Source organism: Homo sapiens, chromosome 9, assembly GCF_000001405.40.
Source record: "Homo sapiens chromosome 9, GRCh38.p14 Primary Assembly".
Lineage (NCBI taxonomy): Eukaryota > Metazoa > Chordata > Mammalia > Primates > Hominidae > Homo > Homo sapiens.
In genome coordinates this window covers 112190642-112732720 of record NC_000009.12, presented here as the reverse complement: position 1 = coordinate 112732720, position 542079 = coordinate 112190642, and the positions used below count along the sequence as shown (strand labels likewise).

The window sequence follows — 542079 nt, the reverse complement described above, 5'->3', positions numbered from 1 at the left end:
AGAACTCGGGCAAAGGTGCTGTGACCACAGAGGTTTCTGGCCAGAAAATTGACACCCCAAAGATCCCATACACATTCAGTCCATAATACATAAGATCAATTATCACAGAATAGTAGGATATTTTTAACTTTGTCATAAATTATATGTATTGCAAATTGTATTATCTTAATACAATATATTTGTTACTAGAGAATCAGTATCAAGCTTCACTTATGTTACTTATAAACCTATATATATATACACACAAATATAACAGGAATTATCAAATATTTAATATTGCAGAAATAGTTCCTTAGCCAACAGTGCAACTGTTGTGAATAGTGAACTAATTCTGACGAGCTCCAGAATCACAAATGAGAATAAGGAAAACAGGAAAATGGACTCTCACTAAAGGGAAACAATTCTCGGTTGTGCACAATTCCACTGAATTCCTCTGATCTGAGAGGAGGTATTTGGAAGTTAATAATTTGCCTTTTCTCTTACCTAAGTTCTGCTGCTCAACAATTCCCGGCACTAAAATGCACTGTCCATTTCTGACCTCGACAGAGGCATAACTCGTAAACCTTCACAGCAGTCCAACCCAGCCGCCTTTCTTTCAAGAACACAGGGCAAGAGGTGTTTCCACAGGGTATAAATGGTGTTAGTCACAGAAGCAGACGTTCAAAGTTCCAGGTTGTTCTGTGCCAGAGCCAAATGCCAGATCCCAAGCACAGAAGTTCTCATCTGTCCTTTAACAAATTTATGTGCTCGCGTGTGTGTACTGGATCCTCTAAAATGTGGCGGCAAGAGTCCCTCCTGTTTGCTTAGGTCTATGGGCAATACTGAGCCTAATGAAGCCCAAATGACTTCATACTGTGCTATATAAATGAAGAGTTTATAATCTTTTGAATAGAGGAATCTGGTGGGAGAACTGAGGTACCATGGGGCATGCAGTGATATAGGCAAGCAAACCCAAAGAAATGCATGCCGTCGCTAAGGGCATCCTCTTTACACTGTGAATAGCGATTGCATTTGCCAAAACATCAATTGTCACATAAAATGTATTAGCTAGAATGTGTCTGTTTTGTGGGTTTGGTTGTGTTTAAGTTGTAAACCTAAATTCCAAACAATTCTTAATTTTGAGAAACATCATCATATTTATTTTGGAAATCTTATAAAGGTGAATAATCTTCATATGCAGACACAGGACTAGTGTTGACTGACAACTGTTAGAAATGGATGATCAAAACTTATCATTTCTGTTGCCAATTACTAAAAGATTTCTCAAAATAAAGCCGGGCATGGTGGCTCACGCCTGTAATCCCAGCCCTTTGGGAGGCTGAGGCAGGCAGATCACCTGAGGTTGAGAGTTCAAGACCAGCTTGGCCAACATGGTGAAATTCCATCTCTACTAACAAATACAAAAACTAGCTGGACGTGGTGTTGCATACCTGTAATCCCAGCTACTAGGGAGGCTGAAGCAGAAGAATCGCTTGAACCCAGAAGGCGGAGGCTGCAGAGAGCCAAGATTGCACCACTGCATTCCAGACTAGGTGACACAGCGAGACCCTGTCCCAAAAAAATTAAAGATAAAATAAAAAAATTTATCAAAATAGATGATTTCTTTTAAAATGTTCTAGGAGAACTACATACTAAAAAGAAGCTACATAAGTGGCAGCAAGAGAGACAAGCATGTTATTAATTCAGAGCTACAGTCCCACATTTAAGTATTAGAAGGTAGATACTGAGCAGGAAGCTTCCTTTCCAACAATGGTGAGGGGGCCTCTCTGAACCTATTCTGATTCAGGGGCTGCCCAATACAAAACTAAAGATTTTTTTAAAATTTAAAAATAAAGGGAAAATACCTGTAAAATACTGCATTTTAAGCTCTTCTAAGAGGCAATATTAGCTAATGTCAATGCAAAATGTTATCTAACTTGTCTTTTCATCCACACTGCCCAACATGGTGCCTTGCACGTAGAAAGCCCTTAATAAGAAAGCAAATTGCAAAAGGATATACGGTTGACCCTTGAACATCATGGGCTTGAACCATGTAAGTCCACTTATACAGGGATTGTTTTACAACCAACTGCAGATTGATGCTACAGTGTTCATAGTATGCAAAACCCGCGTGTATATACAGAGGGCTGACTTCTATACGTGAGTTCTTCAGGGCTGACTAACAGACTTGAATATACTCGGATTTTGGTATACGAGAGGCTCCTTGAATCAATCTCCCACATGTACCAAGAGATGACTATGTATATATATATAGATAGATAAATAGCTCTCTCTCTCTCTATATATATATATATATGGTGTATATATGTATATAGTATTTATATGTATATATTATGTCAGCATTTTTATAAAGTTTTAAAACATTTACAACAATGTAATTTTAAGGGATTTAATGTAGTACAAATTTTTCTTTTTTTTTTTTGAGACAGGGTCTCACTCTGTTGCCCAGGTTGGAGTGCAGTAGTGCAGTGGCACGATCTCGGCTCACTACAACCTCTGCCTCCTGGGTTCAAGCGATTCTTCTGCCACAACCCCCAAGTAGCTGGGATTACAGGCGTCTGCCACCATGCCTGACTAGTTTTTTGTATTTTTAGTAGAAACGAGGTTTTGCCATGTTGGCCAGGCTGGTCTCAAACTCCCGACTTCAAGTGATCTGTCTGCCTCGGCCTCCCAAAGTGCTGGGAATACAGGTATGAGGCACTGCACCCAGCCAAATGTAGTACAAATGTAAAGATATGTATTGGAACAATGAAAACTAAATTCAGCGAAGTGGTTACCTCCCAGGTGGAGGGAGAGGAACACAATGGAGAAATGATGTCCAGGAGGATTCCAATGGATTTGGAATGTTTTATTTCTTAGGCTAGGCAGTATGTTCAAGGGTGTCTATTATATTGCTAGCTATGTATTTTTATAAGTCTGAAATATTTCATTAAAATGCAACCCCAATTAAAAAAAAAGTCATTCCAACATTTGTTTCTCAAAGACTTTCACATGTTGCCAGGCATGGTGGCTCATGCCTGTAATCCTAGCAATTTGGGAGGCCAAGGTAGGTGGATCGCTTGAGTCCAGGAGTTCTAGACCAGCCTGGGCAACATAGCAAAACTCTGTCTCTACAAAAAATACAAAAATTAGCCAGGCGTGTTGGCACACGCCTGTAATCCTAGCTACTCTGGAAGCTGAATGGGAGGATAGCTTGAGTCTGGGAGGTGGAGGCTGCAGTGAGCTGGGATTGCACCACGGCACTCCTGCCTGGGTGACAGAACAAGACTCTATCTCAAAAAAAAAAAGAAAAAAAAATTAATGTGCTCTGAGCTACAGGCACTGTAATGAATTACCATAAACTTGGTGCCTTAAAACAACAGAAATTTATCCTTTCACTATTCTGGAGGCCAGAAGTCCAAACCAATTTCATAAGCCAAAATCAAAGTGTCAGCAGGGCCACACTTTCTCCAGAGGCTCTAGGACAGCGTCCCTTCCTTGCTTCTTCAAGCTTCTGACAGCTGCCAGCATCCCTTGGTTTGTAGCTACATCACTCTAATCTCTGCCTCTGTGGTCACGTTGCCTTCTCCTATGTCAAATCTCCCTCTCTTCTCTCTTGTACAGACATTTGTGGCCAGGCGCAATGGCTCATGCCTGTAAATCCCAGCATTTTCAGAGGCTGAGGTAGAAGAATCGCTTGAGGTCACCAGTTTGAGACCAGCCTGGCCAACGTGGTGAAACCCTGTCACTACTAAAAATACAAAAATTAGCTGGGCGTGGTGGCCAGTGCCTGTAATCCCAGCTACTCGTACTCGGGAGGCTGAAACAGGAGAATCACTTGAACCTGGGAGGTGGAGGTTGCAGTGTGCCAAGTTCGCACCACTGCACTTCAGCCTGGGTGACAGAGCAAGACTCTGTCTCCAAAAAAAAAAAAAAAAAGACACCTGTGCACTTATGATTGCAGTGAGGGCCCACCTGGATAATCCAGGATCATCTCCCTATCTCAAGACCTCTAATTTAATCACATGTGCAAAGATGCTTTTTCCATATAAGGTAATAATGACAGGTTCCAGGGATTAGGACCTGGCCACAAGTACCTTTAGTTTTAGTCACCATAGGTACGCAGTCCTTTCCTAAGGTTCAGGTTGAATAAAATTAGCTCAAGGGTATTAAATAAAAGATACTGATTAACTATCGAGGAACTTCAAGAATGCTCAGGGATTTGGAACATGCAGCATAGGGCTGATATTTTGTCATTAATCTTAAATAAGAGCCTTTTAGCAAATTTGTTAAATTTATAAATGGCAGCAAGCCTAGAAGAACTGTTTTTTTTGTTTGTTTGTTTGGTTTTTTCTGTTTGCTTTTTGATATGGAGTTTCACTCTTGTTGCCCAGGCTGGAGTGCAATGGTGCGATCTCAGCTCACCACAACCTCCGCCTCCCAGGTTCAAGCGATTCTCCAGCCTCAGCCTTTCGAGTAGCTGGGATTACAGGCATGCACCACCATGCCTGGCTAATTTTGTATTTTTAGTAGAGATGGGGTTTCTCCATGTTGGTCAGGCTGGTCTTGAACTCCCGACCTCAGGCGATCTGCCAGCCTCAGCCTCACCAAAGTGCTGGAATTACAGGTGTGAGCCACCACGCCCAGTCGTAGAAGAACTGTTAACAATGCCGGTGCAACAGTTTCAGAAGACCAAACACTTTGATAGATCAGTAATGCTAAAGGGCATATTAGCTGCACAGTGTGCTATGGTTTGAATGTTTTTGTCCCCTCCAAAAGTTCATGTTGAGACTTAGTCCCCAATGTAACAGTGTTAGGAGGTGGGGCCTAATGGGAGATGTTTAGGTCACAGGTGCTCTGCCGTCATGAACGAATTAATGCCACTATATAAAGGGGCTTGTGGGAATGGGTTTACTCTCTTCTGCTCTTCTCCTACATGAGTTAACAGCAGGAAGGCCCTCCCTCAACACCAGATGCTGGTGCCCTGATTTTGAACTTCCCAGCCTCCAGACTGTGAGAAAGAAACTTCTCTTCCTAATAAATTACCCAATCCCGGCCGGGCGCGGTGGCTCACGCCTGTAATCCCAGGACTTTGGGAGGCCAAGGTGGGTGGATCACTTGAGGCCAGGAGTTTGAGGCCAGTCTGGCCAACACCGGGAAACCCTGTGTCTACTAAAAATATTAAAAAATTAGCTGGGTGTAGTGGCACACGCCTATTGTCCTAGCTGCTTGGGAGGCTGAGGCATGAGAATCCCTTGAACCTGGGAGGCGGAGGTTGCAGTGAGCCAAGATTGTGCCACTGCACTCTGGCCTGAGCAACAGAGTGAGACACAGTCTAAAAAAAAATAATAATAAATTACCTAGTCTCAGATATTCTGTTATAGCAGCACAAAATGGACTAAGGCAGAAATTGATACCAGAGGAGTGAGGTGTTGCTGTAACAAAGACCTAAAAATGTGGAAGTGGCTTTCAACAGTTTTGAAGTGAATGCTGAAGAAAAAGCTTGTATTGCCATGAACAGAGCCTTAAGAGTGACTCTGGTGAGGGTTTAGAAGAAGGGGAGAGCTGTAGGAGAGTCTGAATCTTATAAAATATTATTTAAGTTGTTGTGAACAGAACGTTGGTAAAAATACGGATGTGAAGGCCACTCAGATGAAGTCTCAGATGGAAATGAGGAACAAAGTATTGGAAACTGGAGGAAAGGTCATCCTTGTTACAACACGGCAAAGAACTTGGCTGAATTATATTTGTGTCCCAGGACTTCATGGAAGGCAGAACTTAAGAGTGATGAGGCCAGGCATGGTAGCTCACACCTGTAATCCCAGCACTTTGGGAGGCCAAGGCAGGTGGATCAACTGAGGTCAGGAGTTCGAGACCAGCCCGGCCAACATGGTGAAACCCCTTCTCTACTAAAAATTCAAAAATTAGCTGGGCATGGTGGTGGGCACCTATAATCGCAGCTACTTGGGAGGCTGAAGCAGGAGAATCGCTTGAACCTCGGAGGCAGAGGTTGCAGTGAGCCGAGATAACACCATTGCACTCCAGCCTGGGCAACAAGAGTGAAACTCCATCTCAAAAACAAAAAAGGAAGTGATGAACTACAATATTTGGCAGAAGAAATATCTATGCAGCAGAGCATTCATTTCAGGGTGCTGTGTGGCTTCTCTTAACTGTTTATAGTAAAATGCAAGAAGACAGAAACAATTTAAAAATGGAATTTATCATCAAAAGGGAAGTATAATATAAAGATAGGGAAAATTCTCAGCCTGGCCAAGTAAAGAATAAAAAAATATATTTAGGAGAAAAAAAACCAAGGATGTGGCCAAGCTACCTTTGGTAACAAGATTAGTAGGAACAGAAAGGAGCCAGGTGCTATTCATCAAGACAATGGGAGAATCACCCTGAAAGCATTGCTGATAATTTTTAGGCTGCTCCTCCCACCATAAGCCCAGAGTGCTAGGACACTGAGGGCCGAAGAGTTTGGGGAGAAGGCCTGGGGAACCCATACGGGCTGAAGGCTCACTGTGCAGAGTTTCAGATGCAGTACTTTTTGCTGCCCCAGCTGTAGCTCAAGTGGGCCCAGGTGTGGCTCAGGCCACTGCTCCAGGCCACTCAAGCAGTAAGCCTTGCTGGTGTCCACGTGGTGCTAATTGTACAGGAGTGCAGAGTGCAAGAACTGTGGTGGCAGGGCTTCCTTCATCCTGATTTCAAAGGCTGCCTTAGAGAGCCCAGGGACCCAGGCAGACACCTGCCCCAGCAGCAGAGCCATGCTGGAAGCCATGTGGCAGAGAGTACCCACTAGGGCAATGCCTAGTGGGAGTGAGGCCACCCCAAGACCCCAGAACTGTAGAGCCACTAGTATGCAGTGTCAGCCTGTGAGAGCCACAGGCATGCTATTTCAATGCATAAGGGCTGAAGCATGGGCTGTGCCCAGGAAAGCCATGGGGGCAGGCCTGCCCAGGGCCTTGGGCACCCAAACCCCACTCCAGTGTGTCCAGGTGGTGGGACATGGTGTCAACAAAGATTATTCCCAAGCCTTAAGATTTAATGTTGTTTGCCCTGTTGGGTTTTGGACTTACTTGGGGCCTGTTGATCTTTTCTTCTTTCCTATTTCTCCCTTTTGGGAAGGGAATGTCTATCCTATTATCTGTTCCATCATCATATTTTGGAAGTAAATAACTTGTTTGATTTCACAGGATCACAGCTGGAGGGAAATTTACCTCAAGATGAATTATACTTTGAGTCTCACCCATATGTGATTTAGGTGAGACTCCGGATTTTATTTTATTTCATTTTATTTTTAGATGGAATTTTGCTCTTGTTGCCCAGGCCGGAGTGCAATGGCACGATCTCGGCTCACCGCAACCTCCACCTCCCGGGTTCAAGCGATTTTCCTGCCTCAGCCTCCCTAGTAACTGGGATTACAGCCATGCACCACCACGCCCGGCTAATTTTGTATTTTTAGTAGACACGGGGTTTCTCCATGTTAGGCGGGCGGGTCTCGAAGTCCCCACCTCAGATAATCCACCTGCCATGGCCTCTCAAAGTGATGGGATTACAGGCATGAGCCACCGCACCCAGCCGAGACTCTGGACTTAAACTTTTGGGTTAGCGCTGGAATGAGTTATGACTTGGGGCTACTGGGATGGAATAAATGTATTTTGTATGTGAGAAGGACATGAATTATGGGGGATCAGGGGAAGAATGCTATGGTATGAATGTTTTCATTCCCTCCAAAAATTCATGTTAAAACTGAATCCCGGCTAGGCGTGGTGGCTCATGCCTGTAATCCCAGCACTTTGGGAGGCCGAGGTGGGCAGATCATGTGAGGTCAGGAGTTTGAGACCAGCCTGGCCAACATGGTGAAACCCCTTCTCTACTAAAAATACAGAATTTAGCCAGATGTGGTAGTGAATGGATGAATGCCATTATAAAAATGGCTTGTGGGCCAGGCGTGGTGGCTCACTCCTGTAATCCCAGCACTTTTGAGAGGCTGAGGCAGGCGGATCACAAGGTCAGGAGATCGAGGCCATCTTGGCCAACACAGTGAAACACAATCTGTACTAAAAATACAAAAAAATTAGCTGGGTGTGGTGGTGCCAGCCTATAATCCCAGCTACTCGGGAGGCCGAGGCAGGAGAATTGCTTGAACCCAGGAGGCAGAGATTGCAGTGAGCTGAGATCGCGCCACTGCACTCCAGCCTGGCGACAGAGCAAGACTCCGTCAAAAAAAAAAAAAAAAAAAAAAAAAGGCTTCTGGGAGCAAGCCCTTGCTCTCTTCTGCTCTTCTGCTATATGAGTACACAGTTTCATTCCTTCTTGTCCTTCTGCCACGAGGATGCAGCAAGAAAGAAAGCTCTTGCCAGATGCTGGCATCTTGATCTTGTACTTCCAGCCTCCAGACCATGAGAAATAAATTTCTGTTCTTTATAAAATTAGGCAGTCTTGGCTATACTGTTATAGCAGCACAAAACAGATTAAGACACAGTGGGAACCCACAATGCATTACTTGACTAAAAGATTAGATCAGCTTTTTATTTTTGATACGGAGTCTCGTTGTGTCGCCAGGCTGGAGTGTAGTGGCGTGATCTTGGCTGAATGCAACCTCCACCTCCTGTGTTCAAGCGATTCTCCCACCTCAGCCGTCCGAGTAGCTGGGACAACAGGTACGCACCACCACGTCCAGCTAATTTTTGTATTTTTAGTAGAGACAGGGTTTCACCATGTTGGCCAGGCTGGTCTTGAACTCCTGACCTCAGGTGATCCACCTGCCTCAGCCTCCCAAAGTGCTGGGATTACAGGTGTGAGCCACTGTGCCCGGCCTAGATCAGCTTTTAAAGCAGTGAAAAAGCAAAAGTGGGATTCTGGCCTGCACAATCCAAAGCATCCCCTAGACAAGGACAGATCATTTTGTTTGTATTTTCAGTGCCTGACATAGCATTGTTTATTGAATAAATGAATGAAAGGGCACATTTCAGCTTTAATTAGGTTTACATTAAAGACCAATCATCAGGTATACCTGCTTAGCACTCTTCTAGGTACTTTGAGGATACTAAAACATTATTGGCAACCTGGTCCCTTAGAAGTGACCAAATTAGAAGTAGATGACATAAAGGATTACACTTCACTCCTGCAGCCATTTTCCACAAGCAGCTTAGTGCAGTTTAGTGAGTCCTTTTCATAGTTCATTGAAAACACTAGGGTTTGATCTATTTACTTATTTATTTATTATTAATATTCATTTATTTATGAGTTGCGGTTTTGCTCTGTCACCTGGGCTGGAGTGCATTGGCACAAACATAGCTCATTGCAGCCTTGAATTCCTGGGCCCAAGCTATCCTCCCACCTCAGCCTCTCTAGCACAGATGGGATGACAGGCCCCCGCCACCATACCCAGCTATTTTTTTAGTTTTTGTAGAGACATGTTCTCGCTGTGTTGAGTAGGCTAAGTATTGAACTCCTGGTCTCAAGTGATCCTCCCACCTTGGTCTCCTAAAGCATTGGGATTATAGGCGTGAACCGCTGTGCCCAGTCCCAATCTATTTAATGAAAAAAAAAAACAGTGGCAAAATAAAATACTTTTCTTTTCTCTTTTTTTAATCTTTAAACATATTTTTAACATTTTGTAGAGACAGGATCTTGCCTTGTTGCCTAGGCTGGTCCTGAACTCCTGGCTTCAAGGGATCTTTTCATCTCAGCCTCCCAGGGATTACAGGTGTTAGCCACTGTACCCAGCGAAAACCCTTACTTTTTATTTAATTTAATTTAATTTAATTTATTTATTTATTTATTTATTTATTTATTTATTTATTTTGAGACAGAGTCTCACTCTGTTGCTCAGGCTGGAGTCCAGTGGTGCAATATCAGCTCACTGCAACCTTTGCCTCCTGAGTTCCATCAATTCTCGTGCCTCAGCCTCCCAAGTAGCTGGGACCACAGGCATACACCACCACACCCGGATAATTTTTGTATTTTTAGTAGAGATGGGGTTTCGCCATGTTATCCAGGCTGGTCTCGAACTCCTGGCCTCAAGTGATCCACCCCCCTCAGCCTCAAAACAACATTCCCCCAAAGTTGCTAGAAGTCTTCCTTCCATGATAAGTAAGTTCCTCTTCACTGTACCATTAGACCATCTGTCTACCTCCTGATTTAACTAAAACCCACTTCTCCTTCAAGGATAGCTTCCCTTGTGTTCATGTAAGGTGGAAAATCCTCTTGTGTCCAACCACATACATCATGGCATGGGGTTAGGGGAAGGGTGCTTCAGTATTTCCAGAATCCACACTCTCAATTCCAAACTATACATCTTCCTCCATCATGTAAAAACTCCAAATCTTTAGAAGCAGGTACATCTGGTTATACCATCTTTATCCTCTTCTCATTGCTGTCATCTACTGACATATTCATGGAGGACTTTGGCCCCTGGCTCAGTCTTTCTTCTTATCATTCTAGATAATATCATTGCCCATGTGGAGAATTCATTCTAAATGAATCCTACCATCTCCCTTAATTAGATAATCCTCCAAGGCTAATAATGGTCAGAAATCTTCTGCATAGAAGGTAGTGGTACAGAGAGGGGTAAAAGGCATTGTGGTGTTTTTTACATTTTATTTTAGAACTTTTTTTTTTTTTTGAGACAAGAGTTTCCCTCTTGTTGCCCAGGCTGGAGTACAATGGTGCAATCTTGGCTCACCGAAACCTCCGACTCCTGGGTTCAAGCAATTCTCCTGCCTCAGACTCCTGAGTAGCTGGGTTACGGGTATGTGTCACCACGCCTGGCTAATTTTGCATTTTTAGTAGAGATGGGGTTTCTCCATGTTGGTCAGGCTGGTCTCGAACTCCCGACCTCAGGTGATTTGCTTGCCTCAGCCTCCCAAAGTGCTGGGATTACAGGTGTGAGTCACCGTGCCCGGCCTATTTTAGAACATTCTTGAATGTTTATTTTTAAAAAGGCTAGTCTGGACGGGCGCGGTGCTTCACACCTGTAATCCCAGCACTTTGCCGGGCCAAGGTGGGCAGGTCACGAGGTCAGGAGTTCGAGATCAGCCTAGCCAACATAGTGAAACCCCGTTTCTACTAAAAATGCAAAAATTAGCTGGGTGTGGTGGCATGTGCCTGTAGTCGCAGCTACTTGGGAGGCTGAGGCGGGAGAATCGCTTGAACCCGGAGGCAGAGGTTGCAGTGAGCCAAGACCACACTACTGCACTCCAGCCTGGGTGACAGAGTGAGACTCTGTCTCAAAAACCAACAAAAACAACTACAAACAAGCCATATTTACTATCCTACATAGTTTCTGTGGATTAGAAATTTGTGAACAGCTTAGCTCGGTGGTTCTGGCTCAGGATTGCTTTCGAGGCTGCAATCAAGATGTCAGCCAGAGCTGCAGTCATCTGAAGGCCTGCCTGGGGCTGGAAGATCCACTTCCAAGGTGGAACACTACTTGACTGGCAACTTGGTGCTGGTTTGTTGGTGGAAGGCTTGCCTCAGTTCCTCTTTATTGGGCTCTCCAAATGGACTGCTTTAGTGACCTCATGACATATACATGGCTTCCTTAGAGCAAGTGACCCAAAAGAGGCCAAGGTAGCAACTGCAATCAGTGTCACATACTGACACTTCCACAATATCCCATTGGTTACTTGGGTCAAGTTTATTCAATGTGGGAAGGGATGACAACAGGAGGGCCATCTTGGAGGCCACCACATTTGGTTGTACAAAATCTTCATGATGTTTCATATTGTTTTAATACTCTAATGAGTTAATGTTTAATAGAAAATAATAGCTTATAGGTATGAGGCATCTGGTTTGATTTTATTTAATCTTTAAAACAATGGCATAAGGTAGGTGCTTTTAATACCCCTTTCCACAGATAAGGAGGTTGAGGAACAGACAAATAACTTGTCTAAGTGTTCACCCAGTAAGTGCAGGGCCAGGTTCTAAACCCAAGTTCTAAACTGCCAAGATTCAGGGTAATTTGTTACACAGCAATAGATAACTAATACAGTAATTGTCTCAAACTGCTACACACTTGATTTTAAAGGTTGTCTAGCCTCATGCAGATCCCCAAATACTTTATCACAAAATACCAGAAAAGGAGGTTAGAGTGGTTTCAGTTGGAAATTAGGAACTACTGTCAACTCTACCTTGATACTGAAGGTCTGTAACCACAGTGGTTTCAGGATAAAGTAATTCACAGACAGCTATCAGTTAATAGAGCCAAGGGGCTATAACATGCACTCCTTCTGTCTTGGACTTTCCCCTAGTATATTTCTCAGCTGACGTTTTTTTTCTTTTTTTTTTTTCTTTTTCTTTTTTTTTTTTTTTTTTTTGGAGACAGGGTCTATTGCTCTGTTGCCCTGGCTGGACTGCAGTGGCGCAATCATAGCTCACTGTAGCCTTGACCTCCCGGGCTCAAGCAATCCTCCTACCTCAGCCTCCTAAGTAGCTGGGACCACAGGCACCCACCACCGTACCTGGCAAATTTTTTAGATTTTTTTCTAGAGATGAGGTCTCACTATATTGCCCAGGCTGGTCTCAAGCAATCCTCCTGCCTTGGCCTCCCAAAGTGCTGTGATTACAGGCATGAGCCACCACACCCAGGCTCAGCTGATCTACTGACCACTTGCCAAGACACCCAGTAAAACAGATTGTTCATTGTTTATATTCTAATAGTCAACATTTATTGAGTTCTTATTATGTGCCAGGTGCTATTCTAAGTGATTTACGTATACCCAATCACTTATTTTTATTCCCATTTTATAGATGACAAAACAGAGGCACCAAAAGGTTAAACCAGGGCTCACCATCATTAAGTGGCAAAGCTCGAATTTGCATTCAAGTAAACTGACTCACTATTAACCACTGTGTTAGAGGTTAACACAATGAGGCAGAAGTTCCAAAAACTCTAGGAGAAGACAGAAGGGTTTCAAGGGCTATGACCTACCAAGTAAAAGGCAAAAGAATTGGCAGCAAGTTAAATTTATCTTTCTCCTGATAATGTTCTTTCAACTCTCAGAGGCTGAATTTGCTAAGAAATTATAAAATGTTGTTTAGGGTTAGAACTGTTTTTACTCCCACCTCCTTAAATAAGCTTTGTTCAGAATGTCCATTTGAAACTTAGACTGGAACTTTCTGTGCCCTAGTTTCTATATTAGCTAGGCCACAAAACAAAAAAAAATTCTAAGGTTCTATCAGCCATATAGATCTCAGTCATCTTTTTAGTCATACTAGAACTCACCAAGTCCTCTTAACTGAAAGGACTCCTGGCCTACCATCAAAATGCTCATGTGTTAGGCTTTATATCTGGATTAAAGTCAAGTCAGCAAGAACTGGTCTCAGAGGAATTCATTCCTCCAGAGCAGAGGCAATGTGTGAGATTTAAGAACTCAGGCCTTAGCATCTGGCAGATCTTTAAATTTGAATCTTAGCTCGCTACTTGACATAGAGCAAGAAACATGAGTCTCAAATATAAATCAGGGAACAGCAGGACCAGAGCTGATGCACAGGAAGCACCTCGCATTGTAGAAGGCACTCAATAGCTGCTTGGTATAGAGTAAATACATGCTTGGTTTTCAGTAAATAAATACTTGATATTGAAACGATTATTTCAGTCATTGATCCATGCACAAGAAAATTGTGCATCATAAACATTTTACTCTTGAGCAAACATCAATTATTAAAAACATATGTTCAAATTCATTATCCATTCTATTTAATTAAATGCTTGAGGCGCTTGGGGAGCTTACATTTGTGATTTAAGTCTGTGCGTTTTTCAAATGTATCTTTCGGAAGAGATTAAGACACTGCAATTTTAAGCAGGGCAGGTGGCTCACGCCTGTAATCCCAGCACTTTGGGAGGCTGAGGTGGGCAGATCCCTTGAGGCCAGGAGTTCAAGACCAGCCTGGGCAACAAAGCGAGACACTGTCACCATAAAAAATATTTTTTTAAATTAAAAAGAGTGCAATTTGAACACATGTCAATATACGATTACCTTTTAATTCAAATGTGTAGCTATCTACTGTGCTGGAATCAGGTGGGCAGCAGGTGATCCCACTAGTGGCAACTTGGTGTTCTGCGATGTGGCACATCCACTTCTTAAATGCAGATTATTGCACTGTAATAAAAATCCTCCATATTCAGTGCTTTCATTGTGTATAATTATGTAAACTGTAGACAAAAAATATTCCTGAATTTGTGTGTGTGTGTGTGTGTGTGTGTGTGTGTGTGCGGATGCGCAATCCGAGATGGTTGTTAAAGCTCGAAAGCGAGTTTAGCTTCTAGAGTCGCCCCTCCTCCGAGGCCCAGCCGAGGTGGACTCGCACCGTCGCAAGACCGGCCAGGCGGTGGCAATGAATAAAAAGCCAGTCTTGGTGCTAGGGACCCAGGTGTTCTCCGTCCCGCCCCTGCCTGGCAGCCCCGCCCCTCCCCCGCCCCGGGCCACGCCCCACCCTGGCCCAGCCCCCAAAAGTACCGTTTGCATCTCCCGTGAGCCTCTTCGACTGTCACTCTTTGGAAAAAAAAGTGACGTCTGCACTGAGGTGGCCGCTAAAGTGCGAATCACGACGGGCGGTGGCCGTTGGGTCCCGGCGGGAGGCGGGGTTTCCGCTCCCTGGGGCGCACGTCAGTCAGGAGGCGGAAGCGCAGCGGGGGCGGGAAGGTTGTAGTGCCGCGAGTTGAGCTCCTCTTGCCTAAGTGGTCGCGCCCCCTTTAAGAGCAGCGATTGTAAGGAGAGGCGGTCCCGGTGTCCTCGGGTCCCAGGTAAGTACGACAGTCTGGAGGCACCGGGCAATAGAAAAGTGTGGCTCCGGTGCTAACCTGTCGCCGCCGTCTTTGTTGCTACAGGCAGCGACCTCCCTTCCGACCTTGCCACCTAACATTTCTGGCTCCTACTTGCTTCCTTCGTCTCGTTCACAGCCCGGGCCCAGCCGGCTCTGCACATCCGTAGGCAGGGACCTTTCTGGCACGCCAGTCTACCCTGTCACAAGATGGCCCTGTTGTCCTCCAGTCCTAACCCCGCATTGCTCGCTCTGTGTTTCAGCCGCTGGAGACACCTAACGATTCATTTACTAAAAACCGGTGTCTGTTTTCTATCCCTTGTGTCTTTCCCGGGCTCCCTAGACTAAGGCATCACTCTTTGCTGCCAATGAAATCAATTCTTTGCCTCCGGCACTGTGCCCACCTTTTAAAGAGCGGGTTTGTTAAGCTTTTTTTTTTTTTAATTAATAGTATGGTTGCTTGAATAAGACTTTATTTTCCCTTCTGAAAGCAGGATTAGGGTCTTGCTCATCTTGGATCTCCCCAGGATTTAGTACGAAAGCACGAAGTTTGGAAACCAGCAGCCCAAATAATTCCTACTAGCTCTATGACCCTGGGTACGGTTTCCTCATCTATAAAATGGTGATAAATAAATAAAGGAACTAATTTCGAGCATGTTACACAGTGTATGGTGCAGAGCAGATACAGTACTCCTTTACCTTTTTTAGCTTTCAGTGTACACAGTAGTTTTTGGGTATGTGTTTTAGACGAATGCAGAGACACCATAGATGAATGATTTTTCTTCCTAGCACCATGATTATATTGACTCTATCAATTGGTTGATATATTTGGTAAATACAACCTAATGACGTTTATTAAAGACAGTAATGCTAAATGGTATGAACATCTGCAAGAATAAACAATGCCGTATTTAATTAAATGCTTGAGGCACTAGCAGAGTTTACATTTGTTTCAGTCTGTGTACATTTCAAATGTATCTTTCTTTCTTTTCTTTTTTTTTTTTTTTGAGACCGAGTCTCGCTGTCTCGCTCTGTGGCCCAAACTGGAGTGCAGTGGCGCGATCTCGGCTCACTGCAACCTCCGCCACCCGGGTTCAAGTGATTCTCCCGTCTCGCCCTCCCGAGTAGCTGGGACTGCAGGCGCTTGCCACCACACCCGGCTGATTTTTTTTTTTAATTTTATTTTTAGTAGAGACTGGGTTTCACCATGTTAGCCAGGATGGTCTCGATCTGCTGACCTCGTGATCCGCCCGCCTCGGCCTCCCAAAGTGCTGGGATTACAGGCGTGAGCCACCGCGCCCGGCACAAATGTATCTTTCTGAAGAGATTAAGAAACAGCAAACATTTCATTGTAAGGAGGCTAGCTGTTCCTTTTAGTTTGTGATTAAAATATGGTGCATTGTATATGTGTGTACACATATTTTATAGGTGATTGTGAAGTGCTGACCAATTGCCACTGGACATACTTGAAACAAAATAGGAAAATGGCAGCAAACTCTTCAGGACAAGGTAATGACAGCAGGAATTTCTTTACTATGAACATTTCCCCAATATAGTAAATGTATTTGAATAAGAGAAAATTTAGCATAGGGCAGTTACTGTAGCCAGAATTTAAAAAATGAATAGCAGGCCGGGAGCGGTGGCTCACGCCTGTAATCCCAGTACTTTGGGAGGCCAAGTCGGGTGGACTGCTTGAGGTCAGGAACCCCGTCTCTACTAAAATACAAAAATTAGCTGGGCATGGTGGCGGGCACCTGTAATCCCAGCTACTAGGGAGGCTGAGGCAGGAGAATTTCTTGAACCCAGGAGGCGGAGGTTGCAGTGAGCCGAGATTGCACCACTGCACTGCAGCCTGGGCGACAGAGTGAGACTCCGTCTCAAAAAAAAGAAAAAGAAAAAAAGAAGAACATCAAAGTAAAACTCTAAATTTGAAATACACTTGTGCTGAATAATGATGTTTAGGTCAATGACAGACTGCTTATAGGATGGTGGTCCCATAAGATGGTAATGGAGCTGAAAAATTTCAATCGCCTAAGTGACATCTTGATAATCCTGACCCTGTGTAAGCCTAGGCTAATGTGTTTGTTTGTGTCTTCATTTTTAACAAGAAGTTTAAAAAGTAAAAAAAATTAAAAATTTTAAAAATAGAAAACTTTTAGAATAAAGATATAAATAAAATACTTTTTTTTTTTTTTTGAGATGGAATTTCGCTCTTGTTGCCCAGGCTGGAGTGCAATGGCATGATCTTGGCTCACTGCAACCTCTGCCTCCCAGGTTCAAGCAATCCTCCTGCCTCAACCTCCCGAGTAGCTGGGATTACAGGCACACGCCATCACGCTCAGCTAATTTTGTATTTTTAGTAGAGACTGGGTTTTTCCATGTTGGTCAGGCTGGTCTCAAACTCCTGACCTCAGGTGATCCGCCCGCCTTGGCCTCCCAAAGTGCTGGGATTACAGGCATGAGCCACTGTGCCTGGCCCAGTGTTTTGTGTTTTAAGCTAAGTGTTATTACAAAAGTCAAAAAGTTAAAAAAATTTAAAAGTTTATAAAGTAAAGTTACAGTAAGCTAAGGTTAATGTATTATTGAAGAAAGAAAAATTGAATAAATTTAGTGCAGCCTAAGTGTACAGTGTTTATAAGTATACAGTACTATATAGTAATGTCCTAGACTTTCACATTCACTCACAACTCACTCACTGACTCACCCAGAGCAGCTTCAGTCCTGAAAGCTCCATGCATCCATGCATGGTAAATGCCCTATACAGGTATACCATTTTTTGTCTTTTAAACCGTGTGTGTGTGTGTGTGTGTGTGTGTGTGTGTGTGTGTGTGTGTGTATGTATGTATGTATGTGTGTATTTTAAGATCTCAATTGGCTTTATTTGTGATTCTAGAATCAGGCAACACTTCATTTCATAAAATAGAATAAGTGTTCCCTAAACCATATTTTTACTGTACCTTTTCTATGTTGAGATACACAAATATTTAGCATTGTATTACAGTTGCCTACACTATTCAGTACAGTAACATGCTGTACACGTTTGTAGCCTTGGAGCAACAGACTGTACCGTACAGCCTAGGTTGTGTAGTAGGCTATACCATCTGTGTTTGTGTAAGTACACTCTGATGTTTGCATAACACAAAATCACCTAACAATGAATTTCTCAGAATGTATCCCTGTTGTTAAGCAACATATGATGGTAGATCTGACATTGGATCAGATATACAACATCCTTTATATTATTAATCTTATATTTTAATCTATTTTAAGATTATTTACATTGAAATTGTATTCACATTATTCACCTTATGGCCTCTTCTGACATCTATGTTCGCTTGCTCTTTTACTTGAAATCAGAACCACTTTTAAAGAAGTTTTATTGTCATCACACATTATCTGTGCCTTTATCTTCATTGCTGTAAAAACTTTTGTACACATTTCACCTGTGTTAAGATAGCTCCAAAACAAATCAAGTCAGACACATTTGCTGCTATCAAGGAGTTTTTATTTTAAAATTTGTATAAAAGTAAAATTTACTCTCTATAAAGTATTGAATCTCACTTGGCAAGTAGTTAACCACTTAACTACTTGAAGGACGCCTCTATTTCCGTTCTGTATCAAGTCTGAATTCCTGTTTGACTCTATGTATGTTTGACCCATCTTCATATTTTTAAATTACTCATCTCTGTTCTGATTTTTTTAATCTTGGTTTTGTCTTAAACTTATGGACTCTTAAAGTGTATACTCATTTGGTCCAGCTTCTTTCATTGACCATACTGTCTGTGAGATTCATCCATATTGTGCATGGATCAGTAGTTCATTCCTTGTTATTGTGGGGTAGTATTCCATGGTATGACTTTATCACATTTTGTTTATTCATTCTTCTGTTTGTAAACTTTGGGGTTGTCTCAGTTTTGGCTGTTGTGAATAAAGCTGCTATGAGCATTTATAAGTCTCTTTTGCAGGTACTTTTTTTTTTTTTTTTGAGATGGAGTTTTGCTCTTGTTGCCCAAGCTGGAGTGCAATAGCGTGATCTCAGCTCACTGCAACCTCCACCTCCTGGGTTCAAGCGATTCTCCTGCCTCAGCCTCCTGAGTAGCTGGGATTACAGGCGCGTGCCACTGCGCCTGGCTAATTTTTTTGTAGAAACGGGGTTTCACCATGTTAGCCAGTCTGGTCTCGAACTCCTGACCTCAGGTGATCCGCCTGCCTCGGCCTCCCAAAGTGCTGGAATTACAGGCATGAGCCACTGTGCCCGGCCTCAGATACCTTTTTTTTAAGAGACAGGGTCTTGTTCTGTTGCTCAGGCTGGGCTCTGAGGTGGATGAAGCTCACTGCAGCCTCAAACTCCTGGGCTCAAGTGATCCTCCCACCTCTACCTTCCAAAGTGGTGGGACTGCATGCATGCATCACCATGCCTGGCTAATGTTTTTATTTTTTGTAGAGAGAGGGTCTTGCTTTGTTGGCTGGGCTGGTCTTGAACTCCTGGCCTCAAGAAATCCTCCCACCTCGGCCTCCCAAAATGTTGGGATTACAGGCATGAGCCACCATGCTGGGCCACTTGTACCATTTTATTATTTTAGTATATGCGCTTCTGAAGAGAGCTCTCTTTGTACTGTTTTATATTCTCTCCAGCAATATGTGAATATTCTGGTTGATTCACATTTAGTGTTGTCAGTCGTTAATTTTAGCCATTCTAGAATGTATGAAGTAGTATCTCATTGTAGTATTAAAATGCATTTCCTTGATGACAAATGCTGAGCACTTTCGTTGTACTTATTGGCCATTGTAAATCTTCCTTTATGAAGTATTTGTTCAAATCTTTTACTCATTTTTTAAAAATTGGGTTATTTCTTTTATTAGCAAGTTGTTTTGTTTTCATTCTTCGGTCTGGATACAAGTCCTTTGTCAGATATGTTTTGCACGTATTTCCTCCCAGTCTCGCTTGCCTTTTCGTGTTCTTAATGGTGGTGTTCTTATCCTGTATGTAATGTGTTATTTTTCTCTGGCTGCTTTTAGGATTATCTCTTTGTATTTCAGTGGTCTGACTATGGTATGCCTAGAGGTGGTTTTCTTGTTTGGGGTTTGTTGAGCTTTTTGGATCTGTAGGTTGATGTCTTTCACTAAATTTGGGATGTTTCCATCCATTATTCAAATACTCCAAGGCTCTGCTTATTTTTCCTCAATATTTTTTTCTGTGTTTTTCTGATTGGATAATTTCTAATGCTCTAACTTTAATAACTTCTGCCATCTCCAATCTGCTGTTCATTCAATCCAGTGAACATTTTGTTTCAATTTACTTTTTAGCTCTAGAATTTCCACTTGGTCCTTTTCCATAGTTATACTTCTTTGCTAAAATACCCCTTTTATTTATTATGTCTTTTTCCCTTAAGTCTTTGAACATATTTATAATGGCTGATTTTAAATCCTTGACTGCTAATTATATCATTGGGGTTATCTTGGAGTTGGTTTTTGTTGACAGCATTTTGGTGCATATGCATCACGTTTTCCTTTTTCTTCTTATAAGTTGTGATTTGTTATTGGGTACTGGACATTGTGGAAACTCTGGATTCTGTTATATTCTTCTGAAATTGTGATTTTTGTTCTAGCAGACAGCTTGACTCAACTCATACTCAACTCCAAACTCTTGTCTCTCCTGTGTTGGGCAGAAATCTTGCAGTGTTTTTCAGCTTCCACCTGCTGCTTTATTGATGGGCTGCCTGGGATCTCCCCTGGATATGTGTAGTTCAGCAGTGAGTGAAACTTTGAGTGGATTTTATATGCATGAATTGGGCTTTATTCCTTCTGCCTCTCCCTCAAGCCTTGCCCCTAATTTTTTTGCTACTCTGTCAGCCCTAAACTTGAGTTCTCCTCTGACACCTCAAGCTAGTAAGGTGAGGCTAACCAAGCTGTTAGTGGATTGGGGAATGCTTCAGGCAAAAGGCCACAAGTTCCCAAATCTCACCAGTTGCAGTTTCTGCCTGATACTGGTCAGACTCCAGTGCCTTTAAGTAGTGAATTTTTAATATTTTAGTATTATATTTGTGGCAGGATTAGACCAACCAGACTACTCTGCCAGTACTGGAAATTGAAAGCTTGCTGATTCTGTTTTAGTTTATTAGTTATATTTAGGACAAACTAAAGGTTACATGAGTTTCGTAGAATTATAGTATTGTAAAAAGCAAGTTGTGGTGACAGCTTTCCCAGCAGTAACCAGCTAATACCATTCTGTTCTCCTCTCACATAGCCATGTGCGATTTGTGTGCTCTGTGGACTAATCATAGGTCCACATTCCCTTGTGGTTGTTGACCTCTTTATTTTTCCATTAAATTATAAGGGCCCATATTAAAAATAACTTAATTTGAGCTCAGATGAAAACTAAGAGAAGACTATTTTGGAAAGATAACATGCTGCTAAAAACCACACAATGCACTGCAAATGAAAATAAATTTTAAATTATCCCACTATTCGCACAGAGATTTACAATATGCTGGTTACTTTTTTCGTAGTTGTAGTAAAAACGCAATCATTTTTAGTATTGCCTTTGACTGACCCATAGTCAGATCCACTATGAAACATCCCCTAATCTAAATAGAAATGAATTTAGATTAGCCCTTTGGCTTCCGTTGCTCCTTTGTCAGGGATTTTTGTTGATGTCATGGAACTGCTGCTACTAGGAACCAGCAGAGGGAGTCCACATCATGTTCTAGAGACTCCCGGACTCCAGTGAAATTTTAAAATTCTTATTTATTCAGATCTATTGTATTTTTCTCTCTCTCTTTAATTTAATTTTTTTTTAAGAGGCAGGGTCTCGCTCTGTTGCCCAGGCTGGAGAGCAGTGTTGTGATTGTAGCTCCGTGCAGCCTCCAACTCCTGAGCTCAGCATCCCAAGTAGCTGAGACTATAGGCACATGCTACCACGCCTGGCTAATTTTTTTTCTTTTTTTTTTTCCTGTAGAAACAGGGTCTCGCTTTGTTGCCCAGGCTGGTCTTGAACTCCTGAACTCCTGTTCTCAAGCAGTTCTCTCACCTTGGCTTCCCAAAGCATTGGAATTACAAGTGTGAGCCACCATGCCCGGCTGTATTTTACTTTCTGTAGTAAATCATTTCTGTACTGTTTGTATGTATAAGAATTACTTAATATGGAGATTAATACCAAGGGCCTTAATTATCTTAAAATGATAACTGAAAGAACCATGATTTAAAAAAAATCTTTATGTGTTGTAATTTATTAATGTAAATAAATAGATTTTACTTATTATGTCTGGTGTAGAGAACAATTCCGTTGTGTTGGGGACTAAGCCCTCTTTCAGATCTAGCAGTCTTTCATGCCGTCATAGTAATCAGGACTGCTAAATTTCATACGCCCTTGACAGTCACTGCAGTCCCATGTTCTTCATACTGTCCAATGTAGTGTAGAACATTTGGTAGGCTTTCAATCATGAGAATTTTAGTATGCAGAGGCAGATTGTCAACCTGGGGTTTGGACAAGGTACCAAAAGCAGCACAGAGTCTTTCATTATTGGTAAATATCAAGGTCCTATGATGATGTGATGGCATTGGATTGGTTCAGCCTGATTTTAGAGAGACCTGGTGAAATACTGAGTAAGGAACATGAATTCTTTTATTTTTTTCAATTTTACAGATATCTGAAAATGCTTATAGTAGTAACTATAAGATCTGCAGATCAGGTAGTAGGAACTATTGATTTTGGGCCAGTCCAGGTGCTCTCAGCTGTGATTTCAGCATGCTGCATAGGAGTAGAATGGCAAGGCTCCTGGGAAGTGTCTTGTTTGACCTCAGACCCAAGTACAAGTCTTCACCTAAACCATATATGGTCCAGAAGGAAAGCAAGTTTATTCTTCACGTTTATACTAAAGTATGCCACCTCTCAATTAAGAGTTTGTCCCAGTGCAGTGATGCATAAATAGCATCTGAAAATTCTTCTATTTGTACCTTTTTAAAGATGAGAGTTTGTATGCAAAGACACAATTTGGAGTAGGTTTCTGAAGGCTAAATCTCTTTTTGTTGCATTTTAATTGCTATGGCAAAGAGAATGAATTAGATTTCTGATGCTAGGCTTGACCTGTAGGCTCCAGATTGAAATTGTAACTGGGAAGAATATTATGTAAAGTAATCTGAGACTGTTTGTGTAGTTAGGAGAGAGTATAGGATCCACACATGCACTCAGACTGGCCTGGGAGTTCTGAAATGTGAATGTAATTAGAAAGCTGCATGCCAATTAGTTGTGGCCTATCTAATGAAAAACTTCACTGACAGAGAATTGTCAATGTGGGATGACAGGAATCTAGTGATGTTAACCTGATGACTAGGGAGAAAGAATGCTAGATAATAATAACAATAATAGTGTGTATTTATTAAGCAACTACCATGTGGCAGGCAGTGTTCTAGGTCTTTTACTTATATTTTTCTGTATTTCCTGTAACCACCCTTTGAAGTGTTACTGTTATCCCCTTTGGTCCTGAGGCATGGTGAGGTAGTTTTCCTAATATTCAGTAGTAAGTGGTAGTGCTGAGGTGAGAACCCACGTTGATTCCATGTCCCACGTTCCTTATTCATTCTGTTTTCCCATACCGCCCTTCAGTAGGGGGAATTACAACATTCTGATGATAGATCTGATAGGAAACCACTGGGCGCTTGAGACAAGGGGCAAAAGACCTCTTCTTGATCTTTATTGGGATTAATCTAATCGTCTACATTGGTTATTAAGCAGAAAATGCTTTAAATGAAAAGGGCCTGTGAGTTTATATGTGAGAAGAAAAGAAAAATAAGTGGGGAAGAAAGGTTGATTCAAGCAGAAGATACATCATCATCTTACAAACCTCAATGGGTAGAAAAAGTGGCAGTAGTTTTAAAGAAGTAAGTCCTTAGGTCTAGGTGAAAGAGAATGTGAACACAGATCACCTGAGCAGACATTAGGGCTTGATTCCTTTTCTTTGTTACGTATTTTTGGTAAACTCTGAAAGGTGGCTAATGATTGAGTAATTTTTTAATCTTGCAAGATATAGGAAACATTCGTCATTAACTAGATTTAGGACAGAGCAAGAAAATGGATTCTTTCCTAGAATCCATTTAGAGACCCTGTCTTTGAAAAAAAAAAAAAGTTAATAAAAAAAATTAGCTGGGCATGGGGCTGAGGTGGGAGGATCGCTTGAGTATGGGAGGTTGAGGCTGCTGTGAGCCCTGATCATACCACCGCACTCTAGCCTGCACAACAGAGTGAGACCCTGTCTCAAAAAAAATAAAGAAAATGAATGCAGCCCTGTCAACATCTTGATTTTAGCCCAGTGAGACCTCTGACCTATAGATCCATAAGAAAATAGATTTGTGACGTTTTAAGCCACGAATTTTGGGTAATTTGTTACAGCAGCCATAGAAAACTAATGCATATTTAACTGCAAGAACCAAAAAAATCTAGGAACCCTCCATGACACCTTCTTCCTCATTCCTTCATATTGAATCCATCACTCTCCTCCTGATTTAACTTCCTAAATAGCTATTGGATCCGTTTGTATCTCTGCATTTCCATCCACTAAAAACTTTTATTATCTCTAGCTCTTTCTACTGTGATAGTTTCCTGACTATTTTCTCTTGTCTATTCTCAACATTGCAGTTAGAGTGATCTTTTTAAAGGGGGAAAGTTTATTTTGTTCCTCACCCCTACTTTTATGCCTTAGATTTCAGTTCAAGCATCACTTCCTTTGAAAGCCTTCTCTGACACTGCTCCCCCCGCTTTCACGCTAGGTCAAGTTTATTTAGCATTCATTCCTACAATAATGATTGTTATAAATGCTCATCAAATGGTTTCTTTATTTCAGACTACTCATGTTAGATTTTAATTACACATTCATTCATGTGATTATTTGATTGATCTCTATTTTCACTGGACAGTTTGAAAACCATGAAAGCTAGAATCATGTCAAGTTTTGCCTTATCATTGCATCCTTAGAACCTAACTTTGTGCCTGTATGTGATAGCATGAAAGACTGCTAGATCTGAAAGAGGGCTTAGTCCCCAACACAATAAATATTTGTTGAATCAATAAATAACTGAAAACATGTTAAACATGTTAATAGTGCCACAGTGACGTTGCTCTAGTACTAAACATAGGTGTCTCAACTATGGTACTTTAATGTACTATATAGTTGTGAAGAGTATATAGCTTGTAGGATAACCACTTGACAGGATTTAAGTAATCTTTTAAAAATTATTGTTATGAAAGTGTAGTAGATTGTCCATAACTGCATAATCAAAATAATTTTCACTTTTAGCTTTAGATTTTTTTTACAATAAGAAGAATTTCAGTTAGTCTTTAAGTGTGATAGAGCTGTTAAAGGAAAATGAGTATCAGCTCTTAGATTTTAAATGCAATCTGATGTAATGCTAGTTACTTGAGAATGTTTTTAGTGACAAAGAAATGTGCGGGAGGAAAAAAAAGAAATGTGCGGGAGGAAAAAAAAGAAACGTGTGGGAGTCAAAATGTTTCTATGAATGAATGAGAAAATGAGAACATACGTGATTATGAATGGAGATAGTGTTATAGTTCCAAAAGTGGAAATGTTTTTTCAAACAAAAACCAGGCAACAGAACAAGATCCTGTCTCTTAAAAAAAAAAAAAGTTTGAAACAGATTTTTTATTTGTTTTTTAAAAAGGTTAGTTATAAAGGGATATTAAACATGGCTTGGTTTAAAAAAAAAAAAAAAAAAAGAGGCCGGGCACAGTGGCTCATGCCTGTAATCCCAGCACTTTGGGAGGCCAAAGTGGGCGGATCACCTGAGGTCGGGAGTTCGAGACCGGCCTGACCAACATGGAGAAACCCCATCTCTACTAAAAATACAAAATTAGCCAGGCATGGTGGCTAATGCGTAATTATGCTGGCATGATTACGCATGCTTGCAATCCCAGCTACTCGGGAGGCTGAGGCAGGAGAATCGCTTGAACCTGGGAGGTGGAGGTTGTGGTGAGCCGAGATCACGCCATTGCACTCCAGCCTGGGCGACATGAGTGAAACTCCATCTCAAAAATAAATAAATAAATAAATAGTTTCTGCCAGGTTTGGTGGTTCACACTTGTAATCCTGGTACTTTGGGAGGCTGAGGTGGAAGGATCACTTGAGGCCATCAAGACCAGCCTGGGCAACACAGCAAGAACCCTGTTTCTATACTATTTTTAAAAATTAAAGTAATAGTTCTTACCGTACATGAGATAATATATTAAACATCTTTGTGCTTCTGAGACTAAAAAGAGATGCATTGAATTATATCAGGAGACTATATGGGTTAAAAAGAAACCCTCATGTAGTGAGTATAACATTGTTAAAAGTTATATATTGATGCCCTAGTTAGAGTAAGTTTGAACCCTGAAATTAAGAGAATCTTACCATAGAAAATTATGGGCTGGGTGTGGTGGCTCATGCCTGTAATCCCACTACTTTGGGAGTCTGAGGCAGGAGGATTGCTTGAAGCCAGGAGTTTAAGATGAGCCTGGGCAACATAGTGAGGCCCTGTCTCTACACAAAATTGAAAAAAAAAATTAGCCAGGTGTGCTAGTGCACACCTATAGTCTTAGCTGCTTTGGAGGCTGAGGCAGGAGGATCGCTTGAGCCCAGGGATTTGAGGCTTCAGTGAGCTCTATTTTTAGTTTTTTGAGGAACCTCCAAACTGTTCTCCATTGTGGTTGTATTAATTTACATTCCCACTAACAGTGTGCAAGGGTTCCCTTTTCTCCACATCCTTGCCAATGTTTGTTATTGCCTGACATTTGGATAAAAGCCATTTTGACTGAGGTGAGATGATATCTCACTGTAGTTTTGATTTGCATTTCTCTAATGATCAATGGCATTGAGCACCTTTTTCATATTGCATTATTTCTTGAACAAGTCTCTATCTCACTGCCTGTCTCCGATCCTGGATTAACTTTTCCCTGCGGCAGGTCTCTTCTACCCTGTAATCTATTCTCTCTTACCACCAGAGGGTGTTCGTAACCGTGCCAAGACTGATCTCTGCCTCGTCCTTTTCTAAATACTCTGAGTAGCTCCCCATTGCCTATTTGATCAAACTAAGAATCTACATGTAATACAAGGTCCCTAAATATATGGCTCCTTCTTAACCTTCCCAGCTGCTTCTTTCACTGCTTTTTCCACACATAATTTGGGCTAGAGTCACTTGTATTTATTTGCCAATTCCCAAGCATTCTGTTCCATTTCATTCTTTAATGTCTGAAGATATTTGGGGCATGGAGAAAAATACTCATCACTGCTCATAATTTAATACTCAGTTTAGTAAACCTACTTATCTAATACACTAAAGTTCTAAAATAAAATTTTTTTAAACATTTAGGCTGGGTGTGGTGGCTTATGCGTGTAATTCCAGCACTTTGGGAGGCCAAAGTGGGAGAATCACTTGAGCCCAGGAGTTTGAGACCAGCATGGGCAACACAAGGGGACCCCATTTGTATAAAAACTTTTAAAAATTAGTCAGGTATGGTGGCACATGCCTGTGGTCCCAGCTACTTGGGAGGCTGAAGCAGGAGGATGCCTTGAGCCGGGGATGTCAAGGCTACAGTGAGCCTTGATTATGCCACCTGCACTCCAGCCTGGGCAACAGAGCGAGACCTTGTCTCAAAAAAAATTTTTTTAAAAACATTTAGACATTGTTTATAAGCTTATTTAGTTAAATTATGTTTAATACCAGTTTAAGTTACAATTATAATTAATTATACTGTCTGTTAAACTTCACTTTATATAGTGGTCAAAAATTTACTTAAATGTATTTTAAAATATTAACCTGTTGGTTTAATTTATTCATTCTATACTTTTTTTTTTTTTTTTTTTTTTTTGAGACAGGGTCTCACTCTGTTACCCAGGGTGGAATGCAATGGCACAGTCATGGCTCACTGCAGCTTTGACCTCCCAGGTTCAAGCCATCCTCCTGCCTAAGCCTCCTGAGTAACTGGGACCACAAGTGTGCACCACCACATCCAGCTAATTTTTCTTATTTTTAGTAGAAACGAGGTCTCACTATGTTGCCCAGGCTGGTCTTGAATTCCTGGGCTCAAGTGAACCTCCTGCCTTGGCCTCCCAAGGTGCTGGGATTATAGGCATGAACCACTGCATTCAGCTGATATATTTGCATTTTTATATTTCCCTAGAGTTATAATACTCTTCCAGATTTCTATTTCTATACTTTCCAGAATTATAGTAATTTTTCTATACCTTTGTAGGTTACAGTAATCTTACCACTACCAAAACAAAGCAAAATTTCAAATTACTGAGAGTTCAGAGTTGTTGATGGATTTGATTCTTAATTAAAACACAAGGTTTGGTTATGCCTAAAGCTTACCCAAACTGTGTTGATGGGCAACCTAAAGTGTTGGTGTGCATTAGTTCCCCTCTATAATTGAATGTTACCTGCTCAGGAGGATTTTTTTTTAAGTTCATGCCTTTCTCATAGACTGTTAGTTTCTTGCAGCCTAGAGTTATTCCATTAATTGAAATATTCTTTATTTTTTGTGTGATCAGTGTTTCATAGCTCAGTGCTCTGTTGTCATTATAACTTGCCCTTTTCTGGTAGCAGTGGTGCTAGGAATTATAGATGTTTCCTTTCCTGAGCAATCAGGGTTCCGGTCTGTACTGTGAGCTCTCTAGGATATTGGACTAATTCACCGTTTTAGAACTCACAATGTCTACTCGGTCATTGTGTGTGATCAAACTCATCAGCCACTGCGTCTTCTTTAAAAATACATATTGCTGTATGTGTTAGGGCCTGTGCTGATCTGAATTTCTTGTTTTTGGTATGTGACCTACTTTTTTTGGAACTGTTTGGCTTAGTCGCACACAATTCTTTGTAACTACCCTACCCTCCTTGTACTGAAACAAAAAAGTATACGGCTATACTTCATAAATAGACATATACTTAACAGGAGAAACAAAACACCTAAGTATTAACACCAACCTAGTTATTAATATAATAAGACATTGGATACCCTATTATTTTCACCCTTTTTTACAACTATCTTTTTATGTATCTTAGCTTTCCCTTTTGCATCTCATTATGAATTCATGGCTTATCACAGACTTAATTTATTCCACTTAGCTGTAATTATTATTCTCTTTCTAATGTTCAAATTGTGACAGCCTGGCTAACCTCAAACTGGCTTCTTTGTCCTTTTAGCACTTACCCTTGGACGTTTTTTAAAAATTCTTCTCGGCTGGGCACAGTGGCTCACGCCTGTAATCCCAGCATTTGGGAGGCTGAGGTGGAAGGATTACTTGAGACCAGGAGTTCAGGATCTTGTCAGAAGCAAGATAGTCCAATCGATTTTGATATTTTTTTCCTGCCCTAAGACATGGAACTAGTACTCTCCCTTGTTGTTGTTGTTTTGTTTTGTTTTTAAAGAGACAGGGTCTCACTGTGTTGCCCAGGCTGGTCTCAAATTCCTGGCCTCAAATGATCCTCCCACTTCAGCCTCCGAAAGTGCTGGTATTACACATGTGAGCCACCATGTCTGGCCTCTGGTTCCTTCTTAATGGAGAATAGTATTAGAGACCAAAATCTGTTCAACATGGAGTTGAGGATAAGGAGGGAGGCATTTTTGCTGGCCACTGTAGTGACAGAGCAGGAGACCATGTTTCTCTTAGAGCATATGTTAATAATGTCAGTCCAGTTTAACATTACTAAATCTTTTTCTATCTCACCATTTTTCTTTATTATAAGGTTGCATTGACCATGAACACTATCATATTGGCATATAACTTTCTGTATGAAGATCCCTCTGCCATGGAATGCTTCCTCTCACCCCTTTTCACTAGTTGGCAAAGTTCTTGGCCAAGTAAAATGAGAGGAGGAGGGGGTAGAATGAATTTCATTTAAAGCTCAACCTAGTTCAGAAATGTTAAACAAAACCAGAGCAATTGAATATTCTTCTGATATCTTGCAGTATTTTTGTTGAATTCATTTTCTTCCACTAAAAAAAAAAATTCATACAAACAATATTGAATCAAGCTATCCTGTCAGCTTGGTGTTATATTTGAAAATCATTTGTCAAATTATATTTACATCATACTCTTAGCATTTATAAATTTTTCATCCGGGGACAGTGTCTCATGCCTGTAATCCCAGCACTTTGGGAGGCTGAGGTGGGCAGATCACAAGGTCAAGAGATCAAGACCATCCTGGCCAACATGTTGAAACTCCGTTTCTATTAAAAATACAAAAATTAGCCAGGTGTGGTGGCACGTGCCTGTAGTCCCAGCTACTTGGGAGGCTGAGGCAGGAGAATCGCTTGAACCTGGGAGGCAGAGGTTGCAATGAGCTGAGATCGTGCCACTGCACTCCAGCCTGGCGACAGAGCGAGACTCCGTCTAAAAAAAATAAATAAATAATAAAAAAATTCTTACATTACTTGGAACATGAGCGTTTTGCACAACTTTTCTCTTTCCCATGCCACCCTCACTCTCATGTACTTTGAAAACAAAAATATTCTTGTGCGATTGTAATTTTCAATATTACTAATCAGACTGTACACTTTAAAAAATAATTTATAGAAGTTTATGTATGTTGAAGGGCATTGAAAAACTCAGTTGTGCTCCTAGTCATATGAACATTATTGATCAGATTATCTTTATAGGCTTTTTAATGCTTTTTCCATTGTTGGCTGTACTTCATATAATTTTTATATATGTATAATTACTGACAGTGACCCCAAAATATTTTTGTGTGAACAAGTTAATCTTGAGGGAAATTGATACTGCTGCAAACAACAGATCAGGATTTTCCAATGTGGCCATTTACTTTGCTCATGACAAAATTTAGACATTATCAGAGTTTAAAATTTGCTTTTCAAGAATTATGTGTGTGTGTGTGTGTATGTGTATATATATATTTTTGAGACAGTTTCACTCTGTTGCCCAGGCTGTAGTGCAGTGGCACAGTCCAGTCATGGCTAACTGCACCTTGAACTCCTAGATTCAAGCAATCCTCCTGCCTCATCCTCCCAAGTAGTTGGGACTGTAGGCACACACCATCATGCCCTGCTAAATTAAAAAAATTTTTTTTTTTTTTGTACAGACAAGGTCTCGCTGTGTTGCCCAGGCTGATCTTGAACTCCTGGCCTCAGGTGATCCTCCTGCCTCAACTTCCCAAAGCACTAGGATTACAAATGTGAGCCACCTGGCCCTATTTTATATTTATAGTATCTCTTAATCGCTAAAAAGATGGAACCACATAATTATCTTCTAAAAATGTAGTAGCCTCCACTGAGAAAAACAAGTCTTGTCCTTTAGTTGACAATAAGCATGTGCAATTTGTATATATACAAATGGGAGAGTGCCAATTTCCCTTGGAAAACATTCTTCACTTTACAAAGAACTCACCTTTGGATTCCTCTAAATGAGACATTCCAGTATACTTAAACACGTCTTCCCATAATTATCTTACCTTAATTCGTATTATGTAACTTTTAGGGAAACGTCTGTTGTATAAAATCAATAATACCTGTATTTACACCTTTCCATCTGATTCATTGTAAGAGCATGATTTGTTTGCTTATTTGGGTAACAGGCTCACTGTGAAGTAGTAAATAGAGCAATATATGAGAACAACATAACTCTCCTTAGTGGACTGCTTTTATTTTTGTTTTTTGAGACAGAGTTTTGCCTTGTTGCCCAGGCTGGAGTGCAGTGGCACGATCTTGGCTTCACTGCAACCTCCACCTCCCAGTTCAAGCAATTCTTATGCCTCAGCCTCCTGAGTACCTGGAATTACAGGTGCCTGCCACCACACCTGACTGATTTTTTGTGTTTTAGTAGAGACGGGGTTTCATCATGTTGCCCAGGCTGGTCTCGAACTGCCCATCTCAGCCTCCCAAAGTGCTAGGATTACAGGCATGAGCCACCGTTCCTGGCCAGTGGGCTGCTTTTATAACCATATTAATATATAGTTGACTAACAGTCAAAGGAAATTTTATATATATATATCTGTTTTCTGTTTTTTCTTTTTGAGACAGGGTCTCTCTCTTTTGCGCAGGTTGGAATGCAGTGGTGCAAAAATAGCTCACTGCATAGCTCACCACTCTTGGCCAGGAACTATATTAATGTTAGTTTGGAGCCTATAGTTACAGATTTCCACCTTTGATTTCCATGGAAACAGGGAGGTTACTATACCTACCTATGCTCTGATTGTCAAACATGCATGAAGTTTTTGAAAGTGAGGCTCTTCCTTCTTGACCAAGCCAATCAAGACATACAAGTATGTAATTTTTTAAAAAGTTGATGAATCTTATAAAATTGTTTTTGTAGGTAGAAAATCGTCAAATATAGGCAGTTTTAACTTAATGCCTAAAAATTGTAGTAGTTATGTTTATATAATATTCTTTATATTATATATTATATAATATAATTAGGTATATATAATATATATATATATTATATATACCTAATTTATAAGTCTTTTTGGAGATGGCCCTGATAAAATGGGAGAGAAATTGTCATTCAGTTGCTTGGGTAGTGGTTGAAGAAAAGATCTAAAGCTGTGGTTTGTGAACTATACACCATGGCATCCTAGCACCCCATGGAAAAATCCCAGGGGCCTCATGGAAAATTGTTTTGAAAGCAAACACAGAACTACCTATACTAGTTGGACACCACATGAAGTAGTTTGAGATAGTTCACAGTTTCAACAGTGCACTCCATTCCTTTCAATGACATCATATCTTTGCAAAGTTAGGTTTTTAGCAATTGCTTTGATAACCAACAACTACTGTGTGAAAATCAGTGTGGAACAGGGAATGAGGATTGGTGGTGTCTGAACTGATTCCAAGGTTTGAAAAGTGATACATAGCCCAGGCACACATCCATTAGTAAGTAATTAATTGTGGTTATTTAAAAATGAAATTAAATATTTTTTATTTCATGTTATGTGTATTATTTTTTAAAACAACTACAAGATGTAAGGACACAAATACTTACTAGGTTGTTTGGACCTGACTACTTACTAAACAGAATGGTTATGTATTTGTTGGCCTGGGGTGTCATGCAAACATTGCTGAGATACTAAGGGCACACTGTGAACCAAGAAATTATGAGAACCTCTGGCTTAAAGTAATTAGACTACCCCATCAGAATTCACATAGCTGACCAAGTCATTGATACCAAGTGGAAAGGTACATTCAACTGAAATTTCTCATGGATAGCGTTTTTAGAGTTGCCACCCCATTCTGCTTGTTTAATATTATGTGACAAACATCTGTACAGTAATCCTCCCTTACCCAGGAGGAATATGTTCCAAAAACCCCAGTAGATGCCTGAAATCACAGATGGTACTGAATTCTTTATATACTCTATTTTTTCCTATACATACATACCTACGATAAAGTTTAATTTATAAATTAGACACAGTAAGAGATTAACAACAATAATAATACAATTAACAATTATAACAATATACTGCAATGAAAGTTGTGTGAATGTGGTCTCTCTCTCTCTCTGAATATCTTATTGTACTACCTTGGCCTATTTTTGTACTGTGGTTGACCACAGGTAGCTGAAACCGCGAATATGGGGTGACTACTATACGTTTTAAATTCTGATTACTACTAAAGAGAAAGAATCTTTTTTAAAATTTTGTTATTTTTTTTTTTAGAGACAGGGTCTTGCTCTGCCGCACAGGCCAGAGTGCAGTGGCCCATCATAGCTCATTCCACTGAGCCCAAGTGATCCTCCTGCCTCAGCCTCCTGAGTCACTGGGACTACAGGCATGTAGCACCACACCTAACTGGAAAAAAAAAATTTTTTTTTTAAGAGATAGGGTCTTGCTATGTTGCCCAGGCTGATCTCAAACTCCTGTCCTCAAGTGATCCTCCTGCCTCGACCTCCCAAAGTGCTGAGATTACAGGTGTGAACCACTGAACCTGGCCCGTTTTTAAATAAAAATAATAATGCAAATAAGAAATAATTTCCTAAAAGATGTCTCAGGTATTAAGACACCTAGAAATTCAGAAAATCAATGAAAATAATTCTGTAGCCTGGAATTCAAACATTATTGAAGTCTGAAGAACAATTCCCTTCTCTACGTCTGTATCTGGAGGGAAAGAAGGCTATTATATGAGAGTCACTGTGGTGTTCTAAAATATGAGAAAGAGACAGACCATTTTTCTGCTCCTTAAGATAGTTATCTGACCAGCTTTGTTAAAACTGGGAATCTAAGGATCTCTTAACTCCATTTTGGTTTGAAGAAAGATATTAATATTGAAATACATAGTTGCACACCAAATGGCAGTGGGGTCAGGGTTGGGGTACACTTTTATATCTGCTCTCATTTTTCCATCCCTGCCAGATAGTTGTTATTTCTGATTCTAATTGTTACTTCTGATTCTCTAAATCAGTGGACTTGTAATTATATATTGCTTTGCTAATTATGTTTCCTTAACATTATTTTGACAAAGTTTCAGTTATTATTTACATATGGCTCCTTTTACCATCAGATTGCCATACACAGGCATAAATGTCACAAATATTAAGATAGTTGAAGTTTTCAGAGCGGCAGACATTTGGGGAAAATTATGGAACCTTCATGTGTTGGAGCTGGAAAGAGCCTTTCAGTCAGGACTACTTTAATCATTTCTTTTTTTTTTTTTTTTTTTTTTTTTGAGACAGAGTCTCGCTCTGTCACCCAGGCTGAAGTGCAGTGGCATAATCTTGGCTCACTGCAACCTCCGCCTCCAAGGTTCAAGCAATTCTCCTGCCTCAGTCTCCCGACTAGCTGGGACTACAGGCACGCGCCACCACGCCCAGCTAATTTTTTGTGTTTTTAGTAGAGATGGGGTTTCACTGTGTTGGCCAGGGTGGCCTCAATCTCCTGACCTCATGAGCCACCCACCTCAGCCTCCCAAAGTGCTGGGATTACAGGCGTGAGCCACCGCGCCCAGCCTACTTTAATCATTTCATTTAACATGAATTAATTTGCCTGTTTTGGGATACTTTAAGCAAACTGCCCTAAGCAAATAACAACTGTTTATGGAAGGATTTCCATAGGTAATGATGTTTTCATAACTCTGATATGAGACTGGGAGGTATTTTTCATTGATTCAAACTTTAGTATTTCCTACTTCTGTTCTGCCTCATTTCTTCTTACTGAATCCTAAATTGAGATAGAAGAATACCTTCTTACTTTCCTTTCAGAAATAACCAATTGTGTAAGTAATACATTCTTGGAATTTGGTTGTTGTGATACCATGATATAATAAGAAACATATTTGGTCATTGACCATGGTTCCTAACATAGAGCTCCTAAAACTCTTATAATTTCCTGAGCAGTAGGGGTACTAGGAGAATGTTTTGTTCTGATATTTGGTTTTGTTTTGTTTTAAGTGACAGGGTCTTGCTCTGTTGACCAGGCTGGAGTGTTAAAGGCACGATCATGGCTCACGGCAGCCTCTACTTCATGGGCTCAAGCGATCCTCCTGCCTCAGCCTCCCAAGTAGCTAGCCTACAGGCACATGCCACCAAGCCTGGGTAATTTCAATTTTTTGTAGACATAAGGTCTTGAATAACCATTCTGTTTAGTACATAGTCAGGTCCAAACAACCTAGTAAGTATTTATGTCCTAACATCTTGTAGTTGTTTTAAGTTGCCCAGGCTAGTCTTGAACTCCTGGCCTCAAGTGGTCCTCCCACTTTGGCCTCCCAAAATGCTGGGATTACAGGTATGAGCCACCAGCCTTGCTCTGATATTTGTCCTTGAACCCCATTTCCTAACACAGAGCTCTGAAGACCTTTGTGATTTCCTGGGTGATGGGAGCATCTTTTGTTCAATGTGATGACTCTTTATGGGCCCTGGATGGAGGCTGGTTGCCAGGGAAACCAACCCTATAATTTGAGGGTTGGAACTTTCAGTCCCACCTACTGACCTCCGGGGAAAGGAGAGGGACTGAGGTGGAGCTGATCACAAATGGCCAATGATTTAATCAATCATGCCTATGTAATGGAGCCTCCAGAAAACCCCAAAAGGACAAGGTTCAGATGAGCTTCTGGATAGCTGAATGTGTGAAGGTGCTTGAAAGATGGTGTGCCGGAGAGAGTGTTAAAGCTCCATGTCCCTTCCCACGTGCCTGGCCCGATGCATCTCTTCATCTGGCTATTCATGTCTAACCTTTGTAATACCCTTTATTAATAAACTAGTGAATGTAAGTAAAGTATTTCCCTGAGTTCTGTAAGCCACTCTAGCAAATTAACCAAATCCAAGGAGTGAGTCATGGGGGCCCCCGGTTTACAGCCAGTCAGTCAGAGGCATAGGTGACAACCTACTGCCTACTTGCCATTGGCGTCTGAAGTGGCGAGCAGTCTTGTAGAACTGAGCCTCAGCTTGTGGGGCCCCACACTATCTCCAGGTAGATAGTATCAGAATTGAATTATAGGACACTCAGCTGGTGTCCACTGAAGAATTGCTTGGTGTTAGAAGTTTTGTGTTGAATGAGAGTAGAGAATAGTTTGTTTTTTCCAAAAACAGTTTGGTTTTTCCTCTGTCTCTCAAAGCTGTATTAAATCTTTCCTTGAGTAGAAGACTTCTCTCGAGACAGGCGTATCCATAAGACTGGGTGGAGCCAGTCATGACGTGCAGCATGGAAAGGCCCCACAGAGCTTCTTCCACCGGAAGATTAAGCTCTAAGAGATCAGGCAGGAAAAAGGGATTGGAGTTAGGATGAGAGTAAATGATCAATACCCTGGAAGGCTTAGAAAACTCTCTTCAGAAAGACCACAATGGGCTTAGCTCAGTTGCTCACACCTGCAGTCCTAGCACTTTGTGAGACTAAGGTGGGAGGATCGCTTGAGCCCAGGAGTTCAAGACCAGCCTGGGCAACATGGTGAAATCCTGTCTCTACAAAAAAAAAATACAAAAATTAGTAGGGCATGCTGGCTCACACCTGTAGTCTTAGCAACTTGGGAGACTGAGGCAGGAGGATCGCTCGAGCCCAGGAGTTTGAGGCTGCAGTGAGATATGATCACACCACTGCACTCCAGTCTGGGCTACAGAACAATACCCTGGCTTAATACATTCTGGCATGTCTTCTTCTTCTCCTTCTTCTTCTCCTTCTTCTTCTCCTTCTTCTTCTCCTTCTTCTCCTTCTTCTTCTCCTTCTTCTTCTCCTCCTCCTCCTCCCCCTCCCCCTCCCCCTCCTCCTCTCCCTTCCTCCTACTCCTCCTCTTCCTCCTCTTCTTCCTCTTCTTCTTTTTTAATGAATTATCTTATCCAAATAGAGGGAGTCTGCTATTACTAGAGTTTGATGACATAGCATGGGTGGGCAGAGAGGGGAAAATGGGAGATGATAGAAATGAATGTGCCAGAGGTTTATTTTGCCCAGAATCCTGGCCACAGACAGTATGCTAATGCCTGATTGAAGAACAGATTTAGCTGAAAACACTGCAAAAGGAGTATGAATACTCCTTCTACAGCCTACACCATCCCTAGCTAGTCTCTGCTCCTCTCCCAAGGAGAGGAAAAAGTTTGCATCCTACCACCTAATTCTTCCTGTTTATAATCAGTATAAAATTCTTAGACTCCTTCATGTGGGTACCCTTAGGAGTGCCTAGGTCTGCTCTGCTTGGAAAATGTGCTTTCCTCCCATATTCATTCTTCTGGCCTAATGATTCCAGTCTCCTGAGCCATCATCGTCCTTATCTTTTTTTTTTTTTTTTTTTCTGTAGTTCTGTTTTCCAGTCCTTTAATCTTTCTTTTTGTTTTTCTAAATTAGGGATCAGAAACTCAAATTCTTACAGATAATGTAAACAAGGTGATAAGGATTGTAATGAGCTGGAGAGTGCCCAGCTAAAGGGGACAACTATTTCTTAGTTCTGGTGAATTGTTGCCGTGGGGGCATATAGATCACTTGTTGCCAGATCTTGAGATATATTTCAAGAGAAGCTAGGAATCTGAGAAATTAGTGTACAGTTTCTCAATGTTTACATGTTAGTATTTAATTCTGATTTTTAAAACATAGCTAGGAGTTGCTACTGGGCCATAACTTGGCAACCTCTACCCTATATCTTACGTAAGTTTGAAGCTGAAAATCCAGCCCAGTATTAAGTATTTGACAAAGGCCATATCTCTTTGTATCCTGTCAGTTACGCTCCATTTCTTTCTCAGAATTGCTTTCTGGTCAGTTGAAATTCTTTGACATGTTCCTTGAAAAATTATCCAACATATCTGAATGGAAGCAGTTGAGAAGAAGAAATATTTTGATCTGAGTATGTTTACTGCTTTTTCCCCCCATGAAAAAGGCATGCAGAAAGAGGCTTCAAATAGAAGACTAAGAACATCTGCCCTCCCAAAGATTGACTCGGCAGGATAGAGACTGCACAGGCCCCTGCAGCATTTGGGTCCTCAAAGATTTTGTTAAAAAACAAATGCTGTAACTTATACCTTGGTGATTAAAATTCTGTAGAACTAAGTCTTAAAAGTCCTCAGCTACACTTTAAATATAATATGATTTGATATTATATTCTGCTTAAGTATTCATGAATTATGCTGTTAAAGTTACTGGGAAGTAGGAGGGAAGAAGTAACCATTTAGGGAAAGTACTTACTGGTGAATTCATTATCATGTTAGAGAATAGGAGTTTTGCTTTCTTGGTTCTAGATGACTTAGGTTATAAAAATAGGTCTAAAATGTTTCTGATTACTCTCTCTTTCTCCCTTTTCTCCTATTCCCCTCTTTTTTTTAGGTTTTCAAAACAAAAATAGAGTTGCAATCTTGGCAGAACTGGACAAAGAGAAAAGAAAACTACTTATGCAGAACCAGTCTTCAACAAATCATCCTGGAGCTAGGTATTGACACTATAATGTGGGTTTTTTGTTTGTTTTGTTTTGTTTTGTTTTGTTTTGAGACGGAGTCTCGCCCTGTCCCCCAGGCTGGAGTGCAATGGTGCAATCTCGGCTCACTGCAGCCTCCGCCTCCCGGGTTCTAGCGATTCTCCTGCCTCAGCCTCCCGAGTAGCTGGGATTACAGGCACCTGCCACGACACCCAGCAAATTTTTGTATTTTTAGTAGAGATGGGGTTTCACCATGTTGGTTAGGCTGGTCTTGAACTCCTGACCTCAGGTGATCCACCCGCCTTGGTCTCCCAAAGTGCTGGGATTACAGGCGTGACCCACCGTGCCTGGCCTGTAATGTGGTTTTTATATTCAGTGATATAAAAATTTCTTGGACCAAATAATTCAAGTTGGCTGGCAATGATTTTTTTCTTTAACACTGCAATCTATTCATTGTGTTTTCTTTGTATAGGGGAGGCTAAACTTTACCTGTGCCCAACTTAGTTCTTATTGGGAGGGACCTCTGTAACAAAAGACAGATTAACAAGAGAAAAACAAATTTATGAGTGCATGCAGCACACATCACAAGGGAGAAACCTTATAACTCAAAATCATGGCTTAGAACTCTACTTATATAGCATCTTCAACAAAGAACAATAAATGTGGAACAAACAAAAGGGATTTTAGGCTTCTTGGGGTGGGAAACTGAGAAGGTAAATATATGGAGAAAACGAATGGAGTAAGGCTTGTTGGCAGAGTCCTCTGCTGCTGTCCCTAGGCTAAGAGTCTAGAGTTGTCTCCAGTAGAGGAGAAGTTCTATCCTATCTTTAGGCAGAAAGTGGGGAGGGGAGAGAGAGAGCTTTTCCTCAGTTTGCTGCTGCCTTTTATTTTTATTTTTAAGCAACCCTATTAACTGAGCTGCTTCTTAATTGCTTTCAGCTCAAAAATAATTTTTATATCAAAGAAGCATATTTTAGGTGACATATTCTAGTTCCCTTCATTTCCTAGTCAGACTTTTAACAAACTGTTTAGTTGATTAAATTGTAAACATTCTAACTAGAATATTTAATTTTCCCTATAGACTTCATAGCCTTCAGACTTTTTTTTTTTTTTTTTTGAGACAGGGTCTAACTCTGTCACCTAGAGTGGAGTGGAGTGGCACAATCATAACTCACTACATCCTGAGTCTCCTGGGCTCAGGTGATCGCCCCTGAGTATCTCACACTACAGGTGCACCCTACCATACCTGGCTAATTTTTTTGTTTTTTAGTAGAAACAAGTGAGGTCTTGTGTTGCCCAGGCTGGTCTCAAACTCCTGGCCTCAAGTGATCCTCCTGCCTCAGCCTCCCAAAGTGCTGGGATTACAAGCGTTAGCCACTGCACCTAGCCCTTATAGCCTTTTTTTTTTTTTGAGTTTTGTATGGTTTTTTATTACTGCAATTGCTGCTAGTGCCCCACTTTTTAATCATTCTGCAAAGTAGGCCAAATTTAGGTAGCTTGATGATCTTTATTATAGGTATTCAGTCTCTGCCATATTTAGTATCTTCCCTCAGATCCATTATTGCCGGGCATGGTGGCTCACGCCTGTAATCCCAGCATTTTGGGAGGCTAAGGTGGGTGGATCACTTGAGCCCAGTAGCTCGAGAGCAGCCTGGGCAACGTGGCAAGACCCATCTCTACAAAAAATACAAAAAATTAGCTAGCCATGGTGGTGCATGCCTGTAGTGCCAGCTACCTGGGAGGCTGGGTGGGAGGTTCACCTGAGCCTGGGAGGTTGGGGCTGCAATGAGCTGATTGCACCACTGCAATCCAGCCTGGATGATATAGTAAGACTGTCTAAAACAAACAAACAAAAAAGATCCATTATCCCCTTCAGCCACCACCACCCTAACTCTCTTCTGTCTTTCTCTTAAAGCAATTGGCTGTACTCATCTTTACTTTCTCACTTATTGATGCCTCAACCCGCTGCAGTCTGACTTCCAGGCCCTCCATCAAAGAAAATGTTCTTGCCTAGGTCTCTTGTAACCTTCCCGGGTTAAATCTGGCAGACCAGAGTCCTTTTCTTATCAGACATCTTAGTGTTATTTGACACCACTGATCACTTTCTTTCTTTTCTTTTTTTTCTTTTTTCTTTTTTTTTGAGACAGGGTCTCTGCTGTGCAGGCTGGAATGCAGTGGCACGATCTTGGCTCACTGCAACCTCTGCCTCCCATGTTCAAGTGATTCTCGTGCCTCAGCCTCCCAAGTAGCTGGGATTACAGGCGTACCCCACCACACCCAGCAAACTTTTGTAATTTTAGTAGAGATGGGGTTTTGCCATGTTGGCCAGGCTGGTCTCAAACTCCTGGCCTCAAGTGATCCACCCACCTTGGCCTCCCAAAGTGCTGGGATTACAGGCGTGAGCCGCTGCACCCGGCCCACTCTCTTAAAGTACTCTCTTGGCTTCCATTTGCTCACTCGGAGAATGTAAAACACAGTAGGAGGAGACTATCTTGATTTCTTTTGTGGACATTTCTCTATTTGTCCCTTGAATGCTGACAGCCCTTCGAATTCTGTTCTAGACCAGGCTTCCTAGCCTGCCTGTTTTCACTGGACAGTTGCATCTTTTCCCACATGCTGTTATTTACGTGCTAATCACTTACGCATTTGCAGCTCTAGTCTGTCCTTTCTTCTAAGCACCACCTCTGCCTCCTGGATGTCTCTACTTTGATGTCCACAGGCATTTCAAATGTAGTATGTCCCAACCTGAACTCATTCTCCCCGCTCTCCAATCAGCTACTGAATATTCTTGTGTATCCTGTCTCAGTAAATGGTTCAGGCTGCCATCTACTAGTTACAAAGTCAGAAATGTGAACTTCAGTTGTTTACCATTCCTTTCACTTTCATCTCCAAGCATTCACCATTCTCTTGTGATTATACTTTGAAAGGTGTCTCACATCTGACCATTTCCTTCATTGCTACTGATGCTATCCTGATTCCTGGCCACTCTCATTTCTTGCCTCAATTATTATAACTGCTTCAGAGTTCCTGTGGTCTTACGCTTCTTGAATACATTCATCAGTTGTGTCATTTAGCAAGCTTTAATCGGGAAGTAACAGAAATATAACAAAATTGGCATAAACATTTGGGTATCTGTTAACCAAGAGTGTGAAGATAAGGTAGTTCCAGAGTAGCTTAATTCAGTGGCCACAATATCATTAGTGATGCAGCTTCATTCATCTTTCCTTTCTGCTTTACCCCATGGGTCAGTGGCTCCCTCAGGCCAGAATATGACTGCAGTGGCTTAGGCATCACCCCGCACTGAGCCACCTGTAGAGGAAAAAGCCTGAAAGGTTCCTATGGTGTGTCCCATTTGTAAGAGTGAGGAGAACACTCTCAGAAGCCTTCCTGTAGACACCCATCAAGTCTGGTTGCCCAGATTATGTACCTTTCTCTTGCCTAAACCAGAAACCAGCTAGGGGAATGACATTGTCTTACATCAATCAAGGTCTACCCCCTGGGGCATGAGCCTGGCCTGCCTTGAAGCATGTGACTACTGATAATTGAACCAAGTTTGGGTTCCATCAGCAAGGAGGAAAGGAGACAAACAACTGTTGAGGAGGTGACCAACACTGTCTGCCACAGTAGTGCAATAGTGGTCTTTCTGAACTACAGGATGATAGTTCTTTTTTTTGAGACAGGGTCTCACTCTGTCACCCAGGCTGGAGTGCAGTGGCACCTTCTCCAGACCTCCCAAGCTTAAGCGATCCTCCCATCTCAGCCTCCCACGTAGCTGGAATCGCAGGCACATGCCACCATACCTGGTTAATCTTGTTTTTGTAGAGATGGGGTCTCACTGTATTGCCCAGGCTGGTCTTGAACTCCTGGGCTCAAATGATCCTCCTGCCTCGGACTCCCAAAGTCCTGGGATTACAGGCATGAGCCACCACGCCTGGCCAAGAGGGTTATACTTCTGATCATGTCACTCCCCTGCTGCCTAACACTCTTTGGAGGTCTCCTATTACTGTTAGGATAAGGTCTACATTTTATAACATTTTCCAGACCATTTAAAATCTCAGTAAATAACATAGACTTTCTTATATAAATTCATGAAGATAGTGAGAGAAGGAAAAAAGACTTATTCTTGGAGGTTTTTTTTTACCCCTATAAAGAATATATAATGAAAAGTTGTGATTCAGAAGTAAGGACATCTCTTTAAGAGATTTACTATATAGCATAGTGACTATAGTTAATGATACATACTTGAAAATTGCTAAGAGAATTTTTTGCTAAGAAAATTGCTAAGAGATCTTAAATGTTCCACAACCAAAAATGGTAAGTATGCGAGGTGATGGATATGTTAATTAGCTTGATTTAACCATTTCACAACAAATACAAATACTAAAACATCATATTGTACACTGGAAGTATATGCAGTTTTTGTCAAGGATACCTCAATTTAAAAAAAAGAAGATAATTTACTACCATCCAAAAAAAAGTAAGGATGTTTCTGCCTTAAGCAGCTGAGTAACCAAGATTCCCATTTTAGCATTGCACTCTCGAGACCCTCTCTTAATAAGGACTTCCGGGATCACGCTGAGCAGCAGCATATTGCAGCCCAACAGAAGGCAGCTTTGCAGGTGAGCAGTGTAACTGACATTCTTGCCTCGGTGGAGGTTTCCTGGATCTCAGAAGCCGGCACATAGTTATTTTATATTTCAGTGGAGCAATATCAATAAAAATGTTCCACACATAATTGCAATGGTTTGCTGATGTTCAGTCAAGCCCAGAGGATTTGAAGGACCAGTGCAGCAGTAATGAAAGTATCTTTTATGGTGTTGACTCGGTCATGATTGATTCTGTGCTTCTACATGCCAAGGGATTGCTTGTGCACAAGAGTCTAGGATATTTGGCTGGACAGGAATCATCTTAAAAATTGAACTGGCTAAATAGTACATGCATTTTTTTTCAAATCTATCATGTCATTACATCCTTTGATAGTTGTATTAGTTTATTATTGTTGCCTGGATTTTTTTTTTTAAATGCTCAGCACAACTGTTGTGCAGGAAATATTTCATAGCTAACTCTTACTATAGGACTAGAAATGTGGTGCTTCGTCAGTTAAAAAAAATACTCTTCAGAGTAATAAATAGTTTTAGTGTTACAGTCTCATCTTGAATAATTTAAGATTTCTAGAGACTTTGGACATTTTTTTCCCATAGGCATAATTTAATCACTTGTATTTTTAAACCTTAGAATCCCAGAATTGGAAGGAACATTATGACCATCTCACTTTATTTTATTTTATTTATCTATTTTTTAGAGACAAGGTCTCACGCTCTGTCACCCAGGCTGGAGTGCAATGGTGCCATCATAGCTTACTGTAACCTCGAACTCCTGGGTTCAAGTAATCTTCTTGCCTCAGGCTCCTAAGTAGCTGGGACTACAGGCACATGCTGCTGGGACTACAGGCACATGCCACTGTGCCTAGCTAATTTTTTAATTTTTTGTAGAGATGGGGTCTCACTGTGTTGCCCAGACTGGTCTCAAACTCCTGGCCTCAAATGATCCTCCCACCTCAGTCACCCAAAGTGTTGGGATTACAGGTGTGAGCCACCATTGCCCAGCCCTCCATTCACTTTAGATGACTTAAAAACAGTCTTTTTTTTTTTTTTTTAATGACAGAGGGAAGTTACTGGTGGTTTTCTGTTATTTACATTCCAACGTTCTCTACCAAATGTTGGTATTTTAATCACCAGTAATCTCACTGCCTTTTCCCCCCTCTCCTTCCAACTACTACCCTTCTTTCTCAAGTTCCTGGTTTGTTGACCAAGATCAGAGTACTTTGGGATCTTTGATACTTGTTTTCCTCACTGGAAGGAACAAAACAGTTCATGTCTTTGAGTCATTTATGGACTGAGGATGATCACAGGGTAGAGAGAGAGGATGATAAATGAGTACTTGGTGTAACTTGTTGACCCAGATTCTGTATTACTGTCCATTTCCTGTCTATTTAAACACAACCAGCAGCAGAAAAACTGATTTATTTATTTATTTATTTATTTATTTATTTATTTATTTGAGATGGAGTCTCGCTCTGTCGCCCAGGCTGGAGTGCAGTGGTGCGAGCTCTGCTCACTGCAAGCTCCACCTCCCAGGTTCATGCCATTCTCCTGCCTCAGCCTCCTGAGTAGCTGGGACTACAGGCACCCGCCACCACGCCTGGCTAACTTTTTTGTATTTTTAGTAGAGACGGGGTTTCACCACGTTAGCCAGGATGGTCTCGATCTCCTGACCTCGTGATTCGCCCACCTCAGCCTCCCAAAGTGCTGGGATTACCAGTGTGAGCCACCGCGCCCAGCCAAGAACTGATTTTAAAATAAATTCCATCTCAGCAATAACAATGAAAAATAAATGAATAAACAAATAAATTTGGTCTCAAGCATTCAGAAAGAGTAATTTTAATGCCTTGGTCGAAGAATTGTGACTCTATTTAATAGCTTAATTGCCTTTTTGTTTTTAATCTTTCCCAGCATGCTCATGCACATTCATCTGGATACTTCATCACTCAAGACTCTGCATTTGGGAACCTTATTCTTCCTGTTTTACCTCGCCTTGACCCAGAATGAAGAAAACATTTGCGATGGAAAAGTGACTTTGTAATATCAAATGCCAAAGCTACTATCATTCAGTGCTACATGAACTGTGACTTTAAGAATTTTGGTGAACTTTGATATTTTTTGTTTGTCTGAAAGAAAGGAATGTGTAAGTGAAAGCTGAAAGAAGAATAACCAGGATGATGAGAGCTGTGGAAGCTGTATCGTCCAAGGAATTGATTATGTACCGTGACTGTAACTTTTTTGTAATGCTGTTTAACTCTCAATCAGACTGTGAACTGGATGGTCACGAAGTCATTCCCCAACTCCTAGCAAGTTTGACTGAATATATCATGTCCACAGTAGATTTTCAAGAATCATTTATAGTACTTAACTTTAAAGAAACAAGGCTGCTTTTAAAAAATGAACTAATAGGCTTAAATCAATTGCATCCATATTTGCTGTTTATAGGATTGCTATCAGTATACCTTTTGCGTTTATAGTCAACATGTATCATCCTGAAATATTCTTTCTGGACTTATAACTACTTCCCCCTTTTTCACTTTAAAACAAACCTCAAGAATAAATTACTAACCAGTCTTAACCATCTTTTATAAACATATGCTCTTATAAATGTTGTGACTAGATGCAATTAAAAATAATAGGGAATGTGGTAGGTTTTTAATTTGTACATCCTCTTATTTAGTGTTACCACATAAATGATGAGTTTGTGTGGTTCTGTTTTCCATTTTTGTTCTAACTGAAAACTTTTTGGCTGGGCACGGTGCCTCATGCCTGTAATCCCAGCACTTTGGGAGGCCAAGGCGGGCAGATCACTTGAGATCAGGAGTTTGAGACCAGCCTGGCCAACATGGTGAAACCCTGTCTCTACTAAAAGTATAAAAAATTAGCCATGTGTGGTGGCACACGCCTGTAATCCCAGCTACTCAGGAGGCTGAGGCAGGAGAATCGCTTGAACCTGGGAGGCAGGGGTTGCAGTGAGCTGAGACGGTGTCACTGCACTCCAGCCTGGGTGACAGTGAGTCTTTGTCTCAAAGAAAAAAAGAAAAAGAAAACTTATGCAAGTCGAGCTCCTTTTTAATTAAGTAGGAAGGGATTAGGTTAAGAAAGTCTCTCAACATGACCCATCTTTAGCAGTATCTGGGGTGCTTATTTAAGTATGCAGTCCCACTACCCTACCCTAGTCCTACAGAATTAGAATCTGATTCAAAATAAAGTCTGAAAACCATGAGATAGAGAATTCTATGAAATATCTTGTACAGATTTTCGTGATATATTTATACACGCATGGGTTTGTAGATCCCTGAAACTTAGAGGTCATTTAGCTAAAATCTACATTTTTTTTAACTTTTAATAGGATTGAAATGATATTTTACACTGTATCACAGATACAGTATTTTATATAACTTTTTGTAACTGACCTTATCTTGGCCTTGAGTCCCATCCTCTCTGGTGGTAGCGTAAAACTGAAAATTCCAGTTTGGGTCAATATTTAGTGAAAGTTCTACTTTCTTTTCAGAGAGTTTGTTCCCCCCTTTCTTCCTTAGATGTTTTCAAACACACAGCCCCATCCTACTCAAACCAAGTGAAGCAAGAGTGGACAATTCTAGAATTGGCTGTGCCATGTAGGTTTTTTTTAGAATTTGAACTGATTTCCTTCATTTTGATGAGGTGGCAACTGTCCCCATTGTAATGGTCACCATTGCAGCGAGGATAGCCTTACTTCTGCGGCGCAGAGCTCCTCAGGGGGCCTCTGGCTCCTGTCCTTCCTCAGGTCCATCCAACTACTCCTTGGGCCTCCTTATGGTAGCCCTCATTGTCTTGAGTTGATTTCACTAGGTTTCTGTTCTCTGTCATCTGCAACATAACTGACATGGTTCTAAATCTGTCTCTAAGGAGATAACACATTAGTATATTTTCTACACTATTGAAGCCTCTACCTAATGTATGACTTTTGTAGCTCAGGTAAAGAGATCTTTTTACCAGTGTTATCGTTTCTAGTCTGTTTGTTAGTCTTCTTTTAAATAGATATGGCCTAAATCCTGTATTCCTGGCTAGGAAGCACTTCTCTCCACCCCTCTGCTTTGAGTTACAAATTCAATTCAATTTCCTATGTATTTATTAATACCTACAGATAAAGTACTGTGCTTTGGGGGACACAAAGGTGACTGGTACCTGCTCTTTTAGGAGGTCACCGTGCAGAGGATCCTATTCTGGTACACCAATAGTTATAAAGCAAGCCACAGCCTAGGCAACATAGTGAGACCCCTGTCTCTACTAAAAAATTAAAAAAAAAAAAAAAAGATTGGCTAGGTGTGCTGGTGCATGCATAGAGTCCCAGCCACTCGGGAGGCTGAGGTGGGAGGATTGCTTGAGCCTGGGAGGTTGAGGCTGCAGTGGGCCATGATTGCACAACTTGGCAACAGAGTGAGACCCTGTCTCTAAATCAATCAATCAAGCGAGCCAGAATGCAGTAGTGGCCTGAGAGAGGCATCCTGGAACGCAGTGCGGTCTGGCTAGGCTTAGAAGTATTCATGTGATTTTTACCTGACAAGGGAAGGAAGAGCTGCTCCACGTGCAGAGCAAGGTTTCAGAATGAGAGGAGAAGAGCAGGCACTGCAGAGGGTGAGGGAAAGGGCAGCAGTGGACTGGGAAGCCCTCAGGTGGAGGTCAGCATTGCTTCCCTCAGATCATGGGTGAATTTGAGGAACTCAGTTAATATCTTTGTATGTTCCTCCCTCCATAAGGTGAGAACAAGCACATGCTCTGCCCATGTCAGAAATTGTCTAGACTAGTGTTTTTCAAAGTGCAAAAGCCTCAACCCATTACTGAGTTGAGAAGCCAACTTAATGGTTTAACAGGATTGACCAGCATTTTTTCCGAAAAAATCAAAAACATCTGAGTGTACTGCATATAGAAATAGGTGGTTTTGCCTCATGAATATTCTGTTTCTGTGTGTTCCTATATTTTACTTTGTATTGTGTTGGTTTTTTAAGAGACAGTCCTGCTCTGTCATCCAGGCTGGAGTGCAGTGGTATAATCATAGCTCACTGCAAGACTCCTTGAATCCCTGGGCTCAAGCAATCCTCAACCCTTAGCCTCCCAAGTAGCTGAGACTACAGGCACATGCCACCATGCCCAGCTAATTTTTTTTTTTTTTTAATTTTTGTAGAGACAGCATCTTGCTATGTTGCCCAGGCTGGTCTTGAACTCTTGGCCTCAAGCAGTCCTCTCGATCCTCCCACCTTGGCCTCCTAAAGTGCTGAGATTACAGGTGTGAGCCACTGCATCTGGCTTACTTATTTTGTCTATTGTCTGTTCCACTAGTATGTAAAGTCTTAGAGAGCAAGAATTTTTGTTTATTTCTTTCTCTTCCTCCTTTCCTTTCTTCCTCTTTTACTTCGTTCACTACTGTATTCCACATAAAATATATTTGGCATATAGTAGGTGTTCAATATGTTGAAGGAATGAAAGAATTTATAGACTTGAGTTGCAATATAAAATGTATTTTTTTTTACTGTGAGTTATGGCAAAAAAAGTTTTGAAAGCCGCTTCTAAATAATGCAGATGTCAGTGCTTTGACCCTGGAATAAAAACTGAAATGACTTAGTGATTTCAAAGGCATATTTGTTTTCCTGAACAATCTATAAACTGTCTCATTAAGTTGTCTCAGTTATTTGCTTCACTTCGGCAACAGAACCTCAGCCTTTACATGTGTTTAAAGCCTCTTGAGGCAAAGGATTTGGAAAATATGGTTACATGGAGAATAGAAGATAATGAGAGAGAGTATCAATTCATTAGTGCAGTTGAACCCCTCTATTGGAATCCCATCAGCGAGCACAAGTCCCATTTCAACAGCAATAAATGCAACAAGTATTTGCTGAGTGCTTTTCTTATTCACCTCTATATCCATGGTGACTTCTACACAGTTGATACCCACGATTCTTTTTTAAAGAGATGGGGTCTCACTGTGTTGCCCAGGCTGGACACTGGGCTCAAGTGATCCTCCCACCTCAGCCTCCCAAGTAGCTGTGACTATAGGTGTGTGCCACCATGCTCAGCCACAGGCTTTTTTTTTTTTTAACAGGGTCTCACTCTTGTTGCCCAGACTGGAGTGCAATGGCAGCATCTCAGCTCACTGCAACCTCTGCCTCCCAGTTTCAAGTGATTCCCATGCTACAGCCTCCTGAGTAGCTGGAATTACAGGTGTGCGCCACCACGCCCAGCTAATTTTTTATGTTTTTAGTAGAGACGGGGTTTTGCCATGTTGGCCAGGCTGCTTCTCCAACTCCTGGCCTTAAGTGATCCACCTGCTTCGGCCTCCCAAAGTGCTGGGATTACAGGTCTGAGCCACCGCACCTGGCTGGCCACAGGCTTTTTAAAAATGTGCAAATAATGAACATGGACAATGAGGAAGAGAAGGAGGACAGTCACTGTCCTCAAGAGTCTGACAATCTAGATTGGTTGAGACAAGCACACTAAAAACCAATCCTAGGAGCAGCCTGGAGAGGAGAGAATGGGGACAGGAGCCCGAAAGGACCAATAAAAGCTACATCAGAACAAGCATTGGAACTTGGCTTTCAAGATGAGACGGTTTCAGCCAGGAAAGAGAGCAACATTCAGCCAGGCGCGGTGGCTCACGCCTGTAATCCCAGCACTTTGGGAGGCCAAGGCGGGCAGATCACGAGGTCAGGAGATCGAGACCATCCTGGCTAACACGGTGAAACCCCGTCTCTACTAAAAAATACAAAAAAAAAAAAAAAAAAAATAGCTGGGTGCGGTGGTGGGTGCCTGTAGTCCCAGCTACTCGGGAGGCTGAGGCAGGAGAATGCGGGAACCCGGGAGGCGGAGCTTGCAGTGAGCTGAGATCGAGCCACTGGACTCCAGCCTGGGAGACAGAGCCAGACTCCGTCTCAAAAAAAAAAAAAAAAAAAAAAAAAAAAAGAGCAACATTCAAAGCAAAGGAAACACCTGCACAGAGGCAGGAGGAAAGCAGGTTTGTGGGCGTTGTGGGGAGACCAAAAGCTCGATTTGGCTGGAGCACAGAGAGACATGTCTAGGCAGATAACTGGAAACGAGGCTAACCGGAGGTTAGATCCATTCCAGAGCATCTGGAATTCCAGGGTGCGCCAGACCTCTAGCTTGGTACACAGCGGGGAGACATTGAACATTTGTGGGCATAGGCAGGTACAGAGATGAACCCATCCAGCCCTCATCAGCTCTTGGGAAAGGGGAACATGTGAGGTACTAAAAGAATATTACTCTTCATGTCTGCAAATTCAGAGACAGGTGTGTTCTGTTTACATCTGCCTTTCAACTCCAGCCCCATCTGTCTTCGCTTTCTCTTGCATTTAGTTGTTGGGTCCTTCCCCAAATTTCTCTCTGTTCACCTCCCTCCCCTATCTACCTTTCTTTCCTCCAGTTTTCTTCTGTATCTCTAACTCCAAAAGCCTTTTAAGAAGGAAAAAGCGGCCGGGTGTGGTAATTCCAGCACTTTGGGAGGCTGAGGCGGGGCATCACGAGGTCAGGAGATTGAGACCATCCTGGCTAACACGGTGAAACCCCATCTCTACTAAAAATACAAAAAATCAGCCAGATGTGGTGGCACACACCTGTAGTCCCAGCTACTCGAGAGGCTGAGGCAGGAGAATCGCTTGAACCTGGGAGGCGGAGGTTGCAGTGAGCCGAGATCGCGCCAATGCACTCCAGGCTGGGCGACAGAGTGAGACCCGGTCTCAAAAAAAAAAAAAAAAAAAAAAAAAAAAAGACGGAAAAAGCAAGGCATCCTCACAAAATATTCATTTAATTTTCCCAAGAGCTCAGTGAAGTAGTGAAGTGGATATTTTAGAACTCTATTCAGCATGACTTTCCCACTTCCTAACATTACTCAGATTTGTATTGGCCACGCTCCTTCCCCAACAGCCGGTGTCCTTCAGGGGAAGCCAACAGTGCCCCAACAACAGGAATGGGCCTTACATGCTCCGAACCAGTCAGGGTCATTCCTTATTGCCACAGTGATTGCCTCAGGTAACTCGTGCCCACACCAGTCAGCATGTGGTATTTCCACACCACAGGAATTGGTTTAGGATTGGAGGCATTGCTCAAATGAGACTCCAGGAGGGGTTTGCTGCGCTTATGGAAAAGAGGCAGTCACCTTTCTGAGACATTATCAAAAGGGACTCCCTCTCTAGATATGCAAAAGGAAGCAGATTGTCCTGTGTTTTTTGCAGCCACCTTGTGACCATGAAGTGGAGCAAGTTTTAAAATGAAGCCACCACTCTAAAAGGTACAGCAGAGAAACGCAAAGAAACTGGGCCCTTGATGACATCATTGGGCTGCGGAGCCCAACAGTCCCTAGGTGCTAGCTCCCCTTCCTGTGGAATGCCCAGTGAGGGGAGGTCATAAATCCTTGTTACTGTTTAAGCTGGATTGAAGTAGGTTTTTGTCACTTGTCATAGAACTACCCTCATACGAAGTGTACTAACTTGCTAGCCTCTTAGCCACACATCTAAGCCAAACTCCAGTACACCAGTCCCTCCTCAAGCCCACACCATGCTGCCTCTGCTGCCTTCCTGACACCTTTGTTAATCACCACCCAGGTCAGTTGCCTCCCTTGCCCTTGCGTCTGTTCACTCATCTCCCCTGCACCTACCTGCTGACCTGAACCCTTCCACGACACGGCCTTTCCTGGTGATTTCCCTCTTGGTATCTCTGGAATTCCTTTGGTTCAATCACCAAAATATCTCTAGTATTTCCAAGCCATTCCCACTGTCCCCTTTGTCTCCACTCTTCTTCCTGATACCCTGCTTTCTCAGGAAATCTGTAGGTCTTTGGTACCTCTCAGGAGGAGGTAAGCTGATATGTTTGCCTTCTGGCTGTAGATTCAGCTAGTTTCTGGCCCACTCACCGTTGCCACTCCAGAATATTGTTTTAACTTCATTTCAGAATTCACTTCTTAAAAACGCATGTCTCCTCCCTGCTTAAAAAAAGCCAGGCCAGGCTGGGCACGGTGGCTCGCGCCTATAATCCCAGCACTTTGGGAGGCTGGGACAAGTGGATCACTTGAGCACAGGAGTTCAAGCTCAGCCTGGGCAACATGTCAAAACCCTGTCTCTACCATTTTTTTTTTTAATTAGCCAGGCGGGGCATGCACCTGTAGTCCCAGCTACTTGGGAGGCTGAGGCGGGTGGATCACTTGAGCCCAGGAGGTCGTGGCTGCAGTGAGCCATGACTGCACCACTGCACTCCAGCCCAGGCAACAGAGCGGGACCCTGTCTCCAAAAAAAAAAAAAAAAGCCAGGCCCACTCCAGCGTCATAATTGCCAAGAACCGTGTGGGGGTGCCCCCTCATATCCCCTCAGGACCCTGACTCTTTCATTAGCTTCAGCTCCTCTGCATTACTCCTGCTGCTATCCTGGGGACATTGCATTGACAGCCACCTTGGTGTGGGCTGAACAATACGCTCCTCCTCTCAGGTCCTTGACATCCTCTGCACCTCAAGGCTGCCTTCTCCTCTCTGCGGTCACCACACTCTGGCCCTTCCCTGAAGCTGAAACTGTATATCCCTACCCTTCTTCCCATCATTTCTGCATCCTCTTCTGTAGCCACATACCTTGAGATTTCACATTGTCAGTTACTTTCTATCTTTCCACAGGCTCATGCTTTTGGCTTATATATTTGCACCTATTAAAAGCCCTCCCAATGATCTTATGTCTTTTTCAAGCCTGGTCTAATCTGGCCCATCACCACCAGACTGTATTTACTCTCTATAGCACCTCCCACCACCCCATCTAACCTCTCCTCCTGCACTTGTGACCATATACGCTGCCTTTCTTACTGTCACGGATGAATGGTTCACGCTCCTTTTGAAGGCTGTCTACTGTGTCTTCCCTTGCTCTGCATCCCATTCCATTACTGCCCTATTCCTCTGCATTCCTGTATAACTCCCGCCAAGAGTTGTCTATGCTGCCCATCTCCAGATCCTCTCATCCCGTTGTCTCTGGAGCCCACTCCAGTCAAGCTTCTGTCTCCACAGACTCACTGAAATTATCCTTGGAAAACTGCCAGTCATCTCCACTTGGCCAAATCCAATGGTCAGTTTTCATCTCTATCTTACTTGAACTCTTAGCATTTTACACAACTGATCACCCCCTCTCCTTCTTGAAACGCTGTCCCACTTGACTTCATCAACACCACACTCTCCTGGTTTTCCTCCCACCTTACTGGTTGTTCCTTCTCATGGTCATTTGCTGGTTTCTCCTTCCAAGTGCAAAACGCTGGAATAGCCTAGAGATTAGCCTTTTCATCTCTTCTCTATCTACAGTCATTCCCTGAGTAATCTTATCCAGTAGCATGGCTTTTAGGTACCAACTATCTTTTGATTACTTTCAAACGTATATCACCAACCCTGATACCCCACTCTGTGGTGGGCAGTCTCCAAAGATGGCTGCCATCAATTTCTCCCATCCCTGTCAACATATGCCACTGTTCTCATCAAAAAGTGGAGTCTGTTTTCCTTCCCTCACATATGTGCTGGCCTTGTGACCTGTTTTGACAAATAGGATATGGCAGAAGAGATGCTATGTCAGTTTAGACCTAGCTTGAAGAGGCCTGACAGCTTCTGCTCTTGTCCTCTGTGGAGAACCAGTCACTATGTAACACATCTGACTCCCTGTGACCGCCATGCTGTGAGGAAGCCCAAGCTAACTATGTGGAGATGTCACATGGAGCACTGAGGTGCCAGAAATGTGAGTGAAGCCTTCTTGGACCTTTCTGTTCAGCCCAGCCACCAGCTGAATGCAGCCAGATGAGCAACCCCAACTCATGCCACATAGAGCAGAACTGACCAGCTGAATGCAGTCAACCCACAGAGTTGTAAGAAATAAGAAATTGTTGCTGTTCTAAACTCCTGAGTTTTAGGGAAGGTTATTGTGCAGCAAAAGATAACAGAAACACCCTTGATCTCCAGACTCTTGTACCTATTGTCAGCATGTATTGTCAGCATCTCCACGTGGAAGTCCAATAGGGATCCAAACTTACATGTCTACATGTTCACTGGAATTTTTTTTTTTTTGGTGCATTGGCAGGGAATCAAGATAACTGGTGTTTTTTTGTTTTGTTCTGTTTTTTGAGACAGGGTCTCACTCTGTCACCCATGCTAGAATGCAGTGGTGTGATGATTGTGGCTCACTGCATCCTTGACCTCCTGAGCTCAGGTGATCCTCCCACCTCAGCCTCCCAAGTAGCTGGGACTACAGGCATGCACCAACACACCTAATTAAATTTTTTTTTTTTTTTTAGAGACAGGCTCCCACTACATTTCCTAGGCTAGTCTTGAACTCCTGGGATCAAGCAATCCTCCCACGTTGGCCTCCCAAAGTTGGGATTGTAGCATTTTACATAATCCCATTTTAGATAACGGTATTGTAGGTGTGAACCACTGTGCCCAGCCTAAAATTGGGTTCTTGATATCTCACCCTCCCATGATATGGCAGGGTATCTCACCCTCCCATGATATGGCATATCCCATAAGGGTGGGTGAGATATCACCCTCCCAGCATACTATTCTTCCAGCATTCTCCATCTCAGTAAATGGCCATTTGCATGGGCATAAAGATAGGAGTCATTCTAGACTTTTCTTTCTTTCACATTCCTCTTTCAATTCCATCAGCCCTGGCCTCAAAATACATCCAGAGTCCCATGAACTCTTACCACCTCCACCACTGTCATCTTGTTCCAAGCCGCCATAATTATTTGGCTAGAATACTGCAATAGCCTTGTAAATAGTCTTCCACCTTCCATGTTTTTTCCCCTGCCCTCCATCCCATCACCCTACAGTTAACAACATTCAACACAGCCTCCAGAGTGATCTTTTAAAAATAAGTAAGGCACATGAAAAGATGGTCAACATTGCTAATCATTAGGGAAAAGCCAATCAAAACCAAAGTGAGGTTCCACTCCCCACTTCTTAGGATGGCTACTATTAAAATAAAATAAAAAACCAGAAAATAACAAATGTTGGTGAGGATGTGGAAATACTGGAACCTCTGTGCACTGTTGGTAGGGATGTAAAATGGTACACCCTCTGTGGAAACAGTATGGTGGTTCCTCAAAAAATTAAACTTAGAATTATCATCATTTGATCCAGCAATTCCACTTCTGGGCATATACCCAGAAGAACTGAAAGCAGGGACTTGCACAGATATTTGTACACCCTGTTCACAGCAGCATTATTCACAATAGTCAAAAGATAGAAGCAACCCAAATGTTCATCAACAGATGAATGGTTAAACAAAATGTGGTATATCCATGAGATGGAATATTATTCAGCCTTGAAAAGGAATGACATTCAGATACATGCAACAAGATGGATGAACCTGTAAGACATGTGGGACAAATATTGTATGATTGCATATACATGAGGTACCTAGAGTAGTCAAATTCATAGAAAGTAAACAGTGGCCAGGCACTGAGGGAAGGGGAGAATGAGGAGTTACTGTTTAATGGGTGCAGGTTTTCAGTACAAGACGAAAAGGTTCTGGAGATGGATAGATAGTAGTGTCAGTCACACAGCAATGTGAATGTACTGAATGCCACTGAACTGTACACTTAAAAATGGTTAAGATGGTAAATTTTATGTGTATGTTACCACAATAAAATTTAATAAAAATTCTAATTAGAGTGTCCACCTCACTAAGAGTAATAGGCAACATCTTTACAATGGGTTACAAATATACAGAATATTATGAGATGAGTCTATTCGTTGGAACAAACAAAACAGGCAAAGTGAATGTTTTTTCACCTTGAATTTTAATGTATACTTTCTCTGATCTTTTTATTTTACTTTATTTTTTGAGATAGGGTCTCACCCTGTCACCAGGCTGGAATGCAATGGTGCAATCTCAGCTCACTGCAGCTTCAACCTTCTGGGTTCAAGTGATCCTCCCAGCTCATCCTCCTGAGTAGCTGAGACTACAGGCTACCACACCTGGATAATTTTTTGTGGGTTTTTTTTTTTTTTAAATTTTTAGTAGAGACGAGGTCTCACTATGTTGCCCAGGCTGGTCTGGGACTCCTGGGCTCAAGTGATCTTCCTGGGCTCAAGTGATCCTCCTGTCTTGGCCTCCAAAAGTGCTGGGATTACAGGCATGAGCCACTGTGCCTGGTTGAATTTTTTGAGATGGAGTCTCACTCTGTCACCCAGGCTGGACTGCAGTGGCACAATCTCAGCTCATTGCAACCTTTGCCTCCCGGGTTCAAGCAATTCTCTTGCCTCAGCCTCCTGAGTAGCTGGAACTACAGGCATGTGGCACCATGCCCGGCATTTTTTTTTTTTTTTTTTTCCTTTTTAGTAGAGATGGGGTTTCACCATGTTGGCCAGGATGGTGTCGAACTCCTGACCTTGTGATCCGCCCCAAAGTGCTGGGATTACAAGCGTGAGCCACTGTGCTATGCCTGAATTTTTTTTTTTCTTTTTTAAGACAGAATCTCACTCTGTCACTCACGCTGGAGTGCAGTGGCACAATCTCAGCTCACTGCAACCTCCAACTCCCTGGTTCAAGCGATTCTGCTGCCTCAGCCTCCCAAATAGCTGGGATTATAGGTGGGATTACAAGCGTGCACCACCAGGCCAGGCTAATTTTTGTATTTTTAGTAGAGACGGGGTTTTGCCATGTTGAGCAGGCTGGTTTAACTCCTGGCCTCAAGTGATCTGCCTGCCTCGGCCTCCCAAAGTGCTGGGATTACAGGCGAAAGCCACTGTGCCCAGCTTCCTCGAATTTTAACACGCAAGTTCCCTTTTTCTCTTAGTGTTATTTAGCTCTTCTGTGGAGAGGTTGCTGGTCTACTGAGAATGGCCAATGGCCGGCCGGACGCGGTGGCTCATGCCTATAATCCCAGCACTTTGGGAGGCCAAGGCGGGCAGATCATGAGGTCACGAGATCGAGACCATCCTGGCTAACATGGTGAAACCCCGTCTCTACTAAAAATACAAAAAAAAAAAAAAAATTAGCCAGGCATGGTGGCGGGCGCCTATAGTCCCAGCTACTCGGGAGGCTGAGGCAGGAGAATGACGTGAACCCGGGAGGCTGAGCTTGCAATGAACTGAGATTGCACCACTGCACTCCAGCCTGGGCAACAGAGTGAGACTCCGTGTGAAAAAAACAAACAAACAAACAAAAACCAAAAACACTCACAGATGTAAAGCTACTCTGTTTGAATGCATGTGGCTCCTTGGGAATGGCAGACGCCTTGCATGTGACAGTGGTTGGTTTGTAGGTAGGTTTGTTCAACATTGCTGTCCTCTGAGGCAGCAGAATCTAAGAGGCCTAGCCTGCCTGTCAGGAGGAGCTCGCATATATCGTGTGCCAGATGAGAACTGAAGAAGAAGCATGAGTTTTACGAGAGCAGGGTGTGTCGGCAGAGGAGCAGGTGGGAGAGAAGGGCAGGAGAAGGGAGGGCATGGTGTAAATGCAAGATCCGGCAGTCCACAAGGCCAATGTGGAGCTTTATCAGAAAGGCTTTGGTGAGCCAGGAAGGAAGAAATGATAGAATAAGACTTGTGTGCTGTGAGGCTTTTCTAGGAAGCAGCTGGGGAGGGACTGGTGGAGGCAAGAGGCAAGGAAGCCACTCAGGCAGCTTCTGAATAATAATTGGGCAAAATGGTGTGGGCTGACCAAGTTGGTGGCAGTGAGGAGAATGAGAAGGGAAGAGATTCAAAAGTAGATAGAATGATTAGATAATGGAAACTGATTTTGGAGGAAGGAGGAGAGGAAAGAGGGGGGTCCTAGAATGAACTGTCAGGTTTCTGGCTTGGGCAACAAGGTAGGTACAGGTACCATTTCCTTAGGAAGGAAAGACAGGGTGGGGCATGGGGTTGAGGAGCCTGCTTCAACTGGGGTCCCACTGGAGAAGTAAGCCTGAAAGCCCCAAGGCTTCACAGTCTGGAATGAATGAGCGTCTCTCCCCTGCATCTGGAATGGTACTAGTTATGTACCTAGTTCTCCTTGAAGAACTGAAAAAATAGGGCCTCAAGTCTTTTTCTGCATTCTGTGGTTCAGCTGAAGAAGCCCAGTTGAGAAACGCTTAGAAAATCTAGGTTTACAATGGAACAGAATAGAGAACTCAGAAATAAGACCACACACCTACAACCATCTGATCTTTGACAAACTCGACAAAAGCAAGCAATGGGGAAAGGATTCTCTATTTAATAAACGGTGCTGGGAGAACTGGCTAGCCATATGCAGAAAATTGAAACTGGACCCCTTCCTTACACCATATACAAAAATTAACTCAAGATGGAATAAAGACTTAAATGTAAAACCCAAAACTATAAAAACCCTAGAAGAAAATCTAGGCAATACCATTCAAGACATAGACACGGACAAAGATTTCATGACAAAAATGCCAAAAGCAATTGCAACAGAAGCACAGACTGACAAATGGGATCTAATTAAACTAAAGTGTTTCTGCACAGCAAAAGAAACTATCTTCAGAATGAACAGACAACCTACAGAATGGGAGAAAATTTTTGCAATCTATCCATCTGACAAAGGTCTAATATCCAGAATCTACAAGGAACTTAAACAAATTTACAAGAAGAAAACAACTACATTAAAAAGTAGGCAAAGGACATGAACAGACACTGCTTAAAAGAAGACACACATGCAGCCAATAAACATATGAAAAAAAGCTCAACCTCACAGATCATTAGAGAAATGCAAATCAAAGCCACAATGAGATACCATCTCACACCAGTCAGGATGGCTATTATTAAAAAGTCAAACAATAGATGCTGGTGAGGTTGTGGAGAAAAAGGAACACTTTTACACTGTTGGTGGGAATGTAAATTAGTTCAACCATTGTGGAAGACAGTGTGGCGATTCCTCAAAGACCTAGAGGCAAAAATACCATTTGGCCCAGCAATCCCATTACTGGGTATATACCCAAAGGAATATAAATTATTCTATTATAAAGATACATGCATGCGTATCTCCACTGCAGCACTATTCACAATAGCAAGGACATGGAATCATCCTAAATGCCCATTGATGATAGACTGGATAAAGAAAATGTGGTACCTATACACCATGGAATACTATGCAGTCATAAAAAGGAACAAGATCATGTCCTTTGCAGACACATGGATAGAGCTGGAAGCCATTATCCTCAGCAAACTAATGCAGGAACAGAAAACCAAATACGGTATGTTCTCACTTACAAGTAGGAGCTGAATGATGACAACACATGGACACGTGGTGGGGACAACACACTCGGGCCTGTCAGGGTGGGGTAGAGGGAGAGAGAGCATCAGGAAGAAGAGCTAATGGATGCTGGGCTTAATACATAGGTGATAGGACGATCTGTGTAGCAAACCACCATGGCACACATCTACCTATGTAACAAACCTGCACATCCTGCACATGTACCCCTGAACTTAAAAGTTGAAGAAAAAAAAATCTAGGTCTACTTATGCTAAGGCCATGGAAGTGGAGGAAACTGTCCTGAGAAAGCGTATAAAATTGAATCCATATAAATGAGAACATCATAGGATGAGGAGCCAGAGAAAGAATCCAGAGATGCTGCAGAAAAACCTGAAGACAGTGATACTTAAGCTCGCGTGGAAACCAAGGAGAAGAGCATTTCAGGGAGTGGGGGAGCTATTTCCCAAAGTGCCACTGGTGATCCTAAGAAGTAACTCTTGGAGTACATATGGGCAAACACTTTTAATAGTTATGTAGTTATATTTATTGCAAGTAATATAGCATTTATATAGTAATATAAATAATAACCATAGCTAATAGTTACTTTTTGTTCTTTCTTTCCTTTTCTTCTCTTTTTTGTTTTTGTTTTTTTTTTGAGACAGAGTCTCGTTCTGTCGCCCAGGCTGGAGTGCAGTGGCGCAGTCTCGGGTCACTGCAACCTCCACCTCCCAGGTTCATGCCATTCTCCTGCCTCAGCCTCCCGAGTAGCTGGGACTACAGGCGCCCGCCACCAGGCCCGGCTAATTTTTTGTATTTTTAGTAGAGACAGGGTTTCACCGTGTTAGCCAGGATGGTCTCGATCTCCTGACCTCGTGATCCACCTGCCTTGGCCTCTCAAAGTGCTGGGATTACAGGTGTGAGCCACCGCGCCCGGACTCCCTCTTTTTTTTTTGGCAGGATCTCACACTGTCCCCCAGGCTGGAGTGAACTGGTATAATCTCAGTTCACTGCAGCCTCAACTTCCCCAGCTCAAGCGATCCTCCCACCTCAGCCTCCTGAGTAGCTAGGAATAAACATGCATGCCACCAGACCTGATTAATTTTTAATTTTCTGTGGAGATGGGGGTCTCACAATGTTGCTGAGGCTGGTCTCAAATTCCTGGGCTCAAGTGATCCTCCTACCTCAGCCTCCCAAAGTGTTGGGATTACAGGCATGAGTCACCGCACCCAGCCTAGTTACTATTTTTTCTAGACAGTTACTCTGTACCAGGCATTGTTTTAAGTGCTTTGTATGTATTAATATTCTTATTCTTTGCTTTAATATGAATTCAAGTAAAAATGAATCAATTTAAAGAAAATATCAAATAAATAATAGGACAAGTGGACTCAGTTATCACAAACGTTGTGAAGGTACTACATAAATGACTGACCCTTGGGCGACAGTGCCCTGGGTGGATAGTTTACACTGAGAAGTAATGAGAGAGCAAGAGGAATCCGGCCAGGCGTGGTGGCTCACACCTGTAATCCCGGCACTTTGGGAGGCCGAGGCAGGTGGATCACCTGAGGTCAGAAATTCGAGACCAGCCTGGCCAACATGGCGAAACCCTGTCTCTACTAAAAATACAAAACATTAGCTGGGCGTGGTGGCGGGTGCCTGTAATTGCAGCTACCTAGGAGGCTGAGGCAGGAGAATCGCTTGAACCTGGGAGGCAGAAGCTGCAGTGAGCTGAGATCGCACCATTGCATTCCAGCCTGGGCAACAAGAACGAAACTCCACCTTAAAAAAAAAGAAAGAAAGAGGAATCCATGGTACTGACCTACACCGAGTAGTCTGCACATGTACTGAGAATACGGAACAAAAGGAAACATCTGAAACGTAGTTTTCCCTGCCTAGTGGGGAGGTCAGATCATATCCTTTCAATTCTGGGCCATTATCCAAGGACACACAACAACAAAGCACAAATATTTATTAACTAGTAACTGTCAAAAATGTACTTGTTATCGGTGGGCTTTAGATTCTTTAATAATGTCCTAAAAGATTCACTGCATTCTTTGAATCTGGCCAAACTCTTCAACATGATTGCCATAGTTAAGTATATTAGAAACGTGCTAAATTACTTCCTTGATTGCATTTTGAACACTTCAGCAGCTGAGTACACTGTAAATACCCCAGCAGGAATTTTTATTTCTCATCCTTATTTCTTTGGGATCCCCTGAGAAATACAGGAATGTTGTTTATTGCTGAAATACATCTTCCTTAATGTCTTTCATGTCTGTCCCTGGTGTCTAACTAGGAAAGATGGTGATGAAAACTCTCCTAGGCAGAGGAAGGAATAAAACAGGGAAACTGAAAGGAAGAGAAGGAAAAGGAAATGTAGTGGGGAGGGATGGAAAGACGGGGACACACATCTTCTAAAATACGCCAGGACATATTGGTCACGAGACCCCTTCAGGCCTGGGGAGGCAGTGTCGTGACACATCAATGAGGGTGGGGACGCCAGGCACCCAGGGGCCCTGAGGCATCTACCTCATGCCCCACTAGCGCTCCCCAGGAGCGTTTGTCCCAGAGGCGGAGGATAAGGCCATGTGCCATTCCAGCCCCTTGGACCTCCTGGCTCAGTTTGCCATCTTCACAGCGTGACTGGGTCCCATCTCAGTCTGGGCGTCGTAACTGTGGTTCTCTTAGGCCTGCTGGGATCAACCCCAAGATTTCCACAGATCTGCTTACTGTCTGCATTCAAGGGAGAGAATGTGTTCCCAGGTTCCACCCTGTGGTCGGTACAAATGAGGCCAAGTTCAAAGCAATGGCTTCAACTCCACTGGCTCTTATCGTCACTGGCACCACCCAGCGTGCTCACCTGGAAAATCGACCTGCGATCTGCTCTTGTCAGCATCATCTTCTCATGTCTCTCCTTTTAGCTAGAAGATTCTGTGAGATCGATGAGGAGGCTTGTGGAATCTGTAGTACAGGAGCTTTTTGTTTTGTTTTACATTTTCCTTAACGGAAAATTTTAAACATATAGGAAAGAACAGGCAAGAGCGTAATGAACCCTCACATACTCATCACAGATAATTTAACAATTATCTGCTCAAGGCCAATTTACACTTCATCTATGCCTCCATGTACTCTATGCCTCCGGATTATTTTGAAGGAAATGCTTAAATAATTTAGAATATACCTCAAAAAATAAACTCTCTTTAAAAACATTGAGTACAAGAATTTTTAAAAGTGGATTTCTTACATTGGGAGGCTGAGGTGGGCAGATCACTTGAGGTCAGGAATTCGAGACCAGCCTGGCAAACACGGTAAAACCCTGTCTCTACTAAAAATACAAAAATTAGCCAGGTTTGGTGGCGGGCACCTGTAGTCCCAGCTACTCGAGAGGCTGATGCAGGAGACTCGCTTGAACTCGGGAGGCGGAGGTTGCAGTGAGCCGAGATTGCACCATTGCGCTCCAGCCTGGGCAACAAGAGCAAAACTCCATCAAAAAAAAAAAAAAAAGAAGGAAATATTTTTCAGAAGCTGTTTCTTAGAAATTATTTTTTAACTGCTCTATATACAGAACAGTAAATTTCTACATTAAAAGTTTTGAGAATTAAATGTAGTCTCCAAAAGCCATAAATAATCATTTAAAGAGCAGAAAAACATTAATTAGCGGCATGTACATGATGGTCAATATAAAATCACCATGACACCATCCCAAATGGGACCTCAAGCCTGCCCAGTGAGGCAAATCTCAGTCAGAAAACCAGAGGGAACTCTGCTGGAACAACTATTTCACCCAGAGGATTGGCTCAGAGGCACAGAATATGGGTGTGGAATTCTCATATGTCCTAACATCGCAAACTACAAAGACAAACATTACCTCCAGGAATGTGACACTAAAAAACTATTCAGAAACCAGACATGCTGCTGATTAAGTTAAAATAACTAAGCTAAGAAAACAGAAAGTATACATTAAATCTTTTTATTGTTTAAAAATCTGGGTTGAACAGTCAAGCTGCATATACATAAGTGAACCCAAACAACAACAACAACCACCTTTAAAATATAACCCAGGTCCTTACAAATTGTTAACAGACTACTGGACTATCAACTAGAGGGCCGGACTGGAGGAACAAAAAAAAATCCCTTCCAACGCTGACACTCTAGGACAGAAAATAGGAGTGACACCCACTTTCCCACTCATGTGCCCCCACATGCACAGGGATGTATGCACAGGTGCGACCATCTGGGGGAAGAAGGAAAAAGCTGGAGACGGTACAATAACATCATTCACGTTACTGACCGCTTCCTACATCGTTCAGAATGATGTTTCCAGTGTTAAGAAATTATGGGTATCCTCTATATTAAAACAAAATTACAGAACAGTGAAAACGTTAGGACAGTTTTGTTGCTATTATTTGGAAAATACAGCCCCATAGAAAATATTAAATTTTTAAATAAAAGCATTGCGCTTCTTATCTAAGTAGTTAAATTGAACAGACTTTTGTTAGTCACAGCTGAGCAAGAGGACCCTGGGACAGGTTATACTTGGAATCTACCCAGAAGAGATTGTCTCCATCTCTTTGGGAAGATGTTTTGCTCTGTTTCAGAATGAAAAACTAAGGAAATGCAAAGCAGTCCATTGCCTATTCTATTGCTAAATTTAAAGCAAACATGCTGGTGTCATTGAAAATTTAGTTTAGAGTTTAAATTGGCAAAAGCTTGGGGCACAGATAAAACCATTCTATTGCCAGGAAGAAACTGAGCATCAGAGCTGACGATACTCTACACTCCTGTGTGTTTTCAAGGCCTTCCAGTGCAAGCAAATGAAAAAACAAAACAACCCAGCATTAGTTCTAACACTGACATTGTAGACTCCAGAAATAATTCGGATTTTTAAAACTGCATTCATTCCCTTGATGTCTGAATTTAAATGGCGTTCCATAAAACTTCAAGTACAGCTAAGGAAAGCATCTCACTGCCCCAGGCCATCTTTCTGCTGTTGAAATTGAACTTTTCTTGCATTTGTATTCTAAAACAAGTTTTTTGTTTGTTTTTTCCTGATTGCTTTTTGAAACACAGACTTATATTCTGCAATTTTCTGACTTTATACCCATTTTTAGTTCTGCGTTTGAGCATGGAGAAGCACATGGGCTTCAGTCTATAAGCTCTAGTCTAGGTTATTACACCCCCAACGCAGGGGACTCCTTGGCTTTTCTCACTTGGAAGCAGTGGACTCTTTCAGGATAGAGTGTTTTAAATGATGGTGGGGAAAATCAAGAGCAATTTATACATTATTTCGGTAATAAAAATGAAGAAACATGATGCTGTGGTATGGCATTTATTACACCTTATTGTATTAATTTAGCCTATTCATATGAGGACTTCGGGTGCTTTTAGATATGTAGCTTCTAGCCATATTATCTATTTAAAAGCATACATACCCTTCCTCTAGTGGATAATGTCCTGGTATTTAATAGCCCAGAGCCCACTGAAATTAGGATACTAAGCAAACATTGTTTTATTTAAATCAAGCCTCGTAGGTTGCTGTACAACTTATTATCTTTGTAAGACTATTACATAGCTCATATATTTCCTGGATGGTTATCATAACTAAAAAATTATGTATCTTAACATATAAAATATGTATAAAATTCCAAAGTCACAACTTTTCCCCCTCACAATTCTCTATTGTTTCCTGGCATTTGGTGCTATAGAGCAGAAGTCTGAAGCCAGATGCTCTTTGGTTTTCTTACAGGCAATTTGTTACTTTTTTTTCTGTTTTTTTGAGATGGAGTCTCACTCTGTTGCCCAGGCTGGAGTGCAGTGGTGCAATCTCGGCTCACTGAAACCTCCGCCTCCTGGGTTCAAGCGATTCTCCCGCCTCAGCCTCCCGAGTAGCTGGAATTACAGGCATGTGCTACCATGCCCGGCTAATATTTGTATTTTTAGTAGAGACGGGGTTCACCATGTTGGCCAGGCTGGTCTTGAACTCCTGACCTCAGATGATCTGCCTGCCTCGGCATCCCAAAGTGCTTGGATTATAGGCGTGAGCCACCGCGCCTGGCCCATTGACTTTTTTATATGCCTCATTTTATTTTTTTCTCTATACTCATCCTTAAACGTGGTCCTTTCTTCCCAGACCCTGTTCATGTGAATGTTTGTTGAATCCCTTTTTCAGTTAAATCCCAGGTCAATGGTAAGGTGATGAACATATTTCCAAGTCCAATTTCTAGTTTACTTTTCTATTGAAGCAGCATCCTTTTCCTTCCTATTGCCTGATTTTATGGGTCTCTGAACCCAACATCATACATAAAAAATCATAATATTTGCGTGTTCTGCTACTCAGGTATTTATTGTTTCTACCTTCACCTAAAGGGCTTTATTCTTGGGATGCCACCATAGGTCTAATAGTCCTTCTCTGCTTTCTGCTCCTGTTTTAGCTCTAAGATTTATGTGGGATTGAATGAAGAGGAAGTGGGTTGGGGAGAAAGAAGAGAGGGTGGATATGAACTTTTTCTCTTCCCGGTGTAATAAGCATCAGCTAGTATTTCTCTGGCTCAGGAGCTCTGACTCCGAGTAAGGTGACAGGCATGATTGGGGAAGAGGACAAGTACTAAATAGCTTTCATGTTTTTAATTTCACAGGGCCTGTTTCATGAAGTAAGCCAGGAATTGAGCTACTTGGAAACTTTTGCCCCAAGCTACCTCCATATGCCTCATAAATTACATCAATTCCTTCTAGATTCTAGAATTGAGATTTGGCCTTCTTCTGGGTTTTTCTGGGAAGGTACAAGAAGCTCACTAGGGTCTTCTGTGAGCCGGATGTCATTTTGCCAGATGCAGCTCTATTAATTTAAAAAAATCTAAATCTTCTCAGCTGTGATATGGAGGAGAGAGTTCTGGACTAACTCTCTAGTCCTGAATCTATTACTTATTGTTTGGCTGATCTTGGATGGGCCCTTTAATATCTCTGGCCTTAAATTTCCTTATTGATAAAATGGGGGAATTTGACTAGATGATCTCAGAGTTTCATATAACCTATTGCTTTGTAAGTCTCCAAAGAGAAAATAAATATGCCCCGATAAAGGAAAAAAGAACAGAAAACGAGTAAATAAGTATATTTTTCCACTTTGGGAGGCCGAGGCAGGTGGATCACTGAGGTCGGAGTTCGAGACCAGCCTGGCCAACATGATGAAACCCCATCTCCACTAAAAATACAAAAATTAGCCGAGCGTGGTGGCACACGCTTGTAATCCCAGCTACTTGGGAGACTGAGGCAGGAGGATGGCTTGAACCCAGGAGGCAGAGATTGCACCACTGCACTCCAGCCTGGGCAACAGAGTGAGACTCCTGAGTCTCAAAAAAAAAAAAAGGTATATTTTTCTATGACAGTGCTATAGCCTACAGATTATAAAAATCCTCTGACCAAAATTAAATGGCAAAAGTAAAAAACCTGAGCATGTAATTGTTGCGTAAGTTAGGAACTCCTTTACTTTTTAAGCAGTGAGTCCAATGTCAAAACAGGTGCAGCTTGTAAACTAACTTTCATTAGAATAAATTCACATGACCATCTGCCCTTTAAGGTAGATGACAGGTAATATAAATTACTTATTGGATAAAGACAGAAGGTTCCCAGTAGGCAGAAAATACTGGGGAACCGCCAGGCTTTCCAGGATCGATTAAGTTCCCAAGTGAGCAATCATTTAGTAAGAGAATACATGGAGGGGTGACACAGTATGGCTTGAGAGATGAAATATTTGCCAAACAAACCAAAACTGTGTTTAACTTTCTTAAAGTTAATGGACTTCCATGGCCTCCAGGAGGCAGTTTTGTCTCATGGACTGAGCACTAGATTTGGAGTCAGAAAACCTGCATTCTCCAACTTACAAACTTAAATTCTCCAACTTATCGGTGAGATTTTCAGAATTTTAACTCCTCTGAGCCTAGATTCTCAATAAGTAAAATGGAAATAATTAGACATACCTTGTAGAGCGGTTGTAAAGATTACATGAGAATATATGGCAGCTGTGAGAAAGCACGTAACACAGTCTTAGTCAAATCTGAGCCTTCTAGAAATTTTTATTTGAAAAAATCAGTAGATGTAACAATAACCACAGTTAAATGAAAGTTAATCAAATCAGTTCTATTGACCACCAAGTATCTAGGAGCCCATTCTCACCTCAATGGGGGGAGGGAGAGTTATCTAATTGCTATTAATAGTAATGGAACTAAAATATATCTACATATTATCCAGTGATTTTTTTGGTCTTATTATGTATTTCCTGAAATAATTAACTTCCATATAAGTTGTTTTAGCTAAATAATAAGCACTTTAATTGAGCGCAACAATCAGATTCTGGTCAACCACTGAACATGGAGAACTTCTGCAGATTTTCTGGACTGTAATGAACAAGGAATATTCAAAATCATAATAATAATGGGTAAACTTTGCCTGAAGCGTGGACAGCCTTCCTCAAAGAAGTCTTGGGAAATTCTGTTATGTCAGAATACACATATCAGACGGAGGAACTTCCAGAGATGTTCATTTAGTTATCATACCCCATGGCCTCCTCTTCTCTTAGAAAGGGAGGGCAGCGGTAGGTCACCACAAATCCCTCCCTCCTCCTGTTTTAATAAGGGTGATTCATTTATATGGGAAAATGCAACAAAGATTTTTACTGAGGAACACTGCCTACAAGATGGAATGTTTTTCTTTTAACACAGAGTATTAAAAATTCACTCCAAAAACAAAAGCATTCAAAAATATATACAAGTTTGAAACATTTAATACATACTTCTGTTCAGAGCTGTTACCAGCTTTTAACTATGTATGGGCCTTATCTGAGACTACATTGGAGATCATGTAGAGAAAATGAGGTAACTCTTCTTTGAGGTCTTCACTGTTTGCATTCATTGATGCTTAAAGGTAACGTCTACTAGCTCAAAAGTTTTTAGCAATCTACATCTCATAAAAGCAACAAAGTGATGGATGTTTGATAAGGATAATATTTAGCATTCGGTTACTTTATTTAAGTGGTAATGGTGTGGACTGTGTTAGCCTAAACTGAGAAAAATGATCAATATTCTGCTGCTTCGAGATAGCAAAATAATTTTAGAAGTTGTGGAACTTGAAAATTAAAGGAAAGTCTTATTCCTAAAGAAGGCATCCCAATATAGTGAGAAGCACTTAATTAGGAGACTAACTATCTTCAGGAATTAGGAATTTTGTGTCCTAGCTCTGCCACTTCCTAATTAATATGAACTTGAGGAATTGCAGAAGTGTAACACGGTTCACCGTGAAGACGATCCATCCCACTGATGGCACTTTATAGCTAAGCAAAGTGATATCGGCATTTGCCCAAGTGAGGAGTGAAGTAGCTCTGAGTCCAGTTATCTTTCAAGTACAGCAAGATGCTTCCGTTTCTACAAGAGTATTACTTTGTCCAGATTCTCCTAATGACTATGTCTATGAAAATGCTGAGTGTGGCATATAATGCTTGATGCTTTTAATAAGCTTGAATTAAAATAAAAATCAAAGTAACAAAATTTCACATTTCTTCAAACACCATTTATCAGCCAGGGCAAATTAATGTAGCATAAAATCCAAGGAAAGCTGGAAAATGCCACATGACCAAGGAGACCCTTCTGTCACAGCTTTGGTTAGGTACTTCCATAAAATTCCTTTTTGCAAACACACTAAACAATGGAAAAACCTTCTCATAAAGCCCCATAAGGCTTTTCTGTTCTTCCTTCACTTGTTTTTGCTTATATCTGAGGTATCAGAGCTTGGCTGTGTTGGAGGTAGAATTCATGGGCGAAAATGTGTTAACTTGACCAGATTATCATGTTTGGTTTCTTCTTCAAGTTTAACAGTTTAAGGGAGACAGAATCTCCATAATGGAAGAAATAAGTGGTATAATGCAAATTAGTTAAATAATATTAATTATTACCAAAAGTTATAACTAAGCTGGCTAACATTTATTGCATGCTTATGATGTGCCTGGTACCGCACTAAACTATATTCAATTGAATCACACCCTTTAAGGTGACATCCTAGCTTCTGTGCCAGAGTAAGCTTCCAACAGGGAGTCTGCTTAGATTCCGGGGGCCGGCGGTGGGGGGGATAGACAGAAAGTAGGGCTCCCTTTACAGCAGATATGAAAGGTGCTGTGGACAACAGCTCACCTGAAGGACACCCTATGGGTCCTCTCATAACACCTACAGTACCACCAGCCTTGACACAGAGCCCAGGGGCAACTTGTGCTTCAGTCAACCTGTGAATTCTTGATATTTATTTCTACTTGGGAGCATAAAAAACCCAAAGGTAAGTGGAGAAAACGCTCTTTACCTCCCCACTTCTTTCTCTGGGGATTCTCCTTTCTCTTGCATTAGGCCAAGAGCAGAAAATCCTGGAGTCCCCAGAAGGTAAGGTTTAGAGCTGACTGGAAGCCAGAACAACTGCCTTAGAACGCCAACGAGGACTGCTACTCTGGCCCCCTTAAGACCTCGGAGGACGGCTTTGGCCAAACACATGGACAGGTGCTTCGCCATTTTATTTTTTATTTTTTTTGAGATGGAGTCTAGCTTTGTTGCCCAGGCTGGAGTGCAGTGGCATGGTCTCGGCTCACTGCAACCTCCGCCTCCCAGGTTCAAGCAATTCTCCTGCTTCAGACTCTCAAGTAGCTGGGATTACAGGCACCTGCCACCACGCCCGGCTAATTTTTGTATTTTTAGTAGAGATGGGGTTTCACCATGTTGGTCCTGATCTTGAACTCCTGACCTCAAGTGATCTGCCCACCTTGGCCTCCCAAAGTGCTGGGATTATAGGCGTGAGCCACGCGCCAGGCCGCTTTGCCATTTTAGCAGGCTTACCAGGCTTAACCACATATTGTGCGTGTGTGTGTGTAAACACTTATGTATATGTGTTTGTGTGTATACACAGACACACACACATATACATAAATGCATAATAAAGTACCTAGTACAATGGGTGGCACACGCTGGCACTTGATGACTGTGTTTTCTTCCTCACTCTTGTTTCCCAAGGTGGCATGTCACAAACAGCTTTTAGGCTGCTCAGACACAGTTCTTTCATTCCATCAGATGCCACTGAAGATTCGCCCTCCTGATTATTAATTATAATAATTCACTTCAGAACCCAGGGATTTTATGGAACATCAACTAGGTGACAGGCAACACATTTGAGGCAGAGATGATTATTTAGCTGATGAAAAGCCACTACCAACAGAAAGATTACAACCTCTGGAGTAGTTATTGCTACCTTTGAAAAGGTCAAAATCCGAAAAGATCCCAGTGATTCCTAACGGCAATTTCTACTTGAATCTATTCAAATAAAAATGGAGGTTTTAATTAATTAGGCTGCAGGCTTTGCCCAATAGTTCACATAGGTTGTATTTCAGTTTAAGTGCAGAACCAACAAAACAAAATATCCTTTGGGTGTTTAGCAAACTAAAGGAAATTGTACCTAATGTTTTGTGTATTTCTTTTAAATCAAAACCCTAAGATCACTACAGGAAACCACACCAGAACGTTATGTGATATCAAGTCATACACTGATGATTAAATATTACCTGTTATTTATATACAGATGGAGAAATGCCGAAACTAATCTCTATTCAGGAAAGGTCAACTAGTAAACAAACTTATAAATGCACAGTGACTAAAAAGGGAATAACATTAAATCTTAAGGCAGCATTGGTTGAGTCTTCTCTGGTAAAGGAAGTATTACATATGTCAATGACTAGTGTATGATTTTTTAAGAAACCAATTAATTAAAATAAATACTAAAATAATGTTTTCAAAAAGAAAGAGGACTGATTTTAAGACTTCTACAAAATGAATTTGTATTAGAGTTTTAATTTGGGATTAGAAAGCATATTAGGAGCATAATGGAATAAAGTTACACAAGATTTTCCTCAAATGCAAAGTCAAGGTCCCTAGAAATTATTGTTACTCTTAATGAGCACTCTTTGAGCTCCTTTTTCACTTGTTGTTGCACTCAGAGTAGTTATTAGAAAATTCTGCTGATTTTTAAATAATGTGGTCAGGTTGCATTTTACCTGAGTGAAATGGTTTCAAACTGCATTACCTACCATTATGCGCTAATTTTATAACTACATCCTTAATGCTGAGTTTGCTTACCTGGTGGGGTGCCTAAATCATCGTGTCCCAAGTATTGGTGCCATCCTAAAATGATGACATGTAATTGTGGCTGAAAAGTCATACATTGACAAAAATATTCCAAATCTCTTTAATAAAGAAAGTTTGGGGATCTGTGTTTTTTGCAGCTTGTTTGGTTAGCTTTTCTTGGCTAAGACTAAAAATTACCTTTAGTTGTTTTATAGATCCAGTGGTATATGCTGACCGAATAATGGGATGACACGAAGAACAGACAGAAACCTCAAAAAATGTTCCAATCAAAGGAGCTCTCACATGGTGCTGAGAAATAAAACATAGGCACTTCTGCTTCAGGAGGTTTTCACATTTTGATCACAGATTGGCTTTTCCAAGCCATTTTCCTTCACTACTAGAAATTCCCTCATGGTACAAACTGTCTAGTTCACTAGAAGCCTTGTTCTCACAGACACCCTTCTGGTGCGTGAATCTTTTATCATAAAATTCTCTCCATTGACAGCCGAGATGGGGTTCCTACCGCTGCTGGGAGCCGTGGGAGCAGCCCAAGTCCTTGTCAGATGACCAAGTGTCGCTTGAGGATACTCCCCGACACAAGGCTGCCTGCCCTCCAGAACCACCTTATCCACCAACAGAAAAAAAAGGCGCATCAAGCGCAATCTGTCTCCTGGAAATAGGGAACGTGTCTGCCTCTCTCTAGTTTCTAATTGTGAGTGTAATTCAACAAAGTGTACAGTCTTCCTAACGTTCTAAAGCTACTGCGCTACTGGGATTTTTTTTTTAAACGACTACTTAACAGTTTCCTTTTTTGTTTGTTTGTTTTGAGAAAACCTGTGCTAGAAAGGCACTAGAGAAAATGAATTTCCTCACTCTTGTATGTAACAATTATACATTGTGTTAGATTCTAAAAGCTAACGAAGTTGACGCACATTTGGATAAACCATCCGAATGATTTAGACTCATCTAGTTTCATTTTAAAAAGCAAACCCCAAGTCAAAGGGAGGGCAGGCCACACCAGGGGAGAGCCGCCAGACCGGGAGGTCACACCTGGTCAGCCCCTGCCTCCAAGGAGCTCCAGCTGCTCCAACCCTGGCTGGCCCGAGCAGGTGACAGGGCAGTGGCCGGGCCCCAGTGGGGGCTCACTGGCAGCAGCTGTGGGAGCCAAGCCTCCGGGAGACCTGAGTGAACGAGACAAAGGTGAAGTTCTCACAGTTTTCCAGCTTGACCTTCTTGGCTAAGTTTGGGACAATTCCCCGAAGAGAGCGCAGCCCCATCCTCTGCTCCTCATACCACACGCTGCCCATGTCTGTGGCCTCCTTCCTGGCAGTCAGGTAGAAGGGGGACTTGGCCTCCATTTGGGTGGGCGGCCGGTGGATGTACATGTACTTGTAGAGGAGGCAGTAAGGGCACTGTTTGTGTCCCCGGGAATGCTCATGGTAGATCTTCCCGTGACACACTCTGGTGGAGCCGCTCCGACTCTCCCGCTTGACGCTGTCCGTCCGGGCAAAGTAGGGCTGGTTTTGGGGGTCTTTGAGCAGCTCGATGTCACCATACATCAGATCCGCATGCTCCTGCAGCGTCCGCATGTTCAGGTACTGGCTGTTGTACTTGACCACAGTGGACAGGAGAGTGATAGGGCTGTCATCCCCCAGACACCCTGCCTGCCACATCTCCTCCTCGTCAGAAAGGGAGAAGTAGACGATGTTGCGAGAACGCGCGCCCGACATGCCTGCCTTACTCAGCACCCACAGCTTCTCCTTGAGTTTCTTGGTGGAGGAGCTGAAGGTGCTGCTGGTGATGGAAAAGCCGACACCTGCATTCTTCAGGATGCGGTCCAGGCCTCGGCGAATAGCATGGAGCGAGGTGGCCAGGAAGTCCGAGCCGTCGCTCTTCTTGACGGTGACATAAAAGTTCTCGAGCAGCTCGTTCAACTTCACTGCAGGGATCTCAAATGAGACAAACACGGAGGTTACACACTTGACACTCACACAGCCAGACCCCTCCTTCCTTCTAATCCTCACCAGGGGCTGTGTTGAGGACATTCTGTGACCCCTTAGCAGGACACAATGGAAAGAACAGTGAATTTCAAACTGGAAGATCTAGGTTCCATACTTGGCTCCACCTAATCTCTTTAAACCTCAGTATTTCTTTTTTCTTTTCTTTCTTTTTTTTTTTTTTTTTTTTTTTTTGAGTCAGAGTCTTGCTCTGTCGCCCAGGCTGGAGTGCAGTGGCGTGATCTCGGCTCACTGCAAGCTCCGCCTCCCGGGTTCACGCCATTCTCCTGCCTCAGCCTTCCGAGTAGCTGGGACTATAGGCTCCCGCCACCACGCCCGGCTAATTTTTTGTATTTTTTGTAGAGATGGGGTTTCACAGTGTTAGCCAGGATGGTCTCGATCTAATTTTTTGTATTTTTTGTAGAGATGGGGTTTCACAGTGTTAGCCAGGATGGTCTCGATCTCCTGACCTCGTGATCTGCCCACCTTGGCCTCCCAAAGTGCTGGGATTACAGGCGTCAGCCACCACGCCTGGTCTAAACCTCAGTATTTCAATCTGCAAAACAGAACTCATAATCAATACCCTCTCCAAGGCTGTAATGCTTAAAGCAGAGGACCGTGAAAGGGTGTGTAAATAGTAGTGAACACCCCCCCATACACATATATACATGTGTGTCTGCAAATACATCTATATATACACACTTATTATTATTGGTTGTTTGTAACTTTCACTATTCCTCTTGGAAGGCCCTTGGTTTTCTTTGTTTGCAAATCATTTGCTTCCCTCTCCTTTAATAAAATTCAACCAAACTCTCTGAAAAATTCCTGAATTAAACAAACTCTGAATAACTTCATCATTGATTTCCTTGATATCTGCACAGAACATTTGGTTACTAGACATAGTGCTGTAGGGAAAGACATCTGATATGTCCATTTTGCACAGCAAGTTAATGCTCCTTGATTTTTCCATTGAATTTATCTGAATAGGTCCTGAAATAGCTGTGGTTTAATGAGCCACAGGTTTTCAATATCAGTTGTTTGTTTAAAAGATATGAAAAAGCTGGGCATGGTGGCTCACGCCTGTAATCCCAACACTTAGAGAGGCCAAGGTGGGCAGATCACCTGAAGTCAGGAGTTCAAGACCAGCCTGGCCAACATGGTGAAACCCCCATCTCTACTAAAAGTACAAAATTAGCTGGGCATGGTTGTGTGTGCCTGTAGTCCCAGCTACTTGGGAGACTGAGGCAGGAGAATTGCTTAAATCGGGAAGGTGGAGGTCACAGTGAGCCGAGATTGCGCCACTGCACTCCAGCCTGGGTGACAAGAGCGAAACTCTGTCTCAAAAAAAAAAAAAAGGAAGAAAAAGGAAAAGTTAATGACTGTCTTGACAGAATGAGCTCTTTATTTAGAGAGAGGTGGAAGAGAAGGAAGAGCTTGGTTATTAAGAAAGCTTTATTTTCAAGATGGAACTATGAAGGGCAAACCAGCCCTTGCTCATGGTCTATTCAAGCTGAATACATATTCTAGGACAATTAGAAAGTCCCAATAAAATTTTTTTTTTATCAAGTAGACACTGGACAGGTAACATTCATTCTTCTAATAGCCCTTAATTAAGGCAAAAATAAAAGCTGAACTATAGATTAAAAATTAACCGAACCGAAAACATTATATATCAAAATGTATGAGATATTGCTAAATATACATAATAAATATACATCATAGTTTTGAATGACATTGTTAGAAAACTTTATTGAGAATAAGCAAACGGATTATTCAACTCAAAAAGCTAGAAAAAGTAAACTAAACTCAAAATCGTAGAGTGGGGTTGGGCATGGTGGCTCATGCCTGTAATCTCAGCACTTTGGGAGGCTGAGGCAGGAGGATCACTTGAGGTCAGTTTAAGACCAGCCTGGCCAACATGGCGAAACCCCTTCTCTACTAAAAAAATACAAAAATTAGCCGGGCATAGTGGTGTGCATCTGTAGTCCAGTCCCAGCTACTTGGGAGGCTGAGGCAGGAGAATCGCTTGAGGCAGAGATTGGAGTGAGCTGAGATCATGCCACTGCACTCCAGCCTGGGCAACAGAGCAAGACTCTATCTCAAAAAAAAAGGGAGAGTGAATCAATAAAAATAAAAAATTAATGGACTAGAAAAGAAATAAATTGGGATAGATAAAAATGTAATCTTTGAAAAGACCTATAAAGTTGACAAACTTCTAGCAGGTCTGACTTTTTTATAAAGAGAGTGAGAAAGGAGGAAAGGAAGTGTGTATACACCTAAATCATATTAGGAATAAGAAAGACTATATAGAAAATGAAGAGAGTAAAGAATATGAAAGAACATCACATACTTTATACATATTAATATGAAAATCTAGATAACCTGAACAATTGTCTAGCAAAATATAATTACTAAAATGGGTTCAATAAAAGGTAAAGGATCTCAATAGCCCCAAAGAGTGTGAAATGATTGTCAAAGATGTATATTGTTCCTAAAGGGATGCCTTTATGGAATCAGTTCAGCTTTTCTTTTTCATTTAAATAGTTTCAGAGCATAGAAAAAGACAGAAAGGCTCTTCATTTTTTTCTAGCCCAAATCTGACCAATATTACATTAAAACCCAAAGTATATAAATATAAACTCCCCGAAGTAAAATACAAGCAATTTTCATTTTGCATGTTATTAGGTTAAATAGAATGTATGCACATTAGTACCACCCACAGCGAGGGCATGGCTCTGAGACACACAGATTCCAGTTCATATGGTACCTCTCAAAACAACGACTGCCTGTGTAACCAGGTATCCCAGCCTCGAAATGCTTTTTTTTTTTTTTTTTTTTTTTTGAGACAGAGTCTCACTCTGTTGCTCAGGCTGGAGTGCAGAGGCATGATCTCAGCTCACTGCAGCCTCAACTCCTGGGTTCAAGTGATTCTCCTGCCTCAGCCTCCCGAGTAGCTGAGACTACAGGTGTGTGCCACCACACCCGGCTAATTTTTGTATTTTTTAGTAGAAACGGGGTTTCACCATGTTGGCCAGGTTGGTCTCAAACTCTTGACCTCAAGCGATCCGCCCGCCTAGGCCTCCCAAAGTGCTGGGATTATAGGCTTGAGCCACTGGACCCAGCTAAAATGCATTGTAAAGTTTTGTTTTTCTTTTCTTCTTAGCCTCAGAATGTAGCCTTGAAATGTACCTTAAAACCCTTTGTTTCCCTCCTTTCCCACCAGACACTCCCTTACACCATGCACATTTATTTAATTATGTACTTATTCAACTTACACCAGGCACACTTATCTAACTATGTGCTTTCTTAGAAGTTCCAGGGCTAATGTGGAGAGAAACCAGGCCTGGAGATCCAGTTTCAAAATTCCAGAGATTACCTCAAGGCCGTTTGTCAACAACCCAGCTATTACTGAGATGAGGCCACCATGCTCCAGGTGGACCACGACTCAAGATAGCCACTGAAACAAGACACAGAGACCTTGTGCCCAGCAACACTCCCGCATGCCTCCCATTCCAAGTTCCCTTTTTAAGCCCCTCTCTCCAGCCAAAGTTGAAAATGGTTTCTTTAAGGCACTAGCCTTGGCTATTTACCCACTGCTAGCTCTGGAAGAAAGTCACTTTCCTTTCACTGCATCTCACCTTTGTTACTGGCTTTGCAAGTGGTGAGCAGCGGCACCTGTGTTTGGTTATGCCTGTATTATCAAGTTAAATTTAGGATTGCAGTACAGCGATGCTGCATCAAAACAAGGGGGGATTATTGTAGAACGTAAAAATGATTCAATCTCTTTTTTTGTTTTATAGAGGAGTGCCATAAGTTTTTGTTGGATGAATGGATTAATGACAATACAGTCAACGCATTATGGGAAGACACAGAGAGGCATCGAACCTATCCTGTGGGCATCATGGGAAGTGTTTGATTCCTGAAGTGAACACAAAATGACTCCATCTTCATAAATATTTTAATATAATTGACATTCACACATTAAAGCAAAAATATGAACTTATACATACTTGAAAAGTATTTGAAAAAATGTGACATCCATTACAAATTTTTAAAAATTCAAATTCAAATTTAGATAGGAAGAAAAAGATCCTCTTACTACAATGAAGTGTAATTTACAGGCAAGAGCTAGAAAAACTGTACCCAAATGAAAATATTCAAATCTTTCTTATAAAGTCAGGAACAGGAAGAGCTTACTGAATATCACTGTTATTATATAATACTGTTCTGGAGGTTCTCACCAACCAGATAAGACAAGAAAAAGAATTTATATATACACACACATCCATATGCATGTATATGGGAAAGGAAAAAGACAAAATACAATTGCTTTCTGATAACCTGGTTGTTGGTCTAGGAAACCCCAAGAGATTCAGCTGAAAAGCTATCAGCGTAGGTTAGTTGTATGCAAACTATAAGAAAAACAGCTTTCTTATATACCAGTGATAACCAGTTAAAATAACTTGCCAGTAACCATTGCACTAAAACAAAGCTGGCTTTGGATTTTTTTTTTTTTTTTTTGGATTTTTATGTTGTCACTTGCAACTCCCTACTTGCAGGTGGTAAGCTCTCTTTATAGTAGTCGAGACTCCTTTGGTTCCAAGAGACAAACCAAACTTGAAGCTGAGGCAGAGAGGGATATCAGAACGAGCGGACTCCAAGGCCATCAGGATTCTCATCTTTCGCCTCTGCTTCTTTGTGCGGAGTGCTTTTTTCACATAGCTGCAAGCACAGCCACCTAGCACTCCCCCAAATTTACATCTTAAAGCTTCAGGCTTAGCAAGAGACCAACTCTCATTTTCAGGAGAAAAACACCAAAAAGAAGGATTCTGATTGGCCCTAATTCAAACAACTTGCCAAAAGGTAGTCCATTCTATCCATTCTCCTAATGTGATGGTTTCTGCAATAACCATGTGGATTACAAGAGAGGAACGGTTCCTGAATAAGGGGTGCTGAGTAGAAAATCTTATTTTTTATGTTAGTGCTTTCAACAAAAACCAAAAAGCCAAACTTTGATAGTTTCCTGTGCCCTTGAGATAAATTCCAAACTGTTTACTTTGTGTGCAAGTCTTCACAATCTGCTTCTGACAGTATGAGAAGACAGCTACGATTCCCCTCCCTGTACACACACCCTTTGGCAATGAGACTTTGCTGCTTCTCCGATCAAGTAGAATCCATTTTCCCACCCCTTGAATCTGGGCTAGCCACGTGACTTATTTTAACCAGAAGTGACAGTGTGTGAATTCCAAGCCTTCAAGGAATGTGTGAATTCCCAGGCTTCAAGGGGTTCTGCTTTTGCTGCTTTTGTCTTTTTTAAGACAGAGTCTCACTCTGTCGCCCAGGCTGGAGTGCAGTGGCATGATCATGGCTCACTGCAGCATCCACCTCCCGGGTTCAAGCGATTCTCTTGCCTCAACCTCCTGAGTAGCTGGGATTACAGATGCATACCACCATGCCCAGCTAATTGTTATATTTTTAGTAGAGACGGGGTTTCAACATGTTGGCCAGGCTGGTCTTAACTCCTGACCTCAAGTGATCCGCCCGCCTTGGCCTCCCAAAGTGTTGGAATTACAGGTGTGACCGCACGTGGCCTGCTTCTGTCTTGTAGGTTCTCACTGGCTTAGTGCATGGTGTTGCCATGTGAGGAGGCCCAGTTAGACTGTGGGAATATGGGGAAAAGTTGTTTCCCATCTAACATCCAAATGACTGCACCCATATGAGTACCCCAAGTGAGACTAGTAGGGGAGGTACTCAGCTGAGCTCAGTACAAAACGCTAACTCACTCATCAAATCATGAACAAATAAAATGGCTGTTGCTTTAGGTCCCTATATTTTTGAGTGGTTTGTTATGGAGCCGTAGATGACCAGTACACACCCTATTTCTGTAACCTGACCTTTTGGTTCCCTTTGTACTCTATTTTCCAGCTTCATCGAACTTCTTGCCATAACTAGAAACCATAAGACCTTTTCATGCTACTTCCTCTGCCAAGAATGCTTTTTTCTACTAACCTTCTCTATTTGGAAAATCTCTATTCATTCTTCCAGAATTAGCTCAAATTTTACTTTCTACGTCACCTAAGCAAAGTTATTCTTTCATATGGGATCCCATTGCACTTAATTTAAATTTTTATTATGGTCCTTTCCATGTTGTACATTCTCTTACCTAGTTTATGTCTACCTCTTGAAGTGGACTGAAAGCTCCCTGAAGACAAGAACTACATTTCATTTATGACTGGGTCTTTAACACATACCAGAAGTCCCGAAATACATGATTGGCACTATGTAACCATGGGTTAGGCGGGGCACAGTGGCTCATGCCTGTAATCCCAGGACTTTGGGAGACTAAGGTGGGCGGATTGCTTGAGTTGAGTTTGAGACCAGCCCGGGCAACATGGTGAAACCTCATCTCTCCAAAAATTACAAAAATTAGCCAGGCATGGTGGTGTACATCTGTAGTCCCAGCTACTCTCAGAAGGCTGAGGAGGGTGGATCACTTGAACCCCGGAGGTAGAGGCTGCAGTAAGCCAAGATCACACCACTGCACTCCTGCCTGGGTGACAGAGTAAGACCGTCTCAAAAGACAAAAACAAAAACAAAAAAAACAATGGGTTAAACCAACGAATTAACCTAGTGCCAGGCGAACCAAGCTGACTTAAGATACAGAACGTTTTTCTTAATTTCCACAGAACATTACAAGTCTCAAAGTAAAATCACAGCCAAAGCAATTCCTCGAGAAATGTCAAGTCACAACACTTATATTGTTTGCACACAAGAAACAGTTCATTCTGGCCCGTGTTGTTTGCCTCCTTAGTTTTCTCTGACTCAGTTTTAGTTAGTGATTATTCCCCCAGGTTACTAAGGTTTCAATCAATTATAAAGACATCGCAAGAAACCATTTTCCTTTAGTAACCATTCTGAATTGATTCACCATGTCAAGACTCACTATGGATGATAAAATTGGCTTCCTTGATGTAAAAATGACCAAAGAGAAGTCAAAGACTGGTCATGGGGCTGATGACACCAAGTGGGAAAGAATAAAATAAAAACTGGGCTGGGCACGGTGGCTCACTCCTGTAATCCCAGCACTTTGCGAGGCCAAGGCAGGTGGATCACTTGAGTCCAGGAGTTTGAAATCAGCCTGGGTAACATAGTGAGACCTTGTGTCTAAAAAAATTTAAAAATTAGCCAGGCATGGTGTTGCACGCCTGTAGTCTCAGCTACTCAGGAGGCTGAGGTGGGAGAATCACTTGAGCATATTTTTTATTTCTTTTTGTTTCACATTCATTGATTTTAGACCTTCTTTGATAAGCATTTAAAGCTAAAAATTTTTTCTCTAGACATTATTTTAGCTACAACTCACAAATTCTGGTAAGTGGTGATTTAATTTTCATTCAGTTCAAGACATTTTATAACTTCCTTTGTGATTTCTTCTTGGTCCTTTGGTTATTAGTAATATGCTAACTTCCAAGTATTGGGTATATTCTAGTTAGCTATCTGTAATTAATTTATAATTTAATTTGGCCAGGCACAGTGGCTCACACCTGTAATCCCAGCACTTTGGGAAGCCGAGGCAGGAGGATCACCTGAGGTCAGGAGTTCGAGACCAACCTGGCCAACATGGCGAAACCCTGTCTTTACTAAAAATACAAAAAATTAGCCAGGTATGGTGGCAGGCACCTGTAATCCCAGCTACTTGGGAGGCTGAGGCATGAGAATCATTTGAACCTGGGAGGCACAGGTTGCAGTGAGCTGAGATTGTGCCACTGCACTCCAGCCTGGGGGATAGAGTGAGACTCTGTCTCCGAAAAAAAAAAAAATATGTATATATATAGAGAAATATAAAAAATATATATATAGAATTAAATATAATTTAATTCTATTGTGGACAGAGAACATATTCTATATGATTTTAACCCTTTTAATTAAATTAATTGAGATTTGTTTTATGACCCACCATACTGGTCTAGTTTGGTGAATATTCCATGGCATTTGGAAAGAATTTGTATTCTGCACTTGGTTGGAGTGCTACATACAGGTCAATTAGGTTAAGTCAGTTTGACAGCGTTAAGTCCTTATCCCTACTGATTTTCAGTCTACTTGTTCTATAAATTACCAAGGGAGAAGTACTGAAATCTCCAATTGTGGATTTGCAATTTTTCCTTTAAGTTTTATCATCTTTTGCTTCATGTGCTTTTATGCTCTGTTTTTAAGTGTATACACATGATCTTCATGTCTTCTTTATGAATTGATGTTTTTATCACTATGAAATTTCCTTCTTCCTGTTAAAATTCCTTCTGTGGAATTCTACCTTGTGTGATATTAACAGCTACTTCAGGTTTCTTATGATTAATGCTTGCATAGTATATCTTTCTCCCATCACTTTACTTTTAACATTTCTCAGTCTTTATATTTAAAGCCAGATGTGAATAGCACATAGTTGGTCCTTGCTTTTTTAAAAAATCCAGTCCGACAGTATCTCTCTTTTCATGGGTAGATATAATTATCAAGATAGCTGGGTTTACAGCTACCATATCTTGCCATTTGTTTTTCATTTGTTCCATTGGTTCTTTGTTCCTTTTTTCCTCTTCTTTTCCATTTAATTTTTTTTTTTACAGTTCCACTTATTTCCACATTAGGATTATCCACTCTATCTCTTTGTTTTATATTTCAGTCTTGCTCTAAGATTTGCAATATCTATCTTTAACTTATCACAGTCTACCTTCAAATACTATACCACTCCGCAAATATTGTTGGAACTTTACAACACTACCCTTTCATTCATCCACTTATCCTTTTTGCTATTGCTGTATGCATTTTTTCCTCCATATATAAAATATAAACCTTGCAATATATTGTTATGAGAAAAACAAATTTTATATGCCATTTCAAGTACTTTGCATTCCTTTGTGAGATCCTTGTTTCTGTATGGTATAATTTTGCTTCTGCCTGAAGAGCTTCTTTTAATATATATTGTTGTGTAGGTCTTTTAGTGATGAATTCTCTCAGCTTTGGTTCATCTGAAAGGTCTTTATTTCACCTTTATTTTTATTTCCTCTGAATATAAAATTCTATGTTGACAGTTTTTCCTTCAGCTTTTTAAAGATGTTATTCTATTGTCTCCTGGTTTGCACAGTTTCTAATGAGAGTTTTTTTTCTTTTTTTCTGTATCAATTTAATATTTTTACTATTCCATTTTATCTTGTTATGGTTTTCATTTAAAAAGTCAGTGATCTTTGAAAGAAAATTTAAAATTTTAAAAACTTACATATTTACCCATGTAGCTATCATTTCCAGTAATCTTCATTCCTTTGTTTAGATCCATATTTCCATGTGGTATCATTTTCCTTCTGGCTGAAGGACTTCCTTTAACATTTTTCTAAGTGTGAATCTGCTGATGATAAATTCCTTCATTTTTGAATGCCTGAAAAGTCTTTATTTGATCTTCATTTTTTAAAGCTGTTTTCACAGAGGATAGTGAAAGTATTTTTCTTTCAATAATTTAAAGAAATTGCCCCTTGCCTTTTAATTTTCATTGTTTCTAATGAGAAATCTGTTGTCAACCCTATCTTTGTTCCTCTGTATATAATATGTCTTTTTTATCTGGCTGCTTTTTTCTCTTTATCATTGGTTTTAAGTAATTTGGTTACTTCCTCCTCCTCCTTTTCTCTTTTTCAGGGATTCCAATTACATGTACATTAGGCTCCTTGAAATTGTCCCACATGTCAGTAATGTTCTGATTATTTTTTAAAATTCTCAGGTGGGGTATGGTGGCTCATGTCTGTAATCCCAGCACTTTGGGAGGTCCAAGGCAGGAGAATAGCTTGAGCCCAGGAGTTTGAGATTAGTCTGGGCAACACAGAGAGACATCGTCTGTACAAAAAAAAAAAAAATTAGCCAGGTGTGGTGGCTTATGCCTGTGGTCCCAGCTACTCAGGAGGCTGAGGTGGAAGGACCACTTGAGCCCAGGAGATTGAGGCTGCAGTGAACTATGACTGGACTGCACTTCAGCCTGGGTGACAGGGCAAGGTTCTGTCTCAAAATAAAAAAAAAAAATTCTCTTTTCTTTCGGTGTTTCATTTTACATAGTTACTATTGCTATACATTCAAGTTCACATATTTTCTTCTCTAAGTAAAATATGCATAAGCATTTATTTTTCATCACACATTGTAGTTTTATATCTGTAAGTTCATTTTTGGTCCTTTTTATATTTTCCATGTCTCTACTTAAATTTTTGAACTTATCAAATATAGTTACAATAACTGTTTTAATGTCCTTGTCTTCTAGTTATATAATCTAGTTAGTTCTGGCCTGGTTTTGATGGATTCATCCTTTAAGGGATGTATTTTCTTGCTTCATTGCACGTCTGATAATTTTTGTTTAGATGCTAGACATTGTGAATTTTATCTCTTGTGTTCTAGATATTTTTACATTACTATACATATTCTGAAACTTTGTTCTGGGACATGATTAAGTTACTTGAAAATGCTTTGATCCTTTTGGATCCTTGTGAGATTCTCATTTTGGATCAAAGCATTTTCAAGATTTCTTGGATGGGATTAGAGCAGTGCTCTGTCTAGGGCTAATTATTCCCCATACCTGATGCAAGTCCTTTCTGAGTACCCCATGAATCCTGAGGTTTTTCCAGTTTGGCTGGTGGGAACAGGTACAGTTTCCAATTCTGTGTGAGTGCCAAGTACTGTTCCCTCTAATCTCTTCAGGCAGTTCTTTGTCAGCCTCAGATAGCTTCCTCACACATATATGTTGATCAGTACTCAGCTGAGTATTTGAGGGAGATTATCTTCAGAGCTCTTAGGTTATGTTGCTGTGCAGCTCTCTAGTTCTGAGTGCTCTGTCATGACAACTTTAGCCATGTTGGTCTCTCTGGACTCTCAGCTCCATTTCCTTAATTCAGCAAGTCCGCTGGGCTCTGACTGGATTCTCCCTCCCTGTACCACAAACCTACTATTAATTCTCTCAAGGCAGTAAGCTGGAGCAGTCACAGGTATTACCTTGTTTGCTGTCTCTTGGAGGTCACTGTCCTTAGCCTATTATATAATGCCTTGAAAAACATTGTTTTATATCTTTCATCTGTTTTATGGTTGTTCAAGAATAAGGGTAAATCTGGCTCTGCAAACTGGCCAAAGTGAAAGACTTAACTGATTTTTCTCCCATGTATGAGTCACATGTTCCCATGTCTAGTAATATTTGATTGGACACTAGAAATTGTGAAATTTACAATACTGGATTCTGAATTTTGTCATTTTTTTCTCAATAAACGATGAAATTTCTTTCTAGTGAACTTGTATCCTCAGCCTTTCTAAACTGTGATCTCTGCCTACCCTCAAATTAGTGAGATTGCCAAACTTTGAGCAGATTCCCCTCCCTTCATTGCAGTTCAGAAATTGCCTCCAGGCAGAAATCCTGAGATGACAGCGCTCCTCTCACTTGTTTCCTGTGCCTTAGGGCTCACATTCTGTGCAGCCCATTCTGTCTAAAAAGAATTGTTTCACATGTTGTGTCTGGTTTTCTAGGAGGGTAATTCTGGCAAGAAATGGAAATTTCAATTTGTTTTTAAATCTGCTAGATTACTGTGATTAGTATATTGTTGCGTATTTCTATATGTTTTCATATATAGTCTATAATCTGCTATCTAAAGGCCTTCGTGTCTAAATCTGTTGTTTGTTGTTTTTATTCATCCTCATGCATTGTGGTTTATTTCCTTCAGCGCTGTTTTTTTTGTTTGTTTGTTTTTTGTTTTTTTTAACGAGCACATATGTAGTTGCTCTGAATCTGCAAAAAAACCTGAGCACCTACATTTTGGATATTTTCCTTAAAAGAGTATTATCATATGACTTTGCCAGGAGCCAGGGTATGCTACCTACCTAGAACCACTTTAGGACCCTTTCAGGTCCTCTTTTTCATCAAGGATTCATCAGCTCATCTTCCCTTTTTAAAATAATGTTATCAACATATGCTCTCAGACAGGACCCTGCCTTTCATATGTGCTTACTGGTCACTGCTTCTGTTGCACTTTTTTTTTTTTGGTCCCATGGATGTTTCCCTGTCTTCAAGTACAGTAGAAAGGCCCCTCACACTATGTAGTGTACCATGGTGCCAGAAGTAGAAACCTGGGTTTCCTGTCCTATTTCATCTGTTGTTGATTCCCTAAGCACATCACTCAAACCTGGAGATCTCACTTGCCCTTGGGCTTCAACTATGACCTCTATTTGCAAGACTTTTCAATGTATACTTCCAGCTTTAACAGTTCCACCATGTTTTAAGTCCCACATTCCTAACTCTTTGTTGGCCATTTCCATCTGCAAATCTGATTTAGACTCAATGCAGTCAAATCAAAATACAGTACCTTTATGTTCTATCTCCACATGTCCAAGATTTTTTCCTTCGATTTACAAACCTCAAGCATTTCAAGTTGGATGAGTTTTTCAGTTTTCCTGTTTGTTTTTTAGAGGCAGCGTCTTGCTATGTTGCCCAGGCTGGAGTACAGTAGCTATTTACAGTCATGGCTGTAGCACACTGTAGCCCTGAACTCTTGGGTTCACGCAATCCTCCTGCCTTAGCCTCCTAAGTAACTGGGACTGTTACAGGTGTGTGCCAGTACCCCTGGCTTTCAAGTTGGAAGAAATTTAAGAGCTCATTTTACAAATGGGGAAATGGAGGACCAAGGACATTAACTTTTTGCTCATCACTTCCAATTATTTCCCTAAAATACCACTTTCATTATGTTTCTTCTCTCTCAAACAACTTCAGTGGTTTCCCTTTTGTCTAATCCTTAGGATGCTTGCAGATTTTATGGTCACAGTGTTTTCCCTACTACAATAGTCCCTTTCTCTGCCCCTGCAATAATCCTTTCAAATAAAGTCTCTCCTTAGCAAAAACAAAACAAGATATTTCAGTGATTTTCCAGTGTTCACAAGATTTTAGCCTGGCACTTAAGGGTTATCAGAATCTGGTTTTATTGTCCATGATACCAAGATATGAGGCCTCTGCTGTAGTCAAGTGAGTCTGTCTCCCCAAATTTTATTCTTCCTCACATCACTCAGCCTAGAAGGCTCCCGTCCTCATCTAATTCTACTAAAATCTTATCTTTCCTCAAAAAAAAAAAAAACCACTTAAATATCAATTCTCTCTCCAGTTTTACCAAATTGAAATTAATTTAGCCCTCTGAACTTTTCAGGCATTTCCAATCTATAAATTCATAAAACGCTTGTTAAATTCTGCTTTGTGTGTGGATTTTATCTATTTCATGTTCTTCCAAAGTTTCCCCAGGCAGAAAGCCACCGTTCTGTGTTCCCTACAATGCTTAGCACAGTGCCTGGCATTTGGAAGCTCAGTGAAGTTGGCTGAAAGAAGTAAACTCAAGAGTCCCTTACCTTGGTGATGTCTGTGTGGTCTTTGAGCCCGTTGGTCATGCACCAATAACGCCACACATTCAAGGCGTACCGCGTGGCTTTGGTAGTATTTGGGCTTACTGCACTGGTACACAGATCATTCAAGTCATCATTAATATTAAATACAGGAAATTTGTTGAGCTTAGTGGAATAAGCTAGAAATAAAAACAATAAAAGCATTAAAATAATTTGCCATTCCCTTCTTTAGAGAATTACATCTTGGGATGATAAATAACAGAAAACTCTAAAAGACAACACTTTAAAACATGAAATGTCTATTAAAGTATATGTATATCTATATCTATCTGTATATATTAGAATAAGTAGGGAACAATACTTATAGCATGGAATCAATGCAGTAAGCTTGCATTTAATCCCAACAATTTTGCCATATATACTAGCTTATGTACTAATGCAGGCATTCCAATAATAGAAGTATAAAAATAAATGCTGAAAATCAAAGACTGTTCTATCTAAAATTTTCACTGAAAAAATAGCATTTCTATCAACAACAACAATCAAAAGGAAGAAAGAGAAAGCAAATAAAAAATGATATACCCTTAGCACATGAAGACCTATCATTTATTTGTAATTTACATTTTCAAATGTCTTGTGTGCCATCATGGGCAGCCTTGAATTAAATGGTGTTAGCATTTTTTTTTTTTTTTTGAGACAAAGTTTTGCGCTTATCGCCCAGGCTGGAGTGCAATGGTGGGATATTGGCTCACTGCAACCTCCGCCTCCTGGGTTCAAGCGATTCTCCTGCCTCAGCCTCCCAAGTAGCTGGGATTATAGGCACCTGCCATCACGTCTGGCTAATTTTTTATATTTTTAGTAGATGGGGTTTCACCATGTTGGCCAGGCTGGTCTCAAGCTGCTGACCTCAGGTGATCCACCCACCTCGGCCTCCCAAAGGGCTGGGATTACAGGCATGAGTCACTGCAGCCAGCTCTGTGTTAGCATTTTTTTTTTAAAGTTTTGTTCACAAAATTCATAGAGAGAGGTGTTTAAATCCTGATTCCACAACCCATCAACCAGCTTTGAATCAGAAGGGAAGGTCAAGTGAGAGAAAAATTGTAGGAAGGAGGGAGGAATATTTCAGAGGGGCTCACATCTCCTCAGAGGAAAGGGAACATGGTTTAACTTGCCATAATTACTTCAGATAAAGACAGGTCTCAACATGTCCAATTTTAAATGTTGGTTGCCAAAGGAATAACTAGCTGGCTTTTCTTAAGACCCTGTGATCTGCTAAAACCAGGCTTAATCTGTTCAAATTGTAAGTCAAGGTAGAGCATCTCAAAGTAAAAACACTTCATCTAATAGTTCTCACCCTCTCTGGACTATTGATGAATGTATTCAAACAAGGTGCTAACTGGCTAGGGCTGTGGGAAACAGCAAAATGAAAAATTAATGCAATGACCAAGGTGAACTGCAAATTGGGTTCACTTTACCTCCCTCACCTCACCTTTCCTGCTCCCTCTGAGCATCTCCTCTATACCAAACTACCAGTCTCTTACCGTCCCCAGGATCTGTCTGCACCAGGACACCCACACTACACCTTCCCCATGCACTGCCTGAGCAATCTTCACATGGTTGTTTTTTGTTTTTTGTTTGTTTGTTTGTTTTTGAGATGGAGTCTCGCTCTGTTGCCCAGACTGGAGTGCAGTGGTGCAATCTTGGCTCACTGCAACCTCCACCTCCCAGGTTCACGCGATTCTCCTGCCTCAGCCTCCCAAGTAGCTGCGACTCCTGGTGACCACCACTACGCCCGGCTAATTTTTGTATTTTTAGTAGAAACGGGTTTTTGTCATGTTGGCCAGGCTGGTCTAGAACTCCTGACCCCAGGTGATCTGCCCACCTCCGCCTCCCAAAGTGCTGGGATTACAGGTGTGAGCCACCGCACCCGGCCTTCACATGGTCTTTGCGCCAATCAAAATACCGTCTTTTTTTTCAATTCGAAATCCACTTTTACATAACCTTTCCTCACACTCACTCCACTCCCTTATTCTCTTCTTCAGTCTATGCCTCACATTTGCTTTACTATTTTTTAGGAGTGTGTTCTCATTGTGTCCAGAAGGTCTCTTCAATTGGTCTGCATGCCCCTTAGGACCATGTCTTTGTGCTTTCAATCTTGATCCTGCCCAGAACTGTTGAACATACTCTGCTTTAATAAATGTTTACAGCAAGAGAGGAAGAAAAAATGCTGGAAACTATCTGAAGCAACTGTGTCTTGTAGGTAGACTTCTCTCACCACCCCATCAACCTGGATAACTCCTATTACTTGTGGGACTTGCTTGATATTAATAAAAGGACTCTTGTATAAAATTTATTATTGTTATACGTAGCACTAATTGATGCCTACTATATGCCAAGAGGTTTTACATAAATTGTCTATAATCCATAAGCAATCCCTTTGTTATTCCTGTTTTCAAGGTAAGGAAACTCAGCCTCATACATGTAAGTAACTTCACATATTCACTCATCCAATATTTACCAAGGTACCCTCTCTGTGCCAGGCACTGGGCTGTTTAAATTATGGAGTTAATAAGTGGAAGAGCCAGGATTTGAACCCGGGTCTCTGACTCCATGCTTGAGTCACTACAGTGAAAGAATCAGGTACTATAAGGATAAAATTCTCAGTAAAGAATGCAATTTAGATACTAGCTTGTGCTTATGAAAAAATGCCTTGGTCCCCCAAATGTACTCAGATGAACCTTCAATAAGAATAACTAAGCCTGCTTTGTTTAGATGACCACTACTGTTTCAAACATGATTAATTATCACATTAAACCGCTAAATAATTTCTTAAAATTTTCTTAAAATCACAGGACAGAGAGTATACATTGAAAAAGGAAACCTAAATCCCAGTACACAGTGAAACAAATAAAGAATACTTATCTGCTTACATAATGGGACAGAAATGATGTGAAAATGATTAAATGACATATATGGTTCGTTCATGATTATATTTATGGATTAAATTTCATATACTTAATAAACTGCTTTCAAAATTTTGGAGGTAGGAGTTGTGTTATGCTGCTGAGGATATTTTTAAAAGACTATATTGGTGAAGAAACAAACAAAGGTAGTAACTTATAACTGAACACAGGAAAAAGCGGGAACTACTAAACGAAGATGTGAATGATTTTTTCTGCCAGAGGACAGGACAAACCCCGAGCTTAAGGTGAGGAGGAGCTGGGCGTGAGAGAAAGAAGGGACTATGAGATAGTGGTAGTTTAGGCTGCGGATGCCCTTACATCATCTACCACCAGCACAAGTGCTGGCAAGTACGGCTGCGTGAAGTGAGGGATATTTGCTGTGGAAGCCACCCTGAGGGGACAGAGAAAGGAAAGGGAGCACTGCCTCTGGTAACTCTGGGCAGTCCCATTGGACATGGACAAGGGAAAAAGCAAAGCAGCTAAGAAAAGCAAAGAAATCCCTGAACGCTGCCATCTCTCAAATAACACCTTCCTAGTGTCTATCACTGGGACAGTTCCAGTTTCCCAGCTTGTTGCCAGCTCAGGCACCCTGAAGGGAAGCCTATTCATGAACACTTCTTCAGCCACTTATCATAGCTGCTTGAAGTCCACTTGCAGAACCCTGTGCTCAGCCATGGCCTGCAGAAATGAGAGCTCAATCCAAGTGTTATCAGACAGGAGCCTTTAGCAATAGCTAAGGAAATCCCTATCAATTACCATTAATGATCAATCTAGACCTGAATTTTAAAATGTGAGTACATAAGCATCACTTGGCAATGGGGAAAACCAGTAGCATGACAGTCACCAAGCTACGCAAGCAGAAAAGCTAATTTCATGTTCCCTACTCGTCCCCCTGAAAGGAGACTTAATCTGGAAAACCAAAGACAAAAAATTAGACATTTCAAATATATCATTAGAGATTTGAGAGGATAACATCCTTAAAATAAGAACAGTCTTTACTGGAAAAGGAAAAACAGGAAAACAAGAAAGATCCTGGAAATTTAAGATGATTGAAAAAATATATTTTAAAAACAATAGATGAGCTGAGTACTAGAATGAACATGGCTAAAGGCAAATTAGTGATCTAGAAGGACTCTTCCCTACAGGGCAGGCAAAGACATAAGAAGTTATGAGGGTGAAGTTAAGAGATATGAAAGACAGATCCAGGAGACTGAATATCTATCCTAAGAATTCAAAGGAAAAACGTGTAAGGATGAAACAAATAATATAAGAAAAGTTCCATTAATCAAAGAAAGATTTGAAACTTTAGGATATTAAGGTTCATGAACTGTCAAATAGAAATACTGAAAGAAGACATACACGTAAACATATCTTGGTGAAATTTCCAAAGTCTAAGAACAAAGAAAAAACTCTACAATCTTTTCTGGTAGGCAGAAAAAAAAAAAAAGCCACCAAGAGGCACTAGAGCTGTCAACATAGCGAGAAGAATCAGATTTCTCATCTATAACACCAAATGGCTAAAAAAAAAAAAAAAAAAAGACATAGTCTCCTCAGAGTTGTAAGGGAAAAAGACTGTAAATGAAGAAATTTATTACCTACCTAAAGCAGCATTCAAATGCTAGGGCAAAATAAAGATATTTTCAATCATGAAAGAAGTAGCATCCAAGCACCCACCCTATCTTTAAAAAAATTAGTTACAGATATTTGCCGGCAAAATGAAAAATGGATAGAACAAAGGGGAAGATACAGGGTATAAGACATAGTGAGGAGCAAACATTTATTTTTAACATTCAGTAATGTGGCAATAAAGCTGAATACAATTGTTAAAGGACTGTATATTGTATGTAAAATATATCTCATTGAAGGTTTTTTTTTAAAGGATTGTGAAATAGATGAAGCATAATGGAATAAAATCTTGAACCAAAAATCCAACACCTGCAATCTATCTAGCAAAAGGTAGAACTGGTTAATAAAAGAAATAAAGAACAAACAAAGAAGCCATGATGTATAGAAAACTTAAATTCATGCACGTGGAGGACTTCCACTTAGGACTATGATGAAGTCGCTGGTATTATACTCTTCTTCCTGCTGAGAATCAACCTTGATAAAATTCACTGGAACACAATCAAATGAACCAGAACTCAAGAAGCAAAAATTACAGAAAGAAGGGAAATACATAGAGGTGATTCCTGCTCTGGTCACCATGTTTTTCTCTTAAGGCATTTGCAGAGCTGCAGCGCAGGACATAGAACCCAAACAGAAAGCAGCAGCCTGAAGTCTACAGCAATCTCAGTGGAACAGGTACATGAACATTCAAGTGCAGGGCTACCAAGCAGCCAGCCAGCGCTTGAGAGACCGAGATCCTGGAGGAATGAAACCACAGAAAAATGAGTCAACACTCTGCATATAATTTTCCTTCCAGAAATTGCTGATCTTAAGCCACATATGGAGAAACGATACAGAAAAGCCAAGCAGAAAGAAATCACCAAGAGGCAATTGCATGGCACTGAGGAGTCAAAAATAGTAATTCAGGTGGGGGCCTTCCAAAGAGGAGAGATGCCTTGGACAATCCAGCTTTCATTTGAAATCCAGGAAGGGCTTAACTGTAAGAGTTACAGAAACTGGAAATAGATCAGTCTAGACTGCATTAAAGTGATCCACCCACCTTACGTGCTGGCTAGCAGAACTTTAAATCTTTTCTTGAGGAAGATAACATCTTCAAAAGTTTTCATACACAGTGGTCAGCATTCAATAGCAAGTTAACAGGCACACCATAAAACAAGACCAAATGAATGAAAACTAAGAGAAAGATCAGGCAATACAAATAGGCCTACAGATAACATGGATTATTCAAGTTCTCTGACACAAAAATAATTTGAATATGTTAAAGAAAATAATGAAAAGACAGAGAATTTTACTAGAGCATTGGAATCTATTAACAAAACAGAAATTCTAGAATTCTTTCCTTTTTCTCTTCTTCCTCTTCTTCCCTTTTTTTCCTGAACTATGCACTTTTAAAGTTGTTGGTAGGGCAGGATGAGGTAGACATTTATACCACAGTATGTGTGTATTGATGGAGATGCAATGGCCTCCAGTAAGGGCATGGAGGGCATCTGCATAGGAGAATTGCCCATTGAGGTGTGTTGGAACTTCAGTAGGGTGAGAAATATCTTACACTATGGGGGCAATCTGGCAAGCAGTTACAGGGCTTGAGTCAAGAGAAAAAAGTATCCATGGAGGAGCAGCCTGGTATGTGGTGCCATAATCTAAGCAGGTTAAGAAGGGCATCCATGCAGCAGGGGGAGGCATGGGGAGAGGCCCTGTGTGAAGAGTCAGGGCCTGACTGGGGTGAGTAGGCCTTCCATGCATGGGGGTGACCTGGCATAAGGTGTCATAGCCTAAGCAGCATGAAGAAGGCTTCCATGTAGGAGGGTGTCCTAGGATGAAATGTTAAAGGTTGAATGGAGTAAGGAAGGTGTCTCTGGTTGGGAGGATGGCCCAGTGCAGGGCATTATAGGTTGAGCTGATAAGGATGGCATCTGTATGTATGTGGGTGGCAGAGCACAGTTGGGTGTTGGAGTCTGAGTGGGCAAGGAAAGTTGAAGAAAGACTGAGGAACAGGATATAACTAAATGCAATACATGATTCTGATTAGATCCTTTTCCAATAAAAGACACTGTTAGGGCAACTGGCAAAACTTCAATAGGAATAGACGTTTAGAGGGAAAGAATGCATCAGGGTTAATTTCCTAATTTTGATGATTATATTATGGTTATGCAGGAAAATGTCCTTATTTGTAGAAAAATCACAGGAAATCACTTGCAGGTGATGCTACATCAGGCTGGCAACTTAATTTCAAAATTCGTTGAGAAAAAAATGTTCTCTGTAATACACTTGCAACTTTTTGGAGTTTAAGATTGTTTCAAGCTTTAAAAATTATTAAAAAGGCAATAATGAATTGAGAATTCAATAAATGGGTAACAAGCAGGTGTAACACATAGATGATTTGTGAACTGAAAGGTCAATAGAAAACAATCAAATTGAGGCAGAGAGAGAAAAGAATATAGAAAAAATAGAAAAGAATATACAGAAAATAGCAAAATAGACACATGGGACATAGTGAAATGTCTAACATATTTGTAATTAAGAGTCTCAGAAAGAGAAGAGAGAATGGGGAAGTAGCAATATTTTAAAAATATTGGTCGAGAATTTTCCAAAATAAAATACCTCAGTCTACAGATTCCAGAAGCTTTCCTAACCAAGCAAAATAAATACAAGGAAAACTAAATGTAGGCACGTAGAATAACAATGCTGACAATCTAAGTCAAAGAGAAAATTTTCTTTTTCTTTTCTTTTTTTTTTAGAGATAGGGTCTCACTCTGTCACCCAGGCTGGATAGTCACCAATGGTGCTATCACTCATTGCAGCCTCGTGCTCCTGGGTTCAAGAGATCTTCCTGCCTCAGCTTCCTGAGTAGCTAGGACTACCTGCATGCACAACACCTGGCTAATTTTTACATTTTTTGTAGTGACAGGGGTCTCACTATGTTGCCCAGGGAGGTCTCAATTTCTGGCTTCAACCGATTTGCCTGCCTCAGCCTACCAAAATCCTGACATTATAGGTGTGATCCACTGTGCCCAGCCTTCTTTATTTTTCTTTTTCAACTTCCCACATAACACCACATTAAGAGAAAATTTTATTTTTTGTTTATTTTTTTGAGATGGAGTCTCTCGCTGTTGCCCAGGCTGGAGTGCAGTGGCACGATCTCTGCTCACTGCAAACTTTGCCTCTTGGGTTCAAGCGATTCTCCTGCCTCAGCCTCCCAAGTAGCTGGAATCACAGGCAGGCAGCACCACACCTGGCTAATTTTTGTATTTTTATTAGAGACGAGGTTTCGCCATGTTGGCCAGGCTGGTCTTGAACTTCTGACCTCAGGTGATCCACCCTCCTCGGCCTCCCAAAGTGTTGGGATTACAGGTGTGAGCCACCGCGCCTGGCCCAGCATAAGAGAAAGTTTAAAAAGAAACTGGAAAAAAAGGACAAATTACCTTATACAGCACAACATCAGACTGATTTTTCAACTGAAATGATGGAAGCCAGAAAACAGATGATATCTTTAGTATGCTAAAAGAAAATTGCTACAAGTCTAAAATTTATACTAAGCAAAGCATCCTTCAAAAATAAAGGTAAGGCCAGGTGCAGTGGCTCATGCCTGTAATCCCAGCACTTTGGGAGGCCGAGGTGGGCAGATCACGAGGTTTGGAGTTCGAGACCAGCCTGGCCAACATGGTGAACAGCCATCTCTACTAAAAATACAAAAATCTGCCGGGCGTGGTCACGGGCACCTGTAATCCCAGTTACTAAGGAGGCTGAGGCAGGAGAGTCGCTTGAAACTGGAGGAGGTTGCAGTGAGCTGAGATTGCGCCACTTCACTCCAGCCTGGGCAAAAGAGCGAAACTCCATCTAAAAAAATAAAATAAAATAAAAATAAAGGTAAAATGCAGCTGCAGTCACACAAAATAATGAGCAAATTCATTGTTAGCAGTCAAGCGCTAAAAAATAAAGACAGATGTTCAGGCAAAAGGAAAAAAGATGGCAGCAAGTTAATGAGAAAAGAATGAAGAATATTGGAAAGTGTGAATATGTAGGTGATTCTCAACGAATAAGCTGTTTAAAACAATACTAGTGACGTCTTGTGGGGTTCTAAATATATACAGAATTAACATTATAATAACACAAATAAGGGTAACTGAAGCTAGTTTTGAAAAGTTCTTGCATTGTCCAAAAAATGATGAAAACACAAAATTAAAGTAGATCTTAATAATGCAAGAGTGCACGTTTACATCTGTATGGTAACACTATAAGAATAAAATAATGTATAACTTATAAGTTAACAGAGGAGGAAAATGGGATAAAAAAGACTTGTTTAATCAAAAACAAGGCATAAAGAATAGATGGGACCAAAAAAGTGTAAGATGATAGATCTAAACATAAATATATCCATTATTATAGATATTCCAATTAAAAGATAAATGTTGTCAGGCTGGGCAAAGGAACAATATTCAGCTATATTCTCCTGGGGGAAAAATACACCTTACATATAAGAACAAATAGAACATAAAGATTCAAAGCAAAAGGTTGAAAAAAGTGATACCATAGGAACAATAAGCAAATGAAAGCTGGTATACCTATATACTAACAGACAAAACAGACTAAGACAAGAAGTATTACTAGAAATAAAGAGGGAGGTTTTAAAATTCAACAGGAAGGTATATATAACAATCCTAGATTTTTGTATGGATCTGATAACAATGCCTATAGACATATAGAAAGCAAAAATTAAAAGAATTAAAGAGAAATAGGCAAATCTATGATTAAGAGATTTTAACCCATCTTTTCCCACAACTGACAAAACAGGGAGCAAAACAACAGTATAGATATAGATGTGAACAATGCAAATATCAAACTGGACTTAATTGATACATAAAGAAGAACAACACACACAACTTCAGAATACACATTTCTTCAAGTTTGTATGTCACTTTTACCAACATAGAAATGCTGGGACATAAAGCAAGTCTCAACTTTTCAAAGGATTAAATAATTCAGAATATGATCTCTAATATAAGTAGAATAAAATGGAAATCAATTACAAGAAGATAATTTGACAAGCAATTATATATTCCTAAATAATAATAAGTATATTATTTAATATAATACAAAAATATATATGATATATGTATAGTATATATATATATAAAATAAACAATTCTTTCTGGTAAAAGAAAAAAAATCAATGAGAATTAGAAAATATTTCCAACTGAATGATAATGACAATACATATCAAAGTTGTGGGATGCAGTTATTGCCTAAACAGAAAATAATACGATTTAGTGCATAGGCTACAAAAGAAGAAAAGGTGAGTATCAACTGTACCAAGAAATTTAGAAGAACAAGAAATCTATCCAAAAAAGTAGAAGGAAGGAAACACTACAATTAAGAACATAAATCAATAAAATGGGAAAGAAATTTATAATAAAAAGTAATGTAAGAGACGGATTTGAAAAGACTAATAAACTAGCAAGAAGAAGAGAGAAGGCACAAATTATTGCACCAGAAATGAAAAACATGTTAATTATCACTATAGATCCTACAAATAGTAAAAAGACAGTAAAAAGATACTATGAACAACTTGATTATGTCAATCAATTTGAAAATTTGGATAAAATGGACAAATATCTAGAAAAGCCACAACTCACCAAAACTGGGTAAGAAAGAAAGTTTGAAAAGTCTTATACCCATTAGAGAAATGGAGGCCAGATGAGGTGGCTCACGCCTGTAATCCCAACAGTTTGGGAGGCCAAGGCAGGCGGATAACTTGAGCTGAGGAGTTTGAGACCAGTGTGGGTGACATGGCAAAACTCTGTCTCTACAAAACTTACAAAAAAATTAGGCAGGTGTGGTGGCATGCATCTCTGGTCTCAGCTACTTGGAGGCTGAGGTGAGAGGATGGCTTAAGCCTGGGAGGCAGAGGTTGTAGTGAACCGAGATTGCACCACTGCACTCCAGCCTCAGTGACAAAGCCAGACCCTGTCTCAAAACACACACACACACACACACACACACACACACACACACACACACACACACAAAATAAAGAATCTCAAAATAAAACTTCAGGTTCAGATGGGTTTCACCAGTAAATTCTTCCAACTGCCAAACTCTGCTAGTGAACAGAAAAAGAGGGAACACTCACTTCTTTTATAGGACTGCATAACTTTTATATAAAAATAAGCCAAGAATAATACAATAAAAGAAAATTATAGGCCAACTGAGCTCATAAACACAAACATCTTCAACACACTATGAGAAAACGGAATTCCTACCTCACATCATAAACAAAAAAAAATTCCAAATGGATCATGACTTAAATGTGACTGATAAAACAATAAAGGAAGGAAGGAAACACAGGAGACCAGCTTTATGACCATGGGATAATTACACACTTCTAAATAGGACATCAAAATCACTACCCCTAAAGTAAAAGATTGATCAAAATCACTACCCCAAAAGTAAAAAGTGGATAAACAGAATTCCACTAAAATGAAAAACAGACATTTATCACAATGCAGCATTAAGAGGTGAAAAGGCAAGCCACACAGTGGCAGAAGATGTTGTGGTACATTTATCTGAAAAATCATTTAGAAGGACAAACCCCCATGACACAAGTTTACCTACGTAACAAACCTGCCCATGTACCCTCGAACTTAAAAATTTTTTAAAAAGGAAAAAAATCATTTAGAAGGGAGATAGTCCAATTAAAAATGGACAAAACGGCCAGTCGCGGTGGCTCACGCCTGTAATCCCAGCACTTTGGGAGGCCAAGGCTGGCGGATCACTTGAGGTCAGGAGTTCAAGACCAGCCTGGCTAATATGGTGAAACCCCGTCTCTACTAAAAATACAAAAAAATTAGCCGGGCATGGTGGTGTGCGCCTGTAATCCCAGCTACTCGGGAGGCTGAGGCAGGAGAATCGCTTGAACCCAGGAAGTAGAGGTTGCAGGGAGCCGAGATTGCGCCACTGCACTCCAGCTTGGGCAACAAGAGCAAAACTCCATCCCAAAAAAAGGACAAAATTTGAATGGGCCTTGCATAGAAATATTAATATTCCAGGAAACATAAAATACACTCACTGAAATGTCTAAAATGGAAAACGAAATTTGCAAATATCAAGTGATAGTGAAGATATGGAGCAACAGGAACACTCTTGCTAAGTTGGTACAAGCATTGATTTGTGCAACCACTTTGGACACTAATATAGACAGTATCTACTACAGTTGAACACACACCAATTCTATGACTCAGTAATCCTACACCTAAATATATACCCAACAGAAACGTGTACATATCATGAATGTATGAATATTCATAAAAGCATAATAGTACAACAAATAATAAATGGCCTCAAACTGGAAATAACCCTAGGACCCCATAAACAATGGTATGCATATAAAATTATAAAATATTTATACAATGAATTATTATATGATAGTGACAAGGAGTGGACTACTGGAGTGAACTGTATACAAAAGCATGGAAGAATCCCACAAACATAATGTTAAGCAAAAGAAGCCAGACACGGAAGAGTATATTGAAAGGGTTCATTTATGTAATTAAAAACCAGATAAAATGACTCTATGGTGAAGTCAGTGATTACCTTAGGGAGGTAAGGGAGGGCACATGAGGGAAGCTCCTAGGGTTCGGGTAATATTCTATGTCTCCCTCCAGGTGGTGGTTACAGCAATATATTAGCGTCATAAAAATTAATCAAGCTATACTTCAGTAAGTATAATAAGTACTTCAATAAGTATTGTATAATTCAATAAGAAAACATTAAAAAATCCTTAAAAATTCCTTTAAAAATGTGTATGCAAACCTAATAAATTAAGAGTTATACCATGAACCTAGATGGGAAGACTCAATATTATAAAGATATTTAATTTCTTTAAGTAATCTTTAAGTAAATGTAATTCTAATTAAAATCCCCCCTTTTCTGTTGTTACTTGTTAGGGTGTTTCTGAAGTTTAAGAAAGTAAACATGTAAGAAAAGGAAGGCAATTTCAAATATAATTGGGAGGAGTTGCCCTAAAAAAAAAAAAAAGTATCATAACACCACTGTAATTTAAATTGTAAATTACTATTTGTAAGTTAGTATTTGTAAGAAATAGACAAATAGATCATTGCTACAGAAGAGAATCCAGAAAAGGTCTGCAAGTATGCCAAGTGAGGGTATAATAAAGACTCTAATTCAAATTGTTGGGGAAAGATGGATTCTTCAATAAATGGTATAATTGGTTGAGCTGGAAAAGCAAAAACAAAAGCAAATTTAGGTACCTGTTTCATAACACACACAAAATCCACATATCTAAATGGCTCTTTTTTTAAAAAAAAAAAAAAAGGCTGTTTCCATAAAGAAGACAGATTTTCATGATTTGGGGATTGAGGAAAGAAAGTCTTTCTCAGCACAACACAACACAGAAGGTATAAAATATAGATGATTACATGCGAAAAAATTTGGAAAATCCTGCACTGAACAAATTTCAAAAGACAATAAACATAACTGGAGAAAATACTTATAAAACATAAACCAAGGACATATGAAAAGCTCCTACAAACCAAAAGGAAAAATAACTCGCTAGCAAAAGGGCCCAGGATATGACAGGCAATTATTCACAGAACAAATACAAATAACAAAATGCATTAAAAAATAGGCATTATAATTAAAATGAGATATATTTCATTTGCCAGATTATCAAAAATACAAAAAGGTCCATATCTAAATGTTGGCCAGGCTGCTGGGAGCTTGCATTCTCAGCCAATACTGAATGATGTCTACATCAGTACAACTTTTTGGTGGGTAATTTTGACTAAATGCAGAAATACACAAGTGTGCAAAGATAAATGAACAAAGATGATCACCAAAACCCATTAGGAGATGAATAATTAAATAATTGTGCATATATATATATATATTTACATGTGGTCATTAAAAATTGTGTTACCCTTCTACATGCTAACATGAAAACAGTTCTGCAATATATTAATTTAAAAAGAAAAATTCACTCTAGGACAATATGCATAGCAAAATTCCAATTTTTATATGAAAAATAAAACGATTTATAATTATGTAGAAAAAATTTGGAAGGAGACACATCACATTGGTTAGTGATTAGCTCCATGGGACTTAAAGTTTTGCAACATGAACATATTATATTTGCAAGTTATAAAAATCAATAGGACTTTGGAAATGTATATATAAGAAAAATAAATAAAATGTTCTTTTTATTTAGCCCAGGAATTCCTCTTTTAGAAATGTATCCTAAGGATTTCATCAGAGAAGTATGCAAAAATGTATCCTCAAGGATGTTCTTTAAGCCAAAGTTATAAAAGCAAAAAACTGGAAACAAATCCAATCTAACAACAGCACTATAAAATAGATTTTGGCACATCTGTGCAATGGAAAAATGTGTAGCTACATAAAAATCTACTTTCAAAAACTAAAGATCTTTTACAAACATACAAAATGGTAACTACAGCTAGATTAGTTTTTGAAGTATATTTTTGTAAGGAAGCAGTCCAAAATCAAACATCAAAAGTTAAACGTTCTTATCTATAGGTAATGAGTCCTGTAATTTTTATTTCTGATTTGATATTACTATTTATCAATTATTAATAATAAATGTCTACTTACTGCCTTAGCATTTTTAAAGCATTATAAATCTTAACAAAGCAAATGGTGGTTTTACTTCCTTTTTTTTTTTTTTTTTTTTTTCTTTGAGAGAGGCTCTTGCTCTATTCCCCAGGCTGGAGTGCAGTGGCGTAATCACAGCTTGCTGCATTCCCTATCTCCTTTCCTGGGCTCAAACAATCCTCTTGCCTCAGCCTCTCTAGCATCTGGGACCACAGGTGCGCACCACCAGACTAGACTAATTTTAAAATTTTTGTAGAGATGGGGTCTCACTATGCTGCCTGCCTAGGCTGGTCTTGAACCCCTGGGCTCAAGTGATCCTACTGCCTTGGCCTCCCAAAGTGCCGGGACTGCAGGTATGAGCCACCACACCTGGCCTTCCATTTTTTTATTTGATGGTTCAGTCTAAACATGTTTGCCATCAAATTCAGTGTTTGCTTTTAAAATTATCTTTTGAGATGATATATCACCAACATTAAGAGTTTTATACATATTAGCCATTTTAGTCACATCAAATCCTCTTCAAAAAGATATGAATAAATTGAAAATAAATAAGACTTTTAAAAAGGAAAACATTATTTGATTTGTAGTTACTACTCAACTTGAATTCTAATATTCTTTCCCTAGCAAGGAAATAAAATTTGTCACATTTTAAGTGTAAAACTTGCAAGCACACTTAAAGATGAGTTCCTCGTTTAAATACTATGAAAATATAAAGGTGTAACTACCTGTAATTTTATATAATCTATCATCATACAAAAATACGGTCATTGTTTCTATTTGGAATATTCAACTGTGAGTAAAGACTGGTGGACTATTCAGCCATGAAAGAAAAACATTTGCATTTCTGCAAAGTAATTTTGTATGAGAGATGTTGTATTTTCAGATGTTTTAACATGTTTTTTCATTATTAAATGATTTTAGTGACACAAAAAATGTGTCTGAAGTTAACCAACTTAATAATTTTGGAGAACCATTCCTATTCGGCTCAAAGAACACTGTAATATGTGCTAAAGGTAATAAATGGTACATGGAGAATTATATCTGACTAAAATGATTCTCTTAAAAATAAGTTAATTTTAGAACACGGTATCTCCTTAGCTTGGTATAATTTAAAAAATTTTTAAATTATTTTTTAAAATAGAAAGTCTCCCTTTGTTGTCCAGGCTGGTCTCAAAACTCCCAGCTTCAAGCGATCCTCCTGCCTTGGCCTTCCAAAGTGCTGGAATTACAGGCATTTGCCACTGTGCCCGGCCGCAGCTTAGTATAATTTTGCACCTATTTAAGAAGTGTCTGACAAGGGGATTACTGGAGGTAAAGAAAAATGGCCAACAGAGCTCCACACAAAAACAAGTGAGTTAATTGTTTGCAGCAGGGCTTTCTTTTCTATTAACAGGATTTTCAGGCTTGGGGCTCCAGGAAGCCTACGATTAATTCAACTGTAGATCCTTTACTAAAGGATTGTTGCTACCCTATGATCTGTGTTGGCACAGTCACATGCGCAATGCTTCCCCTTCCAGGGCTTCCCCCCAACTTCAGTGGTGAGAAACACTGCACATGGGCTGCTTGGCTCATCTGCATTGACTGTATATCCTGAGGCCAGTGCACAATGTCCAGGTCAACAACATGTTTTTCAAAACGTGGTTTAACTTGTTTGTTGTAGCTACAAAAATCAGCCAGCTTTGCAGAAGACAATTCATTAAATGAATGAAGACTGGTCATCATGCCCAAATACAGACAAAACACTGTGACTCAAGCATGCTCTCATTATAGAGACACTGTTGACACTCATTAGCTGACTTTATTGGATTGCTTTTCTTATTTCCATAAGTTTTAGGCTGTACCAACAAACATCAAAAACAATAGAAAATTACACTACATCAGAGGCAAACATTATACACACAATGGAATAAACTAGACATAAAACTAGATTTTTATTTAGAGCACAAGTACACAGACAAATATGAAGCAAAAACAGTGAGTCGACAAAGATGAGAACATCTTAGTGTAAAAAATCAGTGAGCAGCAAAATAAAGATGAGAGTACTCTTAACAAAAAATTCTGTTATTACAAATATTGACAGGCAGCAGATTATCTGACCAAAAGCATCAGTCACATATTTGACACAGTAACAGTAATTTCCCTCTGTTGCAATTCACCTTTCTCCTCTTTCACAAACTATAACTGTAGCAGCTTTTAAAAAGTTGTAAAATATGATTTGAGTGAAACAGGCACACGTGCGTTTTTCATGTTAATCAGTTAGAAGCCAAGTGGCCAGAAAAAATATATAAAAATAACTATCTATCAAATTTGGGGAAAAGTAAATGCATCCTCAAAGAACACTACTATAGTTTTTAAAATAGCAGAGTTAATCTGTTGAAACAATTTTCTCTAAGTATTAATTGTGGTTATTGTATTTCCAAGCAGATGCCTGGCCTTAAATTATAGTGACTAAATTGATAAATCTTTTTATTCCCAATTAACTTCCAAGGGATAGAGTAAAAGTGAAAGAAAGCTTAAACACAGTCTTAAGATTTATAAGAAGGATGGAAGACCTTGTTGAATACAGCATTCATTCTATTAAACCATGGAAGTTCTTCATTTTAATAGATAAGTCATACATAGTCAATCTGTTGAATCTAAAACACTTTCAATCATCTTCCCACCAGGTTTCAGGCCTACGGGGTTAGAGTTACATTTTCAGGCTACAACATAAAAGGTACAAACTATTACTGACCATGGCATTAACCTAGCAAATCTACTGCTAACTTTGGCAGTGAAAACATTTAAAATTGTGGGAGAAATTGGAAACTCTATAAATTAGAAACCTAATAAATATATATATATTTTTTTGATTTAAAAACTGCCTGAGGCAAAAAGTCCTCAGGACAGAAATACAAAATGTACGTAAGACCCAAAGGTGGGAAATAAATCCAAGAGCAGGACTCAAATAAATGTGCCCACTGCTAAATTGTTAATCATCAGGATATATCATGCCATAATCTTTGGTGTCCAAAATATAAAAGGAATTCTTGGTACAAAGGCTCTGCCTGAAAACCTCTGATGTAGGAATCAAGAAATAATTTTGTGTGACTCTGGAGGCCAATGGACAGAGGTAGAACTTCTTTAGACCACACATAATTAAATTTATTTTTATTGCTTTATCACCTCACGGAGGGGCAAATGTCTACAGCATATTCTAGAGAAGAGGCTCACAGTTAAAATCTGCCTTTGTTTTCCTTTAAGCAAAGAGGTGGTGGGGACCTTGACGAATTAGTTTTGATAGTCTTAGAATTAAATCAGTAATTTCATCAGCAATGTGTCCAAATACAGCATTGGCTGTTGCTGCATATGTGACAGTCACACAACAAGTTTCTATAAAGTTCAGGAGATTACCCCTTTATTAAAAGAATCTTGTAATTACAAGCCCATTGAACTGACAGAAGGAAACCCTGCATCAAGTGTGGAGATCTGGCATGTTGGTGTAAAAAGGCTCTTCAGGAAGCAGCCTTCTTTTCTTAACACTTTATGACAGCTTCCCCCCACTCATTTTAAGAGTATAAATAAAAGTATAGTGGTATTCCTCCCATATTAAATTTTAACAATGTGTAGTAGAGTCAATATGTTGAAACGATTTTCTCTTTACTTTCAGTTTGTTTGGAATTGCTGAGGCAAGATGGAAACACCAGGTACCAAACTAGACAGGTGGGCATGAAAAAATCCTGATGGCCATAAGGCAACCAAGTATGTTAAGTAAGTCTGTGTACATGCTGAATGTAAAAGTTAACAAGTGGGAACTGTGAGGTTTCAATGGTTCTTAATAAAGGAAATAAAATTACTGAATATTCTTTTTTTCTTTTTAGGGGGGTTGGAGCCTTGCTCCCTCACCCAGGCTGGAGTGCAGTAGTGTGATCTCAGATCACTACAACCTCCACCTCCCAGGCTCAAGCAATGCTCCTGCCTCAGCCTCCCAAGTAGCTGGGATTACAGGTGTGAGCCACCACACCCAGCTAATTTTTGTATTTTTAGTAGAGACTGGGCTTCGTCATGTTGGCCAGGCTGGCCTCGAACTCCTGATCTCAGGTGATCCGCCCGCCTCAGTCTCCCAAAGTGCTGGGAATGCAGGTGTGAGTCACCACCTCCAGCCTGAATATTGTTATTAAATGAAATTCAAACAATAAGCCATGATAGCCAACAAAAATAATGTATGCACCTCATAGTCCTCTGCTATTACACTGTTCAGCCTAAAAATATCCAGATCAAGGGAAATTCTACCGCTAGTCATTTGATTGGATTTTTCTGTAAGATACTCAAACATCAAAAGAAAAAAATATTTAAAATTCTAGAGGAGAGAGTATTAGAAAAGTTCAGAATTCTTGCTTTCTTTCTCTTTTTGCAAATGTTTTTTGCTTTCAAAGAGCTCGGAAAGTGTTGAAGAAAAGCTGACCTGGCCTGGAATTATAAACATGACACAAGATTTTCAAGTTTGGCACCACTTTGACAACTACAATATTTCCTTCTGTAGAGGCCACTAAGTGCTGGCTCAAAATATTAAACAATGAAGTACACAGTTACTTAAGTCACACATAGAAATGTTGACTGGCACAGCCTTTTAACACAGTTTTTCAGTTTAACTACAATAAGTGATAGCAGCAGTGGTTAACAATTCCACATCAACACCACAAACACACATATGAAAGAGCACCTGTAACAACATGCAAAATCTCAACATCACTGAATATTACACAATGCATAGAAATCGTAATGATTTTTGGCAAGGTGTTTTTTTTTTTTTGTAACAAATGCTTTATAAAACAAAAGTTATTTCATTATAAATGCTGTTTAAAAAGTTGTAACAATCTAATGGGTTATAGATATAAAAGTTCAGTTAGATAAAGTTAATCTGAGTGGGTTAATACTAAACATGGACCTCCTACTTCATCCAATATAAATAAACAATTATAAATTAATTTCTAGTGGAAGTACACTAAGGGATTTATAAAAGAATTACAGAAAATAAATGGACATAAAAATCACTAAAACACAGTATACACAATTACTGTTAGGAATCTATATTGCTGATATCTTCCTAATTCTACTTATCACAAACAAACAATGCCAAAGCATTTTCAAAGCTCTTATTGAAATGAATGTATAAATGGTAAAAATGCTGTCTAATTCCAGTGTAATATCAAGACAAACATTAGAAGTCTAACATAATTCAACATTACAAAAAAAAGACAAATCACACTGTACCTTTTTAAAAAACATCTAAAATTTGAACTTTTTCAACTATGATCTGGTAAATATGATTTGTAAAATAAAAATTTGTGAAACGTTTAAATATTTATGCTTGAGTTCCTTTTCAGAAGAGTAAGCAAGATGAGAAATACAAATAATTTGCATTTAAGTAAGTTTGAATTTCTACATCTACTTACTGTAGGCCTCTTTCCTTAGTTACCATTTTTCCCCTTTACTATCTCTAAATAAATTTACTTCAGAAACTTCCTAATTATGTTGATAGAAATTTGATCCTTTTGACTGAGGATATGTCCCAAAACTTTAAATACGATTTGTAAAACTTGCCAGACTAAAAAATACTGTGGGTTGCATTCAGAACCAGTAGTATAGATGCTATGTAGCTCGATATCCAAGTGAATATCAAATTAAACAAAAATGTATTTTTGTTCATAATCTATAACTAGAATTGATATTCTTGAAGACTGTAGTTTCCCCTCCATAACTGAAAACTAAATATAAATTGGGTAGGCTGAGAGATGTTTGTTAGAATCAAAGAACAATTACATTTACAGATTTTCCTATCAAACTCCAAAAAGAAAAGTTGCTAAAACTAAGATGTAACACAACACAATGAAAAGTGAAATGTCACATTCAAGAACAGCCTATTGGAACTTGGCAGCTTGAATCTACTCCTAAGAGAAATTTGTGGGTTTTAAAAACAATTAAAATTTGGAAAACAAGAAGTAGAAATATAGGGTTGTTTTTCCTCTCTAAACTCTACCTGTGGACAGGAAGTCAGGGTGCCTGCCTCTAGTCCCGGCTTTAACCCTGACAAGGGAAAGCTCACACCCTAACAGGGTGTGAGCACCTGGGCATTCACCTCCTTTCTCTGGGGCTATTGCCTCTTTTGTTAAAGGGTGGATGAGGACAGAGCAGTGGCTCATGCCTGTAATTCTAGCACTTTGGGAGGCTGAGGTGGGGGGATCACTTGAGTCCAGGAGTTTGAGACCAGCCTGGGCAACACAGTGAGATCCCATGTCTACAAAAAATTTTTAAAAATTAGTCAGGCAGGATGGTATGAACCGGGAGTCCCAGCTACTTGGGAGGTTGAGTTGGGAGGATTGCTTGAGCCCAGGAGTTCAAGGCTGCAGTGCCACTGCAGTGAGTCTTGATTGTGCCACTGCACTCCAGCCTGGACAACAGAGCGAGACCCTGTCTCGAAAAACAAATAAATACATTAAAAGGTAGATTAAATGTTTCCAATTTTATTTTCCAGCTAGCACACCTGAAGGATGCATTCCAGAGGGAACAGCAGCTCAGTCAGTCTAGTGAGTCTCAAAGGAGGGGAGGGGGTAGGAAACATGAGACCTCTGGGGAATTTGTTTGAGGTTGTGTTCTCTTGGCTATTTCTATCTTCTTGCGCTCCCCACTCCCTACCTACATGAGGACGTGGTGACTCCTACTCTTCACAGCATTGAAAATCACTGGGCTAGATGATCTCTTGGGTCCTTTCCAGATCTAGCCTCTATGACTAATAATACAACAAAGACAATGGTTTACATTAACACACAGACCTAATTAATATTCTAATCAAACTGGGACTCTGACCTAATTAATACTCTGGTTCTAATTCACAAAAGTCATTGTTTACATAAGAACTCAACGTAAGTGTATTAAAATGCCATTAAAAAAAATTTTTCAAGCTTTTGCTCAGCTTTGGCAGGCCCAACTGGTCAATTTACAAACAGGCTGGACCATGAGGAATTTTAAATGTCTTCCTTTTCTGTTTAGAAAAGTAAAATTAGAGTTCTTGGTACTCCATCAATATCATCTCTTCTTTTCTGTTGTTATATCACTAGAAATACACCAACTCCCAAAAGAATGATATCTGCAATGTATTTCTTTATTCCAGTTCTATTTGATGGCAAGGATCTCTAAAATTATCCTAGCTTCATCACTTTGCTTTATGAAAGGCTATGCACTCAATATCATGTTAACCAGATCCAAGTGGGAAGGGAAAGCAATGTTTGAATACCATGCACTAAACAACGATTGAGGATGCCCTTGCCAATGTGCATTTCTTAATTGATCACTGCCTATCTGTACCATATTGTATGGTAGATGTACAGAGACATATCTTGTATAATAGAATTCTATTTGGGAAACATTTATTAAGCTGATAGAGAACTTGCTAATTCTTTCAGTACTTGTAACTATTTTTTAATGAACGCTTTAAAAGATATCTTGCTCCAAGAAATTATACATTCCCCTTGACTTTCCTCCCTAGGCTTAGGTATCTATTTCTTCTGTCATCTGGGAGAGAGTTTTTATTTACAGGTGCTTAGTATTACAGCTTTATTTTGGCTAGAGAAATAAGGATCAAAATATACCTTTCCTATAGATAAAGAAAATCAGTCAGAAGAGGGCTGATTAAGATCAGAAGTGTCTGTCTCACATTAAACTGCAGATAGTCGAACCAGAAAAAATCTGAATAGGTTCACAGTCTACCTCTAATTCATATTTAGTATCTGGTCAATGGCAATCGATACTGGCTTATAGGCAGTCCCTCTGCCTAGACCCTCCCACTTCCCTGCCTGAATTATAAAGGACTCTCTTGAAATTGGGGTTTTGGCTTTAATTGGGGTAAAAATAAATTATACACATATACACACTTGCCTCCATGACAAAGTTAGGTGTTTTTTAGAGTGACACAAACTTCTGCTCTCTGCTGGTAACCAGGGATAAACAAACTGCTTAATATCTCATCTCAAAATACTACAGTAATGACGCCTAAATAATGTTGTGCTAACATTGATCTCAATCAATGAGTTGAATTAATTTGATGATTTTAGTACACCTGGGATTTCATTTATAATTTATAACTTCAGAGGGTCTACAGAAGCACAGCAAATCACTTCTTGAACAAGTAGCTACAGCAGAAAAAGAGAGTGCTTAATGGGATCTGGATCTAATTTCAGATACGGATGCTCTTACATATTAACTGTGACATGGGCAAGCCATTTGACTTTTCTGGATTTCCTCAATTATAAAAGGGAAATAATAATACTTACCTAATGGGACTATTGTGAGAATTAAGTGAAACAACTTATAAAGCACTCAGTACAATGGCACATTGTCAGTGCTCAAGAGGTGATAGTCATTGATGACAGATCTGTACACTCTGATGCATATGTGCACCTACATGAACACAGTGGATGGTACAGAAATGCCTTCACTTTATTGATTTTAAAACAGGCTCTAAGAAAGATTCTCCAGAAAATACTCAAAGCAGAATTACGTATTCCACAGCAGACCAACATATTCAATGAATAAATAATGGATAAATTGCATGGGTACAAAGTTTGGAAAACTATGCAAAATAGTATTAGCATAGAGTTTTTTGCTGGGCTCTCAAAAATGAACTAACTTTTATTACAATGTCTTTTATAAATTCTTTGAGAGCAGGGACTATTTCATGTGTCTTTATACCCCTCCAGGTTTGGCCCCTAGCTGTTCAATAAATACTGTTGATGTGACTACAAATTCTCATCTCAATAAAGTCATTGATTTCATGGCATCTGCAAGCTAAGCCATATGATTTAGTCAAGTAAATGCTATGAAAGTTTCAGCTAATAATAATCTAACTGAAAAACCAAAGAGATCAAATGTATGCCAGAAGATTTTCAGACTACTCTTTTGTAGAACAGGCAGTGATTTAACATAGGGAAAATTTAACCATAGGGAAAAATAATTATAAATATCCTAAATTGCTGATATATATTTATAAGTCATATTCAGACCAGCCCTAATAACCATGATATCAAATGGAATCTAGAATAAGCTGTCTTGAATAAATATCCTATCTCTTAACTTTTTCAAACATTATAGTTTTTTTAAAAATAGCTAGCATCTATGGTTTTCAAGAGTCACTCACATGAATATGGTAGAAAGACCAAATTATGCAGCTATGTCATCCAAATGCTGACAGTGTTCAGTGTTTTTGTTGTAGACAGTGCAAAACTTTCAGTCATGTGAGGAACACTGGAGGGTTTCTTACATGACATTACATTGATCTTAAAGTGTAAGCACTGCAAATATGGCTTTATTTGAGCCACAGGATTGCCTGAAAAGGCAGCGCATTCAGTTGTAGTGAACATCTCCTGGACTGTTGATTTTTTGCTAAAGTATATATGCAATTTTGACATCTGCCTCTGCCACAGCATGAACATGATTTTTTCTTAAGTTAATATTCCAAATAATAAAAATGGCATCTGGCAGTGCTATCTTCTCAGTATCATTTAGATAAAAATAAAATTTAGAGGTAGTTGTAGATTTTTCATAATGTAAGTAACTCCAAGAGATAACGCCAGCACTTTGGGAGGCCAAGGCAGGAGGATCTCTTGAGGCTAGGAGTTCGAGACCAGCCTGGGCAACACAGTGAGACCCCATCTCTACAAAAAATTAGCCAAGTGTGATGGTGTGCACTTGTAGTTCCAGCTATTTGGGAGGCTGAGGTGGGAGGATCTCTTGAGCCCTGGAGTTTGAGGTTGACAGTGAGCTATGACTGCACCTCTGCACTCCAGCCTGGGTGACAGAGCAAGACCCTGTCTCTGTTCAAACAAACAAACAAACAAAGACTGATACTGTAATTTGGCTAGGCTTCTACCAAGCCATCATTCAGAAAACAGTTTTCTGAAACTAAAAGTCACAATGCTCCTATTTGGCTTGAGTTATCACAGAAAAATATAAATAAATAAAAATAATTCACATTCCCAATTTGTGTTTTTCTAAATGAAGATGCAATATGATTAAGCAGGACAAAGATTTTCATTTTAGTACCTTAATAAACACAGATAGGGAACTGACATTTTCTAGTTCTGCTTTCACAGTGCATACTGACTACTCTTCTTCCTTAAGACAAACTTACTGTGCTGTCAGAAACATATCAAAAATTTAGAAACTACGTCAATTAAAAATTAAATGCACCATAACATTTTAAGTGTTTTACAGAGACCTTTTTTTAAACATTAGAGTTTAAGAGTTCCCTTAAAGTAGGCTGTCTGATGCCGTAAGGACTAACTATAGAATAAGGCGAACAGGAAGGTTTTGTAAAGAGAACTGGGAGAAAGAGGCTCTGTGGCTCCAAATGTATGGGTGTGGGAGAGGACTAGAGGACATGCTGCCACCATGGAAGATTACTCAGCATTCCTTTTGATCAGACATCCTTCAGAGATGTTAAGACACTGTGTCCCCAGCTCTGGATCAAACCACTGGAAATTAATGATGAGCTGGTACTGAGAAACTTAAATAGAAAAAAACTCTGGAATGAAATGACAGACTACCATTTCTTTAGCTATGACCTAATTGACTTATCTTGACCTGACCATAAAATAAAGATAACTCACCTTTTCAAAGTTGCTGAAAATATTAATATATATAGAAATAAATATGTAAGTACTGCAATATGTCTGAAGAAATATTTGCCAAAATGTTAACAGTAGTTATCTTTGGCTAGAAGACTTACGAGTACGTATTTTGTTTTCTTTATCCTTATCTGTGTTTTCCTATTTTTTTTTTCTTTTTTTTTAAGATTAGTAACTATGACTTACATATGTGATCCATGTAAGTCACTTAGCACAGTGCTGGCATGCATGCTGGCTCAAAAATGGCAGCTCTCATCACTATCAATACAAAAACATAAAGCAAGACATTCTCTGCCCTTTCTTCTTGTTTCTGGATGTATAAATGAATATTTCTCTATGGAGGAAAAGTCATGAACATGAGGTTAACTCCACGACACAAAGTCCATGGCTGACTTCCCACTCCTTAGCCAGATGAAAGGTCACAGCTTAGAGGAACGGGTCTTTATGTGCTTATGACTTGGTGTTGGAAGGAGTTCCCTGACCATGGGAGAGCTCAGCTCTGTGATGATTTAGCAAAGCAATTCAGAATGAAATTTGTCCTGGTTATACACTAAATTAATGTACAAAATACCACCTACCTTTCTAGCTAATGTGAATTATGAGGTTGCCTTGAAGAACAAATATTTCCCAATAGAATTCACGGGTCCAACAAAACAATCAAGATTTGGAGTTTCTGTGTGTTGCTGATTATACAGAATAGGAACCTAGCTCAGCTTTATTGTGGCTCTAAAGTCTAAATTTATTTTATTTTTGAAATATCTTAACTAATAATTCACCACAGGCATCAAGACTTGAAAACAAAGACCTTGGAAAAACTGCCACAAATGTTTAACCAAAATTATTATAATAATTGCAGGATATCACAGATAAACGCATTTATATTTACTATAGAAAAATCTCGCACATTTTCAAGAATGCTTTGAATTCAGCAAAATCTGGTAACAAAATATTGTTACCTAAAATGAGTGCCAATATTCCTTGGATCTCAATCACAGAGTCGAATACACACCCTTGCCTCAGGAGAAAAGAGACTGTTTAATGCTTCTAAGTAAATAATTCAGGGAATATGAACTTTGAAGAGGATGAGTTTTTTTGTTGTCTCGACTACTGCTTCTAGATTTTTAGTAAGACTTTCCACCTTTTACCTTCTTTATAGGCAATCTAATGCTTGGCAACATTTTCAAAGCTTTGGTAGCTTTAAATTTCCTGTCAAACTTCATTTATACCCATTTCTTAGGGACAAAAAAAGAAACATTCTTTCCAGGTTCAAGCACAATAGTTAAAATGAGCTATGTAACAGTCTTTTTAGCCAAAATATTAGACTTTGGGTATTATTTTAAAATCATGTATCTCCCAAAAAGAATGGCACCTTTATTCCCTCCTTCTACCCTTTCCCCCCAAAAAGAAAAGATGTTAGCTAAACATCTAGATTCTCATACATTGTAAAAAATGAGGCACAGGAGCTAAAACTCTAATTAAGTTAAAAAAGAGAAGATGTAAATAATTTGATGTTGAGCTTATACATTTTCATATTGTGGATCTAGCTGAATACAGTTTTGCGTCAGCAGTAAAGTTAATGTCTCCTCTTGATTAATATAGAATTTTAAAAATTAAAAAAATAAAGCCATTTATTAAGGAGACAAAAAAGGGGAGTTGGGGTGGGAACGAAAAGCAGGAGTTGAGGACGCAAGCATGTTAAGTCTAGGATGACTCTCAATTTCCTTTTTGACAGTTTTTAAAAAACAGAATTCCCTCTCTACTTTGTGTTGCCTGAGAACCACGTATGGTTTTGTAAAGTCTGTAACAGTAATTACATTTGATCGCCCACAAGTACATTTGTCTTAAGCCTATAAATACTATGTTAGTAATACTAAATTATCTCCATTGGCTTATTTGTAAAAAGAAAAATATATTATATATTTATATTTTTATAAAGTGAATTAACACTGAGGGCACAGGAAGGGGAACGAGAAGCGGTGTATAATCACAGTTTCTCCGGACACAGTAACCAAACTGGAGTCTTGCTCAAGCCACCTGGTCAAGCGGTGTCTGAGGAAGAGTCATAGGAGGCGGAGACGATGAAATTGCCATTGTTGGAGTGGCCGGCCACTGACTGGGCAGCCTGCTGGCTCAGATTGTTACAGATCAGCACGAGCTGGTTGCTCTGGGCCTCAGACAAGGTGCTGCAGCTCTGATACACACTGAAGTTGGTTTTCCTGCCAGGGATGTTGCCCTTCTCACACATGGTCTTCACCATCTTGGCCAGCTTGTTCTTGCCAAGGGCCTGGCAGTTGTACCAATGCAGAGCCGCCAGGTTCACGACTGGCTTGATGGATAAGTAGAAAGGGGCATCCTCGTAGCGCATGGCGGGAGGCCGCCGCTGGGCATACTCCTTATAGTCCTGGACAGGGCAGGTCTGTGGGGCGTGCTGGGTGGCATACACACGGGAGTCTGTCCCCCCTCTCTTGGTTTTGGCATTCAAGTCTCCAGTGTCCTGACCCATCCACTCCAAGTACTCGAGACCCGTCTCTGTTACCCGGAGCCGGATATCACCCCATTTTAAGGTAGATCCATGGAAGCCTGTGCAATGCCCAAAAGCTTTTGTGTTGTTGAGCCAGACTAGGTTGAGCAAACCCTCGGGGTTATATCGGCTTAGCAGTCCCCTTTTCCGCAGGATGAGCTCGTCAGCAAAGGTGAGCTTCATGGACTTGTGTGGCTTATTTCCTTTTCCTTTACAGCGGAGTTCAATTTGCTTCTGCTTCAGGGCCTCTTGGGAACGCTTGAATTCCTTATCCCTGGTGATGCTATAGCCATACCTGTGTTCTTTCAGGTACCTTTCGAGCCCACACTGGTAATTGGCCAAGCTGTTGGGTTCGTATTCGGACCCATCCTTCTGCCTGGCATCAACAAAGAAAGAGGCAAGGTAGGCATCCAACTCCTTGCAAGGGATGACATAAATCTCTCTTGTTTCAGAAGGATACTTGGAGATGAGGAACTCACGGAAATTGCGGAGCGCGGTCTGCGTGCTCCGGATGGTTTTCTCGTTCTGCTCCCTGCTGAGCTCAGCTGCTCTTTCATCCTGGTCTGCAACAAATTGGGGGGGGAGGGATAGAGAGGGTGTTGATGAGTTCAGACAATGCACTTTCTACTCTGAAATAAAGTTTCCTTTTATAATGACAAGGGAAAGGAGGAATCAGTTTTACGGAGATCACTGATAAATGTTATTTACATACCTGTCACATTATAATAGCCAACTTCAGTTTCACAAAAGATCTACTAGACAAGCATATGGCCCATTACAAGCAAAACGAGCTTCCTATGTCACGGGCACATAGTTTAGTGCATGAAGGTTTGTCGAAAGAGAGAGATTAGAGACAGCCTTCGTTTTAGGAAAAATGTGGGACAGAAATGTGCTATTTATCCTACTGCAGCGTGCAAGAGCCCCATTAGCGCTGACAAACTCATTCCGAATCACTTCATTTGTGAAAACAGAGGTTGTACTGGTTCCATTTTATTGAATTAAACTAAAATATCTGTATTTGTTATTTTAACACATCACTAAAAATCTGTATTTAAAAATGACAAAGCAGATCTTTTATGGCAGTTAATTAAATACTTGTTCTACAGCAATTTGGGTAAACACAGTTTATAAGCATTCTGCATGTAATTGCAGGGCATTTGTAATAAGTGATGAATGGAAATATTTGGTATTTTGGAGGGTAATGAGGATAAAACATCATAGCTATAAAGACAGGACAGTTACATTTGAATTAGGCTATTATAGTCAAGATGTAAAAAAGGGGGTATGTCTCCAGGATCCACTGTTTCTTTTTATTACTTTATTATTTGTACTCTGCTACCAAGGACTTGAGGTGCCTCTTTCTGTTTTGGATCATCCAAGGTTAAGTAATGCTGCCCTAGAATAGCTGTCTTCACAGATTGCTGTGCTTCAGAATCATCCAGGATGCTTGATCAAAATGCAGATTACCACGTAGCAGGTGTAGGAATCTGTATCTTAACCAGCATCTCTGTGTTCATGATGAGGTTTGAGAGAATATATTTTGAGAAACAAAGTTCTAGTGCTTGTGTCCTAGGCAGGAAATCTTACTCTATTTTCACCAATTTTAAAATAATAGTTAAGTTCAATTACATCATTTACATGGTTTCATTTCAGTAAAATGTAATTTAAATTTAGGATCTTAACATTAACAATAAAATATTTTGTCAAAAATCACCACTATTATGTTAGACATGGTCTGGTGAAACTCAAAAGAGAAACCCTAAAGAAGGCATAGAAATAAAAAACAGAAACAGGCTACGCTATTGATTGTTGAGAGGCAAACACAGAGGTTAATTTCAAACAACATAAAATATGTAATTTCTGATTTCTACAGTATAAAGTAAAAGTATTTTGTTTATCTTAATTATGTTATCTAGAAAAAGTTATATTAACTTGTAAGACTGCTTAGCGGAAGTCTTTCTAATTACCACATCCAATGATAAAATTTCTAATAAACTGAATTTTATTTACATACTACTTTTTGTATTACTATACATATATATGAATAGCCATGCTATTTTAAAATGACAATCATGGGGCATTATTGCCAAAATCCACATAACTTTATAAAATGATATAAACTAAAATTCACAAAACTAGTTAGCTATTTTTATAGGCACATTTTTGAGGGATCACATTTCCAAAATTCAAATATACAAAAGTAAGCTTTATGCTCCAATACACTTAACTTTTAGTCATGCTATTTTCTTCCAGTTGAAACTGTTTATCTATTAACAATAAAGGTGTTTATCTTTCCATCAAAAACATGGAAGCCACAGGTTGAATGTAACCATTTGACATGCTGGCTTCCTTGACTGTTTACAATGGAAAGCCAAAGGGGCCAGCACATCTGTTTTTCTTGGTTACTTGTTCAAATATCTATCACAGCAGTCTTCTAACTTCAAACAAAGATTTTCTAAGAAATAAACAGTCACAGACAACTTTGGGAGAAAAATTTCCAGGTTTCCAACTTTCACATGGGATCTTTTAAAAACTTTCTTGTCTGAGATGTAAACTGAGTTGTACATGTTGCCATCCCAAACCTACTACGGTACATACTCTGGGGTGTATTGACTTATAAATTTTGTTTGGCTCCTCAAAGTCGAAAGACCTTGACTTTTACCCATTAGCATTTCCTGTCTTTAAATAAGTAAACCCATAGCATTTCCTGTCTTATGCATATTTTGACAAAGATGAAATCTACCATGAGAAACAGTGTTTGGGGCCTGAATGGGGTGTTCTGAATTTAGGACATATGAAGGGGTTATATGTTAGTGAGGCTGATTCTTCTAACTAGAACTAGAATATTCTGCAGAACTACCAAAAAGCTCAAGATAAAGTAGCAGCTTAAAATTTTATTAATTTCTTTCAGATGATTCAGTGTGCTTTTTATTCACAAGGTATTTAATATTATCAAATCATATCATGAAATACTGATTCTAGGTAGAGTTGCTCCTCTTTTTTTTTTTTTTTTTGAGACGGAGCCTTGCTCTGTCACCCAGGCTGGAGTGCAATGGCATGATCTTGGCTCACTGCAACCTCCGCCTTCTAGGTTCAAGCTATTCTCCTGCCTCAGCCTCTCAAGCAGCTGGGATTACAGGCACCCGCCATCATGCCTGGCTAATTTTTGTATTTTTGTAGAGATGCGGTTTCACCATGTTGGCCAGGCTGGTCTTGAACTCCTGACCTCAGGTGATCTGCCCGTCTTGCCTCCCAAAGTGCTGGGATTACAGGCATGAGCCACCATGCCCGGCCTCCTCCTCTTCATTTTTATAAAATATTCACTACTCCTTTTTTACAAAAGTAAATTGATTGAAACATATTGAAAAACCTTTGGGTGTCAATTTAAAAGTGAGTGGTAAAGACTATTCAAAGTTCTTTTAAGGGATATGTAAGCAAAAAAGTTTAAGTCTGTTGGATTTAATTAAGCAGCATTAGTCAGTCTGCTATTAGTGGAACTGGTGAAGACAACCACGGAAGGGTCCAGAATGCTGGTGTGGATGTTGTCACCTGCCACAGTCCCGAGTGAAGCTCTCCTACTTCTGTATCTCCTCCACATTTCAGCACCATGCTAACATACACAAAGATGACTGACACATTCACACCTTTTCAACTCATCTTCAGCCAAGCCTTTCCCTCTTTTCTACTGGGCCTCAATCTTAGTTGACAAACAGCCATTCCATCTGCAGGAAAATAAAACTAAAGACAAATGTCACACTGTCATATCCTTTCCTAATAGCCAGGAATGAGCTACATGAAGAGGTTGAAAGGGTAAAGACACCATCATTGATTTTACATGAGTAAGAGGGAAAGAAATAGTTTTAAAGTCAAGTAATAGGAATAAGTTTTTTAGTTAATAACAAAATCAAGTAAGACTAGAGAAGACTGATAATAAAATACAAAACTATTACAACTGTCTGCATTTACCTCTAGTTTTAGAAATTTTTCTGACCCATTCCTTTTAAAATCTTTTTAATAGGTGTAACATACATACAATGAAATAGACTAGTCATTAAGTGCATGTGATTAATTTTCACAAATTGAATACACCTGTGAATCCAGTGCCCAGATTAAGAAAAAGAATATCACCAGCACCCGAGAAGCCTTTCTCATGTCCTCTTCTTCCAGTCACTTGCTCTCACCAAGAAAACCCGCTCTCCTGACTTGAAACATCATAGTTTTGTTTGGCCTATTATTGTAACACATATGAATGGACTCTTAGAACGTAAACTCTTTTGTGTCTGACTTCTTTTGCTCAACATTATGGTTTGTGAACTTCATCCATACTGTTGTGTATTTGTAGATAATTTATCCTCATTGCTGCACAACATTCCATTGTGTGAATATATTATAATTTATTTTTCCATTCTACTGGACATTGCATTCTATTAGTTTTCAGTTTTTGGCTATTTCCAATAAAACTGCCATAACATTCTAGTGGGTGCCTTTTGGTGGTCATGTGCATGCATCTCTCTTGGGTATATACGTAGGAGTGGAATTGCTGGGTCACAGGAAATCATGCATTCAGCCATAATACTAAAGACAATTTACCAAAGTGGTCATATCAATTTACTTTCCCCACCATGAGGAAAAGGTGCTCCATTATCTTCAGCAACACTAAATACTGTTAACCTTTCTTACTTTAACCATTCTGGGCATGTAGTGGTACTCCAGTGTGGTTTTAATTTTCATTGGGATATCCTCTTTCATGAAGTGCCCGTTCAAATATTTTGTCCATTTATCTACTGGATTGTCTGCTTTTTTCTGTTTGTAGAAGGTTTTTAACATATTCTAGATATGAATGTTTGTTATATTTATTACAAATATCTTCTCCAATCTGTGGCTTGCCTTTTCATTTTTTAATGATATTTTAATAAACAAGAATTCCTAATTTTATATGGTCCAATTTATCAATTTATTTCCCTTATGATTCATGCTTTTTGCCTCCTGTTGAAGACATTTTGCTTATTCCAAGGTTATGAAAGATTTTTCCATTTCTTCCAAAAGCTTTACTGTTTCACTTTTCACATTTTGATCTGCCATCCACCTAGAACTGACTTGCGTATTTTTGATCTGCCATTTACCAAAATATCCACCTATATGTTCTGAGATAGAAATTAAGATTTTTTTCAATAAGGATCATGATCCATTTGATTTTAATTAATACAATTTGAACAGTCAATACAAGCATATAGGACAGTTTCTAAAGCTACAAATGGGTATAGAGTAAAAGTAAGGCACCTGCTCATCTCAACCCTTTGTTACCAAGTTTCCCTCTTCACAACAACCAATGTTACCAGTTGATTATATATAATTTTCAAGTTTTTACATTTCTTATTCTTTTCCTTTCAAAATGGGGGGGAGGAACATACTATACATCCTATTCTATACTCTGCTTCTTACCACTATGTATTAGAGATAGCGCCATATCATTATGTATACAGTTGCCTTAATCTTTCTAATAGCTGCATTCTATTATATATGGATATAACAGAATTTTTCCAGTTTCCTAACTCCCTACGGATAGGCATTTCCATTATTTGCATCCTGTCGCTATTACAAACAACACTGCAATGGGTATCCCTGTAGACAGAACGTTTCCCATGCATGGGCAAGTATATCTATAGAATGAATTTCCAAAAGTGGAACTGCTATATTGCTACCGCCCTGCACATATGTTGAACTAACTTATACTCCCATGATAAGACATAAGAGTGCTGCTTCAATCACACCTTCCCAGATATATTATCAAACCTCTTCATCTTTGCTTATTTAATTGTAATATATATTATGATTTTATTTTGCATTTCTTTTAGAAGATTTAATGCTTTTTCAAGTACATACTAGTTATCTGTATTTTCTCATTTTCTGTGAATTTTGTCATCTGTCCATTTTCTTTTTAAAATATTGATTTATAGGAACTCTGGATATATTTAAGAATATTTATATTCATATTTAGTCTTAATTCATTACAACAATATTTATTTGAGACAGGGTCTCACTCTGCGACCCAGGCTGGCATGCAGTGATGTGATCACAGCTCACTGCAGCCTTGTCCTCCTGGGTTCAAGCAATCCTCCAACGTAGCTGGGCCTACAAGCACAAACCACCACACCTGGCTAATTAAAAAAATACATGTTTTTTTTTTGTTAGAGATGGGGGTCTTACGAAGTTGTCCAGGTTGGTCTCAAACCCCTGCACTCAAGCAATTCTTCCACCTCAGCTTCCCAAAGCATTGGGATTACAGGTGTGAGCCACCCTGCCTAGAAAGTCTTAATTCTTAATATCTACTATTTACATATTATTAATTTAGCCTTATTACATATTATGTATTATAAACATTTTTTAATATATATTTAACCCTTTGTCAATAATATATATTTTTCTTTTTTTAGTTTGTCTTTGTGACTCTATTTTTCCTCACTGTGATGGCATCTTTATCATATGCTAAATTCCTAAATGTATTTGGGTCTATTCTGAATCTTTAATTCTATTCCATTAACTAGTATCCTTATTAGGGCAAAGTATACTACTATTTAAAATTAGGTATAATAAAAATTTGTCTTAATAATTGACAAGCCTATTCAATCCCCTCCTTACTCTATTATTTCAGAACATTCCAGTATATTTTAAAACTTTTGTATAACAAATAAGCTTTAGAATCAGCTCCTATCATTTTAAAAATCCTGTTGGTATTTGCACTGATAAAATTAAATGTATACTAAGTTTAGGAAAACCTGACATACTTATGATTGGGAATCTTCCTCTATAAGAATAGATTATTGCCATATTGTTCATTTTTCATATCTTCTGCATCTCCCAAACAGCTTTTTGATTTTCTCCCCACCCCAATTTTTTTTTTTTAAATCTTAAAGAGTTTTGTTAAATTTATTTATTCCTGGGTATTTTCTGTAATGCTATTCTTACTGCAAATGGAAATTTTCCAGTTTATTTTCTAACTGTTAATTGTATATAAGGTTACTAACTGTTGTATATTTGTATTGTACCCAACCAACTTACCCAAGATTTTTAGTTGATAATCTTGGGTTCTGCAAGTATATAATCCAAGCATTCCAAGTATACAATTACATCATTTGCAAAAATGGTAATTTTATCACTTCTTTTCAATGTTTATGCTCCATATAGCGTTTTGTTTTCTAAGTACTTCCAAAATAGGTACCTCTAGAACATGTTAAAAAACAGTGATAGGTTGTGGCTCATTACTGATATTAATGAGAAAATCTCCCAGCGTTTTACTTTAAAGAACAATGATAACCTTGGGGTTAAATGATACAGATATATTGATATGGATCAATTTAAGACTTATTAAAGAATTTCCTATTCATATTTTAATAAGGCATTTCTTAAAAAATTCATGTTAAATTTTATCAAATGGGTTTTCAGCATCTATGGAGAAGATACAATTTTTCTTTTGCTCTATTAAAAGATTTCCTAATGTAGAAGCATTATTTAATGTCTGTTATGAATCCCACTTGCTTGTGGTATATTCCTTTAATGCTCTGTTGAATTCTGCATGTTAATACTTTATTTAGTATTTCTGCACTGGTATTCATAAGCAAATTTTGTCTATTTTATGTTATTTCTGTTACATATTACCATTATAGTTCTGCTGGCATAAGAAAACGATTTGAAAGTATTAACTATACTTGAAATTCTGGTAGAATTCACGTGTGGAACCATCTAGGTCTGATGCTCTCTGTATGTGTCCTGGAGGGGTTGTGAGGAGAAGAGGCTTAGCTCTTTGTTAATTTACAGTTTCTAGAAAATCATCTACTTCTTCCAAGCTTTTAAGGTGATTTGCATAGAGTTGTATAAAGTAATGTCTTATGATAATTTCAATTTTTGGGGGGCCCGTGATTACTTCTCATTTTCATTTATTGTCTTCTATATCTATGCTTCCTCTTCTTAATCTCTCCTCCATACCCCTTTTGGTTATCTACCAGTTTACTTTATTCGTGTTTTGAAAGATTTAGATTTTGGATATTTTTTCATTGGTTCTACTTTTTTCTAATACTCTGTTTTTGTTAACTATCTTTCCTTCTGCTTTAAATCTTTTTTTCTAACCTCTTGAATTGGATGCTTAATTTCTTTTCCTACTTATTTATATTAATAAAATTTTTAAGTATATAAATTTCCTCTGAGTACTGGGTTATCTGCATCTCTAGGTTTTGCTATATAATGCTATTATTGTCATCATGATTATTTTTATCTAGTTACTCTGCATTATTGATTTCATAATAAAAACTTTTGAATCAAAAAAAAATTTAGTGTTATAACATTTCCAGGAGGTAGGTTCATTTCATTTCCTAATTTTGTTAAAAATGTCTAATTTTGCTTCATTGTGTTCTGAAATATTATTCCAACTATTTTCTACTTTGGACATTTTACTGAGATTTTTCACCAGTGTTCCAACACAGCAGAAGGTAATGCACTGTGGAAGAATAGGGTATTATACAAGATGTCCATTCTCTCCACTTTTCTTCTCCTTGGCTCAATTTGGTCATTTAATATATGGGTTTTCTGGCCAGGCATGGAGGTTCAAGCTTGTAATCCCAGCACTTTGGGAGGCTGAGCGGGGAGGATGGCTTGACCCCAGGAGTTGGAGATCAGCCTGGGCAACACAGTGAGACCTGGTCTCTACCAAAAATTTAAAAATTCGCTGGGTGTGGTGGTGCATGCCTGTAGTCCTAGATACCTGAGAGGTTAAGGTAGGAGAATCCCTTGAGCCTAGGAGGTTGAGACTGCAGTGAGTCATGATCATGCCACTGCACTCCAGCTTGAGTAACAAAGCGAGACCCTATCTCAAAAAACAAAAATTACGTATATATAAAGTTTCCCAATCTCTGTGCATTTTGCACTTGCCTCTGTAATTCAAGTTTCAATTTTCCTTACATCCTTTTCTAGTCACATAACTTCACCTTAAAATTTTTTACAGTAAATTCCTATATTTACTGCAACTTGTGCTTATTTATCAAAAATTTATCATGTCCTTTAAACTATACTAGTATTTTATTAGAATTAGCTTTGTTAGTTATCTGATTATAAAGTTACGTCGAATTTAAGTAGTGTGCCCTATAGCTCCATTGTTTTTTAGAGTGTCAACTGTTTTCAGAAACGCATATATCATTTGATAGCAGTTACCTGCACAGCAGGTAACTTGCGATCTAATCTGAGAGTCTCTACAGAGTTTATAGTTATATTGTGATTTTATGAATACACATAAGATATATGTGAATATATGTCAAGCTCTCTGTTTCCATTGTTGCATCAGGGCTCTTGCTCAGCTCCTCTTTCTGTTGGCCAAATCCTCCTCCTTCTGTTGGCTTCATCTCAGGCAGAAAAACAACAGCCAGAGGCTGAAAAGAGACTATTTCAGTATCTCCTTTTAGGAGTAAAGAAACTTTTTCCAGTTTATATTCTACTGTAAATTTTTCTAGTGTTATCACTGTTGTTATAACTTTGCATCATATCATAAATTCTCTCTCTTCTCTTTTTTTCTGAGGAAGGGGCTCTTGCTACATTGCCCAGGCTGGCCTTGAACTCCTGGGCTCAAGCAATCTTCCTGCCTCAGCCTCCTGAGCAGGTGGGACTACAGGTGCATGCCACCCCACCCAGCTTAAATCCTCTTGATCACGGCTCACTGCAACCTCCACCTCCAGGGCTCAAGCAATCCTCCCACCTCAGCCTCCATAGTAGCTGGGACCACAGGCATGTGACACCATGCCCGATTAACTTTTTGCATTTTTGGTATAGATAACGGTTTTGCCATGTTGCCCAGGCTGGTCTCAAACTCCTGAGCTCAAGTGATCCACCCACCTTGGACTCCCAAAGTGCTGGGATTACAGGTGTGCACCACCACACCCAGCCAAATTCTCTATTTTTATACAGCATATTTTGGTACTCCACTACAAAAAATGTCAGAATTAATATACCATATGCTTCCTTTTCTGTCTCCAACTAATCATTTTTCCATTACATTATTTTTCTTGGTCTATGTAATTGTTAGCTTTTAATCATATTATTTAGTTTTTCTAATGTTACCTGTTATACCATCAAAGGTTTATAAACACTATTAGTTTAATTATTAGTTTAAATTATTAGTTTAAATATCTTTTGAATCTTGTTTTATACTATTTCCCACTTACTACCCTCCCAACTTTTAACAATTAGACATTTCTTCATTGTCATGGTTTAAAATAATTACCATAAATATTTAGAAATAATTTAAAATAATGTTTTTAACCATAATTCCCACATTTTGGTCTCAGTCTTGTAATTAAATGGAGGGAATCAAAACTTACCTCAAGTGTTTTGCCACTCTCCATCTCTCAGCTGGCTAAGTTTGTCCTCTAACAGCTTATTCAAATAGTATTTATGAAAACTGTTTCCTGAGGTCCTAAGTTCTTGAGAATATCTTTACACTTTTATTGCTTTTATAACTGAGCAACAGTTTGATTAGGTTCAAAATTCTCCACTCATACTCATTCTCCCCCAAGCCCGAACATTAGTGGCATTGTTCAGCTGTCTTTTAGAACTCAATGTTGTCTTAGAAAAGCCAATGGTCAGCATTATCTTCCACCTTTACAGGTCTCTGGATTGCCTTTGCCTTTTTTTTTTTTTTTTTGTCTTGGATATCTAAATGATTATCTTTTTATCAATGAGGGGCAATAACTTTACTAGGAAATGTCTCAGTGCTGATCATTGTACATTAGTCTTTTTTTCTGGTACAGAGTATATCCTTTCAAGCCATAAATTCAAGTATCTCCCCATTGCCTTGTCTCACCGGCAGACCACTTCCCTCAAAGTTGGCAAGTGTATAGGTGTTTCTTTACTCAGCTCTGCCTCCTATGCTACTCTCTGGTGTCAAACAGGGCACAGGGAAGCTCTCACCACCAACCTAAGTTCCCCATTCCAGTTCTTCAAAAGGGAACGTTTATTTTACCACTGAGCATGGACCACCTCAGTGGAAAACTGAGGTCTCTCTCTCACTTCCATCTGAAATCTACATTCCCACGCCTTTTTTTTTTCTTTTTTCTTTTTTGAGACAGAGTTTTGCTGTGTCGCTCAGGTTGGAGTGCAGTGGCGCTATCCTGGGTTCAAGCGATTCTCTCGCCTCAGCCTCCTGAGTGGCTGGGACTACAGATGTGCACCACCACACCCGGCTAATTTTTGTATTTTTAGTAGAGATGGGGTTTCGCCATATTGGTCAGGCTGGTCTGGAACCCCTGACCTCAGGTGATCTGCCCACCTCGGCCTCCCAAAGTGTTGGGATTACAGGCATGAACCACAGCCCCTGGCACCCATGTCTCTTGACGCCATATTCAAATTCCAGTCTCATCACTGCATTCAGCACCCCTTCTTTATATACTATGGTTCTGGGTTACAGAAGACTTTCAGTTTTATTTAAGAAAATATTTGTGAAATGATTTCCAAGAGAAGTGGCTGAAACATCTTTGTTCTGTGTTCTCAAAGCCAGAATTCTGATCCAGTTCTCAGCATTTGAATGAGATTGCTGTAACTTCTAGTCCCTAACTTGGTGCTTTGGATTTTACAGGGATCCCATAAATGTCTGTTGAAAGCTTTCTAATCACAATGCTTTCTGATCTATAAAGAAGGGTTTTAATCCTGAAGATCTGGGTGTTCATCAGTAACTCAGTGGACAAACTTCATTGAAATTTTCTTTGAATGTACATGGTAAGAAATATAACTTGAACTCTAAATAGCTGTTGTTTTATCTAATGCTGATGATAAAAAATTTTCTCAACATAAAAGAAGATATACTATAAAAATGACTTAATTTTCTGAAGTATGTATATAGTTTAGCAGGTGAACTGAATGAGTCATTGTTACTAATGAGAAATATATGCATTGAGATGGGCAAAATGGTCTCATTAAGGAAGCTGTGATTAATAACACATTTAAAAACTGAATATGGGTAAAATCCCAAAGGTCTAGAAAACTGAATGGCAACTACAAATATGCAAGTACAAATTTTTTTTTCTAAGCAGATCAGGTATTTATTTAACAATTAGAAATGAAATTTTAATGGGCAGGCAGCAGAATGTTTCTTATGGCTCCCGTGAACCTATGTACCCAAAAGCCTAATCAACATCTGTACCCAGACCTAAGATGTAACTTAGGATCTGTCCCCAAACTTGCCCATCCACCTACTCAGTGTTTCCACCACCTACCCAGGTGCTGAAGCCTGAAACCTGCACACCATCCTTGATACCTGCTCTCCCTTTCTGCTACACCTAATCAATCAGGTCCTGCCGAGCTACCTCATTCATTCACTCAAGCACACTGACTGAGTAACTGATACATGTCAGGAATTAAGTAGGCTGGGTCTACAGAGATGGATATAAGGGAAACAGTCTTGCATTTGTGGAATTTACCATCTGGTGGTGGAAAACAGACAAGAATACAAATAAGAAAATCTTGGACAAACTGGCAGAAGTGCTATGAAGAAAAATAATGGGTGTTATCAGAGAGGATAAGTGACACATTTAAGGATGGATATTCTAGGAAGTCCTCTCTAAAAATATCTTTTAGTTAAGACCTAAAAATGAAAAGCCAGTCACGCAAAGAGCAGAAGGAGGAGCAGTAGAGGGAACAGCATATGAGAAGTTCCTGCAATGGAAACAAAATTTGAGAAACTGAAAGAGTATCACTGTGCCTGGAGTGAAGTGACTAAGAGCAAGAATGGTATGAGGACAGGTTTTGAAAGCCCACTGGGGCCAGGTCATGCAGGGCCTTGTGTTTTATCCTAAGAAAACTAGTTGGTCAGAAAAGTACATGGTCAGATTTGCATTGCTCTGTTATGATACAAACCTACCCATTTTCTCCCATATTAAGAAAATCTTCAATAAACTCTGCTTTGTGTAAGTAGGAAGGGCAGGGGCTGGGCTGATGTCTAGATGACCTGGTATGAAATATTCTCAGAAAACGAAATGATCCATAACCTCAATTACCTCAGTGGAAGCAGGAGGTCAGAGGCAGAGGGAACAGGAGAACATCCAAGTCAACCACCACTTCACTTTTCCCCAACCCATCCTCAGCCCCAGCAAAAAATCATAGTTTGTAAAAACTGTGGAAGAGAGATTCAAGCTAATCTTATCTAAATATTAAAGAACCAGGAAACAGCAGGTGATTAGACTTACATTGTCCTACATAGTTACCTGTGTCCATTTCAAACCTCTGTGTTAGGCTGTGACCTCCTCCAGGAGAAAGAAATGCTTAGAGACAGCTTTAGCAAAGTGTTAAAGCAGACAGCTTCTCTCTCTCTCTAAATATATATATACAAATTTATATATATAATATAAATATATAAAAATACATAATGTATATAAACATATAAAATATATAACATATAAAAATATGTTATACATAAAATATATAATATATAAAAATATATAAACATATATTAAAATATATATTACATAAAATATGTATTTATATAGTATATAAAATATTTATTATATATATATAGTGTCCACGCCCTGTTAAGTCAATTATTTTTCACGTCTTTGTCATCTGTGAATCCAGAGTACTCAGCATATGTTCTGAATTTTAAATGCAAAGATCCACCACATATATTTCAAAGGATGAACATCCCAAGCTTTCACTTGAGTATGATAAGAAGGGGAGAACTTCTGGACATGCATGGTTTTCAAAAATGCATATTAAAAATGTCTTTCCTCTAGAACTTGCATTTACGTTAGCTCCCTTCTACCTACCTGTTATAGCCTGCTGGGCTACTATTTTAGCAGTCCTTGCTGTCACTGCATCACTAGTTTGGTTTTGCTTATAAACAGGAAGACTGGATAGATTCTCTTAAAGAAGGTATAGGTGACCTTAGTTCTTTGAATGAAAGGTTGTATTTCTTGCCTGTACCATTCACAAGTACCACTTAAATTTACTCAAAGCTTCTCTAAAGGAGAAGCCATCCCACAAAATCCAGCACAGTGAAAATGAGCCTTCAGTAAATGTAGCCGACAGATCGAAAAGTTTTAGGTTAATGACTTCTAAGAGATTTGTGACCTGGAGAGGGGTCTCAGGAACAGCCTCAGCACTGGCTCAGGATAGCCTGAGTTAAGTTTTTATCCAGACAGCTTTTCTGTACTTATTTACATAGTCTCCATGCCCCATTAATCTAATTATTTCCTCTCTTGTTAGAAGATGGCATGGAAAAACACATAATTAGTGCAGTATCTTATGTTCTCATTTAATTTGGGGAGATTTATGTTAGATTTAAATTCAGATCCATTTGCTTCTATTGCTACAGTACCCAATTTAAAATAAAAACAAACTTGGCTATCACATTCCTCTGTGATTTTATTAAAGCAATACATTTGAAGCAATAAGAAACATTTTCTTTACTATTTTCATTTAAGAGAAGACTATTTTGTCTCATTTTTCACTTGATAAAGAAAAGAAATGATGTCTGAATTCTCTTTACATACCAGTGACTGATAAGTCCATGAGCTTATTAAATAAGAATGTATTTTAAATTTGAAAAGTAAAAAGAAATCTGGCGAGCAGATTTATATTTATGAAGTTGCAGCTGAGATAAATATTTAATCCACATTTGTGAGTACCCACTGTGCCCCCTGGCATTTCAAGAAGACCTGTGGGATGTAGTCAAAGGTAAGTCCCTGATGGTTATGAACATTACATCATAGGTAGATGATTAATACACATAAAACAAATTAAAAAGACCACACATGGCACTGTGCAATTATGCATTGAGTTTATGGTGTGGGCTCTAGGCCCTATAGGAATTCAGAAAGAGGGAGAGGAGAGAGAAGTCAAATAGAGCTTAAGCTGTGTGGGGGCTCTAATCCATGGTGGAACTGGGTGGGACTTGGGTTGGTTTTAAAGGATGGGTATCATTTGTTTAGGAAGGGCAGTAGGATAGGGCATCTTAGGACGAAGCTGCACGAGCAAAGGGAAAGACATGGGAATGAGTCTGGCTTGTGCTCATAGGCTGTAAGACACCAATCCTGATTTTGGGGTAGGGGAATAAAGCTAGACCAATGGGATAGCCACATGAAATGTTTTTATAGTAATATCAATACATATGCAAGGAGAAGAGACTGAATATGTTAAATGCAAAAACCTCCAAATGCCAAACACTTGAATAAGGTGCTTTAAAAAAAAATAAATCAACACCCATTTCTCTACCTCTAACATTCCTTATTCTTCCTTTGCTGTTAAGTTCTTCCATACATCTATTTGTTACTTCTTCCATACATCTCTTTGTTTACTTGTTTTGTGTCTATCTCTCCCCAATGGACCATGAGCTCCAAAAGAGCTGAGGTTTCACTGCTTTATTCCCAGGGTCTAGAAAAGCACTTGAAAAAAGTAGTAGGATTCAATAAGTATTTGTTGACTGAATTAACACCAAAGCAGAAAGGGAGGTTACGGAGATAACTCCATGTGTAATTACACAACTTCACTTCACTTATCCACTTCAGACCAACCATACTGATTGTATTTAGAAAGCATTAAAAACAAAAGTGAGTGGCATAAAATTAAATGTTGGGACTCACAGTGAGAATTCCATAATCACCTTATTCTTTGTTAGGACCCTTCAGAGAGTCAGGGAAGGTGGTGTGGACATCTGTAAAAATGGTATTAAAATGACTTATGAGGCCGCTGGAAGCTTCTCCCAGGGATAGTTCCTTAGGAATTAAGGACCCGTTGGCCATCACACAAATTACTACAAGACAATATCTTTATCTTACTAACAGAATAAGGAAAAAAGCAAATAATACTTCAACTAAAGTCCATACCAGAATGAACATAACCCATAAAACCAATGGATAGCTCCCTCACTCTCCCTTCAACCTCCTTTTAAAAAAGAGATTATGCTGATGTTACGATGTTGTCTATTAGGTACTGTACTAACTTCTTCCATAGATGCATTCATCTGAAAGAAATCAAATTTTCTTATGACTCCTTTCATGTTCAGGGAAACGATCTTGGTATTTTAAAAAACATGATCCCTGGTTAGTGATCGTACGAAATAGGCCAACTTCAATTTTATTTGTTAGTGGTTACAAAAATCATATTTGCCAACATTCGTGTTTCATTTTTGAAAATATTATAGCAATAGCTCCTAATACCTGCAATCTTTTGGGGGAAAAAACCCAGTAAGCTATATTTACTTTAAAAGTGGAAAATTAATTGTAACAACCTTATAACTACCATAAAATAAAATTAAAAAGTCAATATCTTCTTTCTTTTTTAAACACCCAACTCCTTGCATATTATGTTTTCTCCTAGAACTTTAAAACAAAGGCTGTTTTCTAGGATAGTTAACATTACTAATTGAAGCCTGATTTGTAAGCTATTATAGCTATCTGACCAGCAAATTATTTTTATGCTTGGTTAATCTTTTCCAATAGTGGAAGTAAAACACATTTCTTACATACATGTTCAGGAGCTCTAAAATTTGGAACGATAGTATGTTAGTCCAGTATGATTCTTGATAGCATTTTTCACTGAAGCAGAATCACTTAAATAAACATTAGTCATCTGCTCATTTCTCTTGGATGTATGCTATGTGACTCTACAGCCTCTGAGGAATTTTCTCCTTAATAAAAATTTAGAAAACAGAAATAGAACACAAAATTTACCAGTACTTATTAAACCAACACATGGTCCTAAAGAACAGGGAAAAAGCTTCCTCCGCTTTCTCATCTGTATCAACTGTGGTCTTCATATATTCATTAAATCAGGCACTGTGCGTGCTGCAAGGTGGGGGTGAGACATCAAATGTGTACAGGAGACCAGGCACTGACCTTGCAGATCCTCAGAACATGGAATCAACTTATGGTCAAAGGAGGAGTCTGCATTTTTAACAAGTCCCCAGATAGGTCTAATATCAGTGTGGTCTACTAAGCCACACTTTGAGACACAGTGCCGAAGAAGACCTAGAAAACGACTCCTCCTTTCAAATAAGCTTTAGACCCAACTCCTGCCACACTGCTGGAATAGCAGATTTTCTGGTCTGAAAGTTTTTATTTCCCAGGCAGAATAGCTGTTAAATAATGTTTATTTAAATGATTTTTGTTCAGTGAAAAACAGTAACAACAATCATGCTGGACTGACTGGTCCTATTATTAGACAAAATAATGAGTTAAGGAATTCTTTCTGAAACCCACTAGATTCAGATATTTTCTTTCTTAACTTCTCTAAAGTTATTCTTAAGTTCAAAACTGTCTACTTAATGGCCAAAGACCATTTTCCAATTCTTATCTTAGCTGACCCCTTTCAGGGTACCTGACACAGGTAGCATAGCCAATGGTTAAAGGTTCCAGCTCTGCCAACAAGAATGCCTGGGTTCAACTTCCAGCTCTGCCACTTAATGAGCTATGTGAAATCTGTGAAAGTGCTGTAAACTAAGCCTTGGTTTCTTCAATTGTAAAATGGGTATAAACTGTACCTATCTCTTAAGAGTTGTATGAAGATCAAATACAATAGGAAAGTAAGCCACTTAGCTCAGTGTTGGACATATAAGTCATCTAGTTCAACTCTTTAAACATACTGCTGCTTAGAAAATGTGTTCCAACTCATGAAATCAAAGTCTTCCTACCTAGCCCGAGCTCCTCCTCTATTGCTACTTTAATTTCTGGCAAATATTTGCTAATTATTCCAAGCTAGATTCTACAAAGGCTACTGAAGTCAGGCATTCATGTATTTAATATAAAAGAATATCCTGCCATGGACATATGTGAACAACCAGAGTTAATATCTATATCTAAAACAGCTTTTAGGAGACCGTCCATTCCATAAAGCTGAAAATTCTGTGATTTGATAAGCTAATTGTGTCACTGTAAGAAGAGACACTATGTGACTGTATGAATTCAGTACAGTTCTAAACAAGGGTAGAATCAGAGAATGCTCCCCTTTAAGAATGCTACTTTTTAAAAATTAAATTACAACAATGAAGTTTTTCCTCAATGGTTCCTTCCCCTCAAAAAGAGACGTAACATTGCAGGTGTGACCTAACAAGCCTGAGGACAGCCCTGCTGTGCTAGAAGGGAGTGAATTCAAACAGGCTTCACACGTGGAGGAGATGCAACATTAGGTGAATCTACCAAGACACAAAAAGGCAAAAAGGAGACCAGATGACAGGTGCGGATAAATAACTAGATGAAGCTCCTCAAAACTAAAAGTGAATTCCAGTTCCAAGTCACAGAAAAGAAATTAAGCATTCTGTGCTACAGCCAAGGTGAAAGAAGAGTAGAACAAGAGAATAAATATTGTACTATATTAATCACAATAAGAAGCACTTTCGTCTCGGCCAAAATATATTCTTAAATCAACTTTAGAATGTAGCTGCATTTGCCGGCTTAGCAGCATGAAACCCACAGGACTGTAATTAATGTAATAAATCATGCTGTGGACTTTTCTACAGAATCTGACAGTACTCATTGATATATTGCTTATTAGAGACTGCAGAAATTTCTCCCCCACTTTTTTATTATATGCCAGAGACACTGAATCAAGAGAACCTTCTTCTGATATGTCTGAAATATCTGCTGCTGGTATAATACATAAAATACATAGTGAGCTGCTGCCATCAGACTTTGATATACAAGACATCATATACAATTTCCAAAAAGAATCTTGTTTTTTAACTCTCACTTTCCTTGAGTTAAGGCAGTTGTAGAAGACACATGGATTCATTATAGATGTGACATTTACATTTTCCACAGCTTCAGCCATGAAGCCACAGCTTTGCACATATGGCTCTCCTTTTCAGCTCATTCTTTAATGACTCCATTAGTATACAGCACAGAATATTCTAAACAGGCATTATCTCAACAACCTATACATGTTGTTCCATTGTTTTCAATATCTGACTCTTCAGAAAAAAAGTTTTTATTGAACATTAAATCATTTTCAAAGCTAAAAATGAGTCCTTTCACAGTTCAGAAGAAATTCAACTATGACTGCATTTCACTTCAGTGAGTTTACAAAACCCTTAAATCTGCTGTATATAAGCATCTTCTAATTTAGGAATAAACTTTAGTTTAAAAAAGTTTAAAGGGTCACTATACACATAAGGAAAACGTTACATGATGCATTTTCCCCTAATAAAAATAAATTCATTAGTTTTATCATAAAAGCAATATATGGTTAATATAAAATTTTCCCCACAAAATACAAAAAGTATGAAGAAAGTAAAAACTGTTGGTAAATCTATCATCCAAAGATAGCCATTGGAAGTACTGTGATGCATAGCTTTCCAATGCAAAATTTTAATTTAAAATATTACTTTCCTTTTTTTTGCTCTAGTCTTACTCTGTCACCAAGGGTAGAGTGCAGTGGCTCAGTCACTGTAATCTCGAACTCCTGGGCTCAAGCGATCCTCCTGTCTCAGTCTTCCCAATAGCTGGAACTACAGGCACACGCTACTGCACCCAGCGAATTTTTGAATTTTTTGTACAGATGGGGTCTTGTTATGTTATCCAGGCTGGGATGGTCTCAAACTCCTGGCATCAAGCGATCCTCCCACCCAGGCCTCCCAAAGTCAAAGTGCTAGGATTACAGGTGTGAGCCACCATGCTTGGCCTAAAAATAGTACTCTTTAATTACCAAGAGTCTAGTCCATTCTGTCTTAATTATACACTTCAGTTTTCTTGTGTGTCTTGTTTTTTCTCAGGATATACTGCTTTGTGACATGTTCCAAGAGAAAAACTACTATTAACATAGTAATGCCTGGATATTTCTGATGTATTCCTTTTGATCATATAAAATTACAGATTTTAAGACTTGAATAAGGGTTTGGCATTGGATTTATTTTCCATGGGTGACACAGAAATTCCTTATTTAGCTACTGAGAATTCCCTATGCTCACTCTTGCCCTCATTCAAAATGTTCTCCACACAGCAGCCTGAGTGTATGAGCTTTCTGGATTCCCAGTTTGTCCATGTCACTCCCCTGCTTAAATTCCTTCCCTGAATTCCTATTGTCCTTAAGTGAAACTTCAATCTTCAGTATCTCAATCCACAAGGCTCTGGTCACCTCACCAGTCGCATCTGAAAATAAGCTCACATGGTTTCCTCCATGCCAACGACAGTGGCCTCAATGCAAGTTTTCAAATATGCTTTCCTTTCAGTATCTTAAGGCATCTTCGCTCTCAAAGCATTTGCACGAGCTGGCCCCTCATCAGGAATACACTCCTGGCCTCCATTTCCAAACCTCTCATCCTTCATTCTCAGGTCAAATGTCACTTCCTTAAAAAAAAATCTTCCATTATCCTCTCCTTATGCCAACAAATTCTCCGCTTTTTCCTACCACAGCATGTCTAACAATTTATAATTATCTATTTCTATGACTACTTGATTAACGTCTATAACATTAAGTAAGCTCTGTGAGGAGCCCAGACTAGAATGCAAGGAACCTTTTTTTCCCCACTGTTTCATCCATGGTTCAAGAAATGAATAGCAGGCACTCATTAGTTAATATTTGTTAAATAAGTGAATTAACTTGATTATCAGAAAAGAAACACTAAAACTATATAAGAAAAATATAAAGCCAAAAGAAAACAAAGAAAATGAAAGTGATCTCCTTTTTCATTTCTAGAAACTTTACTATTTGCATATTTGCTTCAACATTCAACAAAAACATATTCAGCATCTCAACATGGTAGGCATTGTTTTAAGCATGTCTGTACGTGTCTCCCTCAACTGTTAAACACTCTGATTTCCATCTAACGAAGGAGTTAGAGATTGGAACAAGAAAAAGAAGAGCAGGAGGAGAAGTTTTGGCAATGAAGTTTTTGGAGGAATAAAGCAAACTCAGGGAAAGTTGGCCCATGTCCTGGAACAGCCAAGAGGGAGGATGCTGAGACATGTAAGAGAAGCATCACCATGGCAAGGGGGCCTACTGGTTAAGAGCATAAATTTGGGAATCAAACCACCTGGATCAAAATTCCAGCTTTCCGTGCTTCTTACTGTGTGACCTCCAGTAACTCTAATCTTTCTGTGACTTAGTTTCTTTATCTGTGAAATGGAGTTAATTATAGTCCTATCTTCAGAGAGTTGTGAGAACTGAGTTAACATAAATAATTAGTGAGATAATAAGCACACTAGAAGTGTGGGCTATTATTATTGCTATTTTGCATGTAGTAATCACAGAGAGCCAACAGCATATGACTCTGCAGACTGAAGAGGAGTCTGGGAAGTTAAATAAGATCACCTTTGTTAACAGTTCATCAGTATGACAGTCAGAACTGAGTATCTGAAAGGTGTTTTTCACAAGTTTGCTGAAATTTTATGGCTGCAATGACTGAGAACAAACTCTAACAAAACATTAGAGATAACATCTGATGAATTTTAAGAGATGAAATACTGTTACTATACCACAACAGAAATAGTTATTACAAACATTTGATTAGAAACCATTCCTTCCTTTAAATTTACTCAATTTACATATCTACATTTATTGCATATATTAATCAGTAAGGATCAAAATATGAAGGCATCTTTTACTAAAAATGCATAGTACAAATCAAAAACAAAAAGGTATTATTAATCAATTTGAAACAAAAGATGTATGGCACATAAAGCAAAAGGAAAACAGATAACACATAAAAATGGAAATGCACAAAGCTATAATAAATTACCTGCTTCTCTTCTGAGTTAGGCTATTAATATTCATTAAATTCCACCCAAGAAGTAATAACCTAATGGATAGGAGGATGCTGATTTCTAAGTGGGTCAGTGGACAATAGCAACACATATTTTTGAGAAGTTCATTATAAAATAAAAATTATGTTGTTCCATGACACTATAGAGAAAAAAAGTTAGGTATTTTCCTATATGGATTAGCATTCTATACTCATTTATAAGTATAGGCAAAACAGGAAAAGAAAGCTTTTCTTTCAATTATGAGATGGTTGCCTTCCATAACACAGAATAATAATTTAGTAGCATTAATTCTAACAGTATACAAAGTGTTAAAAAGCTAGTAACCTGTAACATAAATCTTAATAATATATCCTAGAGACTAAAAATATTCTGTAAAATATAATTTTAGGTACTATTTTTTAAAAAGATATATTTATATTCTTTGAATCAAACTCTAAAGTCAGATTCATAGAAACAGTATACTCTAGAATAAGAGGTATTATTTTCCCTGCTAAATGAAGGGTGAAAAATTAAGTAATAATTGAGTTATTTTAAAAAAATTCTCAACTATAATCGGTCATTTCACTTGTTGTCCTAGAGGTCCCAGCTTTTTTTACTGTATACTCCATATGTAAAAATGTTTTCGGCTGGGTGCGGTGGCTCATGCCCGTAATCCCAGCACTTTGGGAGGCGGAGGAAGGCGGATCACCTGAGGTCAAGAGTTCGAGACCAGCCTGACCAACATGGAGAAACCCCGTCTTTACTAAAAATGCAAAATTAGCTGGGCATGGTGACACATGCCTGTAATCCCAGCTACTCGGGAGGCTGAGGCAGGAGAATCACTTGAACCCGGGAGGCGGACGTTGCGGTGAGCCGAGATCGCACCATTGCACTCCAGCCTGGGCAATAAGAGTGAAACTCCGTCTCAAAAAAAAAAAATGCTTTCAAACAACAGCCCCAGAATATGTATATTTATTTACACTATGTATAAGTGCTACTGCCAATCAATATATTAAATGTTAGTAAAGCTTAATTTTTTTTTTTTTTTTTTTTAGATGGAGTCTCACTCTGTCGCCCAGGTTGGATGCCAGTGGCATGATGTCAGCTCACTGCAACCTCTGCCTCCTGGGTTCAAGTGATTCTCCTGCCTCAGCTCCGCCTACCCCCACCCCACCCCAGTAGCTGGGGTTACAGGTATGCACCACCACACTCGGCTAATTTTTGTGTTTTTGGTAGAGATGGGGTTTCACCACGTTGGCCAGGCTGGTCTCGAACTCCTGACCTCAGGTGATCCACCCACCTTGGCCTCCCAAAGTGCTGGGATTACAGGTGTGAGCCACTGCACCCGGCCAGCTTAATTTCTTAGATTAAATAAAAATCAGGAAATCTAATGTTTTCTGCTGGCACCGCAATGGATCACTGTGTGACTATCTTGGAGAGCATTGAGCCTTATCACTCAGTGCTATAACTCAGTGCTATAGCTTCGTCACTTCATTATGGATTATCTTGTATCTAATTGTTTTTCTATTATTGTCACAGTTATGTGTCCTTTTATATGGAAATTAATAAAATTCTGCTTCTATCAATCACTTTGAGATATGAAGGAGGTCAGAAACAGGTTTATTTATGTATCACAGGTAAAGTGAAAATATTAATATTGATCACTGCTAACTTAAGTGAAAATATATGGATGTCCCTATGTTTTAAAACTCTTATATTAAATATAGCAGAAACACATAAAAAGATGCTCAAGATTGTTAGAGAAATGCAAATTAAAACCACAATGAGGTACCACTTCACACCACTAAGATGCCTATAATCAAAAGTCAGATAGCAACACATGTTGGCAGGGATGTGGAGAAACTGGACCCACATACATTACTGGTGGGAATGTAAAATGTCACAACCACTTAGGAAAACAATTTGATTGGTAATTCATCAAAAAGTTAAAATCGTTAGCATACGACCTATCAAGTTCACTCCTAGGTATATCCCCAAGATAATTGAAAAACCTATCCACCCAAGAGCCTGTATATGACTATTCATAGCAAAGCATTATTCATAATAGCCAAAATGTGAAAACAACCCAAATACCCATCACTTCCTGAATGGATAAACAAAGTGTGATGTATCTGTGTATGAGGGATATTATTCAGCTGTAAGAAGAAATGAAGTACTGATAGATACTATAACACAGGTATATCTTGAAACATTATGCTAAGAAACCACATTGTACACCTATTGTACAATTGCACTTACATAAAATGTCTAGAATAGGCAAATCCATAGACTAGGGGGTCCCAGGGGCTGAGGAGGGAGTAAGAGAGGCAATGGGGTAATGAAATGTTCAGGAATTACACAGTGCTGATGGCAGCACAACAATATACTTGAAACCACTGAATTGTATACTTCATTTTAATTGTGCACTTTAAAGGATGTATTTTATGGTATGGATTATATCTCTGTAAATTGGAAAACATTTGGCAGAAATTGCTGCTGTCCAGCAAAATCTGTCTTCCCACCTTCCAGAACTTTCCAACTATACTACATTTAAAAGTCTCCCTTGGCTGGGCTCACTGGTTCACATCTGTAATCCCAGCACTTTGGGAAGCTGAGGTGGAAGGACTGTTGGAAGCCAGCAGTTTGAGACCAGCTGGGGCAATGTAGTGAGACCCTGTCTCTACAAAAAACAATAAAAATAGCCAGATGTGGTAGTGCATGCCTGTAGTCCTAGTTGCTTAGGAGGCTGAGGTGGGAGGATTGCTTGAGCCCAGGAGCTCGAGGCTGTAGTGAACTATGATCATGCCACTGGACTCCAGCCTGGGTGACAGAGCAAGACTCTGCTGTCTAAAAAACAAAACAAAACAAAACAAAACAAAACAAAACAAAAAACAGACAAGTCTCCCTTGCAGTTGGTGCTTGAGGAGGGTATTCTGTCACAAGAATTATCTGAAGCCCTTAGTTTCTGCCCATCTCTGGATCTTGACAACTTGTTTTACTTACTAACTCTACAAATATAGGCTGGGCTCAGTGGCTCACACCTGTACTCAGCACTTTCAGAGGCCAAGGTGGGAGGACTGCTTGAAGCCAGGAGTTCAAGACCAGCCTGGGTGATAGAGGAAGACCCTGTCTCAAAAAACAAAACAAAACAAAAACAAAAAAACAAATATAGTCCCACTGCACCCCTCCATCCCTGGTCAGACATAAACTCTTTATCCACCCCAATTATGGAACAATTCTTTCAAATGTTGTTAGTTTTTAGACCAGTAATCTAAGCCCCCCTAAAAGGTGGGCATGTGGTCCAGCTGCTGTTAAATCTGCCATCACCTTGTATAAGACAATTTTCAGCTTTCACTGACCCCCTCCGTGGCCTTTTAGTTCGTGGCCGGGAACTGGTTATGGGCCAAGCTGCATGAATTTCACATTCAAGGGGGTTACTGATGTATATTCAGAACCTGCAGTTTAGTTCCACTACGTGGCAGAGCTGGAACCCTGACAATAACATTGAGTGGTGCAAAAAAGGGATGTGTGAGCCCCTTTGCTTTCTGTCATGTAAAAAGATTTTGTTTTTAATTTAAATTTAATTTTAAAAGGCAATACACATCATTACAAAAATTAAAACCAAAAAAAAGTACATAGAATAAAAAGTATCCCACCTCAAAACTCTTTCAATTCCTACTCTTCAGGAGTAACTACCATAAACTATTTAGTGTGATCCTTGTCAACCTTTTTCTATGTGTACTAAAACAAACAGCTTTTTTTCTTTCATAAAAATGGGCTATTATATACATAGTTTTGACAGTTTTAGCACAACAGTAGCAAAATTGACACAAGCCCATTCAGTACATATAGACATACCTCATTCCTTCTACCACATGGTATTCCGTTGTCCCATTACCTGAAAACCACCTGTCCCATTTCAGAGTGTGGCTGCTACTCAGATCCAATTACTTGTCGCCAAAAGGGAATTTTCTAGGTTTTAGCACTATCTTACCCAGGCTACCTCTCTTCTATTAAGGTGTTATCTTACTTATTTTCAAATCCTGAACCAGGATGACAAATAAAAACTACAATTCCCATCCTGCATTGCTACTAAAGTACTTCCAACTTATGGTAGCAGCAGCTAATAGTTATCAATCACTGACTACGTATCAGGCACTTCTCTCTAAGTGCTTTACTTTGATTAACTTGTTCCTTACAATGACCCATTAAAACATACTATGACTTTCCTTGTTTTATAAATGATGAAACTGAGGACCAGAAAGCTTAAGTAATTTGCCCAAAGTGACATGGGTAGAAGTGTTGAAACCAAGCAGTCTTATCTAAATTCTATGCTTAACTGCTATACTGCTTCTTTCTTTGAGACAGGGTCTCCCTCTGGTGCCCAGGCTGGAGTGCAGTGGTGTGATCTGGGCTCACTGCAGTTTCAACCTCCCGGGCTCAGGCAATCTCCCTGTTAGATATGAGTTCTAAATTTCTTTTCAAAGAATTAATATGTCAGTATGTTCAATTCTTTGTCTTCTACTTTTAAACTTAACTTCCTCGTAAAGCAACCTTTTTCGATTACCTACTCCACCCTCATTCCGATCACCTGCTCCACCCTAACTCATTCCAGTTACCTGCTACCTGCTCTGCCCTGACTCCTACCAAACCACTCACCCTGTCACTCTCTTTAAATTAGCCAATCAGAATTAGTTTAGCCTGTGCGGTCTAACCCTAGCCAATAGAGGAACGACACAGCAGCAAGGGCCACGTGCGTCAGGGATAAGAACCCCTTTCCCTCCCTTGTCCAAGCGTGAGATCACCATTGCTCCATCTGTAAGGGGGCACCCTTCTATAGAAGTCACTTGCATTGCTGAGAATTAAAAAGAAAATTTTATATTCGAGTGCTATTCCTTTTGTGGCACCGTAACTTTATATATAACATTCCCACCTCAGCCTCCAAAGAAGCTAGGACCACAGGCACACACTACCACACATTGTAAATTTTCTTTTCTTTTTTTTGTGGAGACAAGTTCTGTGTTGCCCGGAATGGTCTCAAACTCCTGGGCTCAAGCGATCCTCCAATCTCAGAATCCCAAAGTGCTGGGATTACAGGCATGAGCCACCACATCTGGCCTCATGCTGCTTTTTAAGAATAATATGTAGTCTAACATGACAGTTACATTCCTTAAAAAAAAATCCACTTATCAAATATTGAATTAAAAATAAATACTTCTATAAAAAATAAGAGGGAATGAAGTTATGGTTTTAAATATATAATAGCAAAATTATTTTTTCTTATATGAATTCCAATACTAAAAGTAGTTTTTATTGCTTTAAGTATATAGCCATAAAAGCTAAACCAGCCAGGTGTGGTGGCTCACGCCTGTAATCCCAGCACTGTGGGAGGCCGAGACGGGCGGATCATGAGGTCAGGAGATCGAGACCATCCTGGCTAATACAGTGAAACTCCGTCTCTACTAAAAATACAAAAAAATTAGCCGGGCGTGGTGGTGGGCACCTGTAGTCCCAGCTACTCAGGAGGCTGAGGCAGGAGAATGGCACGAACCCGGGAGGCAGAGCTTGCAGTGAGCCGAGGTGGCACCACAGCACTCCAGCCTGGGCGACAGAGCGAGACTCTGTCTCGAAAAAATAAAAAAGCTAAACCATCACCAAGTAAATCCAGCATTTCAATGCATTTAAGTTTTGCTCATGAGTTACAGCCCTTCTTTTCCTTATCACCACCAGGAGTAACAGAGCAGAGTTCTTAGATATTCCTGTCACCTTCAAAATTATAATGCACAAAGCCCAAAGGCTCCTAGAGAAGCTGGATGTCAGGGTGACAGTAAGGTGAATTATAATTAATGGTAATCTGCATTAGACATATCAACTTCCTTAATCAATCAATCACATTATACACAATTATGAAATTTTGCTGTAAGAGAAAATGCCTGAACTTTATTCACTAGGACCAACTACATGTTTCAAAATTCAATGTTTCATCATTACGTTGGCCCCTACCTCCACCCTCAGTAACTACTGCCCGAAATGTTCTGAGGTCTGCCATGGTTAGCAAGAGGTTAAAGAATGGTGTCTGGGCCCGGCGCTGTGGCTCATGCCTGTAATCCTAGCACTTTGGGAGCCCAAGCGGGTGGATCACCTGAGGTCAGGAGTTTAAGACCAGTCTGGCGAACACAGTGAAACCCTGTCTCTACTAAAAATACAAAAATTAGCTGGGTGTCGTGGCAGGTGCCTGTAATCCCAGCTACTCAGGAGGCTGAGGCAGGAGAATCACTTGAACCCGGGAGGGGGAGGTTGCAGTGAGCGGAGATCGCGCCATTGCACTCCAGACTGGGCGACAAGAGTGACATTCCGTCTCAAAAAAAAAAAAAAAAAAGAAGGGTGTCTGGAGCTTGATGGGTCAGGAGTTGTCACCTCATGAGGATTCTAACAAAGCTTTGGAGGAGACTTGATGGCATGTGTTAAAAATTAAGACACAGCAATGAAACTGTAGCCTTGAACTGCTCTCAAATCTTAAAGTGAATAAAATCATTCAGGGACCTCATTAAAATGCAGATTTTGATTCAGTAGGTCTCCTAGGGCCTGAAATTCTGCATTTTAAGCAAGCCCCCAGGTGATGCCAATGGTCAGGGGACCACACATGGCAGTATGAGGGACCACATCACACTATGCAGGGGCTGCATCCAAGGTGGAAGCCAGTCATCTGTTGGAACTATGGAAAGGCTCCGGGCTCAGGGACAACTGGTAAGAGAGGGTGGCAGTAACAAGTGGATCTGAATCCAGGAGACTAATGAAAAACTTATAATGGCTATACCAGCCAGGACATCCCTACTCCCCACTATCCTACCCCAGCCCCTTTCCAGAAAAAAGTCAGAAGGAACTTTGCTAAGGAAATGGTACCTATCACATGGGAGAATCAAGACCTCTATCGTGGGTACTGGTATCTGAGCCCTGTCACTGGAGGCCTGCTGACCAAGTGCCAGCTCTCTACCTGCTCTGGAAAGGCAGCCCTGCCAATCAACTTGTTCCGTCCTACTTTTCACAACATATCCCATCCTACTTTCAGGCCTAGTAGGACATAAACCTATTTACACAACTGCAGCAGGAACCCACACCAGATTTCTGTCCTGCATTCTCTTTTTTTGAGACAGAGTTTCACTCTTGTTGCTCAGGCTGGAGCAATCTCGGCTCACCGCAACCTCCACCTCCCGGGTTCAAGTGATTCTCCTGCCTCAGCCTCCCGAGTAGCTGGGATTACAGGCACATGCCACCATGCCCAGCTAATTTTGTACTCTAGAGATGGGGTTTCTCCATGTTGGTCAGGCTGGTCTTGAACTCCTGACCTCAGGTGATCCACCAGCCTCAGCCTCCCAAAGTGCTGGGATTACAGGCGTAAGCCACTGCGCCCAGCCTGTCCTGCATTCTTAAATATGAACAAACAAGTAGACAAGGCATCAGAAGAAAACTGGGAGAATCAGAAAAATGAGGGAAAAGGAACAGAAAAACCAAAGGAAAAGATCACTCAATAACAGAAGATCACTTTTTAAAAATTTCTAATTAAAATTCTCAAAAAGATGTGGGAGTTTTTGTAGCTATAACCCTTGCAAAAGGAACAAGCATTGCGGATCTCTTTCAATCATATTAGAGAGCTGGGCACGGTGGCTCACGCCTGTAAACCTAGCGCTCTGGGAGGCTGAGGTGGGAGAACTGCTTGAACCTAAGAGTTTAAAACCAGCCTGGGCAACATAGTGAGATCTGACCTGTATTTTTTTTTTTTTAGTCATATTAGAGGAAAGAAATTTTCAGCAATTTAAGGACTCCAAAAGTTACTTCCTACCAATCCATTCTTGGGAAATTATTGATGGATTCCACCAAAACAAGGGGGAAAAAGGAAGAAACATGAAGTTAGGGGAACAGTGGATCAACGCAGGGAAAACCTCAGGGTTGGGGGATCAACTTAGGTTTAGGGTAAATCAATTAGTCCAAACTGTAGCAGGAAACCAGCTTGGGAATCTCATGGGCACCAAACAAATATGGTGAAGGAACACTGTTCTCTTGTCAAGAAAGGCTACCAAAAGCTTTAGGAAAACACACACACACAAAGTAACAAAACAAAAATATATTTCACTGATTCTAAGATACACTTCTGCACATTTTAGTAATTGTGAGATTTGTCTCTAAATTCCTGGGGATTATAGTTTAATCGGTAGCATGCTTTTTTCTTTCTTTGCGGAACATAAAATAATAATACTGCTTACAGTCAGTGACATTTCAGATGTAATGAAATACAGTACTAATAATAATGCTGGGACGGGCTTATTGAAGACTTACTCTACCAGAAATTGTTCTAAGCCCTTTACATGGATTAAGTCATTTATCCACCCAACAACCCTTAGAAACATTCTTCTCTGACTGCACCAGAGCTTGTGAAACTCATCGGGATGAAAAGAAATGCAATCTTAGAATATGAATAGCTAGGAACAATATTTACACTGTGAAAGTGACATAAAAGGTGTTAGTGGTTCTGAATATTTAGAATCAACCTATGGATAAAGCAGAAAAGGGTTAGTTATTAAGAGTAAAAATATTGACAAACTTGTGACAATAAGAAGATTGTGAGAAGCAGGAGCAGGGAGGAGAGAACAGTGGAATGAATAGGGACACTGATATCCCTAATATCCTCATCCTTAGGTGGAGAAAATATATTTATTTCCTCTCTCATTATTTTAACTTCTTCTACTGCTTAATTGTGTATTTTAATAACCCAACAATCAAATTGGAAAGTTAACAAAAATGAGTTAAATCCTCATCTTTCACAGCAGAGTCTATGGATATTTTATTAAGTTGATAAATCAAGAAACAGAGGTATATGCATTTGTTCAGATTTTTGGAAGAATTGAAAACAAGTTTCCTTTGAAGAGCTGGCATTGGGGTGAAAACCAAGGTGAGACATTGTTACTATTCAGGAATATTACTGTTTTATTGATTGCCATATATATGTATTACCATGACAAAAATAAAGAAAATTGAAAAAGGCAATAAAAATGCTTTCTTTGGGTCTAAGAAAGCAATCCTATCCATTTTAAGGCAGTACTAAAAAAGCAGACTGATAGGTGTATCATAATGGTCAATAAGCCAACTAAGGTGCATCAATCATTATATCAGATTTACTTGATTATAAATCTGATCACTGTTCTTACCTAAAGCAAGCATAAAATAGCCTTGAAGGCATAAAGCATGTTTTTTTCATTTTTGCCATGCTCTAAAAATACTTCTGGGCCAGGCGCAGTAGCTCATGCCTGTAATCCCAGCACTTTGGGGGGCCAAAGCGGGTGGATCACTTGAGGTCAGGTGTTTGAGACCAGCCTGGCCAACATGGTGAAACCCCGTCTCTACTTAAAATACAAAAATTAGCCAGGCATTGTGGCGCATGCCTGTAATCCCAGCTACTTAGGAGGCTGAGGTATGAGAATTGCTTGAACCTGGGAGGCGGGGGTTGCAGTGAGTCGAGATCGCGCCACTGCACTCCAGTCTGGGAGACAGAGTGAGACTGTCTCAAAAAAAGAATATTAATAAAATAAAAATACTTCTGGTTCTAATACACTTTTTTGGGGACACAAGCCATTAGTTACATAAATATGATCTATATTGAAAGAGAAGCTATTGCTGGACCTAAAATGAAGCGGATCACCTGCATTCTGCTCACTCCTGCTGAGACCCAAGATGGTCAGGCAGCTCTACCTGTGGGGAGAAGGGGGCTGCTGCTTTGCTAATGAAAATAGACACGGCAATAACATTTGAATTAATGGGATGCTGGAGCTAAGGCCTCAGTGCCCTGACACTGACTTGTTTGACCTGAGGTTGTACATTATTTCCTCTTTTCAGACCTCAAGGAATGGATACCAAGCTAGAAAGGTCAACACCTCTTCAGTTCTGAAGTGGTTCCTGGCATCCTCGCAGTCTTAGTCAAATCCAATTCACTGAAAGAAAATTATATTCTGAGGTTTACAGCTATTTGCTAGATTGCTGCATTTGGGTATATTTCGCATATTTGGAAGTCTTAATCATACACAGGCAAACTTTAAATACATCTAAATAATATAGTTTTTATTTCATTGGTATAATATGAAAATGCCCTTGAAGAAATAAAAAGCCAATTGGGAAGATTTTTTTTTGTGAAATACTAATACAAATCATACTAAAATAGGATTTGCAAGCATTTTAAAAAGCTATTGAAACATAATTTCTCAGAAAATTATGCATTTGTACAACACAGAGCAATCTGCCTTTCTACTTTTGCCTTTCAGATACTAGTAAACAATTATATGTTTAGTTCTTAAAGAAGGTCACTAGTCCACAAAAATAAGCAATATTACAATTTCAATACAGCTAGGCTTGTTATTTTTAGCTGAGTAGAAAGTGTTTCGAATAAATTATGACATGGAATGGGTTAGCCTCTACACTTTTAATTTCCACCTAAGAAAGATTTGCCTCTCATTTATCACAGTGGCTTAATTGTTCATTTAACCACTGTTATTCATATATCACCCTTGATAAATGTCTTATCTAAAGGCAACCAATTTATTCTTACAAAATCATTCACAATTTGATTAACAGCATCTTGGTTCTGGAAATATTTAAAAGTTTTGTTTTGTTTTTAAACTAGGGGTGTTTGAGATGTCTTTCTTTCATTAGAATGTAGGCAGCATGAGAACAGGAACCATGTTTTTTCTCTGTTGCTGTATCCAAAGTACCTAATCTGAACTTGGCACTTTGTAGGCTTCCAATGGGTATTTGTTGGATGAATGGATGATCATTACATGCTTCAAAACTCTTCAAACTGCTTTATCCTACATATAGAGGACTTAACAATATGACTTCACTGCAGATCTCTGTGCCCTGAAGACCTTTCAGTATTACTTAAAATAGTGTTGTGCCTTTGGACAGGGAATATGTGTGTGACAACAAAGACTCTAAGAGGCCAAACACTCACAGGTCACCAAGTTCTGTATTTTAACTCCTGAAACACCTGCCTGTCTCCTCCTCTCCAATGCCTTCACTGTTATCTCATGTGAGCATTACTGCCATCTCCCACCTGGATTACTGTCACCCTATAAAACAGCCCTCCTGTCCCAGCCTCTACTTCCCCAATACTATCAGCGTGATCTTCTAAGATAATGAACTGTGTCCCCCTGAGCCCCGTGGAGGACACTGTGACATCACATGCACAGCCTTTCACAGGTGGCTTTCCAGCCCATCTTTCCAGCAGCAACTCTCCTGGCTCCATTGAGATATATTCTCAAGCTACAGTCAACTCCTTGCTTCTCTAACATCTTTGCTCACGTTATTCCTTCTACCTGAAATATACTTCCATGTGTTCCCTGAGGCTGAGTCAACCACTCTTCATAAATCTTCAGCTATATTTTATACACCTCCTTATACACTTGAAGTTGAAGTTGTTGGTTTGTCTGCTTCTTTTATAAACAATGATATCCTTGAGGCAGGAAATTTAATATTCTTCTTTTTATCTCCACCAGTCTAGCACAGTGCTTGTCACAAAGTTGATCCTAAAAACAGGTCTGATAAACTGAAGTGTAAGTGACTTGTGCAGATACTTAATAGAAAAAAGACTAAGAGACATGTCTCCCTGATCCTCAGTCAATCCTTCTGTTAAACTCTAGGTCCTTTTTGATTCTAATTTTAAAAATAAATGACCTCTTTAGGATATAACCTAGCAGTCTCGACTTTGGATAAGTGATGGGCATGATGTGACATAAAAGGAGAGGAAGGGGAAGCAGTCGGCAGTTTAGACTACTCCTGTACCAATGCAGGCAAAGGCGGGGCGGGGAGCATGGTGCATGCTGGTCGCCAACCCTGTCCCTCTCGGTTCACAAGGAGGGGGCCAGGTTCCCTCTCACCCGTCATAACTTCAACCAAACCATCTACCTTCTTTGTGTGTCATTTCCATCAGTAAAATAAAGGAAATAACCTCTCACTTTGTGGAACTCAGGCAATGTTGATCCTCGAATAAAAGTACTGCATAGATAACAGACATTTTATTTTTGTGTTTTTTATTTATTCCAACAGAAGAACTTTAAAAAAACTTTCCCATGACAGCATCCCATCACAATCATAAGGAGAAAACCCATAGTGTTAAAATTTGTGAGGATAATTCTCAAATTCCTTGTCCATAAACAAATATACTAGAAGACAGTAGTAGTAACTTTTGCTTTCTAACAAAAATACTCCACATTCGGTAACAGCAATAATGTTACAATGCCTTCGTAAATATTCCACAATCAATTTTATTTATGCTTCATGATCTATTTTTAAAAGTAATCACATTTTTAAACATCCAAAAAAGTATACGGAATACCAGCTAGAGTATGTTTACCATGAACCAGAGGGCTTTGTATAGCTCAACTTAATCTATATATATATCAACCCTATAGAATTGCTTTATTAGCATCTTTATCTTACAGATGAGAAAACTAAGCCACAGAAAGGTTAAGTAACTTGCCACAGTCACCCAGAAAAGAAGGGGGCAGGGCTGGGATATGAATCCAGGCTGTTGTGTGTAAAGTTCAACCCTGAAGCATTGTGCTAAGGTTGCCTCCTGTTAACATAAACTCATGTTCCCATCACTCAGATTTTTTTTTTTAAGAGACTGGGTCTTGCTGTTGTTCAGGCTGGCGTGCAGTGGCACAATCATAGCTCACTGCAGCCTTAAACTCCCGGGCTCAAGTGATCCTCCCACCTCAGCCTTCCAGAGTGCTGAGTGCCCACCACTCAGATTTAATAAATGTTCACATTTTGCTATATATATTACATACGTATTTTAAAAAATTATAGATACAGTTTAAGCTTCCCATGTACCTGTTTCCATTACCCCCTCCTCGAAGAAAACCACTACTGTGTATCTGGGGTGTCTCCTTCCAGTCCATGTTTAATTAAGTGTGTGTGTCTGTGTAACACACACTACATCGTAATGTTCATGTGCTTTAAACAGGTATGGTATTACTCTAATATATAATAATATTCTGCAACTTTGTCTTCCAAGATTTATACACAATAAATGTACATCTGGCTGATTCATCTATTTCACTGAAAAATATATCACAATATATTTATCTATTTCCCTATTGATAGACACTAAGGTTAACTGATTTTTTTCTCCTGTTATCAAGAAGTTGCACTGTAGACCCCTGTACATATCTCCTTTTATATACTATGAGAAAGTCTAAGACAGGCATTTAAAAATTGAATTCCAAGGTTGTATGATACGCACACTTTAAACTTTGATATTGTAAATTGCTCTCCAAAGTAGTTGTACCAATTTATATTTCCACCAGCATGTCCCCATTTTCTCATACCTTCAATAACACTTGGAATACTTAAAATTAATACTTTTTGCCTTTCTAATGGGAGTAAGATAGTATCTTGTTGTTTTAATTTGCATCTCTGTGCTCCCCCAGTCTGATGTGGATGCATTTGACTGGCAAAGCCTAAGGTCACAGGACTGCCCTTGCTGAAATGTAAACCTGGAAAGCAAGTTTCTGGCTTCTCCTATGGGGAGGTACACATGCACAAAGGAGGGAATTCTCTCACATAGATAGGAAGAGTGCTCAACATTACTGGGTGGCCAGATGAAATGACAATGTAGGCTGTAACCTGAATTTCCTAGATCACTGCTTCTCAAGCTCTAATGCGCATACAAAATCACCTGGAGATCTTTTTAAATGCAGATTCTGATTTTGTGGAGCCTGAGATTCTGCATTTGTTTTCTTTTCAGAGAGATTCATTCAATAAACATGTAACAAGCCCCTGTCAATGCCAGAGAATTGTATGTGCTGCTTCAGTGACAGCCATGTCCATGTCACTGAATCCTTCCCTCCGCCCTTCATAGGAAGCATGGGAACTCATTCCACAGAACTAGTGGGTACTGAACAGAAGCTGTCATCTTTGGTTATGGATTCGGTTTTTTTGTCTGTTTTTTTTTTTTTTCAGGGCTATTGCTGTTTCTCCTCCCTTTAGTTGAAATAAGAGCTGTTCTTTGGATTATGCCACTCTATCTGATCCTCTAAAGGATTAGAGGGCTGAGTTGTCACTTGCCTAATATAGTCCTTTGTCCTCTAGATCCCACGTGTGGATGGCGAGTAAGACCTGAAAGTGTCCTGAGACATAGCTTAGGTCTTCAGAGATGTCTATGTTTCCCTGAGCTGCTGAATCATCGAGCAGGTGAGAACAAGTCACTCTTACGGCCATTCATATTCCACTCTCTCTGCTTTCTCTTGGTCCCTTGGCCTAACAACTGTTTCTTTAAAAATTTTTTTAATTTTTAATTTTTGTGGGTACATAGTAGGTGTATATATTTATGGGTTACATGAGATATTTTGATACAGGCATGCAAATGTGTAATAATCACATCATGGAGAATGGGGTATTCAGCCCCTCAAGCATTTATCCTTTGTTACAGACAATCCAATTATACTTCTCTAGTCATTTAAAAATGTACAATTAAGTTATTATTGACTACAGTCACCCGTTGTGCTATCCCAACTCTTTACTACTCAAGTAAATGAGCAAAAAATGTGACAGTGTGACTGTCACGCCTTTCCTTTCCTAAGCCTGATACTGTCTGTAGACTTGAAACCAGTGCCTATGCCTTCCCAGCGCTGAAGCGGTGAAGCTTCCCTAATGAGGTAATAGGGCTGCTCAACTGCAGTGAGTTTGCATTCATGGGTATGTGGCTCTGACAGTGGGGAAAGGTGGCAACAAGAGGTGGGCTGAATGCATCCCCCAGGACTAGCATGTCAGGGAAGAGTTGAGTCTGGTCTGATCTCAGACGTGACCAAGAAAACCAAGGCTTCCAGTGAGTCCCTTCACCTCACCTTGGTGGTGTTCTTGGGTGGCTGCACATTCTCTGAGATCTCAGCTCTCCAGTTCCTAACAGGATTGTGACAGAGGTTAAATGGGATAACTAGTGTTGAAAGGTATCAGGCCTGTGAGCAGGGTTCAATGTTCCTTCCCTTCCCCTTTAGTGTATGACTTCCTATATCTGGGAAAGAATGCCCCCAAAGATCAGTTCCAAGGTTCACTTCCTGGATGAGTGAGGGAAATAAGGCTCTAGACTTTCCTATTAATCTCCGCTCCTGCACCCAGATCTGGCCCTGGGCACTGAGGGCTTGGGGGAGGCTGGGCAGACACAGCATTTTTGGTCTTTCCTCGCGGCCTCCTGAAACTCTGCATTTCTAATGTGCTCCCAGGTAATGCTGGTGGTGATACTGGTCCACGGACCATATTTTAGTAGACAAATGGGTGTAACTACATGAAACCAGAATCTACTTCACTTCTCACAGAGTATTGAGCACAATCTAATGATGATGATGATGAAAATAAAAATATTAATAAAGGCGGCTATTATCCATTTATTGAATGTTTATCATATGTCAGGTACTCTCTTTAGTGCTTTACCTATATTTTTGCATTTGGTCCTCACAATAACCCTGACAGGCAGACATTATCATTACTTTACAAATGAGGGAACTGAGTTTCAGAGAAGTGAAATGACGTAGCTAAGGTCACAAGGCCAGCAGGAGGCAGAGTAAGGAATAAACTCAAATACATCTGATTCTATTCATCTCTAAGAGATCTGAGAAAAAAATAAAAATAAATAAACACATCAGACTCTAAGCTCCGGGTGGCCAGGCTCCACTCTCTCAGCCCAGAGCTGCCTGCCATATCAATCTTCAGATGTGTACCCGGTTTGTGATAAGGAAGAAAATGATGGCAAAAATAAAAAGCTGAATTTTTACTTTGTCTCTCTTATTTTTCAAAAATTATAACTCAGCTCTTCCTTCAGGAAACTACAGGAAAAGGTTAAGAAATGGCTAAGAAAATAAATTTTAGTCTTGTTTCTTTCTTTGTGTTTTTTTTTTTTGAGATGGAGTCTCGCTCTGGAGCCCAGGCTGGAGTGCAGTGGCACAATCTTGGCTCACTGTAACCTCTGCCTCTGGGGTTCAGGCAATTCTCCTGCCTCAGCCTGCCGAATAGCTGGGACTACAGGCGCCTGCCACCACGCTGGGCTAATTTTTGTATTTTCAGAAGAGATGGGGTTTCACCATGTTGGCCAGGCTGGTCTTGAACTCCTGACCTCAGGTGATCCACTCGCCTTGGCCTCCCAAAGTGTTGGGATTACAGGCATGAGCCACTGTGCCCAGTTAGTCTTGTTTCTTCTTGTAAGAAGAGGCATATATTTCTCATGGAATAAAGAAATATATAAAATATGTGTCTATGTATATATATATACATATATATGTATGTATACACAAGCACACATATTTATACATATTTCCACACTTAGAACACTTTTCCAATATACACTGCCTTTAAATAAAACACGTAACAACTCTTCTTATCTGCCCACATAAAAAAAACTAAATGCTCAAAAGAAAACAAAACAAACCTCCCATAAACAGTAGTAGGAATCTCTGGTTTACTGCCCCTCTCAAGAATCATACCTAGAATGTTCTTGGAAGAATACTTCCACCCCACGCTCACACTCAGCTATGTAGTTTGTGTAGGCTTGGTCTCAATACCATTTCCAGGGTGGGGGCCTGATCCCCCTATGCGTGATTTAGGGGTGACTGGGAATGCTGTGACACAGGTTCTGTCTACTGCTAGACAAGAAACCAGCAGCACAACCATCTTGGGTCCACGCAGGGGTCAAGTATAACAGGTGAATCTAATAGGGAGGAAGGCAAGGTGGCAAATGGCAAGAGGGAAACTTGATGCTGTCTGAGCCTGAGTGAAAGCTGGTTTGAAAATCTGTCCTTGGACTATAAGGCAGTCAATTCTCTCCTTTAACTTATTTCAACTCAGATTTTTTGCTTCTGACAAGAGAAACCATTATCTATTATGTCAACACAGATCAAATAACTGGCAGTAATACATACCTTAATCAATTTTTAAAAGCTCACTGAACTCAATTTTACATGAGTAATTTTTCAAAAAGCATATTAAATGACTTAGACTACATTTCTTTCTGAATGCATTTTTTGTATAAAATACAATCACCATAAATTTATACAAATAAATACTCAAACAGTAAAAATCAGAAGAAAAAATAAAGAGATCAATAAAAACAGAACTGAAAACAAGAAAGAGACCCAATAATAAACAAAAATGTGGTATCTGAATCAATTCAGCGGAGAATGAGAATTATTCAACAAATGAAGCTGAGACACCTGACTACCTGCAAAAATAGTAACATGAGGTTCTACCCCAAAAGGTATTCTAACTGTAAAGTCAAATGTCAAAAAAAGAAAGGGAGAGGAGAGGAGAGAGAAAGAAAACCATAAAAGAATAAGAGGGAAATACAGAGAAATATTTATGTGATCCCAATGTATGGAAAGGACTTCCTAAGCAAAATACCAAAGACAGAAAAGATTGATTGACTGATAGATGTTGAAAGAATTGCCTTCATAAAAATTAAGAAAATTCACACCTTAAAAAAGGTCATCAACAAAATTAAAAGCTAATGGTAAAGTGGGAAATGTATTTCCAATATACGTGAGAGACTATGAGCTACTTGGGAAATGTATTTCCAATATACATGAGAGATTATGAGTTACTATTTCTAATATATCCAGAACCCATATGAATCTATTAGAAAAAGATAAATAAATTTTTTTAAAAGAAAAAATATATATACATACAAATCTGATAGGCAAAAATGGATTGCTTATACCACAGAACTGGGAAAAAAGCTGATTAATAAAAGGGATCCTTACACAAAATCATAAAAGAAGCTATGTGTATGTAAGTATATTGAAGAAATATAATATACACATAAAACCCTAACTCATGATGCGATAGAGATTTAAATGTCATTATGACAAATGCCCCAAATTTACATAAAACCTCAAAAATTAATGGAATCCAAGCTACTAGTAGGTAGTCAATAATTCTTCTAATAATAGATGCCCTCTTTACTCATTGTTTGCTAAGATTTGGATTGAGCAGTATGGCAGGATTGACATGAAAATTAATGATTTTATCTATACCTTGATTAACATTTTATAATTTTATGAGTTCAGCTCTGAACAGAAGTAGGGATGATTTTCCACTATGGGAATCAAATTTAAATGGCAACAGTAAAACCAAACAAAATGGAACAATTTCTCTTTGTTTCTGGCTGACTCAATAGTCATTTGTCAAATTATTTATTTTAAAAATATTATCTAAAGATACGCAGTATTTCTGCAATGATCTGATAAAGACTCAGTACAGAGCATCCATTTTAAAAGAACCTGACTTAGCTTTCAGAACCTGTCTTCTTTGCTTAGTCCCAAGTACGCTTTACATATTAACTGTGTAAGGTCCATCCGTAACCAAGTCATTCACATACATCTGGGTGTGCTAGATTCTAAATTTTTTAAAATCTATGTTTAGAAAGATTATCTACTATAAATAAACATGCAAACACAAACACATAACTAAAACTTTAGAACACAGAATCTAGTTAGGTACTAAAGTAAAAAGTAAATTTTATGTTAACTTTATACAGTTCACTCAAAAGAAAAATATGAGTCTGATTTTTATTTGTCCCACTGCTGTTTCCAGTTCAAACAGTATATCTCTAAAGCTAATGACATCTTAGCAATATGATACCCTTCCCGAGAACAATGGATCAAAATATGAGGACCATCCTTGGAAAATCGTCATGACCAGTCTTCATAGTGTTTTTCTTAAAGGTTTACCTCCAAGCCAAACTAATCCTCCTCTGAGAATAAAGCCAAATCACAATTTATGACAGTATATATTCTGTGCTCTCTTTGGCCATGCCAGCTTTTCATAGCTAATATAAGAAGTGCAATTTCCATGAGGGAAGAAAAAAACCTAAGAGAATGTAATACACACAATAATAAATGGATTCGTTTTTTTTTTTTCAAATAGGCTGAATTTCTTTCCCAAAATAATGAGACAGTAATATATTCATATATGGTTTAGCAAAGCGCCTCAGTGCCTCATTTACTATCCACAAGGCAGATGCAGAAAAGTCTTGCATCTTGCTTTGCAGGGATTAGTGAAAAGGTATGCAACACAACTAATACTCTCACCAAACTGGGTACACTGGACCACTTTGCAAAATACATTTCTGAATTCTACCCTATTTAAATGAAAAAAAAAAAAGGGGGGCAGGAGAGTTCAAATAAATAAATAAACTAGAACTAGGTTCATAACCATTTAAGTGAAAAGGTGCTACTTATATCCTACATATATCAAGAGTCAGATTTCCTAGAACAAAGACTTTCACCAGCCTAATAAAGATAACATTTTGTCTCATGATGAGATTAGTCAAGGACCACATTGTTATTCAATGATCAAAGTATAATTCATTAAAATATTTTTTAAAAGAAAGAAAGAAAAAGACAATCCATGGGATGGGAGAAAATACTTGCCAATTATATACCTGATAAGGATCTCATATTCAGCACACATAAAGAACTCCAAAAACTCACCAATAAGAAGGCAATTTTAAAATGGCCAAAAGATTTGAGTAGATATTTCTCAAAAGAAAATATACAAATGGCTAACAAGCACATGAAAAAAATCTCAGTACCATTAGTCATTAGGGTAATGCAAATCAAAACCCCAATAAGATACTACTTCACACACCCAATAGGATATTTATTATTTTTTTAAACATGAAAAATAACAAGTGTTGGTGACAATGTGGAGCAGTAAGAACCTTTATAGATTACTAGTGAGGCTGTACAATGATGGAGCTGCTTGGGAAAACAGTTTGACAGCTCCTCAAAAAGTTAAATACAAAGTTACCACAGGACCCAGCAATTCCACTCCTAGGTAGTTACCCAAGCAAGATAAACATACACACCCACACAAAAACCTGTTCACAAATGTTCACAGCAGCAGTATTCATAATAGCCAAAATATGAACACAACCCCAATGTCCATCAACTGATGAAAGGAAAAATAAAATATGGTATAGTCATACAACAAAATATTATTTGGCAATAAAAAGGAAAGAAACGCTACAACATGGATTAACCTTGAAAACATAATGCTAAGTGTAAGAGGGTGGTCACAAAAGACCACATAATATATGATTCCATGTATATGAAACATATAGAATAGGAAAATCCATAGACAGAAAGCAGATTAGCAGTTGCCAGGAACTAAGAGGAGGGAAAAAGTGACTGTTAATGGGTATGGGATTTCTTTTTGGGGTGATGAAAATATTCTGAAATTAGATAATAGCGATAGTTGTACAACTCTATGAATACACCAAAACCCACTGAACTGTACACTTTAAAAGAGTGAATTTTATATGTGAACTGTATCTCAATAAAACTATTATTTAAAAAAAGATAAAAGTGAATAAACTGAAAAGCATAATCTTCAATCAGGATATAAATATTTTCAGTGAATATCTTCTTAATAACACCATGACTATGTCTTCAAAAAAATCATAAATGAAAGGTCTTCTTTGGGAATCTTAAAGTTGATACTAAAATTGGAAAAAAGAAGTTTGTAAAGCAACTTAATCCAAGGACGTTTCAGGATGAAGGCACAGGGGCCTCAGGTTTCTAGGAAGCTTTTCCCAAAATACACGACGTTTTTGAGAAGGGCTGAAATAAACTAAAACATGCCACAGATTTCTGCACATTTGTTCATCCTTGTCCACGTTTCTATTCTAGCCTACTAGAATTGAGTCATGAAGCCAAAGCATGAGATCCAACCCCTTTATATACTAATGGCCCAGATTAAATAAACATTGAATGTCAGAATTAAAGAACATTAGAACGTTAGAATTACAGGTGCAGGGGCCTCGTACAATTATTTCATTCTCCTCTCAATCCATTCCCATTGGCTCACAGATTCCAGAAATGCAAGTTTCCATATTCTTTTAAATTTTAAGAGAAAAGATCAAATACCTCTTTTAGAAATGTACATTGCTTTTTAAAATACTTATTAACTACCAGAGCAACTAAAATGAATAGCAACGTCAAGTTGGCTCAGTCAAATAAATAATACGAAAAGCATTAGGTCTATTGTCATGATATGCCTTACCCAACATTATTTTGGCTTCAAACAGCAACTAAACACCTTGCTACTGATGGAGAAGCATATTTTTAAAACTTTCAAAAATAACTTTACTATATAAAAATTCAGCTGACAGGTATCAACCTTAAATCTAACGCTGCAATATCAACAGAACAATCTTACAGCTGTCCTCTCAGCCCTAAGGTACGTCAACTAGATATGGCCATAATTCTTATGAATTTCCTGTATAGTATCACCTGGATGTAACACAGTCATTGTTTCTATCTTTCTATGACTAACAAAGGACTGAATTCTAGCAAACTGAGTGAATGGTTTTAGAAGTGCTGACGGCGCAGAATTCTGGCGTGCGTGGATGAGGGACTCACTGTCGCCTCATGTGCCATACCTGGTATGCACTGTGCTGTGGCCTCAGTGGTTATGGCTGGAGCGACTGGGGGCTGCTGCTGACTGGAGCTCACTTCTGGCTCTGTGTTAACTGAGGGAGAAAGGGCTACCTCACAGGAGGAGACCTGGCTGGGCAGATGGGACAGGAACTCTTCAGAGGCAACTTGCTCATCCTGTCCAGGCAGCTGCAGGGCAGACAAGGGGATACTGATCTGTTTGTTAGGATGGGATGTGCTCACAGGCATTTGCATGGCCACCTGTTGGTTGGTGCCATGTGTACCAGGGGGTCCTCTGTTTGGTGAAGCCAGAGATACCCTAGCAGTCTTCTGGACAATTGGTCTGGAGATCACAGAGGGGGATGCAGACATACCGTGTGGGTCTAGCTCCGTGCTGATGGCAGATGTGACATGGGGAATCAGTTTAGCAGACCCTACACAGGAGGGACCAGCGTGAGTCTGAGGCTTGGGTTTTGCCATCTGTGTCAAGGACAGGGCTGGTCCATCTACTCCTCCTGTCAGTTCTGCATTTGCCACAATGTAATAATCTTCGGGGATTTCTTGTTTGATTTTCTTGATGATGACATCATTGCTGCATTCGTCAACCATCTGCGTCTGGGAGCTTGAATGGAGGGAAGATGGGACTACCCCAGGTCTTTTGCGAGCAATGCTTTGAGGCCTTTGGGTTTGGGGTTCAAAGTCACTATCCTCATCTGTAACAGAAGACTCACAAACCATGTCAAACAGGGTGTTCTCATCTTCATATTCTTCAACAGTTTCATCCAGTTCAGAGGGCTCACTACAGTAGGAGAAGTCACAAGAGTCTCTGGTCCGGTTACAGTCTAGCTTTGCTTTCACTGGTCTCCCAGGGTACCTTTCAACAGGGCTAGTCTGTGTCTCAGAGGGCACCCCGATTATACTGGGACTATCAGAGTTAAAACTTCTGTTATCCTGGAAACAGACCCTCTCTTGGGACCCAGCTCTGCAAGTAGCTGTTAGTGGCCAGTGATAAGCATGGCCAGCACTACAGCCCCACATTGCTGTCAGGTTCCCATGGGAACCTTCAGAAAGCAAGTGTTTCAGGTTTGGAATGAGGCTGCAAATAGTCCCATGGCTATGGGCCCAGCTGACCAATTTGGACAGATTCTCAGATGAGGTATGAAGACAATCCTCCATGTTACAGGATCAGCAGTGTCACTCCTAAAGGGAAATAATCAAAAGAAGAAGCCATTATTACCCAAGATAATCCTATAGCTCAATTACTTCAGTTTGTTCCAAATATGATCATTTGGCATAAAAAAAAAACGCACTTCAAAACTGAATCTAGTTAAGGTCGCTGTAGATGAGCAGGGACTGGAAGAGAATACCAGGAAAAGTAAAAACAGCTGATGACTGATGGTTGTGGGATTTGGAGAAAAATTTTGTTACTTTTCTTTATTGTTATAATAATTCCTGCCTAAGGGGGGAAAGAAAGGAGAGAAAGAAAAAGAGAAACAAGCAATAAAGAAATGAGCTTTTCCATGGTACATTTTACTTCCAAAGTCACTGACAGAGAGGTTCAGATGGTCCCTCAATAATAAAATTGTGTCTATTACTTGCATTAACCAAGAGGATGCAGCTCCAATGACACCCTTTGTCATCAGAAACTTTACTACTAGAGGCAGAGCCAACAAAGGAGGTTTAGATCCATCTTAGGACGGAGGTCAGAGAGAGCAAGCCAGTCCTCTACTGGGCACCAGAAGACAATGCAACTGGGAGTCCAAGGAGAGGATGAGGGGCTCGATTTGAGAAGTGGGAAAGAAAAGCAGAGAAGGGAGAACAGACTGGGAGGAGACCTGCTGGAGGGGAAGGCTGTAGACCAAAGAAGCAAGGATGGGGAAGCGGGAGGCCCTGCTCTAACCACTCTTAGGACCAGGCTTCCTGTCTCCTGGCTGTCTGCAATTCCTGAAATATTGCCTTTCATCCCACCATTAGAGGTTACAAAGTATGTCTGGTGTTTTCTACCATCTGAGGGTCTCATAAAGCCAAGCATAACCAACTATCAAATAGAAGCAAATCATTCCTTATTAGGCAGGAGACAAAAAGAAGCCCTTGTTAGGAGTCCCTGAGGAGTGAGGACAACATGATGGGTAGGAAAGTGAAAGGGGACATGTGGAGTCTGCAAGGGGCTGGAAAGGTTAGTAAGGCTCTGCCAAGAGGGGGGTCCTGGGAGCACTGGTCAGGGAGGCACAGGAATCTTTATGTGTGATTTTGTCGGCCCTGGCTATCTGCAGCTGTGGGTGACAAGAGGTGCCCCGCTGGTGCTCTGCAGTCAGGCACCATGGTCTAACCACAATGTCAGGTGGTTACACCAAAGTGGACAGACACCTGAGCCATTCCCTGCCCTGACTCCATGGCGCCCTGTCAGGGAGGTTAGGTAAGTTCAAATCCTTTAACATACTATTAAGGTCTCTGTTGATGTGGCCACGGCCACCTCTCAAGCCTCATTTCCTACGACCATGGCCTCTTCCCACACTTCTTGTGGTCCCCTCTTCTCTAAACCCCCTACTGGTGAGAATCTGATTCTTTGGCTTGATATGCTGCCCTTCTCTTTCCTCACCTGGCCAGCCTCTTCAAAACTGAACCTGCGGCTACTTCCTATTGGCATCTTTCCAGACCCCCTTTCTGCCTCAGAGATTTATTTAGCTTCCCTTCACCCATGCCTGTATCATCTCAAGGGATTTGCCTTTGCTGTACTGTTATCATTGATTTGCTTGTCTGTCTCTCAGACCTAATAATTTCCTGAAGGCAGAAACTATGACTTAATTATTCACTCATCAGTGAGGACCTACTTGGGGATATGGAAATTCAAAAGGCATGGTCCTGTTCTTGGGACATTATAACCTATTGTCTAGTATGCAGTCGTTGTCGAATAAATGAATGAAGAATGAATGAATGTTTACATACTGCCAGCACCATCAACACTTACAAAGTGAACGTATAAGACTCTCTCAAGTCAGACACATAAATTTTCCTCAGATCACTTTTATTGTAATCATTCAAGGGATTAGACAGTTTTCTCCCGGATAGTGTAACCCAAACCCAGCCACCCTGTATACGCAGAAGAGTGACAGATGAGCTCCCAGAGTTCATGAAGCAGCCATGTAAACGGAAAGAACATTGACTGGCGTGGGAGTCAGGAACGTGAAATCCCAAGCCTGGAACTGCTCCTGTGGTCTCAGACAAGGCACTAATTATCTCTAAGCCTACAATGCCAGGACTACGTGATCTTACATTTCCTTCATACTCTAGAAATTTAGACTTATTTATGTTCCTTTCATGTAACTTTGGTTAAAGTAGAAATGTTAAAAAAAAAAAAAAAAGACATAGATTGGTTTGTGTGTTTGTTCTGAACTTTTTTTATTTTATTTCTTTTTATTTTTTATTTTTATTTTTATTTTTTGTTTTTATTTATTTATTTATTTTTTATTTTTTAACCTAGGGGTGTCCCTAGGTTGCCCAAGCTGGTCTTGAACTGGGCTCAAGCAATTCTCCTGTCTCAGCCTCCCAAAGCTCAGGGATTACAGGCATGAGCTACTGCACCCCAGTCTGTTTTGAACTTAACATAGCTATTAATATTTAATTGGTGTGGCAGAGACTGCTATTTTGCCTACCCAGTGTCCATTCTCTCTTACTCCTCACAGAGAGTCCAAATTTGTTAAGGCAGCAATGTGCTCACTAAAATATTTTTCCCAGCTTCCCCTGGAGCAAGGGTGGCCCTATGACACAGTCATGGCCAAGGACACGTAAATGGAAGGGGTTCGCATCATAATCCTGAAAGACAAAATTCTGAACGCCATAGTTCCAAATGTTGAAATCCCGAAAGATCAAAATCCCTAAAGTCTAACATCCCCAAAATCACAATCATAGGATAGCTACATCATGTTAGGTGGAACTATTACCTTGTTATTGTCTTTATTTGGAAATTAAGTATGGTTTAAGGAAATGCATATGAGTGATAAACTGACATGGGGTGAACTTGTGGACTTAAATTCAGGTGTCAATTTGACTGGATTAAGGAAGACTTAGAAACCTAGTAAAGCATTATTTGGGGGTGTGTCTGTAAGGCTGTTTCCAGGAGAGATTAGTGTGTGAGTCTGAGTGGATTATGTGAAGATCTCGCCTGAATATTGGCGGGCACCATCTAATCAGCTGGGGCCCCAGACAGAACAAATACAGAAGGTGAATTGTTCTCTCTCTGAGAGCTAGCATAGGCTTCTTTTTCGCTGCCTTGGACATCAGAACTGGAGGCCTCCAGCCTTTGGACTCTGGGACTTACGCCAGCAGTTCCCAGGTCCCGGCCTTTCAGCCTCAGGCTGAGAGTCACATCATTAGCTTCCCTGGTTCTGAGGCCTTTGGATTTGGACTGAACCACTATACCAGCATCCCAGGGTTTCCAGCTAGCAGACAGCCTGTTGTAAGACTTCTCAGCCACATAATCGCATGAGCCAATTCCCCTAATAAATGCCCTCTCATGTATATATGCATATTCTATTAGTTCTGTCTCTCTGGAGAATCTTGACTAATACAGATTTGGTACTGGCAAAGCCAAGTATCATTCCTTCTTACTGTATTCCTTACAACACAACAGAAGAGACTACGAAATGTTCCCTTGCAAAAGGGCTGTGATAAGTTAAATATACAAGGTTACTAAATGGTGAAAGATAAAAGTTTAAAAGCTAATTATTATTGGTGCTGCACAAGCAGAAAATTGCTTAACTGCAGCAGCCAAGCAACAAGCAGACTTTCAGATGGATAGCATATACTTACAAAATCTGTAGACCACAACCACCCTCCAAATACAAGTGCAGCAAGTGTTTCAAAGATCACAGAAAACACAGGCCAAAAGTGCAAGAAATCTCCCCGGCCAAATTATTCAATCATGTAAGACTTCTGCCCCTTCACGTATAGCACCATGCTTCCATTCAAAAAACGCCCTCCAGCAGAAAATAAAAAGAATTCAACAAGCTCAGTGACCTTCTGAACCAAAGATACTTGTTGATACTGAGGTTCTTCAATGTTAAAAAACAAACAAACAACATTAAATGGTGAACTATTCTTGATTAGTTATTTGACTGTCAAAGACAGATTTCTTATATTTACCACTAAATCTAACACAGAAGAACTAGCACATGCTTCACGTTAGCTAATAAACTGCACTTTCAAAATCATTCCCACTGTTTATCAACTATATACAATTCATGTCCCTGTTAGATCTGAAAATTCTAGAACTTATCCACTCAATTATGTATTAATGACAAGAAAAAGTAAAACACTTAATAAATGCTTATTTGGGCCAGGTGCAGTGGCTCACACCTGTAATCCCAGCACTTTGAGGAGCCGAAGTGGGTGGATCACTTGAGGTCACGAATTTGAGACCAGCCTGGCCAATGTGGTGAAATCCTGTTTCTACTAAAAATACAAAAAAAATTAGTCAGGCATGGAGGCGCACACCTGTGATCCCAGCTACTCGGGAGGCTGAGGCGGGAAAATCATTTGAACCCGGGAGGCGGAGGTTGCAGTGAGCTAAGATCATGCCATTGCACACCAGCCTGGGTGACAAGAGCAAAACTTGTCTCAAAAAAAAAAAAAAAGAATTCTAAAAGGAATTTCAAAGTGTTACCAATAAAGTTTGTGTTTCCCATTCAGCCTAATGCATTTGGCAGGAAATTCAGATGAGCTGATTGGCTACAATGATATGGCAATGATACAAACTTCAGTTAAAAGCGTCATTTGCCTGCACTGGCATTCCTTTCAGCAAGATGACATTCCAGAAGCTTTTAATGAATTAAAGCCATATTGCCTGAAGAAGCCAGCAATGTACTGACTAGTTCAAAAATAATTATGTGCACAATAGGATAAGAAGACACTTAATGCAATGGTGTTGCTGTTTCATCACCAGTATTGCTTCTGCCAAATTTGTGGTCTCTGTATGAGTACATGTAGAATGAATTTCCACCTACTCACAATACAGAAGCATGGCACAGAAAACGGGGAAATTTAATAGGCAATGCTCATGTTGTTGTATATGGAATCATACAAGAATTTCAAAAAGAACAGTACCACATATAGAAGGAATGTGAACATATTCTCCAACGAGAGCCATGTCCGAAAAGACAAAAAGCAGCTATTCATCAAGATGCAACACTTCAAAATACAGTTAATGATCATGAAAGTCGGCCAGTTCTTACAGACTACCTCCATGCAACTGCCATAATATATCCCTGTAACACACATTGTCATATGTCAATTTTTTTTTTTTTTTTTTTTTTTTTTTTTTTAGTTTTCCTATTCTTAAATTGGCAGCTCTATTTTTTTTTTTTTTTTTTTGAGACAAGGTCTTGCTGTGTTGCCCAGGCTGGAGTGCAGTGGTGAGATCACAGCTCACTGTAACCTCTGCCCCCTGGGCTCCGGTAACCCTCCCACCTCAGCCTCCCTAGCAGCTGGGACCACAGGTGCGCACCACCACACCTGGCTCATTTTTATATTAAATTTTTTGTTTGTAGAGATGGGGTTTTGCCATGTTGTCCAGGCTGGTCTTGAAGTCCTGAGCTCAAGCGATCTACCTCAGCCTCCCAAAGTGCTGGGATTTCAGGCTTGAGCCACCATGCTGGGCCAAGCACTATTTATCTTACAATGTGCTATGCTATGTATTTCATCTTATCATTTCCAAAACTGGAGGTATAAACATCGGGAAGACTTACAGAGTTCTAATTTATTTTATGTACTTTTTGCAAATTTGACTCCAAAAAGGTACATTACCACAATGTTGACTGTGTGTAAGCACTGTCTGTGTACATAAAAGCACTGAAATGTCCTTAATAAATGAAGAGATATCCTTTTCATACATCTGCATTTGTGAAAAATAAAATTTCTCAAGATCTTAGTAGCTCTTTGGACTGCATATGCAGTGATGACCCATCACGGTTTTGATGGATGTCATCAAAAGACTGAGGTTGTCTGTCACAGTATTTCAGATGACCTCAGTTGTAAAAGCTATTTCTTCCTGAATATGGTTCATCTGCTCATAACTGTTATACCCATGAAACTGTCATTAGTATACCTGAGTGTTTCCGTTTGCAAAAATTTGTATGCTAATATTGCCTATTTTATTTTATAAAGTGACCTATGAAGTGTTCTGCTGTGTTTTTATGTTTCTCAAATAAAAATAAAAATTTTTAAAAATGTAAAATAAGTATCCTTTAATTTTTTTCCAGAATTGTATTTTCGGGATTTTTTTTTTTTTTTTTTTTTTTTTGAGATGGATTCTCGCTCTGTCGCCCAGGCTGGATTGTACAGTGGCACAATCTCTGCTCACTGCAACCTCCGCCTCACAGATTCACGCCATTCTCCTGCCTCAGCCTCCCAAGTAGCTGGGACTACAGGCACCTGCCATCATGCCCGGCTAACTTTTTGTATTTTCAGTAGTGATGGGGTTTCACCATGTTAGCCAGGATGGTCTCAATCTCCTGACCTCGTGATCCACCCACCTCGGCCTCCCAAAGTGCTGGGATTACAGGTGTCAGCCACCATACCTGGCCTGTATTTTCGGGATTTTGATCTTTCAGGATTGATTTTCAGGATTTTAGACTTTAGGGATTTTTATTCGGGAGTATGGTGCTCGTGGTTGTTTCTTTCTGGATTATGATCAGCTCCTAAATGGAAGTCACTGGGTGGGGTTTTGGGAAAGCTCTTGAAACACAGATTCATCTGGTTTTTACCTTTTCCCCTTAGTTCTTTCCCTTTCTTTCCAAGTGGAAAAAGATAGGATGACTGGAACTACAGAGGCCTCCTGGGAGCATAAAGAAGAACTTAAGAATGGCAGAGAACATCAGGAAGGAGCTTGGTTCCCTGGTGACGCCCTTGAGCCACAACATCAGCTCTGAACTGCCTGCTTCAGGGATCCTTATTATTTATAAGGGAAAGATATACTCTTGATCTTGTTTAAGCCACTGTTGTTGGAGTTTTTTCTTATTTTTGTTTGTTTTGTTTTGTTTCACCCTGTCTTAGGGAGCTGGGGAGTTGTTATATATAGCTGAACTCAATTACTAATTAATACACACAAAATAATACATTCCTCCCTGGTTTTTGACACCTTAGAGTATAATCCTTCACTTATTCTGCACCATACTCCAGTATAACTGTTACTCAGATTAGAGATTCCACAAATAAATTCTTGGAAGGTCCTTAATTCTATGTCATAATGTTTTTACCACTTTTCATTTTTATCATAATAAAAAATAATTAATATGAGCATATTATTAATCATCGAAATAATCATATATCCATGTACTGCCATGTAATTTAAACACCCCTTTGCCTCACATTAGGGCCCATAATCACCTTAAGTGACATCACTCAACTTCCAATTTGTTAGAAAACCTGTTCATGCTGTATTCATCTTAGCACATATAAATAAAACATTTCTCTTTTGCACTAATAATTTTAAAACAAAAGTCCTCCTGATTTGACATCATAAAAATAACATAATGTGATGGTGGAGTAATATACTACTTTTAAGTGTTGTAGGGCAATGAGAAAAGAAAAGGAGTTGAAATAAATACTACATGTTCACAGAAAATCATATACATTACAGCACAGTATTTTTTTGAGGCAGGGTCTCGCTCTGCTGCCCAGGCTGAAATGCAGTTCACTGTGTTCTTGAACACCCAGGCTCAAGCAATTATCCTGCCTTAGCCTCCAGAGTAGCTGGGACTACAGGCATGAATTTATGGCACAATATTTGGATGAAGATGTTGGAACAGTTTAAAAATGTAAAAATGTGGCAGAATCAAGGCACCAAATTGTAAAGGCGGGGAGAACTCTAAAGAACCTATTAACCAGGTAGAAGCTACTATACAATAGTAAAATAGTACCTTTGCTGAAGGCCCTCATAGCTATAATAACAAAATGCTAAAGTGAAAATAAAAGACCAGGTGGATAAAATTATAAATTTTATTAAATATTATACATTTAATTTTATTAATATTCACTAATCTTTAGAATCAAAAGATAGGCTAGGCACGGTGGCTCATGCCTGTAATCCCAGCACTTTGGGAGGCCAAGACGGGCAGATCACGAGGTCAGGAGATCAAGACCATCCTGGCTAACATGGTGAAACCCCGTCTCTACTAAAAATACAAAAAATTAGCTGGGCGTGGTTGTGGGCGCCTGTAGTCCCAACTACTGGGGAGGCTGAGGCAGGAGAATAATGTGAACCTGGGAGGCGGAGCTTGCAGTGAGCTGAGATCGCGCCACTGCACTCCAGCCTGGGCGACAGAGCGAGACTCCGTCTCAAATAAATAAATAAATAAATAATCAAAAGGTAGTAAACATTAAGTTGCTTTTATTATATTCTTAAATCCATCGCCAATCTCATGGAGAGGCTCTTAAACTTTGAGTACCATAAAATGAAAATATTTTTCCAGAATTACTATCAATATATTTCAACCTGGCAACCATGTTGACTAGTAGTTTTGAGAGAATAATTAGCTGATATATTAAGGCAATTAAATATATTGAGTCAAAAGAATAGTTATCACTCTACTTCAATATATTGTAAGTTTCATACAAATTGAAATCAACAATAAGACAATCAAGGTATTTTTTAAATTCTGAGAATAAAGTTTTTAAAATCTACTGATTGCCATCAGCAGTCAATGATAATCTCTATGCTGAAAAACAATGCTGCTTCTACATTTTCAAGAATTAAAAAATAACTTCAGGTGGCACTTCCCCATATCTGACATGGGCAATGATTGGATAAGACACTTACAGAGTTATCAAGTGACACTTGATTAAAAACTGAAATTCAGGCCAGGTGCAGTGGCTCATGCCTGTAATCCCAGCACTTTGGGAGGCCAAAGAAGGAGGATTGTTTGAGCCCAGGGGTTTGAGACCAGCCTAGGCAAGGTGGTAACACCCCGTTTCTACAAAAACAAAAAACAAAAAACCTTGAAATTCAAGGAGTTCTAGCTGGTGGAGTTTAGGTTAAGTATAATACACTATGTTAGCAATGCTATGAACTTAGGCAAGTAGACAATCTATGTATTAGCATTTATATTATGAAAGCCAAAATCAGAAGCACATTAAATATCGAATCAGCCTTTCTACCATTAAACTCAAAATTAATCATTAGGTTTCAGTAGAACAATAATACAACAATAATTGCAACTAAAGCTAATATTTTTTAGACAATTCTTATTTGCCAAGCACTGTTATGACTCATCACACCAAGAATCCTAATTATTATCAATAATTCTAATTTGACTAAATTAATTATCCTCATTTTAGAAATAAATAAGTCACTTGCACAAAGTAAATGGCAGAGCCAATATCTGAACTTAAGTCTTACTCTAGAGCCCATGCTCTTATTTATATTACATGGCCACTGGTATTACAATAGTAGGAAGATACTGTCTCAAGTCTGGTTCCCTATAAATTAATGTTGTTAATTTGATATTATCTGGTTTGATAGATTTAAGTTGAATTTGTAAGTACATTTTGATTTATAGCTGTATCAGAACTATAAATTTTATGTTTACATACATTTAAGTAGCATTATAATAAAAACTATTTAAGCCAGCACTAGTCACAAAGGTCCATGAAAATACTTTTTCTTTCAAAAGTTTGAGAAAAATTTCTTTACAGAAAAAAAAGGTATGAAAGGATTATGTCACTTTTTCAAAAGATGACAAAATTAATTAATAACGAAATAACAGTGAGTCCCTAGTTAGCTTCCACCTGACTTCAGTCACAACAATCTACCCAAAAATCCTTGTAGTCTCTCTGTTTACAAGGTTCTGAACCTTTTAGAGTTTGTTGTTGCTGTGTTTTAATGCCACTAGATCTCTACTGCTGATGCATGACAAAATTGACACAAAAAGAAACAGAAAACCTAAGTAACTATATGCCTACAAAAGAAATTGACTTAAAAAAACTTCTCCAAAAAGAAGGCTCAGGTGGTTTCACTGGTAAATTCTATCAAATATTCAAGGAAGAAATAACACAAAAATTATGCAAATATTTTCAAAAATATAGGGGGAAGAGAAAGCACTTCCTTCAACTTGTTTGAGGACGCCAGCATAACTTTTAAAACCAAAACCTGACAAAGCCAATATAATAAAGACAATTATAGATCAATATTCCTCATGAGTATTGATGTAAAAATCCTTTACAAAACGTGAGCAAATGTAATTCAACATAGTAGCAGTCTACAGGAGAAAAACCACTCAATTATTTCAATAGATGCAGAAAAAAGCATTTGACAAAATTCAGTACCCCTTTATGATAAAAACTCTTAGCAAACTAATAATGGTAGGGAATTCCCTCAAACTGATAAAGAGCATCTGTACAAAATCTACAGCTAATATATTTAATGTAAAAGACAACTATTTCCTTTTAAGATTAGGAATAAGGCAAAAATGCCCACCTGTATCACTCTTATTCAACATTGTACTAGAGGTCCTAGCACTGAAATAATATAGTCGGGGGTGAGGAGGGAGGAGAAAAGGCAGAAAAATTGGAACAAAAGAAGTAAAACTGATCCTATAATATATGTAAATAACATGGCTGTTTATGCAGAAATCACCGAGAATTCACAAAGCACTGCCAGAACTCATAATTGAATTTAGCAAAGTAAAGGATACAAGATTAATATTAAGAGCTCAATTATTTTCTACATACTAGCAGTAAAATATTTAAAAATTATATTTAAAGAAATTCTACTTATAGTAGTGCCAAAATATATGCCAAGGAATAATTCTTACAAAAGATGCCCAAGACTTCTATACTAAAAACAACAAAACAATGCTAACAGAAATTAAACATGACCTAAATAAACAGAAAGATATACCGTATTAGTGGATTGGAAGAGTCAAAATCATTAGGTTTGCAATTATTCCCAAATTTATCTATAGGTTTGATGCAATTCCAATCACGAAGGTCTTGCAAGTCACGTTAAAGACTTCAGACTTTATTATAGAGATAAGAAAATATTACAGGCTCACACCTATAATCCCAATACTTTGGGAGGCCAAGGTGGGAGGATCACTTGAGCCCAGGAGTTCAAGACCAGCCTGGGCAACACTGTGAAAATTTGTCTCAATTAAAAAAAATTTATATATATATATAGAGAGAGAGAGAGAGAGAGACAGAGACAGAGAGAGAGAGAGAAAGAGAGAGAGAGAGACAGAAAGTTAAGATGAAAGGGAATTAAATGTTTGAGCTTAAACTGTGATTTAAAACACATTCATAAAGGCTAGGTGGCTCATGCCTGTAATCTCAGCACTTTGGAAGACCAAGGTGGGAGGACCGCCTGAGCCCAGGAGTTTGAGAACAGCCTAGATGACATAGCAAGACTCCATCTCCACAAAAAGGAAAAAAAAAAAAAATCCTGACATAACTTCTACTTCCCCTAAAACAAAAACAAAAAAGAAGGAAAAGACATACAATCAATTTTGACAGATGTCAACAGTATGTTTCAGATTACCTATAAACCTTGTTTACAGAAGAATGAATACAGAAGGAAGTCAGACCATTCAAGTACAAAGCAGAGAATCAGCAACATTCTCCACTGACCAACGCAGATAAAAGCTTCTGGGTCTCTTCAAAGGGCCTCGGTGGCAGAAGTTCCAAGTATTCTGAATAGGTGAGGATCACATTAGGCTTTCTAGAATCTCAACTGCCCTGCCCTAAACCCAAACTGATATGCATAAAACTTAAGAAGTTCTGCCCACAGGCTCTTCTGGGTGTGTGTGAGATACAACTCATGTGAGCTGGGACAGTGCAGGGGTGAAGAGCCTGGACTCCACTGCCAGATGGCCTGGGTTTAAATCCTAGTTCTGGCCACTTGCTAGCTATGTGACCTTGGGCAAGTTATTTTACCTCTCGGTCCCTTAGTTTCCTTATCTGTAAAATGATAAGAATACTGACTTCACAGTGTTATTATGAGAATTAAATGAATTTATATCTATAAAATGTGAAAAAAATAATCACTTCATAATTGCTCACCTGAAATTAGGGGCTTTCCCCCCATTTTGGTGGTCTACCATGTAACTACAGAGAATAATACACAATATAGTGCAATACACTCACAAAGTGAGGCCCAGACAGCGAACATATACAATACAGCACAGTGCACTCAGGCACAAATGAGGTTCTCATTTAACATTCTGACTTCTTAGACTCAAGTCACTCCTAAATTTAAAGCAACATTATAAAACAAGGCTCATTTACCCAGACATCTCCGTCTCTGGGAGCCATGCAAACAGGCCCTTAGACCAACTATATGATCTATTCTGCAGCTCTCTGAACCATCAATCCATCAATCCCAGAGTTTTTTTGTTTGTTTGTTTGTTTGTTTGAGACAGAGTGTCACTCTGTTGCCCAGGCTGCAGTGCAATGGCACGATCTCGGCTCACTGCAGCCTCTGCATGCTGGGTTCAAGTGATTCTCCTGCCTCAGCCTTCTGAGTAACTGGGGTTACAGGTGCCCACCACCATGCCTGGCTAATTTTTGTATTTTTAGTAGAGACAGGGTTCCACTATGTTGGCCAGGCTGGTCTCAAATTCCTGACCTCAGGTGATATGCCCGCCTCAGCCTCCCAGAGTGCTGGGATTACAGGGGTGAGCCACTGCACCCAGCCCGAGTTTCTTTTAAGAGAAATCATATGGGCTTTTCAGTAGCATTTCTATTCAATAAATATTGTATGACAGTGGGCCACTAGGCACTGGGGATACTGCCATTAATAACAGTCATGAACTGTGCTCACATGGAACTCATGGTGGCAAGGCAGGAAGAAACAAAGAACTAATGATACAAGAAATAATTTTGCTGCAGTTCTATTAAGAATTTTGCAAAGACAGGCCAGGTGGGGTGGCTCACGCCTGTAATCCCAGCACTTTGGGAGGCCGAGGCAGGCAGATCGCGAGGTCAGGAGACTGAGACCATCCTGGCTAACACGGTGAAACCCCGTCTCTACTAAAAATACAAAAAATTAGCCGGGTGTGGTGGTGGGTGCCTGTAGTCCCAGCTACTCGGGAGGCTGAGGCAGGAGAATGGCGTCAACCTGGGAGGCGGAGCTTGCAGTGAGCCAAGATCACACCACTGCACTCCAGCCTGGGCAACAGAGCAAGACTCCATCTCAAAAAAAAAAAAAAAATTGCAAAGACAATACACTGAGTGCTAAGAGAGCATAAAACCATAAAAACCTGTTCCATTTTCAGTGTAAGCTTCTCTGAGAAAGTGGTATTTAAGTTAATTGCTGAAGAATTAGCAAGAATTCACAGATGAAGAAGGGAGGGGACAGACAGAGAGAAAAGGTTTTTCCAGTCAGAAGGAAAAGCACAACCAAAAGTCCTAAGAAAGATTCTGGAAGTCTTCCATGATACCTATCAAAAGTTATCCACCCTTAGCAACTACCTTGCAATATTCTAGCATCCCACAGACTCAGGATAATAGATGCCATGATCTAAAGTAATTCTTACCCTAACCACTTCTACCATACTTCACCTACCCATCTCCTAACAAATGCTGCTCACCAGCTCTTTGAGAAACTGATCCAGTTTAAGTCCTAACTTGAAATACAGTTATGTGACGCAAACTAGTTATACCTTTGCCAAGAAAATTAATTTTTAAAATAATTTGTAATATAATTTCTACGGTCGTGGAAAACAAACACCTTGATCTTAGTCAATAATTTGATACTGATACTATATCAAAAATGCAAGGCCAGGTGTGGTGGCTCATGCCTGTCATCTCAGCACTTTGGGAGGCCAATGCTGTAGGATCACTTGAGGCCAAGAGTTTGAGACCAGCTGGAGACCCTTTCTCTATAAAACATTTAAAAAATTAGCCAGAGGCAGTGGCATGAACCTGTAGTCCTAGCTACTCGAGAGGCTGAGGGAGGACGACTGCTTATGCCTAGGAGTTTGAGGTTATAGTGCACTATGATCATACCACTGCACTCCACCCTGGATGACGCAGCAAGACCCTATCTCTTCAAAAAAAGAAAAAAAAAGAAAAAGAAAAAAAAAGCAGCTTCAAAAATATCAGTGCAGGCCAGGCCAAGGCAGAAGGATTGCTTGAGGCCTAGAGTTCAAGACCAGCCTAGGCAACATAGTAAGACACTGTCTCAAAAAAAAAAAATCAGTGCAGCTACCTAAAATACTTATAAATACCTCAAAATTCTTAAGAACTTTCCCAATCATTCATGTTTTTTAATTTATATAATTTATACTAAGTAGGTTTTTAGTATACACTATCAGAAAAGGATTAAAATGAATTGCAATGGCATTCCACTCACTAAAATTGTTCCCCATGTGATGACTAGCAATATTATTCCATCACATTTTAAAGTGGTTTTCTCATCAATGGGCGAGATTTGACATGATTCATACTTTACAGCCCACTCAAAGAAGTATAGTAAATAGAAAATCTGAAAATTCTGTCTCAGAGTGAGTGATGTTTAACATTTTTAATTGCCTTTAACATAGCCTCATTCTCCTGATGGAATTGTCCAAGGCTTAACAGAGTAACAGTGTCTCATAACAAAGAATCTGTCCCCGATGCTTGAAAATACAGCCTCACCTTGGTAAATAAACTATAGGTGGGCTGATCCCAGATTTCAGAGAACAAAGTGAAATACATGTGCCTCCCCAGACTCCACTGGAACTGCCCTGGCCAAGGTCACCAATAACCTCTATATCAAGACATTCCATTGGCACTCCTCAGTCCTCTTCTCTTGGCTTCTCAGCAGCAATCAGAGCTGTTCTCTGCCTCACTTGAAACCCTCTCTTCCCTTAGCTTCCATGATACTGCCTTTCCTTATTCTGCTATTCTTGGTTTCCTTTGCTAGAGCACATCACTCTATTTTGACCTTTAAAACCAAAGTTTATCAGTGTGTTTTCTTCTCATAGTCTCACTAGATGAGGCTCTCCTTCACCCCTGTGGATCTGGTTATCAGACAATTAATATACAAATTAATATCTCAGTAAATGGCATTACCATCCCTTCAAATGCTGAAGCCCAAATCCTGCAAGTCACCCTTGACTCCAACACATCCTTCACATGTCTACGTAGAAGAACCTGCAGGGCTGGTTCAATTCCAAGAACTCATCCCTGGTCGCTGGTTTTCAAAACTACTATGTTTTACAAAGCTTCTGATTTGCATTGCTGCTACACTTCTGAAGGGTGTAGAAAAAGATGAAACATGCAGGCATGTATTTTCTTTGTGCAGAGTGGGTGAACCTTAAATTAGCATTTTAAATGTGGTAATAAGTTAATATTATATAATACTTTGTACCCAAAGTGTTGTACCCAAAGTGTTATATAATATACAAATTAATTCTTATATCTTCACTAGCTCTTAGGAAGGGAGGACAGGTCTTTCTTATCACTGTGAAATATTTGCTCATGGGAATGAGATCTGAAGCTACGGTGTATATCATTTTAATAGCCCCTCCATTCTGACTCTTATTTTTAGGTATGTGGATGGTGAGTGCTGAAAGTGGTATAATTGTTCCAGATGAGAGATGGTGAGTCAGTGACAATGTTGGGAATGTGAGTAACCTATTTTTATTCATAAAATGAAATATTTTAGAAACTCTGAAATAGGCTTAACAGACATCAAGATGACTTGAATTTCAGGTCACTGGTAACAGGACTAAGCCTCCCAATTTGGGGCCATACCACTCATTCTAGAAAATATTCAAAGAAGTAGAGAGGTCATTTTCCTGAGAAATGCAAAAGAATTTAAAAATTGACACGGTTTTAATTTGGTATTATGGTCCCTTTGCAAAAGCACAAAAATGTCCTTATCTCTTCCCATATAGTTCTAGAATGTATATTCTGACTCAATCTACTTATCTATTTTACAATTAATACTACACCATTTAAAATTACTGTAGCTGAATACTTTAAATTCAAGAAGGCAAACCCCTTCTCATTATTCTTATTTTTCAAAATTGTTTTCTAATTGCTAACTTTTTTTTTTTGAGACAGAGTCTCGCTCTGTCTCCAGGCTGGAGTGCAGTGGCGCGATCTCGGTTCACTGTAATTTCCGCCTCCCGGGTTCAAGCGATTCCCCTGCCTCAGCCTCCTGAGTAGCTGGGACTACAGGCGCGCACCACGATGCCCGGCTAATTTTTTGTATTTTAGTAGAGACGGGGTTTCACCATGTTGGCCAGGATGGTCTCGATCTCCTGACCTCGTGATCCACCCGCCTCGGCCTCCCAAAGTGCTGGGATTACAGGCATGAGCCACTGCGCCCAGCCTCTAACTCCTAACTTTTATGCAAAGTGTCCAGTATGCCATATCATATTAAATATGATATTAGGTATTTATTCCTATAACATTTTCTTATACTATGTTAAAAATGTTTTCTGTCTTTCTTAGTTGGAAAAGCTGTTGAATTTTATCAAGTATTTGGTCAAGTATAAATATGATATTTTTGTTTTTCATGTCGTAAGTTACATTTACAGATTTCTCAGCGTTGACCTACCTCAGATTCCTACAGCTACTTCTCAGTTTCTGTCACTGGCTCATCGCCCTTGCTTTGACCTTAAAACTAGGTTCATCAGTGGTCCTGGCATTCCTTTTCTCATGGTACTGTCTCATGAGATGATGCTTTCATCCACCTCTGTGAATCTGGTTAGCTGAGATATATACCCTAATGTTTCCCTAATTAATATCTCAGTAGCTGGCAGAGACATCTTCCTGGCTGCTGAGGCCTGAATCCCAGAATTAGATTTCTAAATATTTTTTAGGATTTGAGAGATCATTACACAAATACACTGCTTAGGGGCTGGACAGATGTGTGCCAGGGCCAGGCATCTTTGTGCTCTGTGATCCTTCTCTAAGTCCTGAATGCAGGCTATAGGAGGGTAGAAATTTTGCCCAGCACTGTCTTTAGCACCTTGAACAAAGCCTAACACACAGAAGGCATTCAAGAAACACTGAATGGGGCTGGGTGTGGTGGTTCCTGTAATTCCAACACTTTAGCAGGCCAACCAGGGAGGACTGCTTAAGCCTGGGTATTCAAGGCCAGCCTAGGTAATAGAGTGAGACCCTGTCTCTACAAAAGACTGGAAAAATTAGCCTTGTGTGGTGGTACGTGCCGTTAGTCCCAGCTACTCGGGAGGGTGAGGTGGGAGGATCACTTGAGCCTGGGAGGTTGAGGCTGCAGTGAGCCATGATTGGGCCACTCTGTCTCAAAAAACAAAAACAAAAACAAAACACTGAATGAATACTGAAGGAACAAAAGCAACTGGGTTCTCATGAATACTGTGATCTGAAATATGTCTACCCACCTGTTCTGTCCACCTGTACGCTCAACCTTCTACTTAGCATTGTGTCTCCCTGCCCCACTACCCCCAGCCCAATCTGACAAGAACAGAGGGCACTCCTGCCCATTCAGGATTACATTAAGCATAGCAATGATTCAGAGAGGGGAGGGGTCAACAATCCAACTGCAACACTCCCTAGATTAAAATCTTTCAACAAGTATGCATCGTTTTCATTGCAATCAAACTGACTCAGAAAGCCTGTACAATCTTTTGCCTAGTTCACTAAAGAAACCTAAGTGGGCTGGACTCAGTGGCTCACGCCTGTAATTCCAGCACTTTGGGAGGCTGAGACAGGAAGATTGCTTGAGGACAGGAGGTGGAGAACAGCCTGGGCAACACAGTAAGACCCTATCTCTACAAAAAATTATAATTTTTACAAAGAAGTCTAAGTGAAGAGAGGGCTGTACTATATACAATTTACAACAAAAGTGGAGAGCAAAGCTTGTGAATTAAGTAGGAGTGATGTGAATATGAAAGGGCATGTGTATTTGGTAGCAAAACTTTCAAACCGAACCCCAGTGCCCTTCAAAGAACTCAGCCAGTAGCTACCTGTGTGCAGGCAGCAGACTTTGCCCTGGGTATGGAGGCGTGGTAGAGAGAAACCGAAAGCTGAGTCAACCTTGCAGGTAACAGGGACAGAAATTGACAGCCAGCTGAGGTCTACTTAAGGAAGATGCAAGATGTCATGCAGTATTTTAAACTTCACTTGGTGCTATGGTTTGAATGTATCCCCTCCAAAATTCACGTTGAAACTAATCCCCATTGCGGTTTTAAGAAGTGAAGCTTTTTTTTTGGAGACAGAGTTTCACTCTTGTCCCCCAGGCTGGAGTGTGCAATGGTGCGATCTTGGCTCACTGCAATCTCTGTCTCCCAGGTTTTCAAGTGATTCTCCTGCCTCAACCTCCAAAGTAGCTGGGATTATAGGCACGTGTCACCAGGACCAGCTAATTTTTGTATTTTTAGTAGAGACGGGGTTTTACCATGTTGGCCAGGCTGGTCTTAAACTCCTGACCTCAAGTGATCTGCCCGCCTTGGCCTCCCAAAGTGCTAGGATTACAGGCGTGAGCCACCGCACCGGGTCAAGAAGTGAAGGCTTTTAAAAAGTGATTAAGTCATGAGGGTTCCACTCTTATGAATAGATTAGTGCCTTACAAAAGAGCTGGAGGAAACTAGCTTAGGTCCTTCTGCTATTCGAGCGCACAGCGTCTGTCCCTTTTCTGCCCCTTCTGCCATGCGAGCATACTGTGAGCATACTGTGAGAAGACGAGAAGATGCCATCCATGGAGCAGAAGGCAATGAACCTGCTGGAATCTTGATCTTGGACTTTCCAGCCTCTAGAGATATGAGAAATAAATTTCTGTTCTTTATAAATTACCCAGTCTCAGATATTTTGTTACAGCAGCAGAAAGGAGCTGAGGCACTTGGTTTCCAAGAGGCATTTATCAAGGCAGGAGGGTGAACACCATGATCACCCACTCTGTATAGTGCAATGTCTGTCTTACTTGTTTCTCAACTCTCCCACTTGCCTGGCCTCTGCTCATGGGATCTCAGGAATGTCCATGGCAACTAAAACTATAAATGACACTCACTCTTAATGAGACACTCCTTCAAAATATTGCCTGGAGGTAAGCTCTAAGACAGATGCTCTGTGCCCAGGAGATGGAACAAGCAACCACGCCTACCACCTCCAAACCAGGCCTTGCTGCTCCAGTTTGGGGACAGTCTATGTTCCTTTTGGAAGAACTCACCCACTAATTTTTCTGGGAGGATAAAGTTAGGGGAGAAGACTTTTCTTTGACTTGTGTTAGGTGCTCAGCACTAATTACCTTTCTGTGTCGTCAGAATCTGATTCAATCTTTTTCCCTTCTTGCAGTATTTTTGTTTTTAGTTCTTCTGAAGTCCTCCTTTCTTGTTTTCCAGAGTCCTCACAGATTTTAACTCTTTTTTCTTAGTTGTCATTTCATTTGGTTTTAAGACCCCTGGGCTCAGCTGACTAGGAGCCAATGCACACACTGTAACAGTGGCTCCAAATCAGGCTGTACAGTGAAATCATCTAGGGTTCTTCCAAATCAGGCTGTGCAATGAAACTGCCCAGGGTTCTTCCAAATCAGGCTGTGCAGTGGAATCACCTAGGATTCTTGTTAGAAAATACAGGACCTGTTTCTTAGCTAAACCACAGAGATTCTGAGTCACCGACCAAGAGGTTGGGTTTGGGAATCTGTGTTTTTATCTAGTGTTTGTAGCCAATATAAGAATGTGCATTTGAGAACCATGGTTCTACATAATTTTTAATGATGGATATATTATAATTAACCAATCCTTTACTTTTGGACATTTTGTTTAGCTCTATTCTAATTATTATTATTATTATTGAGATGGAGTCTCACTCATTCTGTCGCCCAGGCTGGAGTGCAGTGGCACGATCTCAGCTCACTGCAACCTCTGCCTCCCGGGTTCAAGCGATTCTCCTGCCTCAGTCTCATGAGTAGCTGGGATTACAGGCGCACACCACCATGCCCGGCTGATTTTTGTATTTTTAGTAGAGATGGGGTTTCACCATGTTAGTCAGGCTGGTCTCAAACTCCTGACCTCGTGATCCGCCCGCCTCGGCCTCCCAAAGTGTTGGGATTACAGACGTGAGCCACCGCACCCAGCCTGTTCTAATTATTAACTAATGTAAGTGCCTTCATGAACATCTTTTTATATTCACGGTTTTTTACATACCTCTATGTCATTTTGATAAATGCTGAGACATAGAATCAAAAGAAGAAATTTCTGTAGTTCTTTTGGTCAAACTGCCTTTAAGCTAGGCTCTGCTGCAGACTGATCCTACTTACAGTACATGATACCATCTATTTCCTACCTCTCTGCCTAGGTATGATGGCATTATTTTTTTCAATCTTTGCTAGTTTTAGAGGTGAAATTATATCTTATTGCTGAACTACTTTATAACTATGAAAATATTTATTCATTCAATAAATATTTCTTGAACACTTATCAGGCCTTGTGAACAATGTGCACAAAAAATAAACATGGTTCTTACTCTCATTTATGTAGAAAGTATCTGATTAATCCCATAATGAAACAAATAAACCTAGTTACTGGTACTCATTATCAACACTGTGTGATAAGTGACGTCATTAGATCTTATAAAGCAGAGATTTGACCTATTTAGAAATGTCTTCAAAGGCTCCCCTGAGAAATTAACAATAAAGATAACAGTACACAGTGTAATGTAGCACTTACTATGTTGTTCCAAGCTCTATTCTAAGCACATCAGAAATATTAACACATTGACCTTTATAAGGCAGTACTATTATTATCTCCATTTTACAGATAAAACTGAGTTGGAAAGTTTAAGAAATGTGTCCAATGTCAAAAAGCTAGTAAATAAGGGAACCAGGGCCAGGTGCGGTGGCTCACACCTGAAATCCCAGCACACTGAAGCAGGAGGATGGCTTGAGCCCAGGAGTTTGATCAAGACCAGCCTGGGCAACACAGCAAAACCTCATCTCTACAAAACAAAAAAATTAGCTAGATGAGCTGTAGTCCCAGCTACTTGGGAGGCTGAAGCCAGGAGGAATGCTTGAGTCTGGGAAGTCAAGGCTACAGTGAGCCAACGATCATACCACTGCACTCTGGCCTGGGTGACAGAGTGAGACCCTGTCTAAAAGTAGGAAAAGAAGGGGAGGGGAGAGGGGAGAGGGGAGAGGGCAGGGGAGGGGAGCAGAGGGGAGGGGAGGGGAGGAGAGGAGAGGACAAGGAGAGGAGAAGAAAGGAAAGGAAAGGAAAAGGGTGTGGAGGGGAGGGCAGAGGATGGGGGAAGGAATCAGGATTCAAACCAAAGTGATCTAACCCGGGGTGAGTACTACTAACCAATGCCATCTCTCAAGTGACATTCCTGAACCCTGTGCGCGCACCAGGCTCAGTGCTCCCCGCTCTTCCCCATCATAAAGGGATGATGTGCTGCACTACTCCAAAGAAATGGCATACAGCTCCATGCCAACTTGAATGGTACACAGCTCCATGCCGACTTGAATTGTACACAGCTGCATGCCAACTTGGAGCTAAGAGTTGTTGAAGATGATCATGAATGGATATCTCCTCCCTCTCGCTTCCTGAGCTGTAGCCAATGTTCCACCCTACACATGCAACCCCAGAATATCTGACTAAGGCACTGGAGAGGGAAAGAGGAGCGTTTTCCTTGTTTTTAAGTGAGTAATCCCAAATTCACTATGTTGATGATTTCTTGCTAATCATCCTGTGTTATAACATATTTGAACATTAAGCATCACTGTTTCACGAGGATGTGAGGAAAAAATATCCACCATTTTCAGTTTTTAAACCTCTCAAGTGAAGAGTGACTGCCTCTTATAATGACCCTCCCTGGCACAGGCCTGGTTCCCACAGGCTGGCAGTCTACTTTTCTATTTATAGTTAACACATTAGGCCTGTGAACACTGAGAGTGGATTACTATGAACACGGTGTAAGCTGACTGAGCATTAGAAATAAGAATGGTAAAGGTTTAAAACCAAAGACTCTTAATCCTCTGTCAGTCCACCCAACTTTGAGAGTTTAAATTATGGCAACTTAAAGAAGCATGTTCCAGAGGTTTCTGTGAGGAACATTTACTCACTTTGGGCCCTGGACATGTAAGTGAACTAAATTCTCTAACAGATTGTTAAGCAAACACTCAATACTCTCACAAATAAAACTACAGGGATCCTCGTGGTCCAGATGTTCATTAACTATGACCCTATAATGATGAGGCAAAAGCTGTCACACACAAAAATATTCACCAATGAGCTGACCAGTCCCCATTCAAACTACCCACCTAGTATCTACTTCTGGGAACCTGTTTATGTCACTCTGATTTTTAGATGCTGGAAACATGAGACTATACAAGTAGGATGAACATAAACTGGAACTATAAACCACCAAAGATGCAGGATTTGAACAAGTCAGTCACTTAACAATGCTAGAGAACTGCTTTAATCACATGCAAAGCCATTTTAACAAAGGAACGTCTGGCAGAGTTAGACCAGATACAATTAGATCAGACAGCAACTGTGGAGAATTCTCAAGGATGATACAACAGGTACTTCAAAAGAGAATGAATTAACTCTCTAAGAACTGAGAGAGGCCCCTGGGAAAACTAGAGAAGCCAAGGGACATTTCTGCAAAAACATCCCTCTCTTCTTGACCTGGTAAAGGATACTGTATTATGTTCTTATATAATTTTGTCAGAAAAACTATGTCCCTAAAATGAGTACTCAAGTCACTTCTTTTACATTTTAAGGATTAGCACAGTTTCAATTATGTAACTTTTGTTGAATATAAGATTTTTAAAAAATACTTTTTACCATCTTCAGTTTATGTTTTCAAATTAAAGCCTGTGCTATATCAGCATTAAATAGGAATAAAATTCTGATACTGGCTAACAACATGGATGAAACTTAAAAGACATTATACTAAGTGCAAGAAGCTAGTTAAAAAGACAAATCCCGTATGATTCCACTTACATATGAGGTGCCTGGGGCAGCCTAATTCAAAGAGACAGGAAGTACAACAGTGGTTACCTGGAGCTGGTGGATCAGGGAATGGGGAGCTATTTTTTAATAACACATCAAATTTTCAGTTTGGGGATGATGAAAAAGTTCTGGAGATGGATGACAGTGATAGTTATATAACATGTGAATGCATTTAATGCTACTGAACTGTACAGTTAAAATTAACATCTTTTATATTATATATATTTTACACAATTTTTAAAAACTCATAGTAAAACAGGGAAAGACAAAACTATAACCTCCCTAACTTAAAAAAAAAAAAAAAACAACTATGCAGTAAAGTGTTAATTCATCAGGCCAAGGTTGCTCAAACCCCATTCATTCAAAGAAAGGAGGACTGACCCATGACAGGCTCCTGAGAGAGAAACTCTTAAGTTTGTGGAATATCTTCCTCATAAGAGTATTTTGCTGGTAGCCTTGAGCCACACTGTACCTGTCTGACCTCTGAGGAGCTGGAGACTGAGTAACTAAGGTCAGTCGCACAGGTTCACACAGGTGATAGGTTCACACAGGTGATACAAGTTTACATGACTGACAAATAAAAACCCTGGACACCTGGGTTGGGTGAGCTTCCCTGGTTGGTAATACTTCACATGTTTTGTCATGCATTGTCGTTGGGAGACATTCCTCATGTGATTCAACTGGGAGGGCCTACCTGGAATCTGACTCCTGGTTCTCCAGGACTTCATCCGTCTGCCTTTTCCCTGCACTGATTTTAATCTGTATTCTTTCGCTGTAGTAACAATAACTGTGAGCATAAACAGCTTTCTGAGTTCTGTGAGTCCTTTTAGTGAATCACAGCCTGAGGTGGTCTTGAGGACCCCAACACAAAGCCCCAGTCAAGTTCCCTCACTCTCTATGATAAAATTTGTATCCCTACTTCAAGTGGGTTCACTTTAAATGCCCCTTCAGTAACAGAATCTGTAGGGGACACATTCAAACCATAGCAGTTATCCTCCCTTACATAGATTCATCAGTGATCCTCACTAGATGGGTAACCCAGAGTTCAGACTTGCTAGAATAGTTATTCTCAGCCATAGTGCTTTACCATTAGTGTCTGCAGATACACTCAGAATGGTTACTAGTTACTTATCAACAGATTTACCTCAAACTCTCCATCAAAGGCTCCAAACAGCCAAAGAGAAGACATCCCAAATTATCAACACGGCTCTGAGGCCTCTAACTCTGAACATTGCCAGGCTTACCTCTCAAGCCTAATTCCTTCCCATTCAAACATTGAGCTCCAGCCACATTAAACTCAGTCCAGTTAGCCAAATCATGGTAACTCAACTCTAGTAGATCTTTGCAAATGCTGCCATTCTTTGGCTGGCAAAACACCTTCCTACTCAAATTTTACAACTTGATTTACAGCAGGATTTCTCAACCTCAGCACTATCAACTTTGTGAGCTAGATAATTATTTGTTGTGGGAGACCATCTTGTGCACTGTAATATGCTTTGCAGCATCTCTACCCACTAGATGCCAGTAGCATACACCCACCTCCAAGTCGTGACAACCAAAAATGTCTCCAGACATTGTTAAATGCTTCCTCCCTTTTCATCCCCATTTGAGAACCACTGACTTAGACTCATTTCTGCAGCTCTTCCCCTCGCCCCACCGAAGGCTTGGTCCATTGCTTCCCTGGAGCCCTATGTTACCCTATTTAAATGTCTACCCCTACCAGAGTATTAGCTCCTTCAGCAGAAGGCTTATGGTTTTATTAATCATTATACTTTCAGCTCCTAGCCCAGTTTCCAGCACACACTGAGGCATCAATAAATACTTGTGGACTAACTAAATGAATAGAACAAAGCAGTGTTGAAAGTCCATAAACAATGAGTGAAGACAAGAAAGTGGGAAGTTAAGGATATACAGAAAACAGCAAACACTTTCATTTCCTTGAGACTAGAATAGGCTAAGGGAAGTAGCAAGATACAAGTTATGAAAAATAATTTGTAATAGTACGGAGAGTTATAAAACCCAAGGGAAATAATCTGAACTTTATTGAGAAAGAGAAATGAGGATATGGAAACATGTTTGTTACAGTCCTTTTCCACAATGCCATTACTGAGTTTATATTATCTGTCAAGCAATATAAAGGTGCATATGTCGTTACCATCTTGAATGAAATATTTTTCTTGACATGTCAGAAAACTAAACACTATATAATCTAGTCATCCAGATATTTGCTATTATGTTTATATAGCTTGCTAGAGCTGCCATAACAAAATACCACAGACAGGATTCCTTAAGCAACAGGAAGTTATTTTTTCACAGTTCTGAATGCTAAAGGTCCGAGACCAAGCTGTCAGCAGGACTGGGTTATCCCAAGGCCTCTCTCCTTAGTTCCTAGATGACTGTCTTCTTCTGGTGTCTTCACATGGTCTTCCCTCTGTGCCTGTACAAATCTCTATCCAAATTTCTACTTCTTATAAGGACACCGGTCATATTGATCAGAGGCCAGCCTAAAGACCTCATTTTAACATAAATTACCTTTTTAAGGACCTTATCTCTAAATATGATTATATTCAGCCCATAGCAATGCTGAGAAATATTTGGAAAAACAAGATGCTGAAATTATTCATTTATTCCAAAAACATTAAGACTACTATGTAGCAAATACTATGCCAAGGCACCAAAGAGTCAATGTTACCTTAAAGATACATTGCTTGTCCTCGCAGAGCTTACAATCTAGTAGCTCAAAATCTAAACAAAACAAGTAACAACAATATAGCCTGATTTGGATATGATGACACAAAGGGTCAAACTATGGAAAATATTTGGAGAGATTTATTCTGAGCCAAATATGAGTGACCATGGCACATGACACAGCCCCAGGAGATCCTAAGAACATGTACCCAAGGTGGTCAGGCTACAGCCTGGTTTCATACATTTTAGGGAGGCATAAGACACCAACCAATACATGTAATATGTATACTGATTTGGTCCAGAAAGGCAGAACACCTCGAAGAGGGTGCTTCCAGGTCATAGGTGGATTCAAAGATTTTCTGAATGGCCGGGCGCAGTGGCTAACACCTGTAACACTTTGGGAGGCCAAGGTGGGCAGACTGCCAGAGCTCAGGAGTTCAAGACCAGCCTGGCAACACAGTGAAACTTATCTCAACAAAAAAATTAGCTGGGTGTGGTGGCGCTTGCCTGTAGTCCCACCTACTTGGGGGACTGAGGTGGGAGGATTGCTTGAGCCCAGGAGGTTGAGGCTGCAGTGAGCCAAGATGATGCCACTCCAGCCTGGGAGAAAGGGCAAGACCTTGTCTCCAAAAAAAAAAAAAAAAAAAAAAAAAAAGATTTTCTGACTGGCAATTGGTTGAAAGGGTTAAGCTATTATCTACAGACCTGGAATCAACAGAAAGAAAAAAGTATCTGGGTTAAGATAAGAGGTCCTGAAGCCCAAGGTTTTTATAATGCAGATAAATCCTCCAGGCAGCAGGCTTCAGAGAGAATAGATTGTAAATGTTTCTTAATCAGACTTAAAAAGGTGCCAGAGACTGTTAAGTTAATTCTCTCCTGGACCAGGGAAAGATCTGGAAAGGGAAGGAATTTTCTACAGAATGTAGATTTTCCCCACAAGAGACAGCTTCGCAGGGTCATTTCAAAATATGTCAAAGAAATATATTTTGGGGTAAAATACTTCAATTTCTTTCAGCGCCTTCTGTCGTGTTGGTATCTTACTGCTACAAAGAGTCTGTTTTGTCAGTCTTAAGGTCTCTATTTTAATGTTAATGCTGGCCAATTGTGTCTGAACTCCAAAGGAAGGAGGGTATAATGAAGCATGTCTGACTCCCCAACCCCGCATCATGGCCCGAACTAGTTTTTCAGGTTAACTTTGGAATGCCCTTGTCCCAGAAAAGGGGTCCGTTCAGTTAGTTGGGGAGACTTAGAATTTTTTTTTTTTTTTTTTTTTTTTGAGACAGAGTCTTGCTCTGTCACCCAGGCTGTGGTGCAGTGGCACAACTGTGGCTCACTGCAACCTCCATCTCTTGGATTCAAGTGATTCTCAGGCCTCAGCCTCCTGAGTAGCTGGGACCACAGGCACGCACCCCACTCCCAGCTAATTTTTTGGTATTTTTAGTAGAGATGGGGTTTCGCCATGTTGGCCAGGCTGGTCACAAACTCCTGGTCGCAGGTGATCTACCCGCCTCGGCCTCCCAAAATGCTGGGATTACAGGAGTGAGCTACCGCGCCAAGCCAGGGAGTGGTGGCATGCGCCTGTGGTCCCAGCTACTTGGGAGGCTGAGGCAGGAGAATCGCTTGAACCCAGGAGGCGTAGGTTGCAGATCACACCACCACACCCCAGCTTGGGCAGCAGACGGGACTGTCTCAAAAAATATATATATATACATATTTCTTATTTCTGGTTTACAACTCTGGTAGGAAAGCTCAGGGTGTCAAGGAGCACAGAGAGGCAGTAGCTAACCTAGTTCCCAACGAGTCAAGGAGTGCTTCCTAGAGAAAAGACGAGTTCATACTTGAAGGATAACCATGATTAAATTACACAGGGCAGAGAGAGTGAGAGTATTCCAGGTAAGAGAGGACATAGAACTCTGAGAAACATAAAATTCAGTACAGCAGAAGCATGTAATATACAACAATCATAATATTTGTTCAATTCAAACTATATTCCTTTCTACAGGGCAAACCTCAAAATTGGAGTTCAGTTTGGGAGGCCACATGGGTTCATGGCTTCACACAGGAAGGAATTCAAGAGCCAGCAGACAGAGTAAAGTGAAAGCAAGTTTATTAAGAAAGCACTGCACTCCAGCCTGGGCAACAGAGTGAGACTCTGTCTCAAAAAAAAAAGGCAAAGGAATAAAAGAGTGGCAGCTGCATAGGAAGAGCAGCTGTGATGGCTGCTAGTTGGCTATTTTTATGGTTTTTCTTAATCATATGCTAAACAAGGGGTGAATTATTCATAAGTTTTCTAGGAAAGGGGCAGGGAATTCTTGGAACTGAGGGTTCCTCCCCCATCAGACCATATATGGTAGCTTCCCTACATTGCCATGATGACTGTAAACTGTCAGAGTGCTAGTGGGGGTTTCCTCTAGTATGCTAATGTATTATAATTAGCATATAATGAGCAGTGAGGACAACCAGAGGTCACTTTCATTGGCATCTTGGTTTTGGCGGGTTTTGGCCAGATTCTTTACCTCATCCTGTTTTCTCAGTGGGGTCTTTATGACCTGTATCATGTGAAACCAGTCCTGCAGAACTCCTATCTCATTTCTAGGTCATCAATATTACACAAATTTGCCAGCCTCAAAATAAGTATAAATTTAGCTAACTCAAGGACACTCTACTACTAGATGCTCTAAAATGCCTTAAGATCAGGAGAGACTCACAAAGCATCTGACAAGTTTATGTATTTCATACATCAATAATATCCAAATCAATAAAGGCCAAGATCCAAGAATGGCAGCCATTATTCTTTGAAATTCACTAAAAAAAAAAAAAAAAAAAAACAAAGAAACCTGTGTATCACTAAAGAAATATTTATCTAAAAATGCTAAGACAAATCTTTCATGAATATGGGACCCAAAAAGAAAATAAAAAACAACAAAAGTGCTAACCAGACCAGAAGTCTGCCTTTCCAATTCATCTCCCAGATGCTCTGTAAGTAGAAAAACTCCCTCCTGGCAAATAGCACGAATCCTAAGTGTTAAAAAGACATGTTTCAAAGGGATGATAGCATTTCCATTTACATGTATTTTTCTGCTGCTAAATAAGTGATAAATGTCAAGTAAAATATGATCATTTCATATGTTCAAAAAAAGTACAAAAATATACATATTTTAATAGAATGGCATATAACAAGAAAAGCCAAACCCTGACTTGACAGTTTCTTCCTTTCCAGTCTTATTCTTTTTCCCATTCTCCCTCAATATGGTTTAAATTCTGACTTCATTACAAGTACCTAAGTTCATACATAAGCAAAGCAATTTACCATGCAGTCAAAAGGTGAATATAGGTACTGATGGGGAACTTAACAGTAAAAGACATCAATGACCCACAGTATTATACTCCAAGATCTTAAAGATCATCAGGTAACAACCGTTTCTGTGACCACGTACACATTTTATTTTCTGCAAAACAAGCAGATTTGGGATCATTAATGGAGGTCAACGGTAGACCAGAAAAACTAAGGATGAAACTTTAAAAGGTCATGATGATTCTGGAAGTTTCTGTTTGAATTCACAAATGACCAGTATCAATAGTCCTTGAGGTTTTATAAGTACCTTAAGAGTCTGAGCCCTCACATTAATGAACTGAATCCTAAGCAGAGTTTTTGATCGCTGGGGCACTCAGGATTTCAGAAACAATACATTTAAAAATAAGATTAATATGATGGTATAGTGTGGAAAGTTAAAATTAAAAAAAAAAGATTAAAAATTAGATTGTAGCTGGGGAAAATTTCTTTTCCTAAGATGAAGTTTCACTGCTTTGAAAAGTAGAAGTGTCTCTTGAAAAAGCCTCCAAGGCAAAAATAATGGCAGCACATCCTCTACATTTCCTTGGTCAGCTGCTTTCCTATATAGCAGTCTCCGGTATACTGAAAGCCAACATGTGGAAATGTATAAGTTGCAGAGCTTAACAAACACACTTAAGAAAAATTAGTCATTTCCACTGACCTTGACTCTCTCCAGGATGGCAGAGTAGATTACAGAGCTCTGACTTTTAATGTGCTTAACAGATTCAGCAACTGGGGGCTGCCCCCTAAATAGTCACATGACTTTGAGCAAGTCCCTTCACCAATCCTGACTTATTTATTTATTTATTTATTCATAACTGAACCATTAACTGAACACCTATTCTCTTCTAAGCACTGTGCTGTGTCAGAAATACAGCATTAAATAAGATAGATGTGGTCCCTATTCCCACTGAATTTAAAGTCTAGCTAGAAATGCCAACAACTAAGCAATTACAAAATAGCATGGCATGAGTTATAGTGCGAAAGCAATTAGAACTCTGAGTTTTTCATGAGTAAAACAAAAGGATTGAATAGTGGTCTCGCAGGGCCCTCTCAGATCTGACATTCATTCAAGTCTAATAGTACAGAAAAATTTTGAAACTTTTCAAATCACTAAACATTTTCCCTCCACTTTACAGTAAAGAAGGCTACAGATAAGAAAAGGGCTAAACAATGAATCTAGTATTCTGTGAAGCTGTGGGGAAAGAGGATTTTAGTGCACAAAGGTTGGATATACAAGAAAAAAGGGCATCTTTACTAAGACAATAGAGACATAGACAAGGCTTACCATCCATATCCTTTAGTTAATGGGCAAAATAGCAATACAAATAAAAGGAAAATAGATAGTTCCATGACAGACATTTCATATATGTATTCATTAAAAACAAACTTTAGGCATCTTCTACACACAATAAATTGTGCTAGATGCAATAGCACAGCAAATATAAATTGGACATGGGTATTGACTTTAAGAAGCTCAGAACTGTGGGAGGCCGAGGCGGGTGGATCATCTGAGGTCGGAAGTTCGAGACCAGCCTGACCAACACGGAGAAACCCTATCTCTACTAAAAATACAAAATTAGACAGGCATGGTGGCGCATGCCTGTAATCCCAGCTACTCAGGAAGGCTGAGGCAGGAGAATCACTTGAACCTGGGAGGTGGAGGTTGAGGTGAGCCGAGATCATGCCACTGCACTCTAGCCTGGGCAACAAGAGCAAAACTGGGTCTCAAAAAAAAAAAAAAAAAAAAAAGAAGCTCAGAAGCTCAATGGTAAAGTGGTAAAGTTAATGATAAAATTAAGCATTTTACAAATTCCTTTGTACAAACCTCAGAAAACTAATATCCCACACAAAACACCATATAACCAAGGTGTCAGCAAGATCTGGCCCACTCAGCATCCATTTACTAATGGTTATTAGTGGTTAATATTTTGCTCAGAGATACATGTGAAGTTGATGGTTACTTCTGAGTGCCCATAAAATGTTAAGTCCAAATATTTTACTAATATTTGAACTTCTGGTTTTTCCAAAAAATGTGCACCCACAATGTGTTTTACTGCTGCTTTAAAACAAACAAACAAACAAACAAACAACAACAACAAAAACAAATAGGCTAAGAAATTTGGGTTGTTACTGGCAGTAAGCCTCTGGGTGAGCACTATTCAAGCTGCTCAGAGCTTTGATCTGCTCAAGATAGATCCAGGTCATGAAGAATGCTTGATTTATGAGATCTGTGAGTAGCAAACTGTCTAAAGCCTCAGAATTTCTTTTCTGAAATACCAAAACAAAATGAAGTGAGGAACTCCCGAAGCAAGCCATGTAATTTTCCAGTTTCTATTATGAGTAAACTTAAACTTGTATCATTTTGCACATGGTAACTACACTAAACTCTTCAGCCCCAAAATACTGCCTGCCATACCAGTCTCACCAGCCTGAGCACCTGTGGTCCTTAAATCTCATGCAGTGGCTTGCAGGCCTTCCTTCTAACAAGAACCTTTATTTCTTTAGTGTTATTAATCAGTCTGTTCTGAACACTCAGCCCAGCTGTTTTCAATATCCCCCTCTTTTTGTCTTGGTTTTCCCAGGGCAGATGCAGTAATAAATAATGGTTCATCTCATGCAGAGAGAGAGGGCTCTAAATTAATTTGCCAAGAACTATTCACTAGGAGCCAATTCATAAATAGATCAATTCACTGAAGATACCAAATTTATACTTTTTCACTTTTCGAAGATTTCAGTGAAATTTTAGTAGAATGATTTACACTCTGCTTCATAGCAGGATTTTAAAAACTAATTTGTAAAATGCAAAGAGTTGTAGAGTAGTTTAGTCTTCATATGAATATATTCTTTGTGAAAATATTCAATAAATGTGAATATTTTCTTTATAATGATTATATTCATGAATATATCCTCTTTATGAATATATTCATGAATATATTCTTCTTTACCCTATTGGGAAAACTTTTTAATACAGTTTAAAATTAATGAACATGAATATATTCATGAACATTTCCATAAGTTTATATTCATATTCATGAGCTATGTTCTTGACCATATTGGGACATTTTAAACCTGGTTTAAAATTTAATAAAGATCAATATATCATTAAGAACATATTCATATTTTCATCAGCATATTTTCATATTCATGGTCTGTACTCTTGACCATATTGGGAAATATGAACTCAGTTTAAAATATGACAAATATCAATAGATTTATTAAGAGTACACTCATATTCATTCCACAAAAGTATACTTGCAAGGCAACTAACCCATCTAGTAATTTTAACCTTTAACAAAACGAACGTTCCTTAAAGCAGTGCTAAGAAAAATATATTTGCTTATTTTTGGCAAATAGGCATACTTCCTTGTAGAAGAGCTCTTATCTCCAACACACATCGGCCCCAAGATTTATTCAGTGAAACTCTTTTGGGCACATGCCAGTGATGTCCCAGTATTTCTCAGATCTCACAGGCTCTGTAACATCTGTTTTTGTTGTTTTATTCTTTTTTTTTTGAGACGGAGGCTCACTCTGTCACCAAGGATGGAATGCATTGGTGCAATTTCGGTTCACTGCAACCTCTGCCTCCCGGGTTCAAGCAATTGAATCCTCAGCCTCCCGAGTAGCTGGGATTACAGGCACCCACCACCATGCCCAACTATTTTTTCTTGTATTTTCAGTAGAGACAGGGTTTCACCATGTTGGACGGGCTGGTCTCGAACTCCTGACCTCTGGTGATCTGCCCACCTCAGCCTCCCAAAGTGCTGGGATTACAGGCGTGAGCTGCCATACCCAGTCTTTGTTGTTTTATTCTAACATACTGATTTGGTATACATCTAGGACTAACAGGGTTTTTGCCTGAATGTAAGAACTTCTATCAGTCCTGTGGGCTGATTATCACCCTCTACCTTTGGGTATTATTTTTGCTCTACATTTTAGGATTGCTTTTCTTAATTTTTTTTTTTTTTCATTTAATTTTCTGATTTGGATACTCTGTTTCACTCAACTATTTTAATGTTAGATGAAAATGTCCTTAACCCAATCAATAATATTTATCAAAAAACATAAAACTTTGAAACTGAAACAAGACTGCCATTAAAAATTTAAAACAAGGACGCTTACTCCCATCATCATTCAAAATTGTTCCAGATATTCTAACCTATGCAATAAGCCAAAAATATTGGAAAGGAATCATAAAACCAGCATTACCTCCAGATGATACCACTGTTTACCTAGAAAAAAAGTAATGGATCAAAAAGAAACCACATCAAAATTAATAAACATAGATTATGAAACTCCAGGCCAGGCTCGGTGACTCACCCCTGTAATCCCAGTATGTTAGGAGGTGGGGGTGGGCCAACCGCTTGAGCCAGGAGTTCAAGACCAGCCCAGGCAACACAATTAACTCTGTCTCTACAAAAAATAAAAAATAAAAAAAAATTATCCAGGTGTGGTGGCAACCTGTAGCCCTAGCTACTCAGGAGGCTGAGATGGGAGAATCACCTAATCCCGGGAAGTCGAGGCTACAGTGAGCCATAATTGTGCCACTGCACTTCCAGCCTGGGTGACAGAATGACACCCCGTCTCAAAAAAAAAAACAAAAAGGAAAGAAAAAGAAATTCCAAACAGCCTAGAAATTTAACTTAAACAAAAGCAAAAGGACTAGAAAAATAATTTCATGATTTTGAAATGTTTAAGGCATTTTTCTGCTTATTAAGTGTTACTAAAATTTTTAAATATGTAAATATTTTAAATATTACAATAATGTGATCACAGAAAACATTCTGGTGGAGTTTTTACCCCCGATTTTTTATTACTATCAAACACAGATAAAATTTGACAGACTAGTAAAATAACTATCCATATAACCCCCACATAGAGTCAACAATTGTTACATTTGGCCATCTTTGCTTTATCTATCCATCTATATGTGTGCATACATATGTGTATATATGTAATTATGTATGCATACATGCTGTCTTGTTGAATCATTTGAAAGTAAATTAGAGATACGACACATCATGGCTTTCTATTTAAATACAGGTTGTTTTCTTTTCCTAAATTTCATTGCTACCTCCTTCCCCTCGAATCCCTCTTTCCCCATATCAGCACCCTCCTATCTTGATAACCCAAACTGGCAACCTATCATATATCCTTCCATATTTATTCCATGCTCATATGTCACTATTTTACAAAATAATGCATATTGCTTTCCTTATTGAAATGTACCTTGGAGAACTCCTTTAAAGTCAATTAACATAATCGTAATTTGTTTTCAATAACAACTTCATTAAAACATATTTCACATATCATAAATATATGTATTTACAGCCCAGCACGGTGGCTCAGGCCTGTAATCCTAGTACTTTGGGAAGCTGAGGCAGGTGAATCATTTGAGGTCAGGAGTTCAAGACCAACCTGGCCAACATGGTGAAACCCCGTCACTCAAAAAATAGAAAAAATTAGCCAGGCATGGTGGGGCATGCTTGTAATCCCAGCTACTCAGGAGGTTGAGGCAGGAGAATCACTTGAACCCTGGACGCAGAGGTTACAGTGAGCCAAGATCGTGCCACTGCACTCCAGCCTCGGTGACAGAGGGAGACTCCATGCACCCAACCCCCACCCCCGCAAAAAAAATATATATATATACTTTTAAGTACAATTCAATGGTTTTTTATAAATTCATAGGCTGTGCAAATCTGACTTTAGAATCACAATCAATTTTAGAACATCTTCATGACCCTAAAAAGAAACCTCCTGCCCATTAGCATTTATACCTAATTACCCCCTCCCAACCCCACTCTAAATCATAACAACCACTCATCTACACTGAGTCTCTACAGACTGGTCTATGCTACCCATTTCATGAAAATGAAATATGTAGTCTTTTATAACTTGATTCTTTCACTTAGCATAATGTTTTCAAGGTTAACCCATATGGTAGCATGTATCCTTTTTATGTCCAAATAATATTCCATTGTGTGGAGAAACCACATTTCATTAATCCCTTCATCAGCTGATAGACATCTGGGTTGTTTCTACCTTCTGTTATCAATAATGCTACTATGAGAATTCACACACAAGTTTTTATGTGGACAAATGTTTCCAATAGTCTCAGGTATAAACCTAGGAGCTGAACTGCTGTGTCATATGGTAACTCTATGTTTAACCATTTCAGGAAATGCTAGACTGTTTTCCAAAGCAGTTGCATAATTTTAAACTTCTACTAGTGATGTATGAGAGTTCCAATTTCTCTACATCCTTGTCAACACTTGTTATTGTCCATCTTTTTATTACAGCCACCCCAGTGGGTGTGAAGTGGTACTTCATTGTGGTTTTGATTTGCATTTCCCTATGACTGATGCTGCTGAACATCTTTTTAGGTGCTTATTGACCATTTGCATATCTTCACTGGAAAAATGCCTTTTTGTTGAGTATCATAAGTTTTTTGTGAGGATCAATGATTTAATACTGTAAAACACTTAGAAGAGTGCCTGGCACACAGTAAGCACCCAATAAATCTCAGATAATATATTAATATAGTACTGTTATCATTACTGATTATTCAGTTCCTCTAGATTCAATACTCTTAAGGATATACTGAAATGCCTCACAATAGCTGAACTTTTACCAAGTTCACCTTATATTACTAATAGTTTTTGTTTTATGTTTTTGCCTGATATGATACTTGATGCTATTTGGTTCATACATGATCATAAATTGTGCCCCTTATCAGTATATAATGTCTGTCTTTACCTCATTTAGTGCCTCTAACCTGAAATCCACTTTGTCTAATGCTGTTCTGCTTTGAGGAAATTTGTTTTTGTTTTTCACTATTTTCCTGCTCTTTCATTTCTGCTTTATTTTCACCTACTCATTTTGCTTTGAGAAGTGCTTATAAACATTATTCTCCAGAGGTTTATTTAGTTCAGTCTGACACATCTTTTTTTTCTTTCTTTCTTTTTTTTGAGACAGGGTCTTGCTTTGTCACCCAAGCTGGAGTACAGCGGCACAACCAAGGCTCACTGCAGCCTCGACCTCCTGGACTCAAGCAATCCTCAAGCAATCCACCTCAGCCTCCAGAGTAGCTGGGACTACAGATGCATGCTATCACTCCTGGCTATTTTTATTTATTTTTATTTTTTATTTTTTGTAGAGATGGGGTTTCCCCATGTTGCCCAGGCTAGTCTCGAACTCCTGGGCTCAAGATACCCTCCTGCCTTGGCCTCCCATAGAGCTGGGATTACGGGTGTGAGCCACCCGTGCAACCTGACATGCCCTTTTTAATGGCAAAATTCAGTCTGCTCACATTTAGCCTAATAATTGATACAATGATCTTATTCCTTCCCCTTACTTTTATTATTGTATAATGTTTCCTCTTCTTCCCTCTATTTGTGTTGGGCTAGTCAAACTGCCATTCTTTCCAACTTTTTTCTTTTGTTAATGTGAAAATTTTCCTAAATTTCTCCATTCAAATAATAGTTTCATTTTCCCTGCTCTAAATATTATCTGAAAACAGGATGCCAATTATTTCCCCAACTTTGAGAGTGGCCTGGATACAGCGATAGATAACTGAAATAACTGCCAAAGAATTTTCCTAAGTGGTTATCACACTAATTCCTATTTCCACCAGCATGTAAGAGCACTCCTGTTGCTCCATATCTTTGTCAACCTTGCATATCATCAGATTTTGAATTTTAGCCATGCTGGCAGGTGTACAGTAATAGTATCCTACTGAGGTTTTAATTTTCATTTTCCTGATGACTAATGATGTTAAGCATCTTACTGGTCAATTAGATATCTTTTGAGAGCATATTTTCTATTTGGTTGTCTATCTTAGCCTTACTGATTTATAGAAACTCCTTAAAGATTCTAGATATGAACGCTTTATTAGTTATATTTGTGAAATATCTTGTCCTGGCCCAGCGCAGTGGCTCACGCCTGTAATCCCAGCACTTTGGGAGGCAGGCGGATCATTTGAGCTCAGGAGTTCAAAACCAGCTCAGTCAACATGGTGAAACTCCGCCTCTACTAAACATATAAAAAATTAATCGGGTGTGGTGGCTTGTGCCTGTAGTTCCAGTTACTCGGGAGGCTGAGGCGGGAGAATCACTTGAACCTGGAAGGCAGAGGTTCCAGGGAGCCAAGATTGCACCACTGCACTCCAGCCTGGGCGACAAAGGGAGACTCTGTCAAAAAAAAAGAAAGAAAAGAAAAGAGAAGAGAGGAGAAGAGGGGAGGGGAGGGGAGGGGAGGAAATACCTTGTCCCACTTTGTGTCTTCTTGCTTTTCACTCTTCTTACTGATAACTTTTAATAGAGTCTCTAATATTAAAGTAGTCCAATTTATAAACTTTTCCTTGATGATGACCATTTCTTGTTCTTATTTGAGATATTTGTTCCTGCTCCCAAGGTAGGCATGTTAGCTTCTTAAATCTTTATTATTATTTTTTATCTTCAACATTTGGATCTAAAATTCTACTTGGAATTTATTTTAGTGTATGATACAAGATTGGGTTTTTTGTTCTGTTTTGTTTCAGGAGACAGGGTCTTGCTCTGTTGCCCAGGCTGGAGCGCAGTGGCTCAATCATAGCTCACTATGGCCTCAAACTCTTGGGCTCAAGCAATCCTCACCTCAGCCTCCCAAGTAGCTGGGACTACAGACATGCACCACCACGCCCAAGTAGTATCCATTTATTTTTTTCCCATATGAATATCTAATTGACTTGCACCATTTATTGGTAAGACATAGATGTGTGGGTCTGTTTCTGGACTTTCTGTACTATTGGTCTATTTACCCATCCTTGCACACCCCTTTTTAATTATACAACTTAACAAGAAATTTGGACACCCTATAGAGCAGGGTTCAGCAAATTATAGCCTGCAAGCCACGTAGCCTGCAAAGTCTAAAATATTTGATATCTTGTCTTTTATTGAAAAAGTCTGCTGAGTATTCTATAGGCTAAATCCTAACTCCTCTAACTTTGTTCTTCAAGATTGCCTTCACTGTTCTTGGCCTTTTGTTTACCCATATAAGTTTTATTTATTTATTTGAGAAAGGGTCTTGTACTGTTTCTAAAAATAAAAAAATATTGAGACTAAGCTTATCCAAAGATCCACAATTTCCTGGTCTTCACTCTGTGGCTTGGTCTCTAAAATGTTCATGGGAAAGAAAGTCCAGTGCCAGTTTCTTTTACATTCACTTCCAGTAGAGAGCCAGGGACTTCAGTTACATTAGCCACTCATTGAACCCAGAGGTCAATTAACAGAGCGGAGATGAGAATGGAAGGAAGGGAGCCACATTCCATTATGTTCATCACATTCATAAATTCTTTTCTCCTTATGTATGACAATATGACACAATCCACCAGAGCCATGAAGAAAAAGTCAGAACTGACTAAAACAATGTTGACAATTCCTCAACAGTAAAAATCACAACCAAGTCACAAATGGCCAACAGGTAGATGAAAAAAAGTGTTCAACATCACTAATCATCAGGAAAGTGCAAATTAAAACCACTAGGAGATAATATCTCATGCCTGTTAAAAAAAAAGCTACATCAAAAAGGATGAAAGACAGCAAGTGTTGTTTAGGTTGTGGGGAAAAAAAAAGAGAACCCTTGTACACTGTTAGTGAAAATGCAAATTGGTATAGCCATTATGGAAAAGAGTATGAAAAAATATTAAAAATAGAACTCCCATATGATCCAGCAATTCTACTTCTGGGCATATATCCAAAGGAAATGAAATCAGTATGTCAGAGATACTGCACCCCCATGTTCACTGCAGCATTATCCACAACAGCCAAGACATGGAAGCAGCCTAAGTGTGCATCAACAGATGAATGAATAAAAAAAAAATGGTATATTTATACAATGGACTGCTAATAAGCCTTAAAAAAAAGAAATCCTATCATTTGTGACAACATGGACGAATCTTATAAACATTATGCTAGTTAAAAGAAGACAGGCACAAAAAGACAAATACCACATGGTCTCACTTACATGTGGAATCTAAAAAAGTTGAACTCACAGAAGCAGAAAGTGGAACAGTGGTTACCAGAGGCTGTGCAGTGGGATGACTGAAAAAATGGTGGTCAAAGGATATAAAATTTCAGTCAGACAGGAGGAATAAGTTCAAGAGCTTTATTGTACAATATTGTCACTATAGTTTATATCGTACACTTGAAAACTGCCGAGAGATTTTAAGTGTTCCAACCATAAAAAATAAATGTGTAAGGTAATAGAGATGTTACTTAGTTTAATTTATCCTTTCTACAATGCATACATGTATCAAAACATCATGTTGTACACCATAAATATATACAATTTTTATTTGTCAATTAAAAAAATTAACACACAACAAAGTCAAGAGACATAAACAAAATAAAAGAACCCTGGGAAAATATTTGAGTAATTTTTCAAGAGGTTGTCTCCTTAAAATATACAGAATTTTCATAAATCAATAAGAAAAAGATTGGCCGGGCACAGTGGCTCACGCCTGTAATCCCAGCACTTTGGGAGGCCGAGGCGGGCAGATCACCTGAGGTCAGGAGTTTGAGACCAGCTCGGCCAACATGGAGAAACCCCATCTCTAATAAAAATATAAAAAATTACCTGGGCATGGTGGTGGATGCCATAATCCCAGTTACTCAAGAGGGTGAGGCAGGAGAATCGCTTGAACCCGGGAGGCGGAGGTTGCAGTGAGCCAAGATTATGCCACCACACTCCAACCTGGGCAATAAGAACGAAACTCCATCTCAAAAAAAAAAAGAAAAAAGAAAAAGATGAATATCCCAATATAAATACTGGCAAAAGATACAAACAAGTATTTCACAGTAGGAAAAAACATCAACGAATGCTCACAAAATGTATTTGAAAATACACAATCTTACTAATTAAAAATGCAAATTAATATACCCTGACATCATTTTTTGGCTGACTAGAATGATACTAAAACGTGCAATAATAATCAGTGCTGATGGCAAAAATGAGCAGTGGAAGGCCATCTCATCCACTGTTGGTCCTTTCATTCTGACATGCCTCTGCTAGACGCTAGGCTCCTTTGGTGACAAGATATACGCATGGATATGCAGCTTTCTGAACAGTAATCTTGAGACATGTATAATAATCTCTTACTATGAGCTAGGCACAAGTCCAAGCTCTATGTCATGACACAGGTACTTCTGCTATTCCCCACTTTACAGATGAGGAAATGAAGGCACAAAGAGGTTAAGTAACTTGCCTAAGGTTACAGAGCTAGGAAATGGTGAGGCCAGGCTTCAAACTCAAGCCAATGACTCCAAGGCTCTGTACTTAGCAGCTATGTTCTACTGTCTCTCTTGCACATATTTTACAGTATGTATACTCACAGACCCAGCAATTCTTTCAGGAAGTCATCCATTGATATGGTTTGGCTGTGTCCCCACCCAAAATCTCAGCTTGAATTGTAATCCCCATAGTCCCCACAATCCCCACGTGTCAAGGGCAGAACCAGGAAGAGGTAATTGGATTACGGGGGCTGTTTCCCCCATGCTGTTCTCATGATAGTGAATGAGTCTCACAAGATCTGATGATTTTACAAATGTCTGCCATTTCCCCCGCCTGCACTCATTCTATCTCCTGCCACCCTGTGAAAAGGTGCCTTCCACCATGATTTTAAGTTTCCTGAGGTCTCCCCAGCAATGGGAAACTGTGAGTCAATTAAACCTCTTTTCTTTTTTTTTTTTTTTTTTTTTTTTTGGGATGGAGTCTCGCTGTGTCGCCCAGGCTGGAGTGTGGTGGCGCGATCTTGGCTCACTGCAAGCTCCGTCTCCCGGGTTCACGCCATTCTACTGCCTCCGCCTCCTGAGTAGCTGGGACTACAGCACCCACCACCACGCCTGGCTATTTTTTTTTTCTTTGTATTTTTAGTAGAGTGGGGTTTCACCGTGTTAGCCAGGGTGGTCTCGATCTCCTGACCTCATGATCCACCTGCCTCGGCCTTCCAAAGTGCTTCGGATTACAGCACTTTGGAAGTGAGCCACCGTGCCTGGCCAAACCTCTTTTCTTTATAAATTACCCAGTTCGAGGTACTCCTTCACAGCAGCATGAGAACAGATTAATACATCCCTTAAAAAATTAGAGACTTTATATATATAAGAATACTCACTGACGCATTACTTAAAATGGTGGAAAGTGGACATACTATTGAGTGAAAATGCAGATTATACATAGATACACACATATTTTATAAATCTGGAAGGGTATACTTAAATTTGGGGGGAGGAAGGTAAGATTATTGAAGAGCTTTCATTTTTGCTGTACTACCTGAATATTTTATAATCAGGTATCTGAAAAAAAAATATACATTTAAAATTCATATTAAAATGCTTTATTATATGGTAGATTATTATTTTTCAATTTGGAAAGTTTTGTAAACAGATGGCCAAGTTTTGTTGCACTGATTTTCAAGGGCTATTTGAGAGCCATTATTAAGAAAAGAGGCATTACCATTGAGTACAGTTCTTGAATATCATCTTAGTGTACTGCTAAATCCCATTATGAAGAATTCATGGGCAGTCTGCTGAAAGGTACACTAGCTTATACCACACACAGCAGTACACTAACAAACTGGAGGAACTAATCCCAGTAACACCATGAAATGAGACGACTTGAATGCTGGCCCAGTTTTTGATGTTGCAATCCTAACTCCAGAGCTGGACTACCAGTGCTGTGGTAATCCCACTACTGTTTTATACACACATCAGAACCTTCTATTACAACAGTCTCCCTCCAGGAAACAGTCAAAGAAAGGATCACTCCAGTCCCTATTCTCTTGCATGCAATGATATTTCCTAGTGATAGAAAGGAAAGAGGCAGGGCACTGGCCACTACCCTAGGGATAAGGGCCATAATAGAAAAAAAGAGTTTTCCTCTGGTTTAAGGACAAAAAGAAGTCCCTTTGAATGTATCTCTAAATGTTAAACTGAAAAGAAAAGTATCATTTATTTTACTTAAAAAATAAAAGATTTAATAAAAGATTTAAAATGCATCTCCCTTTCATTGTGCTACTCTTGCAAATTATTTGAAGACTGGAATATATCTTTTGTAAACTATAATCTTCCATATATGACCCATCCAGAGGACACCCACAGACATCAGCCTACAAAAGCTACTCTGCAACTTCCAAGCCTGAATCATGAACTCAATTCACCTCCCCCTCACCACCAGAAGCTAAAAAAAATTAGAAGCAGCTAGACAGTGTTAGGTATTTTTAATCCAAACAGGCTCCCCAAGGTATCTATTGAGGTCATCAGTCTCCTATGAGAGGAATGTGAAGCGGTCCCTCAAATTGAGGTCTGACAGCAACCCCAGCCATGGCAGCAGCAGTTCCAGTGCACAAGCTTTGCTCCAAGAGCTTTAGGGTCCTCGGTCTCCAACTCTGCTCCAGTTGATCAGACATTAATGAAGTCATGGTTTCAATACATCAACATGAGCGTTAACCTTTGGACTTTGATCCATTCGTGTGGATAAAGTGAAAATCCAACTGATACAGATTTTTTAAAATACGAAATAAGATACATGAACAATTCTGTAAACTTTAAAGGGTTGTAATTATCAAAATAGGAACCGGTTCACTAGTTCATCAGTGAAGAAAAACAACCTGAATTATGGACTATGTCTTCAAAAGACCTTTTAACCTTCAGTATCTAAAATGGAATAAACAATTTAGCTTCCTTTTCTACATTGTAAAAAAGTCTCCATTTTCCTTATTAAACAAGTAACACAAGCCAATTTATTTTTATTTATAATTGGAAAATAACAGAAAAGCAGTGTCATATGACTTAATAGATAGTCTCTGTTAACACTGTGGTATTTTTCCCTCTAGTCTTTTATTCGTACTTATTAGGATCACAGTTGGTTTCCTTTTATTTATTTATTTTTTATTTTTTTGAGATGGAGTTTACTCTTGTTGCCCAGGCTGGAGTGCAATGGCGTGATCTCGTCTCACCACAACCTCTGCCTCCCGGGTTCAAGTGATTCTCCTGCCTCAGCCTGCTGAGTAGCTGGGATTACAGGCATGCGCCACCACGCCTGGCTAATTTTGTATTTTTAGTAGAGATGGGGTTTCTCCATGTTGGTCAAGCTGGTCTCGAACTCCCAACCTCAGGTGATACGCCTGCCTCGGCCTCCCAAAGTCCTGGGATTACAGGCGTGAGCCACAGCGCCTGACATTTCCTTTTAAACAAAATTGTAATTAGACTAAAAATTACTATTTCCATCTTGTTATCTTAAGCATTTTCTATGTTGTTGCGCAATCACATGCTATATGTCATTTCATCAGCTGTAACTCAGAATAAGCTGAACATAAAATATATAATGGAATTACTGACAGTTTCATAACAGTCTCTGAAATATTTAGTTAGAGACAAACATATTAAGAATTCTAGGCTTCTAAAAGCTAAACTTAATTTCTGGCAAGCATGACTGGTAATTACAACCAAAAGCCAAATATTGTGGAGTCCTTTTTTTAGACTAAGCAATCTTACCACTCAGAATATATAATCACTGAAACACTTCCAGCATAATGATATCCGTTCAGCTACTGGCAACCATAAATGTCTCTGAAAGCCAGAGAAATGTAAAAATTCTCTAATATGATTTGCGAAGTAAAAGTTATATTTTAAAAAATTGAAAGTATAAAACTGTGGTCATAAATACAATATTCATTCAGAGAAAATCTGTAACCCTATATATTTTCACCTATGAGAAGTAGCTATATAAATCACTACAAAAAATAAAACCAATCCAATAATGAAAAAATGTAATCTGTTCAACAGTCCAAACTCATATAAGCACATCAAAGTATTTTCAAATTCTGTAGAAAATCAGAGGCAAAATTATTTATATTTTCAAAAATAGATACTTGAGCACCTAATAGTACCAGAAAATAAGAAAATGTTCAGAAAACGAACTGATGGGAGCACAACAAAGGGACACAGGAGTCAGTTCAAAGAGCTCCCAGCAGCTAAAGCTAGAGCAATTTGAGCAACAAAGTAGTATGGGTTCTAATCCAAAGTATAAAATAAATAAGAATTCATATTGATATAAATAAATAAATGGGAGAGAACAGACCACTCTACAGAAGAATGCCAAATAATTTATGTCAATATTGCCTTCTCAAGAAAGTGGAGTCTAGGCCGGATGTGGTGGCTCACGCCTGTAATCCCAGCACTTTGGGAGGCCAAGGCGGGTGGATCACGAGGTCAGGAGATCGAGACCATCCTGGCTAACACGGTGAAACCCTGTCTCCACTAAAAAAACAAAAAATTAGCTGGGCGTGGTGGCGGGCGCCTATAGTCCCAGCTACTCAGGAGGCTGAGGCAGGAGAATGGTGTGAACCCAGGAGGCAGAGCTTGCAGTGAGCCGAGATAGCACCACTGCACTCCAGCCTGGGCGACAGAGTGAGACTCTGTCTCAAAAAAAGAAAAAAAAAAAGTAAGAGGAGTCTAACTTCTGGTCCCTTCAGTGTGAGCTGCAAACAGTGACTTCCTCCCAAAAAGTAAATTAGGTAGGGAAAAGAGTACTTTTAAGCCTGACAAACACTACCTCAGACAAGGGTTCAAGGCATCAACAGTAATAATTCATGTTGATAGCATGTAGCATTGATATGATGTGGTAAGGATGGTATTTTACCTCTGTGGCCTTAATCCTAAGAACACATAATCCCCAGTTAACCTATGAGAAAAATATACAAACCCAAATTGTAACCCAAATGTCTTACATTCTCTAGAATACCTCACCAGTATGTCTTAAACTTGTCAAGGTCATCAAAAACAAAGAAAGTCTGAAAAACTGCCACAGCTCAGAGGATCCTAAGGTGGCATGATGACTAAATGTAACGTGGTATTGTGGATGGGGTCCTGGACAGAAAAAGGACCCTAAATAAAAACTAAGGAAATTCAAATAAAGTATGGACTTCAGCTAATAATAATGTGTCAATATCGGTTCATTAATTATAACAGATGTACCACACAAATGTAAGATATGGGAACTCTCTGAACTATTTCTGCAACTTTTCTGTAACTCTAAAACTATTCTAGAAATTAAAGCCTATATACAATATGTATTATATATGTACTAGATTAAAATAGACATGTAGATATAGGTAGATAATATAAACACAGACACATCTAAATAAAAGAAGGCAGGGAATTGTTTTGTTCACTCCCTTACACTCCATTGTTAGACCACCTCCTGGCAATTCAATAAATATTTTTGGAAAGAATAAATGTGCATATATGCTTTGTAAAACTGGTTTTATTTCTATAATTCTGCATTATTCCTTTATTTGTATAATTCCATGTACAAAAAAAAAGTTCTAAAGGAAAAGTTTCACCTAATACTGGTCAAGAAATTAGCAAACATTCACAAAACAACCCATTCTACAAACACTGATTATATCTTTACCATAATCCAGAAACTATGCTGAATGCTGGGGACTCAAAAACAAATAAAAACAGGCCGAGTGCGGTAGCTCACACCTGTGATCCCAGCACCTTAGGAGGCTGAGGTGGGCGGATCACCTAAGTCAGGACTTCGAGACCAGCCTGGCCAACACAGTGAAACCCCATCTCTACGAAAAATACAAAAATTAGCCAGTCGTGGTGACGGGTGCCTATCCCAGCTACTTGGGAGGCTGAGGCAGGAGAATCGCTTGAACCCAGGAGGCAGAGGTTGCAGTGAGCCAAGATCATGCCACTGCACTTCAGCCTGGACAACAGAGCAAGACTTTGTCTCTAAATAAATAAATACATGCATATGAAATAAACACTCCAATTGTGAGGGAGGAAGGTGAGAGCCTGGCTGATATACAGATGACAATGATACAAAATGGTTAAGTATGAGGTACAGGCTTTGGGTATCATGAGAGCATGCCAGGAATACTTAACCCTGCACAGGGTGGTAGGTGGCAAAGGATTCCTGAGCAAAGAAAGGCAAATAGGCCCCAAATGACTGAGGTGGAGGGGGATGCAGAAACATTCTGTCACGTGGGACACTAAGTGCAGGGCAAAGCATAGTGACAACTGGTGCTTGAATGGCAAGGAGGCACCAGACCATCAAGTTGGAGGCTTTTTAGAGGAACAATGAGGTGGATATGGTAAGATGGGTGACTTTGATTGATCACATCTCTCTGGAGACATGGGGGCAGGGATTAGGCAGAATGATCAAGTATAAGGTTGTGGGAACAAATCATGCAAAGAAGGTGAATTATTAATCAAACAGTGAGGAGGAGATAGAGCTGACAACTGTTTAGAAGATAATATCGGCAGATTTGGCAACTACTGAGTATTGAATGGCCAGGCCTTTTAACTCATTTTCTTTTTCTTTTTTTTTTTTTTTTGAGAAAGGGTCTCACTCAGTCACCCAGGCTGGAGTACAGTGGCACAATCTCCACTCACTGAAACCTCCGCTTCCCAGGTTCAAGTGATCCTTCCACCTCGGCCTCGCCAGTAGCTGGGACCACAGGCACGCACCACCATGCCGGGCTAATTTTTGTATTTTTTGTAGAGATGGGGTTTCACCACGTTGTCCAGGCTGGTCTTGAACTCCTGGGCTCAAGAGATCTGCCCGCCTCAGTCTCCCAAAGTGCTGGGATTACAGGAGTGAGTGAGCCACCACGCCCAGCCTCTTAACTCATTTTTCCATTTTACCGCTTGACCCCTTCAAACAATTCCCCCCAGCACAGAGAATATTATGTTTTGAAACATAATCATCCTATTCCCAGTTTAAAACCATCCAGTGGCTTCCCATTACATATTCCAAAGCTACACTCCTTAGTGTGGTCTCCAAAAGACAAAACAATCACATTCCTGCTTTCTTCTTCAACTTCATCCTGTGTTACTTTCCTCCAGCCACGTTGCTTTTCTTTCAATTCCTTAAAAATATCAAGCTCCTTCCTGTTTTAGAGCCATTCCTCATGCCTACAAAAATGCTCTTTCTCCTGTTTGTTCCATGGATCTCAACTAAAATCCTTTCAAAAGGATTTTGAAAAGGTCTCTCTCCTACCACTACCAATTACTCTCCACTACAGTATCCTTTCTGTGTATATTTCTTTCTTTGTACTAAGGTAGTCTGTATGCACAGTTGATTCTTGTGATTTATGGTAAATATGTTTTATAAAGTCACTGCAAACACTGAGTAATTGTGTGACAGAGTAACCCTATCTCTAAAGAAAAAGAAAATTCCTGGCAAAGAGAACAGTCAGTATAAAAGTACAAATGTGTCTTAGTGCCCAAACAATATTATCTACTCGAAAGTTAAGATGATAAGTTGGTATAATCAACATTAGTGCTAAAATAGGTTCATCATAAACACCTCCCAGGCTGTAGAAGCAGTAACTTCAACTTGTTCAGTACCTCCCGGAGCTGTCCAGAGAGGATTTCTTTCTTAAAACCCTAAAAACAACTTAGATAAATAGAGATACTGCTATGGTTTGAATGTCTGTCCCCTCCAAAACTCATGTTGAAGTTTAATTGCTAGTGTAACAGTATTAACAGCTGGGACCTTTAAGAGCTGACTAGGCCATGCGGGTTCCACCTTCATGGGTGTGATTGGTGCTGTTATTTAAAAATCATGTTTATCCCCATCTTGCTCTCTCTTACCATCTTGCCTTCTGACATGTGATAACACAGCAAGAAGGTCCTTACCAGATGCTAGCATCTTGATATTGACTTCCCAGCCTCCAGAACTGTGAGCAAATAAACTTCTGTTAATTATAAAGTGCCCAGTCTCGGCTGGGCAAGGTGGTTCACATCTGTAATCCTAGCATTTTGGGAGGCTGAGGCGGGTGGATCACTTGAGGCCAGGGGTTTGAGACCAGCCTGGCCAAAGCCCCATCTCCACTAAAAATACAAAAATTAGCTGGGCGTGGTGGTGCACACCTGTAATCCCAGCTACTTGAGAGGCTGAGGCATGGGAATTGCTTGAACCCAGGAGGTGGAGAGTGCAGTGTGCCGAGACAGTGCCACTGCACTTCAGTCTGGGCAACAGAGCAAGAATCTGTCTCAAGAAAAAAAAAAATTACCCAGTTTCAAGGTATTCTGTTATAGCAGCACAAACGGACTAAGAGAGACACTAAGACCACTGACAGTCAATGATTGGAATGGGAGAATTCATCAATGGAAATATATCAGAATAAAGAACATAAAGGCCGGGTATGGTGGTTCATGCTTGTAATCCCAGCACTTTGGGAGGCTGAGATGGGAGGATCACTTGAGCCCAGGATTTTGAGCCTAGCCTGGCCAAGAAAGTGAGACCCCATCTCTTTAAAAAAAAAAAGAAGAAGAAGAAGAAGAAGAAGAAGAAGAAGAAGAAGAAGAAGAAGAAGAAGAAGAAGAAGAAGAAGAAGAAGAAGAAGAAAGAATATAAATGAAGCTTTCCAACTTCTTTCACTTCCAAGAACCCTAAAAGCCCCTGAATCCCTTTGTCCTATTCCTCCTCTTCTATGCTCACCCAGATTCAGTAAATTGCGGGTCTGTTCATATTTTGGTTATGCAATGTAATAAGTATGCAAAACAGTAACAATAATCAAGGACACAATGTGGCTTTTCTCATTCAGAGAAAGTAAAATTATGAAATTCTATGAGGACTAGAAAATTACATAAAAAAGAACTAAGTAATAGATTTCCCTTCATATAATAGGTACTAGACAAAATTATTTTTATATATGAATAATTGCAGCAATAAACACCGATAAAGCAGGAGTAATGGCATCATTAGGAATAGCAAAATTATTCAAGCAATGAACAGACCACTGGTGGTCCCCAGAATCAGTCTACTTCCCCATTACTGGGAACATACCATTATGAATAAATGAAAACTGCAGGATATTCTCATTTTCCCAAGATTTGTATGCTTATAGGCAGGTCAAGTGCTATAGATTCCAGGAGAGAATGTATTTCTAGTGTTTATGGTCCTGAGAGGATGGGTAAGGGTGACTGAGAAATCACAGCAAAGGAGAAGATGAAATGTTAAATGTCAACTCAGAGCCAGCAGAGTAAAAACATTCTCTCATTAATCCCTACACAGAACACCTACCTAAACGTTCATTGATGCAACCATCTCTGACACAACAATTAAAGAGTCAACATGTACTAAGCCTTAAATACAATGTGTTATAATCTCCTGTGGAGGGAATTCTGGGGAAATGAAACACATGGCAAGTCTATACAAGGAGATGGAGGTCCAAAGATGGTAAATCAACTGGTTTAGATACAAATGAAAATCTTATCATAAAGACAATGTTCTATATAAAATGATATTAGGTTCTCAGGCCACTCAAAAGAATCTCACTGAGCCTATTCTGCTGAGCAGAAGTATAGAATATTCCCAGATAACACAGCCAACCAGAATTATATTATCATTTCTGTGAGAAAATGCAACCCTAGTTTACCATAGTGATAAGCCTTGACTCCTTTGGAAGCATCAGGGCGCTGTGAACCAGCAACCCCAGGATTCCAGGGCTGCACTAGGGTCATTAAAGACTTGCTAATCCTCTTCTACAGTGGCTAAATTTAAAATAATTAAAATTAAATATAATTAAAAATTCAGTTCCTTACGAAGCCACATTCCAACTGCTTAAGAGCCAGATGGCTAGTGGCTATTACACTGGAAGGTGCAGAAGGAGAACATTCCCATCACTACAGAAAGATCTCTGGATAACACTGCACTAGTCAGGAAAGAAGAATTCTCACTTTTCTAGAGCATCATAAAAGAAAGCAGCCTATGGTAGCACAACAATGTGAATGAACTTAATGCCACTGAATTGCATACTTTAAAATGGTTAGGATAGTAAATTTTATGTTATATGTATTTTACTACAATTTTTTTAAGGCCGCTTTCTCAGTCACAGTCGCTCCATATTTTCCGAGGTATAGCATAAACTGAAACCGGTCACTAAACTAGACCCCCTTCAAGCGCGGAGCACGCCAAAGCCATGAATTTGTAAATGGCTGTTCAATACACAAAAGAGAGTCAATTCCTACAGTCCAGTTCTACAGCCCATGCTTTGGTTTTCTCAGTTTTCACATGTCCTTGGTTGGGCCTTGGATCCATCCACATTTTATTTCAACAGCACCATAACTAGAACCCCTTCTCAAATCTCACGCACACACAAATCTCTTTCAGAACTGTATTGATCCCTCAGAACTCTTAACGTCTGTGCCACTGGTGGCATTTTGTTGGCTTCTGGGTATGTGGAGATATAGATGGGAAATGGTTAACGTTTAAAAAAATAGTTGAAATCAAAAGGAAATAGGATGGGATGAGGGGTGCATGCACACATACACACCATTCTTTAGAAACTCGACTAGAAGGGGTATATTAGTTGGCTAGAAGAGCCACTAAAGCCTTTTGTATATGTGGAGGTGGAGAGAGTAAGCAGGGAGAGTCAGGGGAATGGGAAACTATGGCCCCAAAGTAAGAATAACTCAAAATCTCCACAATGCAGTCTGCAATTGTGCTTCATCACCTACAAACCTAAGTGTTCCCTCAGTTATCAACTCATACTTGAGTCCTGTCTTAAACCATTTCTGGGGTTTGCATATTATGTATATTCTCTACTTGGGGCATATTTGATACATGTGGTAACTTCTGAGAACATAACTCCCCATCGAAACAGTGTCTATCCACCCATGAAGTCAAAGAGTAAAAGCAAGAGATCTGAGTCCAATTCAGGATTATTCTTCCCAGGACTTTCAAAAGCATAAAACAAGGTGAGGAAATTCTAGGCCAGAGACCAGATCTGATAAATGGTTTAAATTTCATTTAATCCAGGACAAATCTAAAACCACATATCTACCGGTTGGTGCTTTATTTATTTATTTATTTATTTAATAAGACACTTTGTCACTCAGGCTGGAGTGCAGTGGCACGATCTCGGTTCACTGCAGCCTTGACCTCCCAGGTTCAAGCAATCCTTTCACCTCAGCCCCACAAGTAGCTGGGACTACAGGTGTACATCACCACGCCCGGCTAATTTTTGTATTTTTTTGTAGAGGAAGGGTTTCACCATGTTGCCCAGGCTGGCTGGTTAGTACTTTAAAATGAACACAACCAATTTCCAGGTAACTGAAAAATCTCAGCATCCTAATGGAACCACCCTCAATCCCTAGCATTTGAATGTAATACCACTTCTCAAATAAGGAATCATAAGTGCAAACAAGAAATCCATTTCTGAGGGGTGGCTGTGAGGATGAGTGCTATGATGGTATCTAGCTGTGCTGTGGGTAGAAATGACATTGCCCAGTTGTCATCGCATAGCCCTGTATCTTGATAATTCAAGCTACCTACACCTGTTAACTTGAGAGTACTCCCACTATCCATTCTAAAAGCAATCTGGGCCATGTGGATTCAAATTTCTACTTCACCTGCTGTAACCCAAGAGGTAGATGTCAGATGTTAGGGTCGACACAATGGGAATGAGCACCTGCTCTGGTATCCTGGGCTGTTCCAAGGACCCACTGGGGACTGAGCTGAGACCTTCTCAACTAGGACTTTAGAACATTCATCTTGCCCAGCTTTAGTCTCAGGGCTGGGTAAAGGGGCTGAGCTTTTTGACTATAACCAAGGATGGAGCCATAAATAAGTAGATATGGTAAGTGAAAGTAAGGTAATTGGTCCCAACTGGGTCAATGAGGGTCAGGACCCAAGGTCAAAGCAAGCAATGAGAATGATCACATATATCAAGCCAATCACATCCTTGGAATGAAACCAAGGAGGAGAGAATCATGGCCCCAACAAAGACCCAGGCTAGGCGTATACACCAGGTAGATCTATACAGCACAGTGACTGGACAGATATAAAATGTGACTCAGGTGAAAGGAAAGCAGGCCCAGAGCTACTTAGAGGTGGAAGAGATATTAAACAGGACAAGGTGAAACCTGGGTGACTATTGCTGGAGTATTAGGCATAAAGCACTAAAAAAGAGTAAGATCCCTTATCTGAAGCATGAAATACTAGAGGATAGCAAAGGTGGTCTACAGTTTCTTAGGAAAAAGTTCTTTAAGTGGCTGGGCACGGTGGCTCACGCCTATAATCCCAGCACTTTGGGAGGCCGAGGCGGGTGAATCACCTGAGGTCGGGAGTTCGAGACCAGCCTGACCAACAAGGAGAAACCTCGTCTCTACTAAAAATAGAAAATTAGCTGGGCATGGTGGCACATGCCTGTAATCCCAGCTACTCGGGAGGCTGAGGCAGGGGAATTGCTTGAACCTGGGAGGCGGAGGTTGCAGTGAGCCAAGATTGCACCACTGCACTCCAGCCTGGGTAACAAGAGCGAAACTCGTCTCAAAATAAATAAATAAATAAATAAATAAAGTTATTTAAAACCAGAATTCTATGCCCAGCAATGATTATTCAAGTGTGTGGAGAAAAATAAAGACATTTCATTTAAGGGCATATAAGGGCACACAGTAATCAGTCTAATGCACTTTAACAATGGGGATAACAAGAGAATGTATCCTATTGATTTTTTTAAAAAACTAAATTAGAAGAAAAATTCAAGACAGATATAAAAATCAGAATAACAATTAAACCTGAATATGTATTTTTTCAAATACAGAATATATATTCTTTTCCAGTGCCTGCAGAACATTTCTCAAAAGTTATCATGCAATATGCCACAAAGAAAATCTCAAAATTCCAAAGTGCAAAAATCATATAGGCCATATTTATGACTGAAATGCAATAAAACTAAAAATTAACATGATAATCTAAGAGAAAATCTTTAAAAAATATTATTCTAATTAATATAGACTATTCAGAGGGCCTGGCATGGTAGCTCACGCCTGTAATTCTAGCTCTTTGGGAGGCCAACGTGGGAGGGTCACTTGAATTCAGGAGTTTGAGACCAAACTGGGCAACAGAGTGAGAACCTGTCTCTACAAAAAATTTAAAAAATTAGCCGGGCATAGTGGCACACACCTGTGGTCCCAGCTACTCCTTAAGAGGCTGAAGTGGGAGAATCACTTAAGCCCAAAGAGTTTGCAGTTACAGTGAGCTATGATTGCACCACTGCACTCCAGCCTGGGCAACAGAGCAAGACCTATCTCTTTAAACAACAACAACAACAACAACAACATAGGCTATTTAGAAATACAAGAAACTGACACATTAAAACCTAAGGAAAACAGGCAAAGCAAAGAACCCAGGAAGACGGATTGTCTTACATGCCTTTATTAGAAAATTTTTTTAATTGAAAAATATTGTTTAAATATTAAACCCAACAAGTTTAAAACACGACAAAAGAAACAAGAAGAAAAGGCTTATAATGTAAAGGAGAAATTAAAGAAATAGAAAACAAAACAAAGAAGGAGATGGCACACATTACATCATGAAGAAAAAAAAGATTTAAAGAAATCATTTATTTAGCACCGCCTAACTTCCACGTACTGCATGCCAGGTGCTGGGGATATGTTTCATATGTTGAAAAGGACCAACATATGCTGTCTTGATTCAAACCACAGATGGTCTAAAAAGGATTCCTAGAAGGAAAACTCAGGACATCAGTATTTCTAGCTTCCATTTTTATTCTTTGTATTTTGACTTTGTTCTTATTGGGAACTAAAAATTAACATTTATTTGTATTCAGTATTTTCTTGATGGTCTGGATTTCCTCTTTTAGAATCACTTACAGTGTATAATTACTGTGAAAAATTCATTGATTTCTCAGTTTCAACACCCTGTTCATTTCTCTGTTTCTTCACTTCCTTTTCAATCAGTGCTTCTGCTTCTTCTGCCACTCTCCTATCTATAGTTTAAGTTTGGGGATATTAATTTATACAGAATACCACAGCTCTTACTGTGAAAGTTAACCTAGGACCAATATAGTCACTCACTTGGAGTAATATAGAGTATCATGTAGATGATGGTAAAAGCATCAAGCATATGCTGTTGCTTTATCAGACATGATAAATAATGCAGAACTAATGCAATATATCAATTTCATTTGGCCTCTAGTTATTTGAGACTATACCACATTCATTGTCTTATCTACAACTGAAGGTAGTGCTTCTACTCAAAGCCAGTGCTAAAGACTGAATTAGATTTCGTTAGCAGTAATATGCAGATAGCATGTCCATCTACCTCTATCTTTTCTATTTTCCATCTTAAGTGTTTTGGAAATGCAAAAACAAATTAATTTGCCATCTCCTTACTACTAACCAATTTAATCCATCAAGCCCAGTGTAAAATGACAAAGAACTGCTTTCACTTTGCCATTTTCCCATACACACAAAACTTAAGAACTCCTTGATCTTAATTAAGATGACATATCACCAAGGGGACCGAAGCCCCTCTTTTATTATACTAGTCCACTTCCTGCAATATTGTATAATTAGGAACAAGAGACAAGCTGATGTATTTATATCAGCACTTACTGAAATACTAATTAAATGCTATAATAATACAACAATTACATGAATATAATCTACTGGGGTTCAATTAATACCATATAGTTACTGATTGTTTTATCAGAAACAAGTTGGTACAAAAATGTCTTTGAACTCCAAAAGGTACATCAGCATTTCTCACTGTTATGATTTGCAGCAATCATATGTATCTGCTGGAAAAGCCTCAAAGAACTGAAGGATTTGGGATTTGTTTTCCTAATCAGCATGCCTATTTTGCCTCTCTTACACTATAATTATTAGTTCTGTAATCACTGGGCACTTATGTACCAAGCACTAAGGAAGGCAAACCTAGGTAAATTAATGTTCAGAAGAGACACAAGGATAATTCAAAACAACGAATTCCTAAAAGCCTGAAAGTCACCTATGTTTTCGATAAAGCTTTTGTTACTGTAAAATTATATTTAAATACTTGGTGCCTGTGATGCTCTGGTGATAACCATCATGTAAAAACTACATCATAAAACTTCCAATCGGACCCTGAAAACAGTTTGAAAAGCTATGAGCATAAGTTCAGACATCATAAAGAAACATCCAATTTGTCTTCAAGCTCATATAAGTATGATAATAGCACATATTAGTAAAAACACATGTTTCATAGAGCAATCCACAGAGAAATCATGAGCTAGTCTGGGCATGATGGCTCATGTCTGTAATCCTAACACTTTGGAAGGCCAAGGGTGGGAGTACTGCTTGAGCTCAGGAGTTCAAGACCAACCTGGGTAACATAGTGAGACCTTGTCTCTTAAAAAAATAATAATAATAAATTTAAAAATTAGCTAGGCATGGTGGTGCCTGCCTATAGTACCAGCTACTTGGGAGGCTGAAACAGGAAAATTGCTTGAGCCCAGGAGTTCAAGGCCGCACTGAGCTAGGATTGTGCCACTGCACTCCAGCCTGAGCAACAGAGTTGAGACCCTGTCTCTAAAAAAACACGAACTAAAAATAGCAAAGAATGAATTTGGTTCCAAAAACCAGTCAATAATGTTAGCTTTTTTTTTTTTCTTTAGCTCCCCAAATGTTTATTTGGTTTCTACCAGCATCTGCTTAGTGAACTGTTATATGTCCAAACTTGGCTACCTTTTGTCATACTGTTCTTTCCTATTTTACTTTTTAAAAAATGCCTTTATTGGAATATAATTGAAATACAATGAATTGCACATATTTTAAATGTACAATTTGATAAGTTTTGACATGTAATAAATAGCCATGAAACCATCACCATGATTAGAAAAAACGAACATACACATCACTCCAAAATGTTTCCTTTAGAGCATCTAATTCCTCCCTTCCACCCTCCCAATCTCACAACCACTCTTAAGGCAAACACTCATCTGTTTTCCATCTCTACAAATTAGTTTGCATTTTCTAGAATTTCAAATAAATAGAATCATATGGTATCTGTTTTTTGACCTGGCTTCTTTCACCCAACATAAGTATTTTGAGATTAATCTATATTGTTGGGTGTATCAATAGTTCATTCTTTTTATTGCTGAGAGATATGCCCTTGTATGTATATGCCACAATTATTTTATCCATTCACTTGCTAATAGATATTTGGATTGTTTCCAGCTTTACAAATAAGGTTGCTATGAACACTCATGTACATACAAGTCTTCATACATATACATGCTTTCCTTTTTCTTTTTTTAATTAGCCTTCAACTTAGTCCTTCAAACCTTTTCAATTTTTTAAGAGTCAAGGTCTCTCACTGCAGCCTTATATTCCTGGGCTCAAGTGATCCTCCTGGCTCAGCCTCCCAAGTAGCTGGGACAGCTTGCATGTGGCACCGCTCCCAGCTGCTTTCCTTTCTATTGGGCAAACACTTAAGGTCAGGTGGGAAGTGTATGTTTTTAACTTTTTGAAAGGGCAAAAATTGTTTGCCAAAGTAGCTGTACCATTTTACATTTCCACCAGCAGTGTATAAGAATTGTAGTTACTTAATATCCTAGCCAACACCTGGTCAGACTTTTTAATTCTAGCCATTCTAATAGAGATGTAATTCACTCTGGTTTGATTTGCATTTCAATGACATCGAACATCTTATCGTGTGCTTACTTGTCATCTGTATATCTTCTTGGGTCTGTTCAAATCTTTTGCCCATCTTTTTTATCTTGGCTCCTTGCTTTTTTAGTACAGAGTTTTAAGAGTTCTGTGTAAAGTCTAGATACAAATCTTTTGTTGTATAATTTGCAAAATATTTTCTCCCAGTGGTTTGTATTTTTATTCTCTTAATAGTATCTTCTGAAGAGCAGAAATTCTTAAATTTTCTAAAGTCCAATTGATCAAATTTTACTGTTATGAAATTTTGCTGGTGTCATCTCTAAGAAATCATTGCATAATCCAAGGTCACAAAGATTTTCTCCAACGTTTTATTCCAGAAATTTTACAATATTAGGTTTTATATTAATCCTATCATCCGTTTTAACTTTTATATATGGTACACGGTATAGACTGAAGTTCACTTTTTAGAAGTGCAAAAGGTTTATTGAAAAAAAATTTTTCAAAAATAAAATGAAATTCACTTTTTGCATATAGACATACAATTCTTCAAGCACCATTTGTTGAAAAGATTATCCTTTTTCCACTGAATACCTTGTCACCTTTGTCAAATATCAACTGGCCAGATACGTCTGTGAGTCTATTTCTGGACTCTCTATGATGTTCTACTGATTTATTTATTCTGTTAAATTAATATATGGAATAATAATTAATATATGGAATTAATATATTAAATATGGAAGCTGCCTCCTTCCATATTTGAAGTTCAGTCTAAAGGTTTCTTCCTACATAGAGAAGTGTAACCTAACTCGATGTGTAAACAGACTGTAACACACTCTTATACCAATCACTGAGTTTCAGCCAATCAAAGGCAACCAACTTTTCAAATTGTTTTCAAATAAGGCAAACACGGAGTTGTAACCAATCAACTGTTTCCATACCTCACACTTCTGTTTTCTGTACATCACTCTCCTTTTTCTGTCCATAAATCTTCCACCACATGGCTGCACTGGAGCCTCTGTGAAACTGTTCTGGTTCAGAGGTACTGCCCAATTGGTAAATCATTCTTTAATCAATTAAATTCTGTTAAATTTAATTTGTCTAAGGTTTTTTCTTTAACAACAATTCTTATACCAGTAGCACACTGTCTTGATTACTGTGACTTTATAATAAGTCATGAAGCCAGGAAATGTAAGTCCTAAAACTTTATTCTCTTTTAAATGTGTTTTGCTCTAAGTCCTTAGCATTTCTATAAGAGCTTTATAATCAGTTTGTCAATTTCTACTAAAAACTTTGCTGAAATATTAACTGAGATTGCAATGAAACTACAGATCAAGTTGAGGAAAACTATCAATCTTAACAATATTGCATCTTCTGAACCATAAAAACAGTATATCTCGACTTATTTAAGCCTTTTAAATTTATATCAGCAATGTCTTACAGTTTTTAGTGTACAGATCTTACATGTATTTTATTAGCTTTATCGCTAAATAGTTAATGTTTTTGATGCTATTACAAATGGTATTTTTAAATGTCAATGTTCAATTGCTTGTTGCTAATATATAGAAATACAACTGACTTTTTTTTTTTTAAGAGATGAGGTCTCACTGTGTTGCCCAGGCTTGTCTCCAGCTCCTAGGCTCAAGTGATCCTCCTGCCTTGGCCTCTCAAAGTGCTAGAACAATTAACTTCTATGAATTGAATTTCATCCTGCAACCTTCCAAAATTGATTAATTAGTTCTAGAATTTCTAGTATTTCTTCTGCAGATCCCACAAGATTTGCTACATAGACAATCATTTTGTCAGTGAATACAGACAGACAGTTGTACTTCTTCCTTTCTAGCCTGAATTTTTTTCCCTCAGTCTGAATTCTTTTCCTTTATCTTCCTTTATTTCACTGTCTAGAAACTCCAGCACAAAGCTGAATGTTCTTGATCTTAAGGAAAAGCATTCAGTCTTTTTTTTTTTTTTTTTTTAATTTATTTTTTTATTGATAATTCTTGGGTGTTTCTCACAGAGGGGGATTTGGCAGGGTCATGGGACAATAGTGGAGGGAAGGTCAGCAGATAAACAAGTGAACAAAGGTCTCTGGTTTTCCTAGGCAGAGGACCCTGCGGCCTTCCGCAGTGTTTGTGTCCCTGATTACTTGAGATTAGGGATTGGTGATGACTCTTAACGAGCATGCTGCCTTCAAGCATCTGTTTAACAAAGCACATCTTGCACCGCCCTTAATCCATTTAACCCTGAGTGGACACAGCACATGTTTCAGAGAGCACAGGGTTGGGGGTAAGGTCACAGATCAACAGGATCCCAAGGCAGAGGAATTTTTCTTAGTGCAGAACAAAATGAAAAGTCTCCCATGTCTATTTCTTTCTACACAGACACGGCAACCATCCGATTTCTCAATCTTTTCCCCACCTTTCCCGCCTTTCTATTCCGCAAAGCCGCCATTGTCATCCTGGCCCGTTCTCAATGAGCTGTTGGGCACACCTCCCAGACGGGGCGGTGGCCGGGCAGAGGGGCTCCTCACTTCCCAGTAGGGGCGGCCGGGCAGAGGCGCCCCTCACCTCCCGGACGGGGCGGCTGGCCGGGCAGGGGGGCTGACCCCCCCACCTCCCTCCCGGACAGGGCGGCTGGCCGGGTGGGGGGCTGACCCCCCCACCTTCCTCCCGGACGGGGCGGCTGGCCGGGCAGAGGGGCTCCTCACTTCCCAGTAGGGGCGGCCGGGCAGAGGCGCCCCTCACCTCCCGGAAGGGGCGGCTGGCCGGGCGGGGGGGCCGACCCCCCCCCACCTCCCTCCCGGACGGGGCGGCTGGCCGGGCGGGGGGCCGACCCCCCCACCTCCCTCCCGGACGGGGCGGCTGGCCGGGCGGGGGGCCGACCCCCCCACCTCCCTCCCGGACGGGGCGGCTGGCCGGGCAGAGGGGCTCCTCACTTCCCAGTAGGGGCGGCCGGGCAGAGGCGCCCCTCACCTCCCGGACAGGGCGGCTGGCTGGGCGGGGGGGCTGACCCCCCCCCACCTCCCTCCCGGACGGGGCGGCTGGCCGGGCGGGGGGCTGACCCCCCCACCTCCCTCCCGGATGGGGCGGCTGGCCGGGCAGAGGGGCTCCTCACTTCCCAGTAGGGGCGGCTGGGCAGAGGCGCCCCTCACCTCCCAGACGGGGCGGCTGGCCGGGCGGAGAGCTGACCCCCCCACCTCCCTCCCGGACGGGGCGGCTGGCCAGGTGGGGGGCTGACCCCCCTACCTCCCTCCCGGACGGGGCGGCTGGCCGGGTGGGGGGGCTGACCCCCCCCCATCTCCCTCCCGGACGGGGTGGCTGGCCGGGCTGAGGGGCTCCTCACTTCCCAGTAGGGGCGGCCGGGCAGAGGCGCCCCTCACCTCCCGGACGGGGCGGCTGGCCGGGCGGGGGGCTGACCCCCCCACCTCCCTCCCGGACGGCACGGCTGGCCAGGCGGGGGGCTGACCCCCCCACCTCCCTCCCGGATGGCACGGCTGGCCGGGCGGGGGGGCCGACCCCCCACCTCCCTCCCGGATGGGGCGGCTGGCCGGGCGGGGGGCTGACCCCCCCCCACCTCCCTCCCGGACGGGGTGGCTGCCGGGCGGAGACGCTCCTCACTTCCCAGATGGGGTGGCTGCCGGGCGGAGAGGCTCCTCACTTCTCAGACGGGGCAGCTGCCGGGCGGAGGGGCTCCTCACTTCTCAGACGGGGTGGTTGCCAGGCAGAGGGTCTCCTCACTTCTCAGACGGGGCGGCCGGGCAGAGACGCTCCTCACCTCCCAGACGGGGTCTCGGCCGGGCAGAGGCGCTCCTCACATCCCAGATGGGGCGGCGGGGCAGAGGCGCTCCCCACATCTCAGACGATGGGCGGCCGGGCAGAGACGCTCCTCACTTCCTAGATGTGATCGCGGCTGGGAAGAGGCGCTCCTCACTTCCTAGATGGGATGGCGGCCGGGCGGAGACGCTCCTCACTTTCCAGACTGGGCAGCCAGGCAGAGGGGCTCCTCACATCCCAGACGATGGGCGGCCAGGCAGAGACACTCCTCACTTCCCAGACGGGGTGGCAGCCGGGCAGAGGCTGCAATCTCGGCACTTTGGGAGGCCAAGGCAGGCGGCTGCTCCTTGCCCTCGGGCCCCGCGGGGCCCGTCCGCTCCTCCAGCCGCTGCCTCCCGGGCGGCGCTCGCCGGCGCGGCGGCAAAGACTGAGACAGCTCCGCTGCCCGCTGAACTCCATCCTCCCGGCGGTCGGGCGGCGGCGGCTGCGGTCGGTCGCGGCAGCGGCTCCGCTTCGTATCTGCAGCTGGGGCCCGCGGGCGTCAGCGCCGCGACTGTCCCGGCTCCGCACTGCCCCGGGCCGCAGCGCAGCCGCGCCAACCACCAGCCGCGGCCACCGACCCCAGCCCGCGGCGCCTTCGACCCTTCAAGCCAGGCTTTCAACAGGGGAAAGCACCTCAGCATCTTGGCTCGCTCTCCCCTGAGCCTCTGCATGGCTGTTCCCTCTGCTGAGAAAAGTCTTCCCAATCTGGCCTACTCTTGTCTCACTTGCTAAATGCAAGACACCTATCCCTGGCCGGGCGCAGTGGCTCACGCCTGTAATCCCAGCACTTTAGGAGGCTGAGGTGGGTGGATCACCTGAGGTCAGGAGTTCCAGACCAGCCTGGCCAACATGGTGAAACCCCGTCTCTACTAAAAATACAAAAATTAGCTGGGCATGGTGGCGTGTGCCTGTAATCCCAGCTACTCTGGAGGCTGAAGCAGGAGAATCGCTTAAACCCAGGAGGCAGAGGTTGCAGTGAGCCGAGATCGCGCCACTGCACTCCAGCCTGGGTGACAGAGCAAGACTCCATCTCAAAAAAAAAAAAAAAAAATTAGCTGGGCATGGTGGCGGGCGCCTGTAATCCCAGCTACTCAGGAGGCTGAGGCAGGAGAATCACTTGAATCTGGAAGGCAGAAGTTGCAGTGAGCCAAGATCGTGCCACTGCAATCCAGCCTGGATGACGGAGTGAGGCTCTGTCTCAAAAAAACAAATCAAAACAAAAAAAACACCTATCCCTGACTGCTCTGGTGTCTTCCTCTGCACCTCAAGTCCCCCGTGCTTTCCTGTCATTGCACTCATCACTCTGGTAGAATTTGCCAGTAACTTGTCTCCCCTGCTAGACTCTAAGCTCCAGGTAGCCAAGGACCTTATCTTGCCCGGCCATTATTATGTCTCCCCCGTTCAGTCTATTGCCTGACTTACATGCTACGTGCTCAGTGACATTTCCTGAACGAATGGATGAGACAGAGTCATCTGAATTGAGAGCATTCAGTCTTAAATTATTAAACATGAAGTTAGCTGTAGGTGTTTCACACATGCCTTTATCAGGTTGAAAAGATCTCTTTTATTCCACAGTTTGCTAAGAGTTTTTTTTTTAATCAGGAATAAATGTTTGATTTTTTCAAATTTTTTTTTCATTTACAGCAATCAAATGATCATATGGTTTTCTTTTTTAGCCTGTTAATATAATAAACTGTTTTCCTGAGTTTTGAATGTTAAGCTTGCATTCCATAAACCTACTTGGTTATGATGTGTTTTTCTTCTTATGAATTGCTGGATCATTCGCTAAAATTTTGTCAGGTATTTTTAGAGCCATGTTTATGAGAAATATTGGTCTGTACTTTTACTTGTAATATGCTTGCCTGGTTATGGTGCCTATACTATAGAATCAGAAGGGAAGTATTCTCTCCTCTTTAATTTCCTAGAAGAGTTAGAATATAATTAATACTATGTCTTCCCTAAATGTCTGGTAGAATTCCATAGCAAAGCCATCTGTGTCTGCAGTTTCCTTTGTGGGAAGGTTTTCAACTACAAATTCAATTTCTATAACAGATACAGGACTGCTCAGGTTTCTATTTCTTCCTGAGTGAGATTAGGTGGTTTGTGCTGTTCATTAAATTTATCCATTTTATATAAGTTGTCAAATTTACCTGCATAAGGTTGACCATAAGTCTCTTATTATCCTTTTAATATCTGTAGAATTCACATTGATATTACCTCTCTCAGTCCTAATATTGGTAATCTGTATATCTCCTCCTAATTTTCGATCAGTCTGGCTAGATATTTCTATTTTTAAAATTTTTTTAATTAAGCTTCTCAAAGAACCAGCTTTTGGTTTTATTTATTTTCTATTCTATTTCACTGATTTATGCTCTGATATTTCTTCTACTTTCTTTGGTGTCATTTGCTGTTTGTTTAGTATTCTAATTTCATAAGGTAAAACCTGAGGTCATTGAGTTTATTTGCTATAGTTTTCCCCAAAGTACTACTTTAGCTATATCCCACAAATTTTGATGCCCTCTCCTCACTTCTTTATGTAGCTTAGATTTTATGGTATATCATTTAAAATAATCCTTTGTACACATTCACTTCTCTCAACCCTTTTTTGCTTCAACACAATCTACTGACTGCTTTCACATCAAATTTAAGACCACTAAGCTCGGATGGATCCTTAGTGCATTATACTCATCTCCCTAATCCAGTGACTCTCAAACTTTTCTGTACATCAGAATAGCTTGTTAAAATACAGACTGTCCGCCCTCACCCCCAGAGTTTCTGATTCAGTATGTCTGTCTGGGATGGATCCCAAGAATGTGCATTTCTAACACATTCTCAGATGATACTGGTGCTGCTGGTCCAAGGATCACACTTTGCTCAAATCCATATTTACTCTCCCACTTTCCTAACTGAACATCTCTTCAAATCTCCAATTCCTTTTGCCCCATCCTCCCTCTTGCTGAGGAAACAGAAGCAAGCAGCAGATAATTTCCACATGCTCTCAGTGCCACATCTACCTCTACCTGCCTACCTCTCTTGACACACCATCCCCTGCTTGATCACTCTGTTCTATCTGTAAAAATCTTCCTTGCTTTTTTGCAAATGCACCAACATTGTCCCCACCTCAGGGATTTTATACTGGCTGCCTGGAATGCTGTTCTCCCCATATAGTTACACAATTTGCTTCTTCACAACCTTTAGATCTGCATAAGTGTCTCCTTATTAGAAAAGCTCTCTGAGACTACTGTACAAAAATTAGCAAACCTCCCCTACACATGCCTGGCACTCCCTATGCCCCCTACACCGAACTGCTTTTCTCCATGGCATTTATTATCACCTGACAGTACATTTTGTTGTTTATGTGTCCATTTTCTATGTTTAGCTACATGGAGAATTTGAGTAGAAGAGAGGTATAAGCAGCAGAATTCTTTGGAATTAAAGCGATTTAATGAAAACAGAAGAGACAGTATATGTAACCCATTTATCTGAGAAACCCGTAAAAGAAAAGAGGGAAACAGGGACCAGGAGTGGCAGGCTCAAGCAGAGATTTCTTAAGATGCAAAGGCAGATCTGAAAGCACAGGTGCCAGGATCAGTGTAAAGAGAAATTTTAAACATGCTGAAGATTGAGAGGATGTGTGGGAATCAAGACTGCTTAAATATCTGGAAGAATTGGGCTCCCAGAGATTTTTGCTTTCGCTTTTCAAGCAGGTATCTACTGAGAGTTGACTATATGCAGGGTGCTGTGGGGAAGCAGTTCATGCTCACTATGACATCTGATTCACTTAATCTTCACAACCACCCTAGGAAGTAGGAATTACCATCCAGGCCTTTTTGCACACAATCAGAGACGTCCCACTGACAGATCTGCCCACTATAAAAATACCACACCAGCTTCTCCCAAACAGTTTCACCTTTCCTTTCTCCCTTACCTTACTTATAACTGATCTTACAAGGTCTCCAACTCCAGGATCTTGTGCAAAGATCTTAGGAGCAAATTTGTGTGGAAGGGGCTGCACCACTTCCTTTAGCACTCAGATGGTTATTAAGCTGCCCACAAAGGTAATGAACCACTTATGCTCAGAGAATCCAGATGCCACCTGACACACACAAACCACCTCTGTTGACTGACTCCCCAGTGTCTTCATGTTAATTCACCCTCGAGCTCTTGGAGCTATTCCACATAATTTTTCATCACAGTGGCTTCTCCATAACTTTTCTTCCTATTCTTCTTAGTTGCCCAATTTCACCCTCATCCCCTCCACTTTCAGCAAAAAGCCTTCATTCACCAAAAACACAGAGGGCACCAAACAGAAAATGTTTCAACCTCTCTTTCTTCCACTTCAAACTTTCATCTTATTCTCAGGAATGTTCTTTTCCTCTACTGTATCACTATTCCTGGAAATGGTGATAAATGTATGGCTTCCTTTTCAACATCCATAATCCTTTTTGCCTTACCTTACTTACTACACTGACTTGCACCTCCCAAACAATGGTGATAATGAATGTCCTCATCTTGCTCCTGACTTAACCTGCAGGCCTTCAGTGTTTCCTCATTTGGACACCTTCAGTGTTTCCCCCATTAAGAATGGGCCTGGCGGGAGGCCGAGGAGGGTGGATCACCTGAGGTCAGGAGTTCGAGATGAGCCTGACCAACATGGTGAAACCCCACCTCTATTAAAAATACAAAAATTAGCCGGGCATGGTGGCACACACCTGTAATCCCAGCTACTTGGGAGGCTGGGGCAGGAGAATCGCTTGAACCTGGGGGAGGATGCAGTGAGCCAAGATCGTGCCATTGCACACTACAGCCTAGGCGACACAGCAAGACTCCGTCTCAAAAAAAAAAAAAAAAAAAAGAATGGGCCTGGCTTGCCTTCTTACAACGATGCTTATTTTAAATGTCTCAAGGATAGAACTTCTCTGTGATAAGCTTTCTCCATACACTATTCTAACACTGACAAAAAAAAAAACATTAAATGTATCTACATTGCTCTTTTTAAAATTTTTTACCATATGTTATCTTTCGAGGCATTTTAATCACAAGTCAGCTATTTGTTGAAATGTTTTAGTATCTTCTTTATCAAATAATTTTCTTTCTGAAATGACTATAAATGCAGGCTATGTTTGCTCATTTTGCAAAAGTACTATATTAGTGAATGGCCTATAAAAGTGAAAAAATTTTAAATTGAACCACATAGTTTAACTAGTGGTCAGCAGGGCCAAATAATCTTATAAAAATCTTATTAGAAAAAAAAATTACACAATCAGCTTTATGGTACAAACCAGGCAACAGAAAACCGATTTCAAAAATAATCCTCAGATGTTTAATAATGCATATTTTTACAACATGACTTTCAGCTGTTGTTTCACCTCCTAGCTAGGCTGAATCTGATTTTAACCATCCTTCTGGCATTGTACATATGCAGGGAGCAAATGCAATCTATTGAAGCAAAGCAGTGTGTGCAAAAGGGCTCAATTAAATGGTGGAATGTTTCTTGTAAATTAAAGCCCTATTGAATAATCATCTTCCATGCAAATTATCTTTCTTAGGGTGTTCCAACAATGTGCCATCATCGTATGTAGCTGCTTTAATATATGCTTATTTGTAATGCTTGACATAATGAATTCTCCCTCTTTATTCCCTTAGAAATAGAATGAGAATTTAAGCTTTTTAATTTTTCCTTTCTAGACTGCCTTTGTGAATACACCAGTAAGACACTATTTTTTCATAACCTACGGTGCAGAAGAATGATTTAACTAGATGCATACTAGTAGTGTATTTATCTGAAAAAGCAAGTTAAATGGATTTCTGATGGAAAAATAGCATGTTAATCTCTCCTCTCTCAAAAAAGTAAATTTTCCCTGGAAGCTCCGAAGCTCAGTCTCCTAATCCTTTTCAAGCCTTTAAGGTTTCTATTCTTAAAAGAAAGTCATATGCTAAAATGTAAATACACAAAACAGAGATTGTTTGCATAGTCCACCAAGAGTCCACATATTTCCTAAAATGTATACAAAATTATAGGTTGTATATATAGATATGTATTTAATAAGAAAGGAGTCCAAAGATTTTATCCAATTCTCAAAGGGGTCAAAAACCCACAAAAATATTTAGAATTACCACATAAGGCTAAAAGATAGAATCTCACTTATAATCTCAGCACTTCGGGAGGCTGAGGCAGGAGGACTGCTTGAGCCCAGGAAGTCAAGACCAGCCTAGGAAATATAGTGAAACCTCATCTCTCAAAAAAAAGAAAGAAAGAGAAAGAAAAAGAAAGAAAGAAAGAAAGAGAGAGAGAGAAAGAAAAACAGATACAGCATTTTAGGGTTATACTTTGATCTTATAGGTATAGATGTTTGATTGATGTCACACAAAACAAAAATTCCCATTCGAAAGAATCAAACTGGCCAGGCACAGTGAGTCGCTCAGGGCCTGTAATCCCAGCACTTTGGGAGTCCAAGTCAAGAGGATCACTTGAGGCCAGGAATTCAAAACCAGCCTGAGCAATATTGTGAGGCCCTATCTCTATAAAAAAATAAAAAATTAACCAGATATAGTGGCACATGCCTATAATGGTAGCTACTCAGGAGACTAAGGCAAAAGAATAACTTGAGCCCAGGAGTTCAAGGTTACAGTGAGCAGTGATCACACCACTGCACTCCACCCTGGATTAGACTGAAAACTTGTCTCTTAAAAAGAAACAAAAACAAAAAACAAAACCTAAAATACTCAGTCAGTTCCACACATCTTTTCTAAACATTCTTATATGCATATGATATATCAACCTAAGCCCTGAAAAGAGTGACTAGCAAAGGATACAGGGGCTATTTGAGAGTCATATGCCACCCCTTGGACCAGAGCTTAGTGCATCAGCAGGGAGTTGGGAAAGAAAGGCAAATTCAGTGTCACAATTTCATGCTTTATCAGGGTCTCTGTAAATGTATGGCCTCCTTCCCTCTACCCACAAATACTTCTAAAAGTCCTTAGCTTAACTATTAACTAAATCATAAATATTGAAGCACTTAAAAAATTTTTCTCAGAGGTCTAATGTAATGGCCTAGAAATATTCCAAGTGACCTTCAAGTTGAATTAAATACCACAATTGCTACAATAGCAATGACCACTGAGTATGTAAGTACCTGGGTCCTGTTATGAACTCACTACCAAAACTACCACACTTCTAGTTAAGCACAATCTCAGGTTCTATTCAGAATTAATGTGCCCACAGAAACCCTAAATCACAACCCATGATCCGGCAAAAAAAGGCAAAAACTTTCTAATAAAGCTAGTGTGGCAGAAACACTGCAGACTCTATCTGCATTTATCCAGCTGTGTTTACAAGAAAAAAAAAAAAGCAGTAGCTTGAGCAAGCAAAAACTTCTGAAATTTTAATACTAAAGAAAATAATATCAGCACTGCAAAAAGAGGCCATATTTTTCCCAGTAAAAAAAGTAACGGAACCTTGTGCAACCCCCAAGTACCCAGGTAGTCACAAACATGTATAAACACGTAACACATCAGGACACACTACACATATAAAATTATCCTTAATTACCATGAAGAAAAAACATTCTAACATTTGTTTTTTGTTTTGTTTTGTTTTGAAACAGAGTCTCGCTCTGTCACCCAGGCTAGAGTGTAGTGGCGTGATCTCGGCTCACTGCAAGCTCTGCCTCCCAGGTTCATGCCATTCTCCTGTCTCAGCCTCCCGAGAAGCTGGGACTACAGGCGCCCGCCAACACGCCCAGCTAATTTTTTGTATTTTTAGTAGAGACGGGGTTTCACCGTGTTAGCCAGAATGGTCTCGATCTCCTGACCTTGTGATCCGCCTGCTTCGGCCTCCCAAAGTGCTGGGATTACAGGTGTGAGCCACCGCGCCTGGCCTCTAACATTTGTTTTTACAAATTGCCACAGTACTCTATAAATTTCATTTTTCTCCATACTTCAGATTTTACCAAAAGCTTTACCCTATAGTTCAAAAATTACTTTATAGAAACACAATTTGTTCATTCTTAATTATATCCATTATATGAGTTCAGCGGTCTTCTGTCTCTTTGATACTAAGGGACACTCAAATGCTAGAATTTGGTGACACATTTCAAAGGAAAGGGATACATACGCATCGTTCTCTGTTTGATCCCCCCTCACTGCTGTTTGTCAGCTTAAGTCGAACTTTTTATTGCCCTGACCTATACACTCACAAAGCAAAGTTCCTGTCTGCTCCAGTAAACAAGCAATCTTTCCTACAGCTGCCTGGATCCCGTGCTTTGCCTTTCATCAGGCATCCTGTCCCACCTTTCATCACCTGACCACTCAGGCCATTTACCTAAATCACAGTATTTCTCTGAATGAAATGAAAGTAAACATCCTTTTCAACAAAATTTGATAACCATCTGTGAGGTGCTACAACAACATACAATTTGAAACCACTATGCTAATTAAAGTTATTAGTTTTAAAATGTTCTTAATAAATTACTACATTGCCTGCAAAGTCAAAATAGAGACATATAGACTTCACACCATACAATTCAAGGATTTGTTAAGCTTAATTTTCTTTGCTATCTAGCGTTCAAATATACTCTCTTCTAGATATTTAAGCCTCAGTAATAATATAACCTATGTGCCTGGCACTCTACTCACACGAATTTACCTAATCCTCACGACAACCCCATGGGCTATATACTTAGTATTATACTCATTTTATAAACGCGGAAACTAAAGCACTGAGAAGTTATGTACTAATAAGGGCCAGAAACAGGATTCAAAGCCAGGCAGTCTGAGTCCAAAGTCTAGTCTTAACCAGGGTGCTAGCCTAAAGAACTCATTATTGGAAGAATAAAATCAGGTCATTTTCAGTAACATGGATGAAACTGGAAGTCATTATCTTAAGTGAAATAAAGCCAGGCACAAAAAAACAAGTATCACATATTCTTATACATGGAAGCTAAAAAACTTGACCACATGGAGGTAGAGAATGGAAAGACAGATAACAGAGACTGGGAAAGTTGAGTGAGGGGACCAAGGGGAGGATGAAGATAACCGATTTAAAGGGTACACATAGAGTAAGATAGAAGGAATAAATTCAACGTTAGATGGCAGAGTAGGGTGACTATCTTCAACAAAAATGTATTGTACTCCAGCAATAGACATGCTAAATACCCTGACTTGATCACTACGCATTATACACATGTTAACAAAATTTTACATGTACCTCATAAATTTGTATAAATAAAAAATGTATATACATCTACACATATATACATATAGACACACATACATACATAAAAAACTTCATTATTGGCATCATATTTGCTATAGTGGTTTTGGCACTGAGAAAATTTGGACAAAACAGACTCAGATTTCATCATTTTCAAAGATTTTCTTGTCATAATCTTATCTTTATGATAAGATTAGGTAAATTATGAATCACAAAAATCACTCCAGTGCTGGATAACCTCAGATTAAATGGGGATGAAACATACAATGAAAGGAACTAGAAGCCAGAGTTCCTTCACTCCTCCAGATCATTTCCCCATCTGTAAAATAAGGGGATTAAAAATAGTTAATCTTGGCAGGGCATGGTGGCTCACGCCTGCAATTCCAGCACTTCGGGAGGCCGAGGCCGGTGGATCACTTGAGGTCAGGAATTCGAGACCCGCCTGGCCAACATGGCGAAATCCCGTCTCTACTCAAAATACAAAAATTAGCTGGGGGTAGTGTGGCACGCACCTGTAATTCCAGCTACTCGGGAGGCTGAGGCATGAGAATTGCTTAAGCCCAGGAGGTGGAGGTTGCCGTGAGCCGAGATCGCACCACTGCACTCCAGCCTGGGTGATTGAGTGAGACTCTGTCTCCAAAAAAAAAAAAAAAGATAATCTCTACAGTTCCTTCTGGTTCAAACCCTGAAAGATTAATACATAATTAAAAAACCAACAACTCCTTAGATGATTTAAGACACTGTTGCCCACCATCAATAAAGCCAGGTTACAATCAACTTGAGAAAGATCTAAAGTACTTGATTTCTAAGGTATTAAAAGACAGAAATATGCAAAATACTTCGTTTTTAATTATGCTTATTATAAAATATAGCCAAATTATAGAAAGCATGGCAAATATATATATATATATATATAATTTATAACCCCAGCACATTAACACTGTTAGCATTTTAGGGTATTTCCTTCCAATCTTTTCCTTATGCATAGCTTTGCATGACAGTCATGATCAGGGAAGGAGGGAAAATGGAAGGGAGAAAAATCATTCTATTTCCTACTTGAACAATTTTTAATAGGGATTTTTCATTTTGCCAGAAGGTTCTACATGATCTACCCTACCCACTACCACCAGCATTATCTGTCCAAACTCTTGCAACTCTTTTTCCTTGCAGCTCTCCCCTCCTTCACTCTAGCGGAGCCCTTGACCTTTTTTTTTTTTTTTTTTTTGAGACAGGGTCTCGCTCTGTTGCCCAGGCTGGAGTACAGTGGTATGAACACAGCTCATTGCAGCCTCAGCCTCCCTAGTAGCTGGGACTACAGGTATGCACGACCACACTTGGCTAATTTTTTTTATTTTTTGTAGAGAAGGAGTATTGTTTCCCAGCTGGTCTCAAACTTATGGGCTTAAGCAGTCCTCCCACCCCGGCCTGCCAAAGTGCTGGGATTAAAGGAGTGAGCCACCGCGACCAGCCAGCTCTTGAAATTCTTGTTCCTAGAACATATCAGGGCACATTTCCAACTGACCCTTTGTGCTTGCCGTTCCCTTTGCCTCAAATGCTCTTCCTCCAGATACCTGAATGTCAAGCCCTCTCATTCATTTTAAGTGCTTACTCAAAAGTCACTTTCTCTGTGAGATATTCCTTGGCAACCCTAATCTAAAATGTCAAGACCTTACCCTGAAATATTTCATATCCCCCTTTCCTGCTTTTTTTCTTCCTTCTTAGCACTTATCCCTTACATGTTATTTTACTTATTTATTTTGTTTCTTCTCTACCTCCACTACTAAAATTTAAGCTCTATGAGGGCAAGTACTTTGTTTTTACTGATTTCCTAGCATCTAGAAAAGTACCTAACACATGGTGAATACCCATTAGATATTTGTTGGTTAAACAGTCTCTATAATCATCATTGTAAATGGCTAGATCCAGTTTTATCAAGGATTTAGCCAATAATTCCCCTACTGATGGACATATCGGTCACTGCCAATCTTTTAGTATTCTAAATAATGCTCTAATGCAGGGGTCAGCAAACTTTTCCTGGAGTAAGTCAGATAGTAAATATTTTCTGCTTTGCAAGATCTCTATCGTAACTACTCAATTCTGCCAATGCAGCACAAAAGCAACCACAGACAACAAACGGTGTGGGGTTGCACCAGACAAAATTTAGACTGCTTCATTGAATGTTTTTGTGCATGTATCTCTATCTTTTCAATTAGAATTACTAGATAAATTGGTATAAATATATTTATGGCTCTTAATATATTGACACATTGCTTTTCAAAGTGATAATCATGGAAAGCAGGGCAACTGGAACATTTACACAGGGCTGGTGCCAGTGCAAGTATAAACTGATACAATTACTTTGGAGAACACATTAAAGCTCAGCATGACTTTAAACACATTAAACTCAGCATTTATGAGTTTTAAACACATTTAATGTTTAAAAACATTAAAGCTCAGCATTAAAGCATGGCATGAGCCATGACTCAGCAATCTGTCAGGATATTTATTTTGTTTCAGAAGAATTGTGTTAGATATACTGGGAGAAGCACAAGGAATAAATAATGTCTTGTTTATTATCTGAGTACTAGTCACATGTATTCAATTTGTAACAGTTAATCAACTATACATATTGATATGTTCATCTTTTGTAAGTATACTATACTTCAAAGTTTTATAAGAAAACAAAGATGTCATATTCCCATCAGCAATACATATGAGAATAACTTCCTCCCCTCCTCCTTTCTACTCACCAGAAATGGGTATTATTTCACTTCATACTTTTGCTAATTTGATAGTATTTAAAAAAAGCTTCTGGATTGCCATAGTATTTTGTGTGTGATTATCATGGAGGCTGAACATTTCTCTTCTATAAATTGCTCTACGTTTTATCTATTATTTATTAGGGTTTTATTATTTTTTTGTAAATTGTGAAAACAAAACAATACAATGTCACAAAGACATCAACTCTTTGTCTATCATATTGCTGCAAGTATTTTCTTTTTGTTTTTTCAAGAAAGAGTGATTTTTAGTAGGGTCTGCTCCATGTGAGCCCCCATGCTGGACCCACTAATGAACAGTTATTAGAAGTCATAGATGGGAGCTGGGGTCTAGCATTAGGGTTTCGAATCTTGGCTCTTCTGTGCAGTCTGCTGTGTGACCTCATGCCCTTCCCGTCTCTCTACGCCACAGTTTTCTCTGCCCGAAATGCTTGGCTACCAGCTCTGCAAGGTGTTGGCTCCTCTTTATTTTTTAAATCTGAAAGGGAAGATTTTCTTCTAAGACCAATTGAAGACTTGATTGAAAGAGGCCTTCCTTGTTATTCTCCATTGCAGCCCTGGTTGGCTGCCCTCTTGGCAGCGTTCTCACTTCTCAACTTGGTTTCATTTTGTTTTTTTTCAAGAGACAGGATCTCGCTTTGTTGCCGAGTCTAGAATGCAGCGGCGCCATTATAGCTCACCATGGCCTTGAACTCCTGGGCTCAAGTGATCCTTCCATTTCAGTCTCCCAAGCAGCTGGGACTACAGGCATGAGCCATCATGCCTGATTAATTTTCTCTTTTTTTTTTGTAAAGACAAGGGTCTTGCTTTGTTGCCCAGGCTGGTCTCAAACTCTTGATCTCAAACAATCCTCTCACCTCAGCCTCCCAAAGTGTGCTCCTTCCTTTTTAATCTCATTATTTTGTTGAAAAAAAAAAGTTTTTTGAGTTTGTTTGTTTTGGAGACAAGGTTTGGCACTGTCACCCAGACTGGAGTACAGTGGAATGATCACAGTTCACTGCAGCCTCAACCCTCCTAGGCTCAAGAGATCCTCCCACTTCAGCCTCCCACCTCAGCCTCCCAAGTAGCCAGGACCACAGGTGCATGCAACCATGCCGGGCTAATTTTTTTTTTTTTTGTAGCGATGGGGGTCTCCCTATGTGGCCCAGGCTGATCTTGAAATTCCTGGGATCAAGCAATCCTCCTGCCTCAGCCTTCCAAAATACTGGGATTACAGGTATGAACCACCGAACCCAACCAAGTTTAAACTTTCACATGGCCAAACCAACTAACCTTTTTATCAGTGCGTCGTTTTTCTCAAAAATATTATACAGAACTACATTCTTTTATATTCAATAAGAATATTGTTTATTATGTAATGTGCAAGGACTTGTTTATTTCTCAGGCCAACAGTATGTTCTTAGATGACTAAATAAAGTAACTATAAAATATCTATTTGATGATTAACAGGAAAGCATCAAATAAAAATGATACTAGGCTGACCACGGTGGCTCATGCCTATAATCCCAGCACTTTGGGAGGCCAAGGCAGGAGGATTGCTCAAGCCCAGGTGTTCGAGACCAGCCTGGGCAACATAGTGACACCTTATCTCTAAAAAAAAAAAAAAAAATTAATGATATTAAGGTTAATCAATAGGATAAATTTTGACACCAAAACTAATTTGTAAAGCCAGGCGTGGTGTTTTGCCTGTAATCCCAGCACTTTGGGAGGCCAAGGCGGGCAGATCACTTGAAGTCAGGAGTTCGAGACCAGCCTGGCCAACATGGCGAAACCCCATCTCTACTAAAAATTCAAAAATTAGCTGGGCATGGTGGCACACACCTGTAATCCCAGCTACTCGGGAGGCTGAGGCACAAGAATCGCTGGAACCAGGAGGTGAAGGTTGCAGTGAGCTGAGTTCGCACCACTGCACTCCAGGCTCGGCGACAGAGCGAGACACTGTCTCAAAAATAATAATAATAATAATTTTAATAGGAAAACCCCTAAACTTCTGAGGCAATCACTTCATTAATGGAAAGTGCAGATTTTATACCTTAACCCAGTATATAAACATATCATTAGAAAAATGTAGATAGGAGGCCGGGCGCAGTGGCTCACGCCTGTAATCCCAACATTTTGGGAGGCCGAGGTGGGTGGATCACGAGGTCAGGAGATAGAGACCATCCTGGCTAACACGGTGAAACCCCATCTCTACTAAATATACAAAAAATTAGCCGGGCGTGGTGGTGGGCGCCTGTAGTCCCAGCTACTCGGGAGGCTGAGGCAGGAGAATGGCACGAACCTGGGAGGCGGAGCTTGCAGTAAGCTGAGATCACACCACTGCACTCTAGCCTGGATGACAGAGCGAAACTCTGTCTCAAAAAAAAAAAAAAAAAAGAAAAAAATGTAGATAGGAAATATAGTTTGTGTTAAGACTTTTATCTACCAGAAAGCAGTTGGCCAAAAAACAATGTAAAACTATATACATATCAAGAAGATATTCATATTCCAAATATACTCATAAGCAAAATATTATCATAGGCAGAATATTATGAATATATGCTTTTCAATGAATATATTCATACTCATTAACAAAATTCAAAAGGAAAATATTTCTAAGACTACATTATCATATGACCCACAACTTTTAAAGCAGAACATTCCTTAAAATGCTGTGAAGGTAGAATGGGAGCACCTTCAGCTAAAATTTCATGGAAATCTTCAAAGGCTATTTATTATAGAAAACCATATAGAAGATTCTCAAAAAACTAAAAACAGAACTACAATACTAATCCAGCAATCCCACTGCTGAGTATTTATCCAAAGAAAAGAAAACCAGTGTATCAAAGAAATCAGTGTATCAAAGAGATTATCTCCACCACCATGTTTATTGTAGTACTTTCACAATAGCCAAGACATGTAATCAAACCAAATGTCCATCAACCGATGCATGGATAAAGAAAATGTGGTGTATATACACAATGGAATACTATTTATCCATAAAAAGGAAAGAAATCCCACCATTTGCCACAACATGGATAAGCCTGGAGGACATCATGCTAAGCAAAATAAGTCAGGCACAGAAAAATAAATGCCACATGTTCTCACTCATATGTAGGAGATAAATTTTTGAGCTCATGGAAGTAGAGAGTAGAACTGTGTGTGTTAGAGGCTGGGAAGAGTAAAGGGAGAGGGATGGATAGAGGTTAGTCAACAGATACAAAATTACAGCTAGATAGGAATGAGCTCTGGTATTCTGCAGTACTGTAGGATGAATATGGTTAACTATTATTTATTGCATATTTTCAAAAGGCCAGAAGAGAGGATTTTGAATGTTCCCAACACAAGGATGGGTGTCCTAATTACCCTGATTTGATCATTATACGTTGTATACACATATTGAAATATTACTCTGTATCCCAAAAACACGTAGAATCATTCCATCTCAACTAAAAATAAAAGGGGGAAAAATCACTCCACTCTACACATAAGATTATGCATTTTATGGAAGTTATATCAACATAAAAAAACTTTAAAAGAATCTTCAAAGGCTGTTTAAACAAGATTTTGGTAAAGCCGTGAATTTTATGGATTTTAAGTTGGGTTGATTGATCCTTCCTTGAATTGGCTGTAGTAAACTGGTCTAAATTTATTGTAAAACTTCAGAGCTGAAAAACTTAAGCAAATTTTCCAGGGAGGGAAAAGAAAAATCTTGAAAATTTCTCCATATCTGCTTGGGTTCATCCAGATGCTAGAAAAGGATTCCTTTGGTAGGTTTCTAAAAACAACTGAACCGCCACCTTTCCTTAAGCTATGTTTAAAGAACATCTTCACTAAAAATGATTTTAATCTTAAGTTTTCTCCAGGAGATAAACTTTAGTTATATGGTAAATTCACTAATGTAGAACTCCTTGTTTTCAGAAGATGTCAGATAAACAAAGTCAATAACTGTGCCAGAACTGTCATGAAAATGTTAACAACCTTAGTCACTTAGAGAAGAATTAAACTCCCTGCAACAAATATATGTTGGCTTATCACTATAAATCAGATACACTGGAAAAGCTATTACTAATCAGATTATTGCATATCTTACTCTTTCTTGCCTAATGAGGTATTTGTCCCCTTTGATCAATAGGGAAAATAAGTCTTCTAACATAACAACAACAACAAAAAAACTACTTAAAAATAAATAAAGGACTCCTAAGCAAGCAAGACAATAGATGCTGAGTTTTGGACTCTCCTCAAATCTAATCATACAAATATGTTAGAAATGGTTGGGGGAGCAGTGGAGAGGCTGGTAGAAACAGAAACCTAAAAAGGTGATAAAACTGTATTGAACCTCCCCAAGTTTGCATTTTCAACATTAAAGTTTACTTTTTAATTAAGTTTTAAATTGGAGAATTAAAAAAAAAACTGTATTGAACCTAGCACATACACAAGTGAGTACCACTGAAACTGGAAATCTGAATAAGAGTGGTGGATTTTATCAATGTCAGTGGATTCATTTGCTAGGGCTGCCATAATAAAATACTACAGACTGGGTGCCTGAAACAACAGAAGTTTATTTTCTGACAATTCTGGAGGCTAGAATTCTAAGATCAAAGTGTTGGCAGGCTTGGTTTCTTTCGAAGCCTCTCTCCTTGGCTTGCAGATGGCCTCCTCCTTGCTGTTTCCTTCACAGAGTTTTTTCCCCTATGTGCATGTCCCTAATGTCTCTTTTTGTGTCCACATTTCCTCTTATAAGGACACCAGACTGGATTATATTAGGGCCCACTCCAACAATCTTATCCTAACTTAATCACCTTTTTAAATGCCCTAGCTTCTAAATACAGTTACATTAAGGTACTGGAGGGTTGGGGCTTCAACATATGAATTTGCAGGGACACTACTCAGCCCATAAATAGTCAATATCCTGGTTGTAATATTATAAATATAATTTTGCAATATGTTACCACTGGGGAAAGCTGAGCAAAGCATGCAAAGAACCTCTCTGTATTATATCTTACAACTGTAAGTGAATCTACAATTATCTGCACAGGAAAAATAAAAACACCCAGAGATGGGAGGATAACAAAATAGGTGGACAATAACAAAAGACAAAATATTCAACAATATCAGGTGATAGGACAGTCCTATGGACAACAGATAAGTAGGCAGGGCTAAAATGCCCAAAAAACAGAACCTACACAGAATAAGCAACTGGTCAGATGAAGGGAGAAAAAAGAGAGTTCTGGTGATTCTAAGAGCTGGGAAAGAAGAAATTACCATCAAAAAGAGAGGATCTTTTTTAAGTGAAATTGTATCTAAGAACAACCAGTAAAGTTTCTGAGCTTCTGGGGGAGAACGCGAGACCACAAGAACCTAAGAGGCTTTAGGAAGAACACCGTGGACTAGAATCCAAATCAAACAAAGAGGCAGGAGTGGGAATAAAGGAAAGAGATACCCAGAGGAGGTTAATCTCAGAGAACATCAGAGAGGAGGTCACATCAAGAAGCCACATTTTTTCCTTTATGTTGAAACATACACTCGGAAAAAGGCAGCAATAAGTGAACTTGCTGATATTTCACAATTTCACAAACAGAACCCACTTATGTAACCAGCAACCAGTTCAAGAAACAGAAACTTTCCAGCAGCCCAGAAGCCTCTACTTTCTCTATTCTCATCAATACTCTCCCAAGGGTAGCCCCTATTCTGGCTTCTAACAGAACAGAATGATTCTGCCTGTTTGAGGACTTTCTATACATGCAGGCATACAGTATAAACTCTGCTCTGTCTGGCTTCTTTAGCTCAACATATGTCTGTGAGATTCATACATACTACTGCATGCAGCTGTAGACTGTTTATCATTCTCATCGATCTACAGTATTCCATTGTGTAAATATACCATGATGTATTTATTCAATCTGAGTCAGTTTAATATTGCTGTATAACAAATCACCTAAAAATTTAGTGGCTTAAAACAACAATTTCTTATTTCTCACAATTCTATGTTTTCTGGGTAGTTCCTCCTCTGGCTTTACCTGGACTTGTTCACATGGCTACTTTTAGCTGGAAGGAAGGTCAGCTAAACTATAAGGTCAAAGATGGCCTCACTCAAGTTTGTCAGTAAGTACTGGTCATTGGCTGGGCACCACGATTCTCTTCCAAGTAACCTCTCCTACTCCAGGACGTCCTTATATAGTGGTCTCAGGGCATTATTCCCCAGAGTATGTAAGCGCTTATCAAGCTTCTGTTGCATAATGCTTGCTAATGTCCAACTAGCCAGAGCAAGTTACAAAGCCAAAGTCAGACTCACTGCGGAAGGGAACAACAATGACTGATGGCCATTTCAACAGATTTCAGTTTGGAGCAATGACAAATGTGCTATGAGCATTCTAGTCCATATATTTGGGTGAGTATGGATCTTACAGTAGAACTAATGAGTCACAGGATTTGCAGCATATGTCCAGTTTTAGTAGATATGGCCATACAGCTTTCCAAATTGCTGTACCACTTTACATTTCCATTCCAATTTACACTTTGAATAGCAGTGCAGGAGAATTTCAGCTATCCTACATCCTCATACTTGGTATTTTTCATCTTTCTCATTTAGCCATTCTAGTGAGTGTACAATGGTACCTCATTTTTATTTTAATTGAGTGGCCATATTTTTAAAATACTTCAGATAAGCAACAAAGGAGGAAATCTTCAAACTATAAAACCAGGAAAACTGTATTTATCAATTTCCATCTCCATCACAGAAACCTTCTCCAAAAGTACAGGTAAGTCCATCTAATTTAAATATGACCAAGAGAGAACAATTAAAAAGCACAGTAAGAAAAAAAGATGAGAACTGTAACATATTTCAAAAGGAATAAGAGGAATTAAGAAAATAGCCAGGCACAGTGCCTCATGCCTGTAATCTCAGCACTTTGGGAGACCAAGGCAGGAGGATCACAAGCCCAAGAATTCAAGACCAGCCTGGGCAACAAAGTGAAACCTGTCTTTAAAAAAAAAAAATTCAGCTGGTAGTGGTGGCACACATCCACAGTCCTAGCTACTTGGGAAGCTGAGGTGGGTGAATCCCTTGAGCCTTGAATGACAGAGAAAGGCCCTGTCTCAAAAAGAAAAAAAAATGAAAAAAGGGGAAAAAATTTTTAAATGATAGAAGCTATGGAAGAACAGCATACATCAGAAATTGAAAAACTAAAAAATGAATCTTGCCAGATAACAAGAGGATGTACAATAAGAAATGACAAAGTTCATGACAGAACAGGAAAGAAAAAACTCAGAAAGGAAGTGAAAACTAAAAAGAACACTAAACTTAATAGATAGGTACCACCAGATACGGTGGCTCACACCTGTAATCCCAGCACTTTGGGAGGCTGAGGCAGGTGGATCATTTGAGCCCATGAGTTTGAGACCAGCCTGGGTGACATGGTGAAACCCTGTCTCTACAAAAAACACAAAAATTAGTAGGGCATGGTGATGCACATCTGTAGTCCCAGCTACTTGGGGCTAAACTGGGAGGATCACCTGAGGCCAGAGACGTTGACACTGCTGTAAACCATGATGGTGCCACTGCATTCCAGCCTGGGTGACAGAGACTGTCAAAAAAAAAAAGCGATAGATACCATGAAAAATACATTGAACACACTAAAGCATAAAATAGAAAAAAACATAAAAATAGAGCAAATATAAAAAATAAGAAAAAATAATACTAAGGTATAGACATAAGAAGATCCAACATACATATAATAGGAGGCCCCAAAGAGAGAAAATGAAAACAATGGAACACATTACTAAAAAACTATAATTGATGAAAATATGAAAAAACACTTGAGCCAATGTAATAAAAAACACTGTGTATCTAGGAGAATTAACAGGGAATGGTCAACAGACATTCTAGTAAAATTATTGGCTTTAAATATGAAGAAAAAGCCCTTGGGTATCTAGGCAAAAAGATAAAATTAAAGAAAGAAAATCATATTGGTATTACAGTTTGACAACAACACATTTTACCAGAATAGAATATGACTCAGCAAACTAAGGCCTATGGACCAAATCCAGCCCACTGCCTGGTTCTGTAAATTAAGTTTTATTGGAACAGTCAGGCTAGTTCATTTACACACTATCTATAGCTGCTTTTGCAATGCAATGGCACAGTTAAGTAATTGTGAGGGAAACCAGTGATCCATAAAACCTAAGATAATTATTATTCAGTCTTTTACAGAAAAAGTTTGCCAACTCCTGCAAGAGAGTAACATTTTTAAAGATAGTTGAGGGGAAAAAAAATGTGAGTCAAGTATTTTTATTCAGTCAAAGTGACCTTGAACTATAAAAGCCACAGATAAACAGTGTTAAATATGAAAAGCAAGGGATACATTTCACATGAGCCACTACAAGAATTCAATGAACTTCAGACTACTAGATGATTACAGAAGCTTTACCGTAAGGACTTCTGTTGCACACTGAATATATTTAAATGAAAAACTAAGACTAATGCAAAGGTAACACAGTAGCATATGATTCACATATGGCAAACAGACAGAATTGAGAAATCTTGGGCAGCAAGAACTGACTGACCCAGGGGCTTGATTATGTATGGAAAATGGGATTAAGAATAAAGAAGGAATCAGAGATAACTCCTAAATTTCTGGACTGGGAAAATGGATGGAAGGTGGTACCAACTCACTGAGCTAAGGAATAAAAGAAAAGACACAGATGTGAAGAGGACAATAAGTCTGGGGCATGTTGAATGTGAAATGCTTGTGGAAAATTAAGTGAATATATCCAGTCGTAGTAGGACACAAAGATGTGGATTTCAGGAGAAAAGCCCCGACTAGATATTAGATTCAGGAATCATCAGACATGCGTGAAAAGAACAAATAGTGCATAACTTACCATGAGAGCAGCAAGACCAATAGCTGAAAAAAAAAAAGCACTAAAAGAAACAAGTCCTCAGAACTCAGAAGAAAATAACAGCATTAGCACTTCCACTGAATTTGGCCACAATAATATTCTCCAGTATTCCAAAACAACTATTAAGAATTTTGGCCAGGCACAGTGGCTCAGGCCTGTAATCCCAGCACTTTGGGAGGCCCAGATAGGAGGATATCATGAGCCCAGGAGTTCAAGACCAATCTGGGACACACAGGCCTCATCTCTACAAAAAAAAAAAAAAAAAAAAGTGAGCTGGGCTCTGGGTGTGCACCTGTGATCCCAGCTACTCAGAAGGCTGAGGTGAGAGGACTGCTTGAGCTCAGGAGGTCGAGGCTGCAGTGAGCTGTGATCACGTTAGTGCGCTCCATCCTGGGCAACAGAAAAAGATCCTGTCTCAAACAAACAAAAAAAGGATTTTGTACTTTAAGTCATTAAAAATAAAGCATTTAAAAACAATGAATATGAAGAGTGAAAAACAAAAAGCCTTTAGCTACTTTATTTTTAATGACTATATATAGAGTTGATCATATTGCTATGTATTGGGGCCTGGGATTCAAGTGAAAAATTGCCAACAAAATCCCACATGTGGAGTGAGGTATGTATGTACATATGTAGGTAGGTAGGTATACATGCATGAAAGGCAGTAGGTAGAGGGATGGACTGTGTTATAGGCTGAACTGTATTCCTCTCAAATTCATCTGTTCACATCCTAAACCCTGGTACCTCAGAATGTGACTTATAGGGGAAGTAAGGCCTGGAATAGAGGTAATTAAGGTAAAATGAAGTCATATGTGTGTGCCCTAATCCAATGTAAGTGATGTTCTTAAGAGGAAATTAGGACACACACATACACAGAGGGAAGACCAAGTGAAGCCACCTTAGGAAGACAGCCATCCATCAGCCAAGAGAGGGGCCTTAGAAGAACCTAACCCTGCCAACACTTTGAGCTTATACTTCTAGCCTCCAGAATTGTCAGAAAATAAATTTTTGTTGTTTAAGACAACCAATCTGTGATTCTTTGTTATGGCAGCCCTAACAAATTAATACAAGCTGAGAAGAGGAAGTAGTCCTAGCTGGTTAAGAATTCACACATATTGTCAACTCCGTCCCAGAAATATGAAGTCCTATAACAGAAAAAAGGATAGAGCTTTTGATATATGGTGATTATGCCTTAAATCATGCAAGGAAAATATTTTTAAAATAATAAGTATTTCCAGAGGAAAATATAAGAAAAAACTGAAGGGACAGAATATTTGCAATTAAAAAAGGACAGAAAAGGTTAAAGCAGTATCAGTTTTGAAGAAAACCAAGAATAAAAAGAGAAGCCAACCAAGAAGTATCCTATGCATGAAATGAAAGTTAACCAAAGAGTAAATGAATCATCTAAAAACAATCCAGAGAAGCAAGGGAAAGCAATGGAAGCAACTTTGGATAATTATTTAGAATTAAAAAGAGTTATGTGTATGTTAAGTTCAGCTAATGAAATCCTTGATGATTAACAAACAAAAAACATTTTCAGGCATCAAGTGAAAATATATTTCCAGTAGGTTTTAATGGAATTTTGGTTCTTTGCAGGTTTCTTAAGGAAAAAAAAAACAAAAAAAACAAAAAAAAAAACCAGCTAATAATTACTAGCCATTCCATACATATTACTTTTTGTCCTATCTCTGGAGCTAAAGAGGCCATAGATTTCCAGAGGAGAGTAAGGTGAAGGAGAAAGCTATTCTCTAACTTGCAGCAACCAAGGGGGGAGCTACTCCCTGGTGCTAGGTTGGCCAAAGTTCATGCAGAGAAGAAAAAAAGCTAGAGTAGAAATTCAGCATTTTATGGTAAGATTTTTAATGTTTTTAAATATTGCTTCAACGTTTTAACGTCTTCTTAAACTTTTTTAAAGTTATGGCTGGACGTGGTGGTTCACACCTATAATCCTAGCACTTTGGGAGGCCAAGGCAGGAAGATCATTTGAGTCCAGGAGTTCAAGACCAGCCTGGGCAACACCGCAAGACCCCATCGCTACAAAAAATAAGAAAAATTAGCTAAGTGTGATGGCACGTGCCTGTAGTCCCAGCTACTTGGGAGGTTGAGATGTGATCCTTTGGGCCCAGGAGTTTGAAGAGGCAGTAAGCTATGGTTGCACCACTGTATTCCAGCGTGGGTGACAGAGTGCGACTGTGTCTCTAAAAAACATAATGTTATATCTCACATCAAAGTTGTATAATTTCTTTTGATACATAATGTTACTTCCTTTCAGTATAAGAATATCACTGTTGTCCTAGACCAAGATTCTTTGCTTTCCATATTATTTTCAAGTGTAATAACATGTTTCTGAAATACATCTTCTTTGTCACTAGAGCCATTAGCATTACCACTATGAACACTAACGGTGAAAAAGCTCTCCAACTGTTTAAGTGTAAGACTTTGCAAAACAAACTTGAATACGGCTGCATAATTTGCCTTTCTCCAGAAAAGCCTATTAAACTTTGTTGGCATTGGATACAAAATAAAATTCAAAAATTTGCATTTTCAGTACTTTTCGTTTCTTGACCTTTATTTGAATTTGAGACTAAGCTTTACCAAACAACAGAATTTACACAGTAACTAGCCAACCACAGTCCTCATTATGGAATCTATGCAGTGCATTTGTTACCTAGGAAACGGACCAGAGCACAGGCAGAGTGCAATTTCAGTCTAGCAAAAGAATTCTCCAATCATGCTAGTAAATAAAGTCCATAAATCAACTAATCAGAAGCAAAGTCAAGAAGTATCACGTAAGAGTTAAGCTCAATGGAAACTTTTTTTAAAGGAAAAAAAGAAACCTGTGGGGCTTCCTCAGGCAACTATGTAGATCTCTTAAGTAAATATTATGAGCAGGTTTCTTTACAAACACAAACTGTCAGAAAATAAACTGTTCAAAATAAATGGCTTCTCTCCAATCTTCAGCTTCTCTATTTTTGACAGTACTTAAGAGAAAAAGCTTCTTTAGAGCCAGCCTCATACATCTGGTACCAGAATATTAATCCAAGAATGAAATCTGCATTTTCAGCAAGCAGCATGGTGTTGGTGCTGTTGTTAAACAATGCAGGATGATGATAAAAGCTGGAATGAGAGGTCACTGTCCACACCTCTCACAGCCGGACCTGCTTCCCCACCAGGCTACAAAAAAATGTCAAAAAGAAAGACTTGAAAGTCACAGATCTATTACAAAGAATAAAATTGTTACTTTTCAGCTTTCCATTTATTGCTAATGAAAACACTAGTCATTTGAGCATTCCAGTTAACATAAAGTGGCCATTTTAGGCTTCTTGTAATGATACTACATTGATAACCAATAAACAGGAAAATGCTAGAAAAGTCCATGGATTTTAAAGCCTATCAAATTTAACTGTGGACGGCTTAATGTTGTTTTAAAAAGAGAAGGTGGTAAATGTCAGCTATATTTAAAAATCCAGTTTTACACAAATTCAAATTTTCTGGAAGCAGCACTTATTTGTCAAAATAAATGAAAAAAATTTCAAACATGAAAAATGAAAAATAATTTATATGCTTTCCTCAACACCAACTTACCAGAAAGGAAATCAGCTGAAAATATGTAAGGTTCTCTGGAATGCTTCTGATCACACTAAAATATTATTGCTAATTACACAAAAAACAAAAAATTCTTATCTACCTATCAGTCAAAAAAAAAAAAACACAAAAACATAAACAAAACTAGGTGTTATCTTTCAGCCAGCCCACATAAAGACTACATTGATGATCTCAGAAAACAGGCACAACTACAACTTTGCCAAAACAATTCTCAGTACAGGCCACACTCGATGCTTAGCTACACAGTGACTCTTTGTTAAATCTTATCACTACCACTGACAGCCTTGTAAATATATAAACAAGCAATTCAATCGTTAGCTTATCTTTTTTAAATATTTTAAAGAGCTAAGGAAGAGTACGTATATCTAAGTGCTGAAATTCTGAGAGTGGTCTAGAACTCCATTCCTGGATTCACGATAAAGCCTGATCAAATTTCAATACCTCTTCTCTTTGGGCTATTACTAGGAATGGAGAGGGACAAGGAACGCTAGTCAAGGGCCTACCAGAGCCACATACTGAGCTGTGCTTCTGTGCAGAATTTAAATTCATTTACCTAATGCAGACTGGAAGTCAAAGCAGAAACTAGTAAAATTTTATCAACTAAAAAGGATTGGCTTGATCACTGCTAGGTTTTAAGTAATGTGTGTACAAATCTACGCTCCAGGCATTTACAAAATTAGGCATGCAATAATATTAATCTGTTTAACTGGGACAAGAATCTAGATAAATTTTTCTCCTAGAAAAAAGCACTATTTTAAGCATACTAAACTTTTTATAATGACAAAAATCAGTTTGTCTTTAAAAAAGTGCATTAAATTGTACACTGTTTACTAATTTTCAAACCTTAATGAAAATTTAAATACATAATTTTCCACGTTTTTCCTTCAAGTTTAGATGATAATGCTTTTTGTTTTTTTAGGAAAACCTCTATTTTTTACATATGACTGTCCATATAATTGTATGCATGGCCCCCAAAACTGCTTCTTCGTTTTTTTAATCTCCTGGGTAACTGTCAGACTTAACTTTGTCAATATAAATTCTCACAGGGTGGGCAAAAAAGAGTTTCCAGAACGGAGCAGTAGATTGAGATTGATACAGGCATAAATCCATACCTGCGTATTAAAAATCTGAATCTGTAAAATTAATTTTCTGGGTGCTTATTCAACCTCATTTATTATTTGAGTATCTACAATACACAGCAACCGTTCATGAAGAAACTTAGCTAGCTAATCAAATAAGACAATTCAGAAACATCACCCTACAGTATTTTTCAAAACACTGTATCCATATCCATGCACAACCCAATCGTTGGGTTATATACGTGGAATAAAATAGTAAAGGCACAATCCTAGAGGGGAAACTCAATTCTGACATTCATGGTCTCATGGGTAGGGAAAGATCTCATATCTTAAATCAGCAGAAATAAAGGCTTCAGCCTGAAGGGAAAGCTAGATCATTGTTTATTGCACTCCAATTTAACCTCCACCATGGAAGCTGTCACTACCTGACTGGCTTGTTAGCTGTTTATTTCGTCGGGAGAGGATTCCGTCTTGCGAATCCTAACGAGTTCGGGAAAAAACAAAACTTTACTCCTAAACTTCAAAACACACACACACACACACACACACACACGCACACACACTAAATACATATAATTGTAAAAATCACAGCCACGTTCATTTTTTTTAAAGTCCCAATCTAAAACCTTAAAGAAAAAAAAAGACTTGAAGGAACCAAAAACATTCTTTGATTTTGGTTTGACGTTGTTCAGTCCAACCTCCTCCTACCCAGGGGAATACATTTCTCGATATATTTGATAACAAACACAAATCACTGTGCGCAGCCTCAGATGGGGGTGGGGGGGCGGAAGAGCCTTTTGGAGAAAGCCCTCCTCCGTTAGAAACAATAAATAAGGGAGCGAAGCCATGCACGTTCCTTCACACACGCCCCAAACGCACCTCGGCGAGCCACCCGAGGAGGAAAACTAGTGGGGCAGAGCCCTGAACCACCTCTCTTTCTCCATAAGCATCTCAAGACTTGGAAACTAAGAGGACAGACCTTTTCCTCCTCCTTCCCGCCCTCCTTCCCACCTCCGACAGACCCAAGAGCAGGAGCGGGGGCGCCAGCCCCACGCACTGCGCCTGCAGCCGCCGCTGAGACCCGAGCTGCCGGGCGGCGGGGCGGCCCGGGGCAGGCGGACCGGAGCCGCCACCGGGGGTCTCTGCGCCTCGCACCCCCAAGCCCGGCGCTGCCGACGAGCGGCCGCCCGGGTCCCTGCCCTCGCTCCGGCCTCGCTCCCCCGAGAGGAGACAAAAGGAAGGTTCAGCCGGGTCACCGCGCGGCCGCTGACGGGGAAGCAGAGTCGACCCCGGCGCGGCCGCCCCCCACACAAAGGGGCTCCCCGCCTGGGTCGCGGCGTCGGCGCACTCGTCCCCGCCCCGCGCGCGGGCTCTCACCCACCTGCAGGTGTCTGTGCGTCTGTCCATAGGAACGCGGTCGGCGCGGGGGGGCCTGCGAGAGCCGGGCAGCCCGGGCTGGACGGGACGGGCCGAAGGGGCGCGAGGGCGGGAGGAGAGCGGCCAGAGGGCCGGGCACCAAAGGTAAGTGGAGCGGGGAAGGCGCCCGGCGGGCGGCGGACCGAGGAGCGGGGCGGGGGGCGGGGGCGCCAGCCTGGCTCGGCCGACCGCCGCGCGCCGCTCCGTGCGCCCCGAGCTCCGCGCGCCCGGCTCGGAGCGCGGCGGGCGGGCAGGGGGCGGGGCGCGGGCGGGCCGGGGCGGGGCCGGCGAGCGGGGCGGGGGCTCGGACCCCGGGCTCCAGCCGGCACCGGAAACGCGCCGTGGTCGGCGAGACCCACAGGAAGTGTGTAACGACACCTCCTACGGCACGCACCGAGCTCGCAGTCGTTGCTGCCCCGAGGAGGTGTAGATCGAGCCTCCTGCCGCACACACGTTCGCACGCGGCGGCCGGCGCGCTGGACCGAGAGGTTGGAGCAATCCATCCTCCGCGCGCACGAGCTCAGTCCCTACTGCCCCGACAGGTGTGGAACCCGCCGTCCCCGCTATGGTCCGAGGAAGTGTACAGCACTGCTCCCTACTACACGTCCTGGGCCCGCGGTCCCCGATGCCCCCCGGAGCTCTGTGCACCTCCACTGAAACGCAAGGAGCAGACAGAACCTACACCATCCGTGAGGTGTGTGATTTCCCTTATAACGCATTGAGTAGAGTTACCTCTCCGCCCAGGGATGTGCATTAACACTTTCTACCGAGATACTACGTACAGCCCATAGTCACCGCTGCCCCGTGAAGGTGCCCAACAACCACCTGTAACACACACACCCCTATCCCATCGAGGGAGCGGGGATGCTTAATGATACCTAAAATACACTAAAACTAGGTCCTCCAGCAAACCAGAGACACAAGAACACCACCTACACGACTCAGCACAGCAAAGATGAAGCTGGACTTGCTAGGTGCTACCAGGCTTGGTCCACCTTTATTTTACCTAACACTTTCGTAGTACTTGCTGTGTGCCCACAGTTTGCACTGAGTACTTAGCGAATATTAATTTATTTAATCCTAAGAACTCTACATAGTGGGTGCTATTAACATTGCCATTTTATGATAAGGAAACTGAGGCACAGAGAAATTAAGAAATTTTTTCAACATCACATAGATAGTAGCTAGAGGAGCCTGGATTCATTCCGGACAGTCTGGCTTCAGAGTCTGCTCTTAACTCCCTTTCTATTTACAGCACTGACCATCTCCAAAACAGTAATCATGGTAATAAATAACATTTACACCATATCTGTCAGGCCTTACGTAGTGCCCACATCTTGGCCTCACCTCATCTGTGACAGGCATACCCCAGTCACTTGTACCCTTGGAGTAGGTAAGGGAAGAGAAGAATATTTTTGAGGGAGAGAAAGAAGCTAACTTCTTAGCAAAGGAGAAAATATCCAGGGTCGTCCAGAATCCAAGCAGGTAACTTCATTACCACATCAAGCATGTTCTCTTTTAGGTAGCTTCTGCCAACCCCTCTCCATCTCTAGAGCTGATTCCGGTTGATGTTCTTAACACCTTCCTCTATCAACACTCTTCCAGGTCTAGGCTGAAATTTAAAATCTGTGTAAATGTTGACACAATAATGTTTGTACAAACAAAAAAGACCAAAAATGAAAACCCCCTAGTTAATTGCTGCATATTCTAAAGATGGGATCTTGTGGAGAAATTGGAACTCTTATGCAATGCTGATAGGAATGTAGATGGTACCACCACTATGCAAAACAGTGGGGAAGTTCCTCAAAAAACTAAAACTAGAGCTACCATATGATCCAGCAATCCCACTTCTGGGTAAATATCCAAAAGAATTGAAAGCAGGATATCGAAGAGATATTTGCACATTCATGTTCATTGCAGCACTATTCACAATAGCCAAGAGGTTGAAGCAGCCCAAATGTTCATCAACAGATGAAGAGATGAATGAAAATGTGATATATACATATAATGGAATATTATTCAGCCTTAAAAAGGAAGGAAATCTTATCACAGGCTACAACATAGATGAACCTTGAGGATGTTGTGCCAAGTGCAATAAACCAGTCACAAAAGGACAAATACTGTTATGATTTGACCTATATGAACTATGTAGAGGTATGTAAACTGTGGGATTATGTCAAACTTGTGGAAACAAGACGGTAGAATAGTGGTTGCTAGAGGGTAGAGGGAGGGGAAAATGGTGATATAATGTTTACTGGGTACAGAGTTTCAATTTTGCAAGATGAAAAATTTCTAGAGATGTTACACAATAATGTAAATATAACACCACCGAACTGTACACTTAAAAGTAGTTACAAAGGTAAATTTTAAATTGTTTTTGCCACAATCAACTTCAAAACAAATCTAATTTTATTTGTTTAAAGGATATTTCACTACAATGAATTTTTTTAATGATGCAGGCATCCAACCATGATGAGGTACCTTGTTGAACAAACTAACTCTGCCACTGAGAACGATGAAAGCTGTTTAAAAAAATAAATAAGTCTGTTTAAAACAATTGGAGAGCAACCCTGTCATCCAAGGCTTGAGAGTCCACGAGCCCCCCAGGAAGAAGAGAAATACTCTGAAGTGAGTCCTGCATTCTCAGCCGCTTTTCCTTCTCAGGGCATTGTTGATTTGTGTCTAGGAGTGTAGAAGTCAGAAAGAAGCACCCTAGAGCTTACCGGCAGTCTTACTGGCCTGGAGATACAAAATTTGGAGTCAGGTCTATTAAGGCAGCTAGGACTTGAAAAACGAAGATCCTAGAGAAAGCAATCACAGTAAACCTAGTGGGTTGGCTGAGGGCCATAATCCCGGCACTTTGGGAGGGTGCGGCAGGAGGATTGCTTGAGGCCAGGAGTTTGAGACCACCTTGGGTAGCATAGTGAGACCCTCGTCTCTACAAAAAGAAAAAAAAATTAGCTGGGCATGGTGGCCCACATCTCTAGTTCCAGCTACTCAGGAGGAGTAGAGGAGAAAGAGAGAAGAAAGGAGACCTGTGAGATTATGCTTTTATTAGGTCTATAGGCATTATGCCCTTAAAAAACACATGCACAAAGGAGAGGAACTTATTTCCAAGACTCTGGTGTTAACCATTAGGTTTTTGTTTTGTTCTGTTTTGTTTTGAGACAAGGTCTCCCTCTGTTGCCTAGGCTGGAGTGCAGTGGCGTGATTTCAGCTCACTGCATCCTCTACCTCCCTGCCTCAGTCGATCCTCATGCCTCAGCCTCTTGAGTAGCTGGGACTAGAGATGTGGGCCACTACGCCCAGCTAATTTTTTTTTCTTTTTGTAGAGACAGGGGTCTCACTGTGTTACCCAGGGTGGTCTCAAACTCCTGGCCTCAAACAGTCCTCCTGCCGCACCCTCCCAAAGTGTTGGGATTACAGCCCTCAGTCAACCATTAGGTTTTTTCATGGTCAGCTGAGGGATGTGTTGCGTTTGGGAGTCTATAAGATGAACAAGTGGGCTATATCTCAACGACACTGGGAGGGGAAGTTTGTTTTGTTTTGTTTCTTGAGACAGAGTCTTGCTGTGTTGCCCGGGCTGGAGTGCAGTGGCATGATCTCAGCTCACTGCAGCCTCCTCTGCCTCCCAGATTCAAGCGATTCTCATGCCTCAGCCTCTCGAGTAGCTGGGATTACAGGCACACGCCATCCTTCCCATCTAATTTTTGTATTTTTAGTAGAGGCAAGGTTTCACCATATTTGGCCAGGCTGGTCTTGAACTCCTGAGCTCAAGTGATCCTCCCACCTTGGCCTCCCAAAGTGTGGAATTACAGGTGTGAGCCACCACACCTGGCCAGGAGGGTAAGTTTTAACAAGGCCAAAGGTGACAGCAGGGGGTTGGGTATACAACTGGGTTTCAAAAGACTTAGGCCAGGCCTAAAAATGAATGCCAGAGCAGCAACTATATTAAAAAATTTATGACACTGGTACATGCTTCAACATGGATAAACCTGGAAAAGTTTACAAAGCTATGGGAAAGGAGCCAGTCACAAAGGGTCATATATTATATGATTCCATTTATATGAAGTGTCTAGAATATACAAATCAATAGGGAAAGAAAGTAGACTAGTAGTTCCCTAGGGCTGAGAGGTTTTGGTGGAAATGTGAGGTAACTACTAAGGAGTAAAGTTTCTTTTTGGGGTGATGAAAATATTGTAAAATTGGATGATGTTTATGAAACTCTGATTATACTAACAGCTACTGAATTGTACGTTTTAATGGGTGAACTGTATGGTATGTAAGTTATTTCTCAATAAAACTGTTTCAAAAAGGAAGCATGAAATACAAATCGTAGGCCAGGCATGGTGGCTCACGCCCATCATCTCAGCACTTTGGGAGGCCAAGGTGGGAGGATTGCTTGAGCCCAGGTGTTTGGGACCAGCCTGGGCAACAAAGTGAGACCCTGTCGCTACAAAAAAAATCAAAAAATTAGCCGGGTGGGGTGGCACACATCTGTAGTCCCAGGTACTTGGAAGGCTGATGTGGGAGAATCAGTTGGTCCCAGGAGGGTCAAGGCCGCAGTAAGCTGTGTTTGTGCCACTGTACTCCAGCTTGGGTGACAGAGCAAGACTGTGTCTCAAAAAAAAAAAGGAAAAAGGAGTCCAATAGAGGGCAGAGTCTGAGGAAGGGGCACAGGTGCCATGTGCAGCAAGAAGAACCCCCTAAAACAGCCCAAGAAGCAGGCCAAGGAGACGGATGAGGAAGATAAGACTTTCAAGCAGAAGCAAAAAGAGGCATTAAAACAAAATGATACGTTAGAACATTTCTCCCAACAATTGCAGAATACAAGCTCCTTTCTTTCATTATTTTTATTTATTTATTTTGAGACAGTCTCACTCTGTCACCCAGGCTAGAGTAAAGTGGATCATAGCACACTGCAGCCTTGACCTCCACATTTAAGCGATCTTCCCACATCAGCCTCCTGAGTAGCAGGGACTACAGGTGGGTGCCGTCATACCCAGCTAATTTTTCTTTTCTTTCTTTTTTTGTTTTTCTGAGGTGGAGTCTCACTCTGTCGCCAGGCTGGAGTGCAGTGGTGCAATCTCAGCTCACTGCAACCTCCGCCTCCCGGGTTCAAGCGATTCTCCTGCCTCAGCCTCCCAAGTAGCTGAGACTATAGGCATGCGGCATGACGCCCAGCTGATTTTTGTATTTTTAGTAAAGACGGGGTTTCATCATGTTGGCCAGGATGGTCTCGATCTCTTGACCTTGTGATCCACCTGCCTTGGCCTCCAAAAGTGCTGGGATTACAGGTGTGAGCCACCGCGCCCGGCCATACCCCGCTGATTTTTAATTTTTTTTTTTTTTTTTTTGTAGAGATGTGGTCTCACTATATTGCTCAGGCTGGTCTTGAACTCCTGGGCTCAAGTGATTCTCTCACCTTGGCCTCCCAAAGTGTTGGGATTACAGGCGTGAGCCACCATGCCCAGCCTAGATGTTCCTTTTAAGTGCATATATAATGTTCACTAAAAAAGGCCATATAATTAGCTATAAAACAAGTCTCAAAAAATTTAAAATGATTGAAGTCACAGAGTATATTTTTCTAACCCACTGTAAAGCTAAATTTGAAATCAATTATAGATCAATATCTGGAAACTCTGAATATTTGAAAATTAAACATGTTTCTATAGTCCTCATTGATTAAAGAAGAACTCAGAAGGAAAGTAGGAAAATCTCTCGAAGAATGAAAAATTACACAATGTATCAAATGTTTGTGGGAAAATGCTAAGGCAGTTCTAAAAGTGAAATTTATGGCTTAAAAGTTTGTATCATAAGAAAAAGAGGGCCCAAGAGAATGAACTAAGTTTTAATCTTCAGAAGCTACAAGAAAGGACATATTAAACACAAAGTAGAAGAAAACAAATAATGAAGATAGTAGAAATCAAGTAAAACAGAAAACAGACCCTCCCCCAGCCGCCCAAAAAAAAAATAAGTAAGAAAATAAAGGAAAACATAAAGTATTTTGTAAAAAATCATTGCCAGGCATGTGGTTCATACCTGTAATCTCAGTGCTTTGGGAGGCCAAGGTGTGTGAATCGCTTGAGCCCAGGAGTTGGAGACCATCCTGGGCAACATAGTGAGACCTCGCCTCTACTAAATAAAAATATTAGCCAAGCATGGTGGTGTGTGCTGGTGGTCCTAGGTCATCGAGAGGTTGAGGTGGGAGGAAATCGAGACCATCCTGGCTAACACGGTGAAACCCCGTCTCTACTAAAAATACAAAAAATTAGCTAGGTGTGGTGGTGGGCGCCTGTAGGCCCAGCTACTCGGGAAGCTGAGGCAGGAGAATGGCGTGAACCCGGGAGGTGGAGCTTGCAGTGAGGTGAGGTCGAGCCACTGCACTCCAGCCTGGGTGACAGAGCGAGACTCCATCTCAAAAACAAACAAACAAACAAACAAATAAACAACAAAAACTACAGCCCCAATATGGCAAATGGACACAAATACAAAATTGAATCCACCAATATATAAGTAATACAATATGACTAAATGGGATTTTTCCTAGAAATATAAAGTTAACTTTTCACTCAAAAATCAATCATTGCATTGTTTCTTCTTATGTAAAATAATAATAATAATTTTTTTTTTTTGAGACGGAGTCTCGCTCTGTTACCCAGGCTGGAGTGCAGTGGCACAATCTCGGCTCACTGCAACCTCTGCCTCCCAGGTTCAGGCGATTCCCCTGCCTCAGCCTCCTGAATAGCTGGGATTACAGGCTCGTGCCACCATGCCTGGCTAATTTTTTGTATTTTTAGTAGAGATGGGGTTTCACTGTATTAGCCAGGATGGTGTCAATCTCCTGACCTCGTGATCCGCCCGCCTCGGCCTCCCAAAATGCTGGGATTACAGGCGTGAGCCACAGTGCCCGGTCAGTAATTATTATAGTATTTGGTTTGTCAAGAATCTTTACCATCTTTATATTGACTTAAACATCTCAGAATTTAGAAACAATTGCCTGGAAAAGAATATCATAAGGAGGATAAAAAGTCTAAAATAAGAGATTTGTGTGCTGTAAAGTTTAAAATCTCGTCCCATGTTGGCCGGGCACGGTGGCTCATACCTGTAATCCCAGCACTTTGGGAGGCCAAGGTGGGTGGATCACGAGGTCAGGAGTTCAAGACCAGCCTGGCCAAGATGGTGAAACCCCGTCTGTACTAAAAATACAAAAATTAGCTGGGCGTGGAAGCGGATGCCTGTAATCCCAGCTACTCGGGAGGCTGAGGCAGGAGAATGGCTTGAACCCGGGTGGTGGCGGTTGCAGTGAGTGGATATCGTGCCACTGTACTCCAGCCTTGGCAACAGAGGGAGACTTCCATCTCAAAAAAAAAAAAAAAAAAAAAAAGAAATCTGATCGCATGTCGTAGTATGCTCAGGCTACTGTAACAAAATATAATAAATTGAGTGGATTATGAACAACAGAAATTGATTTCCACAGTTCTGGGAGCTAGGATTCCAAGATTGGTGTACAGGCAGATTTGGTGTCTGGTGGAGGCCCACTTCTTCATAGAAGACCATCTTTTCCCTGTAATCTCCAGTGGCAGAAAGAGCAAGGGAGCTTTCCTGGGCCTCTTTTATAAGGGCACCATTCCATTCATGAGGTCATATTACCTATTTATATCTGCATGACCTAATCATCTCCTAGAGGCTGCACCTTCTAATACCATCACCTTGGGATTAGGATTTCAACATATAAACTTTAGGGGAACACAGACATTCAGACCATAGCATCCTACTAGTTATATACCATTATGTTGACTAGATACAGGTATTTGGTTTCAGTTTAAAGAATTCCCTTAAGCAATTCCTGCAAGGCAGGCCTAATGGTGATAAACTCCCTTAGCTTTTGTTTTTCTGGGAAGGTTTTTATTTCTCCCCCATTTCTGAAAGACAGCTTTGCTGCATAAAGTATTATTTTTTGGCAGGTTTTTTCCTTCACCACTTTGAATGTCATCCCACTGGCCTGCAGGATTTCTGAAAATTTCTGAAAACTTTGCTGGTAGTTACATTAGCACCCCTTTGTATGTGGTATGTTTCTTATCTCTTGCTGCTCTCAAAATTTTCTGTCTTTGATTTTTGGTAGTTTGATTATTATGTGTCTTGATATACTCCTCTTTGGGTTGTATTCCTCTTTGATTGGAAAACTCTGTACTTCCTATACTGCTTGTTGGTGTCTATCCCCAGTTTAAGGAAGTTTCATTTATTATTTATTTATTTATTTTTATTATTATTATTATTTTTTGAGATGGAGTTTTCATTCTTGTTGCCCAGACTGGAATGCAATGGCACAGTCTCAGCTCACCACAACCTCCGCCTCCCGAGTTCAAGCAATTCTCCTGCCCCAACCTCCCGAGTAGCTGGGATTACAGGCATGCACCACCATGCCCGGCTAATTTTGTATTTTCAGTAGAGATAGGGTTTCTCCATGTTGGTCAGGCTGGTCTGAAACTCCTTACCTCAAGTGATCTACCTACCTCAGCCTCCCAAAGTGCTGGGATTACAGGCGTGAGCCACCGTGTCTGGCCTGTTATTTCTTTAAATATGCTTTCTGGCTCTTTGACTCTTTCTAAAATTTCTGTTGAGCAAAGGTTTAGTCTCTGGATGGTGTCCCAAAATTCCTACAGGCTTTCTTCATTCTTTTTTATTCTTTTGTCTTCTTGCTTCTCCGACTGGATAATTTCAAATGTTCTGTTTCCAGCTCACTGATCTATTCTTCTGCTTGATCGAGTCTGCTATCGAAGCCTTCTACTTAATTTTTCCATTCAGTCATTGTATTCTTCATCTCTAGAATTTTCTTTTTTATTGTCTCTATTTCTTTCTCAAATTTCTTGTGTATTGTTTTCCAAATCTCATTAAATTTTCTATCCATATATTCTTATAGTTTACTGAACTTCTTTATTATTCTGAATTCTTTGTCATTTCCTAGATCTCCATTTCTTTGGGGCCCATTATTGAAGCTTTATTATTGTCTTTTGGAAGTGATTCACTGATTCTTTGCAATCTTTGTGTCCTTGCATTGTTGTCTGAGCATTTAAGACCACCCCTGGCCGGGCATGGTGGCTTACGCCTGTAATCCCAGCACTTTGGGAGGCCAAGGCAGGCAGATCACGAGGTCAGGAGATCGAGACCGTCCTGGCTAACATGGTGAAATCCCATCTCTACTAAAAATACAAAAAATTAGCCAGGCGTGGTGGTGGGCACCTGTAGTCCCATCTACTCGGGAGGCTGAGGCAGGAGAATGGCGTGAACCTGGGAGGTGGAGCTTGCAGTGAGCCGAGATTGTGCCACTGCACTCCAGCCTGGGCAACAGAGAGAGACTCCATCTCAAAAAAAAAAAAAAAAAGAAGAAGAAGACCGCCCCCTCTTCTGGCTTTTGCAGGTGTTCTTTGGCAGGAATAGACCTTCTCTATTTAGCCTCTGATTCTGGAAGGGCCAGCTCCCAGATAAGCTGGAATGACCCCAGACAGGCAGAGCTTGTTGTGATTTCTCTAGTTGACTGGGCTACTGCCTTTGCTCTGATATTGTGTAGAGCTGCTGGCTGGGTACTGTGATGGCTTTTGGTCAGGTTAGTCACAGGATATATTCCCTAGCCAAGCAATTCTGATATTTGGGATCTGCAGTTAGGCAAGGCTGCGGGCTGGGGTTGGAAGTTAGGTGGAGTCATTGCTTGGGACAAGTGGAATCATAAGCTATGCTCCTTAGAATTGCACAGTTGAGGCTGGGCGCGGTGGCTCACGCCTGTAATCCCAGCACTTTGGGAGGCCAAGGCGTGGGTGGGTCACAAGGTCAGGAGTTCGAGACCAGCCTGGCCAACATGGAGAAACCCTGTCTCTACTAAAAATACAAAAATTAGCTGGGCGTGATGGCAGTCTCCTGTAATCCCAGCTGCTCGGGAGGCTGGGGCAGGAGAATTGCTTGAACCCGGGAGGCAGAGGTTGCAGTGAGGTGAGACCGTGTCATTTCACTCCAGCCTGGGTGACAAGAGCGAAATTCCATCTCAAAAAAAAAAAAAAAGCACAATTGAGGATTGCCTCCCTGTCAGGGTGGAACTGTGGGGTAGGCTTTTAGCTGAGTTGAGTGGTTGTTTGACCTCTCAGGTCAAGCCAGTCTGGCCCCTTTGCATTTCTTAAACGTTCGGAGGTGGGAGTCTTCCTGCCTAGGTAGATTGTTAGCTGGGATTTTTGGCTGAGGGCTGAGTAGATCTTCATTTGACTTCCTGGGTCAAGCTGGTCTAGCTCCTTCTCTCAGTGCATGGAGGCAGGAGTTTCCTTGCTTGAGTAGGATTGTTGGGGTGGGCTCCGAGGCTGGGCACAGAGACTAGCTATCTAGGGACTCAAGCTAGCTTGAAATTCCCACCATGCTTCTGAAGGTGACCAGCTCAGCTTTGTGGGTGGGCTTTGAGACTGGCTGGTATCTCTAATCTGGTGCCACAGCTGGCAGAAACGTAGAGGTATTACCAAGATCCATGTGCTGGTTACTATGACCTCTGCCTCCTCTCATTGTTTCTACCTGGCCCTGAGTCGTGTAGTGGTGCCATTTCCCCAAGGGTAGGTAGGGGAAACCACAGTGGGCTGCCTGGGAAACATCTCAGAATGCTAGGGAAGCTAGATGACTATTTCAATTTCTGTTTTCCCCTAGTAGAAACTGTGGGCCAGGAGAATCTTTTCTGTCTGGCATTGTGCTGACTTGGAGGGAAAGGGGTGCCACAGTTGGAATAAGACCATTCTTCCTTGGGCAACATAGTGAGACACAGTCTATTAAAAAGCGGGGGGGGGGGGGGGCGGGGGGGAGACTGTCCTCCTTATCCTTCTAATTCAGATTTCATTCCGTTCTGTGGACCATGTGTGTCTCAAACTTGTTTCCAAGTATTGGGGTTTACAAAAGGATTTTCTGGCCTGTGGATAGTTTCTAGTTGAACTTTTCTGTTGGCTGGGAGTGAAGCCTGATACTTCCTAAACTGCCATCATTCCCCTAGATACAGCTATTTGTCTCTATTTAAGTACATTTGGCTTCAACAAACATGGGTTGGGGAAAACAGCACAATAAATATTTTTAACTTAAAAAATAATTTTAGACTAGGCAAAGTGGTTCACACCTGTCATTCCAGCACTTTGAGAGGCCAAAGCAGGAGGATTGCTGGAGACCAAGAGTTTGAGACCAGCCTGGGTAACAGCAAGAGCCCATCTCTAAAAAAAGTAAAAGTAATTTTAAAAAATCATTTTAATTGACCATATTAATAGAATAAAGGAGAATAACCTAATCATCTCAATAGATAATAGAAATAGCATTTGACAAAATTCAGCAATCATATATGATTAAGAATACTCAGCAGATAAACAACAATCAGCCTGATAATGTGCATCTACAAAAAAACCGCCCTACAACTATCATAGTTAATGGTGAAAAAACACAGTGTTTTCCCCCTAAGACTAAGAACAAGGCTAGGATATCCATTTTCACCACCAATATTCACCACTATACTGTGGGTCTAACAGTGCAATATGACAAGAAAAAAAAAATAAGGCACACAGAGTGGAAAAGAAGAAATAAAACTGCCTTTATTTGCAGATAACAATCACATACATAGAAAATCCTAAGGGATTTACAAAAAAAGCTGCTAAAACTAATAAGGAGATTTAACAGTATTGCAGGACACAAAGCATTTCTGTATCCTAACAAAGAATAATTAAAAACTGGAATTTAAAAAATTATTTAGGCTGGGCATGGTGGCTCACACCTATAATCCCAGCACTTTGGGAGGCTGAGGTGGGAGGATTGCGTGAAGCCAGGAGTTTGAGACCAGCCTGGGCAACAAAGTGAGACCTTGTCCACACAAAAAACAAACAAAGCCAGGCATGGTGGTATGTGCCTGTAATCCCAGCTACTTGGAAAGCTGAGGCAGGAGCCCAGGAAAGCTGAGACTTGGAAAGCTAAGACCTTGAGCCCAGGAATTCAAGGCTGCAGTGAGCTATGAGCATGCCACTGCACTCTAGAATGAGTGGCAGAAAAAATAAAACATCTATGCACTGAGGTATACTATGATAGCATTACATGACTGTTTTGGGAAAAAACTCTAAACCATTTTTCCTCTGCTCTCATACTAACATAACAACAATCATCAACACATAAGAAGACTTCTGTGACCAAATGTGTGAGAGTTTTTCCCACACGCTAAGCAGTGGACACCAAGTAGGTGTCCTCCAGTTTTATTCTGACACTATCTACTTGGAGATAGTGGGTCTCACCATGTTGCCCACTATCTACTGTCTCCAGGTAGATAGTGTTAGATGCCACAGGTCGAGGGGCTCAGTCCCCAAAACTGCCCCACCTCCCAGACACCAGTTGTAACTCTGGGTGTCTGGAAATTCTGACCAACTGGCTTCAAGTTGGGGTTCCCACAACCTCCACTTGGGGTTTGATTAATTTGCTGGTGCAGCTCACAGAACTCAGGGAAACACGTTTACCAGTTTATTGCAAAGAAAATCATAAAGGATAACATATGAAGAGATGCATAGGGCACAGTATTGGGGAAGGGGCACAGAGCTCTCCAGTCCTCCCGGGGTGTGTCACCCTCCAGGACCCTCCATGTGTTCAGCTATCCAGAAGCTCTTGGAACCCAGTCCTCTTGGGTTTTTATGGATGCTTCATTAAGTTGGCATTCTTTCCCCCAGCATATGGAGCAGGACCCTCTCTGGAATAAGGGTTTATATGACCCACAGTTCTGCCTTGCGGAAGTGAAAGGAAGGCAAGAGAAGGTCAGAGAGATTCTGTTTCCTGAGGCCTGCCTGCAAGGCCTAACACCCAACATTGTAACAAAAGCTTGTAACAAGGGCTATGGGAATTACAAGCCAGGAAACCTGGACAAAAATAGATAGATAGATAGATAGATAGATAGATAGATAGATAGATAAAGATAGATGATGATAAGATAGATGATGATAGATAGATAGATAGATAGATAGGTAGATAGATAGCAAACACAGTGACCCAACCTCATGGCGTTTCACTCAGACTTTTATCTTGACTCTGAGAGACTCAAGATTCAACTTAAAAATGGCATCCTTAATTCTTTTTTTTTATTTTTAAGACAGCATCTCACTCTGTTGTCCAGGCTGGAGTGCAGTGGCGCAGTCTCAGCTCAATGCAACCTCCACCTCCTGGGCTCAAACAATTCTCGCACCTCAGCCTCCTGGGTAGCTGGATTAAAGGCCACACTGCCACACCCATCTAATTTTTGTATTTTTAGTAGAGACGGGGTTTCACCATGTTGGCTAGGCTGGTCTCAAACTCCTGGCCTCCGACCTCAGCCTCCCAAAGTGCTGGGATTACAGGTGTGAGCCACCTCGCCTGGCCAGCATCCTTAAATTTTTAAAGAACTGTGTATTTCACCTTCTGGCTATGTTTACCTTTTACATGTGTTAGGGCCTAGAAGCTGCAAATACTTACAAAAATGGTGAAATCTTACTAAAGATAAATTAGAATTATGATGACCATTATGTGGAACATTCCAGATGAATAAGACTGTTCATCTAAGAATTGAGTTTAAAAATGAGGGCTTCTGAATCAGGCCCTCCTAGGGATACCTATTGATGTGCAAAAGCTTCTAAAAAGATTTCAAAAATGTTTGTCTCTTTAAAAGAGCTCATGTAGAAGGCAAATGAAAAGTTTAAGCAACTAGTTTATAAGAAAATTGAATCTGCCAATCTTTTCACTTAGTTACTGTTTTACTCCAAAGGGAAAAAGAAAGCTAGGTAATATTTATAAAAATTAGGCCCTTGGGTGAAGCAGATTTGCATTTTCAGAACTATCCATCTGCATCCAGAAATAGGAAACCCTTTGTCTGCTCTATTTGCTAATGGGCTCTGCCCTGAACTCAGTAATCTAGTTAAGAAACAGAAGCTAAGTTGAAAAGACCGCCTATTGAATTAAATCAGTCTCCAAAATTTGCGTTTCTGGTATTTAGCCAGTTATTTTGAAACTCTTTGTAAAAACGTGTATCTATAAAGGAAAATCAGTAGAAATTCTTACAATAGGTGAGAGCATTAGTCCAAATAAACTCACCTTCAACCATTTTGTCTGAACTGGGCTTCTTAGCATCAACTTTCTGTCTTGGCAAATAACAATATTTAGGCCTGAAATGTAAGTTCTCTGCCTTTGAGATGTAAATTTTCTACCTTGTGTTACCTAGGAACCATCCCTTTCAAAATGCAATTCAGGGTAGAAAATTTTTAAATGGTTATTTTAAAAAGGGATGAATAGTGGACTGTGATGGGTTTAAAACAAAGATTTAATCTACTAATGATTGGATGGATCAGAGGAACTCATTGCTGGTCCCCTAACATTACAAAGCTCAAAACCAGTCAGCTCAATTTACTCCAATCTGGAAAAATTTTTAAAGCCAGAAGGCAGAGATTCCAATGGGCAACCTAACTAACAATCACTTAGGGCAATAATCAAGCAGGTCAGTCCAGAAAAGGGCAAGGTCCCTTGACTCAATCCCCCTGTTGGGATAGGTATAATTAGCAAATTCATATTTTAATGACCAGAACCCAGAGATTGCTGCCTCACGGTATGTTCTACCTCTAATTTTCCCAAACCTTTAAGAATGTCAAAGAATAAAATCTCAACAAATTATGTAAAGATCTAATTGGCTTTTATTAGCGATTCATGAACTGGGTAGCATCCAGCCTACAAAATAAAACAGAAGCCCCGCCAGGTATGATAGAATGGTCTGCATTTGTAAAGCAGCACTAGCAGGAACAAGGAAACAGCATAGTAGACACAGCAGATTGGTTAACATCAGGTTACTTCAGGTTACGTTCCTTGTGTGGATTAAAGCAGAGGGGGCTTCCTCATCATAATCACGCTTGCTCACGTTGACTGGACTCCCTTTGATCAGTTGCTGTGAATCTCCTGACTTGTTGAAACTGTCCTATTTTTAAGTTCACTTTGATTACATGGACTCCATTCCTGGATGGAGAGGTGAGATCTTGGAGTTCCATTCAACATAAATGTATTGTAAAGTTTTTGTTAGAGGGCTTGTTAATGTTGGCCTTGGGCTAGTCCTTTCCCATCTCTGATCCTCTGCTTCCTAACTTGTAAAATACAGATTAAATGCTCCTAACATTATGAATCTAAGAAATGTCAGGATTAGCTAAATTGCTTAATGGCACAACAATATTAGAGTGGAAGCTGAGAAGCAAAATTGTTACACTGAGCAAGTATTTTTAACTGATTGAAATGAAAGATAAGAGCTTTTTAAAAGTTTATCTTCCCCTCAACCCTCCCAGCCTCTCAAACCACTGTATTAGCTTGCTAGGGCTGCCATAATAAAATACCACAGATTGGGGGGCTTTTTAAATTAATTTATTAGGGGGGTAGAGATAGGGTCTTACTATGTTGTCCAGGCTGGCCTTGAACTCCTGGCCTCAAGCAATCCTCCTGCGTCGGCCTCCCACAGTGGACGGCTTAACAACAGAAATTTATTTCTCACTATTCTGGAGATTAGAAGTCAAAGATCAAGGTGCTGGTGATTTTGTTTCTTCTGAAGCCTCTCTCTTTGCTTGCAGATAACTGCCTTCTCACTGTGTCCTCTCCTGGTCTTTGTTCTGTGCACACATTGCTGGTATCTCTTATGTCCAAAGGACACCATGTTGGATTAGACTAACAGCCTCCTTTGAACTTAAGTCACCTCTTTAAAGGCCTCATCTCCGAACAGTCACATTCAAAAGAAATGGGAGTTAGGACCTCAACAAATGAATTGGGGGATACACAGTTCAGCCCATACCAATGACCTATTCTAAGGTTTCTGTTTCAAAACACTGTAGCCAAATGCATACTCCTAGGGAGAAAATTATTTTGTTTTAGGACAATTTAAACATATTTTTAAATGGAATACATGCAGCAATTTGTTAAATTACATTAGTAATATTTTCCTATGGCTAAGTCCACCTGGAAAGCTAGTTATCAAAATGAAAAATTATTGTTTCATTTAGTCCTCGCCAGTACTAATTCATTTTTTATAATTTTTGTAAAATGTACTATATAAGATTTTCTTTAAAATAAGTATATAAAAATCAAAAACATCATTAAGATTTTCATTAGTATACAATCCAAAACTAAAAATTTTAAAACAGACTAGCTTCATTTTACATGACAAGAAGATTTGAAAGAGCTAATTTTACTGCTTGATCTGACTGTCCGCCCAAAATACTTTTCTTGGAGAAAGACAGTGAATGAGATGTAAGGCTCAAAGGGTTAAACCCTTGAAATATAAAAACACAGACTGTCTTAGAATCCCACTTAATGAAGCTTATGTTTGATTAGCTTGCCATTTTAATTACAATTTCAAGTCTTTTAGAGACAAATTCTATCTTTTCCAGAACAAACGTGCATATCCTTATAATATAACAGGAAAGAAAACAAACATTAGATTTTAACTGTTGAGCTTTTTTTACTTTTTGAGCATAGCAGTCGACTTTTTTTTTATATTTTCCTTCACAGTCTGGCATTCATCTGATTCATTAGCTTCTCCAATTTGATTGCTAGGGCCATGTTACCTTTAATCTTCAATTTCCCTGACATGAATGCCATTGTTGGTTTTAGTTTCCCTAAAATGAGAAAATGAGAGAGGGAAAAGCAACCATTAGTGCCCTTAGGGATATATTGCTTTAAGAACACGCATTGTAAAAAGAATCTCCTTGAGTTCTATAAACCTCAGAAGCATAGAAATTTCTGTTACAGCATTTTATATCAGTATCTTGGGAATCCCAATTCCTAGACTTAGATGTTAACAATATCCTATTAAGAGCTAGCATAAAAACAACAATCAGCAAAAGATTATAGCAAATGTTTTTACACCAAAAAGATTTTTATACACTAAAGGATACACGGCCCTCAAATGAATTCTGGTAAACAAATACTGTCTATTTTAGTTAATTTTCCAACTTACGATAGTTCATTAAACTTTTGACATTTCAAGTTCAAAAAACCAAATGGTGTAAATGAACAAAATAGTCTTAAGAAATGATCATTAAAAGTATAGTGTATGGACACAAAATATGTGTTAGCATTACTTTAACCACAGAAATGCCAGGGTATAAAAAAATGTAAGCATTAAAATAGAATTGTACCTAATAACAACATGTAATAAATATGAGCTCCATGGAGAGAAGTACATTTGTTATCTGCTACTCTTATTCCAGTGTCAGTACGGGGTCTATCACATAGTGGAATTAATGAGGAAACAGACTCAAAAAGGATTTTGGCTTGCTCAAGGTCACACAGCTTGTATGAGGCAGTGCTGCAATTTAAAGCCAGGTATGTCTGCCTTTCATTTATGACTTTTTTTCCTTTTTTTTTTTTTTTTTTTTTTTGAGACAAGGTCTCACTCTGTCTCCCAGGCTGGAGTACATGTACAGTGGAGTACATGGCTTACTGCAGCCTTGACTTCCCAGGCTCATCTGAACCTCCCACCTCAGCCTCCTGAGTAGCTGGACTACAGGCAAGCAACACCATGCAGGGCTAATTTTTTATAGAGATGGGGTTTTGCCATGTTGCCCAGGCTGGTCTCAAGTGATCCACCTGCCTCCCAGAGTGCTGAGATTACAGATGTGAGCCATCTGGCCCAGCCTCATTTATGATTTTCTGTCTTACATTATGCTAATTGATATAGATGACATATCTTCTAGAAGGCACAATATGTGTTTGGTTTATTAGTAGCTTAGTAGCCACCCTCCCCACCCCTGTGCCCCACACAGGTTCTTTGCAGAGAAAGTGTGTGAGTTAATATATTATATATATATTATATTAAGCTATTAAATGCCTTTAAATTATTCTAAATAGAGGTTATAGCAAAGCCTCATGGAGTTATTATAGGTAGAAAGGATCAAGTCCAACTCTTTTATTTTAATGAATAAACTGAGCTGTGTCCTACTTTAAGACAGTGTGATGTTAAAATCCCAATACTTACAAATAATAAATGAAGGGGTAACTTTTATTTACATGGAGGATACTGAAAGATCTTTATTCTGGAAGGAACAGAACAGCCCGTCCAAAAACACAGATACAGACATCTGGGTGTCCTTCAGCTAAATCAACTGGATCATGCTCTGTTATTCTACAGTGAAGCCTACCATTCCACCCACCCCACTCACACACATCTTCCAATGAGCTTTGCAGAGCCTTGCCCATAGAGATGAATGGACATCAAATATAACCAAAACCAAAACACAGATAAGAGCAACTTGGAGGAAACAGAATGCTGGCTCAGACAAAAGATAACTAAAGTAGAGTAAATGGAGAACAAATTAAAAATTCCACAATCTCTGCCCTCAGAGATAAAAGAAAATAATACAGCAAGGGATGGGGAACAGGATGCAGGTGGAGAAAGAGGGAAGAGGAGGAGCACAGGAAGGAGAGAGGAGAAGAAGAGGGGATGAAGGAGAGGGAGAGAGGAGAAAAAGGGAAAGGGGGAAAGGCAGTGATGCCAGGGAAGGAGAGGGGATGGGTTGGATTGAGGAGGAGGAAGAAAAACCATCAGAAAACAAGATGAGCTCTTAGAAAGTAAAATTTTAGTCAACAAAATTAAAATGCAATAGAAAGGTAGGAAAAAGAAGGTGAGTCGATCTCCTAGAAGGTGAAAAGAATTATACAAATATATGTGTAATAGGAGAAATGAGTGATTAAATCAGATGATCTTTTTCTCCAGAAAGTCAGAAGAGAGAAAACTGAGAGAACTATCAAAGAAATAATATAAGAACTTTTCAAGGGGCTGGGAAAATGACATTTACCTTTTATCACTGTGAAATATCAGACTACCACAGAGAAATATGTCTCTGATTTCAAAAACTTTCAGAAAGGACAGGGGTAGATAGAAAAGATTAAGACGAACAACATCAAATTCTCAACGATAATCTTAAGATGATAAAGCAATGGCTTCAAAATTCTGAGGGAAAATGAATTGCAACCTGGAAATCTCTACCCAGACAAACAATCAAGAGAGTTGGTAGAATAATAGTAGTTTCAGATACACACAAAAATTATCTCTAATGTATCCTTTCTCATGAAACTACTGGACAATGTGTGCCACCAAATTGAAGATGTAAAGGAAGAAAGAAGACATGGGATCCAGGAAACAGGAGATTCAGTGCAGGAGAGAGTTAAATTTCTAGGACAACAGCTGTGTAGCAGGCTTAATGAGCTTCAGGTCTAGATTATAACATGAAGACAAAGGGCTCCGGGGAAAAAGTGGACTGACACAAGCTGATACATTTGACAACGTAGAAAACTGCATCAAGAAGCTGTGGGAAGAGTACAGGAAGACTTTGCTTAGTGTCATGGACTGAATGTTGGCATTCCCCACAAACTTCATATCTTGAAGCTCTTGCCCTCAGTGTGATGGTCTCAGGAAGTGGGGCCTTGGGAAAATAATTTGGTTTAGGTGAAATCATGAGGATGGAGCCGGAATGATGGGATTAGTGCCCTTATAAGAAAAGGAAGAGAAACAATTTAGTGGCATTTAAGTCCAGGTACAATGTTGTGTACCACCACGCAACACGTGGTATCTATCTAGTTTCAACCATTTTCATCATCCCAAAATGAAACCCTCAGGGATTCAGCATTAGCAGCTCCCCCTGCCTCCAGACTCTGGCAACCACCAACAGCTCTCTGTGTCTATGGATGCACCTATTCTAGATATTTAATATAAAAGGATTTCTACAATATGTGATCTTTGGTGTCTGGCTTTTTTCATTTAGCATAATGTCCCATGGTGTAGCATGTATTAGTACTTCATTCCTTTTTATGGCTGACTGCTATTTCATTATATGTATATACCACACTTTGTTTATCCATGCATCCCTTAATGGACATTTAGGTTGTTTCTGTCTTTTGCCTATTGTGAATAGCGCTGCTGTGAATATGCATGTACATTTATTTGTTCGAGTGCCTGTTTTCAATTCTTTTGAGTATATATTTACAAGTAGAAATTGTGAGTTATTTGGTAATTCTATAATTAACTGTACCTATACATCTATGGATTTAACTAAACCCATGTATCTATAGTCAACTGATCTTCAACAAGGGTGCCAAGACCATTTAACACAGGAAAGAACAGTCTATTCAACAAATGGTGCTGGGATAACTGGATATCCACATACAAAAGAATGAAGTTGGACTCTCCTACCATCTACAAAAATTAACTTAAAATGGATCATAAACCTAAATGTAAGAGGTAAAACTCAAAACTCTTAGAAGAAAATATAGGTATAAAGCTTCCTAACCTTGATTTGGCAAAGGATTCTTATATATGACACTGGAAGTAAAAATCAAAAAAAATAGGTTGAACTTCAAAACTAAAAACATATGTGCTTCAAAATATATCATCAAGAAAGTGAAAAAACAACCTACAAAAAATGTGAAAAAGCATTTGTAAATCATGTATCTGATGAAACATAACTAACTGAAAATATATGAAGATTTTTTTTTTTTTTTGAGACAGTCTCTGTGTCACCCAGGCTAGAGTGCAATGGCGTGATCTTGGCTCACTGCAGCCTCCGCCTCCTGGGTTCAAGCGATTCTCCTGCCTCAGCCTCCTGAGTAGATAGGATTACATGCACCTGCCACCATGCCCAGCTAATTTTTGTATTTTTAGTAGAGATGGGGTTTCACCATGTTGGCCAGGCTGGTCTCGAAGTCCTGACCTCAAGTGATCTGCCCGCCTCGGCCTCCCAAAGTGCTAGGATTACAGGTGAGCCACTGCGCCTGGCCAGAATTTCTTAAAACTGAATAATAAAAGACAAATAACCAAATTTTGAAATGGCAAAGGACTTGAAGGGACATTTCTCCAAGGAAATACCTTTGATCCATAAGCACATAAAAAAAGTATGATATCATTTGTCATTAGAGAAATGCAAATCAAAACAATAAGATGCCATTTCACATCCACTAGGGTGGCAATAATGAAAAAACAAAATAATAACAAAAAAGAAGTGTTGGTAAGTGCAAGAATATGGAAAAATAGAAATCCTTGTACATTGCCGTTGGGAATGTAAATGATGCAGCCACTATGAAAAACCTTTTGGCAATTCTTTGAGAAGTTAAACATAAAATTATATTATGACCTAGAATTCTACTCCCATGTAGATAGCCAAGAGAAATGAAAACATAAAGCCACATAGAAACTTGTATATGAATGTTTATCGAAGCATTATTCATAATAGCCAGACAGCAGAAACAAAAGATGAATAGGTAAATGAATTGTGGTAAATCCATATAATGGAATAATATTCAGCCAGAAAAAGAAATGAGGTGCTGATACATGCTACAGCTTGGATGAACCTCAAAAACATTATGCTAAATAAAATAAGTCAGATGCAAAAGGTCACATATTGCATGATTCCATTTGTTTAAAATATTCAGAATATGCAAATCAATAGAGAAAAAGCAGATTAGTGGTTGCCAGGGGAGGTGAGAATGAGAAGTGCTTACTTACATATGGTACAGGTATTCCTCTGCAGTGATGAAAAAGTTTTGAAACCAGGGAGGGGTGGTTGCACAGCACTGTGAATATATTAAATGTCACTGAACTGTACACTTTAAAATGAGTAATTGCGGCCGGGCCTGGTGGCTCACGCCTGTAATCCCAGCACTTTGGCAGGCCGAGGCAGGAGGATTGCCTGAGGTCAGGAGTTCGAGACCAGCCTGGCCAACATGGTGAAATTCTGTCTCTACTAAAAATACAAAAATTAGCCAGGCGTGGTAGTGGGCTCCTGTAATCCCAGCTACCCAGGAGACTGAGGCAAGAGAATTGCTGGAACCCAGGAGGCAGATGTTGCAGTAAGCTGAGATCACGCCACTGCACTCCAGCTGGGGTGACTGCGCGAGACTCTGTCTCAAAAAATAAAAATAAAATGACTAATTGCATGTTATCTGAATTTCACTTTATTTTTTAAAAGGTTATGAAATACTAATACATGCTACTACAAGGATGAAACTTGAAAACATTATGTTAAGTGAAAGAAGCCAGTCACAAAAGATCACATATTACATGACTCAGTTCATACGAAAGTCAGAATAGGGAAAACCATAGAGATAGAAAGTTGATTAGTTGTTGCTTAGGGCTGCTGGTGGGGATATTGAGGGATATTACATTGACAGGTGATAGGTAGAGACAGAAAGTGGATTAGTGGTTGTTTAGGGGTAGAGGTGGGGATATAGAGGGATATGAGGTTGACCGCTAATGGGTGGGAGGTTTCTTTTTGAGATGACGAAAATGTTTTAAAAGCAACAGATGAATTTTACACTTTAAGTGGGTGAACTGTATGGTATATGAATTATATCTCAATAAAGCTGTTTTTAAAAAGCTATTGACATACAACTAGAAATTGAATTACTAATTTAAAATATTCCTACAAAAAATCCCAGCTACAAAATGGCTTCACTGATTAATTCAAATGATACAAAATCAATACACAAAAATTAGTTATAGCTATATATACCAGAAACAGGCAATTTGGAAATAAACTAACGACAATAATTTCATTTCACAACGGTAAAAAAGAAAATATTTAGTGGGAAAAGCATGAATGATAACAGGAAAAAATAATAGATTAAACTTGATCAAAACAAAACAACTTTTGTAATACAGAAGATACTTTTAAGAAAATGGAAAGAGAAACCACATACTAGGAGAAAATATTTGCAAATCACATATCCAATAAAGAACATGCATCCAGAATTTATAAAGAATCTGACAATATTCAAAAGACAACTCAATTTTACTTGTGTGTGTGTGTGTGTGTGTGTGTGTGTGTGTCTGTGTGTGTGTCTGTGTGTGTGTAGAAGCAGGGTCTCACTATGTTATTCAGGCTGGTCTCATACTCCTGGCCTCAAGTGATCCTCTTTCTTTGGCCCCCCAAAGTGTTGGGATTATAGGCATGAGCCACCATGCCTGGCTGACAACTCAATTTTAAAATGAGCAAAGACTGAATAGACAATTCACCCAATATAAGTAGCTATCAAACACATGAAAATATGTTTAAATCATTATCAGTAAGAAAATACAAATTAAAACCACACGAGGCTGGGCACGGTGGCTCATGCCTATAATCCCAGCACTTTGGGAGGCTGAGGTGGGTAGATCACTCGAGGCCAGGAGTTTGAGACCAGCCTGGCCAACATGGTGAAACCCCGTCTCTAGTAAAAATACAAAAATTACCTAGGTGTGGTAGTGCATGCCTGTAATCCCAGCTTCTTGGGAGGCTGAGACATGAGAATTGCTTGAACCCAGGAGGTGGAGGTTGCAGTGAGCCGAGATCATGCCACTGCACTCCAGCCTAGGAGAGCAAGACTGTGTCTCAAAAAATAAATAAATACACAAATAAACATATGAGATACCACTACATGCCCACTAGAATGGCTATAATAAAAAAGACAACAAGCCAACTCTGGGTGTACTACCTATGAGTTAACCCTGCTCTGCAAGGAGCAATTTTAAAAAAATGTTTTTAAAAGACAACAAGTGTTGGTGAATAGGTAGAGAAAATGGAACCTTAATACATTGCTGATGGGACTATAAAAATGGTATAGTCACTGTAGCAAATAGTTTGGTAGGTTCTTAAAAAGTTAAATATTGGCTGGGTACAGTGGCTCTCGCCTGTAATCCCAGGACTTTGGAAAGCTGAGGTAGGAGGATTGCTTTAGCCCAGAAGTTCAAGACCAGCCTGGGCAGCAAAGCGAGACCCTATCTCTATTTTATTTTAAGTGAAAAAAAAAAAAAAAAGTTAAATATCAACTTACCATATGACCTAGCAATTCCATTCTTAAAAATCTACCCAAGAAAAATGAAAACAAATATCCATACTGATAACATGTATGAGAATGTTCATAGCAGCAATATCCATAATAGCCAAAAACTTGAAACAATCCAAGTGTCCATCAGCTGGTGAGTGAATAAACAACATGTGGTATATCCATACAATGGAATACTATTCAGCAATAAAAAGGAACCGAACTACTGATACCAGCTACAACATATATATGAATGAATATCAAAAGCCTATGCTAAGTAAAAGGTGCTAGATGCAAAAGACTATATACTGTTTTATTCCATATATATAAAATGTCCAGAAATAGCAAATTTATAGAGACAGAGAGCAAATTAGTATTTGGCTGGCTAGGGCTTTGGGAATGGAAATAGGATCGACTGCAAAGAGACATGAGAGAATTTTTTAGTGTGATGAAATGTTCTCAGACTGGACTGTAGTTATGGCTGTGTAACTATAAATTTATTAAAAATCATTTATACTTAGGATGGTAAATTTTATTGCATGTGAATTAGACCTCAACAATACTGTTTTAACAAAAGTTTTTTAAAAAGCTAGTAAGCTCAATGTTTTATACACACACACACACACACACACACACACACACACACACACATCCCCCTCCTCAGGTAAAGTAATATTGCTCAATTTACTTTATTTCTGTCATACTGCTCCACCATACAGTGGCCTCTATTGGCCAAAAGGAGAGATTCTGATTAGTTGGTTACTAGTTGCTTTAATTTTTTTTTTTTTTGAGACAGGGTCTCAGTCAGTCACCCAGGCTGGAGTGCGGTGGCTCGATCTCAGCTCACTGCAACCTCCGCTTCAAGGTTCAGGCGATTCTTATGCCTTAGCCTCCTGAGGAGCTGGAATTACAGGCATGTGCCACCACACCCGGCTAATTTTTGTATTTTTGGTAGAGACAGGGTTTTGCCCTGTAGGCCAGGCTGGTCTCAAACTCCTGACCTCAAGTCATCCACCTGCCTTGGCCTCCCAAAGTGCTGGGATTACAGAAATGAACCACCACGCCTGGCCTAAATTTTTGTATTTATAATGTATCCACTACATAAATTAGGCATAGAAATGGCTATGGTCTCATCAAAGAGAATTCTTAGGATATAAAGTCTAAATTGTGCCCATTTAAAGGAAAGCAGATGGGATAAACAGTAAGAATAAAAGGACATAAGAAGCACAAGCAAACTCACTTGCTCCCGATCTAAACCATACCTATAAAATATACTTGATAAGAATAATTGTTTTTTTAAATAATTCATATAACTGACTGGCCTCATCCAGTGAATCCAAGACCACATTCAAAGAAAGATACCAATAGAAAGCCTATTATTTCAACTGTATGCTACATAAGTGAAATGTAAATTAAAGAAAGAAGTCACTTGATTTCTTCACCTTTGGAGGGCAGACTAGCATAATAATGAAGAGCATAAGCTTTGGAGTTAGCTTGGATTCAAATCCTTGCTCTATTTTCTCATTCATCAGCTGACCTTGGGCTTATTATTTAATTCTTCAAAGCCTCAGTACTTACTGCTATAAAATGGAGAACATATTTTATTGGAAAGAACTGTTGGGAGTATTGCTTAACCTGTAGCAATCATGCAATAAATAAATCATACATAATTACTGTTATTTCCATTTAGAAGTTGACAATACATTTTTATTTTAAATGGTCTTCATGTTAAAACAAATATTTATAAGATTCCGATTCACCAAACATTCATTGAGCGTTTATTAAATGTGTCCAAAGCACTGTGTTTAAGCTCTATGGAGAAATAGTTGTTGAAACACTGAAGAAACACTAAACTATTAAAAATCATTAAAGGGGCCGGGCGCGGTGGCTCACATTTGTAATACCAGCACTTTGGGAGGCCAAGGCGGGTGGATCACCTGAGGTCAGCAATTCGAGACCAGCCTGGCCAATATGGTGAAACCCTGTCTTTACTAAAAGTACAAAAAATTAGCCAGGCATGGTGGCGGGCACCTGTAATCCCAGCGACTCTGGAGGCTGAGGCAGGAGAATTGCTTGAACCCGGAAGGCAGAGGTTGCAGTGAACCAAGGTTAACACCATTGCACTCCAGCCTGGGCAACAAGAGCAAAACTCCGTCTCAAAAAAAAAAAATTCATTAAAGGGATAACCAATGATAAACATTGAAAGATGTTATAATGTATTAAGTGAAAAAGACTGCCAAACAGTAGTAATGGTATGATCCTGTTTTTATAAGCACACATGTATATTTATATACACTAACACACACATACAAATATACATATGTATGATGCTAAACCAAATTATGCAAACCATAATAAGATGAGCATAATATACATATATAGATGCTAAACCATATTTTGGTTTGGTTATGGTTTAGCATCATACATATGTATATTATGGTCATCTTTCAGTGGTATGGTAAAAATAATTTTATTTTCTTTTTTCTTAGGTATACTTTCTCTTTTTTTGAGACGGTTTCATTCTGCCGCCCAGGCTGGAGTGCGGTGGTGTTATCTCAACTTACTGCAGCCTTCACCTCTGGGCTCAGGCAATCCTCCTACCTTAACTGGAGTAGCTGGGGACTACAGGTGCGCACCAGCACACCCAACCAATTTTTGTATTTTCTGTAGAGACAGGGTTTCCCCATGTTGCCCAGGCTGGTCTCAAACTCCTGGGCGCAAGTGATCCTCCCACCTTGGCCTCCCAAAGCATTGGGATTCCAGGCGCGAGCCACCAGGCCTGGCCTATATTTTCTAATTTTTATATGAACATTTAACACCACTATAAAAAAAGGGAAAAGTTGAAGAAATGCTGATCATTAGTACACCGTATACAGATTGACTCAGATGGAATGCAGGCAATTAGCATCCTGAATTAGAACTGTAAAGAAAGACTTAGAGGGCACAGAATACACCATGTTCCTGCTTAGAAAAGATTAAAACAGAACAAAGTCTGAATAACATTTATAATTCACTCCATGAAAGACTCTTTAGATCAGGATGTTATGCTTAGTTTCAAGTGCTGCTTCTAATTTTTTAGAATTTGAGTTAATTAACTTATCATTTGGAGTAGTTTTCTAAGAGTAGAAAAGAGAAAATTATCCTTAATTTTCTGGCACAGTTAGAGGTAAATGGACAGAATAGAAAATCACACAAAAGGTTCTCTGGGTTTAGGACTCCCCAGAAAGCAGGGTCACTAGGCCATGGCCAAGGGCTGGTATGTGTTTCCTATTGAAACAGCTGGCAAGATGGAAGCACAACCCTACTCCCAATAAGCGAACTGCTGCTACTGAGTTCAGTGCCTCTAGTGACTGGGGTGTTATTGGAAACATAATACCTTAGGCCAGCTAATATGATGAAGCCCACCCAGGAGTCCCTTTGAATTATCTCACTGTTCCCAACATTATATTACTGGCTTCTCAGTAATGGAAGAAAATAATTCTGACATCTACCTTCCACTTGTGAGAGGAGGGAGAAGTGGCAATGGAGGCAACAGTAAGAACAGCCTTCCCAAAACTAAGATTCCACTGCTGCCAACATTTACAAGTCTTGATTATTTGGGAAGGGATAAAGCAAAATGTCAGAACTAAATTTTCTCTGAACAATAAGGTAAACTAATAAACTGGAAAACTCACCTGAAAACATTTTTACAAAGTCATCAGTAGTCATACTCATCACCACATCTGCCTGATCAGAAGGCTCTCCATATCCGACATTCCCACCCTTGCTTTTCAGATCAAGAAACCACGTGCCACCATCTTCACCTAGAGAGATAAACATATAGAAATCAATGTCATAGAAGCCCTGTTCTTCTTAAATTTAATAATTACTTCAATTAGAATAATCTTACAAAATGCTGTTTTCCAAGTTAAAATCCCCAGACCTCCATCAGTCAAATTCAGCAAATATTTATTAAGCACGTCCAGGTATTCTGCTAGGCTCTGAAGACTCTTCAATAAAAAGAAAACCATGGTTCTACTCACAAAAGAGGAAGTAGAGGGTGATGTGGGAGCACATTAAGGAATCAAGATAACCAGAGGAAGAAAACTCATAAAGACAGAAAGTAGAACAGTGGTTTCCAGGGACTGGGGGATGGGGAATGGGAGTTAACTGTTTAATGGGTACAGAGTTTCACTTGGAATGATGAAAAAGTTCTGGAGATAGATGGTGATGATTGTTTTGTTTTTGTTTTTGTTTTTGTTTTTTGTTTTCTTTTTCTTTTCTTTTTTTTGGAGATGGAGTCTAGCTCTGTCGCCCAGGCTGGAGTGCAGTGGCGCGATCTCGGCTCACTGCAAGCTCCGCCTCCCGGGTTCATGCTATTCTCCTGCCTCAGCCTCCCTAGTAGCTGGGACTACAGGTGCCCGCCACCACACCCAGCTAATTTTTTGTATTTTTAGTAGAGACGGGGTCTCACCATGTTAGCCAGGATGGTCTCGATCTCCTGACCTCGTGATCTGCCCACCTCGGCCTCCCAAAGTGCTGGGATTACAGGCATGAGATACCGTGCCCGGCAGGTGATGATTGTTATAAAACAATGTGAATGCATTTAATGCTACTAAGCTGTACACTTAGAAGTGGTTAAAATAGGCCGAGCATGGTGGCTCATACCTGTAATCCTGACTCTTTGGGAGGCAAGGGTGGGCAGATGACCTGAGGTCAGGAGTTCAAGACCAGCCTGGCCAACATGGTGAAACCCCGTTTCTACTAAAAATACAAAAAATTAGCCAGGTGTGGTGGGGAGTGCCTATAATCCCAGCTACTTGGGAGGCTGAGGCAAGAGAATTGTTTGAACCTTGGGGGCAGAGGTTGCAGTGAGCCAAGATCGCGCCATTGCACTCCAGCTTGGGGCAACAAGAGCAAAACTCCGTCTCAAAAGAAAAAAAAAAAAAAAAGAAGAAGTGGTTAAAATGTTATGTATTTTTTACTGCGATGCAAAATTAAGTTTTCAAAAAGGGTCAGGAAAGCTCAGTTGAAGCTGAGATTTGAAAGTTAAGTAAGAATTAGCTAGATGGACAGGGTAGAGGGAAAGTATTTCAGGCAATGGGAACAGCACATGCAAAAAAGCCAGAATCAAGAGTGCAGCACGTGTGAGGAACTGAAAAAAAAAAACAGTGGCACTAGAAGGTAGATGGGTGTTGGATGAGCTTGTGAGGCAGTCTAGGTCTGAGCACAGCCAGTCATGTAAAGGATTAAATGACTTCATCCTACAGGATGTGTCATGGAAGGAAGATGATATGGTAAGGTTTACGTATGGCCCTACCTGCAGTGTAGATAATAAATGGAGAGAAATCAAAAGGATGCAGAGGGCTAGTAAGGATGGTGTTGGGATAGTTCAGGAGCTTGAGGGTGCATGCCTGGACTGGGACCATGGCAGAGGCATGGAGAAAAGTGGGTACATTTGAGAGAGAATGTCAAGGCAGAACCATAAGACTAGGTAACTGCATATGAAGAGGAAAAGGTGGGGAGGGTATATAGGAATGATCTGCTAGTTCTTGGCTTGGGTGGATTTGTTTTTTAAGTGAGAGAAGACTACTGAAGAACAGCAGATTGCTTGATTTTTAATTTTTTAAGACAGGGTCTTGCTCTGTTGCCTAGGCTAGAGTGAAGTGGCATGATCATCACTCACTGCAGCCTCGACCTTCTGGGCTTAAGCTGTCTTCCCATCTCAGCCTCCCAAGTAGCTGGGATTATAGGCACACATCACCAGATCCAGCTAATTTTTTATTTTTATTTTTGTAGAGACAGGGTCTCACTATGTTACCCAGCCTGGTCTCGAACTCCTGAGCTCAAGTGATTGGCCTCCCAGAGTGCTGGGATTACAGGCAACGTTTAAAATTTTAATACAGCTCAAACCAGCACGTCTGGTTCATCTCAGCTCCTTCACTGTCAAACCAAGGGGCAGAGACTGCTTCAGCTTGTTTCTCTGCCTTCTCTTTGTGACAACCAAAGTATAATCCTGCTGCTGTGAACTTTATTTTTCTTGATCTTGACAGATACGGCATCCACTTGCCTGGATCTGAGCAGAAAGCGCTTGATTTCCTCCATTTTTTTTTCTTTCTTTTTTTGAGTCAGAGTCTCGCTCTGTTGCCCAAGCTGGAGTGCAGTGATGCGATCTGGGCTCACCGCAACCTCCGCCTCCGGGGTTCAAGCGATTCTCCTGCCTCAGCCTCCCAAGTAGCTGGGACTACAGGCACGCGCCACCAAGCCCGGCTAATTTTTATATTTTTTAGTAGAGATGAGGTTTTGCCATGTTGGCCAAGCTGGTCTTGACCTCTGTTGATCTGCCCACCTCGGCCTTCCAAAGTGCTGGGATAATAGGCACGAGCCACCCAGGGATTTCCACAATTTTTCAAGGCATGCAGAGAGAGGGTGTGGATCGACACTGCCCAAGAGACACAGCAAGCCAGACACTCAGCAGATTTCATGGGTGGTTGCAAAAAAACCATTTCCTGGGAATGGTTGTTTTGGACGTTTTCAGGCTGAGGCATCTTTGTGACAGTTAACTAAAAATGTCAAATGAAGTCTGGCTAAGCTAGAAACAGGGACACATAATCAGTCGGTTCCTATGGTCATTGAAGCCGCGTGAATGGTTGGGGTTTCCTAGAGAAAGTGTCAGGAATAGAGTGTCGAGAGTGCTGAGCCAGTGACCTGAAGAACATTGCTTAAGGGAAGGATAGAGGAGAAGCAGCCAGCAAGGGAGACTGACAAGGTGTGATCACAGGCAGGGAAGGAAAGCAAGGAGGTTACAATGAAGGACTGGGGAAGGAGCATTTCCAGAAGGAAAGTGTGGTCAACAGTATCAAATGCTGCAGAGTGGTCACAAGGGAGGAATGACACAGGCCCACTGGTGACAGGGAAGTCATCAAGGACCTTGCTGAAAACCAATTATGTGAAATGGAAACAAATGGTATCAGCAGGGTGTGTTCAGGGGAATGAGTTGTAGATGAAAATAAGTCTGGCTCTGAAAAGGAGAAAAAAGATGGGCTGTGTGGTTTGTTATTGTCACTGGGTTCTGTTTTAAAGTTAGAAAAGAATTGAGAACATTAAAATACCATTGGGAAGGAGGCTGCAAGATGAACAGATTGAGGACAAGGTTCAATTAACAGCACAAAATTCCTGAGAAGGCCAGGGAAAATGGGATCTAGAACTTTGCTTCCAAGTATGATCCATGGACTGCAATACTGTCATTACCTGTCAGACATGCAGAATCTCAGACTCCACTCCAGACCTGCTGAATCATTATTTTGCATTTTAGGAAGATCCCAGGTACTTGGTATAGACATTAGAGCTTGAGATGCACTGATGGAGAGCTGAGCTCCATTCTACTAAGAGGGAAGGAGGCAAGGATGATGCCTATCATGATTGATTTGATATCTGATGGCAGGAAGCTGAAGGCATTTTTGTCTGTAGGTTTCTATTACCTCTGTCAAAGAGCAAGTGGAATTATCTGCTGACACTGGCAGGGAAGAGGTGAAGGGAGAGATGGGAGATTTCAGGAACACTGAGAAAGTTTAAGATAGTCACTATGGAAAATGCAGCAGTAAGCTGACCACAAAAACACAGAATTCTGAAGTGTTGCTTAAACCTCAGCTGAAGCGGGGCAATAGTCAATTTCTACTGGTACAGATCCACCCAGGTGGTGTGATTTTTTTTAGCTTTCCTCCCCCAAAACTTTGCAACCTGGATACAACTGTGGAGCAGCCAGAGAGTTTGATTCAGCCAGGACTAGGCTTTTGACAGGTGATGGCATAAGCACAAAGGGTCCAGCAAGTTTAGGACACAAGCAAGAGAGTGACTAAAGCCATGGATGATGGATTCCAAGGATGGCAAGGAAGTAAGAACAGGAAGGCAAGATGGACTAAGATAAAGCAGAGAGGACGAAGAATAAAAAAGGTTTGTGTATAATGGGGCTGAGGTAGCCTTTTTTTTTTTAACACGAATTTTATCTGTTTCTTAACTTTTATTTGTTTGAGATGGGTCTCACTATGTTGCCCAGGCTGGAGTGCAGTGGTTATTCACAGATGCGATCGCAGTGTACTACAGTCTTGATCTCCTGGGCTCAAGTGATCCTCCAGCCTCAGCCTCCTGAGTAGCTGGGATTACAGCTGCACGCCACCATCCCTGGCAGCTAGTTCTTACACTATTATTAACGTGTAAATTTTATATGGAGAAGAACAATATTAAGAGATTTTTAAAAGCTAACTACCATCTGGGCACAATGGCTCACACCTGCAATCTCAGCACTTTGGGAGGCTGAGGCAGGAGGATTGCTTGAGGCTAGGAGTTTGAGACCAGCCTGGGCAACATGGCAAAACCCCACCTCTACTAAAAATACAAAAATTAGCCATGTGTGGTGGTGGGTGCCTTTAATCCCAGCTACTTGGGAGGCTGAGGCAGGAGAATCACTTGAACCCAGGAGGCAGAGGTTGCAGTGAGCCCAGATCCCACCACTGCACTCCAGCCTGGGCAACAAAGCGAGACTCCATTGCAAAAAAATAATTATAAATTTTTAAAAATAAAAAAAGTGAAAAAAAGCTGACTACCGTCAGACCGACCTGGTTAATGTCAAAGATAAAAATGGCAAGGTGCCTATGGTTGATAAATTACTGTATCATACTACCTGTCATGATCCATATGCCCTTCTAAGCAGGATTTTCTCTCAAATATGCCAGAGTTATATAACACTGGGAGTATTTGTAATAAAATTTTACTTTACATGTGTCCGTACGCACTGATCTTAATCTAGAAATAAAAATCATTGGGAGGCTGAGGTCAGAGGATTACTTGAGTCCAGGAGGTCAAGGCCGAAGTGAGCCATGATCATGCCATTGCTCTCCAGCCTGGGTGACAAAGACTCCATCTCAAAGACACAACAACAACAAAAACAAATCAATAGTTATGGTTGCTGTTCTTGAATGTCTACATTCAAGAGTAAGGGTCTTGAATGCAGCCAACTATCCAGGGGATCACTGTTGGACGCTGATTTTCTTCCAAAGGAAACACCCCATTTTGTTTCATAAAAACTTCAGATTACCAGATGCAGTCCTTACCGGAGAGTTCAAACAGATAGATTGCTTGAGTGGCTTTAACAACATCATCACTGAGAGAGTCCTTAACAATTCTAAATGTTTCTTCCACAGCTCCAGAACGTGGTTTTGGTTGCAGCTGCAGTTTCTCTTCTTTGAATTCTGGAACAGCACCTATAAGATATTATTGAAGCAAATGACCTTAATGCTTGGCAGTGAAGGACCCCACACAGAATTAATTAATCAGCAGGACAGACTTGCCACCAATTAGACCTATTTGACCAAAATGACTTTAAATGCATTAAGTGGCATCTAAAAGCATAAATCAAATTGACAGAATAACAGTCAAACACACATCAATTATGACTATAAATGTAAATCTTTATACTCTCCAAATAAAAGGCTGACTTTCAGATTAGGTTAAAAAATACTACTAAACTATAAATATTTATCATAAACAAACCTTCTATAATCTGAGTACTTTGTGAGGCCAAGGCTGGGCGTGGCGGCTCATGCATGTAATTCCAGCACTTTGGGAGGCCAAGGCGGGTGGATCACTTGAGCCCAGGAGTTCGAGACCAGCCTGGGCAACATGGAGAAACCCTGTCTCTACAAAAAATACAAAAATTAGCTGGGCGTGGTGGTTGGTGCCTGTAGTCCCAGCTACTTGGGAGGCTGAGGTGAGAGGATCACTTGAGCCTGGGAGGTAGAGGCTGCAGTGAGCCGAGATCACGCTACTGCACTCCAGCCTTGGTGACAGAGGGAGACCCTGTCTCAAAAAAATAAATAAAAGAAACAGACCTAAACACAACTACTGGAGTATGAGGGATGATAATCAATCACTCCTTTGTCAATTTCTCTCAGTTCTAAAACCAAATGAGAACAAAAAGACATTGGAATCAGAAAGATGGAAATCAAAATATCAGCTGTGGAACTGGTGGAGCTAAACTGAAGACTGTAGCTTGAATCAACACCCAAGTGTACTTTCTAATCACTCCACCTCTAAATTCAATCTATTCACCTAGTCCTTTCACCCATGGATTGACCCTGCATCCTCCCATCACGGGTTAGAAATGCTCTTAAGTAGAGATCATGTAAAAAACTGAGGACAGCCTGCTCAGAAAGAGAGAATGCTCAGAAGGGTCTGACACACAACCTCAGTTTCTTCTCCCTGTCTCACTTATTCAGATTATCCCTCCCACTAGATGAAAAGGGAGGTTAAACTGTTAGTCCCCTGACTAACAGGCTGCCCTCTCTGGAAACACTAGGTCACGGGAATGGAGGTTACCTGCAACATTTTAAAACTTGCATTCACTTAACCCACTGGCTATAACAACTTAACATATGATCAGCCAGGGGAGAAGACAGCAGTTCATAGGACTGCTTTGCTCCCATATCATGATGCTGCCCCCCAATACTGTCTCTGTTCCTTTATTTATTTTTGAGACAGTCTCGCTTTGTCACCCAGGCTGGAGTGCAGTGGCTTGATCTCGGCTCACTGCAACCTCCGTCTCCTGGTTCAAGTGATTCTCCAGCTTCAGCCTCCCGAGTAGGTGGGACTACAGGTGCCCACCACCGTGCCCGGCTAATTTTTGAATTTTTAGTAGAGACAGGGTTTCACCATGTTGGCCAGGCTGGTCTCAAACTCCTTACCTCAGGTGATCCACCCACATTGGCCTCCCAAAGTGCTGGGATTGCAGGCGTGAGCCACCGTGCCCGGCCTCTCTGTTCCTTTATTTATCATTCTAGAATCACATAGAGGCAGCTAAGTAGTTGCCCCCAGAAACAGGTAAGAACAATTCGTTAATTAAATTAACTCCAAGGCCAATCTGTGCTCTAGGCTGAAGGTGAATCTGTTTCTCAACTCAAATTATACACAGCCATCTTGTCTAATACAATTCCTCAAAGGTTATTACATGAAATCTAATTGACAGCATAAAGATACTCCATAGTACAAAGTAAGCTATTAATTCATAAAGTATACTGAATATAAATTGCCTTTCATTATGATGTTTCCACAAATAAAAAAAATCATTTTCCTTTTATAAGTTAAAGTACGAACAGATATTAGAGATGAAAGCCTTAAAGAATTTTTTTAGCCTGTTTTATTATTGTTTTAAAATTTACTACAGTGTACCCCTTTATTGCCTGCACTGGGGGCAATCCACTTCTGCCTTGCACTTAGCATGACACTGCTTTTTATTGACATGTAACATACATTCAGAAACAGTGATCAGATGTATCCAGATCAAACATCACCACCTAGGTCAAGAAAGATGATATTACAGGTATCCCAGAAGCCCACTCCACAACCCCTCCTAATTGCTAACACCATATATTAGTTTTGTCTCATGTTTATCTTCAAATAAATGGAATCAATCACACAGTATCTATTCTTATATGCCTGCCGATCCTTCAAATCTCTTCCAAAAAAAAAAAATGCAAGAGGAGGGAACACTTTCTAATTAATTATGTGAGGTCAGTATTACCATGACACCAAGCCAGACGCAGACTTAAAAGAAAACTGACTAGTATAGACAGACAATATGCAAATGCATATACATGCATACATACATGAAATTAAGTCGAGAAGTGATGGGTTCTACTTTAAAAAGAGCAAGAGCTGGGATAGAATGTAAGACTATTTTAGATAAGACAGTTTTTGAATAGACACTGAATTAAACAATATAAGGCTGAATATGTAAATACATACACACATACATATTTATTCTACAATTTGAAAACATAAATGTGGCCAACAGTTCGTCTTCACCAGTTCAATTTGAAAAAGGTATTCCCCATGCTTCAGTGACAATAACCTAATACTTTATAACCTTTGCAATGCTTATTTGAGCAATGCCACTTCCCAGTTATTTTCCAAATGTACACCAGTGTAAGTGAATGAGACACATTACTATTAATATAAGGTATTATTATTTAGAAGCCAATTTTAAAATTGAGCTATGAATTCCAATATTTATCTATTTTTTTTGGTCTGTTTTTTGAGATGGGCTTACTCTGTCACCCAGGCTGAAGTGCAGTGGTACAGTCAAGGTTCACTGCAGCCTCAACTTCCTGAGCTCAAGCTTCCTGAGTAGCTGGGACCACAGGCATGTGCCACTACGCCCAGCTAATTTTTTGTATTTTTTATAGAGACGGGGTTTCACCATGTTGGCCAGGCTGGTCTCGAACTCCTAGACTCAAACGATCCACCCGCCTCAGCCACCCATGATTGGGATTACAGACATGAGATACCACACCCGGCCTCAAAAAGTTGTTTTTGAAGACATGGAAAACATTCACAATAATTAAGTAATGTTAAATTAAATGGGAGTCTATGCAATTAAACATAATATATATAAAGCTTCTTTCTTAAGAAAATAAAAAACAATATGAACCTACTGGTAAAATATTTATTTCTGGGTATACATTTTAAATTATATGTGCCAAAAAAAAGTGGTTGAAAGGAAATAAGCCAAAATATAAATGTACTTATAATTGGATTACAGGTGACTTTAAAATTTTTCTTTGAGCTGTTCTATACTTTTTTTTTTTTTTTTGAGGCAGTCTTGCTCTGTCACCTAGGCTGGAGTGCAGTGGCATGATCTCAGCCCATTGCAACCTCCACCTCCCAGGTTCAAGCGATTCTTGTGCCTCAGCCTCCCGAATAGCTGGGATTACAGGCACATACCACTGCACCCGACTAATTTTGTATTTTTAGTAGAGACAGGGTTTCACCATGCTGGCCAGGCTGGTCTTGAACTCCCGACCTCAGGTGATCTGCTCGCCTCAGCCTCCCAAAATGCTGGGATTACAGGCATGAGCCACGGCACCTGGCCTGTTCTATGCTTTTTTTATACTTCTGTATTAAACTTGTCTTTTTAAATTTTTAATGTTTTAATTTTTTTCTATTGGTAGAGATGGGGGGGGGGTCTCGCTATGTTGCCCAGGCCGGTCTTGAACTCATGTCCTCAAGTGATCATCCCACCTCTGTCTCCCATAGTGTTATGATTACAGGTGTGAGCCCCTATACCCTGCCCGTACTAAGCTTTTCTATACAGACTAATTTAAAATGCTATCAAAATTGAGTAAAGTATATAACAAAATCGATTGGATGTAGCCAAAGCTATGTTAAGGGGATAAATGCACAAACTTTATTTCATTATTTTAAAAGAAATAACAATAAAGTATTAGCCCAACAAGTAAGAACAGGAACAAAAGCAACCTCAAAGAAAGCAGAAAGGAGAAAACAATAAACCAAAAGTAAAAAAAGTAAGGAATCAGATGGTTGCACAATTCTGGGAAGATGCTAAAAATCACTAGACACTTCCAAATGGTGAATTTTTTTTTTTTTGAAACTGAGTTCCACTCTGTCACCCCGTCTGGAGTGCAGTGACATGATTTTGGCTCACTGCAACCTCCACCTCCTGGGCAGCTGGGATTACAGATGTGCACCACCACACCCGACTAATTTTTTGTATTTTTAGTAGAGACAGAATTTCGCCATGTTGCCCAGGCTGGTCTTGAACACCGGAGCTCAGACAATCCGCCTGCCTCAGCCTCCCAAAGTGCTAGAATTACAGGCATGAGCCACCGCACCCGGCCTAAAATGATGAATTTTTTGGTATATATAAGTTATATCTCGAGTTGTTATTAAAAAGATAATCAGAAAAGAGAAAAGCTGTAGAATTAAAAATGAAATAAAATTTAAAGTCTGGTGCTTTTGAGAAAAAATAAGATAACACAAAATCAGCAACTAATCAAGAAAAAAGAAAAATAATTTTTAAAACAGAGGAAAGAGGCTGGGCGTGGTGGCTCATGCTGGTAATCCTAGCACTTTGGGAAGCCAAGGTGGGTGGATCACCTGAGGTCAGGAGTTTGAGACCAGCCTGACCAACATGGTGAAACCCCGTCTCTACTAAAAATACAAAAATTAGCTGGGCATGGTGGCGTGCACCTGTAATCCTAGCTACTCAGGAGGCTGAGGCATGAGAATTGCTTGAACCTGGGAGGCAGGGGTTGCAGTGAGCCGAGATCGTGCCACTGCGCTCCAGCCTGGGAGACAGAGTGAGACTTTGTCTTAAAAGAAAAAAAAAAAAAAAAAAACAGAGGAAAGAGATAAAACAGTTTGAAAACTTTAAAAAATTGTGTAAGTGAAATACTACATGTCAACTCAAACAGGTTTTGAAACTTCAAATGGATAATTTGGGTTTTTATTTTTTAAAAAGCCTATAATTGAATAAAATAAAAGTTTTGAAAGAAATAACTTCAGAAAAGACCCAAATGACTTAGTAGGTATTTCAAACCTTCAAAGAAAAGAACACAGAGAGAGGCTGGGTGTGGTGGCTCATGCCTGTAATCCCAGCACTTTTGGGAGGCCAAGGCGGGTGGATCATGAAGTCAGGAGATCGAGACCATCCTGGCTAACGCAGTGAAACCCTGTCTCTACTAAAAATAAAAAAATAAAAAAAAAAATTAGCTGGGTGGCAAGCCTGTAATCCTAGCTACTCAGGAGGCTGAGGCAGGAGAATCGCTTGAACCCAGGTGGCGGACGTTGCAGTGAGCCAAGAAGAAAATGCCGCTGCACTCCAGCCTGGGCAACGGAGCAAGACTCCGTCTCAATAAAAAAATAAAAAGAGAGAGAAAGAAGGAAAGAAAGAAAGGAGGAAAGAAAGAAAGAGGTGAAAGAAAGAATAGAAAAAGTACCCATTTACCATATTTAAAATGTAACAAGTTTATTACACTAAAAATAGATACCAATCTAACTTCTCTGATTAAAAAAATGTCCATCTTATACAAATGTTAACACCTTACTTATGGTAAAATCTGAAGATTTTCTCATTAAAATTAAGAATAAAATAAGGATAATTAAAATAAAATAGTTTTAATGAACCTCCTGGAAGTTCAAGTCAGTGTATTAAAATATATGCCAGAAATCATCCTTGAAAGACATTATTATATGCAGACAAGAAGTTTTACCATGTAGAAAATTTAAGATAATAATAACTACAGCAACCAATAGTTACAGGGAGCTTCCTGCATCAAATGTACAATATGATGTACCATCACTCTTATTCCTCACAATAATTACACAAGGAAAGTAAGAGGTGACAAAACTGTTTCAGAGAGCTGAAGTGATATGCCCAAAATGATAAATATAAGTGGCGGGCACCGGATTTGAACCCAGATCTGTCTTACTCCAAAGTCTATGCTTTCAATGAGTACTCACGCTCTCTCAAAAACTATTAGATGTCTTTAAAAACAACAACAAAAAACTCATGATGGTGACCAGATACAGAACATACAAAAGTTAATTTTCCCCTTTTTATTTTTAACTTGGCTTGTTCCAGAAAGCATTTCAATTTGTTTAATAAAAACAAATGCAATTCAAGATTAAATCCAGGCAGTCTGACTCCAGAGCCTGCAATTTTATCCACTGAGTAATAAATATTTCCTCCACATTTCCTTCTATGTTTAGCAATTTGATTTTTTATATAGCCAACATAAAAGCTGAACACAGTGCTGAGATGTGAAACTCACCAGAAGTTGACCAAGCAGAGGCTGCTAAAGCAAGGGCAGCAATGACACAGGCTTCCTTCATGTTTCCAAAGGCAGGTCATGTGTTTCGTTTTAGCAGTTACACCAGAGAGAACTGAGTCTGTCACATAAATAACTGCTGGAACCCCTCCCTTCCTTGTGGGTAACTACTTCAGGTGATTTGTATATTAGTCAAGATATATCATCTACATATGAGGTGCCAAGGAGATTGCAGCAAAAACTTTAGTTTATCCCTGAAAGACATTTGCCAAGAGATAAACTGCATAATTTATCACCTGGATTATTGAGACGTAAACATGATGAGTTTGCACAAGAGAAAAAAAAACTTCAGGAGACAAAAAAAACCTGTGATAGATTTTAAAGGTGCAGCCATCAGACTACAAATATGTAAGCCAGAATGGGAAAGAAATATTTATAGAATTCCAGTACACAAAAGAAGATGACATATGGCTGGTAGTCCCTGACACAGGCTCTCCTAACTTCACACTGAATAAATATAAAAATGCACACACACACAAAAGGGGAAATACTGAATATCACCTAGACTGATACACAATCTATTGTCTGAATCTAGGAAGAGAGGTTCAGCAGCTCTAAGGTACATGGAGTCAGCCCCAGAAAGACAGGTCTCCTGTGCTTTCCCTCATGAAAGATCTCAAAGAATACCTCTGCCCACCCGAACAAAGAAGAGAGGCTCGCGCTGGATCAGACTCTGGGCTTGTACCAACTAAGATCAGAAGCTGTCTCTCTGTTTTACACATGCTACTTTTCAAGACACACTCAATGTGATTCCTCATCCTCATCTTTCAAATCCAGTTCCAAAGCTTGTAGCTCCCAAATAAGATAAGCAGACAGTAGGGGAGTCCTGCAGTGGAGCATCCTGGGAAGTACATGCCCCAAGGCATGGCTGACAAGGATGGGGAGGGGAAGAACCGTGGCAGCAGGGCATTCCAGGAGAGAGTAGTTTTTGTGTTTTTGTTGTGTTTCATGTTGTTTTTGAGATAGGGTCTCCCTCTGTCACCCAGGCTGGAGTGCAATGGCACAATCACAGCTTGCTGCAAGCTTGAACTCCTGGGCTCAAGTGATCCTCCCGCCTCAGCCTCCCAAGTACCTGAGACCACAGGTACATACCACCACGCCTGGCTATTGTTAAAAATTTTTTGTAGAAATGGGATCTTGCTATTGCTACATTGCCCAGGCTCATCTCGAACTCCTGGCCTCGGGCAATCCTCCCACCACAGCCTCCCAAAGTGCTGGGATTACAGGCATTAGCCACTGAGCCAGGCCTGGAGAGTAGTTTTAAACAGAGGAAGTAAAGGAAGGTCACATGTCAGCCTTGCACACTGGCCTGAGCTATTTGCCCAACAGGTGCCACATCTGAAACTACAGCTCAGAAAAAGGAATTCCTCCATATAGACAGGGAAGGGAGCCAAAAGCAACCTACACATTCCTGCCTTTGACTACACTAGCTCTAGAGATATCTCCTAATATGAGGAAGAATTAACAGAAAAAAAAAATAACCTGATGCCTATGAAAAAAATAATGTGCCACAGGCAATGGAGGCTATTCTGAAGAGCAAATATCTAAAACTAATTTACCATGAAACCTACAAGAATTCTTCCACACGAAAACTATATCATTATGATGTGTCAATACAGATTCATCAATTCTAACAAATGTACCACTCTGGTAGAGGATGCTGCTAAGGAAGGAAGTAATGCATGTGTGGGATATATGATATTTCTGTACCTTCTCAGTTTTGCTGTGAATCTAAAACTTTATGCTATAAAAAAAAATAAAGCTTTGGCCAGGCACAGTGGCTCATGCCTGTAATCCCAGCACTTTGGGAGGCCAAGGTGGGTGGATCACCCAAGGTCAGAAGTTTGAGACCAGACTGGCTAATGTGGCGAAACCCCATCTCTACTAAAAATACAAAATTAGCCGGGCATGGTGGCACACCCATGTAATCCCAGCTACTAGGGAGGCTGAGGAAGGAGAATTGCTTTAACCTGGGCGGTGGAGGTTGCAGTGAGCCAAGATCATGCCACTGCATTCCAGCCAGGGTGATAGAGACTCTGTCTCAAAAAAATAAATAAATAAAGCCTTAAAAAAAAAAACTATATGAAACAGGGACAGAAAGTTATATATAACCGGCTGTGATGAAAAGACAATAGGATAAAATGAAAAAGGAAGTGAGCACCATAGCAAATTAACCATTTGAGACAATATGGAACAGAAACTAAGCTATAGAACATCTTATCAGACTGTCCTTTTTAATACAGAGGACAAACTTAACAAGGTCTCCAGAATACAGAAGAGAAAGCCAGAACCAGTGAGAAATGGTGCTAACTACAGGGAAAGGGAAAGGGGAGCCAAGGTAAGAATAAGTGTTTCTGAGAATCCAGAACAACTGCAACAGAAGCAATTAAAACTGTAACTGAAGGAAAATAGGCCCAGCGCCATAGCTCATGCCTGTAATCCCAGCACTTTGGGAGGCCGAGGCAGGATGATTGTTTGAGGCCAGGAGTTTGAGACCAGCCTGGGCAATATAACAAGACCCCCTCTTTACAAAAAATTTAAAAATTAGCTGGACGTGGTGGCATGCACCTCTAGTCCCAGCTATTGGTGAGGCTGAGGTGAGAGGATTGTTTGAGTCCAGGACTTTGAGGGCTGCAGTGGGCTATGATCGAGCCACTGCACTCCAGCTTGGGCAACGGGGTGAGACCCAGTCTCTAAACCAAATAAAAAATAAAAACAAAAATAAGCTGGAAGTCAAAAAAAAAAAAAAAAAAAACAAGACTGAGTGGGCTCCCTGTGTTCCAGTGGAGAGTAGGGGTGGGGGGAATCAATGAAGAAATAATGGTATTGCATTTTCGTTTGTTTGTTTTTTGAGACAGGGGTCTCACTCTCTCACCCAGGCTGGAGTTTAATGGCTTGATCATAGCTCATTACAACCTCAAACTCCTGAACTCAAGTGATCCTCCCACTTCAGCCTCCCAAGTAGCTGGGACTACAGGCATGCACCATCACACCCAGCTAATTTTTGTACTTTTTGTAGAGACAAAGTTTTGCCATGTTGCCCAGACTAGTCTTGAACTCCTGGGCTCAAGCGATCCTCCCACCTCAGCCTCCCAAAGTGCTGGGACTACAGGCGTGAGCCACTATGCCTGGTTGATATTGCTTTTAAGATGGGAAGAAAAAAAAAACCCATCAATTTAAAACTAGGTCCATTGTCTACAATAATTACATATATAAGAGCTAACATACACACGACGAATACTGGAAAAGGTATAATGAAATGGTAACAGGGGTTATTATAAGTTGTTGGTGCAATAGAAAGGTGAACCTCTCCCCCTTTGGAAACAAGGGATACACATGGTTCTCAAAGAGCTGAACTATGAGAGGACATAAGAAATAAACTGAAAGAGGTAAGTTATAGCCCAGGCTACTATCTATATGAGTATATTAATATATCTACAGAAAAGGTCAGGTAAAATTGCTATTGACTGAACCACACAGAATCAAAAAAAGAGAGCTACAGAAGTAAATGCTCCTGCAGCATTAGGTGAGGGAAGTTAGCCAAAGGAATTTGAGTCTTCTAACCTTAAGGGTAAGAGCATTGCTTATGTGGAGATGGCTATAGGCAAAGTTATCCCTATCAAAGCCTGATGCCAGTAAACACTGATTTTACACTCTACCTATCTAACTCCCTTGTTCTGATTCCATGGTCATGAAATGACCTTCTGACTATGATTCTGTTTCATGCACAATTATATCCAAAGGAAGAGAATGTGCTGATCAAGCACCTACATGTTTAACCTATGAGATGGCAACTCTTTGTTATAAATTAATAAACTGGATTATCAGGGGAAAGAATGTGCTAATTTACGTATTTATTTGAGACAGGGTCTTGCTCTGTTGCCCAGGCTGGAGTGCTGTAGCTCAATCATAGCTCACTGCAGCCTCAAACTCTTGAGCTCAAGGGATCCTCCTGCTTCAGTCTCCTGAGTAGCTGAGACTACAGGCATGTGCCACCATGGCCAGCTAATTTTTTTTATTTTTTTGTAGAGACAGGGTCTCACCATGTTGCCCAGACTAAGAATATGCTAAAATTTAAAAGACTAAGTATTCAAGTGTTAGGAAAGCCATTTAAGTTTACTGGTTAAAGACATGGGCTTTGAAATCAGAGAAATATGAGTTTAAATCTTGGTTCTGCCACCTGCTGGCTGTGCAATTGCAGCTGTAAAATGAGGGGAGTATCTGTCTTGGGGATTAATGGTATTAAACAGGACAATGCATGTAAAGTACTTAGCACAGTGTTTGGCACATAGGAGGTGCCCAGTAAATATTTGTTGAATAAACAAAAAGAACATACATGATCAATAAGTGGTTCTTATTTAAAATTTGGAGTTTAAATGATCTCAGTTCATGCATGCCTTCTTCTAAAAGACAGATCCAACCTTAGGGCGTTGGGCAAAAATCGGAGTTTGGGACTTAACTAACTTGAAGACCAGACTCTTCTAGAGTTTGATAAGCTCTCTAGGTATTTTCCACCATTCTGTAAGAGGCCTTTTGAGAAACAGACTGACAGTCTTGTTTTTCCTGGTTTTAATACTCTGGGTAGTAGGATTATGAGTAACTATTTTCCTTTCTATTGTTTTAAATTGTCTGTAATACAAAAAAGTCCTTTTTATTACCTAAGTAATTTTTTTAAATTACCATAAAAATCTGGAAAAAGAAAAGATAAATAATAAAGAATAAATAAAAGAAAGCTGGAAATAAGGTTTGGCTCTAAAATGCATTGCAGTAAGGTGCCACAGATTTGCTAAAGGTATCAAGGAAATTCATCCCTACATTTTCTATCAGACTTCTAAAAAAAAAAATCGATGAGAGTCATAGCATCTATAAGATAAAAATAAGGTAAGGGCCCAGAAGAAGCACAGCCATTCTTATTAGTAAACCATGAGAGAAATTCTTCCCACAGGTATTCATTAAAGTGTTTCTTCAAGTAAGCCACTGGCAAAATGTCAGAACACAAAGTCTAAAATGTAAACTCTGGACCAATTCAAGGGCACTATTGTTTATGAATTACAGAAACAAAACAAAGTAAAACCCAAACCTCCTTTGAAGTTGATTTCTTTCATAAAATAGTCACATAACACAAACTGTGGAAATGGTGTTAGATGTATTTGATATATGACACACTTTTCCTCAAAATAACATATCAACATGAAATACCTAAAGACAGTGCAAAAGAAAATAAATAAAACCTAAAAAAAAGTTTTTTCAGACTTGTTTTTAACCAAACGCAAAGAATATATTAATAACTTCTTCTTTTTTTTTTTTTTTTTTTTTTTTTTGAGACAGGGTCTTGCTCTGTCACCCAGGCTAGAGTGCAGTGGCACGATCACGGCTCACTGAAACTTCAACTTCCCGGGATCAGGTGATCCTCCCACCTCAGCCTCCTGAGTAGCTGGGACTACAGTCTCGTGCCACCACGCCCAACGTATTTTTTTTTTGTATTTTTTTTGTAGAGACGGGGTTTCGCCATGTTGCCCAAGCTCGTCGCAAACTCCTGGACTCAAGTGATCCATTCGCCTCAGCCTCCCAAAGTGCTGGGATTACAGGTATGAGCCACTGTGCCCAGCCTTATTAAAACTTCTTACTGGTAGATGAACAAAACAACCTTCTTTACTAGAATTAACTGAGATCTCACATTACTTGTTTAGTTTAAAGTACAAAACAGTTTAAAAACAGAAGGCAGAAATGTCACTGTTATAGGATCAATTCCATATTTTGGAAGAAATACATAAGTTAGGATTTATATTTTCTAACATAAAATATAGTCTAGATCTTACCAGTTGATTCCACTTTCTTGCTAACTGCTTCTGGGTATTCATCTAAGAAGAAATCTGGTTGCAAAGGATGACCTGAAAAATTGACCCCAAACCATTAGGTTAATGTAACTACAACATAGTAAGATTTTAACATCTGTTTAATAAACATATCTATTTTATTAAAAATCTTTCTGGTGCAAAAGAAAAGGCCTCTGTGAGAACTGTCGAATGACCTGATCTTCATTAAATTAATTTTCTCATAATTCAGTTATCTTTCTCTCCTCTGATAAATTTTATCTTCAAGATTTAATCCCCAAAAGATCACCTGTTCTGTAAAGCCTTTACCTGCTCTCCCAGGAACCTCTGCCCTTCTCATCCTACACTGCTCTTCTGGCCCACATTCTTCCGAAGTTGTCAGGACTTATTTCTTACCTGCCGTCCTAAAAGCAGAGGGCCCCTTCTTAAGAAGGACTTTCTTCTCAGCATTAGTGCACTTGGGTCTCTTCTCTCTTTCCCTCTTCCTCTCACTCCATCATCATGAACACTAAGCTATCCTATTCCATCCTATTCCACTGGGTTATTATTATTATTATTGACACAGGGTCTCACTGTCACCCAGGCTGGAGTGCAGTGATATGATCTTGGCTCACTGCAACCTCCACCTCCTGGGCTCAAGTGATCCTCCTCCCTCAGCCTCCCAAGTAACAGGGACCACAGGTGCAAGCCACCATATCCAGCTAATTTTTATTTATTTATTTATTATTTATTTATTTATTTATTTTTTGAGACGGAGTCTCGCTCTGTCACCCAGGCTTGAGTGCAGTGGCACGATCTCAGCTCATGGCACCCTCTGCCTCCCAGGTTCAAGCAATCCTCCTGCTTCAGCCTCCCAAGTAGCTGGGATTACAGGTGCCCATCACTATGCCTGGCTACTTTTCATATTTTTAGTAGAGATAGAGTTTCACCATATTGGTCAGGCTGGTCTCAAACTCCTGACCTAGGATATCCACCCACCTCAGCCTCCCAATGTGCTGGGATTATGGGCGTGAGCCACCGTGCCTGAACACTCATTTTTATTTTTTGTAGAGATGGGGTTTTGCCATGTTGCCCAGTATGGTCTTGAACTCCTTGGCTCAAGCGATCCACTGGCCTTGGCCTCCCAAAGTGCTGGGATTACAGGTGTGAGCCACTGCACACAGCCTCCACTGGGTCTTATTTTCAGCTAATGGTTGTGGTTAGCAAATAGGTTAACTGTTTTAATTACACTGATAACTCCAAGACATGTGCACACTAGAAGATTTAAAGGCCACAAAGCCTTCAAAACTGTAGTACAGTGAGATGTTAACAATCTCAATTGTTCTCTTTTTCTTTTCTCTCTTTTTTTTTTTGACATGGGGTCTTGCTGTTTTGCCCAGGCTGGTCTCAAACTTCTGGGCTCAAATGAGCCTCCTGCCTCGGTCTCCTGCCTCTCTCTCTCTCTTTTTCAGAAGTTTAAGCAAACTTCTGGAGGGCAGGAATGAATTCATCTTTGTTATATCCTAATATCATAGTATCTGGTCATTTTAAGTTCTCAATACTTAATAGGATTTTTAATTTAAATAAAATTTTAAAACTTGCGCACAATTACACTGTGTCTTTAAAACCTAAGGTAATAATTATATTCCTGGGTACCAGGACCCGGAAGACCTGAATCTGGTCAGGTTCTGCCACCTATTAGCCATCTGCTCTTAGGCAAAGGCTCAATCTCTCTGAGCCTGTTTTTCCACTTGTAAATATTAACTACTAAATATTCTGAGTGTACTATATGCTGGGCACTGTGCCAAACACATTATACATTATCACATTTAGCCTTTACAAAAATCTTGTATGAAATGTATCATTCTCTTAAGTTTACCAATATGGAAATTGAGGCTGAGACAGACAAACTGGGTGACATGCTCAAAGCTGCATAGCAGTGAGCAGCAGAGCTGCAATATGAAGCTGGGTTGTCTTCTCCCAAATTTCGTGTTCTTAATCACTAAGCATTACTTTCCGTACAGAATTGTTATGCAGGCTAAATAGATAATGCATATAAGAGTGCTTTGTAAAACTATAATCCGCTATTTACTTTAGTTTGAACTGCAGAGATGAGCAGGGATGATACAAATATAAACGTGGTTTGTGTCATTTAGAAGCTCAGTTTAATGAATAATATTTAAAATATACTTTAGCGCAAATAAATATAACTCCTATGTATGGCTATATTAGAATACATCATATTCTATATGGTAAAAATCCATTATTATCATTATCATCCCCAATTTCAGAGAGGGAGAGTTACTTAACAAGAGGGCTTTCTAGAAGCTTCTCAGATCACTTTACTGTCCATGAGACAGAGCCTGCCCACTCATCTACACCATCTGTCATTAAGCTACTCTAAGAGACTGCGCTTAAGAGACAAATATTTAGAGAGTCCACAATCATAAATTATTTTAAACAAAAAAATTCATTACTGTGCCAGGTGCAGTGGCTCACGCCTGTAATCCTAACACTTTAGGAGGCCAAGGCAGGCAGATCACTTGAGCTCAGGAGTTCAAGACCAGCCTGGGCAACATGGTGAAACCCCACATCTACAAATACAAAAATTAACCAGGTGTGGTGGCACATGCCTATAGTCCCAGCTACTCTAGAGGCTGAGGTGGAAGGATTGCTTGAGCCTGGGAGGTAGAGGTTGCAGTGAGCTGAGATTGCGCCACTACACTCCAACCTGGGTGACAGAGTGAGACCCTTTCTCAAATAAATAAATAAATACATAACCCACTACTGTACCATCTGTTACCACATATTCTTGAACAAAATCTTTACTCTGTGATTTTAAGACCAACTTTAAAAAATAATTTTCATTTCTTATTTCGAGATTTAGAAGTGGCTAGTAACTGATCTGACTTTCTGTGCTTATATATATATATATATATATCACTTCAAAAGCCCTCAACTCACCTCTATTTTTCATTCATCTTTTTTTTTAAGTTGTGTTGGTATGGGTTTTCTTCCTTCATTGGGAAGACAGCTTTTAAAAGAACACATTCATTTTACAATCACACAAACACACACAAAAAACAGATATGTTCATTGCAGAAAATATGGAAAAACGTATCACTACTTTTAAAAACTATAAAAGCATTACCTGGTTTAATTGCATAAACGTCAAAATTTTCTATTCCTTCTTCTTTTAAGATATTTTCATCAATGACAAAGTTGCCAGTAAAACTTTTTGGCTTTTGGAAAATGGAATATGCTGCATCTGCAATGATATCAACTTTTCTACACTGGCTTTCGATACCAGGTCCTCCCAGCATATCCATAGCAGCAGTGTGTATGGCTGTAGAGAAAACACACACACACATACACTCATAACTCCAAATCAAATAATAAAACTATGGAAGTAACAAGCAAGCACCACCCTTCACAATTATCAAGGCTAATCCTTTCATTTCTTAGCTGATGAAAACAAAGTCCAGATTGCTTAAGGGATTTGCCAAATTTTTTTTGTTTTTTTGTTTTTATTTTTGTTTTTGAGACAGTCTTGCACTGTCACCCAGGCTGGGGTGCAATGGCGTGATCTCCGCTCACCGCAACCTCTGCCTCCTGGGTTCAAGTGATTGAACCCAGCCTTCTGAGTAGCTGGGATTACAGGCGTGCGCCACCACTGCTGGCAATTTTTTTGTATTTTTAATAGAAACGGGGTTTCACCATGTTGGCTGGTCTCGAACTCCTGACCTTGTGATCCGTCCGCCTCAGCCTCCCAAAGTGCTGGGATTACAGGCATGAGCCACCACGCCTGGCCCCAGGATTTACCAAATGTTCTACGGAGAGAACTGGGTGGAAAACACATGTTCCTTACCCTGCAACACTGCCTTATACTACAGACCAAACCATAAGACTCAAAGTAAAATTCAATGAACTTTCTGATTTAGAATGCTCAAGAATTTGCATGCCTGTTTAAGGAATAACTGAAGAGACCTCTAATAGCTTCCAATTGATTCTCCTGATAACAGCTAAGAGATTACTGCCTGAAAACAGACAGTACCAACAGTCTTAATGCCAAAGATTTCCTTTCACATAAACATATGGAGTGCGTATGAGGCTTAAAACATCAGCATTGCCTGTGATGACTCCTTCTCTGGGAAGAGAGCTTGTTTCGCCTCTTTAACACCTGTCAGCCACCACCAAACACATGCACACATTCTTGTGGGTATTCACTGAACCAACAATACCACTGATTATACAGTGCACCATTACTTTAGGGACCACTAAGGAAACAAAAAAGCTGCCAATTAAATTATGATATATCATCTATTGTAAGAAACAGACTGGTATCTGAGATGTACAAATATAAAGCATGGGCATCTCAGAATCAATGAAAGTAGTATAAACTCTTTCACCTAGTCAGTGAATAGGTTCCTTGAAAAACACTCAATAAATATTGGTTGGATTTCTGGGGGTCCTTTTTAAATTCACACAACACTGTTTTGTAGAAAATATTAGAAAATAGCTAGGTGCGGTGGCTCACGCCTGTAATCCCGGCACTGTGGGAGGCCGAGGTGGGTGGATCACTTGAGGTCAGGAGTTTGGGACAAGCCTGGTCAACATGGTGAAACCCCATCTCTACTAAAAATACAAAAATTAGCCAAGCATGGTGGCGAGCGCCTGTAGTCCCAGCTACTTGGGAGGCAGAGGTAGGAGAATTGCTTGAACCTGGGAGGCAGAGGTTGCAATGAGCTGAGATTACTCCACTGTTCTCCAGCCTGGGTGACAGAGCGAGACTCCGTCTCAAAAAAAAAAAAAAAAAGAAAAAAAGAAAAGAAAGAGAAGTAAAAGGAAAAAATTGCTTAATTAATTATAATTTCCCTATCCAGGGATAACTGCTGTTAATGTTTGCATAAAATTTTTACCATGTTAGGTGTACTTTTAAAATTATGTCTCTTATGTGAAGTAACTTTAAACTCTACAATTAACAGTACATTATTAATTACACATTGTCAACAGTAACATCTCAATTTTCTTACATATATCCTAGTTTACATCAAACAAGAAAAGTCTATTTATTTATTTATTTACTTTCCAACATAATTCATAGGTTCACAGAAAGTCAACTTATTTAAATGTACTTAGGTTTGTGAGTTTCTAGTATTTTAGTTAAAGCTTATTTCCATATATTGTTAAAATACAATTTTAAATTATTACATACTAGAATAACTTACATATTTTCATCTATAAGATGAAATGTCTGTAGCTTTTAAGAGCCATTGGCCCTTTTTCATTCATTTAACAAATAGTTATTAAGCACTTACTATATGTAAGTCAGGCGCTATTCTAGATATTAAGGACACAGATGTTGACAAAACAGACATAAGGCATCTACCTTCATGGAACTTACATCCCTATTTTGTTTAATGTTCAATTAATTTAGGGAATTTCTTGAAAGCACTGAGTTAGAAGACACTTTTCTACTTCATAACTAAAAATCATTTACTAGGAATAATTTTTTTTTTTTTTTTTTTTTTTTTGAGATAGGGTCTCACACTGTCACCCAGGCCAAAGGCAGTGGTGAGATCATGGCTCTCTGCAGCCTTGATCTCCTGGGCTCTCAAACGATCCTCCTACCTCACCCTCCCACCATATCCAGCTTTTTTTTTTGGTAGAAATGGGGTCCTGCTATGTTTCCCAGGCTGGTCTCCAACTCGTGGGCTCAAGCCGTCCTCCTGCCTTGGCCTTCCAAAGTGCTGGGATTACAGGTGTGAGCCACCGTGTCCAGCCCTAGAAATAATTTTTTCCTTAACCAACAGATCAAGAGCAAGAGCTCTGGTCTCACTCTTGAACTGATCCTTTATTAATAATAAAAAAAAAATAGCAGCTGAATGTTGTGGCTAGAGCCTATAATCCCAGATATTCTGGAGGCTGAGGCAGGAAGATTGCTTGAGCCTAGGAATTTGAGGCTGCAGTGAGCTATGACTGTGCCATTGCATTCTAGCCTGGGTGACAGAGTGAGACCCTATTTGTTTGTCAAAAAAACAGAAAAATTAAAAATGAATAAAATAAAATAAAAAATAGCACCTACCATTCATTAAGTGTACCCTGTGCCAGGCATGCTGTTACCTATTTTACATACATTATCTTACCTAATTCTTAGAACCCTGAGGTAGGTCCTGTTGTTATTCCCATTTTATAAATAGGAGCAGTGAAGCACAGAGAAGTTAAGTAACTTGCCCAAGGTCACAGAAGCTAAAATTCAAACACCCAGCAGCCTGACTTCAGAGCCAGGCTCTCATCCTTAATGCAACTAAATGGTTAACCTTGTTAACCAAAGTTCTTGGAGTTCAGTTATCATCTCACTCCCGAAAACTGCAGAACTTTTCTGTACATAATTGAGTATAATCTATTTTGAGACTATATGCATACATGCACACTGCTAGTCTCCATGTAAACTACATGAATTGTACAAGAATCCTTAAAAACTCTAAATTAGAAGTCTAATAAAATATGTCATGTATAAGTATATACATGCTGTGTGTGTGTGTGTGAGTGTCTATAGAATAAGAAATGTTCCTCCAACCTATCATTACTTTAACAATCTTTCTAGGAAAGATACAAAGAAGGTACAACTAGGCACTCAAAACTCAAGGAGTGGGCCATTGAGTATTTCTCAACACAGATTTTGCAATGCCAACAAGCTAACCCAATAGGTTAGAAAAAACTGGTAACAATAAAAGCAGGTTAACAGTAGGATCAATCAAATGAAATTCACTGATGATTTCTGGGAAAGAAAATAAGCAAAATTTATAATGAAAGCAGATAAGCCATGGATCACAAGAGTCAACAACATCGACCTGAAAACTTAAGTCTTATTAAGAAATAACTGAAGAGACATCTAATAGCTTCCAATTGATTCTCCTGATAACAGCTAAGAGATTACTGCCTGAAAACAGACAGTACCAACAGTCTTAAGACCAAAGATTTCCTTTCACATAAACATATGAAGTGTGTATGAGGCTTAAAATATCAGCATTGCCTGTGATGACTCCTTCTCTGGGAAGAGAGCTTGTTTCCCCTCTTTGACACCTGTCAGCCACCACCAAACATATCCACACACTCATGTGTGTATCCACTGAACCAATGATACCACTGATTATACAGCGCACCATTACCTTAGGGACCACTAAAGAAAGAAAAAAGCTGCCAATTAAACTATGATATATCATCCATTGTAAGATACAGACTGAGATCAGAGATGTACAAATATAAAGCATGGGCATGTCAGAATCAATGAAAATGGTATAAACTGTTTAACCTAGTTAGTGAACAGGTTTTGATTTCTAGCACCAGACAGGAAGGAGGTGAGCTGCCACCTTGTCGCCTCACCCTCCCTGGTTAGCTGAGTTCCCAAATCTATTTGTAATATAGTCCAGGTGACAGAAGTCTGCAGCTGCTCTGTGGTACTTCTACTGCCTTCCTCTCTGTAGCCATTACCAAATCAGTAGCTGCCATTCCCAGACTCCCCACCCCAAGCCCAAATCAAATCCACCCAAAAGTGGACTTTCCTGCTTCTACCATACTTGCCCAGACCAGTCATGAGGTAAGAGTAGGCATTGTGAATAGCAGCCATCATCCCTCTCCCCTTCCCCACCCTCCATTTCAGCAAGAACCATGAAACAGGTCTTATAAAAAGAAAAAAATTACAATTCTGGAGGTGACCTAGTTGGAAGCCTGAAATTCCATGTTGTGAAACAACTAGAGGCCGGCCCTCTGATCCTTTCTCTGGATGTGCTGAATTCAGCAGGGTGGAAGTGCTAAAACCAGGAGGAGCAATGAAGTCAGTGTTGAGAAGAACATGCAGCTGAGAAGCCAAGTGGGAGACCGGGACACTGCTCTGATTGAGGATAATGTATGTTACACTGTACCCACTCCGTTAAGCACAATAAATCTCCTTTTTCTTGAAAGGCAATAATGTTGGGAGATTACTTCTGGTTCCAGCTGACATAAAGAGAGTCACTCTACGCTGTCGTCTAAGATGAGGAGATGAGTGTTTTCTTTTAAATAGAGGCCTCTCAAACAGCCAAGAGCCTGAACACCCTCTCAAATCCATTTTCACTCCTCCATTTTCATTGCCTCACTCATGAATAATGTAATATTCTAGCTAGCTTTCCTGCCTCTTCTCTCTACAGTCTTACAAGCCATCCCATATTCAGATGCCAGATTAAACTTCCTAAACCTCATCAGCAACCATATTACTTCACTGCTCCTATTTTCCCCAGTTTATTATTAATCCTCTGCTTCTAAGATTCTTCAGTGGCTCTCCACTGAATATAGGTTAAAATTCAAGCTCCTAAACTTGGCAGACAAGACCATCCATCTCATCCATCTTCCCCACACTCTCAAACTCACCCAACATTCCAGTCAACCTGTACAACTTGAGTTGCTCAAGTTCAGTGGGAAATAACAAGCCCACACCCTATCATACATACACCAACCTTGTAGTTCCACCGCACAGAAAGTATTTTCCCAAACTGCAATCTTTGCATGCGTCGCTCCCTCTGCCAAGAAATGTCTTTCCCAGTTCTCCTTTTTGAAAAATTCCAACATCCCCTTGAGATCTCATTTCAATTGTTTACCTACTTTTGAAAATCTACTGCTCTGATCCTTTATCCTGAGCTACTATGTCTCAAAAGCACCCTGTAGGCCAGGCACGGTGGATCACACCTGTAATCCCAGCACTTTGGGAGGCTGAGGTGGGTGGATCACTTGAGGTCAGGAGTTCTAGAGCACCCTCGCCAATGTGGTGAAACCCCTGTCTCTACTAAAAAAAAAAATACAAAAATTAGCCAGGTGTGGTGGTGCATGCCTGTAGTCCCAGCTACTCAGGAGGCTGAGGCAGGATAATCACTTGAACTCAGGAGGCACAGGTTTCAGTGAGCCGAGATGGCGCCACTGCATTCCAGCCTGGGTGACAGAGATTCTGTCTCAAAAAACAAAAACAAAACACAACATCCAGTACATAATTCATCATACCATGCACCACAAGGAACATGACTGTAAATTGGATTTAGTGTGTCATCAAGTCTAGGACCAAATAACATCACTGGCTCCAAGATGTCTAGTAAACCTTCTAAAATGAATATCTTGAAGCTAAAGCAAAGATCTCAGCAATGAGCTGATTTTTCCTGCTGGACCAGATAATGCCCTCTATATTCCCTGATACAGAACATTCTGCCTATTATATAAGCTTTGTCCAGAATATATTTTGGAGCTAGGCAGAAGGTAATCATATTGCACATTCATTCACTCATTTACTCACTCATCAAATATTTATTGAATGTCTACAATGACTATAATAAAACAAACAAAGCAAACACTGTCCCTATCCTCAAGAAGTTTTCATTCTAGCAAAGAAGACACTGAACAACCATAATTATAAATTAATAATTACAAACGGTGTAAGTGATGTGAAGGGGATGTACAGACTACTAAACCTGACGATCAGTCCCATTTTGTAAGAACTATCAGCATAATCTGACACAATTGATCACTCCCTGTATTAGTCTGTTCTCGCATTACTATAAAGAAATACCTAGGCTCGGCACAGTGGCTCACACCTGTAATCCCAGCACTTTGGGAGGCCTAGGTGGGTGGATCACCTGAGGTCAGGAGTTCAAGACCAGACTGGTCAACATGGTGAAACCCCGTCACTACTAATAATACAAAAAAATTAGCCAGGTGTGGTGGCGCACGCCTGTAATCCCAGCTACTCAAGAGGCTGAGGCAGGAGAATCGCTTGAACCTGGGAGGCGGAGGTTGCAGTGAGCTGAGATCGCACCACTGCACTCCAGTCCAGCCTGGGCAACAGAGCAAGACTCCGTCTCAAAAAAAAAAAAAAAAAAGAAAGAAATACCTGAGACTGGGTAATTTATAAAAGAGGTTTAACTGGCTCACAGTTCTGCATGCTGTACAAGCATGGCTCCAACATCACTTGGCTTCTGGGGAGGCCTTGGGGAGCTTGTACTCACGGTGGAAGGTGAAGAGGGAGCAGGCACGTCACATGGCAAAAGCAGGAACAAGAGAGCCAGGTGGTGTGCTACACACTTTTAAAAACGAGATGAGAACTCACTCACTATGGTGAGGGCAGTACCAAGGAGGATGGTGCTAAACCGTTCAGGAGAAAGCTGCCCCCATGATCCAATCACCTCCCACCAGACCCCACCTCCAACACTGGGGGTGACATTTTGACATGAGATTTGGGTGGAGACAACATCCAAACTGTATCACTCCCCAAGCTCCTTCTTCAGTCGGCTTTCATCTCCTCTTTCATCTTCCTTTCATCTTCCTACCTTACTCTCCTATGTGGGTCTTCCTCTTCTTCCCAACCTTTCAATGTTGAAATGGACAATAGTCCTTTCTCTTCTACTCACTGCCTAGATGGTATCATGTAGTTTTGTGGCTTTTTATATGTTCTATATGCTGATAACCCACAGATTTTTTTATCTCCAACCTGGACCGCTCTCCTGACCCTCATTCACCAGGCCTGCTGCCTAATGACTGTCCCCACTTGGATGTTCAAACACAACACCCCACACAATTCCTAAGCTTGCCCTCCATCTGCTCTATCTGCAGCTTTCTCCATCTCAGTTCCTGGCGACTCCACTGTTCTAGTAACTCAAGCCAGAAATCTTTATTTTTTTTAAATTTTTTTTTTTTTTTTTTTTTGAGTTGGAATCTCACTCTGTCACCCAGGCTGGAGTGCACTGGCGTGATCTCGGCTCACTGTAACCTCCACCTCCCGGGTTCAAGCAATTCTTCTGCCTCAGCCTCCTGAGTGGATGGGACTACAGGCACGCGTCACCATGCCAGGCTAATTTTTTGTTTTTAGTACAGATGGGGTTTCACCATGTTGGCCAGGCTGGTCTCGAACTCTTGACCTCAGGTGATTCACCCACCTGGGCCTCCCCAAAGTGCTGGGATTACAGATGCGAGCCACCGCACCAGGCTATTTTCCAGAAATCTTGGAGTCACTGTTGACTCTTTCTCTCACATCCCAAAGGCAATCCATCAGCAGATACTGTTGGTTCTACCTTGAAAATATATCAGAATCTGGCCACTGTCCACCACCTTTACTGCTGTCATCCTGGTCACAGCCACCAAAATCTGTGCCTCAGTTCCTGCAATAGCCTCCTAACTGTTCCCCCCTTTGCCCCTCAAGAATCTAGGCTCATCAGAACAGCCAGAGAGGTTTTTTAAACATTTAGGTTTGATCAGGTCCCTTCTCTGCTTGAAAACCTGAAACAGCTCCTCATTTCACCCAGAGTAATCTAAGACCAAGTCTTGGCAAGGGCCTATAACATCTGACCCCCATTTCCTTATGGACATCGTCTCATTTTCTACTCCTCTTCCCTCACTCTGGCGACACTGGTCTTCTCCCTGCTCTTGCATCATGCCAGCCATACTAGTCCACAGGACCTATCCACTGCTGCTTCCTCTGCCTTGCATGTTTTCCCTCAGATAACCTTTGGCTAACTGTATTACCCCCAAGACTAACGGTATGCTCAAATGTCAAAGTCTATGCTCAAACGTCACCTTCTCAGAAAGGCCAAACCTACCTTCCCTGGTGGTCTGACGGTTAGGACTTGGCACTCTCAGAAAGGCCAAACATCTCTTTTCTTTCTTTTTTTTTTTTTGAGATAGGGTTTAACTCTGTTGCCCAGGCTGGAGTGCAGTGGTATGATCACGGCTCACTGCAGCCTTGAACTCCTAAGGCTCAGGTGATCCTCCTGCCTCAGCCCCCTGAGTAGTTGGGACGACAGGCGCACACCACCACACCCTGCTACTTTTTGTAGATATGGAGTTCTGCCATGTTGCTCAGGCTGGTCTCGAACTCCTGGGCTCCAGCGATCGGCCTGCTTTGACCTCCCAAAGTGTTGGGATTACAAGCAGGAGCCAACACTCCTGGCCTAATGCCAAACCTTTCTACTCTATTTTAAATTGCCACCTTCCTTCCTCAATGGCTGAGACTCCAATCCCCCTTCCTTTGTTCTGTTTTTCATAGCATATTACCTTTAGCATACTATATACTTTGCCATTCATCATGTTGTCTATTGTATCTCTCCCAATTAGACTATAAGTTCCATAAGGACAGCGATTGATATCTCTTTTGTTCTCTGATGTATCTTCAGCAAACAGAGCACAGCTTGGCATAAAATAAGTGTCCGATGAATGTTTATTGTATGAATAAAATTTAAAATTCTTAAGAGTCAAAGAAGGCTTTTTCTGACTTTGTTACCCCAGGATCCCAAAGACCTACAGGTTAGGGAAGTAGAGGAAAGGGCAGAGGGGAGGACAAAGTACAAATGGTGGTAACAAACTCTTAAATCTCCCACACTAAATGGTAAACTCCTTGAGGGTAAGGATTGTGTCACATTCATCTTAGTACCCATGTTGCCTTGCACCGAGTAGATAGTTAATAAATTATCTGTCAAATGCATAACAACTGAATAGTGCAGAGAACTGTGCCTGGCATGTAAGAATGAATGTTTGGAAAATGAATGAATGTAAAGTGAGAAGTCAGCTGGGCACAGTGGCTCATGCCTGTAATCCCCGCACCTTTGGAGGCTAAGGCAGGCAGATCTCCTAAGGTCAGGAGTTCAAGATTAGCCTGGCCAACATGGTGAAACCCCATCTCTACTAAAAATACAAAAATTAGCTGGGCATGGTGGCCTGCGCCTGAAATCCCAGCTACTTGGGAGGCTGTGGCCTGAGAATCGCTTGAACCTGGGAGGCAGAGGTTGCAGTGAGCCAAGATCGCACCACTGCACTCCAGCCTGGGCAACAGAGCAAGACTGTCTCAAAAATCAAAAAAGAAAGTGACAAGTAACATAAGGGAGGTACAAAGAGGGAAAATAATATGTTAGAACTTTGTTACCTCAGAGACCTCCCTTTTTAACTTCCTAACTCTCTGTATCAACTTTAATGACAACAGTGATGTGAGGAAGGGTAATTGAGAAAGGGTGAGAAAAGGCAAAGAAGTTGAAAAAGAGAGGCACCATAAAGTGTAAGCTTTTAAGTTTTTTGGCTGTGACCCATAATAAGTAACATTTTCATATATGAAACAAAAGCTTATGAAACAATACTGACCCTTCCTCCATGCAATCCACTCTAATATTTTCTATTCGATTCCACTAGAAATAAAACAAAACAACAACAAAACAACTCTGGCTGCTACTCACTAAATCAATTTCACAATCCACTAAATTGATTTCATGCCTCACCAACGAGTCTTGACATATAGTTTGAGAAATATTGAAGAAGTGCCTTTTTCACTCTCATCTTTTTCCCCACTGCAAAAAACAACACTCTTCAGAAAATCTTAAAAGAATTGTCTGCTACAGAAACATAAAGGAAACAAAGAAGCAATAAAACATGGTTTTGGTCCCACAGTGAGGACCAGGGAAGAAAGGAGTCTTGGTCAAATTGCAGAAGAAAGGAATTTAACCAAACTGATTCCTGGACTACTTAGAAGAAAAAGAAAGATGGTGATTGGAAAGCTGGCTGCAACTGTCAAATATTCCTAAGAGTTACCTCAGCAGCATGCCCCAGTACTCAGTAAATTCTCACCCATAGTCCTTTGTTTCCCATCGTCTACACCACAGGCCACAGAATCTTCAGTACTGCTTGGAGCCGGGGAACTCCCTTTATCCAGTACATAGCAGATAGGAAGCAACTCTGGATATGTTCCACACAGCTATATGCGGCAGTTCAGTTCAAGAGTACCACCAGGGCTTTAATAATACTTTGCATAAATGCTGGATTAAATATGCTTTTAAAACCTAACTTCTACCAACCTAGACATACACTAGGTAAAAAGGCCAAAGAAGTATCCCCAATACCCATGTCTGCTGCGTGATAACTGTCCAATCAATAGTTGTTGGATGATGAATGAATAAATAAAATAATGCCAGAAGAAAGAAGAATGGGAATAAACAATATACTAATATAAGGGTCCTTACAGGATATAGAAAGATGTTAAATGATACGACTGGGAGAATCAGGAAAATCTGGAATGACAGAACTCCTATAAGATAAACGACCTGGTTTTTCAAGAAATAAGTGGCAAGAAAAAAAATGAGTGTAACTGCTTTAGATTAAAAACACTTGAGACTTATCAAACAAATGCAATGTATGGAACAATTTAGATCCTGATGTAAATAAACCAACTGCAAAGAAAACATTTATGAGACACTTGAGGGAATTTGAACACTGACTAGATATTAGATGATATTAAGGTATGTTTGTTAGCTATGATAATAATTTTGTCTTTTTAAAGAGACCGAATCATTTAAAAATACATATTGAAGTATGTACAGATGAAATGATGCTATGATTGAGATCTGCTTAAAAATAATGTGGCGAGGGCCAGGCGCATTGGCTCAGGCCTGTAATCCCAGCACTTTGGGAGGCCGAGGCGGGTGGATCACTTGAGGTCAGGAGTCCGAGACCAGCCTGGCCAACATGGCAAAACACCCTCTCTACTAAAGATACAAAAATTAGCCGGGCACAGCGGTGGGCGCCTATAATCCCAGCTACTCGGGAGGCTGGGGCAGGAGAATCACTTAAACCTGGGAGGTGGAGGCTGCAGTGGGCTGAGATCGTGCCACTGCACTCCAGCCTGGGTGACAGAGTGAGACTCTGCCTCGAAAAAATAATTAATCAATTAATTAATTAATTAATAATATAATAATAATCTGGTGAGGTTAGAAGTGGAGTTAAAGGGAGATGGAGATGTGAGGGCTGGTAAAACTAGATTGGCCATGTGGTGAAATCGCTGAAGCGGAATAGTACGTGATGTACTACTCTCCCTACTTGTATACATGTTTGTACATATGTTTGACTTTTTTCATAATTAAAAGTTTGAAAAATATGCAACAAAGGGCTTTAGAGGTTATTTATAATACCTAATTTTATATAAGGGGAAGCTAGGTACAGACAGCTACTGCAGCTCACACAGCTAAGAAGAATATGTGCAATACAGAAACTTAATTATTTTTATTTTTTCGAGGGACTGGTTCTTTATTTCATAAAGACACTTGTCAATATTCAGTATCAAAACTGCTGCACTATCGATTTTTCTTTCTCCCAGTTGGCCCCAAAGAGACCACATCACAGGCTAGTACATTTTAAACCAATAAGCTGCAGGATGTACACCTAACAGACTGCATAGAAACCTTGCCAGGGCAAGGAGCAGTGGCTCATGCCTATAATCCCAGCACTTTGGGAGACCAAGGCGGGTGGATCACCTGAGGTCAGGAGTTTGAGACTAGCCTGGCCAAAATGGCGAAACCCTGTCTCTACTAAAAATACAAAAATTAGCCAGGCATAGTGAAAGGCGCCTGAAGTCCCAGCTACTTGGGAGACTGAGGCATGAGAATCGCTTGAACCCGGGAGACAGAGGTTACAGTGAGCTGAGATCATGCCACTGCACTCCAGCCTGGGCGACAGAGCAAGACTCCATCTCAAAAAAAAAAAAAAAAAAAGAAGGCTTACCAGAAAGTGGGGATTGTGTAGGAAAGAAACCTTAAAAGAAGAGCAAACTGCCAGCCCACGGACTACAGAGGCTATCACAGCCAGATGGGGGTGACCAGGGTGCCACAAACCCAAAGAAGCAAAGAGAAACTGAATAATTTTAAATACTAATGTGATGTTTGGATATTTTATCAAAATTACTTCTAGCAGGGCACAGTAGCTCACGCCTGTAATGCCAACAATTTGGGAGGCCGAGGTGCAAGGATTTCCTGAGCCCAGGAGTTCGAGACCAGCCTGAATAACATGGCAAGACCCCATCTCCACACACACATACACACAAAAACTGAAAAACTAGCTGGGCATGGTGGTATGCACCTGTGGTTCTAGCTATTTAGGAGGTTGAGGCAGGAAGATGGCTTGAGCCCAGGAGGTCAAGGCTGCAGTGAGCTGTGATCATGCCACTGCACTCCAGCCTGGGTAACAGGGCAAGATCTTATCTCAAAATAAATAAATAAAAATCAGTTCTATCATTTCTTTACATGAACTATATTATATGGTTAATTGAGAATCTGGAATACAGAATAAGTATGCTAATAAGAAAATTAAACAAAATGTGACACCAAGAATATGAAAGCTCAAAGGCTCTCACAGAAGAAAAGATACAGATGGAATTAATTTCCATAATTAACAGATTATGGAAATCTATTTGAACTTTACAATCAAGAGTTCACACATTTGAGGAGTATCTAGGTAGATTACTTCTCTGGTTGCATTATATTTGTATGGTTTATTTGCCCTAACAAAATTTGTAAACCACTAAGGGCAGAAACAATATGGTATTGCTTAATTCTCCAATAGTTCCAAGTTTGAGATATGACTAAAAAGTAATATTTCAATTTTAATAAGCATTTAAAAACTTACATGGAGATTTTATGGTAGTTCAGAATAAGTTACCAACTTACCAAGTCCACTTAGTAGATAGGAACATTACACAAAAATTTCCAGCAAATCAAGTAAGACCTTAATGCTTTAACTATCACATTTAATACTAACACAGCATTAAGTAGTAGAAAGGATGCAAGAACTAAAGTTAAAAAAAGGGAAGAAACTGCATATATATTATGATGAAAAGCATTCCCATTATTGACAAGAACACAACAAATATAGGTCCCATCATTGTTACTATTCAACATTGTTCTAAAAGGATTAGCTAATCTAATAAGAAATGGAAAAATAATTTAACATATAACAAAAAGGCAGAAACACAGTTGTCACTTTTTGTGATAAGACTTTAAACCTAAAAAAACTAGGAGAATCTGCAGAAAACTTCAGTACTAATAAGAGAGTTCAGTTTACTAGTATATTTGTAATAAAGGTATATAGTTTTTATGTTAATATATACTTTAACAAATTAGAAAATATATTGAAAAAATATAAATATAAAATATCTAGTAATATATTTAATTAAAAATGGATGGGACTAGTCTTCTGCTTTTGGAAATATGTTTTCTTTTTTTCACTGCTAGGAGCCAGCATCCCTAACACCACATTGTTCATGGATCAACTATATGGTGACTTATATACTCTAAAGGGCTGTCTTATTACAATAAAACTATAAATAAGCAATAAACATTTCTTAAAAGCATTGCTGGGCTCTCAATAAGTCAAGAGAAAACTACTGGTGAAGGCTAGAGAGGAAGAGAGAGGAGAGTGCAGTAAAGCAAGAAAAAGGAAACCAAGGATGTAAGAATTGGAATATTATTATAGATTATATTATTACCTGCACAGAAAATCCAGGAGACTCTAGATAAATTATTAGACTCAACAAGAAAGTTTAGAAAGGTAGCTGCCTATAATGTTTAAATGCAAAAACATTTCTATACACCCTAGCACCAAACAGAAAATATAATTTTTTTTTTTTTTTTGAGATGGAATCTCGCTCTGTCGCCCCGGCTGGAGTGCAGTGGCACGATCTCGGCTCACTGCAAGCTCTGCCTCCCAGGTTCATGCCATTCTCCTGCCTCAGCCTCCCAAGTAGCTGGGATTACAGGCGCCCGCCACTATGCCCGGCTAATTTTTCTGTATTTTTAGTAGAGACAGGGTTTCACCATGTTAGCCAGGACGGTCTCAATCTCCTGACCTCGTGATCCGCCCACCTCAGCCTCCTAAAGTGCTGGGATTACAGGCGTGAGCCACTGCGCCCAGTCTAATTTTTTTAAAAGATACCATCTAGGCCAGGTGTGGTGGCTCACGCTTGTAATCCCAGCACTTTGGGAGGCCAAGGCAGGAGGATCATCTGAGGTCAGGAGTTCGAGACCAGCCTGGCCAACATAGTGAAACCCTGTCTCTACTAAAAATATAAAAATTAGCTGGGCGTGGGGGCGAGTGCCTGTAATCCCAGCCATTCGGGAGGCTGAGGCACAAGAATCGCTTGAGCCTCAGAGGCAGAGGTTGCAGTGAGCTAATTGTGCCACTGCACTCCAGCCTGGGCGACAGAGTGAGACTCTGTCTCAAAAAACAAACAACAACAAAGATACCATCTAGAATTGTAGCTGCCTCAAAACGAGACGGTTAGAAAGTGTTCCCTTCCCTAATGTTCCCATGCTCATATAAGTCCTTTAGAATTCAGGGACTTCTGGCCTGGGGCAGTGGCTCACACCTGTAATCCCAGCACTTTGGGAGGCCGAGGCAGGTGGATCCCTGAGGTCAGGAGTTTGGGACCTGCCTGGCCAACATGGTGAAACCCCCTCTCTACTAAAAATACAAAAATTTGCTGGGCATGGTGGCAAACGCCTGTAAACCCAGCTACTCAGGAGGCAGAGGTTGCAGTGAGCCGAGATTATGCCACTGCTCTCCAGCCTGGGCGACAAGAACGAAACTCCGTCTCAAAAAAAAGAAAAGAAAAGAATTCAATGACTTCCACATTTCCCTCTTCCCCAAATTCCAGGTTTTGAAGACAGTGTAGTGCTTTTGGCTAGAGACAATTATTAAACTTTTCTCTTATCTTGTCTCTTCAATATAGGGAGTTGTTATTTGGTACTTGTATTTCATATTCCCAGTTATTCTATATAATCCATGTACATTTGACCATATATTAAATGTACTACAGGTTTATTTGCCAGCCATTATTTTCTCTCCTCTTTTTTCTGACTCCTATCTTGAAAACTCTCTGTTCTGACAGATTTGCTGCTTGGTTAACAGCCCTTTCTACAAGACTCTTCTCAAGTGTGGTAGCATATCCACATATCTTCCCTTCATCTTGTCAATAAGTAACTATCTTGGCTGAGTCCCTTTGTATCAGCAACGTACAGATGTTATTCCACTGCCTTCTAGTTTCTGGCATTGAAGATAAAAGAGTCTGCAATCATTTTCCTTTGTAAGTAACATATATTCTGCCTGAAGGCTTGGAAGATTTTTTTATCCTTGAAATTCTGAGGTTCTCCCAGATGTCTTTCTCCCCCTCATAAATTCAGCCTCAAATTTGGTAAACCTTTTAGTTTACATCCATATCGGTCTTTCTTCAGCTCAAGGGAACTGTTTCCTATTATTCATTCAATTATTGTTTCTCCTCTATTTGTTCTCTTTCCAGACCTCCTTCTGGGACTCCTGGTATTTGCATGTGAAGTTCCCCGGATGTGTCTTCTAAGTCTCTCTCCATTTACTTCAGGGTGTTTCTGCTCTTCTGAGATACTTCTTGCACTAGAATATCCAAGCTGCTTACCCAGGTGTTACTCAACATCCAACCCTTCAACTATTACATACATATATATGTATATTTTAAAAACACAATCTATTTTTAGTTCCAGAGAGCATTTTTCATATTATATTTCAATCTCTTATGTCAGGATTTTTGTTTTTAAATTGAGATATTTTTTCTTTAACAGTTTGATTTCACTGAAAACTGCTATTCTGGGTGTTGGTGTTCTGTTTATTTTTTCCATGTCTGGATATTGGGTCCTCTTAGCTGTACTGCAATTTTTCTTTGTTTCCTTATAGCACTGTTCACCCTTATATAGTTCGTTTGTTTGTTTGTTTTTTGAGACAGTCTCACTCTGTCGCCCGGGATAGTTTAAATGATGCCAGCTTTGCCAGCAGTAGTAAGTTATCATATCAGATATACCAGTCACTGAATCTATTTTGGGACTTGAAGAAGTCTCTGAGGTCTCCTCACTTCCACTCCTCAAGGATAGGAAATACTTATCTTGCCTGTTGAGTCACCCTGTTGAATCCTCAGATCTCCGTGGTCAAAGCCCTTCTGAGTATCTGTTCTTTCTCAAGTTCTCTCACCTGGCTCCATTCTGTCCTCTAGCTCAGAGAGAACAGTCTTTCACAAGCTTCTCAAGTTCCTTCTCTTACAGAATCAAGTCTTACTCATTCCTTCATAGGCTCACCTGCCCACCGTCCTAGCAGCTGCTCCAATCAGGGGAAAGGGAGGGACGGCAGGGACATGAATTCCAGTAGTCATCTAGAAACCCCCTCTGCCGGCAAATTCAGTGAAAAAGATTCCAATTTGCCATCAGTAGAAATGTTTTCAAAAATGTAATAAGGCCGGTGCAGTGGCTCATGCCTGTAATCCCAGCACTTTGGGAGGCCGAGGAGGATATATCACTTGAGGCAAGAAGTTCAAGACCAGCCTGGCCAACATGGCTAAACCCCCTTTCCACTAAAAAAAACTACAAAAATTTTTTTTTAAATGTAATGAAGAATATGAAGACTTTCCAAAGGAATCCAAAAATATCATGCATTTACAAAGATCTGAGTGACTATTACGGGCAGAGCACTACCCTAGGAGCAGAAACACCAGTATTGATTCCTAAGGTGGTTCCTCGTAGAGGGGCCATGTTGATTTTCTGTTTAAATTCCAATGTGAGTATAATCAAGTTTCTGTTCAATTTTTGTTTGTTTGTTTTTTTGAGACAGGATCTCACTCTGTCCTGTCTCAAAAGGCTAGAGTACAGTGGCATGATCACGGCTCACTACAGCCTTAATCTCCAGGGCTCAAGCAATCCTACAATCTTAGCCTCACGAGAAGCTGTGACCACAGGCATGCTCCACTGTGCCCAGCTAACTTAATTTTTTGTAGAGATGGGGTCTCACTATGTTGCCTAGGCTGGTCTTGAACTCCTGGGCTCAAGAGATCCTCCTGCCTCTGCTTCTCAAAGTGTTGGGATTACAAGCACGAGCCACTGCAACTGGCCTGTTACATTTTTAAAGAGTGAAATGAAAAAGTGGTTCCCACTATGCATTCTCTTTTTTTGTTTGTTTTTTAACCCACTTCCTGTTTAGGAAAAAAAAAAATTACCAGCGCTCATTTAATTTTACATAAACACACACGTTGAGGCTGAAGCAAATCTGACTGATTTTCAATGTGAAAACATAAAAGTTATTGAGTTATTTCTAAACAGAACTTGTCTCTAACCCTAATGTAACAGAAATGTATATGATGTTACATTAGAATTAGAGACGAGTATTCTCGGGACAAATGGGAAAACCCTAATGTAACAGAAATGTATATGATGTTACATTAGAATTAGAGACAAGAGTATTCTCGGGACAAAGGGGAAGTGGGTTAGTTGAGACAGGGTCTCACTCTGTCGCTGAGGCTGAAGTGCAACAGCATGACCATGGCTCACTGCAGCCTTCAACCCCCGGACTTAAGTGATCCTCCCATCTCAGCTGGGGCCATAGGTGTGCACCACTACACCTAGCTAGGTTTTTTTTGTGTGTGTTTTTTTTTTTAAGAGGCCTCACTATGTTGCCCAGGCTGGTTTCAAACTCCTAGCCTCAAGTAATCCTCCCATCCAATCTCAGCCTCCCAAAGTGCTAGGATTACAGGAGTGAGGCACCACACCCAGTCCCTCTGCATACTGTTTATCATTAGACATACTTTTCTGCGATGTGATTGCCATTTACATATTTTGTTGCTGTTGTTGAGACAGGGTCTTGCTCTGTTACCCAGGATGGAGTGCAGTGGTCCAATCTGGGTTCACTGCAACCTCTGCTTCCAAAGTTCAAGTGATTCTCATGCCTCAGCCTCCCAAGTAACTGGCTAATTTATCCTATTTTTAGTAGACACGGGGTTTTGCCATGCTACCCAGGCTTGTCTCAAACTCCTGGCCTCAAGTGATCTGCCCATCCTGGCCTCCCAAAGTGTTGGGATGGCATGAGCCATCTGTAACCACACCCGGCACCATTTACACTTAAGATAAAAAGAAGTTAAGGTTTTCATGGGCATTACCCACTAGTACATGGAAAAATGTGTAGTGAAATGTTATCGTCTCTTTTTCTTCCTTTAAGCTACTCTGATATACAAGCAGAGGGTAAGAACCTATAAGAAAGACAGGCTTTCCTTTTTTCTCATTTTTGCTGGCTTTCCCTCATTTTTATATATCTTATTGCCCAGCAAGGAAGCCATCAACTTCTGTTATATCATAACTGTAAATTTGCACACCAAGCCCAGGCATACACAGGTTCTTCTGTCATCTCACAGGGTTCCAGGTACTCTGTGAATTCAGAAGAATTCATGTGAAAGGAAAGATAATCCAGCTTTTTCTAAAGGAAAAAGACAAGGCCAGTAAGAATACAAAAATGTTAAAAAGCATTTGTTAGAATGTGTGAGGAGAAAACAAAAGTATGAGAATCTGCAGAATTTAGGTAGTTTCCAGAAACAAAGATGGAGAAAGAGTTGGGGAAGTGCAGCTTCTCCTGTTGGCCTTCAAAAGATTCTTAAAGTGTTCCGGTGGTCAATGTTCCTACAAAGGCTATTGGCTGAAGAGTCACTCATGTAGTCTAAGCCAAGGCAGGAAGATGATTGAAAAGGATCTTATGTTGTACAATAAAAAGTTGAACTTGTTTCCCAACAAACAGATTGAAGTTAGTATTAACAGTCTACATACTCTCACCCTATCATACCCAAGATGCACCTCAAGAGTGTCAAGGACAGGCCGGGCGTGGTGGCTCATGCTTGTAATCCCAGCACTTTGGGAGGCCAAGGTGGGAGGATCACTTGAGGAGTTCGAGACCAGCCTGGCCAACATGGTGAAACCCTGTCTCTACTAAAAATACAAAAATTAGCCAGGCATGGTGGTGTGCACCTATAGTCCCAGCTGCTTGGGAGGCTGAGGCACAAGAACTGCTTGAACCCAGGAGGCAGAGGTTGCAGTGAGCCAAGATCACACCACTGCACTCCAGCCTGGATGACAAGAGTGAGATTCTGTCAAAAAATAATAATAAGTGTCAAGGACAATACATGAAAATCTAACAAATGAAGTTTTTAAAAATACATACCTGTTTTAGGCCATAATGCATTGACTGCAATTTCACCTTTAAATTCTTCTGCCATTCCAAGCACATACATAGACATACCATACTTAGCAATGGTATAAGCTGAAAGAACCACAAAAAATAATAATTTAATTATAAAAGAAATTAATTTGATTAACTTGTGAGTAGAAATAACCAATTTTTCTATTACTATTTTCTTCCTGATATATGTGTGCATGTATGTATATACATATGTATGTGTATATATCTGTGTGTATATACATATACATGTGTATATATATGCATATACATACAACACACCCACGCACACATATATATCAGGAAGAAAATAGTAATACACACATATATACACACACATACATATATACATATATATACACATACTTTTTTTTTTTTTTTGAGACAGGCTGGAGTGCAGTGGTGTGATTACGATTCACTGCAGCCTCTACCTCCTGGGCTCAAGCAACCCTCCCACCTCAGCCTCCCGAGTAGCTGGGACTATGGGTGTGTGCCACCAAGCCTGGCTAATTTTTCAATTTTTTTGTAGAGACAGGGTTTTGCACGTTGCCCAGCCTGGTCTTGAACTCCTGGGCTCAAGCAATCCACCTGCCTTAGCCTCCCAAAGTGCTGGGATTACAGGTACGAGCCACCGTACCCAGCCTCCCTGATATATTTTTGAGAATTCTTTTCAATAATATAAAATATAACTTTTCACTGTACTATTTTGTAAAGAACAGGTTTTATAGAAGTGAACAGAGATGAAATCATTTTATATATCTCCCTCCTAATATTTGATTAAAATAAAAGTGACAGTAATAAACTTTCATTTTTCTTAATACTATGAGGGTAAATTACATTATTATCTCTTAATATGTTTCTTTTTTTGAGATACAGTTTCACTCTGTTGCCCAGGCTGGAGCACAGTGGTGCAATCTTGGCTCACTGCAAACTCCACCTCCCAGGTTCAAGTGATTCTTGTGCCTCATCCTCCGAGTAGCTGGGATTACAGGTGTGCACCACCATGCCCAGCTAATTTTTGTATTTTTAGTAGAGATGGAGTTTCACTATGTTGGCCAGGCTGGTCTCAAACTCCTGACCTCAAGTGATCTGCCTGTCTCGGCTTCCCAAAGTGCTGGGATTACAGATATGAGCCACCATGCCTGGACTTTTTTTTTTTTTTAAGAATGAAAGTGTTTATTTAAAGGGAAACTACTGCTAGTAAAACAATAATAAAAAAAGGCTGCAAATGTATTTAACCTAGTCAATTAAAGTGGAACTTCTTTCAGTTTTGCTCTGTGGGTTCCCATTCCAAGTGCCTTTCCAAATGTTAGTGAACTGTGCTGAAATAAAAACTAAGTGTTTGATACAACTATTTTAAAGGAGGCATCTATATGTAAATCTTGTTACTTAGCATATTTACCTTAAACCATTAGTTTGCTATGAAAGGTAATAGGGTTTTTTTGTCGTTTTTTTTTTTTTTTTTTAGAGTCAGGGTCTCGCTCTGTCACCCAGGCAGGAGTGCAGTGCCATGATCCTAGCTCACTGCAGCCTCAAACTCCTGGGCTCAAGCGATCCTCCCACCTCAGCCTTTCAAGTAGCTAGGACTACAGGTGCATACCTGTCTAAGAAAAATAAAGTATCTCATAGATAGTTTTTAACCAACTTTATAGATGAATAAATTACACACAGTAAAACACACTCATTGGGAAATGAAAGAGCTTTCTGAAATGGTAAAAATCTGTATCTTGATTTGGGTGTTGGTTATATACATTTCTCAAAACTCATCAAACTGAACCATTAAGAGCTGTGCATTTTATTGAATGTCAATTATGCCTCAATTTTTTAAATTACAGATAAAAGATGAAGAATCTACTTTCCAAATGCCACTTAATGACTTGGCATAGAAAATTCAATGATGAATGTTATGTGCAGATTGTGATTACATCAGACATACACAGATTTAATTCAAAACAAATTAAGCACAAACCATCCCCTCACCCTACCACCTACCACCTACCACAGTGCTGTTTGAACCAAACTGGATTTAGGTTCAGTGGTGGACTGATATTGAGGATATGAGCAACTTTGCTCTTTTTCAAATAAGGAATACATGCTTTAGATCTGAAAGCAAAAGAAAATACAAGCCAAATTTAATAGCTTTCTAACAATTTCTCCACTTTTTTTTTTAAGAGAGGGGGCCTTGCTCTGTTGCCCAGGCTGGAGTGCATGACTCGATCACAGTTCACTAAAGCCTTGAGCTCCTGGGCTCCTGGGCTCAAGCAATCCTCCCACCTCAGTTTTCCGAGTAGCTGGAACTACAGGTGTGCAGCACCACCATGCCCAGCTAATTTCTGTACTTTTTTTTTTTTTTTTAGAGACAGGGTCTAGCTTTGTTGCCCAGGCTGGTCTTGAACCCCTTGGACTCAAGCACTCCTCCTACCTCAGACTCCCGAAGTGCCAGGATTATAGGTTTACAGGTGTGAACCACTGCGACCAGCCAACTTCTTTTTTTTTGTTTGTTTTTTTTTTTAATTTTAAGACAGGGTCTCTCTGTTGCCAGGCTGGAGTGCAGTGGCATGATCACATCTCATTGTAGCCTCTGCCTCCCCAGCTCAAGTGGTCCTCTCACCTCAGCCTCCTGAGTAGCTGGGACTACAGGCATGTGCCAGCATGCCCAGCTACCTGGATAGTTTTTGTAATTTTTTTTTTCTTTTTTTAGAAACAGGGTCTTGCTATGTGGCGCAGGCGTGTCTCAAACTCCTGGACTCAAGCGATCTACCCGCCTCAGCCTCCCAAAGTACTAGGATTACAAGTGTGAGCCATCATGCCGGGCCAATCCACTTTTTTTTTTTTTTTGAGACGGAGTCTGGCTCTGTTGCCCAGGCTGGAGTGAAGTGGCACAATCGCTCACTGCAAGCTCCGCCTCCCGGGTTCATGCCATTCTCCTGCTTCAGTCTCCTGAGTAGCTGGGACTACAAGGCGCCCGCCACCACGTCCGGCTAATGTTTTGTATTTTTAGTAGAGACGGGGTTTCACCGTGTTAGCCAGGATGGTCTCGACTCCTGACCTCGTGATCCACCCACGCTCCGCCAAGATACATTTTAAACTACTCCTACAGAGTAACTGAACTTGCTCAGAAATCTGTAGGGAACTGTTTGTTTGTTTTGTTCATAGGGTACTTTTGTTTGCTTTCTAGAATTAAGACAGAAAAAGCAACTAATTTTCATCCTTTGAAATTCTGCTTAATGGCCTGGCAACATGATCTGCTTGATGGAAAAAAACAAATCCTTGATATACTAGCCTTAAGCCCAACTGAGGTTATCCGCAACCACAACCATCCCAAATTCTGCCTCCCTAACACACATATGTAATTTTCAGAGATAGTTAATATACTTGTCGGTCAGCACAGTGGTAAATAACATGAGTGTTCAAGTCAGACAGACCAGGGTTCAAATTCTGCTTCTGCCCCTTCATTGTGTGACCCTGGGAAAATTGTATAGCATTCTAATGCTCAGTTCTCTCCTCTGCAAATGTTGGTAAAAGTCACTACCTTCTATGATTGACCAAGAGATTAAAATTAGATGATATATATGAGATACTTAGGACAATGTATATACTAAACATGAAATAAACAATCGCTGTTGTTAGTATTATGTATGCTGATTTATTTCATCTTAATAGGCATAGTACTTCTACTACATTGGAACTGTAATTTAGTAATATAACTCTCATTACATTCCCAAATTTAATTTTCACCAATATAAAATATGCCTTTGGGTGCAATACATAGCTTTATTTTTAAAAAGTCACTCATTAAGGTAGGTAATTTATTTAAGATTCAGATTCAATATTTCTAAAATGTTAATTTTTACATAATGTCAGCAGCTAAATAATATATTATAGCTTAATTTATAGCTTTATTTTAGCTACAAATTTAGCTTTCGTTTACATTCAATGACTTCTAGGACTTCTAGGACTCTGAACTTGTCCATTCTTTTTTTTTTCTTTACCCTGAACCAGGAGCTGTGAATGAACTAGTTCATTCTTCTTTCAAGTCAGTTTTTTAATTACCAAATGTACAATACTGGTGTTAAAAACAGCAACATCTTACCAAGCTTACCAAATATAATCAATACCACTAGAGGGGTTTTGGTAGATACTGTTTTCATTTCCAAAGGTGCTTCACTTTTATGGAGGTGAGGTGAGGTGGGGCAAACAATATTACAGCTGAGTTTCATTAAAACAGTGAAACTGCAACTCGAAGCATCAAGAAGAAACAAACTAAATCTACTCCAGTAAATAAGACCATATTTTACACTCAAAGGAAAGAGCTCATTTCATTTACATTCTAAACATGGGCTTTCCTTTGATCTATGGGACAAGACCTTTCCATCTGCACTTTGCTGGCCTGGACCTCAACATTGCTAATCCTACATCAGGTGCATCTGTCACAGTAGCATGCCCTCTTATATATTATATTGAAAACTCTTAGCACCACACTTAGATACTGATACCTTCAGCCGAATAAAATAGTTACGTTTACTGAAAACCTAACTATGTGCCAGACTCTGTTTTTATTACCTTTCATGAATTATTTTACTTACTTGGGGTTTCAAACTCAAAGACCTGTAAGGCATTTGAGTAAATGAATAAAGTGAGTTGGTGTAAAAACTAGAGGTTCCTCTTCAAAGACTTTCCTCCCTGTCTAATTAGGAATAAATAGTAACTTCTCTTAGAAGCAAAATGTATTCAAAGACCCGTACTAACATTCTTAAATATCTGCTAGCCATGATAAAGAAATCAATGTACTTTAAGTTCTTAGCTCCCACAATTTAGCCTAAATATTTGCCCTGGCATGCATATACTGGTCCAAGCAAGCATTAGGTCATAGCCTGTTCCTCTTCCTTATTTGAAGGTGTTTTTACCGTTCTCAGCATTCCACAAGTTACCTCCTCCTTCCTTTGTTCTCCTCTGCCTTTGCCTCTTTTTAAAAAAAGTTCTAAGTTGCTAGCCAACCGGGACAAATACAGAACGTCAGGTCCCGTTCCAGCCAATGGAAACCGGACACAGCAGTAGGGTGGACGCGTCAGGTTATAAATGACCCTGTCTGCTTTGATCGGTGTACTCTTGTGGCAAAACTGCTGGCAAGTATACCCTTTCTGCAGAAAGTATAAAAACGGCCTTGCTGAGTAAATTAAATTTATGTTCAAGTGCTATTTCTTTATGGCACCAGGGAACAAGCATTTCAAACAGCTGGGAATAAGAAAAATCAACTGTTCAGAGATACAACTGAACCTTACTACTAAGCTTCTAAAAGCATTTAACATGATACAAACAATGTAATACTGGAGAGTATATAATAAATTAAATTGAAAAATACAAATTAAAAAAGAAATGTGTTCTGTGAGTTACCAGGGAAGTAAAAATAAAATAAAATAGAAATATTTCTTTTCTTTTCTTTTTTTTCTTTTTTTTTGAGAGGGAATTTCGCACTTGTTGCTCTCGTTGCACTCTTGGAGTGCAATGGCGTGATCTTGGTTCACCGCAACCTCTGCCTCTTGGGTTCAAGCAACTCTCCTGCCTCAGCCTCCCGAGTAGCTGGATTACAGGCGTGTGCCACCACACCTTGCTAATTTAGTATTTTTAGTAGAGACGGGGTTTCTCCATGTTCGTCGGGCTGGTCTCAAACTTCCGACCTCATGTAATCTGCCCGCCTTGGCCTCCCAAAGTGCTGGGATTACAGGCGTGAGCCACCACACCTGGCCAAAATAGAAATATTTCATTATGAATTTTCATTTTATAACATACTTTTCATAGAAGGCCAAAAATCTGACACTTTTCTTTGACCCAAAAGTCAGTGTGAGGTCTTTCATTTGGCATTTCAATCTGCTTTTAACTGGGAGCAATATTTAATTTTATTTAGTGTTTTTTTTTTAAGTGGCTGTTTATAAAGGTAGGAACTTTCAATAGTGAATAGAATCTTTGTGCGAGAGTTTTAATTTTAACTGTAATTTTTTTTAAAACAGAGACAGGGTTCACTATGTTGCCCAGGTTGATCTCAAACTCCTGGGCTCAAGTAATCCGCCTGCCTCGGCCTCCCAAAGTGCTGAGATTACAAGCGTGAGCCACCCCACCTGGTCTGTTTTGTTTTTAATTGCACCTTCACATCTAAAAATGTGGGTTAAGACATCACTTTCATTTTTGAAAAATGACCTCAATATAGGAAAGTAGACCAAATTATTTTTGCCAAATGGGCTTCCAAAGACATAATTTCACAAGGAAAAAACAAAGAGACTTATACATTTATGTACACATCAGTCATAATGTCAGTTTAAAAGGTCAAGTCTATAGTTATGATTACTAATTTTGACAAATCTACATAAAATTCAATGCTTTACTTGTATTGATCATCTCTTGGAAAGAAAACGTATATTTTTAACTTTGTTAGTAGGGAGCAATTCCTAGTGAATGATACAATGAACAAACAATTTCTGCACCCCTGCAAAACATATACCTACATTTGTTTAGATTTTAATAAGTCTAAAATTAACACTGACCACTGCTACAGCACTGTCTATAGTTATGATTACTAGTTTTGATAAATCTGCCTTAAACTTGCCAAGATATTTGTCAATACCTTGGAAGTCATTTCATGTCATGAAAACCCAGTCTAAAACCTTTTTAATCACGTCAAAATTCTCCTGACGCCATATACCTAGGTGTGTGGTACAAGTTTAGCTTGGGACCAGAATTGTTTCAGGTTTCATTCTGAAATATCTGCATTATACTTAACCAGTTCAACATCACTACTCCAAAAATTTGAAATCCTTAATGTTCCAAAGAGCATTTCTTTTGAGCGTCGAGTCAGCACTCAAAAAGTTTCAGATCTCAGAGCATTCTGGATTTGGGATTTTCAGACCAGGGATACTCAACCTGTATATGTATATCTGTGGCTTCATCATCTATAATAGAAACTGCCAGAAATCATTAAACTTATTCACACAACACGCCCTTAACTAAGCCTTAGTTCAACATGTTGAGCAATAATATTCCTGGCTAGGTTTATATTTTTAAGCATTTGTTTAAACAAATACTTAACATTCAATTGAAATTCTTTCACAAAGTTGCCAGCTGTAAAATATTTTTATTCCCATATAATTTTTTCTAGTACCATGACAGTATCACATAGCAACATTGCCTATTTTATTTGAAAATAAACACAAACTCTTTCTAGTTCAAGTTTTTCATCACAATCTATATGCTTGCCATAATAGTTTTTTTCTTTTTGAGACAGAGTCTCACTCTGCTGCCCAAGCTGGAGTGCAGTGGTGTGATCTTGGCTTACTGCAGCCTCCGCCTCCTGGGTTCAAGCGATTCTCCTGCCTCAGCCTCCGGAATAGTCCAGTAACAGGTGCACACCACCACGCCTGGCTAATTTTTTGTATTTTTAGTAGAGACAGGGTTTCACCATGTTGGCCTGGCTAGTCTTAAACTCCTGACCTCAGGTGATCTGCCTGCATTGGCCTCCCAAAGTGCTGGGATTACAAGCATGAGCCACTGTGCCCAGCCATTTGCCATAATTCTTACTACAGTTGGATTCAATATGGTTTCATTCAATAGAGACCTACCTTACATATCGAATTTATAGAAATATGCCTTACATCTACAAACAAGTAAGCTTTCACCCATTTTGCTTGAACATACGGCCCTCTTGGCATAAGTCTCATTTTCCCAATTCAGAGAGAGATGTGGTTATGAGAAATATTTCACTTTCCTCTTTCATATAAGAAAAACAACAGTGTAAATGCAATGATATAACTTGTTAGTCTGTCCTCAGCATCCAGAAGACAACAGAGCTCTGGCCCCATCTGATGAGGCAGTTGATAACCCTGCCACTCAGCTACAGCAACTATTGCCATGTGGTAATGCTTCTCTATTTGGCCAGATCTTCTAAGATTTCAAGAAAAGCTAGAAATCTGGACTTTTGTATAAATCTTCTAATTTTTTCAACATAAGCAACCAATAAAGTTTTTGAGACAGGGTCTCGCTCTGTCACCCAGGCTGGAGTGCAGTAGGGTGATCTCAGCTCACAGCAACGTCCACCTCCCAGATTCAGACAATCCCCCCACTTCAGCTTCCTAAGTAGCTGGGACTACAGGCACGTGTGCCACCATCCCCAGCTAATTTTTCTATTTTTTGTAGAGACAGGGTTTTGCCATGTTGTCTAGGCTGGTTTCGAACTCCTGGGCTCAAGTGACCCGCCTGGCTCAGCCTCCCAAAGTGCTGGGATTACAAGCATGAGCCGCCATGCCTGGCCCTAACTAATAAAACTTTGAATGTAGGTAACTAATGAAAACAATTTTGTTTTAACACTGTCTGGGCCAAGTTTTGCAGACCCAACAAAACATACCTGAGGGAAAAATTCAGGACTCTAACTTAATAACTTAGACATTTAACCCTCGTGACCAACCCTATAACATATTACTGTATTATTGCCATTTTAAAAGTAAAGAAACTGAATCTGCAAGAAGTTAAGTTACTTGTCCAAGGTCACAAAATAGAAAGTCATGAGGGGTGAGTGTTAAGATTTGAATCCAAGCAGTCTTACTCCAGAGCCTAAGCTCCTAACCACCTATTCTGTGTGTTAACAAGATACATGTAAGGTACAGAAGCAAGTTCTAACCTGATGTATCCTGATATCCACATGGAAAATATAGAACCAGAGGGTAAATAAACAGATAAATAAATGGACAATAAGACAGGTTGTCTGATGAATCCAGAACAGATCAAGACTATGTTCTTTCATTCGATAGTCTACATTTCCCCGGCAAAGCCCAAGAAAGTATTAGTGTTTTTATTGGTTACAATAAAGTGTGATTCATAATGAGAATGACCTTACTGTTATTTAAATAACTAAAACCTACGTCTTTTTTTTTTTTTAACGCCAGGTCTTTTTCAGAGGAAGGAGACTATTGCTGGCTTCAGTAATCCTAAATAGTCCTATGAAAGGACTGTGTCCTATGAAAGACAGAGTATACATGTAAGTATTTACACATGCAAATATTTGAGAAAATGCTTGAGCTACACTTTAGTCTTTTTTTTTTTTCTTTGGAGACAGTCTTTCTCTGTTACCCAGGCTGGAGTGCAGTGGCATGATCACAGCTCATTGTAGCCTCAAACTCCTGGGCTCAAGGGATCCTCTTGCCTCAGTCTCCTGAGTAGATGAGACCACCACCACAGTCTCAGTAGCACACAAACCACTATGCCTGCCTGATTTTAAAAACTTTTTTTTGTAGAGACAGCGTCTTGCCATCTTGTGCATCTCAGTCTCAATCTCCTGGCCTCCAATAATACTCCCCTCACCCAAAGTGCTGAAATTACAGGTGTGAGCCACTGCACTCAGCCTACTTTAGTCTTTCCTAAATTCATAGAGAAAAGGAGCTCCAAATAAAGCTATTTAAAATACTATCGGGCTGGGCATGGTGGCTCATGCCTGTAATCCCAGCACTTTGGGAGGCCAAGGTGGGTGGATCACCTGAGGTAAGGAGTTTGAGACCAGCCTGGCCAACATGGTAAAACCCTGTCTCTACTAAAAATACAAAAAATCAACTGGGCATGGTGGTGGGCGCCTGTAATCCCAGCTACTCAGGAGGCTGAGGCAGGAGAATCGCTTGAACCTAGGAGGCAAAGGTTGCAGTGAGCTGAGATCGTGCCACTGCACTCCAGCCTGGGCAACAAGAATGAAACTCCATCTCAAAAAAATAAATAAATAAAAAATAAAATAAAATACTATTGACTGAATGAAGGACTTTTAGACCCTTATAAGGATTGACTAGATTTTGAACTACACTGTTAATTTGGCTCAAATCTGTTTACAACTATGTAAGTTCCCTGAGAAACACCGCAACTTCCTCCCCAACAACTCTTCTTGCAAACTTACGCAAGGTAGGTGCCTCTGGTGTTCACGTTCATCATCAGATCCAATCTCTTGGTAGGTGTGTCCAATGTATTGGTCAAACTAATGGCACTGGCATTATTTACCAGAATATCAATTCCTGTTTTCAAAATAATCAATTTCATTTTAATGAAAGACTTTTTATCACACACAAAAAAAGCGTTTACTCTCTTGAACCCTCAGTTGATTCACAAATACAGTCATGTACCACACCTAACATTTCAATCAACAATGGCCCATATACGCAACATGGTCCCTTAAGATTACAATACTGTTTTTTTATTTTATCTCTTTTCTGTCTAAGTTTGTTCAGATACATACTTACTGTTGTGTTACAAACGCCTACAGTAGTCAGTACAGTAACATGTTATACAGCTTTACAGCCTGGAAGCAATAGGCTATGCCATACAGCCTAGGTATGTGGTCAGCTAGACTATCTATGTTTGTGTAAGTATACTCTATGTTCATACGATCATAAAATCACCTAATAATGCCTTTCTCAGAACATATCCCCATCATTAAGCAATGCATGGCTATACTTCCTTTAGATAATATGACTAACCACTACCAATGCAAGACTGGTAGCTATTTCAAAATAGCACCTGCATGATTGTCACTAGCACAGTGGAGATATAGCCAATTGCCAGAGCTCCATGTGAAACTACAAGGAGGCTTAGTCTTCGGTGGTTTGTAGCTTCCACTCTTAACTGTTCTCTTACCTCCTGGTTGTCCCTCCCTGTCTCCATAAACCTTGGATCAAATTCCTTAAAGTCTTTCTTCCTCTCTAGCATGAAGTTTCAAAGGCCTGTCCTCCCTCCAAGCATAGTAGTCTCCCTTCCCCCAAGGCCCCTCACTTAAAGGGAAAGGCTCCTTTCTGGTCTTGAGAACTGGGAAAAGAGAAAGACCTACTGTTTCAATCCCAGGCAGATCATCAAAGTGGATCAATTTTGTTTTAGTGACTCATACACACACACAAAAAATAAACCTAGAGTAACTACTATTTCTGCAAATTCTATCTAGTTTCTACCTATAACCAACAAGTTTTGCTTATAGTTATATGCTTAGTGAAATAACATTAAAGGAAAATGGTAAAAATACAAAAACTATGTCAAACATTTTTTCTTTGTTTCTACCTGGTCTTCATTATTCTTTGTGAAGTGTACTTAATGATGGTTGTGTAACAATATAATAAACTTCAATGTCACTGAACTGTACACTTAAAAATAGGATGGTAAATTTTATGTTATGTGTATTTTACCACAATTTTAAAAAATTAAATAATAAATTCAAGGCTGGGGACAGTGGCTCATGCTTGTAACCCCAGCACTTTGAGAAGTTGAGGTGGGTGGATCCCTTGAGGTCAGGAGTTTGAGACCAGCCTGGCCAACATGGTGAAACCCCATCTCTACTAAAAACACAAAAATTAGCTAGGCCTGGTGGTGGGCACCTATAGTCCCAGCTTCTTGGGAGGCTGGGGTTGGAGGATCACCTGAGCCCAGGAGGCCAAAGCTGTGGTGAGCCACGATCATGCCACTACATACCAGTCTGGGTGACAGAGTGAGACCCTGTTTCAAAGAAGAAAAAAAAAAGAACTAAAACTGAATGAATATGGGAGAATGAAAAGCTTCAGCTTTCTCCCCTTACGTCCTCTCCAAAAATTAGTGGATAAACTAATTACATCAAATCCTAAGTGGCACTAGTTAACCACTTTTACTACTAGGTGAAGTCATTTTAGATAAAATATCCTGCATTTGAGCGTGGCACATTTCACATTTAGCGCCCTATCAGTTGGACAAACATCATTTTGCATTTTCTCTCCTCTTCTGACACAGGCATTCACATTTCTTTGGGAAAGGCTGCCGGCTAGGGGTAAGATTTTGGATTTAAGGGAAGAGGCTCCACTTGAGCCAAAGCTCCGTGCTTCAGTCCAGCACCCCACAGCACTCTGCATTGGGATTATAAGTACAGCCTTGCTAACACTGAAGCATTCCCTCATTTTCCACTGGCCATTGTCCCTCACATGTACATATGGTCCTCCAGAACATTAGCGGGGAGAGTGGTAATGGTTTAGGCAGGATTTGGACATGCCTAGGTGCCCTACTATAATACCATGAAAGCCTTAGCTCAATCCCCAACACCTTTTTTCTAGGAACTTTTGAACTAATTGGGGAGAAAAGAAATACTAAGATCTAAAATAGTACAAGATAAGGATCAAATGAATGTTTTAAGAAATCAGAGAGGCCGGGCACGGTGGCTCACGCCTGTAATCCCAGCACTTTGGGAGGCTGAGTTGGGTGGATCATGAAGTCAGGAGTTCGAGACCAGCCTGGCCAATGTGGCGAAACCTGTCTCTACTAAATATACAAAAATTAGCTGGGCATGGTGGCAGGCGCCTGTAATCCCAGCTACTCGGGAGGCTGAGGCAGGAGAATCGCTTGAACCCAGGAGGCAGAGGTTGCAGTGAGCCGAGATTGCGCCACTGCACTCCAGCCTGGGTGACAAGAGCAAGACTCAGTCTCAAAAAAAAAGAAAAAAGAAATCAGAGAAAGAAAAATATAATTCTGATTAGTTGGCATGGTGAGGGAACTGACTTTGTGAAGAAGATGAAATTTAACCACATAAAGGAAGAATTTTTTCAAAAACAAATATATAAGGCACAAGTGCAATTTTCTCACATACATAGATTGTGCAGTGTCCAGGACTTTTAGGGTATCCATCACCCAAACAGCAAACATTGTACCGATTAAGTAATTTCTCTTCATCTACCCCCCTTGCATCCCTTCTTTCTTCCCAGTCTCCACAGTCTATCATTCCACACTCTTTTTCTTTTTTTTTTTTTTCTTTTTGAGACAGAGTCTTGCTCTGTCACCCAGGCTGGAATGCAGTGGTGCAATCTCAGCTCACTGCAACCTCCACCTCCCAGGTTCAAGCAATTCTTCCACCTCAGCCTCCTGAGTAGCTGGGATTACAGGCATCCACCACCATGTTCAGCTAATTTTTGTATTTTTAGTAGAGACGGGGTTTCACCATGTTGGCCAGGCTGGTCTTAAACTCCTGACCTCAAGTGATCTGCCTGCCTCGGCCTCCCAAAGTGCTGGGATTACAGGTGTGAGCCACCACGCCCAGCCTTATCAGATGGTTTTAAATCATGTTCTGTGTGAGCAAATACGTATTTCTCCAAAGACTCAGAAAATTCAAAACTCAAAACAAATTTTTAAATTAACATTATAGTTATACCTTTATTTTACCAATATCCAATAATTTTTTCAGAATGAAGGTATTACCTCCAAATTTCTTGATGGCTTTCTCCACTGCAGCACTGATCTGCTGTTCATCTCTCACATCAACAATACATGGCAAGGCCTTTCCTCCAACTGCTTCAACTTATATAAAGGATACAAAATGAAAAAGCGTTAAAGCATTTAAATATTATACCTTTAATTCCAATATCACAGTCAAAAGAAAAAAGTACCCTGTTTTCAGAAAATCAATATAAATAACTCTATCTTACCACCAGTGACTCTACCATATAGCAGGACAGACTAGCTAGGCTAACACTATTAAAAAACAAAAACGAAGGTTTGGTGGGGGTTTCTTTGTAATTTTTTTAAAAAGCTAAAAAAAGGAAGTTTTTTGTTTGTTTGTTTTTGTTTTTCAGACAGGGTCTCACTCTCTTGCCCAGGCTTGGGTGAAGTGGCACAAACACAGCTCACTGCAGCCTCAATCTCCCAGGCTCAAAGGATCCTCCCACCTCAGCTTCCCAAGTAGCTGGGACTATAGGCATGCACCACCACGCCAGGCTAATTTTTCTATTTTTTGTAGAGACACGGTTTTGCCATGTTGGTCAGGCTGGTCTCGCACTCCTGACCTCAAGTGATCCACCCGCCTTGGCCTCCCAAAGTGCTGGGATTACAGGCTTGAGCCACCTCACCCAGTTGAAAGTAATTTTTAAAAACTTTTTATTGTGGAAATATTCTAAACTATATAAAAATGTAAAGATGCTGTAATAAACTAACAGGAATCCATCACCTATCTTCAACGATTGTTAGTTTTGTCAGTTAATATGTTTATCTTTCCTGTCCCCTGTTTTATTTTTTGCTGGTGTGTTTTAAAGCAAATCCCTGACATCATTTCACTCATAAACACTTCACATGCATTCCTCTAACATAACCACAGTGCTCTGAACATGATTAACAAAACTAGCAATGTCAACTGAACTTGAATTTTTAAGCCCTCTCTCCTGGCTCTGTGCCTAGCGCTATGCCTTAAATAGAAGTATGTGATAATTATTTGTCAACTAAAAGTATTAAAATGATGACTTGCAAATTGTACAGAGAATAAATAACACAGAACGCTTTCTCAAAGAGTTCATGCCACTCACCAATCAAATTCTCTCCTCTCTACTCCACTTCCCTACTCCCCCTCCCATCCAAGAACCACTGCCCTCAAGAACCAAGATTTTTTTTTTTTTAAGAGATGGAGTCTCGCTCTGTCACCCAAGCTGGAGTGCTGTGGCATGATCTTGGCTCACTGCAACCTCCACCTCCCAGGTTCAAGTGATTCTCCTGCCTCAGCCTCCCGAGTAGCTGGGTGAAATTACAGGTGTGAGTCACCACGCCCCGCCATGAAATAAGATTTTTAACTGGAGTTTCTCACATTGCTTAAAAGTGCTGGTGGAGAAAAACGGTCAGAAGCACTGCCCCAAGGTGACAACATAAATACTTCTTTCACTAGATAAAATTATGTTCAGGGTAGCTTTCAAATAGCTTTAACTAAACTCTCCAGCAAATTCTCTATGTATTGAAACCACTAGAAAGACATTTTATCAAATGGCACTGTCACACTCACTTTCTTCAGCAGCAGTATAGATTGTGCCTAGAAGTTTTGGATGTGGCTGGGCGGTCTTTGCAGCAATAACAATATTTGCTCCATCCTTTGCTGCTTTCAATGCAATAGCTTTGCCAATGCCACGGCTTGCACCTGTGATAAAAACTGTACATCCTGCCAGCCTCCTACAACAGAACAAATACGACCTTATTAGAAGACCCAATGTTTTATTTACTGACAGGTATCAGAACCTCATGCATATTTTCATAATATATGTTTCCTCCTCTGTGAAATTTTCTCTAAACCCTCCCCATGCCCATCTGATGGCAGATAACTCCACTATACTCCCATTGCACAATGACTGATAAATTATTTATGACAACTGCAGTTGGCCAGTCTTGCTGTGATTTAGCAAACAAAATCTGTTCAAATGCAAAGCAAATCTTCAAGAGAAATAAAGAATTATAAAACAAATTATATAAACATGCATTTTTTTCCCCACAGAAAACGTGTTAATAAAGCTTTTTTTTTTTGAGTGGTGGGATTATGAGCAAATTTTATCACATCCTTTATATTCTTTAATATTTTTCAAAGTTTCCACAATGACTACATACCACTTAAAATAAATTACCTAAAAGCAAATAATTGTTCAATGAATGCTCATAATAGCCAAGGTGGAAACAACTCAAACGTCCATCAGCTGATGAACGGATAAGCAGAATGTGGTGTAGCCACGCATACAATGAAATAATGTTCCGCAATAAAGTACTGCTATGAGCTACAACATGGATGAACCAAAAACATTCTGCTAAGAGGAAGAAACCAGTCATGAAGGACCACATATGATGCCATTTATATGAAATGTCCAGAATAGGCAAACCTATAGAGACAGAAAGATCAGAGGTTACCTAGAGCTGGGAGTGGGAGGGATTGGAGGCTGACAACGGAGGGTTGAGGGGTTTCCTTCTAGGATGATTAAAGGTTTTAAAATTGACTGTGGTGATGGTGGCACAACTCTGTGAATATATTAAAAGCCAATGAATTGCGTATTTTAAATGACTGCATAGTGGGGTACGTGAATCACATCTCAAAAGAGCTGTTAAATAAACAAACGCTCACAAATTGCTGCAGGTTGATCTGAAATATTCTGATTCAAATGTACTGATGGGTCCCTGTGCCCATTTCATTCTTTGTGTGTGTGTGTTTTGTGTGTGTGTGTGTGTTTTTTTTTCTTTTGAGACACAGTCTCGCTCTGTCGCCCAGGCTGGAGTACGGTGGTGCAATCTCAGCTCACTCAACCTCTGCCTCCCGGGTTCAAGCAATTCTCCTGCTTCAGCCTCAAACAATTCTCCTGCTTCAGCCTCCCAAGTAGCTGGGACTACAGGCGTGGGCCACCACGCCCAGCTAATTTTTGTATTTTTAGCAGAGACGTGATTTCACCATGTTGGCCAGGCTGGTCTCGAACTCCTGACCTCGTGATCCACCCGCCTTGGCCTCCCAAAGTGCTGGGATTACAGGCATGAGCCACCGCGCCCGGCTAGCCTGTTTTTTGCTTTTTTTAAATGGAGATGGGGTCTCACCATCTTACTCAGGCTGGCCTTGAACTCCTACGTGCTTTTTTTTTTTTTTAAGACAGCTCTGTTACCCAGGCTGGAGTACAGTGGCGCAATCATGGCTCACTGCAGCCTTGAACTCCTGGGCTTAAATGATCTTCCCATCTCAGCCTCACAAGTAGCTGGGACTACAGGCACACACCACCATACCCAGTTACTTTTTAAAATTGTTTGTACAGACAGGGTCTTGGTATGTTACCCAGGCAGGTCTCAAACTCTTGGCCTTATGTGATCCTCCCACCCTGGCCTCCCCCCATTTCATTAAGTTCACTTAAACTTTCTGCTTACTCAGTGGCTAAGTGAAACGGAGACACCTAAAATAATTTCCTAGTAAACTCATAAAAGAAAAACTAAAAGAATAAAATAAAGATAACAGCAAGGGAAACCCGCTTTCTTATTTACTTTCTAAGGGCAAATTTAAAAGTCTGCTTAAGGAAAAGAATGGAGAAAGAAGAGCAAAAGTGACAATGACAAAGAAAAAGGGATGACCTGAGATTGGTGATAGATTAACAGGTTTGTTAATAAAGGAACATAAAACTCTTGCACGACCCAGAGGATTACACTCCAGAAGAAAGAGATCAGAGGTAAAAGTGGGAAGCGGTTTTAAAATAAGGAATAATTTGTTTGGTAAGAAGGAGGGAGAGTGGAGAAGTGGGGAGAAGTCAGAGAGGTTGAAATTATTTTTCATGAAATATAGCACACATATAAAAAGCATGTAAAACAATGTGTATTGTTTAATGAACAAAATTAAAATGAACAGTAGTATCAAGGCAAGAAATAGAATATTACCAATACCCCAGAAACCAGCCTGTATATTCCTCTCCAACTCTATCCTCCTTCCCTCCCCCACCCCACAGAACGAAAACTACCTTAAATGTTATGCACTCCCTTGTTTTTTCATTATTCCTAGTACCTAGGTCTCTGAGTCTAAATCAACAGTCTGCAAACTATGGCCCCAGGCCAAATCTGACCCACCACCTGTCTGTGTGTGGCCCTGGAGCTAAGATTGATTGTTACAGATGAGTATTTGTGATCAATTCGATGACAAGGAATGCTAATTTTGAATCCCAATTAGGTAAAACATTAGCTCTCTGCTACTTTTTTTTTTTTTTTTTTTTTTTTTTTGAGAGCGGTTCTTGCTCTGTCGCCCAGTCTGGAGTGTGGCTCACTGCAACCTCTGCCTCTGGACTTAAGTGATCTTTCTGCCTCACCACTCAAGTAGCTAGGACTACAGGCGTGCACTACCACACCTGAAAAAGTTTTAATTTTTTGTAGAAACAAGGTCTCACTATGTCACCCAGGTTGGTCTTGAACTGGGCTCAAGCGATCCTCCTGCCTTGGCTTCCCAAAGTGCTGGGATTATTAGCATTAAATTAAGTTCATTTAAACTTTTTACTTACTCACTTGCTAAGTAAGAAGGAGACATCTAAAATAACTTCCTGGTAAACTCATTAAAAAAGAATAAAAGAATAAAATTAAGATAACAGCAAGGGATGTTATCAATCAATAACAGGAAGATAACCCCGGCCTTATCTCCCTGTTATTGATTGAATTGTGTCCCCCAAAAAGCATGTGGAAGTCCTAACTTCAGAAGGTGACCTCAGTTGGAACCAGGATTGCTGAAGATGTAATTAGTTAACATGAAGTCATATTGGAGTAGGCCCTTACTCCAATCGGACAGGTGTCCTTCTAAGAAGAAGGAAGACTATGTAAAGACAGCCACATGGAGAATGTGTGATGACAAAGGCAGAGAGCCTGGAGGGATGCAGCTGCAAGCCCTGAACACAAGGATTGCTGGCCACCCCCAGAAGCTGGGAAGAAGCAAGGAAGGATTCTACCCAGAACTACAACAGCACAGCCCTGCTGACATCTTGATTTCAGAATTCTAGCTTACAGAACAGTGAGAGCATCCATTTGTTTTAAGCCATCCAGTTTGTGGTTCTGTTTGTTTTGTTTTGTTTGAGACGGAGTCTCACTCTGTCACCAGGATGGAGTGCAGTGGCACGATCTTGGCTCACTGCAACCTCCGCCTCCCAGGTTCAAGCGATTCTCCTGACTCAGCCTCCCAAGTAGCTGGGACTACAGGCATGCGCCACCACGCCCAGCCAATTTTTGTATTTTTAGTAGAGATGGGGTTTCACCATGTTGGCCAGGATGGTCTTGATCTCTTGACCTCATGATCTGCCCACCTCGGCCTCCCAAAGTGTTGGGATTACAGGTGTGAGCCACCATGCCCTGCCCAAAGAGGATAATATCCTTACCAGCAGCAGTGAATGAGTATAAGAGTTCCCGTAGCTCCACCACCTCCCCAACACTTGGTAATTTCTGACCTTAAAGTTTTTTCACCAATTCAGTATTATGAAATGATATCCCAAGGTGATTTTCATTTGCACTTCCCCAGTTACTAATGAGGTGGAATATATTTTTGTTCCCATGTTAATGGTCGCTTGTGTTCCTTCTTGTTGCGGGAAGTCAGGGACCCCGAACGGAGGGACCAGCTGGAGCCGCGGAAGAGGAACATAAATTGTGAAAATTTCATGGATATTTATCAGTTCCCAAATAATACTTTTATAATTTCTTATGCCTGTCTTTACTTTAATCTCTTAATCCTGTTATCTTCGTAAGCTGAGGATGTACGTCACCTCAGGACCACTGTGATAATTGTGTTAACTGTACAAACTGATTGTAAAACATGTGTGTTTGAACAATATGAAATCAGTGCACCTTGAAAAAGAACAGAATAACAGTGATTTTTAGGGAACAAGGGAAGACAACCATAAGGTCTGACTGCCTGCGGCATCGGGCAAAAAGAGCCATATTTTTCTTCTTGCAGAGAGCCTATAAACGGATGTCCAAGTAGGCGAGATATTGCTAAATTCTTTTCCTAGCGAGGAATATTAATATTAATACCCTGGGAAAGGAATGCATTCCTGGGGGGAGGTCTATAAACGGCCACTCTGGGAACGTCTGTCTTATGCAGTTGAGATAAGGAGTGAGATACGCTCTGGTCTCCTGCAGTGCCCTCAGGCTTACTAGGGTGGGGAAAAACTCCACCCTGGTAAATTTGTGGTCCAACTGGTTCTCTGCTCTCGAACCCTGTTTTCTGTTGTTTAAGATGTTTATCAAGACAATACGTGCACCACTGAACATAGATCCTTATCAGTGGTTCTGTTTTTGCCCTTTGCCCTGTAATCTTTGTTAGACCCTTATTAGTAGTTCTGCTTTTTGCCCTTTGAAGCATGTGATCTTTGTACCTACTCCCTGTTCTTACACCCCCTCCCCTTTTGAAACCTTTAATAAAACCTTGCTGGTCTGAGACTCAGGTGGGCATCACGGTCCTACCGATATGTGATGTCACCCCCGGCAGCCCAGCTGTAAAATTCCTCTCTTTGTACTGTCTCTCTTTATTTCTCAGCTAGCTGACACAGAAAATAGAAAGAACCTACATTGAAATATTAGGGGTAGGTTCCCCCAATATCTGGCATGCCAAGTGGCTTTTTCCTAAGTGCATGTGGGAACCCGATTCCTTTTGGTACGTGCATAGAAACGTTCATTGGTCCGGTTCACAGAAACGCTTGTTCGGCTCCCTGACAATTGGTGAGTTGTCTGTGTATTGTCCGGGGTAACTATGGGTCACACGAAGTCTAAGCATTATGCTTATCTCTGCTATATTAAACTCCTGTTAAAACAGGGAGGAGTTCAGGTACCTATGGAAAATATGGACATCCTATTCAGGGCAGTGGAAGAACACTGTCCTTGGTTTCCTGAAAAGGGAATGTTAGATGTGGGACTATGGGATCATGTTGGTGCAAAATTCCAGGAACTGGTCCCAACAGGAAATTATGCTCCCGTCACTGTTTGGGGTGATTGGGCCTTGGTAAGTGCTGTCCTAAAATACCAATCCTGTAACCCCCTGCAGTTACCACAGTTTTCTGTGTCTGGTGACCCTCTACCTCTTCCTCAGGTTTCCTCTCCCGTTCGGCCTTCGTTATCTGCTCAAGCCTCTCCCTTCACCAACTCCTCCCCTACCTGACGATATTGAGGACTCAATATCTAACTCTGGTGACTTTGGCTTAACGTCACCCCCAATGATCTTATTTCTTTTCATGAGGAGCCGGTACTTGTAGCTCCCACGGACCCGACTTGGACAGCCCAGGACCATATCTATACTAACTCTTCCCTCTTCAAACCTTTGCAGCCTTTGCTTCCGGAGCCATCTGATGGCTCCGGAACCAAACTACAATTTACCTGTAATTCTGCAGGCCCTCCCTCATCCACCACAGCCCCTCACTCTCCTGTCATTTCGGTCCCTCATTTGGTCACTTTGCCATCCATTCAACCTGCTTCTCTGTACCCTTCTTCACACGTGGATGCCCCTGCCACTCTGGTTGCACAGGATTGAGCCAATAATCACCAGTATGCTTATGCCTTTTCTGCTCCCCCAATGCCCCTTTCTCATACTCTCATACCAGTCCGACCTCCTCAACCTCAGTTTCCCTTATCTACACATACTTTTCCTGTCATTTCTATGCCGAGTCCATCTCATGTGCCTGTTCTTGAAACTTCCATGCAACACTTATTACGCCAGAAAAAAGAAACAAGTGGATTAGAGGTGTCGGCTTATCCGGTCGTGCTGGAATCTCCCAGTGCTCAAGGGGTACAAGTGCATTGATTTAGGCCGCTCAATCTTACCTTTTTAAAAGAATTCAAGGATGCTTGTACTCAGTATGGTCCTACTTCTCCATATGTTAAAATGGTATTACAGACTCTTTGTACTGAGGTCATTTTGCTTCCTTTAGACTGGGACCTTTTGGCAAAAGCTGTTCTAACTCCATCTCAGCATTTACAATTCCGTACCTGGTGGTGAGAGGAGGCCCGTCTGCAGGCTCAGCTAAATTGGGCTGATGGCATTCCAATTACTCAGGCTCAGCTCACAGGCTCCGATAATTACTCTGACACTACCTCCCAATTAGGCTTTGATGCTCTCACCATGGAACAAGTAACAAAGGTGTGTATGAGAACTTGGGATAAATTACGTGCCCCAAGTCAAGCTCCTGTTTCTTTTACTACTGTTAAACAGGGTCGCAATGAATTATATCCTGATTTTTTGGCTAAATTACAAGATGCTGTTGAAAAATTCATCTCTGATGAGCACGCTCAAGGTATTCTCCTTTGTATGTTAGCATGTTAGCTTTTAAGAATGTGAACCATGAGTGTAAAATGGCCATGCATGCCATCCAATGACAAAATTTAGCTGATCACGAGGTGTTGCCTGCATATATTAAAGCTTGTGAAGGCATTGGATCAGGGACCCACAAAGCTATTCTGTGGGCACGGGCTATGAAGGACGGCAATCAAACCGGCTCGACTGATTCTTTTCTTGGAGCCTGCTATAACTGTGGTCAACTTGGTCATACTCGAACAAACTGCACCATTAAAAACTTAAAAGCAGCCAAGCCAGCTCAACAAACACAGCCAAATGCTCCTGCTACTGTTTGCCCTTGTTGTCATAAAGGCAAACATTGGGCAAGTACTTGCCGTTCTAAGTCTGATATAGATGGAAATCCCTTGCCACAGAACCAGGGAAATCGGAAGCGGGGCCAGTCTCAGGCCCCAATATGAAATGGGACACCTCAGACTCAGACCAGTGTTGCATTTCTGCTTCAAGCGGTCCCAACACAGCCCCCAGCACACACAAACTTACCTACAGCCAACTCAGGTAGGTCCCAGCCTCTTCTTCTGTCTCAGTACACTTGTCTACCTCCACAGTAGGGGGCGGGGTGGTCAATCTCTGTAGTACCATTCCTCTAAATTTACTACCTAATTCTTTCCCTTTAATTGTCCTCACGGGGCCTTTACCTCAAGGTTCTGGCCCTTTACCTCAAGGTTCGGTGGGCCTGGTGTTAGGTATGACATCCACTACTACTAAAGGAATCACGGTTCATACTGGTCTCATTTTGATTCCTCTAATGAGAATAAACTTATGGTGTCTGCCAAGGTTCCTGTTTCCATTCCAGCTGGTGAGTCAATTGCTCAATTACTTTTACCACCTAATATTGTTTTAAGCAAAGGAGATAAGACACGGGGCCCTGGGATGGGCTCTGGTGGTGAAAAAGCCGCTTATTGGATTAATGTAATTTCTAAACAACAGCCCACCTGCACCATACACATTCAAGGAAAAAAGTGTGAGGGCCTAGTAGATACTAGGGCTGATGTTTCTATTATTTCCTCTAATCTATGGCCTTCCTCCTGGCCTAAACATCCCACTAAAATGGGACTAGTAGGGGTTGGAAAAGCTGATGAAGTTCACCAGAGCACATTTATCTTGCCTTGCACTAGCCCTGATGGTCAAAAGGGTACAATTCAGCCTCATATCACACCAATCCCCATTAATCTTTGGGGTAGAGATTTGCTGGCACAATGGGGGGCTGAAATTAATATTCCACATAACTCTTATAGTGCTCCCAGTCAACATATAATGGAAAACATGGGGTTTGTTCCAGGACTCGGTCTCAGTCCAAGACATGAAGGAATTACCAAACCTCTTCAAGTTACCGTAAAAGAAGACAGGGCTGGTTTAGGTTATCCTTTTTAATGACGGCCACTGCTACGCCTCCTAATCCTGTTCCTCTACGAGGGAAATCTGAAACACCTGTTTGGATTGAGCAGTGGCTGCTCTCTAAAGAAAAACTGGAGGCTTTAACTCAATTGGTTTCTGAACAGTTACAACTTGGAAATGTGGAACCTCCTCTTTCCCCCTGGAATTCTCCTGTGTTTCTAGTAAAAAAGAAATCAGGGAAGTGGAGGATGGTAACTGCTTTAAGGGCCATTAATGCTGTAATTAAACCTATGGGAGCCGTCCAACCTGGCATGCCTGCCCCTCCTTTAATACCTAAGAATTGGCCTCTCATAGTTATTGATCTTAAAGACTGTTTCTTTCATATTGCTTTACATAAATCAGATTGTCAAAATTTGCTTTTACTGTACCATCTATCAATAATCAGGAGCCTGCAGCTCATTATCAATGGAAAGTACTTCCTCAGGGAATGCTGCTGAACACTATTCATAGGCAAAAAATTCTCCCTCAATGAAAGCAAGCCAGTGTTATGGAAAAACTCCCAAACCAATACCTGGGAACCTGGAACAATTATAACGTGGGGAAGAGGGTATGCTTGCGTTTCACCAGGAGATCATCAATCCCCTGTCTGGGTGCCCACTAGAAGACTTAAACTTCGTATGCATACTGACAATGAAAACCACAGAAAAGAGATGTCCGCGTCAGAGACTGCCCTCATACCTGGTGAGATCTGTGCCGACTCCTCAGAAACTGGTAGGCCAAATCAAAATGGGTCTGGTTCAGTCCTCCCAAATGGCAACAGAGACCCCTCTAACTAATCCCACATCTCCTAATTACCTTTCTTTTTCTCCTTACGAACCTAAAAATCTCACCATTTCTATTAGCCTGAAAATAACATCCCTCTGTTCTTCTCTTCCTCCTCCAGCACTGGATCTCGCTTACAGTAGGTTTTATTTAATAATTCTCCTCCTTACACTTTCTGTCTCACCAGTTTCCCCTCAAACTGATTTACCTGCTACATAAAATTATTCTTATTGGGCTTATGTGCCTTTTCCTCCACTTATTCGACCTCTCACCTGGATGGATGCTCCTGCAGAAATCTATACTAACGATAGTGTATATATGCCTGGAGCTACAGATGACCATTGCCCCACTCGACCAGGAGAAGAAGGCACTGCATTTAATGTTACTATGGGTTATAAATACCCTCCTCTGTGCCTCGGACATCCACCTGGTTGTATCCATCTAGAAACTCAAGTCTGGGCTGCTTACCTTCCGGAGAGATCAGCCACAGGGGAATGGGGACATTTGGTCTCCGGCCTCTCCCTTTCTCCTTTAAGACAAATGAAAGGGGGAGTAATAGGAGATACCCCATATTTTCAATATAAACCCATAGGAAAACTATGTCCTAAAAATTTTGAGGGCCCATCTAAAACTTTAATTTAGGAAGATTGTGTTAACTCACATGCAGCAGTATTAAAAAATGACTCACATGGTTTAGTAATAGACTGGGCACCAAAGGGCTATTTAAAAAACAATTGCTCCTCTGGCGGAAGAGGATGTCTGGAGGCTACTTATTTTATTTCTTATTGGGAGGACGAGGATCACCATCCTTCTTTCCATAGGTAGTTCAGCTCGTTCTTTCCCTTAAAATGAGAAGATAAGGGCATTACCCGCCCACCCCAGCCCTGAGGCTTTGTATGATATTCCCCATTCTGAGCCCAGAACACCCAGAACTTTGGAAATTGGCTATTGCCATGTCCGGACTGCGAGTATGGGAAGGGGAAACTTTTCTGTCTGTTGTCCCCACTACCACCCCTCACATCTGTGATTCTGAACCCCATGATAAATCCCCTTTGAACCCTCTTCCTCTTTTTGACGCCGATCCCCCTTTATGGGACTCCAATTGGCATTATGATAATTCTTCTCGACCCAGGTATGCCCCTCTACCTCTTCGGCATCCCTGGGCACCTCAGATTGCTTCTTTATGGTGGAGAACATCAGGCATTGCCACGCTGCTCCTCTCCCTCAGTATCAACGTAGATTCAAACATTCTGCTTTGATTACCTCCAGCCTGACTATTCCTATACAGAGTTGTGTTAAGCCTCCTTACATGCTGTTAGTGGGAAATATCAAAATTTGGATGAACAATCAAACTGTCCAATACATTGTCATTTATGCACTTGTGTTAACTCCTGTTTTGACTTCAGGAAAAGTGTAATGTTGGTTCGAGCTCAAGAAGGAATCTGGATACCAGTAACTTTACCCAGACCTTGGGAATCTTCCCCCTCAGTACATTTAATTAATGAAGTGCTACAGCAAATTCTCAAAAGATCTAAGAGATTTGTTTTCACTTTAATCGCTGTGATCATGGGCCTAATTACAGTCACTGCACTGGCCACCACTGCCAGAGTGGCGTTACACCAATCTATTCAAGTGGCTCATTTTGTTAATGATTGGCAAGCCAATTCCACCCAAATGTGGAATTCTCAACAGGGCATTGATCAAAAATTAGCTAATCAAATTAACGATTTAAGACAGTCTGTTATTTGGCTTGGAGATTGGCTAATGAGTCTCGAATATCACATGCAAGTGCAGTGTGACTGGAATACTTCTGATTTCTGTATCACACCATATTCCTACAATGAGACTGATGAGTCATGGGAAATGGTCAAAGGACACCTGCTGGGTAGGGAAGATCATTTATCCTTGGACGTAACTAAATTAAAGACAATAATTTTTGAAGCCTCTCAAGCTTATTTATCCATTGTGCCTGGAGCTGAGGCGTTAGGTCAGGTGGCAGAAAGTCTTTCTGGACTAAACCCCACGACTTGGATTAAGTCTATTGGGGGCTCCACTGTAGTAAATTTTGGAATCATGTTTCTCTGTTTAATCGACTTTTTAGCGTGCCAGACCAGTCAACGAATCCTGCGTCAAAACCAAGAGAACGAACAAGCCTTCATCGCCATGGCTCATTTATATAAAAAGAAAGGGAGAGATGTTACAGGAAGTCTGGGACCCCCCAATGGAGGGAACAGTTGGAACCATGGCAGAGGAATATAAATTGTGAAGATTTCATGGACATTTATCAGTTCCCAAATAATACTTTTATAATTTCTTATGCCTGTCTTTACTTTAATCTCTTAACCCTGTTATCTTTGTAAGCTGAGGATGTACGTCACCTCAGGACCACTGTGATAATTGTGTTAACTGTACAAATTGATTGTAAAACGTGTGTTTGAACAATATGAAATCAGCACACCTTGAAAAAGAATAGAATAACAGCAATTTTTAGGGAACAAGGGAAGACAACCATAAGGTCTGACTGCCTGTGGGGTCAGGCAAAAAGAGCCATATTTTTCTTCTTGCAGAGAGCCTATAAACGGATGTGCAAGTAGGAGAGATATTGCTAAATTCTTTTCCTAGCAAGGAATATTAATATTAATACCCTGGAAAAGGGATGCATTCCTGGGGGCAGGTCTATCAACGGCCACTCTGGGAATGTCTGTCTTATGCAGTTGAGATAAGGAGTGAGGGAGTGAGATACGCTCTGGTCTCCTGCAGTGCCCTCAGGCTTTCTAGGGTGAGGAAAAACTCTGCCCTGGTAAATTTGTGGTCAACCGGTTCTCTGCTCTCAAACCTGTTTTCTGTTGTTTAAGATGTTTATCAAGACAATACCTGCACCACTGAACATAGACCCTTATCAGTGGTTCTGCTTTTTCCCTTTGTCCTGTTCCCTCAGAAGCATGTGATCTTTGTTAGACCCTTATTAGTAGTCCTGCTTTTCACCCTTTGAAGCATGTGATCTTTGTACCTACTCCCTGTTCTTACACCTCCCCCTCTTTTGAAACTCTTAATAAAAACTTTCTGGTCTGAATCTCAGGCAGGCATCACAGTCCTACTGATATGTGATGTCACCCCTGGAGGCCCAGCTGTAAAATTCCTCTCTTTGTGCTGTCTCTATTTCTCAGCTGGCCGACACTTAAGGAAAATAGAAAGAACCTATGTTGAAATACTTGGGGCAGGTTCCCCCAATACCTTCTTTTGCAAAGTTCCTATTAATTGGTTTTGCCCATTTTTCTTTTCTTTTCTTTTTTTTTTTTGAGACAGAGTTTTGCTCTTGTCGCCCAGGCTGCAGCTCACTGCAACCTCCACCTCCTGGGTTCAAGTGATTCTCGTGCGTCAGCCTCCCAAGTAGCTGGGATTACAGGCGTGTGCCACTACACCCAGCTGATTTTGTATTTTTAGTAGAGACAGGGTTTCTCCATTTTGGTTGGGCTGGTCTTGAACTCCTGACCTCAGGTGATCCACCTGCCTCCGCCTCCCAAAGTGCTGGGATTACAGGCATGAGCCACCAAGCCTGGCTGGTTTTGCCCGTTTTTCTATAAATAAGGTTAACTTTTTTCTTATTGACTCATACAAGTCTATAAATTACATACATTTCAGTATCTTTTCATTTGTGGCTTGCTTTTTCACTATTTTTATAGTGTCTTTTGATTAGCAGAAATTCTTTATCATTAGAGATTGGGTCTTCTGTATCACCCAGGCTGAAGTGCAGTGTCTGAATCACAACTCAGTATAACCTCCTATTCCTGGGATCACAATTCTCCTGTCTCAGCCTCCCAAGTACCTGGAACTACGGGTGCATGCCAACATGCCTGGTTAATTTAATTTTTTTATTTTTTGGGGGGGGACAGGGTCTTGCTATGTCGCCCAGGCTCATCTTTAATTTCTGGCCTCAAGCAATTCTCCTGCCTCAGCCTCCCAAAGCACTGGGATTATAGAAAATTATTATTATTATTATTATTATTTTTGAGATGGAGTCTTACTCTGTCACCCAGACTGAAGTGTAGTGGCGTGATCTTGGCTCACTGCAACCTCTGTCTCCTGGGTTCAAGTGATTCTCCTGCCTCAGCCTCCTAAATAGTTGGGATTACAGGCATGTGCCACCATGCCTGGCTAATTTTTGTATTTTTAGTAGAGACAGGGTTTCACCATGTTGGCCAGGCTGGTCTTGAACTCCTGACCTCAAGTGATCTGCCCACCTTGGCCTCCCAAAGTGATGGGATTACAGACATGAGTCACTGCGTCCAGCCTAGAAAATTTGTTAAAGAATTTATAATTCTTTTCTTTTATGGCCAGGGCTTTGGGAATCTTAAGAAATTCTTTTTTTCCTGTAAGTGGATTAATTTGTATTTCAAAAGTTTTATGGTTTACCCTTTAAAGTTTGGTCTTGAGGCCAGGTGTGGTAGCTCAGACCTATAATCCCAGTACTTTGGGAGGCCGTGATGGGAGGATCGATTGAGCCCAGGAGTTCAAGACTAGCCTGGGCAACATAGTGAGACCCTGTCTCTACAAAAAATAAAAAAATTAGCCCAGTGTATTGGTGTGCACCTGTAGTCCCAACTACTCAGGAGGCTGAGGTGAAGGATTGCTTGAGCCCAGGAGGTCGAGGCTGCAGTGAGCCATGATCATGTCACTGCACTCCAGCTTGGTGACAGAGCGAGACCCTGTCTCTAAATAGATAAATTAATAAGTTTGGTCTTTAATCTACCTGGAATTAATTTTTGTGTATGAACTGAAGTAAGGGACTAATACATTTTTTCCCTACATAGATAACCAACTGTCCAAGTCTGAAATGCCCATCTTTCCCACTGCTCTTCAATATCAGCTCTGTCATAAACTGAATGTCCATAAATATATATATTATCTGCTTTTGGACTCTCTATTCTGTACCACTAATCTACATGATCACACTGCCTTAATTAAAACAGCTTTATCAGTCTTAATAACTGATAAGGCAAATGATTCCAATTTATTCTTCTTCAAGAGTTTCTTGTCTATATTTGGACCTTTAATTTTCCACATATATTTTATTTTATTTTTTACTTTATTTATTTATTTATTTATTTATTTATTTATTTTGAGACAGAGTCTCACTCTGTTGCCCAGGCTGGAGTGTAGGGGCGTGATCTCGGCTCACTGCAACCTCAGCCTCCTGGGTTCAAGTGATTCTCCTGCCTCAGCCTCCTGAGTACCTGGGACTACAGGTATGCGCCACCATGACTGGCTATTTTTTGTATTTTTAGTAGAGACAGGGTTTTGCCATGTTGGCTAGGCTGGTCTGGAATACCTGAGCTCAAGTGATCCACCGGCCTCGGCTTCCCAAAGTGCTGGGATTACAGGCATAAGCCACCACGCCCGGCCCACATATATTTTAGAATCTCATTATCTAACTGGTCAAGTGAAATCAGTTGAGATTTTGACAGAAATTACATTAAGTCTATAATTCAAAGTGGAAAGAATTGACATTTTTGTGACAGTGAGTGTTCTAATCCATGAACATGGTATAATTCCATTTATTTAGGTCTTTCTAATGTATTTCATTATGATATAATTTCCTACAGAAAGGTATTATACATCTTTTGTTGGCTTTATTCCTAGGTACTCCATTGTTTTTAACTTTTTCCAACTTTTTATTTGTAAATAATTCAAATTTAAAGTTGCAAGAATAATAGTACAAAAAAAATATTCACATATCCTTCACCCAGATTCATGTATTGTTAATATTTTACCCCAATGATTTAGCATTTGTGCTCATTTTCTCTCCTTCTCCCTTTCTCCTTCTCTATATCTTATTTTCTCCAAACCACTTAAGAGTGATTTGAGGCCAGGTGCAGTGGCTCATGCCTATAATCCCAGCAATTTGGGAGACCAAGACGGGGATCACTTGAGCCCAGAAGTCGAAACCAGCCAGGGCAACATAGTGAGACCCTGTCTCTACAAAATTAAAAAATTAGCCATGTGTGGCAGTGTGTGCCTGTAGTCCCAGCTACTCGGGAGGCTCAGTCAGGAAGACTGTTTGATCCCAAAGGTTGAGGCTGCAGTGAGCCATGATTACACCACTGTACTCTAGCCTGGGAAACAGAGACTGACCCTGTCTCAAAAAGAAAAAAAAAAAAAGTGATCTGAATACATCAAAGCTTGGTCTCTCATGTATCTACTTTCACAGTATTTTAATTTTGTCAATTGACTCAATAATGCCCTTTAGAGCATTTTTTCCTTCCACTACAGGACCCGGTTTAGGGTAGTGCTTTTAATTGACATATCTCTTTAGTCTCCGTTAATCTAGAACATTTTTGCAGCCTCTTCTGTCTTTTATGATATTGACCTTTTGAAAAATACAGTCTGCACTCCTTTTTTAAAAAATATAATGATCCTTACTTTTTTTTTTCCAAGATGGAGTCACACTCAGTCGCCCAGGTTAGAGTGCAGTGGCACTATCTCAGCTCACTGCAACCTCCACCTCCCAGGTTCAAGCAATTCTCCTGCCTCAGCCTCCTGAGTAGCTGGGATTACAGGCATGCACCACCACACCTGGCTAATTTTTTTTTGTATTTTTAGCAGTGACAGGGTTTCACCATGGTCTTGGACTCCTGACCTTGTGATCCACCCACCTAGGTTCCCAAAGTGCTAGGATTACAGGTGTAAGCCACCACACCTGGCGTATTTTTTTTTTTTTTTTTTTTGAGATGGAGTCTAGCTCTGTCTCCCAGGCTGGAGTGCAGTGGCGCGATCTCGGCTCACTACAACCTCTGCCTCCCACGTTCAAGTGATTCTCCTGCGTCAGCCTCCCGAGTAGCTGGGATTACAGGCACGCACCACAACGCCCAGCTAATTTTTCTATTTTTAGTAGAGACGGGATTTCACCATGTTGGTCAGGCTGGTCTTGAACTCCTGACCTCGTGATCTGCCCGCCTCGGCCTCCCAAAGTGCTGGGGTTACAGGCATGAGCCACTGTGCCTGGGTTTTTTTTTGTTTGTTTTTTTCTGAGACAGGCTCTTGCCCTGTCACCCAGGCTGAAGTACAGTGGTGCAATCACAGCTCACTGCAGCCTTGACCTCCTGGACTCAAGCAAATCTCCCACCTCAGCCTCCTGAGTAGCTGGGACTACAGGCACACATCATCAAGCCCAGCTAATTTTTTTATTTTTTGTGGAGACAGGGTCTCACCATGTTGGCCAGCCTGGTCTTGAATGCTTGGGCTCAAGCGATTCTCCTGCCTTGGTCTTGCAAAGTGCTGGGATTACAAGCATGAGCCACCACCCCTGGCTGAATGCTCATTTTGGATTCAACTGATATTTCTTCATGATTAGATTCCGGTTATGCATTTCCAACCAGAACATGTGATACTGTATTTTCCTCAGTATATCCCATAGGGCAGCATACAACGTCCATCCGTACTCACTTTATAATGTCAATTTTTATCATCTAACCATAGTGTTACCATATTTCTCCACTGCACAGTTACTATTCCTTCCCTTGCAACCAATAAACAATCAGTGCAAAAACGAAGACTCTTTTTATTATGGAATTTTCAAATACATTTAAAAAACCAGAAAAGAGTATAATAAGCTTCCATGTTTATTCAACTACTAAATTGTGAAAGCAATCATCAGAAAACAAATCCTAGGTAGGCATGGTGGCTCATGCCTATAATCTCAGCACTTTGGGAGGCAGAGGTGGGCAGAACGCTTTAGCCCTGGAGTTTGAGACCAGCCTGGGCAACATAGAGAAACCCCATCTCTACTAAAAAATACAAAAATTAGCCAGGCATGTGGTACGCACCCATAGTCCCAGCTACTCAGGAAGCTGAGGTTGGAGGATCACCTGAGCCCATGACACGGAGGTTGCAGTGAGCTGATTTCACACCACTGCACTCCAGCCTGAACCACAGAGTGAGACCCTGTTTCAAAAAAAAAAAAAAGAAAAGAAACCAAATCCCAGAGGTTATATACTTTCACCTATGAATACTTCAGTATTTACTTTTCTAACAGATAAAAACTTTTAAAATACCAATGTCATTATTATACCCAAGAAAATTAACAATAATTTCTCAATATCACTCAATATCTGTCTATGTTCAAACTTTTATAACTATCTCAGTTTTTCTTATGGTTGGCCTGATCAAATCAGGATCCAATAAGGACCTCACATTACATCTGGCTGTTATACCTTAAGAGTTTCTCTTTTAATCACTGCCAGCTTCCCTTCCACTCTTTATGCCATTTATTTGCTGAAGAATATACATCATATGTCCTGTAGTGGAGTCCATATCTGGGATTTTGAACTTCTCATTTTTATTGACATGTACTATATACTTCTTGCAGATTTTTGCTCGTGTAGAAATCTAACTTACTATTATTTTTTGAGAGAGTCTCCCTTTGTCGCCCAGGCTGGTGTGCAATGGCACAATCACAGATTACTGGAGACTTGACCTTCCCAGCTCAACTAATCCTCCCACTAAGCCTCCTGAATAGCTAGGATCACGGGTGTGCATCACCACGCTTGGTTAATTTTTATTTTTTTTTGGTAGAGACAGAGTCTTACTGTGCTGCCCAGGGTGGTCTTGAACTCCTGGGCTCAAGCGATTCTCCCACCTTGGCCTCTCAAAATGCTGGGATTACAGGCATGAGCCACCATGCCAAGCTCAAAATTATTTTTATTTGTTGACTTTTATATATAGCAATTTTCTTAAACTTTTATTAATTATAATAATTCAGTTATACATTATTTTGGTTTTCTGTGCAGGATAATATCATCGGCAAATAACGACAGCATTATTTATTTCATTATAATCCAAATACTTTTTCTTCCTGTCTTACACCTTATTTACTAAAGGTTACACTTCAGTCAGAAGAAAAGTGTTTCCAGATGGAAGGTCTGAAATTCAAGAAAATAGGAAAATCAAAGATATTGGTAAATAAGTACAGAAATCTTGTTTAGAAAGAGTACAATAATAATAAAATAATACTTGTGGGGTTAAAAAAGAGAATTAAAATATATTATTACAAACCAGCCTGGGCAACATAGTGAGACCCCACCTTTACCAAAAAAATATTTTTTTAATTAGTTGAGGCCTAGGCATGGTGGTTCATGCCTGTAATCACAACACTTTGGGAGGCTGAGGTGGGTGGATTGCTTGGGCCCAAGTTTGAGACCAGCCTAGGCAACATAGCAAGACCATGTTACTATTTAAAAAAAAAAAATTAAATTAAAAAAATTGGCCGGGCATGGTGCCTAACACCTGTAATCCCAGCTCTTTGGGAGGCCGAGGTGGGCAGATCACCTGAAGTCAGCTCAAGACCAGCCTGGCCAACATGGTGAAACCCCGTCTCTACTAAAAAATACAAAAATTGGCCAGGCACAGTGGCTTACGCCTGTAATCCGAGCACTTTGGGAGGCTGAGGTGGGCGGATCACAAGGTCAGGAGTTTGAGACCAGCCTGACCAACATGGTGAAACTCCATCTCTACTAAAAATACAAAAAAAAAAAAATCGGCCAGGCGTGGTGGCAGGTGCCTGTAATCTCAGCTACTCGGGAGGCTGAAGCAGAATTGCTTGAACCCTGGAAGTGGAGGCTGCAGTGAGCTGAGATCGCGCCACTGCACTCCAGCCTGGGCGACAGTGCAAGATTCTGTCAAAAAAAAAAAAAATTAGCCAGGTGTGGTGGTGCATGCCTGTAATTCCAGCTACTCTGGACGCTGAGGCAGGAGAATCGCTTGAACCCAAGAGGCAGAGGTTGCAGTGAGCCTAGATCGCGCCACTGCACTCCATCCTGGGCGACAGAGCAAGACTCCATCTCAAAAAAATAAATAAATAAATAAAACTTAAAAACTTTTAAAAAAGAAGTCTGATCTCTTACCTATAGGTGACCAGCTTCATTAATTTCTGGCCTATCATTTTTGTACTTTTTTCAAACATAAGCAAACATATATATATATAAAACACTCTATGTATGTGAAAAACTATCCCTTCCTTTTTTCATACAAAAGGTAGTATACATAAAATATTAAAGTGGTTCTGTTGTTGTTGTTGTTGTGTTTTTCTTTTGACAGTCTTGCACAAGTTTTTCACTACTGCAAGCAAGGCTGTAGACAGGTCGTGGTGACCTAGCCTGCAGAAATGAACTCCAGACACCCCTGAGCAAGGTTAAAAGACGAAAAACAATTTCCTTTACTGTCTCTCTTGTACTATTAGTTATGACTATGTTTGCCAATGCTTGTATTTAGTAAGATTTGCAAAGTTCCTGTTTTTCTTTCGATGCAGCTGCTAGGCCACTAGCTATGCAAGGCCACAGGTTAGTGCCAGGTCAGCAGTTATGCTATGGATTACGTGATTTGTCACTGTAAAATTTACTGCCTTTGTTTTGATCTTGTATGCTGGCCTATATAAGCTAAACTCTGTTTTTGTTCAAGGCTCAGCTTTTTGGATGTGAATCCACTGAGCCGGTGAGTACCTTAAATAAACATCCTCCTGTCTTCCCAATATCGGTCTCTCTGGTCCTCAGTTTACCACAACAGCCTCAACAGCTCATGGCAGCGTCAACCTCCTGGGCTCAAGTGATTCACCTCAGCTTCCCAAGTAGCTGGGACCACAGGCTAAAGTGATTTTTAATGTAAGTATTTACAAGAAAATGTCCCAACTATTGCTGTAAAAAAAAGCCATATCTCTTTGCTTTGAGTATAGCTTGATTGATTCCCAGTAGGAGAAAGGGCATTTTCTTCCTCACTCAGAGTCTCTGGCATTGGCAGAAAAAAAAGCAAACATAACCCTGATCTGTGCCAGTAAGAAGTCCTCCAGCTCCAAAGCATTAGTACCAGAATATAGAAGGCAAGAGCACTTCAAAGAAGGCTCCAAATTTCTTAGTATTATTGATAGATGGCTAAAACTTGCTGATGAAGAGCTAACTTACAGTTTAATTTACTAAAATTCTCTGGTACCCCAAAATCAGGTAAAAGTACTGAAATTTTTAGTAAAAGGAAGAACAACTGTTTCCAAAAAACTATACAAATTATTCTAAACTTCATTTGGAAAAATAAATACCCAAGTATAACCAGGAAAATTCTGAAAAATAATCCAAATGTGGTGGGAACTAGCTTTCCCACATATTAAAACATTTTGTAAAACTAGAGCAATTAAAATAGTTTGGGCTGGGTAGAGTGGCTCACATCTGTAATCCTAGCACTTCGGGGGCTGAGGCAGGAGGATCACTTGAGCCCAGGAGTTTGAGACCAGCCTGGGCAACAAAGTGAGACTCCTCTACAAAAAAATTTTTTAAAAATAGCCAGGCATTATGGCGCATGTCTATAGTCCCACCTAATTGGGAAGATGAGCTGGGAGGACTGCTTAACCCCAGGAGATCAAGGCTGCAGTGAACTATGATGGTGCCAATGCACCCCAGCCTGGGTGACAGAGCGAGGCCCTGTCTCAATTAATTAATTAAGTAAACAGTCTGGTACTGGTACATGAATAGAGACTAAAGTAGCAGAGCAGAAAGTCCAGAAACAGAGCGCTATATGTGCAAGAATTTAATATACAACAGAGGTAGAATTTCGAGCAGAAGAGAAAAGATTAACTCTTAGGTCAATGCTGCTAGGACAAATGAGCAGCCATCTGAAGAAAAATCAAGTGGGCTTCCTAACTCACTTCCTGAAAGAAATCTCAGGGGGATAAAAAAATCTGACTATAAAAAATATAGACAATACAAATATATTTGAAAAATACAAAAATATAAGACCATAAAAATATCAGAAGAAAACTAATTATAAAAAGATCTGCCCAGGCACGGTGGCTCACACCTGTAATCCCAGCATGTTGGGATGCCGAGTCAGGAGGATTACTTGAGGTCAGGAGTTTGAGACCAGCCTGGCCAACATGGTGAAACTCCATCTCTACTAAAATTACAAAAATTAGCCGGCATGGTGGTGTGCGCCTGTAATCCCAGCTACTTGTGAGGCTAAGGCAGGAGAACCACTTAAACCTGGGAGGCAGAGGTTGCAGTGAAACGAGATCGCACCACTGCACTCAAGCCTGGGCAACAGAGCAAGATTCCATCTCAAAAAAAGAAAGACAGAAAGAAAGATCTCGGTTTAACTCAAAGGCATACAGAGCAAGATTCCATCTCAAAAAAAAGAAAGACAGAAAGAAAGATCTCGGTTTAACTCAAAGGCTTACAGAGCAAGACTCCATCTCAAAAAAAAAAAAAAAGATCTTGGTTTAACTCAAAAATGCAAAAGCCTTAAGAGACTGATAACTCTGGCTTCACAAAAACATGTTTCTCCATGTTAAATAAACAGTATAATCAAAGTCCAGATGCAACATGAAAAACTGTGGAAAATATTTGTAATGTGATAAAAGACAAATTTTTAAAATACACAGAGCCCTCAGAGATTAACGAAAAACCTCATTTGTTAAGCCAGACAAATATAAAGATACATAGATGGCTTTAAACCAGGGTTTCTCAACCTCTGCACTACTGACCTTTTGGACTACATAATTCTTTGTTGTACGGAATGCTTGTGAATTGTAGGATGTGCACCAGCATCCCTGTACTCTACTCACGAGATGCCATTAGCATCTCCATTCAATTGTGACTATCAAAAATGTCTTGAGATATTACCAAATGTCCTCTGGGGATCAAATTGTCCCTGGTTTAAATACACAAAGAGATCCAAATCCACACTTGTGATAAAATAAATGCAAATTTTAACAATAATGAGGTGACACTTTTTTCTCTAATTAGATTTTCATCATTAACTATTTTGCGGTTAGCCAACAAGTGGGATTAGAGGATCTCATTTATCCTTTTGGGTGTGCAACCCTTCTGGGGGGTCATCTGGAAATATCTGTCAAAATATAAAGTGCATTTCCTCTTTTTTCTTTTTGAGACAGACTCTCACTCTCTCTCGCAGGGTGGAGGGCAGGGCAGTGGCATGATCTCGGCTCACTGCCACCTCCGCCTCCAGGTTCAAGCGGTTCTCCTGCCTCAGCCTCCTGAGTAGCTGGGATTACAGGTGCCCGCTACCAGGTCCAGCTAATTTTTGTATTTGTAATTTTTGTAATTTTGTAGTTTTAGTGGAGACGGAGTTTCACCACGTTGGCCAGGCTGGTCTCGAACTCTTGACCTCCAGTGATCCGCCCGCCTCGGCCTCCCAAAGTGCTGGGACTACAGGCGTGAGCCACTGTGCCCAGCCACATTTACTCTTTGATCCAGCAATTTCACTTCCAGGAGTTTATCCTACATATACACTTATATATGTGCAAATAGATAAATACAAGTATAATTATGGAAGCAAAAAAAGAGTATCCAAAAAACTGGAAACAGTCTAGTATCCAACAATAGGGAACAGGTTAAATAAACAAAGGTATATTCATATACAGGTTGAGCAAACCAAATCTGAAAATCTGAAATCCGAACACGTCTGGAACCAAGCATTTTGGATAATGGATACTCAAGCTGTTACAGAATATTATGCAACCATTAAAAAGGAGGAGGGGCCAGGCGCAGTGGCTTACGCCTGTAATCCCAGCACTTTGGGAGGCCGAGGCAGACGGATCACGAGGTCATGAGATTGAGACCATCCTGGCTAACATGGTGAAACCCCGTCTGTACTAAAAATACAAAAAAATCAACAGGGCGTGGTGGCACGCGCCTGAAGTCCCAGCTACTCGGGAGGCTGAGGCAGGAGAATTGCGGGAGGCGGAGGCTGCAGTGAGCCGAGATCATGCCACTGCACTCCAGACTGGAAGACAGAGCGAGACTCCATCTCAAAAGAAAAAAAAAGGAGGCGGAAGATCTGCCATGTACTAAAAATGTATGTCCCTGGGCACAGCGGTGCATGCCTGTAATCCTAAATACTCCAGAGGCTAAGAAGGGAGGAACATCAGCCTGGGAGTTCAAGGCTACAGGCCAGTCTGGGCAACATGGGAGACCCCGTCTTTAAAAAAAACAAAGAAAGAATGTCCCAAGACATACCAACTAAAAGTAGCAAGACCAAGAATAGAGTCTGCTGCTATTTTTAAGAAAGGGTATGTGTGTGTGTGTGTGTGTGTGTGTGTGTATCCGGATGTATACAAATTATGTTCATACATGCACGAAATAGAAACGTAAGTAACTGGGGAACTAGATTTTAGGGATGGGGAGACTCACTTTTTACCCTATACTCTTTGAACTGTTTTAAGTCTTTGGCTATATGCCTGCATGTTTCAGGCAAATTACAAAATCTGACAACACGTCACTCAACTCAAGATACCCAGACCTTACATAAACCAGAAAGTAGAATGGTGGTTGCCAATGTACGAGCGGAGGTGGGGAAGAGGAGTTGTTTCATGGATAGAGTTTCAGCTTGCAGATGAAAAAAGTTCTGGAGATTGACTGCACAACGATATGAATCTACTTAACACTACTGAAGTGTACACTTAAAAAACGGTTAAGATGGCAGATTTTGTACGTATTTTAACACAATTTTTTAAGGTGAAAAAAAAATCCCCCAAAGATACCCATGTTTTAAGATCGGTTTAGTTTCTAATTTGGAAATCATTTTTTAAACACTCCATTATTACTCTAGAATTGAGCGTCAGGAACAAGTGAAAACTCTTTAAACTCTGGAGCTGCTCCTGCGACCTTTCACCTAGAACTCACACGCATTCGGCCAGGCACGCACTCCTGCTAAACTCAGGGAGGGCCGGCACTGGGGGCGGCGTGGTGACTCCCCCTCGGCCCTTTACCCGTGGAAAAGGTTTCTACACTGCTGCCATCCTGTAATACAAAAGTTTGTGTTCCTTTTCACACGTTACCGCAGATTCTCGGTGCACAGTGCCCAGCGCGGACCAGAGCTCAGAGCGTGCCCAGGCAGTATCCTTGACCTCCCACAGCCGGGCCGGCCAGCCCGGGCGATCCGCGGCGGCCCCACCGAGACGCGCCCTTCGCCCGACAGGGTCTCTCCCCGCGCCGCCCCTACCCCCTTACCCGGTGTTGGGTAACATGACTTTCGTAGATCAGAGGAGGTGGCGGCGACAGCGGCGGCGGCGAGCAGAGAGCTAAAGCTGGACCGTCCCTCCGCATTTATCCCCGCCCCTGCCCCGCCCCTGCCCCCCCCGATGCCTGTGCGGGAACTGCGCGCGGAAAAGCCGGGATCGCCGAGTGCGCCTGCGTATGCAGTGGGCCTCCTGCGCCCAGCGTTCCTCTTCGTCGCCTCCCAAGCCTGGTCCCTGATTGCAGGCTCTCCGCGCAGGCGCTTTGAGGCACAGCTCCGCCCCGCCCCCTCACTGGTCGTACGGTGACAATCAGGCTCCTGTCGGCGCCTAGCGTCTGGGCAGCGTCAGCCGCTACGTCCACCTTTTCCCTGTCTCTAGGGGTTTCTCCTCGCGCCGCTGTGTTCCAGCGCCGGCTCCGAGCTGGGAGGGTGACTGAGCCCTGAGCTTGGGCCCTCCGAGAGGTGCGTTAGCTCTGGGTCTTCTTGCCCCTACGCCCGAGCCTGGCGTTCTCTCGGCCCCCTCTTAGGAACGCTAGCCCTGGGCAGAAATTGCCTTTGTGGCTGAAGTCGGCCAGCGTCGCGTTTCCACTCTCCCGCCGAATCTGGACCCAAGCCAGCCTTCCCTTGTGCATCGGTAGATAGCTTGTGTTAAGGCGCCAGCTTCTTGGAACAGAGCTCTCTGCAAAAGTCGCGCTGAAGAATTCATAGTCAAAAGCTGAACTTGCAGAAGTTTCTACTTCTGGAATGAGTGTTGAAATGAGATCAATTCTGACATTCAGTTTCGCTTTTGGGATTATGCCTTGGACTAACTCAGCTACTCTGATGAGCTAAAGACTGTAGTATATTTGAAGGAAGACACGAGGAACTGTTTTGTATTTTGTAGGGATAGAACAGGACCTTGAGGAGATTATTATATGAAGACTAGTTAAAGAAACTAGCCTGGAGATGGCTTATGTACTCTCTCCTTTGTTTTTGTTTTGTTTTTTGAGACGGAGTCTCGCTGTCGCCCACGCTGAAGTGCAGTGGCGCGGATCTCGGCTCATTGTAACCTCCGCCTCCCGGGTTCAAGTGATTCTCCTCCCTCAGCCTCCGGAGTAGCTGGGACTACAGGCATGCATCACCACGCCTGGCTAATTTTTTTGTGTTTTTAGTAGAGACGGGGTTTCGCCATGTTGGGCTGGCTGGTCTCGAGCTCCTGACCTCAAATGATTGGCCCGCCTCGGCCTTCCAAAGTGCTGGGATTACAGGCGTGAGCCTCCGCGCCCGGCCTCTCTCCCCTTTGTTATGGGCCCTAAATGACTCTATTTCCTCCTGCATATCACCTGCCCGACTCCTGTAGGCATTTGAATTGATGATTCATGATACGGTCTTTAGAGGCTCCAGAGGAATTTGCAAATTATTATCATCCACTAAGTGATTGCTGATTACCTGAGATACAGCAGCTCAAAAAGGACAAGGTCTCTGCCTATGGGAGGTATGAGTAGCCAGTGTGTTCTTTAGACTGTTGTTAAGCATTAGGTGTTTTAAGAAGAGTGTTGATAGAGACTGTTAGATGAAAATAACTTACTCTCCTCTCATCCTTAGGAGCACTTGCTGAAGCGTGTATATATCTGTCGAATAGAGTGAATTCTTAGTAACGGGGTGACATTTCCTTCATATCATCTAAAATGTTCTCTCCTTTTTGAAAGCCACAATATCTTCAGTCTGTTAGAGCCTCCTTTCTTGAATTTGTGTGCTTCTATTTCCATTTGTTACGGAAAGAGAGCTCAACGAAGAGGCAAAGCAAACAAAAAACCTTTGCCAATTTTTCAGTCATAACGATATTTTGTGAGCCTAAATACCTGTACTTACACTATTTTTATACTTTGCGATGGCTTTCACAGAAGGCAAATATATTCCTAAATTATTAGAGGTAGTTTTACCAAGCAAGTTTAAATCCATTGTATTCAGTACTTTGACTAGAGTTCATTTAAAGTGTGATTTGGAGTTACCCATGACCTTCTACCCCATTACCTTGATTAACCTAGTGTTAGATTAATGCTAGAGGTGAGGAATGGGTGAAGGAGAGGACTTGTGAACATAATTAGATCTTCATTTTGGAAGGTGAATAATTTTGGCTTAGAACACTTCTGACTGCAGCATGAAGAATAGTTTGTGAGTAGATAAAGGCACAGAAGCCATTTAAAAGCCCATAGTAATGTAATGTGTAAGAAAAGTAGTAACCTGAACTAAGGCAGTAATAGTAGAAATGAAAAGACATACTCAAGATATGGAACCTGGCAGATGTAACTAATGATTAGATGTAGGAGCAAAGGGGGAAGATGGTATCAGTGGTGACCTTCAGATTTCTGGTGTAAAGTCCTGGGAGGATGGTGATAACACAGTAAAGAAGTGAAAACAAATGGTTTGAAAAATAGATGTCTTGAAAGTCAGGTAAGTCTCACTCATTTCACCCCTTCTCAGCTTGATAAAACTACCTAAAAATGCAACAGTTTCCTGACAGACTACTGGTTACAACACATTCTCCCAACCAATTTATATCCCTTAAGTTTTGGTTATATGCAACATTAATGTAATTTGGCTAATTTAAACCAAATTAAAGGGGTTGGAGAATTTAGAAGAATTCTGGGATAGTTTATATAACTTAAGGAAGAGCTGAACAACTAAGCTTGACAATGGGAACTAAGGTGCTTCCATGATCCTCAGCAGCATGATCTTTCTAGAATGCATTGTAGGTGGCTTCCCTGTCTTTTCTGTGTATCTGTTCAAGCTTCAAATACTAAGACAGTCTAGTACAATGTGTTTCGTTTTGTTTTGTTTTTTTGAGATAAGATCTTGCTCTGTCACCCAGGCTGGAGTGTAGCAGCATGATCATGGCTCACTGTAGCCTCAACCTCCTGGGCTCAGCCACCCAAGTAGCCAGGACCACGGGCATGTGCCACCACACCTGGCTAATTTTACTTTTTATAGACACAGGGGTCTCACTATGTTGCCCAGGTTGGTCTTGAACTCCTCACCTCAAGCAATCCTCCCACCACACAGCCTTCCAAGGTGCTGGGAAATGTTTCAACCTGTAAATTAGTTGGCCATGGCCAGGGACACAAGTGGATATGGACAATGGGGAAGTAACACAACATTGCATACCTACCTACCCCAGGTCATGGAAGTTGCGTAAATGTAGAGCAAGTAAATTGGCATTCATAATTCTGGGAAGAAAGGGGTCATAAAACTTTTTATTTCATAGGGCTTGTGATGGTTAATACTGAGTGTCAACTTGATGGTATTGAAGGATGCAAAGTATTGGTCTTGGGTGTATCTGTGAGGGTATTGCCAAAGGACATTAACATTTGAGTCAGTGGGCTGGGAAGGGCAGACCCACCCTTAATCTGAGTGGGTACCATCTAATCAGCTGCCAGTGAATATAAGACAGGCAGAAAAACCTGAAAAGATGAGACTGGCCTAGCCTCCCAGCCTACATCCTTCTCCTGTGCGTTTATCCCCTTCTTGCCCTCCAACATCAGACTCCAGGTTCAGTTTCGGGACTTGGACTGGCTCTCCTTGCACCTCAGCTTGCAGATGGCCTATTATGGGACCTTGTGATCATGTGAGTTAATACTTAATAGGCTGGGCGCGGTGGCTTATGCCTGTAATCCCAGCACTTTGGGAGGCCGAGGCAGGCGGATCACAAGGTCAAGAGATGGAGACCATCCTGGCCAACGTGGTGAAACCCCATCTCTACTAAAAATACAAAAAGTAGCTGGGCGTGGTAGCACACACCTGTAGTCCCAGCTACTCGGGAGGCTAAGGCAGGAGAATCGCTTGAACCTGGGAGGCGGAGGTTGCAGTGAGCGGAGACCACGCCACTGCACTCCAGCCTGGTGACAGACCGAGACTCTTTCTCAAAAAAAAAAAAAAAAAAAACTTAATAAACTCCCCTACACACACACACACACACACACACACACACACACACACGTATATAAGGAAGTAATAGGATATATATATATATATATATATCCTCTAGAGAACCCTGACTAATACGGATTTTGGTACCAGAAGTAGGGTCCAGAACAGGAGAAGGCTCTGCAACAGGTCCAGGCTGCTGTGCAAGCTGTTCTGCCACTTGGGCCATATGACCCAGCAGATCCAATAGTGCTTGAGGGATGAGTGGCAGATAGGGATGCTATTTGGAGCCTTTGCCAGGCCACCATAAATGAATCACAGTGGAGGCCTCTAGGATTTTGGAGCAAGACCCTGCCTTCTTCTGCAGATAACTACTCTCCTTTTGAGAGACAGCTCTTAGCCTGTTACTGGGCTTTGGTGGAAACTGAACGTTTGACTATGGGTCATTAAGTCACCATGTGACCTGAACTGCCTATCATGAACTGGATGCTTTCTGACCCATCTAGCCATAAAGTGGGTCGTGCACAGCAGTATTCCATCATCAAGTGGAAGTGTTATATGCATGATTGGGCTCTAGCAGGTCCTGAAGGCACCTGAGGAATAAGTTACATGAGGAAGTGGCTCAAATGCTCATGGTCTCCGCTCGTGCCACCCTGCCTTCTTTGCCCTAGCCTGCACCAGTGGCCTCATGGGGAGTTCCCTATGATCATGATCAGTTGACATGATCAGTTGACAGAGGAAGAGAAGACTAGGGCCCGGTTCACAGATGGTTTTGCATGATACGCAGGCATCATCTGAAAGTGGACAGCTGCAGCACTACAGCCCCTTTCTAGGACATCCCTGCAGGCCAGCAATAAAGGGAAATCTTCCCAGTGGGCAGAACTTCCAGCAGTGCACCTGGATGTGCACTTTGCATGGAAGGAGAAATGGCCAGATGTATGATTATACACTAATTCATGGGCGGTAGCCAGTGATTTGGCTGGATGGTCAGGGACTTGGAAGAAGCAAGATTGGAAAATTGGTGACAATAAAATTTGGGGAAGAGGTATGTAGATGGACCTCTCTGAATGCTCAAAAACTGTGAAGTGCTAACCAACGGGTGACCTTAGCAGAGGAGGATTTTAATAATCAAGTGGATAGGATGACTCGTTCTGTGGACACCACTCAGCCTCTTTCCCCAACCACCCCTGTCATCATCCAGTGGACCCGTGAACAAAGTGGCCATGGTGGCAGGGATGGAGGTTATTCATGGGCAACAGGGACTTCCACTCACCAAGGCTGACCTGGCTACAGCCACTGCTGAGTGCCCAATTTGCCAGCAGCAGAGACCAACACTGAGCCCTCAATATGGCACAGTTCCTCATGGTGATAAGCCAGCTACCTGGTGGCAGGTTGATTATATTGAACCTCTTCCATCATGGAAAAGGCAGAGGTTTGTCCTCACTGGAATAGACACTTACTCTGGATATGGGTTTGCCTATCTTGTACACAATGCTTCTGCCAAGACTACCATCCATGGACTCACAGAATGCCTTATCCACTGTCGTGGTATTCCACACAGCATTGCCTCTGAACAAGATACTTACTTTATGGCTAAAGAAGTGTGGCAGTGGGCTCATGCTCATGGAATTCACTGGTCTTACCATGTTCCCCATCATCTTGAAGCAGCTGGATTGATAGAACAGTGGAATGGCCTTTTGATGTCACAATTACAACACCAACTAGGTGACAATACTTTGCAGGGCTGGGGCAAAGTTCTCCAGAAGGTTGTGTATGCTCTGAATCAGTGTTCAATATATGGTACTGTTTCTCCCATAGCCAGGATTCATGGGTCCAGGAATCAAGGGGTAGAAGTGGAAGTGGCACTACTTACCGTAACGCCCAATGATCCACTAGCAAATATTTGCTTCCTGTTCCTGTGACATTACATTCTGATGGCCTAGAGGTCTTAGTTCCAGAGGGAGGAATGCTGCCACCAGGAGACACAACAATGATTCCATTAAATGGGAAGTTAAGATTGCCACCTGGACATTTTGTGCTCCTCCTACCTTTTAAGTCAATGGGCTAAGAAGGGAGTTAGTGTTGCCTGGTGTGATTGACCCGGATTATCAAGATGAAATCAGTCTACTACTCCACAGTATTCACAGGAGATCCATTAGGGCATCTCAGTGTTACCATACCCCGTGGTTAAGGTCGATGGGAAACTACAGCAGCCCAATCCAAGCAGGACTATAAATGGCCCAGACCCTTCAGAAATGAAAGTTTGGGTCACCCCACCAGGAAAAAAAAACCACGACCTGCTGAGCTGCTTGATGAAGGCAAAGGGAATACAGAATGGGTAGCAGAAGAAGATAGTCATCAATACCAGCTATGACCACGTGACCAGTTGCAGAAACAAGGACTGTAATTGTCATGAGTATTTCCTTCTTTTGTTAAAAACATGTTTGTGTAGGTGTACACTTGTACTAAGAAAATATCTTCATTTTATTTCCTTTTTCCTTTATCATGTGACATAAGATTTATTGACTTCATGTCAGCATTTAAGTATTGTTAACTTTATGTAACAGCATTTGGATTGGGGAAGGATAGTTGTATTATGTTAGGCGGAATTCTGATCTTATTGTCTTTATTTGAAGATTACGTATGTTCTCAGGAGATGTGTATGGGTTCAAGTTGACAAGGGGTGGACTTGTGATGGTTAATACCGAGTGTCAACTTAATTGGATTGCAGGATGCAAAGTATTGATCCTCGGTGTGTCTGTGACAGTGTTGCCAAAGGAGATTAAAATTTGAGTCAGTGGGCTAGGGAAGGCAGGCCCACCCTTAATCTGGGTGGGCACCATCTAATCAGCTGCCAGTGAATACAAAGCAGGCAGAAAAAATGTGAAAAGGTTAGAATGGCCTAGCCTCCTAGCCTACATCTTTCTCCCAAGCTGGATGCATCCTGCCCTTGAACATCAGACTCCAGGTTTTTCAGTTTTGGGGCTCAGACTGGCTCTCCTTGTTCCTCAGCTTGTACATGGCTTATTGTGGGACCTTGTGATCATGTGAGTTAATACTTAATAAACTCATGTAGGCTGGGCCTGGTGGCTCATGCCTGTAATCCCAGCACTTTGGGAGGCTGAGATGGGCAGATCACAAGGTCAGGAGATCGAGACCATCCTGGCTAACACGGTGAAAGCCTGTCTCTACTAAAGATACAAAAAAAAATTAGCCGGGCATGGTGGCGGGCACTGTAGTCCCAGCTACTTGGAAGGCTGAGGCAGGAGAATTGCTTGAACCTGGGAGAGGCTGCAGTGAGCTGAGATCGCACCATTGCATTCCAGCCTGGGCAACAAGAGTGAAACTTCATCTCAAAAAAAAAAAAAAAAGAAAGCCTATGAATTCAAGGAAGTACGTATATGTTCACGGCAGCATTATTCATAATAGCCAAAAGGTGGAAACAAATGTCTATCAACTAATGAATGGATAAACACAATATGGTATATGCATTCAATAGAATATGATTCAGCTATAAAAAGGAATGAAGTACTGATACATGCTAAAATATGAATGAACCTCAAAAACGTTGTGCTAAGTGAAAGAAGGCAGACACAAAAGGTCACCTATTTTATGATTCCATTTCTATAAATAATGTCCATAATAGGTAAATCTGTAGAGATAGAAAGCAGATTGGTGGCTGCCAGAGGCCAAGGGAAGGGGGCAATAGAGAGTAACTGCTTAATTGGTATGGAGTTTCGTTTTGGGGTGATGAAAATGTTATGGGACTAGATAGAGGTAGTAGTCACACAACATAGTAATTATACTAAATGTCAATGAAAATTTCACTTTAAGATTGTTAATTTCATATGTGAATTCCACCTCGTTTTTTTAAACAAAAAAATTTATGGAAAACCAGGTGCAGTTGCTCATGCATGTAATCCCAGCACTTTAGGAGGCCAAGGCAGGAGAATTGCTTGAAGCCAGGAGTTCAAGACCAGCCTGGCAACATAGTGAGACCCTGTCTCTACAAAAAAAATTCTTTTAATTAGCTGGACATGGTGACATGTGCCTGTAGTTCCAGGTACTCAGGAGGGCTGAGGAGGGAGGATCACTTGAGCCCAGGAGCTTGAGGGGGCTGAAGTAAGTTATGATTGCACCACTACACTCCAGCCTTGGTGACAGAATAAGACCTTGTCTCTGAAAAGAAAAAAGAATCTATGGAAGAAAAATTTTTAACAGAACATGGCTGATGCAGAAAACTCTTCAAGACCCAGCCCCCTTTTTACAGTTGTGCTTTGGAGAACAATACCTAAGCAATGAAGAATAAACCAGGTCAAGCAACAGAACATGACTCCATCTCTACAAAAAATAAAACAAAAAAATAGCCATTAGCCAGATGTGGTGGTGCATGCCTGTGATCCCAGCTACTTGGGAGGCTGAGGCAAAAGGATCCCTTATGCTTGGGTGGTTGAGGCTGCAGTGGGCCATGATCATGCCACTGCACTCTAGCCTAGGTGACAGAGTGAGATGCTGTCTCAAAAAACAAAAATGAATGAATTGTGAACTAAGAAATAAAGGTGTAACTTTTATGACTACCTTGAGCACCAGTGGGATCTGGTAAAAAAAAAAAAAAAAAAAAAAATCTACTAAAAACTTCTCCAGTTCTCATTCTCCTGGATTTTGGAAGCAGAACCGATCTATGAATTGAGAAATACACCAAAGCTCTTGAACAATGTGTGGAGGAGAGTGCTCTAATAAGTTTATTTTGCATTCTCCAAGGTAATAATTTTATATCTTTTCATGTGGAATGTCCACCAACCTCTTCTAGCAGTTTCATAGTTGAGTTGAAACAGATGAATTAGGGGTTCACGTGAAAAATCCAAGTGCAATTAGTAGGAGCAATCCAGTATTGAGAAAACAAGACAGCAAGTAGTAGGTCAAGGATGTAGAATGAGGCAGCAAGGAGTCTAGCAGTAAGAAACATGTTGAAATCTGGACAGTAAGTAGTTGGGCATTAACCACAGAGGTTGGGGAGAACTGCAGTCTTTAGGAAATGATTCATATGATTATTTCAGGTGCTATACCCAAAACAGGTGAGTAAGACAAAGATGTCTACTTTGGGCACTTATATTCAACATTGTACTGGGGGCAATAGCCAGAACAATTAGATAAGAAAAAGAAAAAAAGCACCCAGACTGGAAAGGAAGGAGTAAAACTATCTTTACTTGCAGATGACATGATCTTATATCTAGAAAAACCTAAGGAATCCACAAAAAAAAACTACTAGAGCTAATAAATGAATTTACTAAGGTTGTAGGAGGCAGAATATTAAAAATGCAACCTTATTTATATACACTAGTAATAAATAATCCAAAAAGGAAATTAATAAATTTCATTTATAAGAACATCAAAATGAATAAAATACATGGAATAAATTTAGCCAAAAAATGCAAGATTTATACAAAAACTAAAAAACGTTGCTGAAAGAAACTGAAGAAGACCTAAATAAATGGCAAGGCATTCCAGTTCATGGGTTGAAAGACTTAAAATTGTCAAATTACAATACTCCTCAAAGCAATCTACAAATTCAATACAATCCCTATCAAAATTATAATAGCTTTATTCATAGAAATGGAAAAGCCAATCCTCAAATTAATGTGGACTTGTGAGACATCCCCAATAGCTAAGACAATTTGAAAAAGAACAACACAATTGGAGGACTCATACTTCCAGATTTTTTTTTTAATTGAAACGGGGTCTCACTCTGTCATCCAGTCTGGAATGCAGTAGCGCAATCTCGGTTCACTGCAACCTCCACCTCCTGGGCTCAAGTGATCCTCCCATCTCAGCCTCCTGAGTAGCTAGGACCACAGGCATGCATGACCACACCACTATTTTTTTGTATTTCTGGTGGAGATAGGGTTTTGCCATGTTGTCCAGGCTGGTCTTGAACTCCTGAGCTCAAGTAATCCACCTGCCTCAGCCTCCCAAAGTGCTGGGATTACAGGCATGAGCCATTGCACCTGGCCCACACTTCCATATTTTAAAACTTACTATAAGGTTACAGTAATCAAAAGTGGGAGCAGTGACATCAGCAAGATGGTAGAAGAGGATTTTCCAGCATTTGTTCCCTTGCAGAAACATTGTATTAGTCCATTTTTATACTGCTATTAAGAAACACCTGAGACTGGATCATTTATAAAGAAAAAGAGGTTTAATAAGCTCACAGTTCCACATGGCTAGGGAGGCCTCTCAATCATGGCAGAAGGCAAAGGAGGAGCAAAAGCATGTCTTACATGGTGGCAGGCAAGAGTGTGTGTGCAGGGGAACTGCCTTTTATAAAATCATCAGATCTCATGAGATTTATTCACTATCATGAGAAAAGCATGGGAAAACTGGCCCCTATGATTCAGTTACCTTCACTGGGTCCCTCCCATAATACCATAACACGTGGGTATTATGGGAGCTACAATTTGAGATGAGATTTGGGTGGGGACACAGCCAAACCATATCATTCTGTCCCTGGCCTCTCCCAAATCTCCTGTCCTCGCATTTCAAAACACAATCATGCCTTCCCAACAGTCCCCCAGAGTCTTAACTCATTTCAGCATTAATTCAAAAGTTCATAGTCTGAAGTCTCATCTGAGACAAGGCAAGCCTCTTCCACCTATGAACCTGTAAAATCAAAAGCAAGTTAGTTACTTCCTAGATACAATGTGAGTACAGGCATTCAGTAAATACACCCATTCCAAATGGGAGAAATTGGTCAAAATCAAGGAGCTAAAGGCCCCATGCAAGTCCAAAATCCAGAGGGATAGTCAAATCTTAAAGCTGCAAAATAATCTCCTTTGACTCCGTGTCTCACATCCAGGTCACAGTGATGCAAGTGGTGAGTTCTCATGGTCTTGGGCAGCTCCACCTCCATGGCTTTGCAGGGTACAGACGCCCTCCCAGCTGCTTTCACAGGCTGATGTTGAGTGTCTGTGACTTTTCCAGGTACATGGTGCAAGCTGTCAGTGGGTCTGTCATTCTAGGACCTGGAGGATGGTGGCCCTCTTCTCACAGCTCCACTAAGCAGTATCCCAGTGGGGACTCTGTGTAGGGGTTTCCACCCCAAATTTCCCTTCCACACTGCCCTAGCAGAGGTTCTCCATGAGGGCTCTGCCCCTGCAGCACACCTCTGCTTGGACATCCAGGTGTTTCTATACATCCTGTGAAATCTAGGTGGAGGTTCCCAATCCTTAATTCCTCACCTCTTTGCATCTGCAGGCACAAGACCTCGTGTAAGCCATCAAGGCTTGGGGATTGGACCCTCTGAAGCAATGGCCTGAGCTGTACATTGGCCCCTTTTAGCCATGGCTGGGGCACAGGGCACCAAGCAGCAAGGCCCTGGCCCTGGCCCATGAAACCATTTCTTTCTCCTAGGTCTCCCAGCTTGTGATGGGAGGGACTGCCGTGAAGACCTCTGACATGCCCTGGAGACATTTTCCCCCGTTGTCTTGATAATTGACATTTGGCTCCTCGTTACTTATGCAAATTGGCTAAGTTCACAGAGGTATTTCATCTCCCCTGGCCCAAAGCACTCCCACTAGTGCTGCATACACTCCAATCCATCCCTTTGGGAAAACATCAATTGTCCCCTTATGAAATTATAATGGGAAGGCCCATGTGTATGGGAATGAAAATAACCAATCCAACTTTTCTCAAGGGAGTTATATTGTAATATTGTGAGGGAATCATTTATCACCTTAAAAAAAAAAAGCCAAGATTTGATAAAGAATTCCTTTCACAGTGTGCTCCCTGAAGATAAGGTACCTGGGCTGGGCACGGTGGCTCACACCTGTAATCCCAGCACTTTGGGAGGCCAAGGTGGGTGGATAACTTGAGGTCAGGAGTTCGAGACCAACCTGGCCAACATGGCGAAACCCTGTCTCTACTAAAAATACAAAAATTAGCTGGGTGTGGTGGCGCACGCCTGTAATCCCAGCTACTCAGGAGGCCGAGGCACAAGAATCGCTTAAACCTGGGAGACAAAGGTTGCAGTGAGCCGAGGTTGCACCATTGTACTCCAGCCTGGGCAACAGAATGACGCTCTGTCTCAAAAAATAAAAAATACAAATACAAAAATTAGCCAGGCATGGTGGTGCATGCCTGTAGTCCCAGCTACTAGAGAGGCTGAGGTGGGAGGATTGCTTGAATCCAGGAGGCAGAGTTTGCAGTGAACCAAGATTGTGCCACTGCACTCCAGCCTGGGTGACAGAGTGAGACTTCGTCTCAACAACAACAATGAAAAGAACAAAAAGAAAAAAAAACTGAAGAAAGCCTACAGGAATCATGGGATATCATCAAACAAACTAATATATACATTATGGGAGTTCCAGAAGGAACAGTGAAAGAGAAGGGGGCAGAAAACTTATTTAAAGAAACAATGACAGAAAACTCCCCAAATTGGGAAGGGAAATGAACATCCAAATCCATGAAACCCAAAGAATCCCAAATAGATTAAATATAAAGAGATCTTCACTGAGGCCCATTATAATCAAATCATCAAAGTCAAAGATAGAAAGAATTTTGAAAGCAGCAAGAGAAAAGGAACTCATTACATACAAGGGAACCATCATAAGATTATCATTGCATTTCTCAGTAGAAACCTTGCAGGCCAGGAAACCATGGGAATATATTCAAAATGTTGAAAGATGAAAAAACTTGGCAACTAACAATACTATACCTGACTAAGAATACTATACCTGCCAACTAACAATACTATACTGTTCTGAAGGTCAGTAATGCTGTCCTTCAGAAATAAAGGAGATAAGAACCTAGCCAAAAAACAAAACAAAACAAAAAAACCCAAAACACAAACAAAAAAACCTGTGGGAGTTCATCACCACTACATCTGCTTTACAAGAAATGCTAAAGGGAGTTCTTTGTGTTGAAACAAAAGAATAATAGCTAACAAAATGAAAACATGCAAGTATAACATTCACTGTAAGGGTAAAAATAGTCAAATTCAGAATACTCTAATATAGTAATGGGGGTACATAAATCACTTTTAACTGTAGTCTAAAGTTTTTTTATGTATTAAAATATAGCTATAATAATTTGGTCATGGATAGACAACATACAAATTGTAACATCAATAACATAAAATGTGGGAAGAAAAGTTAAAATGCAAAGTTCTTGTGATGAAAGTTAAGCTAGTGTCAACTTAAAATAGACTGTGATAAGATATTTTATGTTAGGCTCATGGTAACCACAAAGAAAGCAGGGCAGTCAAATCTTAAAGCTCCAAAATGATCACCTTTGACTCCATGTCTCACATCCAGGCCATGCTGATGCAAGAAGTGAGTTCCCACAGTCCTGGGCAGCTCCACCCCTGTGGCTTTACAGGGTATAGCCCCCCTCCTGGCTGCTTTCACAGGCTAGGATTGAGTGTCTGCAGCTTTTCCAGGTGAATGGTGAAAGCTGTCAGTGGATCTATCATTCTGGGGCCTGGAAGACGGTAGCCCTCTTCTCACAGCTCCACTAGGTGGTGCCCCACTAAGGACTGTGTGGAGGCTCTGATTCTACCTTTCCCTTCTGCACTACCCTAGCAGCGGTTCTCCATGAGGGCCCACCCCTGCAGCAAACTTCTGCCTGGGCATCCAAGCATTTCTACGCATCTTTGGAAATCTAGGTGGAGGTTCAGAAACCCCAAATCTTCTGTGAACTTGCAGGCTCACCACCACGTGGAAGCTTCCGAGGATTGGGGTTTGAACCCTCGGAAGCCATGGCCCAAGCTCTATATTGGCCCCTTTCATCCATGGCTGGAGTGGCTGGAAAGCAGGGTGCCAAGTCCCTAGGCTGCACACAGCTTGGGAACACTGGACCCAGTTCATGAAACCATTTTTTCCTCCTGTGATGGGAGGGGCTGCCATGAAGACCTCTGACATGCCCTGGCAACATTTCCCCCATTCTCTTGGGAATTACCATTCAGCTCCTCATTACTTATGCAATTTTTTTTTTTTGAGACAGAGTCTTACTCTATTGCCCAGGCTGGAGTGCAATGGTGTGTCTTGGCTCACTGCAATCTCCGCTTCCTGGGTTCAAGCAATTATTGTGCCTTAGCCTCCTGAGTAGCTGGGACTACAGGCATGCACCCCCACACCCAGCTAATTTTTGTATTTTTAGTAGAGACTGGGTTTCACCATGTTGGCCAGGCTGGTTTCGAACTCCTGACCTCATGATCCACCCACCTTGGCCTCCCAAAGTGCTGGGATTACAGGCCACTGTGCCCAGCCACTTATGCAAATTTCTGCAGCTGGCTTGAATTTCTCCTCAGAAAATGGGATTTTCTTTTCTATCGCATTGTCACGCTGCAAATTTTCAGAACTCTGCTTCCCTTATAAAATGGAATGCCTGTAACAGCACCCAAGTCACTTTTGCTCCAGTTATCAACAAGTTTCTCATCTCCATCTGAGACCACCTCAGCCTGGATTTCATTATCCATATCATTATCAGCATTTTGATCAAAACTATTCAACAAGTCTCTAGGGAGTTCCAAACTTCTCCACGTTTTCCTGTCTTCTTCTGAGCCCTCCAAACTGTTCCAACCTCTGTCTATTACCGGTTCCAAAGTCACTTCCACATTTTTCGGTATCTTTTCAGCAGCACCCCACACCACTGGTACTAATTTACTGTATTAGTCCATTTTCATGCTGCTGATAAAGACATACCCAAGACTGGACAATTTACAAAAGAAAGGGGTTTAATGGACTTACAGTTCCACATGGCTGGGGAAGCCTCACAGTCATGAAGGAAGGCAAGACGGAGCAAGTCACATCTTACATGGATGGCAGCAGACAAAGCGAAAGAGTGTGTGCAAGGAAACTCCCATTTTTAAAACCATCAGATCTCATGAGACTTATTCACTCTCATGAGAACAGCAAGGGAAAGACCCACCCCCATGATTCAATTATCTCCCACTGGGTCCCTCCCACAACACATGGGAATTATGGGAGCTACAAGATGAGATTTGCCTGGGATCACAGAGCCAAACCATATCAGTGTCCATCAATGGATGAATGGATAAAGAAAATGTGACATATGTATAGATAGATACATACATATATAGATACATAGATAGATAGATAGACATATACAATGAAATACTATTAAGCCTTAAAGAAGAAAGAAATCCTGTCATTTGTGATAACATGGATGAACGTGGAAGACATTATGCTAAGTGATATAAGCCAGCCACAGAAAGGCATGATCTCACTTATGTGTGGAATCTAAAAATGTTGAACACGTAGAAGCAGCAAATAGAAGGGTGGCTGCCAGAGGCTGGGTTGTGGTGGGGGTGGAGGAATGGAGATATGTAGATTACACGGTACTGAAACTGTTAGATAGGGTCAGTAAGTTCTGGAAATCTAATATACAACATAGTGACTTAGTTAGTGGTAATGTATGTAAGTATGCCTTGTTTTATGGAGCTTCACTTTATTGTACTTCACAGATAATGCATTTTTTACAAATTGAATATTTCTGTCAACCCTGTGTCACGCAAGTCAATTGGTGCCATTTTTCCAATAATGTGTCCTCACTTTGTGTCTCTGTCATATTTTCCTAATTCTCACAATATTTCTTTTTTAAATTTCTTAATTTTTTAAAAATAGAGACAGGGTCTTGCCCTGTTGCACAGGCTAGAGTACAGTGGCGTGATCATAGCTCACTGCAGCCTTAGACGCCTAGGCTCAAGCTATCCTTCCACCTCAGCCTCACGAGTAGCTGGTTCTACAGGCTTATAGTTTTTGTAAAGACAGGGTCTTGCTGTGTTGCCCAAGCTGGTCTTGAACTCCTGGCTCAAATGATCCACACACCTCGGTTTCCCAAAGTGCTGGGATTACAGGCATGAGCCATGGTGCCTGGCCCCCTGGTACTTTTCTTTACCAAAATACTTATAAAAGGTTAGTATGCTCTTTTGCTTTTCTTCTGCTTTGCAAATAACTAGGGCTTTTTTTTTGTCTTCTTGAAATTCTCTTATCAAATTAAACTTTTATTGCCTGTTTTTAAAGATCTTGCTACTGTGAGACCCTGTCTCAAAAAAAAAAAAAAAAAAAAAAAAAAAAAGAACTGACCTAGCAAGCCACAGTGACATGGAGGAAAGTTAAATGCATATTACTAAGCGAAAGAAGCCAGTCTGGAAAGGGTACACACTGTATGATTCCAAATATATGACATTCTGAAGAGGCAAAACTATGGAGACAGTAAAAAGGATCAGTGTTTGCCGGTAGTTAGTGAGGAGGGAGGGATCAATAGGCAGAGATCAGAAGATTTTTAGGGCAGTAAAACTATTCTGTATGATACCATAATGTTACAGATATGTCATTATATATTTGTCAAAATTCACAGAAGGTACAACACAGAGTGAACCCTATGGATTTTGGTTGATAATGATATGTCAATGTTGGTTTATTGATTATATCAAATTTACCATACCAACTGGGGCTGTTAATGGTGGAGGAGGGAGTATGTGGAAACTCTCAGTACTTTTTGCTCAATTTTTCTGTGAATCTAGCACTCTTCTAAAAAATCAAGTCTAATAATTACAAAACAAAAGCAAAAACCATGTGGTATTGGCATAGGGATAGACATATAGATCAATTAATAGAATAAATAAACTGATACACTTATGCTCTATTGATTTTCAGCAAGCATACCAAGACTAATAGGTCAAGAATAGCCTTTGTGTGTGTGTGTGTGTGTGTGTGTGTGTGTGTGTGTGTGTGTGACAGTTTTGCTCTGTAGCCCAGGCTGAGGTGCATTGGTGTGTGGATCTTGGCTCACTGCAGCCTCAACCTCCTGGGCTCATGCAGTCGGCCCACTTCAGCCTCCCGAGTAACTGGGACTACAGGCTGGTATTTTTTGTAGAGACAGGTCTCACCATGTTGCCCAGGCTGGGCTTGAACTCCTGGGCTCTAGAGATCTGCCCTCCTCAGATTCCCAAAGTTCTGAGATCACAAGCGTGTGCTACCAAGCCCAGCCCCAGATATTCGTATTAACTAGATATTCTTATTCATAAAAGAATGAGTTTGGACCCACCCCCTGACTCCATCTCAAAAATTATATGAAAATTAATTTTTCACAGTTTTTATGGTTTTATTTCAACACAAAACATGCACATGAGCTGTCTATTCCCTTTCTTTGCTGTGCTGCCTGGCATTGCGACTGGTGACTCTGATGGCCAGCTGGGCTGCCCTTTCCATGATGGCTTTGCAGTTCCAGAGGACACATTGTGAGCTATCTCAGGACAGTAAGATTTTCTGCATGTCAGCAGCCCTTCCAAGTCCTTGACAATGCGTACCAGAAACTTCCAGAAGCCGCTGGGCAGCATGTGCTTTGTGTTTTCATTGCTTCTCTATAACCAATGTTGGGCATCAAGATCTGGCCCTTGAATCTTCTATGAACGCAGTTGTCTCTGGGTTTCCACCGGTTATGCTTAATTTTGACATATTGTTCTGACTGGTGGTGAATGAACTTCTTGCTCCTCTTTTTGATGATCTTGGGCTTCATGAGGGGTCTGATGGTGGCCATGATGGTGAGTAAGAGATGGCTCTAAAAATCAACCCCAAATGGATCAAAGACCTTAAATGTAGGAGCTAAAATTATAAAGCTCTTGAAAGAAAACATAAGGGTAAATCTTCATGACCTTGGATTTGACAATGGATTCTTAAATATGACACCAAAAGCACAAGCCACAGAAGGGAAAAAAAAGAAGATACATTGAACTTCATAAGAATTAAAATAATTAATTTGTGCATCCCAGGACACTATCAAGAAAGTGAAAAGACAACCTAGAGAATGAGAAAAAATACTTATAAATCATATACCTGATAAGGCTCCAGTGTCCAATATATACACAGAATTCTTACAACAGCTACAGAAAAATGAACAACCCAACTAAAAAATGGGCAACGATTTGAATAGATATTTTTTCTTTTCCTTTTGCTAGACAGGGTCTTACTTTGTTGCTCAGGTGCAACCATGGCTCACTGCAGCCTCAACCTCTCCCTCTCAGTTATCCTCCCCTCTCAGCCTCCTGAGTAGCTGAGACTACAGACTCATACTTTTTGTAGAGACAGGGTCATGCCATGTTGCTTAGGCTGGTCTCAAACTCCTGAACTCAAGCAATCCTCCTGCCTCAGCCTCCCAAAGTGCTGGGATTACAGGTGTGAGCCACAATGCCTGTCCCCAAATAGATAATTTTCTAAAGAAGATATACTAATGGCAACAAGCACATGAAAAGATGCTCAATAGCATTACTTAGGGAAATGCAAATCAAAACCACAATGAGATTCCACTGTACACCCACTAGGTTGACTATAATAAAAAAAAGGAAAGTAACAAGTGTCGGATGGGATGTGGAGAAATTAGAACCCTCATACGTTACTGGTGGAAGTATAAAATGGTTCAGTAGCTTTGAAAAACAGTTTGGCAGTCTCTCAGGTTAAACACACTTGCTAGTTCCCGAATGTCCACAGTCAAAAGAGCAATTCCACTTTTTGGTATGTATACCGAAGAGAAATAAAAACATGTTTAGAGTCACCACCAGGTGGCACTGTTATTTTAAAATTCAAAATTGTATAATGCCACAAAATGTTAATTTATTAACAATATTGTGATATAATAATTGACTTGGGTTAAGGCAAAAATAACAAAGTTTTCTATAGCTCTCAAAAAAGGAAAATAAGGTAGAAATTTAAATGTCTTAATGAAAATAATGCTTTGAATCATTAAAACAGGATATGATACTCCAATCCATTTTATATTATTAACGTTTTCAAAATTACCATAAAATGGACAAAGTTATCTTCCCTTGTTTTGTGGCTTCTAAAGTCTATGAAGTTTAGGCTGGGTGCCATGGCTTACACCTGTAATCCCAGCACTTTGGGAGGCCGAGATGGGCAGATCACCTGAGGTCAGGAGTTCAAGACCAGCCTGACCAACATGGTGAAACCCCGAATCTACTAAAAATACAAAAAAATTATCCAGGTATGGTGGTGGAGGCCTGTAATCCCAGCTACTTGGGAGGCTGAGGCAAGAGAATCATTTGAACCCAGGAGGCAGAGGTTTCAGTAAGCCAAGATCTCACCACTGCACTCCAGCCTGGGCAACAGAGTGAGACTCTGTCTCAAAAAAACAAAAAATAAATAAATAAATAAAGTCTATGAAGTTTAATTCTCCAATGTTAAAAAGTAATTTTCAAGTATATAGGAGATTGAAAATGCCTGATCAAATTGAAATATTAAAGGATATGACACTGACAACAACTTTAAGCTTAAGTTATCAAATAAGGACTCTCCTAACCCTGAGCTTGCATAATAATCCATTTTTTAAAGTGTGTAATTTAGTAACCTTCCAATTTCTTGACCACAACCCACAAAAGGAAATAAATTATTTATTCAGACCCAGTACAAAGTTTTTATTCTATTTTATTTGAATCTTGTCTGCCTTGTTAAAAAAAAAAAGTTGATTCTAACCTACTAAATAAGTTTGGTGACTCATTAATGGATCGTAACCTACTGTTAGTCGTATTATAACTTGCCATTGAAATTTTTCCATTTGAGTTTTAAGATGTTTTAGGCTTCTCCAGTGAAAAATAATGTTACAAATTGATGGTCAGAGGCCAACAACAATATAATGTGACTCAGAGCAGATGATTTCAATGGCTTTGAGAGAGTCCCACATCTCTTAAAAATTTCCATTTCCTTTACCCACAAGACAGCTCACCCTGTCTCAGAATCACCTGAGAAATCCTTGTGAGCCAGAAACTGTACCTCATGCCTGTAATCGTAACACTTTAGGAAGCCAAGGTGGGAGGATCACTTGAGCCCAGGAGTATGAGACCAGCCTGGGCAACAGTGACACCCTGATTCTACAAAAAAAAATTTAAAAATTAAGCCAGGTGTGGTGGTGCATGCTTGTAGTCCCAGGTCCTTAGAAGGCTGAGGTGGGAGCACTGCTTGAGCCCAGGAGTTTTAGGCTCCAGTGAGCTGTAAGTGCATCACTGCACTCCAGCCTGGGCAACAGAGCAAGACCCTGTCTTGGAAAAAAAAATTCCTTTGGGTTTTAGGGGTGGTAGTTGCTTCTGATAATGTACCAAGCCTTCTGCGTAGAACTCCGAGCTGTGCCTTTTCTTGCTCCATGAATTATTGCCAGTCATTATTTAATTAGTAACTGTTGGATATTAACCTGATTATTGCATTTTAATGTCTATATATTTCTGATTCATGATTCCAACAAGCTAGAGAAACTGAAAGTTCCTCTTTAATACTACCCTTCAGAGATAATCATGTTAACATTTGGCATGTGTCTAAGACTTTGAAATCTTTACATTAATTTTTATAGTTTTTAAGCATGGTGAGATTATGTGTATATTGTATTGTTTTGAAACTTGTTTTTTTTTTGGTGTTTTGTTTTTATTTTTTGAGATGGAGTCTCGCCCTGTCACCCAGGCTTGAGTGCAATGGCACGATCTCGGCTCACGGCAACCTCCGCCTCCCGGCAACCTCCGCCTCCCGGGTTCAAGTGATTCTTCTGCCTCAGCCTCTAGAGTAGCTGGGATTACAGGCACCTGCCACCATGCCCAGCTAATTTTTGAATTTTTGTAGAGACGGGGTTTCAACATGTTGGCCAGGCTCGTCTTGAACTCCCGACCTCAGGTGATCCACCTGCCTAGGCCTCCCAAAGTGCTGGGATTACAGGTGTGAGCCACCGTGCCCAGCCTGAAACCTGTCTTTGGCTTACCTAGTATATTATAAACATCTTTCCACGTTTACATCTAAAACTTTTTTTTCTTTTTGAGACAGAGTCTTGCTCTGTCGCTCAGGCTGGAGTGCAGTGGCGCGATCTCAGCTCACTGCAACCTCTGCCTCCTGGGGTTAAGCTATTCTCTGCCTCAGCCTCCCAAGTATCTGGGACTGCAGGTTCCCGCCATCATACCCGGCTAATTTTTTTTTTCTATTTTTTAGTAAAGATGGGGTTTCACCACGTTGGCCAGGCTGGTCTCAAACTCCTGACCTCAGGTGATCCGCTCACCTCGGCCTCCCAAAGTGCTGGGATTAAGGCATGAGCCACCGCGCCCAGCCTAAAGCTTTTCTTAAAAGTAGATGCGGTCAGGTGCAGTGGCGCACACCTGTAATCCCAGCACTTTGAGAGGCTAAGATGGGAGATTCCCTGAGTCCTGGCGTTTGAGACCAGCCTGGGCAATATTGGGAGACTGTCTCTACAAAAAATTATAAAAATTTTAGCTAGGCATAGTGGCACATGCCTGTGGTCCCATATACTCAGGAGATTGAGGTGGGAGGATCGCTTGAGCCCAGGAGGTCGAGGCTATAGTGATTGTGCCACTGTACTGCAGCCTGGGTAACAGAGCAAGACTCTGTCCCTGCTCCAGTGCCCCCCAAAAAGAAGATGCATCATTTTCCTTTTTGTGAATGTACTCCAAATTGATTTTACCATTCTCATTTGTGATTGACATTTTTTTCTGGAGATGAGGTCTTGCTATGATGTTCAGGCTGGACTTGAACTCTTGGCCTCAAGTGAGTAGCTGGGACTACAGGTTCATGCCAACTTTCCTGGCTGTTATGATAGACATTTAAGTGGTTTTAAAATTTGTCTTTATTATGAATGGTATTTGCCATAAAAAGCCTTTGTGTATACATCATTGCTCACTAGTCATATCTCCATAGAATACATTTCTAGAACTGGGACTGTTTGCTCAGAGGATATACACACTTAATACCCTTTAGCAAGGTTATGCTAATAATTCATACCAGGATTTCTCAGCCGTGGCACTATTGACATTTTGGGTTGGATAATCATTTTTTGTGGGAGGCTGTCATGTGCATTAGAGTATGTTTAGCAGCATTCTTGGTCTGTACCCACTACATGCCAGTAGCATCAGTGGCACCCTCCTTCCAGTTTGTTTTTGTTTTTTTGAGACAGAGTCTCACTGTCTCCCAGGTTAGAGGACAGTGGCATGGTATCTACTCACTGCAACCTCTGCCTCCCACGTTCAAGCAATTCTCCTGCCTCAGCCTCCTGGGTAGTTGGGATTAAAGGCACCTGCCACCACGCCCAGCTAATTTTTTATTTTTTTTAGTAGAGACAGGGTATCATCACGTTGGCCAGCCTGGTCTTGAACTCCCGACCTCAGATGATCCACCTGCCTTGGCCTTCTAAAATGCTGGGATTACAGGCATGAGCCACCGCGCCTGGCCAAATTTTTTTGTTTATTTTTGTAAAACATACCTAACATAAAATTTACCATTTTAACTATATTGAAGTGTACAGTTCAACGGCATTAAGTACATTTACATTGTTGTGCAACCATCACCCCATCTATCTCCAACTCTTCCAGTTTTGTCAACCAAAAATGTCTCTGGAAATTGCCAAATGTCCTCTGGAGGCAAAATTGCTCCAGTTGTTTACACCTTCTCCAAGGTGAATAAGAAGTCAAAAATGTCGATGTCATAAAAAAATAGAAAGAAAGTCTAAGAAGCTGCAATAAAGAAGAAATGACAATTCAACGCAACACATAATCCTGAACTGGTTCCTGTATAGAAAAAAAAAATTGCTATAAAGAACACTATTGGCAGGCTGGGTGCAGTGGTTCACACCTGTAATCCCAACACTTTGGGAAGCTGAGTCTAGCAGATTGCTTGAACCCAGGAGTTTAAGACCGGCCTGGGCAACATGATAAAACCCTGTCTCTATAAAAAATACAAAAATTAGTAAGCATGGCTGCCTGCGCGTAGTCTCAGCTATTCAGGAGGCTGAGGTAAGAGGATCAACTGAGCCCAGGAAGGTCGAGGCTGCAGTGAGCTGTGATTGCACCACTGCACACCAGCCTGGATGACAGAGCAAGACCCTGCTCAGAAAAAACAAACAAACAAAACAACAACAACAACAACACAAAAAGAACACTACTGGAAATTAACAAATTGGAATATGCAGTAGAGATTAAAGTATTGTATCAGTAATGAATTTCCTGATTTGACAACTCTGCTGGGTTATGCAAGAGAATTTCCACGTCTTAGTATGAAGTATTAAAAGGTAGAGGGAGGCCGGGTGCGGTGGCTCATGCCTGTAATCTCAACACTTTGGGAGGCTGAGGTGGGCGGATCACCTGAGATCAGGAGTTCGAGACCAGCCTGACCAACATGGTGAAACCCCGTCTCTACTAAAAATACAAAAAAATTAGCCGGGTGTGGTGGCGGGTGCCTATAATCCCAGTTACTCGGGAGACTGAGGCAGGAGAATCGCTTGAACCTGGGAGGTGGAGGTTGCAGTGAGTTGAGATCACGCCATTGCACTCCAGCCTGGGCAACAAGAGTGAAACTCTGTCTCAAAAAAAAAAAAAAAAAAAAAAGAGGGAAATGAATATACACCTGCTCTGAAATGAAATGGTTGGGGCCAAATTGTGTGTGTGTGTGTGTGTGTGTGTGTGCGCACACGCAATTGTCTCAAAAGCCTCTTGAGTCTTTCCCTTATATCTCTGACAATCCCACTGCTCCAAAGTACACTGTGGGTTTTCCTCAACTTGGAGCTAGATACCTGGAATTCTAGAAAACAATTCCCTCAGTAGACAATTGCTCCCTTATATGAGCACAAGCAGCGGAGTGACTACATGGATCAAGCTGTATTTCACCATTTTTTTTTTTTGCTCTGTTGCTTTATGTACCACACCAGCCCCACACAACTCTTCACCAAAGAGTTGTGGAATTATTGCATAAGAGAAAAAAATCTTAACTATATGACAACTGCTATGTCACACAGACTGCTAGTGGCTTACCCACTACTTCTTACCAACATTATTTTTAGAGGTGACAATATAACCAGCAAAAACACTGCACCTCCCAGCCACTTTTACAGCCAGGGATGGCCACATGACCAAATTACGGCTTATGAGACGTATGTGGAAGATGCTGGGAAGGACTTCTGGGAAAGCTGCTTTAAAGAGTTTCCAGTCCGGTACTGTGGCTCACACCTGTAATCTCAGTACTTTGGGACGCCGAGGCGGGTGGATCACCTGAGGTTAGGAGTTCTAGACTGGCCTGGTCGACATGGTGAAATCCTGTTTCTACTAAAAATACAAAAAATTAGCTTGGTGTGGTGGTGTGCGCCTGTAATCCCAGCTACTTGGGAGGCTGAGGCAGGAGAATCCATCTAAGAGAGAGAGAGAGAGAAAGGGAGGGAGGAAGAAAGGAAGAAGGAAAAGAAGAAGGAAAGAAGGAAGGAAAGAAAAGAAAGAGAAAGAAAGAAGGAAGGAAGGAGAAAGAGAAAGAGAAAGAAAGAAAGAAAAGAAAAGAAAGAAACTTTTATTTCCAGGTGGGGTGTGGTGGCTCCTGCCTGTATTCCCAGCACTTTGTGAGCCCAAGCCGGATAGATGGCTTGAGTCCAGGAGTTTGAGACTGCCTGGCCAACGCGAAACCCTGTCTCTACAAAAAAATACAAAAATTAGCCAGGCGCGGTGGCGCATGCCTGTAATCACAACTACTCAGGAGGCTGAGGATTGCTTGAACCCAGGAGGTCAAGCCTGCAGTGAGCTGTGATCACGCCACTGCACTCCAGCTTGGGCAACTCCCCAACACCCACCCTCCACAAAAAAAAAAAAAAAAAAAAGAAAAAGAGTTCTTAGCCATTTTGTAATCTTAAGAATGATGAAAGCCATATGCTTATGTAATGGAAACAAAAGAAGACGGGTCTTTGATGAACATGAAATGGAGTGTCATATCAGCCCTGAAACCACTACTTCTGAACTTCCTTTGCATGAGAAATACATTTGTATCTAGTTTATCTTGTTACTGAGTTTTCTGTTGTATGCAGCTGGACCTAACTCTTAAATGATACTCAGTCTGAAGATAAAATTATCACAAGAATATAAACCATCGCAAAGGCCTTGAGCACACCTGGATCCCTACTATTGCCCCTTGTCTTCACATCTGCATTTCTTTCTCAGAGCATTGATGTTGTTCAAATTTCCTTCTTCAACATTTCCTTTAATATCTCCCTCCTCCTTTCAGTAGATTCCAGGCCCCACTCACAGGGGTTGGTCTCATACCAGGATCCATCCTCTTTTCCCAAGCCAAGCATTTTCTCAGGTCTGAATTATTCATTTGATTTAAAATATGGCTCTAGCAAGAAAATCCACGGTGGGTGTGGGTAGTCCAAGTTCAGTTCCCTTGGAGATATTTCCACCTAATTCCTCCTGGTGCCCAGTAAATAACTATTATGTTAAACACACCCACATCTCCCAAAGACAGGCATTAATTCTGAGAAACGGTATTACACTGTGAGTACATGTACGTTTTCCACGCTGAGAAAGAGAAACATTTGACTCCTATAATCAATGTAACTTTACCCCTGCTCACTATCAAGATAGCATTTTATTTTGCAGAACAATGTCAGCTCTTTTTTATCTTCTAGTTTTCAGATTGTGCCTAACCAAGCATTTAAAAAAAATAAAAAGATGTTTGAAATTAGCTTAAAAATCAGGCCCCCAAATTGAGCTATCCATCTCTCTTTCTTGTTACTGCTTTGCTACACCAAGATCAAGCTTTGGAAATACCCCATGTATTTATTCTGTGCCAAATTAAATTTTTGTAGGTGTCATCCTCCTACTACCCTCTACTAAATTAAATTCTTGATTAAGGTCTCATACTCCCACTGCTCCAGAACAGAGGCAATATGAGGACTTATTATCCTCTGATACAAGTAATCCTCCACCCCCAGGGGGGTGGTATGGAGAGGAGGTTTGCTTTTCCAGTTACATAAATAACATATTCTTCACAGAGCAGCTTTCCAGGCTGTATTTTGTTGTTTTGTTTTGTTTTTCTGCTACTGACTTTTTGCTTGTTTGCCTGTTCAAGGCTGAACATTTGCCAGTGCCCTGTGGGATCATCTGCAGTGAAATATTTTTCAGAACCATATTGATACGGGAGAACAACAGCTTCACCCAGTTGTTTGGTAACCCAAGAGCTTTACCACTGACCTTGTGGGCTGTGGTTTGCTTTTTGCACAGGGCTATTATTTCCACTAAAGACAAATCAGGAAACATAAAACAGATATACCCTAACCAATCTATCTGGCTCCTTGTTGAACAGATATGTCAAAAGATTTAGAGGAGAGGTTTGAATTTGTAGCCAAAATGAAGGCTTTGTTGTAGTTGTAAAATAAAATGTATGGTTCCTATTAGTGATGTGGTCTCAGATAGCCGAAAAGGAACTATTTTGTCCATTATAATAGCAATTACAATATTATAAGCATCTATATATATTTTTTTTTTAATGACAGAGTCTTGTTCTGTCACCCAGGCTGGAGTGCAGTGGCATGATCTTGGCTCACTAAAACCTCTACCTCCTGGGTTCAAGTGATTCTCCTGCCTCAGCCTTCCGATTAGCTGGGATTACAGGCGCCAGCCACCACGCCTGGCTAATTTTTTTGTATTTTTGGCAGAGATGGGGTTTCACCATGTTGGCCAGGCTGGTCTCCAACTCCTGACCTCGGGTGATCAGCCCGCCTCAGCCTCCCAAAGAGCATCTATATTATATTTATTTACTTCAAATATCTGTAGACAAATAGAATGCCAAGACAGGAAAAGTAAATCAACTCTATTAGCACAGAAGGCTAACTTCAGGTCAGGGAGCAAGAGTTATACATAACAGGTTAAGTGGAAAAGAGGGGAAAAAAAGGAAAAGAGGCCAGGCGCGGTGGCTCACACCTGTAATCCCAGCACTTTGGGAGGCCGAGGTGGGTGGATCACCTGAGGTCACGAGTTTGAGACAAGCCTGGCCAACATGGTGAAACCCCGCCTCTACAAAAACTACAAAAAAAAGGAAAAGAAAGAGAGTTGTCCCTTTTTCTCTGCTACCTTACTCACAGCTGTCTCTTTCACCTTCACTTCTTTGAAAAGATTAGGGTAACTCACAAGCTAGTGAACTGGTTTGGACTAGGTAAGTTAGGGGAGAATCATGTTACGGGCTGGTGAAAGGAGAGAATCCATGGCTATTTGAGAAGAGTGAAAATATTTTAATGAAAGTCATCAGCTGGGCGCCGTGGCTCACGCCTGTAGTCCCAGCACTTTGGGAAGCCAAGGTGGGTGGATCACTCGAGGTCAGGAGTTTGAGACCAGCCTGGCCAACATGGTGAAACCCTGTCTCCACTAAAAATACAAAAATTAACCAGGCGTGGTGGCAGGCACCTGTAATCCCAGCTACTCAGGAGGCTGAAGCAGGAGAATCGCTTGAACCCGGGAGGTGGACATTGCAGTGAGCCGAGATCACACCACTGCACTCCAGCCTGGGAAAGAGCAGAAGACTCTGTCTCAAAAAAAAAAAGAAAAAAAAGAAAGTCATTAATTGGTACTTAACTTCAAAGGAAGATGGCAGTCTAGGAAAATACACAAAAAAATGAACCAGAACCAAAAAAGAAATTTCAACTATAGTCAAACTATGCAACTGACATGACCCATTACAGACTGTGAAGAATAACTTCAATTTGTACCCAAATCAAGGAAAGCGGTGAGATTTGACAAACATTTCCTCCAAATAGTCACTCCGTGCCATTTTTAGTGAGTAAACGAGATGTTCCTGAAGGCCCAGAAGCAATTTGAAATGTGAAGAAATAAGAACTGGGACCTAGGTGCACCACGGAAAAATTAAGAAATACACCCTGGGGTTCATTTTCAGACGTTAAGGAAGGTAGGACTGAAGAAGAGAAGATGTATCTTGCATTTTTATTTATTTTCAGGACTCAGTTTGCTGACCCATGACTGAAAATTGGGAAGTGAAGGGAGGCTGAAGGGTTAACAGTGACCTGCAAGGCAGACCTGCAACCGTTGACCAAAGTAAACTGAGCAGAGTAAATAAGCACTAGAAGATTAAAATCCTATGACAGGCCAGACCTCCTGACACTCTCAAACTAAAAAAAAATTTAAAAAACTGTAAAACCTTAATTCCAGTAACAATGAGAACTCCTAGTACCTAGATTTTACTTTCAAATACTGTACTTTAATAAAAGGAACCAGGCAGGGTACAGTGGCACATCTGTGATCTCAGCACTTTGGGAAGTCCAGGTGGGAGTATTGCTTGAGCCCCAGGAGTTGGAGACCAGCCTGGGCAACATGGTGAGACCCTTTCTCTACAAAAAAATATTTAAAAACTAGCTGGGAGTGGTGGCAGCTGCCTGTAGTCCCAGCTACTCAGGAGGCTGAGACAAGAGGATCACTTGAGCCTTGGAGGTTGAGGCTGTGGGATAACAGAGTGAGACTCTGTCTTGGGGGAAAAAAAAAAAAGGAACTAGAGTTCCTTGAGAAATGGCTGATTCTAGGACTGAGGTAGTAAATGTACATGATGAGCCTGGAGCATCTTGTTGTGCCATAAAGTAAGAAAGTGCTCAAAAAACAAAACCAAAAAACCCCCACATTGATGAGGGGTATGTCAAAGGAGCACATAGGTCAACTGTAAGAGCTCCCAATGGCCAAAGCTGGAAAAATTTGGGCAACAAAATGAAATGATATTGAATTATAATCAAAGTATAAAATAAATAAATATTCATGAGTCCATACTGATATAATTAAATGATTGAACATATAAGTAAATGAGGGAGAATGACCAATCATCTGTACAGAAGAATTCTAAATAATTTATGTAAACACTGCTTACTCAAGGAAGTAGAGCATAGCTCCCCATTCCTTAAGTGTGGGCTGTGCATAATGACTTCTTTCCAAAGAGTACAATATGGAAAGGCAAGGAAAGATAACTTTAGAGTGAAGAAAATTGACAGACTACCTCAGTCAGATGATCAAGGTCAACATTAACCATCATGAGTCATGTTAACAATAGGACCCTTGATATGACGTCAATGGCACTTTATCTCTGTAGTCTTTCTCCCAAAAACATATAACCCTGGTCTAATCATGAGAAAAACAAGTTCCACTTGAAGGACATTCCATAAAATACTTGAGCAGTACGCCTTAAAACTGTGAAGGTCATCACAAACGAGGCAAGTGAGAAACTGTCACAGCCAAGAGGACATGATAGCTTAATGTAATATGGTATCTTGGAGGGGATCCTGGAACAGAAATATAATACTAGGTAAAAATGAATCCAATCTTAATAAAGTATGGACTTTAATTAATAACTAAATTAAGAATTACTTGGGCCAGGCACGGTGGCTCATGCCTGTAATCCCAGCACTTTGGGAGGCTGAGGCAGGTAGATCACTTGAGGTCAGGAGTTCTAGACCAGGCTGGCCAACATGGTACTAAAAATACAAAAATTAGCTGGGCGTGGTGGCGGGTGCCTGTAATCCCAACTACTCGGGAGGCTGGGGCAGGAGAATCACTTGAACCAAGGAGGCGGAGGTTGCAGTGAGCTGAGATTGTGCCACTGCACTCCAGCCTGGGCAACAGAGTGAGACTTCGTCTTAGGAAAAAAGAAAAAAAAGGAAAGAAGAATTATTTGAGTGCAACCTCATGAGAGACTCTGAGATATTTCTGAGCTTCTGACCTAAAGACAGTGTGAGATAATGTTTGTTGTTTATGCCAAAAGAGAGAGAGAGACAGAGTGTGAGAGAGAATTAACAACAACATATTAAGAAAAGAAGAGAAATTTCTTTTCTGGTTCTGGTTCATTTTTTATTTTCCTAGACTACCATCTTCCCCGGAAATTTTGTAACAATTAATGATTTTTATTAAAATATTTCCACTCTTCTCAACGACATATCAGTATTGGTTTATTAACAAATGTACTCTACTAATGTTAAGATGTTAATAGCAAAAATTGGGTACTGGGCGTGGAAGAATGCTCTGTACTATCACAATGTTTCCATAAATCTAAAATTGCTATAAAAAATAAAGTTTATTTTAAAAATTTTAAAATCTTTTTTCTTATTTACTTATTTTTGTACATGAATAAGTTCTTTAGTGGTGATTTGTGAGATTTTGAGGCACCCATTATCCGAGCAGTGTACACTGAACCCAATGTGTAGTCTTTTATCCCTCACCCCCATTCCACCCTTTACCCTCTGAGTCCCCAAAGTCCATTGTATCATTCTTATGCTTTTGCATCCTCATAGCTTAGCTCCCACTTATGAGTAAGAACATAGGATGTTTGGATTTCCACTCCTGAGTTATTTCACTTAGAATAATGGTCTTCAATTTAAAAATTTAAAAATCTTTAAATGGTACATAAATTTAAAAAAAAAACCATCTGAGGAAAACACACTCATATTCTCTACACTTTCATAAAACACAGACCACTTCTGTGACCAGATGTGTGGGGGTTTTTCCCCACAGACAAACAATTCTCCAACAGGCAATTTCCAACTGGGTGTCCTGTAATTCAACTGAATTCTTTTTTTTTTTTTTTTTTTTTTTTTTGAGACAGAGTCTCACTCTGTCACCCAGGCTGGAGTGCAGTGGCGCAATCTCGGTTCACCGCAACCTTCATCTCCCAGATTCAAGCGATTCTCGTGCCTCAGCCTGCCGAGTAGCTGGGATTACAGGCGCCCCGCCTGCCACCACACCTGACTAATTGTTGTATTTTTGGTAGAGACAGGGTTTCACCATGTTGGCCAGGCTGGTCCTGAACTCCTGACCTCAGGTGATCCACCCGCCTCAGCCACCCAAAGTGCTGGGATTACTAGTGTGAGCCACCGCGCCTGGTAAATTGCACACTATATGTAGAGATAGTGTCAAATTCCACAGGTTAAGGGTTCAAGTCCCATAACACAGCCCTGTTTGAGACACCGATCGCAAGTCCCCATGCTTCTGACCAACTGGTTATAATAATTGGGGGGTTCCTGTGATTCCCTCTTCAGGTTAGATAGTTTGCTGGAATGGCTCACAGAATTCAGGAAAACACTTTACTTACATTTACCAGTTTATTATACGAACACAACTCAGGAACACTCGGATGGAAGAGATGCATAGGGCAAGATATGAGGAGTGGTGGTACAGAACTTCCATACCCTCTCTGGGCATGCCAACCTCCCAGCGCCTCCATATGTCTAGCAACCCGGAAGCTCATCAAATCTGATTGTTCAAGAGTTTTTATAGAGCTTAATATCCAGCCCCCTCCTTTCCTACTGACACCATACTGAGGCTACCTAGAGGATCTACCCTAAATCACCCTATTAGCATAAACCCAGAGGTTATGAAAGAGACTCATGATAAATAACAAAAGACACTCCTCTCCTTCAGGAAATTCCCAGGGTTTTAGGAAGTCCGTGACAGGAACCAGGGACAAAGACTAAATATATTTCTTATACCACAACACCATTTTAAATGATTGAATGAATTTGGAAGAAAATAAGGGAAATCCCCTAAGGCAATATTCTCAACCCGTGAGTGGAGTTTGCTGCCCTGGAGATGTTTGCGAATGTCTGGAGACCTTTTTAGTTGTCACATCTGGGAGGGGGGGTGGTATTGTTAGCGGATCTGCAGCAACTTAATTCTTGCCTCCTCAGAAAAAAGGATTTGAAAGAAGGGCATAAGGCATAGGGAGAGACGGAGGCAAGTTTTAGAGCAGGAATGAAACGAAGTAAAGTACACTTGGAAGAGGGCCAAGCCGGGTACTTGAGAGATTCAGGTGTATGATTTGATCTTTGACTTGGGGTTTTATAACTTGTGATGCTTCCGGGCGGTTGCCTCCGCTCTCCCGATTCTTCCTTCGGAGTGGGCTGTGCGCATGCGCAGTGGCTTGCTAACACTTGGGAGGGGCCACATGCTCTGTGTGTTTACCGAACTTGTGCACATGCTCATCTGAGGCATTTTTTTCCCTTACCAGTTCATTGTTGGTAGAGAAAGGTCATCATATACCAGTTAAGCTCCGCCATTTTGTCTCTTAGTGCACATGCTCGAGGCCACTGGCCCAACTCCAGATATCTAATCGGGAAGCTGCTGATCACCAGTTTTAGGTGTTTTCTGTCTTTTGGGAAACTACCTTTTCCTGGCGCTGGCTGCGGCCAATTATCATTTTAGAGAAATAATTTACCAACTGCCTGACCATCTGATGGCCGCCCGACATTCCTTGGACGGGACACCGTCTCCTGCCCTGCTCATGCCTGCCTAACTACCTACTCTAACAGTACTAGCATCTAGTGAATAGAGTCTAAATATGCAATAATACACTGTCTACTAAACATCCAATAATTCACTGGGAAGTCCCTCCCCTCCATGACAAAGAATTAAAAATGTCAGTGGTGCTGAGGTTGAGAAACCCTATTCTGAGGCATGAGGTCTTGGAACCTACGTCAGTGCTGACAAAAATAGGCTAAATTTTGTGGATATGTGTGTGCATAATACTTGATACATTCAAAATATGTGTAATATATATAAATTATGAGGCAGAATAGTAAACACCTGTGAAACCAACAACCAGCTAAAGGACTAGAGATGATGAAATCCTGTGCTTCTCTTGATTCCATCTCCCTGCCTCCTCCCCTGAAGTAACCACTATGCTGAGTTTTGTATTAATCCCTTGTCATGTTTTATAAAATTGTGTGTCTATACATATGTATATGTATTTATGTATAGATACACATACACACACAATATATTGATGAGTTTTGCCTAGTTGTGCTTGATTATTAACATTATAAAAATGGTACAGTAGCTCACACCTGTAATCTCAGCACTTTGGGAGGCCAAGACAGGTGGATCACTTGAGCCCAAGAGTTCGAGACCAGCCTTGGCAACACGGCAGAACCCTGTTTCCACAAAAAAATACAAATATTAGCCAGGCGTGGTGGCACATGCCTGTAGTCCCAGCTACTGGGGAGGCTGAGGTGGGAGGATCATCTGAGCCCAGGGAGGTCAAGGCTGCAGTTAGCCATGATCATACCACTGCACTCCAGCCTGGGTGACAGAGTGAGACCCTGTCTCAAAAAAAAAAAAAAAAAGGTATCCCAGTACATATAGTTTTAATTCAATATTTTGTTTTGATTTCTATATATCATTGCCTATGGTATTTTATTCATTTTCACTGTGATATAGTATTCCATTGTGTGAATATGCCACAATTTATTTGCCCATTTCTCTTGTTGATAGGCTTTTAGGTTATTTATATATTGCAATAAAATAGATAAATTAGGTTATTTATATATAGCATTAGGCTATTTATATATTGCATTACAACCAGTGATGCTATGAATATTTTTTCATACATCTTCTGGTGCACAAGGTTATATACATCTGGTGCTCTAGGTTATATACATCTAGGATTATAATTGCTAAAGTGGCCTGTAATCCCAGCACTTTGGAAGGGTGAGGTGAGCAGATCACCTGAGGTCAGGAGTTCAAGACCAGCCTGGCCAACATGGCGAAACTCCATCTCTACTAAAAATACAAAAATTAACTGGGTGTGGTGGCACGCACCTGTAGTCCCAGCTACTCAGGAGGCTGAGGCAGGAGAATCACTTGAACCTGGGAGGCAAAGTGAGTTGAGAAAGCGCCACTGCGCTCCAGCCTGGGTGACAGATCAAGAGACTCTGTCTCAGGAAAAAACAAACATACAAGCAAAGAATTGCTAAAGTGTGTATGTCTCTAACCTTAAATTGAAATTGTGTTTAAGAACACCTTTTATATCCTAAAGTCATATAGTCTCCTAAACCATCTAAAACCTTAAAAGTTTTCCCTTTAATTTGTAAGTCATCTGGAGCTGCTCATTGTATATGGGTATGAGGTTGGTACCTGTATTTGGAATGAAGAAGAAAATAACTTCCATTTTTTTCCCCTAAATGCCTCCTGTGTCCTACATCAAGTTTTTATATTTGCCGGCCAGGTGTGGTGGCTCATGCCTGTAATCCCAGCACCTTGGGAGGCTGAGGCAGGTGGATCACCTGAGGTCAGGAGTTCGAGACTCACCTGGCCAACATGGAGAAATGCCACCTCTACTAAAAATACAAAAATTAGCTGGGCATGGTGGCACGCACCTTTGTCCCAGCTACTCGGGAGGCTGAGGCAGGAGAATCGCTTGAACCCAGGAGACAAAGGTTGCAGCAAGCTGAGATCACGCCACTGCACTCCGGCCTGGGCCACAGAGCAAGACTTCGTTTCAGAAAAAAGGAAAAAAAAGAAAAAAGAAAAGAAAGTTTTTATATTTGCCAAGATCTCCTCACGCCTGTAATCCCAGCACTTTGGGAGGCCAAAAAGGGTGGATTACCTGAGGTCAGGAGTTCAAGACCAGCCTGGCTAACATGGCGAAACCCCGTCTCAAAAATTAGCTGGGCATGATGGCGGGCACCTATACTCCCAGCTACTTGGGAGGCTGAGGCAGGGAGAATTGCTTGAACCTGGGAGGTGGAGGTTACAGTGAGCCGAGATCATGCCACTGTACTCCAGCCTGGGCAACAGAGCGAGACTCTGTCTCAAAAAGAAAAAAAAAAAGAAAATTTGTCTATTCCTATGGCAATACTACATTTTTTCTTGATTATTTGACTTCATGATATACAAATTTTAATATTAGATAGAGCTAGTCCCCACATTATTATTCTTTAAGACTGTCTGAGCTATTCTAGAAGTCATTTATTTTTAATTTTTATATTTAAATTTACTTTTTTTTGGCCAGGTGTTGTGGCTTACGCCTGTAATCCCAACATTCTGGGAGGCCAATGTGGGTGGATCGCTTGAGGTCTGGAGTTCAAAACCAGCCTGGCCAAATGGTAAAACCCCAACTCTACTGAAAAAAAAAATACAAAAATTAGCTGGGCATGGTGGTGTGCTCCTGCGGTCCCAGCTACTGAGGAGGCTGAGGCACAAGAATCACCTGAACCCAGGAGGTGGAGGCTGCAGTGAGCTGAGATCACTCCACTGCACTCCAGCCTGGGTGACAGAGTAAGACTCTGATCTCAAAAAAAAAAAATTTTTTTTCCTTTTTTTTTTTTTTTTTTTTTTTTTTTTTAGAGATGAGGGTCTTACTCTGTCTCTCAGGCTGAAGTACAATGGCACACAATCACAACTCGCTGTCACCTGGAACTCTTTGGGCTCAAGTAATCCTTCTGCCTCAGCCTCCCAAGGAGTAGCTGGTGGGACTACATGTGTGTGCCACCATGCTTAGCTCATTTAAGTTTACCATTTTAACCATTTTAAAGTATATAGCTCTGTGGCAGTGGTATTATTTTCATTATTATTATTATTTTTGCTGTGCAATGGTGTCATCTCGGCTCACCGCAACCTCCGCCTTCCCAGTTTAAGCAATTCTCCTGCCTCAGCCTCCCGAGTAGCTGGGACTACAGGTATGTGACACCACACCCGGCTAATTTTGTATTTTTAGTAGAGATGGGGGTTTCTCCATGTTGGTCATGCTGGTCTCGAACTCCCGACCTCAGGTGATCCACCCGCCTCGGCCTCCCAAAGTGTGGAATTACAGGTGTGAGCCACCGTGCCTGGCTAGCCATTTTTAAATAATATTATCTAATTGTTTTTGTGGTATATAGAAATGCAACTAATTTTCATATGTTAATCTTATACCCAGACTTCTTATTAAACTCTCTCATTAATTTTTTTCTTTTGCATTAATTTTAAAACTTTTGATATACTTTTGAATTTTCTACATAGATAATCATATCAGCTGCAAATAATGGCAACTTATTTTTCCTTTCCAATATTCATATTGTTTTAGCAGGTTTTCTGTTGCTATAACTGAATACCTGAGACTGGATAATTTATAAAGAAAAGAGATTTATTTAGCTTGCAGTTCTGGAGGCTGGGAAGTCAAAGACTGGACAGCTGCATCTGGTGGGGGCCTTGTGCTCCTTTATAGCATGGCAGAAAAGGGAAGGAATTATGTGGCAAGAGAGGAAGCAAAAGAGAGCCAAAGAAGCCCAATTTGCTTTATAACAACCTGTTCTTGTGATAACTAATGGATTCTTGAGTATTAATTGGCTACAACAAGAATGGCATTAATTCCCCCTAATGACCTAATCACCCCCTAACGGTCCCCATCTCCCAACACTGCCACAATGATAATCAAATTTCAACATGAGTTTCAGAGAGGACAAATACTATTTAAACTGTAGCATATATATTTTATTTCTGTTTCTTGTCTTACTGCACAAGAACTAAGGTATAATACTTAATAGAAGCTTAAACAAAAGGCCCAAAACATAAATAAAAAAAGATTGATAAATTTTACCTTTTAAAATTAAAATGAAAAGTTTTTGTTTATCAGAAGACACCATAAAGAAAAGCAAAAGAGAAGCAACATACTGGATGAAGAACTGTCTGCAAATATTGTCAGAAAAAAAAATGTGTGTGTGTAGCTCCTGCAAACCAATAAGTAAAGAATGTATAGTCAAATATGAAAAAAAATGGGTAAAATATATGAACAGGTACTTTACTGAAGGAGATTTATCAATGAATGGCCAATAACATGTGAAATGAAATTCAATTGCATTAATGAAATGAAATGAAAAATGAGGGCATGTAAGATTTTTTCTTTTTTTTTTTTTTTGAGATAGAGTCTTGCTCTGTTGCCCAGGCTGGGGTGCAATGGCCTGGTCTCAGCTCACTGCAAACTCCGCCTCCTGGGTTCAAGCGATTTTCCCTGCCTCAGCCTCCCAAGTAGCTGGGATTACAGGCGCCACCACCACACCCAGCTAATTTTTTGTATTTTTAGTAGAGACGGGGTTTCACCATGTTGGCCAGGCTGTTCTCAAACTCCTGGCCTCAGGTGATCTGCCCACCTCGGCCTCCCAAAATGCTGGGATTACAGGTGAGAGCCACCACGCCCAGCTGCATGTAAGATATTTTAAACTGACTGCTTGACAAAATTTTTAAAGTTGGATAATACCAGTTGAGGATATGAGCTAACGCTTGTAGTGGTAGTGAAAACTGGTAAAAAGCACTTTGAACTAAAAATACAAAAATTAGCCGGGTGTGGTGGCAGGCACCTGTAATCCCAGCTACTGGGGAGGCTGAGGCAGGAGAATCACTTGAACCCGGGAGGCAGAGGCTGCAGTGAGCTGAGATCACACCATTGCACTCCAGCCTGGGTGACGAGAGCGAAACTCAGTCTCAAAAAAAAAAAAATTGTTCAGAGTGTATCTGAATAACCACTGTCCAGATTCCCCTAATGTTAACATTTTGCGTGCAAGTAACTTTTTTACTTTCTGTCCTCAAAATGAGCCTCAAGATACTCTAGGCTCATCCTGCATTTTCCCCGATCCAGCCCTGGAACCAACAACTTCTCTGAGGAGTCTTGGTTCCTTTTTTATCAGCCAATGGTGTCTAGAAACTAAGATATGGGCAATGCTGGGCATGGTGGTGCACACCTGTAGTCCCAGCTACTCAGGAGACTGAAGTGGGAGAATTACTTGAGCATGGGAGTTTGAGTTCAGTCTGGGCAACATAGTGAGACTGCCCACCCCCGCCCCCACAAAAAAAGTTACTGTGATGTCATTGTTTGGTCCTTGATCCTCTCAATAGGTAGAACTTGTAAACAAAAGTATATATATCAGCCCATGCCTACACGTTTATTTTTAATCTCTCTTTCTTCTTCTTCTTCTTCTTCTTTGTTTTTCTTTCTTGAGACGGAGTCTCGCTCTGTCGCCCAGGCAGGAGTGCAATGGTGCAATCTCGGCTCACTGCAACCTCTGCCTCCTGGGTTCAAGTGATTCTTCTGCCTCTGCCTCCTGAGTAGCTGAGATTACAGGTGTGTGCCACCATGCTCGACTACTTTTTGTATATTTAGCAGAGATGGGTTTCACCATGTTGGCCAGGCTGGTCTCGAACTCCTGACCTCAAGTGATCCGCCCACTTCGGCCTCCCAAAGTGTTGGGATTACAGGCGTGAGCCACTGTGTCCAGTCTAACCTCTTATATTATATGTTATAGAGTATATTCAGGCTTCTGTGAAGACGACTGTATTAGTCAGTGTTCTCTAGAGAGACAGAACCAATGGGATACACACACACGCAGAGACATATGAGAGGAGACTTATGGAGGCCAAGTTCCATGATAGGCCATCGGCAAGCTGGAGAACCCAAGAAGCCAGTAATGCGGCTCTGTCTAAGTCCAAATCCAAAGGCCTGAGAAACTAGAAGGCTGCTGGTGCAAGTCCTGGAGTCCAAAGGCTGGAGAACTTGGAGTTCTTATGTCTAAGGGCAGGAAAAGAACAGTGTCCCAGCTCCAGAAGAGAGAAAACTTGCCTTTCCTCTGCCTTTTTTTTCTATCCAGGCCCTCAGCCAATTGGATGATGCCTGCCCACATTGGGTGAGGGCAGATCTTCCTCATTCAGTCCACTGATGCAAATGCCAATCTCTTCCAGAAACACCCTCACAGCACACCCAGAAATAATGCCTTACCAGCTATCTTGTTGTCTCTTAAAGCAGGCAAGTTGACACCTAAAATTAGCCATCACAGGGACCTAGTCATTCTAAAGGAATTCAGGGAAAACAAACCAAACCAAATGTGGATATTTAGCAGAACTATGTAAAGAATTTTGTGAAGTTTCTGAGAGAAAGCACACCTTACTTGATGGCTATCTACTTATTGGAGTCACTTCACAGTCACTTCCCACTTCACCATCCCCACCAAGTAATTGAAAGATGAAACAAGAATATAAACCATTGATATCTAGACCTACAAGTGACTTAAAAACAAAAACAAAAAAAATCAATAACGCACAGAAAAGCTGAGATGAGATTTGTGAGCCCTCAACTCACACTATTCTTTAGTAAGCTGCAGATCAAAGTAGTACTGCCATCATTCAAAACAAAAACAAAAACAACAACAACACACACACACACACCCAACGAAAAACAAAAACACTTTTCTTGCCGGATACAAACAAGGGAATAAAATTCTACCAGAGGCCAGGCATGGTGGCTCATGCCTGTAATCCCAGCACTTCAAGAGGCCGAGGCAGGCGGATCACTGGAAGTCAGGAGTTCGAGACTAGCCTGGCCAACATGGTGAAACACCATCTCTACTAAAAATACAAAAATTAGCCAGGCATGGTGGTGTGCACCTGTAATCCCAGCTACTCGGGAGGCTGAGGCAGGAGAATCACTTGAACCCAGGAGGTGGAGGTTGCAGTGGGCCGAGCTCACACCACTGCACTCTAGTCTGGGCGACTTGAGACAGACCCTGACTCAACAAACAAAACAAAACAAATTCTAGCAGAGATCTTGCCAAAAACAAAAACAAAAACAAAAAACCCCACAAGAAATCCAAACCAAAACAAAAACACCCAAATGAAGTAGAAGAATATAATATGTAAAAACATGAAAATTACACTTTTAAAGAGGAACAAAAACGGATAAGAAGAAAACATTAGACAAAATACTTCTTTATCCTCTTTGGATAATTAAATATGGAGTCCATGAAACAAGAGATTTTATTTTATTTTATTTATTTTTTTTTTTTGAGACAGAGTTTCGCTCTTGTTGCCCAAGCGGGAGTGCAATGGCGCGATCTCGGCTCACCGCAACCTCCGCCTCCCGGGTTCAAACAATTCTGCCTCAGCCTCCTGAGTAGCTGAGATTACAGGCGTGCACCACTACGCCCGGCTAATTTTGTGCTTTTAGTAGAGACGGGGTTTCTCCATGTTGAGGCTGGTCTCAAACTCCTGACCTCAGGTGATCCACCCGCCTCAGCCTCCCAAAGTGCTGGGATTACAGGCGTGAGCCACTGCACCCGGCCCTAAACAAGAGATTTTAAAACATAGATAAGACAATAACATGACATTTTAAAAAAGCTGGCAGAACAAATGAAAGAGAAGAGGAGAAAACAAAATTATTATGTTATTTAAAAACACGTTAAAATAGCAGGGAATCAAACTAATACTGCAGAAATCTGAACTATGATTGGAGAGAATAGACTTGAGAAAATCATATAAAATATTAAGAAAAAACAAACACAAGACATTAAAGAAAAATATGTAATAGAATGAAGATCTAATAAATAACGAATTGGTAATGCTGAGGAAGAATATAGGGCAAGTTTACCAGAAATACAAATTTAGTATTAATACAATAAACAGTTTCAGAAACAAAAGGAAGATTGTCTTTGCAAGGCACAAGCTGTTTCACATGTTCAATTAATAAAATATTGGCTGCCTATTATGTAGTAGGCATTGTTCTGGTTGCTAAGAACACACCAGCAAAAATTAGCCAGGTGTGGTGGTGGAACATGCCTACAGTTTCCGCTACTCAGGAGGCTTAGGTGGGAGGATCACCTGAGCCTGGAAGGTTGAGGCTGCAGTGAGCCACGATTGCACCACTACACTCCAGCCTGGGTGACAGAGCGATACCCTGTCTCAAGAAAATAAATAAATAAAAAATAAACATGTTTAAATAAATATGAATTTTTATAACATTTAGTGTCATGGTTATAATCCTGATAGAAATTTATATCATTTAAAAATTGGGCTGGGCAGGCAGGGCATGGTGTCTGACACCTGTAATCCCAGCACTTTGGGAGGCTGAGGCGGGCAGATCACCTGATAAGTTAGGAGTTGGAAACCAGCCTGGCCAACATGGCAAAATCCCATTTCTACCAAAAATACAAAAATTAGCTGGGTGTGGTGGGGTGTACCTGTAATCCCAGCTACTTGGGAGGCTGAGGCAGGAGAATCGCTTGAACCTGGGAGGTAGAGGTTGCAGTGAGCCGAGATCATTCCACTGCACAGCAACCTGGGTGACAGAGTGAGACTGTCTCAAAAGAAAAAAAAAAAAGAGTGAAAAGAAAAAAAATAAAAATGGCAAGTAAATAAAGGTAAAGAAAAAAAATAACAACAATCCAAGAGATTTACTTCTAAGTGGGGTCTGGGAGACTTCTAGGTTAAGAAATTCATCCTCAGGATAGAGAGTGGGGGACAACAGTTTTAAGGACAAAAAGAAGTCAATTTTAAAGGGCAATGATGATTCTTAGATCACTGTAGTGATTATCATTCAGATTTTCTTAGCCCCTTAGGATTCACGCCTGTATTTTTTTTTTTTTTTTTTTTTTTTGAGACAGAGTCTTGCTGTGTCAGGCAGACTGGAGTGCAGTGTCACGATCTCAGCTCACTGCAGCCTCAACTTCCTGGGCTCAGGTGATCCTCCCACCTCAGCCTCCTGAGTAGCTGGGCCTACAGGCATGAGCCACCACGCCTGGCTAATTTTTTATATTTTTAGTAGAGACGGCATTTCGCCCTTGCCTAAATCTTAAAGGATGATTTTCTGTGAATTTAAATAAAAAAGGCTGTTTCATTAAAAATTCTGGGAGACACTGGAACCTAGGTGATATAGTATGACAAAAAACAGGGAGAGGAATACTCCCCTTTTCAGAAAAGTGCTCCAGAAAGCCCAATGCAACTTTGGCATGGGCTGGCAAATTATACTATAGGACAGTGACAAGGGACAGCACCTTCAGCATAGACATGAGTCCTCTGTGCCAGGCACTGGCCATATTAAGAACTTCATGTGGAGATGATTACATCAGGGCCAGGCATGGGATGACAAAAATGGACGTGATTCATAGCTGCTGAGAAGTCAGTGAGCATGTAGGAGACACTTACATGCCGCCTCTTCAAATAGTTGGGAAGGACTTTGAAGAAAGGCTCATAATTCAACAGACTGGGCAGAGTCGGTCAGAGTCAGTGTGTGTCAGCTGTTACAACCTTATTTGACTACCAAGGTGATACAGCCTGAAAACTATAAATTATACTCACATGCCATTTTGCTTAAGCCTTTGATGTTTGTTATTGTTTAATTATTGAACAAATAACAACAAATATTAAGGGAACACTCAGCCAAGGTTTCTTTATTTTGAAATAATTGTAGATTCACAGGAAATTTAAAAAATAAGTACAAAGAGGTCCTGTGTACCCTTCAACCAGTTTCCCCCAATAGTAACATCTTAGTAACTGTATTACACTATTAAAAGCAGCACACAGACACAGTGCAATCCATAACTTCTCTTCAGATTTTGTCACTTTTTCATGCATGTGTTTATCTAAAGTTCTATGCAATTTTATCATGTGTAGATTTGTATAACCACCCCATAATCAAGACACAGAACTGTTTTATTACCACAAATATCCCCGTTCTTACTCCCTTGTAGTCACAGTTGTCTGTATCCTCTTCCATCTGCTCCCACCCTCTTCCTAATCCTTGGTAACCACTAATCTGTTCTCCATCTCTATAATTTTGTCATTTTGAGGATGTTATAGAAATGGAATCATACAGCATGTAACCTTTTGAGATTGGCTTTTTTCATTTAGTATAATTTCAGATGTTTCTGTTTTGGGAAATGCAATGTTAATTATGATGATTTTGTATTTGTCATGGGATAGAATGATATTAAAATGTCCAGCTTCCTAGATTCACCTAATAGCTGGTATTATTTCTGACTTATTTGGCATCTTTGTATTATTTTATATATTAAGAAGTCTTACCTGTAAACAGAAATAGGGTTATGTTGGTTAAATGTTAACTAACCACTGCCTACTGGAATGCCTTAAGGCAAGTGTTCAAAGGTTACATGTTGTCCAAAGATAATCGTGATGGGGGTGGTGTCTCTCATCAGAAAAAGGTGTGTCAGGGGAATTTCTTAGTCAAATCAGAACAAAAACACAAGAGAAAATGTTAGAAAAATTATAAACTAAATTATTTGTATCTGTCTTCCTTTTCAAAGCACAGAGCAATTAGCAAATAGAGAAAATGTAACTCTCTTCACTATCAAGAAGCCAGTATATAGAACCCATCAGTTTCAGGTCAAACCAGGTCATGTAGGTGATATCTGAGATATCTGATTCCAGAAACTTCTGTGGAGATGATAGAAAGCTGTGGCTCTTCCACATCATGTAGGCTATGGGAACAGTTAGGTTTCTCAAAGTGGTTCTTGAGGAGCTAAACTCTATGCTACCTACTATTTTTGAATCAAAGTGACTCACAAACCCATGGAGCTTAATCTATAAGTTCTTTGAATTGGCCAGGCACGGTGGCTCACGCCTGTAATCCCAGCACTTTGGGAGGTGGAGGCAAGCAGATCACTTGAGGCCAGGAGTTTGAGACCAGCCTGGCCAACACAGTGAAACCCCATCTCTATGAAAAATACAAAAATTGGCTAGGTGTGGTGGTGCACGCTTCTAATCCCAGCTACCAGGGAGGCTAAGGCAGGAGAATTGCTTGAACCTGGGAGGCAGAGGTTGCAGTGAGCTGAGATCGCGCTACTGCACTCCAGCCTGGGTGAGAGAGCAAGCCTCTGATTCCAAACAAACAAACAAACAAACAAAAAGTTCTTTGAATTTAGAACCAAGGGGCAGGGGAAAGAGTTAAGGCTTCACCTTTTTTGTTGTAAACTGTTTTCTGTTTTCTTATATCTAGGCTTCTGTTGTAAAGCTGGACATTGAGTATTTAGGAAATGCCAAACAGTTTTGTTAATTTCAGTCAGGTGCACTGTTTTTACATTGCAGACTTCTCGGAATTATTGTTAGTATGAACAATAAATTTCGGACACACTTTATATTTACCTTTATTTATTGAGATGGGGTCTTCCTGTATTATTTTTTAATATTGAAATTTGGAATAGCAAAGATAGGGGTCACGCTCTGCTATTTTTTAATATTAAAATTTGTTAGCTTAAAGCAAAGGGTAAGAGAGACATAACTTTAATAATTTATTTTTATTTTTATAAAAATATAGAGACAGGGTTTCACCATGTTGCCCAGGCTGGTCTCACACTGCTGAGCTCAAGCAATGCTGCCGCTTTGACCTCCCAAAGTGCTGTGATTTACAGGTGTGAGCCACCATGCCCAGCCAAATTTTTTTTTTTTTAAATAAAGAAACTGTAAATTGGTACAGCCTTTTTGGAATCATTTTCAAAAAATTTATCAAATTTGAATTATAAAGGCTATAAAGGCTTTATATAAAGGATTGTTGAATTATATAAAGGATATTAAGGCTTATGTCCTTTGTTTCTCAATTCTACTTCTAGGGATCTATTCCTCAGATGTAATAATATGTGTGCAAAGATACTCATACATTCATGATATTTTCTGCAATAGTGTTAGTTATTTTGAATACTTGGAAACAACGTAATTTCCACTGTTTTGGAAAAGGTTAAATTATGAAATGAAATTATGAGGCTGGGCATAGTGGTTCATGCCTATAATCCCAGCACTTTGGGAGGCCGAGGTGGGTGGATCACTTGAGGTCAGGAGTTCAAGAGCAGCCTGGCCAACATGGTGAAACTCTGTCTCTACTAAAAATACAAAAATTAGCCAGGCAGGGTGGCAGGTGCCTGTAATCCCAGCTACTCCAGAGGCTGAGGCAGGGGAATTGCTTGAGCCTGGGAGGCAGAGGTTGCAGTGAGCCGAGATTGTGCCACTGCACTCCAGCCTGGAGTCTCACTTTGTCACACAGGGTGGAGTGCAGTGGTGTGATCTCGGCTCACTGCAACCTCTGCTTACCGGGTTGAGATTCTCCTGTCTCAACCTCCTGAGTAGCTGGGATTACAGGCGTGCACCACCAAGCCAGACTAATTTTCCTATTTTTAGTAGAGATGGGGGGTTTCACCATGTTGGCCAGGCTGGCTTCGAACTCCTGACCTTAAGTGATCTGCCCGCCTCGGCCTCCCAAAGTGCTGGGATTACAGGTGTGAGCCACCATGCCCAGCTATAATCCAGGATTTTTAGGTGAAAAAAAAAAAAAAAAAAAAGAAAAATGGTAAAGGTCGCTGGGTGCGGTGGCTCACACCTGTAATCCCAGCACTTTGGGAGGCTGAGGTGGGTGGATCACAAGGTCAGGAGTTCGAGACCAGCCTGACCAACATGGTGAAACCCTGTCTCTACTAAAAACACAAAAACTAGCCAGGCGTGGTGGCGGGCGCCTGTAATCGCAGCTACTCAGGAGGCTGAGGCAGGAGAATCACTTGAACTCGGGAGGCAGAGGTTGCAGTGAGCTCAGATTGTGCCACTGCACTCCAGCCTGGGAGACAGAGCAAGACTCCGTCTCAAAACAAAAAAACAAAAAAACAAAAAAACAAACAACAAAAAAAAGTAAGGTCCAGAAGGATGCACGCAGAATTGTTACAGTGGTAGTCATGGGCAGGGGGTGGTTTGGGAAGAAAAATATTAATGATAACTTTTCAATATTTTATAGTGCTTGAATTTTCCAAAATGAGCATTTATGCTGATATTACTTGTGTAGCTAAAAAAAGGGTTAAGGAAATTTCATCAACAGAATATATCCCAAATACAGTGATAGAAAGACTGCATCAGCTACTTATCTTGTTGATATTCTACATTTCCATCTGGCAATGTTTACAAATGCAACTTAATATTTAGATTTAATATACAAAACAAAATGTATTTGACATTTTGGAAGGGGACTGAGGTTAGATACAGGACTTTAAGAATTACCTCACCGAATTACTCTACCTATTTGAAAAGTTGTATGTCAAAAATATACATAAACGGACTGAAGAATCCATTCAACAGTGACGGCTGGAACCTGATTTTCTTGTGTATTCATGCAGTGCCCGGCACATAGTAGGTTAATACTGACTGAATGATGAATGAGTCCACAGTTTAGATCTTTTTAGCAGCACCTACTGATCTGAAAGCAGGAAATTAGCAAGGATAGATGTTTGAGGTTCTTGTTAGTTGCTTTTCAAATGACGAAGCCACGGGGAGGAGCCCCGCTCTTTTTTACTCAGTAGGTTAAGAATTTGGCTTAACAGTTTAGGGGGTTACATTTTGGTGATCTGTGAGTTGAAAAAGTACTCAATTTCTCACTAAAAAGGGAAAAAAGCAAGCGTGTTGTCACTCGTTATATTATATATATACTTTTTGCTCAGACCAGAGGGAAGGGCTCTGGTGCAAACGTTTCCTGGTTGTGAAACTGTGAGCAAATCACTCTCTTTGTATATGTATTTTCATCTGAAAAAAGGGAATAATGAGTAAACTTTTAAAAAATGCTGGGAATATAGCCATTCCATGTTTGTACAATGAATTTTTCATATAAATTCAATACTAGACGGTTAGGTCGAAATGCACTCAGATACTTAAATTGTATACAAATTCCAGTCCGGGCAGCCTCTTTCACCTCATTCATCGTCCCAGCCACACCTATGGGGCTGGTGTCGGTCCCAGCGGTCGACTCCAGCGCCGGGCTGCCAGAGGCTGGTCCCTGGACGTGTCATCTACAGCCTCGCGCACCCGGGGCAATTCCACCTCGTTTCTGGGGTCCTTGTGGGACATTCCTTCCTACTCTTGGGAGTCAGGTCCCCATAGCTTTTCCTGCCGGCAGAGGGAGGCATTCAAACCTGGCAGGCCCGGTCTGCGAAGCCGGAAGGCCCGCGGGGCCGCGGGAGGGCGGGCGGGGTGCGCGGCGGAGCGGGAAGCACAAGGCGCGCGCTCCCGCGAACGCAGGAGGGAGGCTGGGGGCGCGCGCGCGCGCCGGGCCGAGGGGCCGAGAGGCGGGGTCTTACAGCGACCGCGGGAAGAGGGCGCCCCAGAGCTGAGCCGGAGGCCGGCTGCCAGCGGGGCGAGGGTGGGCGCGAGCGCAGGGGCGGGCCCCGAGGGAGGGCGGGGACGGTGAGGGGGCGGGGTCGGGCTAGGCGGGGACGCGCTCGCGGGGTGGGGAAGGCGGGGGCGCGGCGGTGGCGGGAGCGTGCCCGGTCCCCGCCCCTGTTCCCACTCTCCTTCCACCTCGGACCGGCCGGGGCTCCGCAGAGCCAAAGCTCGCTTGTCCCCGGAACCGCCCTGCTGCCGCCGCCTGCTTCCTCTGCTCGCGGTTAGCCCGTCAGTCCCTGCTCTGTGCGCGCCTCCATCTGGGCCATGGATGGGTAAGTACTAGGCGGCGCGGCGGCCGCACCGGGTTGCCTTGGCGCCGCTTCCACCCGGCTCTCCGCGGGACGCGTAAGGGCTGGGGAGCAGTGCGCGGCGCCGGCGGCCGGAGGAGCGGCCCCGGCCAAGCCCGACGGCGGGGCTTCCGGGCGTCTCGGTGGGGATCCCGGAATCGCGGAGTTGCCGTCCGCCGCAGGCTCTCCTTTCCCCACGCGGCGCCCCGGACACGTCCGCTGCTTCCTAGCCTTACTCGACACACCCGGGAGCAGAGGAAAGCCCGGTCCGGCCGCGGTGCCGAGGTCCGCCCTCCGCGCCCCGAGTCCGGGGAGCCCAGCTCGGCCTCCCGACACTTCCTCTCAGAAAATGGTGCGCGGCGCTGGGGGAGGCGGAGGCGGCGCGCGGGGCGGGCGTCCTCCTGCCGGGGGAGTTGCTGTTTACCGGCGAGGTGGGGCGAGCGGCCGACGGCGGGTGCACGCGTCGGTACACGTCTGGGCGGCGACCTGGTCGCAAGCCATGGTCCCACGCGGGGTCCCAGGGCCGCCGCGGGACTTGGCCGAGGTCTCCCGACTTGTGCTGTGAGATACGTTAACGCTTTCTCGACACCAGGGGTCTGGACTTAGTGACCATGGACGCTTCCCCCTCACCTTTCTCTCTCCCCAAGAAACTTAATGAATTATCTGCCCGTGTATGTAAAATATGATGTACGAGCGATTTTCGGGGGCATTTCAAATGCTCAAAAATTTAATGGGGGTCCGTGACCAAAATAAAAAGATTTAGAGTCTATGTATATAAACTGTTCTCTGGGGACTCAGGGATATGGGGTGGGACTTGACATATTTTGGTAATTAAAGTAACAACTATGTTAGGATTTTGGTGAATTAATTGAAGGTTGTAGTATCTGTACCTACGGATTAAAAAAAAATCTCCAACTCGGTTTATTCCCATTATGTATTTGAGGTTTTTTTTAGCTTGTTACCTACTTTTGATGACAAGATTTCTGTGAGGTTGTGGAATATATGCAACTTGCTAGAACAGTAAAAGTCGTTCACATGTTGCCATACAGTTGATGATATGCTATTTGAAGATGAAATCTTCCAACAGCTTTTGACCTCATTAGATTTCATTTATTTTAGTTTCACAATATTAAGTGTATATGACATTTCGGATTGATTCATTTGAATGCAGATTGCACACTGCTACAGACATCAAAGTGGAGTTTTAGATTTTATTCATGATTGTGATGTTCTTTATTTTTATTTGATTGAAGCTTCAAAAAATTTCTTAAAATTATAACTTTTTTGGGTACACAGTAGGTGTATATATTTTGGGGGGGAATTGAAGCTGTTTTTATTGTTTGATTGAAGTTTCTTCGAGAACATTGTTGAAAACTTATTTCACATTACCTTATTCAGTTGCATTTTATATGTTGAAAAATTTTGTGGTCGTAAAGATTTGTGTCACTAATATTTTGGTTCAGGCAGGCTGTGAATTTAGCATTTCATTATGTGTAGTTAATTGTCTGGAAGGTTTGACTTAAATAATGGAAGCAGGCTATTTTTTTGTGTCGTAAAATGTATAGTTATAATAAAGAGGACTCTTGAATTTTGCGTCTTTGCTGTTAAACTGTAGGATAACTGTGAAGTGCAAACTTACTTTTTGATAGTGTTTAAGAAGTTTACTCTCCCTTCACGCTATTTGTGGTTTTAAAGGTAGTAATGGGTTTATTGGTTTGAATATGCAAGGCAGTTATACAGATACTGACTGGAAGGTAAGTTCATTTGGAAGTTCAAGTCGGAGCATGATTTGCCCTTTGTATCAGAACCAATAACCATAGTGTTACACCATTTTATTTTTTATGCAGCAAGCGTCCAGTTACTTATCACATTTAAATTTTAGACAAATGAATTTCAAGTTTCAGAAGTTTACAAGGAAAAATAAAAAATCTACGTGGTATTTTAAAAACAGTTTACATCATCTAGAGTCATTTATTCGTTGACTTTTATGAGGTAATGATGACATAGGTTATTAACAATATGTAGAATGTATTCGTAGCTTTCTTCTAGGAGATATGAAGAAAAACATTAATCGAAGACAGTTTCTTGGGGCTTAGAAGAGAAGAATTTTTGTATGGCAGGACTTTAAAGGGGATTTTCACACCCTGGTCTTAAGGGATGTGGTTTAAGAATACAGTGCATTTTTGCCTTCAGGAGACTAATTAAATTTCTACATTTTCCAACAGCCTGAAAAAGATCCTTTTTCCTTATTTGGGTAGTTAAAAAACAAACCACAAGCCACCAGTCAACATATCTTTCTAGTTCCTCCTCAAATCCCAACTGTCTCTCGTGTGTGTGTGTGTGTGTGTGTGTGTGTGTGTGTGTGTGTGTGTTCGTTTCCTCCTAAGAGATAATTTATACTTAAACACAGTTTTGACGTGATAGAATATTTTTAAAAAGCAAATCTTTGAAAATTTTGATGTCTGAAATGTGATGTTTGTATTTATTTTAGTTCTGAGAGACTGTCTTAACTATATTTTGGTGAGCAATTTTGGGTGGTAAATGCAGATTTGCAAGATGCCTTCTATTTCTGTAAAATCCAAGCACTGGTTTTGTTTCATTTAAAACCTCAGACACGATTATTCATGCCAGTGACTTAAAAGAACAAACTTTGGTGATTTTAAGTTTTGGTTTGGCTTTGTTAAATAGAGGTAAATGGATAAACACTCATTTTTATTGAAGTTTGACTATACTTTCCTAAATACTAAAAGATAACAGGATTTGTTTCTTGCATTGGTAGTAAGGATTTGCTTTTGCACTCTGCTGTTGCTAGACTGTCTCATCATTTTTCTTTGTATTAATATTTCACAACTCATCACATTCTTATTTTTATTATTTGTTATTATAATGCTTTTTCCCCTTTATTCTTACTATCTCTGTCTTTTAAAAACTTGTTCTCTAACTTTGTTTTCCATTTTCTCTTTTTACTTTTTCCATACAGTGTTGTTACAGATCTTATAACAGTCGGTTTAAAGGTAGGAATCTTTTACTATCCTTTCATATGCATTTTTATATCTTTTGGCATATTTTCAGTCTCACCTGTTCATAAAATTATCTGCTTTATTGTGTAAAAGTCTTTAATTTTTACTTAGCTCCAAAATAAGTAGACCTGAGGTAACTTTGGATTTTACGTATTTATAAGGAGGAACTATAGTATTATGTGTATAAAATGTGAACAAAAAATTTAGCCCAAAGTTTCACTTAAATTATCAGGATGCTTTTTGTTTGCTTTGTTTTAGCAGTTAAATGTAGCCTAGGCTTAGGCCGGGTGCGGTGGCTCACACCTGTAATCCCAGCAGTTTGGGAGGCTGAGAGGTGGGCGGGTTGCTTGAGCCCAGGAGTTTGAGACCAGCCTGGGCAACATAGTGAAACCCTATCTCTATTAAAAATAAAAATAAAAAAATTAGCCGGGCATGGTGGTGCGTGCCTGTAGTTCCAGCTACTTGGGAGGCTGAGGTGGGAGAATCACCTGAGCCCGGGAAGTCAAGGCTGCAGTGAGTGTGACCGTGTCACTGCACTCCAGCCTGGACAATGGGAGTGAGAAACTGTCTCAGAAAAAAAAAAAAAAAAGTGTAGCCTAGGCTCTGATTTATCTTCTTACCATGTCCTTTCTTATATCCTCTTTCATGGATGTGCTTATGAGAATAAGCAGCTGACACTTCTTTCTTCAGTGCCTACTATGTGTCAGGTGCTTTACATGTATTTTTACCAATCATAGCAATCCTTCAAGGTAGGTAATCAGTATTCCCATTTTAGAGGTGAAAAAATAGCTTTAGAAAGTTTGTGTCCAAGATGTGGTGCACTAGTGTTCAAACTCTTGTCTTCCAGGTACCAAAGCCTGACTTTTTTTTCGTTATACCTAGCTGTCAGCAATGAGAGTTCTGTCTAAAAGGCAAACATCCAGAGAGCTGGATAATTAGTATTTTATAATAATGATTCTTCTAGGTTATAAATCATTTCAGTTTTACCAAAGTCTTTTCATTTATTGGATTTTTTTTTTTTGAGGCGGAGCCTCCCTGTTGCCCAGGCTGGGGAACAGTGGTACAATCTTGGCTTACTACAACCTCCACCTTCAAAGGGGTTCAAGTGATTCTTCTGCCTCAGCCTCCTGAGTAGCTGGGATTACAGGCACATGCCACCATGCCTGGCTAATTTTTTTGTATTTTTAATAGAGACGGGGTTTCGACACGTTGCCCAGGCTGGTCTCCAACTCCTGACCTCAGGTGATCCGCCCTCCTTGGCCTCCCAAAGTGCTAGGATTACAGGTGTGAGCCACCACACCCGGCCCATTTATTGGATTTTTAAATATAAATTAAGTAAACAGTGCTCATCTGTATGAGACTTAAAATATCTGGGTGTTCTAAAGGTTCCCTTAGTAATTTAATATTTGATATAGCTGAGTTGAGAATCTAGTTCTAGAAGCCACTTACAGTTCAAATTATTGTAGAAAGAAATAATTCATCTTTGTTTATATGTGTCTTACACATTATAGATTGACTTATGTAAATTTGTTCCACCACTTTGGGTCCATCTGTGTTCATCATCTCTTCTTGTTAGCAAATTTCAGTGCTCCTACTTTATTTGCATTTGTTGGACCTGACAGTGGTGTTCATTCATGGTTTTTTGTTTGTTTTTAACTCTGTCACCTAGGCTGGAGTGCAGTGGTGGCATGATCATAGTTCGTTGCAGCCTCTAACTCCTGAGCTCAAGCCATCCTTTCACCTCAGCCTCCAAAGTAGCTAGTAAATCTACAAGCGTGCACCACCATGCCCAGCTGGGATTTTGCTGTGTTGCCCAGGCTGGTCTCAAACTCTTGGCCTCTCAAAGTGCTGGGATTGCAGGCATGAGCCACTGTGCCTGCCCTAAAGATATGTCTTCATAAGTGAAAGAAGATTTAAATGTTAGATGCAGGAACCATATTTGAATACAAAATTTGGCTTTCTGACTACCTGCTTTTAGCAAGCACTTTGTAAACAAAGGTCAGATCCTACTCTGAAGAGAAGATAAGCTTATTAGTTGGTTCAGTAGCAATCTATATTTTTATAGGCTTAGATCTGGGAATGTAAAATTATGCATTATCTGGAGAAATTTCTCTAAGATTGTTCTTTTTGGATTCCATCCAAGGAATCTTAATTACCAAGTAAATACTAAGAGGCCAGTAAGGCTCATAATTCATCTAGATCGTGTGAAAGATAATCTAGCAGTTACTTAATTTCCCTTGTATGCCATCTGAATATGATGACACAACAAATGGTTTCAGCCAGTGGCAAGAGTGGATTTCAGGTTATCTTCCATAAGTTGCTTCCCTGGATTCAGAAGAGTAATATGGACTTTTAAAAAAAGAATTGAAAATACTCTGTAGTATAATATAAAATCCATCGTTTTAGAGAAAGAAAACTGAGTTGTTTTTAGAGATTAAGTGATTCACCAAAATGTGTCATGAGGGCAGGGATTTTTGCTATTTTCTTCACTACTGTGTTTCCAGTGTCTGTCACATAATAAGCTCTCAGAAATACTTGATGAGTGAATGAATGCCAAATTGTCACATGGCTAGTTAGGTAGAATACTTATACAGGAACTTAAGCTTTCTCATTTTGCTAGTGTTTTTTTTTTTTTCCTCTATTAGTCATATACTATGGTGAGAAAGAAATCATTTCATTTTTTAAATTGGAATTTTCTTGAAGACAGGTAACATTTTTCAGGCAGCTTAGGGCTGTCTCATGTTATACCTAAGTGTATACCTTGGATGTTATTTGTGGTGTTACAATTTTTTGAGCCTTGCCAAAATTAAGAAAATTAGTTTCTAATACTACTTTCATGAAAAATTTGTTCTATTTCTTCATGTACTTTTTTTGAGACGGTGGTCTCCCTCTGTTGCCCCAGGCTGGAGTGCAGTGGCGCAATCTCGGCTCACTGCAATCTCCACCTCCTGGGTTCAAGTGATTCTCCTGCCTCAGCGTCCTGAGTAGCTGGGCTACAGGCACACGCCACCATGCTCGGCTAATTTTTTTTTGTATTTTTAGTAGAAACGGTTTCACCATATTGGCCAGGCTGGTCTCGAACTCCTAACCTCGTGATCTGCCCGGCCTCCCAAAGTGCTGGGATTACAGGCGTGAGCCACTGTGCCCGGCCTTCTTCATGTAATTTTTATATTTTGAAATGCTTATTGGGAAACTGAGACGTATTTGCTATTTTTTTTTTTTTCTTTGAAGGCAGGCTCTACCTCTGTCATTGCCCGGGCTGGAGTACAGTGGCACAATCATGGCTCACTGCATTCTCCACCTCTAAGGCCCAAGTGATCCTCCTACCTCAGCCTCCTGAGTAGCTAGGACCACACCCAGCTAATGTTTAAGTTTTTTTGTAGAGACGAAGGCCTCACCATGTTGTCCAGGCTGGTGTTGAACCCCTGGCCTCAAGTGATTCTCCTGCCTCAGCCTCCTAAAGTGCTAGGATTACAGGTGTGAGCCACCACACCCAAGCATAATTGCTGTCTTTAATTTTGAATTCTTTTAAATGAAGAACCAACTAGATGATAATGAGTGATAACTGTACATGTTTTAAGAACTTTATTATACCAGATAAATCAAAGTGTCAGACTGTGGATAACATAGCATTTTGTGTGTGTACAGCTTATACTTTAATTATTAACTGGCTGGCTTATTTTAAACTTGAATATTCCTCATAATCCTGGTTATTTTTTCAAAATACTGTAGTAGCGATTAGAGTATGATTTTAAGAAAATGACAGTCTTACATATCAAATATGTTTTAGACTTTTTCTGGGTTTTCCTATTTTAAGTGAGTAGATGAGTATGAAAAACTCACATATATGGGAAGGACTTCTAGTGATTATCATGCCTGTCAGTATATAGAAGAGAACAATATAGCATATTTAAATTAATTTTGAGGATTAGTTTTCTGTTTGCTTGACCAAGGGTTGGCAAACTATGGCTATGGGCCACATTTGGCTTGCCACCTGTTTTTGTAGTTTTACTGAAACACAGCTGTGCTCATTCATATTGTCCGTAGCTCCTTTCACACTACAAAGGCAGTCGTAGTTGTAGTGGAGACTGCAAAGCCTAAAATACTTACTCTCTGGCCCTTTACAGAAAACGTTTGCCTGCTGCTGTGCTTGAGCTATAGGAAATGTAGAAGGCATTTGCTGCAATCCTTTTCCTTTTAAACTGAGCTGTAATTTACATAGAATGAAATGCACATGTCTTAAGGGTACAATTCAGTAAAATTTGACACTTGTATCCACTAGTGTTTCCTGTATACCTCATTCAAGATAATAGAACACGCAGTCTAGAAAGTTCCCTGTTGCCTCTTTCCAGACCCAGTTTAGGCAGCTCTTCTGATTTCTATCACCAGAGATTAGTTTTACCTGTTTTGTTTGTTTGAGACAGGGTCTCACTGTGTAGCTCAGGCTGGAGTGCAGTGGTGTGATCAAGGCTTACCTCAGTCTCAACTTCCTGGGCTCAGGTGATCCTCCTGCCTCGGCCTCCTGAGTAGCTGGTACTACAGGTGCGCTCCACCGCTCCGGGCTAATTTTTGTGTTTTTTGTAGAGACTAGGTTTCGCCATGTTGGCCAGGCTGGTCTCCTGGGCTCAAGCCATCTGCTTGCCTCGGCCACCCGAAGTACTGGGGTTACAGGCATGAGCCACCGTGCTTGTCCAGTTTTACCTGTTTTTGAACCTCATATAAATGGAATCATAGAGCATAAAAGCTCTTTGATGTCTGATTTCTTTTACTCAGCAAAATGGTTTTGAGATTCATCTTTGTTCTTGCATATATCAGTAGTTCCTTTTTTTTTTTTTAATTTCTGTGAGAATTCCACTATGTGAATATAATGCAGGGGTTTTTGCTTCTTAGTTCAACTAAATCCAGGTTCTTGTCTCACAACCAGGAGAAATTAGGCATATGGACACATTGAAGGGTGAGGAGAGTGGAATTTATTAAGCGAAAGGGGAGCTCTCAGCAAAGAGAGGGGTCCCGCCAGCTGGCTTCCACCTCAGGTTGAATACCAGGCCACCACACTCCCTAGCCTAAGGCGTGAATTCCTGGTGGCTCCACCCCCTTCCCCCAGTGTGCAGACGGGCCCTTAGTCTGAGCCGCTCCACGTTGATTTATTTCCCTTACTGCACATATGTTAAGTGATGGAATTTTTCACTGTGGGCGTATTTAGGCAAGCCTCCTGTGCATGATGACCTGGGCAGGTCGAAGGTTCTCCGGGGACCCTTCCCTCTTTGCCTAGGCATTTTGCCGTCTCTTGACTCTTATCAAATATATAACAGTATTTAAAAATTGATTCTCATGTTGATGGACATTTGGGCACTTTTCAGTTTGGGGCTATTATGAATAAAGCTACCACGAACATTTATGTGTAAGTCTTTGGGTATATGTATGTTTCATTCAATCCATGACTAGGAGCAGAATTGCTGGGTGATAGGATATGTAGATGTTTAACTTTATAAGAAATTGTTCAACTGTTTTTCAAAGTGCTGTACCACCTTACACTCTGATCAGCTTTATATTAGAGTTCATTTGCCTCATGTGTCAGCCAAACTGACAACACGCTGGGTGTTGTCAGTTTTTAATTTTAGGTATTCTTGTGGACTAGTATTTCCTCATTTTAATTTTGTTATTGATCCAGTGATTGGTGGTGGTGAGTTTTTTATGTGCTTAATAGGCATTCACTTATCTTCTTTTGTGAATGTTAAGTCTTTTGTCTATTCTTTTAAAGTTGTTTTTTTTTAAAAAAAAAAAAAAGAGGTAGTCTCGCTCTGTCACCCAGGCTGGAGTGCAGTGGTGCGATCTTGGCTCACTGCAACTTCTGTCTCCCAGGTTCAAGCGATTCTCGTGCCTCAGGCACCCAACTAACTGGGACTACAGGTGTGCAGCACCATGCCTGGCTAATTTTGTATTTAGTAGAGACAGAGTTTCACCATGTTAGCCAGGCTGATCTTGAACTTCTGACCTCAACTGATCCACCAGACTCGGGCTCCCAAAGTGCTGGGATTTCAGATGTGAGCCACTGCACCAGGCCCTCAACATACATATTAATTATATTTCCTTTAACTTTTTTTTTAGTGGTTGCTGTATACATTGTAGCATATACATTTACTAAGTTTATAATGTTTTCCTTCCCCTTAAAGAACTTTTAAAAAACTTTTCGCAGGTCCATTGACATGAATTCTCTTGGTTTTGTGTTTCTGCTTTACTCCGAGGATGCTTTTTCTCTGCATACAGAATTCTAGGTTGTCTTTTTTTTTCTTTTCCTTTTTTTAAAAAAACTCTTTAAATATTTCACTTCACTTTCTTTTTGCTTGTATGGTTTCTGATGAGAAAGAAACCTCTGTAATTCTTGTCCCTGTACCTCCATAGGTACGGTGTTTTTTCTTCTGGTTTCTTTCTTGATTTTCTCTTTTGTTTTCTTCAGTTTGAATGATATGCCAAGGTATGGATTTTTTAGTGTTTATCCTGGTTGGTTTTCTCAGAGCTTCCTGGTTCTGTGGTTTGGCTATCACTAATTATGGAAAATTCTTGGCTGTTATTACTTTTACATGTTTCTTCTGCCCTGTACTCTCTCTCTTTTTTCTAGAAAATATCAGAAAATATTTCAGTTACTTCTGTGTTACACATTTGAAATTGTCCCACAGTTCTTGGACATTCTCTAATTATTTTCCTTTGCATTTCAGTTTGGAAAGTTTCTGTTGGAATATCTTCAAGCTCATTGATTCCTTCCTCAGCCGTGTCCAGCCTACTGAAAGTATTCTTCATTTCTGTTACAGTGTTTTTTATTTCTAGCATTTCCTTTTGGTTCTTTTACAGAGCATTCATGTCTCTGGTATATTATCCGTTTTTATTGCATGTTATCTACATTTTCCATTACAGCCAGTGACATATTGACCGTCATATTGCTAAGCAATCAGTGGGCTTGCTGTCTGATGTGCATAGAGGCCAATACCATGGCACTTTTCTTTTTTGAGAAAAGAAAAGCTTTATTGTTGTTGAATGGCAAGGAGACAGAAGGAAATGCTTAAACCTGTCTCCTCTAGCTGGGGGATGGCATTGGTTTTATAGGCATTGGGCAATGAGGCATGATCCGAGGTGATTCCAGGAGGCAGGATTTAACTGGATCCTCCCATGTGGTGTCTGTTTTTTGAGATAGGATTTTGCTCTGTTTCCCAGGCTAGAGTGCAGTGGCATGAATCATAGCTCACTGCAGCCTTGAACGTGTGGGTCCAAGTGATCCTCCTGCCTGAGCCTCCTCAGTAGCTAGGGCTACACAGACATGGCACCATGCCCGGCTAATTTTAAACAATTTTTTTTGTGGAGACTGGGTTTCTCTATGTTGCTGAGTCTGGTGTTGAATGCCTGGCCTCAAGTGATCTTCCTGCTTCAGCCTCCCCAAGTCTTGGGATTACAGGCATGAGCCACCACACCTGTTCAGATGTTTGCTTCTTAATTCAGTCTCCATTCCTTGGTCCTGACTCTTGGGTTCCACCCATGGTTGCAAGCTTGGTTCACCTGGACATGTCCGTGTTATGTGACCTACCACCTCGGGGTCCATAGCAACTGAAAAACAACTCACCATCTTATTACACAAAGGTGGACCAAGTTGGGTTGGTTCTGTGGTTAAAGTTGTTATTTTAAACCATGTCTGATAATTCCAAAATCTGTGTCCTGTTTGAATCTGGTCCTGATGCTTGTTTTGTCTCTTTAGTCTGTGTTTTTTCTTAAAAGGTTTAAACACACCTTGTAATTTTTTGTTGAAAGCCAGACATGTTGTATCAGAGAATAGGAACTGAGGTAAAAGGCCTTTAGTGTGAGTTTTATGTTATTCTGGCTAGGATTTTCTTCAGTGTCCTTGTTTTTGGCCCCTCTTCTAGAGTCTGAGCCTTGCAGCTCTTTGAGCTATAATCCTTTGCTATACTAGAGTCCTGAGATGTGGTAAGGTGTTGGGGAGAGAAGCATTCCATAGCCTTTTGATTAATATCAGCTGTTCCCCAGGCCTGTGTCTGTGCCTCTGATATGTGACTTTCACAAGTGTTTCACAGTTTTTTTCCCCCTTAGGTAGGCCAGGTAAGCCAGAAGGGACTGGAGTTTAGGAAATACCCATTCCCTAGATTGGACTAAGTAAAGTTTTTTGAAAACATCAGGATAAGACTATAATTTTGAAGGAAGCTCTTGCTCTTGGGTGTATTTCACAGAGGTTACTGTTCCCCCTCCTCCTGCTAGAGACTGGAAAGGGCCTTTCTTTTTTTTTTTTTTTTTTTTTTGAGATGGAGTCTCGCTCTGTCTCCTAGGCTGGAGTGCAATGGCACGATCTCAGCTCACTGCAGCCTCCACCTCCTGGGTTTAAGCAATTCTCCTGCCTCAGCCTCCCAAGTAGCTGAGACTACAGGTACACGCTGCCATGCCTGGCTAATTTTTGTATTTTTTAGTAGAGACAGGGTTTCACCATGTTGGCCAGGATGGTCTTGATCTCCTGGCCTTGTGATCCGCCCGCCTTGGCCTCCCAAAGTGCTGGGATTACAAGGGCCTTTTTGTATCTTCACCTTGAGAACTTGGTGTAGGGTTCCTGGAGGGTAAAGCCTAGGGAAGTATGGGGGCCCCTTAGGACTACAGGCTCTGAGGGTTTCTTACTTGTATGTTAGTTCATACTCAGCAGTTTGTCAGAGTTACCATTTAAGTAGTCCTGTCAATTTATAGTTCCAGCAGATTCTGCTCCAGACAAGGATACCTCGATTGTGACTCTGGATTCGGCAGTCTTCAGATTTTGATGTGGTGATTTGCCTCATGACCTTACTTCCCTGATTGGTCCAAGAATAGCTGATGAATTTTAGTTTGTTAGGTGATTTTCTTTCTTTCTTTTTTTTTTTTTTCAGACTACGTCTCACTCTGTTGCCCAGGCTGGGGTGCAGTGGTGCGATCTTGGCTTACTGCAACCTCCGCCTCCCAGGTTCAATCGATTCTCCTGCCTCAGCCTCCTGAGTAGCTGGGATTACAGGTGCGTGCCACCATGCCCAGCTAATTTTTATATTTTTAATAGAGACAAGGTTTCACCATGTTGGTCAGGCTGGTCTCAAACTCCTGACCTCGTGATCCACCCCTCTCGGCCTCCCAAAGTGCTGGATTACAGGTATGAGCCACCATGCCCGGCCAGTTTTCTTTTTGTAAAGGCAAAAGTGACAACTTCCAAGCTGACTAGGAAGTCCTACCCCTTCTTTCAAATAGGGTTTATATTTCTATTATTGAGTGTAAGAATTCTTTATATATTGTGAATATAAGTCCTTTGTCAGGTGTATGTATTGTGAATATTTTCCTGTCTGTGGCTTGTTTGTTCATTCCTTAATGGTGTCTTTTGATAAATAGAAGAATTTAATTTTGATACATTTAATTTCTTTTCCTTTTAGGTTATAGCTTTGTATGTCTCATCTAGCTAAGGAATCTGCTTATTCCAAAGATGAGAAGGAAGATTTTCTCATTTATTTGCTTTAAGAAGCCTGTAGTTTTAGCTTTTATGGTTTAGGTCTCAGATGTATCTCAAATTTATTTTTGTGTATGGCGTGAGTAAACAGTCCAGGTAGTTCGGCACCATTTGTTGAAAAGATTTTCCTCTCCAGACTGAATTGTGTTGGCACTGTTATTTGAAAATCAACTTACCATACGTAAGTGGGTCTGTTTCTGTATACTGTATTCTTATCCCTTGATCTAGTTTTCCATTCTTATGTTAATATCACACTGTCTTGATGACGGTGGGTTTATAGTATATCTTAAAGTCGAGTTGTTTTGTTCTTATCAAAATTGCTTTGGCTATTCTAGATCATTTGATTTTCATTTTAAAATTTAAAGTCAGCTTGTCATATTATATAGACAAAGCTGTGATTTTCCCTGGCATTGATTAAAATCTACAGGTCATTTGATGTTTGACATTTTATTTTTTAAAATGTGTTTTTTAGTTTTAATTGACAAAAATTGTATATATTCATGATATACAACATGTTTTGTAATATACATTGTGCAGTGACTAAATCAAGCTAATTAACATATGCATTGTCACTTATCATTTTTTCTGGTGATAACACTTAAAAAAAAATATATATATATATATATATATATTTTTTTTTTTTTAAGAGAAAGGGTCTCGTCCTGTTGCCCAGGCTGTATTGCAGTGGTGCAATCATAGCTCACTGCAGCCTTGAACTCCTGGGCTCAAGTGATCCTCCCACCTCAGCCTCCTGAGTAGCTAGGCCTATAGGGTGCATGCCACCATGCCCAGCTAATTTTAAAAACTGAAGTATATAGTCACCATGTTAAACAATTGATCTCTCGAACTTATTTCTGCTAACTGAAATTTTGTATCCTTGACCAAAATCTCCTCAGTTTCACCCCCAGCCCCTGGTAACCACAATTATACTCTCAGCTTCTATGATTTCAGCTTTCTTAGATTCTGCGTGTAAGTGGGATCATGCAGCATTTGACTTTCTGCGCCTGGCTTATTTTGCTTAACGCAGTGTCCTCCGGGTTTATCCATGTTGTCTCATGACAGGATTTCCTTCTTTTTAAAGACTGAGTAATATTCCATTGTACATGTATACCACATTTTGTTTATCCATTCATCCACTGAGGGACATTTTGATTGGTTTCATATTTTGGCTATTGTGAATAATTCTGCAATGAACATGGGAATGCAGATGTCTTTTCAACATACTGACTCCATTTCCTCTGGATATATACCCAGTAGAAAGATTGCTGGATCATATGGTAGTTGTATTTTTAATATTTTTAGAAACTTCCATACTGTTTTCCATAATGACTGTACTAATTTACATTCCCACCAACTGTGTACAAGGGTTTCTTTTTTTCCTTTTTTGATAATAGCTATTCTAACAGATGTGAGGTCATATTTCCTTGTGGTTTTAATTTGTAGTGTCTTGATGATTAGTGATGTTAAACACGTTTTTATATACCTGTTGGCTGTTGAATACCTGGGACTATAGGCACACGCTACCACACCTGGCTATTTTTTTATTTTTGTAAAGTCGCAGTTTCTCTGTATTGCCCAGGTTGGTCTCGAACTGCTGAGCTTAAGTGATCCTCCTGCCTTGGCCTCCCAGAATGCTGGGATTACAGGTGTGGGCTACTGCTCCTGGCTGTGTCTTCAATTTCCGTCTTCAGTGTTTTGTAATTTTTGATGTACCCTTCTTGGTTAAATTTATTTCTGAGTATTTTTTTTTTGTAGCTATTGTAAATGAAATTTTCTTTCTTTTTTTTTTTTTTCTTGAGACGGAGTTTCGCTGTTGTTGCCTAGGCTGGAGTGCAATGGCATGATCTCGGCTCACTGCAACCTCCGCCTCCCAGGTTCAAAAGATTCTCCTGCCTCAGCCTCCCGAGTAGATGGGATTACAGGCATGTGTCACCACACCCAGCTAATTTTGTATTTTTAGTAGAGACGGAATTTCTCCATGTTGGTCAGGCTGGTCTTGAACTCCCGACCTCAGGTGATCTGCCCGCCTTGGCCTCCCAAAGTACTGGGATTACAGGCGTGAGCCACTGTGCCCGGCCCATAAATGAAATTTTCTTAATTTCTTTTTGACATTTCAAGCATATTGAGTCTTTTATGAAACAATATCTCAATTTTTTTTTTTTTTTGGAGACAGTCTCACTCTGTTGCCCAGGCTGGAGAGCAGTAGTGGGATGTCAGCTCACTGCAACCTCTGCCTCCCAGGTTCAAGTGATTCTCCTGCCCTAGCTTCCTGAGTAGCTGAGACTACAGGTGTGTGCTACCATGCCCAGCTAAGTTTTATATTTTTAGTCACGATGGGGTTTCACCATATTGGCCAAGCTGGTCTTGAACTCCTGACCTCAAGTGATCTGCCCACCTTGGCCTCCCAGAGTGCTGGGATTATAGGTGTGAGCCACTGCACCCAGCTTTCAAATTCTTTTATGTCGTCTTTAATTTCTTTCAATGTTGTTTTGTTGTTTTCAGTGTACAGGTTTTGCACATGTATGCCATTTTTCTTGCTAATGTAAATGGTGTTTTATTGTCAATATATAGAAATACTTTGCATATTGATCTTGTGTTTTGTGATATTGCTATAAAAACTTACTTATTACCTTTTTTTGGGTAAATTTCTTAGGATTTTTAATGTACATGATCATGTCATCTGAGAATGTAGTTTTATTCTTTTCTAATCTGGGTGACCTTTATTTCTTTTTCTGACTTCTATGTATCTTTGCCTTACTGCTGCTCCTTACGGGAAAACAGGCAGTTTTTCTTAGCTGTAGGTTTTTCTTAGATGCCCTTTTTTAAGTTGGAAACATTTCTTATTTCTTGTTTGTTGTTCTTTGGTAACATTAATGGGTGTTGGATTTGTATCTTTCAAGGAATTTTTGTATTTCAACTAAGTTGTTGGGATTTATGCATGTAAAGTTGTTCATAATGGATTTGTTTGTTTGTTTTTTGTTGTTTTTGAGTCTAGCTCTGTCACCCAGGCTGGAGTGCAGTGGCGCGATCTTGGCTCACTGCAACCTCCGACTCACGGGTTCAAGCGATTCTCCTGCCTCTCCTGAGTAGCTGGGATTATAGGCGCACACCACCATGCCCGGCTAATTTTTGTATTTTTAGTAGAGACAAGGTTTCACCATGTTGGTCAGGCTGGTCTCAAACTCCTGACCTCGTGATCCACCCACCTTGGCCTCCCAAAGTGCTGGGATTACAAGCGTGAGCCACTGTGCCCGGCCCATAATGTTTTCTTACTATCCTTTTAATGTTGTAGGATCTGTAGTAATTTTCATCTTTTCAGTACCGATATTCATAATTGATATTTTCTTTTTTTCCTGATTGGTCTAGCTTTCAGTATTGTTGGTCTATTTGAAAAGCAGCTTTCGGTTTTATTCATTTCCTGTGTTGATTGACTCTTGAATTTCATCAGTTTTACTCTTTATTTCCTTCTTTCTATTTACATTGAGTTTAATTTGCTTTTCTTGACTTGATATCTTTCTTTTAGACAGGGTCTTGCTCTGTTGCCCAGGCTGGAGTGCAGTGGTGCAGTGGTGGATCCTGGGCTCAAGTGATCCTCCCACCTCAGCTCCCAAGTAGCTGGGACTACAGGCATGTACCATTGTGCCTCACTAATTTTTTTTCTTTTTTTTCTTTTTTTTTGGATATGGGGTCTCACTGTGTTGCCCAGGCTGGAGTGCAGTGATGCAGTCTCAGCTCACTGCAACCTCTGCCTCCTGGGTTTAAGCAGTCCTCCCACCGTGCCCAGCTAATGTTTTAAAAACATTTTTTGTAGAGATGGGGTTTTGTCATGTTACCCAGGCTGGTCTTGAACTCCTGGGTTCAAGTAATCCTCCTGCCTTGGCCTCCCAAAGTGCTGGGATTACAGGCGTGAGCCACTGTTCCTGGCCTTTTTCTTTACTGTTTTTTTTTTTTTGAGATGGTGTCTCACTTTGTCGCCCAACCTGGAGTGCAGCGGCATGATCTCAGCTCACTGCAGCCTCTGCCTTCCGGGTTCAAGCGATTTTCCTGCCTCAGCCTCTCAAGTAGCTGGGATTACAGGTGCACACCACCATGCCCAGCTAATTTTTATATTTTTAGTAGAGACGGTGTTTCGCCATGTTGGCCACACCACTCTTGACCTCCTGACCTTAGCATTAAATGATTAATTAACTCACTGACCTCAAGTGATCCACCCGCCTCGGCCTCCCAAAGTCCTGGGATTACAGGCGTGAGCCACTGTGCCCAGCCTGATACCTTCTTTTTAAGCAGCTTAAAACAACATTTATTTGTTAGTATTAAAATTTGTTATCTGCCAGTGTCTGTGTGTCAGGAATCTGGGCGTGGGTTACTTGGGTTTTCTGGTTCTAGAACTTTTACAAGGTGCTGGTGGGTGCTGCAGTCATCTTCCAGGGAAGAATCCATGTTCGAGCTCACTTGTGTGGTTGTTGGCAGGAGTCATCTCCTGGGCCTTTGAGCTAAAGGCCTTACTGGAAGCCACACTCAATTTCTTGCCATGTGCTTCTCTCCTTAGGGCAACTTGCTTCTTATAAATATGTAAAAAGAGAGTGAGAGAGTATGAGGTAAAAGTCTTTTGAAACCTAATTTCAGAAGTGGCATTCCGTCATTTTTGCTGTATTCTGTTCAGTAGAAGCGAGTCTCTAGGTGCAACCTATACTTTAGGAGAGAGAATTACACTTGGACATGAATTCTAGGAGATGGGGATCATTTGGCACCACCTTAGAAGTCTGCCTACCATGCCACAAGAGAAACTGGATGATCCAGGTGTAATGCATATGCTTAACTTTACTAGATGGTTCCAGAGTACTGTCTATTAATGTATGAGAGTTACCATTGTTAACAATGTATTGGCAACACTTGCTGTTGTGACTGGAGATCTTTTTTAATGTAATCATTTAATGATATAAATTTCCCTGTAAGCACGGCTTTAGCACTATCTCAAAATTTTTATCCTGTTTTCATTTTTATTCAGAGAAAATTAAATTCCAAGAAAGTAGAAGGAAGGAAATAATGAGTAACTTAGACCAAATGTACAAATTCCTTGAAAGACAAGGAACTGTTAGATGACCACAACTGACATGAGTTGGAAAGTGTTCCCTTCTGTTTGAAATAATTTGTGTAAGATTGGTATTATTTCTTTTAAAACTCTTTGATAGAATTCATCAGTGTAGCTATTTGTGAGTGTATTTTCTTTGTTGGAAGGTTTTAAATTATGAATTAAGTTTTTAAAACCATGTTATTCAGATGTTCTATTTCTTTCTTTTTTAAAATAGTTTTTTATTTTTATTTTTTGAGACAGGATTTCACCTTGTCACCCAGGCTGAAGTACAGTGGCGCTATCATAGCTCACTACAGCCTTGAACTGGGCTCAAGTGATCCTCCTCCTCAGCCTCCTGAGTACAAATTTTCTATTTCTTTAGCTGCATCCCACAACTTTTGATATGGCTGGGCTTTAATTTTCACTTAGTTCAAAATATTTTGTGTTCTTCCTTGGGACTTCTCTTTTGGCCCATGATTTTTTATAAATGTGTTTAATTTATAAATATTTTGGTTTTCCAGATATCTTTTTGTTACTGATTTTTTTTTTTTTAAAGCTTACTACTTTGATCAGATAAGATGTTTTGTATCATTTCGGTCCCTTTATGTATCCAGAAGTTTGTTTTATGTTAAACATGGTTTGTCTTTATGAATGTTCTGTGTACACTTGAATGTGTAGTCTAATTTTGTTGGGTGTAGTGCCTTTTAAATGTCAGTGGGGGCCGGGGGCGGTGGCTCATGCCTGTAATCCCAGCACTTTGGGAGGCCAAGGTGGGCGGATCACGAGGTCAGGAGATCGAGACCATCCTGGCTAACACGGTGACACTCCGTCTCTACTAAAAATACAAAAAATTAGCCGGGCATGGCAGCGTGTGCCTGTAGTCCCAGCTACTTGGGAGGCTGAGGCAGGAGAATGGTGTAAACCCGGGAGGCGGAGCTTGCAGTGAGCCGAGATCGCGCCACTGCACTCCAGCCTGGGTGACAGAGCAAGAGTCCGTCTCAAAAAAAAAAAAAAAAATGTCAGTGGGACAGACTGGTTGAAATTCAGGTTTTCTGTATCTTTACTGATTTTTTATTCTGTTAAAGAGAAGAGAAATATTGAAATTTCTGTCCGCAATTGTAGATTTGTGTATTTCTTTTTGTAGTTCTGTGAGGTGTTTCTTTTTTGTTTTTTTGTTTTGTTTTGTTTTGTTTGAGACAGGGTCTCGCTCTCTAGCCCAGGCTCTCTTCTAGGCTTAAGGGATCCTCCCGCCTCCGCCTCCTGAGTGGCTGGGACTGAAGGTACACACCGCTGTCTCTGGCTAATTTTTAAATTTTTGTAGAGATGAGTCCTTGTTCTGTTGTGCAGGCCGATCTCAAACTTCTGGGCTCAAGCGAACCTCCCACTTTGACCTCTCAAAGTGCTGGGATTAGAGGCACGAGCTACTGCACCCAGCTGTTCTGTCAGTTTTTGCTTTACGTGTTTTGAAGCTCAGTTACTATATGTATTCACATTTAGGAGTGTTATATCTTGATGAGTTGACCTTTTGTCTCCTTGTGAAATATACATTTTTATCTCAGTAATAGTTCCTATCTTGAAGTGTACTTTGTCTAATGTTAATGTAGCCATTCCAGCTTTCTTATGATTGGTATTTGTGTGGTATACATTTGTCCCTCTTGTCCTTGGGAGATTGGTCCAGTACTTCCCAAGGACCCCAAAATTTGTGGATGCAGAGGCTGAAGTCTTTTATATAAAGAGAGCAGTATTTGCATATAACTTATAGCACATCCTGCTGTATACTTTAAATCACCTCTAGATTACTTAGAATGCCTAATACAGTGCTTACACATAACCTCATTTGCGTGGATTCATTTAAGGTAGTATTTGGCACATGGCAAATTCAACTTTTGCTTTTTGTAACTTTGTGGAACTTTTTTTCCCAAATGTTTTCCGTCGTCAGTTGGTTCATCCATGGATGAATTCATCGGTATGGAGAGCTGACTGTATTTTTTTCCTATTCCTTTTCCTTTTCTTTTAATCTATCTATGTTTAAGATAGGTTAAAGAACAGTTGAGCCAAAGACAACAAATGGCGAGATGGTGGACTTAAATCTACTTAAAAGGATTAGCTTCCAAAAGACTTGGGCTTTGCTTTCTTTTTGCTCACTCTGATAAAAGTGAGCTGCCATGTTGTAAGTTATCTTATGGACAGGCCCATGTACAAACTGAGTCCTGCCAGCAACCACTTGAGTAAGTGTGGAAGTGGATCCTTCATGTGTTCTGTTAAGCCTTGAGATGATTCCGGTCTGTGATAGACTCTCCAGAGGACCTAGCTAAGCCATGTCCAGGTTTCTGACTTCCACAAATTAAGTTACAAAATATTTGTTTTTTCCAGCTGCTAAATTTTGGAGTAATTAGTTATCCAGGCATGGATAAACAATACAGCTGCCTGCTCACAATGGTGAATAAATATTGAAGAAATGAATATAAAAATAACTTATTAGGCTGGGTGTAGTGGCACACACCTGTAGTCCCAGTGCTTTGGTAGGTTGAGGTAGGAGGATTATTCGAGCCCATGAGAGGAGGTTACTGTGAGCTGTGATTACATCACTGCAGTCCAGCCCGGGTGACAGAGCGAGACCCTGTCTCTTAAAAGAAAAAAGTCTTATTAATGTCAGAGTAAGATTATGTAAGTGCAAGTACTTTTTTGTTGTAAATTACTATGGGTAAGACTTTCTTATATGATCATGTTATCTTTATCTGATAGCTTACCATAGTGTGTACATACCACATATGTACTTTGATTTTCCTTTTCCTTTTTTTTTTCTTTGAAACAGTGTCTTGCTGTCACCCAGTCTGGAGTGCAGTGGCACAATTTCAGCTCACTGCAGCCTTGACCTCCTGAGCTCAAGCAGTCTTCCCACTTCAGCCTCCTGAATAGCTGGGAATACAGGCATGCACCACCATACCTGGCTAATTTTTGTGTATTTTGTAGAAACAGGGTTTCGCCATGTTGCCTGGGCTGGTCTCCAACTCCTGGACTCAAGTGATGTGCCCACCTTGGCCTCCCAAAGTTCTGGGATTACATGCATGAGCCACTGTGCCCGGCCTGCTTTTTAACAGTTTATTTTTTCTTAGTGTACTAATGTGGTGAATTTCATTGATTTATTATTATTTTTTAAAATTTTATTTTAATATAAAGTTACAGAAAGATTATAAGAAGAGTACAAAGAACTCGTATATCCTTTACCCAGTTCATATTTGCACCATTTTTCATTTATCATTTCCCCGATTGTCTTACCATTTCCCCTTCCATATATAGTCTTTCTATAGATGTAAACGCACACACACACGTCCTTTTTTTTTTTTTTAAAAAAAAAAAACAAAAAAAAAAACAAGGTCTCGTTCATTCAGTGGTATGAACACAGATCACAGCAGCCTTGATCTCCTGGGCTCAAGTGATCCTCTTGTCTCAGTCCTTGAACAGCTGGGGACCACAGGCATGCACCACCACGCTCAGTGAATTGTTGTTGTTATTGTTATTGTTGTTTTGTAGATACAGGGTCTCACTATGTTGCCCAGCCTGGTCTCGAACTCGTGGCCTTAAGTGATCCTCCTGCCTTAGCTTCCCCACTTTTTTTTATGTCTTAATCACTTGGTTAAGGTGATTTTCTGCCAGGCTTTTCCATTGTAAAGTTACCAATTTTCTTTTCGTAATCAATGATTTGTTGGAAGATGCTTTGAGACTAGAGTTTATTCTTTAACCCCTAAATATTTGAGTGTATTACCTATAAACAAAGAATTTCCCATTCATTACTGTGATACAGTTAACAAAATCAGGAAATTAATCTGAAATAGGTCCTCAGTCTTTTTGTTTCATTACATTGACTCTTTTTTTCTTTTTAAAATAAAGATGTGGGATTTCACTATGTTGCCCAGGCTGAAGTGCAGTGGCTACTCACAGGCACGATCCTAGAGCACTGCAGCCTCCAACGTCCTGGGCTCTGATGATCCTCTTGCTTCAGCCTCCCATGTAGCTGGGACTACAGGCATAAGTCACCACACCCGGCTAATTAAAAAACCGTTTTTTTTCAGAGACAGGGTTTAGCTCTTGTCCAGGCTGGTCTCAGACTCCTGGCCTTAAGCTATCCTGCCTCATCCTCCCAAGTTGCTGGGATTACAGGCCTGATACACTGTGCCTGGCTAGCAAATCTGTTTCAGAGTACAGTTGTCCCTCAGTATCTAGGGGGGGCCAAAATCCATGCATACTCAAGTTCTCCAGTTGGCTCTGTATAGGTGAAGTCTGCCTGCATGTATAAAAAGTCAACCTTCATATAACTGGGTTTTGCATCCTGGGAATACTGTATTTTTGATCCTCATTTGGACTCGGGCAGTTCAAACTCACTCATGTTGTTCAGGGTCAACTGTATTTCCATATAACTTAACTCAGTTCCTTCTGAATACTTTAAGTCATCTCTAGGTTATTTATAATACGATTTAATGCTATGTAAATAGTTGTTATGCTGTATTGCTTAGGGAATAATGACAAAAAAAGTCTGTACATGTTTATACAGATGCAGTTTTTTTCCAAATATTTTCAATCTGTGATTGTTTGAATCTACAGATGCAGAACCCATGGATACGGTGGGCCAATCGTATATTAAAAAAAAAAAAACACATTTTCCACCATAACTGCAACTGCCCTGGCCCTTAATCCGGATTATCATCACAGCTTCCTAACCAGAGTCCTTCCCTCTTTGTCTTGTTAAAGACTGTTCTTAACACAGCAGCCAGAGTGATCCTTTAAAAAAGCAAATTGATCTTTTCACTCCTGTTCAAAACTCTCTTTCCCTCATTTCGCTCAGAGTAAGGTTCTTTAGAATGGCCGTTAAGGCCCTGCATGCTATGACACACCTTCTCTCTAATCTCTTTACTTCTCCCCTTGCTCATTCTCTTTCAGCCATAATTGCCTCCTTACTGTTTTTCCAGAACATGCAAGGCATTTTGTTTCCTCTACCTACAACATTCTTCCCTCAGATATCTACATGCTTACTCCTTACTACTTGTAAGACTTTGGTTAAATGCCTTTTTCTCTTAAGTCGTACCTTGCTGTCCTATTTGAAATTGAAATTCTTTTCACCTCTGGCACTCCTGATGCTTTTTCTCCTACTTTTTAAGAAGCACTTAAGACTTTAGGACATAATACATAATTTACTTACTTTGATTATTATGTTTCTTTGTGCAAGATTGTAAGCTCCATTAAGGTAAGGGCAGGGATTTCGTTTGTTCCCTAATCTTCCCCAGTGGTTAAAGGCCTGGCACATAGCTGGTGGCTCAGTAAATATTTATCGAATTTGTTGAATGAATGAATATTATTGCTAACACATTTATACATACTGAATTCAATATGTATGGGCTATACCTGTATGGTAAGAACTGAATAAATATACAAATGAATGTCTTTTTGATTGGATATCATGAATTAGAAGGCTTTTTAGAGGAATTACTTGCAGGCATTAAAGAAAATATTCAATATGCTGTCTTCAAAAAAAGTGTTGATATTTTGTTGTTAAGATGTCCATATAAAATGAAGGCAGTCAGAATCATTTTATTGAAACTGTGTCCAAACAGTAGTTTTTAAACATTGCCACAGCTGCTCATTGAAAAAATTTCCTCTACCTTTAACTATTCTTTTTTGTTCCCACTGCCCTAGAATCTCAACAGTGGCAGTCTTGGAATAAAAATGTCACAAATGAACAATTTGGTAACTATTCTTTAGAGAATATTTAGGGATAATCACACTCAGTAGATGAAAGGTGTTGATGGGGCCACAGTGTATGTGAGAATGTGATCTCATTCAAATGGGTCAGTCAGTAGAGTTACCAATAGCAAATGTCTTTAGGTTTAGATGTGTTTATAGTTACAGGAGGCTATGGAAAGGTGAATGTTAAAAGGCTAAATGTCTAAAACAAAACAAAACCCTTGGAGTTTCAGGTAGTGCCACGCAATGAATGCAGACCCCCTATTGACTATTGTTTATTCCTTTATCTCTATAGTTATTACTCAATTTTTTTTTTTTTTTTTGAGACGGAGTCTCTCTCTGTCGCCCAGGCTGGAATGCAGTGGCACAATCTCAGCTCACTGCAGCCTCCACCTCCCTGGTTGAAGCAATTCCCCTGCCTCAGCTACTCGAGTAGCTGGGATTACAGGCGTCCACCACCACGCCCAGCTAATTTTTTTGTATTTTTAATAGAGACGGGGTTTCATCATGTTGGCCAGACTGGTCTCAAACTCCTGACCTCAGGCAGTCCGCCCGCCTTGGCCTCCCAAAAGTGCTGGGATTACAGGAGTGAGCCACCACACCCGGCCTGTTACTTATTTTTTAAGAAAAAAAGTTTTGAACATCGATTATATATGAAACATTGTAGTAGGTTCTGTAGAGGAGTATATAAAGGTAAGTAATCAGGAGACCATAATCAATACATGCATATGGTATAGTGAAACTCCATATCAATATCACTTTTATTTCTGTTTTTGGAAAAACTTAGAGCAGAACCAGTATGAGTTTTCTGTCCTGGGAAGTGTTCACACGGGGTCACTAGACTATCTGTTAGAAAAAGGTAGGACTTGGATATTTCAGTATTTAAGATGCTATTAATTTAAAAAAAAAAGGTCTAGGATTCTGGAAAATTATGAAGTAGTTTTTTGATAGCCTCTTTTGTATAGTCATGTAGTATCTTGATAGATTAAAACAAATATCTTTTCTTGAATTTCATATGCATTTTAGATACATGAAGTTTAACCATGAATTAATGGTTTATTTTCAGAATCATCCGTACATGTTACTTCAACGTCTTTAATGCTAAATAAAACCAATTCCTATCAAATTTGATGATGAAACACTTATTTGTGCTGTTTAATTACAGTATTTCTTTGCTTTGTTAGCCCCGTGAATTATGCATCAGCAGGCGAGAGCTTCAGTAATTGATACTTGAGCCAGTAAAGCTGATTGTGTGCTGACTTAGCCAGAGAGCTGACAAGTCCACAGAGCAACTGCTGGACTTATGTAAATTTGCTGTGTGTTTCTAAGGACAGTCTCCTTAGAAACACACAGTGTTGTTTGCAGCCAGCACCTGCCCCGCCACTCCCCTATGTCTTCACATTTTGCTAGTTAAGGCCTTCTTTTGTATACATTAATTTGTTTACCCGTGGTACAGTCTTTTATTCTTTTGGTCGTCTGCATTCACTTGTCCAAGTTTTCCTTCCTTTTAAAAATGTCTTCATTCTGCTTGATTGTCTTCCATTCTTCCCTTAAACCGTAATCTGTTATCATAGCAGTCAAACCTTACGGAAAATTGCATTTGAGACACTTAGGATATAAATATTAAGTATAATTTTGAGAAATCCTTTTCATTTTATATTGAAGTAGTCTGTAATTAAATGCAGTGATATGTTTTCAGGAGAAAGAATTTATGTCTAGGAAAGAAAAGTTTTTTTTTTTTTTTTTTTTTTTTTTTTTTAAATAAAAGGAGTAGGTTTAACATTGGCCAGGTGCAGTGGCTCAAGCCTGTAATTCCAACACTTTGGGAATCCTAGGCCAGAGGATCACTTGAGCCCAGGAGTTTGAGACCAGCCTGGACAACGAAGTGAGACCACATCCCTACAAAAAATAAAAAAAATTAGCTGGGCATGGTGGTGCATGCCTCTAGTCCTAGCTACACAGGAGACCAAGGCAGGAGGATGGCTTGAGCCCTGATTATGCCGCTGTACTCCATCCTGGGTGATGGAGCAATACCCTGTCTCAAAAAAAGGGAATGTTTAAAGCAGGGCTTCCCTGGGCCATACTGGAAGAAGAATTGTCTTATGCCACACATAAAATACACTAACACTAACGATAGCTGATGAGCTAACAACAACAAAACACCAAAAATATCTTAATGTTTTAAGAAAGTTTATGAATTTGCGTTGGGCGGCACTCAAAGCCATCCTGTGCCGCATGTGGCCCATGGGCTGCATGTTGGACAAGGTTGGTTTAAAGTAATAATACAGAACTAATAACTCTGTTTTCCTCATCTTTTACAATGTTTTACAAAGTAGTGTGACTCTTGGGATTTAGCCTTCATAATATCAAAAAAGCCTTTGTTTTCTGTAATTTGAAAGTGAGTTCTTGGGAAAAAACTTGGCTAGAAAATTGTGGTTATCAGAATTATTTTTTATGACTAATTTTCAAATGTAAGTTTCTTTTGTTCTCTTTGTCTTTTGTTTTTCATGTTCTGAAATTATTAGGGGGAGAAAGTTACCAGCTTTTAAAAGTGTCATAATTGCTTCAGAAACGTCTTGTTTATTTTATATAAAGAATGATAAAACATTTCCCGGAATGAAACTTTATGATCTTATTTATCTTTTTTATTTTTTATTTTGGGACAGGGTCTCCCTTTGTCACCCAGGCCAGAGTGCAGTGGCATGATCTTAGCTCACAGAACCTCGACCTCCTGGCTCAATCAATCCTCCCACCTCAGCCCCCAAAGTAGCTGGGACTACAGGTGTGTGGTACCATGCCCGGCTAATTTTTTGTGTTTTTGGTAGAGATGGGATCTCATTCTGTTGCCCAGGCTGGTCTCGAACTCCTGAGCTCAAGTGATCCCCCCACCTTGGCCTCCCAAAGTGCTGGGATTACAGGCGTGAGCCACCGCGCCTGGCAAATATCTTATATTTTAATTGTTCTTGATGTGTAATAAGACAATAAAAATAGCAATTCCAACACTTCAGTTGATACTAGGGTCCCCTTTACTTATGTGTTATTTTAGGCATGTTTTATTCTTTTCAAAAAGCTCTTCCTAATATCATTGAAATAGAATTGAAGTAGAATTATCAAATGTAATTGTTTATTTTGAAGACTTTGCAACTTTCACCATGTCCTTATAAATAGAGTTTATATTTTGAATGTGACAGTTAAGATGTTGCATTCATTTAACTACAAATTTGGCCAGCACTTTGGGAGGCCAAGGTGGGTGGATCACCTGAGGTCAGGAGTTTGAGACCAGCCTGACCAACATGGCAAAACCCTGTCTCTACTAAAAATACAAAAATTAGCCGGGCATGGTGGTGTGTGCCTGTAATCCCAGCTACTTGGGAGGCTGAGGCAGGAGAATCGCTTGAACCCAGGAAGCAGAGGTTGCAGTGAACCCAGTAGCGCCACTGCACTGCATCCTGGGTGACAGAGCAAGACTCTGTCTCAAAACAAACAAACAAACAAACAAACAAAAATATATATATATATATATACAAATTTAAATTAATTTTCTGGTTTTTCTGTACTTGAATATTTGATCATATTTTCAGACTACTGTTTTTCTTTACAGATGGAAGTCCAATGGTAATTCAGAGGTTAAGAATAGTGTTTTTTTTTTTTGCCCAGGCACAGTGGTTTAGGCCTCTAATCGCAGCACTTTGGAAGGTCGAAGCGGGCAAATAGCTTGAGCCCAGGAGACCAGCTTGGGCAACATGGTGAAACCCCATCTCTACAAAATAATACAAAAATTAGCTGGGCATGGTGGTGTGCATCTGTGGTCCCTGCTACTCAGGAGGCTGAGGTGGAAGGATCGCTTGAGCCTAGGAGGTTGAGGCTGCAGTGAGCTGTGATCATGCCACTGCACTTCAGCCTGGGCGACAGAGTGAGACCTTGTCTCAAAAAAAAAGTTTAAAAAATATTAAGCAAATTAATAATTTTGTTATATTTATTTAACCATGTGAAGAATTAGGCCAACTGTGATGTTATGAGACAAGGTCCATGCAAGACTGCCCTTACATCTGACACCAATTGCAAGTGTAGGGGATTCCCGAAGCTACCCACAGGTTCAATAATTTGCTAGAAAGACTCACAGAAGTCACTGAAAGCTTTTTATTTATTTTTATTTTTATTTTTATTTTTTGAGACAGAGTCTCGCTCTGTCGCCCAGGCTGGAGTGCAGTGGCGCGGTCTCGGCTCACTGCAAGCTCCGCCTCCTGGGATCATGCCATTCTCCTGCCTCAGCCTTCCGAGTAGCTGGAACTACAGGCGTCCGTCACCACGCCCGGCTCATTTTTTGTATTTTTGGTAGAGACGGGGTTACACCGTGTCAGCCAGGGTGGTCTCTATCTCCTGACCTCATTATCCGCCCCCCTCGGCCTCCCAAAGTGCTGAGATTACAGGCGTGAGCCACCGTGCCCGGCTGAAAGCTCTTATACTCACAGCATGGTTTGCTAGAGGAAAAGGACGCAGATTAAAATCAAGCCTAGGGAAGAAATGCCTAAGGCAGGGTCCTGGGAAGTACTGTTGTCGAGTGGACACATTACTTCCCCAGCATCAGTGTGTGGCAGTAGGCAAGGAGTATTATCAACCAGGGAAACTCACTGGAGCCTTGGCGTTTACAGTTTTTGTTGGAACTCTATTATATAGGCATAAATAATTTATTGTTCATGAGGCTGATTTCAGTCTAGTTTCCAGCCCCTTCAGGTGTGACCCAAAGCTCCTACCCTAAATCACATTGTCGATCTTTCTGGCATGGCTATTCCTTACCCTATGACTGTCTGGTGACCCAAGGCCACTAGGCAGAAAAAAAAAAAAAAAAAGTCCTTTCAGGCATGATATTTCAAGGACTTAGAGATTACCTCTAGGAAGGAAAGGGCAAAAGCCACACCTTTCTTTGGACAAGGTAAGTTTTTTACTACACAAACTGTGGGCCATATTAAAATAAGGCAGTCATTTGCTAATTTTAACAGTATTTGAAAAACTCCTGTAAAAATAAAAATGCTTCTTAGTCATCACCTGTAGTGCAGTAGTAACTCGAAGTTACCCTACATTTTGCTATAGGAATTTGAGATTTCTTGTAGTTTTATCTTTTCCTCAAAAAAGAAAAGTTGTCTGTTTCACTTCTGAATATTTATCCTGAAAAAATGCTATATTAAAGACAAAACACTATAATTTAAAATAGGGGAATAGTTAAGGATGTTGTTATAGAATTTTAATAATCTACTAAAAATAATTGTGATGCAGCCTGGGCAAAATAGCAAGAGTCTACAAAAAAATAAAAAATAAGCGATCAATCAGTAGAGTAAAGTATAATAAAAAAAATTTTTCTGTCTACAAAAATTAAAAAATCAGCCAGGCAAAGTGATGCATGCCTCTAGTCCTAGCTACATGGGAGGCCAAGGTGTGAGGATTGCTTGACCTGGAAGGTTGAGGCTACAGTGAGCTATGATCATCCCACTGCAGTCCAGCCGGAGTGACAGAACGAGACTCTGTCTCACAAAAATAAATAAATGAATAATGACAGACTAACAACATGGAGAAAGCTTATCAGTTAAAAGGATAATAGAGCGGAGCATAGATTCATATTATAACTTTGTAAAATTCATATTAAGATGAATGATTTATCAAAATGAAATATGATCCAGCCATTTCACATTTATAGATTTATTCTGAGATAACTGGATAAGTAGGTAAAGATGCTTAAATAAGGTGATTACAGTGAAAATTTTTCCTTTTTTTTCTCTAAACAAATCTCATCACAGTGTTCACAGGAAAAATTCAAATGCATAGGCAGATACATGCTTTATTCTTTTTCTGAAAGGTTAACCATAAATGAGACTTTAATAAATGTCCCATACAATTCTGTACAATTGGACTCTGGTACTAAAAATGGATACATTTTTTTTTTCCTCCTAAGACAGAGTCTGACTCTGTTGCCCAGGCTGGAGTGCAGTGGTGTAATCTCGGCTCACTGCAACCTCTGCCTCCTGGGTTCAAGTGATTCTCGTGCCTCAGCCTCCCGAGTAGCTGAGATTACAGGCATGCACCACCATACCTGGCTAATTTTTGTATTCTTAGCAGAGACAGGGTTTCACTGTGTTGGCCAGGCTGGTCTTGAACTCCCGACCTCAAGTGATCCGCCTGCCTTGGCCTCCCAAAGTGCTGGGATTACAGGTGTGAGCCACTGTGCCCAGCCTGTAGTATTGATTGATTGATTGAGACGGAGTCTCACTCTGTCGCCCAGGCTGGAATATAGTGGTGTGATCTTGGCTCACTGCAACCTCTGCCTCCCAGGTTCAAGTGATTCTCCTGCCTCAGCCTTCCGAGTAGCTGGGGCTAGAGTTGCACACCACCACACCTGGCTAATTTTTGTAATTTTAGTAGAGACGGGGTTTCACCATATTGGTCAGGCTGGTCCTGAACTCCTGACCTCATGATCTGCCCGCCTCAGCCTCCCAAAGTGCTGGGATTACAGGCGTGAGCCACCGCGCCCAGCCTGTAGTATTTATTTTCAAGCTGCCCATGCGATTGTATTGATTAGCCAAGGCAGAGGGCTGTTAATCTTGCACCTGATACTCTGCTATAGGCTCTGGAAGAATATAATCTAGTATAAGGCACAAATAAGAGACCTCAAGGTATCTGAGAACTAACTTTGTGTACATATTTGACAAAATTATGTTATTGATAATTATACATACAGGAAGAATATATCATGTTAATGAACTAACATTCTGGAACCATACACATTTTAATGTTGAAAGATGATAAAAATTAAGTTGAACCTTTTCACTTGGGATAGAAAAATTCTCAAGGATGTGGTGCCATTTTATCTGTGACTAGTAGATAGGATTGGGTATGTAGCAAAGGGATAGTGCTTGAAGCAGGATAATATCATAAAAAGATGCAGAATAAGTATGATTTATTTGGAGAAAATTACATGACAGGGGAGTGTTACTGTGAGCAAGAGATCCAGATTAGAAAGATTGTTTCATTGCCATCACAGGACATTTAGACTTGATTCAGTAACCAGTGGAATAATTTCACATTAATGGTTGATTGGAAATTTATTTGGTAGGAAAGTAGGTAACAGTTTATCGAATGAGAAAAAAATAGAAAAAAAACATGAGTAACTTACTTTTCTCCCCAAATTGAAACTGAAATGGCATGTGTGCATTAAGAAGAATATAGTCAGGCTGGGCGTGGTGGCTCACGCCTGTAATCCCAGAACTTTAGGAGGCAGAGGTGGGCAGATCACTTGAGGTCAGGAGTTCGAGACCAGCCTGACCAACAGGGTGAAACCCTGTCTCTACCAAAAATGCAAAAATTAGCTGGGTGTTGTGGGCGGACACCTGTAATCCCAGCTGCTCAGGAGGCTGAGACACGAGAATCATTGGAACCTGGGAGGCGGAGGTTGCAGTGAGCTAAGATCGTGTCACTGTACTCCAGCCTGGGTGACAGAGCAAGACCTTGTCTCCAAAAAAAAAAAAAAAAAAAAAAAGATGAAGAATATAGTCAGCTTTTGGGATTCTTAGCCCTTGTCTGGGGCCTGTGTTAACAGTTTAACACCTCGTCTAGGTGCCTTTCTGGTAATCTCAAGTGTCTCTAAGATAAAGTGCTTTCCTGTACATTTCTTCTTTCCAGTTTTTTTATGTCAAAAATATGAAAAGAGTTGGTTCCTCACAGCAGGTAACTTGTTTGGATGGTAGAAAGGTGTTTGCGCTTTTGACTTCTCAAATGTTTGACTTTCAAGATACTGCCGTATTCTTTTTTCTCGTCAATTTTTCCTTTAACTCTTTTGGTAGATTTCTTATTTGCCTTTCCCTTGAGCTGTTGTATCCCTTTATAGTTTTGTTGTAGAGAGGGTATTAGGTCAATGTTTTTTTTCATTTTACAAAAAGCTATTTGCTGTCAATTGAAATTTGTGTAGTTTCTGGTATATGTTATCTGCGTTTTGTAATGTTCCTTTCTTTTCTTTTTGTTCTGCTTATCTTTGAAGGGATGCCTTCTGGACCACTGTTGTACAGAAGCACAGTGTTGAGGATGATCTGTAACAGCGGGCTGTGGCAGGGTTGAACACAGGTGTTAGTGATGACTGTTAGTGAAGACAGCAGGACTCTCAAGCCAGTAGGAATCCTTTGGCTGAGAATGAAGTACCTGTTGTCCTATATTTTATTTTTTAATTTTAATTTTATTAAACTTTTCAAACAATTAGAGATGCATGGCAAGTTATAAAGATAGTACAGAAAGGTCCTGTGTGCCCCTCACTAAGTTTCCTCCAGTGGTTACATCTTATATAATTATAGTACACCATCAAAACAGAAGCATTGGTATTGGGACAGTGCCTGTATATAGTTCTGTTTGATCTTATTGCATATGTAGATTCACATAACTACCATCACAGTCAAGATATAGAACTAATCCATCACCACAAAGATCTCCTTATGGTACCATTTATAATCACCTACCACCTCCACCCAACCATCTCTATCTCCTGGCAACCACTAATCTGTTTTCCATCTCTATAATTTTTGTCATTTTGAGAATACTGTAGGTGAAATCATAGAGCATATTATCTTTTGAGGTTGCTAAGTGTATGTTTAGTTTTTTTGTTTGTTTTTTTTTTTCTTTTTTTCAGAAAACACCAAACTACTTTCCAGAGTGTCTGTACCATTTTACATTGCTACCAGCAATGTATGAGAGATCTATTTTTTCCACATCCTGGTCTGCATTTGATATTGTAACTTTTTATTTTAGGTGTTCTGATAGTTAAGTGGTAGTATCATGGTCTTAATTTTTCCTTGAAGTGGCTTTTGATTTGCATTTCCTTAATGACTAATTAGGTTGAGCATCTTTTCATGTACTTACTGGCCTTCTTTGGAGAAATACCTTTTCAAATCCAATGGGTTGTCTTTTTTTATTGTTGATCTTAAGGGTTCTTAGGTGTTCTAGGTACCAGTTTCTTGTGAGATGTGTGACTTGTAAATACTTTCTTCCATTCTCCATGTTGTCTTTTTATTCTCTTGATGGTGTTCTTTGAAACACAAAAGTTTTTATATTTGACAAAGTTCAGTTTATTTATTTATTTATTTATTGCCATTCGTGCTTTTGGTTTTGATAATCCATTTTTTTTGTTTTTATTTTTATTTACTTAGAGATGGGGTCTCCCTATGTTGCCCACGTTGGTCTTGAACTCTTGACCTCAAGTGATCCTCCCTCCTTGGCCTCCCAAGTGCTGGGAATACAGGTGTGAGCCACTGTGCCCGGGTTTTTGTACCCCATATAAATGCAACAATATAGCGTGTATTCTTTGTGACTTTTTTTTTTTCTTTGAGACGGAGTCTCGCTTTGTCGCCCAGGCTGGAGTGCAGTGGCGTGATCTCGGCTCACTGCAATCTCTGCCTCCCGGGTTCACGCCATTCTCCTGCCTCAGCCTCCTGAGGAGCTGGGACTACAGGCGCCCGCCACCACGCCAGGCTGATTTTTTGTATTTTTAGTAGAGACGGGGTTTCACCATGTTAGCCAGGATGGTCTTGATCTCCTGACCTTGTGATCCGCCCGCCAAGCCCTCCCAAAGTGCTGGGATTACAGGCGTGAGCCACCACGCCCGGCCGTGACTGACGTTTTAGGTTTGTGAGATTTATCTGTGTTATGTGGAGCCGTAGTTCATTCTCATTGTTGTATAGTCATTGCATGCATTTACAAACATTTACTCAGTTATTCTGCAGTTGATGGCATTTAGTTGTTTCCAGTTTGACGAGTACAAATAATGCTGCTGAAGACAATCTTATATGTCTAGGTGCACACAAGCAGGCAATATCTTGGGGTTTATGCATCGGAGTAGACTATGTAAGGATCCTAGGATATTCATATATTTGACTTTAATAGATTGGATCAGACAGTTTTCCAAGTGGTACCAATTTACACTCTCACTAAATTATACTTAACTCCCATATAAGAGTTTTTGTCACCCCACATTATTACTAACATGATATTGTCCATCTTTTTAATTTTACAGTATTTCATTGTGGTTTTAACTTGCATTTCCCTGATGACCAATGAGGATGCGGTCAAATATCTTTAGTTTGATTGGATATGGTATTAGTCATTTATAAATTGTTTAAAAAAACATTTATTTCTTGTTCACTTACAATGGTGGTAGCTGTTATGGAGCTACACTTGTTATTCTGAGAATCAGGCTGAAAGAGTACCTCCTATTTGAGATATGCTCTTATTTCAGAGGGAAAGAGAAAAAACTGGCAGAAATGACTGATTTTTGAAGTTACTGTTTGGATTAAGTATAGGTCATGTCCATTCATGTTCCATTTGCCAAAGGATATTACAAAACTGTGTTGTCAATGGGGGGAGGGAGTTATACTCTTCCCACTGGAGGCATTGCAAGTCACATGGCCATGGATGGGGATGAATAATTCTTGTTCAGGAAAAGGAGAGGGTACAAATACTCTGGAACAGTGACATAGTCCACCACTTTGTGAGATGGCTGTTAAAGTCTCTTGTCATTTTTCTGTTATCTTGGGTTTTTCTTACTGATTTCTAGTGTTTTGTTTTTCCTTTTTTCTTTTTCTTAGTACGTGCTGGATATAAACCCTTTGTTGGTTTTACATATCGCAGATATCTTCTTATTCCATGACTTGTCTGTTTATTCTCCTAATGATGTCTTTTGTTAAATAAAATTGTTAATTTTAATGTTATCTAGGTTATCAGTATTTTTGCTTTATACTTGTGCTTTTTGTTATTCTTGAAAAAATACATTTCTGCAAATCTCGAAAGAGCTAAAGTGACCACCTTCAAGTGGTTTCTAACTTTATATTAACTTGATTTATAGGTAGAAACATACTGATGCTAACTCATATGTGTGGAAGATATATCTGTTAGTAATGCATTTAACCAAATTCCTCATATATAAAAATCATGTTGTGTATGTTTTAATTTTTACTATTAATACATTTAAAGCTGTGAAAATGTGTCTTTATCTGCAGGTAGCCAGCAAACCACAGTCTGTTAATTATCATATGTAGCCTGATAATATCTACATCTCAGATTTTATTAGGAAGACCTGTGCTTTAAGTGAGGCCTTAATCTTGATTTTTCTGGGAGTTGAGATTTTCAGTTTTCTTTTATCCTGCTTACTTAATTCCTTCTTCTTATTCCCAGATGTCTCTATAAACTTCCAGTGAAAGATCCAAAGGGAGTAATTTCTGGATGTTTAAATACAGGACTTGTTTAAATAATTGTATTTCTATTATATAGATATATTGGTGGTTTGTCTTTCTTCAGCAAAGGCTAAAGTTGTTCCCTACAGAAGTGGCACCTACACTTAAACATTAAATATGTGCTGTAGCACTATTGCTGTTCTAATATTTGTAGGATTGTTTGGGGATTAATTTTTATTATCCAGTGTATCAAAACACTTGTTCTTAAAAATTGGCCAAGGTAAACCAATAGTACTATTTAAAATAGGTTGGTTTTAACTTTGTACATAGTATTTATTGTCCTTCCTGAAAGTAATCTTTTAAATGTTGGTGGTAGATCTTACATTACAATGAAAAGACTTCTCTGAGTTACTTTTTAGTGTTGCCAGTTCAGATTTGGAAGTTGATCAAAACTCTTACCTGAAAAAAAGAGTAAATTACTTAAACAATTGTTTAAGAAATAGTCTGCATTAAAGATCATTTGGAGGATTAATGGATAAAAAGTTATTGATTATAAAGAATTTGGCCAGTATGGAAATGAAGTATATTTTCTACTTAAAAAAATACGTTGGTATTGAAAAGTCAGGATTCTTAGGGAGGACTGTACAAACTATTTGCATACAAATATATGCTACAAAAACAATGTCATAATGCAACCCCCTAAATATGGTTTGGCACTTTCAGATGTTATGTTTTGGAAACCTGCGTTTGGTTAGAAAGAATTTAAAGATTATGTCCCCATTTCTGTGGTGGCAGTTGTGTTTATATAGTTGTGGATTTGCAGTAATTTTTTCTTGCTATGCAGTTCATTTGATTTTGTGATTCTTGAGGAGTTCCCCCTTTAATGTCTTCATACAAAGATGAAGTAATATTATTAGCTTTTAATACTTTTAGTAAATATGGACCATTATCTAAAACTTGGTTTATTAACCAAACATTGGTTTTGCTTTTCAGCGGGGATCTGATGAGCTTCTTTCTTCTGGCATCATTAACGGACCTTTTACCATGAATAGTTCTACTCCTTCTACAGGTGTGTATGGTGAGTTTTTTTTTTTTTTTTAATATTTGATTTCTGTGGGTTTCAAATTGTTTTTTTACAATGCTCTTATTTTGCTTATATCATGTTGAAGTGCCACTGTTCATAACAAAAGCTAAAATTTGTTTCGGTAAAGTACTATATACTGTTTACATAGGTGAAATCACTAGTTATACCTCTCAAATTTTAAGGATTCATTTGGATCTAATTTGATGATTCAGTTTTTTGATTGATGTTCTTTGTGTTACATAATTTTGATAAAAATACTGTCAATAAATTGGTGACCCAGAACTATTGAGTAAAAGAGCTAGATCTAAAACTTGGGTTGAAGTCAGGTGTGGTGGCTCATGCCTGTAATCCCCAGCACTTTGGGAGGCCGAGGCTGGCTGATCACCTGAGGTCAGGAGTTCAAGACCAGCCTGGCCAACATGGCGAAACCCCGTCTCTACTAAAAATACAAAAATTAGCTGGGTGTGATGGCGGGAACCTGTAATCCCAGCTACTTGGGAGGCTGAGGCAGGGAGAATTGCTTGAACCTGGGAAGCGGAGGTGGCAGGGAGCCGAAACGTGCCATTGCACTTCAGCCTGGGGGACAGAGCGAGACTCCATCTCAAAAACAAAAAACAAAACTTGAGTGATGATGGACTTGAATAGAAGTATTAAAGTATAAGACGATACGTTTTAAAAATTGAAGTAATTTACGTACCATAAGGTACCACGTGATTTTAAAATAAATGTTCTTGAAATTTAGTGGCCGTAAAGTGAATTGAAGGAGTGCAGTACTGGAAAGAGAGTGAGCAGTGAAGAGGATTTATTATTATTATTATTATCCTTTATTTGGATTATTGCTGTAATCCTAATAAAGGATGGTAACTGGCACTGTGGCAGTGGTAGTGTGATGAAGAAAATTGAATAACTTATAGAAGATAAAATTGATAGTAATTGATGATTAATTGAATGTTTGAATAAGGGATATCACCATTGATTTCCAGGTTTTGAACTTGGACTTAGATAATTGGGTAGATGAATGGTAATGAATGGTTGTGCCATTCATTTCTATTCGAATGTAGGAAGAACAGAGTTGGACGACACAGGTTCAGATTTGTATATATTGAGTTTGAGTTTCCTTTGGAACATCCAAATGGAAATGACAGATAGGCAGTGGGTCCCTGGTCTCAACATCATGAAAGAAATTTGATAGTATCATACACAGTTGACAACTGAAGCCATGGACATGGAGAGTTTCAGAGAAGGGAGGGTTTCTTTATCCAGATGTTTTTGGAGTTGTAGGGAGGTGGGGATGAATGGACCTCCTTTTCCAGACCAGGAGCTTATATGGTGTTTGGGACCATGGGAACATAGATGTTCGGGAAAGTGAACAAGTATAGAGACAGAATGAAAAGAACTGGATCTACCAAGCTCATTCTAGCTTATTTTAATGTAACTATTAATAATAATTCTTTTTAAAAATGAAAGCGTTAAAGCATACAGGATACTAGAACAATGGTACGAAATTGTGACAGCCTCAGGCAAACTAGGACTTAACAGTCATTCTATTTAGGTGTTGTTATTAAAAAGTTAACATCTGATTCTGTCACCTAACACTAAAATTCTGTTTAGGTGTTGTTTTAAAAAATTCTCTTAGCTTAATGTGGGCATGTCTTTTTCCATGTCAGCTTTAAATTATTTCATCGAATTCAGGGGCGTCCAATCTTTTAGCTTCCCTGACCCACATTGGAAGAATTCTCTTGGGCCACACATAAAATACGCTAACATTAATGATAGCTGATGAGCTAAAAAACCATTGCAAAACAGTCTCACAACGTTTTAAGAAAGTTTACGAATTTGTTTTGGGCCGCATTCAAAGCTGTCCTGGGCTGCATGCTGTGCACAGGCTGCATGTTGGACAAGCTTGATCTAGTTCTAAAACAAAGAATCCTTCTTCCCCGAACCTTTACCTACAATATCTTAGGGATTCTGATAAGAATTATGTTAGAGTTATATGTTAATGTGAAATGTTGATCATTTTTTGGTATTATCTTTCCATTTGGGATTATGACCTATGATTCCATGTTTTTAGGTTCTATTTTATGTCCTTTGACAATTTTGAAAAAGTTCCACACTTTTCCATATAAATCACATAGTTTTCTTTTAAAATGTATCTTAGGAATTAATGGCAGAGATTGTTTATTGTGTACCCCAATGCTATTCTTTTTTTTTTTTTTTTTTTTTTACCAACAGAACCTCAATTTTTATCTGACACATTGCTACCCAGATGAAACTGCTACTCTTCTGTTCTTCATTATAGCTAGATGTGGTCATGTAATTAAGTCTTGACAAGGTATAAGTGGAAGTGTAATATGAAACTTTTAGGGCATCTCTACATGGGTACACTGTTTTTCCTTTTTTTTTTTTCCTCCAATCTTATTGCCTGTGGGTGTTCCAGCTTCTTAGATAATGATGGGAATGACAGGCATCTGTAACAGAGACAGCTAGAGCCTGATAACATTGTCACCATTCCAGATCTGGAATTCCTACATTTAGACTTTTCATGTGAGCAAGAGATTAACTTCTTTTTTTTTTTTTTTTCTTTTGAGACTGAGTATTGCTCTGTCTCGCCCAGGCTGGAGTGCAGTGGCGCAGTCTCTGCTTACTGTAACCACCGCCTCCTGGGTTCAAGAGATTCTCCTGCCTCGGCCTCTGAGTACCTGGGATTATAGGCGCCTGCCACCGTGCCGGGCTAATTTTTGTATTTTTAGTAGAGACAGGGTTTCACCATGTTGGCCAGGTTGGGCTCGAACTCCTGACCTCGAGTGATCCACCTGCATTGGCCTCCCAGAGTGCTGGGATTACAGGCGTGAGCCTGAGATTAACTTCTTAAGTAACTATTACTTCAAATATTGTTATATACAGCTAAACTTAATTTAGTATTTTTGCTATTATTGAATGGGAATTTTTTTTTCCTGTTTTCATTTTTAGCTGGATACTGCTAGTACAGAGAAGACCTATTGATTTTTGAATATTTATTTTATGTATACTTACTTTAACTAAAATGTCTTAGTAATTTTTTATTAGTCTTTTGAATTTTGGAATTATTCAATGATGTGTCTTCAAATAAAGATAATTTCGAGTATATAAATATATGGATTGTTTTGTTAACTTGTTATGTATTCACTGGAACCTCCATAAATGAGTTGAATAACAGTGGTAATTTGTGATTATCTTTGTCTTGTTCTTAATTGCAATGGAGGTGGCTTTATTATTTAATCTTTTAATATAATGTTTGCTGTTGGGATTTTTTGTTTTGTTTTGTTTTTGAAACAGGGTCTTGGTCTGTTTTCTAGCCTGGAGTCCAGTGGCACAAACACGGCTCACTGCAGCCTCAACCTCCTGGGTTCAGGCAGTCCTCTCACCTCAGCCTCTCAAGTAGCTGGGACTACAGGCATGTGCCACCACACCCAGCTAATTTTTTATTTTCTGTAGAGATGGGGCCTTACTATGTTGTCCATAGGCTGGTCTCAAACTCCTGGGCTCAATCAATCAATCCTCCTTCCTTGGCCTCCTAAAGTGCTGGGATTACAGGCATGAGCCACTGTACCTTGCCAGGTTTTGATAATAATCCTTCATCATACTTTAATCGGTTCCTTCCTTTTCTATTTTACTTAGTTTTTATTATCAATGGCTATAAATGTTACCATCATCTTTTGTGCTTCTGTTAATTGTGAGATTTGGTCTCCATTAATTTTTTGATGTAGTGAAATACAATTTCCTGATGTTGACCCATTATTGCATGCCTGGAATAAACCAACTTGGTCGTGGGGTATTTTGATATGCTATATTCAGTTATAGGTTAGATGGCTAATAGAACCGTAATACAGACCTAAAAATACAGATTTAAGTTTATTTCTAAGTTCTTCTGAAGTCTGGGTAAGTAGTCAGGGGCTTACTTAGTTTCTTGAATTGTGTTGGGGACCAGACTTTTTCTCTTTTGTTGTTCTTTTATCCTCAACACGACTACCTTCTCAAGATAGAAAATAGTACTCTCTTTCCATCATACCCACAGGAAGGGTAACAAGGACAGTTGAAGCTGAACTTTTTCCTCCATCTTGGGCCATAATGATGAGACTTACACACTAAGGGTGAGAGTTGAGAAGTGGAGGCTGAGTCCATTGTAGGGACAAGACTGAGAAGTTGCACTTTTTTCTCATTCTGTTAGCTAGAACTTCGTCACATTGACACACCAGCTTCAAGGGGGCGAGGGTGAAGGGTCTAGGAAATTGGTCTTTATTCTGGTGTGTCCTGTCTAATCATAATTGAGGGAGTTCTATTACTTTACAAGGGAAGGAGAATAGAGATATTGAAGGGGACACTCAATCACATATGCATTCAACCACATATGTACTGTATTTTGTGTATGTTTATAATTTTCACAGCTATATTAATAAAATATTTCTTCATTGCTTTCTTTTTGTACTCTAATTGGTTAGTATTACTGTTACCATAACATTATGACATACATATACCATATAATCAGCATCCAGAGCAAGAAACAGGCCATTGCTAATACTCACAGGAATCCTTCTTTCCTTTTTCATTCATTTCCTCCTTCCAAGTGTATTCATTAGCTTGACTTCTAACATCATAAGTTAGTTTTTTGTGTTTTTAAACTTTATATGAATAAGCCAATAAATATAGTATATCGTCCTTCCTGTCTGGGTTCTTTCATTCAACATTATGTTTGTGAGAGTAACTTGTGTTGTGTATTGCCCCAATCCCTTTCGTTCTTCTCATTTCTATATAGTATTTTATTGTATCAGTGGATATTTGAATTATTTCCATTTTATATGTAGTGTTGCTATGAATATTCCCTTTTTGTGTGTTTCACCGTGTTTGCTTGTGTGCCCTCTATCTCTCATTTTGGTCAAAAATACAAAATTTACCATCTTGTACATTTTTGAGTATACAGTGTAGTAATGTTAACTATAGGAACATTGTTGTACAACAGATCGCTAGAAGTTTTTCATCTTAACAAAACTGAAACTCTGTCCATTTAGCAACAACTCTTCCTTTTCTCTTCTAGCCCATTCTGCTTTCTGTTTCCAAGAGTTTGGCTATTTTAGATACCTCATATAAGTGGAATCATGCAACATTTTTCTTTTTGTGACTGGCTTATTTCACTTAGCATAGTGTCCTCAAGGTTCATTTATGTTGCAGCAAATGGAAGGGTTTCCCTTTTTTGTAGGGTGAATAATTGTAGGTATATACCACATTTTATTTATCCATTCATCTGTCCATGGGCATTTAGGTTGCTTCCACCTCTTAGCTATTGTGCTATTGTGAGTAACGCTGCAGTGAACATGGTGTGCAGATATCTCTTTGAGATCCTGTTTTTAATTCTTTGGTATATACCAGAAGTGAGATTGCTGGATCATGTGGTAATTCTGTTTTTTATTATTTTGAGGAACCATCATACTGTGTTTCATAGTGGCTGCACCATTATTCCCACCAGTGGTACACAGGGGTTTCAGTTTTTCCACATCCTTGTGAATACTTATTTTTTGGGTTTTAAATTTTTTCAAATAATGGCCATCCTAACAGATGTGAGGTGATATGTGGTTTTGATTTGTATTTCCCTGATGATTAGTAATGCTGAATATCTTTTCTTGTGCTTGTTGGCTATTCGTATATCTTCTTCAGAGAAATGTCTATTCAAGTCCTTTACCTATTTTTTGTTTTGTTTTACTAATTTTAAAATTTTCTCTCTAATAAGCACTGTCCCCAGACTTCAATTTGCCCATTTTTTGATTGGATTGTTTTTGTTGTTGAGTTGTAGTAGCTCTTTATGTATTCTGATTATTAACCCCCATCACGTATGTAGTTTATGATTTCTTTCTCCCATTTCTTTCATTGTCTTTTTACTCTGTTATTTCCGTTGCTGTGCAGAGGGTTTTGAGTTTGATATTAGCCCCATTTGTTCATATTTTCTTTTGTTGCTTGTGCATTTGGTGTTATATCCAAGAAATCTGCCAAATCCACTGTCATGAAGCTTTCCCCCTTTGTCTCTTATAGGTCTTTTATAGTTTCAGGTCTTATGTCTAGGCCTTTAATTCATTTTGAGTTAATTTTTTTTCATGTGGTGTAAAGTAAGAGTCCAATTTCATTCTTTATAAATGTGGATATACATTTTACCAGCACCATATGTTGAAGAAACTGTTCTTTTCCTATCGTGTAGCCTTGGCATCTTTGTTGAAGATCATTTGAACGTGTAAGTGAGAGTTTATTTCTGGGTTCTCTAATCTGTTCCATTGGTCTATATGTTTGTCTTTATGTCAGTAACATACTGTTTGAATTACTATAGCTTTGTAATGTGTAGAAGTTAGGAAATGTGAGGCCTTCGGCTTTGTTTTTCTCAAGATTGCTTTGGCGATTTGGGATCCTTTGTGTTCTATATGAATGTCAGGATTTTTTTTTTTTTTCCTGCAAAAATGCCATTGGGATTTTGATAAGGATTGCATTGATCCTGTAGATCACTTTGAATATTATGGACATTTAAACAATTTCAAGTCTTCCAATCCATGAACATGGATGTGTTTTCTTTTTTTTTTGGAGACAGAGACAGAATTGTGCTCTTGTTGCCCAGTCTGGAGTGCAATGGCACAATCTTGGCTCACTGCAACCTCCGCCTCCCAGGTTGAAGTGATTATCCTGCCTCAGCCTCCCAAGTAGCTGGGACTACAGGCGCCCGCCACCATGCCCAGCTAATTTTTGTATTTTTAGTAGAAGTGGGGTTTCACCTTGTTGGCCAGGCTGGTCTCAAACTCCTGACCTCAGGTGATCCGCTCACCTTGGCCTCCCAAGGTGCTGGGATTATAGGTGTGAGCCACTGTGCCCGGCCACATTTATGGATATTCTTGACAAATCTTTTTGTGGACACATGTGTGCATTTTACTTGGTATGTGTCTAGAAGTGGAATTATTGGGTCCTAGGATATGCAGGTGCTTATCTTTAGTAGAGTCTACTAATTTTCAAAAGTGATTTTATACTCTTACCAGAAATATGTCAGTTTAGTTATTCCAGAACTTTGCCAACACTTGATTGTGTGTGTGTGTGTGTGTGTGTGTGTGTGTATATATATATATATATATATTTTTTTTTTTTTTTTAAAGACAGAGTCTGACTTTGTCACCCAGGCTGGAATGCAGTGGCGTGGTCTCGGCTCACTGCAACCTCCGCCTCCTGGGTTCAAGCGATTCATGTGCCTCAGGCTCCTGAGTAGCTGGGATTACAGGCACGTGCCACTACACATGGCTAATTTTTATATTTTTATTAGAGACAGGGTTTTACCATGTTGGCCAGGCTGGTCTCGAACTCTTGACCTCAAGTAATCCCACCTTAGCTTCCCAAAGTGCTGGTAATACAGGTGTGAGCCACCATGCCTGGCCGATATTGTGTATTTTTAATTTTAGTTGTTCTGGTAAGCATATATTGATAGCTTATTGTGACTTTTGTTTGCATAAATATTAATGAAATCGATTATATTTTCATATGCTTACTGATCATTTGGATATTTTTAATGAAGTGGCTACTGAGATCTTTTGCCTATTCTTCTATTGGGTTGTTTGCTTTTTCTCTTTAACTTGTTTTTTATATATTCTGAATATGAATACTTTGTTATACGTGTATGCAGATACCCTCTGACACTATAATTTACAAATTTATACTTGATGGCTTTTGTTAAACAGAAATTGTTCTTTTTCATGTAGAATACTTCATGTTTTTCCCTTAATGGCTACCATTTTTTGCATCTTATTAGAAATGTTCTTCAATTGTCTGCAAATTGATTAATGTTAACATTTCTTTCTCAGCTTAAGAAGTCTTTTCTTTTGAAACCATTGTATGTATAATTATTGATGTCTTATGAAGCTGAATGTTAAAGAAATCTAATTGATTTACAAATAAAAATGATATGGGTTAATAATATTCCTAAGCAGGATGCCACTGCTAACAAACTGAATAATTTGTATTTTTATATATATGTATATATACACACACACAAAATAAGTATTATATGTGTGTAGATGTAATCACATAATCACGTAATCACAGCTCACTACAGCCTCGACCTCCCAGGCTCAAGAGATCCTCCCACCCCAGCCTCTCAAGTAGCTGGGACCATGGGCACATGCCACCACATCCAGCTAATTTTTAAATTTTTTTGTAGAGTCTGGGTCTCCCTGTGTTCCCCAGGATGGCCTCAAACTTCTGGGCTCAAGCAATTCTCCTGCCTTGGCCTCCCAAAGTGTTGGGATTATAGGTGTGAGCCACGGCGCCTGGCCCCCTGGTACTTCTGTTGACCAAAATACTTATAAACTGTTAATGTGCTTGTTTGGTTTGCAAATAGCTAGGTTTTTTTTTTGTCTTCTTGAAATTCCTTTTATCAAATAAAACTTAAATGGCCTCTTTTTAAAGAACTCAGTATTAAATTTGGCTGCAAAGATGATATAAGCAATGTAGAAGACAGAAATTTATTTTCATCACGTTCAACAAATTCTGAAGTAGTCAGTGCTCTAAGGTATATGGTGTCTATTTTCAGATTTAGCAAATGATCCTGGAGGTTATTGGAGCTCGTACAAAAAGAAGAGAAAAAGAGAAAAGAAAAGAACATACCCCCTCCTTATAAAGACACTTAAGGGAAAAGCAGCGCGTATCATTTTTGTTTACATCCTGTTTACTTAGTCTCACAGCCACACCTAGCTACTTAGGAAGCTAAGAATGTAGTCCTTTTTTCTGATAGGCACGTGCTTAGCTAAAAATAGGTGGGTTTACGTAGAAAACAAACGTTGGAAAACAAATTTGCATTCTCTGCCACTGGTATTGAAGGCTATGATTTAATAATAAACACTAGTTTCTCTGATCAGTTAATTTGCGTACTTGGCTTTTCATAGCAAGAAATGCGGGTTGCTTTAAATAAAACCATATGAAGAATTGTAAACACTAAGCTCCGTACTTGATAAATAACTCTTAAATCCATCAAATTATTAAGCAATAGCTTAAAGCTGCTCTAAGAATTAGTAAGTTTAAAGAAAACTCACCTGCAGTCTTAATGCTAATCCATATACATTTTGTGATTTAATTTTTCTAATTTGTGAAAGATCTGTAGATTTCTGCTTTCAACCATGATAGAGTAACTGGGACTGGACTTACTGGTAGTTGTTTTTAGACAGTGGAGAACAAGTACAACAGGATTGTGCTCTCAGAAGGGAAACAATTGAGGTAATGCTATTGTCACCCTAGTTTTCTTTCTAGACTGTGGGGGTTGGGGGAACCAAGCAGACATGGCACAATTGCTGAGTTGAAGAAACAGATTGAAGTTTGGGAAGGTTGAGTTACCTGGGAGGTATGGGAGCAGAGTATGAAAGAGAAGGGCCTGTGTAGAAAAAGTGCTTCAGAAATAATACCTTTGAATCTGTTGTTTGAATATTATTAAGCCACATATGCACAGTACATATGCCTGTGAGGTCAGGCAAAGAACAACCAGAGAGCTATAAGCTTAACTTTCCAGGACTCACACAGGCCTGGGAGAGATATTTGAGTGATAGCCAACTACAACAGAGAGTCCTTGTTGAATACTTGAAGCACACTCAAGGGCACCTGACACCAGAGGAGACATGGACTGAACTAGCTCCAGCATGAAGGCAAATCCAAATCTACCCTAATGAAACTTAAAAACAAACTCCAAAACAGTGTAGCTAATCTGAAAGTAACTTATGTTTTTCTAAAAATGAAGTCTAACACTTTAAAAGAAAAATAACAAATATAACAAAACAACAGAATAACAAATTCTGGTGCTCCTAATGTGGAGCATCCAATTGCCAGACATGTTAAGAACCAAAAAAATGTGACCCATAAACAAGTGAAAAATTAATCAACAGAAACAAACCTAGAAAATTACAGAGATGATGGAATTATCAGCTGTGCACTTTGAAACAGTTACTAAAAGTATGTTCAAGTATTTAAAGGAAAATATGAGCATAGGAAGGAGAAAAAATCAAATAGAACTTACAGAGATTAAAAATAAGACACCTGAAAAAAATACATGATGGCATTCATAGCACATTGTATTCTACAAAAGAAAACATCAGTGAATTTGAAGATAGCAAAAGAAACTGAAGCACACAGACAGAAAAAACTGAAGGCTGGGCGTGGTGGCTCACCCCTGTAATCCTAGCACTTTGGGAGGCCGAGGCGGGTGGATCACCTGAGGTCAGGAGTTTGAGACCAGCCTGACCAACATGGTGAAACCCCTTCTCTACTAAAAATACAAAAATTAGCCGGGCGTGGTGGTGTGCACCGGTAATCTCAGCTGCTTGGGAGGCTGAGGTAGGAGAATTGCTTGAACCCCCGGGGGCGGAGGTTGCAGTGAGCCGAGATCGTACCACTTCACTCCAGCCTGGGCAAAAAAGCAAGACTCTGTCTCAAAAAAAAAAAAAAAACAAAAAACTGAAAAAGAAGTGAACAGAGCCTTAGTAACTTCTGGACAAAATCAAGCAGTCTAAACACACATATGTATAACTGAAGTTGCTGAAAAAAATGGTTGGGGCAGGGAGCAGAAATACATCTCAAGAAATTATCCTAAATCTTCATATATGTGGAAAACATAAACCCACTTATCAAGAAGTTCAGTGAAACTTAAGCAGGATAAACACAACGGAAACCACACCCAGGCTTATCATAATTAAATTGCTGAAAACCAGGAATGCAGAGTAAATCTTAAAAGTAGCCAGAGCTGGGCAGGGGTGGGGATTGGTGGAGACGGATGAGGGGGGACCACTTTTCCTTCAAAAGAATAAAGATTAGAATGAGGAGAGAGATTTCTTACTTGATACAGTGCAAGCCAGAAGACAATGAAGCATCATTAGAGTGCTGGAAAAAAAAATCAAACTGGAATTCTATATGGAATTTAAAAATGAAGTTAAAATCTTCTTTCAGGCACACAAGAGCTGAGAGCATTTGTTAGCAGCAGACTTCCATTTCATGAAATGGTAAAGGAAATACTTTAAACATGAGGAAAATGATACCAGTTAGAAACTTGAGTTTTATACAGCATGATAAATATGTGAATATGTGACTTTTCCCTCCTTTTTTTGTTAATTTAAAGGATTATTGACTGCTTAAAGTAAGATAATACATTTTTGGCGGTTATGACATATGAGAAAAGCAAAATATACAACAGTACCACAAAGGATAGCTTGAGGGAAAGAGACGTATACTTTGGAAGGTTCTTACAGTGTACTGAGGTGTTTTAATATTATTTGAAGGTACTCTGTGATAAATTAAAGATGTATATTGTCTACTCCACAGGAGTCACTTAAAAAAAAGTAAAAAGGGATAGCATATAATGTAAATGAAATAGAATACCAAAAAATAAAATCCAAAGGAAGCCGGGAAACAAGGGAAAAAAGGAATAAAAAATAAATGGGACAAATAGAAAAAAAATGACAAGATGGTGGGCTTTTAAACCCAACCACGTTAATAATTATATGAAGTGGGAATGCAATAAAAAATTCAATTAAAAGATTGTTTAGATAAAAGGAAGACTGAGTTACTTGATGTGTATAAGAAACCCATTTTAAATATGAAATCTCAGGTAAAAAGCCAAAGGTTGGGAAAGAAAATATATGCAAACACTAATCATAAAAATGCTGGAGTAGTTAGCTGTACTAATATCAGGAAAAGTTGACTTTGGGCAAAAGAATATTACCAGGGATAAAGAGAGACATTTCATAATGATAAAGAGGTCAATTTATTGAGTAGACATAATCTAAATATAGATCTGTTTAATCTAATTACCTAGTTTCAAAACACGTAAAGTGAAAACTAATAGAACAAAACAGAAATAGATAAATCTTCAAGTATATTTAGAGATAGCACTCTGCTGTCAGTCATTGATGGTATAGTAGACAGAAAATCAGTAAAGGTATAGAACAGGGGTTGGCAAGTTCTTACCTGTGGGCCAAATCCATCCCATTGCCCACTTTCAAATTTCCCATGAGCTAAGAGTGGTTTTTAAAATTTAAAATCGTGAAAAATACTAAAGGATAAGATTAAATGGCACACGAAACTTTCATGAAATTCAAATTTCTGTGTCTATACATAAAATTGTATTTGAACACAGTTATATTATTTGTTTATAGCTGCTTTCATGCCGTAACTGCACAGTTGAGTAGTTCTGACAGAGATCCTGTGACCCACAACGTCTGAAATATTTTTGTGCCCCTTTAAGAAAAAGTTGGTAGATCCCTAATATAGAAATTTTTAACCAGCTTGATCTAATTGACAGTATAGAACAGTTTTCCCAACACCAGAATAATACACTTTATTTTCAAGTTTATATAAAGTAGTCACCAATTGTATTAGTCCTTTCTCACACTGCTGTAAAGAACTGCCTGGATAATTATAAAGAAAAGAGGTTTAATTGTGTCACAGTTCATGTGGCTGGGGAGGCCTCAGGAAACTTACAATCATGGCAGAAGGGGAAGCAGGCAAAGTCTTATTACATGGCAGCAGGCGAGAGAGAGTGAGTGTGAAGGAGGAACTGCCAATCGCTTACATAACCATCATGTTGTGAGAACTTGCTTCCTATCACAAGAAGAGCATGGGGGGAACCACCCCCATAATCCATCCATCTCCCACCAGGTCTCCCCCTCAACACATGGGAATCATGATGATTACAATTCCAGATGAGATTTGGTGGAAACACAGAGTGAAACCATATTATTCTGCCCCGGCCCCTCCCAAATTTCACATCCTTTTTCCATTTCAAAACCAATCATGCCTCCCAACAATCCCCCAAAGTCTTAATTCATTCCAACATAACCCAAAAGTCCCAAGTCCAAAGTCTAATCTGAGACAAGGCAAGTCCCTTCTGCCTATGAGCCTATAAAATCAAAAGCAAGTTAGTTACTTCGAAGATACAACGGGGGTACAGGCATTGGATGAATGCTCCCATTCCAAATGGGAGAAAGTGATCAAAACGCAAGGGCCATAGGCTCCTAAGCAGGTTCAAAATCCAGTGGGGCAGTCATTAAATCTTGTTTTTGTTGTTGTTGTTTTGTTTTTTGTTTTCTGTTTTGTTTTTTGAGACGGATTCTTGCTCTGTTGCCCAGGCTGGAATGCAGTGGCACGATCTTGGCAAACTGCAGCCTACGCCTCCTAGGTTCAAGTGATTCTCCCACCTCAGCCTCCTGAGTAGTTGGGACTACAGGTGCACATCACCATGCTTGGCTGATTTTTGTGCTATTAGCAGACTTGGGGTTTTGTCATGTTGGCCAGGCTGGTCTCGAACTCCCAGCCTCAAGTGATCTGCCTGCCTCGGCTTCCCCAAGTGCTGAGATTATAGGTGTGAGCCACCATGTCTAGCCAGTCATTAAATCTTAAGGCTCCAAAATAATCTCCTTTGACTCCACATCTCACATCTAGGGCATGCTTTTGCAAAGAGTGAGCTTCCAAGGCTTTGGGCATCTCCGCCCCGGTGGCTTTGCAGGGTTCAGCCCCTGTGGCTGTGTTGAATGCCAGCAGCTGGTGTTGAGTACCTGTGGCTTTTCCAGGCGCATGGTGCAAGCTGTCAATGGATCTACCATTCTGAGATCTGGAGGACAGTGGCGCTCTTCTCACAGCTCCACTAGGTGCAGTGCCTCAGCAGGGACTATATGTACGGGCTCCAACCCCACATTTCCCTTCTGCACTGCCCTAGTAGAGCTTCTCTATGAGGGCTCCACCCCTGCAGCAGAATTCTGCCTGGACATCCAGGTATTTCCATACATCCTCTGAAATGTAGGTGGAGGTTCCCCAAATTCAACTCTTGTCTTCTGCTCACCTGCAGACCCAACACCACATGGAAGCTATCAAGGCTTAGGGCTTGCACCCTCTGAAGCAACCAGTGAGCTGTACCTTGGCCCCTTTTAGCCACTCCTGGAGCTAGAGCAGCTGGGATGCAGGGCACCAAGTTCCAAGGCTGCACAGAGCAGCAGGGCCCAGGCCAGCCCGTGAAACCGTTGTTTTCTCTTAGGCCTCCAGGTCTGTGATGGGAGGGGATGCTGTGAGGATCTCTGACATGCCCTGGAGACATTTTCCATATCGTCTTGGCAATTAACATTTGACTACTGGTTACTTATGCATATTTCTGCAGCCAGCTTGAATTTCTCCCCAGAAAATGGATTTTTCTTTTCTACCACATGGTCAGGCTGTGAATTTTCCAAACCTTTATGCTCTATCACCTATTGAACACTTTGCTATTTAGAAATTTCTTCTGCCAGATACCCTAAATCATCTGAGTTCAGAGTTCCACAGATCTCTAGCATGGGGCAAAATGCTGCCAGTCTCTTTGCTAAAGCATTGCAAGAGTGTCCTTGGTTCCAGTTCCCAGTGAGTTCCTTATCTCTATCTGAGACTACCTCAGCCTGGACTTCATTGTCCATACCACTATCAGCATTTTGGTCAAAAGTATTCAACAAGTCTCTAGGAAGTTCCAAAGTTTCCCACATCTTCCTGTCTTCTGAGCCCTCCAAACTGTTCCAACCTCTGCCCATTACCCAGTTCCAAAGTCACTTCCACATTTTCAGGTATCTTTATAGCAGTATCCCACTCTACCAGTACCAATTTACTGTATTAGTCTGTTCTCACACTGCTATAAAGAGCTGCTGAGACTGGATAATTTATAAAGAAAAGAGGTTTAATTGACTCATAGTTTCACATGGCAGGCGAGGCCTCAGGAAATTTACAATCATGGCAGAAGGGGAAGCAGGCAAGTCTCACATGGTGGCAGGTTAGAGTGAGTGTGAATGAGAAACTCTCAAACACTTATACAACCATCAGATCTTGCGAGAACTCCCTCACTATCACAAGAACAGCATGGGGGAAACCACCCCCATGATCCAGTCACCTCCCACCAGGTCCCTCCCTCGACACATCAGGACTATGGGATTACAATTCTAGATGAGATTTGGGTGGGGACACAGCCAAACCATATCACCAAGATAGGCAGGCTGTATCCGGGTCCTAAAATAAGTTTAGTCCTTTAAACAGTGATTAAAATCATAAAAATTATCTGACTTCATTAGAATTCTATTAGAAATCAAAACAAGATCTTCAAATATCTGGAGGAAAAATTTCCCAAATAGTAAAAAAAAAAATAAAAATAAACTTAACCCATTGATCAAAGAAGTTGTCACAAGGGATATTCGAAGCTACTTTGAACAGAAATAAAATGAAACCGTAACTTAATGAAATTTGTGGGGTTCCACTAGAGTTGTTCTTAGAAGGAAATATGTAGTTTTAAATGTTTATATTAGAAAAGAAAAAATGTCTAAAGTGAATCATCTAGGCTTCCAGTTATAACTAGAATAAAAAGAACATGTTAAACCCTACAAGTAGATAGAAAAGAGGAAATATTAAAGATGAAAGCAAAAGTCAGTGACAGAAAAAACTAGAGAAAAATTAATGAAACCAGTAGTTGTTTATGTGGTAAATAAAATTAGTAATAATACCTCTAAGTAGACTCAAAAAAAAGGAAAGACACAAATTGCCAGTATCAAGAATGATTCTACAGTCATTAAAAGGGTATTATTATTGACTTAATGTTTGTATCCTCCCAGAATTGGTATGTTGAAGCCCTAACTCGCTATGTGATGGTATTTAGAGCTGGGACCTTTGGGAAATAATGTTTAGATTACATGATGAAGGTGGGTGGTGCCCTCATGAGGGGATTGGATTAGACTACTTAAGAGACACTAGAGAGCTTGCTTGCATGTCCTCTCTCCTTGCTGTGTGAGGACACTGAAAAGTCAGCCAGCAAATAGGCAGCTGTTTGTAAGACAGGAAGACCCCTCACCAGAAATGCTTGATCTTGGGCTTTTAACCTCCATAAATTTTTCTTGTTTAAGCCACCCAATCTGTAGTATTTTGTGTGGTAGCCTTAACTGACTAAGTAGATTCAGTGAATATTATGAAATTTTAAGCTAATAAATTTGACACTTCAGATGAAGTGCACAAATTCTTTGAAAGACACAAATTCCCAAACTGATACAAAAGCAATAGAAAACTCAGATAGTCATATAGCTGTTTAAAAAATCAAATTAGTTATTGAAAACTACAGTCCCATATGGCTTTATTGATGAAGTCTATCAGACATATAAGGAATAAATAATACCAATCCTACACAGACTGTACAGAATATAAAGGAGGTGGGAACACTTTCCACTTTTTCTTATGAGGCCAGTATTATGCTGCTGCAGGAAAAGAAAACTACAGATTAATATCCTTCATGAATATTGACATAAAAATGTTTAGCAAGATATTAAATTAAAATCAGGGGTTTTTGCTTGTGGTAGCAGTGTGAGAGCAGAGTACAAGCTGCAGCGGTGGAAGTCATGGCAGGACAAGCATTTAGTAAATTTCTTCTGTTTGAGTATTGGTTGAAAAGAGTAGAACGAAAACCATAGGCATTATGCTTACAGAAAATTCTCAAGGAAAAGTATTGTAAGCAATAGTTGGTAGCTGTTGGATTGGGCTCTGAAGGAAAGAATGGAGAGATTCAGCCAGTTAGCATGAAAGTTGGAGATAAAGTTGTACTCACAAAATGTGGAGGACTAAAGTAATTCTAAATGATAGAGATTATGCATTAATAATTTTCATTAGAGAACGGGGTCTTGCTATGTTGCCCAGGCTGGTCTCAAACTCTTCCTCAAGTGATCTTCCCATCTCAGTCTCCTGAGTAGCTGAGACTACAGGTACTTGCCACTGTGCCCAGCAACAAGGATTTTTTCTTATTTAGACATTCTTGGAAAGTATATAGACTGAAATAAATCGTCATTGAAATGGCATCAATATGAAGCTGCCCATCCCACTGAAATCTTTCATCATGGAAATAATTCTTTCATTATTTCTGAAATAATGAAGTTCTGAAATATTTCATTATGTAAATGTTGTATCTCTCTTATAACAAACTAGTGATCTCTAAACTAAAAAAAAATCACTATATATATATATATGCACACACACACACACACATACACACACAGACACACACGTATGAAGAGTGAGGAAAAAAATCATGGTACATGTGTCATGACCAAGTAGGGTTTCTACAAAGTGCTTACATTTGAAAATCAGTGTGACAGAATACAAGGTAAAATCTGCTCACCTTAAGAGATCTGGAGAAGGCATTTGAAAGAATTCAACTCCTTTTGTGATAAACCAAATTGTTAGCCAACTGGGAATAGAAGGGAACATTTTCAACCTGATAAAGGTATGAAACTACAGCTTAGCATTATTATATTCAATAGTGTAAGATAATGCTTTTCCCCTAATATCAAGAACGAGGCAAGGATGCCTAGTCTTATTGATTCTATTCAACATTTTGCAGACAGAAAATCCTGGCTAGTTCAGTAAAGCTGTAAAAAAAAAATAATAAATAAACAGCAGCCCAGGCACGGTGGCTCATGCCTGTAATCCCAGCACTTAGGAAGGCCAAGGTGGGCGCATTACCTGAGGTCAGGAGTTCGAGACCAGCCTGGCCAACTTGGTGAAACCACGTGTCTACTAAAAATACAAAAATTAGCTGGGCGTGGTGGTGTGCACCTATAATCCCAGCTAGGGAGGCTGAGGCAGGAGAATTTCTTGATCCTGGGAGGCGGGGGTTGCAGTGAGCCGATTGCATCACTGCACTCCAGCCTGGGTGACAGAGCAAGACTCCATCTATAAATAAATAAATAAATAAATGGCATATAAATTTGAGAGTAAGAAAACTGTGTATGTAGAAATACTAAAGAATTTAGCAAGGGTGTAGGATATAAGATCAAGATATCAAAGTCAGTTGTATTTCTGTATATTATCAATTATTAATTATGACAAAAAATTTAAAAGTGTTACTGATCCATTAAAAATTATGAAGTACTTAGGGATAAAGGTGTCAAAATATGTGTGAGACCATTACACTGAAAACTACAGAACTTTACTGAGAGAAATTTAAAAAGATCTAAATAAATGCAGAAATGTCATGATGTTTATGGTTTAGATGACTCAAAAAAATGTTAAGATGTGAATTCTCCCCAAATAGGTACCTCATTTCAAGAATGGTGATAAAGCTGTAGTAATCTGTAGGGTTCAGATTGCCTGGGGTGGGGGTTGGGGGTTTGGTAGGGAGGACTAACTGCAAAGGGATACTAGGGAACTTTTTGGGATGTCTTGATTTTTGTGGTGGTTATATGGAGTGTATTTGTCAAAACTCATCAAACCCTGCATTTAAAATGTGGGTGGATGTCTTATTCTATCTAAAGTAAACCCTCATAAAGTTGATTTTTAAAAAATGAATCCATGTTTCGCAAGTAGTTTTCCTGACAGATTCTTCTAGTTTTGAGGTGGGAATATTATGAATTTTTAAAAACCCTCTTCCACAAAGCTCTTTGGAAGCGTGACTGATATGTAGTGGGCATTTTGTAGTTTTTAATGTATAGTTTAGTAAAATACAACACGATTTATACAAGCAAAGTATTTTGAATGCTTATTTTTGTATTAAGATTTTTGAAAACTGTCCTTTTGTACAGAAAATAATTATTTAAATTTATGTGTCCAATACATTTGAATTTCCTTGTTTCCTATTGGCTTTTAAATCATGGCCATACAATTGCTTGTAATGGTATACATTCTTCATCTTCAGATTATTTATCAAATCTTTACATATAACCCTTTCCCAGTCACCTAAATGAGTCGTTCTTAGATTTTGAGATTTCATATAGTAATAATATGTTCAGTTAATTTGGGGCAAATTCTTAATTATGGCAAATAAGGACATCAAGTGCAAAAAATCACTGTCATTTACAATTACCATTTTGATTGGGAAAAAATAGAACATAATTTCCAAGCAAAACAGTTGTTCTTAAGAAATGCTAGACGTATTATTGATTACAGTGTACTAGATGTTGTGCTGAGCATTTAAAATATATTGAAAAGAACAAATTAAAATTTCAAAATATTCTTGTTATACCCGTTTTACAGGAGTAGAATCTGAGGCTTAGTAACGTTAAATAACTTGCTCAGAACAGGATATCTGATTTCATAGCTCTGCGCTCTTAACATAGCCCAGGTATTTTATAATACGGAACAATTAACACCCTAAAATGGTGATTTATAATTGCACATTTCTTGGTAAAAGTTTGTCATCTTAGGTCTTTATTTGATAGTGCAGCACGAATGGGAGCTTGGGTAACTTGTTCGGTATTCGCATTTTCTCAAACATAGAATACCTCTGTTAAAGAAACAGCTTTCTTAGTGTTCTTTCATTCTTGTTGGAATATTCTGGGTAAACTGATAGGAGCTTCATGCCTTTAGAAAGTTTCTCCAGTCCTTTTCTCCAGTCCTGTAACTCCTTATGCTGGTTGAGCAAGGCCACGTTGGTGGTGGTATTGTTTAGCTCTCTATGCCTGCAGGGAGGGTGCCAAAAAGACATTCCCTGTTCAACTCTCGCCCCCGTCCAGGACTCTGATGTTTGTTGTTTTACTCTAGTGACAGTGTTATCATTTGTTATTCTCAATCCATGTAAGCCTTTGTAAATTTACATTGTCAGTGTCAAGTCACTTACCTTTTTCTAGGAGTAGTAAGACACTTTGAAATTTTTGTGGTTTAAAAAAAGAAATTACCTTTACACTTTAGTTTGGGTATTTGTGAGACTCAAATGAGGCAGTGTAAGTGAAAACAGTTTGAAAGTTAGAAGTGAAATGACATTTTAGGTATTTGGTGCCTGTTTAGGTATTTGGTGCCTGTTTAGGTTTTTGGAGCAGAATAATGACATGATATACATTATGTTATGTTATGTTATGTTATGTTATGTTATATTATGTTATGTTATGTTATGTTATGTTATGTTATGTTATGTTATGTTATGTTATGTTATGTTACGTTATTTTGAGACAGAGTCTCAAAATTTGAGACAGGGAGTGCAAGTGGTGCAATCTCGGCTCACTGCAGTCTCCTCCTCCTGGGTTCAAGTGACTCTCTTGCCTCAGCCTCCCAAGTAGCTGGATTACAGGCATACGCCAGCACATCCTGCTAATTTTTTTGTTTGTTTGTTTGTTTGGTTTTTTTTGGTAGAGATGGGGTTTTGCCCTGTTGCCCAGGCTGGTCTCGAACTCCTGACTGCAGGTGATCAGCCCACCTCAGCCTCCCAAAGTGCTGGGATTACAGGCGTGAATCACTGTGCCGGGCCTGATACACTATTTTAGTTAACGTTGATATGATACTGGATCCCCAGAATATGGGAAGCAGGGAGAGTGAAATTAGAGTAAGGGAGAGCTGAAGTGGGGGCAAGATCAGGGTGAGGTTGGTGACTTTGAGAGTGGAAATGAAAGAATATAATCAGTAGTCATTTTGGAGGGAAAATTAGTATTTCTTGGTGATTGATAAGGGAGAGGAGGAGATGGAATCTCTTGCCTTCCAGATTAATTAATCCGATAAACATTTGTGTGCCAATTATTTTCCATAATCTGACATAGGCATTTGCTATATAAAGGTACGCAGACCTGTATGGGCCTCTAGGTATTGTTAGTCATTTAGGTCTGGGGAGGATGCTGCTTGCATTCATGAACATAGAGAATTTGGGAGCAAGTGCTAGTTTGGGTATTAAGTCAACCTATCTAGTTGTAAACAAGTTGAGTTCTGTGCCACAGATATGGATGGATACGAAATATAGCTATATTAGTTTTTATTTGGTCCTCATGAAATTTGTTTAGGGTTACAGACATTTGATTGTAAAGTTTCATTAGTGTTTAGAGAAATGATATTTTTAGGCATTTGGAAAGATTATGTTTTTCTCCGAGTAGTGGCAAATAGGGTATTTAGTGATCAAACAACATTGAATGAAACTTTTAGCTTTTAAGTAATTTGTATTTAGTCTTTTGGTTCTATTTCTGGAAGAAAAACTTTTCTGAATCTTACTTGCATAAACTTAAGTGTTCCTTACAGGCTTGTCAATTCTAGTTATTCTCAGTATTGAAACAATAGGATTTAAATAAATTTAGCTTAGATAATGAATTTTTTTACTTTACAGCAGTAATTCTCCAACTTCAGGGTAAATAGAATCTCCTGGAGGGCTTGTTAAAGCAGGTCGTTGGGTTCCACTCCTGGAGCTTCTGCTTCAGTAGGTCTGGGTGGGGTTGGAAATTTCCATTTTCAGCAAGGTGGTACTTAATGTTAAGAATTATTGTTATATAATAAGGAATAAGATTATCATAGGAAACCACAGTTTAGCTTCTAAAAAATAAAGACTATTAGCACCCAAGAAATAAACTTTATTTTAATAAATATACAATTCAAATCCATATCTCCTTAGGATGTGATAAATACCAGATTTTTATCATAGTCTTTCCTGAAATTTTATTTATTTAGCAATAGACTAAATTAGAAAAATGTCCTTAAAATACATTAAAGGCATCATAAATAGTGTTCTCTAGTCATAAGAAAAAGTTGAGTATTTAGAGGTATTTGAAATAATGTAATTCATTTACCCTTATACTTTTCCTTGAAGTTAAAAATCAGACTTCAGTTTTAAAAAATTTAATACCCACAGTGAAAAACCAAAAGCACCTGTTTATTAAAAGGTAGTTGGTTTTGTTTTCTACTCTCCTTTTCCACCTACCCCCATCAGCCCCACGTTTCCCTGAAGTTCAAAACCCAAAACTCATTTAGGATTAAATGTGACAATATGATTAATGTAGTATGTCAACCCAAATTAGTTGCAGTAATTTAAAAAAGAATCTTATGTTTTTTAGCTAATGGGAATGACAGCAAGAAATTTAAACGAGATAGACCTCCCTGTTCGCCTTCCCGTGTTCTCCATCTTCGAAAAATTCCATGTGATGTCACCGAAGCAGAGATCATATCATTAGGTCTACCATTTGGCAAAGTAACTAATCTTTTGATGTTGAAAGGAAAAAGCCAGGTATGTAATATTTAAAGATTGACAAAGAGTGATTATCTCCAGATGTTAGTATTACTGATAATTTTTATTTTCTTGAGCTTTTCTGTATTTTTAAAATTTCATACTATGAACATAAGTTAGTTTTAAAAGTAGATTTTTTTGGGGGGGTGTAACAGGAAGCAACAAACAGTAGTAACACAGGAAACAGGATTTCTCTTATCCATTGACTTATGTTTTTTCTTCTTAAGACACAAATTTTATATTTTTTTAAATTTGTTTTTAATTTTATTTATATTTTGTATTACACAGTGGTTTATCAAATGTCCTGTGATTAGCAGAAAACACTGATAGGATATAAATTATACCTCATTTGGCAAATTAAAGAACAGTTAAGTTTTCAAAAATCTAGATAAAAATGTATAGTATTGTCGGCCGGGTGCAGTGGCTCACGCCTGTAATCCCAGCACTTTGGGAGGCCGAGGTGGGCGGATCACCTGAGGTCAGGAGTTCGAGATCAGCCTGGGCAACATGGTGAAACCCCGTCTCTACTAAAAATACAAAATTAGCCGGGTGAGGTGTCACATGCCTGTAATCCCAGCTACTTGGGAGGCTGAGGCAGGAGAATCGCTTGAACCTGGGAGGTGGAGGATGCAGTGAGCCGAGATGGTGCCATTGCACTCCAGCCTATGCAACAAGAGTAAATCTCATCTCACCAAAAAAAAAAATAAAAAGTATAGTATTGTCAAAAGACAAAATCACAACACATTTAAACATGATTTGATTGGCTTCTATTTGTGATTCTAGAACCGAGCAACACTTCATTCTTTAAAATAGAATGAATATTCCACCGGGCAAGACAGAACAGTTGGTTTTTATAAGGTGGGAACAAGGAAGTGACAATTGTTCAAAAAGTGAATTTGTTAACATTGGGTTATTGCATTTTACTTTTCTAGTAAGTGTCAAAGCAGTAGGGACTTATTGTGCTGATTCAGATAGGCCACGCTCTTTCTGATTGGTTGCTGTGAATCTCCTGTTTTCAGGAGAAACTGGTTTGTTTGGGGATTTACCTGCTTTACTTTGCATGAGTGACTCCATTTTAATTTGAACTGGTCTGCTGGGGTGTAGTGCAGGAGGCTAGTCCAAAATAATGTCCTCTCAAAAAGTCTAACAGTTTATTTTAGGTATAGAATTAATATGTGGCTTCTTTCATAATTCAGAAGAGACTGTAAAGAGTCTTCATTTGAGAAGGTAACAGGTTATTCTTAAGATGAATAAGGAAACTTGTTTCTGTGGTGACCATGACAAAAAATATAATACTTGTCATGTTGATTTTAATAATTGTATGTCCTCTTGTTCCAACTCAGACCCCACTGGAATGAATTCTTTAGTTCTTTGCAAGTTTTTGGCTGTCCTAAAAATCTTTTATACTGTTTATTACTGTAAAGAAGAGGACAACAAATCTAGGCCCTAGGTATTTTGTAGTACATTGTGATGTATTACTGTGTTTCATCTGCTTTTGATAAATAATAGGTTTAAGAAACACATGGTAAATACATTTATAAATAAATAGATTAGTAAGCATTGGGCATGAAAGAGGTTGGATGATGATGTCTGAGTTCCCTATATTTAGTAAATCACTTATTTAATATCCTCTTAAATTCACATGAGGTTACTAAGATCTGGAGAAGTTAAGTAACATGCCTTAATATTTGGCCCTTGTTGTATTTCCACATTTGTCTTAAATCCTTTGGAGACCGTGCATCCCTGCCAGTTAGATCGTTATTTTAACACAATTGCTACTACTGAGAATAGTATGGTTTGCATGATTTGAACAGAGACCACATGGCCATGTCTAATGGCTAATTGCCTGTGAAAGGCTGAGCAGGCAACATCATAATTTTCTTTGTCTCTGCTACTGATTCTGGGTTTATTTTTATCGGTAAGCTAACTGTAAGTGTTATGTTAATTGCTTGTGTTTTGATCACAAATCCTGTTTAGAAAATATCTTTTTAGTAAATGCACTTAAGCAGGAGATTCTGATTTGAGTCACTAGATCTACTTGTTGAGTGATAACTTTTCTCAGGGCATTTGGAGGATGGAGTGTCAGGGGCCAAATGGGGATTCTTTTTCCCAGCCTTCCTCTGGGTAGTGACTTTTGGCTGTCTCTCCACTCTGTACTATGAAAATTGGACTTTTTGACTAGATACTTAAATAAAATGTAAATAATTACTGGACTCTAAGTGGAAGCAATTATTTTAGCACATGAAATTTTCGGTTCTGTATACTTAAAGGAAATCCTGTGACAAGAATCATATTCCAGATATATTGTTTAGCTTTTCCTTTATGTGACTGATGTTAGAAATTGAGTATGTTCTTAACATTTAGAAAGGAGTTTGCAGAAATATGCCCATACAGTGAATATTATTGTTTACAAATTGTCTGTTGAAAGATGATTTAAAAACAGTTAGAAACAAGCTAGTTGCCATAGCTGTTTTTCCTACCTTGATCATTTTTATCCTGTTGTCTTAGAAAAATTAGAAAAAATATATTACTGACACAAGTGGATAATGGCTTCAAAGTACATCACGGACATTTTTACCTTTAAATAGTATAAATGACTTGAAGTCAGTTTTGCTCTTTTAAGATCGTGCAATTTTTATTTATTTGGGGAGTTTTATTTGTTTATTGTGGGTTGATTTGTGATGTTTCATCCACTGTCACATGGCTAACATCACTGTTTCATAGAGCATTGGTAGTTCATTTGGAGCATTTCATTGGTTCACTTGTTACATTTGGTTGGTACAGTTATACATCATGTTTAACATCTGTCCAGTTAATATGGCTTTTCTAGACTTTATGTGGAAACATTTGACAAATAAGGTAACTGAAAACAAATAGTTTGATTTAGAGATACTTGCCATTTCCTGTGTTCAGTAAATTTTGTTGGTAACAAATGCATATTTTATAAATTGTAAATGTTTTATACATAAGTTGAAATGGTTGATATATGCTTGCTAATTAAATGCTCTTGTGCCTGGTCTTGGTGGCACTTGCCTCAAGGATTGCTTGAGTCTGGGCATTCTGGGCTGTAGTGTACTAAGCCGATCTGGTATCCACACTAAGTTTGGCATCAGTATGGTCCAGGCTGCATAAGGAGGGGTGAACCGGCCCAGACCAGAACCAGAGCAGGTCAGAACTCCTGTGCTGATCAGTAGTGGGATCGTGCCTGTGAATAGGCACTGCATTTCAGCCCAGGCAACATATCAAGACCCCTATCTGTTAAAAAAATGGATGGATGGATAGATGGATGGATGGATGAATAAATAAATATGTTCTTCTGTAGTAAAAAAAGAATTGAATTGTCTAACTAGAAATTTGTGTTGATTTGGATCAGGAGTGGTTCCTGCGTTTTAAATTTGAGATGTTCTTACCAGTATTTTGAGGACTCAGAACGGTTAATGTCTATAGTTTATAACTAATCATTAAAATAGGGCGACAAAGGCTGGGCACAGTGGTTCATGCCTGTAATCCCACCACTTTGGGAGGCTGAGGCAGGAGGATTACTTGAGCTCAGGAGTTCAAGACCCAGCCTGGGCAGTATAGTGAGACCTCATTGCTACAAAAATTGTAAAAAATTAGCCAAGTGTGGCGGCACCCACCTGTAGTCCCAGCCACTTGGGAGGCTGAGATGGGAGGATTGCTTGAGCCCAGGAAGTGGACGTTGCAGTGAGCTGAGATCACGCCACTGCGGTCCAGTGTAGTGAGACTCTGTCTCAAAAAAAAAATAAAAAATAAAAAGAGTGAGATGGGGGACAAAATCTACCACCTTAAAGCTTTGTAAGTATCTTATTCCTGTTAAGAGGAAACTATGTATACTATAAAATATAAATGTCAAGGGGCTTTTGCCAGCTCAGTTTTTCCTGAGTCATTCTTCAGGTATCTACTATTAGTACAGTGACTACAGATATCAAATCACTTGAATGACTTAAATCAATATTGACTCAGGGTAGGAAGTTCTCAGATTTCCATAATTTGAATAATTGATCCTTTGTCCCTTATTTTTAAAAAATATTCTGTATTTGAAGATTATAAACTATTTTCTTTTTCTTTTTCTTTTTTTTCTTTCTTGAAGCGGAGTCTTGCTCTGTTGCCCAGGCTGGAGTACACTGGAGTTCACTGGTGTGATCTTGACCTCACTGCAACTTCTGCCTCCCAGGTTCAAGTGATACTGCTGCCTCAGCCTCTTGAGAACCTAGGATTACAGGCACCTGCCACCACACCTGGCTAATTTTTTGTGTGTGATTTTAGTAGAGAAGGGGTTACACCACATTGGCTAGGCTGGTCTCAAACTCCTAACCTCAAGTGATCTGCCCGTTGCAGCCTCCCAAAGTATTGGGATCATAGGCGTGAGCCACTACGCCTGTCTTTATTTTATGATAAAGGTTGAATATCCCTAATCTGAAAATGAGGTGCTCTAAATCTGAAACTTTTTGAGCACCATAACAGTCAAAGGAAATGCTCACTGGAGCATTTTGGATTCCAGATTTTTGAATTAGGGATGCTCAGCTAGTAAGTATCTAAGGCAAATATTAAATATTTCAAAATCTGAAATCTAAAACACTTCTGTTCCTAAGCATTTTGGATAAGGGATACTCAGACTGTGCCTCAGAATTAAATATGACATATATGTGCATGTCTATGTTTTAATGAATGCCTCAGTACTTAAAAAGGAACCTAAAGCTGAGCATGGTGGCTCTTGCCTGTAATCCCAGCACTTTTGGAGGCTGAGGTGGGCAGATCACTTGAGGTCAGGAGTTCAAGACCAGCCTGGCCAACATGGTGAAGCCCCTTCTCTACTAAAAATACAAAAATAAGCCGGGTGTGGTGGCGTGCACCTGTAATCCCAGCTACTCGGGAGGCTGAGGTTGCAGTGAGCCGCGGATTGCTTGAACCCAGGAGGCAGAGGTTGCAGTGAGCCAAGATCACGCTACTGCTCTCCAGCCTGGGCTACAGAGCAAGACTCCTACTCAAAAAACAAACAAATACAAAAAAAGGAACCTAAGCCCTGGGAACACTAAAGCCATGTGAGTCTGAGTTGGGGGCAGTTGGTGGTAGTGGTGGGTAATATGGTAAGGAGATCACTGAAAAATTTTCTTCACAATGTTTTTTGAGGGTTGAAGGATAGAGAGAGGGTGTGGAATGGGGAGAATTCTTAGTAACTTAAGATAATGCTGTCTGTCAATGCTACACGCATGGTTTCCCATTATTTTAGACTGGAATTTCAGATGCCTTTTTAAGGAATGCTTAATTATGATTCTTATCTTGGGAAACCTTTAAAAAATTAAAAATGCTTCGTATGTTTATTAAAAAAATTCAAAAGCGTAGATTATTTTAAGTAAAACTTGATATTCCCCAAATAGCACTCTTTTCTGGCCAGTTTAGTGTGATTCCATACATACAAGTAAATGTGACATGAAGATGTAGATACCATGTTGATATGTGTGTGCACGTGTGTGTATGTATATAAACATGTAAAATACAGGAAATACCTTTACATATTTATGTGTAACCTTTTTTCAAAATGTAACATGGGTGTTAATTGGAAGCATTTGAAACATTGAGTACGGAGAAGGATTTGGTGACGCCTGTAATCCCAGCATTCTGGGAGGCCGACTGGGGTGGATCGCTTGAGGTCAGGAGTTCAAGACCAGCCTTCATGGCGACTCCCTGTCTCTACTATAAACCCAAAAATTAGCCGGGATCGTGGTATCATGCGCTTGTAATCCCAGCCACTTGTGAGGCTGAAGCAGGAGAATCATTTGAACCCAGGAGACGGAGGGTATAGTGAGCCGAGATGACGCCACTGCACTCCAGCCTGGGTGACAGAGTGAGACTGTGTCTCAAAAAAAAAAAAAAGAAGATTTGGAATTGGAAAATTGCCACTTAATTAACTGGTTTTATGTGGTTCTTGGTTTTTTTCTTGTTTCTTCCTAGAAACACTTAAAAAGGCAAATCTAAAGTGTGCACCATCATGTGAGTAGAAGGCGAAAGATTTATACCATCTGAAGAAAAACCAGAGTATTGATCACCATTTTACAAGGATGCTTTTCAGAGGCTGAGTTTAATAGTTTTATTCTGAAAAATCCCATACAGTCCAATTAACAGGAATTAAAAATGATCTCAAATAAAAATCATCTCATGTTAGAGCTACAAAGAGACTTAAAGATCCTGTTAGGCAGTGCTTCATGTTTTAGATGAGGAAACTAAGGCTCAGAGGTGTTAATGAGTAAGGTGTCATAGCCAGGCATAGATTTTAATCAAGTTCCCTTTCTACCATATCATGCTAGTTCTCATTTCTTGCTATCACATATGTTGGTAAAGTATGAGATAATAAAACTCTTACTGAAGAAAAGTGAATGCTCTATTAATTTTATTCATAAATGGCTGTTTTTAAAAAGGGTAAAAGGAGAATAAACCATTTTGCCCCATCTCTGTTTAAGACTCTGGGTATTATTAGTGTTTCTCAATGTTTTTTCCTCTGTTTTTTTCTTTCTCCTCCCCTAAAGACGGTTTTTAGCCTTTTTACCCCCTAATTGCCCCCATTAAATTTTGTATCTGTTTATGTATTGTAGCCTTTTAGCATCAATTTTTTTTTTTTTTTTTTTTTTGAGACAGAGTTTCGCTCAGTCACCCAGGCTGGAGTGCAATGGCGCGATCTCGGCTCACTGCAACCTCCGCCTCCTGGGTTCAAGTGATTCTCCTGCCTTAGCCTCCTGAGTAGCTGGGATTACAGGCACCCGACAATCATTCCTGGCTAATTTTTATAGTTTTAGTAGAGACAGGGTTTCACTGTGTTGGCCAGGCTGGCCTTGAACTCCTGACCTCGGGTGATCCACCTGCCTCAGCCTCCCAAAGTGTTGGGATTACAGGCCTGAGCCACTGTGCCCAGCCTTAGCCTCACTGTTTTTAATGATAAACTTAAATCACAGCCGCTGAAAGCATCCGTTTACAATGGTGATGTACACATTTATTTTCATCTTTTTAATTATTTCTGGATTTTAAAAGAAACAGAAATAAAAGGAAAACCGAAAACTGCATAAAATCCCTTAATCAACTGGCAGTTAAATCCTTTTTTTTTTTTTTTTTTTTTTTGAGACGGTGTCTTACTCCTGTTACCCATGCTGCAGTGCAGTCATGCAAACATGGATCACTGCACCCTCAACCTCCCAGGCTTGAGCAGTCCTCCTACTCAGCCCCTCCCTCACCCCCCCACCCCAAGTAGCTGGGACCACAGCCATGTGCCACCATGCCCCGCTAATTTTTAAAATTTTTTGTAGAGATGGGTTCTCGCTGTGTTGCACAGGCTGCTGTTGAACTCCTGGGCTCAAGCAGTCCTCCCACCTTGTCTTCCCAAAGTAGCTGGAATTACAGTTGTGAACCACCACGCCTGGCTTCTCAAGTTCTTCAGTGAACCCAACTTTTTAGATGTTTTTAATTAACGTCCATGATATTTTGAAGCAAAGGTGTTTTTTTGTTTTTCCCTCCCCTTGGGGGAAATGTCATTTTACTTGAGAGTGCATGGGTTTAGAGCAAGCTAGAATGGCAAAATATATCTTAACTGTCTTTCAAAAAGATGAGCTTTAACTTTACCTTCTTGTGTTTATTGCAGGCTTTCTTAGAAATGGCTTCTGAGGAAGCTGCCGTTACTATGGTGAATTATTACACTCCTATTACTCCTCACCTTCGAAGCCAGCCTGTTTATATTCAGTATTCCAATCACAGAGAACTTAAGACTGACAATCTACCTAATCAAGCTGTAAGTATTAAAGATGTTTTTAAAAATAGGTATGGGAACACATGGTATGATAACTTACATACTTTACAGATGAAGAAAAATTATGTGCTTTTATTCATTTTAGGATACTTTACTAGTCATAATTGTATATGTAAATTCTTCCCCCCAATTCTTAAGAATAAGAAAGCAGTGCCATTTAGAAATAGAAGTTAATTTTTTCTCTTGAAACTGTTTTCACAGTAAAAAAGGAGAAAAAATATTTATTGTTATGTACATCTTAAAATCTCAGATCTGAAAGGAACTTAATCATTCATTTCAATCATCTTTTTACAGACTCTAACAAAAGCATTGAGAAATTGAGTGAATTAAGTAATGGAATTTAACACCTTAATAAAAAATTTTTAGAATTGTTTATTAAATGATTTTTGACTCCTCAAGATGAATGTGAAATGTAGCATAGCAATATTTCTTACCCATTTTTCTGTTATTTTGATGTAGCACACGTTGAGTCTTTTGTGTCTTCCCATGTTGATTTTTAAGTGGTTAAAAATAGTATAATAATTTGAAGTTATTTAAGGACAGAAAATCTTTATACACAAAGTAAATACATTTTAAGAAGGTGGTTTTTGGCCGGGCGCGGTTTGGGAGGCCGAGGCGGGTGGATTGTGAGGTCAGGAGATCGAGACCATCCTGGCTAACACAGTGAAACCCCGTCTGTACTAAAAATACAAAAAAAATTAGCCGGGCGTGGTGGCGGTCATCTGTAGTCCCAGCTACTCAGGAGGCTGAGACAGGGGAATGGCGTGAGCCTGGGAGGCGGAGCTTGCGGTGAGCCGAGACCGTGCCACTGCACTCCAGCCTGGGTGAGAGCGAGACTCTGTCTCAAAAAAAAAAAAAAAAAGAAAGTGGGTTTTTTTAAAATTATGATTTTAAGGGCATGTTTGGCCTCTGTATTCTTGCTCTAGGCAAAGAACTCCTCCAGCTCTCTGATTTTGTGTTGAAAGGCAGTATAATGTTAGCTGGTGAGATTTGTTTTCCACATTGTTTGAAACAGCGACATTTACTGCATATAATCCTTAACTTATTTTAGGCAATATTAATGGCATGTAATAAACTATATAAGCTTACAATAAATACAATATTAGATGAACAGAATAGACTTTTTAAAATGAAAAATTGTCATTACAAGTTGTACATAGGATACATGCTTTTGGTACACCATTCAATCAAGAAAAGTAAAAGAGAAAAGAACCAAAACCAATCCAGTTACCCAGAGATAACTAATAACTAGTGGTAATATTCGGTGTGTATTCAGATGTCTATATATCTAATTTTACACAAAATGTTTTGAAATCTTTTTTTGTGTAATGTTATGGACATGGGTTTATTACAACAAATATAGCATTACCTCATCAGCTTTAAATGACTATAATACTCCCTTTTATAGGAGAATTATAATTCGTCCAATTTCTTTTTGATATACACTGAAGTTGTTTCCAGTGTATATTCCAATGCAGCATATTCCAATCCAATACAATGTATATTGCCGTGGAAGACAATGTGTATTCCAATGTATATGTATGAAATTGCTGGGACACAGCATGTACATATTTTAAATTTTGGTATATGTTGCATGATTGCTTTCTGTAGAGATTATGTGCTTAGAGTGCCACCAATATAATGGATGAGCAAATGAGTAATAATATCTTATGTTTTACTTTTATTTGATAATTTGTAAAATACTTATACTGATTTCTGTTAGTGCCATTTTCCCCATTTTTTATTGTAGTAAAATATACATGACATAAAATTTACCATTTCAGCCATTTTTAAATGTACAGTTTAATGGCATTAAGTACACTCACATTGTTGTATAGTCACCACCACACTTAGTCTCTAGATGCCATTTCCCATCACCTCAAACTGAAACACTCTATCCATTATACAGTAACTCCCTATTCCTTCCTCCCTCCCACCTCTGGCAACTACCATTCTACCTTCAGTCTCTATGAATTTTTAAATACATGGTCAAAGCTCTTAGGATGTCATAATACAATCTTTTCTGACTTCAGTACCATGCTCAGAAAGATCTAGTACACCAAGATTAAAAAAAGAATCTACATATGTTTTCTTCTAATACTTCTGTGTTGTAGTTGTTCTTATTTCTATTAGGAATTTTTTGGATGTAGGAATGAGGGTAAGGGTTCAGTCTTTTTTTTACTCCAAGAGACCAGTTTCTCCTGCATTATTCTTGAATAACTCATTTATTATCTACTAATGTGAAACTTGTCCTTTGTCATATATTAGTTTTCTACACACACTCTATGCCTGCTGATCATATGTACACACACTCATGCACAGTCTCGTCTAACATGCTTATACGTTCTGCTTGCATGTCTTGTTCTACCCTCATGTGTGTGCTGCTCACATGCTATGCATTCTATGTTTAACCTTTACTACCTTTTGAATTCCAAAAGCTTGGATTCCATTTCCACGTCTGTGCCCTAAGGCTTAATTTTTTGTTGTTGTTGTTTTTTGTTTGTTTTTGGAGACAGAATTTTGCTCTTTGTCCAGGATGGAGTGAAGTGGCACTATCTCGGCTCACTGCAACCTCTGCTCCCATCCCCCACCCCCCGCCCGCCGGGTTCAAGCGATTCTCCTGTCTTAGCCTCACGAGTAGCTGGGAGTATAGGTGCTAGCCACCACGCCCAGCTAATTTTTGTATTTTTAGTAGAGACAGGGTTTTTCCATGGTGGCCAGGCTGGTCTGGAACTCCTGAGGTCAGGTGATCCACCCGCCTCTGTCTCCCAAAGTGCTAGGATTATGGGCGTGAGCCACTGCACCCGGCTCCTAAGACTTAATGTATTGCAGAGCAAGATCTTATTTCTTACTCTTTTTTCAGAAATTAACTGATTAATATATCTTGCGTATTTCTTCAGATAAATTTTGGAATTATTTTGGTAACTCCTGTCCCCCAAAAAACACACTTGGAATTGGGTTGATGTTGTAAGTTAATTTGAGATAATTAATTATGCACATTAATTATATTACTCTGATTCTTTTAAGAAGAAAGTTATATTTTGTTTGTTTTCTTTTATGTCTTTCAGTAGAGTTTTTAATTTTCCTTCATGTAAATCCTGCAGTTTTCTCATTAGTGTGATTCCTAAATATGTTACTATAAACCTTGAAGGGAAAAAACAATTTAATAAATCTTAAAAGATTAGATTATTCCAAAGAGAAAGTGAGAAATCCCAGTTGCTTGGCAACCAAAGCCAGCCTAAATGACCTAGTTTATTCTGAGATAGCCTTCATTTCTTCCCAATACTTTTTCCATCTTGTTGCTTTTGTACAACTTTTATGCATTGATGTTTGATAAAATGCAATAATTTTTTAAAAATTCAAAGTCCTACATCAAACCTAACGTCCAACTTGCAGATACCTGTTTGATATTTTTAAAGTACTGTAGTATCTTTTTATTCTGACATTCCCAGAAAGCTGATAGATGAGTGTTTCATTCCTTTTTGTTCTCTGAATAGCAAGCTATCCCAAAATATGCACTTTACTTTTCCAGTTTATGATTGTACTTGCCAGAAGGTCAGGTGAATATTAAGTGTTTTGTTTCCTTGATTTAAACTAAAGTCACAACTGTAAAATTTAGGTCATATTCTGAGATACAGCATTTGAGAAATGGTCGTGTTAATAGGAGTCATTATTGTATGCAGCTTTTCTTGACCTTGTGGATGAAAGTTTATAAATCTGCCATGAGATGACCATAGAAGGATTTTCTCTAAAAAACAATCAAACTTAACATTTAAGATCTGTGCATTTTTATTGTATGTTAATTTTCTTCTTCTCAATCTGAGAAATACCTTCTTTACATTTTCCAGGCATTTTAAAATTTTACATGAAGTATACATTTCTCCTTATCCCACATTAAATTTGTTTTCCTGATCATACTACTGCTATTATTTCCTTTATTAATTTAACTATTCCAAAGAGTTTGTTACCCAAACATTTAAAAATTATTTCCCATAATAGGAATTCTGCTCCTTCATAATTTTTAGCATCAGACACACTTTTTTTTTTTTGAGACAGCACCTTGCTCTGTGGCCCCAAAGTAATAATAGTTGCTTTAAATTTTGAGACAATCACAAACTTAGAAAAAAGTTTCCATTATGGTACAAAGGAGTTTTGATTTCTTGAGGCTTTTGAGAATAAGATGCCACTCTGGTCCTTCTTTCCTGTCCAATATTTTTAGCCTGCATTTCCTACAAACAAGAACATTCTTCTATCAACCAGAATACAACAGTCAACATCAGCAAGTTATCATTGATACATAAGTTCCCTCCATTCCTCATACCCCATTTATGTTTTGCTAATGGACCCAATAATATTTGTTTATAGCAAAAGGATTCAGTTAGAATCACATTTCCATTTAATTGTAATGTCTTTTTAGTCTCCTTTAGGGCCTTTCATAACCTTGACACTGTTGAAAATTATAGGCAATTTATTTTCAAGAATGTCCCTCAGTTTGAGTTTGTCTGATGTTTCCTTGTGATTCAATTCAGAGTATCTGTCTTTGACAGAACATCACAGAAGTAATGCTCTTTTCATTGCATTATAAAATTTCCATTTGTTGTGTTAGTAATGATGGGCTCTTTGATCACTTGATTAGGGTGGTGTTTGCCAGCCTTCTCCACTATAAAGTTGTTACTTGGGGGAAAAGTAGTATTTTGTGGGCAGGTACTTTAAGACTATGTAAATACACTGTTCCTTATCAGCTGTTGATTTATATCGGTATGGACTAAAGGTTTCCTATGTTATTTGATGGATTTTCTGTTTTTAACAGTTGTTATTATTTTGATACACAGATTGTCCTAGATTTGGCCAGTGCAGGCCCCTTCAAGCTGGTTTCTATGTCCTTTTGGAATATCCCTATCATTCTTTGAACATTTCCTTGCATTCTGATCAACGCTCCCTCCCCCTGCCCCAAAACAAAAATATTTTATACTCTTCTTGTGATTTCTGGGCCCCAGTTCTGGAATCAGCTATTCTTTTAGAGTGCCTTGGTCTCTTTTAGTGGAGAATATTTAGAAGTTTGTCTTGACTACCCTTGTTTGGGTGTAAACATCCCATGCCATAGTCTTTAATGTTGCTTTCATATTTCTTCCCCCATTGTCTTTAAAAAATTAGGAAATAAAAATTACATCCAGATTTTCTCCTTTTATCCATGTGTTTTTATTCTTCAAGTAAATTTAAGCACCTTTTAAAAATACTGTGTCATTGTGGTATGCAGGGAGGTGTTTGACTGTTGACTGATTACAAATTTAGGATATGTATCTCCAGACGGAGTAGATAAATCTTGTTTTACTTAACTACATTGCTTCATACTGTTTTATGTCAACTAAATTTTAGGATTCATATAATGCGTCTGTATAATCAAAAGTTCTCATTTTGGGTTGTTCTATAGCGAGCCCAAGCTGCACTGCAGGCTGTCAGTGCCGTCCAATCAGGAAGCCTGGCCCTTTCTGGAGGTCCTTCCAATGAAGGCACAGTCCTACCTGGGCAGAGCCCTGTGCTTCGAATAATTATTGAAAACCTCTTTTACCCTGTTACCCTGGAAGTTCTTCATCAGGTAAGGAGGAATAAATACCCTTAAGAAAGTTAAGTTAAATATGGCCTCTGAAACTTTTGATGTTTTATATCTAAGTTGTTTAGCTTATTGGTTTTGTTGATATATTTGTTTAAATAATGAAAAAAACTTCATCTAATTTCATAGAAATTAGAGGTAATTTTTTGACAGCCTCCTTTTTCTAACTTGAATACATAATTAAAAAGGGTGTAAAAAGTTTTGATTTTTTTTTTCTTGTAGGTAATCATGAAAATAAAGCATAGAATATTGTGAAAAGTCCAGGTAGTAGTTGTTCCTTAGAAAGTAATGTCACCGTTGAGTACAACTAATTTATTTCTGGACAGCTTCTTACCTTTGAGTATTTCTGATTTAAAAATTCTAAAGGGAAAGTGTTCAATAAGTCTTCATGTGTAATATGAATATACCATGTTAAATATTGACTGATGCCCAACCTAAGCTTCATACACTACCCATTGCTATATCTAAGTTGTCTTGATAAAAGAAATCATGGCAAGTAATATGTAGAATTTAAGAATTGAAGGTTACTTAGTTTCACAATTTTGTAGTGAATAAATCCAAAACCCAAATAATTGATAAGTATAGAATATTGTAGAGCGTAATTGAAGAGCCAATTAGAATTGAAGCTTCCTGATGTAATTTCCCATGTTTTGTTTTTGAATGGTTGTTACATTTTTAACTAATACTTCATATATACATATCCTAAGAATGTAATATACAGTTATCTGGTAATCTGTGTATATAAATATTTGACATATAGCCCCAAAATTTAGTCAGCTTTTGTCCTCTTTAGCTATATGTTGATTTCATTTCATTACACTTAGCCCACATATTAAAATACTGCAACACTTCCCTTGCTTATTTTCATTTGACAGAGTCATGCCTTTGGATTTGTAGTATGTGCAGAGTCATAGAGGTGTGTGTGTGCTTGTATATGTAAGAATTGAAATACATCTTACTCTAGGCTCACATTTTACGAATAAAGAAGCTAGGGCCCTTAGAAGTTCGTTTACTTTCCCACAGTCCTTATACCAATTGGCGATAGAGCTCAGACACATTTCTCAGTAAAGTGCTGTGCCATGCATGTATATATTAAAACATGCCATTGAGTAGGCGTACTGGGTTTCCCCTTTGATAGTTTTCTGAGTACCATTTTTAAAACATATGCATTTGTGAAGCATGTCCTAAACAGGATTCTAGCAATGGTATCCAGAGCCACGGTTGCTCTCTGAAAGGGTTCAGCTGTTGCTTAAGTGATTGGTTTCATTGTTCTTGTGGATTTTCTTCTCTTCTGTTTATCCCGGAAAGTGGCATTGAAGACTAATGTGATCTTTAGCAGTGTTTGTTCCGGGGTTGCTACTGTAACATTGTAGCTATTGCTTTTATAAAAGATGTTCTTATGCCTATGTCCCAACACTGCCATCAGCCAGCAGCAAGTTTAGCTACAGTCATGTGGTCCTGTCTTATAATTTCATTTATCATCTCCCTAACCACAGTAACAAATTTTGTTTTTCCCTCAAGAGATCATGGTGACCTTCAGGTGAAGAGGACTAATTCTGAGTGTCCTCAGTAGCAAGTGCTGGGGTAGGACACTCAGCCTTTCAGTTATAGCACTCACTTTTTTAACCCTCTTTTCCAGTGCTATTGAAATAAAACCAACTCCTTATGAAGGCCCCCAAATGCAGACTTCTCCCCCATCTCTTTATCTTCATTACCTAACACTCTTCTGGTTATTTAGCACCTGTCTTTTCTGGCACTGTCTCTCTCTCCCTACCTCCCTTCCCTATTCCCCTGCTTAGTTCTGTCCTTAGTCCATTTCTGTCTTGTATTTCTTAGGCCGGGAACACTGTTTACCCAGGTAGTCACCTGGCAGGATCGACATCATTGAACTCTCAGCTCAAATGTTACCTCCTCAGGGAGCCTGAATCTAATTACATTAAACAAGCCCTCTCCCCTGGCATTCTATCCCATCAGCCAACTAAGAGCCAGTCTGGCATAGCAGTTACAGATACAGGGTCTAGAGGTAGTTTGAATCCTGACTCTACTGCCTCTATAGCCTTGGGCAAGTAACTTACCCCTTCTATTTTTGTTTTCTTTATAATGAAGATGATGTTCTCTCTCATTTTTTATTGCGAGGATTATATGAGTTAATACATTTAAAGTACTCATTAAATAGAACAGGGCCTGATACATATTAAGTGCCCAAGAAGGGGTTGGGTGTGGGGGCTCATGCCTGTAATCCCAACACTTTGAGAGGCCAAGGCGGGTGGATGACTTGAGGTCAGGAGTTCAACTCCAGCCTGGCCAACATGGTGAAACCCTATCTCTTCTAAAAATATAAAAAATTAGCCGGGTGTGCTGGCATGTATCTGTAGTTCCACCTATTCTGGAGGCTGAGGCAGGAGAATCACTTGTACCCAGGAGGCTGAGATTGCAGTGAGCTGAGACCACCTGGGCAGCAGAGCAAGACTCCATCTAAGTGCCCAAGAAGTATTAGCTCTAATGATCAAATGCTAGTAAAGAGCAATGTAAGAAACTAGTTCTTTCTCTTGTAGTCTTGTGGGTAAGACACTAATTTCATAAATAATGGCATAAGATGTGGTGAATATTATGGTAGGGGAATATACAGAAGTATGGAGTTGGTTGTACCTGTTATAACTATTTAACGAATTATTTTATTATATTCTTTGCTGAAAATTGGTCCTGGCTCAACTGCTATCTAACATCTATAGAAACTAATGTTCCTTTAGCTCATGGTAAGGGAATTGAGAGTGACTGAAATGGGATTGATGCTATTTTAGATGAAGGAAGTTAGGGAAAGTCTTTGCAATATGATATCTGAGCAGAGGCTTATAGGATGTGAAGATATAAGTTATATGTGTATGTGGAGAAATAATGATCCAGTCCAAAAGAACAGCAATGTAAGGTGCCTAAGGTGGAAGTATGCTTGTTGTGTTCAAGTATCAGAAAGAAGGCTGGTGTCACTGGAATAGAGAGAGTAAGAAAGCCCTATGCGAGAGGGCATTAGAGCAGTGGTGATGCAAAGCTTTTATAATTTCTTATATTGGGTAAGATGGGAAACCTTTGGAGGATTTTGAATGGAACAGTGAGATTATATCATTTATGTTTTAGCAGAATCACTCTTGTTGCTATATTAAGAATAAACTGGCCAGGTGTGGTGGCTCACGCCTGTAATCCCAGCACTTTGGGAGGCTGAGGCCAATGGATCATCTGAGCTCAGGTGTTCAAGACCAGCCTGGGCAACATGGCAAAACCCCATCTGTACCAAAAATACAAAATATTAGTCAAGGGTGGTGGCACACACATGTAGTCCCAGCTACTCAGGAGGCTAAGGTGGGAGGATAGCTTGAGCCCGGGAGGTGGAGGTTGCATTGAACCAAGATTGTACCACTGCATTCCAGCCTGGATGACAGAGTGAAACCCTGCCTCCCCATCCTCCAAAAAAATAAGCTGTATAGGGTTAAGTGGAGGCTCTTGTCCTACTTCAAGTGAGAGATGATGGTGGCCTGGGTGAGGGCATAGGCACTGGAAGTGGTGATTATGGATTTTTTTAAAATTAGAGATAGGGTCTTGCTATGTTACCCAGACTGGCCTTAAATAAACTCCTGGGCTCAAGAGATCCTTCCACCCTATGACAAGCTGGGGCTATAGTTACGGGCCACCTACACAGGCTTCTGTGGATATATTTTGAAAGATTTGCTGATGGATTGATTAGATGTGGTTCTGAAGAGAAAGGGAGTAATCAAGAATGCCTCCCAGATTTTGGACCTGAGCCTCTGGTAAAATGGAGCTAAGATGTAAAGACTGAGGTAAGTAAATAATAGTAATAATAAAAAGACAAAGACAAAAAAAGATTTGGGGCAGGGGTTGGAGGTAGGCAGGAATCAGGAGTTTGATTTGAACATGTTAACTTAAGAATACCTATTAGATATTCAAGTGGGAGATGATAAATGGGAATTAAGTCTGGATTCAGGAAAGAATTCAGGCTGGAGATTTGGGAACCTTCAGCGTAGGTGTGGTAATTAAAGCCATTGGACTGGATGACATCATCTCAGAGTATTTGTAGATAGAATTCATCAACTGATTCATTATGTAAATGCTCAGTCCTGCATACTAAAAAGTGTCATTGTGCATGAAAGAAGTAGCTCATAACGATGTTCTCATGTAATCCATTACTTCTGAGTACTGTTATACATGGGAATGGTTTTTGAGTGTCCAATAGATAAATCTCTTCTGGACAAAGGACCAATCTTTTTGAATTGTAATAAAGATAAATAACTTACAAAAGCTAGGCATTATGGTACTAAATAAAAGAATCCTAGTAATATGAAATTCTGGTTCTTAAATCATGTTATTTCATTGGCTACAAAAACTATTATAAACAAGTTGTGGCCAGTGTGCTTGATACTAAAAAAAAATTCTAATGTGAATACACTTTTTTTTTTTTTTTTTTTTTTTGAGATGGAGTCTCACTCTTATAGCCCAGGCTGGAGTGTGGTGGTGCAATCATGGCTCACTGCAACCTCCGCCTCCCGGGTTAAAGCAATTCTCCTGCCTCAGCCTTCTGAGTAGCTGGGATTACAGGCGCCCACCACCACACCTGGCTAATTTTTGTACTTTTAGTGGAGGAGGGATTTCGCCATGTTGGCCAGGCTGGTCTCGAACTCCTGACCTCAGGTGATCTGCCCACCTTGGCCTCCCAAAGTGCTGGGATTACAGGCATGAGCCACTGCGCCTCGCCATGAATACACTTTTTACAAGTGAATACTAGTGGACATTTTCAGTTTCTGACAAATTCTACCTTTATAAAAAATCACTCTGAAGATGAATTTTATCAGAATTTGATCTTTAGTATCTTCTTAGTCCTGTGTTACAGTCTGAAAATATTAAAATACACAGGAGGTATATAGAGTTGAGTATTTGTCCATATTTTTGACAGCAAAATATATTAGGGAAACAGAGTAAAAGACCTTATAATTCATAAAAATAGATTCATATATATATCAAACCTTCCTGAATTTTAATTTTTGATACCAAATCTGTTTAAAATTTGCTATTTTGATAATTATGAAAGGGTGTTAAAAATCACACCTCAGGCATTCCTAGATTCCCTGATGTTGGTGCCCAGTTACTTTATTCAGAAGTATCATATCGTTTTTTGTAGCTCCTCTATCAGTGAATACAATCCAGGGGACTAGAGTGCTATTGCTGGTTAGCCCATTCAGGCAAGTTCTATTCTCTTAGCACATTCAGATAAAAACCACACAGCAAAACACCAAGCTGTCCCAGGATGTGCTTTAGGCCATTGTTGAAGTTAAATGAGAAAAGGAATGTAAACATTAACAAAATCTGAAAGGTGAGTGGAAATTAGGTTTTATAGCATAATTTAGTATAAAAATTTTCCAAATGTTAGAGCAAATTATGTGTTTTCCTACTCCTTCACTAATGATATATTTTACATCAAGAATATTTATTATTTTTTGAAATTGCTGACTTCCCTTGGGGTGAAAATAAGTATTTTTTTAAAAAGAAAAAATGAAAGCTTTAAAAAAAGGGAAAAAAAATTACATATTGCCAGCTGGGTGCAGTAGCTCAGGCCTATAATCCCAGTACTTTGGGAGGCTAAGGTAGGAGAATCGTGTGAGGTCAGGAGTTTGAGACCAGCCTGGGTAAGGTAGCGAGACCCCATCTCTAAAAAAATTTAAAAATTAGCCATGCATGGTGGTATGTACCTGTAGTACTCTGGAGACGAAAGCAGGAGGATTGCTTGAGCCCAGGAGTTCAAGGTTATAGTGAACTATGATGGCGCCACTGCACACCATTACGGGTGACAGGGTGACCCCATCTCTTAAAAAGGAAAAAAAAATTGCATATTGCTATAATTCTCCAACCAGGTCTAGATATAATTCTTTATCAATTAATAATAAGCATTTTAGTCTATATCTCTTACATGTCAGGAATTGTGCTTAATGATGCAGAAATGATTAAGACAAGGTATATTCCTTCAAGGAGCCTTCAGTCTAATGAAAGGAGACAGTTATATAAATAAATATATAGTACAGTAGAAGTACAACAGCAAGATAGATAAATATATATATATATATGTATATATATATATATATATATTTTGTTTTTTTTTTTTTTGAGACGGAGTTTCTCTCTTGTTGCCCAGGTTGGAGTGCAATGGCCCGATTTCAGCTCACTGCAACCTCCACCTCCCAGATTCAAGCGATTCTCCTGCCTCAGCCTCCTGAGTAGCTGGGATTACAGGCATGCACCACCATGCCTGGCTAATTTTTGTATTTTTAGTAGAGATGGGGTTTCACCATGTTGGCCACCCTGGTCTTGAACTCCTGACTTCAGGTGACCCACCTGTCTCAGCCTCCCAAAGTGCTGGGATTACAGGCGTGAGCCACTGTGCCCAGCTGATAAATATTTATATAAAACCAAGAAATAGATACAACTCAAGAAAAATAATTCTATAGGGATTTGGGGGAGGCTGAGAATTTTATGGTGGCATTGTTCCCTGAGCTGAGTTTTGGAAAAGATAAATGAAGGCTTACTAGCTGTTAAAACACATTTCTAGGAAAACAAAAAATCCTCATATATGGGCCTAGAGGTCTGAAATCACTTGGTAAATTTGGAGAACTATAGGCAACTACATATTGTTGATGTAAATAGAGTAGTGTTATACAAGAAGTGTCAGGAAGTGAGGTTTGAGAGATAAACCAGGGCAAGAGTGTTATGTTATATGAAGGAGCTTGGATTTTACCCTGTATATAAAGGGGAGGTAGTAAAGGATTTTCAGTACGGGAAAATATAATCTGCCTTATAATTTAGAACGCCACCTGGGCTGTAGTAATGAAGAAGGGAGGTCAGACAATTTGTTATATTACACCCCCAACCTTTTTTTTAAAGTCTAACGTTACTCCTTTATTGAGAGAAAACATTGAGTTGCTGCATGTATAATACATACATTGATTCATGTCTTGCCATAAGTGATTCAAGTGGCAAAATATATATAACATGAATTTTACTGTTTTAACTATTTTTAATTGTATAGTTCAGTGACATTAAGTATATTCACATTGTTTTTCAACCATCACCAAATACCATGTTTCCAGAATTTTTTTCATCTTCCCAAACTGAAACTCCCTTTACCCATTAAACGGAACTCTTTATTCATCTACTCTCCTAGCCCCCAGTAATCACCAGTCTATTTTCGGTCTCTGTGAGTTTGACTACACCTTAGGTTCCTCATGTAAGTGGAACTATGCAGTATGTGTGCTTTTGTGACTGGCATATTTCACCTGGCATGATGTCTTGAAGGTTCACCCATATTCAGAATTTTTCTCCTTTTTGAGGCTGAGTAATATTCAGTTGTATGTATATAGCATATTTTATTTATCCATTTATTCATTGATGAACACTTTGGTTGCTTCCTGTTTTGGCTATTTTGTGTAATGCTGCGATACACATGGGTATATGCATATCTCTTTGAGTCCCTGTTTTCAATTTTTTGGCTATATACCTAGAAATAGAATTGCTGGATCATATGGTAATTCTATTTTTAATTTTTTAAGGAAAGGTCATACTTTTTCCATAGTGGCTGTAACATTTTACATTTCTACCAACAGTGCACAGGGGTTGCATTTTCTTCATATCCTCCCCAATATTTTATGGGTTTTAAAAAATTTTATAACTATCCTAATGGAAGTTAGGTGATATGTAGTTTTGATTTGCATTTTTCTAATGATTAGTGATATTGAGCATCTTTTTGTGGGCTTATTGGCTATTTGATTAGCTTCTTTGGAGAAATGTCGATTGAAGTCCTTTGCCTATTTTTGGGTTGCATTGTTTGTATTGTCGTTGAGTTGCATGAGTTCTTTATCTGTTCTGGATCTTAACCCATTATCATATACATGATTTATTTCACTCTGTTGATAGTTTCCTTTGATGCACAAAAGTTTTTAATTTTGAGGTAGTCCAGTTTATCTATTTTTCATTCATTACCTGTGCTTTAGAATATTCTTTCTTTCATGTTTTTTTAACCACTAGACTACCAGGGAAGGATAGTTATTCTTGAGCATACTTTTTGAGAATTAAAAAGCAGGGCCAGGTATGGTGGCTCACACCTGTAATCCCAGCACTTCGGAAGGCCAAGATGGGAGGATAACTTGAGCTCAGGAGTTTGAGACCAGCCTGGCCAACATAGTGAGACCTCATCTCTATAAAACCTTAAAAATAAAAAATTAGCCAGATGTGGTGTAGTCCCAGCTACTTGGGAGGCTGAGATGGGAGGATCGCATGAGCCTGGGAGGTGGAGCCTACAGTGAGCCATGATTGTACCATAGTGGTTGGTAACAGCAAAATCTTACCAGCATAGGGAATACTTAACTTTTTTAATCTCAAAAGCAGAACAAATTCTTGTTTTAAGATTCAAATTTAAAATGGAGTGAATATTAGTTCATTTTCACACTGCTATAAAGATACTCCCTGAGACTGGGTAATTTATAAACAAAAGAGGTTTAATTGACTCACAGTTCTGCATGGCTGGGGAGGCTTCAGGAAACTTACAGTCATGGCAGAAGGCGAAGGGGAAGCCAGGACCTTCTTCACATGGTGGCAGGAGAGAGAGAGTGCGCAGGGGAAACTGCCCCTTTTAAACAATCAGATCTCTTGAGAACTCCCTATCACGAGAACAACAAAGGGGAAACTGTCCCTATGATCCAGTCACCTCCCACCAGGTCTCTCTTTTGACATGTGGGGAATCACAATTTGAGATGAGATTTGGGTGGTGACACAGAGCCAAACCATATCAACAGAGTAAAACTAAATATGTTGTTGTTTTATCCCCCCTATTTAGTCCTTCAGAAATGAGTTACTATTAATAGTAACCCTGGCCGTGAACCCTGTGATGCTGAGGTAGCACACGTATTGTGAGGATATTGGTGTCAGGAAGCCTTCCCCTCACTCTTTTCTTCTCAAAAGACACTTCAGAAAGGCCTTCTTTGGCCACCACTCTTGCACTGTCTCATCTTGCATTCTGGTTCGTGCTCACCCCTTCCCTTCTTTTATTTTTATTCGTAAGACTTCTAAAAATCACCAGATATTAGGATATTTGTCATTTGTTTATTGTCTGCATGTGGGCATAGACTTTTGTCTCTGTTTTGTTTACTGCTGTCTTTCCAAATATTTGGTGAATTAATAGAGCAGCCTCTAGTTGAACATCTTCTAGTGGCTACAGAAATCTCAAAAAGTAGATGATTCTTCACAGGGTGAAATAGTTGGTCCATGACTCCCACTTTTATTCATATGCTTTGTAACACATCTCATACCATTGATTATTGTAGTCTCCTATTTTAATACTGTACCATTTATATATCCCATAAAATAGGCTAGTTATTTAAGTGCCTGTTGTGTACCGGGCGTTGTTGTAAGATAGTCATGGGTATTGAAATGTTAATGTTTTAGGCTTAAGTCATTTTGGTACCAAAGTTTTCAAGAGAAAATTTTCATTTAAAAGGATTTATGAACAAGTTGTATTTATAAAGATACATCAGTTTAATACTTTTCTTTTACATTTAACCTAATGTGAACTGTTTTCCAGATATTTTCTAAATTTGGCACAGTCTTGAAGATTATCACCTTTACAAAGAATAATCAGTTTCAAGCCTTGCTTCAGTATGCTGACCCAGTAAATGCACATTATGCCAAAATGGTAATTATGATCTTTGTTTCATTTTTCAATTGTTAATCACTCCAGTGATACCTTCTCTTGTGCCCCACTTTACCATGTGTTTTTAAAAAAATTGTGGCAAAATATACATGTTTACCATTTTAGTCGTTTTAAAGTGTATGATTCCATGTTTTTTTTTTCTAAGCTAAAAATCATTACTACTTCATATGAAACGGTCTCAAATCTCCTATCACCTCTCACATCTCTGAGACGCAGGTCCTGTTTGTCATGTTTAAAGTCTAGAATTGAACACAGTACTCCTCACATAAGCTGACTAATAGAGCCATCATTACCCTCGTGCTTTCATTTACTTCTCCCATCCAAGTACTAACCAGGCCCGACCCTGCTTAACTTCTGAGATCAGATGAGATCAGGTGCATTCAGGGTGGTATGGCTGTAGACCATTTACTTCTGTTAAATCAGTCAGAGATTGATTTCACCATTTTTGCAGCTGTATTCAATGTTTATTCCTGTTGAGCTCTAAATTGGTGGAGATACTAAATCTTAGGAAATATGCTGCTATCAATTCGTGTTGTCTTTTTTTTTTTAGTACACGAAAACCTATTTTGACAAGAATAAAACTTGACATTCAGTTCGATTATCTTAGACATACCTCTTGTTGATATCTATCCCTGACTCTAATTTCATCTTGTAGCAGTTTTTGCTAGTCATTTCTACTTTTTGGTCAAAGATGAGGACTATGGCTTGTGGTACTTTTGTGTACCACACAGTGTCTGGCACTCAATTGGGAGTATAGCCTTTATATTTGCTGTACCCTGAACATGCATATATTATTTTGTACCTTTACGATGGCATACTTGTCAATTACCATTATTATAAATCAGGATATATATATATATGTTTTATTTTTATGTGATTTGCTTTCTGGTATCTATTTTTATAAATTCAAGCATTTGTGAAAGTCGTTAAGTGGCCACAAATACCCTTAGGTAAATTTTTATTCTTGCAAAGGAAGGGGTTGCTAATCTTTGGTTACAACTGACTCCACATTTTCCTCAGTTTATTATTCAAAGTATTACAAAGTAAATTTACAAGAGAAAAAAATAAGTGGTAGGTAATATTTTATGTATTGTGGCTCTGACAAGTACCATTTACAAAAGCTTTGTTTCATCCTAACAAAGCTTACACATCCTAGTATAATGTGAATTATACTAAAATGAATTAAAGTGGAATGTAAAATCAGAGTATCTTAAAACTTTTGATATAGGCAAAATAATCATAATAATAGTGAACATTTCTATGATAGACAGTAGTTTTCCAATCTTTTACATTTCTCCTCTCTTATTTGATCTTACCACAGACAAGATAAATATTATCAGTCTTATTTTACAGATGAAAGCTGAGACTTAGAGATTTTCTTTTTCTCTCTTAGGCTCATAGTTAATGACTGTGAGGTAAAAGTAAACCCAAGACTTTGGCTTTTTAGTCAGTGCTTTCTGCCTTACACCTGATTGCCACTCTTTGTCAAAGTAGAGGCTTCTTGGTTATCAGTGTTGTTGTCTTGCCAAAACCAGTCCCTTTCTTACATGCTTTAGGCTCTGGATGGCCAGAATATCTATAATGCATGCTGCACTCTGCGCATTGACTTCTCCAAGCTCACCAGCCTTAATGTGAAATATAATAATGACAAAAGCAGAGACTTCACTCGCTTAGACCTTCCTACTGGTGATGGCCAGCCATCCCTTGAACCCCCTATGGCTGCTGCTTTTGGTGAGTAGTTCTTTTTTGGGTCACAAAGCAAGTTTTCTGAAGTTACAAGTTTCATTTATTAAGCCATGTATGTTTATAAGCCTTTTTCTTCTCGAGTTCTCTCAGGATTTATAAAGGAAAGCAAGAATCCTAGAACAAAGTATACCCATTAATTAAATATTAATATTAGGAGGTTCTGTTAGTTGACAGATGAATATCTGAAATTGAGTTACAAATTTATTTTCTAACATTGATATTACTCATTCTTTAAAAGCCACAAACCATTTGCTTCAAATTAGTAGTCTTATTAACATTAACTTAAATATGCTAGTTTATAGCCATAATAATTTTGCCATATATGCTCTTGAGAAAAATACTTTTCCTTTTTTAAGTAGTGATATTTTATATCAAGCTTAAATTAATAGTATGATCTTTTATTCAAAGAAGAGGATTTATTTTGTTTTGTTTCCTAAACTTCAGAACTTCCAGCTGTATCTTAAGCTTGTGTGAAGTTGCATTTTGCATTAGTAAAAATACAGCCTTCTAAATTGTCTCTGCAAATTGTAGCTTTGAAGAGCCTCCCTCTTTTATTTAAAGTAAACCTCTTAAGGAAAAAGCAATGGATGGCCCAGTTTGAATATCTTATTAGGTTAGTATATGCTACTTTTGGTTTCACAGTTCTCAAAAGTGTGGTTTATTACTTAAAGTATTACTACCTTTTGTGATTGATTTTTCCTTTTCCAAATAACACCGTAAAATATTGCTAATTGGGACTTTAAGTAGTATTTAGTTCATCATGTTTTATAGGTGAGAAAATTAAAAGAATTAAGACAATCAAATTATAAAATTAAGACAACCAAATGATTGTCCAAACCCTTCTGAAAAATAGTTCATTATTTTAAAGTAAAAGCTTTTTTATTATTTTTAATTTAAAAAGCCAAGGGAATGATTCAATGCATCTTTCTAATATTGATAAAATGTCTGTTTTGGGTTCTTTGACCAAATTTTTGTGTTTTGTATTTGTTACCAGCCCCTAACTTACTTATCTGATTTGGCAGTGACAAAGGTCTTTTGTCATTACCATTTTAATAACAAATGATAGAAATATTTGGTGCAAAAAAAAAAATACTGGGGCAAATTAAAGTTTGCCAAAACTCAGCTATCAAATTTAAGAATTCACTTATTCTAATAATTGATTATATACTCTTGGTGCAATTAATGTTCTGTATTATGAGAGGAGGACATTTTAAAAATATGTTAAGAATTTTGATTTCTGAATATAAAATATCAGAATGTTCATATCCTTTCTCATTAATGTTATTAGTAAATCCTTAGTCACTGCAAAATAATGTCTACATCCTGAAAAAGTGATTCATCAGAGAGAGAACAATGCACTTTATATATTGTGTGAAAGTTTCTCTACTTTGCCTATCACTAGTATTTGACACAGTTTCACTATTCACTTCTTTTTTCTTTTGGCCTCTGAAACACCACTCTCCTTACTTTCTTCCTACTTCACTGGCTGTTCTTTCTCTTTTAAAGGTTTCTCTTTACAGTTTCTAGGGCTGAGTCATAAGCACTATGTCCTTACTTTTAGTGACATTTGTTATACCTATAGAAAAGCTTATAAAACACGTAAGTATATAAACACCCATGTGACTACCACCCAGGTTAAGAAATAAAATATTTATACATACTGAAGAAGCACCCCGTGTACCTTTCTTCATCACTTTTGTTCACTCTCCTTCCCCCAAGATAACCACAGTCCCAAATTTGATAATTATTCTCTTGCTTTTCTGTTTTCCTGTTGTTTTTTTACCACTCATTATATATCCCTAAATGCAACTTAAAAATTTTTTAAAGCATTCAATACTTTAAAGCATTAGAAAAATTTTAAAGCTGTATTTAGAACCTTACATAAATGGACTCATGCTGGTTTTCTTCTGTGACTTTATTTGCCCTGTATGTCTTTGGTGATTCATCCATATTCATACATGTGGCTGTTGCTCATTCATTCTCAGTACGGTCAAGTCTGTAGTATCCCATTGGAAGAATAATAGATCATGGTTTGTTTATCCATTTTATTGTTGATAAATAGTTTGGTTGTTTTAGTTTGATGCTACTATGAACATTCTTTCCTGCTGGACAAGAGTTTTCTCTAAGAAGTACATAGGAAAGGAATTGTTGGGTCATAGAGAACATATTTCTTCAGTTTCATTACATAATGCCAGTTTTCAAAGTGATTGCACCAGTTTATAACTGCATTGTGAGATTAAAATAATTTTTTTAAGCCATCTCCTACTGAAAGGAGTGAGGTTAAAAAAAATTTTATTTTAGTGTGTGGTAAATGGTATCTTAACATAGTTTTCACTTGCATTTTCCTAATTACTAATGAGGTTGGACATATTTTTATTATTTATCCTCTCATACATTTTGTTTTATTTATTTATTTATTACACGAATAAGTTCTTTAGTGGTGATTTCTGAGATTTCGGTGCACCCATCACCCAAGCAGTGTACACTGTACCCAGTGTGTAGTCTTTTACCTCTCGCCCCCATCCCTGTGCAATTCTTTTGTCTGTTTTTGTGTTTTATTTCTCCTTTTTTTCTTACTTAGTTGTAGGAATTCATTATGTATTCCAGATACTAGTCCATTGTTTGTTATATGGGTTGCAAATAGTTTCTCCCAGTTTTGGCTTGTTGATTTATTCTCTTAATGATACTTTTACGTTGTCAAGTTTGTTTCTTATTTCCTTTACATTTGTGCTTTTTTGTGTGTCTTATTTAAGAAATCCTTTGTGATATAAGGTCATAAATATATTTACTTATATTCTAAAGTTTATGGTGTTTTAGTAATAATTTAAACTTTGCAATTAAATTTTGTCTGAAATTAAGTTGCAAGAGTAGTACAAAGAACTTCTGGGTATCTGTTATTCAGATTGCCCTATTGTTAATATCATGCCATATTTACTTAGATCATCTGAGTATTTATGTGTATGTATGTATATACATATATAATATATACACTACCTATATTTGTGTATGCATGTGTGTGTATATTTATTTTCTCCCACCTCCAAACCACTTGAGTAAGTTGCAGATATGATGTCCCTTTATGTCTAAATTAATCATTGTGTATTTACTAAGAGCAAGGACATTCTTACTAAATACAGTTTAATTATCAAAGTTAGGAAATTAACATCTATACAGTCCTTTAATCCATAGACTTTTTGTTTTGAGATAGTCTTTCTCTGTCTTCGAGGCTAGAGTGCAGTGGCGTGATCATAGCTCATTGTAGCCTTGACCTTGGGCTCAAGCGATCCTCCTGCCTTAGCCTCCAAAGTAGCTAGACTGTAGGTGAACAACACTAAATCTGGCTTTTTCTTTTTTTTTTTTTGTCATTTTTTTTGTGGAGATGGAGTCTTGTTGTTTCAACCAGGCTAGTCTCAAACTCCTGGGCTCAAGTGATCCTCCCACCTCAGCCTCCCAAAGTGCCAGTTGTGAAAATAATGTCTTTTATGACAGAACCTTTTCTGGTAAAGATCCAAACAAGTATCGGGCTAATTTATTTGTCATGTCTCTTTCGAGTCATTTAATTCAGAACACTTCTTTATTCTGTGTCTTTCATAACTATTGTTATTTATTTATTTATTTATTTATTTATTTATTTATTTATTTATTATTGAAACAGGGACTTAATCTGTTGCCCAGGCTGAAGTGCAGTGATGTGATCACAGCTAACTGCAACCTCAACCTCCAGGGCTCAAGTGATCCTTGTACCTCAGCCTCCTGGGTTCAAGTGATCCTTGTACCTCAGCCTCCTGGGTGTCTGGGACTACAGTCACTCACCATCATACCCGGCTAATTTTTATTTTTACTTTCTTGTAGAGACAGAGTCTCACTGTGTTGCCCAGGTTGGACTGTTGGATTTTTAAAGAGTCTAGGGAGGATATTTTTTGTAGAATGTCTTTCAATATAGATGTCTGGGTTTTCCTCATCATTGTATACATTTTTGAGCAGAAATACTGCAGAAATAATTTTGTGTCTTTCCTACTTCATTACATTAGGAGACACATGATGTTAATTTATCCTTTTTCTTGTGGTGTTAGCTTTGATCACTTATTAAAGTGGTCTTGCAGATTTCTTCCCTGTAATGTTACTATTCTTCCCTTTGTAACGAATTTACTGATTGAGATGATAAATACCCTGTTCTTACCACTTTTCACCTTTTCTTTTTCTTTTTCTTTTTTTTTTTTTGAGACAGAGTCTCGCTCTGTTGCCCAGGCTGGAGTGCAGTGGTGTGATCTCGGCTCACTGCTAGCTCCGCCTCCCGGGTTCACACCATACTCCTGCCTCAACCTCCTGAGTAGCTGGGACTACAGGTGCCCGCCACTATGCCCGGCTAATTTTTTGTATTTTTAGTAGGATGGACTTTCACCGTGTTAGCCAGGATGGTCTCAATCTCCTGACCTCGTGATCCGCCCGCCTCAGCCTCCCGAAGTGCTGGGATTACAGGCGTGAGCCACCGCGCCTGTCCTACCTTTTATTTTTCACATCTGTTGCCAAAATTATTTGTTACTGTGATGGTTTCCATGAGATAATTTGCTAATTCCATCATTTCTTCTACCTTTATTAGCTAGCATTTTATTATAAAGAATGTTTTTCTTGGCTGGGTGCGGTGGCTTACATCTGTAATCTCTGCACTTTGGGAGGCCGAGGCGGGTGGATCAATTGAGGTCGGGAGTTCAAGACCATCCTGGCCAACATGGTGAAACCCTGTCTCTACTAAAAATACAAAAATTAGCTAGGCGTGGTGGCACGTGACTGTAGTCCCAGCTACTAGGGGGGCTGAGGCAGGAAAATTGCTTGAACCTGGGAGGTGGAGGCTGCAGTGAACCAAGATCCCGCTACTGTACTCCAGTCTGGGCGACAGAGCAAGACTCCATCTCAAAAAAAAAAAATGTTTTTCTTGACTGAGCACAGTGGCTCACACCTGTAATCCCAGCACTTTGAGAGGATGAGGTTTCTTATCATCACTTTCATTCATTTATTTCATGTCAGTAAGGACTCATAGATTCTTATTTTATTCTACAGGGTATAATTTCCTACTTTCGTTTTTCATTTTATGTTCAAATTACCCCTGATTTGGCCAGTAGGAGCCCGTTCACACTGGCTCTGTGGCCTTTTGACATGCCACCCTCATAATTGGAGCACTCCCTTTCTTTCTAGCACTAGATATTCCAGATCTTCTTTACCCAACCTGGCACTGGAATCAGCCATTTCTTCAATGAGCCCTGGTTTCTTTTAGGGGAAAATGGTATTTAAAAATCAATACCTAAACATTAGATGTGCTCATTGACAATAGGGCATGACTAAATGGACATGACTAGGACATGTGTCTATGTTTGCTTCATAAATATATGTTTCTGTGTGTGTGTGTGTGTTTTAAAAAACAAATTTTAACTGAAAATCCTGATTCCTGTCCAGCACCCTTTACATATTGGTAACTCTTCAAGAATAAGAAATGTGATTCCTATTAGCCTCAACATGTTTACTTATTTGCTCAATCTTAGATTACACAGAAGTGGTTTCGGAATTGCAAACACATACTACTAACTTTAGTTTTTGTTTGTTTGTGTTTTTGAGGCAGAGTCTCGCTCTGCCCAGGCTGGAATGCAGTGGTACAATCTGGGCTCGCTGCAGCCTTTGCCTCCTGGGTTCAAGCAGTTCTCATGCCTCAGCCTGCGAGTAGCTGGGACTACAGATGTGCACCACTACACCCGGCTAATTTTTTTGTATTTTTTGTAGAGACAGGGTTTTGCCATGTTGGCCAGGCTGGTCTTGAACTCCTGACCTCAAGTGATCTGCCCGCCTCGGCCTCCCAAAGTGCTGGGATTACAGGTATGAGCTACTGTGCCCGGCTGAGCTTAGTACTTACAAGACTTGTTTTTCTGGGCATTGCTACAATGGTCTAGTTGTCTCCTTTTGTCATTACCAGAAGTTTGAATCTCTGCTAAAGTCTTTTTTATCTTGTTCTTCTTCAAGACTATCTTGGCAATTCTTGACCATTTGTATTTCTTAAGCATTTTAAGATCAGCTTGTTGAGTTCCAAAAAAAAAAGCAGCAGCAGTAGCTATTGGGGTTTTGATTGGGATTACATTGAATTTACAAATGAGTTGAAGATAATTGACATCATTACAATAGAATCTTCCAGTCTTTGAACATTGTGCATCTGTCCATTCATTTGGACTTTTTTTATTTTTTTATTTTTTGAGACAGGGTTTTGCTCAGTCGCCTAGGCTGAAGTGCAGTGGTGCACTCATGGTTCACTGCAGCCTCGACCTCCAGGCTCAGGCAGTCCTCCCACCTCAGCCTCCTGAGTAGCCAGGACCACAGGCACACATCACCATGCTCTGCTAATTAAAAAAAAAATTTTTTTGTAGAGGTAGGGTCCCTCTGTATTACCTAGATTGGTCTAAAACTCCTGGTCTCAAGTGATCCTCCAAACTCTGCTTCCCAAAGCACTAGGATTACCAGCGTGAGCCACTGCAGCCTGGATGTTTGTTCATGTCTCTCAGTAAAGTTGGGTGACTTTTCTCCTTAAAGATTTGCACATTTTTTGTTGCACTTATTCCTGAGAACTTTTTTTTTTTTTTTTTTGAGACAGAGTCTCACTCTGTTGCCCAGGCTGGAGTGCAGTGTCATGATCTCGGCTCACTATAACCTCTGCCTCCCAGGTCCAAGCAATTCTCTTGCCTCAGCCTCCCGAAGCTGGGACTACAGGCGCATGCCACCATGGTTTTTGTATTTTTAGTAGAGATGGGGTTTCATCGTCTTAGCTAGGATGGTCTTGATCTCCTGACCTCGTGATCCACCTGTCTCGGCCTCCCAAAGTGTTGGGATTACAGGTGTGAGCCACTGTGCCCTGCTATTCCTGAGAACTTCTTACTTTTACTTTTATTTTACATGGCATAGTGTGGTGTCTAAGAACCATACTTTTTGTATTCTGATTCTGGACCTATTATTTATGAGCTGTGTAATCTTGGGCAAGTTACTTAACTACTCTGCATTTCTCTTTCTTTCTATGTGTAATGTGTAACAGTTCTTAACTGGTAGGGTTGTGAAGATTAAATGTGCTCATGTACATGAAGAGTTTAAAATGATACCTAACATAAGCCCAATGTAAGTTTGAAGTATCATTACTGTTTTGTTTTCTAACTGTTGGTAATACAGAAGTACAACATTATTATCTCTTGATTTCATAACTCAGAAACCCTGATAAACTCTTATGAATTCCAGTAATTTGCCCGTGGATTCTTTTTACATTTCAGTACACATAGTCATATCATCTACAGATAATGTCAGTTTATATCCTTTCTTCTAATCCCTGGGGCTTTTTTTATTTTTTGAGACAGAGTCTCGATCTGTTGCCCAGGTTGGAGTGCAGTTGCACAATCTTGGCTCACTGCAACCTCTGCCTCCCGGGTTCAAGCAATTCTCATGCCTCGGCCTCCTGAGTAGCTGGGATTACAGGTGCCTGCCACCACGTCTAGCTAATTTTTTGAATTTTTAGTAGAGATGGGGTTTCACCGTGTTGGCCAGCCTGGTCTCAAATGCCTCACCTCAAGTGATCCACCCACCTTGGTCCCCCAAAATACTGGTATTACAGACGTGAGCCACCTCGCCTGGCCTAATCCCTGGGACTTTAATTCTTTTTCTTGTTTAACTAAGATAGACCAAACTTCTAAAATTAATATAGAAATGGGAAAAGAAAGCATTTAGAGTAGAGCTGCTGAAAACTGTTTTTTTTTTTTTTTTAAGCTGTAAGACTTAATATAGAGCTGCAGTAATCAAGCCAGTTTGGTAATGTCAGAAGGATAGATATATAGATTAATGGAGCATATTAGAGAGGCTAGAAATAGATCCACAGATGTGGTCAATTGATTTTCAACAAAGTTGCCAATCTAATCCACTAGGGAAAGGGAAAGTCTTTCAACAAGTCGGTTTTGTATAAGTGGATATTGGTATTGGGGATAAAAAGTATTAACCATTATCCTGTCCATACTGACAAATTAAATTGAAATGGATCTTAGTCCTGTATGTAAAATTTGTTGCGTGGACCTGTAGTTCCAGCTATTCAGGAGGCCGAGGTTGAAGGATCACTTGAGCCCAGGAGTTCTGGGCTATAGTGCTCCGTGCTGATCAGATGTCTACACTTAAGTTCGGCATCAATATCGTGACTTCCCAGGAGAGGAGGTCCACAAGGTTGCCTAAGGAAGGATGAACTGGTCCAGGTCAGAAACAGAGGAGGTCAAAACTCCCATGTAGATCAGTAGTGGTAGTGTGCCTGTGAATAGCCACTGCACTCCAGCCTGGGCAACATAGCAAGACCCTGTCTCTTAAAAACAAATACACTTATACCTATAAAATTTCCAGAAGAAGACATAGGAGAAAATCTTTGTAACTTGGAGATATGCAAAGTTTATTAGACCACAGAAAGCACAAACCATAAAAGGAAATAATTTACATATTGTAAATTATTTTAGTGCTCCGCTGCTTGAAAGATAAAACCAAAAGGCAAACATTACTCACTCCAAGTTGGCAAAACCTCTGGCTCCTACCTAGCCTGGTGATCTGTGAAATTTAAAAATGTTGCTGGGTGCAGTGGCCAGCACACCTGTAGTTCCTGTTACATGGGAGGCTGAGGCAGGAGGATTGTTTGAGCTGAGGCTTGAGTGTGCTCTAATCAAGCCTGTGAATAGCTGCTGTACTCCATTTCGGGCAACACAGTCAGACCCCATCTCTAAAAAATATATAAATAAATTAATTAAAATGTGATTTAATATTAGGTGTTAATTAAACACAAATGTTCATAGCAGTTTTATTTATAATAGCCAAAATCTAGAAGTATTCTACTAACAGTTGAATAGATAAAAGTGGTCCTTCTATGCAATCAAGTACTATTCAGCAATAAAAAGGAATAAAGTAGTGATAAAGGCAAAGGGATTATGCTGAACAAGAGAAGCCAGACAGAAGGGAACACCTATTCTATAATTCTGTTTGTATATATTTCTATAAAATGCAAACTAATCTATAGTGTGAGAAAGATCAGTGGTTGCCTGAGGACAAGGTTTGGAGAGAGGGAGATTGCAGAGGGACATGAGAAAATTTTCAGGAATGATGGGAATATTTGTTATCTTGATTGTGATGATAATTTCACATGCTTTAAATATACAGTCATGTATTGCTTAACCACAGGGATACGTTCTGAGAAACGTGTCATTAGGTGGTTTTGTTGTGTACTTAAACAAACATAGATGTTATAGCCTACTAAACACCTAGACTGTATGGCATGTTACCATAATGTATACTATAGGCAGCTATAACATATGGTAAGTATTTGTGTATCTAAACATAGAAAGGGTACAGTAAAAATACAGTATAAAAGATCAAAATGGTACACCTGTATAGGGCACTTCCTATGAGTAGAGGTTGCAGGACTGGAAGTAATATTTTTATTTCCTTAATAATAAATTAGCCTTAGCTTGCCCAGGCATGGTGGCTCACCCTGTAATCCCAGCACTTTGGGAGGCCAAGGCAGGTGGATCACTTGAGGTCCAGAGTTTGAGACCAGCCTGGCCAACATGATGAAACCCCATCTGTACTAAAAATACAAAAATTAGCTGGGTGTGGTGTAGGGCTTCTGTAATCCCAGCTACTTGGGAGGCTGAGGCAGGAGAATTGCTTGAACCCAGGAGGCGGAGTCTGCAGTGAGCCCAGATTGTGCCACTGCACTCCAGCCTGGGCGACAAAGTGAGACTCCATTTAAAAAAATAATAATAAAATAAAAAACAAACAAATAAATAAAATAACCTTAGCTTACTACAACTTTCTAACTTCATAAACTCTTAATTTTATTTTTAACTTTTGACTCTTTCGTAATAATACTTACCTTGAAACACAAGCACATTGTGTAGAAAATATTTTTGTTTACAAGCTGTTCAAAAATATTTTTTCTTCGTAGCCTTATTCTGTAAACTTTTTTCTATTAAACTTTTTTCAACTTTTAGTTTTTTGTTAAAAACTAAGACACATACACACGTTAGCCTAGGCCTACACAAGGTCAGGATTGTCAATATCACTGTCTTCTACTTCTACATCTTGTCCCACTGGAAGGTCTTCAGGGACAGTAAACATGCATGAAGCTGTCATCTCCTATAATGACAATACTTTCTTATGGAATACCTCCTGAAGGACCTGCTTGAAGCTGTTTTACGGTTAAGTTTTAAGAAAAAAAAAAACAAGTAGGAGTACACTCTAAAATAACAATAAAAAGTATAGTATAGTATATACTATATAATAAAAGTATAGTATGTATATAAACCAATAACATAATTCTTTATTATCAAGTATTATATACTGTACACAATTTTATTTTCTGTACTTTTATAGAGTTTTATTCCAGCATCACTACAAACATATGAGGAATATGTTGCACTACAGTGTTACAATGGCTATAACATTACTGGGCAATAGGAATTTTTCAGTTCCATTATAATCATATGGGACCACCATTGTATATGTGGATCATTGACCGCTCCGCTGCACATGACAGTATATCAAAACTCATCACATTGTACATAGATAGATATACATAATATAGTACATACACATGTATATATGTACATTGTATTCTATATAAGTTAGAAAATAAATTAAGTCAAATCATTTTACTCTAATGCTGACTACCCTCCAAAGGTTTCTGTTTCTTTTGGAGTGGATGCCCCCATCTTTACATTGGATTACAAGGCCCTATACCATCTTTTTTCTTTTTGACAAATCTTTTTTTGTGCTCCCCTACTTCATCCTTCTACCCCTCAATACTGAAATCCCTATTGTTTGTCAAACATATTAGGTGTGTTCCAACCTCCAGATCGTTCCACTTGTTATTTCTTCTGCCTGGAGTACTTTTCTCCCAGGTACACTGAGAGAGATTTTTCTCATCTGCCTTCTTTGACCTGTCTTGTCAAGGTCTTCCTCAGAATTCTCCTGATCGATCCTTCCTTGCCTCCCTCCCTCCCTCCCTCCCTCCCTCCCTCCCTCCCTCCCTCCCTCCCTTCCTCCCTTCCTCCCTTCCTTCCTTCCTTTTCTTCTTCCTCCTCTCCCCTCCCCTCCCTCTCTTCTTTTCTTTTCTTTTTTCCTCTCTCTTCTTTCTTTCAACAGATCTCTCTCACTCTGTTACCCAGGCTGGAGTGCAGTGGTGCAACCATGCCTCACTGCAGCCTGGAACTCCTGGGCTCAAGCAATCCTTCCACCTCAGCCTCCTGAGTAGCTGGGAATACAGGCAGATACCACCATGCCTGGCTAATTTCAAAGTTTTTATAGAGAGGCGGGGTCTCACTATGTTTTCCAGGCTTCTCTTGAACTCGTGGCCTGAAGTGACCCACCCACCTTGGCCTCCTAAAGTGCTGGGATTCTAGGTGTGAGTCACTATGCCCAGCCTGTTTTTTTCCATAGTAATTGTCACCTTACATGCCATACAATTAACTTATTGCGTATTCTGTGTATTGTTTATTCTGTTTTTAATCTCTCAAACTTCACCAGGGCAGACTTGGGGAGTAGGATGCCTATTCAGTTTACTAATATTTCCTAATTCTGGAAGCAAAATAACCATGCAAACAATATTTGCTGAATAAATGTTTATTATTCTGTTTTTTCCACTACTGGTTTGAAGTTTAGCACTGCTTCTGTTTTTATCTAGATTTTTAACTTTCAAACATTTTACCAAAATCTAATGTTAATTAATAGCTGTACCTTTTCTTACATAATAGAAGAAATTAGGACACTTGGACTCCTTTTGCCTCCTCCTTACCTGTGATGTTATTATATTTTTATGTTATTTGACTTTAGTCTTGGCAATTTGTTATTATTGTTTTGTACAATCAGTGATTAAACCATATATAACTCTTTAGGCTTTTCATTCCTTCTTGCAACTCAGACATGCCATCTGAAAACACTTATATTCTGCCTGAGGATCCTTTTTAGTATTTCACTTAGGAAAGGTCTGTGGTAACATATTTGAAGTTTTTATTTGCCCCAAAATATCTTTCTTTTTTTAATCAATTTTAAGAGTTATTTTTGCTGAGTATAAAGTTCTAGGTTGACAGGTATTTTTTCTTTCAGCGTATTAAAGATACCATTCTGTGGTATTCTGATGTCCATTGTTGCTCTTAGAAAGTCAGTTGTCAAGCTAACTGCTGCTCTGTTTTTTCTGGCTGTTCTTTAGGGATTTTCCTTTTTGGTGTCCTTTTTCTTTTGTGTACTTTCAATATGATGTATTCATTTAAGGATTTATTTTTATTCTAATTGGAGCTCATTGGGCTTCTTGAGTCAGTGGATTGTTTGTTATTTTTAGTGGTTCTAGAAATTATCCTTTCATATATTCCCCCTTAACACTATTTCTCTCCTGCCTTTCTGGAGCTTTGATTAGACATGTTATACCCCCATACTGTCCTCAGTGTGTAAAACTTAACTTTTCTTTCTGAGCTGCATTTGGAATAATTCTTAGGACCTAACTTTCAGTTCACTGATGACGCTCTTCAGCTTGGTTTAATTGTCGTTAAATCTGTCCTATAATTTTAGATCTTAGCAATTGTGGCTTTCATTTCTAGAAATTTTATTTGGTTCATTTTTAAAAAGTGTCTCCTGTACTACAGATTTTTTTTGTATGTCTTTTTTCAAACATACTATTTAAATCTTCATCTGCTTAATTTAGTATCTCAGATTTTTTGCAATTTTCTTTCTGCTTAGATATTTCTGACTTTTTGGGTTTTTTTGTGGGGGAGGGTGGGGATGAGTTATTCACTTTACTTGGAGAATTAATTATGATTGTCCTTTGAGGCTCAGGATTAAGGTGTTTGTTCCTCCAGAGAGAATTTGCTTGCCTGCAGCATTAAAGGCTCTACGTTCAGGATCATTTCAACCTAAATTTATAGCTTGATTTTCCTTTGGACTTCCAAGAAATGTAAATTTGGACTGTAAATTTTTGTGAAAGCTTCCTTTTGGTTAGAACTTTTCAGGGGACTTTTCTCCCTTCTCTGCTGGTCACAAAGCAAACCTTCCTTGTAGTCTTTTGAAGATGGGAGGAATAGTAGATAGGGTAGGTTATTTTCAGCTTATATTAATAGGTTAATGCAGTGAGAGTATCCTGTTGACTTCTCACTGTGGGCTAACCCTGGGATTTGCTTCTGGCCTGCTACCCCATGAGCTGATCAAACCAAAGCTCAGTGTCACAGGGTTAGAGTTTGGGCCTAGTTACTCCTTATAATCTCGGCAACTTTTAGGTTTTTTAAAGAAAGTCTTTATACTTGTTCATTGAGCGTTTTTCTGCAGTAAGGTTAGTTTATGTTAATTATTCTCCAATTTAGACATTAAGCTTGTTTCTTTAGGATTTTGCTATTTCAAATAACACTGTGATAAACTGATTTCATGGGTTAAAATGTTATCTTATGTATTAATTCGTATTGCCTTGGTTGCTATCATGGTGGTACATTTTCCAAATGTGAAGAATCCGTTCTTATTCGGATCTGAAACATTTTTCTTAAAGGTTTGTGTAATTGCCTCATTCTGAAATGAAGATATGAATCCACTGTCTAACAGGTTACTTTGCTATATGATGTTTCTGTTTCTGCTCATTTAGGGAGTGTGGATTATATAGACACTTGAAAAATGTGTGTTTTGTCAAATTTTAGCAAATGTTCTTATTAATCTTATTTTACATGGAAACAGTTATTCAAATTTGGTCTTGATGATTGTTTGCCAGTCCTTTTATGTATTTCTATTTAATGTTCTATGATAGTTATCTCAAAATCTTTCCTCATTTCTCTCAAATCTACTGCTTGCTAGAGCTCTCTCTGCTCACCCCTTCTGTAGCCATCTGTGTTAGCCACTTTGCTGTCCTTTACAACTACTCCCCCTCATCAGTGGTTGATAGAAATTAATGTTTATTTCTCTCCCATGCCTCGGCAGCTGTGAATAAGCTCTTGCAGCCATCCTCCACTTGCCTTTTTTATCTAGGGCCCACGCTAAAGATCCACTCCTTTTTGAGACATGGCATTCTTGGGGCAGAGAGTCGAGAATAAGGGAGCAGATATAAACCCTTAATGCCATTTAAAGGCTCTGTGTAGAAGTAACATGTGAACATGTGTCATTTCCACCAGTATTCTTTGGGAAAAACATGACATGATCAAGCCCAGTGTGAACTGCATGGAAATATGTGCTCTTCCACCTAAAGGCATTGCAAGTCATGTTTGGCCAGTTATATAGAAGGGGGCAAGTGAATATTTGGCAACAATAATACAATATCCACCGTATCTCTCCTTATTGTTTAACTTTGTTTTTAGCCTTTCTAGTGTAGATGTTCATAATTGCTTGTGTCTATCTTGAGGCCTCTTTGTGAAGTCTTCCTTTGTGCCTTTAATACAGTGTTTTCTGTTGTAAAAATGAATCATTTTACCTATGATCTTGAGCTTGCTTGTGTGTAAGTTTAGCAAAGACAAAATCTTGTCTGCTTTGTTCAGACTCCTCACTAGAATGCTTAGCTCATGATATGCTCTCAACATGTATTTGTTAAATGGATTTCACTCTCCCTTCTTACTTCATCAGTTATTCTGTCAGTTACTCTCATTTTTTGAATCTCAGTGTCAATTCTCTGTGCTAATTCTATCCCTGCAGTCTCTTGTGACGGTATTTTCTTGAATTACTATAATTAGTTACATATTTAATAAATTATATTAAATAATTCTTTTTAATGAAGAAAATAAAATTATATGAGTTTTTAACTCCTGGAAAATAGAGCCTACATACTTGTGCCTATAAATACAGTCATCTCCCTATCATTGAAAAAGCAAACTCCCCCCTTTGAGGTTTGCAGTCCAACCTCTCACTACTTCTGTAATACTGTTGTTTTACCTTTTTCATTTCTCATTCTCTGTGCCCTATATTGAAGGTCCTCCCTATCCCCCTTTTGAAACTATTCCTCTAGATTCTGAGGTACTATAATTCCTTGTTTCTTTCCTGTTTCTAGGGCTAGTCTCTTCCTCTTTTCTGTAGGATATTCCCTTTCCTTCTGTTGCTTAAGTGTACCTATACCCCCAGGCTGTATCTTTAGCCTTCTTCATTTCTTGTCTTGTGCTCTTTTTAAGTGGAGCTCTCATTTGTATGGCTTTCACATTTATTTCTACACAGGTAATTCACAAATTTATGTGTTTACTTACAATAATCTGAGTTTGTGCCCTTATTTCCACTTTTGGCCATTTCTTTTTGAATATCTCATCATCATCTTAAATTTGATGTTCCCCCAAACCAAATTAATCATTTGTCTGCTAAAACTGACTCTCCATTGGAACTCCCGTTTTTGTTGATGATATACAGTCAACAGGCTTCTTAAAGGAAAGAGAAGACCAGCATTTGTTTAGCATTTAGTACACACTAAGTACTGTGCTTCTTCAATTACATAATATCTGGCTCAGGTTTTACCTCCAGTGAAAACTTCTCTGACCAGTCACAGTGAATCCTCTGTGATCACTTCTTACTCCAATTGTAATATATTTGAATTTGTACCTTTCGACCCTCATCATGAATCTCCTATAATTCGTACTTTTAGTTTGTAAGCCTCTCAAAGGCAAGGATTTTAACTCATTTTTTTTTAAATCAGCATAGTTACCCCACAGATACAGATTTAATAACATTTAGTAAGTAACTGATTTTTCATTATGAAATATTGCTCTAAATAAGAGAAAGAATCTCAGGCTAGTCCAAAACTAAATCATAGCTAAACTGTACTCTTGGTCCTTGAACCCAATTGAAAAGGGTTAGCCTTTGGAAGTGGCAGAGGCTCTTTTTATACGTTAAAGATCACTTGTTGAACAGATCTTTACTCCGTAACAGAATCTCTTTGTTAGTAATATACTTTCATAGAGCCATTTTATATTGCTTTGATAACGATATTTATAGAAGGTAGTGTGTTTACTTTAGCTTCTCTTTCCCATTAGGTGCACCGGGTATAATTTCTTCACCATATGCAGGGGCTGCTGGATTTGCCCCAGCCATTGGATTTCCTCAAGCTACAGGTGATTCTTTTAAGTTGGATTTGAAATGACTTTTAATGAAGTTGTATATTTTCTAGGAACTTACCAAGATGAAGAATGTTATCATATTTGAAGAATTTACCATAAAGCATTATGCATATCAGCTGTAGAAGTGTAGTGATTTGTATGATATATAGCTTCCTTGTTATTTACAAATTATTCTCTCTGGTCCTATTTTTAATTCCAGTAATCAGTATGTGTTCTGCATCATTTATGTTTGCTTTTGGCACAAATAACTATAGGCTAACTACATTAAATAACCTTAGATTTGCCTTTCCAGTTGTTATATAAAATGTATAAGCTGCTCTGTCTTTACTGATAAACTTATCAATTATGTGTTGAACAGACCTGTCTTATCTTTGGGCCTTCAATGCCTTTGACAGTACTCAACAAATAATATGCAGTCATACTATACATTCACTATTCATCTTTGGAAAACCTTTTGTCATTAATGGGTTTTGAAGATTACGATAGAGGGGTATGCATGCTGTTTATTTCAGGGGATATATATTTTGTCTCTTTAGCTAATGGAGGTAATTAAGAGATAGGAGTTGATTAATACGTTGATAATGATTCCCATTATTTTCAAAACAGTAAACAAAATGAATTTGATTATAATTTAAGGAAAAGAGAAAATGTTACTTTATGGTTTTATCTCTGGTGTCTAAAGAAAACACTGAGGTTGGTGATTAGGGGAATGACAGAGTTTGGTAAGCCTACTCCACATATTTCCAACTTAAACTGATTCATGACTTTAACTACATTTTAAATTGCAACATAGCTGCTTTCTGGCAGTAATCTTTATATTCTAACCTTTGAATTCTGGGAATTTTAACTACTCTCTCTCTCTCTTTTTTTTGTTGTTGTTGTGAGACAGATAGCTCACTCTGTTGCCCAGGCTGGAATGCAGTGGTGCAATCTTGTCTTACTGCAACCTCCACTTCCTGGGTTCAAATGATTCTCATGCCTCAGCCTTCTGAGTAGCTGGGACTAGAAGTGCATGTCACCACGCCCAGCTAATTTTTGTATTTTTAGTAGAGGTGGGGTTTCGCCATGTTGGCTAGGCTGGTCTCAAACTCCTGGCCTCAAGCGATTAGCCTGCCTCAGCCTCCCAAAGTGCTGGGATTAAAGGGTGAGCCACTGCACCTGGCCAATAACTACTCTCTTTTTGATGGAGAGGATGGAGTTAACAGAAAGAGTGATATGAAGGTTGAGGTTTTAAATTTTACCATCTTGGTGGTTTTTAGTATATCTTAACATATGTTTAATTAAGTGAATATTCTACCTATTGTGTTAAAAACATAGTTTATTTATTTGAAGCTCCTCAAGGTTTAACAATTGGTGGACATTTTGATATGTTTTCCCTCATTTTGGATATTTCTTTTAGATATACTCTATATATAAATATTAATTAATATTAAGAAAGATGAAAAGTGAATAAAAGAGGGCTTCTGACTTGATAAGACTTTTAAGCTGATAGAAGATACACACACACACACACACACACACACACACACACACACACACACCCTACAGTGTAGCTCAACTGTGCTCTTAGCTCATGAATAACAGACATACAAACAGCAAAAGTTATGCAAAAGTCAGGGTTGGACTGGAGGGGCATGGGAATATGTCATGTGAAGGCTATTGATTTCGTGCAGTAGTATTCAGCCTGAGAATGTGGTCTGCACAGTTTTAAAATTCAGCAGTATGGATGATGGTAGTTATGACCTTCTTAGATTATCAAGCAGAATAGGCTGAATGTAAAATATATTATAATTTAATTACATGATTTGTGGTGAAGTGGTCAGACTGTTTATTTTAAAGAGTCATTAAATTAAGGAATTGGTTCATTTTGCATAAACTAGAGGTTTTACCTTAGACAGGTTTTAAGCTGAGAACACAAAATAGTGGGAAAGTGTGCTGTTTTAAGTATAGTGTCAGTATTCTGCTGTTACTGAGCTTTCAGGATTTCCATAGTACCTAGAGAAGTAGAGAGCTCAGAACATTTCTGCTACAAAAGAATATTGAATTCTGTAAATATCTATTTTGGTCAGAATAATATTTAATATAGCATTTTATACAGTCACAAAATGTTTTTCCCATATAAAATGTCATATAGCACTACCTAGCATGCATGTTTTTGACTTTCTGCTGAAGGACTTTAAAAAAATACATATCTGATTTTATGGTAGAAGTCAGTATGAAAAGCATATACACTTGATAGAAGGGTGTTAGGATATATCTATTGTAAGAAACAGAGGGAGTGTTTGTAGTTGATAGACCCTCTGAAAAGCCTAATAGCGTTAGGCCCAGTGAGTTCAGTTACTCTGCAGAGTACTGTGTGGATAATAGAGCACTAAGTATAGTAATGTCAATAGATGAGGAGCTCAGCTTGCAGACAGACTCTGTAGGGCAGAAAACTGGCCTTCAGTATCTTTATGGTAGCCTTGACACATTTTCTTTCTGTAGTTTTCCTTTCCTCTTTATTTACTTAAATTGTATCAAGTGTTACAGTTCTTCAAATAATTAGAATATGAAATGCTTTTGGTATTTTTAAAAGGTCTATCAGTTCCAGCTGTTCCTGGAGCTCTTGGTCCTCTCACAATCACCTCTTCTGCTGTCACTGGAAGGATGGCCATTCCTGGGGCTAGTGGTATACCAGGAAATTCTGTTCTACTCGTCACAAATCTCAATCCTGATGTGAGTTGAAAAGTATTATATGTAAATAGTCTTTCAGGAGAAGGTATAGTAGCACTTTTTTCTTTCTTTCTTTTCTTTTCTTCTCTTCTCTTCTCTTCTCTTCTCTTCTCTTCTCTTCTCTTCTCTTCTCTCTTCTCTTCTCTTCTCTTCTCTTCTCTTCTCTTCTCTTCTCTTCTCTTCTCTTCTTTTCTTTTCAGAAAGGATTTTACTCTGTTACTCAGGCTTCAGTGTGGTGCTGCATTCACTCACTGTGACCTCTGCTTCCTGGGCTCAAGTGATCCTCCCACCTCAGGCTCTCAGGTAGCTAGGATTACAGGTGCCCACTACCACGCCTGGCTAATTTTTTTTTTTAATTCTTTTGTAAAAACAGGATCTTGCTATGTTGCCCAGGCTGGTCTCAAGCTCCTGGGCTCAAGCGACACACACCTCAGCCTCCCAAAGTGCTGGGATTACAGGTGTGAGCCACCATGCCTAGCCATGGTAGCTTCTGATCCAGGGTTGTATTCAAATTAAAATGCTTAAGTTTGTTTTAAGAACTTCTATTAAAATTCATCACTAGTATATACGGAAGAAGCATATAAAACCATGCTTTAAAATAAAATCAACTGCCATTACAGTATAAATAAACTTATTTTCAATTTTTACTTAAATTGTCAGACACTTAACTTTGTGTTACCCTTTACAGCTTATCACACCACATGGGCTTTTTATCCTATTTGGTAAGTTCATTTTTGCTATTTTATTATTGTCTACAGGTGTGAATTGAGCACATTTCACTTTTTTAGTAATATGTATTGATTACTTCTGTGTGCCAAGTATTGTGCTGACACTGAGGATAAAACAGTGAATAAGACTTAGTAAGTAATTACAGTGATGATTTATAGTATGGGAAATATAGGTTTTGTAAAGGGAGTGTAACGCAGGGAGACCTAACCTAGCAGAGGGACTCAATAGAAATGATAGTTAAGCTGACTTGTTCAACATGAGTAAGAATCAGCCAGGCAGAAAGGGAGGGCAATGTCTTCACAGGGGAGGGGAGAGGGGAGAGATGGGTCCTGGTGCATGGAAGTGAAGGAAGCCCAGTGGTGAGCATAGGCAAGCATAATGGAGACCTGGTGAAGGTGGACAGCTGCGTAGGGTCAAAATCGTGAAGAGCTGTTAAAAGCTTTGTTAAGGAATTTGGTTTTTACCTAAGAACAATCGGAAGCCATTGAATAATTTTAAGGCAAGAGAGTGGTATAATGCGATTCAGGTTTTAAAAATAGTCTCCAAACTTTCGAACAGCATAGAAATATGAGAACAATGAAATAAGCAATATTTACTATTTTAAAGATTTTTATTAAGGACAGTTTATTTTTCCATAAAACATGATTAACATCTAATGAGCAGTATGATTAATATGCTTTGATATTACTAAAAATCCTTGTTTTCATTTTGATTCAGTAATCCAAGGGTAGATTATTTCACTACTTGATTTTAATGGTTGTCATAGCTGAAGAAGATAAATCATAAATATATATAATCTAAATGCAGGGGTTTCATTGTTGCTGTACTTCAATAATTATTTCATTATTTTTTTCATGTAATCCACCAATTTTTGTCATGTTTTATCTAGAAAAGTTAGATTTTTTCCCCGTAAATCAGTGGATCTTGAAAACTGTTGTGTTTGAATATGTCTGACAAATAGAGTTAAAACTCACTGATATGCTTCATTTGTAAGATTTTTAAAATAAGATAGAAAACTGCTTCCAAATTTTTTGAATGTGATAGTTTTAGAGACAGGGTCTCACTGTTTCCCAGGCTGGAGTGCAGTGGTGTGATCATAGCTCACTGTAGTCTCAAACTCTTGGGCTCAAGCAGTCGTCCTCCCTCAGCCTTCCAAGTAGCTGGGATTATAAGTGCAAGCCACAACACCAGGCTGATAGGTTTTTTTTAATGGAATTTTTTCAGATGTAATTTACAACCATACAGTTTACCTGCTTTGGGTTTACAACTCAAGATTTTTGTAAATTCACAGTTGTGTGGCCATCACCACAGTCCAATTTTAGAAAATTTTCAACGCCCGAGAGAAATTCCTCATGCTCATATGCAGTCACTATAAAAGTTTTTATTAATGATTGATGCATGTAATTTTCAGTAATAAAATCAAGTATTAATAATACATTTTAATATGACTCTTTTCTAGCCAAAGCATGTTTCATACCAAAAGTAGTTAATTTCTCACTCATTTAAAAAATGGCTGGGTGCAGCAGCTCATGCCTGTAATCCCAACACTTTGGGAGGCCAAGGCAGGAGGATCAGATTGTTTGAGACCAACCTGGGCCAGATAGTGAGACCCCATCTCTACAAAAAATAAACACCCACATTTTGCAAAACAAATGGTATATGTTTAGTTTTTAAAGAATAGTTACATCACCATCGTGTTATTTCTGAGAAAGGTAGCAAATTCGGAATACTTGTCTCCATTTTAAATTTTTAAAGTGCCATTAGTATGATAATGATGTAACTATTGAAAGATTTTTTTTTTTTTTTTTGAGACAGGGTCTTATTCTGTTGCCCAGGCTGGAGTGCGGTGGCACAATCTTGGCTCACTGCAACCTCTACCTCCCAGGTTCAAGCAATTTTCCCACCTCAGCCTCCCGAGTAGCTGGGACTACAGGTGTGCGCCACCAGGCCTGACTAATTTTTGTATTTTTTGGTAGAGACGGGGTTTCCCCATGTTGGCCAGGCTGGTCTCGAATTCCTGACCTCAAGTGATCCACCCACCTCGGCCTCCCAAAGTGCTGGGATTATAGGTGTGAGCCACTGTGCCCTGCTGAAAGATCTTATTTTTATAATATTGATGATACTCTGTAGCACATAAACTGAAATATATTGTAATACACTGGATGAAAAAATCGAGTGAGACTGGAATTGACTTCGTAGAACCTGTTGGCTTTAATTTTATCTATATATTAAAAATTCAAAAACTGTAGTTTTTTAATATTGGTTTATATAAATAGATTAGTATAGATAAGAGTTTGATTATTATCTTTCCATACCCCAGTGAATCACTTTACCCATCCTTTAGGATATGGGACCCACTTTGGGGAACACTAGGGTAGAAAAATCGAGGGTAATAAGATGAGTTAGGATCAATTAGGTTGTCCTGATTGTCCGAGTGTGAAATGGTGTTGATAGCTTTGATGGTAGCGAGGATTGGGAGAGGTGGACAAATATGAGAGATATTTAGACCATAGAATCAATGGGTGCTGGTGATTGATTGGGTGGGTGTCAGGGTTTGAGGAAAGGAAGAAGTCAAAAGATGACTCCCAGGTTTCTGGCTGGAGCAACTGTGTGAATGATGGTATTTATCTACAGCTTTAGTGAGCACTGGGAGTGGGGAGAGGAAAGGGGGGATGAATCATTTTGGGACATAATAAGTTTAGAGTGTTGATGGGACATCCAAGTGAAAAAGAGTAAGTACATGAATAGATCTGGAACTTTGGAAGAGATAAAAATTTGCAGGTGTATGTATGGAATTGCCAAGGGAGAGTAAGAAATGCCTTCTTTAAGTATATTAGTAAAATTAATTAAACACAACACAATCAGACGTTAAACACAGTGTTTTGTTTTGTTTTAATTAGGAGTCTATGGTGATGTACATCGAGTGAAGATTATGTTTAATAAGAAAGAAAATGCCTTGGTTCAGATGGCGGATGCAAATCAAGCTCAGCTAGGTACTAATGATTAATAATTATTAATAATAATGTGAACTTGCCCCTTTTGTGTGTGAATTTTCCTTCAAAATACAGCTAGTAGGAATATGATTTTACAAAAGAACACCTCCTTGTGATAATGCCTTCATTATTATTTGCATCTGTCTATATGTTAAGGTTAAAAAATATTCATCACTCTTCTAAGTCTGAAGTTCATTTGTCTACGTGAACATATTGTTAATTTCTAGAGCTTTGACCCTAGGGTTTTTCCGTTAAGTTTAATAAGCATGATTTGTTTTATTTCATTTTTTTAATTTATTTTCCTTCCAAATTAAGTTTTCTGTAACCACTGAGTGGCTTAAAAGTTTGGGCAAACTTTGTAATGATGATACAAGAAAGGGTTCATGGCTTCACTGTTATAAAAGCTGTAAAGTATTACTCAAAATTTCTTATAAAAATGCCTTGCTTGAGATAAAACTAATATATTCAGTAACCATTTCATGAATACTTACTATGTTCCAGGCACTCTGAAACTTCATAGCACTCTGCTCAGAAAATATTTTTTGTTTGTTTTAAATTGCTTTTCTTATAGTGAAATGAAGTCATTTAATATATTTCCTTGAGGGTTTTTGGATTTTGAAACCCTTTTCACCCTCAAACTGATAATACAGTTTTAAATAACTACATAAAAATAATTTATGGTAATGTTGTCAGATACTACTGAGAAATCTATCCTAATACTCAAACTTTAAAATTTTCTTCCCATGCACTAGCAATGAACCATCTAAGTGGTCAGAGACTTTATGGGAAAGTGCTTCGTGCTACACTGTCCAAACATCAAGCAGTACAGCTTCCTCGAGAGGGACAAGAAGACCAAGGTCTGACTAAGGATTTCAGCAATAGTCCTTTGCATCGCTTTAAAAAGCCGGGCTCTAAAAACTTCCAGAATATCTTTCCACCATCAGCCACTCTGCATCTTTCCAACATTCCGTATGTACCTAATAAGTTATTAATCACTTAGATGATGAATAATCTACAATATGTGATGTAGGAGAGGTTAAAACTTCTGAAATTGTTCTAACCTAGCAGTTGTCCTGGTCAACAGTTTCTGATAAGACAATTTATTTGCCATCATGCCTTCAGAAGGTTATCTCCAATCCTACACTCTAAAATAGAAAGATACCTGTTTTAAAATTTTCTTTCCAAATAGAGAATTCACAACTAGTTATTTTTCAGTGATCAAAGGTCATAAAAAAAATTCTAGGCAGAAGTATTCCATTGGCACGTATTTGTCCATCTGTTTGTAGAAGTAATGACTCTTACGTTAACCAATATGACAAAATCAAATTGTGTATCTAAGAATTTGGTAAAAATGGATTTCATACTTTTTATCTACAAGCTGTAAAGCCATAGATATGGTAATTACTTAAAAGCTAAACGTTATTTTCCTGTAGCCACTGTACAGGTCTCTTTATTAACCAGTGTTGTATGTGTGCTTTAGTTATCTTCAAACTCAGGGATTGACAACCTGTAGCCTATGGCTGTTTTTGTATGGCCTATGAGCTAAGAATGATTTTTACATTTTAAAATGGAAGCAAAATATTTTGTGATGTGAGAAAATTATATAAAATTCAAAATTCGCCTTTTATAAAGTTTCGTGTAATATAGCTGTACCCATTCACTTACGTGTTACTTATGGCTGCTCTTGAGTTACAACAGCAAAGCTGATTAGTTGCAGCAGAGACAATATGGCCCATACAGCCTAAGATATTTACTGTCTGGCCCTTTAAAGAAAATATCTGGCTATCTCTGTCCTAATTGTTGAAGTCCTTAGTCTACAAAAATGGCAGTTTTGTTCATGGACTTTGGAAATTGTTAAAACAAAAAAATGGCAGTTTTGTATAATTTGAACTAATACATAAAAGGGACTATAAGCTTTGGAAAAGAGATAAAAGCTGTGGGGGATGTGTGTGTATGTGTGTAAAAATTTAAAAACTTGAGGGTATAGAGAGGGGTGAAGTCTGGAACATTATTGAGAATGAGAATGGGAAGTGAATAGTAATAGAGAATAATTACTCAGAAGAATGCTGAATATCCGGCCTCCCTGCTGGTCTCCAGTTAGGCTGCATGGAGAAACCTTGAATCCAAGTGGGGCAGTGGATCAAACCTCATACCAGCCGGGAAACTGGTAGAGTCAAGGAAAAAAAAAAAAAGTAGATTAAAAGTAGATGACATGGACCGAGAAATTTAGCAGCTCATTACTGTGGAGTGTAGGGTAAATGGACAACAATTAGATACTGAGGCAGGCACCTGTCATCATTAGCTTTTAATTTTTTTAAATTAATATATTTTTTTTTGAGACAGGGTCTCCCTCTGTTGCCCAGGCTGTAGTGCAGTGGTGTGATCTCAGCTCACTGCATCCTCTGCCTCCCAATCTCAAGTGATCTTCCCACCTCAGCTTTCCAAGTAGCTGGGACTACAGGTGTCGGCATGCCCAGCTAATTTTTTGTATTTTTTTGTAGAGACAGGGTTTTACCATTTGCCCAGGCAGATCTCTAACTTCTGAGCTCAAGCAATCTGCCTCCCAAAGTGTTGGGATTAGAGACGTGAACGACTGTGCCCAGCTCTGTTGTTAGCTTTTTAAATATACCACATCACGCAGGAGCTGGGCTCCAGTTGCAACCTACATAGGACATGTAGGAAGAAGAAGAAAGGATATTAATATTCTTCCAAGTTCTGGGTACTGTACTGGTGCTTTACACATGTTGCCTCATTTAATCTCCACAACAACCTTTTTTAAAAAAACTGTGATAAAATACACATAATTTAAAAATTACAGTTTTAACTATTTTTAAGTGTACAGTCCAGTATACATTCACATTAATTGCTTTACACATTATTGTGCGACCGTCACCTCTGTCCATCTGTAGAACGTTTTCATCATCCCAAACTGAAACTCTGTACCCATTAAGCAGTAACCACCTTTTTCCTCCTAACTCCCAGCTCCTGGTATCCACTATTCTATGTTGTTGTTGGCATTATTATCCATAATAACCTTTGAAGTAAGGTATTTTCATTGTATTAATGAAACTGAGACTTAGGTTAAAAAATTTACTCAAAGTGATATACAAGTGAGTGAGGAATAGAAAGTGAACCCAGGTCTGTCTTCCTACAGAGCTAATGATTGTTCTGCTATACTGTCCTTGTTGGCAGTTGTGAGATGAATCTACTTTTAGTCAGTTGACTGTCACGTGATAGACCACTATATTAGTTATGTATGGCTGTATAACAGACCACCCCAGACTTCACAGCTTAACACAGTAGTAAATGTTTATTATCTCATATTGTTACTGTGAGTCAGGAATCTAGAAGTGGCTTAGCTGGGTGGCTTTGGCTGAGTCTGTCATAAGGTTGTAATCACGATGCAAGGCAAGGATGTGGTCATCTGAAGGTTTTAACTGGAGATAGAGGATCCATTTCCAAAATGGCTTAGTCATGTGCCTGTTTGTTGACCGAAGGCCCCAGTTCCTTGTCATGAGGACTTCTCCATAGTGTCTTCACGGTGTCCTTCCAAAGCTAATGATTCAGGAGAGGACATAGTAGAAACCACAATGTCTCTCAGCTTCAAAAGTCACACATTGTCATTTCTACAGTATCCAAAGTGTTTACAGAGGATACCTGTGCTTTCTATGGGAGGGGAATAAACAAGGGCATGAATATGAGCAGGCAAGAGTAATTGGGGGCCACCTTAGAGGCTGACAGCCACATACACACATTCAGAATTACCCTGCAAACAGTTGAAAATATGGAACTCCAGACTGTAGCAGACAAGTCAGAGCTAGGAAACTTTGGAAGTACTACAGTTGATTACTAAAGCCAGTGGTATGACTAATAAGAATAAATATAGATTCCAGGCACAGCTGCATTAAAAGAAAAAAGAATATAGAAAGATTTTTCTTGCCCTTTATATACCTGCACATGTCTTCTGCAAGGATTGAGACAAAATTCCATTGCTTGACGATACATGTCAGTTTTTGAACATCTTTCAGGGAACTTCCAAATCAAGTCTTTGTCATATGGCTTAATAATTCTGTTTGAAATGTACTCTAGAGATTTGATGATTGCAAGAGTTAATCTGCTTCACTTGAGAATGCGGCCCAGGTAGTTGACTCCCTCTGATGTTTTCACAGCCCTTCTGTTACAGTGGATGATCTGAAGAACCTTTTCATAGAAGCTGGATGTTCAGTGAAGGCTTTTAAATTCTTTCAGTAAGTCTTTGCTTTCAAGAAATACATTAAAATTATTTAATATGGTATGCAAATTTTAAAGGTAGTTCAGTGAAGTCTTCTGGTGGAGGAAGGAGTTTGGAAGCAAAATTCATTCTAAATACTTTCTGTATTTCTTATACCATTTTCAGGAAAGATCGCAAAATGGCGCTCATTCAATTGGGATCTGTGGAAGAAGCAATTCAGGCCCTCATTGAGCTTCATAACCATGACCTTGGAGAAAATCACCACCTCAGAGTTTCCTTCTCAAAATCTACAATCTGACTTTTCTGTGAATTTTTCTCCTAAAACTGGACCATAATTTCAGTAAAACCTTCAGACATAGACTGAAGCAGCTCAAGACCAATTTTGCCTCTTTCACAAAAATAACTCTGAGTTTGATATTCAAGTATATTTTAAAAATCAAGGGATTTTTTTTTTTTGTATTCCCCCTGCCCCCGCCAGTCAAAGGTTTCTTTTCCCTTTTTACCATGGTTTCTACAAAAATAACCTTCAGGAAAAAGAAAATCAGGAAAAAAATTTTTTTTCAATAATCTTATTCCCTATATTAAATTAGATTTGAAGAGGATTAACGTTGTTTTAGTTTGGGTCCAGATCAGCCTTATACAACATTTCTAAACTCATTTGTACTTTTAAAAAATTTAAACACAGACTTCTAAAATTACTTGATGTAAGTAATTTAAATCACTTATGACCAAGTTATTAACCTTATGAATCAGAAGTCTGACCCTTGTAGGAAATTATATTCACATATAAAGTACATCAGATCTTTGCCATATATTGATGGTTATTATGCATAAACACATTGAGTTGTGTTGGAAGCAGATTTATAAACCTGCATGTTTTCTTTGAATGATTTCTTTTTTTCACTGTAAGACACTCCTTTAAATAATGCCTATCTTTAACTTTTTAAGACTATTTGGAAAAATGCAGTGTCTCAGCTGTCCCCAGGGAAATTAAGTGGAATTCAACTAAGATCTGTTAATAAGATGTCAGAATAACTAATAATTTTATTAGGAAAAAATCATGTTTTAAATTTCAAAATGACACTTATTTGTCAAGTAATATGATCTTGGAAAATTTTAAAGAAAAATAATCCTACTTATAAACTACTTTTTTATAATTGTTTTCAGAAAAAAAGTTTACAGTCTTAAGGAAAATATTCAGGTCTATCATATGGTTTGACAGATTTTTTAAAAGTTATTTTTGGTAAGGTCTTCTTTTAGAAAAAAATTAATCTCAAGGGTTTTTTGTACCACTATAATCTCTAATACTTACTCAGAATTACTGTGTATTTACTTAATTTCTTATTATGTGCCTTATTATGTGCTTAAGATACAATAGGTTAGAGTTTAATCTAAATATCTTGAAAGCTATATTGTGGGCTTGGTAAGCATTTTGTTTTTTCTTTCTCTGTTTTGGTAAGGATTTAAAATTTTTTTCATTGCAATTTTAAGTGGTTTTCAATAAGTAATAGTTTTTATCAAATTTTTGGTGCTTGGTGCAGAGACGGTGTGGGGAAGGGTGAATGGTTTTGGGAATAATTCAGTGCACACCTGTAGGCCTCTTTACATTGTGACTGATAGGGGTTATTGCATATCAATTTGGGGCTGTAGAGTGCAATCTCAGTTTCATCTTTTTCACCCATCAGAATTTGTCTCAGGATTACTTGGTTTTTCTCAGTCCTCAAGCGAGAACTTGCTTTTCTTTGTTAATGTGACTTTCATTACTGAGTACCCACGTATTTGGAGTATGAGAAGGTGGGTTATTTCTCATACTCTGTCCCTCTCTTTTTCATTGAATGTAAGAGTACATTTTAATGTTGCTTCAGTGATTGTATAATGTAAAATTGTTTCTTTTTAATAAGAAACTTTGCTATTATTTCTTCAATTGTTGATCAGAATTTTTTAAAGCAGAATTTGTCAAAAGGGTCATTTTTTTGTCTACCCCTTTTACACTTTTCAGATTCTCAAAGTGTCTCATCTCAACTTTTAAAAGAATAAAGAATATCTTGCTGGGCATGGTGGTGTGCGCCTGTGCGCCTGTAGTCCCAGCTACAGGCTGAGCCTGTAGGCAGGAGGCTACAGGCAGGAGGATCACTTGAGCCCAGGAGTTCAAGGCTGCAGTGCGCTATGATCACATTTGTGAATAGCCACTTCACTCCAGCCCTGGAACATAGTGTGACCCCTTCTCTTAAAAGTAAAAATTAAGAAAATCTCAATCTCTTTGCTGTATTCCAGTGATTAATTTGAACATAGGGAGGTTTTTACAGAAGAAATTTTACCAAAAAATAGAGACTGCAAGAGATGATACAGATTGTTTAAAAAGCAGAATTCACTCACCACTGAGCAACACTTAGTTGGTAGAATAGAAAGGAGGGATACTAAGTTAAGACTTTTCAAATGGATCAGTTTGGCTGAATAGATAGATATACTCATGTATGTAGTTGTGGGAGTTTTTAGTTTTTTGTTTTTTTACTTATGAAATAAGTTTTGACCTAGACACAAGGGGTATATGAAGGAGGAAAAAAATTTCTTTGCAAAATCTCCCAAAACTTGCTTTTTTTTCCCTTCCACACAGGCACTATTATAATTTTCAGTGCCATGTTAAATTGGATTATTTCATTTACTTTAAGTTAGGAATTACTGTGTAATTTATTAATTCATGATTCTCATAACATTCAGCATAAGTGTAGCAAAGTTGCTAATAACGGAAGGGGATCATAGTGGTGTTGAATGTAACTTTGAAGTAGGGAATGGCCTTTTAAGTCTGAGAGAGAACATTTGAATCCTTTTCAGGGATTTGTGTAGGGGTGTGTTTGTGTGTGTGTGTGAATGTGTGTGTGTGTAGATAAGTGTATATACATAAATACACTCTTCTAAAGTTGTATATACATATGCACATTACATACATTTTAATTTATTGACAAAATTAACCAAATTAAGATTTGGAGATGTGGGATGTTCTTGTTTTAAAATAGCATGTTTGAAACCATCAGTTTGTGTCTAAAATTAGCTGTAGCACATGGATGTTGTCCATATTAAGCTATTTGCTGTTTGAATTATAGAGGTCTACAGTATTTGTGTTGGCATAGTTTTTGTAAAAAAAAGATTAAAAAATATCAGGATGGTGGAAAAACTAGATCTGTGTATCTCTGTTTTGGCATGCATTTATTCAGTATCTTCTAGCAATGGTTTTTCTCTGTTGATCTACCGTAGTATCCTATTTTTAAGTTTATTTTATTTTTAAGGAGTATTGTCATCACTTTTCAAGGTGTCTTGACTTCTACACAAAGTATATATATTCAGGACTTTAAAAAATAGCAGTACACATTTAACAGTAGCGAATTACACCAAAATGATTTACTTTGAGATTTGAATAATTTGCATAGCAGTAAAATGTGTTTTGTGTAACATACAAATAGAAAAATGACCCAGTATCTTAATTGATACTTACTGGAGAGTATCAGAATTACCCAGCAGCTCTTACAGAATGCCATAAATTCTTTAAGACTAAATATTGAAATCAATTATTTGAAGTAATGTTTCTGATTTACTGTTAAAAGTTGCTGAGCTCAGTTTTTGGAGATATCATTTATGCCTGCCTGTTCCCTTATGACAGTGAGGCCTTCTTTGGCTCCACCTAGTATGATAATCATGGGTTCTGTTTTAGTTGATGAGAAGTGGCTCCTATGAATGCCTCTGCTCAATTTCTTTTTATTTTACTTTATTTTATTTTTAGGGGTCTCGCCAACTCCTGGGCTCAAGTGATTCTCCTGCTTCCACCTCCCCACAGTGCTGGGATTACAGGCATGAGCCACCACGCCTGGCTCTCTGTTCTTTTCAGTGTCTCCGTGCCATCAGTCAGCAGTGCTTACATGTTTAGCATATTGTCATGCAGTTTCTCTTCTGTTCCCACGAGATATTTTTGGACAAAAAATTGACAAAAGTACATGTGTTTTTCCCCACCTATCCCTTAGAAAACCTAATGTGTACTGCTATTTTTAAAACCAAAAAGAGACAGCGTGACGATGCGTAAAGCATTTTTCTTAGCCTTTCCTTTGTCTTGATCTGTTAATGAGAACAAAACTGCCAGACTCAAAATACTCTACTATTGTGCTGAAAGAAATACAATTTAGATTGCACAAAATTTGAAAATATAACTCAGCTGTCTTTTAAAAGAGTTGTGTTGTTATCTACAAGACTATTAGCAGTCTTTTTTCAGAGCAAATTTTAACAGCTAGTTGTGAGTGGTTTAAAATATAGAAAATTATTAAAATCTTAGTTTGAGGGGTTTTATAGTGGGAGAAAAAACAGGACCAAAGTTTATGTGCCTTCTTCAGTAGTCTTAATTGACCTTTTCTTCCTATTTGAGACTAAAGTAGTATCAGTATTCTGGTTTTCAGGAAATATGTACTATATAGTTTTAAAAGAATGTTGTCCCACCAACTATTCATCCAAGCAAAGAATTGTAACTATAAATAAAGTCTCAGTTACACTTTTGCCTTTATCACATAATATTCATTGTAGAGCATTGTGCAGGTCCAAGAATAGAGCTGCTCAAAATCTTTGTGGTAGTTTCCTTAGTTTTTGTAACCTGAGGCATATGTTCCAGAGAACAGGGATATTTGTCTGGTCCAGTGACCTTGGTGATCATAGTCATAATTGAAAGATGCCTATGGCATGCTTAAATCAGCATTGTCAACTGATTTGTTGTTGTATTATTTTCACTTCTTGGATCTATGTAGTAGTTGTAATAACAAATATTTAAATAGCTATTTTTTTGATGCCATTAAAAAAATCATACTCTGGCCTTTTTTCCCCCTTACTGTTGTTTCCCAGATCTTTTAAAAATTCATCCCATATCCAGAAAGTACCAGTTATAAAGATTGCTGACCAAGCAAAGTTTTGCATCAAAGTGTCACCTCATTGCTCTGACCAAAGACTGACTGTTGTGGTTTTAACTCCTCTCTGTAAAGCATTTTGCATTTTCCCCAAGCTCCTTTCTGAAAGAAGAACCAGTGCAGAGCGGCCTTTACTTTCAATTTCTACTGCTGAATAGACTACTTAGAGAAAATGTGAGTTTCAGTGTGAACAGAATGGATTAGGATGACGAGTTTGATGGGCATTTTCAGTACTGTATCTAAGAAAAAAAAAATAGCACAGCTAGGAGCCTCTGACATTGTCTGGTGTTTTACGTGGTCTGTTCATCAAAATTCCCCTTTTCAGTTTTTAAGAATGTTCGTCTAACAGAAGAAAATGCTGTAAATATTTGTAACAACATTTTTTTTAACAAGGCCAAAAAAGAAAAAAAGGTTTTTGGGAACAAATGAACTTATAAAGTGGTTTTATATAAAACATCAATTGTCTTGTATATTTTGGATAAGCAGCAGTACCAGCTTTCATTTGTAACAGTCTGTGGCATTGGAAAAAAAGGAGTCTGTGATTGTTGAAGTGAATTATGTTATAAATGCAAAGAGAAGATAAAATATTAAAAAACATATTTTCTAAATGCGTAGTGCATGGTTAATTCAAGCTTCTGTACACTACAGTATATTCCATTTTCGTTCAGTTTGTATATTTGCTGACTATTACTTGATATCTCTAATCTCTTTTCCTAACAAATATAGCATTGTAGCATGCCTTTTAATAAATGTCATGACATCTGTACTCTCTTAAAATTTTTCTGTGTTCTTGTCTGTACTTTGGGTTTCCCTTTGTCTTACCTGTAATTCTAATGATGTCCTATTTTCTTTTCTTTTCCATAGCCATCCATCTAAACGTGTCATGGTTAGTGAATAGTGAGCACATATTCAAACAATGTTCAAAATGGGAAAAACACAAAATCTATTAACTGTCTCTGTCTTCATTTAGGAATAATTCTCGTTTTGAGGAGCAAAGTGCTTTCCTAATCTTCCTATGATGCACCTTCTCTGGCACTGCCCCGTAATGCAGGGGCATGGCGGCATGCTTTCTTGCTTGCACACTCACTCTCCTTTTTCTTTCTCTCTTTCTCCCCATATGTGCAGTGCCAAACTACAGTTGGAACACTATTTCCAGTTTTGTTCAGTATTTGGCTTCCCTACGGCATTAGTATACATACACTTTGAGACACAAGGTGTGATCTCAAACCAAATTTGTGTCCTCTTTAAAAAGGTAGCACAGATACTAGCTGATGCTACATTCCTTTTCCTTAGACAAACGTTTTACTTCTCAGATCTTTAAAGAATTGTTGGATTGCAGAAGTCTAGACTTAGCGTTCATTGTATATTTTAGTCTCCTGGAAGTGGGAATTTATTTTGAATGGAATAGAAAATTAGGTAATCACTACTAATCTTTGCTGGCTTACCTGTAAAATCTGTGGTCTCCATAAATACTGGGAAAATAAATAGGTATTTTTACATGAGGCATTTTTATCAGGAAAAGATAAAATAACTGTATGACTATATTAGGCTTTTATAAACTCGATTGACTGTGAAATGCTTATTTACTCAGCAGAGGGGTTATAACCATCATTAAGTCATGTCAGTGACCCAAGAGACCACCTAGTTCAATTTCCAGTTAACAGCAAGGAAGCCCAGGTCTCTGTGACTTGGTCCAGTGCACTCTATTGCACCCAGGTGTTGCAGTTTCAGACTTCCAAGTGCTGCTAAGGTTATGATCTTGAAGATCTGTACACAGTATTGGAGTGCTTATGTTTTCTCCTAAAAGCCACATGATCATACCTCACTGCAACGTAAAGACATTGAGTAAGTGGTGAGAATGTTTCTGATGAAGGGTAAAAATGCCTTATCTACTTCTGAAAAATTTTTTAATGTCGTTTCACATTTTAAATTTCAGAAAACTAACAAAAAATGTAGTTACTGTTTGTATGAGTTTGCTAGGACTGCCATAAAAAAGTCCCACAGACTAGGTGGCTTAGACACCAGAAATGAGTTTCTCACAGTTCATGGAGGCTCGCAGGCCACGATCAAGGTGTCAGCAGTGTTGATTTCTTCCAATGCCTTTCCTTGGTTTGTAGATAGCTGTCTTTTCCTTGCGCCTTCTACAAGCTCGCTCTTCTGAGTGTGTCCATGTCCTAATCTCTTCTTATAAGGACATCAGTCAAAGATGAGGGCTTACTCATATTATCTCATTTTACCCTAATTCCTTAAAGAGTCTGTCTCTGAATGTGGTTACATTCTGCGATTCTGGGGATTAGGACTTCAACGTAGGAATTTGGGAAGGGGGACACAAAATTCAGCCCCATAGCACTGTTTTATTCATTCAGTTCACCGAGTACTGATTGTACCAGCACTTGAGCTAGGTGTTGGGAAAAATATAGAGTTAAGCACGTGGTGACTTACCTTTTAGAAATGTGTAATGTAGTAGATATGTCAGCCTAAATCCACAAATTAAACACGTTACTTTTGAACTCCTGCCTTCAATAGGAATCCCCAAAAATGGATCATGAGGCCTCTCTGAGGCACTTCTCAGAATACATATGGCTATAACTATCCTACAGCTAGTTGTGAATATGTAGGAATATAGACCCTGCCATAATTTGTCCTTTTTACTCTTAGAGATAAATAGCCATATCAGAGCAATGATTATTTCTAAGACAAATGCCATTACTTAAAAAAACAATTGTAGAAATAAGAGGACATCGTCAGACAAGCTGTGCCCAGTATTTAATGTCTAACATTTGTGATAAATGAACTGGGATGCTGGGTTAGGTATAGTTAGGAGTGATAGACCTATTTGTAGTCTTACTGTTTCTACATCAAAGCTTTTTTTCCTGTTGTCTATTTCAACCTATAATGGGAATTCATCACTTTCCTTTGTGTGTTTTTTATCAAAACAGTTTATGCTGAAGTGATAAAACTCTAGTAATAATTTTGCTGGAATTACCACATTCTGGAGCCACTGGGTTCTGATGTAGAGTTTCCAACTCTACTAGTATAAAGAAACCAGAAAAGTAATGATTCTAATGTTCCTAGCAGATTCATAATGTCTATTTTTTTATTTTTCTTTCTGTTTTTGTTTTGTTTTGAGACAGAGTCTCACTGTGTTGCCCAGGCTGAAGCAGCCTCAAACTCCTGGGCTCAAGCCTTCCTTCTGCCTCAGGCTCCCAAGTAAGTGGGACTACAGGTATGTGCCTGGCTAAGTTTTTTACTTTTTACTTTTGTAGAAACTGGGTCTCACTTTGTTCCTTAGGCTAGTCTTGAAGTCTTGGGCTCGAGCGATCCTCCCTTCTCAGATTACAGTAGGAAGCACTGGGATTACAGGGGTGAGCCACTGTGCCCAGCCTTCTCAATTTTTTTACCCCTATATTTGTTCTAAGGATATAGACAGGGTAACAGGAAAAACTCAATATTTCTTTTGGAATAAATTGCCCTCTAATCACTTGATAAGCATCTCTATCATTATTCTGTGCCTAAAATTAGAGAATTATCTGCTCAGTCCTTATTCCTGCAGAATACAAATGTCACATTCTAACCTGTTAAGAGATTGTCTTCAAAATAAAACTGTTATTAACTACATTAATGTTAGACAAAGTACACTTTAGGGCAAAAGGCATTATTAGGGATAGATTTCATAATGATAGAGTTCTATAGTAGAATATAGTAATGCAACTGAACAAAATGAAGCTCATTCCACTGCATGGAAGAATCTCACAGATGTGATGCTGAACAAAGGAAGCCACGTACAAACACTATATAATTTTATGTACATCAAGTTCAGAAACAGGATAGTTACCTTTGGGAAGGAGGTAACTGAAAGAGTATGAGGAGGGGTTTCTGGTATCTGGTTAATGTACTTTGTACCAGTTACCCAGGAGTGTTTCAAAAATTATTATAATTGAGCAAGGAGCTAGCAACCAATTCTTTTCTTAAGTCAGCAGATTATTCTAGCCAATAAGTAAGGCCCTCTTATAAAGAACCCAAGATACCATGGACTGAGTTTCAACATGAAACTCTTACATGTGCATATATTGCATTGTCCTGACCACGGCATATCTACAGGAAAAATATTTCACTGACCAAAAAAAAACAAACAAAAAAACATGTTTTCAAGTAAATTTTACCCTTCCGAACAGTTTTACATCCAACTAGATTCAGAAAGATTTAATTAATGTGTTTTAGTTTTGGTTTTGCCACTGTAACTGATCTGGTGAGCTGTTTGACATCTAACCCCTAATATATTTCCCTTTTATTTTTTGAGACAGGGTCTCACTGTGTTGGCAAGGCTGAGTGCAGTGGGGCCATCAATAGCTCACTGCAGCCAACCTCCCAGACTCAAAGCAGTCATCCCATCTCAGCCTCCCAAGTAGCTGGGACTATAGGCACCCACCACCACACCCAGCTAATTTTTTATTTTTTGTAGAGACGAGTTCTCACTATGTTGCTCAGGCTAGTCTTGAACTCCCGGACACAAGTGATCCTCCCCCCTCAGCCTCTTGAAATGCTGAGATAACAGGAGTATGCCACTGCATCTGGCCTCCTAATATATTTTATCAAAAGAAGCCAGAAAGACCTACCTAGATCTCTAGCATCCTAAGAGAAGACTTTATAAAAGTTAAGATTTTTTTTTTTTGAGACGGAGTCTTGCTCCATTGCCCAGGCTGGAGTGCAGTGGCACAATCTTGGCTTACTACAACCTCTGCCTCCCTGGTTCAAGCAATTCTCCTGCCTCACCCTCCCAAGTAGCTTGGATTACAGGCATGAGCCACCACGCCCAGCTAATTTTTGTATTTTTTAGTAGAAACAGGGTTTCACCATGTTGGCCAGGGTGGTCTTGAACTCCTGACCTCAAGTGATCCACCTGCCTTGGCCTCCCAAAGTGCTAGGATTACAGGCATGAGCCACCACCTGGCCAAAAATTAAGATTTGTAATACACAAGTATTACTATGATGAACTCCCATTTACCCAGTACCCAACTGCAACTAGTGGCCAATTTTGTTTAATCTGTTCTTTACCCCACTCCTAGGATTACTTTTAGTTTTTCATTTTTATTTTTTGAGACAGAGTCTCTCGTTGCCCAGGCTGGAGTGCAGTGGTGTGGTCTTGGCTCACTGCAGCCTCCACCTCCTGGGTTCAAGCAATTCTGCCGCAGCGTCCTGAGTAGCTGGCATGCACCACCACACCTGGCTATCCTAGGATTTCTTTTAAATCCCAGTCATCATATAATTTCATCTGTAAACATTTCAGTATAGAAGTCCATACATTGCAGTTGATAAAGGCTTTTACAGGTTCCCTCTCCATCCTTTTTTTTTTGTAATTTATTTGTTGAAGAAACAGCTCTTTGAATTTTGCCAATTACATGTAAATCGAGAAGAGCTCATTCAGATTCTGTTTTCTCTCTTCTTTCTCCCTGCCTCCCCTTCCCCCCTACCTTTTTTTTTTTTCGTAAGAATACTTCATTGATAGCGTTGGATACTTCCATAATGTGGCTTTTCTTTTGATGGCAGTATCCATTGATCATTGCCTAGATCCATTAATTTTTAGGGACTGCAAGATGGTAAAGCTATAATTCTAATTCCTTTTGCTTGTATTAGTTGGATTTCTTCTATATAAGAGAAACCCCCATATCAGCTATTTCATTACTTTGAGGTACAGCTTCTGTAGAAAGGCAAAATAAATGCTTGGGTTTTTTTTGTTTCCTATTCTCCTCCAAAAGTTTGCCTTTTTCTAAAGCCTGTTTTTATGGAAACACAAACATTTGTAAAATTGAAAGACTGATATAATGAAACTTTGTTTCTGTCACCTAACTTACGTGATTCATATTCTGCGTTGTATCTTCTATACTCCTGCCCCTCTCCCTTTCTACTGGGTAGATTATTAACTATTAATTTATATAGTAGTTTTCAAACATATTGGTTAAAGTTTATAATGTTTTTAAATCTCTGCCTTATCAGTAATTATATCTTCTTGTTTTTGGAGGGATGAGGTCTTGCTGTGTTTCCCAGGCTGGTCTCAAACTCCTGGCCTCCCAAAGTGCTGAGTATGCAGAAGTGAGTCACTGCACTCGGCCTATACCCATTTTTATTTTTGTTTATATTTACTATTTATTTACTTATTATTTGAGACAGAGTCTTGCTCTTTCATCCAGGCTGGAGTGCAGTGGCACAATCTCAGCTCACTGCAATGTCCGTCTCCCAGGCTCAAGCAATTCTTGTGCCTCAGTCTCCCAAGTAGTTGGGATTACAGGCGTGTACCACCACGCCTGGCTAATTTTTGTGTTTTTATGTTTTTAGTAGAGACGGGTTTCACCTTGTTGGCTAGGCTGGTCTCGAACTCCTGGCCTCAAGTGATCCGCCTGCCGCAGCCTTGTAAAGTGCTGGGATTACAAACGTGAGCCACCGCGCCCAGCCTGTATATCCATATTACTGTTTTTCAGTTGTGCCTTTTCTCCTTTTCTTGAGCCATCTTGCAGAAGTATTTTCAAATAACCTGTTTTTCATGTGTTTTGATCCTCCGCAATGTTTGTTTTTTCATTTATTAGTGTTTCATTTCATTTTTAACTTTATTTTATGCTTCTTTTATACTTCTTATTTTGTGTGACTTGATATGTTAATCATAGCTGTCTTAGATTGCCTTATATATCCTATGAATTTTCAATGCACATTTATCCTTTATGACAGAAACAATATATATGAACTTGAGAATGAAATATAACTAGGTAGGAACAAAAACTTATTTAGGTAGGAATTACTTTGAAAAAAACACAAATGTCTGCATGCCATACTACCCTGACTGCACCCGATCTCATCTGGAAAAAATGCCAAGGTTTAGGATTGTCCTGATCGCTCCCTCACCCCCATGCCTCTTATTGCTGTGCTTTAGTGTGGGCTGATTTGACAGATATATGCATTGCCAGAGGATCCAAAGTTGTAAAAGTCTAGCCATGCCATCAAGGAACATTATAATAAAGATGGAAAGCACTGGTATGTCCTTTCTTGCAACATGGACTAGCTTGCAAACTAAATCTAAATAATTTACCTGATTTTTTGAGCATCTAATGTTTTTAACCATCTCTCAATATGGTCCAAGAATAGTAGCTACCAGCCCCAGATTTTCTAGAACAGGCAGACTATCCTTGTATTTTCAGAACACTTCCAGTTTTTTTATTCAAAAAATAGTTCTTGGCTGGGCACGGTGGCTCATGCCTGCAATTCCAGCACTTTGGGAGGCCAAGGCCGGCAGATCACCTGAGGTCTGGAGTTCAAAACCATCCTGGCTAATATGGTGAAACCCTGTCTCTACTAAAAATACAAAATAGACAGGTGTGGTGGCTCACGCCTGTAGTCCCAGCTACTCGGAAGGCTGAGGCAGGAGAATCGCTTGAACCTGGGAGGCAGAGGTTGCATTGAGCCAAGATCGCACCACTGTACTCCAGCCTGGGTGACAGAGCGGGACTCTGTCATTTAAAAAAAAAAAAAAAAAGTTCCCAGGGCTGCAGAATTAACTGTTAGTTTGTGTGCTTGGTCTATGATGTTAGCTCACTGTTAGAATGAATTTATTCTAAATTCTTTTAAATAAGGGCATAAAGATTGAAGAGATTACAGGGTTCTAGTGACAACCCCTATTTAGTAAGAAGCAGGATCTTCTTTATAAGAAATAAAATACCCATGCAGAGACCAGCATACAGTAGATTATCTGTTGAATATCTGCCATTTCCTTTCAGCTGGTAGGAGCTTCTGACGGAACCAGCCCCAGATTCTTTCCCCTGGCAGTCCCCATGACAAAGCCACTGAGCTAGATCATCATTGATAGAACCCTAGTGCTTGTAGTGACTTGGTGGCAGCCATTGCGTTAATACAGACCAACACCTTCTCTAAGCCAAGCTGCCATCTGATGAATGAAATACCCAGAGAGCTGAACATATACAGAAGGAAAATGGAGCCTTGCCTCAACCTACAAAAACATCTGCTGTCTATATAGGGCTTCGGGAATTCAGTGACAAACTCCAACAGCACAACTGTATTTGAGCGTATGGATTCATAGATCCATACCCTCACCAAAGTTTATTGTCTCTGACCTGTACATTTGTGTGATAACCATAACTTCTTCCATCATGTTCCCCAGAAGCATAGATTGCCCATATATGGGCAGTCCCAAGGAGGCCAAAATAGTTCCGTGTACATTGTATTAGTTTACTAGGGCTACTGTAACAAATTACATACAACAACCTGGGTGGCTTAAATAATAGATACTCATTTTCTCACAATTCTGGAGGGTAGAAGTCTGAGATCAAAGTGTCAGTCAGCAGGTTTGGTTTCTTCTGAGGCCTCTCCCATTGATTTGTAGATGGCCACCTTCTCCCTATGTTCTCACGTGGTTGGTTATCTTTTGGTTTGTGTGAGTCTGTGTCCCAATGTCCTCTTAAAGGATACCAGTTATATTGGAGTAGGGCCTGCCCATATGGCCTCATTGTACTTTACCTCTTTAAAAGCTCTATTCCCAAATACAGTCAGATTTTGAGGTACTGTGGACTAGGGCTTTGGATTTGTCAGGGTTCTCCAGAGAGACAGAACAGGTAGGATAGATAAATAAGTAGGTAGGTAGGTAGATATAATTGGTTCATGTGATTGTAGGCTGATAAGTCTTAAAACAGGCCGTCTGCAGGCTAGGGAGGCCAGTAGGGGGTGGCTCATTCAAGTCTGAAGGCCCCAAAACCCAGGGAAGCCACTGGTCTAACTCTCAGTCCAAGGCCAAAGACCTGAGAACCCAGGGGGCTGCCGGTGCAAGTCCCAGAGTCCAAAGGCCAGAGAATCTGGAGTTCTGATGCCAAAGGACAGGAGATAAAATGGTGTTCTAGCTCTAGGAGAGAGGAAATTTGCCTTTCTTCTTGCCCTTTTGTTCTATCCAGGCCCCCAGACAGGCTGCTGCAGCCAAGAACATCCCCTCACAGAGGGCTTTCGTCCTGGGAATAGCAGAACCACAGCTTTTCTCATCCTGCTCGTAGCCACCTGTTGCTGAGGCTCTCTTATTCCACCCAGACCCCACTCATGGACTGGAGGCTTCCTTAGGCATGACATGCTAAGATAATGGGGCCTTGGTCCTGGCTTGCGAGGTGGTGGTTCCATGGCAAGAGAGGCAAGCCGAGAGGACCCCAGCTGCTCTGCACTGACAGAGGCTCTCTCCTTACCCAAACTTTAGTCAGGCTTAGAAACTTTTTTTTTTTTTTTTTTTGAGACAGAGTCTCACTCTGTCGCCCAGGCTGGAGTACAGTGGCGTGATCTCGGCTCACCGCCACCTCCATCTCCCAGGTTCACCCCATTCTCCTGCCTCAGCTACTTGGGAAAGTAGCTGGGACTACAGGCGCCTGCCACCACACCTGGCTAATTTTTGTATTTTTAGTAGAGACAGGGTTTCACCGTGTTAGCCAGGATGGTCTCGATTTCCTGACCTTGTGATCCACCCGCCTCGGCCTCCCGAAGTGCTGGGATTACAGGTGTGAGCCACTGCACCTGGCCAGGCTTAGAAACTTTTTTAGACTAGGCCTCATTCTTGGACCTTGTCCTCAAGAGCCCAGTTTTAGCAAGAATCCTGGCAGTTTAAAAAGAATCCCCTTGACCCTTTATATCTGATCAACCTGACCTGACTTAAGCAAGAATCCTGTTTGGTAAATGTAGCAAGAATTTCCCTTACCCTTCATTTCTGTCTCCTCTTAGTAATTTTCCATCTACTGACAACCCTTCTCCAACTTACTCCTTGCCTATAAATCCCTACTTGTTCCTCGTGAGTTTGTAATTGAGACTGATCTCTTCTATCTCAATAATTTTTTTTTTTTTTTTTTTTTTTTGAGAACGGAGTCTTGCTCTGTCACCCAGGCTGGAGTGCAATGGTGCGATCTTGGTTTACTGCAACCTCTGCCTCCTAGGTTCAAGTGATTCTCCTGCCTCAGCCTCCCAAGTAGCTGGGATTACAGATGCCTGCCACCATCCCTGGCTAATTTTGTATTTTTAGTAGAGACAGGGTTTTACTACGTTGGCCAGGCCAGGCTGGTGTAGAACTCCTGACCTCAAGTGATCCACCCACCTCAGCCTCCCAAAATGCTGAGATTACAGGCGTGAGCCACTGCGCCCAGCCTCAATTATCTTGACACCTATCGGGATCATTCTGAAGAAAGTCTTCTTTCTCATCTTAACAAGTGTCAGAATAATTTTTTCTTTAACACCTCCCTCACAATCAAGGGCTTAGCCCCTAGAGTGGGGATGTCACTCAGAGAGAAGCTTACCATCGTTCCCTTTCCCAGCTCCAGTGCCCTGGCTCAGAGATTGTACCTGCGGGGAGAAACCCACCATAAAACAGATAGCTTTTCATCTCTTTCAGAAGGAATTTAGCTTATTGCAGCAGAGTGAATAATTTCAAGTCTAAAAGCACTCTCAAGGTCAGTGAGGTGTGATAAAAGGCAACTGGGAGAATATTCAAGATACAGGTTAAACTGTAGAAGGCTGGTTTGCAGGAGAGAACTGGGAATAAGATAGCTGGAAGAATCCTCCTGGGGTCAGAATAAAAATCAAACACTGACCTAAAAAATTGTTCAGTTGAAGAAGCCAGAATTCAACTGTATAAATTTTAGAGCAGTTTGTGCTCCCAGGGTACTGTTGAAAACACTAGAGCAATCATCTGATAATAGTATGGTTTTAGCAGGTAGGTGGGGTCAGTGAAAAGAGGAGGAGAGACCCACCAAACCCACTGATTCCGGAGTGACTGTGGGCATACCCAGTGCTGTACCTCCTGAAGGAACAACATTAGTGGCTAAACACAGTTTGGAGAAAAGGGACTTCACTAAAATAATCCAGTCGTTTACTACATAAATAAGCACATTATAATAAGCTCCAGAGAAGGGGGGACCAGCAACCAGAGTTACTACAATATATGATTTTCAATATCTAGTTTTAAACCAAAAATTACAAAGCACAAGGAAACAGGAAAGTACAACCCAAACAGCAGAAAAAAAGCAGACAACAGAAATTGACAGTAAGAGGAACCAGATGTTGCATTTATCAGAAAAGACTTTAAAGTAGCCATTATGAACCTGTTCAGAGAACTAAAAGGAGCCATGATTAAAGAAGTAATTGAAGGTAGGATGACAATGTCACATCAAGTAAGACAATATCAACAAAAAAATTGAGATTATTAAAGGAGCCAAATGGAAATTATGGAGTTGAAAAGCACAATAACCAAAAAATTCACCAAAGGGCTCAACAATAGGTTTGAACTGACAGAGGAAAGAATAACAGACTAATAGAGATTAGACACACTGAAAAACAGAGAAAAAAGAATGAAGAGAACCTTAGAAATGTGAGGCACAGCATAGGACAAATGTCGAAAGTCAAAGACAATGAGGAAATCTTTAAGCAGCAAGAAAAAAATAACTCATTACTTACAAGGGAACCCTAGTAGAATTAGTGGCTCACTTAGCAGAAACAATGGAGGCCAAAAGGTAGTGGGATGACATTCAAAGTCTCAGAGAAAGAAACTGTCAACCAAGAATTGTATTGCCAGCAAAGCTGTGATTCAGAATGAAGATAAAATAAAGATTTCCCCAGAAAAATAAAACTGAGAGAATTTAATGTTGGCAGCCCTTCTTTAGAAGAAATACTAAAGTTCAGGCTAAAAGCAAGTAACCTCACAGCCTTCTTGCACTTTGGAACACTAAACAGCACTGCAGCACTGCTCTTGGGGGCTCTTGTAAACTGTGAAATCACCAAGAAAAATACAAAAAACCTGGCACTAAGTAGACCACAAGAAGGACGCTTGTTTACAGTATGAGAGCTGATACAAGAGGTTTGTGTGTCACCTTGTTCAGCCTCAGCTGGGAACACATATGTTGAGCAATTCAAATATTTTTGCCACTGTGTGCATGTTGCAAATGACCATGAAAACACCTTAAGTGTTGATTTAGGAATTACAAACTTCTAGCAAGTAGGAAAAATTCACAAATAAGGAATTGTGAATAATGAGAATTGATGGTATATCAAGAATAGTATTAAATGTAAATAGATTAAATCACCCAATCAAAAGAAATGGCTTGCCAAGGTAACTGTAACTTGATTTAGATTAAAACAAAACCACGGAAGAAGAGTGGAAGAAAAATTATAAGCCTTGTACAACCCCTCTGTTCAGCTTCCAGGGGAAGCAGGAGTCTTCTCTGACCTGTAGTCATATGCATATGCATATCCATATAGGTGGGGTCAGGGAAGAGAGGACAGCATCCCTACTTTTCTGAGAACCCACTAAAAAGAGACCTGGGGCTTACAGTTCTGATTTGAACTCATTTGCCTTCAGAATCAGAAAGCATGTGTGGGCCAAAGCTGAATTTCCAATAATGCCTCTCCCTATAGAGCAACCACATGCTTTCTTCAAGAATGATGACATCTGTCTAATGAGTAATGAATTAAAAAGGTATATTTTTAAATGCTGATAAGGATTAAGTGAACTAAACATTGCCACACTCCATTGATAGAAGTATAAACTGGTACTATTTTTTTGGAAAGCAGCTTGGTAATATTCAGTCATACCTTGGTATCCATGGGGTCTTGATTCCAGAACCCCCTGGGGTATGAAAATCCACACATGTTCAAGCTCCTCATATAAAATGGTGTGGTGTTTGCATATACCTTACGTACATCCTCCCATATACTTTATTTCTCTCACCTTCCAAAATTATGAATGTAATAGTAGCATATCAGAATGTAATAGAAAGGATTCCATTTAAGGTGGTTTTCCTTTTAAAGCACAGATTTTTTTTTTTTTCGAGACAGGGTCTCACTCTGTCACCCAGGCTGGAGTGCAGTGGCGCAATCTCGGCTCACTGTAACCTCTGCCTCCCGGGTTCAAGTGATTCTTGTACCTCAGCCTCCTAAGTAGCTGGGACTACAGGCATGTGCTACCAGGCCCAGCTAATTTTTGTGTGTGTATGTGTGTGTGTTTTTAGTAGAGATGGGGTTTCACTATGTTGGCCAGGCTGGTCTTGAACTCCTGACCTCAAGTGATCTGCCCCCCTCAGCCTCCCAAAGTTGTGAGATTAAAGGCGTGAGCCACCATGCCTGGCCAAGCACAGATTTTTTTTAAATGGATCTCTTTAACAGTTCATACATCAAAGCAATAAACACACAAACATCCAGAGGAAAAAAATGAGGTTATAAAGTAGCCTAGCTCAGCACCCTGGTGAGTTTGTTGCAAGTCTACCAACATGGGCCTCATCTAGAAGGAATGCCCAGAGTCTGGGCTTGGTGCTGATTAGCCACACTCTCATATACTTTAAATCATCTCTAGACTACGTATAATACCTAATACAATGTAAATGCTATGTAAGTAGTAGTTGTACTGTATTATTTAGGGAATAATCACAAGGGAAAAAAGTGTGTATATGTTCAGTACAGTTGCAGCCATCCATTTTTTTTCCCAGATACTTTTGATCTGCAGTTAATTTAATCCACAGATGTGGAACCCACACATGTGAAGGGCCAACTGTATATCAAAAGCCAAAAAATGTTCATCACCACATTGGTATCAATAATGGAAAATTGGAAATGACTTTAAATGTCCAGCAACTATTTCATCCAGCAATAAGAAACTGAATAATTACGTCTTTGTAATGGAAAGCTAAGAAGCCTAATAATATAAATCCCTTCATGACAAAAACCCTCAAAAAACTAGACATCAAAGGAACATACCTCAAAATAATAAGAGCCATCTATGACAAACCCACAGCCAACATCATACTGAACAGGCAAAAGCTGGAAGCATTCCCCTTAACTGAAACAAGACAAGGATGCCCACTCTTACCCCTCCTATTCAACATAGTACTAGCCAGAAGCAAAATCAGGGAAGAGAAAGAAAGAAAAGGCATCCAAATAGGAAAAGAAAAAGTTATCTCTCTTCACAGATAATGTGATTCCATACTTAGAAAACCCTAAAGATTCTGCCAAAAGGCTCCTAAGTCTGATAAATGACTTCAGTAAAGTTTCAGGGTACAAAATCAATGTATGAAAAATCAGTAGCATTTCTAAACACCAATAAGTTGAAGCTGAGAGCCAAATCAAGAATGCAATCTTATTTACAATACACACACACACACACACACACACACACACACACACACACACACACACAAATACCTAGGAATACATCTAGCCAAGGAGATGAAAGATCTCTAAAAGGAGAACTAAATAAAAAACACTTGGCCAGGCACAGTGCCTCATGCGTATAATCCTAGCACTTTGGGAGACCGAGGCAGGTGGATCGCTTGAGGCCAGGAGTTCGAGACCAGCCTGGCCAACATGGCGAAACCCTGTCTCTACTAAAAATACAAAAATTAGCGGGCCATGGTGGTGCACGCCTTAATCCCAGCTACTCAGGAGGCTGAGGCAGGAGAATCACTTGAACTCAGGAGGCGGAGCTTGCAGTGACCTGAGATTTCACCACTGCACTGTAGCCTGGGTGACAGAGCAAGACCCCATCTCAAAAAAAAATCAAAACAAAAACCACTGCTGAAAGAAAGCACAGACGACAGAAACAGGTGGAAAAACACTCTGTGCATGGATTGGAAGAATCAATATCATTAAAATATCCATACTACCCAAAGCAATGTACAGATTCAGTGCTATTCCTATCAAACTACCAATATCATTTTCCACGGAATTAGAAAAAACTATTCTAAAATTCATATGGAACCTAAAAAAGCCTGAATAGCCAGAGAACAAAGCTGAAGGCATCATTTTAGTCAACTTCAAACTATACCACAAGGCTACAGTAACCAAAAAGTATGGTACAAAAACAGACACATAGGCCAATGGCACAGAATAGAGAACCCAGAAATAAAGCCACACACCTACTACCAAAGGATCTTCAACAAAGTTGACAAAAATAAACAGGGGAAAGGGTTCCCTATTCAATAGATGGTGCTAGGATAACTGTTGATCCATATGCAGTAGAATGATACTGGATCCCTATATATTACCGTATACAAAAATTAACTCCAGATGGATTAAAAGCTTAAATGTAAGACCTAAAGCAAAGAAAATTCTAGAAGAAAACCTAGGAAACACCCTTTTGGATATCAAGCTGAAAAGCAATTGCAACAAAAACAAAAATTGACAAGTGGGAACCTAATTAAAAGAGCTTCTGCACAGCAAAAGAAACTATCAAGAGTGAACAGACAACTTACAGAATGAGGGAAAATATTTGCAAACTATCCATCTGACAAATATGTAATATCTAGTATCTATTAGGAAATTTAAAAATTCAACAAGCAAAAAACCCCATTAAAAAGTGGGTGAAGGGCATGAACAGACACTTCTTAAAAGACATAGAAGTATCCAACAAACACTTGAAAAAATGCTCAACATCACTAATCATCAGAGGAATGCAAATCAAAACCACAATGAGATTCCATCTCACACGAGTCAGAATGGCTATTAAAAAGTCAAAAAATAACAGACGCTGGTGAGGCTTCAGAGAAAAGGGAACACTTATACACTGTTGGTGGGAAGGTAAATTAGCCACTGTGGAGAGCAGTTTGGAGGTTTCTCAAAGAACTGAAAGTAGAACTACCATTTGACCCAGCAATCCCATTATTTGGTATATATCCAAAGGAAAATAAATTGTTCTACCAAAAAGACACAGGCACTCATGTTCATCACAGCACTATACACAATAGAAAAATCATGGAATCAACCTAGGTGTTCATTAACTGTGGATTGGATAAAGAAGATATGGAATATATACACCATGGAACACTACACATCCATAAAAATGAAATCATGTCCTCTGCGGTAAAATGGATGCAACTGGAAGCCATTATCCTAAGTGAATTAACACAGAAGAAAACTAAATACAGCATGTTCTCACTTATAAGTGGGAGCTAAATATTAGGTACTAATGGACATAAAGATGGGAACAGTAGACACTGGGAATTATGAGAAACAAAGAGGGAAGAATTGAAAAACTGTCTATTGGGTACCATGCTCACTACCTCAGTGACAGGTTCAATCGCACCCCAAACCTCAGCATCATGCAATATACCGTTATAACAAACCTTCATATGTATCATGTATCCCTGAATCTAAAATAAAAGTAGAAAAAAAAAAGATGGCGGGGTGCAGTGGTTCATGCCTGTAATCCCAGCACTATGGGAGGCCAGGGCGGGAGGATTGCTTGAGCCCAGGAGTTTGAGAACAGCCTGGAGAACATGGCAAAACCCCTTCTCTACAAAAAATACACGAAATTAGTCAGGCATGGTGGCACGCACCTGTAGTCCCAGCTACTTGGGAGGCTGAGGTAGGAGGATTGCTTGAGCCTGGGAGGTCGAGCGTGCAGTGAGCTGAGATTACACCACTGCACTCCAGCCTAGATAACAGAGTGAGACCCTGTCTAGAAAAAAAAAAAAAAGTTATAGAAAAATATTTCTTGAAATGGAGAAATATTTGCCATGTGTATTGCTACTTGAAAAAACATCATCAGTATATACATGGTTTTATATTTAAACTTTTTCTAGGTATGTGTATAAGTATAAAAAATAGACTAAAAAGATCATAGACATTATTGGTTACTGCCTGAATATTCCTCTCCCATCTCCAATCCCACACCCATATTATGTCCTCTCTTGCTGGCAGAATGCTTATCCTTGGCTCAGCCATATGCTCATAGAAGTTGACTCTATGCCTAACTCAGAAGGTAAATTTGATTAGTCTAATCCAAATGTTGTAGGTCAATTTCCCCTTAGTAGTGATTGGTTTAGATGTAGACACATGATATATGGGAGAATCTTCTGGTAAAGAAATGAACAGTCCTCTTTCTGTGAATACTGCATCTTGATATAATGTCTGGAACTGCAACAGCTGTCTTAAACCTTGAGGGTGGCAGAGAAGGGAGATGGAAAGACGGATCCTTGATGACTTTGGTGAACTACTGAATTAACCAATCCTGGAATGGCCCATCACTGACTCTTTGTAATATGATATAATAAAATGTTCCATTGTTTGAACCATTTTGGGTTGGGTTTTCCATTTATTTACAATTGGAAGCATCCTAAATGATTTGAAGATGTTTTTGAGAATGTTAACAACGGCTATCTCTGAATGGTGAGATGATGGATTTTTTTTTGTGCTTTCCTGCATTTTCCAATTTTTTCCATAACATAATTTTTTTTTTGAAACAGGGTCTCACTCTTTTGCCCAGGCTGGTGTATAGTGGCACAATCTCAGCCCACTGCAGTCTTAACCTCCCAGGCTCAAGTGATCCTCCCATCTCAGTCCCAGGAGGAGCTGGGACTATAGTCGCACACCTCCATGCCCAGCTAATTTTTGCATTTTTTTGTAGAGTCAGGGTCTCACTTTGTTGCCTAGGCTGGTCTCCAACTCCTGGGCTCAAGCAATCTGCCTGCTTGGACTCCCAAAGTGCTGGGATTGTAGGCTTGAGCCACTGTGCCCAGCCATGTATAACTTTTATAACAAAAAATAAAGTAACTGTCTTTTGTTGGATTCATAAATGGGGCACTTGAGGCAATGGAATGAGGAAGGGGCAATGGCCATGGCCCATGAAGCCCAGAAAACCCTGGATATTCTGGGGAAAATAGATGCCTCCTCTTTGTTTTTTACAAATTTTTAATTTATAAATGACTCTGAATTTACAAATATGCAGATCTGTCTTCTATCCACCTAGCCCAGGCCTTGTTACCAATTCCCTTCCTGGACTACTGTTGGATGTTAAGGCCTGGATAGTTTTGTCTGTTAAAGAGTAGATCCTAATGGTTGAAATCATCTTCATGGCCTAGAATCTGGGAGCCCTGGGGGATCTAGGCAGACCCCATGGCTAGGACCACAACCATCAGATTGGTTTGGTTTTGCTTTAGTGGCAAACGTTTCTGTTACCCAGAGCTAACTTGTATGTAGATGATTCTAAACTCAGAAATATTCTTCTTTTTTTGCCCACCCCCCACTGTCCTCAAAGCTTCAGAGATTCTCCCAATGTAAATGCCACCTCCCAGCCCACGTTTTTATCTGATGATTCTAATTATGTAGTGACACCAAGACATTCAGCTCCCTTGCGACGACTGTTGCCTAGGCTTATTCAGTTTGGATGGCTTTTCCATCTCCATTTCTGCCTGAAGTAGTGGCTACAAAATCTGCAAATAGAAGCAGTGAATCAGAAGTGCTTCTCACTGCAAGTCACCAACACCCAATAACAGTGGCTTAAGCAATAAAGAGATTTGTATTTACGTAAATTTTCCTGGTAGCAAGACCAGAGTGGGTGTGGCAGCTCCACAGTACTAACAAAGAGCTAGCTTTCTTGGATTTGACCACCTCACTATCCTTAGCATTTGGCGTGTCCCCTCGTGATTGCAGATGGCTGCCCCAGCTCTGGCATTTCATGCACATTCTAGACAAAAAAGAGGGGGAAAGGGCCCTGCCAGCTGTGTCTGCCCATCTCCCCATGTAAGTGTAAGATCCTCCTTACAGCTCATGGGCCAGGACTGTGTTATATGGCCAGCTGCAGGGGAGGCTGGGAATGTATGTAGGTTTTCCATGTCATTCCCAGAATCACACTCTTATGTTCCTTCAACTGGCAGTACTTTAATGCAAGCCTTCTGATCACACCACACTGCTTTTCTTTTTTTTTTTTTTTTTTTTTTTTTTACTGAGACAGAGTCTCAGTCTGTCACCCAGGCTGGAGTGCAGTGACAAGATCTCGGCTCACTGCAAGCTCCACCTCCCGGGTTCATGCCATTCTCCTGCCTCAGCCTCCCAAGTAGCTGGGACTACAGGTGCCCGCCACCACGCCGGGCTAATTTTTTTTGTATTTTTAGTAGAGATGGGGTTTCACTGTGTTAGCCAGGATTGTCTCAATCTCCTGACCTCGTGATCCGCCCAACTCGGCCTCCCAAAGTGCTGGGATCACAGGCATGTGCCACAGCACCCAGCCACCACGCTGCTTTTCATTTTGGCTTCTTCGCTCATGATTTTCTCATTGTCTGAATGTCCTTCTTCTCATTCATCCAACTGCCTCCTACTCATTCTATGACACCTGCTCAGGTCTCCTCTCCTCTAGGAAGCCTTCTCGATACCCCACATTGAAGTGGATAAGCCTCCCACATATGCCCATAAAGCTTCATCCTAATCCATCCTAACATGGAGCTCATTTTATTATAACTATTTGTAGTGGGCAGTACACTCAGCTTATCTTATCAACAGGTTGTGTCGCTGGTTTGGAGAGACAGCTTTTGATGCTGGTTTTGCATAGAACATTCATTGCTTTTACTTAGATTGTATTTTTATTTTAAGAGTCTAATAGAGACAATACAGGCACTATATACACACACACCAAAACAATTCACTTCTTGGTAGCACCCATGTTTCCCCTCCATGAGGCCTGTGCCTAGTGTCCTCACGATTTCAGGAACCTGCTTTACCTGGACGAGCAATCCTGGATACCAAAGCATGTATGTTGAGTTCAGTTTAATTGCACACACATTTACTGGTGCCTGTTATGTGTTAGATTCTGTGCTGGGCACAGATTAACAAAGCACATCCTCTGCTCTTGAGTGCACAGTCTAATCAGGGAGGGACACATATACAAATAGTTATAATAAAATGAGCTCCATGTCAGGGTGGATTAGGATGAAGCGTTACGGGCATATATAGGAGGGGTATCCACTTCAGTGTGGGGTATCAGGAAGGCTTCCTGGAGGAGGGGAAACCTGAGTGGGTGTCATAGAATAAGTAGGAGTAGGCTGGATGAATGAGAGGGAGGACATTCAGACAATGGGAAAATCATGAGCAAAAATGCCAAGATGAAAAGCAGCGTGGTGGCCAGGCACAGTGGCTCATGCCTATAATCCCAGCACTTTGGAGGCCAAGGTGGGCAGATCACTTGAGGTCAGGAGTTCGACACCAGCCTGGGCAACATGGTGAAACCCCGTCTCTACTAAAAATACAAAAATTAGCCGGGCATGGTGGCACATTCCTGTAATCCCAGCTACTCGGGAGGCTGAGACAGGAGAATCGCTTGAACCCAGGAGGCAGAAGTTGCAGTAAGCCAAGATCCCACCACTGCACTCCAGCCTGGATGATAGGGCAAGACTCAGTCTAAAAAAAAAAAAACAAAACAAAAAAAAACAGTGTGGTGTGAGCAGAGGACTCACATTGAAGTATTGCCAGTTGAAGGAGCATAAAGTGTGATGCTAGGAATGACATGAGATGAAGCCCAAAACAGGGGTGGAGCCACATCAGGGCAGGCCTTAAAGGGCAGGCAGTTCAGGAAGTGTCAAGTCTCTATCTTGTACACAGTAGAGAGCCATAAAAGAGCTTTAACCTGTGCTGTCTAATAGGTTTGTCTAACACGGCTTACTGAGCACTTGAAATGTGGCTGCTCCAAATTCGGATGTGCTGTAAGTGTAAAATAAACACTGAGTTCCAAGACTTAGTACGAAAGAAAGAATGTGAAATATATCGGTAATAACCTTTCCTATTGATTACACACTGGAATGACAATGCTTTAGTATATTGGGTTAAGTAAAATGTATTATTAAAAATAATTCCACCTGTTTTAAAAAAGGTGGCTGCTAGAAAATTTAAAAGTCTATATGACTCTCAAATTTGTGCCTGACCTTATATGTCTATTGGAAAGTGCTGCTTTAAACCACTGGAGGAAGACAGAAAAGTGCAGTGGTCAAGAGCATGATTTCTGAAGCCAGACTGCCTGGGTTCAAATCCTAGCTCTACCACTTAAGAACTGTGTGATCCTAGGCCAGGTGCAGTGGCTCATGCCTGTAATCCCAGCACTTTGGGAGGCTGAAGTGGGTGGATCACGAGGTCAAGAGATCGAGACCATCCTGGCCAACATGGTGAAACCCTGTCTCTACTAAAAATACAAAAATTAGCTGGGCATGGTGGTGCTCACCTGTAGTCCCAGCTACTCAGGAGGCTGAGGCAGGAGAATCACTTTAACCCAGGAGGCAGAGGTTGCAGTGAGCCGAGATCATGCCATTGCACTCCAGCCTGAGTGACAGAGTGAGACTCCGCCTCAAAAAAAAAAAAAAAAAAAAAAGAGCTATGTGATCCTGGGCCTATTTCTTGGCTTCTTGGTGTATTAATTTGCTGGGGCTGCCATAACAAAGTACCACAGACTGGGTGGCTTAAACAACAGACACTATCTCATACTTCTGGAGGCTGAAAGTCCCAGGTCAAGGTGTTGGCAGGGGTGGTGTCTTCTGAGCCCTCTACTTGGCATGCAGATGGCTGTCTTCTTGCTGTGGTCTCACATGGGCTTTTCTCTCTGTGTATGTGCATACCTGGTGTCTCTCCCTCTTTTTATAAGAACGTCAGTCCTATTAGATTAAGACCTCTCTCTCTTTTTTATTTTTTTTTTGGAGACAGATTCTGGCTCTGTCGCCCAGGCTAGAGTGCAGTGGTGCAATCTCGGCTCACTGCAACCTCCACCTGCTGGGTTCAAGCGATTCTCCTGCCTCAGCCTCCCAAGTAGCTGGGATTACAGGCACCCACCACCACGCCCGGCTAATTTTTTTTTATATTTTCAGTAGAGATGGAGTTTCACTGCATTAGCCAGGCTGGTCTCGAACACCTGACCTCAGGTGATCCACCCACTTCTGCTTCCCAAAGTGCTGAGATTATAAGCGTGAGCCACCGCACCTGGCCAGAACCCACTCTTATGACCTCATTTTACCTTAGTTTCTTCTTTAAAGGGCCTGTCTCCAAATGCAGTCACGTTGTGGGTGAGGGCTTCAATATAGGAAGTTTCAAGGGACACAATTCAGTCCATAACACTTGGTGCCTTGGTTACTTCTTTATAAAACGGAGATCTAATAAAATGTTTCTTATGAAGTTGTCGTGAGGAATAAATGAGTTGCTCTATATGAAGCTCTTAGAATGGTGCCTGGCACACAATAAATGTTATCCAAAAGTTATCCATTATTGAACTGTTATCTAACAGTCTGGGTCCTCAAATTTTATGTTTGACCTTCATTCTCCATAAGAAGACCCAGAAGCTCGAAATTTTCCTTGAGGGTAGACATTTCCTTTTCTCTGGAATTCCCAAGGACGTAGCCCTTGATACAGAGATGAAGGCAGCGAATGCAGTGGGGAGAAAGGATGCCATGTTCCTTTGGTCCTGCCCCAAAAGATAATTGTCTCAGCTAGGTTTTTTTTTTTTTTAGATAGGATCTCACTCTGTCACCTAGACTAGAATGCAGTGGTGTGAACATGGCTCACTGCAGCCTCGACTTCCTGGGCTCAAGTGATCCTCCCACCTCAGCCTTCTGGGTAGCTGGGACTACAAGTATACACCACCACGCCCGGCTAATTTTTGTATTTTTTGTAGACAGCAGGTTTCACCATGTTGCCCAGGTTGGTCTCAAACTCCTGGGCTGAACTGATCCTCCCACCTCGGTCTCTCAAAATGCTGGGATTACAGGCGTGAGCCACCACGCCTAGACCTCAGCTAGGTGTTTAGAAGAAGTCAAAGATATCTTCAACTGGGCGTATGAGCTCAAAGATGCCATCAGCTTAGAGAGGTGTCAAGCAGGTCAAAACAGTAGTTTGGACCAAATGGCCAGACAGTGATGGAAATGAGTATAAAGCTGGAGGGAGCTGCGTGGCATGCCCTGCCCCACTCACATCGGGGCAAGCTGCAGAGGGTCTCTAAGGCGTGGGAAGGAATCTGAATTATCAAAAAGTCAGGTGGAGGAGCGAAAATCTGCATGTCCATCTCAGAACCAAAGCCTGGGATCTACAAAGCCTAGAGTGTTGCACATCTGCAAGTCACCGTCCTCAAGGGGCCATATATGCCCTCCAACGTCAGACAAGAATTTAAATTAAACCCCAGCATGAGTGACCCTCCGCAGACAGCCATTCCTTATCCCTCTGCCAGCATTTTCATTCTCAATACTATTTTTTCCATTTAGAGCAGTTTTTTCTCATCTCTTTTTTATTTTCCTTTGATAAACATAAATCCACTACTTCCCTTTAAGATCATTAGGAGGTTCAAAATAATGTAAACATCATGGCCCAAAACAAATAAAGCAATGACAGTTTTTGAGAACAAATATATTGTTTTTAAAAAAAAATACATTTTTTTTTAACCTTACTAGTGTGGTATCAAAGTGAGCACTGAGTATACTGGGTTGTTTTAAGCCTTATGTTGTGGGGAAGGCACAGCTTTTCCTCTTTTTCTTTTTACTTTCTTTTCTTTTCTTTCTTTCTTTTTTTTTTCCTTGAGACAGAGTCTTGCTCTGTCGCCCAGGCTGGAGTGCAGTGGCACAATCTCAGCTCGCTGAAACCTCCACCTCCCAGGTTCAAATGATTCTCCTGCTTCAGCCTCCCGAGTAGCTGGGACTACAGGCATGTGCCACCACACCCAGCTAATTTTTGTATTTTTAGTAGAGATGGGGTTTTACCATGTTGGCCAAGCTGGTCTTGAACTCCTGACCTCAAGTGATCCGCCCCTCTTAGCCTCTCAAAGTGCTGGGATTACATTTTTTTTTTTTTTTTGAGACAGAGTCTTCTTGCTCTGTTGCCCAGGCTGGAGTGCAGTGGCATGATCTTGGCTCACTGCAACCTCTGCCTCCAGGCTCAAGCAATCCTCCCACCTCAGCCTCCCAAGTAGCAGGGACTACAGGCTCTCACTACCACATCTGGCTAATTTTTGTATAGACAAGTTTTCTCCAGTTTCCCAGGCTGGTCTCAAACTCCTTGGCTCAAGCGATCCAGACACCTTGGTCTTCCAAAGTGCTGGGATTACAGGCATGAGCCTGTACCCAGCCAGACACAGCTTTTTCAAAGTCAAGCCCTCCACTGCTTGGTTGACATAGCCGGAAGTACAGACAGATCAGCTTAGCACATGGACATTGATGGAACTGATAAAATGGCGTATGAAGTTGGTTCTCTTCTTTTTGGTAAACAGGGAACTACTTTATCTCTGAATTTCTGAAAGTGCTTTTCTAAATGTTTTCTTACGCAACTGACTCAAAGCTGTGTTACTTAAACCCTTCTTGAGGCTTTTTCTGGCAAAGAGGACAAAATGTCAGGAGGAAAGAGTTTCCCCTTGGAGTTTCACAGAGAAAATTTGGGTCCACCTCTGACACAAGGAAAACTGATAGCTTGAATTTATCCTGCAGCTGGGCTGGAGGAGGTTGGAGTTTGTTTTTCTTGGTAACCAATCTCAAAATCCTGTCTTTTAGAGAGTCATCAAGATGAGAAAATGAAAAGACTTTTTTTTTTCTGCTCCCAGTAAACTGTGAAGAAAAGACATTTTAATATCAACCTGAAGACTCTAGAAATAGATTTTTGTAATAAATGTTGAAAGGAACAACACAGTTGGTATTTGAGCCTTCGTGTTTCAGATTAAATGTCTTCAGAACTTCAACTCTGTATTCCAAACAAAACAAGCTCAATTGCACATTAGCCTTTTTTGAAAAGTTTGAAAATGTTAGTCTGGTCCCAAAGTAGGGCAACAGTTTCTAAATTTATCCAAGTGAATATTTCTTTGGCCACTTACAAACTTTATTTTATTTATTTATTTATTTAGAGACAGAATCTTACTCTGTAGCCCAAGCTGGAGTGCAGTGGAGCAGTCTCAGCTCACTGCAACCTCTGCCTCCTGGGCTCAAGCGATTCTCTTGCCTCAGCCTCCCGAGTAGCTGGGACTACAGGCACGTGTTACCACGCCTGGCTAAGTTGTTGTATTTTAGTAGAGATGGGGTTTCACCATGTTGCCTAGGGTGATCTCGAACTCCTGAGCTCAGGCTGTCTGCCTGCCTTCCCTGGTTGAGAATCACTGATCTCAAGACAGCAAATGTTTAGGGAAATAACGTTCCCTCTTTCTGCTAAGTAGACGATGGACTTAGCCTTTCTGCATCACTGGTAGTGACATCCCCAGGAAGTACAGATGATTAGAATGTGAACACAGCCTTGCAATTAGGGCTTCTCAATGCCTGGTGACCTTTTCTCTCACAGTGGGAATGTCATTGTCATGTTTCCCTTTTAATTTGTGACTAAGAATGAATGTCATCACCCACAATCTCTTTCTCTTCTGGTTACCAGCCACTATATAAATAACACAGCTACATGTAATTGAATTTCCAAAGACTTCAGACCTATTTAAAGGGAGGCTATCCTTTACTTAAGTAATAGCAGAGGTAACAGCTGGAGAGGTAACGTCTTTAGCGTGAGCAGGGCAATTCCACAAGTATCTTTAGGTTGAAAAGAATTTAAAGAGAAGTCTTGGTCTAAACTCAGTAAATCATTGGCTCATTCGTTCATTCAGCACATGCTAAAGTTCTATGTAAATGTCTGCAGTCACAAAGTCAAATGAGACAAGGTTCCTGAGCCCTGATTAGCGGGAGAAAAAGAACTAAGCAGGCAGGCGTTTACTAAGCTTTACTAAGAACTAAGGGAGGGGTTTAGAAAACACCAGGGGAGGCCCAGCACAGTGGCTCATGCCTCAAATCCCAGCATGATGGGAGGCCAAAGTGGGAGGATCACTTGAGCACAGGAGTTTGAGAGCAGCCTAGTTAATGTAGTGAGACCTCATCTCTACAAAAAATAAAAAAACGTAGGCATGGTGGCATGCACCTGTAGTCCTGGCTACTTGGAGGCTGAGGTGGGAGGATTACTTGAGCCCAGGAGGTCGAGGTTGCAGTGAACTGTGATTGCACCACTGCACTCCAGCCTGGGCACGGAGCAAGATCCTGTCTCCAGGGAAAGGAAAAAAAAAAAAAAAAGAAAACACCAGGGGAGCACAGTGGAAGGGACAGGGGCCAGAGTGCAGTCTGGACAGGGTCTTGAATGATATCCTGGTCAGAAGAGTCTAGGTGATGTTGTGGCCGCAGATAAACGTGAAAATCCACAGCTTATCACCAACAAAAGTTCATTTCTATGGGTTGGGCTATTGCCCTCCACCTTGCCGCTGCCCCATCTAAAACACACAGCCTCCAAAGTCTTCTCAGCAGGGAAGAGACCACTGGTTCTTAGATACTTGAGCTCTTAAATACCTTGTCTGAGAATTGACACATGTCACTTCTGCTCACGATCCACTAGCCAGAATTATATGGTCCCAACTTAATTGCTAGGGAGGCTGGGGAAGGTGGAGGAGCAAATAGTTATTTGGTGAGCGCTCTCTCTGAACAGACATGGAAGAGAGTGAGGGGAGGGAACAGAATATGCTAAGGAAGAGGAATAAGGGCGTGTGGGAGGTTTGGGGAGCAGCACCAAGTACCTGCTAGATAGGAGGCTAGATTGGGCCTCAGGTGGGAATTGGGGTGTGGTGAAGACTGCCAATACAATGCCAGGCTAAGGAATTAGGACTTCACCTCCTGGAACCGGGGGACCGCTAAACAAGCAGTGACGTAGCGTTCGTCCAGGTCCTTTCCAGCCCCATTCCTTTAGCAAGCCTCCGTAGACCTTCAGCAAGACTCGTTTGGAGCCGTCCCTGGCCTCCAGACGCTGGCTCTGCCTCTGAGAATTGCCATAGCAGGGTGGCTGAAAGCATCAATTTGGGACTTAGGCTGCTCAAGTTTGAATGCTAGTTCTGCCACCTGAGACTTTGGGCAAATCATTCTGCTTCTCTGTAATTTAGTTTCCTCGTCTGTAAGATCAGGATAATAGTAGGTGCTATTAAGTGGTTGTACAGATTACAGGAGTTAAAATGTGTAAGGTGCTCAGAAAAGTACCTGGCATGGAGAAAGTGCTATGTAATTTTTAGTGTTTTTCATCATTTCATCATTTTCCATCCTCCTTTCCATCAGATCCTTGTTTTCTGTACAGCCCCTGAGATAAAATCTGCAACCAATGGCAACACACACAAAAAACCCATCCTCTGTTAGTAAAATTTTAGGCCAGAATACCGGCAGCTGTGGGAAATGCTTGGAAACCTTTTTCCGTATTCCTAAAACTGTAGCATAGATAAGGACCATCTTGGCATGATGAATGGAGGTGAAATTGAAGTTGCCAGATAAAATACAGTATGCCCAGCTAAATTTGCATTTCAAATAAATAACAAATAATGTCATAGTTTAAGTATATCTGATGCAGTATTTGTTACAATATTGCATGGGACATACTGATACTAAAACATTATTCACTGTTTATCTGAAATGCAAATTTAACTGGTGATATGGTTTGGCTCTGTGTCCCCACCCAAATCTCATCTCAAAATGTAATCCCCACATGTCAAGGAAGGGAAGTGATTGGATTATTGGGGCGGTTTCTACCATGCTGTTCTTGTGGTAGTGAATTATCATGAGATCTGATGATTTTATAAATGGTAATTCTGCTTGTGCTCTCACTGGCTGTCCTGCTGCCTTGTGAAGAAGGTGCCTGCTTCCCTTTCCACCATGACCGTAAGTTTCCTGAGGCCTCCCCGGCCATGCGAAACTATGAGTCTATTAAACCTCTTTTGTTTATAGATTACCCAGTCTCAGGCAGTTCTTTTTATTTTTTTTTTGAGACAGAATCTTGCTCTGTTGCCTAGGCTGGAGTGCAATGGCGCGATCTCAGCTTACCGCAACCTCTGCCTCCCAGGATCAAATGATTCTCCCGCCTCAGCCTCCCAAGTAGCTGGGACTACAGGTGTAGTTTTTAATGTTCATGACAAGTCTTTATTTTGTTCTCTATAATTTTTCTTTATTAAAATGTTCCATAATTCACTTGTGTTTCTTTCATAACCAGATTGTGAACCAAAAAGTGTTATTGTTTTTGTTTGGTTTTGAGACAGGGTCTTGCTCTGTCTTAATACATATTTATTGATTTATTGATTTATTTTTGAGATGGAGTCTCACTCTGTTGCTCAGGCTGGTGTGCGGTGGCGCCATCTCGGCTCACTGCAACCTCCGCCTCCCAGGCTCAGGCAATTCTCCTGCCTCGGCCTCTCTAGTAGCTGGGATTACAGGTGCCCACCACCACGCCTGGCTAATTTTTATATTTTTAGTAGAGATGGGGTTTTACCATGTTGGCCAGGCTGGTCTTGAACTCCTGACCTCAGGTGATCCACCCACCTCAGCCTCCCAAAGTGCTGGGGTTACAGGCGTGAGCCACTGTGCCCAGCCAATACATTTATTTTTAGATGAACATTGATGCGAAAATCCTTCATAAAATACTGGCGAACTGAATCCAGCAGCACATCAAAAAGCTTATCCATTTATTTAATAAATGGTGTTGGGAAAACTGGCTAGCTATATGCAGAAAACTGAAACTGGACCCCTTCCTTACGCCTTATACAAAAGTCAACTCAAGATGGATCAAAGACTTAAATGTAAGACCTAGGACCATAAAAACCCTAGAAGAAAACCTAGGCAATACCATTCAGGACATAGGCATGGGCAAGGACTTCATGTCTAAAACACCAAAAGCAATGGCAACAAAAGTCAAAATTGACAAATGAGATCTAATTAAAGAGCTTCTGCACAGCAAAAGAAACTATCATCAGAGTGAACAGACAACCTCCAGAATGGGAGAAAACTTTTGC

General features: G+C 40.0%; 4 protein-coding genes, 1 long non-coding RNA gene and 5 pseudogenes across 41 annotated transcripts, besides 31 other annotated features; 6 read left to right on the top strand and 4 right to left on the bottom strand.

Moving 5' to 3' along the window:
- Positions 6149-6198: an enhancer, noted in NCBI's record as "active region_28828". NCBI's record gives its function as "activates an Ori minimal core promoter by ATAC-STARR-seq in GM12878 lymphoblastoid cells {active_cell/tissue: GM12878}" and the evidence as "EXISTENCE:reporter gene assay evidence [ECO:0000049][PMID:35858748]".
- Positions 6809-6948: an enhancer, noted in NCBI's record as "active region_28827". NCBI's record gives its function as "activates an Ori minimal core promoter by ATAC-STARR-seq in GM12878 lymphoblastoid cells {active_cell/tissue: GM12878}" and the evidence as "EXISTENCE:reporter gene assay evidence [ECO:0000049][PMID:35858748]".
- Positions 14393-14552: a silencer, noted in NCBI's record as "silent region_20194". NCBI's record gives its function as "represses an Ori minimal core promoter by ATAC-STARR-seq in GM12878 lymphoblastoid cells {active_cell/tissue: GM12878}" and the evidence as "EXISTENCE:reporter gene assay evidence [ECO:0000049][PMID:35858748]".
- Positions 14604-48795, top strand: INIP (INTS3 and NABP interacting protein). Of its 10 annotated transcripts, none has more exons than NM_001329585.2 (6): positions 14604-14734; positions 16180-16260; positions 35139-35282; positions 38488-38590; positions 43104-43194; positions 45088-48795. In NM_001329585.2, the coding sequence occupies exons 3-6, from the start codon at positions 35267-35269 to the stop codon at positions 45181-45183; spliced, it is 306 nt and encodes a 101-aa protein (NP_001316514.1). In that variant the 5' UTR covers positions 14604-14734; positions 16180-16260; positions 35139-35266; the 3' UTR covers positions 45184-48795. The 10 variants fall into 10 exon arrangements, 7 of the variants coding, with proteins under 7 accessions (NP_001316514.1, NP_001316517.1, NP_001316519.1 ...); NM_001329588.2 differs by lacking the exon at positions 35139-35282 and adding an exon at positions 30841-30933; NR_138055.2 differs by lacking the exons at positions 35139-35282; positions 43104-43194 and adding an exon at positions 30841-30933.
- Positions 14923-15022: an enhancer, noted in NCBI's record as "active region_28826". NCBI's record gives its function as "activates an Ori minimal core promoter by ATAC-STARR-seq in GM12878 lymphoblastoid cells {active_cell/tissue: GM12878}" and the evidence as "EXISTENCE:reporter gene assay evidence [ECO:0000049][PMID:35858748]".
- A 14528-nt stretch (positions 48796-63323) lies between the features above and the next one.
- Positions 63324-245894, bottom strand: KIAA1958. Of its 4 annotated transcripts, NM_001287036.2 has the most exons (5): positions 245603-245894; positions 157470-158664; positions 114767-114850; positions 86899-87071; positions 63324-73458 (listed from the first exon to the last, which is right to left on the bottom strand). In NM_001287036.2, the coding sequence occupies exons 2-5, from the start codon at positions 158638-158640 to the stop codon at positions 72652-72654; spliced, it is 2235 nt and encodes a 744-aa protein (NP_001273965.1). In that variant the 5' UTR covers positions 158641-158664; positions 245603-245894; the 3' UTR covers positions 63324-72651. The 4 variants fall into 4 exon arrangements, with proteins under 4 accessions (NP_001273965.1, NP_597722.1, NP_001273967.1 ...); NM_133465.4 differs by lacking the exon at positions 114767-114850; NM_001287038.2 differs by lacking the exon at positions 114767-114850 and having other exon boundaries at positions 67421-73448.
- Positions 72026-72226: a silencer, noted in NCBI's record as "peak7319 fragment used in MPRA reporter construct". NCBI's record gives its function as "represses an SCP1 promoter by STARR-seq MPRAs in K562 erythroleukemia cells {active_cell/tissue: K562}" and the evidence as "EXISTENCE:reporter gene assay evidence [ECO:0000049][PMID:32103011]".
- Positions 113591-114173: an enhancer, noted in NCBI's record as "H3K27ac-H3K4me1 hESC enhancer chr9:115380828-115381410 (GRCh37/hg19 assembly coordinates)". NCBI's record gives its function as "activates a minimal SCP1, AML or CMV promoter by ChIP-STARR-seq in naive H9 embryonic stem cells {active_cell/tissue: H9 hESC(naive)}" and the evidence as "EXISTENCE:reporter gene assay evidence [ECO:0000049][PMID:30033119]".
- Positions 136976-137165: a silencer, noted in NCBI's record as "fragment chr9:115357836-115358025 (GRCh37/hg19 assembly coordinates)". NCBI's record gives its function as "represses an EF-1alpha promoter that drives an FKBP-Casp9 reporter gene in an ReSE screen in K562 erythroleukemia cells {active_cell/tissue: K562}" and the evidence as "EXISTENCE:reporter gene assay evidence [ECO:0000049][PMID:32094911]".
- Positions 180627-181134: an enhancer, noted in NCBI's record as "NANOG hESC enhancer chr9:115313867-115314374 (GRCh37/hg19 assembly coordinates)". NCBI's record gives its function as "activates a minimal SCP1, AML or CMV promoter by ChIP-STARR-seq in naive H9 embryonic stem cells {active_cell/tissue: H9 hESC(naive)}" and the evidence as "EXISTENCE:reporter gene assay evidence [ECO:0000049][PMID:30033119]".
- Positions 181778-182072: a silencer, noted in NCBI's record as "tiled region #8480; K562 Repressive non-DNase unmatched - State 15:Elon". NCBI's record gives its function as "represses a minimal TATA promoter and a strong SV40 promoter by Sharpr-MPRA in K562 cells {active_cell/tissue: K562}" and the evidence as "EXISTENCE:reporter gene assay evidence [ECO:0000049][PMID:27701403]".
- Positions 183950-184501: an enhancer, noted in NCBI's record as "H3K27ac hESC enhancer chr9:115310500-115311051 (GRCh37/hg19 assembly coordinates)". NCBI's record gives its function as "activates a minimal SCP1, AML or CMV promoter by ChIP-STARR-seq in naive and primed H9 embryonic stem cells {active_cell/tissue: H9 hESC(naive and primed)}" and the evidence as "EXISTENCE:reporter gene assay evidence [ECO:0000049][PMID:30033119]".
- Positions 184502-185054: an enhancer, noted in NCBI's record as "OCT4-NANOG-H3K27ac hESC enhancer chr9:115309947-115310499 (GRCh37/hg19 assembly coordinates)". NCBI's record gives its function as "activates a minimal SCP1, AML or CMV promoter by ChIP-STARR-seq in naive and primed H9 embryonic stem cells {active_cell/tissue: H9 hESC(naive and primed)}" and the evidence as "EXISTENCE:reporter gene assay evidence [ECO:0000049][PMID:30033119]".
- Positions 185055-185606: an enhancer, noted in NCBI's record as "OCT4-NANOG-H3K27ac-H3K4me1 hESC enhancer chr9:115309395-115309946 (GRCh37/hg19 assembly coordinates)". NCBI's record gives its function as "activates a minimal SCP1, AML or CMV promoter by ChIP-STARR-seq in primed H9 embryonic stem cells {active_cell/tissue: H9 hESC(primed)}" and the evidence as "EXISTENCE:reporter gene assay evidence [ECO:0000049][PMID:30033119]".
- Positions 186238-186532: an enhancer, noted in NCBI's record as "tiled region #4745; K562 Activating DNase matched - State 5:Enh". NCBI's record gives its function as "activates a minimal TATA promoter and a strong SV40 promoter by Sharpr-MPRA in K562 cells {active_cell/tissue: K562}" and the evidence as "EXISTENCE:reporter gene assay evidence [ECO:0000049][PMID:27701403]".
- On the top strand, positions 245077-280923 carry HSDL2-AS1 (HSDL2 antisense RNA 1). 3 transcript variants are annotated; one of them, NR_171779.1, is made up of 5 exons: positions 245077-245742; positions 246180-246331; positions 262884-262998; positions 271959-272097; positions 278649-280923. It is a non-coding gene; the product is annotated as an HSDL2 antisense RNA 1 (long non-coding RNA). The 3 variants fall into 3 exon arrangements; NR_171778.1 differs by lacking the exons at positions 245077-245742; positions 271959-272097 and adding an exon at positions 248097-248265 and having other exon boundaries at positions 246030-246331; positions 278649-279029; positions 280168-280923; NR_171777.1 differs by lacking the exons at positions 245077-245742; positions 262884-262998; positions 271959-272097 and adding an exon at positions 248097-248265 and having other exon boundaries at positions 246030-246331.
- Positions 245296-245785: a silencer, noted in NCBI's record as "silent region_20193". NCBI's record gives its function as "represses an Ori minimal core promoter by ATAC-STARR-seq in GM12878 lymphoblastoid cells {active_cell/tissue: GM12878}" and the evidence as "EXISTENCE:reporter gene assay evidence [ECO:0000049][PMID:35858748]".
- Positions 245866-245925: a silencer, noted in NCBI's record as "silent region_20192". NCBI's record gives its function as "represses an Ori minimal core promoter by ATAC-STARR-seq in GM12878 lymphoblastoid cells {active_cell/tissue: GM12878}" and the evidence as "EXISTENCE:reporter gene assay evidence [ECO:0000049][PMID:35858748]".
- Positions 246356-246415: an enhancer, noted in NCBI's record as "active region_28825". NCBI's record gives its function as "activates an Ori minimal core promoter by ATAC-STARR-seq in GM12878 lymphoblastoid cells {active_cell/tissue: GM12878}" and the evidence as "EXISTENCE:reporter gene assay evidence [ECO:0000049][PMID:35858748]".
- Positions 260316-352613, bottom strand: HSDL2 (hydroxysteroid dehydrogenase like 2). 6 transcript variants are annotated; one of them, NM_032303.5, is made up of 11 exons: positions 352541-352613; positions 328563-328726; positions 326999-327097; positions 323700-323814; positions 315777-315880; positions 313763-313861; positions 294096-294290; positions 290951-291022; positions 278559-278708; positions 273144-273272; positions 260316-262289 (listed from the first exon to the last, which is right to left on the bottom strand). In NM_032303.5, exons 1-11 carry the CDS (start codon positions 352555-352557, stop codon positions 262177-262179), a joined length of 1257 nt encoding a protein of 418 aa, NP_115679.2. In that variant the 5' UTR covers positions 352558-352613; the 3' UTR covers positions 260316-262176. The 6 variants fall into 6 exon arrangements, 5 of the variants coding, with proteins under 5 accessions (NP_115679.2, NP_001182751.1, XP_016870692.1 ...); NR_036651.2 differs by lacking the exon at positions 328563-328726; NM_001195822.2 differs by lacking the exons at positions 315777-315880; positions 323700-323814.
- Positions 352410-352659: a silencer, noted in NCBI's record as "silent region_20191". NCBI's record gives its function as "represses an Ori minimal core promoter by ATAC-STARR-seq in GM12878 lymphoblastoid cells {active_cell/tissue: GM12878}" and the evidence as "EXISTENCE:reporter gene assay evidence [ECO:0000049][PMID:35858748]".
- Positions 352410-353030: a biological region, named in NCBI's record as "H3K27ac hESC enhancer GRCh37_chr9:115141971-115142570".
- Positions 352431-353030: an enhancer, noted in NCBI's record as "H3K27ac hESC enhancer chr9:115141971-115142570 (GRCh37/hg19 assembly coordinates)". NCBI's record gives its function as "activates a minimal SCP1, AML or CMV promoter by ChIP-STARR-seq in primed H9 embryonic stem cells {active_cell/tissue: H9 hESC(primed)}" and the evidence as "EXISTENCE:reporter gene assay evidence [ECO:0000049][PMID:30033119]".
- Positions 352839-515006, top strand: PTBP3 (polypyrimidine tract binding protein 3). 18 transcript variants are annotated; one of them, XM_047424271.1, is made up of 15 exons: positions 352839-354021; positions 402247-402280; positions 434805-434889; positions 456708-456877; positions 464526-464672; positions 470122-470286; positions 479933-480043; positions 481618-481792; positions 497824-497901; positions 500483-500622; positions 501308-501341; positions 504249-504341; positions 505094-505310; positions 508511-508588; positions 508738-515006. In XM_047424271.1, exons 3-15 carry the CDS (start codon positions 434856-434858, stop codon positions 508868-508870), a joined length of 1575 nt encoding a protein of 524 aa, XP_047280227.1. In that variant the 5' UTR covers positions 352839-354021; positions 402247-402280; positions 434805-434855; the 3' UTR covers positions 508871-515006. The 18 variants fall into 18 exon arrangements, with proteins under 18 accessions (XP_047280227.1, XP_047280228.1, XP_047280230.1 ...); NM_001163790.2 differs by lacking the exon at positions 352839-354021 and adding an exon at positions 399057-399251; NM_005156.7 differs by lacking the exon at positions 352839-354021 and adding an exon at positions 399102-399251 and having other exon boundaries at positions 434805-434880.
- Positions 352880-352999: an enhancer, noted in NCBI's record as "active region_28824". NCBI's record gives its function as "activates an Ori minimal core promoter by ATAC-STARR-seq in GM12878 lymphoblastoid cells {active_cell/tissue: GM12878}" and the evidence as "EXISTENCE:reporter gene assay evidence [ECO:0000049][PMID:35858748]".
- Positions 353030-353279: an enhancer, noted in NCBI's record as "active region_28823". NCBI's record gives its function as "activates an Ori minimal core promoter by ATAC-STARR-seq in GM12878 lymphoblastoid cells {active_cell/tissue: GM12878}" and the evidence as "EXISTENCE:reporter gene assay evidence [ECO:0000049][PMID:35858748]".
- Positions 353380-353429: an enhancer, noted in NCBI's record as "active region_28822". NCBI's record gives its function as "activates an Ori minimal core promoter by ATAC-STARR-seq in GM12878 lymphoblastoid cells {active_cell/tissue: GM12878}" and the evidence as "EXISTENCE:reporter gene assay evidence [ECO:0000049][PMID:35858748]".
- Positions 369559-370011, bottom strand: RPL32P22 (ribosomal protein L32 pseudogene 22; annotated as a pseudogene).
- Positions 394686-395185: an enhancer, noted in NCBI's record as "500 bp enhancer 25 fragment used in low-throughput reporter constructs". NCBI's record gives its function as "activates both an SV40 promoter and a TATA-containing promoter in HepG2 cells {active_cell/tissue: HepG2}" and the evidence as "EXISTENCE:reporter gene assay evidence [ECO:0000049][PMID:23512712]".
- Positions 394863-395007: an enhancer, noted in NCBI's record as "145 bp enhancer 25 fragment used in the MPRA reporter construct; PK_construct_1701". NCBI's record gives its function as "activates an SV40 promoter by MPRA in HepG2 cells {active_cell/tissue: HepG2}" and the evidence as "EXISTENCE:reporter gene assay evidence [ECO:0000049][PMID:23512712]".
- Positions 394929-394942: a transcriptional cis regulatory region, noted in NCBI's record as "HNF4 motif; enhancer activity is lost when this motif is scrambled". NCBI's record gives its function as "necessary for full MPRA enhancer 25 activity {active_cell/tissue: HepG2}" and the evidence as "EXISTENCE:site-directed mutagenesis evidence [ECO:0005528][PMID:23512712]".
- Positions 398058-399028: an enhancer, noted in NCBI's record as "H3K27ac hESC enhancer chr9:115095973-115096943 (GRCh37/hg19 assembly coordinates)". NCBI's record gives its function as "activates a minimal SCP1, AML or CMV promoter by ChIP-STARR-seq in naive H9 embryonic stem cells {active_cell/tissue: H9 hESC(naive)}" and the evidence as "EXISTENCE:reporter gene assay evidence [ECO:0000049][PMID:30033119]".
- Positions 398058-399097: a biological region, named in NCBI's record as "H3K27ac hESC enhancer GRCh37_chr9:115095973-115096943".
- Positions 398778-399097: a silencer, noted in NCBI's record as "silent region_20190". NCBI's record gives its function as "represses an Ori minimal core promoter by ATAC-STARR-seq in GM12878 lymphoblastoid cells {active_cell/tissue: GM12878}" and the evidence as "EXISTENCE:reporter gene assay evidence [ECO:0000049][PMID:35858748]".
- Positions 399248-399737: a silencer, noted in NCBI's record as "silent region_20189". NCBI's record gives its function as "represses an Ori minimal core promoter by ATAC-STARR-seq in GM12878 lymphoblastoid cells {active_cell/tissue: GM12878}" and the evidence as "EXISTENCE:reporter gene assay evidence [ECO:0000049][PMID:35858748]".
- Positions 407913-408438: an enhancer, noted in NCBI's record as "H3K27ac-H3K4me1 hESC enhancer chr9:115086563-115087088 (GRCh37/hg19 assembly coordinates)". NCBI's record gives its function as "activates a minimal SCP1, AML or CMV promoter by ChIP-STARR-seq in naive and primed H9 embryonic stem cells {active_cell/tissue: H9 hESC(naive and primed)}" and the evidence as "EXISTENCE:reporter gene assay evidence [ECO:0000049][PMID:30033119]".
- HSPE1P28 (heat shock protein family E (Hsp10) member 1 pseudogene 28) lies at positions 451313-451733 on the top strand (annotated as a pseudogene).
- RN7SL430P (RNA, 7SL, cytoplasmic 430, pseudogene) lies at positions 459884-460125 on the top strand (annotated as a pseudogene).
- On the bottom strand, positions 480343-480463 carry RNA5SP295 (RNA, 5S ribosomal pseudogene 295; annotated as a pseudogene).
- Positions 489882-490171, top strand: RN7SL57P (RNA, 7SL, cytoplasmic 57, pseudogene; annotated as a pseudogene).
- Positions 513518-513567: an enhancer, noted in NCBI's record as "active region_28821". NCBI's record gives its function as "activates an Ori minimal core promoter by ATAC-STARR-seq in GM12878 lymphoblastoid cells {active_cell/tissue: GM12878}" and the evidence as "EXISTENCE:reporter gene assay evidence [ECO:0000049][PMID:35858748]".
- Positions 515007-542079: the final 27073 nt, after the last annotated feature.

Excerpts from the sequence above, each read along its gene's own strand:
- INIP (NM_021218.3), top strand. The coding sequence starts at position 16,236 with ATGGCAGCAAACTCTTCAGGACAAG. Across the intron at positions 16,261-38,487 it reads AGCAAACTCTTCAGGACAAG|GTTTTCAAAACAAAAATAGA; the intron begins GTAATGACAGCA and ends TCTTTTTTTTAG. Across the intron at positions 43,195-45,087 it reads AACAGAAGGCAGCTTTGCAG|CATGCTCATGCACATTCATC; the intron begins GTGAGCAGTGTA and ends AATCTTTCCCAG.
- KIAA1958 (NM_001287036.2), bottom strand. The coding sequence starts at position 158,640 with ATGGAGGATTGTCTTCATACCTCATCTGAGAATCTGTCCAAATTGGTC. Across the intron at positions 87,072-114,766 it reads GACCGCGCTCCGCAATTTCC|CTTATTCCACTAAGCTCAAC; the intron begins GTGAGTTCCTCA and ends TTTTATTTCTAG. Across the intron at positions 73,459-86,898 it reads ACCACACAGACATCACCAAG|ATCCCTGCAGTGAAGTTGAA; the intron begins GTAAGGGACTCT and ends GTCTCATTTGAG.
- HSDL2 (NM_032303.5), bottom strand. Across the intron at positions 291,023-294,095 it reads CGTTTATGCAATTAAACCAG|GTCATCCTTTGCAACCAGAT; the intron begins GTAATGCTTTTA and ends TCAATTTTTCAG. Across the intron at positions 262,290-273,143 it reads CTTTGTAAAAATGTTTTCAG|GGAAACTAAAACCAACAATG; the intron begins GTGAGTTTTCCA and ends TTCTCATTTTAG.
- PTBP3 (XM_047424265.1), top strand. The coding sequence starts at position 399,766 with ATGGTCCCACGCGGGGTCCCAGGGCCGCCGCGGGACTTGGCCGAGGTC. Across the intron at positions 480,044-481,617 it reads ATGCACATTATGCCAAAATG|GCTCTGGATGGCCAGAATAT; the intron begins GTAATTATGATC and ends TACATGCTTTAG. Across the intron at positions 504,342-505,093 it reads TGCAAATCAAGCTCAGCTAG|CAATGAACCATCTAAGTGGT; the intron begins GTACTAATGATT and ends CCCATGCACTAG.